The following is a 576,716-nucleotide window of genomic DNA, read 5'->3' as shown; positions in this document are numbered from 1 at the left end:
TTATTTATGTATTATTGTCTTTGTGTTTATTTTCTTTTGTTACATCTTCTGACATCAGAATCGGACTTCTCTTGGACGGAATTTTAATGTGCGTATTGTTATGCGTTTATATTTCTACATTGGCTAGAGGTATAGGAGGAGGGTTGAGATTTCAGAAACATGTTTAACCTCACCGCATTTTTGCGCCTGTCCCAAGTGAGGAGCCTCTGGCCTTTGTTAGTCTTGTATTTTTTTTAATTTTAGTTTATTGTGTATAATTTGGAGTTTAATATGGCGATATCACTGAACTAGTATATATATTTGTTTAGGGGTCAGCTAAAGGACGCATCCGGGTGCGAAATTTCTCGCTGCATTGAAGACTTATGGCGACTGTTCTATGGGCGGGTTGTTGTCTCTTTGACACATTCCCCATTTCCATTCTCAATTTTAAATTGCTACTAAAAAGTAAAATCACAAAAATACTGAACTCCGAGGAAATTCCCTTATCAGACGGCAAAATTAAACGACAAAACACATCAAACGAATGGACAACAATGGACTAAGTTGAGGGAAACTAATAGTTGTAAAAACTAAAATCGTCTCGTTTGACATATATTCTGGTACTGAGATGACCGCTTTTGTTTAAATTCTTTGCGACCGAGGAAGCCGTGACTGTTGTTTCTTGAATTTCTGGCTCTGGAAACATTTTAGTAAAACCAAAATAGAAAAGTTTCTTGATTGTTAATGGGCAGATCATCCTAAATATACCTGAATGTGAAATGAAATGATCTAGCTTCTTTGAAGTGTCTCATGAAACAAATTATCATGCTGTCTGTTGCATTGAGAACAACATAAACCGTATTATACGCTATGAAAATGCATAAGGATGCCTCTACTATATTAACGCACGATCATCGAGCATGGTTTGATTGTCATTTTACTTGTGCAAATACTACGCACTTACTACAGTTGCTTGAGTGTATTTTGTTCAAGGTTGAAGTGTAAGCAACTATACAATTCATTGGAAATGGTTGTGGAATAAACTTAAACGAAAATATCCGATTTCACATTGTCATTAACATTTCCAGTCATTACTAAAATTACTAAAACGAAAACGATATGTCCTAAAAAGAGAAAAAAAAATTGCATATTACTGTTTATCTTTTATATAGCATGCAACATTTTCAACTGCAAGGTATTTGTCCACGGAAATTCAACCTTAAAATATAATAGCATGATTTTTTTATACCAATTTCCTAACATTTGTAGACACACATCTTACAACATGTCGCTTTGAAGACAGTATGAACGCAACATAATCTGACAGTACATTATGCTGTAATATTAAAAAAAGCAACTAAACGTGAAGTTTGCTCTATATAAGTGACATGAAGTATTGTATTCATTTCCATTATTTACCTACATTGATTTTTATATATTTAATTTGTGTTCTTGTTTGTCATTTTGAAATAACAGTCAGTAATCTAAGAAATTTGTCTCTTTGGACAGAGCAAGTAAAAATAGATGGATTAATAAAGTTTATGAAGGTAAGTAATGTGAAATGATACTATATTTATGTTTGTTTACAATGATTCAAAATATAAATGTCTCTCTTTTATCTTGCAAAGTAATAAAATCATTAAAATCCAATATACTACCTGCAGATAGTTAAATTGTCTGTGTTCAGTCAAAAGGTAATTACTACTTTAAAAATTTCAGATACCTTCACGGCCGACACTCGGCTAACCGAGAGATTGGTCGGTTAATCTATATTGAGTATGCGGCTATATGGGAGATTGGTCTGTTCATCGGGTTGGTTATACGTCTGTTAAGAGTAAAACGCACAATTTAATGTTAAACTCTATTAAATATAAAGATTTTTGGCATATTATAAGAACCAAATCAAAAAAAGAAAACTGTCTGACAAAATGATATCTATCATAGAACATTTTCCACTTGTAAAAACATTTCATAGTCTACGCAGTTTTCAGTAAAATCAAAAGGCGTCGCGCAAGTATGTAGTATTTATGCTTATACGCATAGCATTTTTTTTAATAAAAGTCGGAACAAACAATTTTAGATATCATTTAAAGGGCAAAAGATAGTACTTTGGTTCTAAAACATAAATTTACATTGGTAAATATTTCATAATTGTAATAAAAAGTGAATATTACCACGTTTTAGTGAAAATTATGGGAATAAAGTCTGTTAATGGGTTGGACAATTGAAATTGTGTCAGTTAAGAGTAATTTAGCCAAAGTTATTTTTGCTACCTTTATATTTTCCTGTAGAAAAAGTTAAGAATGAGATGTTCCTGAGTAAAAAAAAAATGACAATACGGTGCAACAGTATCCTACGGAAGCGAATTAGTGCAACACATTTTTAAAAAAAAATTTCGTCCTATATTTGCGTTACAACTCAAACCTTTTGCGTTATAATGCAAACCTTTGCGATGAAACGCAGACCTTTGCGTTGTAACACAAACCTTTGCGTTGTAACGCAAACCTTTGCGTTATAACTCAAACCTTTGCGAAATAACGCAAACCTCAAATATCTTGATTTCAATTGTTCATTAAGTTTTGTAAAAAATGTCCGTCTGTCATTCATTTCGGTTGTGATTTACTACGTCTAGTAAGAGCATTTTTATTTTGACTTTCTTTGCATTTTATTGAAGGGTGTGTCACTTCAATATAGTGTGATATGGATTGGCCGCTGGAATACGCATGAATTTATTATTAACGTTTTCAATCAGCCTCAAGTTTTGTGTCTGTTCAAAGTAGCAAGTTCTCAAATCCGACTGAAAGTGTCTTTCTAATACAACACAGGGTACATATAACGTGTTGTCATTCCCATATGCACATGATATTTGTCACTGAACGTTTAACCCTAATTCGTAAGCATCGTCCAATTGGTTCTTTATTTCTATTACTTAATCATATGTTGTTTACAAATCATTCTCAAGTAGTAAATGGAAATGAGCAATGCAGCTACATTTGGTCATCTTGAGTTTTAATTCATTTTATTCCGTTTAGTTCCTTTCTTCATAAGTGTAGAAGAGAACGGCAGTTGTCCGCATGTAAACTTCTAGCATCTGTCACCAATTAGAGTACATCGAAATCTGTTACTGTTTCAACACCCAGGGATGTTTCTTAAACAATTATTATTTTTTCTCTCTTTTTTAGCAATGCATCACTCTCTACTGTCCTTATCTATTAATCTATATTCTGCAACTCCATCCAGATTATCGTGTATACCATGAGGGTTCAAGGGGGGGGGGGGATTATTTCTGTATTCTTTAGATTGTTATGTCACGTTTCCTCCGTGACTTTTTTTCCTTTTACCTATTATTTATCTTACTCATTATTCTTTCTCTATTCTTTATATTTTAGCGTCCCAATATATTTTACTTACTGATGTTTAGTTACATTACGATGTTTATCTCTGATCTATATACTGGTTACCAATGTAGATGACAAATCGGTGTCATTCATGACAATTAAACAGAATCCACATGACATATGCGACCATTCTTGGATGAAATTAACACTTAACTTTAATATTACACTTTTTGAAACCGTTTTTATCAATTTTCAATTTCCATTGTTTAAATTGTTCATTGTTCATGTGTTGTTTCCGTATATTTTATGTTTCGTTGCTCATGTGTTGTTTTCGTATATTTTAGCCGCTCATCTTGAGCCTACCCATTTGATTCAATAACACCCCATATAGCAATAAAATTATACTTTTATTGCCATTCATAACTCTTAACAGACCAATTAACAGACTGGGTTTTATACATCCGACCCATTAACAGACCAGGTTTTAAATAAAGATTGATTTATGTCACCAAAATACAGATTTTCGTGAAGATTTTTCACACAATGATTTCTTTATGATTAACAAACATAATGCCTGTCTTTTCTCGATGTTCAAAATATTGCATGCACGTTAATTCAACCAACGTGTCATTTTGTGTACAGTTTGTGTGTGTAAAATGTGTATAAATTTATTGATGAGTAACCCGCCTTTTCATTTTATAGATCGTACATTGAATCTAGAAAAATAATAATTACACCACTGGATTCAGTACATTGAATTGTTTTGTTAGACATGAATATTTTTTATGATAAAAATATATTTAAAAAGTTATACAATGAAACATGCTGAACTTTCAATGATTTTCTCGATAACACCTGATTAACAGACTTTAGCCAACCCGATTAACAGACCAACCACCGATATAGCCGCATACTCAATATAGATTACCGACCAACCTCTCGGTTAGCCGAGTGTCGGCCGTGACCTTTCATAAATTAAAACCATAATGTGTTAATATTTTTGACTGTTTAAAGACACCTGCTACAAGTGACGCAACACCTATCATGTCTTCTTGTAAACATAAAAAAAAGGTAAAGGAGCATGTGTGAGACACGCCGCAATATGTTAATCACTCCAGATTTTACCAGTCACTACACAGGAAAAACATATTTCACAAAATCGTCGAACCTCTGGACTGATCCACGAACAAGATCGTTTTTGGATTGAATGTACTTTGTGTGGACTTTATGTTGGTGAAACTCGACAAACTTTGCGTAAAAGGATGATTCAAAACCGGTCTGGTAATAAAGATCCGCAATTCAAGGTTCTCTATAACCATTTTAATCAACCGGACCATAATACCTCTGTATCTTTGAAAGCACGCATCATTGTGAAAATTTATCACCAGAATATTTCTATACTACGTATTCCTTTCTGAAAAGATAAAAAAAAAAGGACAAGGGACGGAACTAGGTTCTGCAATGCAATATTGATGCAATGATAACATCAAAGGACTAGAAAATTTATTATGTCCAGCCTGTAGTGAAGTTAATGTAATGAACTTATTTAATTCTATATTATGACAAGAACGAAGTCATGGACAAAAACACTACTTTCGGTCTAATGTAAAAAAAAAAGTCTGGATCGCCCTCTGGGAGATTTGATGACCCTTATGATAATCATCCGCTAGGATTGCATTACGTAGGAACTTATTTTTTTCAATGCCTTTTAATTTTCTAAAATGTTTAAGAGATAATGCACTTGACAAAGGATGCATAAATACATTTTCATCAATATACAGACTTGTCAATATAATTTGGGATATAGCTCTTTTCAGTCTTTTTAAACAAGTAAGATCGGAATATTTACATGAGGTAAAGGTGGAATTCCTTCCTATTCAGTTTACTAATAAAGGAATTGATGCAATCAACATCATCAACGTTCTACATCACAAGGAGGAAACATCTAAAATTCCACTTTATTTTCAAAATCAGTCTATTCCTATTGTATCCTACAGTTACACAAAAAGTATTGCATCCAAAGTTTTCAACTATATATAAAAAAGCATTGCAGGACCTTGAATTAAAACAATATCTAAAACACCCTCTGGCATGTGACTGTTGCCACTTGCCTTATATATACAACACTTTTGACCTTGTTATTACTATGGATCTAAACATAATTCAACATGAAAATCTCCGAATTGTGATTTCTTATGGTCCTGAGTTTAAAGAACCACAAAACACATCAATTTAAACCATAACTTAAAAATAATTCAATTCCATTGACGACTACGCCAGAGCATGGACTTAGCTAGAAGAAATTGAACTGGACCCTTCGTCAAAAAGGGGTCTAAGCAGTCTTTTCTATAATAAAACATCGCATTCATCAGTGGAAAAACTGTGCGAATGATCGACCAAAGTCTGTTTTCATAGACAAAGAGGCTGTGAAATGTATATCATCTCAAAATTTAAAATTATAATGTCTGTGTTTGTAAATTGAGTGTTTAGAAAAAGAATAGGCCATAATTGAGCACTGAGGTAATCAAGCCTACGTACAAAAACTAGTAATTTGACAAGGGTAAGTCCTTCGTGGCTTTAATGAACATTAAATTGAACAACAAATCTGCGGATTGACCTTGTTTGTATTGGATATCTAAACTTCACAAAATATCGTACAAAAGACGGACTAAAGAATTGTCAATAAGTTCGACTTCCATTCTGTTCGCAGTGAAAAGTTAAAAAAAAAAGGGAGCGAAAGATACCAGAGTGACAGTCAAACTCATACATCGAAAATAAACGGACAACGCCATTGCTAAAAAACGAAAAAGACAAACAGACAAAATATAAGTACATAAAACATAACATAGAAAACCGTGGGTGATCTTGGGTGCTCCAAAAGGGTAAGCAGACTCTCCTCCACATTTGGCACCCGTCGTAATGGTCATGTTACAAACTCGGTAGATAATCTATTTCGGTAGGTCGTATTCGTGAAAAGAGAACGGGATTGTAGTTAGGAACGTATCCGATATCATCTGTGAAATTGGTATTCCATAACGGTCAATTGCAACCAACTCGTGATGACGTCCGTAAAATTTAGGAAGGGATGATATCAACTTAACCATTTGGAACTTTTGGTTTAATAGCTTCCTTGTGATTAGCAACCTTCTATAAAGGAAATCAAGTGAGGAAATACAAACCGGTGAATATCGTATCAAATGGGAGATACATACTCCGTATGCAGGTGCTACTGAAATGTTGCTACAGAGAAATGGAAAGTTCACAAATGGTAACGTGAAATCATCTCTTTTGTTGTAAAGTTTTGTTTTCAACCAACCCTCATTGTCAGTTTTTGAATGTGAGTCAATATATAATATATGTTGTATCCTTTATCTGTAATCGATGGGATAGATGCGTGCAGCATACTATGGCAAAACCGCTAGATTGAATATCCACGAAAGTGTTAGTTTTCGTCAATCCACTAAAATTGGTACCGACGAAAATAAATGAATCGACAGTAGTGAACAAATTTTGAATTATTTAGTGAGAGAACATCATCTATAAAGCGGAACGTAAAGTTTAAGGATATTGCTATCTTCCTAAGAAGGTAATGTCGATAGTTTGTTTGAAAAAAGTCCTCCAAACGTAACCAATATGTTCTCAATCAAGATATCAAGCATATTTGCTTCGCATCACGGTGCGGAGCTATTAGTTTCAGCTGAAATACACGCCATCTTGAATAAATTACTTATCACGTATAGATTCTGATTGGTTGCATTATAATGAGGCTGAGATACAGCAACAGATATTGGCTTAAATGAGATAAAGAATTACAAAGTTTTCTTGTCCAGGATAAGACATCAAATACCGGAAAATTAACTATGTGTAGTTCAGTTCCGATCAACTGTCATTAATTCATGTTCGTTTTATTACAGTCAGGATTCTACTGCGTCAAAATTATCTCCCCATTACGCCAGTTCATTTTCACAATCGTAGAAATGGAAGCCATTGTAGGGATGACGCGCTGCCAATTTTGCTCTCGGAAACCGATAAATTTATCCACATTGCACCATTGCGATCCTTATATGTCAGTTGTATTTTAAAAGACAAATGTATCAAATAGCTAATGAGAATCAGTTAATGATCTTGTCTGCATTGATTCAACTTAAAACTATTGTCTGACCGGTTGTCAGGTGGAATTTTCGAAAATTCATAAACATTTAAAAAAAAATTCTAATTAAATATTTCGTGGAAGGGCAGACTAGATTTCTTTAGTGGTTGAAGACTATAAACCCTGGTTATTACACAAAAAAAATTATAATTTTTCGAAGATATGCATTTTCATCATCCAACTTGAAAGACTGTCGTCAAGTAATTTCAGTCAAAAAATAGCTATTCGTACACACTTACTCTGTTTTTGTGATTCATTAGATAGGTATTTCACTTGACCCATATATTTCATCTTTTAGTACTGTGATTGTTTTATGTTATAAAGTCAACCTGTAGCTTTGATATATAAAAATGATAGAATCTGAAGCGAAACGATGTATGAAATAGTCCTGCTTTGTACGATATCAAGACAAAATATTCAACTCAAACACGCCCTAATATAAAAAGGTGCACTCGATTCACCCTTTTTGAAACAATTGTCACCCATTTTTTTGAATTTTTTTCTTGAGTCACATAATGGAAGGGCAGACACGAAAATTACTGAACTAATAGATTGATATGTTTTCCGTCCTTGGTAAAAAAAAATAAAAAATCGGTGGTTATGCATTTTCTACATCCAACTTGAAAGATACCCATGCCGTCGACTTGATATCTAATTACTTTGCTTAACTATGTACTAGATAAATTAAAAACTTATGCAAATGGTGTTTTTAAAATAAAACACTTTGTAAATAAAGGCAACAGTAGTATACCGCTGTTCAAACTCATAAATCCATGGACAAAAAACAAAATCGGGGTAACAAACTAAAACTGAGGGAAACGCACCAAACATAAGAGGAGAACAACGACACAACACTACAATGTAACACACACAGAAACGGACCAAGCATCAGACAAAATCCCACGAGAATAACAAATATAACATCAAAATCAAATACATGAACATTGTAATTGAGAAGAAAATTGTAATTTTGTTTGTTTCTATTAACTTTTAATTTTTTTGTCACTATAGTAAACACTACAGTAAGTATTTATCGCCTTTTCTAACAAAGAGCTCCGATTCTTTTGTTCTATTTCAACCGGGTTTCCGACTGATTATGCATACATTTCACAGATAAATTCAATATTGAAATATCACTAATTAATATGTGTTTAATTGCTTTGTTACTCTGCAATTTGCACGATTTGATTTGCTAAACAATGTTTAAAAAAATGCATTATTTGTATTTTATACCTTCTGACAATATAGACACACCTCCAGAAAGGCACAGCTCAAGAGTCGTGTTTGAATTTATAATTGTTTAAATTTTCAACAAGAATGTTTTTTTTAAAAAGCATGGGTGTATGTATAACGCACACTCTTAACGTACATCCATTTTATATTAATCAATTTCTAAAAATACCACATTTCAAATACTAATTTAACAACGACATGCTCACATATAACCTTAAATTAGTGTAGAGCGAAGCAGTCCGTAGCTTTTTAGAAAGCTAAAACTTGTGATAATGTTAGTTTCGGAGAATATTTTGTTTAAATCAAAGTTATTCTTTACAAAATTATATTTTAAAACACAATCCTGGTGCCTGTGGTAACTAATTATCCCTTCCTAAGACAAGATATATGTATCTATATTGGACATTTTTTGTATGTAACAAACCAATTATACGAACCAGCTCTTTCAATTTGTCTTTTTACTTGGAATGAGGAATACATGTGTAAAGTGTAGAAAAGTCAGATGTTTTGGGTGTTTTTAACAACATAAATAAATATTTATTTCAAATATTGGCTTGTTACACTATCCGTTAGGAGTCCAAGCTCCTCCTGATGTTCCCTGTTATATTCCACTAGTCAACCAGGTTAGTAATTAGTTGTGAAATTCATATTACATCAAATATATATTAGATAATATCACTTATAGATACTATTCATATGTTTTCTAATGGTTGCTAAAACAATACTTCTATTTTCAAACATACTCAACTCATTAAGAAAAATTGAGAAAACATACACATTTTTTGTCTTTTGATCAGATATGTAATAGGTTTTGTCAATTGAAAAACCAACAATTGTTAAACAAGAGTTAAAGTCAAAATATTCTTCGTCAAATAAAGTTTTATATCCAAATACCAAGTGTCAAATGTTTTAATACTACTGCAAGTTGATAGAGTCTTTGATTACAAGTACTCTTAGACTAAAAGATCTATACAATATTTAAGTACCACATCTGATTCACACCACCTCTAGAATAGGCACTTTTACAATAATTATGAGGCCCGGCTTTGATTGCTGATAAAACAGATGTTAATAATAAAAAAGAGGTTTTGTGGAGCACTTGGAAGACCCAGCAATATACCGTTGTTTGTAAGGACACTTATATAGTTTAGGTATCCAATACAGTGATGGAAGATCCAATTCTTCGTCTTTGGTTGAAATTCCGAATGAACATAGAACAGATCTCTGATTATCCAGTATTTCATCTTAGGTAAGTGTCGTGAGGATATATGTTGAATTTCCTAGTGAACTGTCAATACCTTCTCGTGTTTAGCCTATTGCCTGGCATAATCCTTGACTGGATCTATCATTATTTTGAAATTTTATTTCCAATTGATGGATTTAGGTTCACGATATTTCGGACCTTAGGATAACACATTTCACAGGGAAGTGGTATTGACTATGCTAAATTAATATGTTATATTCAGTAAGTAAACAAAGCATAGTCAGTGGAATAAAACATTCTTATCCCAGGCTTAGTATATTTCTAAGATTTTGATTGGTTAACGCACGTCGTTACAAAACCCATTGCCCCTGGGTTTTGCTAACCCACATACCCGGACGTTGCTAACCATTATCCCGAGAATTTCACGCAAGTTTGCCTTAGTTCAATGGTCAGAGGGGTAGGATCTTTATTAGGACTCCGGGATCGGGTATTTTTAAGCTCGAGATTTGGGGATGATCCTTAAAGGATCCGGGAATTCTTTTTTCGAATTTCAGGATGTCGGTATTTAAATTTCTTTAAATTCGGGACCTCGGGAATTCATGTTTTTAAGCCCTGGATTTCGGTATCAGGACCACTCCTACCCCCCTCATGGTTGCTCCTTGTGAAATATTGAATTCTGTAGATTATCCATGATGTCTGTAATTAAATATTCAACTCATTAACGATTTTGTCCTATTATGCCGATCATTTACACTCATTTCATTACATGTTAAATGCAAAGCCCTCGTGAAATATGAATTTTCCTTGGTGAACAAAACTTCATATCTCCCTCAGCCACGGGCAATAAATGTATATTATTATTCACCTATTTTTCTTACTATATAACTTTTACGGTTAAAGTCTGTTTTTGGTGGTATCTATTTAACGTGGCTCTGTATTTATACATCCCGTCATTGTGCTATTGTTCTATGATATTAGTCTTGTCCTTCATTTTTGCTAATAGGCTTTTTATATATGCCATTTTGTGTTTCATTCTTACATTTGACATGGATCTGTAAATATACATCCCGTCATTGTATTATTGTGCCATGGTATATATGTTTGTTCATAATATTTTTTTGTTTAATATGGATTAAGAAGTTAACACAATGTTGACTACAGTACCCCGTAACATTGTTACCTATTATGTCTGTTTGTTTTGTTCACACATTGTTGTCAATATATGACGGATTTTTATGCGACTGTAATGTAAGTGAGAGGTTAAGCTAGCTTTAAAACTAGGTTTAATTCACCATTTCGACATAAGAAAATGCCTGTACCAATTCAGGAATATAACAGTTGTTGTACATTCGTCTGATGTGTTTTTGCTTTTGATTTTGCCATTTGATTAGGGACTTTCCTTCTTATATTTTCATCGTAGTTCAATATTTTTGTGATTATACTTTTTTCTGTAGAAGTCATATTTCAATAATGAGGAGGCCAGAACGTGTTTTTTGGTCTTTAGAGGACAATGATTACCAAGTTTCAGAAATTTATGCTTCATAACTTTTGTTTGCATAATGTGTTTTCATGTAATTGTATGTTTTATGCAGTTCATCATGGCTTATATCAGTGTAACACTGTTTATAAAAAAGCATACATCTTTGGATGTACTCTTCAACATTTTTGACCTTAAGCATGACTTATGTAAATTTATACCTCAAATTTTATTTTAATAACTTATATATTATATGATCAACCCAATTTTTCCCACGAAAGGGGAGCCCGACGCCCCCCCCCCCCCCCCCCCCGGGCCCTCTCCTTGGATCTGCCTATGGAAGTTTTCATACGCTACTTAGAAAAATGACAGACATGTTATGAGTTAATAAAGTTAACAATTATTAAACGTAATATAAAACGAGAAATTTTTGCATTTCAATAAGATCCGATACGTGACGACCCTCCACCAACTACTTGCCTCATATACTATACATGTATAGGTTGTAACTTAGAGGCGTGAATCCTCTACGAAAATACTTAGACGAATGATTTTTACTCATTAATTTCTGAATGAGATATGATTTCATATATAAAAAAAAAACAATTCTATCAATGTTTCAATCGTCACTTTGCCCATAGGACTGTCTATCAACAGTGAATATGAATCGAATTTGTGATCAACTAGTCTGAGCCATCAAAACAATATATTTTGAGTTCAGCGGCTATCCATAGCTTATAATACGCAGTGAAGTCAAAATAGGCAGAAAAATAAAACTGCACAAACTGACTTTCATTACCGAGTTTGAATAATTAACTTCTCCTCGGATAATTGGACGATGGACAGTCTGTGGACTGAATGATTCTTACTACGAATGGAAGATATTACGGGACGTGAATAATTAAAGTTCGTTGATTGGCTAGGACAATACAAATCTAGTAACCGTAGAGTATCGGATTTGTCCTCTCTATTTTAGCAATTAGAACATAGGTAGATTACAATTGACGCTACTACTTTTGTAACATGCCTATAATGAAATATATCTTTCCACAGGGCATCAATCCACAGGAACTTGATGTAAGTATTAAAAGTTATGCTGCTGTTGTTAGAGAAAGATATATATGCCAATATGAAGATAAGAAGGATGGCTGCTTCTGTTAAAGAACATGTGATTGTTTTAGGGTGGTTTTTTTTATTCTCATAACGTTCTTTTTATATTTTATGAATTGTGTGCAAGTGAAAAATTCGACCTCATTGAATCCGTATTCGTGTGACCTTCAATTTAACCCCTTAGTTAGAGATGGTTTCAGCATTTGATTGACTGATTCGACAAACAAAACATCATTTTTATGCAGGTAAAAACAATTTTTAGCATACATTTTAAACAATAATAAAAAATCAAACAGACATAGAAAATCAGATTGCACGAGTTCGCTATCTATGTATATCATTATTTATGATAATACAGGTTATATGTACTGTTAGCAGTCTTCGTATGTCATCTCGATGGGAAACTAGATGGCTTTTAGACTAAAATACAGACAAAATGTTAATACATTTTATCGAGCCCATGCATTGCAAATTGTTTATTTCAGAATTTTCATAATGTGGATATAAAAAGAAGATGTGATATGATTGCCAACAAGACAATCCAAATGACCCAGAAAATAACAGCTATAGGTCACCGTAAGACCTTCAACAATGAACACAACCCATACCGCATAGTCAGCTATAAAAGCCCCCAAAATGACAATGTAAAACTATTCAAAAGAGAAAACTAACTTATTTATGTACAAAAATTGAACAAATAAACAAATGTGTATCATATAAATAAACGACAGCCACTGAATTACAGGCTCCTTTTTTCTTAATTGCTTGCTTGTGTTTTAAAAATTACTTTACGTATAACAATTATCAAATACACACGATATATGCATCTTAATCAAACTAATAAACTTAAATACTAAAACAGCGTCAATTTTTTTATAGAAAATCAATGAAAATTTACAGATTGATTGATTGTCTTAATCTAACTTTTTGTATAAATTTCATGTATGTTCAGGACGAAATCAAGATAACAACCAAAACTGGTAGGTTAGTCCGGGTTAAATGCTATACATTCTAACTGTCCACGAAAAATATGAAGCGCATATAGTCCAAATTATTGTATTTTAGGAGCTCCTGAAATAATGTAGTTCTCCTTGAACTGTTTAGGATTATATAGAAATTAAATTATGGAAGTCATGAAATATATAATTTTGGAATCCCATTTATATCTAGGATGTACTAAAATATGCAATGTTATCCGTTTATTTGTTAATATATTTCGGGATATCCTCAAATCTTATTTTGAGGGTCATGAAACTTTTCAGGTGCTCCGTAAATACAATTATTTGGTTGATTAAATCTGACTTCTGGGGTCAATTTGGTATTTGTGGAAGATGGTTGGAGAAATGAAACCGACGCTCTATATGTTAAAATTGTACTCTACGATGTCTAAGTATACAAGTGACATGTGACACGTTCACTCGCTGTTTTTTTTTTGTCGTATTTAAAATATTCTGAAAAATCCACAGCCAGATAAAATAAGAAAGGCTACACCAGGTCAATATGAAAACAAATTATGAATAAAAATATTTTGAAAGCTTGATGGATGGTCGGATGACTGTTAAAATTTTAATGGCAAATGAAATGCATTTTGAGGAATAAAACATGATCATGGTGTGATATGAAAATACGCCCTGAGTAGTACAAAACAGACAATCGGAGCTGATTTTTTTTTAAATGTCGGTTCATCAAGTAATAGTGTTCAAGAAGACATGTCATCATAACACACAATACTGTCTCCGGACGGTCAGTCTTTCTATATACTTCTAACCGCCACGTGCTTAGCGGAGAAGCAACAAACATAACTTAAAATTCCCCTTTTCAACCATTCATGTTTTTAACAAACGACTTCTCGTATTCGAGGTTAAGACTTTACTCAGAACCACCAATGGATCCTTTTAAGCTTGGAAACTAGTCTTGTTCTGCATAATATATTAATTAATGTATCTGTGTTGTGGTGATACATGTACATTTTCCATTTTCATACTACTTTAAGTTGAATTTAGATTGACTTTGTTTTTAACAACTTCAAATATGTTATTGCAATAAGAGTCAACCCTTGGTAAATTTAGTTTAACAGCACAAAACAATGTGAACAATGCATGTGTACTATATCCTTTCTTTTTTCGATTTACGTTTCAAGCAATTAAGTCTTGCGGTCTTTGTAACGAAAAACAAAGTGGTTACTGAACACTTCATTAATCAATGTCTTATTTAATATAGATACATCGGGAGAAGGCAATTGTGTTCATTGTCATGAGTGGTTTTTAAGATTCAGATGAAAGAAGTGTTTAAGTTATTATTTTATTTAAATGTATATAATTGATATACATCAGATGTATTATTTTTTTCAGCTTCAAGCAATGGCTTGTTTTCCGCAGTCATATTATAAGGTAATTTTGAATTATCTGATTTCTTAAACTAACTTAATATGGTCCTGGGTGGTTGCCGAATTGTCTCGATCTTGTATTTTAACGCTTGGAGAGCAGACATGTTGCACCCAGTGTCAAGTGCCCAGTATTATTGCTTTGTCACAGATGTATTGGAGCAGACATTTTAGATTTACATATATTATATCTTGTTCCAAAATATTATATGTATTCAAACACTGATTTCGAAATTTACAGTCAGTCAATTATTAAAGCTACGTAGCATACTAAGGCTGGCACACCAGTAGTGTTTTTGAGATCTGCATTCACAATTATGGATTTGCATGTACAATACAATACAAAAAGATAAGCGACAGACACCAAAGGGAATATCTAAACCCATGAGTTTTAGAAATGTGTTAAAAAAAACAACGAAAGGAAACGCAACAGTTTACAAAACACAACATACAAAAATGAAGACTGAGCAACACGATCCAGATATACTAAGGAAGATGTGGTATGAGTGTCAATGATACAACTCTCTATCCAAGTCACAATTATAAAAGTAAACCATTGTAACATGCAACGTGTAACGGGCGATCAATAGATCCGTATCTGAATAAATTGATCAGGATTTCAAATGATCAACTCAGTGTTTCACTACAACCAGTTGTCCTATTCAAAACAATTAACACATCCTTAAATGGATTCACAACGAAAAATATATACACAACACAATGAACATAAATCAAAATGCAAGGTGAAGTACCTCATTTACAATGCATAAACACACTGTATCATAACAGTATATATATATAATGTACCGGGCTGAAGTACGTTCACTATTCACTTTTCACTTTTCACTATTCAAAATTAATGAATAGTGAACTGTGTTTTTTTGCACTATTCACTATTCAAGTTTATTCAAATTGAATAACTGAAATATCTGCTTGTATATATAAAAAATAAGAAATGGTATAATTTACAATGACACAACTCTTCACAAGAGACCACAATGACACAGAAATTAACAGCTACAGGTAACCGTACGGTCTCCCAACAATTAACCAGCAAAGCTCATACCGCATATAAAGTCACTAAATACTAACGACCTAATTAATGTACACAGAAAATGAACAAAAACAAATATATGTAACACAGCGCAAAAAATACCAACCACTGAATGACAGGCTCCTGACGTAGATCAGGCACATGTATACATAATGTGGCAGTGTTAAACATGTAAGCGGGATCCCAACCCTCTCCTAATCTCGGACAGTGGTAAAACAGTACAACATAAGAACCAACGACAAAAATCAGTTGTAAAAGGCTGCAACTCATAGGATGGATACACATAGATATATATATATAACAAAACCATAGAGTGAACGTGGCCGGATACTTGTACATCCCAACTACAAAAAGCCACTTAGTACACACTGAGACTACTCGCAGTTACTGTCAGCTAGTTCAAAGCCAATAACAACTATTAAAAAAAAATCATACATCTACGACTTAACTGATTACCAATCAGTACACAGTCATTCAACATTGATTTAGAGTAAAGACGGCATAAACTGTCTGAGAAAAACATAACCTGTGCAATTCCAAGATATAGGAATCGACAGATTGATTAGATCCATGAGACAACCGTCCACAAGAGACCAAAATGACACAAAAATGAACAACTATAGGTCATGTATACGATAATACTATATAGTTTAATTTATGGATAACAAAATCAATATCAATACCAATAAAAACAATATTTAAAGATCTAATTAAAATTTTGAATTACAGGTATATCCTATATATCCTAAGAAAGGTAATAGAAGGTGGAACAAAACCTATATAGTTTATCTTTTAAATAAACTTATTCTAAAAGGTTACGATTTCAACCCTGATAAAATAATAATGCCGTTAGTTTTCTCGTTTGAATTGTTTTACATTGTCATTTCGGGGCCCTCAAAGCTGACTGTGCGGTAGGGACTTTGTGCATTGTTGAAGGCCGTACGGTGAGTAGCTGTTTTAAATGTCTGTGCCGGTCATTTGGTCTCTTGTAGAGAGTTGTCTCATTGGCAAGCATAGCATATCTGTTTTTTTTTCTCACATTTTTACATATACAAGTTGATATTAGATTTATTCAATTTCATAAACTTGAAAAGTGAATAGTGCAAAAAAACACAGTTCACTATTCATGAATTTTGAATAGTGAAAAGTGAATAGTGAATAGTGAACGTACTTCAGCCCGGTATATAATGTCACTATGCAATTACTATGCTACATGTATCAGACCGATTTATTCACAATGTCACTAACAGATTACTTTGCAACATGCATCAAGTAAGTACCACACAAAACGTATAAACACAAAGTCACATATATACAACTTCTATTTACAACTTCCACCAATATGAAGTATCACCGCGTAAGTCTGCAACTAACCACAATAACACAATGACACAATTACACATGCACAAATCCTTCAATGCACAAGGAATATATATTTAAACACAGCTGAACTCACGCACTAATTATCCCTATGAATTCCCGAACAATGAATATTATCCAAACTGGTAAGATTTAACACAGTGCACTTTCACTTCCACAATATTACAACTTGCAACACCAGCAAGTATACACATTGTATTCTCACTAATACAATAACTTTTTATATATATAAGTTTCACTTTATACATTGTATCACAATCACTATTGCAATATTCACATATAAATCCGAACACTATTTATATATATATCCTTTGGAATCACTAAATTCACTCTACTTACCAGTTGGAAAATATTCCCTGATGTTATTACTTCAACGGTCCACATAAAACTAACAAACTTTCTCTGTCTTGAGCTGGTTTATATACTACGATATGGATCAGTCCATTAAACTAAAAGGGGTGAAAATCAAGATCATACAACTTTAGGGTTGTTTTAAGTAACAGATGGTGCTCCAACTATGGAGAAAATTATATACGTATAGAAACACAACTAACAGGAAAAGACAATTGGTATTTCACATCAAAACAAATGAACCATGACTGATTTTTGTTACACCATAATAGGTCAAGGTACGGTCTTCAACACGGAGCCTAGTCTCGCACCGAAGAGCAAGCTATAAAGGGTCCAATAATTTCTAGTGTAAAACCATTTAAACGGGAAAAACAACGGTCTAATCTATATAAAAAGTGGCTATAATATAATATTAATGGCTGTTTATATGGGAACTTACGATTCCCTACTTATGAAATATTGCTTTATTTTAACGTTGAAAGTTAAAATAGGTTACTCTGTAATTATCTTTTTCAAGTTTTAAGCATATTTAAGGATTTACTTAAGTGAGGTTTTGGAATTTGTGTCAAATGTTGGACTCCTTTGTGTTTTTCCATACGATACAATTTAAAATATTTTGCCCCATAACACCCATTTATTTTTTCACATACGACTTAATTGCACATAAAAGGTCATAACATTGAGCAGATTCTTGATTTTCTTTTTTTTTATATTCAAGACCCGAATAATACTAATGCATTTATAAGGTAAAAGTACGAGTCAGCTTTTTCCCGCCATATTTAAAAAATCAAATATCTAAAAGGAGCTCCATCAGTATTTTTAGCTTATTGTTATCCTTAATTAATTATCTTCTGGCTTATAGTATCAATTTAAAATTCTTGGTTTATTCAATTTAACAAAAGTACATCCTTAAGAGAGCAAATAACGCACGTTACCTTCAGGTATTAAGGGTGCCACACGTGGAGCAGAATCTGCTTACCCTTCCGAAACACATGAGATCACCCCTAATTTTTGGTGGGGTTCGTGTTGCTTATTCTTTAGTTTTCTATGTTGTGTCATGTGTACTATTGTTTGTCTGTTTGTCTTTTTCATTTTTAGCTATGGCAATGTCAGTTTATTTTCGATTTATGAGTTTGACTGTCTCTATGGTATCTTTCGTTTCTTTTTTTATTAGCAATATCATAAACTTCTAAAATTGCGCATTTTTGTTATGTGATTGGTTACTTTTCTGCACGTGTACCCAAAAGTGTATTCTAATGAGTTTTGATCGAAAGAAATGATATAACTAGATCTACTATGTCATAGTATAAAAGCTAATCTAGGGTATTCTATACTCTCGAAAAAAGAATTACTATTTCGTCGTCATGTTTTACAATTCGTGACCATTTACTAATTCGTGGCAACAACTTATCTATCCGTGGCCACAAGTTGCTTATTCGTAGCCATGGTTCACTTATTCGTGGCTACGACTTATTAATCTGTTGCCTCGACCTATTTCTAGGCCACGATCTACTAAGTCGTGGCCACGAGTAACAACTTATTCGTTGCCACGATTTGCCAATTCGTTACCACCACTTATTTATTCGTGACCACGACTTGTTTATTAGTGACCACTATTTACTAATTCGTTGATACGACAAAATCAGCCGAGGACACGAGTAACTTATTTGTGGCTACGATTTACTAAGTCGTGGCCAAAAGTTACGAATTCGTTTTCACGATTTACGAATTTGTGGCCATCACTTACTTTTCTATTGCTACGACTTATTTATCAGTGGTCACGATTTACTTGTTCGTGGCCATAATTTACTATTTGGTGGCCACGACTTACTTATCTGTGTCCACGACTTACTTATCCGTGTCCACGACTTATTTATCCATTTCAACGATTTACTTATTGGTGGCAACGATTTACCATTTCGTGGCCACGACTTACTTGTGCTTTGCAATGATATCTTGATAGTCGAGGTCGTTGAAACCCCCTTGATGTCATTGAGTTAAAACAAGCATGGGGATGATATACAGTCATTGTGTCCCAGAGAATAATTATTTCTAGAATGGATAATGGAAATGGGGAATGTGTCAAAGAAATAACAACCCTACCAAAGAGCAAAAAACATCCGATTATTTCTGAACGTTTATATGTCATATTTGTAATTCCATAGTATGAGCAAATGTCAGAAAGAAAAAAATGAACAAAACGATATATCATTACATAACTGTGATTATTGTAAACAATAGTCATATTAGGTCAGAAAACAGAAAGATTATTCAACAAAACGATATTCATTAATCTAAAACAGACACTAAATCTATCATTAATAGAATATAATTGATAATGTTAAATGATCATTACGAGCGTTTTTTGTTGTTGGCCACGAGTTAGTAAATCGTTGCCACGAATAAGCAATTCATGACCACGAATTAGTTATTCGTGGCCACGAATAAGTAACTCTTGGACACGGATAAGTAAGTTGTGTCCACGATTAAGTAACTTGTGAACACGGATAAGTAATTGGTGACCACGAATAAGTCATACGTGGCCAATTCTTGGCCATGAATAAGTAAGTCGATGCCACGAATAAGTAACTCGTGGTCAGGAATGAGTAAATCGTGGCCAAGAATAAGTAACATGTAAACACGAATAAGTCGGTTTTGAAGACCTGTGTTGTAAATGTGTATATTGGTTATTTCCAAGTAAAGGAATATTGTTATTATTGTATTAAGAGAGTTTATATCAGTTGTCTGAAGTTATTTCTAGTAGTTAGTATATTGAATGAGTAATTAACGTACGTTTTACTTTATGTTATTAGCTGTATCGATAACGTCATGTATGGCGCAACTTTGTCATGCATTGTTCAGAACGTTACCGTTGGGTCAATATTTTAAGTTTGAACCCAAAAGTGTTCATTTATGAGTTATTAACTTGAAGAATTGATATGTCTAGATTTGTTTATTTATAAGGTTGTATTATTATAAGCATTTTGAGTCGATGACTCCTATATTTTATGTAAGCGTTTTACGTTGTTTTTCTTCCTGCTTAGAATATTTACTTCCGGTAATTTGAAATAAATACCAGTGCAACGTCACATTCGTCAGTCTTTGCTGTGTTTACTTTTGGCTTGCAGCAAGGCTCATCCCAGGGGTTCCTAGAGGTAAGAAGCAGCGCATTAGCTGTATGCCTCGCATTATATATTACAAGTAAGGGTTATAATTTAGAGGTAAGAAGCAGCGCAGATAGCTATATGCCTTGCATTTTATTTATATTGTCATTGAAATATTTAAGATAATTCCAGTTGACCCGTACACGAGAAAGAAAATTATTTTAGTAGCTCCGCCCGTATGTAAATTATAAATATTATTGTTGGAATATTGTACTTGTATGGAAATATATCGGCTGTTTAATAAAAGTATCATTTTACTATTGACTAGTTATTCACGCTACCAATGATGAGAGAGAACAGACAACAGATTTGACGTCCGTATTTATTTATTACCCCGTGCATTTACTAGTTTTATGAGATATTCGTATTTGCTGGCTTTATAACTATATCAAAACATAGCAAGAAGCAGAAATTACGACAACCTGCTTTGAAACTAAAAAAATAGCAATATCATCTACATACATTAGGCAGTCAATTCTGCGGCCATTTATATCAACGGCATCTGGGCTTTCATTGAATGCATCCGGTTTATCATTTATAAAAATCTTGAAAAGATTTGGACGTAAAACATCTCCTTGCTTTACTCATGGTTGAGAATAAAAATTAGGAGTAAGGACATTGTCTATTTTAACACATAATTCACTTTATTTGTACATATCTCTCAGGTTTGCATTAAATTTACCACCTATGTTATGTTCTTATAGCTATTATTTAAAACAAGAATAATTGACTTCGTCTGTCCGTTCGTTCGTCTGTCCGTTCGTCCCGCTTCAGGTTAAAGTTTTTGGTCAAGGTAGGTTTTGATGAAGTTGAAGTCCAATCAACTTTAAACTTAGTACACATGTTCCCCATGATATGATCTTTCTAATTGTAATGCCAAATTAAAGTTTTGATCCCAATGTCATGGTCCACTGAACATAGAAAATGATAGTGCGAAGTTCAGGTTAAAGTTTTTGGTTAGGGTAGTTTTTTATGAAGTTGAAGTCCAATCAACTTGAAACTGCATGTTCCCTATGATATGATCTTTCTAAATTAAATGCCAAATTAAAGTTCTGACCCCAATTTCACGGTCCACTGAACATGGAAAATCTACGTGCGAGTGCGGCATCCGTGTACTATGGATATATTCTTGATAAATAACGTGTCACACCTTTCATACTTGTGTCTTACACATTATAGTTTTAAATACAAACATATTATCCGATGTCCTACTTTTACTTGAAAAACCAATCTGACATCGATTTATTACAGTCGGAAACCCGGTTGAAATGGAACAAAAGAATCGAAGCTCTTTGTTAGAGAAGGCGATAAATGTGTACTGTAATATTTACTATAGTGACAAACATTTTAAAAGTTTATAGAAACAAACAAAATTACAATTTTCTTCTCAATTACGAAGTGTTTTATTTCAAAAACACCATTTGCATAAGTTTTCAATTTATCTAGTACATAGTTAAGCAGAACAATTAGATATCAAGTTGACGACATGGGTATCTTTCAAGTTGGATGTAGAAAATGCATATCCTCCGATTTAAAAAAAATAAATACCACGGACGAAAAACATATCAATCTATTAGTTCAGTAATTTTCGTGTCTGCCCTTCCATTATGCGACTGAAGAAAAAATTCCAAAAAATGGGTAACAATAGTATCGAAAATAGACAATCGAGTGCACTTTTTTTTTATGTTAGGGTGTGTTTGAGTTGAATATTTTGTCTTGATATCGTACAAAGCAAGAATATTTTATACATCGTCTCGCTTCAGATTCTATCATTTTTATATATCAAAGCTACAGGTTGACTTTATAACATAAACACATCACAGTACTAAAAGATGAAATATATGGGTCAAGTGAAATACCTATCTAATGAATCACAAAAAAAGAGTTGGTGTGTTCAAATAGCTATATTTTTTTACTGAAAGTATTTGACGACAGTCTTTCAAGTTGGATGATGAAAATGCATATCTTCGAAAAATTATAGTTTTTTGTCTGTGATAACTAGGGATTATAGTCTTTAATCATTAAAAAAATCTAGTCTGCCCTTCCACGAAATATTTAATTAGAATTTTTTTAAATGTTTATGTATTTTCGAAAATTCAACCTGACAACAGATCAGACAATAGTTTTAAGTTGAATCAATGCAGACAAGATCATGAACTGATGCTTATTAGCTAGTTGATACATTTGTCTTTTAAAATACAACTGACATATAAGGATCGTAATGATGCAATGTGGATAAATTTATTGGTTTACAAGAGCAGAATTGGTAGCGCGTCATCCTTACAATGGCTTCCATTTCTACAATTGTGAAAATGGACTGGCGTAAGGGGGAGATAATTTTGACGAAGTAGAATCCTGACTGATTATACTAGTTGTTTTTAAATACTTATCTAGCCTTTTGTTAGGTATTGAATTGAAAAGTTTTCCTATACACATATTTAAATTTGTAATACCTCTGAAGTTTCAGGTTTAGATGGATCCTCAGCTTTAAAAATTGGACAAATATATGCTGATGACCATTGTTTTTAATTATATACTCCTGAAGAAAATACAAGATTAAAAAGTGTTTGAAATATGGTACCAAAATACTAGCACAACTCTTCAATATTTCATTTCGGAGCCTCCGAGGCCATCTAAGCCATCTGCCTTTCCATATTTCAAATCTAACATAGTGTCTAACACCCTTCTGGAGTTTATCCTAAAATCAAGTTCATTGAACGAGTGGCTTAATTCCATGTTTATTAGTAACAAAAATTATTCCATCGAGACAGTGGCTTTAATATTATAATACACATACTCTAGATCAATTAACAGTTAATATATATATGCTCAAAAACACATGTCAAAACTGGATATAATATTTCAGTAAGTTCATTGCATTGAAGGTTACGTTACATTGATTATCGTTAAATGTTTGCATCAATTTTCCTTAAACATGTTAAACTATTTACACAGAATCCTAGAATAGAATAAATATTGAGCTTAACTTAAGTTCATATAGATAATAATACTGACAATTGAGAGTACAATTTTAGTATTTGATTGTACAATAAAATGAATGCACTGAAACGTACAAAGAAATGACAAAGAATTATAAGTTTCAATTTTTAATTCAAAACATATGTATGATCCCAACTTGCCATACAATGAAATAATCAAAGGGAAATAACATTAATCTATCAATACTGATATAAGAGGACAGAATAGTTATGTATCATAATGTGGAGGTTTAAATAGCATAGTCTCTATAAAACCAGACTCACACCACTGCTCCAGGTTAGGGGAGAGTTGGGATCCCGTTAACATGTTTAACCCCGCCACATTGTGTACGTATGTGCCTGTCTTAAGCCAGGAGCCAGTAATTCTGTGGTTGTCGTTTGTTGATGTATTACATATTATTTTCTGTACATAGATTAGGCCATTGGTTTTCGGATTTGAATTGATTTACAAGTACGGTGACCTGTAGTTGTTAATTTCTGTGTCATTAGTGGTCTCCTGTGAACAGTTGTCTCATTGGCAATCTTACCACAATTCTTTTTATAATATATAAATTTGACCTTATTTACATTTCATACTGAATTCATTTTCGGGCTTTTAACGTCCATACATACATTCATGTTTTTAATTTGATACTTAGATAAACGATAAACTCATTATGATGTTTTAAGTTGGCTTTTTTGTTTGAGCCTTTTACGTCTTTTTGATCTTTTTTCTCGGTACTGTGAACTTTCATTGTTTCAGATTAAAGAGAAAAGGAAATCTGATGAAGCAAAGAAATCTGCGGAAATGATGAAATCCGAGAAAATAAAGAAATATGTGACATTGTATATTCAGGAGATCAAGGACACTATAAAGAGACTGGAGCAAGAGGAATTAAGAAGCCGATTAGCCTTCGAAAAGAATGAAAAACGAAAATAAGACATTACCAGATATTTGTCTTTGTGGTTTAGTACAAAATGTAGCAGGAATGTTTACTAAATGTAGTAGGAATGTTTACTAAATGTAGTAGGAATGTTTACTAAATGTAGTAGGAATGTAGTAGGAATGTTTACTAAATGTAGCAGGAATGTTTACTAAATGTAGCAGGAATGTTTACTAAATGTAGTAGGAATGTTTACTAAATGTAGTAGGAATGTATACTAAATGTAGTAGGAATGTATACTAAATGTAGTAGGAATGTATACTAAATGTAGTAGGAATGTTTACTAAATGTAGCAGGAATGTTTACTAAATGTAGCAGGAATGGTTACTAAATGTAGCAGGAATGTATACTAAATGTAGTAGGAATGTTTACTAAATGTAGTAGGAATGTTTACTAAATGAATTAGGAATGTATACTAAATGTAGTAGGAATGTTTACTAAATGTAGTAGGAATGTATACTAAATGTAGTAGGAATGTATGTTTACTAAATGTAGTAGGAATGTTTACTAAATGTAGCAGGAATGTTTACTAAATGTAGTAGGAATGTTTACTAAATGTAGTAGGAATGTTTACTAAATGTAGTAGGAATGTTTACTAAATGTAGTAGGAATGTTTACTAAATGTAGTAGGAATGTATACTAAATGTAGTAGGAAGGTATACAAAATGTAGTAGGAATGTATACTAAATGTAGTAGGAATGTATACAAAATGTAGTAGGAATGTATACTAAATGTAGTAAGAATGTATAATAAATGTAGTAGGAATGTATACTGAATTGTTTGCTATTCAAAGTAAAAGAACACTTTACTTTCCTTAATACCCACAACGCATTTCCGTTAATGTATAAGTCTTATAAGTCAAAGATGATTATGTCTTATACACATGTGACATATCAAATGTTTTTTTTCTTTACAAATAATTTGTAGTTCTAAGAATCAAATTTGTCAGAGGTGGTGGTTTTTTCCATTACGTTTTAGAGTAAATTGGAACATAAATAGTCATGAACACAGACTATTATTTGCTGGTATACTAGTCAACAAAAGAAACGATTCACAAGTATGATTTACACTGTTAAATTATCTAATGAAAAAAAACCCATTTATTTGCACAGCAAATACATATGATTAAAAGAATCTTACCCAATTAGAAAGTAAAACAAATTGTGTTATTGAAAATGATGACCTAATTCGGCCAATGAGAAATAAGTTTTCAAATATTTACAAAGGCATTAAAATCTAAAGCAAACCATGTTTAGGTTAAAAGGTTCGAATTTTAATACGATTTTTGAAATTTTGATGAACATCCTATTTTTATATAACAAAATTGCAAAAAAACAAGGTATCAGACCACCAATTAAAAGTCCCTATCTGTTCAACCAAATTTTCAATTTTCATAGCTTTCTAAATTTTTTATCCTAAGTTTAACCTCATACAAACCAGGTATGTCCTGAATTGTTAGGTATCATATTTTTTCATACCAATTTTAACATACCTTTAAAGCCATATAAGAAAGAAGAGACCTTCCGAACGGATGTACCACTAAAAATAACCCCTGGTTTTCTTTAAATCTTAAATTAGTATACTATGGAGCGCATTTATCCTCAAATTTTAATGTCAACTCATAGACAAGTAAATTTGGGCTCAAAATGGTCTTAAAATATATTTCCCTTTCACCAAGAGTTTCATTTCTGCAAATTTGTTGGGTAGTTTAAGTAAACAATGACATCTAATGCACTATTTTTTGTTCGAGTAGGCCTCCTTAAACATACGTTCTAAATTGGAGGGACTAATTGGTGGTGTGACACCACAAGGTACGCGCATTTGCCTTAAATCAGTGTTTTTTTTATTACACTCTTATTTATTATTTTTTTTTATGACTAGTTAATGCAAAAGAACTATCTCTTTTTGGTATTAGAAATAATTGTTAATTTCCTCTATTTAATAATATCTTTCAAACAGATATCTGGATTTATGTTGGGAACATATTATTTCAAAAGTATTACGAACACCTAAATAAGGATAATTTATATTCTTACTATCATATCGGTAATTACTATGCTATTTTTTTCCCTGTTGACTATACATGTCAGTTATCTTTAGTGGGTGTTCTATGAATTTAATTAAAGTTTTGCGTGTTTGCAAAATGAAAATAACTCTTCAATAATTTGTAAAGTTGTTTATATTAAGGAAAAGGAGCCAGCATGTACTACAACTTCTACGGGGAGTTTTTGTAAGACGAGGAATAGTATTTCCGCTTAGCCGTTAGAATCGTTTGTGTTAAAAAGAAATGCACCTTAAAAAATATGTTTTATAGAACTGGACAGAAACCTATTTGGATTGATACAGTGTATTTAAAACCTTACCTTCTTTATTTAAAGCATGTTTTTTAAAATAAATACGCTAACCATTATGGATAAATTAGTCGGTTCTGAAATGTTGGTGTGTAATGTGTGCAAATCAAGTCGTTGGCATTCAGTTCTGGAGATAAAACCATTGAATTGCAATTGACCTTAATTATTTAAAGCATATTTTTAATGTATTTTTTCAATATAAATTCCCTGATGGGTAATTAATGATTAAATATAAATATCCTGATGGAGACCTTAGTCGATTCTCAGATAGAGGGATGTTTCGAATCGTCTGCTGCAGGTAACGGAAAATTTCAGAAATTTGACCTACTTGGTCAAATGAATATTTCTTTTCTTTATATTGTTGTTAATAACCATATCAATGATAATTCTAGTCAACAGAGGAGAGCTGACTACTGGGCTTGTGATACCCTCGGTGAAAGGAATGTATGATATACTAACAGATAACAATGCTGATAAATTATGACATTTACATTATTGGTAATAAGATATAAGAAGATGTGGTATGAGTTCCAATGAGACAACTTTCCATCCAAACAATTACTTGTGTAAAACCATTCAATCGGAAAAACCAACAATCTAATTTATATAAAAATGAGGAACGGGAAACACTTATAAACCACATCAACAAAAAGAAAACAACTGAACCTCAGATTTCTGACTTAGGACAGGTGTAAACAATTGTAGCGGGTTAAAACATTTTAATGGTACAAAAACTTCACCCTTGTCTGAAACAATAGTGTTACATCACAACATACGGGCATAACGAACGAGTTGGAATATATAAACACCGTATGATGGAGCCAAAGGAACATCGCCGTACGCGTCTAAAAGATGAAAATTAACAATAGGAAATGTAAAATCGTCGTAAATTTTAGTATGGAGTTTTTTTAGAGATTGAAATGTCAAAATCTAGAAAAGGACAACTACTGTTGTTTATGTTAGATTAAAGTAAAGTAATTTCTTTTGGATAAATTTCGGTAGAATATTTAAAGAACTCTGGATTATTTAAAAAATATCACCAAGAAAACGGGTTGTATTGGTGAATGTATCAACCAAATGTAACAATGACGTGTCTTTACTGAGTTTGGTCATAAACTGAGATTCATAGCAACTCAGGAATTAACCTGCTATAGAAGGGGCGTAGTTAGTCCCCATGTGAATACCTAATACCTGTCGATATAATTAACGCCGAAACGTACATATGTGTTGTTCAAGAGAAAATTTAAAGCTTCAATAATGTCTGATCTATTGCCGCTTATTGATTTTAACGACTTTTTTTCGTTTTACCGGTGTTGACATGAATATAAAAAAAGTGGTCATTTTTATGAATTTCCTGTTTACAAAACTTTTAATTTTTCGAAAAAAATAAGGATTTTCTTATCCCAGGCATAGATTATTACCTTAGCCGTATTTGACACAACTTTTTGGAATTTTGGATCTCAATGCTCTTCAACTTCGAACTTTATTTGGCTTTGTTAACTTTTTTGGATTCGAACGTCACTGATGAGTCTATTGTAGACAAAACGCGCGTCTGACGTACTAAATTATAATCCTGGTATCTTTGATAACTATTTACCAATCCGAAAAGGTTACACTTTAATCCGTCATCAAGTTGATTTAAAATGAAAACGAATCTCCTGATAAAGTAAGATTTTTAAGTGAAATTGATGGTAAATTGAGCATCTGTTAAAATAATTTTATAGCTTTTAAATTACTAGTTAAAAGAAGACTACTGGGTTCTAGAACTGGAAACTGCGAAACACGAAGGTTGCAATGGCAAAACAAATTGTAAAGGTATTATTTTTATTCCAAGATTTACAGACAGAGGCAAGTCGAACCATTCTGGACATTTTGAAGTCATCTACCAATGCTGCTACTTAGCAGGAAATGCCGAGACGTCATTTTTCGGCCTGGGGGGGGGGGGGGAGAGGGGTTTGTGGTCGAGTAGAATTAAGTATATATTTGTAAATGTAAATTTGTATATATTGATTAAATATATTGAAATAAAATGATTTTCATACTATTGATATTATTAGTTATAAATTAAATTGATTGATATGTAATTTGTTCACTCTGAATACTGTTAAACTGACCAGTGTACCTGTTTGTCTATGTTACCTTGACTTCTATATTGAGAATCTTAATTAATGCTACATTTCTTATGGATAGTGACTTTGGTCACATGTTCTTTTTGGAGGGAAATTCTATTGTTCTGGACACTCTCATTTCAACTGTCATACTGAGCAGTTATATTTCACAATTCTGGAGTAAATTGGCTTGATATATAAATTGCTATATCTTTTGCTGAATCTTTGGGAATCTGAATCACTACTTTACAGGTCAGTTGTATATACTTTTCTCACATTATTTTAATAGTCCTAAAGTTTTTAACAGAGTATACAAGATTTGGTTAGATTGATTGATTGAATGGAGAAATGAATCTTCAGTGTGAATCTGATCTTTATGATTAATTAACAATAACATGCTTTAAACCATTATTGATAAATGATTAAATTATCCAATAATCCGAAATAATAGATTATAATGGAGTGTTGGAGTGAAATGATATTAAATAGAAAGAAAGAGTTTTCTTGTGTATAAATAAGAAGTAATTAAATAGTTTAAAAATATTCATTTTTAACCTTTACTATGTTTTAGTATCTAAGGGAACAGATTTTCTTATTTTTTGGTATGTGTTCATATTATGAAGTCATATTGAAGACATGGAACACATTAGTTATAAATTCATATTTACCTTCAGGTTATTATTTGATGTAGCCATACACTTATAATGTTAGTTTATTAACACTTGAGGTAAGCAAAGAGTTGTATTATGTTGTTTTATAATTTAGTTAATATTTTGTTTATTTTACTTACTTTACTTCGCTTTACTGTTTTGCTTAGTTTATTACTATTTATGGAATTCATGTAGCGTATATTATTTACATGGTAACAAAATATTTATCGCAATTAAGTTGATGCTTCTCATTTGTTACTGGATGTCGGAAGGTTTTATTCCCAGTCAACAATATACTCTACAAGATATGTTCCAGAAACACGCTGGCATTCTGGATAACTATTTAGAAACTATTCAAGGGTAAAGGAGTTAAATCTTTTAGAGGTTATAAAGCACAGGGAATATCAGCTGAAAACACACCAGTCAGACCAACTGAATGCAGAATAAATTTTGCAGTACCATCGGATCCGGTGTTGTTAAGGGAATGTGATAGTTTTCTTGCAGATGTTGAGATTTTAATCTGCTTCCTCTGAAACCATACACATAGGATCGATTACAGAATATTTATTTGTTTAATTAATGAGGTTCTTTCTTCAACTTTTCGTCGTATCGCTGTCAATTTGTATGAAAATTTTAACATCGTTATCAATAAATATTTAATTATTTACGAGAATTATGCAATTTACTATCATTGTCATAAACTCAAAATACGGCAAATATTTAAAAGAAATTGATAAAACATATTCATATCCGCTAACCGAGCCGCTATTGAGACAAAATCAACAAAAAGCTATGAATACAGTTACGGATATTTCTTAAAATTGAAGGTTATCCTTTAAAAGTTATGTCATCCTTTATAAATTACCGTCATCCTTACAAATTACGGCCATCTTTAAACCAATTACGGTCATCCTTGTTATGAATTGCTGAACCTGCCAATATTAATATTCATCACATTCATCGATCTACAGACAGGAACAGATAGAATACCTTTATCATAAAATTGGCCAACAAAAATGACAAAAGATCACGAAATTACAAATCAAAATAAAGAGATGTGATACGATTGTAAATGAAACATAGATCTCTCTATTAGAAACTAAATCACGTGGATGTAATTAATAATAAAGATCAAAGTAAGCCTTCAACATTGAGCAAAACTAATACCGTATAGTTAACTATACAATATTTTCTTGTGAGCCACATGAAACAACGTTAGCACATAGGAACATAAAATTGATGATAATTTCTATGCATGATAAATGGCACCACGAGAAGTTTTCGTGAAAACTATTATCTATTTCTTTTACTTATTTTTCAGATCATTAAAATTTCTTGTCTTGCGGTGAAATAAAACAAAAAGAAAAATAAACAACAAGACAACGACGAAGTTTTAATCAAATGTCATTTATAGATCCAACAAAACAAGATTGATACTAAGAGATCAGTTGGATATAGAAACATTATTTTGCTTACGTGCTTGTCTTCTTGTCGATTTTTCTAATTAGCTATCGTGTTCTCTATTTTCCTTGACTAATGTGTCTGGTTTGTCCCATTTTAATCTTTACTTTTATTTTCATATAGATTATATACAATCTTTTTTTAAAAGAAAGAAAATACTAATTAAAAGAAAAGTCATCATATACATCATGCAGTGTTTTAAAAAGAGTTATTTTTTCTTAAATTTTGGATGCGATGTTGTTTCAAATATATAAAAGGCTCTTAAGAATCGCTCACCGGTTAGTTTTTGTTTAAATCTTTCATCAATAATGATTGTATAAATGAGTGACTAAATAATGTCATTTAATTGTTCTTTGTTTCTGTCATATTTTCCTTAAAAGCAAAATATAAAATCCATTTTACTAATATGGTCCATTTTAGCAATTATTTTTTATAGTGGTTATGTTTCTTGACGTACAAGGAAATAAAATACAAAATGTATACTTGATTCATTTTTCAAAGTTGGAAATTATAAACTAATTATGTATTATGCGGACGACGATGACAATGACGTGATACCATTATATGATTGCAAACAAATTTTGCGGTCATATAAATATGAACAATTGTTAATTTTGGGGCCCTTTATAGCTTGTTGTTCGGTGTGAGCCAAGGCTCCTAGTTGAAGGCCGTACATTGACCTATAATGGTTTACTTTTTTTAAATTGTTATTTGGATAGAGAAGTTGGGGTAAATATGGACACAATATTCGCGCTTGATACAGGTATGAATTTGGATGGTCATTATATATTTGACACATAAAAGGTTTCTGACCCAGAATAACTGTAGTGAAAGAACTTGGAATTGGTTATATGATTTGAATTTATATTTTTGCTTTTGTGCAATACACTATGCTGTTGCGAATTGATTCGTAAAAATCCGGTGATCGCTATACGCATAGATCTGTCGTTTAAATAAACTATTATCTGATTGTTTACTATAAGGTGACAATCGGTAAACTACGGCTTCAAAACACGATAATTGATAAGCGGTCATATTTTCAATTCCTAACAGACGGAGAGAGAGAAAATGCAGTTATACGATATATTTGCGTTAAAAATGATAAAATCCTGTTCAGAAGTTTATGATATATACATGCATTGGTTCAAGAATTGGATAAACATTGTTTTCACCAGACACTAGTTTCATATGACTTTAAACACAAGTTATTGTCTGGAAACTACAAAATCACTCATTTGGGCCCCTTTTTTTACTCCTAATTCCTAAACTTTTGGGACCATAACCCCCAAAATCAATTCCAACTTTCTTTCGGAAGTTATAAAGCTTGTGTTAAAATTTCATAGATTTCTATCCACTTGTACTTAAGTAATTGTCGGGAAATCAACTGTCTTCGGACAACGACAACGAAGAATACACAGGAATACATAGACAAAAAAAGTATTTGAATATGAAATACTATTTTGTGTTGTCCCTTCGAGACTTTAGTATTACAATATTTGAAGAATTATTATCATTTCATTATTAACCTTTCATTGAAGGTAAATATCGTTGATAAAGGCAATGCAATAAAATGACAAAAATGTTCTAGTCCAATCATATAGATCAATTCTTTAAAGATTTTTCATTTCCTTAACATTTTTTATAGTAATAAAACAAACTGTTTAAATGTTCCAAAATACTGTCCACCACTTTAAGAGATGTGGTATGATTGTCAAAACACTTCACATACATTTACTCATTTACAACTTATGTTTAATAATGAACACTCTCCTAGTTATAATCTTTTAAGTAAGAACTGAAACAAAACCAAAAACAATATAACTTTAAGATTTATAAGTACATTTATTCAACTTCTCAAATAAATTTTTTCTTTTTTTTTAGTTTACCTTTTTTGTTTATTGATATTAATAAAAAATCATTGCAATGATGAATGCAGTTAATAAGTTCTTAATTAAAAGAACTTCATAAACAATTAATTAACATAGTTTTGTCATGTTTCAAGGCATTGAAAATATATTAAAACAATTGTAACAAACTGCCATTGCATATGCTCATAATATGTATTTGTGACATCACAAAAGCAAAAACAAGAGAAATGCAAAACAATTTGATATCATAATTGAATACTAACAAATGACAAACTGAGAAAAATTTACCAATACAATACTTATCAAAAATAATTATAAACTGTTTCAGGAAAATATAAGAGATGATTAATGATATATATACCTTAAACAAATATATTTGAATAGAGTTAGTTTTTTAAAGTTGATCCTTACTGTTGAAAAATAATAATTCAATATCAAAGACATTAATATTGGTACTAATGAAAGATACATTTTAAATTAGAAAAAAGTGAACCCTTATATCACATTGTGTTATAAGATAAAAGATACGTAGAATGAAAATTAAAAAATCCGTTTTCTCTGTATAACAAAAATTTAAAATGAATTTCATTTATTCACCAAATTCAATTAAAACAAGACAGTTTCCTCTTAATTCTAGAAACATTAACATTAAGTACTTCGATACAATTTTTTGTTATCATTATATAAATTTTGATCTCCACATCAGCCAAAAATCCATCAGGGAGCATGCCTATTAAAATATTATGACGACTGCAAATGCTGAGCCCGCCCCCAAGGTTAGAACACATTTAAACTGTATATTGATGAAGCTAATGCACAAATTTCAAATACTTACATGGAATGTTTTAATGAGAATCAAAGTTTTATTTATACTTCACATTGAATTTTCTATAGTCTGTACTAACTCTGCATGTGTCTGAAAACGGACTCTGATCAATCATTTCACAGTTTTTCAACTTATGAATACAACATTTTATCAGATACCAGATTATTTTGACCCATTCTGACAACGTGTCCAGTCCAACTTCTCGTTAAGCCCAAGCTCTAGCGTAGTCCTCACTGGATCCATTATTTTTTTTGGTTTTGGTTCTAATTGTTTACCGAGCCCGAAAATTAAAAAACAATCCGGGTAAACATATCGATCTTTTAAATAAACCTTTTCTAAAAGGTTACCAATTCAACACTGTAACTAGATCTTTGAATATTGTTTTAATTGGTATTACTTTTGATTTTGTTATCAGTGAATTGAAAGCAAACTAAATATTAATTTTATGTAAATATGCACATTCATGGTTCTTCGATTTCTATCTGTCGATGCCTGTATCTTAGAGTTGCAAAAATTCATCCCATGACATCTTTACACTAAATCATTCATTTGATGTTGTAAGTATATATAAAAAAGAATATGTTGTATGATTGTCATTGAGACAACTCTTCACAAGAGACTAAATGATACATAAGTTGATAACTATAAGTCACCGTACGCCCTATTTGGTGATACGTTTACATGACATTGATAGGAAAGAGGTCGGATGAAGACGATGGGAAGGTGAAAACAGTTGCCAATTGACTATTGCACTTTAGGTTCTTCGGACTTCGTTTTCTACCACTAAGGGTATATGAAATCATCTTGTAAATAAAACACAAAGAACTGTTAATTAAATCAATTGTATGACTAATTCATTAATACGTTTTCACACAAAGCTCGGTTCTTTTGGTATACATATATCTGATTTTGCTTATTATAAATAATCTTAATATTATATTAGACATCGAATTAAAATACTGACTAAAATAAAAACAATTCACCACATATCAATAAAGTTGTGAATGAATCAAATAAAAGTTAAGCTTCCAGTAAAGTGATAAAATGTGATGAGAACATTGTTTCTATTTTCAGATTACAGTTTTCAAACAACACGCTATGTCACAAGTTCACTATTTGAATGTCTCAAAAACATTTCTTAATTAAAAGTTCATTTACATTGTTTATTTCCTGAAATTCAAATGAATTTTTTATTTTCCCTGAAAAATGAATCCAATGTTTTTTTTATTTTTTTACATTATTAATAATATCATGAATATGCTAAATTAATTTTTTTCTTTTTTTTTTTATATCTATCACTTTGAACAAAATACATAAAATATTTTAATATACAGTCATCGGACAAAAATGAGTTCAAATTAAAAAAAAAAGCCCTATTGTTTTAGCTTAAATAGGTATTTTTCTAAAACATTATTAGATAATAAGATTGCTTAATAAGATTTAATCATTAAGCATTAAATCAATTCAATAAATTAAGATTATCGTCTGCTAAACTAGAGTTATCTTTTCTTTAATTTTGAAGGACTTGAGCGTCTTTCATTTACCTACATATTTCATAAGCAGTTTTCCCGCTTTTATTTGGTATAAAATTGCATGCTTTTCGTTTTTGTTCATTGCGTGATTTGAACTGAAGGAACACAAAACCCACCCTATCCCACCCCTGAGAATATTTCTGCTCTCTGTTGTATATTTTCAGATATCGTTAAAGAAGCGTCATGGATTGGACAGAATATGAACTGAATATATTAATTTACTGAATGGCTGAATGTATTACAGTTGGCGTCTGGTAGCCCAGTTGCCATTTGGAGAAAACATATGATGGTTGCCCTTCAATGTTTTTATCTTGGACATTAATGAGACATTGTCGATGAATGCAAATTCATAGGCCGGTTGATATATAGTTGAACAGTCCTAATAAATCCATGACAAAAAATTGCCAAAATTCAAACTTACTATTTGTTGTTTTTTATTAAGATTATCATTTAGTTTGTCTTACAATTTATATTCATTTGTATAACGAAGGTAATCTGGAGTCATTGGAAATATTACGAGTGATTTAAATGGATTTGATTTATCTTTTATCTAGTATATCGAATTCCTTTTTATATCGGTTGGTTTCTTTCGAATGTTTAATAATGAGAGATTTTCATAAATTAGATACCATTTGATTCAGTTATTGGTAAATCAAATCAATAGTATTACCCTTCTTGTATATTAAGAATGCAAATAGAAACCTAACGATCTTAGTAAAAAGGAAAAATTGATTATTAAAAATAATTAAACTTTTACCTTTTTTTAAAACCATCAACAATTTATAATTTTTAATGATTTAGTCGTTGAAAATATGTAAGGTCTACTATTCTTTAAAAACAAAAAACACAAAGTTCTGAACAGTTTAATTACACAGATAGCGAACCATTCTGAATAAACTAGTTTATACAGTACCTGGAGAAATTATTCCTTTAATAGAATAAAGCAACAAAACGTCGGTACTACGATTTTAGATTTTTATAAAGTGATCGATGAATGATCCTTATTTAAACTCTTTACCTCCTAAATACACTCAACAGTAACGTGGTCATTCTTAAAGTGAGTTATATCATATTCTAAATGGAAAGTTTTCGTCCATCATAAACCCCACTGATTAACTTTGTACGTGTTCACAAAAATAATTATATTTCAAGTACGTCTGAACCATTGAAAACTGTACAACAGGTTGTATCCATCGGATATAAATGAAATATACCAGTAAAGGAATATAACTCGCATCTAATAGAACGATAACATATAAAATAAAATGCACGAATAGAAACAAACAATTGCCAACAATGTTATATACATGTGCCATCAAAGCATTCCAAAAGTAAGTAACCTGCTGAAATCAAAATAAATCGGTCCCATTTCAATGAGATTATTTATCTTTGCGGAACAACTTTTTGATGTGACTTAATTTAATAAGATATGACAAACCAATGATTTAAAATTCATTAAGTAATTGATTTAAGCAATCTTAAACTTCATTCAAAATACATTTTTTTTAAATTTTACTTAATCTATTAATTAATTAATTATACAAAATAGATAATTCAATCAGAAAGAAAGAAAGAGACATCTGTTTCATACAAAAGCATGTAGAATTCTAAACTAAAAAAGTATCGTTTAACATAGAATACAAAATCATTATATAGACTTAAAGCTTTAGGCCATATTTAAAATGGATGCAAGTCTTCAAAACTGTTTGTGTTGATCTGGCTTTGATCTGTTTCTTGTAAAACAGGAACATTTGCTGTGCTTTCGTTACTGGTATGGCTGTCAGTGATGTTCTCACGCTAAAACAGGAATAAAACAAAACATGTGATAACTAGTAAGTTTAACGAATATTTGATGGATTGGTGTGAAAATGCGTTTAAATTGCCGCTCATAACTAGATCACTCAACTTACCATTGCAGTATTTTTATGTACATTCGTAGTTCAATGTAATGTAACATTTGACTGTAAAGTTGCAAATATCAAACAAACATGTATGCATCATTTTCGCTTAAATTCTGCAATTTACATTAGTATGACTATAAAATTGACACAAAATTAACAATACATGGGAAGTGCAAATATGTAAACCATTCAGTCATATTTCTTTTCGAAATAATTGTTCAATATAGTGAAATTTCGATTTATTTGTAACGCTTCTAGTTCTAACTATACAATACACAACACATGAACGAGATATGTTTTAAGTTATTTGTGATAAATCAATATTAACACTTGTGATTTCATGGATAAATTATCGTCACGGTTTCAGATTACTCGGAAAGGTGATATATATATAAAACCGTCAAATAATTTAAAATTATTTGTTAATTCAATGATACAATTAGAAGTACATGAAGTATATGCAAAAGAAAACAATTTTCTTATGATAACACTGATTCTAAATAGAATGTTTTATTATAATGGTATCTGATTTTGCTTACATCTTGAATGCTTTGTACATGTAACAGCTCCGTTTTGGTGATGACTGAAATCAATTGCTTGTTGTTCATTTGCATCTAAAAAGATACTTTAAATTTAGAATTATCCTTCTCACAATGCAGTCAAATAATATTTTCAAAACAATTTATTAAACATTGTTTGATAAAGATTATTCATGAGTATTACCGGCTAAGACAACACTTTGCCGTATCTAAGAGACAATAAAAGCCGTACGACCGAACAAAGATAGCGTTGTTGTATATATTCATCAAATATGACAAAGTATAATCTGATCAATTCAAAATATATGAAAACCTTCTTGTGAAAAAATAAAATTAATATTGTCCGATTTCTTTTTAAAAAAATGCCTGGCTTTATATGTAATGGTTAGTCTTTGAAAACGTAAATACTTTACATATGTACATGACATTTATATACATCCTTTCGTAGACTATTCAGCTAACAATATATTAACGACTCACGTAAACATTTTTTTTTTGTCAATTGATAGTTCACCTTGGCTGAATACTTGTATCACAAGTGGATAGTATCATAGCTATCACATCATACGTTTATAAATGTGACATATAAACACAAATGAGTAAAAAAGAGGTTTATTAGTCAATTCCACATTTAAAATATGTGATTTCAAAAGGCCCTTCATTCCGAAATGGAAAAAAAGCTTCTGATGTAATAGGAAACCAAGTATGTATATGATCAAAAGCGGTGTCTCACTACAGGTACCTTTTCATGGCATTTTAAAAGATGAAAAACAAATGATCAAAAACAAACATAAAATTATAAATCAATTGCTGTGAAAGATGTAATTGTTTTTATTATTTTTTTCAATTACTCAGTAAAACTGAAGTTGAAAAATATATATGTTTCCATTGATAGTCTAGCGGATAGGCTTTGCATAGCAACTATCAATAGATGATATTAATGTTGTTTTTTTTTTTTTATATCAACGACTAAACGCTTTATTAGAATATAGGTGACACATTATCTTTAGTTGTCTAATTTATAATGAAATTGATCAAGTCCGGTAAGAAAGTTTGAAAATATCAAATGGCAATAATTTCCCTTTAAAAATTTTCAAAGTACACCCTATTTTGTGTACAAATTAATTGCATGGATGTTAAGGGATTACAATTATGAGATAGTGTTGTACCCTGATCAAGGTATTAAGGACAATATCTATAATTCTTTATTTAAATTATAAAAGCTTTCGACAGTCAAGTATATACTTTTTAAACAAATATTTAAATGGCATGATATTGAAAACTCAATGTGAAAACATATAACGAATATTAAATTTTCATTTTGGACAAAGTATTGTATTTCAGAACAATCAGTAGCTCGTTTCATTTTTAATCTCTTGATTACAAAACAATGAAATCCTAGCCTTTATATTAATATGTTTCTCAAATTCAATATTCAATGAATACTTATCGATTCCTTAACCCCCGAAAAATATCACAATTGATGGAAACACTTTTTTGCTGGTTGTTTTGTTTTGTTTTGTATGTAACAGATCAATAGCAGTTTAATTATCAACATTATAAACATTTTTAATTAATTCTAGTAGCTTATTTTTGTTGAGAAACAGGTTATGTTTTTTATGGTATTTTTCTTAGATAACTGCATGTACACTTCTTAAGTGGTGCATGTTTATGAATCCATTGGGATTATTAATAAACGAACTCATTTATGTAGAACATCATTTTGTGCATTGGCATCAATGTACTTTTTAAAACTAGTTAGGAAATGCATATTTTTCATTGAGCATGAAGACGTTAGATTAATGTTCATACAACCATGAAATACAAAGTCATTTTAACCACAGGGTTTGGATGAATAAAATTGAGAATGGAAATGATGTGTCAACGAGACAACAACCCGACCATAGAAAAAACAACAACAGAAGGTCACCAACAGGTCTTCAATGTAGCGAGAAATTCCCGCACCCTGAGGTGTCCTTCAGCTGGCTCCTAAACAAATATATTCTAGTTCAGTGATAATGAACGTCATTCTAATTTCCAAATTCTACAGAAGAACTAAAATTAAAATAATACAAGACTAACAAAGGCCAGAGGCTCCTACATTTGAAAATGCCTGTACCAAGTCAGGAATATGACAGTTTTTGTCCATTCGTTTTTGATGCGTTTTGTTATTTGATTTTGCCATGTGATTATGGACTTTCCCAATTGATCTTCCTCTAAGTTCAGTATTTTTGTGATTTTACTTTTTCCTGACTTGGGGCAGGCGCGAAAATGCAGCGGGGTTAAACATGTTTATGAGATCTCAACCCTCCCCCTATACCTCTAGCCAATGTAGAAAAGTAAACGCACAACAATATGCACATTAAAATTCAGTTCAAAAGAAGTCCGAGTCTGATGTCAGAAGATGTAACCAAAGATTATAATTTATGAATTATTGTCATCATGTAAACAAAATGACAATAATACATAAATTACAACAGACTACTAGCAGTTAACTAACATGCCAGCTCCAGACTTCAATTAAACTGATTGGAAGATTATGATTTCATCATATGAATATCAGGCACAATCCTTCCTGTTAAGGGGTTTAGTATCATACCATCATAACATATATGAGACGAACATAACCCGTGTCATGCAAACAACTGGTTTTTGAATAAATGTGTTTAGTTCCGATGCAAAGACCCTATAAGTGAATCAATATTAACGCCAAAATATACAAGCTTTGATGACCTGACAACAGTATCGTAACTATATCCCTTCTTAATAAGTCTATTTATAGGTTTTGTTAGTTTCTGAGGTGAATACTGACATTTTTGTGCTTTATAAAGAAATATTTCCATTAAAAAAATTTGATGTGAAATACCTAAACGTATAAGAAGTCTGCATGTTGAGTTATATTTACGAATGATGTCCTTATACCAATGATAAAATTTAGTAAATGTTTTGACTAATTTGTGATATCGAAAACCCTGGTGTAATAATTTTTCAGTAATACATAAATTTCTCTCGTTAAAATCTAAAACATTGTTACATACACGAGCGAATCGTACAAGTTGAGATATATAAATACCGTAAGATGGTGACAAGGGAACGTCACCATCTAAAAATGGATAAATAACGATAGGAAATGAAAAATCATTTCTTTTATTATAAATTTTAGTATTTAGCTTTCCGTTAGTGATATAGATATCAAGATCGAGGAAAGGGCAGTGGTCATTGTTAGTATTAGCGTTTTTAAAGTAAGTTCAACAGGATAAATTTCTTTAGTATACATACTATATACAACAACACAATAATTTTAAGTTATTTCAAGACGACTCTGTTCTTTATGCATGACCCTTAAATAAAAAAAAACAATGCAACGATATTTAACGTGTACCCATAATTAAAGATGTGTATTTATTAGGGTTTTAATGAACACGTGTATTTGTTTTGACATTTTTCACATGACTAGATACCGGCATAAGGTACTCTAGTCTAGAGTAATGAGTATTTCACGAGCTAATATAAGCAGGAAAAATTGTAACGGTAAATATGTGTGTATTTATTAGTCATTCGACGCTTGCCATTGGACAGTTCAGTCTTGTCATTTCTGACCTCAACCACCAACCCACGGTTAGTTTATCAATGTTGTAAATTGATGTTTTCCTACTTGTGATTGATTTTGATGTTTTTTAAGATTAAGCATGCTTAAAAAGATTGGTTACAAAAATATTTCTTTTGAAGATTGTGTATAATTGGAAAATAATTTGTTGAAGCAGCGGTTACGGACGTGCAGATAAACATCCGTGCATTGTAAATAAAAGGAATAAAGTTGCTAAATTAAGTAGACAAACAAGAACATTAGAATAGTTTGTATACATATAAAAAAGGGTCATTAATAACTTTTCAGAATTAATGGCCCAGTTAAATTTTACTAATTTTAAAATCTAAATATATTAGTCCAAGTTTCATCATTGAAAGATTGGCATTTTGTACAGTTTGAACATCTTGAACAGTTTGGACAGTCTGATATGAGTCCATTTAGAATTCTTTTCTAGCTTGTGATGTGAGTAAAAACGCATGTTTCGTAAAATCACTAGCCAATTAAAAGATTTGTGACTATAAAAACTCTCAAAACTATTGTGAAAGATTAGGCAAAATTGACTAGAAAATACCACCTCTCCTTAATTCTTATGTATAAAGACAAAACTAGAAATATTTGAAAAATGAGAATTAAACGTGTGTAGCTATTGGTAACCACCAATCTAAAAACCCAGATTTAACGATCCGTCATGACTTATTATCATGTTGAGAGTTGCATGGCGGGCCTTATACTAGTTTTCTTTTATGTGACCAGCCGCCTCGATTGGCAGTTTAGCACCATAGGGACAAAAAGCGTTTTTTTCCTAGCAACACCAGACATTAACTGTTCAATAAACACCGAAATAGAGCCTTCCGAAACTGAAAATATACACCACAAAACAACAAATACTAGTCATCATACACAGTGTTTAAAAAGTATTTCTTGTGTTTGTGATGTTTATAAAGATTTTATTAAATGAAACGAAAACGATATAAACCGAAAGACCTCGATGGGTTTTCAACACAGCGAAAAAAAATCTCCACCCGAAAGGAGAGATTCAGCTTGCCTCTGAGTACAAATGGATACAAGTTCAGTGAACATGTGCGTCATACTAAACTCAAAAAACATATAAATGAACTAAAATTAAAAACATAGAAGTATAACAAATGCCAGGGGATCCTGAATTTGGACAGGTGCAAAAATGCGGCGGGGGTTAAACATGTTTAGTGAGATCTCAACCCTGTGGCCAATGTAGAAAATGAAACACATAGCAATAACCACAGTAAAACTCAGTTTCAAGGAAGACCTTGTCGGATATCAGAAGAGGTCACAAAAGAAACTAAGAAAAATGACAATGATACATAAATTTGAAAAGGACTACTTTCAGTTACTGACAAGCCCACTCCAGATCTCAATTAAACTGATTGAAAGATTATGTCTGCATCATATATGGAAACCAATCACAGTCATTTATTCATAATGTGTTGAAGAAAATTACATCATCATTTTGAGCTATTGCACTTCTTTTAGTATATATTAGAGTATGAGACTCCATCAACCAGTACAAGCGTTAGTGAATAAAGGTTGTATTATTCTCTTAAAAGCTAATTACAATTTAGTTATGGGAATACAAGTAGGGTAAATTGCTGAAAAACAATTGTATTTCTTAATTAGTTATTAGTTGGAAAGACCTATTGTATCTGTTTTGATTATTAGATCTTTCAACTTTTCTGTGGAAAGACCTAATGTTTGTCGTCTGATTATTTTTTTTTCTTTTGCCTAATTTTGTTCTTGCTATAAATATTTGTTTCGCAATATGTCGTTTAGGTATTCGATATATAATATCGAACAGTTAATGCGCATTTGAAATTTACCCTGCGTAACCAAATACTTTTCTTCGCAGGGGTTATCTCCTCAAACACTGTTTTCCTTGTGTCCACTACTCATTCGCAACCGTAAAAGATTACGACAAATTTATTTTATAAAATTGCTCGTTATATCTTTCGCATGATTTGTTGTATTTTGACTGAAGCGATATGAACACTCCATATGAGAGCTATTTCCCCTTATACATTTGATAAAAGTTATATGCATATTTATCTTGTAAACCATAATTGATAGAGACCTAGGATATTTTGATTTGAGGTCCTTGGTCCAAAAAAAATGAAAATTAAGTCAAGGTCAAAGGTCAACGTCATATTCTAAGTTTTGATTTTGGCTAATTTTCACTTATATCCAAAAACTGTATAAGATATCGACACACTATTTTTACCTAATTGTTAGTTTGTAACACGTAAATTTTTATTGCAAGGGTATGTTAAACGCAAAAGGAAGTTTTCTCCCCTCTTGTATTTAAAGATACACGTATGGTAATTTAATAATAAAATAAATTTAATTAAGACCTATGGTCTTTTTATTTGAAGTCCTTGTGTATAACCTTATAATTGATCCTAAGGTCATATATTGATTTGACGTATTAGATTTTGACCTTTGCTTTAACTCCCTATTTAAACACGATAAAGCCCTTGGACTTTTTTTTATAAGGTTGCAATTTACATGACCTTGAAAAGCCAACCGGAAGTACCTTGTGTTAACCGGAAATAGCTTTGTTGTGTTCTTATTCGATGTAAAGTTTATCGAACAATACATTTCGGGAGTCAGTGTCAAGTAAACTATCAAATAAAAGCGGAAGTGACTTATTCGAAACCGGAAGAATAGACCTTAGATTTTACGATTTGAGGTCCTTGTTAAAAAAAATGAAAATTAGGACAAGGTCAAAGTTCAAGGTCATATTCTAAGTTTTGATTTTGGCTTATTTTCATTTATTTCCAGAAACCATATAAGTTATTGAAAAATTAGTAAATAATAAAGCCATTGAACATTTTGCAATAGGTTTGCGGAAGTAGCTATTTTTTGTACTTTATCAATATAAAAGTATATAGAACCAGATATTTTTAGAATCAGTGTCAAGTAAATATTCAAACAGTATCGGAAGTAATATTTTTCAAACCGGAAGTTACATATCTCTTACTTCGCTACACCTGATGAAAACCTGATTCGAGGAAGATATTTCTTGTTTCAATACTCTCCGTATATCGGGTGAAAGGGGTTTCTGCAGCGAAATCATGGAAGTCAGGAATGAGTCCCAAGGAAAAATCAATCCATCTTAACATTGTTGTCATCTCTGAATTTTCCGGAAAGTTACGATGTGTATGAAGTATTTCCTGAATCAATTTCTTCGTGTCGTAAATCGAGTCCTGCAATGAAAAAAAATGTTCAATAGAACAGTACTGATTGTAGCGAATACATCTTTTTCTTTTTTACCCATGGCGTTGTCAATAGATAAAGGCAGATGTGGTGTGAGTGCCAATGAGACAACTCTCCATCCAAATAACAATTTAAAAAAGTAAACCATTATAGGTTCGTTTATTTTCGATATAAGAGTTTGAATGTCCCTCTGGCATCTTTCGTTTCTCTTTTACCGCAGTCGATTAATCTGCAAATTGACGGACAATCTGAACATGAATAATAATTTATCAATCAGATTTGTAAGATAATTTTAATATAAATGTGCATTGACCAGTGTGCGGCATGTCTCAATGTTTTTTACATCCAACATTCATGTATTTATTTTACCCAAAGCAACGATGTTGCGGAGGGTATTATTTTTAAATCCGTCCATCTGTCCGTCCGTTCGTCAGTCCTGTTCTTGTCAGTTGCTCCTCTGAAACTACACAACATAATTTATGAAACGTTGAAGATGATAAGGACATACTAAGTAGATGTATGTATCGACAGGAAATTATGATTATATTTTTTTTCTAGGAGGTTTGAACTTATTTGCCTCAATATACTTCGCAACTCCTATGAAATACTAATATATAATTTCATGAAACTTTGTCGATAATAAGGACATACTATGTAGATGTGAATATCGACAAGAAGTTATGATTCTCTTTCTTCTTTGAGTTATATCATTTGTCCAATGACAATTTGGGGGCGTGGGTTATGTTATCGCGCTCATAAGTTCTTAATTTTTTTATGTTTCTATTATGATATCGGTTACATAATCTGTTATTTCTTATCGTTTGAAGTCTGAACATTTATAAATTGCCTTTCCATACCATCGTTGTGTTGAAAATTGTTTGGACGAGAATTGTGAAAGTAACTGTATCAAGTTCCAGATTGCATGTTAGTTTCGTAAGGGCGTGACTGTTTTTTATATCCTGTGATGTTTGATAGAATTTGTTCGTTGTTGATCTGCGGTTTGCATGTTTATAGACTATTATATTATATGTTTGTGCTTTTCTCTGTTATGATTGTCCTTGCGTGTGGTTGTGTTGTATTTCTGTACAACACTAAGCGGGGGGTTTGGCTAATAATTAACCATTTAATAAGGGTTAATTCACCTTTTTTTCTTGTACCAAGTCAGGAATATTGCAGTTGTTATCAAATGGTTCGTTTCTATGTATGTTGGCGTTTGTTATTGTTGCACTTCGTTGTTCCTTTGTTTTCCTCTTATAGTTGACGTGTTTCCCTCTGTTTTTGGTTTGTATCCCGGATTTTTTTTTCTCTCAATCAATTTATTACTTTCGAATAGCTGTATACCACTGTTGCTTTTATTTACATATCTCGTTCAACACTGATATATGTACAAAGACTGCGAGAGATTAGGATGGACCAAGACTATGCTTTTTAAATAGGAAGCAACCGAAATTGTGTTATCAGTTCAAAAATTATCCCCTGACAGAGAGTCTTTATTGAGGATATAGAAACCCTTATCTAATAAAGTCTTTATACATACCTGTAGAACACTGGAAAACCTTTTGTTAAAACCATAAAAATTAAAATCCACTAGCACATATTACACTGCATGATTTTGTATTGATCAGTTTAAACAATATTTTAACTACTCGAAACTCCGAAAACGATACCTTCTTTCCTTGTTTTAATGTTTTTAAAAATAGAATAAAATTTATATTTGGAATATGATATTTTGAATAAATTCATATTATACTTGAAACCAATTTATTTTTGTCTATTTTAAACTTTTGAACTTGCTTCACATATATGTTATGTTCAATCTGACCCGGGAAGACATTGTGAGATACGAATTTGACAGGTAGTTGATAATATTTCTACCATCTTATTTTCTGTATTTCATTTGTTTAAGTATAATCAACTATGTTATTATTTATAATAGAACAAAAATAACTTGCTACACCAGACACCCTTTCAAAGAGGGCCAAAAAATACCAGAGGGACATTCATATTAATAGATAAAATATAAGCTGACAACGCCATGGCTAAAAAGAAACAGAGAAACCCTTCTTATATATCTAAAGTGAGTGCTCACATTTGGTGGTTTGTTTTAGAATCGTAGTGGATTTATGTTCAATAGAACAGTACTGATTTCTACATTTGAAAATGCCTGTACCAAGTCAGGAATATGACAGTTTTTGTCCATTCGTTTTTGATGCGTTTTGTTATTTGATTTTGCCATGTGATTATGGACTTTCCCAATTGATCTTCCTCTAAGTTCAGTATTTTTGTGATTTTACTTTTTGTTATTATAAGGCATAAGTATTTAGGGTCGATTGATGATTAACAAATATAAACCTTCTATTATTTTTTTGATAAAATTTGTCGTGTGGTTGTTGTTTCGTCAACGTTTCCAACAACGACTTTTTTAGATGATCTAAGTGAATTTTGAAATGATCCATATTTTATTCTTGTTTATATTGTAAAGTTGAATACTATAAATCTTTGCATAGATCTGTTAAGCGATTTTATTAATACTGAAACATTTTTTTAAACGCTTTGAGATCATACACACAGGAAACATTTTGACAGGTAAACAAATAAGAACGAAATAAATATTACTTCACTCAATCGATTTGCGAACTCCAATTTAAGAACAATTACCAATATATATTAGTCTTAGGGGTAAATTTTAGTATGAAGTAAGGGATACAATGTTTATCAAGATAATTTCTTGTAAAACTACTTTATAATTTTAGACAAACGTTTTGCTAGAAATATCAAAACCTTTATACTCTCCATTCGCATAATTTCCGATCCCATATTAGCGCATTTGGAGAATTAGAAAGTGTTTGCTTCAAAATTTAACATAAGGCTTTACTGAAAAGGGAGAAAACAGGAACACCGAATGCAACAAAAACAAAAACGACAACATACATAGAAATATTTTATACCAACTGCCATATTCTGACTTGGTACAGGACATTGTAAAAATAATAAATGGATTGAACCTAGTTTTATGGCTATATCCTCCTGCGTATATTGTAATGTTAAAAAATAGTGAAAATGACAACACTAAGTGCCAGAAATACAACTCAAACATACGCAATAACGCTCATCACAGAGAAAATCACATACAATGATAGTCGACACAACATGCTAACCACAAAACATCACCAAACTTCTTCCATCAACGACAGATAGCACAGGGCATCACAAACAGTGATGCACTTATGTAACAAATATATAATCTTGAACTTCATGCAATTATTATCACAATACCAGGGCAAACAATAATCATGACAATGACGATATTGAAAGGCTGTTTTATACTAATTTGGACTACAAACTATAACCCATTGAATAAATAACATTCCACCACTTTAACACAATTCCATAGCCAAATTATTTTTTTAAATTATGCGAACCGATAACATGGATATCTGATGATATAGAAACACAATTATACATTAACAAATCTTCTGACCGCAAGCAACACTGAGGAGATACACTTTTGCCGATATGCGCTTCTGGTGCAGTTAAATTGGTACTGTAAATATAATTACAGTTTATTTACTCTGGCGTGAATCTAAGCTCTTTACACACAAGTGAGAGGTTAAGCTAGTTATTACATAATGTTTCCATTCACAATTTTCTACAAAAGTAAAAAACCTGTTGCACGGCATGAGCAAGGCCGCTATTATTTTTGGAACAAGTGTACATTTAATAGATTTATTGTTACGAATACCAATGGATTTTGACCATAGGGTGTGATGGGCGGGGTTTCTGGAAACCTCTGCTTCCACATCCCGAAAACCAATGTTATACAGAAAAATAAAAACAAATAGGAAGAACATAAGAAATTACTAATTGTTTTCACTACAATTTGCTTCAGGATATTGAAAAAACAACTTGTAAGACATTCTAATTGCGAAAAAAATGTTAATCATCTATTTTGAATTAAAAAAAAAATCGTTTTAATATTCTTGTCTACCTCAGAAAAAGATCACCTAAGCTGTATTTGGCAAAACTTTAGAAATTTTGGTCCTCAATGCTCTTCTACTTCGTACTTTATTTGGCCTTTTTTAACCTTTTTTTATTCGAGCGTCACTGATGAGTCTTTTGTAGACGAAACTCCTCGCGTCTGGCGTAAATATTAAATTTTAATCCTAGTATCTATGATGAGTTTATTTACTTGCAGGTATTTTTTTTCTCCCCAGTCATATTTCTCTATTCCATTGCTTTGATCTTTAAAAACGAGGATTCTATCTCCAGGTCAACCCCTTTGGATTGCATTTCAAAAAGAAAGTTCCGAAACTATTGTTCAGTCTATTCAGATCGGTTTATATCAAAATGAATGGTTCAGATCAAAATTGGTATTATAGTGATGGAACGTAGAGAAATTTGTTTGGCATGTCTATTCATTATGTCAAATATTGTATTTTTTTCTTTTCAATAGTTCTAAATTTTGTCATCCTGGAGTCTTTTATTAATATCTGTATGGTTTTGATAATCTCATAGGGAAGGCCAAAGCACGATTAAGAATGCAGGAATGTTTTTCAACCCTTCACATGATATGTTATTCCAGTTCGAATTACAACTAAGTATGTTTAACCGACCAATGTATTAGCATTCACCAGAATGTTACCATTTCGTTGGTAGTTTCCTGAGCTTTTTCGATTTATCAATTAGATAATAATACGTTAAAAAGGGCAATATAATTTAAATTTCCCGTGTTATTAAACTATGGTAACACAATGTTGAATAAATTGGAATATTGCACACTCTTGTTATTAAAAGTTCTCATTAATACAGATTGAACGTAAGAATGGTCGTTTTCAATTTAATAATACATTGGTTTCCACAAACTCAAACAAAATCATTGAATTGTATTGAAATTACAAATCTAGTTTATGAATAATATTTTATTCCAGCTATTCGAAGTCGACGTTTATTTTTGTGCTACCGGTCCATTACGACGAGTTCTACCTACCTAATCAAGAGAGAGAATGTAAGTTGACCTATCACAAATATTGAGGTGAACTGAGATCGACCTGAATCTTCTAAATAATGATGAATTGATTATGTTAAAGCGAATTTTACTTTCACAGGGCATTGACAAAGTATTCGTCACTTTTTAACTTTATATATCTTATATAACCATACTTTAAAAATGATTTTCATGGGTGCAAATCCCGAGACCAATTAGAATAGACCACTTTATTATAAAGAAGAAGATGTGGTATTATTGCCAATGAGACAACTGTCTACAAGAGACCAAAATGACACAGACATTTTACAACTATAGGTCACCGTACAGCATAGTCAGCTATAAAAGGCCACGATATGACAATGTAAAACAATCTATATAAAAAATGAACGAATAACAAATATATAACACATAAACAAACGACAGCCACTGAATTTAGTCAAAAGACGTCATAAACAGTCAGAGAAAAACATGATATTGTGCAATGTCAAGTTACAGGTATTGACAGATTGTAGACCCATGAATGTGTATATGTATTTAACATACTAGTTATATTTAGTTTGCTTTCAATTTACTGATAACAAAATCAATATTTATACCAAATAAAACACAATATTCAATGATCTTATTACAGTGTTGAATTGGTAACATTTTAGAAAAAATTTATATACAGGAGCGATACATTTACAAGGATCACGGTTAACAACATTTCCGTTAAAGATCTTTATATTTATGGAAAAATTTAGTAATGGTTTTAAGTTATTTATGGTAACGATATCCCTGGTTTAATAATTTACCAGTAATACGATTGTGTTCGTTAAAATGAAAAATGTCACAACCGGAACGGGCATAGCGAACGAGCTGTGAAACATAAACATCGTAAGATGGTGTCAAAGGAACAGCACCATCTAAAAATGGAAAATTAACAATAGGAAACGAAAAATCGTCTCTTTTGTTGTAAATTTTAGTGTGGAGTTTCCCGTTTAAAATCGAAATATCTTAATCCAGGAAAAGACAGTTATTACCGAATAAATTTGATTTATTTAAAGTAAGTTCCTTGGGGGTAAATTTCAGCAGTATATTGAGAAAGTTCTTGATAAGTTAACAAAAAAAATATCATCAAGATAACGGTAAGTGTTGTTGAATTTGTCAATTAAATGCAATTTCGACGGGTATTTACTGAGTTTAGTCATAAAACAAATCTGCTATTAAAGGGGCACAATAAGTGCCCATAGGGATACCTTCAATCTGTTGATAAACTTTGTTGTCGAAACATTAATGTTCTTCATCGGAAAAGTAGGTAAATTTTGAGCGTCCTCATAACGATCAGATGAAGGGAATAACCTGTATCCCTGCTCTATTAAAGGTCTTTATGATCGTCATTATACAAGATAAACTAGAAATAATATTCGTTCCGTTAGAACTTTTCCAAAATAATTCCCAAATGACAGCAGTGCTGATTATCAATTATAAGAATTTAATTTGCAGAATAATTCGTGCAATATAGCATTATCATTTTTTTCAACCAATCGCTCAATTAAGGAACGGAAGCTACGACGCCTCTTAAACGCACGAATAATGTTTACTTAAACCAAAGTTGTTGGCGGAAATGCAAAGACTTCGAAAGTTGTCTATTGGAATATGTGTGTTTGTATAACAAATTTATTGCACGAGATGCTCATTTCGACAGTTATGCGCGAGTTGAAATATTTGTAAAACTAAAACCAATACAAATGTTGAGGAGCTGGTCAAGCCAAAAAGAATCAAAAGTACAATCAAATAAAGAAAATAAAAGAACCTTGCATAAGGAAAATTCATTCTGTAACTTAAAACAATTTTCGTTTTTCAAAAAAACAAACACTTATCATATAGTCAATGCAAGACGATTTACATATCAAAATATAAACTATGCCGTCTGATATTGACCGCTTGAATGTCAGATTTGAAAATTTGAATATAACCATTTAATTCTTTCCTCATCTTCTATGAAAGCATGGCATGTACCACTTTGCATTGACCACTTTTTAGCAAAATGTTACAGATTTTGACTTTCGTTTTCTATAAATAAAAACAATTGTATGAAAAGTAAGCCACGACAACAACTAGATGATGGGTGCCTGGCATACTCATAAAAATTGTTACAGGTTTAACAGCATAACATAAGAACACACTTTTTAAATGGTTTTTTCATGAAACATGAACTGAAATACTCTATACACAAAGAAGAAGAATCAAAGCATTAGGATATTGTAGTTATTCAACTGAATTGCCCTTAATTCTAGAATACAAATTAAATTAAAAAAAAATTGTGATAAATTCTCAAAAATCCTTGTTCGTATCGACCATCATCGCAAGCACTTATTGTGATATCATAGAAAATAAAAGAAAAGAATATTTGTAATGTGTGCTTTTTAAATATTTACTTGACTAAAAAAACAATAAATACACAAACAAAAAAACCATGAAAGTGAACAATTACTTAAACTAATTATTGTAACATTTGTTTAAAAATTCAGACATCAAGAGGCAGTATGTCAATCGGAAAGAGACAATGGATTATATTTTGAGTCAAAATCAGGATGTGTTTCAGAAAAAAAAACGTGTCCATCCCTCATCTAAGAATTTATGACGAGACTGTATCAGAACAGGGAGAAATGATGTGTGACGAATTTTTCCGACGCGTGCTCTTCACTGTGCCTGGTGCAACTGTTTGGAATATTAACAAAAGAATAACAGATAAAAGTAAGATGCAAGTTAAATATATGATTTCCTCGTATTTATATATCTAGTTCTGAAGTATACAAATCTTGTTGATAAATGTTACCTCTATGAATATGCTATACGTGTGGAGGTTAACATTATGATTTTTACGCTCATATAAAAAAACACGTCTGTGCAGCCATAACATTTAATAACAAGTCATAAGAGCCCACGGCGAAGTCACTGTAGTCGACGACGTCGGCAATGGTAATGTACTAAATAAGGAAAGCCGTTATCCCGCGATAATCTCGACAATAAGTTTAATTTCCGTGGGAGTAAATTTAAAGAAAAATTCTTTAGATCTTTTATCTCATAATTAAATCTGCTATCATTCAATGGTTTCAAAAGAAGTTTCGACAAACATATTAAGGCATATTTTGTCCAATTATTCTATATAACCTAGTAAAGTTTAGATTACGGATACTATTGAATGTAAAAGGTATGCTTCATATCCTCATATTTTCCTCGATATCGAAAAAGACGGGAGACTTCTTTACTAAGAAAGGTAGAGACCGATTTCATTGAGTCGTGATGTTTTCATTCTCCTGTCTACCACGTGAGATATATATATATATATATATATTTGTTTGCCATGACCAAATCTTAATAGTGCACACGTATTTTTATCCATTAAAAGGGGTCTTTCTAGTTCAATTTATTTTGATAGATTGGTTCAAGTATGCAGGTGCCGCGAGAGCTAAAATAAATAAGATCAAAGTTAAAGTAATGGACAAAAAACAGACAACAGTCTCTTACAGAACTGGAATACCAGAATGCTTCGCTTCAATAATGAAGTACTGTGATGACGTTGGCATTTTTTTTAAGTTCCCGAGAATCTCTGTTTAAAAGGAAAATATTTGGTTGTTGCAAAGATTTACACAGATTATCTGTAGTTATAGGTCTAAATAAAGGCAACAGTAGTATACCGCTGTTCAAACTCATAAATCCATGGACAAAAAACAAAATAAGGGTAACAAACTAAAACTGAGGGAAACGCATAAATATAAGAGTACAACAACGACGCAACACTACAATGTAACACAAACAGAAACGGACCAAGCATCAGACAAAATCACACAAGAATAACAAAAATAACATCAAACCAAATACAAGAATTTGGGATAGACAAGTACCGTGACACGTCTTATCGCAATGTCAATTTACACTCAAAAATAAGGGAAAAAAACGACGCAACGTTAAATTGTAACACACACAGAAACTAACTATAATATAACAATGGCCATATTCCTGACTTGGTACAGGACATTTTTAAAGGAAAAAAGCATTGCTTTTTTTTCTTACCAATAAGAATTTTTTCAATCGAAATGAAATTGATGATTTGATCAGATTAAAGGTTGAATTTTACAAAGTTTTTAGAGCAGCTTTGTCTGATAGCTGAGTAAATATTTCAAACACTTTTGATCAGCATAAGCTTATAGATATTTTTGTTTCAAACTATAGAATTATGAAATACCGGAATAACAAACAGTTGATGTCTCAAGTTTATTTTATTGCCAATTAGGAATCATTATCAGAAAAGTATTATAGAAGTAAATGCATAACTCGATTAGGAACACAGCTCAAGTTATAAGAAAAATAACCCAAAACTCAGTGAACATGAACTCCAAAAGGACAAAGACTAGGAGCGTCTATATTGTTAATGTAATCTGCTATAATTGTTATCAAAGGTACCAGGATTATAATTTAATACGCCAGACGCGCGTTTCGTCTACATAAGACTCATCAGTGACTCTCATTTCGAAATATTTATAAAGCCAAACAAGCACAAAGTTGAAGAGCAATTAGGATCCAAAATTCCATTAAGTTGTGCCAAATACGGCTAAGGTAATCTATGCCTGGGATAAGAAAATCATTAGTTTTCGAAAAATTCAAAGTAAGGATTTGTTTAGATATATTTGTAATGCATGATTGTCATATAAATGCCCTTTTCTGTATATATAGATAGATTTTTAAATAACTTAAGTTCCTTAATTTCTCTGTATTAAGTCATGTGTATATATGGTAAAGTCGTCATCTTTAAATTCAGCCGTATGAATTAGGGTTTTACCGATAAATAACTGAGAACAAGAAATTTACACGTTGATTTTTAAAATATGATCAAATGCCAATAGCAAAATATTACCGTTGCGTTGTAATTTTCGCTTTTTTAAATTTTCATCCCACTCTTATATAGGTTAATCATGCTAAAATAAAGTCGTTTTTGTATTTTTTGAGTTTCTCGATGAAATTATATTGTGTCATTCCTGCAAATGAATTTTGAAACCAAAGGAGGGATCAAGGAGATTATAAGGTTTTGATCGACATTATTGTAGTGATTAAAAGTTGTACATTGTAATATATCTAATTTTTTTAGGCTGGACCAGTTGCAAACAAAGCTGGTATTGGATTGATAAAACAGATAAATCCCGATGTGAACAATTCGATGAAATGTCAGCTTTGTATTGACAAATATAAAGCGGTGAATTGGTGCAATACCTGTGGAAAGAACATTTGTAACTTTTGCAAGTTGTTCCACCAGAAGGTATTGGGATGTCATGGATCATACTAAAATACTAATAAAAGAATATGAAAGAATCATCTATGCTGCATGCGTAAATAATTTTTGGAAGGCATATGACAATGACTTCATATTATTAATAATATTAGTTTGGTATACATTATAGGAGGCAGTTTATTTCCACATAAGACATACACAAGGAGACATGGGAATCACCTGATGGAAAAACAAAAAATCAGATTGACCACATCATGATAAGTCAGAGATGGAGAAGCTCACTACAAGACGTTAGAGTTATGAGAGGAGCAGATATCAGCTCAGACCACCATCTTATCATAGCAAAAGTAAAAATAAAACTTGCAAAAGGGACCAAAGTAGAACAAAAACGTATTAAGTATAATGTGGAGAAGCTCAAAGACCTACATCTCAAAGATCAATTCCAAATCGAGCTCAGAAACAGATTTGAAGTACTTAAAGATGGGCCAGACCTGGACATAAATAACGAATGGGAAGTGGGAAGAGATATCATCAAGGAAGTGTGTGAAGATGTACTTGGTAGAAAAACTAACAAAAAGAAAGATTGGATGTCACATGGAACGTGTGATAAAGTAGAAGAGAGGACGAAAATGAAGGAAAACATAAAAAATGCAAGAACAAGGGCTAAGAAACAAGACGCACAAAACAAACACCAGCTTCTCAACAAAGAAGTGAAAAAATGTTGTAGGAAAGACAAGAGAGAATATGTAAATGATCTAGCAACTGAAGCAGAATTTGCTGCATATAAGGGCGACATTAAAACCGTGTACAATATCACCAAAACCCTTAGTAGACGTAAAACAGCTAAGTCTAAACCAGTAAAGGATAAAGATGGAAAAGTCCTAACCAATCTTAACGAACAGATGGAAAGATGGAATGAATACTTTGTCAATGTCCTGAATAGACCAGAACCAGACCAACCAGTAATAGTAGAGCCAGCTGGGGTAGATTTGAATATTAAAATAGATAACATCAAGAAATATGAAGTGAAAAGGCCATGAAATCACTAAAAAATGGAAAATCTGCAGGCATAGATGAAATACCACCTGAAGTTTTCAAATCTGGAGGCAATGACATAATCGAATACATGTACAAACTTCTGAATAAGATCTGGCAGGAAGAAAAGATACCAACAGAATGGTTAAAGGGTTTGTTAGTGAAGCTGCCAAAGAAAGGTGATTTAGGGCTATGTGAGAATTGGAGAGGCATAACACTTCTATCAGTAGCTAGTAAAATACTGTGCAGAATTATACTCAGCCGAATTAAAGATGCAATTGATCAGGTACTGAGAGACGAACAAGCAGGTTTCAGATCAAACAGAAGCTGCACTGACCAAATATCAACACTACGTACCATCATTGAACAATCGGTAGAATGGCAATCATCCCTCTACATCAACTTTGTCGATTTTGAAAGGGCATTCGATAGTGTCAACAGAGAAGGTCTGTGGCAACTGCTAAGGCATTATGGCATACCAACAAAAATTATGAACATGATCAAGGCGTTGTATGATGATTACACAGTACAGGTGATACATGAATCATCATTCACCAATCCTTTCCATGTAAATACTGGTGTGAAACAAGGCTGCCTACTCTCCCCTACACTATTCTTGATAGCTATAGACTGGGTAACAAAGCAAGCACTAGCCACTACACCAAGAGGTATACAGTGGAACTTCGCACAAAGGCTATAAGACCTAGATTTTGCAAATGATCTGGCTCTGTTATCTCACCGTTTGAAAGCCATGAGAGACAAAACCACCGAACTCCATGAAACAGGAAAAAACTAGGGCTTAAAATCAACATCAAGAAGACAAAAATTATGAAAGTACAGACCAGAAAAGGAGGAACAGTGTCAATTGAAGGAGAAAATATTGAAGAAGTAGATCAGTTTACTTATTTAGGAAGCATCATGGATAGAACGGGTGGGACAGATGCAGACATCAGGACAAGATTAAGTAAAGCTCGACAAGCCTTTGCTATGCTGAAGCCAGTTTGGAAATCAACAGCATTCACAGAAAACACCAAAATTCGTATTTTTAACACAAATGTCAAATCAGTCCTTTTTTATGGTGCAGAGACCTGGAGACTTACAGCAGGGGTACAACATCAAATCCAGGTTTTTATCAACAAATGCCTGCGCCAAATTTGTAAATTTTGGTGGCCAGAAACCATTAGTAACAAATGCCTATGGGAAAGAACCAACCAGGAACCAGCAACTAAACAGCTAAAGAGGAGAACTTGGCAATGTATTGGGCATACTTTGAGGAAACCTGTAGGTACCATCACTAGACAGGCATTAAAATGGAATCCCCAAGGACATCGGAGACCGGGAAGACCATTTCACAGCTGGAGAAGATCAAGGCACAAAGAGCTGGATGAAATTGGATATACCTGGACCGAAGCAAAAAGGATAGCCCAAAATAGAGTAACATGGAAAGCGACTGTAGCAGCCCTATGTTCCACAAGGAACGAAGAGGATTAAGTCAAGTAAGTAAGTCATACATTATGACACGTTACATAATATATAGACTTTCAACTGTATATAGTATAATCTCATTTCAAAACATATTCAAGTGGAAGCAAAGTTAGCAAACAAATCAAAAGAAATAAAGCCAAAACCCGTAACTGTAAAAACCGATTACAAATAAATAATTAGATTTGAAAAATGCAATAAAAAAAAGATAGTATAAGTTTTTCCAATATAATATCTATAATATACAATATGTGCTTGAGAAAATGATATTGATTGTTATTTGTGTTAGAAATTGATTTTCCATAAAAAAAAATAATGGTAAAACGAATTAGTTTAAACGTTAAGAAAAAAAATTTCATTTCAAAATCTTTTTTCCCTTATCTTATCTTTGCTCTTATATACCAATTCATCTGTTAAGTAAACTATTTGCTATCTTTTTTTGTTGTATATGTTGACATGTGACCAAAATTTATAAGGTCAAGAAACAAAGTAAGCTTGCTTTAAATTGCAGTTTTGAGAATCGATTAGCATCTAGGTTGAAGTATGTCACTGTCACCTTTTTGCTTTCTATTATTTCATTATTATCCTGTACTATACAATGGGTTGATATCTTGTTTTTATTTTCGAAGATACAATTTAAAATGAAATCATTTTGTTTTCATTATAACGATACACTAAGAAACTTTTTTGCCGATAAATTCGACATATTTATTATTTGTTTACATTGCATTTTGAACAACTTGACCATAATAATTGTCCCTGGAAATTATTGTAAGTACAACTTTCTTAACTAGTTATGATCATAATATAGATATCCTTTGTTTTATTTTATTTACACTTATTTTGTCAATATCATACTCTTGTATACTGTAAGATACCAGAGGGACAGTCAAACTCATAAATTGAAAATAAACTGACAACGCCATGGCTAAAAATGAAAAAAAGACAAAAAAACAAATAATAGTAAATAATAGAGATTATAAAAATTTTATATTTTCAATAATCTTGTTTAATTCAATCAAATATTTGTGTTGGTGCGTGGGTGTTGCAGCCTGTAACTCATTGCCATATTCGGCATGGCCATAGAGGGCGCTCGCAGGTTGAATCAGAATTTTAGAATTCGCGTATCAGCTTGAATTTGAATTTTGGAATTCCCGTATCGGGCACTTACTAATTTGCTGTCGACTAGAAAGCAGGTGTTACACAAATTAGTTAAACTTTTTAAAAGAAAAAGAAAAAATGCCAAACAAGATAAATGCCATAGGATCGCCACCAAGGGCCATGAGAAAGAAGAGTAGAGCGGCTAGCAGGACAGGAGGACAGAGAGGGCAGAACGAAGAAATCCCCCAAAAGAAGGACGGAGCTGGTCGGAAAAGAACTGCCAAGAAAACACAAGGTGGTGGCAGAAGGACCGGTAGAAACTACTGATTTCTCATCAGGTAATGAGTCGGAGGATGCACGAGCGTTCCCCGCTTTAAGGCAAGACCCGTTGCACCAAAACTTTGAAATTGCAAATAATTCCATTGATTTCACTCCGTCAGAAGAATCTAACATTCATGACACAGTGGGGGAACACGTGCCTTTTAAAATTAAGGAAAAAATTTGAGCAGGAAAGTTTATTGAGCTTCATTCTCTTTTGAGAACGCAAAAAGCAATGGAAGAGGTAGACGAGGGCGATTTGAAATTAAAAAAGGGGGACATTTGCATTGAAAAAAGATCGTCGAGTGTTTATTTGTCCATAAATGAATGGACTTCAGCATTCATGGTTTTTATGAGTGTCTACATTGAGAAATACAGTACACGGGCACAGAAATTGTTAAAATATATGCGCAATATAAGATTAGTGGCAACGAGGTCAGAAAACTGGGCCACCTATGACGAGCAATTTAGGCTAAAAATAAAAAAGAATCCAAATTCATCTTTGGGAAATATACACGGTGAATATTGGCTATTACACATCACATCTTCCACAGTACAAAACAGTGTGTCAGTGCAATCACAAGGTTATAGACCAAATACACAACACCCGCTAATTTGATGATTATAAATTCCTAACTGTCAGTATTAATTATATAAAGCCAATTAAACTATAATAGTAATAACGTATAATGTAAACATAACAATCTTTCCCCTTTTAACTTAGAAGTTCAAGATAAACATGATAAACAATATTAATCTCGAGTGAATGAAAGTTATAAATTCAATTAGCACTCAATATTGAACTAAATAGCTACAAGCGTTACTGTCTATATATTAAATGTTCAATTATGAAATCCTAAACCTACAGTTATATCACTACACTAACTTAACCACAAATATTTACAGTCACATGTTTTCAATAAGTCTCTCTGGTGCCTTTCTTAATCTCTCTGTGCGGTTCGTAACGAAAGTGTCATTAGCATTTTCAACTGTTTTATTTTCGGTTATTTTAGTTTGTTCGGATTCATTGTTATTTTAAGAGTTTTCGGTATTGCGGTTTGAATTACATGTTGGTACAGTAATGAATCCAGTGTCAATATCAGATATTGTAATTTCAAGTATGTTTGGTATGTCTTCGTTTTCCTGCTGTACGAATTCACGAATCTGATCAATATGTCTCTTCCATACTAAATCTCCAACTTGGACTTGATAAGTTACTGTTCCGAGTTTATGAACGATAACTCCTTGTTTCCACTTGTTATTGTCTCTATAGTCTCTTTAAGATTTGGATGCAAAAAGAATTAATTATTTTCACCATCTCCTCATTTTATTATTATTCTCTGTGGAGCTAATGATTTGACAGATTTAGAATTGACAGGGAAGGGTTTAATTGAAAATGTAAAATAGTCTACCCTAGGTTATTAGGCTTTATTTAAAAAGGTTATTATAATATGGTCTTAAATGCTACAGTGCGATACTGGCATTTTGCACCTTTGAATGCGGGTGCAATAATAGAACAGACCAGAAAAAGAGGAATTTAGGGGTTATAGAAAACGGGGGTAAAGCTATATTACATGAGTCTTTCCTACGCACAACAAAATCAACTTTTTCAAAGATTATGAAATAATGAAAATTTTGTGGAGGTGAGAACCCATGTCAGATTGGGTAGCTGACTTGGGCTCTCATTTGGCGGTCCAGGGAGACTGGTAGTGATAGGGGGATTAATTCACTCGGCCCTTGCTCCGGGCCTGACAAGTTCTAAAATTTGCAGGTTTGGAAAATGTGGTTAGTGGTAACGGTGGGGTCTACAAATGGATGACTCTGGGACCTCCTCCACCTCATCTTATAGAGGGGAGGCCTACACCTGCCAACAGGTGGGGCACTAATAACTGGATCATTAGTAATACGAGTGTTTTCCCCGGTCACTCCCCATGGTAGCTGGTGGTGTAACCGTGTTTAACTACCAGGGGTTTTATGACACTATGTCAACATAGGTCAGCTGATCGCCATTGCGTATAGGTAATCGGTAGTCACCCTGGCGCCTCAACAAAATAATATAGAATACTCTGTAGTCAAAGTAATGCCACAAAGTAAAAATGTATATTCTAGTAATAAAAATGTAAATACAAGTTGGTGTAATAAAATGTATGTTTAATTCAAAGGATTGTTTTTGTATAAGTTGTAAATGAAATACTGAGGATGGAACCTCTACACAAATAAGTATAATAATTTACAAGTTGACTTCTTTTTAGTTTCCAACGAAATAATTGTAAACTCCAACTGCCATTTCTAAGTTCGAGGTCGACAGCTTTATATTCCAACTTGCATCACTGATAAATCATTAAGTCGGGGAATTTCGTAACCATAAATCACTTAAAGATTTGACACAAAGATTTGATTTGTAAATTTGGCTGTACCTTAAGACAACATATTAAAAACAGTGTTTCACATCCTAAATCTTTCGGAAATATTGAATAATACTTAAACGCAGAAATCACTTTGTGATCCGTGTAAATTCATTGAAAATGTAATCAAACCTATTAGTTCTTTGAATATTGTTTACATTGGCAGACAAAAAGAGGTGAAATATACCAGAGGAACAGTGCAAGTCATAAATGGAAAATATATACTAATAACGCCATGGCTAAAAATGAAAAAGACAAACAGACAAATAATAGTAACCAAAAAACCAATATAGAAAACTAAAGACTGAGCAACAAAAACTTGGGTGATTTCAGGTGCTCCGGAAGGGTAAGCAGATCCTGCTTCACATGTGGCACCTGGCTGTCGTGTTGATCATGGTATTACAAACCTGGTAAATAGTCTAATTCGGTAGGTCACATTCATGAAAAAGAAAGGGGATTGTAGTTACGACTTAAGGAACATATCCGATATCATCAGTGAAACGGTTAATCCGTAGCGGTCAAGCAACTCGTGATGGTGTCCGTAAAATTTAAAAAGGGATGATTTCAACTCCCCCATTCGGAACCCTTGGTTTGATAGCTTCCTTGTGATCAGCAATATTCTATCAAGGAAATCATGTTAGACAATACAAGCAAAGGAATATCGTATCAATCAGGAGATAGCTACTCCGTATGAAGGCGCTGCTGGATTGTTGCTACATAGAAATGGAAAGTTCACAATTGGAAAGCTGAAATCATCTTATTTGTCTAAAAGGTTTGTTTTCAACCGACCCTCATTGTCAATTTTTAGATGGATGTCAATATATCAGACAGGCTTATTTGTATCCGTTGAATCCTTTATCTCTTTTTCGATGGGGTAGACAGTCAGAAACACGGGTTGTGTCAAACAAATTAAAATAGAACTAGATTTTTATTCTTTTAAAATGTTTTTTGCGATGTAGAAGTATACATCTACATGCATTTTCTATATAGCGATTTCTTTATCTATATATGATATGATACACATTTTTCTAAGGTTAAATCCTAACTATCCTGCTGCCTTTTCATACTTTTATATTGGCATTGCATGTCTTATGTCTTCTTTGGCTGTCCATTGTGTTATAACACTAAATCCCTGTAGATGTTTAGTTGATTTTTGTTTATTGTTTTTGACTTTTAATAAAATTTCATGAACTGCGAGTATTCTCAAATCTTACTTTCTTGTTACTTTGATCTGTTAACACAATTTGTAATGAACATATAAGTTTCTATGTTAACTTGTTTTGTGTTCTATCTCATCTCACTATTTATAATGTATACCCTTTTTGATAAGTATTTAGTAAATTCGTTCATTTTGTAAAAACAGCATGTCTGTACACCATTTGCTCTTCACAACAGAATCATTATATTTACCTGTGTCATTATTTTATCTAAGACCATTTTGAACAAGGTTATAGTTTTCTTTCTAATAATGTTTAACATCGCCCCAGTTATGTATTAATATAGTATATATATATATTATGTCATAGATCAGATATATTCATCCAGTGTATGTTTATAAATGTTTTTGATACTAGTAATTCGGTTTTTGATTAGGTTAAGACATTTCAATTGATATGTGATAGTGTGTCTTTCTATCTTGTTATTTTAAACCACTACTTCAGGTTATGATAAAGGTTGGCGCATGTTCACATAAGCAACACGACGGGTGCGACATGTGGAGCAGGATCTACTTACCCTTCCGGAGCACCAGAGATAACCCCTAGTTTTTGGTGGGGTTCGTGTTGTTTATTCTTTAGTTTTCTATGTTGTGTCTTGTTTACTATTGTTTTTCTGTTTGTCTTTTTCATTTTTAGCCATGGCGTTGTCAGTTTGTTTTAGATTTATGAGTTTGACTATCCCTTTGGTATCTTTCGTCCCTCTTTTAAAACATTTAAACCCGCTGTATTACACCTGTCATAAGTCAGGAATCTGTTGTTCAGTGGTTGTTATTTGTTGATGTGGTTAATAAGTGTTTCTCGTTTTTCATATAGACCATATCGCTGGTTTTCCTGTTTGTTTGGTTTTGCACTAAGATAAAATTGAGAATTAAAATGAGGAATGTGTCAAAGAGACAACAACCCGACCATAGAACAGACAACAACAGAAGGTCACCAACAGGTCTTCGATGCATCGAGAAATTCCCGCACCCGGAGGCGTCAGTTGTTGTGATCTTTATAGTTCGCTGCTTGAAGCAGTACTTTGACCTCTTATGGTTTACTTTTTAATAATTGGAAATGGATTGACAAAACATAACGAGTACCAATGTCAAAAATGTGTGTACAGCAGTCTACAGCGTGCAATGAATAGTTTGATGTGTTTTGTCATTTGATTTTGACATGTGATTAGGGACTTTCCTCGAAGTTCAGTATTTTTGTGATTTTACTTTTTACAATAAGACAAACAACTAAAAGAATGGCATATAGACACTATGTATACAAAGCACATAAGGAAAATGAAAGGCAAGAATACAAAAAATGACCAGAACACAATAAAACAATGAATATACTCAGTACCTTGAATATGTATATCAAAACCATCCTGTATTATTTGTGAAGTTGATGCTGGCAATATATCAACAAAGTTTTGATATGTCCCGATGATTTTAAAAAAAAAGGACAAGAGGTTCATTGACATAATCCTAGTAAATCAACAGAACTTTATAATGTCAACATGTAACTTCGAAATGTCAAATTAAAGTGAAAATTTTTACTATGAAATGTGTTTTTTGAATTAACTTAAAACATTATTCTAATTGATACTTATAGTTGTTTGAAAAGTAAGCACTTTTGGGTTACGCATACTGAAGAAGTATACTGGGCCAAAGGTGTTCGTTGATTGCAATTGAACCATTGAAATGTTCACATTCCTTTGTATTTCCTTACATCTCAAACTTAATCAGGACAAAGATTTTAGTACAGAATATTTTCTGTAACCGTATTATGTTTTTTACTCAATAAATTGGAAATGATACTAAAATTTTAAGAGATCACAATTATGATCGTATACAAAAACATCTACAGAAACTTATACCGTTTTTTTTGTTCGGTAGAAAACAGATACGAACTACAAAATGTCAATCCTAACTAACTGATTCCTTATTTGCAACACCAATCGTGGGATATGTCCTTACATTGGTTGCATGTAACTTGCACATGTCTGGTTCCATTTTTCTTAATATACTTTATTTTTAGAAGTATATATCAGAAGACACAAATGTAAATAACCAGTTGCAATTTCTAAACAACTCTATGATACCATTTTTTTTGTGTTTTATTTTCTTTCAATATGAATACTTTATTGTAACTCAGTCACAGTTTTACATAATTAATCGCCAAAACGTAATACTGAAATAATCTAAGGACTAATATGTAATACTGATGTTATATAATTTAAAGTAGTTCAGGGGTATAGACAAAAAATGACATAATTTTCTTCTACTTTGGCCAAATAAAGATTTTATTATGCTTTTTAAAAAAAAAAGATCAAAGTTTTGGTCACCGCGCTATTTTGCATGGTACGAGTCATTCAAAATTGCCAAATTTTGCTAACATTGTTCATGAAAAAATACATTTTAGTGCATAAAAAAAATCTATGAGATAGGTTTTATAATATATTTTAAGGGAAAAAAAAGAAAAATGTTGTCACCGAAATTGTTTCTTGCTACAAGTAAAAATGAAAATTTCCCTATATGTCCAGTATAAAATCTGTACTGAATGAGTTATCTCCCCTTAAATGGCTTATTTGAAAAATTAATTTTTAACGCACCAATACTTGATATTTGTTAAAACATGTTCGATAATGCAATACATAATTACGTTTTCTTTATATAAATAAATAGTGTAACCAATAAATGTAAATCAGGCGCGAACATACAGTTTTTGGAAACGAACTAGACCGATTGATTTACTGTGATTGTACAATTCAAGTTGGCGGGATACCACTGAACTACCTTAAGACACAATTATTACATAAGTAAGCTGCCTACCAAAACCAAGAACAACAAAAAATACGAATTTGGCGCGTTCTCTTTTTTTTTTTGTCATTTAAAATAAAATAAAACAATGTAAGACTACCCACGATCGTAACCAGGTTAAATATATAATTAGATTGTGATAATGATATATAACGGTGATATCTGCTAATTTTTTGGGTTCCATGATTTCTTTTTCTAGAATCAACATTTCCTGAATCGCTCCCATAAATATTCACCAAATTTTATTCAACTGTTGGATTTTTAGTGTAAATTTATTAACTTCGAACAAGTTAAATTGCTGATTATTGCTATCCATTCGTTTAATGTGTATGAGCTTTGACTTTTCCATTTGATTACGGACTTTCAGTTTTGAATTTTCCTCGTAGTTCCGTATTTTTGTTATTTTCCTTTTTTTTGGTTACATATGGAATAAACTTAGAAATAACAATTAGTGATACAATTGTATTTGCCGTCATGATAAATCGTACAAAACCGTCAAGCCTGATATTTGCAATCGATTAAAAATACATCGACGAAATCTTTACGCCACCATTTGTTGGAAAATCAAGTGTCTTTTGATATTGCCATTTGTCATAGGTCTTTCTGTATTGAGTTTTCCTTGGGGTTACCTTTCTTTTTTTATATGTAACTTCATTAAAGTTTTTTGTTACTTATTTCTTTTTTCTATGACGTTTTATATATGTCACAATAAAATACGTATCAATCAAAAGTTTTTGGTAACACTGTTTGTGTAAAACAATTTGAATGTGAAAACAATAACAAGAGCATTAGAAATTTTATCTGAATTGGAAAATATGTTAATCATATCTTTAAAAATTCCACTCTCTTGAACTGGTTGCCTAGTACAATTGACACATTAGTGATGCATCTCTGTACATGTAAAAACACATGGTTATACTCTAAATTGGTACATGTAGCCGCGAGGTTAAGACCAAATATAAAATTACGGTTTGATACCCCATTTTGCCTATCTCTTCTTTTACGTTTTATATTTTATATGTTGTTGTTACTGATTTACTTTCAATAGAAAAGAAATGGATATTTCGCAAACCTTATAAACATGAAAAACACGGTTATTTCTAATTTTTTGTTGTTCTCGTCATTTGAATAAAACAATTTCTTTTTCTGGTTTTAAAACGCATATTATCAAATTGATATGAGTGTTGATTAAGATGATTGTAAATCTGACTTCGTTGTAGATATCCAATAACGTAAATGTTATAAATTTAGTTCGGATATGTTTTGTTTCTAAAATTTATATTAACTCTCCGATTCGTTATCATTCCATTGTAAAGCTGAGATAAATGTTGATATGTACCTGATATGTACCGAGAGAGCTAAACATTATTATGATATTTAAGTACTGTTACATTTTAGCAAAGTTAAAATGATCTGTAGAAAAAGGAAAAACACCAAGACACAATAGGCTAGTCTAGATGGAGAACTGTTTACGAATCAAAATTTAACTCCTGAAGAAAAACAAATACCACAGTAGGCACAATTAACACGACCATAAAAACATTTCTAAGTCCATCTTGTTTTAAGAAATAACGAAAACATTCTTTTTTGGTTTTCTAATAATATAAGTGTTATGAACATAAGATATCGGCCATTTTAGAGGGGATTCTGTTTTGTTTCTAGGGTCATTGTTTGTGCATTACCACCGGGTTTTATTTAGGAAGTTTCACTCTAACAGTTTTTTCCTTACATTATAACATTGAGTGTTCATCAGAATAATCGATAGAAAATAATCTGATAGGTTCATCAAATATTCTTTATATCTGTTTTTCCTCATATCCCATAAAGTTGTCACAGATAAGATTGTAAGTGTTTGTATTCGATAAATCTTTTTTATGTTGACTTAGAAAATGCTAGTCAAACTGGCAGCCAGCTATCAATTTTGGTTTTTCCTATTATGTTAAAAATAGTATCATGGACGGTTTTTTACTTCATGGGATTATCCAAAATCATTCTTAAAATGGGTTTTCATAATTCTATTTATGATGATCGTTTATCTTATCCAGGTAATAATAATAAGTGGTATGTACTTCGTAAAACAATTACAAATTATGATGCCTTCTCTGATACGATAAACAGCTCAGGGGAGAGCCAATGATTGGCCGTAAATGTTTATCGACTGTTTACCTTTATCATGATTGACGTTGGAAAAAAATAACTATGTTTTACATAAAATTATTTGTAGCGTTGTTGTCAAGAATGGTGAAAATTAACAATTATGTTTTGCAAATATTTCCTTTTTTGTGGTGGTTGTCGGTGGTGGTGGTGTTGGTGAGAAAGGGGGTATTTTGGTTGGCGGGTTGATTAGCTTATGAAATGAAATTGGAGGATTCTAAATGAAAGTTGAAATAAATAATGTGCACCAATAAGTGTACAGTCTGCATAAATTCTTGTTAAGGGAAAGACCACCATATCAGTCAAGAGAGATGAATAACATCGGAATTAAATTAAGACTTAGATCAGAAAATAGCAACGATTAGAGATCGAGTTTAAATTAGATTGTATTGTTCAGTAAATGACACGATCTAGTGATTATCGGAATGAAAAATAGAAATAGAAATAGATAAAAGAAAAAAGACAAACAACTTAAAATGTTTGTTTCTTGCATTTAACATGTTAAACACTGATAAGTGTGTCGTTCGTGAATACTTACACAGGCAGTTTGTGGTACAAATGAAAAAATCAGAGTACTAAGAGTAAACAAAAAAAATGTATTTATCATTGTTTTTAAAAGTGATATACGAATAAAGAGCTGTGGTATGATTCTCAATTAAAAATATCCCCGATCGATTTGACGTATATATATGTGATTTTAATGAGAATTTACACTTTTTGAAAGACCTGTCGTCAAAACTTTTGTTGTATCTAAAGTACGTTGAAAATGACATTTTTAGTTAATATATGATTAAAAATGATGACGATTGCACATATGCTTACCCTTCCGGGGCACCTGTGTACATTGCTAGTTTTAGTGGGATTCGTATTTCTCAGTTTTTAGATTATGTGCTGTGTTTTTTTCGTCGTAATGACTTTTGATTAACTTTCTAATGTTTTCAATTAAATTCTTTGTCAATAAAAAATCTGATTTGTTTAATCTTATTTTAATCCAAACAACTGTAACCATGTAAACAAACCATATCAGAAAGAATATTAAAATAGCACACTAAAAATAACAATCAATGCTATTACCGACTGAGGTAAACATACAACGTGCTACAAAATACGCGGTACACACACACAATTTATATAAATTTTCTGATCTAAGTTGTGATATAAACATTGCTCAAGAACATCTGCTTTGCATCATTAATGATACTTATATGCTGTTGTAATATTTCAGTTTTCACCAAGACATACGGTTATATTATCCAAAAGCATAAGTTTTGTTAATACATTCATTTTATTTTGATACGAGCGTCACTGATGAGTCTTATGTAGACGAAATGCGCGTCTGGCGTATTAAATTATAATCCTGGTACCTTTGATAACAAATTAAATAGTTTATAATAAATAACTTATGATTCATAACAAGGAATAAATGTATGCAGCTTTAAATTTCATGCAATTCAGCCACATAGGAAATATACAACATCGATTTTAGATTATTTTTCACGAACTCGTTTTATCAAAGAATTACAACAAGCAAATATTATCAAGATCGATATGATTTATTTTCCATTGGCCTGTCATCAATAGAAATGATAAATTGTCGTATCGTAAACATATTTCGTCGAGTCATTGGAAATCATACGGTTGTTATATATGCCCTGGTATAAACGCCACTTGTAAATTAAAACTGTTTTCACATTGTATGCATATCCTTACAGTTATGTAATACGAAATCCTATTGTATAATAAAATAATCATTCGATAAATAAATCAGATGGAAATCCAAAAATATGTTTCATAAATGGATATTTACTTTTCTTATGAATTTCATATTTCCCTTGATTTCAACTTGAAAATAAGTACATCGAATAACTTAGAAGTTCGTAATTGAAAATTCCTTTTCAAGTTTGTATAAATTTTAATAGTATTTGAGGCTATCTTTGTTGTAGTTGTTTCATTGCATTTTCGATAAAACGTGTCATTTTTGTTTCAATTTTCAGTTATCAGTGTAATAATGTATGAATGACTGTTGTTTGTTTATATTTAACATTTTTCTGTAGTGCTTTTCTTGATCTATCACGAGATGTAACCGTATAAGAAAATATGAACACATAATCATACTTTACAAAGGCAAAAGACCAATGAGGAATAGGGAAATATGATTTGTTAAATAAAAGAATAAATTTCAGCATCAATACTGGGATTAAAATGTAGAATTGCAGACGAAAATCACAAAACACTCATCAATGACACTCGAATATAAAAAGTTAAAAATGGTAACTCTTATTCTTAAACTAAAAAAAACGACTTTTTATGAACATTTATTGGATATATCTATTTTTTACATATAAATTTAGATTAAAAACAATCGTAGCAATGACTCTTAAGGTGAAGAGGATATCATGGGTTCTGTTCAATCATTTATGAACAAAGTTTAAAGAGATTTGTATTGAAACATTTGACTTTTATACAGTTTGTAATGTTTTGTATACTGTTATTTTATGTTTTATTGTATAAGGGATAGTCCTTAACCAAATGGTAAAATGAATTGCTCAAACACATCAAACGAATGGTAAACTGCTGTTATATTCTTGATTTGGTACAGGCATTTTGTTATGTAGAAATTGTAGATTATACCTAGTTATATAGCTAGCGAAACCCCTCACAGTCGCATCGAATTCCATTATATTGACAACAATGTGTGAAAAAAACAAACAGATATAATTGGTAAAAATGTCAAAAATAGGGGTACAGCAGTCAACATTGTGTTATAATCTTAAAGACTGTAAAAACAAACAAATGTGTATCAAAAAAGTACATAAAGGCATATAGACAAAGAATATTAGCAAAATTGTAAAAACTCATTGTGATTTCAACAAAAATTTCTCTGCAGACCGAGTTTTTGAACTAAGACATGTTAGAATTGCCAAATCAATGTGGTCGTTTTCTTGCGATTTTTTCTTTATTCAAATGAGGTTGACCTCATACAGGAACGTCTTAAGAAGTTAGCAGTATTCGTTCACATCAGTAACAGCTATATAGATAATGTTATCTCACTACATAAATCAAAACTTGGTGACTATGTCGTACGAATCTATTCCATTGAACTTGATATAAAATCTTTTTACACCAAATACAGTTGAGTTTGCTTCATACATATTCTAAAAGAGATGATTTCAATTTCCAAATTGTGAACTTCCTATTTTTATACAGCAACATTTGAGCTGCGCCTGCATACGTAGTATATATCTCCCAGTTGATACGATATACCAAGGCTTGCATTTCCTATCATAATTTTATTGATATAGGGTCGCTGTTCATTATCAAGCTGTTATACAAAGAGTTCTAAGTGGATTAGTTGAAATCACGCTTTCTACTAAAACCATGAAGAGTTGATTAACCTTAACGGGCGACGGTGGAACAGCAATTATGTGCCTTTTCTCTGTTGTGTTTTGAGTAATGCTTATCTTATTTCTTTTTCGTTGTCGGTTTGGTTTCAAATCGTGAGTTTCAATGTCCCGTTGGTATCTTTTGAAAAGAGGTCAGAGTAACGTTCAAAATCAGTTAAATGGGTCTATCAAAATCGATGCTTAAATGAGCTTTGATACTTTAGTTGACATAAAAACAACTGAATGCGAGCGAAATTACACTCAGTAGGTACATGCTCATCTAAACAATGACTTAAATACTTTACACGACTGAATACTTAACTTTTCAGAATACTAAAATGAATTTAAGATCGGAATTACCGTCTAAGAATAAAATGCATTTAGAAGTTCACATAGTGGTGTTTCAGCACACAGACGTTATTATTTTGTTGTCTCTTAGATCTTTTTATAACCGTTTATTAGACTAATCTATAATCTAAGCGAATGTGTCCTACTCCTAGTTATGATATGAGTTGTATTAGCCTAGCCTGGTATTGCTAGTGTTTGGCTCTTCTCTCAGTTTCTTTGTTTAACCTCAAGTTATCTATTCTGATTCGATTGACAGAATAAGAACAAAGCTGGAACAATATCGTCTATATTTAGGTTTGCACCAGTACAACCAATATAACGATCAAATGTCTACTAAAAGAGGGACAAAAGATACCAAAGGGACAGTCAAACTCATAAATGTAAAACAAACTGACAACGCCATGGCTGAAAATGAAAAAGACAAACAAATAACAGCACACATGACACAACATAGAAAACTAAAGAATAAACAACACGAACCCCACCAAAAACCTAGGGGTGATCTCAGGTGCTCCGGAAGGGTAAGCAGATCTTGCTCCACATGTGGCACCCGTCGTGTTGCTTATGTGATAACAAATCCGGTAAATAGTCTAATTCGGTAGGTCACATTCATGAAAGGGAAGGGGATTGTAGTTACGACGTAAGGAACATATCCGATATCATTTGGAGAAACTCTGCATCCCTTCAAAAGAAGATGATATCACCCCTTATTTTTGGTGGGGTTAATGTTGCTCAGTATTTAGTTTTCTATGTTGTGTTTTGTATATTTTTGTTTGTCTTATTGTCTGTTTGTCTGTTTGTCTGTTCAGTCATGGTATTATCATATTTTTTTTCGTATAATAAATTGGAATGGCACTGGGGTATCTTTCGCCTCTCTTTTGCGCAAAATTAAATTTGATTGATAATTTTTAATGTTGCATGCAATTCATCCGTTTTGTCCAAAGGCTGTACTGTCAAGTCTACCTCTACAGTCATCTCGTTTAAGCAATCAATTGCCTCCAACGTTATTTTCTTCAAGTTTACAGATCCAGAATCCACTATTCATTTTTTTCGCTGCTGGCAAACATGAAAACTCTGCCGACTTAAATCACTAAATCAATTTTCCTCGATCCTGTTAACGGGCGTTGTCTGAATATGAATTTTATGTAAGCTCTTTTAAAATGTCAATTCCTGAGCGGTCGATTGTAATTCTTATAAAGAGTGATACTTGTTAACCCGCTGCACCTGTCTTTAGTCAGGAACCTGTTGTTCACTGGTTGTTGTTTCATGATATAGTTTATAAGCTTTTATCTTTATTTATATAGATTAGACAGTTGGTTTTCTAGTTTAAATAGTTTTACACTCGTCTTTTTTTTTTTTTTTTTTACAGATTGCTGTTCAGTTTGATCCAAAGCTCTGTGTTGAAGACCGTACTTTGAACTATAATTGATGAATTTTTAAACAATGTGAATTGAATGGAGAGTTTTCTCATTGGCATTCAGATCACATTTTCTTTTTTATATTGACTGTAAGATGTGTATATAGCCTTCCATGTACTCATTTACATTTTTTCATAAATCATGTATTTAAATGTGAGCATTAACTAAAGTGAGAGTTTAGCAAGCTATATAAAACCAGGTTCAATTCATCCTTTTCTACAGTAAATGCAAGTAACAAATCAGGAATAGTACAGTTGTTTTTCCTTCGTTTGATGTGTTTGATTCATGTATTTGGTTTTGATATTATGTATTTGGTTTTGATATTATATTTGTTATTCTCATCGGATTTTGTCTAATGCTTAATAAAATTGAGAATGGAAATTGGGAATGTGTCAAAGAGACAACAACCTGACCATAGAAAAACAACACCAGAAGGTCACCACCTCTTCAATGTAGCGAGAAATTCCCGCACCCGGAGGCGTCCCTCAGCTTAGTCCATTTTTGTGTGTGTTACATTTTATTGTTGTGTCGTTGTTTTCCTCTTATATTTAATGCGTTCCCTCAGTTTTGTTTTGTTACCCCGATTTTGTTTTTTGTCCATAGATTTACGAGTTTTGATCAGCGGTATACTACTGTTGACTTTATTTGAGCTTTTCATTTTTCTGTCGAATTAGGGACTTCTTGTTTTGAATTTCCGTTGGAATTGGTATTTTGATATTTTATCTAATACTAATTTCATTTCACATAGGCCTCGGAATCTGTGAATACAAAAATTCATTTCAGTCTAACACAGATAGAAAAACAACATATCTACTGAATGGAAGTTGATAACTGGTTTCAAAAATATGAATTAACGTTTAAAATAATATGCATGATCAGTGAATAAAATAGAGACAATATATTCATTTTGTAACTGGTTGCTTAACTTGAGGACAACAAGGAGATCCCCAATTTCAAATGATCAAGATGTCTTGAAATTATATTCGTCCTCTACGATGTGTCAAAAATAACATTAAAAATAGGATGTTATTTATCCCCAATTCATTTCGCATTACAAAGGTGACATATCTTTCAGTCATCATGTTATTATTAATAAAGAAAATGTATAAGCACCCTTTATATATTAAAATTCACTCAGGTAGCATGGTAATTCAAAATAGAAAAAGAAAAAGAAAAAGAATGAATCAATATAACAAATGCAAATACTCAGTTAATATACCTCAAAAAGATAAACCATAAAGAATGTCAATTCTGAAATACATATTTAAAAAACAATATAATAAAACAAAATGTTGGATAAAAGTAAATACGAAAAAATAGTAAAAACCATTATTTTAAAGACTTGAAATACATTCAAATTATTGAAAATCACCTTAATATAATTTATCTTGTATAACCCAAGGAAGTATACACAAGGGGCCCTGTGTTTACAATGATCTATCGTCCAGGGATAAACGGTGGACAATATTATAAAAAAAATCTATGTTATATCTTTTGAATATATAAGTTATACATTCATATTAAGGTTCATCATAACAAATGGATAAATATGGCCGTATTTTCACCTCAAAAACTACTCTGTGTACAGACTTATCTGTGCTGTTTGGAAAGTTTTAAGGCCTAGCATTCACTAGATATATAAAAATTAAATGCATTTTGTCTTTAAGAAAGATAAAATCTTTTTTGGTTTTTGATGGGCATGTTTTTTCCTTTCTGCAGAAGGTGTAAAAATAAACAAACACCTGAATTACTTTGATATTGTCCACTCACTGACTCAGATAAACTCTTCAACTCACCTATAGTTGTGAAGATACCTCTTGTCTATGTCAATTAAGGACAATCAAAACAATACAAACAGTTTTTTACCTGAGGGAGCATCTCAAAGTTGTACCACAACTAAGTTAATTTTCACACCTTATGCATAAAGGAAAAAAATGCCCATCAAAATCCAAAAGAGATTTTATCTTTCTGAAACACAAAATGTATTTAACTTTAATATATCTAGTGGATACCAGGTATTAAAACTTTTCCAACTTCACAGGTAAGTCTGTACTCAGAGTAGTTTTTTGCATGTAGATACAGACATATTTGTCCGTTTGTTATGATGAACCTTAATTACACAGACAGAGCTTGCGTATAAAAGATTTATACCATTATACAGTAAATCAAATACATCAAAAGTCCTCAAAGGACACACTACAATCTACACAATGTTTTACCTTTACTTACAATTGACATTTAATTTTTTGTACTTTTAACACCTGGATTATATTGTAATGTGTCGGTCAGTGAGTTTAGAGGTCACATGCTCGACATTGTAAATGGGTGTATTCTTTATATCTGTTGTTGGATGTTTAGTGCTCTAAAAGGGAAAAGAAAATAAGTACAAAACTTATAAGTCACTTACTAATATAAAAACCCTTAAACAAATTATAAAAAAAAGATGTTCCGCATAAAAACACATCTAATTAAAACTATTGATTCTATAGCGCTGTTGTTGTAAAATCTACAAAATTCTGATCCATTGAAAAGTATTGAAGCAACCATAGTATCAAACAAGTGCAATTGATTATCAAAGGTAGGTTACCCTCTTAAAGTTAGACAAAGAATATTGGAAACTTCCGGCTCCAGTCTGAGTATTAAGTTTAAAATATATGGTGAAAAGTAAAATCACAAAAAAATAGAGGAAATCAATTCAGAAAGTCCATAATCACATGGCAAACTCAAATAACAAAACGCATCAAAAACGAATGGACAAGAACTGTCATATTCCTGACTTGGTACAGGCATTTTCAAATGTAGAAAATGGTGGATTAAACCTTGTTTTATAACGCTAACCCTCTCGCTTTAATGACAGACTCATCAAATTCCGTTATATTTACATTGATGCGTTAACTAAACAGACACAATAAATAAAATAGTCAAAATATGGGTACATCAGTCATCATCGTATAACAATTTTAAAAGGAACAGTTTAACAGAACACAATTTTTTTTATACGTCACATAGATTTGACGTTCAATATGATTGGTTCCTTTTACAAGAAAAAAAAGTCATTAACTTAATCTGTTTACAAGGAAAATCATATTCGGTGCAATAGATAATTTAATATTTACTTCCTGTCGATTCATCATTATTTGTTGGAAACCAATTTTCGTGGATGTTGGTGGTTCAGGTGAACCACGTATTTGAATTATCAACGAATTGAAAATCTCATAAGGTTGTATTTACAGACTTGGGTAAATCCATGAAATAAATGTCCACGAAAAAACAAGTGTTCATCAATTCACTAAAATTAGTACCCGCGAAAACAAATGATTCCACTGTATTTAAATTTATATAAAGAGATAGTCCGTTTTATGAAAAAGAGAATAAAAAAAATTTAAGTAATTTTCTCAGTAAAACTAACCAGTTAAAAGCTGATATCGGAACACAGTTTTTAAGTACTTTCAACAATAACAAAATTATTTAATTTTTGGCAAAGTTTGTTAATTCCTTTTGAAGAACGATTTCATATGATTACATGATCTCCTGATTACAAACTGAAAAGAATACATAGCTTTTAAACATATTAAATGTGCACACGTACGGTGCGTATTATCGTGTGTTTGTTTATTTGACCTAAGCCAGAGGTATAACTAAAAGTTGAAATCTTACAAAAGTTGTTTAACCTCGACACATTGTTGCGCTTGTCCCAAGTCAGGAGTTTCTGGCCTTTGTTTGTCTTGTATATTTTGATTTGAAATTTAGTTCATTTATATGTTTTGGAGTTAATGCGACGTCCATTTTCACTGAACTAGTACACATTTTTGTTAAGGGGTCAGCTAAAACCCGATTCCTAGTTCTTGATTTTCTCGTTATGTTGAAGCCCCTATGGTGGTCTTGCTTGCAGGTTGGGTTGTTGTCTGTTTTACACATTTCTCCATTTATATTCCCAATGGTAGTTTTGAACGTCGAATATATTTCATTATTGTCATAATTCTAACAAGTCAGCCGCCATTCCCCCTATCAGTAGCCAAATCAGTTTACCTGTCTTTGTCCTATTGTCTTAATCTAAACAAGTTCTTTGAAAAACATTTGTCGTAAAAGGTAATAGTGAAGTAAAGGCTAAATAGTAATGTGATGAATCAAAACATGACCATATCTTTATCCTTACTACAATTTCAAAGCTGCTTTCATGCGACCCCGCAAACTCCTAATCTTAACAGTATACAATTGATGATTAAAAAAATCAATCTACTTTGAATACAGAAACAATTTTTAGATATTGTACGGTTACGAAGAAATAGCAACAAGAATAAAACAAAGTTCTTGGGATCACTGTTACCTGAAAACTTATTCCTCTCACTAGTATTGTTATACAGCAAACCCAATATTCACACTATTCAGAATTTGTTATGTACCGTTTTGTTTGGAATCAAGAGGCGCTTATGTACAATGATTTTTTAAAACAAATATAAACCATATTGTCCTAAAATGATAAACTACAAAAAAAATTCAAATAGTTATCCAACTCTTATAAAGCTCTTTTTCCTCAAGAAGTGTTGTGTAAATTGATAAAACTTTCTAAATCTAATTGGTGTTGCTGTGCCTGCTGTAAACCAATTATTTCCTTATCGATTGGCCTGTCGTGATTCCAACTAATTTCCGTTTCCTCATCAGGTTGCTACAACAAAACAAAAACATTTAAAGTGATAGGAAAATAAGACTTTTTCCTTCTATTGTATGATATATATTATATTATATTAGTATGTATAAAGAAAAATAGCGTATTTACTAATTAAGCAAACATTCCTAAGCAGAACATGTTTTTCAGCTTAATTTTATATGTAGTATGTGAGAAAATAAAACAATTTACATGATGTATTCGAAAATAGGGTGTGATAATTTTACGTTATCAATGACATATATAAATGAAAAAAGCACTACCATTAGCTCAGTTGATGTAGTAAAGGTATGTTAGGAAAAGAATTACTTTCATTTTATCAACAATTGTAATTGCTGAACATTTAAATAACATGTTAATATCTATATTTTCATCTAACAATTTCTGAATTTTAATTTCCTTACTTGATGTAGGTAAGGCTGAATGTTCGAGTCATTAGACTGAGATTGATTGCTTTGATCAGAACTATTGCCTGTCACTAGTTGTCCATGTGTTTGATCTAAAACAAACATGTTTACATACTAAATTTAGTATTTAGTTGAGTGAAGTTGTGGTTAGATATTTCCATAAAACCGTATTCAAGCAATGGATTGTATGCTCACTGATTGATACTTTTGTCTGCAAAAACCTAGATTCTTTTATGTTTAGTTTAATAAATATGCGTGTTTAATATAATGTATACATTTCAAATTATGTAATGAGCGAAAATCCTCTGTATAGCAGAACTTGAAGGTAGAGGGGAGCGTTATCTTTTTTTTATTCTTCCTATGGGGCTACGGAATTAAATGTGTGATATTTAAATTAAGTCATATCCAACTATAGCAGTCATCACGTGACTTTTACGACGTCACACATCACCCGTATTAAGCCCAAATGAAATGTATCGAAATGCACAGGGGCTTTCAAGAATCGATCAAATAAATTACTTTCAGTTCATGATACAAAAAGTGTGGAAATATATAGTAATTCCTCATATATTTAAAAATACATTTATGCCTTTTGAAAAAGTTTAAATTTTGGTCTTCTCTCTTCCAAATGCTTTTGAAAATTTGTCTTGTTGTCTCGATAAGTTAAAACTGTTAATCATCCAACTCCGATAAATATTGGATTTTCTGTCGTGTTAAACCTAAAATTACGATTTAAACAAAATAGATGGAATAATTGTGGGAATATGCGCTTGTTACTATATTCATAAATATTTGAAATATCGTATATGCAATAGTTTAATTTTTTTTATTATGTCCCTTTCAAATTGATTTGAAAATCAGTCATTTTCAGAAAATCTGATATTATTTTTCAAGATGGCGACCACATTGACAGCGTGGAACGACTTGGTAAAAATATATTTTGTTGATTGTTACAATGACAATCAAATAACCTATACAATAAAGAATAATAATACCAATGTAGATTAGTGTTGACCTATTTTCAATGAAATTCATTACGATATTATTTTATATTTATAAAAGAAGACCTCAAATGGATATTAATTAACCCAGGTGAAATAAATATATATAATTTCCTTTAAATAATTCATCGGGTAACCAGTAAATTTTAGATAATCATAATTAAACCAGTAACATGCAGAGTTATCGAACATAATTATGACTGGAATAGTTGCATATGATAAATCGACCAAAACTGTAACACATGTCTTTCCCATTTTACGGCTTCTTTACGATAAGATAAATACCAGGATTGTTTCCAAAACTGTTGCTGGGGGCAGATATTTGTAACTTTTTATCATTCAGTGAAAATATTTTAATCGAAATTGATAAGAATACATGTTCTAACATAAATGAAATGAGTCTACCATGATCTGTTGTTATACATGTATGTGACTGTTACGTTCTCAATTAAATCGATGCATGATCTATAGCCGTCTGAATTGTAAATGTGTAAATGAAACAAAACATTATCTTTGTTTATATGGGCGCAATTAATTTTAACTAACAATAGAAACAGGTTTAAACAATCTAAATATGACTTTTGGTCGTTAAACCACTCATAGTAGAAATTTAGTTTTCCTTTTTTAACAAGGAGATTTTAATTTAAATTGTATTTATCGATGTGAAAAACCATTTTTATAATCTATCAATTTGTATTTTTTGCCATGGCGATGTCAGTTTATTTTAAATCTATGAGTTTGACTGACCCTCTGGTATCTTTCGTCCCTCAATTGTACGGCAACGTGAATTTAAATGCGAACATGTGTTCTTAGAATTCATTTTACAAGCAAGGTTTCCGCTCCCTGTAATTATTACAAAATATGGGGAATTTTGCGAATAGAAAATCAGATGGTGGCAAACAAAAATAATAACTTGCGAAAATGTATTGCACAATTTCTGACCTACATGCTTTTGAATGGGGAAAGGCACATATAAAATGAGGCGGTGTTAAACTTGTTTGGTTATACATTGTACCATGATATGAATATCATTGATCACGAATGGTGTTTCTTAACTATCTTTTCCCACGTCTGAATTTATATGTTTTGGCAGCAAAAAATATCAAACAAATAACCAAAAACAGTAATAGTTATCAAAGGTACCAGGATTATAATTTAGTACGCCAGACGCGCGTTTCGTCTACATAAGACTCATCAGTGACGCTCATATCAAAATATTTATAAAGCCAAACAAGTACAAAGTTGAAGAGCATTGAGGATCCAAAATTCTAAAAAGTTGTGCCAAATACGGCTAAGGTAATCTATGCCTGGAATAAGAAAATCCTTAGTTTTTCGAAAATTTCAAAGTTTGGTAAACAGGAAATTTATTAAAATGACCACATTATTGATATTCATGTCAACACCGAAGTGTTGACTACTGGGCTGGTGATACCCTCGGGGACGAAACGTCCACCAGCAGTGGCATCGACCCAGTGGTGTAAATAGTTATCAAAGGTACCAGGATTATAATTTAGTACGCCAGACACGCGTTTCGTCTACATAAGACTCATCAGTGACGCTCATATCAAAATATTTATAAATAGGCATTCGTATTATTTTTATCATGCATCATGAAAATAAAGCCACTTTGTGATTGATATAAAATTGAATCATCAGAATTTGCCAAAATATCATACCAGTTCCATTAGCTGATTCCATTTCGTTCCTATCCGTTGACTCGGGGATCTGACAGAGTTCTCTTTTTACAATGTCAAGTTGTTGTTGAAGTTGTGTCATTGTCATAATGATTGTCTTTGGAGATGATTTCCCCTCTACTAAAGCTCTACGTAGGCATGTTGGCACAGGAACTGCACATACGTCAGAAACATCATCGTTAATGCCAAAGGCAGCTTCTATCCAGGATATTGCTGTTTTAGATAGAACAAGTTTTTCGTCTTCTATGGTAGGACTTGTGCAAATGTTTTCTTCTAAAGAAAGTTTTAAATCGTGGATGGATTCTAATAATAAGTAAATATCTTGAAGTGATATGATCGTATGATTCTCTAGTTTATGACTTTCAACACATTTTTCGCATATAAAGCATCTGCAATTGTTGCAAAAACTTTCTGCCTGTGGTTTTTTATGGCATGTGCAGGTACGCTTCCTAGCTAACTGTTTTATTTGAAATTTTTGTTTATATGTTCCTATTTCAATAATGGTGTGTTCCAAATATGATGTTATACTTTGATGAAATTCCAAGCACTCTTGATCGATCGGCACATCACAATCAATACAAAACATTAAAGCAATATCACCTCTCGTGCACAATGGACATCTTACTACGTTGTGATAAGTATAAGCTACCCATTTTGTCAGAGCATCTTTCATTATAGGAAGCCATTGCATTTGGTTATCGAGATATATTAATATTTGATAAAAAGATAGCAACGACTTGATCTCCATTTATGCTCTGTTAAGATAAATAAAGATATTAAATGTGCTGTTAATTTTAATATAAATTCGGATTCCAAAATATGACAACTTCATCTACTGCGGGAAAATTGGTATTATTTGTGTAACGAATTATCAAATTTGACAGAAACCACGAATCTCTGATCAAGCAAAACAAGAATTTAATGTTATTACACTTATTGCTAGTCATATGTATGGCTTTAGTCTTTGTAAAGCGAACAACAGTGATCGCAAGTATTCTCCAGGTAAATAAAACAGTTATATATATGGTACGAGTAAAACTTCTACATAATAACTCAACGTTAATGTGATAGCTAATAAAGAGAAAAAAGTACTATATATTGTTCAAGTGAATTAAGATTTGATATCGTGAAGCAAATTCAAATAAGGAGTCACGTTTAAACTGTGTTATGAAAATAGTAACGGTACATCTTGTTAATAACATACCTGAACGACAGAGGAGATAAGACTTAATGTGGTAAGCGTCTACTACAAAAGTTGAGTATTATCAGTTATAATGTCATATTCCATATGAGTAGATTTAGATCCTCTGGAAGTACAACTCACGATAATGAAATTGATCTACAAGTAAAAGTTGTTGATAAGGATGATAATGCAGAAGGTCTAGGATCGAAAGAACTTCCCGATTTTAACTCAATCACCAGCGATCAGTAGACAATATAGATATGTTTCCGAATTTAGTTGGTGTAATATTTACTAGGCAATACTAGGCCACATTATTTATGTATGTGCCTGTCCCAAGTCATGAGCCTGTAATTCAGTGGTTGTCGTTTGTTTGTGTGTTACATATTTGTTTTTCGTTCATTTTTTGTGTGTATATAAATGAGGCCTTTGTTTTCTCGTTTGAATTGTTTTACATTGTCATATCGGGTCCTTTTTATAGCTGACTATGCGGTATGGGCTTTGATAATTGTTTTAGGCCGTACGGTGACCTATAGTTGTTAATCTTTGTGTCATTTTGATCTCTTGTTGACAGTTGTCTCATTTGAAATCATCCCACATTTTCTTACTTTTTTTTGTAAAAAAAGAAACGTTACATTTTTTTGTATTTGAAAATATCACAAATATTAATTTCAAATTTTTTTACGAATAAAACTAGTAACCTGAAGGATTTATCTATCAAATTAACTCATTTATAAAAATATCGGATATAACGTGACGTCATTTTCTGATTTCAAACAAATAACCATTTTTTTTAAATTAGGTAGCACTCCACAGTTAGGTGTGTAGTTTCGCATTTTGGCCCCTGTGGATTTTTCAAATATGAGAGCTAGTGTGCAATAAAATTCATTTTTGGATAGCTGAGTATTAAAATAGCCTTTGTATTGGGTTTATATGAACATCAAGATTATGTAATGTATGTAATATAGGCTGTTTTCTGTATGACAGTCCGTATTTGCATGTCCCTACCATACATTGGTCCGGCAATTATTGTAATGTTTTTTTCCAACTTTTTATCGCACGAACTTTGTGATTGGATTTTACGAAAAAATGAGGCGAAAGACCCCCATTTTTTATTTGATCATTAGGAAGATTTATGAAAACAGTTTCTAAAAAGGTATCACTCAAAGGCATTGAAATTCTAGTTTGATCCAAATTTTGGGGGGATATGTGACATGTCCACCCCCCTTTTTGCAATACTTTATGGTAAATAAATGCAGAATGTTGCCATGGATACACATAAAAGGAATTAATTTTCACTCTTTTAACTTTTGAAAATCAAATCTATGGAATATACTGATTACATACATATGCACATGTACAACACAAACAGTAAGGTTAATGTATTAGAAATCCAGGAATAGGAGATGATAAAACATTTTGTGGCTCATTTTTAATTTTATTTTCTAACTGTGGAGTGCTACCTTATGGCACATCAGAAAGCACAGAAATGCACTTTTTAAGATAAAATTTACCACAAATCTTTAGTCTTTTATGTTCTTGTTTTAGTTCTGAAGGTAAAAAATCTGCTAGGAATGCAATTTATGTTTATTTTATTGTTTACTGTCCTTAGCAACCAAATATACACATTTTGACACTTAGACATGTTGCGGTCTTAAATTTGTACTCCATTAGCTTTGCCAATGTAACCAAAGATTGCGCTTTATATGATATCCTCAGAATGTATCGCTTTATATTTTTGAATGCGAATAAGTCAAATAAACATTTTTAGCAGGATTTTATATTATAATTTGGCATTAATTAAATTTAATGATGCCAGTACTGCTAGAAATTTATACCCTGCTTGAGAGCTTCTAAACCAAGGTTAGGTATGCTATTTACAGCAAAATTGACCTATAAGTGCTTTCAAATACCTAAAAATTGTACAATTTGTCCTCTTTTAAGGTAATTTTATGATTTTAAATAAGATAATGGGAAAAGTTTTAGAAATTTACCCCAAAAATGAGACAGACTTAAAGTTTTTCACTATGATCCAGCATTTATTTTTAAATCACTTTTTGTCGCGTTTCAACATCAACTGCTAACCTTCATAAAATCTTTATTACTGAACCAATTTTAAAAACTAAGGTACCATTTTCATCGTAACAGCTAGTAGAACATAGAAAATATAATAAAAATTGAGGCAGGAGGGGAAAAATTTCACCTTAAGGTAGCACTCCACAGTTAGGTGTGTAGTTTCGCATTTTGGCCCCTGTGGATTTTTCAAATATGAGAGCTAGTGTGCAATAAAATTCATTTTTGGATAGCTGAGTATTAAAATAGCCTTTGTATTGGGTTTATATGAACATCAAGATTATGTAATGTATGTAATATAGGCTGTTTTCTGTATGACAGTCCGTATTTGCATGTCCCTACCATACATTGGTCCGGCAATTATTGTAATGTTTTTTTCCAACTTTTTATCGCACGAACTTTGTGATTGGATTTTACGAAAAAATGAGGCGAAAGACCCCCATTTTTTATTTGATCATTAGGAAGATTTATGAAAACAGTTTCTAAAAAGGTATCACTCAAAGGCATTGAAATTCTAGTTTGATCCAAATTTTGGGGGGATATGTGACATGTCCACCCCCCTTTTTGCAATACTTTATGGTAAATAAATGCAGAATGTTGCCATGGATACACATAAAAGGAATTAATTTTCACTCTTTTAACTTTTGAAAATCAAATCTATGGAATATACTGATTACATACATATGCACATGTACAACACAAACAGTAAGGTTAATGTATTAGAAATCCAGGAATAGGAGATGATAAAACATTTTGTGGCTCATTTTTAATTTTATTTTCTAACTGTGGAGTGCTACCTTACCTGTGAAGAGATGGAGTCGAGTTGTCCATTTAGTCATTAATTGTGTCGAACACGATGTTAACAAAAGGTCGCAATAAAAAATTGAAAAAGTTACACGTAAGTCAATGCCCCGATTACGCAAAAATGAGAGAAAAACGCGCTATTGGGATGTTGGCAGCAGAAATGACTCAAGCGCACATTGCTGATCATTTGAATGTCTCTAGAATGACTATTGCAAGGCTTAAAACTCGTCTTAGAGATACTGACACAACAAATTATCGCCCCCGTAGTGGCAGGCAACATGAGACGACGTTACGTCAAGACAGACACATCCGCATCATTCATCTCCGGAATCGATTTGTAAACTTGGCGCGTCACAAACTGCACGACAAACCCACGGAAGACATAACTACAGAATATCTGCCCAAGCGGTTCGTAACCGATTGCGTCAGGTTGGTCTAAGAGTTCGTCGTCCATTGAAGGAACCTATCCTTACGCAGCGTCACATGATGGCGCGACTTCAATGGACTCGGGTACGGATTCGATGGAATAGACAAACATGGAGACAGGTTCTTTTTACCGATGAATCTAAATTCAACTTGAAATTCAGCGACGGCAGTGCCAGGGTCTACCGCAGGCGCAATGAACTATTTTATTGATGCGTGTGTGCAGGAAACAGATCCGGATGGTGGTTGCGGAATCATGGTATTGGGCACAATAACCTACCAGGAATGCACCGTGCTCAAAATCATCGTTGGTAACCTAAATGCAACAAGGTATAGGGACGAAATTCTGGCTCCCATTGTTCGACGGTTTCTCTGAAGACATCTTTTTAACCACGCTTTTCAGTTGGACAACGCCCGTTGTCACGTGGCACACATATCGATGACTTTTTTTACCTTTTTGTGTTGCCTTGGCCAGCAATGTCTCCTGATTTATCGCCAATTTAACATCTTTGGGACGAACTTGGACGCCTTTTCAGAAATAGCCCAAATCCACCGGAAACGCTCGCCTAGCTCCAAACAGCACTTTTCAGGGAATGGAACAACATCCATCAAGACTTTATTCGACGTCTTAATGATTCCATGCGACGGAGGTGTCAGACGGTTATTAATCCAAGAGGTGATCATGCAAGGTATTGACATGTTAACCTAAATTCGAATTCTGTTAAAAATGTTCGAAAATGTTCAATATTGTTTTCAAAAGAGAAAACTTGTTATTGTTCTCTTCAAAATAATGTTAGCTAACTATTCCACTAACTTATTGTTATCATTTTTTTGTTACAAAAATCATGTAACGTTTCTTTTTTTACCTAGTACTAGTATATAAATAACCACAATTTATTTTGACGCACACAATCCACAAGAGATAACCAGCGCGTTAGCTCCTAAAACAGAACGATCTTTAACGCAGTTTGCATGGTTTAAGATAGATACATTGATGTATCGCATCACATTGCCAATGAAAATAGATCATTTTCAAAAACAGATTAAGCGATTAAGTGCTTGTATAATAAATTGTTGTGTGATGATTAAACAGTATTGTAAAAGTTATAATAAAAGTAAATGTAAAAGTAATAAAAAGGATATTTATTGTTATACAAACATATTTTCTAATTTACTAAAATGTTTAATTGTAAAAAAAAACCATTGCATACTTACGCTGTTTAAGTTATGGACAAACAACGAGTGATACGGTGCTTTCTCTCAAGGATTTGCTTTTTGAACGCTTTTGCTTTTTATCCGATGATTTTGCATTTTTTTCCTGTTGCTTTTGGTCCATTTTACTTTTTGTCCGAAAATTTAACTGTCCGTCCGATACTTTTTTTCGCTTTTTGTCCGATTATTTTGCTTTTGGTCAAATACTTTTGCTTTTGGGTTGTTTTGCTTTTTGTTCAACACTTTTGCATTTGGTCCTATACTTTTTTGTCCATTTTGAACTTTTGTTCGACAATTTTGCTTTTTGTTTGATTATTCTGCTTTATATCCATTACGAAATGTGCATATTTTTGTAGGTTTTATTTAAAATAATTATTTAAAATAAATGCGAACCTTATTTCTCTTAATGAATGAGTGGTACATATAGTTACTATTTACCGCTGATAAAGCCAATCATGCTTTAATTAACCGTACGATTCGGTTGAAAATAAAAATTCGAACATATTTAGACGATCGTAATCATGAGGATTATTAATATATCTTTGTATTTGAAAAAATAAAAGATAGCCAAAAAAACGTATGGGGATAAATACGGCCTCACTACATGTATCTTTGGATTTGTTTTTTTTTTCTCGCGAGCAAAGTAGCTGAAACCCCAACTAAGGGATTGCATTTCCGGCGACAATTGTTAAGTTTTCTGTATAAATTAGTCGATATGATCTATTTGTGTTATATCAACATGATCAATGTCATACAGTTGCATTTCTATCTTTATTTGGACTATTTAGAAGCCTGGACTCCTAGCACACGTTCTAGCCACTTTTAATTGATCAAGAAATTTTTAATGTTGAGTTTCAGTACTTTCTATAAAGTTAAATTATTATAAGTACATATCGGTTTGCCGATCATTTTCAGGCCTAGTCTGCTAGATCATGTTTCAGCGACTGAATTGATGAGCAATGTTGCTGTCCATCACCTTCTCTTTATCCGGAATTTTAGACTAGTAGGTCAGTCAACAGTTATTTTTCTTAAATCATATAAAGAAAAGATCTGAATGTTTCAAATTTTGTATAATTATACTTCTGCCTTTATTTGAAAGACATAATTTTCGAATGTGCTTGATTTCATTTTCGTTGTTTCATGGTTTTGTTCATTTATAGGTTGTAGGGTGAACATATCCGACCGGTAGGTTTCAACGGACCATAGTTCATTGGTCAATGTTATGGTTGCATGGTTCGTTTATTGGAAAAAAGTAAAATCACAAAAATACTGAACTTAGAGGAAATCAATTTGGAAAGTCCATAATCACACGGCAAAATCAAATAACAAAACGTATCAAAAACGAATGGACAAGAACTGTCATATTCCTGACTTGGTACAGGCATTTTCAGCTAACCCTCTCACTTTAATGACAGTCTCATCCGGACTTTGTTTTTTCAACAATATTCGTATGCAATGCTTGTTAAATCTACTAGAACATTGAACGGAATTTATGTCATTAGTCAATGCTTACTTTTGATGTGACATAATTGTATGGCGTACATGAACGTCGCGAATGGTTCGTCAGAAATTTACTTATTTTTTTATGGTTACATTTTATAGGTATTCAGTATGGCAAGACGTTTGACTATTTATTCGAATTTCAAGATATCTCCTATAATATATAAAATATCTTATATAATAAATAAGCTATCTACTTTAATATATAAGATATCTTATATAATTTTATTTTTATAAGATATTTCATATATTATATAAGATATCTTTAAGGTTATATAAGATATTTTATATAGTTTATAAGATATCTTATATAGTTTATAAGATAGCTCATAATGTTTATAAGATGTCATATATGATCTTATATAGTTTATGATATTTCTTATAAAGACAATTTAAGATATCTGATAAATTATATGAGATATCTTATAAACTATATAAGATATCTTATAAACTATATAAGATATCTTATAAACTATATAAGATATCTTATAAACTATATAAGATATCTTATAAACTATATAAGATATCTTATAAACTATATAAGATATCTTATAAACTATATGAGATATCTTATAAACTTTAGGAGATATCTTATAAACTAGAAAATATCATATAAACTATATAAGATATCTTATAAACTTCATGAGATATCTTATAAACAAAATAAGATATCTTCTATAATATATAAGATATCTCCTATAATATGAGTCAGGCAATTTCTGTGAATGGGGACGAAGTCTATATGAGATATTTTTTTTGAAACTTACATAGATATAGGAAGATGTGGTGTGAGTGCCAATGAGACAACTCATTGTTAACATATTTGTTAAAAAAAAAAGAAACGGAAATACCTTAACGTTTCCGATTTTGGTTTTGTTGTTAGGGATTTTACTTGTGACGTTATTTTAGTTATGACGTCATGTTCATTGTTAACAAGGAAACGCATATCCACCAGGTAATGTTTATTCATATCAAAGACAAAGAATTATTAAAATTGTAATATTGATATTGAGTACTTTGAGTTCATATATTTTACTAGACTACTCAAATTCTCACGCCACAACGAGACCGGAAAAAGAAGTAGATTTCAGCGTTCTGCGCGAACCGGAAATTAAAAAACGCGACATAAAAATATTTGAACGATTTTGAGTTCATAAGTACAATGAAAATTCGGGAATGTTCCCGATTTTTTTTTAAATTTTTTTATTGATTTTTCTACTGTTATTTGGGACTTTGTCCCCATAATATATAAAATATCTCGTATAATATATAAGATATCTCCTATAATATATAAGATATCTCCTATAATATATAAGATATCTCCTTTAATATATAAGATATCTCCTATAATATATAAGATATCTCCTATAAAAAGTTTATGAGATATCTTATACAGACAATTATATAAGATACCTGATAAATTATATGAGATATCTTATAAACTATATAAGACATCTTATAAACTATATAAGATATCTTATAAACTATATGAGATATCTTATAAACTATATAAGATATCTTATAAACTATGTGATATATCTTATAAACTTTAGGGATGTCTTTTAAACTAGGAAATATCATATAAACTATATAAGATATCTTATAAACTTTATGAGATATCTTATAAACTAAATAAGATATTTCCTATAATATATAAGATATCTCCTATAATATATAAGATATCTCCTATAAAAAGTTTATGAGATATCTTATACAGACAATTATATAAGATATCTGATAAATTATATGAGATATCTTATAAACTATATAAGATATATTATAAACTATATAAGATATCTTATAAACTATATGAGATATCTTATAAACTTTATGAGATAGCTTATAAACTAAATAAGATATCTCCTATAATATATAAGATATCTCCTATAATATATAAGATATCTCCTATAATAAATAAGATATCTCCTATAATATATAAGATATCTTCTATAATATGAGTCAGGCATTTCCTGTGAATGGGGACGAAGTCTATATGAATTTTTTTTTTTGTTACTAACATATTTGTTTAAAAAAAAAGAAACTACCGTAAAGTTTCCGATTTTAGTTCTGTTGTAAGTGATTTTACTTGTGACTTCATTTTAGTAATGACGTCATGTGCATTGTAAACAATGAGACGCAATTCCACCAGGTAACGTTAATTCATATAAAAGACAAATAATTGTTAATAATGTAATAATGATATTGTGTTCTTTGAGTTCATATATTTTACTAGACTACTAAAATTCTCACGCCACAACGGGACCGGAAAAGGAAGTAGATTTCTGCGTTCTGCGCAAACCGGAAATTAAAAACGCGACATAGAAATATTTGAACGATTTTGAGTTCATTTGAACAATGAAAAATTCGGAAATTTTTTTGTTATTGATTTTTCTACTGTTATTGGGGACTTCGTCCCCATAATATATAAGATATCTCCTATAATATATAAGATATCTCCTATAATATATAAGATATCTCCTATAAAAAGTTTATGAGATATCTTATAATGACAATTATATAAGATATCTGATAAATTATATGAGATATCTTATAAACTATATGAGATATCTTATAAACTATAAAATAAATCTTATAAACTATATAAGCTATATTATAAACTATATAAGATATCTTATAAAGTTTATGATATATCTTGAAGTAAGAATAAATAGCTACAGTGTGTAATTGGTGGACAATGTTAGTTGTATTTTTTTATTAATTTTCATTAGAGTTGGTTTCTCAGAAATTATAAGATATATGCTAGATGTAATTCGAATATCGGACAAAAAGTATCAATTCGACCCTGAGCGTTGGTTCATAGTTCATTGGATAATTTCAAAATTCGATGTTTCAAGTTTTGCTTCTCAGATAATAAAACAATTATAAAAGACACCATGCAACTTATTTCAAAAGAAATAGCACATAGTCATTATCATTTCTACGGAATTTTTTTTTACCATGCCCAGAAATATAGAAACGATCATGATATACTTATCGGTCTTTTAAGTAAAGTTCTTCTAAAAGGTTACCGATTTAATATTGTAAATTAATGAAGATCTTTGAATATTGTTTTTATTGATATTAATATTGATTTTGTTGTAAGTAAATTAAAAATAAGGAAGTTATCGTTATATATTAATCTACCATATGTCGATACCTGTATCTTGGCATTGCAATATATAAGATATCTCCTATAATATATAAGATATCTCCTATAAAAAGTTTATGAGATATCTTATACAGACAATTATATAAGATATCTGATAAATTATATGAGATATCTTATAAACTATATGAGATATCTTATAAACTATATGAGATATCTTATAAACTATATGAGATATCTTATAAACTATAAACTATATCTTATAAACTTTATAAGATATCTTATAAAATTTATGATATATCTTGAAGTAAGAATAAATAGCTAGAGTGTATAATTGGTGGACAATGTCAGTTGTATTTTTTTTATTAATTTTCATTAGAGTTGTGTCTCAGAAATTATAAGATATATGCTAGATGTAATGGGTTACCGATTCAATACTGTAATTAAATGAAGATCTTTGAATATTGTTTTTATTGATAATAATATTGATTTTGTTGTAAGTAAATTAAAAAAAAAAGAAGTTATCGTTATACATGTTATATATTAATCTACCATATGTCGATACCTGTATCTTGGCATTGCACGAGGTCGTGTATTTCTCTGACTGTTTATGAGGTCTTTTCTCTTAATCCATAGGATGTTGGATGTGTATAAATTGATTATTCAGTCAAGGATGCATGATTTTGTTAGTTGCTATTGATTTTGAACTAGCTTTCACTAACTGCGAGTACTCTCCGATCTGTATATTGTACTTTAACACCACTGTCCCAGGTTAGGGGATGATTTGAATCCCGCTTACATTGTTAACCCCGCAACATTCTGTATGTATGTGTTCAAAGTTTTGATTTTTCTACCCTGTATACCACATTGCCTCACATTCTCATTAAGAAAAAATTCACACACCTAATTAAATGGGCATTTAAAAAGTCAGAATGTGAATATATATGTTCAAACTCTTTTAGGTCATTTTTAGTAGCAATAAACAAAAAAACTATGTCAATTGGACATGCTTTGATACTATATATGCCCTTGAATTTTTACTAGATAACATTTTTGTTCGCTTTGGGGGTTCCGTATATCGTCAGATTATCGGAATTCCAATGGGGACTAACTGTGCACCACTTATTGCGGACCTGTTTTTGTATTGCTATGAGTTACAATTAATGACAAAAATAAGCAAAGACCCATCGAAACAACATCTGATAAACAAATTTAATAATACTTCTAGATTTTTGGATGATATTTTGGCTCTCAATAATGACGACTTCAGTATGTATATTAAAAAAATTTATCCTTTTGAACTTACTTTAAATAAATCTAATACTAACAATGACCACTGCCCTTTCCTCGATCTTGATATCTATATCACTAACGGAAAGCTGAATACTAAAATTTATGATAAAAGAGATGATTTTTCATTTCCTATCGTTAATTATCAATGATTAGATTGTGACGTTCCCTTGTCACCATCTTACGGTGTTTTTATATCTCAACTTGTACGATTCGCTCGTGTATGTAACAATGTTTTAGATTTTAACGAGAGAAATTTATGTATTACTGAAAACTTATTACACCAGGGTTTTCGATATCACAAACTAGTCAAAACATTTACTAAATTTTATTATCGGTATAAGGACATCATTCGTAAATATAGCTCAACATGCAGACTTCTTATACGTTCAGGTATTTCACATCCAATTTTTTATGGAAATATTCTTTATAAAGCACAAAGGTGTCAGTATTCACCTCAAAAACTAACAAAACCTTTGAATAGACTTATTAAGAAGGGATATAGTTACGATACTGTTGTCAGGTCATTAAAGATTGCATATTTTGGCGTTAATATTGATTCACTTATAGGGTCTTTGCATCGGAACTAAACACATTTATTCAAAAACCAGTTATTGGCATGACACGGGTTATGTTCTTCTCATACATGTTATAATGGTTTGAAACTAAACCCCTAACGGGAAGGATTGTGCCTGATGTTCATATGATGAAATCATAATCTTTCAGTCAGTTTAATTGAAGTCTGGAGCTGGCATGTCAGTTAACTGCTAGTCGTCTGTTGTTATTTATGTATTATTGTCATTTTGTTTATTTTTCTTTGGTTACATCTTCTGACATCAGACTGGGACTTTTCTTGAACTGAATTTTAATGTGCGTATTGTTATGCGTTTACTTTTCTACATTGGCTAGAGGTATAGGTGGAGGGTTGAGATCTCACAAACATGTTTAACCCCGCCGCTATTTTGCGCCTGCCCCAAGTTAGGAGCCTCTGACCTTTGTCAGTCTTGTATTATTTTAATTTTAGTTTCTTGTGTACAATTTGGAAATTAGTATGGCGTTCATTATCACTGAACTAGTATATATTTGTTTAGGGGCCAGTTGAAGGACGCCTCCGGGTGCGGGAATTTCTCGCTACATTGAAGACCTGTTGGTGACCTTCTGCTGTTGTTTTTTTCTATGGTCGGGTTGTTGTCTCTTTGGCACATTCCCCATTTCCATTCTCAAATTTATTCTCTTAATTTGGGAGCCTGAAATTCAGTTGTTGTCGTTTGTAGACTGTGTTTGTATTATAAGAGCTTTGCTCGTTGTTGAAGACCGTACTGTGACTTGTAGTTGTTAATTTCTATGTCATTTTGTCACATGTGAAGGGTTGTCTCATTGGCATTAATACCACATGTTCTTTTCCCTTTTACCTATATCACGGTAGGTATAGTGTCCGGCTAGGATCGTGGTTTTTCGAGTGATTAAATCGGGCTTTTTTCGAGTGAATATGATCAAAAATGTTAACAAACAGACCTTTCTTCTAACAAGACGTGATATAGAAGCTTGAGTTTGATACACAAGGTGAAACATGATATGATAGCATTTGAGATATAAAGATAGTATCATTCTGACATTGCTTTTCGTTTAAATAGTTAAATTTAGCCTTAAAATGCTTTTAATCCAAAATACCGAATAAAGCCATTTTCTTACACATACCAATGCAAATCTCAATCTTCAAAATCGGTTATCTAAAAACACTACCATCGCTAACATTTTTAACAATAAAAATCGTGGTTACCCTTCTATCGATAAGTGTCATGCCAAAAAATGACTTATATGTCTCCGTATTTCCACCAACAATACGGTAAGGTCCACGTTAAATGGTCGCACATTTTCTTTAAATTTTGAAACTGATATAACTTGAAAAACAAACAGTATTGTTTATTTGCTCACATGAAACAAACCGGGATGTGGTATTCAGTATGTAGGTGAAACTGGACGATCTTTATCTAAACGCACTCAAGAACATCTGTATCGTTTTAAAAGACCCATTAAATTCAAAAGTATCATTTATCCACACCTTAAGAAGCACAATCATCCTATTAAATATTTAGCAGTTCAACCTTTAGAGGTAGTAAATAAGCAGCCTGGTGAATCTCATTCAAAATTTGTACGATCACGGAAAATAATTGAATTAAATTGGATTAAAAAATTACAAACAGTCTACCCTCTCAGTCTTAATGATAATATCATGTGATTGGTAATATATCAAGAACCGATTCCGTTAACATTTTGGATATAGTTTCTAAACCTGTTCGTAAAAACCGTTCTCACGGTCGTAGAAAAAATCGTAATCAAAGAAAATTTTGGACCAAGCATACCAATATTTCGGACTTAATTTCTACTTCAAAAAACAACGGCAGACGTTATCTGTTAACACAGCTCTGTTCATTACCGGTTGATAGGTTAAATAAAATTTTGGAGGATTGCAACACAATTTCATATGGCAGTCCTAAGTTTGAAATATTTTTAATAATTTATGGCATATTGTTATTTTAAACTATTTCCCAAAATTGATCGTCCTGAAGATCATAAAAAACATTTTATTAAAATAAAGTAGGTCAATAAAGGTTTTGATTTTGTAAATATTGCCGGTATATTAACGACCATTCTGTTAAAGAACAAATTCCTGGATAATTTGACAATACTGAGCTCCCTCTTATTTATGTCTAATTATAACCAATTGTGTAAAGATGTTAATATCAGTGAAAATACACCTACTTTATGTAATTGTTGTTATTCTGAATACATTTATGGACCCATTTCCCACGTTATAGCAGGAGATCTTAACATCGTTCAAGACCGAGAGTTAAAATCATTCCTCAGTAAAAGACCTAAATATCGTCCCCCGTCAATTATTAATTGGAATGAGTATCGTAATATCATCCACGACTCACTCCGTACTTACTGTTTGAAATGGATAAAACGGGAAAAATCTTTTTTTTTTAATTCAGTAATGAACATAGTTGATTTACGTATTCAACATTTTAAAGAAAATTTTACTATTAACTGTAACCACAATAAACCTATTTCTTGTATCAAACATAAACTAAAAGAACTAGCCAAGGAACTTGTTTTTGTCCCGACCGATAAAGCTGCTAACAATATTATTATTATTTGACGTAAATCTTACATTGAGGTTCTGAAAAAAAAATTACCAATTCACTAACATTCCAATTGACTCCATTTTCAGAAAACGACATCTATAACAAACATAAACATTTAGCTACCGCTTTACAAGCAGAACCAAATACAATGAAAGTCCCAACTATGTATTGACTTCCGAAGCTACACAAAACACCTTACAAATATAGATTTATTTCGTCTTCAAGACATTGTTCCACTACTAAATTGTCTATTCTTCTTACCAGTACACTTGGTACAAACAAAAACCTAATAATAAATTGTTCAAATAAGGCCTTCGAAAATAGTGGAATTAATTACTTTTGAAGTGTCAAGAACTCGCTGGAAGTACTTGAAAAATTGCATGCTTATATTGGTGATTTTGAATCTGTTCAAAGTTTTGATTTTTCTACCCTGTATACCACATTGCCTCACATTCTCATTAAGAAAAAATTCACACACCAAATTAAATGGGCATTTAAAAAGTCAGAATGTGAATATATATGTTCAAACTCTTTTAGGTCATTTTTTAGTAGCAATAAACAAAAAAACTATGTCAATTAGACATGCTTTGATACTATATATGCCCTTGAATATTTACTAGATAACATTTTTGTACACTTTGGAGATTCCGTATATCGTCAGGTTATCGGAATTCCAATGGGGACTAACTGTGCACCACTTGTTGCGGACCTGTTTTCTTAATGCTATGAGTTACAATTTTTGACAAAAATCAGCAGAGGCCCATCGAAACAACATCTCATAAACAAATTTAATAATACTTTTAGATATTTGGATGATATTTTGTCTCTCAATAATGACAACTTCAGTATGTATACTAAAGAAATTTATCCTGCTGAACTTACTTTAAATAAAGCTAATACTAACAATGACCACTGTCCTTTCCTCGATCTTGATATCTATATCACTAACGGAAAGCTTAATACTAAAATTTATGATAAAAGAGATGATTTTTCATTTCCTATCGTTAATTATCCATGTTTAGATGATGACGTTCCCTTGTCACCATCTTACGGTGTTTTTATATCTCAACTTGTACGATTCGCTCGAGTATATAACAATGTTTTAGCTTTTAACAAGAGAAATTTATGTATTACTGAAAACTTATTACACCAGGGTTTTCGATATCACAAACTAGTCAAAACATTTACTAAATTTTATCATCGGTTTTAGGACATCATTGAATTTCGTAAATATAGCTCAACATGCAGACTTCTTATACGTTTAGGTATTTCACATCCATTTTTTTATGGAAATATTCTTCATAACGCACAAAAATGTCAGCGCCAGTAAGCAGAGAAAACATAACACATGTGATCGTTAGAAAGGCACATTTAATAATGATCGTGAGGATGTAAACAGTAAAGGGAAATAACCCATCAATCATACATGTATAATCATGACACATGGAGTAAGGGAGACAATACAGATTAATACATGTGACAATCAATACAATACATTGGCGCAGTATTCACCTCAGAAACTAACAAAACCTTTAAATAGACTTATTAAGACAATTTGGAAATTAGTATGGCGTTCATTATCACCGGACTAGTATATATTTGTTTAGGGGCCAGCTGAAGGACGCCTCCGGGTGCGGGAATTTCTCGCTACATTGAAGACCTGTTGGTGACCTTCTGCTGTTGTTTTTTATTTGGTCGGGTTGTTGTCTCCTTGACACATTCCCCATTTACATTCTCAATTTCATTATTAAGAAGGGATATAGTTACGATGCTGTTATCAGGTCATTAAAGATTGCATATTTTGGCGTTAATATTGATTCACTTATAGGGTCTTTGCATCGTAACTAAACACATTTATTCAAAAACTAGTTGTTGGCATGACACGGGTTATGTTCTTCTCATATATGTTATGATGGTATGATATATACTTAACCCCTAACGGTAAGGATTGTGCCTGATATTCATATGATAAAAGCATAATCTTTCAATCAGTTTAATTGAAGTCTGGAGCTGCATGTCAGTTAACTGCTACTAGTCTTTTGTTATTTATGTATTATTGTCATTTTGTTTATTTTCTTTGGTTACATCTTCTGACATCAGACTCGGACTTCTCTTGAACTGAATTTTAAATGTGCGTATTGTTATGCGTTTACTTTTCTACATTGGCTAGAGGTATAGGGGAAGGGTTGAGATCTCTAAACATGTTTAACCCCGCCGCATTTTTGTGCCTGTCCCAAGTTAGGAGCCTCTGGCCTTTGCTAGTCTTGTATTTTTTTAATTTTAGTTTCTTTTGTACAAATTGGAAATTAGTATGGCGTTCATTATCACTGAACTAGATATATTTGTTTAGGGGCCAGCTGAAGGACGCCTCCGGGTGCGGGAACTTCTCGCTACATTGAAGACCTGTTAGTGACCTTATGCTGTTTTTTTCTATGGTCGGGTTGTTGTCTCTTTGACACATTCCCCATTTCCATTCTCAATTTTAAATGTCGATGGAAATGCATACATGGAATCTATATAGCCTTAGATATACAGACACTATAAAGCTATTGTTATTGCATTGAAAACGACATTTTGAGAGTAAACTCAGTTTTTCAGGTCCGGGTTTTTTCGAGTGTGTCTTTTTTTATCGAGTGATTATACACATTTCTTATAGCTAAAAATGTTATGTGTTTACGTTTAAAAACTATGAAATAAAGGCTCAGATTGAGTTCTTTCAAGGCACATGTTGTATCAACACTTGCATTTTATTATGAAACAAGTATCGTTCATTTGAATGTATTCTTTTTCTCACATCTTATAAATGGCATGTACAGTATATATCCGTGATGTCAACAATCTATTGTGAGTGTTCCGGACCATATAAGTATTTGGACCTCATTGAATAACTATTACTGAACAGCAAAATGTCGACTTGGAAGATAACTTCCAAAAATGTATAAATGAACTGTTAAACTGTTTTACTAACTGACAAACGAATAATGATAAAGAGTCTAATAATTGATACTAGAGACGGACAGAAAACAGATACACCCAACTTTTAAGACAATAGATTTCAACTTGTAACTTGTGCTTTTATGGGTAGCCTTTGAACAGAAAATTAATAAATTTTATGTAACCGTCAATGTTATAGAAAAGTTTATTGTATTATTGAATCATTTCTGATGTATACCTATATGGTCCAAAATTGGGTTTCCCCTTTGGCACTTATTTTTTCCGCCACCTCTTTTACCCAAAACAATATACTTTTCGCCACTTTATTACTTTTTTTGCCAAATAACATAAATATATCTTTCGTTTCTTTTATTTTTTCTATCCCACCCTATCATACCCCTAAACCGTTAGTTTTCCCGTTTGAATGATTTTGAAGTAGTTATTTTGGGGCCCTTCATAGCTTGTTGTTCGGTTAGAGCCAAGGCCCCGTGTTGAAAGCCGTACCTTGGCCTATAATGTTTTACTTTTAGAAATTGTTATTTGAATGGAGAGTTGTCTCATCGGCACTCATACCACATCTTCCTATATCCATCATATGGTACGACCATGCGCGTACAGTTTGACCATTATTATATGAGAATACGCATATGGTCGTGACCATACGCGTATGGTCCTAATACTCATATGGTCCGGAAAATGACTAAATGCTACAACTGTGAGGAGGAGTATGATTATGCAAAATAACAATTGGTCATATAGCAACTAAACACCATGATAACTACCTTTAAGTAAAATAAAAGTATTGCTCCTGGTGTCACTCGAAGCACTGGACAAGCTAGCTGGTGATAGCATATGCTATACACATTTTGTATTTGTCTATAATTGCTAAACTAAAGGATCATATTTAAGCCAAAGAACTATTCATTTCATTGTTGATTTTATCTGAAATTTTATTCAAATTTTGAGTTCAATGGCATTGAAAATGGGGTGAGTTAAGTGTGTGTGTGTGGTTTTATGTTTTTTTATTAATAGGTTTCTTAAATTAATATTATTAACTATAAAATCAAAAGTAGCATGAGATGAAGTTAAAATGAATATGAGTTCCCTGTATACTGTTCTAGACACCGTTTTGTTAAGAATCAAGTTATTTCTAAATGAACACTGGAAAGTAGTTGTATAACGCTCTCCAAACAGAATATTTGCATTAACACAGTGTAGTTACTATTCTGTACGCTATCCGGAAGTCTCGATTTTCGAAGCGATGATTTCCAACTGGCTAACAGGACGGTTTTGCCTACGGTGACTTTTCTCATCATTTGTTAACTCCTATATCTATTAAGTGCTTTGAACATCTTCAAGGTATGTTTAGCATCATAAATATGAGTAATTGTAACGAAAACATCGATTAGAATATACAATATACGTGTGCATCACACCCCACTTGATAGAAAAAAGTGAAATCGATGGACAATTTTGCTCTCGTAGTAAAAAGCAAATAATCTTTTATTGCAAATATTTGCACCAGTTTTCAGTTAAATATATACTCTTTCAATATTCTTTTCGTATTTAAGTAGAATATTCGTATTTCCCATAAAAAAAATATGCTTTCCTTGATATTAAAATAAATTACTGTACGATCAGTCTAGAACTGACTGTATTCTAGAAGCGATTTCAGATTGTTTGACTGTATGACCAGTCGTGATTTTGAAGAAAAAATAATAAATGGCAATTTGAAGGTATATACGTGTCTATGTGATATTATGAACTGTCCAGGGAACTGTAACGTGTAATTTCTTTCATCAGACAATGCAAATATGTTTCTGATGACTTTTGTAGACGGCAAAATAATAGTATTTTTGTTCCGTCAGTCTTATTTAAAATCAAATGCCTAAAAAGCAATACACAATTCGCTTGTGGACTTTGTAATAGTGTATCGTTGCAGTTATCTGTTAAGCTGTTACATTTTTAAATATAAAAAAGAAGATATTGTATGATTGCCAATGAGACAACTGTCCACAAGAGACCAAAATGACACAGACACTTACAACTATAGGGCACCGTACGGCCTTCAACAATGAGCAAAGCCCATACCGCATAGTCAGCTATAAAAGGTCCCGATATGATAATGTAAAATAATTCAAACTAGAAAACTAACGGTCTTATTTATATAGAAAAAAATAACGAAATACAAATATGTAACACATAAACAAAGGACATCAACTGAATTACAGGCTCCTGACTGTTTACACCGTTCGCCGTTGACACATTGATAATAACATCAAACTAGCTTACCTCTTTTAAAAATAACAACAAATGGACAAAGAAAGCTTTGCGTACGGGGATATTAATGTGATACAATTTGGGTAAGTTTACAGAAATCATCACCTGTATCAATAACGAACGAATTTAAAATGAAAAGGATTTTATTAGTTTACTTAAAGCGATTTCTGGGTTAATCCATTTATGCCATGGTACTGATTGCATTTGTTAATTGCGTGGCAACTTGTGAAAATGATAATAATTTGCTTATGTATTTTCACCTTCTTTAACAGGATTTTCCACAGAAAAATCGGTTTGTAGGTTGAAGGTTGGTGCGACCATTAAAATTTTAAAATAAATTGGGACTTGGATTGAAAGTTGTCTTATGGGCACTCATACCACATCTTCTTATTCATATCATTTTGGTGATGCTAGAATGCTGTTAAACATTGTCTATGCCCTTTACTCATGTACCGTTCATTTAACATAATTAAGATTAATTAATAGTTAAATCAATGACGGATCAAAAAAAAAGGGATCCGCCGGTTTGAAACCATTTTTTAACTATAAATGCATTTTTATGGGAACATATATTTGGAATCCCCTTTTCTCCTGGATTGGACCACTTTCCATTTAAAAATAGCTAGAATTCCCTATGTATATTATGTGGTTTATGAGGAGATGCGCTTACAAAAACGGATAAACATATTGTACCGGTCCAACGGACGAACGGAAAGACGGACTTCATTATCACTATAAACCCCCGCTTTACAAATTGGTGTACAATTAAGTGTCAAAGAGACAGCTCTACAACCAAAACAAAGTGAAGGAACTGTGATCATTTATATGCTACAGTACGGCCTTGAATGTGTGTAAATACATGCATTTTTATATAGCAATTAAATCTGTGTGTTTGTACAATTTAAAGTATAACGAATGAGTTTCTGAAACTTGTATATACAACAAACCTTCCTCTCCTTTTTGGCAACATTTAAACATCCTTATACTTAATATAGTAAGTCGAGTACACCCTATTAAGCTAAAACAGTTTTCATGATGTGAATTTATTGAAAGATATTTGTGTTATTTAGAAAAATGCCACCTTCTAATGTATCGTAAATAACTTTGAAATCACCACTAGAATACAGTGAAATAAAGACTGATCATACAGATTCAAAATATACAAGCGATACTGATCGTACAGTTAGAAATTCCCAAAAGTGTAATTGTCTTATTTCTGGCTTTAAAGATCTGGTTGAAACTTTAACCACCACTTGACAGATACTTCATTTAGTTAAGTAAGTCTGGTGTTTGCATTAATTTGTACACTAAGAGGGTAAAAAGATTGTTTTTATGTTCACCGACTGGTTTTCCTTAGTGATGCACTTGACAATCTCTTGATTAAGGCAACAATACGAATTGTGAATGTGCTGAATTTCATTCTAACCCATTTGAGAATATCGATGTTGGCTGAATAAATCATTGAGCAATGTACAGATGATCAACTTACCGTTTAATTCAGAATATCCATCAAATTTAGAATGATATCCAAAAAGTTCTCGCTTCGAAAATCGCGACTTCCGGATAGCGTACAGAATAGTATCTACACTGTGATTAAATTGAAAAAAGATTCATTTTGATATGTTTTGGATGACTTATTGGGAATATATGATATTGTCCTTCACTTAATTACAGTTATAAACAAGAAAAAAGGTAATTTTTTAAAGCCTAGAAAACCTTCAAATTTTCTGTTAAAAAACCGGACCATTTGTCTAAAAACCCGGACGATTTCACAATTGCTCTCGAAAAAAACCCGGACAATAACAACCACTGATTTTTTTTATTAAATACAAGTAAACGGAGCTTCTTTGTTGATCAAAACATATAAAATATTCAATATAAGATGAGTAGTAATGGTAAAAACTGTTATAATTACGAAATATCCGTTAAATGAACTTATCGCATGTTTAATCACTCGAAAAAGCCCGAACTACACTATAAAAAAATTGACCAAATCACTCGAAAAACCACGATCCTAGCCGGACACTATACCTACCGTGTTTATTCTACACACTCGTGCTTCTCTACAAAAGATACGTCAGTGACGCTTGATTCAATTGATATAGTTTCAATGTAAGACTAAGAACAATTGTGAAGATACAAATAACACAACTGTCTACAGGAGTCCAAATATGATCTGCTTATCCTTCCGGAGCACCTGGGGTTACCCCTAGTTTTTGAATGGTTCGTGTTGCTTATTCTTTAGTTTTCTAAGTTGTTGGATGTTTCTATTGGTTATCTGTTTGTCTTTTTCATTTTTAGCCATGGCGTTGTCAGTTTATATTCAATTTTTATGAGTTTTACTGACCCTCTGGTATCTTTCGTCCCTCTTTTACTAGCAATTACATGACACCATACGACCTTCAACGCGGAGCAAAAATTGACAATCTATAGAAAATTCAAAACGATAAATTCAACCGCACTTTTATGCGGTACGTGGTCTATTCAATGTTAAACGCCGAGTGAGAATCGGTTTGTATTGATCACAATTTTGTATATTTTTGAAGAAATTGCATATGTGCGTTGGTGAAGACGAAATGACTATCGTCTATAAATATCGTCTTAACTTTTGAAAACCATCAATGACCTAACGAATATCCAATAGAATCGCCGTGGTGTCATCTTATAACGCAGTTTTTGGTATAATTCTTTCGTATCACACTCCTTACAGTTTGATACGAGAAATATATTGTCATGCAAGAAATAGATCAAAGGCCGCAACCATAAGAGAATGTTTTTTTCTCAACTGTTGAGGCATATGACAGAAAGATTTCATTCACTATGCCTCTGTCGTCCGTAAACGTTTTTACTTTTGGAACTTCTACTTGAGAACCACTTGAGAGGATTCTTAATTTAAACTGTTATTTCTCTTCATTGTTACGCATTTGCAAGTTCATGCTAATGTGCTCGACTGTCAGTATCATATACTAGAGTTGCTGGAGAAAATTTTTGGTTTTAGCACTAAATTGCATAAAAATCATACCCTTTTCAAAATCGGTAATAAAGCTGTCTATGTTATGATGTTAAACTATTGTTTATAAATTAGGGTGAAGGTAGGGGCCTATTTTAACGATGAGACCCGCTGCAATTGTTTGCACATGTCCTAAGTCAGGAATCTAATGTAAATTAGTTGTCGTTTGTTGATGTGGTTCATAAGTGTTTCTCGTTTCTCGTTTTTTATATAATTATACCGTTGTATTTTCCATTTGTATAGTTTTATACTAGTAATTTGTGGAGCCCTTTAAGGTTTATGACCCCTTCTGTAGCCATTTATGGTACAAAATTTTCAAACTTCAATTGTACTAAAACTACAGATATAATGCATAGAAGAGATTTTTTACATATACCAAGGGGAAACTTGATGTAAAGCATTATAATTTACTTTTTCATTGCATTTAATAGAAAAAGAGTACTTTGTGGCAAGATTTTTATAGAAAATCATCAGCCTTAATTACAGAGATTTTTGTTATAAAATTTGAAACATAGATTACTGACTTCCTTTCTATGATGTGCTAGTGTTTATTTTTTACAAAAAGTTTTAACCAAACTGTATATTACAAAATACCTCGTGCTAAGTCACTGAAGTCGAGCGCACCCTTAACATGCTAAAAGGTGTACTAGATTTGGATCATATTTTTTATTTGTTTTATCCAATAACTGCATTAACAAACTTGTTCTAAGGAAATCAATGCTAGCATTCCATGCAATAATTCTATATCTATCAGTCATCAAATCGACAATTATGAGAGTACAAGGATAAAGGCTGTGGATATGCTAGAAAATTTCCATATATTTAGCATTGAATCAAGACAAGGGTACATAATCCTTACCGACTACGACGGATACCAAGTGATGAGAAATGCTCACTTAGCACTCTGGTCCAGGTGATCTAAAAATGTCAAACAGACCGAAAACAACGGAAAGAAAGCAAAAGTGTCAGGCCAAAAGAAAAATTAACGGACAATACGCAAAACGGACCGAAAGCACCGGACAAAATCCACAAATGTCTTACAAAAAGCAAAACGGACTGAAAGCAATGGGCAAAAAAGCAGAAGCAAAAAGAAAAGCACCGTATCAAACGAAGTACCGATAACGCTGATTTGAAAAAGAATGTTAATCGGTTCTATAATAAGGACAGAATTATATTGTTAGAAATGCACAAATAAATTTCTATTCCTTCCCCCCCCCCTTTTTTTACAGTTATTGCACCGGTATAATCGAAATACGATTACAACCTGAAAATGGAGTTGCTGTTAACATAAATGCGAGCACATTAGATTCACAGAGACCAATGTTTTTTATCTGCAGTAATTAAGTACATGTATGTCGAAAATTTTACGTTCTTTTATGAACGTGCTTTTTAAGCCTTTAACATTTAAATGACTTTGTTTGGTCCCTCATAGCTGTATTGCACCGTTTTTGTTGTTCCAAAATTGATTTACAATTATATATAAAAAATTAAAACAACAAGAGTATAAAAAAGAGTATTAAAACCTTTTCCTTCACACTACAAACTGCTCAGAGTCTATATTGACCAGTTTTTGTGCTCGACCAGTAAAATCGAGCACACAAATTACTCGACTAGTCTCGACATTATCTCGATTGTACTTAACTGTACTTAAGTGTACTCGACTTTACTTAAATAGTCTGATTCAGTACTTGATGATCTTTGTGTAGTCTGAAATGGTCTTGACAAAGGCTCGACCTGTCTCGACCTGTCTCGACTAGTCTCGACTCAGTCTCAACCAGTCTCGACCTGTCTCGAATAGTCTTGACCTTCAAATTTAGTTTGGACTGGTGTAAATCAGCCCATCTAACTAAATTAAATATTGATCTTACAAAATTGAAGCTTATTAGGTAGTTTGATTTATTGCTGTGAAATGAAAGAATTTAATTTTACAATATGTAAAAATAAAAGTTATTATATAAAAATTCAGATAGGCATCTTTAATTTTTTTTATAACTTTTTCAAATCAACTTGGATTGTCATCAAACTATGCAGATATCTTAGATATATATCAAGCTTACTGAATCCCATTTCATTTAGTTTTTTGTTGTATTGCTGTAAAATTTAAGAATTAAAGTAATCTTGGTAAAAAAAAAAGCTAGGATTTGCAATTCGGACAAAATAGAGATAGTACACTTTAATTTGTTAAATATCTTTTTCAAATCAATTTGGATTTTCATCAAAATATGCAGCTATCTTACATATATATAAACTTACTGAATCCCATTTCATTTAGTTTTTTGTTGTATTGCTGTAAAATTTAAGAATTAAAGTAATCTTGGTAAAAAAAAAGCTAAGATTTGCATTTCGGACAAAATAGAGATAGTACACTTTAATTTTTTTTATTTATAACTGTTGGAAATCACGCACAGAAGAGAACGTTAACGTAACGCGGCATTATTGTATATCCAACGTTGTATACTTTTGACGTTATCTTGTACTTCAGTCATCAATACAAATTCATACAGTTTAGACGTCTTTGTTATATTATATGCAGTTTTAGTAAAACCACTTTACGATAATAACTTTTTCAATTCAATTTGGATTTTCATCAAACTATTCAGATACTTAGATATATATTAAGCTTACTGAATCCCAGTCATTTTGTTTTTTATTGTATTGCTGTCAAATTTAATAATTAAATTAATCTATGTCAAAAAAGCTAGAATTTGCAGTTCGAACAAAATAGAGATAGTACACTTTAAGTTTTTAAATAACTTTTTCAAATCAACTTGGATTTTATTAAAACTATATAGCTACTTTGGTGATCTTACTAAATCCCAGGTTGTTATGAAGTTTGAAAATATATTTTTGTCAAATTTAATGACATGGCACTATACATGATTTAATTACTTCAGTACACGTGAGTTTTACAGGTAAAAAGAAAGCCCTACTTTTCTTAAACTCGTGTATTACTTATCTAGTGAATTAACAAAGCCTTGCGATTTAGATTTAACAGGATGTTGCAACTTTGAATAAATGTTATTTAGAATTTAAAACTCTCTGGTAGATGTGATCTTTCTAATAAGTTTGCCCCAAGCAGAAGGCATTGCTTTATAAATCACCACAAATCAGAAGAACTATTTTAATAATTTCTTTAATGTTTCATCCCTTTTTGATATATTTATATAGTGTATATCAAAAGGAATAAAACATTAAAGGAATTATATAACTATTTTAGATATATTTTTTCCCAAATTATGAGAAAAGATATATTTCTAATATCGTAGCTTTTTGACCTAGGTTAATTTAATTCTTAAATTTGACAGAAATACACCAAACTTAATAACAACCTATGATTCAGTAAGATCAATATATTGCAAAGATACTTGTAGAGTTTGATGAAAATCTAAGTTGATTTGAAAACGTTATGAAAAAAATTAAAGTGTACCATCTCTATTTTGTCAAAACTGCAAATCCTAGCTTTTTTTACCTAGATTAAATTAATTTTTAAATTTGACAGCAATACAACAAACTGTATAACAACCTGGGATTTAGTAAGATGAATACATCACCAAGGTAGCTATACAGTTTCAATAAAATCCAAGTTGAATTTAAAAACTTATAAAAAAAATTAAAGTGTACTATCTCTATTTTGTTCGAACTGCAAATTCTAGCTTTTTTGACCAAGATTAATTTAATTCTTGAATTTGACAGCAATACAACATAAAACAAAATGACATGAGATTCAGTAAGCTTAATATACATTTAAGATAGCTGCATAGTTTGATGAAAATCCAAGTTGATTTGGAAAAGTTATTAAAAAAATTAAAGTGTACTATCTCTATTTTGTCTGAATTGCAAATCCTAGCTTTTTTTACAAAGATTACTTTAATTCTTAAATTTTACAGCAATACAACAAAAAACTTAATGAAATGGGATTCAGTAAGCTTGATATATATCTAAGATATCTGCATAGTTTGATGAAAATCCAAGTTGATTTGAAAAAGTTATAAAAAAAATTAAAGTGTACTATGTATCTCTATTTTGTCCAATTGCAAATCCTAGCTTTTTTTACCAAGATTAATTTAATTCTTAAATTTTACAGCAATACAACAAAAACCTAAATTAAATGGGATTCAGTAAGCTTGATATATATCTAAGATATCTGCATAGTTTGATGAAAATCTAAGTTGATTTGAAAAAGTTATAAAAAAATTAAAGTGTACTATCTCTATTTTGTCCGAATTGCAAATCCTAGCTTTTTTTTTTACCAAAATTACTTTAATTCTTAAATTTTACAGCAAAACAACAAAAAACTAAATGAAACGGGATTCAGTAAGCTTGATTTATATCTAAGATAGCTGCATAGTTTGATGAAAATCCAAGTTGATTTGAAATGTTATAAAAAAAATTAATGTGTACTATCTCTATATTGTCCGAATTGCAAATCCTAGCTTTTTTTTACCAAAATTACTTTAATTGTTAAATTTTACAGCAATACAACAAAAAACTAAATGAAACGGGATTCAGTAAGCTTGATTCATATCTAAGATAGCTGCATAGTTTGATGAAAATCCAAGTTGATTTGAAAAAGTGAGAAAAAAAATTAAAGATGCCTATCTGAATTTTTATATAATAATTTTTATTTTTACATATTGTAAAATTAAATTCTTTCGTTTCACAGCAATAAATCAAACTGCCTTATAAGCTTCAATTTTGTAAGATCAATATTTAATTTAGTTATATGGGCTGATTTACACCAGTCAAAACTAAATTTGAAGGTCAAGACGAGTCGAGACAGGTCAAGACGAGTCGAGACAGGTCGAGACTGGTTGAGACTGAGTCGAGACTAGTCGAGACAGGTCGAGCCTTTGTCAAGACCATTTCAGACTGCACAAAGATCATCAAGTACTGAATCAGACTATTTAAGTAAAGTCGAGACCTTGTCGAGTACACTTAAGTATAGTTAAGTACAGTCGAGACAATGTCGAGACTAGTCGAGTAAAATGTGTGCTCGATTTTACTGGTCGAGCACAAAAACTGGTCAATTCACACTCTGAGCAGTTTGTAGTGTCATGAAATCATATAATACCATCATTTGGATTTTTGAAGAACTTAAGTGTCAATCAATATAATTATATATGTATATTTTTCTCTAAAATAATTTCAAGACATTTGGGTAACAAAAGATAGCTAAACTTACAAAAACAATCGAGTGATATTAGTCAGCGATTACTTAAACAAAGTGCTAATGTTTCTATTTTTGGTAATCTTTAATTAATCAAAAAATTAATGCATTTGCTCTGAAAATTGTTTGACATAATTAGAAAGCAGCTTAGGTTACACTTTGCATAAGGTGGTCTTTTTTAACAATATTCGGTGCCAATATTTTTCTGTGTTCTTGATTATCATGAACCTACTCTACAATTGTATTCTGTTGATACTTTAAGTTTATTAGTTTACACCATTAATCAATATATGAGGTAACAGTTTTAACTTATGTCAAGAACAATAAAAAGTTTCAATTATTTGTTATTTTTGTAATATTTATGAAATGTACTGGCATCCTACACATCTACTTTTGCATATGTACTATTTCTGTACTGAAAATATGTAGTACTGGAAATTTACTTTTAATATTTCGTACTATTTCTTTACTTTAGAACTATTGTGATATTCATGTGCTTGTATTTTCCAGTACATGATTTGTACTTAAAATATTGATACAAAACTAATAGCAAAAACAATCACAGTATTCCATGGTGGAACATCATTATTATTTTATGAGATTTGAAATAGGCAATCTTTCAAAATGCTGAAAATGTAACCGTGCAACCAAAAATCTGTAGTACTTATATTTTAAAGTACAAATCAAGAACTGTATAATACAGCTACCTAAATATTACAATAATTCTTAAGTAACAAAATAGGCCTGAATTTCAAAAGTTGATTTCCAGTACTACATATTTTTGGTACAGAAATAGTACCTATGGAAAAGTAGCTGTGTAGTTGAATATTTTAACACTTAAGGATGAATTGCTTGGAAACAAATGGAACCAATTTGTACTTAAAATTGCCAATTACTTTTTTAGCATCTACTTAAGGCACAATACAAAGATTTTTCTTCCCCAATCAGACCTCTTTAAACTGATGTAATTCCACTCATCGTTCTTTAAATTTTATAAATGAGGTACCAAAAGAAAGAAGAAGGATTTATCTTTCAAATTGTGATAATTTCATTATGACATAATTATTACATAATTAATGGTTATGTAATTAGTTGCCATATTGTGATGTCCACACTTGAATGAATTTAGCTTCTTTGTTATTCATAGCATCCCAAAATACTTTATAGATTCTTGCACAACACAGTTTGACCTCCAAAACTGTGTCTCAGATTTTTTCTATTGTATTTCATTCTCTCATAAATCTTCAATGAAGTTTGCAACATCAATTCATAAGAGACCACTAAACTCAATTGGGTATAAAATGTGTTCTATTGATGTTTTTAGAAATCTGAGACACAGTTTTGGAGGTCAAGCTGTGTTGTACAAGAATCTATAAAATATTTTGGGATGCTATTAAGAACAAAGATGCTAAATTCATTCAAGTGTGGACACCACAATATAGCAACTAATTACATAATAATTAATTATGTAATAATTATGTCATAATGAAATTATCACAATTTGAAAGATTAATCTTTCTTATTTCTTTTGGTACCTCATGTATAAAATATAAAGAAGGATGAAATGAATTACATCAGTTTAAAGTTTCTGATTGGGAGTGAAAAAATCTTTGTATTGTGCTACCTTAAGATGCCAATGGTTTGTCTTTTTCAAGAATATTATTCTGTTTTTGTTTACATAAAGATGTAGAGTTTTACACAAATGGAAAGCTCTATAAGTCTGCAATTACTAAAACTTATGTCGATAAGTTAAGGATGTCATCTGTAATATATATGGTACCAATTTTTTTCAGTTTTATTAACTATTATTTAATGTTATAAAAACTCTGTCCTCTTGATACTTAAGTTTTTGAAAATTGCGAGCCAAACAAAATTATAAGTCAATGATTACTTACACGTATGTCGACTACTATATAAAAAAAAAGGTGTGAAATCACTTCTTTTGATGAAATTCCCGTACTGACCGCTTTGTAAGAAATTGAGTATACCTAATGATGCATTGTTTGACATATTAAAGAAGCAATTTATGTTTGAAATTGGAAAAAAATACAAGGTCACTCATATACAATGTAAGATACCAATATTTTTCTGTTCTTTTTGGTACATCTGGATAATTAGTATGACAGAAATTGAGACGTTTATAAATAACATAATTGGCAATTGAATGTGCAAATATTTATCTTGCAAATAATGATAAAATAACAAAAATACCAAACTTCAAGGAAAAAAAAATTAAAAGGAAAAAGCTCAAACCCGCCAATTTGAACGAAAAACAACTGTCATATATTCCTGACTTGGTAAATGCATTTTCTTAGGTTAAAAATGTTTGATTCAACCTGATTTTAAGGCTAAAGCTGCGGTCACATCTTAACGGATGGCTTAAACGGACGCCGAACGGACGAAAAAACGTTTTCTGTTGACAACGTTTTTATCCGTTGGTGTACTGGCCTTATAAAACGGACTCGTAACGAATTGATAACGAACACACACAGGATATGTCACGTACCGGACATAACGGATGTCGAAGTACATCATACGAACGAGTACCATTCACAACGGACCCCTAATGGAAGCGTACCGGATAAACTGGATGAAAAAGATAAGCTGAAAATTAAAAGCGTTAATATTAAAACATTTTTATCGAATAAACGTCAATTTAAAATGTTTTGTTTTTAGTCTAGAAGGATTATAATTAAGTTTAGTCTGGCCTAAATAAGAGCTGCTTGATAGTGATGACGTGCTCGTAAGGTGTTTTGCTTGGATGGTTTACCATCATGAATAATAAGCATTGATGACATTCAAGAAATCTGAAATACCATTACTTTGCATTTCAACGCAAATTTTCAATTTGCATTTATTCATTTTACATTCGGTACGTATCCATTTCAATCGTTATCCTCCTGTTCATATCCGTATCACATCTGTTCATTATCCGTTTATCCGTTATACGTTATACATCCGGTAGTAGTCCGTTAGTGAATTGGTCTACCGGAAATCCAACGGATATATAAATGACAAGTAACGAATACAAAACGGAAACAAAACGGTCCACTACCGGACGTTAAACAGACACTTCATCCGTTGGACGTCCGTCCAAAGTTTTGAACATGCTAAAACTTTTCCGCCAGACAGAACAGACTTCGACGGATAAAACGGAAGCTGAACGGACATGGAAATACGTCTAACGGACATGAACGGATTGAAAAAAATGCTATCTGTTTGACGTCAGTTCGCGCTATTCTGTAACGTGTGACCGCGGCTTCTCGAAATCTGTTAGTATACACCATACATGTACATATACAGATCAATCAATTATATCATTTACAAATTTAAAAATTCATAAACCAATTCTATGCAAATACACAGATGAATAAGGCATTTAGAATAAAGACAATCTGGCTGTTAGTGTCATGTTAACTAAAATGCTTTAATCAAGATCAGATTTTCATGAGAATCAAATGGAAAGAACCTTTCAAATATTATGGTTTTATATACAAATCATAATATTAAAAGTAATTTTTACCAGAAAATGTACTTATTCATAATTTTACCAGAAAATGTATTCATTCATAATTTCACAAATAGTCATCGTGAAAAGTAAATGTAATGTAATGTTGATATAGTTGGTACAGTAACCGTTTCATTTAAACGATCAAGAAAAATTAAAAATTGACAATTGGAATGTTGAAATCATCAAGTTTGTCAAAGATTTTAGTTTGAAATATCATATTATCTCTAATATATGAGAAATTTGTGTTTTATTTCTGAAATAAGTTAGCATTATACCTGCATGTTTGATATTTTGTAAATGCAAGATGAAGTAAAGGAATATCAAAATTAATAAAGCATAGAGACACAAGAATCAAAATATAAGCATTGAACAGTCTTCGTAAATTGATACTGTCAGATACTCAACGAACGTGCTTTGTAAACTAAATGACATTTGTCATACCTGGTTTGTATATATGAAAGCAAATCTAATACAGTATATGTCAATTTTACTTACTAAGGACTTTTGCAAGTACTCTACAAATATAAACAATATTCGAAAACATTGCATTTCATTGTGTTTTGCATCGTATTATTTTTCAAAGAAAATATTGCATTCTTTAAAAAAAACCAACATAGAGATTGTTTCCACCATTTATGATCAACAAGTTTGCAGTGTAATTTTGAAAACAGGTTTTCGAGTGCAGAATTTCACATTATTACCGTACAGAAAGTTGTTTATCCTACGAAGATAACATTAACTTAAAGCGGAAATATAGTTAAAAAATTCTGATTATATCAATTGTGATTTTGATAAAAATTTTAATTGACTTAGTGATTGAAAATTTTGTTTTTTACATAAGTCACCGCAACATCGAAAACTTGTAATTTCAAATATCCAACGTTAAGCGAATTAATAGCCAAGAGCCTGTAATTAAGTGATTATAGATTGTTGCTGTACATCATATCTGTTTTTCGTTCATTATTTTGTACATCAATCAGACTGATAGTTTCCTTGTTTAAATTGTTTGAAAATTGTCATACTCGGACTTTTATAGTTGACTATACAGTATGGGGTTTACGCATTGTGAAAAGCCATAAATTGACCTATTGTTGCTAATTTCTGTCTCATTTGATCTCTTGTGGAGTTTTATCTCGATAGCAATTACACCACTTACTTAAAAATTATACATAATAGTATACTGTTTGCATCTTGGTGTTAGTTTATCTCCGACAGATCAGTATGAAATCCCTTTGGTATCAAAGCGATTTGCCTTTATATGTTTTAATCAACTGGTCATCTTTATTTGGTTGTATGAATACTCGTGGTTATATTTTGTAATTATATTCCTGCTATTTTTATTTTTTTTTTAGCTTCGTTGATTTTAAATGGTAACATATTTCACAATAGATAGACACGTATCAATTATAATAGGTTCATAATTTTGAATGTGGTACAAAGAAATGATTCTATTTAAAAATAATGGTACAAGCAGCTGCTACTCAAAATAAATGAATTTTCTTCTAATACCACTGAGAATTGTGCTTAAAGTGTATTGAGCACGACTTTCAAATTGTCTTATAATGACTACGGATTCCTTGATTTTGGTATTCGAAACATTCATAGGTGACAAAATGTTGTCAATTATGTATAACTCCTATACACAAATTTGTTTGACGATATTCCGTGATTCATATCATAATTTATTCTAAGTGTGAAACATTTAAGAGATAACTGTATTGTATTTTAAGCTTTAAGGACGTCCATCGGTAGTTTTACTGTCGCAAATTTAGTTTACCCGGCGACGCGGAGCGGAGACCGGTTAAACGGGTATTTGCGACAGTAAAACTACCGATGGACGTCCGCAAACCTTCAAATACAATACAGTTATCTTTATTCTAATGCAAAACAAGTTCATAATTAAATTTTAATCATTATTTCAGTGTAAAACCTTCATTAAAGAAAATTCCGCGAAAAGATATTATCGTCTTTTGTCCCTACACTAGATGACGTCATATGTATGATTCCGGCGTCAAACATAAACACTTATTTTTTGGCTTCTGTGCCGCTTCAGAATGTAAAAAATTTGATAAAAAGAAGATTTTTAGGTGCAACATTTGAGTTTTTGGCTTATTATTGTAGACATTACATGTCAATACATTCAGCAATTCAAAATGTCGGCTTCCTTAGTTACAGACAAGGAGATAGAGAATTTTACGCTAACTTTCACCCAATCAGAACCATTGATACAACATAATTGCATTAGAATTGATTTTTCAAGTCATTATTTTTTGTGCGCATCAAATATGACGTTTCAATTATGACATTGAAGTTGAATTTCTAAAATCCAAATTTTCCCATTATTTGAGTTTCGTGCTAATTGTTTATCTTAATTGTTATCTTTGGTAGCTAGTCGATTTCTCAACGTACAACATTTAAAGAAAAGAAGTACATGTATTTGACTTACCTTTCATATCACTAAAAATATTCAAATAATTCATTCGATGAACGTTTTTGAAATGGAAAAATCAAATCAATTATAATATTCAAGAAGGTATTTTAATGAAATCAAAAAATGAATTTGGCCAAAGAATATCAAATAAGTTATCAAATTGACACTCACCCCCGAAAAATGTAGATTCATTTGAAGATCTAACCGAAACTTGCCTTTGCAAAATGTAATCTGAAGAAAAAATTACAGTTGCAACGGACGATTGAACTATTTTCCATTTTTCCTAAAATAGATTCATTTCATAGGTCTTTAAAATAGATTTACCAGCGGAAAATTCCCAAACAGTTCATTAGGTTGATCTATTTTTATGCAAAATAATTTAAACAACCTTCACGATGTTATACAGTTTTCCAGAAATCTTACCTGTTTTGTTGCAGAAAACATTTCGGATAACCTGAACATAAAATAGTACAGTTAAACGGGGGTAAGTTCTATTTAACAGTATTCTTACTAAAAATTGAACAAATTGCTCAATCATGAAGATGTTTTGGCTTTATTTCCTGATTTTGTTATTGTTGATGTTGACAATTTTATAGGTACTAAATTTTAGTTGATTTATTAATATAAACCTCTTCTATTACATGTTTTAACATACTTTTAGTATCACACTCGCTTTTTGAAGTAGACTGTTTTGTTGGATTTCACGATGCATGACAAATATATTTGCTTTATCTCTCATCATATTTTGACATTCGAATAACAGAATTTGACAACTTTATCTAGTTTATTCTGTATTCAAGAGGAGGGTTTCTTATCGTCGAGCTGCAAGTTACGAGTTAAGAAAGTCGAGTAGCGAGTTACAAAAGAGGGACGAAAGATACCAAAGGGACAGTCAAACTCATAAATCTAAAACAAACTGACAACGCCATGGCTAAAAATAAAAAAGACAAACAGAAAAACAATAGTACACACGACACAACATAGAAAACTAAAGAATAAACAACACGAACCCCAAACGTCGAGTTGCGAGTTAAGAAAGTCGAGTTGCGAGTTACAAACGTCGAGTTGCGAGTTAAGAAAGTCGAGTTGCGAGTTAAGAAAGTCGAGTTGCGAGTTACAAAAGTCGAGTTGCGAGTTAAGAAAATCGAGTTGCGAGTTGCTGTGGTAAATATGTGTGGTTTGTATTTCATTTTTGCTAAGGTGCTTTGTCTTTATGCCTTTTTGTTCATCTTGGATACATATTTGTTTGTCTTTATAGTGATTGGGATTGTAAAACAATGCTGACTGCTGTGTCCCATTTTTTGGGGCATTTTGTTTCGAATTGTTTTGTTCACACATCGTTGCCAATATAATGAAATTTTATGCGTCATAAAACTGAGAGGTTTAGCTAGCTATAAAACTAGGTTTGATCCACCATTTTCTAAATGAGATTAATTTTCCCGTTTGATTTGAGACTTTCGTTTCATCGGAGTTCAGTATTTTTGTGGTTTTACTTTTTATTCTAAATATATTTTGTTAATTCGGGTTTTTTTTCACACGATGCTCTATAAAAGATTGGAAATATAGCTGATATCCAACTGTCAACCAGAGACAATGGATAACGATGTAAACAGTTTCTTTTAAACCAGATAGTTGTCGAAACATTTAAGTTTGAATATGAACTTTCTCGAAATTTGTATCACTTGAGTAGAGGTCTACCTCTGCATATATTAGGAAGCACTAAAGAAGTCATATATAGATAGTTGTCATCCGATTTTGAAATACTTATTTAGCAAATCAAGTGACGAAAAAGGGCTTCAAGTAAGATCTACATAGAGCAAGATCATGTGATTCAACAGGGTACACTTCTGATCAAAATCGAAACTCTGTCAAATTAGGAAAGAGGGCAAATTCTGTAAATTTACAGAAAAACTATTTGTTGGATATATTAACACCCTGGACGGTACTACTATATTTATCACTACATGAGACACAGGCGCCTTATTTTAGATTAAGAATTCTTGGTCGTTTCTCCAAACTTGGCGTGTGTAAAGAGCAATCACAACTCGAACAAACTATGATGTTTGCTTGGCCAAATGAGAAAAAAACACTATCAAACGTGTCGGTTATTACCTACCATTATCAATATATCTTAACATGAAAATAAAGAAAGGTGCTGTTTATTCGTCTATGAGAATAGTATACAGTAAAACTAAAGTCTTGATTTTTCATCTTTTTAGTAAGATTAAGCTATCTTTACATCTGTATTTTCCTTTTGAAATTTGGTTTATCTGCCTTTTTTCAAATAATTCCTTCGAGAGGAACGCTTTAACCTAAACATTTGAAAGCCAGAGATTTCAGATCAGTGATAGTCTATATGATATATTGGAAATTTTACATCAAATTTATCTAAGGTCAAAACTTTTAACCATAGTTTTGGATATTCTAATAACGTCCATTATAAAATATATCGTCAGCACCAAAGAACTGACAAATTAGCTCATGATATCCTTTCCGACTTACAGTCTATCAGCAACAGTATCGACTTTGTACTTGAAATTGAAAATAGCACTTAATAATGTTTATGAGTTCGAAACGTTTTTATGAATTGACTTACACCAGCCACGCTCAAACCCGAAAGATGTCAAAGTCAAGGATGTACAAATTCATGAATTAGTTAGGATCTATATGATCAAAAAGAGATCTAAAATGAAAAGTTGAACTATTGGGTCAATTTTCTGACAAACTTGCTGAACCCTATTTAAATGTGGGTGAATTTATATATTCTGTACAGCATCACAACCAGTGTCTGGCATAAACAAGAAATCTCACAATTACTATACCGTTTCAAAAATTAGTTAAACATCTCAGATTTTCCATACAAGATTAAAGTCATATGAAACCTCAAATTAAAAAAAATGAGGAATATGCTTTTTATTACTAAATAATTACATTATATGTATGTTTCATTATAATACATTATTATGATTGGATAACTGCACATCACGTGTTATTCCTTAAGTAGTTGTATCAACCAATAAAACTTATCATTCATGATGACACGAGGTCCCATAATAAAGTGCACACGTCAGGTAAATTAAATAAAAACTTGATGTAAATCGTGTTTTCATGATCCTAGCTAAAAAATGTAATTAAAGTATTGAATGCTTCTTTTTGTAACTTCATAGGGTTGTAAAAGCGTTGCCCGTGCGCACATTTTTAGAATGAAGCGCTTCCGCGCTTCATACAAAATGTACTTCGGTCAACGATTTTACACCCCAATAAAGTTACAAAAAGAAGCATTCAATTCTTAAATGGATAGTTTTCACTATAAAACTTATGTACGTACATCTAGCTTTTTGCTAAGGAAAACTCTTTCATCTGTCCACATTCAGAAGAAGTTTACTTTATTTTAATTGCTTGCCTCCAGGAAGCAAGTCGCCGACATATTTTCCGTATATGCAAGTGACCTAAGCTTGACCTGTCTCGTAAAAATCCGTTGATTGCAATACGCATGAATCTGTCAATAAAATAAACATTTATCTGATTGTTTGTGTTAAAGACGTGCTCAATAGCGATGCTTGTTGTCGATTGTTTACTATAAGGTGACAATCGGTAAACTTTGGCTTCAAATCACGGCAAATAATGAACTGCTATATTTGTTAAATTATAACAGACAGAGAAATAAAATTGACGATTCTAAGATATCTTAACGTAAAAAAATGACAACATCGTGCACAGAAGACTAAGTTTATGACATATACATGCATTGGTTCAAGAATTGGATAAACATTATTTTTCACCAGCCACTCGTTTCATATGACTTTAAATTATTATAATGTTTCTGGTATAGGTAATATTGTGATGTAATGTTGATATATTACTTTCGCCGTGAATAAAAGAACGAGTTCTCTTGTTTTAAGGTAATGCTTGACGTCTTATTACTGGTAAAAAACATGATTTTATCTAAAATGAGTAACTCAAATTAAAAAATGATGAAGATGGACAACACATCTAGTGTTTTAATTGTTTGCATTTCTTTGGTATATTATCATGATTATGTAGAAGCCATTTGTTGCTACACACTATCTATTTCATCTAGATATATATGGATTATTGATTTTCATTGGTTGGTGTTGCCATGACATAAATCCCAAATTTACTTTTATTATAACATACAACATTGCTTACCTTTTCTCGAATCGAGTATAATTGATAAAAAAAAACCTTTAAAGTCATATACCTTTTTTGGATGTTAAAGGTTTGATTGTATAATATTATACACCTATTGACTGGGTGTGAGGGTAATAGCAAGTTTGTTGTCCCTGAGGTACCAACTATTGCTCGAGGCACAGCCGAGAGCAATAGTTGGTATGCGTAGGGCCAACAAACTTGCTATTACCCGCACAACCAGTCATTAGGTGTCTTATTATACTGAACAACACAGCCATTTGTTTTTATATACCAAATAACTTATTTTCTAAAAGTGTATATACCTTATCTGAAAGAAAGAAAAAATGTGACATAACTTTACATGCACATGATGAACTTTACTTATTTTATAATTCGTTTTGTATTTATAAATATTTCATTAATTTCAATCAAGACTACAAATACTTGTGTTAAACTTTCCGTGCTTATTATAAATCCTAGTTAAAGTACACCAAACGCAAATTCACTTTTAATATACGGAGAGCGAACCCATATTATGAATAAGGTGCTATATTTTAGATCTTTTAAAAAATTACCATGAAGATTTTCTTTCTCTTTTATAATTGCTTCTTTACAATATAAGAGTGAGTTTGACGTTGCAAAGCATACGTAACCAAGCAGAGTAGTCAATGACATCATTATCGTCCAATGAAAAATAAGCATGGAAAAGTACGGGAAAGAGGATTATGAAACTATTAACCGGGGCAATAGTCTTTGAAACTATTAACTGGCAAATTGTCTTTAGAATGAAATAGCACAACTATTTCATTTATTTTATATAGGAAAAAAACTCTTGAAGTATAATAACAATATTTATCTTCTATCTAAAAGTGTATTCGACACATATGTATACGGCAATCTGACGAATTAATCTTAGCATGATTATTCATTACAATTTTGCATCGAACATTTGATTAAATGTGCTCCGGTTGACTACTTGGTTCTGGCGATTTTCGAAATTATCTTACCAGACATGATCATGATGGTGTAGATGTCACTTAAACTCGAACTTATCATTAAGTGCATAACTATTAGTATGTATCCGTTTGGCGACTAGTTTGACGCCCTGTCCCATGTCATGTTTCATCTATCACTTGCTAAGTAAACTTTAATGTAATGTTTCCCGCGGTTTTAGTTTGTTACCCCGATTTTGTTTTTTGTCCCTGGATTTATGAGTTTTGAACAGCGGTATACTATTGTTGCCTTTATTTTCCGCTAAATTTAGTTTTGATTTATAATAACTAGCTATGATAGATCAATGATATTTTCTATAACACAACGTTGGGTACATGTCTTGATATAGTTTGGAGACTATTTTTAGGCCCTCGTCTTTAGCTCATGGGCAATTGCCTAGTTTAAATGTGACCATTTTTGTGATTAGGTCAATGTATAGGAAATCGCTATAGACAAGCAAGTAATTTTTGGTCAGTAGTTAAACTAGTATTGACATATTTTGTTTCCAAGAATATTATTTTGGACGTGTATTTTCGACACATATGTCAGTGTCAAAAAATGTAAATAACAGAATCACCGAGCTCCAACACAACTCACAACTAAAAGTTCACTTAATTAAATGGCATATTCAGGTATTTATCATGTAGAAAATGGTGTATTAAACCTGATTTTATAGCAAGCTAAACCTCTCACAGGTGCATAAATTCCAATAAATTTACAACGATGTGTGAACATAACAAAGAGAGATAAAAGGTAAAAAAAAGTCAATAATATTGATACCGCAGTCATTATTGGGTTATGACAGTGTTATATAATTGTGTTTTTTACCCAGAACAATTCATCCATGCATACAAAAGGATATTTTCATTCTTGTTTGTCTTTTATTTTAGGAAATATAGCGGGCTTAATTCTTTCAATCTATCGTAAGTTAGAATGGCCTATATTACAAGCTATAGAAGCGAAGTACTAGAGAGAGAATCATGGTATAGTGATCAGTATTACTGCCCGTTTTTAGAAGGTTCGATTACTTTATCACCCTTAGTTCATCTATTTAAGAAACGTTCAATGAATTCAATGACCCGATAATGTAAATTGTAATTTAGAAATTAGAGCTAAAATGTGGTTTACATGGTAGGAACAACACCCAAATATTATCAGCAACAAAACGTTGGATAAATTAAAAGACATGTTTTACAGGAAAAGGCCTAAACTCGTCAATTATAAAAGAAAAGTTAACCAAAATGGAGACGAAAAACTAATTAATAATATTCATCCTAATGCTATATAAAAAAGAAGATGTGGTATGATTGCCAATGAGACAACTATCCACAAAAGACCAAAATGACACAGACATTAACAACAATAGGTCACCGTACGGCCTTCAACAATGAGCAAAGCTCATACCGCATAGTCAGCTATAAAAGGCCCTGAAAAGACAATGTAAAACAGTTCAAACGAGAAAAACTAACGGCCTTATTTATGTAAAAAAAATGAACGTAAAACAAATATGTAACATATAAACAAACAACAACCAATGAATTACAGGCTCCTGACTTGGGACAGGCACATACATAAATAATGTGGCGGGGTTAAACATGTTAGCGGGATCCTAACCCTCCCCTAACCTGAAACAGGGGTATAACAGTACAACATAAGAAACGAACTATAAAAATCAGTTGAAAAAGGCTTAACTCATCAGATGGACAAAAATACAAGTAGACGTGGCCGGGTACTTATACATCCCTACACAAAAAGACACAATGAACAGATCTGAGAGCACTCGCAGCTATCTGACAGCTAGTTCAAAGCCACTAAAACTAATGAAAAATATCATTCATCTAGGACTAAACTATCAAAAAAGTACACATCCAACATCCAATGGATTTAGTGTATAGACGTCATAAACAGCCAGAGAAAAACATGACCTTGTGCAATGCCAAGTTACGGGTATCGACAGATTGTAGATCTATGAATATGTATATGTATATAACATACTAGTTAGTTAGCTTTTAATTTACTGATAACAAAATCAATATTTATACCAATAAAACAATATTCAATGATCTTATTACAGTGTTGAAGATGTTACCTTTTAGAATAAGTTTATTTAAAGGAGCGACAAGTTTACATGGATCATTTCTAAATTTACGAGCACGGTTAACAACATTTCCGTAAAAATGAGGATGTGCTATCCCGTTTGAAATAACCAAAGGTACAACCAAACTTCAAAACCAAATCTTTATATTTATGGAAAAATTAGGTAAAGTGTTTAAGTAATTTACGGTAACGATATCCCTGGTTTAATAATTTACCAGTAATACATTGATTGCGTTCGTTAAAATCAAAAACGTCACAACAGACTGGGGCATAGAGAACGAGTTTTGAAGAAAAAAAACCACTGTAAGATGGTGCCAAAGAAACATCACCATCTAAAAATGGAAAATTAACAATAGGGAACGAAAAATCGTCTCTTTGGTCGTAAATTTTAGTGTGGAGTTTCCCGTTTAAAACCGAAATATCTAAATCCAGGAAAGGACAGTTATTACCGAATAAATTTGATTTATTCAAAGTAAGTTCCTTGGGGTAAATTATTGAGAAAATTCTTGAATATTTAACTAAAAAATATAATCAAGATAACGGTACGTCTTGTTGAATTTATATATCAAATATAATTTCAACTGGTCTTTACTGAGTTTAGTCATAAACTGTGATTCGTAACAGTACAGAATCAAGTCTGCTATTAAAGGGGTACAATTAGTGCCCATGGGGATACCTACAACCTGTCTATAAACTTTGTTGCCGAAACGTACATAAATATTATAAATGGACAAAATTAACAGCTTCAATCATCTCATCACACCTCCAGTAAGTATATCTAGCATATTTACCTTTCTCATTAGAGAAGAAGGCTTTAAATGAGTTGCAGCAAATATATTTACGTTCAGTTTTACCAAACGACCATTTAATTAAATAGGATTTTTTTTTAATTAGATAGTGTGGAAGTGTAGTGTAAAGAGTAGAAAAATCAAAACTACAAGTATCAACAGAATCAAAAGGACCATGAGAAGCACGTAGTTTATCTAAAACATCCAAAGAATTTTACAGTACAATCGATGTATGAAAATGTATTTAAAATTTTACAAGTATAGTGCGTTTTGATATCAAAATTGTTAAAAGTTAGATAGAATTGTTTATTTTTTTACCAACGTTGATTAGAAGGAATAATATGGCACCTTAACTAGATAGGTTCTTGGGACTAAATCGTACCAATCTAAGTGGTTATATAGTTAATGTGGTTTTTGGGACTATCTAAATGAAATATACAATCATGTCATAAATTATTTGTTTTCTTCTTGATAAGAGTTTAATTTCGTACTCAGGTAAACAAAAAAATAGAGATATAAAGACAAAATTCATTTCTTATACTCTTTTTATAGAAAAATTTAGAACAAAATCTCATAACCTAATTATATAATGTTTTGTTGAGTAATCTTTCATATATTTTGATGAATCTTTTATATAACTTGACTCGTTAACTCCAGTTTTACCTAGCAATTCACTTACTGTATTGCAATTTATAGTTTATTTGATATATGAATGCCGAATGGATCATTTTGATATTTTAAAAATAATGAATTTTTCTTTGATTTGCATGCACTTATTTTCGCGACAATGCATTTTAACCAAAATTTGAATATACAACAATTGCAATATAAAGTTTGTCATATTACAAACACAATAGCAGCATATGTTTATTGAATATAAAAGAGAACAGATCATGTCAAATTAAAAATAATACAATAGTTCAAAAAAAAATCGCGCATTAATGGCTACTTTGTCTTAACTTCAAATAAAGTGGGGGTCATTACATGCAAAAGTTATACCTAATCCTGACTTGTCCTGCAAATTCAATATACCTTTAACTGCGCATAAGAGTATACTGATTTCCGATGTAAGATAATTCAAAAATAGGTACCTTTCATCTGAAAAAAAGGATAAATGTGCCCTCTTTTTATATGTTTAATTTCAACAAGGCTTCTACAGTTCACCTAGGTCCCAAACCTTACATTTGATACCAAAACTACCCAATGTTGGACCTTTTAACAAAGATGAAGCTATGCGTAGGAACTAATTTGTTTTAGATATGTACTCCTTTCTTGCAGTTCCTTTCCGACCGGCCTCGAATTAGAGGTTCCTTACCTTATGATGCCAGTGTTTCTATTTTGCAATTAAGCTATAATAAAACCAAATTTGAATTATAGTTTTTTTTTATTTGCAACCATTGAAAATTATATTTTGACTTTTTGACCAGGATCTGTTTTCGCTTAATCAATTAATGATTATTGAACAGCGGTATACAACTGTTTCCTTTATCAAAATTCTTTCTGAATTAACTCGCAATGCCTAAAAACAATTATAGTTAACTGAGATCTTATCAAAAGGACATCCAATTCCGTCCTCAAGATCTCGGGCTAATCTCACCCCAATCTTCTAATCTTTAGATGATATAGCTCCTATGAAACTAAATATATTTGCGCTTTCTAAACAAACACAAAACATATGCAAGATTAATCAAATGAACGTTTTTTTTTGTGTTATTTTTTGTTACATGTATCTTTAACGGAAAACCTAATACAAAAATTTATGATAAAAGAGAAGATTTTTCATTTCATATTGTAAGTTAACCATTTTTATATGGTGACGTTCCCTTTTCAACATCTTATGGTGTTTATTTATCTCAACTTGAACGATTCGCTCATGTATGGAACAACGTTTTAGATTTTACCGAAAGAAATCTATGTCCTTCTGAGAAATTATTACACCAGGTTTTTCGATATCACAAACTAGTCAAAACATTAACTAAATTTCATCGTTTGTACAAGGACATCATTCGTAATTTTAAATCAAAATGCAGACATCTTACCATACGTTCACGTATTTCGCATTCAATCTTTTATGGTATATTCATTACAAAGCAATTAAAAGCTAACGAAACCGCTTAACAGACTTTACAGACTTCTTAAGAAGAGATATAGTTATGAAATTTGTGATTAGTTAATTTAGGTACTATTATCATAGTCATTTTTTAATTCATGTACTAGTATCATAGTCATTTTGTTAAGTTTCTTTTATTAACTATTCTGACATTGGACTCGGACATTTTTTAAACAGAATTTTACTGCGCGTATTGGTGTGTGTTTTTTCTACATTAGCTTGGGGTATAGGGGAGGGTTGAGATATCAAGCATTCATTGTAAATATCCGCCAAAGTAAGTTTTCAAAACCACATAAGTTTTAGATCCATGACGGAAAAGGACTGGATTATCCGCAAATTTAGAATAATTTATAATTTCAATCTTAAACTGAGGGAAGTAATTTTATCAAAAGGGCCAAAGTCACGTGGTGAAAGTCATATGAATAAAGTACCACTGATTTTGCAATATGCTCACTATTGATTGTTATTGTTTTTCAATAAAAGATCGTATTCTTTAATTTAATCAGTTGAGGTAATTTTATGTTCTATTTCGATTTGTTGACAGACATTCATTCAAAATTTAGAAATTATTCCCAAAACAAAAATTCTTTTTTTTTTCTGGTTTGGTAAAATTGATAAAAGTTACAATATAAAAATTGGTCTTTAGGGTATGTTTATTTTCTAATTAAGTTTAAAATATATAAAAGACAATGAGTAATTCCTTAGTTCTGATTATTACTTAAGTGAAAGTATGTGCATCGACAGGGAAAGCATCCCCTGATATGCTGTTATCAATCACCTAGAAAATTATTGCTCAGTCAATATAACAAGTCAGAAATGAGACAAATCGGTAAAGATAAAATGATTATCCTAGTTTCTGAAAGGTCACGATTTTTTTTTAGACTATTTATCATCAGAAATTAGGCAACTACCAGTATGCAATTGTCTTGAATCGCATAATAACGATGTTACCTGTGTCTTTAACAAAATATTTAGAGCAATACCTCTAAACAGTAACATATAATGGGTAAAATTTCTTTAAGGAGGTATCGTAGTTATAAACTATGTTATTATACATAGTTCCTTCGTTTGATAAAATAGTATCAATCATAAAAAGTACGTATTTAGTTTTCATTATTTCATATTTTTTTTTCTAACATTGTAAGACATGTTTATATGAAAAAATAAAAAAATAGTCATTCTTTGTCATTAAGCTTATTCATATTTGTGTTGAGCTTGAAATATATTTCTCTCTAGTAAATGCATTGGATAACATAGTGGATATTGCCGAAAGAAGGAAAACTAATTCCGCAGGGTACCAGGTAATGAATTAGAATTATATAATATTTTAAGCTGTTGTCTATTTGCCTCGTTTTCATTTTCATTGAAAAATCAAAATTTTAAAAAGTGTTTCACTTTTCTACTTCTTTTATGATGATAAATATAAAAAAATAAGGCATATTTCTATTTATTGTTAATAATTTTAGTGTAGTAGGAAATAAGAAAGATGACATTGGTACAGACTATATTTTCCAACTTCGAGAAATTGTGATGTAGCAGAGTTATTAACATTTAACATGTTCTCCTGCAAAACTGATTAGGTTAATAATGTAATTTATTCTGCCATCAAGCCAACGAAAACATTTGAATTTTTTTCTTTCTGAACCAATAGTTTTAATGTAATGTTTAGTCGGATCGACAACAAATTTCAACACTGTTTTACTAAATATTTTAAATTCAAGATATATTACATTTCTGTAATTTTTTCCATTGGGAAGAGGTGGTACATACCAGGGGACATTCAAAATGCATTAGTACAAGAAAGACCGACAACAGCAAAAATGAGAAGAACAAATCCCACATATATTTACATAAAACACAAAAGACGGAGTAACATGAACACTATAAAATGCCGGTAGTTACTCAGTGCTCTTGACGGTTAATCGTTGTTTGGGCCTCAAACAACGCGCGTCCGGATTAAAATGTAATATTGTGATAAGTCTCATTCAGTCATTCAGGAATAGAGTACGGGAGTATGGTGGGTATATCCACGATCATCTGTGACACAGACATTCCTTTACAGTCAACCAACGCATTATTGGGTCTGTATAATCTTTCGAAAGGGTGACTTTAAATCCAACACTCGGAACCCTTGTTGCAATGGCTAGTTTACAAATTCTATATACTGCATAATGTTTCATAGTAGAGTACATAATGTCGTATGGATGTCCCTGCCACCAAAATATTTCACGTTTTTAATTTGCATAGGTCAAATTCAATATGCGATACCAATACAGATTCGAATAAGAGTTTTTACAGAGTTAAGATCATGAATTCATTCCGTGATCTTTTCCTAGTTTTGACACAGATGAACAACTTATACTTAAATCTATAACCAGTGGGATGATTTCAACTTTCTAAATACCATTTCCTCATTTCTCTACAGTAGCATACCCTTTGCTCCGTCGTATTGTGTTAACATACCACAATTGATCTGTAACGCTCATGCATGAACATACTAAACGGATTTCATATTCAAGAATTTGGTCTTTAAGCAGAAACTGCACCGACAGAGTTATGAGGAGGTACTTTTAAAACTGTAACTCCGTAATTAGTATGGACACCATCACGAATTGGTTTGTTCAAATAATTTGTCTATGTATTATCTAACTTATGACAATTTTTTCATGTCTAAGATTGTGGTATAACATCATCTATGTCGTCTGTTCGCTCTAAGTACCGATCATGACCTATTCCCGAATATGACTGTTTAACCGAGTATGAACTTACATTTCTAAACGAAATGTGTCAGTATTTGTACATCCAACATTCAAATGTTTATTAATGATGTAATGATGTTGTGGCTTTGGTTGGATATTGTGTTAAGTCTTATTTTTTGTGGTATGAATTCTGTATTTTCGGTATATATCATATATGTCGCAGCGGACGAGTGGTCTGAGAGGTTACTATTATAATCAATAGCCAGTCAACACTGAGATTATAACTTCGAACCACGATCGTGACTAATTGACTAGGATTGTCAGTTTTCCTATCGAAAGTCGGTGGTTTTCTCCGTGCACTCCGGCTACCTCAAACGTTAAAAACTGGCCTCCACAAAATAACCCAAAAGCAGTGCATACAAGTGGCTTTAAAACACAATAAATCAAAATCAAATGTATGTCTTTTTTCAGTAAAATCGAGTTAATTTCTAATTTAGTCTAGCATATTCACCTGACGATATCGGGATATAGGTATTTAGTCTAATCTTAACATGTACCTGAGGTTTGTTTACAAACCGGTATTAATAAAAATAAACAAACAAATGTCGAAATGTTCAGGACGTAATTAAATCTGTACTTGGGTAAGATGATGCAAGCATACGATTTTTATTGCGTCTTACACTTTGAGAAGCAAATAATTTTTAACTACTTCATTAAAATATTGTATAAAAACGTTAATTATGAACTATGAAAGTCAAGTGGCTCGAGCATTTTTCTAAGGAAGTTTTAAAAAATTTCGAAGATTTTTTTTACAGTGGGTTAGCCTTCATTAGTCTTCCCTATCCTATAGATTAACAACTTTTAGTTATATTTATAATTTAGAATCTTCATTGAAGGTTGAGCACGAATGCACAGTTAATTAATTATATTGATGAGCCATTTGTATGCAAGAGTGACATTCCTTTGTATAATGTGCCGATTCGAAAAAAAAATTATGCGAGTATTGTCTCCCTTTAACATGTTCATTTTTTTTTAATTAAGTATAGGTTTCTGATATAATTTTAAATAATTACAAATTGTATCAATTCAATATATTTCAGTTTGTGTTATTGGTATATCAAAAACATTGATGTACGAATATAATTTTATAAGTTTGAAGCGTTTAAAAAGATTACATACCAATATAAAGAACCGTTCATAATTTTTTGAAGACGACTTTAAATGAAAGTCGAATTATTTATCTCCCCTTCATGATAGATTGATTGGAAAATTAACCAGAGTTATCTAATATTTGTAGCTTATTTAACGTTAAAACAATTTTCCACTATAAACGAATGTTACTTTATACAAATATAAGGACTTTATTAGCAAAAACTACAAATTTAGTTAGATATTATGAATTTTTATTACAATAGATTAATATGCTATTTAGTCCATATTATTATGTCTTTGTCGCAATATTGATTTAAACTTGCCTGTAAATACCGTCGTAATCATGGTAATTGTTTGGACAAATTTTGTGAAATTAATTGTATGAAGATCTGTATTGTGTCTTATACTATGAGACGCAAATAATCTTTAACTACTATATTTCATGACTATGTGAACACGTTAGTTATGACCTATGAAAGTCAAGTAGTTTTAGGATTTTTCTGAGTAAGTTTAAAAAATATGAATAAAATATTCTTTACTATTGGCATGATTGGTAAGCATTCATCAGTCGTCACTATCCTATAGAATATCAACTTGTGGTTATATTAATAATTTAGAATCTTCATTGAAGGTGGAGCACGAATGCGCATTTAATTTATTCTATTGAGTATGCAAGAGTGACATTCCTTTTTACTCCATTCTAATTTGGAAAAGTAAAGTATTGTCCCCCTTGCACAGGTTCATAAATTTATATTTACGTATACATGGTATAATTATTTGATTTGATTTGAAATAATTTGCTGTTCTTGTTATGGATTTATTGAAATATTAAATATAACTAAATTAATTTATTTTGAAACATTTAAAATTATCATATACCAATATATAGAAGCTTATTTTGTTTTGAATATTATTCAGTTACATTCAACAAACAACCGTACGTTGCCAGATTTTAAAACCTCTTATAATCAAGATATTGCAACATCAACTAAGCAACACTTGCTTGGGAATTTGCATTCGACGTTACAGATGTTACAGACATTTGAGGAATTCATCGCTCTTTTTAAGGTAAAAATGTCTTCGCATCTAGAAGGATATTGTTGATTTTGTGTTCCTAACTTGATATCACATTGAGAAATGAAAAAAACATAGCTAGTTCAGTAGCACACAGAGTGCCCACTCATAAGCAAACACATAATCTGTTAATGTATTTACTGTATTTGAAACAAATTTTGTGAGAGACGTGTTTTCCTCGTCCATGTGATCATTGCCTCAAATTAGAATATTTGCATTGTTGCTATTAACAGAAGTATACCGTCAAATAGTTATCAACGGTACCAGGATTATAATTTAATACGCCAGACGCGCGTTTCGTCTACATAAGACTCATCAGTGACGCTCATATCAAAACAATTAAAAAGCCAAACAAGCACAAAGTTGAAGAGCATTGAGGACCCAACGAGTTGTAATTTCAAACATTGATAAGAAATCGACAAAATAAGTGTTATTTCTCTGTACGTAAATGCTAGTTCTGCTACACGTGGCGTGCTCACTCAAAAAGCAAACACATAATCCGTTTAATTATTTACTACGGTAACGACTTATTTTTTATCCCGTTTTATGTGATTGTATTTTTCAAATTATAATATTAAAGCTATCAAAGGAAGCACCTGATAACTTCAAACGTGGTATTATTTCAATATTTTTTTCGAAATCGACAATAAAAAGTGTTGGCCCCCTTCGCGTTTTGTCAACTCGGAATAGTTTTCATTTCTGTTGATGTCAAATAAGTTTCTATATATACGAATGAAATGTTCACATACTAAATCACTAGACAAAGTTTTCGTGCCAATAGCAGGAAAATTTAATTGAACCTCGAGAAGATTGACCTACATTGACAAAATTGCATTGATTAAGCAAATATTTAGCCACATTTCAGGTCAATTTAATTATTTTAAAATTTGTTTGTAAAGAACGTTTTATAGTTTTAATTTTTTCCATGATGGACTTAAACATGCATGTCACATTTTATATTCTCATATATCACCTATACGTAACTCATGAGAAATTTAAATAAAGGCACCATCAGTATACCGCTATTCGAAACTCATTAATCGATTATTGAGAAAAAAAATCCGGGTTACAAACTAAAACTGAGGGAAACGCATCAAATATAAAAAGGAGATCAACGACACAACAGAAACACAACATTAAAATGTAACACACACAGACACGAACTATAATATAACAATGGCCATTTTCCTGACTTGGTACAGGACATTTAAAAAAAAATAATCTTAAAATGGTTGGTAAAACCTGGTTTTGTGGCATGCAAAACCTCCCGCTTTAATAGCGATGTTAAATATAACATTACAATGACAACATTACATGACAGGACTACAATACAAATAAATGGGAGAACATATAGGACAGAGAAACACACGAATAATTGCTAACAAAGGGTACCAGGTTTAAAATTTATACGCCAGACGTGTGTTTCGTCCACACAAGACTAACCAATGACGTTATGCTGAAAGAAGTTCGAAAGCCAAAACAAGTACAAGTTGAAGAGCACTGAGGACCAAAAGTTAAAAAAAAAATGTTCCCAATATGGCTAGGGTTTTCTGCCTGGGATAAGAACATCCTTATTATATTTAGAATAATTCACACTTTCGCAAACAGTAAATTTTATAGTTATCAAAGGTACCAGGCTTATAATTTAATACGTCAGACGCGCGTTTCGTCTACATAAGACTCATCAATGACGCTCATATTGCAGTATTATCATATTGCACGTTTTTGTCAATAGTGCATAATTTTAATTATTGTATTATTCAAATTAGATTCTACATTAAAATCAAATGCTATCATAAGATACATGAACGTAATGTAATGCAAAAAAAGAACTTCAAAATTTAGGAAATCCCAAGCTGGCTTCAATATAATTGCGATTAACAAGTTAGTATTTTGTGTGTTAATTTTATTTATAACATGCATTTCATAATTTATTCCAGGAACACAAGTATCGAATAAAAGCCACTCAAAAGGTAACTATGAAATATTTTATCAGTGAGATATCAAATACGGTCTTCACACTTTTGGGATATATCTAGATATTTGTTCACCTTTAATTTTCCGAATTTTTGTTCATTTTTTTTTTACAATTGTTTAATTGTTTTTCAAACTATTGTCGGCATTCTTATGGGAACGAACTGAGCACTTCTCCCTGTGAATTCTTCTTAGTTTTGTTATTTTCATATGAGTTGGAGTTTTGTCAGACACTTTTCAAAAACAAGGAGATCCACGCAACCAGATTATTTGACTTTGCATTCAGATATATCAATGCCGTTCTTTCCAATAATAATCCATTCTTTTCTGATTGAATTCCATTGATGTATCCTCATCCTGGTATCTTTGATGCGTTAATTTATTATCCAGAACTAAAAATTGCAGAAACATTGGACACGGCTTCCTCGGTCCCATTTTTAGACTTGTACGTCGAATTTGAAATAAGCGGTCATTTTAGTACTAGAATCGTTAAAAAACTAGACGAATTAAATTTTGAAATAATCAATTATCCCAACCTTAGTAACAATATACCAACTTCACATTCTTATTGGATAAGCAGGTATTACTCCACATGCTGGTTTGATTTGAATATTTAACAATTTGTAAGGGACTTTTCGATTCGAACTTTCTTTGGAGTTCGATATTTAGATTTAAATTTTACTTTTGCTATACTTAATCTAACATTATGGAGATAAAGATTTATATCAAATTTAATAACACATGGAGTGACCACTTAAAAGCAACTACATAATCTGTCAACTTATATACTTAAATTGAAACTAATTATGCGACTAAACTTGTTTTCCTATTCTATGTGATTATTATCGCGAATTTAAAAAAGCTAGTGTCACTGTAAACAAAAACAATACTTCAATCGTGTTATTACTTTAAACATTTTTAATTAATTGATAAGATATTTTCTATAATCCTGAAGGTTTTGTTAATAGTGTTAATTTTGGTATTTTCAAATTAGCGTCTACATTAGAATAAAATGCTTACATACTATTTTCTTTTACTAAGTTTTCGCCAATGGCAGGATTCCATTAGTATATCCTCATCCTGGTATCTATAATGAGTTTATTTGTTATTAGTTAAGACGATATACGAAGATGTGATATGTGTGCCATTGAAAAAACTCTCCATCCAAGTCTGAATTTGTAAAAAGTTAACCATTATATAGTACTGAAACCAGAGGGTTTTTTTTTATACTTTAATGTTCCGGAAGAACACACACCTAAAGTATATATCGACGGAAAGAGAAAGCGTGTACAAAAAGAAAAACTTGGTCGTAAAAATCCAGAGTGGTCAAATTTTTGTAAAATAGAGGTCATAGATCAGACCTTTCTACTTATATGAAGAGCTTTATTCCAAAACGGCGTTAATCTGGAACCCTCTGATTTTTTTCTCCATATATGACATTGCAAAAAGAGGAAGTGGACTTGAACTTTTCAGATCCATAAACTTTTATATTGCTTATAATTTTACACTACAGTATATTACAGAACTATTTTTTTAACTATAAAACACCATTTTATCAAATTATTTAAATATTTTTTCTATCTTTCAAAAACCAAAATTCGAGGGCTGAAAAAGTTATAAAAAGTACCAGGATTATAATTTAGTACGCCAGACGCGCGTTTCGTCTACATAAGACTCATCAGTGACGCTCATATCAAAATATTTGTAAAGCCAAACAAGTAAATAGTTGAATAGCATTGAGGATCCAAATTTCCAAAAAGTTGTGCCAAATACGGCTACGGTAATCTATGGCTGGGATACAAAAATCCTTAGTTTTCAAAAAATTCAAAATTTGGAAAGAGGAAATTTATAAAACTGACCACATAATTCATATTCATGTCAACACTTCGGTGTTGACTACTGGGCTGGTGATACCCTCGGGGACGAAACGTCCACCAGCAGTTGCATCGACCCAGTGGTGTAAAAGTTATCAAAAGTACCAGGATTATAATTAAGTACGCCTGACGCGCGTTTCGTCTACATAAGACTCATCAGTGATGCTCATCTCACAATATTTGTAAAGCCAAACAAGTTAATAGTTGAAAAGCATTGAGGATCCAAAATTCCAAAAAGTTGTGCCAAATACGGGTAAGGTAATCTATGCCTGGGATAAGAAAATCGATAGTTTTCGAAAAATTCAAACTTTTGTAAACAGGAAATTTATAAAAATGACCACATAATTGATATTGATGTCAACACTTCGGTGTTGACTACTGGGCTGGTGATTCCCTCGGGGAAGAAACGTCCACCAGCAGTGGCATCGACCCAGTGGTGTAAAAGTTATCAAAAGTACCAGGATTATAATTTAGTACGCCAGACGCGCGTTTCGTCTACATAAGACTCATCAAAATTAAAACAGTGTTTTTAATTTTGCATCTAAAAGGTTGCGTATTTTATGAAAATATCATCTAGTTATAAATAATTACATATTGTGTATTTGCAAATTCTGGACAGATCAGTTATATTACAAAAAGTACCATAGTCAACTGAGGCGAATGCGAGGTAAAAAAAATCATAAGTGTGACTTACATAGATTTAGCGTTTGGTTGAATGAAAACCAGTCAGTTTGGTGCATGAACATTGTCTTAGTGGAATTATCCTGGTAAAAAAGTGTAGACTCATCAATTTTGAAGGGAAGTGATGGAAAACAATACGATGTAATGTCAATTTGCTAATGTTGTAATTTAAAATCAGTCATGACACTTATGTATAACTTGCTTATTAAAAGCGACATACACTAGCCCTAGTTTTCATTAAATAGGTATATGCATCGATCTCTTCGTCATCATATGCGGATTCAGTACGCGTATTGGCATTGCAAAACACTTCCCTTTTTTGACACGAACATGTTTTTTTCAAAGCAAACACACCTTTTGGGCACAATGATTGACCTTTGCAGGTACAAAGGTAATTTTGTAAGTAATCTGATGACATTTGTTCCATCAAATATTTTGGGGTTTTTCCATTTTTATCTTCCCGGTCGAATATTTGAAAGAATTCGGAAGGCGACCTGGACCCTTCTTACCTTGGGTATAGTTAAACAGCCGCCAACGGTGATGCACTGTAAGTCAATTGAAATATGTAATCTTGAACTCTTTTCACGTTCATCTGACCCATTCTTGAATCAATTGTGAACAAACCTGAAATTGTGCCATGGAATGAAACGTTTTCTTACTATCAGTTGTCTCCGTGTTGATGACTATATTGTCGCCACCTCTTTATATCAAACATCCCCCTTGGTGTTTCGAAACAATATCATCTGGAGCGTTAATACCGTCTTGAATCGGTCAAACTCGTGCATAGCAATGTCTGTCTGATATAGTCTTACCTATGAATAGGAAACACAAAAGCCATGCGAGTACAAAGTTTCTATCAATGTTTGTGACCCATATCCCCATATGCATGATATAAATGCACGGTCAATACCAAATGTAGTGGGGCGAATGTTGCTACAGATACGATTGATTTTGTATGAGCCATACAGTTACGAATTGTTGTTATCTTAAGGGACAACATACAATTCAAAAGCGACTTTGTGTGATTTTTCATCAATTTACTAACAAATGAACTTACGAATCGATACGGGCATCTTTTCCATAGAAACGCACGAGGACATATCTCATAAGAGCGCTGGGGGAGAGTGAAGTAATTGTTCTTCTTTTAATGTATCCTTCATATCTTTAGACACATCTTGGCGTAATTTTGAAAGTCTTAAAATAGACTTCAATTTCCCTGCGGCAGATATGGCATCCCCTATATTAATGATATCCGTGGGCCACGCTGTGTCTGAATTGTAAGGTGTCATGATATCTAGTTAGTTTGTTCTGGAGTTTGGTAATTTGGTAAGCATCAGAGACAAATTTTATGAAAAAATAGATCATAACTTATAATCGTTATCAATGAATTGACAGTAAGTTCAAATTCTATTTTTCGGTAACTGTTTTACCTGATTGCACAGATGTTGACTTCAATAAGTACTTGGTAATGCATGCTGAAAGGTAGACTACATTTAAAAAAAATCTGTTCCCGTGAATATCTTTACCATGCCATCCATTGATAAATGATTACTCAAATTAGCACACATGACAAGACTGTCAACGCGTTTTTTGCCTTCCGGTGTAAGTCTTATAAGATCACTGATGATTCACAACTCTCTCGCCCAAGGAAAGCAGAATATCAAGAGAAGTTGGTTGTAGCATCACCTTGTCACGCACCAAATCTCTGCGAAACTTCAATAGCAATTTTTTCCCGTCACTGATGATTCTTATGTACACCAAACGCGCGTCTGGCGTATGAAATTATAATCCTGGTACTTTCGATAACCTTTTAAAACTTTTTTAAAAAGTCAAATTTTATCAACAAAATATAACTTATTTACTGAAAATACTATATATATTTAAATCACTCAAACATTATTAACTTATCCTTGAAAAGCAACATAATCACATCGAAAGTGTCAAAATCATTCTGAAGGAAAAAATAAACGGTGGAGCTGATTGACTGATAGAAACATTCCGTAATTAAAAAAGGTACAAAGGATATTTTCATTTTTAAGAATTTGACAAAATCGTTTGGAATTCGCCCCACAAAATTTGCATGCAGTACCGCAATAATATGTTTTGTCCTCTCAAATGTCAAAAACTGTTTTTGAATCATATGTTTTCTCTTTTTCAAAGAAAAACGCGTAAAATTTCCATAAAAAAAAACAGCCAACTTTAAGTTTGAAAGTTTTACTCGGGGATGGTATTATATTTATTTCTTCATCATTCCGATGATCCTTGATGATATGCGCATCGAAAATATTTACGAAAATAGCAGGAAATATAACAAAAAATATTTAGTTTTTGGATTTTAAAGTGACTTCTAAATTGAGAGGTCCCCAATTAAAGGGCTAAAATACAAAAATGTGACCATAGAATCTTTTAACGACCAGACGGAAATTAAAATATACTAGTAGAGATTATTCTATTATTTATTCAATTTGCAGCCGTGTGTTATTCAGGAACATTAAACTTGTTAACTAAGCGTCTTTTTCGAGGGCAGTTGCAGTATTATAGGGTAAAGTACAGCATTCAACACAGAGATATAAAGGGGTCCGAAATGACTAGTGTTAACAAATTCAAATACAAATCCAACGGACTAATATCAAAAACGATAAACAAGAAATACTTATGCAACACATCTACAAAAGACAACCACGGAACAACGCGTTTTAGGACAGTATCAAAAGAAGGGCAAAAGATACTAGAGGGCCATTCAAACTCATTAATCGAAAACAAACTGCTAACTCCATGGCTAAAATTGAAAAAAGATAGACAGACAAATAAAAGTTCACAAGACACAACATAGAAAACTAAAGACTAAGCAACACGAACCCCATCAACAACTTAGGGTGATATCTCAGCAAATCCTGATCCCCATGTGGCACCTGTCGTGTTCCTCATGGTATTGCAAAGCAAATGTAGACGGTCTAAACGTTTGAACGTTTGAACAGACACATAGCCTAAAAAAATGTTCATCGTCAAAATTAGACTTGGTTTTACGACCTATTTATGGGCATTATGTTTTCTGGTGTCTGCGTCCGTTCGTCCGTTAATCCGTCTGTCACTCTTCAGGTTAAAGTTCTTGTCGAGGTAGTTTTTTTATGATGTTAAAGTCTAATCAACTTGAAACTTAGTACAAATGTTCCCTATGATATGATCTTTCAAATTTTAATGCCAAATGAGATATTTCAACCCATTTTTACGGTCCACTGAACATAGAAAATGATAGTAGGGATGGGGCATCCGTGTACTATAAACACATTCTTGTTTTTGGATAAATTTTCAATTGCGACGTCAATTTATCAAATATACGATTTATTATCAGATATAAGTTGAGTAACAGTTATGGTATAAAAAAAATAAGTATGAATAACAACAAAAAATAAATGTTTTACGAAATCCGTATCAGAATTATTTTTAAAAAAATATTAAAAAACTATTCTGCTGTATTTCAGTATTTTTGTTTCTGAACCGTATTCCAGTGGATCAAAATCGTATAATCTAATATCATATTCATAGTTCAAATAACCGATGAAAAATCATTAGAAAATAGTACATTTCTCAAGTAATGATGTATATCTTCTATATTGTTAATCATTTCGTTTCGTTTTGATTATAAAAAATTAGAATAGATAATTTCTTTACCGGATTTTTATAACTTTTAATTCCCATTAAAGAAACGCAATGGTTTCGTTTAAAACAAAGTCTTGCAAGAATGTTCAAAATGTTCAGAATCGAATTTTAGCGCTTTTTAAAACAAAACTGCCATTATTAACGTCATTTATTTAAACTATTGGATTTCATTTTCAAAATTTATTCTTTTCCGTTATTGTACTTTGACCTTTCATAACAGTGCATATTTTTTGGAAAGTTTATCAACTATACTGCACTTGTTGAACATTGTCAGTTCTTGACGCAAATCAAATGTTATTAATGGTGTGTCGAGATATTTCTACTGTAACAATACAAATGAAAGAAACGAAGCAAACAAAAACAAAATCCTAAAGAATACTTCACTAAACGATATTATCCGTTTCAAAAAAATACCAACACTTTAACGCAAAATCCTTTAGTCCCGAATTTGTAAGAACTGTTTCAAAATAGTAAAAAAGCTGAAAGAATCATAGTTTTCTGAAATAACAAAAAAAAATTATAACAACCAACATAGTTTCGGATGCAAATGATATATAGCAATATAATCGAAGATCTTATTCAAAAACTTCGTTGAAAAAGACATACTAGTTTCGGTTTAAACTGATGACCTACATAACTTAAATTCCATCGTTTAAGTTAAAGTAAACAACAAAATGTTGCGAAATAAATGAGGATGTTATTGAAAAAATTGAAAAAGACAAACAAGTTGCTGTTTGAGGTGGTACCTAACACTACAGGGAGATAACTCTGTAAAATCAGCTTAACGTTTTAATTACGTTGTCTTTTTCAGGAAATATTAAGCTTCTGAATGATCAAAATAAGTGTTTGTAAAACAAAATACTTTTTTAAAATTTTATGAAAATTAAACGAGCCAAATTAATTTTAGTAAATAGGTTGGGTACCACCTTAAGCAGATGATCCAAATAATTATCATTCCATTGTTTAAGTTTTTAAAAAAAATCCAAAAAATCAAATTAAGAGTTTTGATTGACTGGAGCTTTTAAGTGGACCGTGATTCTAAAGTTGTCAAAAGGTGTTGATTCTGTATTTTGACCGGATTAAGAACAAGTCATTTTTATTAAACACTTGTCTAAATATTTGTTCTATTGCAACACATTTTATATTTTGACAAGGTTTATTTGGTCATACAAGAATATGAGGCAGACGTTTTCATCGTAATGGCAGATAAACATGTTTTAACTGTAGTATATTTATTCAATACTATGTAACTTTTTTCAGCGCACTTGGAATGCAATGGGGGTATTTATGAAATATTAAATCATTTAAATGCTATATAACATCAGTAACTGTCGAAGTGTAAAGAATGACAGTTTGGAATTTCGTATGTTACTAATCTTACAATAGTGAGATGTAAATAGAACAAGGATACAATAGAATGATAAATTTTGCGTTGTCAATTCGAATCGTAAAGGATGTTTTTTTATTACTACTTTTTGTAAGGAGTGGCGATTTATACAAAGAGGCTTTCAATAATATAAATTTTTAAAATCAAAATCAAAATTAATATTCAATTATCTTAGTTTATTTTATAACCGTTTGCTTATTTCCATTCGTTTTTATTATTTCCAAATATCCTTATTAAAATCAAAATAAGTATGTGAATATTTACAATATTTTTTATATAAACCAAGACACAGACGAGACAACCAGTTGATTATTGTATTTTTGACTTCCTAAACAAAGATTTTAAAATAACTATCCAGGATAAAGAAACAAAAAAAGTCGATTTTTTCCACCTACTTTTTAAAATTGATCTCATAATCACACACACACACTAGCTATTCATTTGTTACTTGTTTTGTGTCCTTAGAAATCCGGCTCATATATAGATTTATCATATAAGATTACAATGAGTATATCCATTGCATTAAAGGGGAACCAGCACCGATTCTAATCAAATTCTTATATTTGATTTATAAAAATGTAAAACATTTATCCAAACTATTAAAAGTCTTAATAAAACAAAACGCAAGGCACAGGCATGAAAAAACGTAGCTTCGTTCCGTGTGTATTTGAGTCTAAACGCCATCTAATAATTTATCGAGTTGACCTCTATAGTCATCCGATCAGCATATTAGCGATATAAAAATTAATTTTGATATAAATAGATTGAGCAAACACGTGCTGTTGAAATATTCTAGGTCTATTTAATTTCTTATTACAGATAAAAAAATAAATGTTAATGATCGTTTTTACCTGTATTAGAGTTTTTATTTGTGGATCGAATCAGTTAATCAAATGATGTATCTTTGTTTCACTTTCAATGTTGATATTCTTTTCCTTTAAATAGTTTTACACATACAATTCATGTGTTATCCATCTCAAGCTTTGCATATACATTTATAAAAATTGTCTTCAGTGGAAGTTAACCAATCAAATGTTCACCTCCGTTTTACATGTGTACTTTTATATTAACCATGTAGCCTCAAGTTTCCAAAATATTCTATAGAAACACCAAATAAAAAAAGATGGTGATTTGAAACACCCAAGATATAAACATATACAACTGTAAAGTTCAATGGAATATATTTTTTCGATCCTTTTTATATGCAAGCGGATGTGAGGTAATATGATTTGGTGATATTACATCTTAATGATTAAATATTTTATGCTTTGGATGACAACTTTGGTTTGAAGAGCAGTCTTCTTGCAATTAAGGAAGCAATTTTAAAACATGTTTGCTACGCTATAGCAATTGTTTAGACTACATAATTATTTTGAACTATACAAAGATGCAAATCAAAATCAAAGTAGATATAAGATTATCTAAGTCTAGTCTGGCGTGTTAAATTATATAAGCCTGGTACCTTTGATAACTAATTATAACAGTTTTAGTTATTTAGCTTAACTTTACATTCCTATTCTTTTCAAAATATCCTAATTAAAATTGAAAACACTATTTTAATGTTTACAATACTTTCTAGATAACCCTACACGACTGTTTACTGGAACAGCGACGTATCTGCCAGGTAATTATTTAATTTTTGAAACAAGAAATATCTTATATATATATAAACCCTCTTTTACGTTATTGGTAAACGTGCAGAAGTGAAATTATAAATTCATGCCCAAGATCATGTTTTACTAGAATTGATTTTTAAATAAATATTCAATTGCATGATTTGTTTATTTCATAAAACAAAGTTTTACCAACTTTTAAAAATGTTTCTCTTAAATCATACAAACACTGGGTATTCCTTTGATTCTTGTTTTGTGTTTTAAGAGATGCGGCTTGTGTATAAATCTAAAATAACAATGTGTATTTCGATTGCATTAATTGTTTATTCTTTGGGTTACTACTTTTTGTAAGAAGTAATGTTCTTGTAGTATCTTCGATGTCTTGTCTGTATTAAAGAACAATATTAAAACATGTTTGCTACGTCATAGCAATCGTTTTGACAACATACTAGTTTTGAATTATACAAAGATGCAATCAAAACTTCGAATTTCGGAAAAAATAAAAATAATAATAGATCATAGTTTATTTTAAAACAGGTTTGATTCATTCTATTCGTTGCTACTGTTTCCAAGATATCCTGAAATTAAAATCAATATATTAATATTCACAATACTTTGTAGATAAACCTAGAAAACTTTCATATCGAACATGGACGAGACATCCAGGTGATTATTATATGTTTTAAACAAGAGATATGTTATATAGTAATCACTGATCAACGTTATTGGTGAACGTGCAAGTGTAAAATCAGAACTACGTATCTAATATTATATGTTACTTTTTTTTCTTTTCTATAAGTGATGTTAAATTAATATTCAATGGCATAATTTTTGTTTTGTATTATAAAACAAAGATCCAGGATTAAGAAACAATCAAATATACATGTGCAAACTTTTCTATCATCGTTTAAAAATTTATCTCCTAATCACACAATTCATAATACATTTCATGTAGTTTGCCCGAGAAGTCCTTTACTAAATAACCTTTTTTCCTTTACGGTTTCCTATCACATTTTGCAAGATACATAACTTCTTATATGTTATGTGTGCAACAATATACTCACTTTAATTACTTTTCAATGTTTGGTTAAGTCGATATGTCCCTAATTAAAATTTGGGGTTCAAGTAACCGTCAATATTCCAAATACGAGTTCTGCAGAATCAACGGTAGTGGTTGGTTTCCATTGTTCTTTATGTTATATTCGGTATATTGGGTATTCAGTTCAAAATATGAAAGAAGATATAAATTTTGCATCTGACAGTATATATTGTGATCTCTAGTTTCAAAATTTTCTGTCGTTTGGTCTGTGAGTGAGAGTTGTGTCATTGGCAAACTAACCAAACCTTTTTAATAATTTCAACCGAAGTAGTATCAAGACAAGTTGTATGGTACATGTAAAATCAAAGAATAAAAAGTATTGATCAGGTTAAAAAGTACAAACCTTCGTGAATGAATGGATTATCCATCAAATTTTGCTAATATTGAAAAGGTGACTCCCATAACGCATATTTATATTCTTTTACTTTCAGTTATTGGACAAACAAGAAGATTGCAAAAAACGTCAAGAACTAAAAGAGCGACAGAAAGACTGTAATAATTCCATTGGATTGTAAGATATTACTAAGTTAAGACCCAGTCTTATGTTGGAATATATCAATTAAGTTTTTACTACTTTAGGCCACACCAATTTGATTCCTTGTTCGACGGACCCGCCCGCACCTATTTTTTTTCAAAACAGAATTTTTTTATTTTTTTTATATTCCCGCTTCCCACATCCGGAAATGTAATCATGTCCATTTCCCGCATCGTTTTTTTTTGTAAATATTATAAAAAGATATCAACATTTGTTCTTAAAATCACAGTCTAACCTGTATATAACGATTTTAAACATAAAAGCACCCAACCACACTGTGTGAATATCTGTAAGAATATTTGTTTCAGCATGAAACCTATTTATCCAAAGTGGGAGTGCCCCGATATAAATTTATAAGAGCGGAAATACCTGTAAAAAAACAAAAAAATGGTTTCTTTCCCCCTTACCTATATTTCCTATCAAAAAATGTTCGTTGTAAGAATAAAGTACAAAGAACTTCTGAAGGATTTGCCTTCAACTGCAATTTTATTGTATGCTGACGAAACAAAACTATCCATAGCCGCTGCATGTTTATGCACCTGTCCTGATTGATTAAGGGGCCTGTCGTTCAGCAGTTATCGTTTGTTGATGTTGTTCATTGGTATTTTCCCGTTTGGATATATAAATTAGATCGTTGGTTTTCCTGTTCGAATTGTGTACGCTAATAATTTTGGGGTCCTTTATAGCTTGCTGTTTGGTCTGTATCAAAGCCCTGTGTAAAAGGCCGTACTTTGACCTGTGTTTGTTATTATCAGGTTGAGAACAACCCTCCCTCAGACCAGGGGTAATTTTACTGATGTAGAAAAGAAAATAGAAATACCAAGGATTTGTATAGTTCTTCTATACAAAACCTTTGAAAACTTAGAATTTTATACTCAAAAAGAGGAGAGTTACATCATATTTTAAACAACTTTTTCTAAAAGAGGGGTCCACTTATTTTGAATAATATTAAACTGTTAAATATGTTAATTTAACATGGTTTGGACATGTTTTGACCATTTAATACCAGATAGATTTATAGTTCTTTGAGAAAATATAAGCCCTTTTGTACAAACAAATACATTATAACTTATATTGATCCCTCATAAAACATGTAAAAGGGATATTTATAACATTAAGGGGTTGCCCCCAAACTGATTATGACTTGGATGGAGAATTGTCTTATTGTCAGTCACACATACATAGACCAGATTTAATTATTTCTTGGTGAACAGGGAAAAAATACTTTAGAACTTAAAGAAATGTCAAAGTACAAGTGATAAATCAAGTTTTAATATTGTCAAAACCTACTATTTTATGTTTACAAAAACAAAATTATAATCGCTCGCCTTTACTTTTCAAGCTTCGCCTCAAAATTTTGCAAATTAAATATTTTTTTATTAAAATTTTCAAATCGCTCGCTCGCCCCAAATTTTGGAGTCCAAAAATCCGTAGAACAAGAAATTAAATTAAATTGGTGTGGCCTTAGCTATTTTGAATTAGTTATTTTGCACGAGTAACTGTTCCATCAGAAAATCAATCTTATTATACTGGCATCTATGAATGGTTTAATTTCGGGTTTTTTTTAATGTAAAAAGTTAGAATCTTCAACTCTGTATGTACTTGTTTGGCTTTATAAATGTTTTGATATGAGCGTCACTGATGAGTCTTATGTAGACGAAACGCGCGTCTGGCGTATAAAATTATACTCCTGGTACCTTTGATAACTATTATAACAAAAAGCGACAAAAGTGAAAACTCATGAATCGAAAACATACTGACAATGTCTAGGCAAAAGCGAAAACTACGAAAATACAAACAACAATACAGAAAACACAAGATAGAAAACTGAAGACTGAACAAAACAAACCCCTTGAGCGATCGGACGGGTAAGCGGATTGTATTTAAGGGGGCTCGCGGGTCTAAATCAAATTTTTTATTTAATATAGGATTTTGCTATATTTTTTCTATAAATGAACTTTATCTTATACTTAATAGAAAAATGAAATAAAAAAATGGGGTCACCGTTCATTTACGCTCACAATCTGGCTTCGAAAGAAGCATACATTTTTGTTAATTTCCTTTTTTGCTGTTGAACTAATAGGAGAAAAAGCGGTAATATCGAAATAAAAAAAGAACTAAATTACAGAAATCGCTTAAATTTTACAATTATTTAGTTCATGTACAGCTTATTCGAAAACAACAATAAAAAATATAGGTCACCGATGAGTTAAAAAAGATATTTCTGGGGTCAACACGGATTGATTTTTTGGAATGGTTTTTGTAGCATATGATAAAGTAACAACTACTTAAGGTAATTAATAAAATTTGTAATGAAAAATAAATGTTTAATTTTTTTCTGAAAATCTTATACCCGCGAGTCTCCTTAACATGTAGCACCTGTCTTTAGAAATTGTTATAAGCTTTTCAAATACTTCATGGAGCTCAGCTTTTCATATAGGTAGCGTTAAAATAGTCAATTGTCCCCTTATTGTTTGCCTGAAAAGTGTTGACATGTTAACTTAATTTACCATAAATAGTACAGCAAAATAGCTTATTCGTTTATTGACCCGTTGACATAAATTGTGTTGTTAACTTGCTTTTAATAATTCATATTGTGAATTTTTTAAGCTCAAACTTTTAGTTATATGTATATATAGATTTGTTACTAGAATAGCTACCATCGGCGCACACTGAAATTATTATGTCCGTTATTTTTTATTAGAACGCATTTTTTTAATATGGTTTTGTATAGGATTGGTAGAAAGGATCACAGAGTTCACTACGTGCCTACCGATATGTTTATAAATATTGCCCAACCCCCGCATCAACAAAAAAATGAAAATGAAGACAACCCCATGAGTAAAGGAAAAAGTTTTTTTCATCGCTTTCACGATTTTTCCTGGACTTTTTGGAGTTATTCACCATTTGTAAAGGAAATACACAGTGTTGAGTGGATTGATCCGAATGAATCAAAATTAAACCAAAAATTAGACGAATGCATTACTCAAATAAAAGAGTTTCAACAGAGCCAGGTTAGTACAGTTAATTTAGAAAAAAGAACTTTACAAACACTTAACAAATCATCTTAAAACTTTCTTCCTTTTATTTCGGTTTCTGTTCTCTTGTAATAATTTGATAAATAATTTGAAATTTGATAAAAGTCCGAAAACATGATTATTGCCAATCGAAATTGTTAGGAAACGTTTAAATCATATTACTTATAATCATATATATACCGAACCTTTCCATGTATGAAGTTTTTCTTTGGCTAAAATAAAACTTTGTATAATTATATTTAAAAAGTGGATTTGAAACAGTGGCGAATTTATTGAATATTGCACAGCTCATTCGATTTATTTCAGTTCACGATACGTCGTTGGTTATTTAGGTCTATATCAAAGTTATCAGCCAACCAGGTTTTGTCTTTGTACAACATGTTTGAACAGACTGCCGTAGAGGAAAGTGGTTTTTCCGACATGACTAATACAAGGGGTACAATCAAAATCACGTGATGGATATACACACACCGGAAGTAACAGTCGAGCAGACCGCTTGAAAGGTAAGTAGTCGTATTTACTTGTTTATATCAATAAAATTTAATAAATAAGGTAGTGGACCGAATGTAGGATACTATCTAGTTTTGAAATACACAATTATCCTTGCTGGAAAGCGTGCAGTTAATGCGAACACTTCGACACAGTTCCAAAATTTCACCGTCGAAGTGTTTGCAATAACTGCACGCTTTCTAGCAAAAACAATTGTGTATTTTAAAACTACATACTATCCGACATTCGGTGTGCCAACTTATTAATCAAAATTTAATTGATATAAACAAGAAAATGCAACTACTAACCTTTCAAGCGGCGAGTTCGACTGTAACTTCCGGTGTGTGTATATCCATCACGTGATTTTGATTGTACCCCTTGTAATAAACAAATTAAAAAAAATAATTGATAACGATATCGAATATTTCTTTGTACGTTTGAAATCACATGCTGTAATATTTTTTTCCGTTTAAAACAGTTGTTCACATATGTATTCAGGGCTAACCTGGCATATTTATACATTTGTTTGTACAAGTTTTTTTCAACTGGTGGTAAGGACCGTTCTGAACTTCATATACTCGAATTAATGTACGTACATAATGATTAGCAATTTTTATTTCAATGAGATATAATTCTGTATGATTTTTATTTCAATGAGATATATTTGTGTGTGATGTGAAATATGCTGAATAAGGGGACAGTAGTAAATCGATGTACACATTTCGTTAGGTGGTTAAAAGTGACAAACCCAGGTAAGAAAATAAAGCCAAGGGATAAGCATGACCTCAAGATGGAGCGAGACCGGTCGTGTTGACAGAGGTAATCATCTACAGCATTTTATCTAGTTCGATAAGATATGCACAAGTTAGATTGAACATGATAGTTGAACTTTGTCACTATTGCTTTAAGTGTTACATAAAATATTAATTCAATGAAGATCCCTTACTGTTGAAGATAAGATTGGTCAAAACATTCGAATATAGATAACGGTCACTATAATGTTTTAAATTGGTTTTTGTACAACAACTACAAACTCCATCACGTTTTATTAGATTTAGATATTCTCTAAAAGCCTTTGGTAGCATGTGTTTTGCTAAATCAAGTCCTTTCATAAATTGTCTGTCACCATTATGTTGTAATATCAATAATTTTCAGACTTGTATGAAAACTTCTGGTAGAAGCCGTTCATTTCATGCTTTGCCCTTCGTTTGCTTGATTGATTTTTTATTGCTTAACGTCCCGTGGCAAATATTTGATGCATATTGTTTTTGTCATTTGATTTTGCCATGTGATTATGGACTTTCCGAACGGATTCTCCTCTGAGTTCAGTATTGTTGTTATTTTACTTTTTTAGGACGATTTTACTCTTCGAAGTAAACAACAACAAAAAAAGCAATATACAATGTACTATGTCATCTCTGTAGCATACTGTTCATTGACTGATTGATAAATAGATTGATTGTGTTTGATACCACGTCCAGCATTTTTGGCTATATCATATTGGTTACTTTTTATTGGCGATAAGACTTCCTGGAAAGAACCACCGAACTCAGGAGAACATTCTTTAATATAATATGAGTCATATACCTTTAGTTACCATAATAGACCTCATGTCTGTAAATCTAATGATTGTGTACTTTTCCTGATTGTTATATCTTATTTCGTTCGAAGGGCGATTGATGACTGCATAGTCGTAGATTCTTTCACTGTCGATGGACCAGATCTCACCTCTATTATTATTCTTGCAATACCTTAGCTTTTATATGGTTGTATTGATTTATTTCTGGTTAATGGATTGATGAGATTAAAACATCGGTGAACAATTGTTGTCTTAAATTTATAAGTAAAATGAAATTATGATAACAATTGATCGTGGTTTCTACATAATGTGTTAGAATTAGGATTATAATACAAGACAATAACAATCAAAACCAAGGAGTTAACAAAGACTCACAAAACCAATGGACATTTAAATCAACAGTTATAAATAATAATTAAGAAACAACACGAACTCCACTCCTACGGCACCCGTCGTGTTATTTCTTTGTTCAGTTCGGTAATGATGGAAGGTTCTTATGACTGAGGAAGAATATCAAATATGATTTCTGACACACTTTTGTCATAATGACCAATCAGCTTATGATGGCGACCGTAAAATTTCTTGAGTGATGACCTTTATTTGATTGGTTCATAGCACTGTCTAAGCAACTTTGTAGAAATCAGTATTCCTCGTTCAACAAAATCAATGTACTTTGAGCTAGCTCTAGAGTAACGTATCAATTGAGACACATATTCTCCATATGCTGGTGCCTCTGGGATGTTGCTACACAGAAATGGAAAGTTGACTATAGGAAAATTAAAATCATCGCGTTTGTCATAAATTTTGGTATTCAACCTACCATCAGTTGTCATTTCTAGAAAAAGGTCTAAATATGAAGCAGATTTATTTGTGTCGGTAGTTTCTTCAATTTCAAGTTCACTTGGATATATTAAATGTAAGTGATCACTGAATCTATTATTATTAAGAGACAATGTTGACTGCTCAGTTTTGACATTTTTACAACTTGTGTCTATTTGTATTGTTTACACAACGTTCTCAATGTGATGGAATTTTAGGCGATTGTCATAAAAGTGAAAGGTGTATCTAGCTATAAAACCAGGTTTAATCCACCATTTTTCTACAATAGAAAATTTCTGTATTTAGTCAGGAATAAGACAATCGTTATCTATTCATTTGATGTGTTGGAGCCTTTGATTTTGCCTTTTGATTAGGGACTTTCCGTTTTGAATTTTCCTCGGAGATTAGTATTTTTGTGAGTTTAATTCTTTTTAATAAATGTCTTTTTAAGTTTATTAAGCGATATGTATATAATGGTTTAATGGTACGAATTATTAATTTTTCAGAAACAGGAGAAATATATGAAAATGGACACAAATCATGTTCATACTAAATATGCGAAAACAAGTTGCTGTCCCCAACACTGTACAACACAATTTAAATCCAGAAATACAGATGCATGGGGTTATGAAAATAATTTTGGAAGAGTTGAAAGGTATGTCTAGTTTTGCATTCTTTTTCAAAGCTACTATGTAGTTCATTAAAGGGGAACAGTATCGTCATTGGTCGGTCTTTTTTATTTGAAACGGGTGTCTGACGTACAAATTTAATCCTGGTATGTATGATGAGAATATTGATTATGGGTAAAATTTTCGTTAAGATTGTTGGGACATGTAGCGTAAAAAAATAGTAATAAGTCTTATTCGGTTGCAAAAAAAGAACAGGTTTCAGGTAACGACAATGGGAACGTAGCCAATATGGAAAAGGAGAATATCAAATCGCTTGTAAGACAATCTTTAATCTTACTGAATAAAATAAACGGTACCAATCACCTGCATCAAATGAGCATTTCGACATTAAATGTCTCTTCAGTCCGAAGTCATAATACTGGAAAACATAAACTTTTTCGCTTAGTGATGGACTCTTTCTGTTAATCTTTAGAAGGGTTATGAACATTTTACGTGTAGCAAGCGAATAATTGGGTGAATATTTTTAAAAACATCGTATTATGATGCTTAATAGATAGTTCATGCATTTGTATTTTAAAATATAACTGTCCAGTAAAGGCCATAATGATATTATGTGGATAATGCTAAAGATATTCAAGACTTATACTGACGGCGCGTCTTCTCTTAAATGGAAAACGTTTGATTTGTGTATTTTTAGTTACCTTGGATATGTGTATTTTTGTTATAAATTTTTTTATTATTATTTTAATATTGAAAAAAAAGACAACGGAAAAGGAGATATAATATTATGGTTACAATGGAACTACTGATTTCTTTGTTTTGAATGTCTATATCATTTAAAGAATCAATTAATTTTATATCTAGAAGTTCTGATGGAGAAAGAATCAAGTGTAAAGGGTCATGTTATCTAAAACACGTATGTACGTTTGATACAGAGAATGCGAAAATAAAGACAGCACATTTCAGAAGAGACAGTTTAATTGAAAGTGTTGATACAATTAGAAAGTATCTTGAAGACGTAGAATGGCTCATTAGATCAAGAGATCCCATGTTACATAAAAAAATGGTTGTAGTGGAAAGTCTGACAAAGGTTCGCTGTTTTTTTATATTAACTTATTATTTACGTTCGTTGTTTCAAACGATGAAGAGAATAAGTAAAATGTAAAATAAATTGAATTATTCGCCTTTAATTCAATGAATTTCTTTACGTCAGTTGAATGTAAATAATTTACAGTTTGCAGAGATAAAACGTATAGCACGCATTTTCCATGAGTGACATTTTTTTTTTTAATTGGGACATTAATACACATGATATATTGTGAATAATTCGTGCTTTGTGTCATATCATTGGAACTTCTTGTTGTACTGAATATGATGGTACACAAATAAGACGGTGACATATCAAACAAAAATAGTTTTGTCATGAGATGTAATTCGAAACCGTTTACATAGCTATATATAGTGCTATATTTAATATATACGAGGTATATGTACATCAACACCATATATGTCTGTCTACTCCCCGGTATTCACTACAAATCTTAACCTGTTTCATGTTAATCACTATTGTTGGAATCTCTTCAATTTTGTGATTGATTTTGCCTTTATCACTTTTTATTGAGTGTTAGTAATGAGTTTTGTGTATCCAAGTTCGCATATGTGTTTCCTAATTCTAAGCCTTGCACATTTTAAATGTTTGGCTTTGAGCGTTCCTGATGAAGGTAAGTCCAGAAAACCGCTTCGGACGCAATAAATTATTCAACGTGTTTTTTTCCATTTTTTTACAATTATTTCCCAACCGAATGTGCTATCAATAATAGCAAATCTAATACATGAACGTCAATAACACTTTAATTTTATGGTTTTTTGTATTTTGTTGCATTGTGGGATCGGTGTAAAATTATATAAAAAAAACTAAAAAGTTACCAAAATATACGGAATACATTTTCATTGATGTTCTAGTTTCACTCATTGTAATTGCCTCATTTTTTTCTAACTAACCAAATTTACGAAACACGCAGAATTATTATTAATGATGTTGTTTGACTAAGGTGTACTTAAGTTTTAAAGGTGGTCCTTGTATTAACTGATGCATTAAATGAAGTGTTAACTGTCTATTTGTTTTTTCATGATATTATGTAGACTGCAAATCAGCTTGTACAAGAAAAACTTGCAGAGTTTGATAAAGAGGACGTTCGAAGAACATTATATGTCAATGAAAAGGTAAAACATATATAGTGCTATACTTAATATATACGAGGTATACGTACATGCACACCGTATATGTCTGACTACTCTTGTTGTGACCAACAGTTCAAACTAAATTTCTCTAAGCATACATTCAAATGAAAACTGTTGTTGATATCAGTTGTTCTGAAGAAGTATTCATTTTCAGAAGTAACTCCGCCTAGTTTCTTATGACATTTTAAGATTGGTTAACAATTGCGCTACGACAAGTTTGACATAAACGTGATCAAATATAATTGATGGCTGCCTGATGTTTCAAAGGAATGGTGTTCTTGTTAGGTTATTTGATTTTCTGACAGACTTTTTGGGACTATGTTATCCCTTTTCTTTACTTTCATCGTAATGAGTGTAAGTGGTTGTTTAAAATTTTGGTATGTAATGTTGAAGTTTTCTAGTGTTTTTTACTTCCTACATTTAACCTTTGTCTCTCTTTTGTCAACTGGCGTTTATTATTATCGATTGTTGAAGACACTTCTCTGTCTCCTTAAAAGGTAGTTTCAATTTCTGTCGCTTAAAGACGACCTTTGTGATAACAATATTCGCTAGCTTAACTTTGGTTTGCGTAAACTTCACAAAGAAAAATTGAACATGTCCAAAACTAGAAACTGTAATTACCATAACAGAAAACAAACAGAGTGGGCGTGGCCGGGTACATCCCAACAATAAAAAGACACTAGTAGGTAAAGATCTGAGAGTACTTGCAGTTACTGACAGCAAGTTCACACTAATACGTTTGAAGTCTTCTTGTTATTCATCCCGCAATCGTTTATTTTTTAAGACCATAAGTGAATGAATAATTTGATTTTCTATCTCAGTACCTGCGCATATATGAAATACTTGCCACTGAATTTTGAACCAAGTTAAATCAATACCACACATCGATTCATATAAAAAAGAATCAATCTACAGATGATGAAGCAATTTCTTAGTTGTTTAGACTCCCTTGTGTGATAGTTGGCGTTTTCATCCACCACCAGATAGATTTATTCAAGAACAAAATTTTCATGCATTGAATTATTTTATTCAACGAGTTTATCTCACTTGTAGGTAACAAATCTGAAGAAATTAATACTTAACATTGAATTTTTCACAAACAAATTTACAAATATATACTACATTTTTGGTAACAGTTTTAAAACAATATCCGCGTCAAAATATTTTAAAAGGATATTCAAAATTGAAAGACATATCGTTATAATAAAATTAATTGATATGCATCTGAAAAACTAAAAAAAGCTTTGCTTTCGGAGTTCAGTGTGGAGTCCAGTTCAAATAACAAGTAAAAGAGGGACGAAAGATACCAAAGGGACAGTCAAACTCATAAATCTAAAACAAACTGACAACGCCATGGCTAAAAATAAAAGAGACAAACAGAAAAACAATAGTACATACGACACAACATAGAAAACTAAAGAATAAACAACACGAACCCCACCAAAAACTAGGGGTGATCTCAGGTGCTCCGGAAGGGTAAGCAGATACTGCTCTACATGTGGCACCCGTCGTGTTGCTTATGTGATTACAAATCCGGTAAATAGTCTAATTCGGTAGGTCATATTCATGAAAGGGAAGGGGATTGTAGTTACGACGTAAGGAACATATCCGATATCATTTGTGAAACGGTTATTCCATAACGGTCAACCAACTCGTGATGGCGTCCGTAAAATTTACGAAGGGATGATTTCAACTTCACCGTTTGGAATTCTTGGTTTAATAGCTTCATTGTGAGCAGCAAACCTCTATCAAGAAAATCATGATAGGAAATGCAAGCACGGGAATATCGTATCAATTGGGAGATATATACCCCGTATGCAGGTGCTGCTGGAATGTTGCTACTTAGAAATGGAAAGTTCACAATTGGAAAGCTGAAATCATCTCTTTTGTCGTAAAGTTTTGTTTTCAACCGACCCTCATTGTCAATTTCTAGATGTAAGTCAAGATATGAAGCCGACTTAACTGTATCTGTAGTATCCTTTATCTCTAGTTCGATTGGATAGATGCGTTCCACATAGTCACCAAATTTTGAATTGTTTAGTGAAAGAACATCATCTATATAGCGGAAAGTAGAGTTAAAGGATATTGCTAACTTCTTATCTTTCTTCCTAAGAAGTTCCTGCATGAAGTCAGCTTCATAATAATAAAGAAACAAGTCGACGAGTAGAGGGGCACAGTTTGTTCCCATTGGAATGCCGACAGTCTGTTGAAAAAAACAGGTACTCCGAACGTAACAAATATGTTGTCAATCAAGAAATCAAGCATCTTGATAATATCAGTTTCAGAGAATTTTTTGTTTGAATCAGAGTGATTCTTTACAAAGTAGGATTTATCCCTCCCTAAGACAAGATACTTGTATCTACGTTGGCCATTCTTTTTTATGAAGCAAAGTAATATCAAATCTTTTAATTTGTCTTTTAGTTTGGAATGTGGAATACTTGTGTACAGGGTAGAAAAGTCAAATGTTTTAATACTGTTACAAGATGAAAGAGAGTTAGATTGTATGTACTCTAAAAGATCTTTTGAATTTTTAAGTATCCACATCTGATTCACGCCACCTCTAGAATAGGCAGTTTCACAATAACTTTGAAGCCCGTCTTTGATTGCTGATAAAACAGATGTTAATAATTTAGAAAGAGGTTTCGTGGAGCACTGGGAAGACCCAGCAATATACCGTTGTTTGTAAGGACACTTATGTAGTTTAGGTATCCAATACAGTGATGGAAGATCCAGTTCTTCATCTTTGGTTGAAATTCCAAAGGAACATAGAACAGACCTATGATTATCCAGGATTTCCTCTTTGGTAAGTGTCGTGAGGGTATATGTTGAGTTTCCAAGTGAATTGTCAATACCTAATTCGTTTATCAAGCAGTTGATGTAGTGACTTTTACACACAAAAACGATGTTATTTAGGGCTTTATCTGCGGGGACAACAACATATTTGTCATGGAGGTCGGATAGGTGTTTTGCAACATTTGGGTCTTTAAAGATTGACAAAGCATGGGCATTGATGGACCCATTCAGTTTCTTAATTCTGATTTGTATCAACGATAATAGTGTACATTTTACGTCTTTTTTCTGCTATTTGGTCAGATTGTCTCTTCGGCATTTTCCTGTTTTCATTTTATTAGTTTCGGTAAAGTATGCTATTATGCTTTATTGTTGTGGTACATGTCCATACCTGTAACAATTTACCCGAGTAGCTGCTATGACCAATAATTAGGTGAAATATCTTTTTAAGAAATGTCATAATGTTGTGGTTAGACAATCAAAGTATACCTTCGAAGCTACTATCATACTTTTTATTTTGTTAATGATGAAGACTCTTTGGAAATAGTCTGTAAGATATTCAGGGAAATTAAGCTCTACCGTTTTCAGGAGAAGATACCAACATAATATAATCTTATCATAGCCATATTAAATAGATTGTAATTCATAACATATAATGAGATTGGTCATATTTTTAGTCCATATTTTGAAATAAATGTATAAGTGGCTGTGCAGGATGTATGAATACGCAGCCATGTATGTCCGGTCACAATAGGGACGAGTCAGGGGTCTCGGGAAGAAAGAGTTTCACGCTTTCTGCACGTTAAGAACTATTGCAACAACTCTTGTGTGGGTCCATTTGTGGTCTGTTTGCTGATGCAAGGGAGAAAAATTATGTCTCTATTCCTTATACACATGCACTGTCCCTATACCTTATAGCTGGTGGCTGTTGAAATTCCTCTACTTTTACCAGATCAATTCCTAAAATACCTTTTGAATCTATTGATATTTTCATCTTGACTCAAGAGTGAAAGGATTTGTATAACAGAATATGACAGCGACGTTGCAAAAAAAATAATTTGAAATAAAAATCACAAAAGCATATTCAGACACGCATCATATTAATTATGCACAAAATTTGGTAATCATATTTACTGCAAATTTTATCTCAAAGTCGTCGAAAAGAAAGACACATAGCCTAGCTTCAAGTTATAATTTTTGTTCTTTAATGTATTGTTACTACCTGAAATCTTGAAGTCATCATGGTTTAGCAGAGGTTTCATATGGAAAGATAGATTGAATGTTATCTTTTTTTTAAAAATGGTAGAAAGGGTGGAGAAATGCGGTTCTTCCCCTTCCTTCTTTCCCCTCCTTCCCCTTGACCCACAAACCGACCAATGGTAGCCTTACTAAATACTTGATGCACTTCTAAAAGAAGAAACTGGTATGCGTTTAAGTCATTTGGTCAAGTAGTACATGTAAATAAAAAAAATATAAACAAATATAAAAACTCAATTTTCAATGTTTTGTGCTAACTAGTTCCAATTTCCCATATAAATAGCTGTGCGAACTAAGATTTGTATGGACAATGATCATACGCTATTAAAGATAATTAATATTTTTAATCTTTCTGCTTATTCTGTGTATGACGTGTGTTGTGGTATTTATATTACTAAGTCTTTAAGTATTTTCAATGGTAAATTGAAAATGTTGGCAGACAAAATGTATATATATTCATGAATACCATGCAGATGCTTGGGGTCAAAGGTCAAAAATATAAATGAAAACTTTGGTCCTATTACATTTCTACCATCTATATATTTCAAATCGTACATGCTTTTTGTGTATTTATTTTACTTTAAAAAATCCAACAGAGTCCCTAGTCGTTGGCTATTTAGGTCTATTATCAAAGTTATAGCCAACCATGTTTTGTCTTCGCTGCAAAGATATATTTCTGATATAAATTTTTTAATACGATACCGAATATTTCACTGGACGTGCGAAATCAAATGCTGTAATATTTTTTTCCTTTTAAAACAGTTGCGCACACATGTATTCATCGCGAACCTAACATATTTATACATTTGTTTGTACAAGTTTCTTCAACTGGTGATAAGGACCGTTCTGAACTTCATATACATGTACTAATGTACATTCATAATGATTCGCAAGTTTTATTTCAATGAGATATAATTGTGTGTGATTTTTATTTCAATGAGATATAATTGTGTGTGATCTCTATTTCAATGAGATATAATTTTGTGTGATGTGAAATATGCTGAATTAGGGGACAGTAGTAAATCGATGTACACATTTCGTTCGGTGGTTCAAAGTGACAAATCCAGGTAAGTAAAGCCAAGGGATAAGCATGACCTCAAAATTGAGCGAGACCGCTGTCACTCTGTCACTATTGAATGTTCAATAAAATATTCATTCAATGAAGTTCCTTTACTGTTGAAGATTAAATTGGTCAAAACATTCGAATATAGATAACGGTCACTGAAGTCGGAGAGACACTCATGAGTGTTTAACAATTGGGGTTTTACTACAAGCTCCGTCATGTTTTATTAGCTTTTAATATTCTTTAAAAGCATTTGATGGAATGTGTTTTGCTAAATTAAGTCCTTTCATAAATTGCATGTCACCTTTATTCTGTTATATCCATAATTTTCAGATTTGTATGAAAACTTCTGATAGAAGTCGTCTATTTCATTCTTTGCCCTTCGATTGCTTGTTTGATTGTTGATTGCTTAACGTCCAGTGGCTAATATTTAATGCATATTCAGGACGATTTTACCATTCGAAGTATACAACAACAACAAAAAGCAATATACAATGTACTATGTCATCTCTGTAGCATACTGTTCATTGACTGATTGATAAATAGATTGATTGTGTTTGATACCACGTCCAACATTTTTGGCTATATCATATTGGTTACTTTTTATTGGCGATAAGACTTCCTGGAAAGAACCACCGAACTTAGGAGAACATTCTTTAATATAGTATGAGTCATAGACCTTTAGTTACCATAATAGACCTCATGTCTGTAAATCTAACGATTGTGTACTTTTCCTGATTATTATATCTTACTTCGTTCGAAGGGCGATTGATGACTGCATAGTCGTAGATTCTTTCACTGTCGATGGACCAGGTCTCACTAATTCTTGCAATTCTCGTAGGTTTTATATGTGTTTCTAGATTTATTTCTTGATTGATGAGATTAAAAGATCAGTGTCTTTTAAAACTGTATACGCATCATATAGTCTTGTATAGTTACTATTATATTAACATTTGATTGTGGGTTTTAATGTTGAATGCTGTACTACTAAATTTTAAGTTTGTACCAATTGTTTCTATTTGTTTTGTTTGCACATCGTTGTCATTGTTGGTTTTTTTTTTATTTTGGAGATTTTCATTTTTTTAACAAATTTAATTCCGATTTCATTTTATTAAGCATGATATGTGTATAATGTTGTCTTTTAAGTGTTATAATAAGCATTGTCATAAATGCGCGAGGTTTGGCCAGCCTCAAAACCAGGTTCAATCCACCATTTTTCTTACAATGTTCTGTACCAAGTCAGGAAATGGCAGATGTTATCTTATAGTTCGTTTCTATGTGTGTTCAATTGTCTTTTTTTTTTTGGTGGATCTTCAGTGTTTCTGTTGTTTGGAAATTTTCCTCTTATAGTTGATGTGTTTCACTCGGTTTTAGTTTGTAACCAGGATTTTTTTCTCTCAATCGATTTATGACTTTCAAATTAAACAGAAGTTCACTTCTTATGCCTTTATTAATGGTATGAATTATTGATTTTTCAGAAACCGAAGAAATATGTGAAAATGAACACAGATCCTGTTCATACTAAATATGCGAAAACAAGTTGCTGTCCCCAACACTATATAACACAATTTGAATCCAGAAATACAGATGCATGGGGTTATGAAAATAGTTTTGAAAGAGTTGAAAGGTATATCTAGTTTTGCATTCTTTTTCAATACAACTATGTAATTCATTAAAGAGGGAACCATAGCGTCACTTGTGAGTCTTTTGTAGTTGAAACACGCGTCTATCGTACAAAAATTTAGTCCTTGTATGTATGATAAAATTATTGATTATGGGTATGAGTTTTGCTAAGATTGTAGCGTACACAACCAGTGATAAGTCTTATTCGGTAATGTCAAAATCGTGGCAGAAAAGAACAGGTTTGAGGTTACGACAATTCGAACGTAGCCGATACGAAAAATAAGAATATTCAGTCGCTGTTAGTCCAATCTTTAATCTAATTGAATAAAATTAACGGTACCAATTTTACTGCATCATTTGAGCATTTCGACAATAAATGTCGCTTCAGTCAGAAGTCATAATATTTGAAAACCTAAAATTGAGAAAGGAAATGGGGAATGTGTCCATATGAGAACAAACCGACCATTGAGTAGACAACTAAACCTTTTTTAATAAGTGATGGACTCTTTCTGTTAATCTTTAGAAGGTTATGAACATTGTACGTGTAGCAAGCGATTAATTGGGTGAATATCTTTAAAAATATCGTATCTGATGGTTAATAGATAGTTCATGCATTTGCAATTTTAAATATAACTGTCCAGTAAGGGCCATAATGATACTATGTGGATAATGCTAAAGATATTCAAGACTTTAACTGTCTTCTCTAAAATGGCTAACGTTTGTTTTAGTTACCTTAGAGATCGGTATTTTTGTTATAGTTTTTTTTTTCATTTTTAATATTGAAAATATAGATGGCGGAAAAAGAGGAAATAGTATTATGATTACAATGGAACTACTGATTTCTTTGTTTTGAATGTCTATATAATTTAGATAATCAATTGATTTTATATCTAGAAGTTCTGAAGGAGAACGAATCAAGTGTAAAGGGTCATGTTATCTTAAACACGAATGTGCGTTTGATACAGAGAATGTGAAAATAAAGTCAGCACATTTCAGAAGAGACAGTTCAATTGAACGTTTTGATACAACTAGAAAGTGTTTTGAAGACGTAGAATGGTTCCTTAGATCAACAAATACCAAGCTTCAACAGCAAATTTTAGTGGGAAGTCTGACAAAGGTTCGCTTTTTTTTTTATTAACTTATTATTTACGTTTGTTGTTTCAAACGATGAAGAGAATAAATAAAATGTAAAATAAATTGAATTATGCGCTTTTAATTCAATGAATTTCTTTAAGTCGGTTCAATGTAAATAATTTACAGTTTGCAAAGATAAAAGGTATAGCACGCATTTTGCCATAAGTGACATTTTTTTTATTTGGGACATTTATACACATGATATATTGTGAATAACTCGTGCTTTGTATTATATCATTGGAACTTTTGTTGTTCTCAATATGATGGTACACAAATAAGACGGTGGCATGTCAAACAAAAAACGTTTTTGATGAGATGAAATTCAAAACCGTTTACATAGCTATATATAGTGCTATACTTAACATATACGAGGTATATGAACATGAACACCATATATGTCTGTCTACTCCCCGGTATTCACTACAAAACTGAACCTATTTCATGTTAATTACTATTGATGGAATCTCTTCAATTTTGTGATTGATTTTGCATTCATCACTTTTGATTGAGTGTTAGTAATGAGTTTTGTGTATCCAAGTTCGCATATGTGTTTCCTAATTCTAAGCCTTGCACCTTTAACAAGTTTTTACAATTATTTGATAAACCAAATGTGCCATCAATAAAGACAAATCTAATAGATGAACGTCAATTGGTAGAAGGATACTTTCATTTTATGGTTTTTCGTACTGTGTTTCATTGTGGGATCGGTGTGAAATTATGTTTAAAAAAACCTAAAAAGCTACCTAAAGAAACGAAATACATTTCATTGATGTTCTAGTTTAACTCATTGTACTTGCCTCATTTTTTTAACCAAATATACGATAAACACAGAATTATTATTAATGATGTTGTTTGGTTTAGATGTACTTAAGTTTTAAAGGTGGTCCTTGTATTTACTGATGCATTACAGGAAGTGTTAACTGTCTATTTATTTTTTTTCAAGAAATTATGTAGACTGCAAATCAGCGTTTAAAAGAAAAACTTGCAGAGTTTGATAAAGAGGACGTTCACAGATCCTTATATGTCAACATAACGAAGGTTGCAACTACGTCTAACCTCGGACAATGCTAGCATACGACGATTTTGAATTATCTGTCTTCGCCGGATAGTATTTTATTCTCTTAAACAGTTCACATTTGACTGCTTATGATGAAAAGTAAGGCAAAACTGAAAGGCGTTATTTCCTTAAAATGTATATAAACCGAATGATTCTATTCTAACTAGAAACCAACAGTCCAAACTAAATATCTCTAAGCATAAATTCAAATGAAAAGTGTTGTTGATATCAGGTGTTCTAAAGAAGTATTCTTTTCAGTAATGGCTCCGCCTCGTTCCTAATGACATTTCAAAATGGTTGACAATGCGCTACGATAAGTTTAACTTAGACGTGATCAAAAATATAATTGATGGCTGCCTTATGTTTCAAAGGAATGGTGTTCTTGTTGGGTTATTTGATTTTCTTACAGACTATTTGTAACTATGTAAACTCAACATATACCCTCACAACACTTACCAAAGAGGAAATCCTGGATAATCATAGGTCTGTTCTTTGTTCCTTTGGTATTTCAACCAAAGATGAAGAACTGGATCTTCCATCACTGTATTGGATACCTAAACTACATAAGTGTCCTTACAAACAGCGGTATATTGCTGGGTCTTCCAAGTGCTCCACAAAACCTCTTTCTAAATTATTAACATCCATTTTATCAGCAATCAAAGACGGGCTTCAAAGTTATTGTGAAACTGCCTATTCTAGAGGTGGCGTGAATCAGATGTGGATACTTAAAAATTCCAAAGATCTTTTAGAGTACATACAATCTAACTCTCTTTCATCTTGTAACAGTATTAAAACATTTGACTTCTCTACTCTTTACACAAGTATTCCACATTCCAAACTTAAAGACAAATTAAAAGAGCTGGTATTACTTTGCTTCATAAAAAAGAATGGCCAACGTAGATACAAGTATCTTGTCTTAGGGAGGGATAAATCCTACTTTGTAAAGAATCACTCTGATTCAAACAAAAAATTCTCTGAAACCGATATTATCAAGATGCTTGATTTCTTGATTGACAACATATTTGTTACGTTCGGAGGACGTGTTTTTCAACAGACTGTCGGCATACCAATGGGAACAAACTGTGCCCCTCTACTTGCTGACTTGTTTCTTTATTATTATGAGGCTGACTTCATGCAGGAACTTCTTAGGAAGAAAGATAAGAAGTTAGCAATATCCTTTAACTCTACTTTCCGCTATATAGATGACGTTCTTTCACTAAACAATTCAAAATTTGGTGACTATGTGGAACGCATCTATTCCATCGAATTGGAGATAAAGGATACTACAGATACAGTTAAGTCAGCTTCATATCTTGACTTACATCTAGAAATTGACAATGAGGGTCGGTTGAAGACAAAACTTTACGACAAAAGAGATGATTTCAGCTTTCCAATTGTGAACTTTCCATTTCTAAGTAGCAACATTCCAGCAGCACCTGCATACGGGGTATATATCTCTCAAATGATACGATATTCCCGTGCTTGCATTTCCTATCATGATTTTCTTGATAGAGGGTTACTGCTCACAAGGAAGCTATTAAATCAAGAGTTCCAAATGGTGAAGTTGAAATCATCCCTTCGTAAATTTTACGGACGCCATCACGAGTTGGTTGACCGTTATGGAATAACCATTTCACAAATGATATCGGATATGTTCCTCACGTCGTAACTACAATCCCCTTCCCTTTCATGAATTTGACCTACCGAATTAGACTATTTACCGGATTTGTAATCACATAAGCAACACGACGGGTGCCGCATGTGGAGCAGGATCTGCTTACCCTTCCGGAGCACCTGAGATCACCCCTAGTTTTTGGTGGGGTTCGTGTTGTTTATTCTTTAGTTTTCTATGTTGTGTCATGTGTACTATTGTTTTTCTGTTTGTCTTTTTCCTTTTTAGCCATGGCGTTGTCAGTTGGTTTTAGATTTATGAGTTTGACTGTCCCTTTGGTATCTTTCGTCCCTCTTTTATCCATTTTCTTTACTTAAATTGTAATAGGTGTAAATGGTTGATTAGAATGTAATCTTGAAGTTTTCTAGTGTTATTTACTTCCTACATTTAACCTTTGTCTCTTTTTTGTCAACTGGCGTTTATTATTATCGATTGTTGAAGACGAATGAATTGATAGACCTTTCTATATTTAAGGAGTTACAGTCGTCAGAATTTGGTCATCAGTGTAAAGAACCGCAAAATTTGGATGGTTCAGAAAAGAAAAAATCTAAAAACGAAGTATTATCTAAACGATTGTTGGTTATTTTATTTTTTCATATAGAATTTTCCAAGAAAGGTTTAAATTAAATTGATTGTGTTGTTTTTTTTCTACGTCAATAAACTCATCGTAGATATCAGGATATAAAAGAGACGTACTATCCTTAAAAGTGATTCATTAAACAGACTAATCTAATCATAAGATATGTAATTGCATAGCTAGCGATACCATTGTACCAAACCTTTTTCTGAAATAACTTTCTTCGGCTAGTCCCGCAAAATCAAAATCCAACAAAAAATTAGACGAATACATTACACAAACAAAAGAGTTTCAACAGGGTCAGGATAGTTCAGTCATAAAAGACAAAAGAATTTACAATCACTTATCCAATCACCTGAAAACCTTTTTCCTTTTACTTCGGTTTCTGTTCTCTTGTAATAATTTGATTAATAACTATATCCGCGATTTTGAAAAGACATAAGAAATGATCATGACAACAGCTAAACAATACTCTCCCCTGGAACATATATCCCAATATATATATAATTTGAAATTTGAAAAAAGTTCCAGAAATATGCGAATTGAAAATCTAAATTGTAAGGAAACGTTTGTATTATATTACTTATATTCATATATATACCGAACTTTTCCATGTATGAAGTTTTTCTTTGGCTAAAATATAACTTTAATAATAATTATATTAAACAAGTGGATTTGAAGATTTATTTCAGTTCACGATACGTCGTTGGTTATTTAGGTCAACTATCAAAGTTATAAGCCAACCAGGTTTTGTCTTCGTACAACATGTTTGAACAGACTGTCGTAGAGGAAAGTGGTTTTCCCGATATGACTAATAAAAAAATTTAAAAAATATTTGATAACGATACCGAATATTTCACTGGACGTGCGATATTAAATGCTGTAATGTGGTTTTTTTTTTTTTTTTCGTTTAAAACAGTTGCTCACACATGTCTTCATCACAGACATAGCATATTTATACATTTGTTTGTACAAGTTTCTTCAACTGGTGATCAGGACCGTTCTGAACTTCATATACATGTACTAATGTACATTCATAATGATTCGCAATTTTTATTTCAGTGAGATATAATTGTGTGTGATTTTTATTTCAATGAGATTTAATTTTGTGTGATGTGAAACATGCTGAATAAGGGGACAGTAGTAAGTCGATGTACAAATTTCGTTAGGTGGTTAAAAGCGACAAATCCATGTAAGTAAAGCCAAGGGATAAGCATGACCTCAAAATGGAGCGAGACTGCTGTCACTATTGCTTTAAATGTTCATTAAAATATTCATTCAATGAAGTTCCTTTACTGTTGAAGATTAAATTGGTCAAAACATTCGAATATAGATAACGGTCACTGAAGTCGGAGAGACACTCATGAGTGTTTATCAATTGGGTTTTTACAACAACTACAAGCTCCTTCATGTTAAAACATTTGATGGGATGTGTTTTGCTAAATTAAGTCCTTTCATAAATTACATGTCACCATTATGCTGGTATATTAATAATTTTCAGATTTGTATGAAAACTTCTGGTAGAAGTCGTTCATTTCATTCTTTGCCCTTCGATTGTTTGATTGATTGTTGATTGCTTAACGTCCAGTGGCAAATATTTAATGCATATTCAGGACGATTTAACCATTCGGAATTAACAAAAAATAGCAATCTAAAATGTACTGTGTTATCTCTGTAGCATAACGTTGATTGATTGATTGATTATGTTTGATACCACGTTCAGCACTATTGATTTTATCATAGTGGTTTCTTTAAATTGGCGATAAGACTTCCCTGAAAGAACCAGTGAACTTCGGCAGGAAAACATTCTTTAAAATAAAATGAGTCATTGACCGTAATTTAGTTACCAGAATAATCGTCAGGTCTGTAAATTTAACGATTGTGTACTTTACCTGATTGTTATATCTTACTTCGTTTGGAGGGCGATTGATGACTGCATAATCGTAGATTCTTTCACTGTCGATGGACCAGGTCTCACTTATTCTTGCAAATCTCGTAGCTTTTATATGTTTTTTCTTGATTTATTTCTTGATTGGTGAGATTAAAATATCAGTGTCTTTTAAAAATGTATAAGCATCATATTGTCTTGTATAGTTACTATAATATTAACATTTGATTGTGGGTTTTAATGTTGACTGATGTACCCCTAAATTTTACGCTTGTTTCAATTGTTTCTATTTGTTTTGTTCGCACATTGTTGTCAATGTAATGGAGTGTATGCGCCTGTCATACAAGTGAGATGTAAAGTAGCTATAAAACTACGTTTAACACCAATTTATCCGTTTTATTCCGACTTTTCGTTTAAAATTTTCTTCAATGTTCAGTATTTTTGTGTTTTTCATTTTTTTAACAAATTTAATTCCGATTTCATTTTATTAAGCATGATATGTATATAATGTTGTCTTTTAAGTGTTATGATTATCATTGTCATAAATGCGCGAGGTTTGGCTAGCCACAAAACCAGGTTTTAAAATGTCATGTACCAAGTCTGGACAATGGCAGTTGTTATCTTATAGTTCGTTTCTATGTGTGTTAAATTGTCTTTTTTTTTAGGTGAAGCTTCAGTGTTTCTGTTGTTTCCTTGTTTTCCTCTTATAGTTAATGTGTTTCACGTGGTTTTAGTTTGTAACCAGGATTTTTTTCTCTCAATCGATTTATGACTTTCAAACAGCGGTATACTACTAATGGCTTTATTAATGGTACGAATTATTGATATTTCAGAAACAAGAGAAAGATATGAAAATGGACACAAATCATGCTCATACTAAATATGCGAAAACAAGTTGCTGTCCCCAACACTGTACAACACAATATGAATCGAGAAATACAGATACATGTGGTTATGAAAATAGTTTTGAAAGAGTTGAAAGGTATATCTAGTTTTGCATTCTTTTTCAATACAAATATGTAATTCATTAACGAGAGAACAATAGCGTCACTTGTGAGTCTTTTGTAGTTGAAACACGCGTCTAACGTACAAAAATTTAATCCTGGTATGTATGATAAGATTATTGATTATTGGTATGAATTTTGCTAAGATTGTAGCATACACAACCGGTGATAAGTCTTATTCGGTAATGTCACAATCGTGGCAGAAAAGAACGGGTTTGAGATTACGACAATTCGAGCGTGGCCGATACCGAAAATAAGAATATCCAGTCGCTGGTAGTCCAATCTGTAATCTAATTGAATAAAATTGACGGTACCAATTTAACTGCATCATTTGAGCATTTCGACAATAAATGTCGCTTCAGTCCGAAGTCTTAATATTTGAAAACCTAAACCTTTTTTAATTAGTGATGGACTCTTTCTGTGAATCTTTAGAAGGGGTATGAACATTTTACGTGTAGCAAGTGATTAATTGGGTGAATACCGTCAAAAATATTTAATTATGATGCTTAATAGATAGTTGATGCATTTGTCTTTTTAAACATAAATGTCGTGTAAGGGCCATTGTGATTCTATGTGTATAAAGTTAAAGGTTTTCAAGACATTAACTGGCGGCGCGTCTTCTCTAAAATGGCATAAGTTTGATTTTGTCATATTTTTAGTTATCTTAATGATCGGTATTTTTGTTATAGTTTTCTTTTTTCATTTCTAATATTGAAAAACTAGATGGCGGGAAAGGAGATATAGTATTATGGTTACATAAGAAATACTGATTTCTTGTTTTGAATGTCTATATAATTTTAATTATCAATTAATTTTACATCTAGAAAATCTGATGGAGAACGAATCAAGTGTAGTGGGTCACATAATCTAAAACACAAGCGTGCGTTTGATACAGATAATATGAAAATAAAGAAAGCACATTTCAGAAGAGACAGTTCAATTGAAAGTTTGGATACAATTAGAAAGTATTGTGAAGAACTAGAATGGTTACTTAGACTACCAAATACCAAGCTTCAACAACATCTTTTAGTGGAAAGTCTGACAAAGGTTCGCTGGTTTTTTTTTTATTAACTTATTATTTACGTTTGATGTTTCAAACGATGAAGAGAATACGTAAAATAAATTGAATTGTGTGCCTTTAATTCAATGAATTTCTTTAATGTCGGTTGAAGGTAAATCATTTACAGTTTGCAAAGATAAAAGGTATAGCACGCATTTTGCCATAAGTGACAATTTTTTATTTGGGAAATTTATACACATGATATATTGTGAATAATTCGTGCTTTGTATTATATAATTGGAACTTCTTGTTGTTCTCAATATAATGGTACACAAATAAGACGGTGACATATCAAACAAAAAACGTTTTTGATGATATGAAATTCGAAACCGGTTACATAGCTATATATAGTGCTATACTTAATATATACGAGGTATATGAACATGAACACCATATATGTCTGTCTACTTCCTGGTATTCACTACAAAACTTAACCTATTTCATGTTAATCACTATTGTTGGAATCTCTTCAATTTTGTAATTGATTTTACATTCATCACTTTTGATTGAGTGTTAGTAATGAGTTTTGTGTATCCAAGTGCGCATATGTGTTTCCTAATTCTAAGCCTTGCAACTTTAAAATTTTTTTACAATTATTTGATCACCTGAATGTGTCATCAATAAAGACAAATCTAATAGATGAACGTCAATTGGTAGAAGGATACTTTCATTTTATGGTTTTTCGTACTTTGTTGCATTGTGGGATCGGTGTGAAATTATATTAAAAAAACACCGAAAGAGAATGAATTGATAGACCTTTCTACATGTATATTTAAGGAGTCACAGTCATCAGAGTTTGATCATCAGTGTAAAAAACCGCAAAATTTGGATGGTTCAGAAAAGAAAAAATCTAAAAATGAAGTATTATCTAACGATTGTTGGTTATTTTATTTTTTCATAAAGAATTTTGCAAGAAAGGTTTAAATCAAATTGCTTGGGTTTTTTTCTACGTCAATAAACTCATCATAGATATCAGGATATAAAAGAGACGTACTATCCTTAAACGTGATTCATTAAACAGACTAATCTAATCATAAGATATGTAATTGCATAGCTAGCGATACCATTGTACCAAACCTTTTTCTGAAATAACTTTCTTCGGCTAGTCCCGCAAAATCAAAATCCAACAAAAAATTAGACGAATACATTACACAAACAAAAGAGTTTCAACAGGGTCAGGATAGTTCAGTCATAAAAGACAAAAGAATTTACAATCACTTAACCAATCACCTGAAAACATTTTTCCTTTTACTTCGGTTTCTGTTTTCTTGTAATAATTTGAATAATCACTATATCTGCGATTTTGAAAAGATATAAGAAATGATCATGACAACAGCTAAACAATACTTATCCACAGGAACATATACCCCAATATATATATAATTTGAAATTTGAAAAAAGTTCCAGAAATACGAGTATTGAAAATCTAAATTGTTGGGAAACGTTTGTATTATATTACTTATTTTCATATATATACAGAACTTTTCCATGTATGAAGTTTTTCTTTGGCTAAAATATAACTTATCGAATGTGTGTTTTGTATAATTATATTAAAGAAGTGAATTTGAAGCAGTGGCGAATTTATTGCATATTGCACAGCTCATTCGATTTATTTCAGTTCACGATATGTCGTTGGTCTATTATCAAAGTTATAGGCCAACCATGTTTTGTTTTCGCTGATAAGCAACTACGATTTGCACAATAATATTTATGAACAGGCTGCCGTAAAGGAAAGTGGTTTTGCCGACATGACTAATAAACAAATTAAACAAATATTTGATAACGATACCGAATATTTCACTGGACGAGCGAAATCAAATGCTGTAATATTTTTGTCCATTTAAAACAGTTGCTCACACATGTATTCATCACAGACATAGCATATTTATACATTTGTTTGTACAAGTTTCTTCAACTGGTGATAAGGACCGTTCTGGACTTCATATACATGTACTAATGTACATTCATAATGATTCGCAATTTTTATTTCAATGAGATATAATTGTGTGTGATGTGAAATATGCTGAATAAGGGGACAGTAGTAAATCGATGTACAAATTTCGTTATGTGGTTAAAAGGGACAAATCCAGGTAAGAAACTAAAGCCAAGGGATAAGCATGACCTCAAAATGGAGCGACCCCGCTGTCACTATTGCTTTAAATGTTCATTAAAATATTCATTCAATGAAGTTCCTTTACTGTTGAAGATTAAATTGGTCAAACCATTCGAATATAGATAACGGTCACTGAAGTCGGAGAGACACTCATGAGTGTTTAACAATTGTGTTTTTACAACAACTTCAAGCTCCGTCATGTTTTATAAGCTTTTGCCCTAATTAAGTCCTTGCATAAATTACATGTCACCATTATGCTGGTATATTGATAATTTTCAGATTTGTATGAAAACTACTGGTAGAAGTCGTTCATTTCATTCTTTACCCTTCGATTGCTTGATTGATTGTTGATTGCGTAACGTCCAGTGGCAAATATTTAATGCATCTTCAGGACGATTTTACCCTTCGAAGTTTTTAAAAAATAGCAATCTAAAATGTACTGTGTTATCTCTGTAGCATAACGTTGATTGATTGATTGATTATGTTTGATACCACGTTCAGCACTATTGATTTTATCATAGTGGTTACTTTTAATTGGCGATAAGACTTCCCTGAAAGAACCAGCGAACTTCGGCAGGAAAACATTCTTTAAAATAAAATGAGTCATTGACCGTAATTTAGTTACCAGAATAATCGTCAGGTCTGTAAATTTAACGATTGTGTACTTTACCTGATTGTTATATCTTACTTCGTTTGGAGGGCGATTGATGACTGCATAATCGTAGATTCTTTCACTGTCGATGGACCCGGTCTCACTTATTCTTGTAAATCTCGTAGATTTTATATGTTTTTCTTGATTTATTTCTTGATTGGTGAGATTAAAATATCAGTGTCTTTTAAAAATGTATAAGCATCATATTGTCTTGTATAGTTACTATAATATTAACAATTGATTGTGGGTTTTAATGTTGACTGCTGTACCCCTAAATTTTACGTTTGTACCAATTGTTTCTATTTGTTTTGTTCGCACATTGTTGTCAATGTAATGGAGTGTATGCGAATGTCATACAAGTGAGATGTAAAGTAGCTATAAGACCACGTTTAACACCATTTTATCCGTTTTATTCCGACTTTTCGTTTAAAACTTTCCTCAATGTTCAGTATTTTTGTGTTTTTCATTTTATTAACAAATTTAATTCCGATTTCATTTTATTAAGCATGATATGTATATAATGTTGTCTTTTAAGTGTTATAATTATCATTGTCATAAATGCGCGAGGTTTGGCTAGCCACAAAACCAGGTTCAATCCACCATTTCTTAAAATGTCATGTACCAAGTCTGGAAAATGGCAGTTGTTATCTTATAGTTCGTTTCTGTGTGTGTTAAATTGTCTTCTTTTTTTTTTGTGGAGCGTCAGTGTTTCTGTGGTTTCCTTGTTTTCCTCTTATAGTTAATGTGTTTTACGAGGTTTTAGTTTGTAACCAGGATTTTTTTTTCTCAATCGATTTATGACTTTCAAACAGCGGTATACTACTAATGCCTTTATTAATGGTACGAATTATTGATATTTCAGAAACAAGAGAAAGATATGAAAATGGACACAAATCATGTTCATACAAATTATGCAAAAACAAGTTGCTGTCCCCAACACTGTACAACACAATTTGAATCGAGAAATACAGATGCATGTGGTTATGAAAATAGTTTTGAAAGAGTTGAAAGGTATATCTAGTTTTGCATTCTTTTTCAATACAAATATGTAATTCATTAACGAGGGAACAATAGCGTCACTTGTGAGTCTTTTGTAGTTGAAACACGCGTCTAACGTACAAAAATTTAATCCTGGTATGTATGATAAGATTATTGATTATGGGTATGAATTTTGCTAAGATTGTAGCATACACAACCGGTGATAAGTCTTATTCGGTGATGTCACAATCGTAACAGAAAGAAAAGAACAGGTTTGAGATTACGACAATTCGAACGTAGCCGATACGGAAAATAAGAATATCCAGTCGCTGGTAGTCCAATCTTTATTCTAATTGAATAAAATTGACGGTACCAATTTAACTGCATCATATGAGCATTTCGACAATAAATGTCGCTTCAATTTAAAGTCTTAATATTTGAAAACCTAAACCTTTTTTAATCAGTGATGGACTCTTTCTGTGAATCTTTAGAAGGGTTATGAACATTTTACGTGTAGCAAGTGATTAATTGGGTGAATACCGTCAAAAATATTTAATTATGATGCTTAATAGATAGTTGATGCATTTGTCTTTTTAAACATAAATGTCGTGTAAGGGCCATTGTGATTCTATGTGTATAAAGTTAAAGGTTTTCAAGACATTAACTGGCGGCGCGTCTTCTCTAAAATGGCATAAGTTTGATTTTGTCATATTTTTAGTTACCTTAATGATCGGTATTTTTGTTATAGTTTTGTTGTTTTTTTTTCATTTCTAATATTGAAAAACTAGATGGCGGGAAAGGAGATATAGTATTATGGTTACATAAGAAATACTGATTTCTTGTTTTGAATGTCTATATAATTTTAATTATCAATTAATTTTACATCTAGAAAATCTGATGGAGAACGAATCAAGTGTAGTGGGTCACATAATCTAAAACACAAGCGTGCGTTTGATACAGATAATATGAAAATAAAGACAGCACATTTCAGAAGAGACAGTTCAATTGAAAGTGTTGATACAATTAAAAAGTATTGTGAAGATGTAGAAGGGTACATTAGATCCAGAGATCCCATGATACAACAAGAAATGATTGTAGTTGAAAATCTAACAAAGGTTCGTTGATTTTTTATCACCTTATTATTAACGTTTGTTGATTTAAAAGATGAAGAGAATTATTAGAGAGAAATTGAATTATGCGCCTTTAATTCAATAAATTTCTTTGCGTTGGTTGAGGTAACTTTGACAACCCCCGATTTTTGGTGGGGTTCGTGTTGCTTAGTTTTTAGTTTTCAATGTTGTGTCTTGTGTACTATTATTTGTCTGATTGTCTTTTTATTTTTTAGCCATGGCGTTGTCAGTTTATTTTCAATCTATGAGTTTGACTGTTCCTCTGGTATCTTTCGTCCCTCTTTTTGAATGTATGTCATTTACAGTTTGCAAGGTTAAAAGGTGTAGCACGCATTTTTCCAAAAAAAAAAAATTGGGACAAGATATCGTTATTCAAAAGATGACCTCTATGTTCTTTGTTAAACTGAAATGTTATAAATTTAATAAATATGTATATTAGCTAAATTTTATTTTCAAACAAAGATATAAGTTCTTATTCATTCAAGTGTAGATAAGTATATCAAGTCCTTGTGTTAACCAATAATGATACGGTCGTTTACATATTCTGTAAATTAAGTGCTCTTAGAATTATTTATTTTTCATTCCAAACGCATAATTGGACTAAAAATACATTACAACGTTTTAATTTTTTTTAAATAAGAATCTCTTCAATTTCGTGATTGATTTTGAATTCATAACTTTTGATCGAGTGCCAATGATGAGTTTCGTGTATCCAGGCGCGCATATGTGTTTCCTAATTCTATGCCTTGCAACTTTAATAAGATTTAACAATTATTTGATCAATCGAATGTACCATCAACCAAGACAAATTTAATAAATGAACGACAATTGGTAGTATAACCCTTTCCTTATATGGTTTTTGTACTGCGTTGCATAGTGGAAGCGGTGTGAAATTATATAAAAAGACAAACAAGCTACCAAAATACTTAGTATACGGGATACGTTTCATTGATATTCTAGTTTCACTCATTGTTATTGCCTCAATTTTTTATAATTAACCAAATATACGATAAATGCAGAATAATATTAATGATGTTGTTTGTGTGTTTTAAGTTTTAAAGGTGGTCCTTGTATTTACTGATGCATTAAAGGAAGTGTCTATTTATTTTTTTCAGGATATCAAGCAGACAGCAAATCAGCGTTTGAAAGAACAACTTGCAGAGTTTGATAAAAAGGACGTCCAAAGAACATTATATGTCAATGAAAAGGTACAACATAACGAAGTTGTAACTATGTTTAACCTCGGGCAAGGCTAACATACGACCATTTTGAATTATCTGTTTTCGCCGTATAGGCTTTTATTCTCTCAAACACTTCACATGTTGACTGCTTAATATGATGAAAAGAAAGGCAAAACTGAAAGCGTTATTTCCCTAAAATGCATATAACCCGAATGATTCTATTTTAATTATAAAAACAAAGTTCACATTAAATTTCTCTGAGCATGATTTCAAATGAAAACTGTTGATTCCAGGTGTTCTGAAGAAGTATTCATTTTCAGTTGTAGCTCCGTCTAGTTCCTAATGACATTTTAAGATTGGTTACCAATGGGCTACGACAAGTTTAACATAGACGTAATCAAATATATTTGATGGCTGACTTATGTTTCAAAAGAATGGTGTGCTTTTGGGGTTATTAGATTTTCTTCCAGACTATTTGTAACTATGTTATCCCTTTTCGTTTCTTTAATTGTAATGGGGTTGAGTGGTTGATTAGAATTTTGATATGTAATCTTTTTAAGTGTTATTAACCTCCTACATTTAACCTTTGTCTCTCTTTTTTTCAAATGGCGTTTATTATTATCGATTGTTGATCTGAATGACTTGATAGACCTTTCTATGTTTAAGGAGTTACAGTCAACTGAATTTGATGATCAGCATAAATACCCGCAAAATTTGGATGGTTCAGAAAAGAAAAAATCTAAAAATGAGGTTTGTCTAAACGATTGTTGGTTATTTTATTTTTTTCATAAAGAATTTAGCTAAAAGAGACGTACTATCCTTAAACGTGATTCATTAAACATATAGACTAATTTAATCAAAACATACTTAATAGCGTAGCTAGCGATACCATGGTATTTCAAACTTTATTATGAAATTATCTTCTTGGGCTACACTACTCTCTACACGATTATTTAAATAATCATGCCAGAAAAGTCTATTTGACATCTAGATAACCTTAAACGTTTAGATAGACCTGTCAGCAAAACTTACAGCTTACTCTCTCATAAACCAATCAATTGAACAATGCATCTCATTTATTTTACAGTTTATAAAAATGTATTGTTTTAAGATCTTTTAAGATAGAAATTTTGGTTGAACGATTGTTAGGTGTTCAAAAGTTTGGATGCACAAAATGATTTCGCATTAAAAAAAAACTTGATATTTAACAACTATTCCATTTCAGGCAATTGTTTTTAGAAAAGCTAAGTTTTAGATGGGTTTAGAAAAGTATTTGGTATCTTCTATCTTTTTATTGTTATCGCATATGTTCCTATCTGATTCGAAATGTTTCAAAAATATAGAAAACAATTCTGCATTAAGTATTTATTAAACTTGCATATTTATCAAACACTGTTTTCAATTTCATTGTAATCTTGTTGTTCTATTATTTTAAACCGAAAATACTTAATGACTATTGGTTTGTGCAGCAAAATAATCCAATTTAGTGTGCAGGACGAAATTTTGTAGTGTTTTAATTGTGTGTTTTTTTTTTTGTTTTTTTTTTTTTTTTGTAGTTGTTAACCGTTATACCCAAGATATTATGTAGTGAAGAGGGACACAAAAAACAGAATGAAAATCAAGAAGTTTCAATCGAGTGTCAACTTTGCATTCATCGAAATAAGGCAGTTAATTGGTGCGACACATGCGAAAAGAATATTTGTCGATTTTGTAAGCTTTATCATGAGAAGGTTTGGCTTGTAATGGATCATGAAATTCAGCCGTTGCGTATAGATGAGTTGATATGTGGAACAATGAATTTTTGCTAATATTCTTTTTTTTCTTATATCTTCTGATGATCGTTGTCTATTGTTGATATACGAACAACATCAAAATAGCTGTTAACTTGGAGCTTCATACTATTGAATTTTCCTAGAAGTCACTTTCATTGTATATTTATACTTTTGTGTGATTTTTGATGCTATGTTTTTTATATCAAATGAACTATCATAATTTTTTTGTTATAGCTATATATCAGTAGTTGTACTGCTTTATAATTATTTACGACACAAAAGTGGTTGAATTTAATTTGGTACTTGATGAACTGTCCTTGTTTCGACTAGTTTTTGATTGTTCGCTTCTTTAATTATTGAGCAATTGTATAATCTATTCTTCATTGCTACAATAATAATCTATAGAATATCGTTTTGTTACTTAACTGTAACCACGAAAGAAAAATAACATAATTTAGTTGTCATTGTATTTGAAAGCCACCAATAAATAAAAGGAACTGTGAAACATTCGTAAAGTTAAAAACAAAGATAAAAATTAGGAAATCAGCACACAGTATTTAACAAAAACACTCTTCTTTAAATTATGCCAATCTGTAAATCGCTCATGGGATAGGAGTGTTGTGGATATGAAAATAAATTAACAACATTTATCGTGACGACATCGTTAAGATAATCATTATTTTTCGTTCCCCATCTTTACAGATCGTATATTTTCAAACTCGTTCGGTCTGCCCGTATCGAAGTGTTTTTTAAAAATTCATATCTATGTAATTTTTGTATTACGGGTTATGTTAAGGACGATAACAAAAAATTACTTGAAACTTTTTGTAAACTCTTTCATTAAAACAAACCTTAGGTTTAGAAGGTTTGCTGTATCTATAGAAAGTATAATTCAAACGGGATATCACATCCTAAGTTTTACGGTAATCCTATATATATAAGCGGTAATCCTATATATATAAGGCATTAACAAAATTGAAAGGTCTTTGGATATTGTTTTAATGTACTAACTTATATTTTAATTTTAATAAATCAAAACATGTCTAAATATGTGTTGTTATAGTATCAAAATGTGTCTGGTTTAGGAATTTCTTCATTGCGCATGGTATTCACACTTTTTATGAGATCTTAACAAAACTTCATCGGGAGTGTATTGGTTAATATGTTAATCTGGAGAAGAAGACAAATATTTATTTCTAATTCTGCCTTTGAAATAAATTTCCGCAACTGTGAATACTCTAAGACCGGGCTATCCAGGGTGAATGTGGTTTTAGAAATATGATCATTACAGGTCATTACATGATCATTCTGACAGGTAGTAAAACCTTTGTCAAAGTGGGACGTCCGTTTGGCTACGCGTAATATACAAGTATGCAACTACGTCTAGTTAGAATGCTCTGTTTTGTTTTAATTTTTTTGAAAAACTAAGGATTTTCTTATCCCAGGAATAAATTACCTTAGCCGTATTTGGCACAACTTTTTGGAATTTTGGATCCTCAATGCTCTTCAACTTCGTACTTGTTTGGTTTGATAAATATTTTGATATGAGCGTCACTGATGAGTCTTATGTAGACGAAACGCGCGTCTGGCGTACTAAATTATAATCCTGGTACCTTGGATAACTATTGCAATTTGTTGTATTAAGGGAGCAACTATTGAACTTCAAGGGGGTTATGTTTCTTTTGTCAAAGTCAGAAAAAAAATTCGCTCCGCGCATGAACAAATGTTTTGGTTTCTCGACGCTATCCATCAAAAGTTTTTCTTTTTTTAGATTCAATACTATCAGGTACATGTATACAAAAATCTGTTATCCGCCGGACCACAATATTTTTTTTCATCAAATTGAGGATTCAGAATTATTTTTTTAGGAAAATTCATAACCCACGTTAAGCTAAATGATCGTTCCCTAAATGGCTTTGAGTTGTTCTTGGCTGAGTTGTTTAATATGTAAGTCCTTTCAAAGTCTTCAACCCGTATCAGTTTGGTAACTATTTGGTTTTGCTTTTTACCAAGACATAATCAGGTTTGATGGATGTAACCAATCCTCAACCTTGTAAAGAAATACCAGTCTTTGGCTTGTTCTTCTGCATTGCCATTTTTCTAGTTCCTGTCCGGTCAACATGTTGGTGGCTGTTCCTTCTTCTCTTGATTTGTAGTTCCCTTTCATGAAACGTGCTGTTCTATGTCAGATCCTTTCCAGTTGATTGATGTTATTTGTGTATATAGGTCTCATACTACCGATTCATCTTTCATTGTAGAATTTACCAATGAGATGTAGATTGTATTATTGTAGTCTTATAGGTAGAATCGGAAGTTGCCTCTGAGAAAGTCAAGTCTGGAATTAGCTACAATAGAGATGTGAGTGGTCCATTTTAAGTCTTCTGATATTTCTATACCTGCCTTGATGTAGTACGTGTCCATCGATGGTGTAGATTTTTTGGATTGTGTTCTAAATGTTCAGGATGTAACATATCTTTGCATTTAACCGAATACTCGAGCCTTTGTTCCATTGTTCTACGCTTACCAGATCTTGTTTGTAGTAGTGGTTGGACCCTTGTGTTTTTGGTTCTGTCACCAGCAAAATGGTTTAAAAGTCGATTTTACTGCATCTGGCAGGTAGTGGGTATGAACAGGAGGGTTCAAGTACAGTTCCTTAAGGAACTCCTGAGTAGACAGTAGCTTATTGAGAGTCCTCTCCATAAATGACAACTTCGTCTTTGTATCTGTGAGAAATATTTTCAGCCATTTATTCAGTGGTCCTCAATATCTATCTAGCTTGTGTAATCATTTGTTATGTGGCACAATGTCAAATGTTTCGGAAAAATCCAAGATAGCAACATCAACATCAGCATCGTGTGATTTCATAAAGTCGTGCAGTGTGACGAATTGCTGTGTTCAATGTGAGTACCTGGATTTTAAGTCATGCAAGTGCCCTACTTGTCTAGTTGGTTTATCATGTGCTTATAGATTATGTGCTCTGGTATCTTAATATCTGTAATTTTAATGGTACAGATGTTAGTATTGTGGGTCAAGTTAAATCTAATGTCTCATGAAGAAAAAGTGTAATGTCCTCTGCACGTTACAAACCTTTGTAACAACTCCTTGTGGGGTCCTAGGTGTCTAGTTGCAAGGCCACGTGTCTGTCTCTGTCAAATTTACCCTCAAATTCTCTCGATCTTCAACCCCAACAGCTTCCATTACTGGATACCTTTATCTTTGTAATTATTGTCAATTTGTTCTCGTTCTGATCATGCATGAAATATATTCTTCTGGATGTAAAGCAACCAGAAACCAATCAATCAATCTAAGATCAGTATATTGCATTTTTTATCCTTACAAAAGACAACGAAATCCAACAAGAACAGACAATGTCATGACAAAATAAAAAACAAAAAACAAGCAGTGGTTTGCAAACTACAAAATAGAAAACTGAAGACATTAAAAAAAACATTTGGTTCAGGCAATCTAAAGTTAGAGGACAGAAACCAAAGAATCAACATTTTTTATGTTTATTGAGGGGCATAACTTTTTAAACTGTCAAAGTTTGCCACCCAATTTCGAGCCTGATCTGTGTTTTGTGGTAATAAGCATTATGTATAAGTTTTATAACATTTGGTTGAAGCGAACTAAAGTTAGAGAACAAAAACTCATTTTTAGGAAATACACAATGAACGGTAGGACAGGGCCATAAAAAAGAGTATGTTATAAATCAAATCAGTTGTTCTTTATGAAAAAGGAGATTAATTTCAATAACACTAGTACTAGATTCATGTATAATTTTTAAGAAAAATTGGGTAGCAAAACGTTGCTAATTTACAACATTCCATATTCATTTTAAATCATCAAAGTTATAGTATAAGGGAAGGACAAAAAGAGTGTTTACTAAAGATGAGAACAAAAAAAAACAGCAAAATTTCCTCAAAATTACCAATTCAGGGGCAGCAACCTCACAACCGATTATCCGATTCATCTGAAAATTCCAGGGCAGATAGTTCGTGACCTGATCAACAATTTTCCTTCCTGTCAGATTTGCTCTAAATGCTTTGGTTTTTGAGTTATAAGCCAAAAACTGCATTTTACACCCATGTTCTATTTTTAGCCATGGCGGCCATCTTGGTTTGTTGGCCGAGTTACCGGACACATTTTTTTAACTAGATACCCCAATGATGATTATGGCTAAGTTTGGTTAAATTTGGCCCAGTAGTTTCAGAGGTCAAGATTTTTCTAAAAGATTACTAAGATTTACGAAAAATGGTTAAAAATTGACTATAAAGGGCAATAACTCCTAAAGTGGTCAACTGACCATTTTGGTCATGATGACTTATTTGTAGATCTTACTTTGCTGAACATTATTGCTGTTTATAGTTTATCTCTTTCTATAATAATATTCAAGATAATAACGAAAATCTGCAAAATTTCCTTCAAATTACTTATTTCGGGGCAGCAACCCAATAACCGGTTGTCCTATTCATTTGAAAGTTTCAGGGCTGATAGATTTTCACTTGATGAAGAATTTTATCCCATGTCAGATTTGCTCTAAATACTTTGGTTTCAGAGTTATAAGCCAAAATCTACATTTCACCCCTATGTTCTATTTTTAGCCATGGCGGCCATCTTGGTTGGTTGGCCGGGTCACGCCACACATTTTTTAATCTAGATACCCCAATGATGATTGTGGCCAAGTTTGGATTAATTTGGCCATGTAGTTTCAAAGGAGAAGATTTTTGTAATAGATAACTAAGATTTACGAAAAATGGTTAAAAATTGACTATAAAGGGCAATAACTCCTAAAGGGGTCAACTGACCATTTCGGTCATGTTGACTTATTTGTAAATCTTACTTTAATGAACATTATTGCTGTTTACAGTTTATCTTTATCTATAATAATATTCAAGATAATAACCAAAAACAGCAAAATTTCCTTAAAATTACATATTCAGGGGCAGCAACCCAACAACGGGTTGTCTGATTCATCTGAAAATTTCAGGGCAGATAGATCTTGACCAACACTTTTACCCCGTCAGATTTGCTCTAAATGCTTTGGTTTTTGAGTTATAAGCCAAAAACTGCATTTTACCCCTATGTTCTATTTTTAGCCATGGCGGCCATCTTGGTTGGTTGGCCGGGTCATGCCACACATTTTTTAAACTAGATACCCCAAAGATGATTGTGGCCAAGTTTGGATTAATTTGGCCATGTAGTTTCAGAGGAGAAGATTTTTGTAATAGATTACTAAGATTTACGAAAAATGGTTAAAAATTGACTATAAAGGGCAATAACTCCTAAAGGGGCCAACTGACCATTTCGGTCATGTTGACTTATTTGTAAATCTTACTTTGCTGAACATTATTGCTGTTTACAGTTTATCTTTATCTATAATAATATTCAAGATAATAACCAAAAACAGCAAAATTTCCTCAAAATTACCAATTCAGGGGCAGCAACCCAACAACCGATTGACCGATTCATCTGAAAATTTCAGGGCAGATAGATCTTGACCTGATAAACATTTTTATCCCATGTCAGATATCCTCAAAATGCTTTGGTTTTTGAGTTATAAGCCAAAAACTGCATTTTACCCCTTTGTTCTATTTTTAGCCATGGCGGCCATCTTGGTTGGTTGACCAGGTCACGCCACACACTTTTTAAACTAGATACCCCAAAGATGATTGTGGCCAAGTTTGGATTAATTTGGCCCAGTAGTTTCAGAGGAGAAGATTTTTGTAAAAGATTACTTTAATTAACGAAAAATGGTTAAAAATTGACTATAAAGGGCAATGACTCCTAAACGGGTCAACTGACCATTTTGGTCATGTTGACTTATTTGTAGATCTTACTTTGCTGAACATTATTGCTGTTTACAGTTTATCTCTATCTATAATAATATTCAAGATAATAACCAAAAACAGCAAAATTTCCTCAAAATTACCAATTCAGGGGCAGCAACCCAACAACCGATTGACCGATTCATCTGAAAATTTCAGGGCAGATAGATCTTGACCTGATAAACATTTTTACCCCATGTCAGATTTGCTCTAAATGCTTTGGTTTTTGAGTTATAAGCCAAAAACTGCATTTTACCCCTATGTTCTATTTTTAGCCGTGGCGGCCATCTTGGTTGGTTGACCGGGTCACGCCACACATTTTTTAAACTAGATACCCCAATGATGATTGTGGCCAAGTTTGGTTTGATTTGGCCCAGTAGTTTCAGAGGAGAAGATTTTTGTAAAAGCTAACGCCGGACGACGACGGACGACAGATGCCGGACGCAAAGTGATGAGAAAAGCTCACTTGGCCCTTTGGGTCAGGTGAGCTAAAAATGTATTCAGTATCTAAAATGAATTGATTCAAATCAAAACAACTGAACATGATAACTTCTTTATTTGTAGCTTTTTGTTACAAATAATCTGCAAGCATGGCAATTAAAACAATATGTTGAAATTATACCTTCCTGGTACAAAATAAAATAACTGAATAAAACATGATCACATAGCTAATACTATTTATGATTTTTCCATGACATTGTGATTGCCATAGATGTATATCACTCAATCAAATACATTACATAGAGGTTTATAGAAGTATACAATAGGGAGTATTTGCTTTTAACATGTTTAATCTTGCTTTATAGTTTTGCCAAGTCAATCATTATAAGTACCCTTATATATAGAAAACATTATTGGTATATGCTTTAACAAACCCTTGATATATAAAGACAGGACATACAGAAGGAAGTAAAGGGTATAAGCATTAGTTATATTTTGTTTTGTCCCTTTGTGACTATTGTTTCAAATTGTCAGAACCAAAATTGCAATTTTCATTCAAAACATTTCATAAGAGGCAAAGATTATTTGATAAAATTTCAGTTTGATTGGTTAACCAGAACAGAAGTAATTGCAAAGTCACAAATAAGAAATTTGTAATGAATACAATGTTATACAATAATGACTTAATGGTCCAATTAGAATTAGCCAAAAGGTGAAAAAGTTAATATTTTTTTTAAATGATTTCTTCCATTCATTTTTTAATTTTTTGTATAATAAAAAAATCTGCTCATTTTTCCTAATGGATTGTCTACGACTTCAAGATATCTGGTATACTAAAACACTTCACATAAATTTACTTATTTTCAAGTTATGGTTAATAATGAGCGCCTTGTTTTTATACCTTTTTTCTTAAAAACTAAAAGCTCAAACAAATTGAAAAAAAAATAATATTACTTCATTATGAAATAAAATAACTAATTTACATTCTTCAATAATATTTGATATCATTATCAGATTAAAAAAAATATAACCAAAATATTGGTACAATTATTCAACTCCACATTTTTAAATTTTATGAAGCATTAACTGAGAAAAATTTGATTTGCCTTCCAGTTTTGTCCGTTGGTAAGTAATTATTGCAATGATGAATACAAGCAATATGTTCTGAATTTACAATTACTGTACTTTATAAACAGTTTATAAACACACTTCCTGTCATGCTAAGAAGCAATGATTTTTTTATTAATAAAATGGATGAAGAACTGCCATTGCATATGCTCAAAATGTGCATCATGTTTTTGATGACATCTAAATAGCCAAAACAAGAGAATTGTAAGACAATTTGATATCATAATTGAAAACTGACAAATGACAAAATCGAGAAAAATTTATCAAATTATTAGTTTTCAAATATATATTAATCAACTGGTTGTGTAAAGGATATGAAATAAGTAATGATATATATATATATATCTTTAAACATATAAATTGATATTCGAATTGATTTTTTCATTTCTTAACATTGAGCATCTTTTAATACAGGATACCTCAAAAAACTGCTTCAAGCAAATACATCAAACTTGAGCATACTGTTAAAATTAATTAGAGGTTACAATAGGAATTTTGGGATAAAAGGAGAAAATCCGAAATTGAAAATCAATGAAATTTATGAAATATTTTACATTGATATAAGGGATAAAGGAGTAGGTCCGGTAAGACCCCTTTTTGGCCCCAAAATATAGCAGTTTTACAAAATTGTTAAATTATAGATTTTTAGGTATTTATTGGACAGAAGAATGCTTCTGCTATATAAATATTGGCTGTTTTTGACAATACAATGCACATATATTGTGTTGTAGCACCATTAAGTCATGCTAAATTACTGAAATCTTCAAAATTCTAGCATTTTAGTTAAATTTTAGACAGTTTCCGTGTAAAACAAAAGTGGCCGCATTCGTGTTCATCCTTAATATTGAAATGTAAGTTGTATTTTATGATAATACATAACATATCTAAAGGTTTTGGATGAACACGGATGCGGCCACTTTCATTTTTGACAAAAACCATCTATAAAGTCACATTTTTCGGCATATTTGGTAGATTTTTCATATTTGAGCTTGAATCGGATGGTTTTTAATGACTAAATCAGTAAAAATCTTTCACATAAACTGATTAAATCAAGTAAAATAGACACTTAAGTGTTTAAAAAGTGGTCAAAATCTTTCGTCAGATGAACCTGAAATTTGAGGCCAAAATCAGTCCTTACCGGACCTTCTCCTTTTTAGGAAAGGGTTTCAGATCATTAGCATTAACTGTTAAAAAAATTCATGATTATAAACAGTTATATTTTCTTTTGAGCTTTTGTCTAGATCATTTAATGTTTTTTATGTAAGCTTGAAAGCAGAAACAAATGATTTTATTACTTCCCCTTGACAAAAATATCTTATATCTGACACATATCATTCCAAGCGAGTATATCATTTTACAAAGATACACAAAACAGAGAGATTTTGAGCAAATTTTAGTAAGAATTATTTAAATTGATATATAGAAGAATATTTTAAGAATACAAATATTACATGAAAATACAAAATGTTTACATTTTCACAAACTTTTTTTCAAAAAGGGATTAAAATAACAGTGTTTATTTCCTGCACATATTTTTGAATTCATTATGATTTATAATCAAAAATACAAAACCCATTAAGAATTAAAACAATACATAATTATGTATACATTTTGATTTTCTTTCTTCTATTCAAAGCAAAAGAAAGCATGGATCAATGACCTCTTCAATTTTTACTTCAAAACATATGTATGATCCAGACTTGTCATACATTAAAATAAGTAAAGGGAGATAACAAAAATCTATCAAGCAATGAGGCCCTTACACAGGGGACAAAATACTGTTATACAGCCATTTAAATAATTTTGGATCATTTAACAACATCACAATAACAATTCATATATAAAAACAAGTTTTAAACTTAATAAACTGTCTTAAATTATTTATCTATAAATCAAGGCAACTCAACTGGGTCTGCAATTAACCCCTTGGTCACCCCTCTGTTCTTCTTCTTCATCTACATCAAACACTCCAGTGATCCGGTATCCCATGTTCATTAGCATGACCTCTAAGGGGTCAGCATTCATTCTCTTTTGATTGGCTAATGCTGCGTCATCTGAGTTATCAATTTCTCTTTCATTCTTTGAACCATCCTGAAAGATAAGATGTTAGTCATTCTTAATTTAAAATTATTGCAGACTACCTTTTCAAGTTATTTCAGAATTAAAATTTAATTAAGATAACTTGGTAGAGCTTAAATAAATTGCAAAGTCCATATGTTGATGCAAAACTTCTAATAGGGTCTGGATGGGGTATTTTGTATCTCTCTTCTTTAGAACTTTTTTTTTTATTCTTTGCCCATTATTCACTATTCCTTTTATTTTAATACCCTTTTATCATGATTACTATCTATTCTTTATCTTTTTCCCTTTTTTTCTCTGTTCTTTAATTTCATTGCACTCTATTCTGCACATTTCCACATTATTCTCTATTCTGAAAACTCCATGGGGACCCACCAAATAGAAAACAGAGAAGATCTAAAATAGCATAACTAAAATGTAGTCTTGATTTTTTGAACATTTATCCATTTTGCATCAAAACTTAACTTAATGCAGTACAAAATCAAATCCAAAATTGTTGCTAATTTTTCTAATCCTCAATTCAGAATTTACATCCTTATAAGAAAATAAACCTGGATAATTTGAGAAAAGATAATGCCTTTTAAATATGACATCTACAACCCAAATCCTATGAAAGCATAAAGTTGAAAACAAAGACAAATAAAAATCTATATCACATGGTGAAAACAGTCTAACTTTGTACATAGACAATTTGCATCACTGTCCTTCTAGTACAAAGCAAAATCTATTGATATGTATCTAACAATTAATTTTCTAGATAATAAATGTAATATTATTGCTACAAAATGTAATATTTGCCTCTATACATCAATCAATCAACCAATCAATTGATCCCAAAGTGCATATTTACCTCTGCTAAAGGACTCCACAATCGTACCACTGGATCTATTCCACTGGTGGCTAACAAACAATGACTTGGATGTGGCTGTAGACAATTTACTATAGAGTCATCTCCCTTTAATACCCGTACAATATTTGTAGTATTCTTCTCCCATATAAAGAAAGAACCGTCGTCAGATCCTGCTACTATATACTGACCATTGCTGCAAAAATTAACATAATATAATTGTGTAAATTAAGAAAATTTTCATTTCTAAATTTGTATTTGTGTTTTTTAAATTTCAATTTTGAACAATTGACAAAGATGTGAGATTATTTATTACAACTTTAGAAAATCATGTATTAAATTTTGTAACCAAATTCAAATACAAGTTTTTGTTTTTGCAAAACCTTTCATAACTAAATTCTTCATTATAATTTGAGATTCCAAACTTTTTAATTTACAGTCCCTGAGTTTAATTTGTATGTGACAAGTATGAAGTGATAATATAAAATACATATAACAACATTCAAAACGTTTTTTTCTGCAACATTTAGAGACCTATAAGGGTGGTTTGATTTTGCTTTCAGAAAAAAGTTCTTCAGCACTTGGCTTTAGGCCACAAGATGAAGATCACTAACAAAGCCAAGATGCTATTTGAAAGTATTGGGGCAAACACTGAAAGCCCTTAGATTATCATTTTGTATATATCAATATTTATATTTTCAATTGTCAATATACATGTATCTTCCAATAATCTCAAAAGCACAATCATCCATATTCTCTTTATGATTACCTCAATTCCTTTCACAATAAATAAAATTGAGAATGGAAATGGGGAATGTGTCAAAGAGACAACAACTCGACCACAGAAAAAACAACAGCAGAAGGTCACCAACAGGTCTTCAATGTAGCGAGAAAATCTCGCAACCGGAGGCGTCCTTCAGCTGGCCCCTAAACAAATATATACTAGTTCAGTGATAATGAACGCCATACTAATTTCCAAATTGTATACAAGAAACTAAAATTAAAAAAATTCGTAAGGGTTCCACGGAACCCAGTGTCTCGCCTACGTTTGCTGTTAATCGCAGACTCAACAAAAATGAGGAAAAACATCAATAAAAATTTCCCTCTCGATACTGTCTTTTGATTGAAAGAAGCTTCCAAGTTTGGTAAATAAAATCCAGGATAATTTATGAATCTAGTAAATGTTTTATAAACTTTAACTGCAGACTGTATGTAATGTTAACTGGAAGAAAAAACTAAGTCCATTTATAAGCTTAAGTGAAATACGGAAAAAGTTATTTTTTTTTTTACAAAATTTACTTCTGAATAATATCTTATGATCAGAAACAAGCTTTTGTCTAAGTTTGGTAGAAATCCAGGATAGTTTAAGAACATTATAAAAAATTTAAAAACTTAAACCACAGAGTGAATGTTTTGTTTCTGGCAAAAAACTAAGTCCATTTATAAGTAAAATACGGAAAAGTGGAAATTTATTTTTACAAAATTTTCTTCTTGATACTATCTTATGATCATAAACAAGCTTCTGTCCAAGTTTGGTACAAATCAAGGATAGTTTATGAAAGTTATTAAAATTTTAAAAACTTTAACCACAGAGTGAATGTAATGTTTCCTTGCAGAAAAACTAAGTCCATTTATAAGTAAAATACGGAAAAGTGGAAACTTATTTTTACAAAATTTTCTTCTTGATACTATCTTATAATCATAAACAAGCTTCTGTCCAAGTTTGGTACAAATCAAGGATAGTTTATGAAAGTTATTAAAATTTTAAAAACTTTAACCACAGAGTGAATGTAATGTTTCCTCGCAGAAAAACTAAGTCCATTTATAAGTAAAATACGGAAAAGTGGAAATTTATTTTTACAAAATTTTTTTCTTGATACTATCTTATGATCATAAACAAGCTTCTGTCCAAGTTTGGTACAAATCAAGGATAGTTTATGAAAGTTATTAAAATTTTAAAAACTTTAACCACAGAGTGAATGTAATGTTTCCTCGCAGAAAAACTAAGTCCATTTATAAGTAAAATACGGAAAAAATGGAATTTTATTTTTACAAAATTTACTTCTGGATACTTTCTTATGATCATAAACAAGCTTCTGTCCAAGTTTGGTAGAAATTTAGTAAAGTTTAAGAAAGCTTTTAAAATTTCAAAAACTTTAACCACAGAGTGAATATTTGTGGACGCCGCTGACGACGACGCCGCCGCCGATGACGGAATGTAGGATCGCTTAGTCTCGCTTTTTCGACTAAAGTCGAAGGCTCGACAATAATACAAGACTATAACAAAGGCCAGAAGCTCCTGACTTGGGACAGGCGCAAAAATGTGGCAGGGTTAAACATGTTTATGAGATCTCAACCCTCCCCCTATACCTCTAGCCAATGTAGAAAAGTAAACACATAACAATACACACATTAAAATTTAGTTCAAGAGAAGTCCCAGTCTGATGTAAGAAGATGTAACCGAAGAAAATAAACAAAATGACAATAATACATAAATAACAACAGACAACTAGCAGTTAACTGACATGCCAGCTCCAGACCTCAATTAAACTGATTGAAAGATTATGATTTCATCATATGAATATCAGGCACAATCCTTGTTTTTGTATATGATTTGTTGATAATTTTCTTGCAATCTTGATTCAAAAAGTCCCTTCGAAGATGTTACATCAACTAAATACAAAGATTTACAGGATATACAGAATAACCAGACTCGACAGTATTTTCTGAATTTACTGCAAGCAGGTTGTTCTCATTAAAGTAAATTCAAGTAAATTTTACCTTCCAAAATAGTTAGCTTCTTTTATATCTGTAGTTGTATTGCAATGCCCACAGAACCTTGACTCGTGGTCAAAGGCTGCTTCCCGCCATAACTTCTCCTGGTCAGATATTGGGAAGGACTTCTTTCTCATGGCAGCTTGTGGATCTACAGCATTATCTGGGTCTTTATCATCTATGGTTACACACACAAATATACTTTATTTCATAATAGGATAATGCCATGAACATATTTAAAGGTCAATATTTAGGATGATAGATTTAATGTTATTTTTGTCATGTTCATTGCATTTACGTATTTTCATCAATTCAGTATTAGTTCTTTTCATTTTTTAATACAGGAAAACATGACAGTCTCAAACAAAAATAAGCAGATGTGTCTTTTATTTTTTATAATTCTTTATTTCAATTTGTCAGCCATTTTTCTCTTTTATCAATTTGTTTTATCCATTATTCTTTATTCTTTATATTTAACCATCTCATTATTCACTTTTCTTATTTTTTTCTCCATTTTTTTCCATTTGAATCCCATTCAAACCCTCATGGAACTTTATTACTTACCTGCATTAGAGCTAATGGCTGCTTTAATGTCTTTATCTAATGCTTCACAAGCATTACTTTTTGCATAGTCTGGAAATTTATTTTTAAATTGTTGTAAACAATCATAAGCTTCCTGTGGCCATGACAACTCATACAAACATCTAGCCAATCGAAAATGAGCTTTTAAATGGTTTGGATCTAATTGTAAAGCACTATGACAATCTCTTAATGCTGCATATAAATCACCATCCCTGAAATATACAAGGTCAAAAGATTACAATTTTAACCGATCAGAATTAAACTTTAAAAGTTTAAATCTACAAATGCCTTTTGCTGTCTAACAAACTCATAAGATTTTTGCACAAAAAGACTAGTTGGTAAATATGTATGAACTGAAAATTGTTTGGTATATTGTTGGTGTTAAACACTGTTTTCAGCACTTATGTTTTTATCCTGATAGCCACTGAGTGCCTGCAGAAACCTTTGACCTTCAGCAGGAAAACTATTAATACTGGAGAACAAATATGGCTCTTGCCTCATCTAAAATGATTTTGCTAATAAAAATCTTCAAATATACAAAACAGGAGCCGTAAATGGCCTTTCAATTTCAAAATGTGCCATTTAAGTAAAGTCATTACAAAAGCAACCTACCATTTTCTTTTCATGTAAGCTGCTGCCCTATTCCCAAACAACACAGATGAATTAGAAGATCTAGCTATGGCTTGGTTATATAAATAAATAGCCTTAGAATAATGTTCTTTTTCAAAATAATTGTTAGCCTTCTTCTTAAGTAACTCCACACCCTGTGGTAAGCCTTTATTATCCAGTTTGTGCCTAAAATCAATAAAACATTTCTTCAAATCTATAACACTGATTAAAAAAAATATAAAAAAAAAATATTATAAGCAACCAACCATGATTCTTACACTTTAAAATATACAATTTGTTATACTGTAAACAAACTTATTTCTGAGGATACTTTATTTATCTTTTAGCTCTTTCAACCTCACCTCCCTTCCCGGCCATCAAAGTTCCGTGATTTCCAGATTTTCATGATGTATTTGAATAAGGAAAAGTTTTACGTATTTGTAACGATTTTTATAAGCGTTATTTTCAAACTTGCGATACCCGTGAAAATAAATCACTTGTGAAAATAAATTGGTTTACAGTAATCATCATCATTACACAGTTATAAAACTCATATAAAAGGTTTTTAATTTTTTTTTTTTTTTTAAGAAAAATCAACGTTTAAAGTCATAAGAAACGAGTGACCGGTGAAAAATAATGTTCTTCCAGATCTGAAACCAATGCATACAAACATCATAAACTTAGTCTTCTGTGCTCGAATTTATCATTTTTTTCGTGTAAATTTCGTATAATCGTCAATTTATTTTTCAATCGGTCAGTGTTGTTGTGAAAATATGGCAGGTAATTAAAGTTCGTGTTTTGAAGCCGAAGTTTAACGATTGTCACCTGTTTGTCAACAATTGACGAAAAATAAACAAAAAAGCATGGAAATTGAGCACGTGTTTAATATGTAAATTCAGATAATAGTTTATTTTAAGGACATCCATGCGTATTTTGGTCACCGGATTCTTACGAGATGGGTCACACTGAGGTCACCTTGCATACGGAAAATATATCGGGGGAATTGCTTGCTGGAAGGAAGCAATTCAAATAAAGTAAACTTCTTCTAAATATGAATAAATTAAAGAATTTTCTTCAGAAAAAAGTATATGTACATAAGTTTTACAATGAAAACTATCCATTGAGTTATAAAAAACATATGCATTATTTTTTTTTATTTGAGGTTTCTTATGACTTTAAGGGGGCTTGCGGGTATAAGATTTTCAGAAAAAAATTAAACATTAATTTTCATTACAAATTTTATTTATTACCTTAAGTAGTTGTTACTTTATCATATGGTACAAAAATCATTCCAAAAAATCAATTCGTGTGGGCCCCAGGTTACTTTTAAAATGTAGATATCATTGAATAAGCTCCAAATTATCTCCCTTTGGTGCAAAAATGCCATTTTTTTTGGCATTAAAATTGAAATATCTATTTTAACTCATAGGTGACCTATATTTTTTTATTATTGTTCTTTTTTTATTTCGATATTACCGCTATTTCTCCTAACAGAAAACAATATACGACCAAAAAATTTTCAATTTTTGCGGTCGTATAAAAAGGACATTAACAAAATTGTATGCTTCTTTTGAAGGCAGATTGTGAGCATAAATGAACGGTGACCCCATTTTTTTATTTCATTTTTTTTATTAAGTATAAGATAGAGTTCATTTATAGAAAAATATAGAGAAATCCTATATTAAATAAAAAAAAAAAAATTTAGACCCGCGGAGGCCCCTAAACGTTAAAATATTTAAGCTGACATTACAATATCAAAAAGACTTTTGTTAAAAATGAATCTCTATTTTTTTTTTCATGTTTTTCTGGAAATTTAATTGTTACCTTTTAACAGATCTATATTTAGCATCCACTTCTAATTCTGCCTTCATCACAGCCGCGGCAGCAGCCTGTACACCATTAGCGACCCCATTCGTTGTACCATTTTTATGTAGACTAAATCCATTTGTGCAAGCTGCTTCTGTAGACAGACACAAAAAAAATGTGGAAAATCAAAATCTGACAAAAAGTTAGCATGTGACATATCTCACAGAATATTACATGTAGTTGATCATTGGTCTTTGCAGAATCTAATGCATTCTCTATAATATTTTCAAATGTGTACACCAAAACCTTGGGATTGGTTAAAAATGTTCTAAACAATGGAAATTGAACCAATGACATGATGTTATTTTAATTTTGATATACAAACAATGAGATTACTCATAGTCCTTTAGACTCTGAAAGGCAAATTAGATGTTGAACTAAAACAAAACTAAAGCTAAGTCCTTTATGTATCTGATGTATGTCAGGGTGAGCAAATGACTGGCAAATATTTCTGAAGAGTTAAACTACTATCCATGATAGATATACAGTGAAATAGTCATTCCTATATATCTTTTAAAAGCAAAATGCAACCAGGGTAAAAAAAAACCTATTGAAACATGTGTCATTTTAATGTAATTTTGCATTATACATGTGCTAGTTTTGGAGTTTTTATATTGTAGAGGTATATAATCAGTAAAGTACAGGGACAATTAAATCTGCCTGGTGTTCATTGTTTGTATTTCACAGCCTGTAAAACATTTGTGTAAAGGTAAATTTTGTAGTACTTTGTCAACATTAAACATGGCGAGAAATGAGCTCGAGGCACACATGAAGTTTGCCTGAAATATGGTAAAATTATAAGGAAACTTAACAAACAATCATAATAAACGTTTATCATTTCATCTTTTTAACAAACAGATAAATCTTTTTTTTTCAAAGTGTTAATATTTCTTTTATAATAATGATTCTGGCATCCAAATATCTACTAAAAATGCAAACCTTTAGCAACTCCATTTTGAGCTAGAATCATTGATATGTCAAACTTCTCAGCTTTTCTCTGTGAGTTGACATCAAATAAATAGATCTGTTCTCCGCCCAGATTGACCAATAACTCCGTTCCATCAGGACTAAATGTCAGATAGGTGGATGCTAAGGTTCTGTATCGTTTCTTATAGTCTTTCTGTTTTTGTGGAAGGTGGCCTTATAAAACAAAAAATGTAATTGTTACATTTTGGACAGGTATTTTTATCCATGGGTTACTGTAAATTCAGAAATGTTTGCTTGCATTTATTATTGCGATTTTTGAAAAGGAGTAGGTTCAGTAAGACACCTTTTTGGCCCCAAAATATAGCAGTTTTACAAAATTGTGAAAATGTAATGTTAACGCTATTTATTGGAAAGTAGAATGTTTCTGCTAAATAAATATGGGCTGTTTTTGACAATACAAATGCACATATCTTGGGTACTAGCATCATTAAGTCATGCTAAATTACTTAAATCTTCAAAATTTTAGCATTTTGGTTAAATTAAGACGATTTCCGTCTTAAATAAAAGTGGCCGCATTCGTGTTCATTCAAAATATTGAAATGTTAGTTGTATTTGATGATAATACATAATATATATAAAGATTGAGGATGAACACGGATGCAGCCACTTTCAATTTTGACAAAAACCATCTGAAAAGTGACGTTTTTTGGCATATTTGATAGATTTTTCATATTTAAGCTTTAATGACTAAATCAGTTAAAATCTATCACATTAACTAATCGAATCAATTGAAATAGACATTTAAGTGTTTAAAAAGTGTCTAAAATCTTTCGTTAAATGAACTTGAAAATTGAGGCCAAATTCGGTCCTTACCGTACATACTCCTTTGTCAAAAACATATTACCGGGTAAGCTTAATTATTGTGATTTCATGAAATGCTACATAAAATTTTTTCTATCAAAAATTCTAATTTGATTGGCAACTTTTTATTTTTAGAAAACTTTTCCAGTTGCAATACAAAAAATATTGTAAAATTCATATCACTCAATTGTGTGAATTACATAATCAGTGAAAACAGTACAGAAAAAAGTGCTATTTGGGTTTAGATAAAAAAATAAATATACATTTGTTTAACATTTGTTTAATGTCATTACTGTAGTGCTCAGGGGAGACTACAAAGCTAGAGATAAATAACACATTCTCCACCATATACTATAAGACTTACCTGCTATAAAATAATGGACAGAATCTTGCTGCATTGCAAAATCATCTGGATGATACTGTATCGAATTTGATGGACTGTCCCATAAAGTTCTGAAATATAAAAATACAAGCATTAATTACCATTGGTAAATATACTCTAATTACCTTTTAATAATTGGCAAAGGTCTGTTTCTTGTTTGTATAATAGAGCATGTCCCAATCTGTAGAGTAATTTCAAAGTAATCAACAATTCATATACAGTACTTCACACAAGGTAATTCAATTAAAAACTCCTCTTGCTGGTATTGGGTGATTCACTGTGAAACAGGGTGGATTCTGGTCATGGTGTTTGGTGGTAATAACTCCTAATCAAAACTGTCTCTGATCAACTGTGCTGATCTAGTGCAATAATTTGGAAATGCTAATAGCAAGTCTTGTGGTAAAATTGGAAATTTTTTACATGTAAGTATGTTCTGATCCAATCCAACATTTGTCCAAACCACATTGTAAAACAGGCAATTTTATCCTGTCATCATCTAGGAGGCCTCAAAACTAAACAATCATATCTGTATCAATTTCATATCAATTTCTATTGGGCATTTAGAAAACAGATTTTAATTTAGAAATTCTTGCCGAAAAATAAAAATAAAATGGCTGACATACCTTCCATTAGTTTCCTCTGGCATTTTCATGGCTTTACAAGTTAATTTTCTACGATCGTACAGTCGTACATATGGATCGTTAGCTCCTACAGCTATCTGTTCAGGTCTGACAGGGTTTATAGCTATACATTTGGCTTCAGCATTACCACCCATGTGGGCGTTCAGATTAATCAGGACATTTTTTGGGTTGGTTTTACTGGTTTCGGGTGTTCTTAAATCATGTTGCCTACAAAAGATAAATGTACTTTGGTTTATTAAATCATATAGAATGTATTCATTTGTACAAAACATATCTGGCCTTTGTTAGTCTTGTTTTATTTTAATTTTAGTTTCTTGTGTACAATTTGGAAATTAGTATGGCGTTCATTATCACTGGACTAGTATATATTTGTTTAGGGGCCAGCTGAAGGACGCCTCCGGGTGCGTGAATTTCTCGCTACATTGAAGACCTGTTGGTGACCCTCTGCTGTTGTTTTTTAGGTGGTCGGGTTGTTGTCTCTTTGACACATTCCCCATTTCCATTCTCAATTTTATTTCATAAGGCATCAATATGCAGTACTTTTTCAATTCTAAACAACTAATTATGATTTTTATTCTGCCTTTATTACAACCAATATCATGAGATGTATCCCCTGTTTAACTTAAAGGTTAGCATAAATGTCAAAATCTCAAAGATCAATAAGAGTCTTGGCAATATACTTAAGCTTTTCTGAATGGAATGAAAACCAAATTATGAGTTATCATACATAGTATAATGGCATAATGGAATAGAACTACAGTCATATATAAAATAATTTAATGGTTATCAAAATCATGAGTTGTCTCCCTTTAATAAATTACATGAAAACACCATCTTCAGCTACAGATAGACAATTTAATCAGCCCCTTTGACATCCAATGTAATGAATTATCTCCCCTTAATAACTTACATAATAGCACCATCTTCAGCAGCACTCCAAAACATAAATGGCACATTAGGGGCTATATCCAGACGTTTTACTCTGTTGCTATGACAACTAATGTAATGAAGTATCTCCCCTAAATAACTAACATGATAGCACCATCTACAGCAGCACTCCAGAACATACATGGCACATTAGGGGCTACATCCAGACGTTTTACTCTACTGCTAATGAATTATCTCCCTTAAATAACTTACATGATAGCGCCATCTTCAGCAGCACTCCAAAACATAAATGGCACATTAGGAGCTAGAGCCAAACGTTTTACTCTGTTGCTATAACAACTAATGCAATGAATGATCTCCCCTTAATAACTTACATGATAGCGCCATCTTCAGCAGCACTCCAGAACATAAATGGCACATTAGGAGCTACAGCCAGACGTTTTACTCTGCCGCTATGACAACCAAAGTCATGAGTCGTCTCCTCTTGATTGAGATCATGTACATGGATTTTACAATCAGCTGCACCGGATACAAGTATGGAATCATTAGAATTTGGCAGAAACTGAAAAAATAGATTCACATTCAAGAATTTTGATTTTAAGATGTTTTCATAAATTGTGACCTATAGTAGTTAATTTTTTGTGTCATTTTGGTCTCTTGTGGAGAGTTGTCTCATTGGCAATCATACCACGTCTCCTTTTTTTATATTAAAAAATAATCTTGAATATAACACATACAATATTATATCAAATGAAAAGCAAATGCTTTATAAGTCCTCGGAAATTTCACAAAACTGAAAATATCAAATGCAACAAAAAATTAATAGGTTTTAACAGTATATTAATAAACTTTATAATCTTAGCAAATCATTTGAAATTTTAAAATATTTCTCCAAAATGCCTAGCTCTGATTCCTTGCAATTGTCTCCATTTGGCTATACTTTTTGTCTTTTTCAATTATATATCAGCTCTTTACATTTCTAAAAGATTTTAAATTTATTAATATTTTTTCTTTAAGAATCACAGAAGAGACTTTAATTGTCAAAATGTGCATCTGGTCTAGAATTTGTCCAGTTAAATGTTATCAAAAAAAAGTTTACCTTAACAGAAAAGATATTTCCTTCATGTCTAGTTCGTAATGTTGTCAAACTTTTATGATGAAATGGATCCCATATAATAATTTGGACATCATCTGAACCACTGGCTAATAACCTGAAATACAAAAATACTATTTCAATAATGGCAGATTCCTCTTATAATAACTAAGTGGCAATACATAGTCCCCTACTGCTTAAAACTTTTTCAAATCGGAACAAAATCCTCACTTCATCTATAACTTGTCATGGTGTCAAATATATAACAAATATCAAGTCAATATCTTCAATCATTGATCTTTAGTGGATAGTTGTCTAATAGTCCATTTGCCAATTACAGATTTGATTCTATTATTACACACTTTTTAAACAAATTACTTCCCTTTGTCAATCGTAGATTGGTTCCGTACCGGACAAAATTGGCTTTTGCTAATGCAAAGCATGATGATTTGAAAGTGATTTATCGTCTGTTTAACTAATTTTCATGAAAAATATTTTCTGATGTCAAAAATATTAAGCTTAACAACAAATTAATGTAATTAAAAGATTTGAAAACCTAACAGATTACTCACATTACGCACAGGTAAATTTGTTCTTTCTGCTATCTCTCCATTGTAAATAAAAATTAATGTCCCTCAAAAGGGAGACAACTAAAACAGGGATCTCTAAATACAGGGTCAATTACGGGAATTGGCAAATAGCCTATTGGCAAACCTACGGGTACATCTGTTTATTTTTATATTTGTTCCAGCCCCATGCCATATATGTTAAAGCCAGTACAAAACTTAGCTAACTTGAGATTATAAAATACTGTAAATATTGAAGGTATTAGTAAAGATTTGGACTCTATAAGACAATTTCTTTTTTAATTCTTAACATATAATTTGGGGTATAAGACAGGAACATTGTTACACATATGGATTGTTGTCTGAGTGATCAAATAAAGTTGAAAGTTGTTACAATTTTTCATGAAACAATGCAATTTGTTACATGATGTAGCATATTTATAAAAAGATAATGCACTTACGTTCCTTTCTCGTTCCATTCCAAACAATTAACACAACCATGGTGGCCCTGGAAATATAAATAAATGAATAAGAAAATGTCTGAGATCATTGTCTTTTTGAAGATCCTTCAGAAATCTGAGATCTTCTTAATATATTCAGCAACGTGTAAAAAAAACATGTAGATGTACATTATACTTACCTATAATGAATATAAAGGATAAAATCTTTCAAACCTTCTGAAACACAATCTTGAGTTGGTCCATAGATTTTCTGTATCATTTAAAGAAAGTACACTTCTGAAACACAATCTTGAGTTTGTCCATAGATTTTCTGTATCATTTAAAGAAAATACAGAAAAAAAGTCTTACCCATAAGAACATATGGTCATATTTACCTCAAGTTCTTTCTCTAACCCCAGTCTATCTATTAACTCTGGAGTAACTTGTAAACTTCTCTCAAATGTTTGTCTACTGACATTCTGAAATTAAAAAGAATACAAACTACACATTAACACAACCTATGTACATGTTAGGAATCTGATGTACAGTAGTTGTCGTTTGTTTATGTAATTTATACGTGTTTCTTGTTTCTCCTTTTTTTATATAGATTAGACCGTTGGTTTTTCAGTTTGAATGGTTTTACATTAGTAATTTTGGGGCCCTTTATAGCTTGTTATTCGGTGTAAGCCAAGGCTCCGTTTTGAAGGCCGTACATTGACCTATAATGGTTTACTTTTTTAAATTGTTATTTGGATGGAGAGTTGTCTCATTGGCACTCACACCACATCTTCCTATATCTATATAGGTCAGTATAGTCTTCAACGGTTATAAATACTGATAAAAGGGCCTATACAACTAATCAAGCTCTCAATATACATTTTTGACTGTATAATTTATTATTATGTAAGATGTCTTTCTTTTAAATACATAAGAGTTAAATTACATTTCTATAGGGCAATGCCCAGTATTTTTATTTTCTATATTACTTAAATTCACCGACCGGTATCTTAAGAACCGCCCGGTACCCCCATCTTTGAAACTGCCCGGTAGCCAATCTTTAGAACCGCTGAGGTATCGCCCGGTATCTTTAGAACCGCCCGGTAACCCATCTTTGGAACCATCGGGGTACCGCCTGTAAATATGTATATAAGGGGATGCGAGAGAGATCAGAGTGAAATAGTGAGAATAGAGGGATTTGAGATTGTTAGTTAGAAGTGTTGAGAGTTATATTGTGTTAGTGAATTAGGATTATTGTTCAACTGTTTTATTATGTCAAACTGATATACATTTAACAGATTACATAGTGATTTGAATTGAAACTTTGTGTTGTGGTTTGTTTTCTTTGTGCCATTTGAATATGGATTTTACGTAATTTACGCTACCAAAATAACACATCGACAAACACGAATCCATACAGAAACGACAACGCTACAAATGGTGGCAGCGGTGGGATAACCATACAAGAAGTTTTATAGATTCGTAATGAAGATAATGGTTGGAATATCAGTGAGACTTAAACTATTTGAATACATGTTAGTGTTCTTTACTACCGTAAGGGGACAGGAAGACACATACGTGCACGGACTGTCTTCAGATATCCAAATGAGATGGGAGAGTTTAATAGATAAGATAAAGCTACGGTTTGGACATTCAAACATGGAAGAAATCTATCTGGCAGAGGCAAAACTAAGGAGAAGGAAACCTGATGAATCGTTTAGAGATTTGGGGCAATCTATTGATGATTTGTACAGGCGTTCATACCAATCTCATCCAGAACTTGTCCAAGAAAATAGTATCAGATTGTTTCTTGACGCTTGCGGTGAGTCGGAAGAGTTCCGCATGTTTATAAGGCGAACCAAACCTAAGACACTCCAAGAAGCTGTTTCAAGTGCTATGCAAGAAGAATGTTTACGAATTAATGAAATAAATGTGAATAAGGTTAACAGGAGAAATAATGTATATACAGTGGAAAAAGATAGTGATGTTAATGAACGGAGTTCAAAGAAGAACAATTATTCAGCAAGTCCTATAAACAACCAAAGATATCAAAACAAGATATATAGACAGTGTACAAATTGTGGAAAAAGAGGACACACTAGAGAGTACTATTGGAGTAAGACACATTCAAACAATCAGATCATTTCAAATCAGACGGTACATGAGGAAGACACCGCCCAGATTAGCGGTGGTACCGTCCAGCAGTTAAACAACAACCAGTCGGAGCAATAGGCCCTGCTCCGACCGACGGTACCTGGTGGCCTAGCAGAAGTTTAAAGGAGTGTACCTTGGATAAACATAGGACGACACATTCCACTCAAACTGAAAGGGGTGATATGGAGATTGGCTTGGATCACTTATTAGACCAAGATTTAACTCCAAAGTATCACATAACACCTAAGCGGTTGAGTGATGGTGCGTTTGTTTATCTGCGAGAGGAACATATGGACAATGAATTATTGTCAGATAATATTGGACAAAATAACGTATGTAGCTGTGTTAACGTAAATATAAGGAAAGAACGGTATGATGGTAGATAGTAAATAGGACCAGCAATTACTTGCAAGATCGATACCGGTGCAAGACATACTTTCATAACAAAAGACAGCTACCGAAATATTTTGTCTGATAGTAGACCTATGCTAGGACCATTAGATACCAGGTTCATCATTTAAAAGTGTTAAGAACTGTTGTTATGACATTATCATGTGATGAATTTTGTGTTCAATTTCCAATTATTGTTTCAGGAGTAATAAATCATTTACTTGGTGAAAGTATTATCCAATCCATTCGATGTCAAAGGGACTGGAATTCTTAATTTTTAGAAATATGAAGCAGAAATATTCCATTTCATGATAAAATATGGACTATCTTAATTCTTCTCAAGGTATGGTGCATGTATGTTTGTTTAACCCAACCAGTAAAGATATTATGTTGTTCAAAGGAACACATATTGCTGTGTTTGTACCAGTTTTGAATATCGGCAATTCTGTTGAGGTAGAAGATGAAAATGAAGATGTTTGTGGTATCGTTGAGCATCGTAATTCGTCTAATAGTTTGTTTCCTCAATATATGGAAAAGATGTACCAAAGCGGTATACAGAATTTTTCAATTAAAGAAGCCGATGAATTTAAAAGGGTATTGCTGCAAAATTGTTGTGTGTTTGCTGACCCTGATGGAGAAACTGGACATATATTGTTGGGAATGCATGAAATCATATCGGAAAAACAGATACCAATCAAGGAACTGTAAGACCATTCTTTGGATACATCATTGAGACCGCTGAACATTTTTTTATGAATAAAACATTGGAACCGCCTGACAATTCTGTAAATAAAATATTGGAACCGCTTAACAATTCTTCAAATAAAACATTGGAACCTCTTGGAAATAATTTTCATAAAACATTGAATACAAGGTTCGTCACAGCTAATGTTGGTGATTTGAAAGTGAAGTTAGGAACTGCTATCATAACTTTATTATGCATGTTGAAGTGAACATATAACATTGACTTGAGTTGAACTATATTGATTGTGTATTTAGATATATATGTAACTGTACAGTGAGAAGCCTAGTTTTGTTTAATACGACATTGAAATAGGAATTTCAATTGCTAGTTGGGGGGATTGTAGCGATTTTAGTTTGACTGTATAATTTATTATTATGTAAGATGTCTTTCTTTTAAATACATAAGAGTTAAATTACATTTCTATAGGGCAATGCCCAGTATTTTTATTTTCTATATTACTTAAATTCACCGACCGGTATCTTAAGAACCGCCCGGTACCCCCATCTTTGAAACTGCCCGGTAGCCAATCTTTAGAACCGCTGAGGTACCGCCCGGTATCTTTAGAACCGCCCGGTAACCCATCTTTGGAACCATCGGGGTACCGCCTGTAAATATGTATATAAGGGGATGCGAGAGAGATCAGAGTGAAATAGTGAGAATAGAGGGATTTGAGATTGTTAGTTAGAAGTGTTGAGAGTTATATTGTGTTAGTGAATTAGGATTATTGTTCAACTGTTTTATTATGTCAAACTGATATACATTTAACAGATTACATAGTGATTTGAATTGAAACTTTGTGTTGTGGTTTGTTTTCTTTGTGCCATTTGAATATGGATTTTACGTAATTTACGCTACCAAAATAACACATCGACAAACACGAATCCATACAAAAACGACAACGCTACAAAAACAATTATAACCATATTTTCATTTCACTTCTGAGTTATAAGTAGACAACAAACCAAGGTTAATTATTAAATATTTAATGGACAGTCATTTCCTCAAGTGTAGGATTAATAATTGTGGTGGATACATTAATTTGAGATTCTGAAAAACTCTATAAAATCTATTCAACTCCTCTCTCGAATTAAACAAAAATGCATTACACAATTCAATATGCACATTACCTCCTTACTGCATGTACTATGTCTGATGAGTTGTGTATTGCACTCCCAGAGGACAAGAGAGACGATTGAAAAGAGAGATCATTTCATACAGCCAATGAGGCTTAAACATGTTAAATAACCATGAATGTATACATTGTGTACATGTAGCAAAATCTTTATTTTCATGTTTCCAATTTCTGTTTTAAGAGTAGTCCAATCAATATTATGACATCTTGAAACATGTTGAGAAAAGCCATTTTATGTTTTGCTTTGAAGCCTTCGGTTACAGTGACTTCAAAGCAGAAAATAAAATAGCCTTTCAAGACATCATAATTACTTGGACTAGACGTTAAGCAGACATTCATCATCATCATCATCAGTCAGTTAAGAGACCTAATCAGAAAGTCACAGAATCCCAAAAGAGAATATCAATACTCATGAATGATGTTGTTTGCTTAACATCCAGTGGCAAATATTTCATGCATATATACACATTAACGCTAATCCTGGCTGACCCGGCCACTTGAACTTTTGACGCATAAAACAATCACTTTTCCATTGTAGCGTCAGATATTTTGTTTTATGACGTCAAAATTTTACGGGAACCTGTGTGATATCCAGTAATGGCGGACCGATAGCGATAATGTGTATTCAGGACGAATGAACATGATCGTGTATTTGCATATTTTGTGTAAATGTGTGCATGTAGAATATTCAAAATATATTAATGTAATTACATTTATTTCCCGGTCTACTTTTCTTTTAAGAAATCCATTTTGGAATGCCATGATCATCTAAAAATGAGAGTCAAAACAAAACCAGGATTTTGCTCCGTTCAAGTATCCATTATTTGTCGTTCACAAATAAACATTCATAGCTAGACTATATTAATGTCAACTCTTCGGATTTTACCAAATCGTTCAATATTATTATAATCTACTGTTTATTTATATTGATCTCCACTTGTCACTCCACAAATCACACTTTGTTGATATTCTGAAAAGTGCAAGTAGTTATAAATTTCATGTTTGATTCTACAAAACGAATTTTGAAAATACAAATTTTATGGACACGATTTTGGCATGTTTGTTATGAGGAGAAAAATAAAATTTTAATTTGAACCATTCAAATGTCCTTATTTCCAGTTTGATAACAATAGGAGTAGCACTAATTGTTGGGTTGCAGTTGAAGTAAATTTAAATTCAAGACATTATTAAAACTGATACATTTTAGAAGATAAACCTGATGCAAAAAGGTATGTGTCAAAAACCTTATAAATTGTACAAAAACCCTGTACAGATTATAATTTGTACAAATTTAAAAGCTTATATATATACCGAAAACCAGTTTGTCGATTCAGATTTATACTACCACAGTACATATATCAGTTTCTCAGTAAAGTATATCATGTATTACTACGTACTCTCATCAATGTCACAATCACTATATATATAACAACCGTAAGAAGTGCTTTTTATAATAGGCATGTCTTTATAATAATGATTAAAAAAGAAATAAATATTCATTTACGAAGTTATAGAAAAGAACGGGTAGAAGAACTTATATAAAAACTTGAAGAAGATGCCGGGTATGATTGCCAATGAAACAAGGCACTGGCTACGGTTACATGGAAATGTAACAATAATAAAAATATTATTGTTACATTGGAGACTAATTGCCGGAATGCAAAGTTGGGTGAGGAACCGATTAATTACAAATGTAACAATAATTACTGAGGCTACGGTTACATTACGTTATTTTTACAGGAAAAACAGCAATGTACGCTAGATTGATTAAACTTAAATCTTCTATAGTTGTATTGCTTCATTCTTTCATATGTACTAAACAATACTTGTAATTCAATACTGATAAATAATAAAATATTATTATTCAACCAATGGTGTACAAATTGAATAGTTTAACTACGTATTAATGGTTTTGATGTTCTTAAAGATACTACTCAAGATTAGGAGTGTGACTGTCAAAGGCGAAAAATATAGTTCAATGGTTTCACTTTTTAAAAGTATTTAACTGCGCACCTACTCTTATTACTGCCATTATACTTTGGACCAATTTTGTTTCTGGTGAAAATAAAAATGAAACTTGGGATGCGTTTTAAACGAAACTGAAACAATATCAAGACATACATTTCATACAGCTTTATAACTTGACGCAAATTGATAATCAAAAGCAAAGTTTGCTAACTGTTACTTAAATACTAAGAAATTATGTATGTACGTATACACGTATCCGTGGAGGACGTAATTTCGTTCATCAAAAATGTGTCGGACTTTAAAAACAACTTACTGGATTTGTAGAAATTGTCATTGTAAATAAAAAATTACAGTAAATAAATTGTATGTTATAAATGTATGTAATAAATGTCCTCGACTTTTATTATTTCGTACATATATATATTACTAGTCCCATCGTACATTGCTTTTTTTCATGTAACAATAACGCAATGTAACCGTAGCCTCAATAATTATTGTTACATTCGTAATTAAACAGGTCCTTACCCAACCATGCATTCCGGCATTTAGTCTCCAATGTAACAATAATATTTTTATTATTGTTACATTTCCATGTAACCGTAGCCATGCAGTGCCATGAAACAACTGTCCACAAGAGACCAAAATGACACAGACATTATAACAACTATAGGTCACCGTACGGCCTTCAACAATGAGCAAAGTCCATACCGAATAGTCGACTATAAAATTAAGGCCCCGATAAGATAATTTAAAACAATTCAAACGAGAAATCTAACGGCCTTACTTATATAAAGAAATGACGGACGAAAAACAAATATGTAACACATAACTGACAAACGACAACCACTGAATTACAGGCTCCTGACTTGGGACAGGCACATACATAAATAATGTGGCGGGGTTAAACATGTTAGCGGGATCCCAACCCTCCCCCTAACCTGGGACAGTGATATAACAGTACAACATAAGAACGAACTATAAACATCAGTTGTTATACTTGTTATACCATCAAACACATTATCAAGGCACTGTGAGAACTATCAATGTTGACCAAGTTTGTTTCCGCTAACTCTGTTACAATTCTAGCGGGAATTTTGTATGTGCTTAATTAAAGTAAGTCATGCTGTAAACAATGCGTGGCAGTTTTAGACAGATAAAATCAGGACAAAGAATAAGTGGTCATCCAAAGTTCTCTTTTTTAAAGCTCAGTCTTTTGCCTTAAAAGGTGCTGTTTGACACTCAAAACCAATCGGCATTAATGCTTAAAACGTTAAGTAAAAAATAATGTACTCGGCTCTTATTGACATTTGATATGAATCGAATGCGCTCAGTCCCAATAAAAGGAGCACATTACTTCGAGCTGCCGTTTCCGTAAATCGGCCACAGTGCTCAACGTTGCGACACATGCATGAACATATATAATCAACGGAAATTAAAAATAGATGATTTTTTATTTCATATCCGTGGCACATTTCTTTGAAGAAGAAGACAAAACTAATGATCGTTCTCCAAGCTGAAGATCGAATTACATTTAAATATCATAACATTAAATCAAGTTGTATGTGCATCACCAAAATATGAACGAATTATAGAAGGTGTTGATAGGGTTTACAGAATAGAGAAAAAGGGTAAAACATAAAAGAAAAGAGAAAAATGGACCAAAACAAATAAGGAATAGAGACTCAGAATAATGAGGTGCTAAACTATAAAGAATAGATAATGATGGGCAAAACGTATTAAAAAATGGTATACAAAAGTAAATCACAAGTTACAAACACTGGCACAGCTTAATCTTATCAAGAATATATCTTGTTCAAATTGACAGTAATTTCGACTGAGATGAAAACTTTGTCTTATGAATATTGTAATTACAGTGAGTTGACTGTTAGTGTTGCTCTCCACCAATTGCAACTCATTCAAAATTTTGACCCAATTGCAATATGTTTTATTAAACCAAATTGTTCAACTGGTCAGAATATTGAACAAATTGTTCATTCAATATGTGATAGTGCAAAGAGATAAAATAAAATATACTTACAATCCTATAACTCCATGCACTTTAATGATGTTGCGACAAAATTTGTTTATCAGTTTGTAGAGTTATATTATAGTCATTTCCATGCTGAAGAGGAACTGTTTATTTTGAACTGCATGCTATAAAATTGTCCAAACTAAGCTTTCATGTAGTTTTTCTTTCTAAAAGTATTCTATATTTATAAGAATCAGATATCATTTTAAATAAAACATCATATATTCAGTAAAATATGTGTGAAATAACAATATGCTATTGATAAGTTTTCAGGGGAGATAACCTAAATATTATTCTTTTGAATAAAGCCTTTTTGAAAGAAAAGTTATTATCTCCCCCATGGAAACTTCCTACAAACATATATTGCAATTTTACACATATTTTACTGAATATGAAAATTTTTAATTCACATAATGTCTGATTCTTATAAATATAGAATACTTTTAGAAAGAAAAACTATATGAAAGCTTAGTTTGGACAATTTAATAGCAATTCAAAATAAAAAGTTCGGAACTTCCCCTTCAGCATGGAAATGACTTTAATATAACTCTACAAACTGATGTTCATATGATGAAATCATAATCTTTCAGTCAGTTTAATTGAAGTCTGGAGCTGGCATGTCAGTTAACTGCTAGTAGTCTGACTTTATTTATGTATTATTGTCATTTTGTTTATTTTCTTAAGTTACATCTTCTGACATCAGACTCGGACTTCTCTTGAACTGAATTTTAATGTGCGTATTGTTATGCGTTTACTTTTCTACATTGGTTAGAGGTATAGTGCGAGGTTGAGATCTCACAAACATGTTTAACCCCGCCGCATTTTTGCGCCTGTCCCAAGTCAGGAGCCTCTGGCCTTTGTTAGTCTTGTATTATTTTAATTTTAGTTTCTTGTGTACAATTTGGAAATTAGTATGGCGTTCATTATCACTGGACTAGTATATATTTGTTTAGGTGCCAGCTGAAGGACGCCTCCGGGTGCGGGAATTTCTCGCTACATTGAAGACCTGTTGGTGACCCTCTGCTGTTGTTTTTTATTTGGTCGGGTTGTTGTCTCTTTGACACATTCCCCATTTCCATTCTCAATTTTATGATAAACTAATTCTGTCACAACATCATTAAAGTGGAGTTAAAGTCTTATAGGATTGTAAGTATGTTTTATTTTATCACCTTGCACTTTCATGACTTGGCTGTGGTTTTCTACAGCAATTGGTTCAAATTTCTGACCAGTTGAACAATTTGATTTTATAAAACAAATTGCAATTTGGTCAAAATTTTGAATGAGTTGCAATTGGTGGAGAGCAACACTAACAGTCAACTCACTGTAATGACATTGTGGTTAATATAATGTAATGTTATGCGACTGTCATAAAAGTGAGAGGTTTAGCTAGCTGTAAATCCAGGTTTAATGCATACTTTTTTACATAAGGAAATGTCTGTACAAAGTCAGGAATATATGACAGTTGATTTCCATTCGTTAGATGTGTTTTGGGCTTTTTGGTTTTCCCATTTGATATGGGATTTTCCGTTTTGAATTTTCCTTGGAGTTCGGAATTATTTTTTTATTTGGCTTTTTCCAACCGTGAATTATTCAGGTTGACACTGGAAAGTGGCAGTATACATATGTATATGGAAAGCTAAGATGAATACAATTTGTTTGGGTTTTGCCGTTATTTACTTAAACCTAGTCCCCAATTAAAGAGAGGTGGAAGATATCAAAGACTGATATTCAAACTCATATATCGATGACAAACTGACAACTCCATGGCAAAAAAAAAGGATCAACAACAATCAAAATACAAACAACAGTATTCAAAATACACAGCAATACTAGAAAAGACTGGGCAACACGATCCCCACTCAAAATCATTGGTGATCTCAGTTACTGTAAGTATATACTGTAAAAAGACAAGAACAACTCTCCATCAAAGCCTAGTCACAATTTGTAAACAGTTAACTGTTATGGTCCAAGTATGGCCTTCAACACGAAGCTGTGGCTCACACCAAACAGCAAGCTATAAAGGGTCCCATCCCAAAATGACTAGTGTAAAACAATTCAAGAAGGAAAACCAGCAGTCTAATCTTTATAAAAAAAATACTTGTGAACCACAACAACAAACGACAACCAATGAACAACAGATTCCTGACTTAGGACAGGTGCAAACAAATGCAGCGGGTTTAAATGTTTTAATGGTACCAAAACTTCACCCTTATTTTAAACAATAGTGTAACATCACAACATAGAAAGACTCACTATAGAATATCAATTGAAATGGCTTAACGCAATCAAAAAGCATATTAACAAAAACAGTTACATGTGAACATACACTGAACGGACAATGTATAATACAAAATCAATAAAATAGAAAAATACTGGTCCAAATATTTTTGACTTCTAGGAAGGCTATTTTAAATCATTGCTTTGACGCCTTCCAGGGACGTGTCAAAGAAAATAATATAATAGGCTTTCAAGACGTCATAATTATTTGGACTAGAAAAATACCACACTCCCTCCTGCCCTTTGAAATTCATAATCATTCCCTAAGCATTTTCCCTCTGAACTTTTTATTATTTTTTACTTTAGACAAAAATTATATATATACATTCGTCCTGAACATGCATGAAATATTTGCAACTGGACTTTTAGCAACCAATAAACAATCAGTGAGGCCCCTCATGGGGGGGTCCTAGTAATCACATAATCACCATTTTTTTGCCAATATAATCACATAATCATTAAATATTTGCTTATCTTTAGTAATCAAATAATCATAAACTAAAAATACAGTCCTAGGTAATCAAATAATCATGAAATATTTGGCTTAATAATCAAATAATCTTTAAAAAAACGGCCAAGTAATCACATAATCAAAAACCCCATGAGGGCCCTCATCAGTTTTTTGGAAATAGTGTTGGTATCAAAGCTGGCATTTAAGGTAGCGCCTTCTTTATATTACATAATCAATAAAATAAGGGGTGAGATGTTAAACAAGAAAGATAACCATAATATTGGACTACATGCCACTAAATAAAATAACGTATACTCGTAAATAAAATTATATATTTTGTTGTAACTTGAGTCATGGAGTACTGACTTGAATATTTTTACAATTTAAGTCTTTTTTAATTTTGTAATCCGCTACAATTTAAACAAGGCATTCTGAATGAATCAATCTACAAAGTGAAAACACTTCCCAACTTTCATGATATTCCTTAAGCAAAGAGACGGCTAGTTTTTTTAGAAAAGCTACTACTTGTTTAAATTACAGGCAATTCGTTTTGCACATTATTCCGCAAAAGATGTCGCAAAACTCTTGTTAACTTTTTTTATTCCTTTATATCTAGTATTAATTGATATGAATATGAAATTTTAAAATTCTGATCGAATTAATATTATTAATCTGGTATACTACAGTGATGGAACTTAAACTTAAACAATAAAAACAAAACGACATTTACAGAAACCAGTTTATGGCAAACATGTAAAAAAAGTTATTTTTTTGATGATCAGGTACACACTGTCATACAATCTTGACAAATTCATGTCAAGAATCTTAAGTTTATTTAAACACTGCCATATTTTTTTGTCAAAGTGTGTTGGTGATATTGATAAAAATGAATATCAGCTTCTCTGGGTCGAAAGCTCAACCATATATATCACAAAAATGACAAGGTTTTAAAAAAAAAAAAAAAAAGACTTCTTTTTAAATTTTATAGCAATACACTTATTAAAGCATGATTGAAATTTTATTCAACACAAATCCTTTAAAAAAAGCTTTAAAAAAGGGTTTAAACCTACCCAGGGGTGTGAACCTGAAAGGTGGCGAACAAACATTTTATCACTATTTGGAATTTTGTCCTGCTGACCTGAGAATCTGTCCCGCTTGAACTTTTGACGTCATACAACAATCACTTTTCCATTGTGGCATCGGATATTTTCTATTATGACGTATAAAATTTACGGGAACTTTCATGACTTTATTGATATCCAGTAATGGCGGACAACTCGTGATAATGTGTATAGAACATGTGTAGAAACAGACGTGTCAGATTTGGGTCAAACAGACCCGGATTTCAGGCAAATAAATTTTAGCAGCAGCCTTGTGTTAGATCTTTTGTAGTGGTTTATGTGAAAGAAGATCTCCATTTTCCATAACATAAGATGAATATTTTGTTTTCTTATTTTGAAAAGCTAGGTTATAATTTTCTTAGATGCATATATTTTTCAGGATGATGGGAGGTGACAGTACTGCAGCTAAAGCTAGATCTGTTACAGAGAAATTCCAGTTTGGACCATGGCGTTGTACGTCTATAAAGTCACACATTCTGAAATCGGAAGGTCCAGATAGAGAGAGGTAATGTCTAATGATGAGAAGATGATTACAATTTACACAAACCTGCAGTACACACCAAAAAAGTTGAGCCATTCACTGTGAAAAGTTAACTCACCATAACATAGAATGTTTGAGCTGACATGACATTAAACAGCTCAATCAATCAGTGTGTAACAGGAGGAATGCTGCCAAATTTGGATTGATTATTGGTCTTCAACATCACTTTCTATCTTTGCCATTTTTTTTATTAGTGAGGAAGTCAGAGTACCCGAAGAGAACTACCAGACTTTGTCAGGAAAACTGACTATCCTAGTCAATTAAGATTGAAGACCAATGCATATTGTCATGAGCCTTAAAAGCTGAAAAAATTGTTATATTACACTCATATTGATTTTCCTGAGGTTGATATACTGTATTATTGGAAATTCAACTCGCAAACAAAAAAAACTACAAAAGTAATAGCAATTAGAAATTCACTTTTTAACATTTTGTACCTTAAAACAGTTGGAAGGAATTTTGTAAAATGAGCAACAAACAGATACCAACTGCTATCTATTTTATATTTTATTATTAAAATTAAGTAGACCAGGATACATGTATAAGTTAACAATAGAAAGGTTCAGATCAACACAATTTGATCAAGAGTTACTGCCCTTTAGTTGCCATGGTGGAGGACTAAGTCCTTCATAAATCAGCCAAATTCAACATGTCATACCGACTGCTAGACTGTTAAACAATTTTGATTTATTTTGGCCTTTCTTGATTCATATAAGATCCATCTTTTGTCAGACCTGTTTGTACTGCATATTTCAATTTGGATATTAAGTCAAATATAAAAATCATCTATATTGACCCCTTCAAAATGGCAAGAAAATTAACTCTATAACAAATTACATCAATTGAAAGGTAAAGTAAAGACTGAAAAGCGGGAAAGGGGGTTAAAAACCATTCTGATCCCAATTTGAAAAAAAAAATTGTGGTCATGCAGATGACAAACCAATACTTTATAGTGTTAAATTTTGAACCAAAATGATTTAATGGATAGCTTTGAAAAATAAAAAAAAAAGGCAATTCTGACTCAGACAAAAAAATAATGAAGTTAAATGGTTGCTCCAGTCCCTAACTCTATTCAATGTGTTCAAACTAACTCATTTATAGATTTAAATTTTGGGTGAATATCTTTAATGTCATTTTAGATTCGAGAGTCAATTGGAACTTCCACAGGTTCCTGAGATGGTGTTTGCTGATAACTTACTACGTTTAGAACATTCAGCAGGATTTGGTTTGGAGTTCAATGCTCTTGATGCTCTTAGATTGGTGGACCCTCGAAACGATTTACTCAAAGTGGCTGTATCTGATGCTTGGAGACAGGCTAGGTTTGTTATTGTTAAGTTTGTCTCTGCTTTGAGAGAAAAGTGGTTACTAGATCATCTTCATTTACAGGTTAACTGACCAATCACAGTTTCAATCAAAAAAACAAAACAAAACACAGAATTATCTGAAAAATAAAGATGAATGGCATAACAAGTTTGGTAAAGTTATACATTTGTTATAATCAAAGGTGATCATGTAATGTGAGATTTGATTGCTATGAGAAATGTCTGATTCAAAAGAGTTTTGGCAACTAATAATATTTTGTCCAGCAAATAAAGAATGCATTGGGTCATGGCATATTCTTGGGAATAAATTAGGTGTTTTTTTTTTCTTTCAAATTGCACTTATTTTAATATTGCTTCCATAATAGCTCTTACATGACCCAGTATCAAAAGGCCCAATTACAGAGTAGCTAACATATATGAAATTGTATATGTCGTGTACAAGTTGCAATTTTGTACAGGTTATAACATGTACAAAAATATTGTACATGTTATAATTTGTACAATGCTAAAATACAAGTTATAACATGCACAAAATGACCCCGTACATGTTATAACATGTACAAAATATAGCTTAAAAATGGTTTTAACCTGTACAAAACTTTAAAAATAATAATAAAGCAGAATATACATGCATTATTGAAATTTATTAAATAATAAAGAACAATAATCAAAAGCAAAAGAAGGTGCATTATTTACAGCATGCATAAAATACTACATTTTCATGCATTTTAGAAACATTAAATTTTTTACTTGTTGTTAAAAGACAGACACATGTGACACCTTGAGTTGCTCAAAACATTCATTCTTCTACAATTACACCTACCATAATTACAACTGCCTTTCTTACACTGATAATGCACAAAAACTTGCCCTCCTCTCAATAATAACTTGTGCACTATCTCTCTCACACTCATATCACTCATTGGGACTTCAGACACATTTAAAGTTGCATTTGCCAAAAAATGGACCTAGCTTCTCTTTATTTGTCCAACTTAAGTTCCAAATTTATAGCCGCCATATTCATTCACTTTAATCACCACGCCTTCAATGTTTCTCTCATCTACCGTATACAGGGCCCCTATACATTGTAAATGGACGGAATATAACGTTATCACTTTGGGAGAGCACAGTTATTCTAGTTTTTGAGTTTTTTTATAAGACACCAGCTTGTACCTGCTGTCCAGAAAGGGACCTCTTTCGTGCACGCTTGATGTCAATATTTGATATTTCAGATAAACCTTCACTAATATTGACAACACGAATATTACCACCCGAAAGCGACCTCTTAAGAGGAAGTTTACAAATAAATGTCATTCTGAAACTTTCTTCATCAGCTATGTTAGCATCACTTGATTCACTCACCATTGTTTTTATTTCTAACTCAATGGTTTGTTCATTATGGTCTGCTAAATGAAGACCATCATTTTCAGTGTTTGTTTCAGTAATAATGTCCGTCTCTGATATTGTTGTGTCGGTTTCAATTCAGTGTCGGTTTTATGTTCTGTCTTGGTCAAAGGGTCTTCACTATGAGTATTATTGGATACAGAACTTGCTTCAAATATTGCTTCTATTTCTTCTTCTGATTGAATACCAGGCGAGAATACGGAATAATGTTTATTGACTTCAGTGTATTTATAAAACCTTTAAGATATTAAGTAATCATAAAAACTATTAACTGATCAATGACTTTATCAAAAAAGTATCACACTAACATGAATGGACAATAACAAAAAATGATGAAAATGTTATTGAGGTTAATGGCATGTTTTGTGATATAAGAAACGTATTTTCATTTTCAAATATTGTAAAAGTTAAAACCATTTTTAAGCAATATTTTGTACATGTTATAACATGCATGAGGTACTTTTGTACATGTTATAACTTGTATTTTTGCATTGTACAAATTATAACATGTACAAATGTTTTGTACATGTTATAACCTGTACAAAATGGCAACTTGTACACGACATATACACCAGAGTCAAAAGTTTATTGGATCTTCTTATAATTAGTTAGCAGCTGATAATAAAAAAAGAAATAGTTTGTAAAAATGTTATTTCAGCTAAACTGCTTAAGATTTGTTTCAACTTTTGTAGTTGAGTTGTTTAATGCTTACAATGTTGATGCAAATAGATTTATTACTTTTCAGGTCAGACTGTGAACATATCAAAGATGTTATAAAACCATTTGACTGGACATACACAACAGATTATAAAGGGTCATTGTTTGGTACAAATGAAACTCAGTTGAAGGTAACAAAAAACAAATAGGTCATCATCATTATTAATTTTTGTGTGCAGTATTGCTTATTGGCATTTATGCTATCAGAAAGTTGTTTTATTGTTTCTCTGACTCAACCAACAGTTATGTAGATAAACTGTTTCAAACTCAATCAACTGAGGTCTCAATTTAATGTGAAAAAAAATCACAGAATTAACAGAAGTTTCAACACCAAATCCAAATTAGGAACTATAAACATGATTAAGGAAGATAATATAAGCTGATACACAAAAAGAGTAAAAAGGCTCTCAATGAAAGAATTTGATTGAAAATTTTAAAAATAAAAATTGACTTTTCCCCATTATACATGTACCTGTCATTGTAACACCCTATCATCACTCTAACTGTCAATATTTTTATGAATTGTGTGAGTGCAGTTAAACCTACAGATGTATTATATTGATATTTCATACAACATTTTTTGCCATACATGAAGACCTGAATAAAGCTAATGCTTTTGGAGAATCAACTTTTTGGGGAGATCATTTAATTTAACTTTTAACTGAAATTTAGAGTAACATTTAAATTGCTGCTTCATATTTCAATAATCAACTATTGAGCTTGTCAAAAGTACATCTTGATATTTTTTTTCATTTAAAGGTAGAGCCAACAACAGAGAGAATAGATTTAGAGAAACTTAAAAAAAGAGATAAGATTATGTTTTATGAAGATATGTTATTATTTGAAGATGAGTTAGCTGACAATGGTACCTCTGAATTAAATGTTAAAATTGTAAGTATTTCTCGAAAACAAGAGTTTATATTCATATGAAATCTTTTTCTCATAATGATATTTTGTTTTATAGTACATGTGTATCTGTTTAACTGTAACTTGTCATGATTAAACTATATACCAAAATTAAATATGGAAACCTAAAGTCCCCTTCAACTTTGTCGGTAGGGGACTAACAAATGATTTCACAGTAACAGGAATTACCAATAAAACTGGGCAGTTAAAAAAAAAATTCCCAAAAATAAGTACAAAAACAGACGAACACTGACCTACAGCACATAGCCTGAATTAACCTCTTGGATTATATTTTTTGATATGGTATTTTGGTAAAGAAATATGCGTTCAAGTCTTATCATCCAGTTTAATTTGGTTTATAAGTTTTGTATATACTTATTTTATAGAGAATTATGCCGTCCAGTTTCTTCATTTTGTTACGGTTGTTTATGAGAGTAGATGGTGTTATGATTCGTGTGAACGAGACCAGAATTTATCATGAGGTATAAGTTTCCATAATTTTGTACATATACAAATTATAATTACACAATGCATGTTAAAATTGTCAGATGGTTTATTTTAACATGTTGTTTTGGGCTTTTCTTGTCATTGTATAAATTTAAATTTCCAATTAGAATGATATTCAGTAAAATATATCCATATTTTCAAATGTAAAAGAATAATTTGCAAAATGCATGTTAACTGTATAGATATGGTATTCATTTACATCACCAGTTACATGTATTAACACTGAACAAAAATAACATCATATTTTTGAATTAGAACTAGAGTTATGGGACTTTATTCATGAAAAATAAACATTATAAACAAGCAGTTAATTCAGTTTTAAATAAATAATTTTTGTACAACATATATTGTACTTTATGTACTGTTTTGGCTGCAGTTAAACTCAGATGGGTATGCCATGCTCTCCAATTTTATACTTTATTTGGACTTTTTAAATTGTTGATTCCACTGATGAGTCTTTTGTGGACAAAAAGGTCTCTGACATACACAATTTTAATCCTGATATCTATGATTAGTTTTTTTACACATGATTTTGAATTTGTTCATAGTAATATTTATAAGACATTTCTGAATTTTAAATAACTCATTATATTAAAAGAAAGTGGTTTCAGAATTGGTTTTACTGTATTTGAGAGAACATTTAGTTCACCATTTTTGTTATCTATGTTACAGGTTGATCAAGATTACATTTTAAGGGAATATTCCAGTAGAGACAATCAGATTAAAGATTTAAAGGTAAATAATTGCTTCTAACCCATTTTTACTAATGATAGAAAACTGGTCTATTAGGTGTTATTGCCTAGAGTGTGTGGAGTTACTGGCTCTTATCCCTAGCTAAGTCAAACCTTTGATATTAAAATGGCAATAGATGAGGGTCTGGATGGGGGGGGGGTTGTTATTCTGTAAACATTTAATTTGCACCCCTTTTTTCTCCAATCTTCAAATAATTAACCCCTTTTTTCTCCAATCTTCAAATAATTAACCCCTTTTTTCTCTAATCTTCAAAAAATTAAACAACAGATTTCGCTAACCTTCATTTTTTTGCCCGTTATTCTCTAATCTTCAATTTTTAAGGGTATTATTCTTTAATCTTTTAACCCCATCCAAACCCTCATAGATACTTTTTAAACAAAGGCAAATACAAGTTTTTTTGTTAACACAACAGAAACCCTGTAATATGTACATTTACATTCAGCCTTGTTTTTTGGATGAAAACTTTCATGATGCATACATGTCGTGGAGATTTATGGAAAACAGTCAATTCACAGATAAACTGCCTCCATGATCTTGTGATAGTGTGTTTGCCTTTAGTGAGGGAGGTGATGGGCTCAAACCCTTGGGATTCAAACCAAAGACTTTTAGATTGATATTTGCTGCTCCTCTACCACCTGTCATTAAGTAGGAAGAAAAAAACTGTTGGGCTCAGAGTCAGAATAATGTGTCAAGGTAGTGTAACATCATGGCTTTCTGTGAACTGTTACCTTGTGTAATATAGCATGTAAAAAAAAAATCCTGCATTGTCTCGATTAGTACAAAGTTAGTTTAATATTCATATTACATTCTTGTCCTGAATAAGCATTTTCTTTGACACTTAAATATTTGCCACATAATGAATGGCTATTATTTTTTTTGAATTTATTGAACCATAAAATTAATTTTTGACTTTACATTGAAAAATCCGCAAAGCAGATTATGTAAAATGTGAAGAGTAAAAAAATAGTGTTATTGTTTAATGAATTTAAAATAAATTATCGCCATTCATTATAAACAAAAATCTATCAAAAATAAGCCTCAAAGAACATTTTATATTATTTATATTAACAATAGCAACGTACACACAGGTTGGCCTATGAATAAACAATGTCAGAGTGGGTGTGTCGCCATAAAAAGTTTGAAAATAAAATTAATACTTTTCACCAATTAGAAGACTAAATACATCAAATTTATTTTTTAGATGATAAGCATTCAACAATCAATCAATTTATATATTTATTTCAGGTTTCACCTCATCTATTAACAGAACCTAATGAAATTGTGAAGCATTTGACAATAAGGAAAGAAGAATTTCATAAACTTATATTTCCTGTGATAAATGATACAAGTGACAATACAAAGCAATCTTTGTTGCCTGATGGACAGGATCCATCTCAGTCCACAGAAACAAAATCTCAGGATACAAATATCACAACATCTGGTGGCAGTGGTGAGAGTTGATAACAGGATGGACCTAAATATATAACAGTGCTTATTTGATGCTTAATAAAATATGATTTCAGTAACTCTAGGTTATTTTATAAAAAATACAAATATCTGTAAATGGTTAATGATATCATATCATTATATAGCTAAGAAACTTTTTTATCCCTTTTCTTTTGAAAGTTTTCTTATCTGTTCTCCATGTTTAATGCTTTTACTTTACTTTGGTTACTTTCATACTGTTAAACTGTTATTACTGGCAAACATGTTTTTAACTGGATTTTTGTGACAAAAATGTCGGTTAATGATTTTGGGATGTACAGCGGGCGAGTGGCAACCAAATGTTGTGTGTGCATTTACTCATGAACCGTTCAACCAAAGCTTTTAAAATTTAAATATGTTGTTACTGACAACAAAATGAAGGTCAAGTTTTAGAATGACGATTTTGACTTTTACCGTTCAGGAGAAATGGTTCTTGAAAGATTGAAAAATGTTGTTTCCAGTCGTGTCGGTGCATTTACGCATGAACTGTTCAACCAAGGCTTTCCAAATTTTAATATGTTGTTACTGATGACAAAATGGAGGTCAAGTTCAATAATGTCGATTTTGACTTTTACCGTCCAGGAGTTATGATTCTTGAAAGATAAAAAAAATGGCATTTCCATTCATGTTGTTGCATTTTCTCATGAACCATTCAACCTAAGCTCTTTCAAATTTTAATATAATGATATTGATGACAAAATGGAGGTCAAAGATATGAACGATTTTCACTTTCACCGTTCATCAGTTATGGTTCTTGTGATATTGCCAGGACACAAATAAATGTTAATAAATCCGGTTTGCTGTCATTGTGACAGCCTCTTGTTTAACTTAAAATATGAATTTCACATGTCAAAATGATATCCACATTATTGTTGAATTTTTCCACTCTGTTATTGTATGTTATTTAAAATAAGTTACACATATAAATATGACAACATATTTTATATTTAAAGTGTCTTCAGTTGTAAGAAGACTGGCAGGTCATTTTTAAACTTATTTTGTGTCATCAACTGCTCTTTGTTTATAAACCTGAAACTTTTTTGTCTTCCAATATTTTGTCTTGTTTGTGATGAAAGTCAAAGTATGTGAGACAGGGATTACAATCTGGTGGCTGCGCAAACTATTTGTATTTAGTTGTATATTTCAAAGGGGAGAAGATTTTGGAGGCTTCATTATTTCTACCCAGTATATGTTGTTAAGTTTGCGACTGTAATATATCATTTGTCGTTGACCTCATTTTCATTGTTCAGCAACTGCTTGAAAAAAAGTCTTGTTTTTTTGTCATGTGGATTTTTTTTAAATTCCAATTTGTATCAACGACATCACAAGCTTAACGCACTCAGGAAGGTTAAATACACCTTCTTTTTGAATTCAGTACATTGCCTAGCATAATCCTTGACTGAATCCATTAGTATTTTGAAATTGTGCTGCTAATTGATGGATTAAGGCTCAGGATATCTCTAGCTTTGGATACCAATTTCGTTGAGAAGTTATATTGGTTATGCATGTTCAGGTCAGTTATAAGACAATGAATTATTAGGAATAAGCTGTGATCCTCACCAAAATTATATAAAAAAAATAGTTTTATTTAGAATACTGTTATAAATGTACATGCACACAGACAGCTTAAACAAATATCAAAAAAGTAATGCATGGTTGTTTCAGTAATCGTTTGTACTCAAACACATTCTCTCAAAAGTTGTTTTAATGTATAAGTTGCTTCTACAACATTTAAGAGTTGGAGCAAAATTGATTAAACAGTCTATCCTTCAAACATGCAGAGTGTAATTATTAATTCCATCTAATACATGTGCTTTAAGAAAAAAAAACATCATCTTGTTATTTGAAATGGATTAACCAGTATTTCCAATTTTGTTACGACATAGTTCTGAATCCATTAAAATCCAAATTTAAGAAAAATGAGACGATCATGTTTACGAAAGAAAAGGAGTGTTACCAAATAACAAATACAAACAATAATCAATACAAACATGTAACACTAACAAAATTAAAAGAATGTTTGTTTTTTTTCCTGTATTTTACTTATAAATGGACTAGTTTTTGCCAGGAAACATACATTTCACATTTTTCAAATTTTAATAACTTTCTTAAACTATCCTTGATTTGTATCAAACTTTGACAGAAGCATGTCTATGATCATAAGATAGTATCTAGAAGTAAATTATGTTTAAAAAAAATCTTGTTTTTCAGTATTTTTTTTATAAATAGACTTAGTTTTACTTCCAGTTAACATTGCATACAGTCTGCAGTTAAAGTTTTTAAAACATTTATTAGATTCATAAACTATCCTGGATTTTTACTAATCTTGGTCAGAAGCTTCTTGTATCTAGAAGATTATTTTAATTATGTTTTTCCTCATTTTTAGGCAGAACTTTAAGCTGCCTTATGCGAGCACCCTGGATTTGTGTTCTACCCAATAAATGCTGAAATACATGCCATTGTTATTATCTAGCTGGATATTATGTTATTTATAACTTATTGGACAGTTTTTTCATACTTTTCATTCTGGGTTACAAAAAATATGACCTGAAAAAACTTAAATGATCGTCGATTTTCCCAAAAGTTTTGAAGTTGCACATAGGAAGAAGAGCACATTAGGAATCCTAATGTATTTTATTATCCCCTGAGCTTTTGGCTAAGATGTCAAAGAACAAATGTATGACATATTTAATCGCCGAAAATCTCTAAAGACAAGTAGTTTAGATTTCCCAAATTGCAAAAGTCGTAGGAATATTGTTTGTCGTCAACTACGTCAGTAGTCTATTAAAATAAGTTCAACTGATCACGCTGTTGGCGGCAATTTCGAATTAAAAGACGAAAATTTCGTATCTTTTCAATTTGGACGCAGGGGTTCAAATTAGCGGTGGTCCGAGGTCTGCGACCTTCCACTTTTGCAGTCGGACTTTCTACTAGGTTACTAGCTACGCCCGACATGCCTTGAAAGAAAATAAAAAAAAAATAACTTTCCAAACATTTTTACCAAAGTTTCCTAATAAACGATCTCAAACTTATTTTCAGCATAACTATACACCTTATCGCTATTTGTCCGCCATTGCTGGAAATCACACAGGTTCCCGTAAAATTTTGACGTCATAAAACAAAATGTCTGACGCCACAATGGAAAAGTGATTGTTGTTGACGTCAAAAGTTCAAGCGGACGGGTCAGCCGGGAATAGCGATAAGGTGTATTCATGACAGCGATGTTCAATTTGATCAACCGCTAGCTTTATACAGAGAATCGCCGACAAACAATGTGTAAATCCGGGTAAAATCGTATCTCACTATCTGTCAAACAACATTGAAAAAAATGGCTGCCTCGAGAAGACAATTACATTATCGGATCCGATTCCGGAAGCGGATAGGAGTAATCCCGGGTTTTGGTTATAATCCGAAAAAAATCATGACAGGTGCAAAAAATACATCTATGCATGGTAAACACTAGAATTGAAAACCAAAAGATATAAATGTAAAAGAAAGAAAAAGCAGAACATATTTTGTACATAAATTTTAATGTCAAAATCCAATACAATGTGACAGCTGGGAACAGTTTATCTAACAATATATATGTTCCTGGTAACAGTATAAATTTTCTTTATCAGTGATAAATGTTGGTAATCCATGTTAGATGCTTATAAAGTTCAACATATTACTACAATTTCAAGGGGTATTTTTTTCTTCTTAATTTTGATGGGTCAGTTAAAATAGCTGGAAGTTTCTTATATATAAAAAAAAAGATGTGGTATGATTGCCAAAGAGACAACTGTCCACAAGAGACCAAAATGACACAGACATTAACAACTATAGCTCATCGTACAGCCTTCAACAATGAGCAAAGCCAATACCACATAGTCAGCTATAAAAGGCCCCGATAAGACAATGTAAAACAATTCAAACGAGAAAACTAATAGCCTTATTTATATAAAATAAATAACTAAAAACAAATATGTAACACATAAACAAACAACAACCACTGAATAAGAGGTTCCTGACTTGGGACATGCACAAATAGTGCAACTATATATATGATACCTGAATGTAAGCAAATCTTATGATCTATAGGCGGAGTCCATTGGGCCACTCTACCTCCTCCTGTTTGATAACTTTGAAACAGATGAGATCCCCACCCCTCTACCATATACATTTATGTATGAGACTAAATAACTAATCAAATGAAATATAGGGGAAGTCCATAGGGTCACCCCAACCACTATAACTTTAGTTTAAGTGAATAGAAATGTATGAAATTTTGACACAAGGTTTATGACCACAAAAAATAGGTTGGGATTGATTTTGGGAGTTTTGATTTTCAACAGTTTAGCAATAAGAGGCCCAAAGAGTCTAAAATTAAACTTTGTTTGATTTCATAAAAAAAAATGAATAATTGGGGTTCTTTGATATGCTGAATCTAACTGTGTACGTAGATTCTAAATTTTTGGTCCCATTTTCAAATTGGTCTACATTAAAGTCCAAAGGGTCCAAAATTAAAGTTAGTTTGATTTTCACAAAAATTGAATCCTTGGGGTTCTGTGATATGCTGAATCTAAAAATGTACTTGGATTTTTTATTATTGGCCCAGTTTTCAAGTTGGTCTAAATCGGGGTCCAAAATTAATCTTTGTTTGATTTCATCAAAATTGAATAATTGGGGTTCTTAGATATGCCAAATCTAACTGTGTATGTAGATTCTTAATTTTGGATCCTGTTTTCAAATTGGTCTACATTAAAATCCAAAGGGCCATAATTAAACTAAGTATGATTTTAACAAAAAATGATTTTTTGGGCTTCCTTGATATGCTGATTCTAAATATGAACTTTAAAAGAATTTTGATTATGGGCCCAGTTTTCAGGTTTGTCCAAATGAGGATCCAAAATTATTATATTAAGTATTATGCTCAAAGGCAAAACAAAAATTTTTAGTTCATTAGACCACATTCATTCTGTGTCAGAAACCTATGCTGTGTCAACTATTTAATCACAATCCAACTTTAGAGCTGAATCCAACTTGAATGTTGTGTCCATACTTGCCCCAACCGTTCAGGGTTCAACCTCTGCATACAGCTGCGCCCTGCGGAGCATCTGGTTATAATTATGCCTTGGTTTTTGGTTAACTGCCTACAGCGCTTACAGTGCTTTGATTGTTGAGCCTGTAATTAATTGCAAAAGTAGGAGAGACACTGGGTTCCAAGCAACCCTTACGAATTTTTTTAATGCCTTCTCCCAAATTAGCATTTAAATTTTTATATTTAGAATAGGAAAAAAGGAATGCTGCCTACCACTTATCTTTTTATATACTAAACCTTTAAAAATGAGAAAGAGTTATATAATTAAAGTCATCTGAAACTTCAAATTTAAAATAAAATTGAATATGTTTATGTACTTAAATGTTTTTACTTTAAAACAAGTGTATGTGAACTTTCTTATAAAAGAGAATCCTTTGTTATATAAAAATCTTCAAAAATATTGAATCCGTGTCTCCCTGTACACGAACACGCTGATATTCTCCTGTATTCGTCTAAGAAACCTCTCGTTAGAACTTTGGCCACAACACAGCGCAAGTGCGAGAAGAAAACCATGATTAAAGAATGCTTACAAACGTGCACTTATAAGAAAATAGTAAAGAACAAATTAAAAAAAAATCATTTAAAGGGGCATAAGCTGTCAAATCATCTTCATCGATTTGATTAAAATTCTCATATTCATCTTAAAACATACTTAAACGTAAATCCAAATTTTAAAAAATCTGAAAAAAACAATTTACGATGCATGGAATCTATAATATGTATCAGCATTCCGTGTGAATTTTAGTCTAGATGATAACTAGTTTACGATCTAAGCTAAGTGACCTCCAGAGACTGCCAATGGTCATGTAACCAAATATAAACATAGATGTAGATATAAATCTAGGCCTCTTTGGTTTAATTTTATAGGTTAAGCATACTAGTATATGTTAATCATAGTTTTTAACTGCATAAGAATGAACCAAACTGGCTGTTAAAATCGATTTGTCATTTCACTATTTAACTGTCCTTATTGGTGGAACAACAGATATATTTGATTAATTAATGTCTCGTAGCCAATGCCCCTTTAACAATCATTTTAGAAAATGGCTCTGTGTTGATTGTTTATCAATGTAACGATCCGGTTTACATCGGCAACAAACTCAAAATTTTTAAAATTAGCTTGCCACCAACAATCACTGAATGAAATAGATCTGTAATAAATATATAAAAAAGCATTTTCTTTAAAAAAAAAATATATAAATAAGGCCCTTAGCTTTCTCGTTTGAATTGTTTTACATTGTCATATCGGGGCCTTTTATAGCTGACTTTGTGGTATGGGCTTTGCTCATTGTTAAGGCCGTACAGTGACATATAGTTGTTAATTCTGTGTCATTTTGGTCTCTTGTGAACAGTTGTCTCATTGGCAATCATACCACATCTTCTTTTTATATGTTCATCTGTATATGTGTCTTATTTTATAGTATTTATGCATGCATTCAATAATTTCGGAAACATTAAAACTCCTTTCATAACACTCAATATACTTATAAAATCATGCATATAAAGTACATATGTCTGTGCAATTATTAATGTTGTTTCTATCATCGTGAATTATCCGTATGTCATCCTTAATAATCACCAATATGTCATACTATTCATGGGAAAAATCTATTCAAATAAGAAACAATACCAGAAATGATTTTGACTCTAGACCTATTGTGTAATTACAAAATGGAAAGCATTTTCACCTATATGTCGATCTAGATATCTATATATTTTGGTAAGATTTGTCACCCTAAATTTTCAACGATAGGTAACCTAAGGTATCTTTAGGGAAGCATATATAAGCCCTGATACGAAAAAGTATGCTAATGAAATATGCTAGCACAAATCTGTGTGCGTAATTTATAGAACCTTTAGAGAGTGTATGCTAGGTTTGTTAAAGAAACAAGGACCATAGTATTCTGCCTACTCGAGTCATACGATAGGGTCGGACACGACTGCATATCCTGCACAGCTAGGCGGACACTAAACCATAGTTAAAGTTTTACAGTCGCCCGGAAGGAGAGCCATCACATTTCTTTACTGCAGTCAACAATCCTACATAAAATCGAGAAAGTGAACTCGGGTGCTCCTAAAAGGTAAGAAGTTCTTGCACAATTAGTGGTATGCGTCTTTATGTTTGATATTTATAACGATTGTTTCAAACATTTGTTAAATGGTATCATCTGATCACAACTTACAAGTTTTTAATTTGAAAAAAAATAATATCTGCCGTCAAGAAAACATTAACTTAAAAAATCCCTTTCAATTATGTACACTTTCTTAAAGATAATTTGTTTTTTTAGTTTAAACATATTTTATTTGCGTAAATGTGCAAAAGGGATGAGACACAAGTTAATCAAACTTATAAAGTCTTCTCCCATACAGATAATTTGTATAGTATAGGGCATCATATTTCATAATATTGATTAAGATATTAACACATTAACATACTTCATATTCGTTTGAATGTATTCTTTTGAAATAGGACGAATATATTTTCTTCTGAATATTTCATATTATTGTGGTAATTGATATTCCCTTTGATGAATTTGAAACAGGGAAAAACTTTTAAAAGTAGATATATGGTCTATCATATATTGAATTATGAATATGCAATTTGTATATATATAATGACCCTTTTGAGCGAACTTTTCCAAGTTAAAAGATTTAGATTTTTTTATGATCATATAAATTTTTCTCTCCTACTATGATGTTATGGATTTATTGTGCTAATTATAGTCAAACATGGTTGCTTTCATATACCACTCGATACAAACGAATATGTTTCACCACAGGTATAATTGCGTTCTTAAAAAACATTATGCACTTTCTCTGTTCAACTTCGTACTTTAATTATTTTATGTTTATCTTTTTTATGCGTTACTGATACAGACAAACATTAATGGGGCCTTTTGGTTTATAAAAACATAAGCCTGATATCTTTGACGAGGTTTGTTTTTGTTTGAAATTTGCAATTTTCAAAGATTATTCGATTGTTTATTTATATCATTTATAAACGACAAAATGCTGAAATGATGCAAACACGACAGATTATCTTTAAAGCAAAGTGTAACTTAACTGCTGAAACAATAGTGATACGTAACATTACAACATAGAAAGACACACTCTTAACTTCATATTGAAATGACTTAACTCATTCAAAATTTGGTTGGAGAGTTGTCTCATTGGCATTAACACCACATGTCCTTATATCTATGACTTGTGCAATTTCAAAATAAAAGTAACTACATAGGTATCAACAGGTAGTAGGGTATTTAGGAGTTAACATATTTGTGTGTATGTATCACTGAAAAATGAATACAATGCCAAATCAATCAATCCATTTGATATTTGTTAGAAATAGAAAATGGGTAATCAGTATCTATAGAAAAGGATGGCAGTGCTCTACACAAATATTATATGCGCACACATTACATATTTTACTATTTTGTTGGTTATTTACTTTAATATTTTTCAAATCAGTTGACAAACAATTGATCGTGAAATGCAATTGTTATGTCATTCTGACGAATAAAACAGTTAATTTTGATTTATATATACAGTTAATCTATCATAGAAACCAGGATACAGGATTAAATTGTGTAAGCCAAATAAAAATGTAACGTGTGAATGGAGAACCATCGCTATGTGTATACAATGTTTGAATCAGTATTATGTATATATACTAGGATTGCGATACAAGCTTTTATGATTTTACATAGAGAAATTTAATTTCTTTGATACTGTCACTTACACTGTCAACACGAGAAACTGCGACATTTTAATCGGATGTAAAAAAAAATCTGTTGGTGATGTAAGGCCTTCACATTGTTTTGTTGATATGTATTTACTTGCCAACATATTGTAAATAAAATGAATACTTTACGCCCTGGCTTTTTAAAATTTAAAGTTAAACAGTTGATGTGCCTTATGTTTACCTTAAATGAATGTTATATATGAAAATTACAAAATGAAAGTACACCCATTAAAACTATTTTTTTATAATTTAAATGATAACTAATAGCAAAATCATTACAAATGTGGGATGTGCATCCATCAATATTACATTTTAAATTTAAAATCACACAATTTACACACCAAATACTTGAATTTAATGTTTTAAAGTGCTATTAAAAACTATTACATATACTAAAAATTATTTTCACAGCAAATCCTTCACGTATGCAGAAAATTTCAAGTTAAAATTGAAAATGGAAATGTGGAATGTATCAAAGAGACAACAACCCGACCATAAAAAAAACAACAGCAGAAGGTCACCAACAGGTCTTCAATGTAAGAGAAATTCCAGCACCCGGGGGTGTCCTTCAGCTGGCCCCTAAACAAATTTTATCAGGTCTCTAAATACAAAATTATTATACTTACTGATAATTCTGATCTGAAAAAAAAGTTATCAAAGCTGAGTTATGATCTAAGCTTAATAACTAAGATGTAAGTAATATAATTGTAACTAATCACGACTTAATTTTCCCACATTTCGTCTGAATTTACCATTAAACATTCATTAGTGAATTGTTCAGGATTATACAAAGTGAATTCATAACTAGTGAAATGTGTTGTTTGGATGAAGGTTTTTGATTGGTATTTCTTTTTAGATTTTAGAATAAGTAAAGACTTTACAGTAATATAAAATTGAGAATGGAAATGGGAAATGCATCAAAGAGACAACAACCCGACCATAAAAAAAACAACAGCAGAAGGTCACCAACAGGTCTTCAATGTAACGAGAAATTCCCGCACCCGAAGGCGTCCTTCAGCTGGCCCCTAAACAAATATATACTAGTTCAGTGATAATGAACGCCATACTTATTTCAAAATTGTACACAAGAAACTAAAATTAAAAATAATATCAAGACTAACAAAGACCAGAGGATCCTGACTTGGGACAGGCGCAAAAATGCGGCGGTGTTAAACATATTTATGAGATCTCAACCCTCCCCTATACTTACTATATTCTTACTATGTTTTTTTATGAAAAAAAGTCAAACAAACATACAAACAGTAAACAAGAAATCTAAAAACTTTGTTGCAAATATACTCTTTTTTGTCAGAATGAAAAAAGTGCATTTATATGAATTACCCGAAACTATCCCCGACAGGGTTTATAATGTGATTTCCGGGTAGGTTGATATCCCATTTGCCTACCGCACATGGAATATAAACTCTAGCCCGAGAATGTTACATTATATACACGAATAACATATAATATATGTATATAAATAACAAACAAAGACAACTAAACATAAACAGATAGTTTTGCTGTAATTCATTCAAAACTGCAGTACGTCCTTAACTACTAAACCAGAAATATAAGACGAAGAAAAACCAAAGTTAACTGCAAATAACTTTTGACACCTTATATTTGTATTTACCTGCTAAATCTGTAATCTGATAGAAAAAACAAAGTTGACTAAATTGTATTTTTGTTTCACAATCATCACAGCCAACCAAAGTACTTAGACATTTCCTTGTCCAATTCAAAAACAATAGCAGTTAATTTCGTTGTAAATTATACGACGGAGTCGGTTAAGAGCTTTTTAGAGCTCATGTGCACCTTGTTGAATTGCACATATCATGGCCGACTCTAAGTAAAATTTACTTTACTTACTATCTTTGTCAGTATTTTCTTGCTAATTATTATTCAGGTGTAAGTTCCTTAAATCTGTAAGTTATTTTTCCAAACCCAACTGACAAATTGTTTTCTTTTTACCTTCACTTTAAATTTTAGTTGCAACATTACTATTGAAGGGAACTAAATTTGTCGAGTTTTATTATATCTTCACCTATGTACTTATTTTCTTCTATACTATCTGTCGTCTCATTCTAATCTGAGTTTGGTCATAAAAGGTGCTGACTTGGATGTAAACCGTTGAATCAGTTGAACACGTGAATCAAGAATTTTTATTCTTATTGCAGGTGTTTTTATTTTATGCTCAAGTAGAATTGTTTGATAACCTACATAATGGACATAAAATCTATTTGTTTTTATTATTATTTTTTATTTTAAATACTTTTACAGGGTATATTTGTCTATGGGAAACAATAGATTTGTTCGTGTAAATAAAACCAACAAAATTATACATGGCATTCGTTCAAAGCGTTTTTCTGGATTTAGAGAATAACGAATATTTGAAAGCCAAGGATGTATAGGAATCGAAGCAGTTGAAATAGATAATTCTTAAAGTTTGGTTTGAAACATCATCTGAGAATAGAAATAAACTAAATGAACAATCGAACAACTTATGGTTCATGGCATCCAAGGCTAAAATTGTAAAGCTTTGTTATTACTGTATGTGTTATAAAACGCAATCTGTAATGACATCGCCTTTAAGCAGTGTCTTAAAGAAAGGAGAAAGATGAAGATACAAAAGGTTATGCAAACTCGTTAGTCGAAAAATATAAATTACAATTAATGCTTTTGCAAAAAACGAAAAACGACGAAAAGACAAACAACAGTACAAGAAACACTACATAACAACTAAAGTCTGAGTAACACAAACCCCACCAAAAATCTCTGGTGATCCGCAATGGTAAACAGATCCTGCTTCAAATAGGAAAACCGTGGTGTGACTCCTATTGAATACGTTGATAAGTTGATTCAAGTTATGGGCATCACATAATAGAGGATTGGTAATTAACTCTTATCTAACGCCAACACATCATCAGATTAATAAAACTAGTTAAGAATCCTGAAAGTGGACTGAATGTTGTGAAGGTATACTATTATTTCAGGTTAGGGTGAAGGATGGCACTTGTTAAAACGTTTAATCACGCTGAATTTGTTTGCACCTGTCCTAACTTGAGCGAGGAACCTGTTGTTCAGGGGTTGTCGTTTGTTGATGTGGTTCATATATTTTTCTCGTTTCTCGTATTTTATATAGATTAAACCGTTTGTTTTCTTGTTTGAATGGTCCTACACTAGTCATTTTTGGGTCCCTTTGCAGCTAGCTACTCAGTGTGGGTGAATGCTCCAAGTTAAAGGCCGCACTATGACCTATAAAAGTATTTTTTTAATTGTGACATGGGTAAAGTGTTTTCTCATTGTCACTCTTACCACATTTTCTTTTATCTATAATGTAAACCTTTGAAATAGAAGCACGATTTACACGAAAAAGGACAGACGAGACCGTTCCTGTATAAAATTGGAAACAAACTGAACGATCAACTATTTAAACTTAAGTAGGAGCAACACAATCCCCTTTAAACAAATCTATAATAGGGATTAGCTCAGTTGATCCGAAAGTGTAATAAGATCTTGCTCATGAAGAAGACCATTTTTGGTGTATGCGAGTTCATATGAACAAATTTTACCATTATGATCAGACAACTGGAGGTTATTTCAAGAAAAACAATCATCAACATAGCGTTAAGTGTAATTTGTTCTTTTCTAGCAATATTAATTTAGACATATTGATTCAGAGTTTGGTAAAACAACAATAACAATAAAGTCTGTTATTAACAGTGCGCAATTGGTGTCTATATGAAAAAAATACTACAACAATGTACACAATTGCCCATTATTTGCTATTGTTAACATTTATCTCGCATATTAATCATTTCATTACTGAAGATGGCTTTGTAAAATTGAAAGAAATGAATGATAAAAGAGGGACGAAAGATACCAAAGGGACAGTCAAACTCATAAATCTAAAACAAACTGACAACGCCATGGCTAAAAATGAAAAAGATAAACAGAAAAACAATAGTACACATGACACAACATAGAAAACTAAAGAATAAACAACACGAACCCCACCAAAAACTAGGGGTGATCTCAGGTGCTCCGGAAGGGTAAGCAGATTCTGCTCCACATGCTGCACCCGTCGTGTTGCTTATGATAAGTGTATACTACAACTGACAGACTTATTTTTATACTCATTCGAAGCAGAATTCAGACAAAGAAAAGAATATTGCCAAAGTCTCTTATTTCTTGAAATGAAATAGCATATCCGCCGATTCTTTTAAAATGTGGTATTTTATATATTGATGATTTCTTTCACCGAATAACCAATATTTCATTGAGTGATTAATTCTCATATATCCTTATGAACTTGTGAAAATGTGTTCTACCAAAACTAGAAAGTCTTCATCAAATCTTGAACGTTTCTTTGATTTTGACACAGATGAAGTATTGCAAACTAGAATCTACGCAAAACGTGGTTATTAAAAGTCAAATGAAACTTCTATTTAAAAAATCAAAATTGAATATGTTTTATTTACTTGAATGGTTAAATCTAAAAGAAGTGAACTTGAACTTTTTTAAAACATAATCCTTTATATTATCAAAATCTATAAATGAACCGATAATCAATTCTCGATTTGCCAGTCACTAATTCTCCGATATTTCCCCGTATGCAGTGAATTTCACTACGAGACCTCTTGACTTCATGTCACCACACAGCGTAAGTGCAAAAGGACACCCGCGATGAAAAATACGAAACACACGTGCTCTTGAATGTAAAAAGAAATTAACAGGGTCGTGCACCTGACACGAAACTGATTCAACAAAGTTACGAGGCAGTTCTTTGATTTTTAGTATATTTTCAAAATGTATCTCTAGTTGATTTAGTTAGTTTTTGTAAAACTATTTTATCTGATGGGGTCATTAAAGACGCCAAAATTTCTGCTTATATATGCAAAATGCCATAGAACGTCACGGTTCAGATGGATTGTTTGTACCTTAAATGGAAGTGGACGTGTTCATTCTCATCTTTTTAATATAGCATTACATAATATAAAACATCAAAAACTTAATAGTAAGACTGAGTTACTTCAATTTTAGACAACAACTGCTAAATTCTTAATTTTACACATGCTACAATTGTGAAGATTTCATTAATTTTGCATGAATTTTAAAATTATACTACTACCTTATGTGTGTGCATTATATTGTCAAAAAAGGCAAAGGTATTACTCTTTCCTATAATCAGCTCAAAGTTAATGTTTCAACACATTTTTGAAAATGCTGTATTTTGGAACAAAAAGGGGTCCGACCGGGTCTACCCAGTTGTCGCATATTTCTTTATCTTCATTTTGTAAACTTTTAATTGCCGCTAGAGGAAGAAAAAATGTCGGTCCATATTAAAATCGTAAATCATTCCAGACATTAAGATGATAAGTTGCTCTGTGAACTACCTTTAGCGTGTAATTGCTTAGAAGTTGCAGAATTTCAGTAAACGGCAAAAAAGTTAATACTCATATTGCAAAGTTAAACTGTTTTGATGGTGTCGTATGCAAAGTCTCAATGGAATGTGTAATAACTAATTAAAAATAAAGATTTTTCAAAGAAAACTTACTGACGTGGCTCGGTTTTTAAGCATACCGTCATTGTAATCTTGCAAAATGGTAATTTTGTTGTATTCTCATATTTCATTTTTGCTAATGTGCTTTTATCGTTGCCTTTTTGTGTTTCTTCGTTGACATATTTTTTTTTTTATAGTGATTAAGATTATAACACAATGTTGACTGATGTACCCCTTTTTTATGTTTTGAACTATTATGTCTGTTTGTTTAGTTCACACATCGTTGTCATTATAATGGAATTGTATGCTGCTGCCATACAAGTAAGAGGTTTAACTAGGCATAAAACCATCTTTAATCTAACGTTTTTAACATAAGAATATACCTTTACCAGATCAAATTTATGACAATTTTTCGCCATTCTTTAAACGTGTTGAGCTTTTGATTTTGCCATTTGATTAGGCAGTTTCCGTTTTGAATTTTCCTAGGTGTTTAGTATTTTTTTATTTTACTTTTTATAAGAACTAGCGATACACATCTTTGTTGCAGAAATTAAATATTGACACGTTCTTTTATTTTACAGACATGGCTACAACTGCAGATTGGTTTATTCATCAATAGCTTTCCCGTGTATATTTCAACTAGAAAAACTTCAATATTTCATGCTTCATCATATCATAAAGGAATGTTCACCCTTCTTGTTGAAAATGAGAGTTCCCATAATAAAGCAATTGTATACATTGAAAAAAATAGAAACTGTTAAAGACGATAGTGACATTATCAATTATATAAATATAAATTTTTGAACTCACTACATTATTAGTTTAATATCTCAATGTTTTTTCTATTACAGTATCCGACATTTATTTAAAAACTTACCTTATGTGTTACCCATAATTGTTATGTGTAGCTCTCGATTCGAATGAATGATTTTATCAGTTGAACAACGTATGACTGGGTAAATGATTTAGAATTTAAATCAGTCAAACAGGAAAAGAATTAAACGACATAGTCGGAATCAAGGACTGTGAGTACATTTTTTCTTATAAACAAAATGTTTCAATTTATCATATTTAGGTAGATCGGGTGTCTTTTTCTACGCATTCCTTCTTTGGATGTTGCATAAATACATTATTGGCTTAAAAATATTTACTTAGTTTCATTCAAAATAAAACAAAAATATTCGAAACTGAAAATTAAAACGTCGATAAATGTTTATAACATTTCAGAATATTTCCTTATACAGTCAATATCATTGGCCCTCACGGTCGGTGTATATCTGCGTCCATTCGTTTTTCGTTTTGAAATATCAAAAACAAAAAACAAAAAACGAAAGTGTTTTCATTTTTCGTTTTTGATTTCTTAAAAACCAAAATGGAAAACGAAAAAGTTTTCTTTTTCCTTTTTGATTTCTGAAAAACAAAAATGAAAAACAAAAAGTGTTTTCGTTTTTTCGTTTTTGATTTCACAAAACAAAAAACAAAAGTATTTTCATTTTTGAAATGAAAACGAAAGTGTATTCAATTTATCACTTCAACACTGTTTAATTGTCATTCAAAATATGACAATGTTTTCAATTGTCAGCTTCAGAATAGAGAATAAAATTATAACAATATTGTCGATTTTGATACTTACTTAAACAAAAAGGGTTAACATAGAGTTTTGTATATAATTTTAATTATTTCTCGGTTGATAATGTTTAACGTTTCCTTAATTGTTGTACAGTCATTGATAGTAAATATTGCCAAATTGTAAACACCCCGAAGTTCTTTCAACATAATAAATACACAATAGACCGCATGACTTCTGAATTGAACTACGGTGTGAAGTAATCAAAGACTTTCAAATTACCTTGTTTATATCTTTGATAAATAATAAATTATTATAATTAAATATTAAACGAATTAGATAATATCAACGGATGCAAAAGTCTTCAACAATCTGAACAATATGTGTGCGTGATCTTAACTTTTAAATTAAGAAAGGTTGATACGAGATTATTAGAATTGATGACCAAGGTCGATCTGCCAGTATTTAATGAACATGGGGGACGATAATGTATTTTGCTTTATCAATTGAGTAAAAAAACCATTTCTGCAATTTTACAATTCAAACCAGGATATCAAATCATTGAATTATGTTTCCATTCGGAGCCTAATAGGCTATTCGGTATTAGTTTTGCTTATTTGTGAAGACTATTAGGTGCATATTGAACAATAATTAGAGGCCGTTGATGGGTGATTATGGTATAATTGAGAATAGTGGACAAAAATGTAAATAATCGAGACAATGGACCAATAAATAAATAAAATAGCTCAAATAATTATGGTGTTAAAATGTCATGTAGTTTGTCACTAGGAGATTGTTATTGGTTATCATACGGGTTCTCTTATTTTCTATGTCTATTATTTTTGCTTTCAATTTTTGCCAACATATTACTTTTTTTGCGAACTATATATATCATAGATTTCTGGTAATTGTTCTGCATAAAACACAATTGGAGTCCTTGTATTTTTTTCTCAAGTGGACCCGTATGCATAAAGCTACTTAAGTTAATAATTTCCCTAGTAAACACTTAAGTTAAGAAAACTCAACCCTTTTTATCTAAGTGGTATGCATAAAAAATCTAAATCAAAGTATTTTAAAGTAAAATCTTAGTTGTTTGAAGTCACGCCCACAAAACTTAAGTAAAGCAACGTATAAGATAACACTTAAGTCTAAGGTACCTATAGAGCTTCCTTAAATTTTCAAAAATAGTGAAAAATCAATCGAAAGTATGCGTTTTTTGCAGAACATTAATATGTTACCTAAAATTAAATCGATTAATTACTATATCAGTAATAAAATACTAACTATTCGTTTGTTTATTGCCAAATATTAACGATCATTGTGATTTTCATCAAATCACATATAATCAACAAGTCAAGGGATAACAGTGGGTAGTTATATACTATTTCCAATATCTCGTGTGTATACCGAAAAGTTTTCATAAAACATCTTAACTTAAGTATTTCTTAAACTTAGATTTCACTAAGAATTTCCGAAGTTTAGTACAATTCTTAAGTGGTATGCATAAACTTACTCAAGTCTTCACTTTACTAAGGAATACTTAAATCGGAATCTTACTTTTTTTTAAAAAGCTGTGGTTAAATTGATATTGGTATACATGTTAAACAAATCAATAGAACGTAACATAGTATAATGATGAACAATTGGCTCATATAACAGTATAAGACAACGCTTTTTAAGGTTGATGTTTTGACGGATGAGCATTGCAGGAAAATATTTCAGTAATCCAAGACTTTCTTCTACTTAATCTTTAATCATCTTTTAATGGGTGTAATATTTTCTGGATACTACAATATGCTTTGAACTCTCAAAAAACATGATCAAGGTTTCAGTGGCGTAGCACACGACTAAGAATAGCACTGTAAGCAAATCATTTTACAAAACACTTTTTTCAATAAAATGTTTACTAATAGTTCAGCTTATTATGCGCTGACACCTCCCTTTAAAGACCCCTTGTTTATATTTGCTTATGGTTTGAAAAAATCTATTTTGATGTGAAATTAACATTTTTATCACTTCCCTTTTACAACAACAAAAAGGGTGAAGGAAGGATTTTTTTCCAGGAATCCATAAATAAACTATAGGGCATTTTTCAAAAGTCCTAAAAATCTTTACTTAAACAAATTATTACATTAAGTATAATTATTCTCAACATATTAGCGTACTTCGAAATATTATCGAAACCGCAATATATCTCATTGAATATATAAGGAAATAAAAAAAGATAATTTGATACGAGTAAATAGCTTATATGATTTCATATAAATTCCGAATTCCATGGGGGTGTATCAGTGGGGACTTCTGACTGCCGTTACAGTAATTCCATCAACAATCAACTTATTGTTTTAACAAAATGGAGGTCCATGTCCACACACCCCTTTTATGAAAGAAATCCACCTCTACGTAGGTCTTAAAACTTTTTGATTTTGTCTCTGTAAAGAATAAACAAAAGAAAAATAGAACCATGGATGAATTTCATGAGTATAAAAAATGAGTACTTTTTGGTATACACACGAGATATGGGAAATAGTTTATGCACAGTGTGGAAACGGAACTGTACGGTTTTCTAATAATTTGGTCATTCGGAAGACTGTCAACGGGGCTTCGACATTTGCAAAAAAAACAAGTTGCTTGATGGAAACTTTGATGAATTCTTATGTTCCTACATAACGTTTTTGCTTCAAGGTTTGATAGCTAAAACATATTATATGTAAATATGAACCAATAAAATAATAAGAAAGATGGATGCGTCCTGGCGTTTTCCTTAGAATGGTGGAGCTCCGTGTAAAACGATCAAGATTGTCACACAACAGCGATCTAAAATGTCAAATAAGGATCGAAAAATCAATGTTTGCTTCCTGAATTTTCACATGTACCTTTTTTAAAATATATTCTTACCTGTCTGAAAGTGTCAATGCCATTGTCCATGTAGAAATCCAAATATGTTCATTTTCTCCATGTCGGATATTTTTATTTACTGTACAATCGCTTGCAAGTTTACTGTAATATTACTCGGAGCCTTCCTGTACACTCACTTCGAGATTTTATTTTCATCGTTTGGCCAACTAGACTACTCCGAATATAACCTCTTTACCTTTTATGCCTTCACGGTCCAGCTAGCAAGCAAGCTAGTTAAAGGTATTACCTTTACCTACACACTCATTGCATTTTGCTGTAATAGTTTCTAGTGGCATAAAACTAATTATAACTATTAAGTAGATAATGCTTACTACTATCTCTTCTGCCACATTCATGATCAGTTTATGTTTTCCATGATACTTTTGTCATAGAAATATTTATAATAACTACTGCAGTCCAATGCAATATATGTCTGGCATGATTATTATCTCCTTTTCTGTTACGAATTACGATAACAGTTAGTTATTTGGTATTGTTATAAAAAAAAAAAAACTTAAATTACACACTCAAAAGTGTTACTGATGTTTAAAGCTTTTATTTGAATGGAAGCAGCCTGCATAAGTGGATGCGGTATACGGGGAGAGGTAGTTTTGGAGGTTGAAACATCATTTTTTGTCGATTTTTTTTAATTGAGCACTTTTTAGGGTGTTCCGTGGTTTGGACCCCCTTTTGCAAAAAAGTGGTATCTGAACCTGGTCTGATATCGACAATAATAGTATTAAATGATGATCCGATCATTCAAATGATTTTTTATAGTTGTGCTGTGCTAGTTTTGGGGAGAAATGAGCGCATAAAGACATGTTTAACACTGCCAAATTCTGTATGTACTTGTTTCAAGTCAAGAGCCCGTAGTTTAGTGGTTGTCGTTGGTTCATGTCTGTCATATATGTTTTTCGTTAATTGTTTTATTATGAAATAGGCCATAAGTTAAATTCGAAAGGTATTGATTATTATTTTTCATGTCGGGACCTTTTATAGCCGACTATAATTGCTTAGATTTATTTATTTTTTTTAACTTTGGCAATCATATCACGTCTTCTTATTTTTATGTTGAAGATATAAATGTGTTTTGATAAAATGTTGTTCTCACATATAAAACTGTTTCGTTCGTTTTTCTGATGCTTTAGTTGGGAAGATTGAAAAGTTCCTGAATCGTGACATTGATATAAAAAAAATCATGTTGAAAGAATTTTTGTTTTCACTGTCTTTCAGATAACAAGTCCTCTTTAATTCTTGATAAAATTTGATTTTACTGAAGCATTTTCTACCAGTAGCTATAGCTTGTAATAAACAGACATCTCATTTGAAATTATACCACATCTTCTTATTTCAATATCATATTTATTGACATATACGTATCTTTTCTTGGATCAGTGGTTAACTACCACCATTCCGCATTCGAATTCCTTTATCAAGTTACAATATCCCGATCATGTGATGAAAAATTCTTTGTTGTATTGTTCAAATATAACTTTTATATACCACTTTGACTCACATTCTCATAGAAAAGAATTCACACACCTAATTAAATGGGCATTTTTAAAAAAGTCAGAATGTGAATATATATGTTCAAACTCTTTTAGGTCATTTTTTAGTAGCAATAAACAAAACAAACCTATGTCAATTGGACATGCTTTGATACTATATATGCCCTTGAATTTTAACTAGATAACATTTTTGTTCGCTTTGGGGATTCTATATATCGTCAAGTTATCTGGATTCCAATGGGGACTAACTGTGCACCACTTATTGCGGACCTGTTTTTGTATTGCTATGAGTTACAATTTATGACAAAAGTAAGCAAAGACCCATCGAAACAACATCTGATAAACAAATTTAATAATACTTTTAGATATTTGGATGGTATTGTGGCTCTCAATAATGACGATTTCAGTATGTATATTAAAGAAATTTATCCGGTTGAACTTACTTTAAATAAAGCTAATACTAACAATGACCACTGCCCTCTCCTCGATTTTGATATCTATATCACTAACAGAAAGTTGACTACTAACATTTATGATAAAAGAGATGATTTTTCATTTCCTATCGTTAATTATCCATTTTTAGATGGTGACGTTCCCTTGTCACCATCTTACGGTGTTTTTATATCTCAACTTGTACGATTCGCTCGTGTATGTAACAATGAAATTTATGTATTACTGGAAAATTATAACATCAGTTTTTTCGATATCACAAACTAGTCAAAATATTTACTAAATTTTATCATCAGTATAAGGACATCATTCGTAAATATAAGTCAACAAGCAGACTTCTTATACGTTCAGGTATTACACATTCATTTTTTTATGGATATATTCTTTATAAAGCACAAAGGTGTCAGTATTCACCTCATAAACTAACAAAACCTTTGAATAGACTTATTGAGAAGGGATATAGTTACGACACTGTTGTCAGGTCGATAAAGATTGCATATTTTGGTGTTAATATTGATTCACTTATAGTGTCTTTGCATCAGAACTTAAACACATTTATTCAAAAACCAGTTGTTGGCATGACGCGGGTTATGTTCTCCTCATATTTTATGATGGTATGATATTAACCCCCATAACGGGAAGGATTGTGCCTGATGTTCATATGATGAAATCATAATCTTTCAGTCAGTTTAATTGAAGTCTGGAGCTGGCATGTCAGTTAACGGCTAGTAGTCTGTTGTTATTTATGAATTATTGTCATTTTGTTTATTTTCTTTGGTTTCATCTTCTGACATCAGACTCTGACTTCTCTTGAACTTAATTTTATTGTGCGTATTGTTATGCGTTTACTTTTCTTCATTGGCTAGAGGTATAAGGAGAGGGTTGAGATCTCACAAACATGTTTAACCCCGCCGCATTTTTGCGCCTGTCCCAAGTCAGGAGCTTCTTGCCTTTGTTAGTCTTGTATTGTTGTATTTTAGTTTCTTGTGTACAATTTGGAAATTAGTATGGCGTTCATTATCACTGAACTAGTATATATTTGTTTAGGGGCCAGCTGAAGGACGCCTCCGGGTGCGGGAATTTATTGCTACATTGAAGACCTGTTGGTGACTTTCTGCTGTTGTTTTTTTCTATTGTCGGGTTGTTGTCTCTTTGACATATTCCCTGTTTCCATTCTCAATTTTATTTATCATTTTTTTTAAATGGCTGGTATTTATTTATATTAAGTAAAATTCAAAATATGATACTTACCCTTCCAGAGCATCTAGTCACCCTTCGGTATATATATATAAAAATATTTATTTTGTACGAGGATTATTTTCATTTTTATTTTAGATTATATTCTTAACATATTTTGTACTGTTCTTTTCTTTTTGTCTTATACACTTATTCAGTGGTTGTTTGTTTCTGTGTTACATGTTTGTTTTTCGTTCATTTTTTGTACATAAATAAGCCGTTATTTTTTGTCGATTCACATCGTTATTTTGGGGCATTTTATAGCTGACTATGCGGTATTGGCTTTGTTCATTGTTGACGAACGTACGGTGACCTATAGTTGGTAATTTCTTTTTAATTTTGGTCTATTGTTGAGAGTTGTCTCTTTGGCAGTCATACCACACCTTTTTTAATATTTATTGTACACATTTTGTTTTTGTCTCTGATATAGTCAAATTAAAAGGGTTCCTTGATAAAATCTTGATTGTCAAAATGAATGGTTTCTTGCTTATTTTCACTTCAAATACAATAGATGAATATAATAGGACAGTAGAAACAACCGATGCAATGCATATGCAATGTATTTAAAAAATTTAGCCAAGCAATTCTACAGGAAATCTTCAAGTGAGTGTACAGGAAGGCTCCGAGTGATATTGCAGTAAACTTGCAAGCGTTTGTACAGTCAATTAAAATACCCGACATGGAGAAAATGAATATATGTGGATTTCTAGGGGGACAAAGGCATTGAAACTTTTCGACAGGTAAGACTATATATCAGAAAAGGTACATGGAAAAATTCAGGTAGCAAACATTGATTTTTCGATGTTTACTAGACATTTTTGATCTCTGTTGTGTGAAAATTTTAAATGTTTTACACGGAGCTCCACCATTCTAAGGAAAACTCTTGGACGCATACATCTTATTATTTTATTGGTTCATATTTACATATAGAATGTTTTAGTTATCAAACCTTGAAGCAAAAACGTTATGTAGGAACATAAAAATTCATCAAAGTTTCCATCAAGCAACTTGTTATTTTGCAAATGTCGGAGCCCCGCTTGACAGTCTCCCGAATGACCAATTTATTAGAAAACCGTACAGTTCCGTTCCCAAACTGTGTTTATACCATGTCCCACTTCTCGTGTGTATACCAAAAAGTACTCAGTTTTTATACTCATGTAATTCATGCATGGTTCTATTTTCTTTTTTTTATTCTTTAAGTGCCCGTTTTTTTTTAAATAAACCACGCGGGTATCATTTGTAACCGTAAGTTAAAACGAATTAAAGAATGAAGAGAGGGCATGCAAAGCCACATTTTTTATATCATGTGTGTGTGGTTTTTTTTTAGGGGGGTCGGTGATTTGAATTTTCAATTTAGTTTTATTTTAAAGATGTAGGGCATACCCTACATCTTTTCACTTTACAGGGACAAAATCAAAAACTTTTAAGACCTACCTAGAGGTGGATTTCTTTCATAAAAGGGGCGTGTGGACATGGACCTCCATTTTTTAAAACAATAAGTTGATTGTTGATGGAACGGCAATCAGAAGTCCCCACTGATACACCCCCATGGAATTCGGAATTTATATGAAATCATATAAGCTATTTACTCGTATCAAATTATCTTTTTATATTTCCTTATATACTAGTATTCAATGAGATATATTGCGGTTTCGATAATATTTCGAAGTACGCTAATATGTTGAGAATAATTATACTTAATGTAATAATTTGTTTAAGTAAAGATTTTTAGGACTTTTGAAAAATGACCTATAGTTTATTTATGGATTCCTGGGAAAAAAAATCGTTCCTCCCCCCTTTTTTGTTGTTGTAAAAGGGAAGTGATAAAAATGTTAATTTCACATCAAAATAGATTTTTTCAGACCACAAGCAAATGTAAACAAGAGGTCTTGAAAGGGAGGTGTCAGCGCATAATAAGCTGAACTATTAGTTAACATTTTATTGAAAAAAGTGTTTTGTGAAATGATTTGTTTTGTAAAATGATTTGGTTACAGTGCTACTCTTAATCGTGTGCTACGCCACTGAAACCTTGATCATGTTTTTTGAGAGTTCAAAGCATATTGTTATATCAAGAAAATAGTACACCCGTTAAAAGATGATTAAAGATTAAATAGAGGAAAGTCTTGAATTACCGAAATATTTTCCTGCAATGCTCATCAGTCAAAACATCAACTTTAAAAAGCGTTGTCTTATACTGTTATATGAGCCAATTGTTCATCATTATACTATGTTACGTTCTATTGATTTGTTTTACATGTATACCAATATCAATTTAACCACAGCCCTTTAAAAAAAGCATGCATTGATCAACAGATTAAAATAATCATAACAAACTATTACACGGATGAGTACATGTGATGAGCTAGTACATATCATACGGTAATTAGAGAAAGGTTCGGATTTAAGTATTCCTTAGTTAAGTGAAAACTTGAGTAAGATTATGCATACCACTTAAGAATTGTCCTTAACTAAGGAAATTCTTAGTGAAATCTAAGTTTAAGAAATACTTAAGTTAAGATGTTTTATGCATACGGCCCCTGAAAACTTTTCGGTATACACACGAGATATTGGAAATAGTATATAACTACCCACTGTTATCTCTTGACTTGATTATATGTGATTTGATGAAAATCACAATGATCGTTAATATTTGGCAATAAAAAAACGAATAGTAAGTATTTTATTACTGATATAGTTATTAATCAATTTAATTTTAGGTAACATATTAATGTTCTGCAAAAAACGCATACTTTCGATAGATTTTTAACTATTTTTGAAAATTTAAGAAAGCTCTATAGGTACCTTAGACTTAAGTATTATCTTATCCGTTTCCTTAGTATAAGGAGTTCTATGCATAGCACTTAAGTTTTGTTGGTGTGACTTCAAGCAACTAAGATTTTACTTAAAAATACTTTGTTTAAGATTTTTTATGCATACCACTTAGAGAAAAAGGGCTGAGTTTCCTGAACTTAAGTGTTTACTAAGGAAAATATTAACTTAGGTAGCTTTATGCATACAGGTCCACTTGAGAAAAAAAATACAAGGACTCCAATGGGGTTTTATGCAGAACAATTACCGGAAAACTATGATATATACAGTTCGCAAAATAAGTAATATGTTGGCAAATGATGAATACTTCAAACCGTAGTTCAATTCAGAAGTCATGCGGTCTATTTTGTCTACATTATTTTGAATGAACACCGGGGTGTTTACAATTTGGCAATATTTACTATCAATGACTGTTCAAGAATTAAGGAAACGTTAAACATTATCAACCGAGAAATAATTAAAATTACATACAAAACTCTAGGTTAACCCTTTTTGTTTAAGTATGTAACAAAATCGACAACATTGTTATAATTTTATTCTCTATTCTGAAGCTGACAAATGAAAACATTGTCATATTTTGAATGACAATTAAACAGTGTGGAATAGATAAATTGAATACACTTTCTTTTTTTTTGTTTTTTGTTTTTGTGAAATCAAAAAATGAAAAATGAAAATACTTTTGTTTTTAGGTTTTTTTTTGTGCAATCAGAAACGAAAAACGAAAACATTTTTTGTTTTTCATTTTCGTTTTTAAGAAATCAAAACGGAAAAAGAAAAGTTAACACTTTCGTTTTTTGTTTTTTTGTTTTTGATATTTCAAAACGAAAAACGAATGGACGCAGATATACTTTCATTTTTTGTTTTTGAGAAATCAAAAATGGAAAAATAAAAACACTTTCATTTTTCGAATTAAGTTTTTTGAGAAATCAGAAAATGAAAAGTGAAAATACTTTTGTTTTTTGTTTTTTGTTTTGTGAAATCAAAAACGAAAAACAAAAACAATTTGTTTTTTTCATTTTGGTTTTTAAGAAATCAAAAAACTAAAAATGAAGACACTTTCGTTTTTCATTTTGGTTTTTAAGAAATCAAAAACAAAAAATGAAAACACTATCGTTTTTTGTTTTTTGTTTTTGATACTTCAAAAGGAAAAACGAATGGACGCAGATATACACTGACCCACTGACACCACATCTTCCTATGTCTATAGACACTGTTATTAAATTTACTAGGACAATTTGTGTTTAATGGAAAAAAGTTCAAAATTTCCCAATTTAAGGTGGTAGACCTTGGTTTAGGGAGATAACTCTTTACATCAGTAATACGTTTGTAAAAGTCAAGTTTTATCAAAGTATTTTAAGCATTTACCTGAAACAGATTGAAAATAATCTATGTAACATAGAAGCTTAGAACATATTTATGAAAATGGTTGACACAAACGTACTGATGATTTTAAGAGTTATTTCCCTTAACCTAGGTCTACCTCCTAAACCAATATAAAAAAAACTGGTTTAGTTAATTTCAGTGTATTGTTACGAAAATCCAAGGTTAGTGACCGGCATTTTTTATATTGAAATTTTAAGTTTCATTGACCCACAATTCTTTAACAAACGTTAAGAGAAAATCTATTTTCAAACATTTAAACACCTACCTACCTTAAAACGTTTGTTTTAGTTTTTTAACTGAAATTCCAGCGGTATGTTTTACTTGAAATTTTCGGATGTTCTTTACAATACATACCAGTAATAAAATTGTGAAATGAATCTGGTGTACAGTTGTTGTCGTCTGTTTATGTAGTTCATATGTGTTTCTCGCTTCCCGTTTTTATATGGATTCGACCGTCGATTTTCCCTTTTGAATGGTTTTATACTAGTAATTTTTGGGGCAGTTTATAGCTTGCTGATCGGTGTGAGCCAAGGCTCAGTGTGGATGGCCGATAATGGTTTACTATTATAAATTGTTCCTTGGATGGAGAGTTGTCTCATTGGCACTCATACCACCTCTTTTTTTATCTATATATATACATCTTTCATTAAAATGACACACAAATAAACGAACTATAATGCAACATTGGCCATTTTCCTGACTTGGTACAGGGCATTTTAAGACAAAAATGGTGAGTTGAACCAGGTTTTGTGGCATGCCAAACTTCCTGCTTTTGAATGGTTAATGGCAATGTAAATTATAACATTAAAATGACAACATTACATGACAGGACTACAAAACAAATATTTGGGAGAAAATATAGGACAGAAAAAGAAACGAATAATTGCCAACAAAAGGCACTAGGTTAAAAATTTAATACTCCAAACGCGCACAACGTCATCACTTAACTAACCAGCGACGCTCAGATGAAAACAGTTTGAAAGCCAAAACAAGTACAAAGTTGAAGATTACCGAGGACTAAAAGTTCCAAAAGGTTGTGACCAATACGGCCAGGGTTACCCACCTGAGACAAGAACATCCTTATTATTTAGAATAATTCATACTTTTGCAAACAGTTAATTTTAGAAAATGAGTATATAATAGATATACATTATAAAACTGAAGTTTTTACTCGCTACAGAATAAAAACGGAGGAACATTACAAAAACACACAGCCGTGTTAGCCAAATCCAGTGCATGGCACAAAGTACAAAGTGACGTCGTATATAAAGTTCTAAAACGAGTTCCCTAAATTGAGAAAAAATTTGGATGAAATTCAAGATTAGATTGGTATTTACTTATCTCACATTTATAAATACCTGTAAAAATTACAATACTTATTGATATAAAAAAAGTACATAGTTGAAGAGCATTTAGGATCCAAAATTCCAAAAATTTGTGCCAAGGCTAAGGTTAAGGTAATATATGTCTGCGATAAGAAAATCCTTAGTATTAAGAAAAGTTCAAAGTTTTGTAAACAGAAAATTGATATTTTTGTCTACACCAAAGTGTTGACTTCTTGGCTGGTGATACCATCGGGAACCAGCAGTGGCATCGACCCAGTGGTGTCAATAGTTATCAAAGGTACCAGGATTATAATTTTGTACGCCAGACGCGCGTCTCGTCTACATAAGACTCATCAGTGACGCTCATGTAAAAAAATTATAAATCCAAACAAGTACAAAGTTGAAGAGCATTTAGGATCCGACATTCCAACAAGTTGTGCCAAATACGGCTAAGGTAATCTATGTCTGGGATAAGAAAATCTTAAGTATTTAGAAATACATGTACACAGTTTTATAAACAGAAACTTTTTAAAAATGACCACATTATTGATATTTATGTCAGCACCGAAGTATTGTCTACTGGGCCGAGATGGAAAAAGAGATGTGACAAAATCAGATCACAATAACAAATATAACATCAAAACTGAATAAATGAACTTGGGATGGAAATTTACTGTGACACGTCTAATTGCAATGCGAATTCACACTCAACAAAACAGTCACAATCGAGAATAAGTCAGATGACGTAATGACAAACCACAATATAACAAGTGGTTAAAATTTCCATAGCTAGTTTGGACAAAGATACATCGTATGGACCAACCAATTTGTGAAAGTTTCGTTCTTTTTAAAAACAATAATTGAAACAAAACATACAGAGGAAATATATGGTTGTTGGTAGAATATCCGTATCTGAATCCAGCTTTATTATCCAGCAGAGAATATAAAAAATAAAAAACTGGAATTGAAAAAGATAACAACTAAGACAGAAGGCAAAACCCCAATAAGTATAAACATTCCATAAACACCACATAGAGAAGATAGGTTACTAAAAATAAATGTAATTTTATTTTTATTGTGATTTTTTTCTATTTCAGATATATTTTGCTATAAAGAAAGGATAAGAAGACAAACTTGAGATATGGGGTGAGGTTTTTTTTTTGTACTTCAAGTAACTTTGTATATATTGGTATTCATCTTGAAAAAAATACCATTTTCAAATGGACATGAAGTGACTATTTGAAATTTTGCTTAAATTCTAGATTTAAGCTATCAGATGACAGTTGATATGTATATAGGTCTGCAATATGTATTCGTTAACGACTATTTTCTTTTTTAAATTCTTTGCATATATTTTGTTTTTGTTAATGTTGTTGTCGATCTTTACCATTTCTCATCTTTTATCGATCATTTTGCTTCTGACCACTTCCGCATTCAAAAGATAGTTTACAGCATTCATTTTTAAACTTTGCTCTTGCTTGGCTTTATAGCTCTTATGATCTGAGCGTCACTGATTGGTCTTATGTAAGTCACTGTGATATCTGCAAATAACTAGAATGATTTAAATCAAAAACAGGCGGTTTTTGTAGGTGCTCTAGAATGACAGTATAAAAATTTATTTATGTCATCATTACGAATATATACTCATACAAAAAAATGCACTATATTAATAGGACTAATAAAAACAAGCTGTACATAGCTTATATCATTCTGTTTCCTGATAATATAAACTCCAATAACCATTTCAACAAAGAAAATGAATAACTATTTACCTAAAAAAGAAAGAAGAGGGGTAAAATTTATAATTTGAAAATAGTAAAAAGAAGAAAAAAAAGAAGATGAAATATATAGGTACAAAAAATAATTCATCATAGATATCAGGATTAAAATTTTGTATTTGCGCCAGACGTGCGCTTTGCTTAGTGTACCTTAAAAACTACCTCATTACCCAAGGAAATAATAAGCAGATTAAGGTTATTGATATAAACATTATTGAAATAATAACAGTACATTAAATAAGAAATTATTGATGTTCTTTTAATCTGTAGACGTCAATATTTTGTGTTGTCATTTTCTATAAAGATAATACAATGTCTTATATCTATAATAATTATCATTACTAAAGAAACCTCAAGGAAATACGTGTTGATTTGATTTTGTATCAAGATATCAAGTGTTGTAATTGTAATACAAATCTATTTCACTTGTTAATGTCGTGGATTAAGGATACATTTATCTCATTTGATTTGCAATCATTCAACATTATCTTTTTATCTTAACTTTTTTTTTCAAACATAAAATAACCGCAAAAATTCATGACTAAACAATTTATCTATAGAATAATGAAATACCTTTGCAATACCATATATGTTTTATGATTTAAAATATCATTGCATTGAAAAGAAACAAATTTTCTTAAAGACCTTTAGATATCTAAAACGTATTAGATTCCTAAAAGCCAGTTTAACATGTTCTAATCTACATTCTCATGATACCTTTGTCAACATAAGATTACTTTCAAAATTGACCAGTTGTAAAATCCCTTTTTCATATTGAATAATGATCAAATTTCTATTTCCTTACTGAAATACAATTGAAGCTTCCTGTTTCACATTCGTTAAGATATCTGTGCGAAATCAAACAAATACCTTTACAGGAATTGATTTTCCTTGACCACAAAGGATAGCGAAAATAATTGTCAAAATTCTGTTACGCGTTATGTGCCCTTCGGGATGTTTAACTTTTCAATTTCAATGTTGATTATTTTGTGCATGTTTTACACTAATTCAACCTACATATTTCACTAGAAGTACTTTATCTGTTAGATATTACAACACCTTGACATATGGTTCTATGAATTAATTCATATACATATTAATCATGAAAAAGTGACTAAAAACTTCTTTAAATTGATAATACTAAACGGCATATTACCGGAAAGTCTTTACTTAAAGTCATAAGAAACCTCAAATTAAAAAAAAATATGCATATGTTTTTTTATAACTAAATGGATAGTTTTCTTATACAACTTGTGTACATATACTTTTTTCTGAGGAAAATTCTTTAATTTGTCCACATTTAGAAGAAGTTTACTTATTTTTAATTGCTTGCTTCCAGGAAGCAATTCGCCGACATATTTTCCGTATGCATAGTGACCCGAGCGTAACCCTCCTCGTAAAAATCCGGTGACCACAATACGCATGGATCTGTCATTGAAATAAACAAATATCTGATCATACATGTTAAACACGTGCTCAATACCCATGCTTTTTGTGATTTGTTTACTATAAGGTGACAATCGGTAAAGCTCGGCTTCAAAACACGGCATTTAATGAGCAGCCATATTTTTTAAATCATAACAAACAGAGAGATAAAAAATTGACGATTATATGATATATTTGCGAAAATAATGATAAAATCGTGCACAGAGGACTAAGTTTATGATGTATACATGCATTGGTTGAAGAATTGGACAAACATTATTTTTCACCACTAACTCGTTTCATATGACTTTAATCTAAAATCTAAAAAGATATACCAATCAAAAACCATTATGCAAACAACACATTTAACTTGTTATTACTTACATCTTAGTTATTAAGCTTAGATCATAACTCAGTTTTGATAACTTTTTCAGATCAGCATTACCAGTAAGTAAAATAATTTCGTATTTAGAGACCAGATAACATTGCAGAAACAGGACATAATGAAGGGCCAGAGATTAAACATATAAGAGTTAAGAGTTTGGTAGTATGAATCTCCGATAACACCGACAACTATTTGCTATGTAAAAAAAAACAAGTAACATTTGTAGAAAGTTTTATGGTAAAATGAGATAACTTGGGTAATTTCATAATTGTATGCAATTAACTTGTCCTACGTTTCTTGCTTAATTGGATAGGTGAGATGCATCAAAGCAAAAATTTAAAATCCGAGGATGCATAAGTCCCGAAACCGTTGAAGAGCTATATGACAAAAATACCCAAAATAAATAACAAAATTCATCTTTAGTCAACTTTGCCTGAGGGAGTTGAAACCTTATTTTCTTAATAATTTCAAAATTTATAAACGGACAATTTTATAAAAGTTTGTCAACTCATGTCAGTACCGAAGTACTGACTACTGAGCTGATGATACCCTCAAGGGACTGATATTCCACCAGCGGAGGTATGCACCCAGTTATGTAAAAAAAAAATTAAAACAACACGCTTAATAATTTCATGTGTTCGAAGCACTTTTCTTGATTTACCTTCATCAGGAAGGCTCAAAACCAAACAGTTGAAATCCGAGGATGTATAAGAAAAGAAACCGTTGAAGAGCTATATGACAAAAATACCTAAAAAAAGAGTCAAATTCATCCGAAGTCAAATTTGCCTCAGGGAGTTGAAACCTAAGTTTCTTAATAATTTCAAAATTAATGGTCATTTTGGTAAATCTGAATGCAAATGTATTTGCTGTAATATATTTAAAGCCTTCTTCTCTAATGGTAGATATACTTACTGGAGGTGTGATGAGATGATTGAAACTGTTGATTTAATCCTTGATGATATTTATGTACGTTTTGGCAACAAAGTTTATTGACAGGTTGTAGGTATTCCAGACTTGTTTTTGTACTGTTATGAATAACAGTTTATGACCAAACTCAGAAAAGACCCGTCTAAATTGCATTTAATTGATAAATTCAACACTAACCGTTATCTTGATGGGGTTTTTTTTCGTTAAATAATCAAACATTTTCTCCATATACTGCTGAAATGTACCCCAAGGAACTTTAAATTAATCAAATTTAAACAGTAATAACTGCTCTTTCCTATATTTAGATTTTTCGGTTTTAAACGGGAAACTTCACACTATAATTCAGGGATTTCGTTACCACAAATTACTTATAACCTTTACTGTATTCTTCCATGTATATAAAGGTTTGGTTTTAAAGTTTGTTTGTACTTGTAAAAAACTTATTTCAAACGGGATAGCATATCCTCATTTTTTACAGAAATGTTGTTTACCGTGCCCAGAAATAAAGAAACGATCTTGGTAAACTCGTCGATCCTTTAAAATGTTTTATCCTAAAAGATTTTATCGGTATTAATATTGATTTTGTTATCAGTAAATTAAAAGCAAACTTAATATTGTTGTTATATACATATACACATTCATGGATCTACAATCTGACGAAACCTGTATCTTGGCGTTCCACAATGTCATGTTTTTCTCTGACTGTTTATTACGTCTTTAAATTAAATTCATTGGATATTGAATCTGAACGGATTGATAGTTTAGTCTTAGATGCATTATTTTGTTGTATTAGTTGTTATGGGCTTCGAACTAGCTGTCAGATAACAACAAGTACTCTCAGATTTGTTCCTAGTGTCTTTTTGTTCCAGGCTACATCCACATGTATTTTTGTCCTTTGTCCATCTGATGAGTTAAGCCTTTTTCAACTGATTTTTATAGTTTATTCTTATGTTGTACTGTTACAACACTGTTCCAGGTAAGAGGATGGTTGGGATCCCTCTAACATGTTTATCCCATCCACATTATCTTTGAAGGTTCTCAAATCAGGAGCCTGTAATTCAGTGGTTGTCTTTTGTTTATGTATTACTTATTTGTTTTTCTTTCATTTTTTGTACATAAATTAGGCCGTTAGTTTTCTCGTTTGAATTGTTTTACATCGACATTTCTGGCCCTTTTATAGCTGACTATGCAGTATAGATTTTCCTCATTGTTGAAGGCCAAACGGTGACATATAGTTGTTAATTTCTATGTCATGTTGGTTGTCTCATTGGCAATCATGCAATATCTTCTTTTTTTATATTATATGAGACTCTGCAAAGATATGATTAATCCAAAAAACATAATTTGCAATCCACTAGCATTTATATCTTGATTGTATTGGCAGGACCATTTACCTACACTTGAAACTTAAACTTGCTTTTTTGCGTTTCGGAAAGTACAGAGTACATGTAGCATGGCTCTACTATCTTTCAAATTCTTTCATAATTAACAACATCTCTGTTATACATTAAATTATGATTAAATCCGCAGGTTCGTTCAACTCCAAATCGGCGTTTTTATTTGTGCTAAATTACCACAATACTGAAGATCCTTTGTGTAACACACCTAACATCAACATATCATCTGAAACAATTGTTACAAAAGAGTTTTTAATAAAAAAAAAAATTATTATAAGATCGAATCCAAACGAGCACTCTGCTTGATCTACCATACTTTGCAGAATATAGAGTAAGAGGTCCTTTGTGAGTTCATCATACTATTAAGGATCAGGTTACTTAATAAAAACCAATTAATAATATTGAAATAGGATAAATCAGTGCTGAATGCTGTTGATCATGGCTGATCTTGAGCGGTGTCTAGCCTTTTAATTTGAATACATATCTCAGGTTTGTTCCTTCCAGTCATAAAGTCATTTCGTGGTCATAATTGCCGGTGTTTGAGACATTTGTTTAGATTTGGTTGACATGCAGTTATTTCCCCGAGTTGTAGTTTCACTACACTGAGGATGTATTTTGTTTTTATCACACAGTGAATCAGAATCATATATTTTGGTCATTTGTTCAATACTGCACTTACTACACATACTTCACTTACTACGGATACTTCACATACTACAAATACTTCACTTACTACAAATACTTCACATACTACAAATACTTCACATACTACAAATACTTCACTTACTACAAATACTTCACATACTACACATACTTCACTTACTACACATACTTCACTTACTACAGATACTTCACTTACTACACATACTTCACTTACTACAGATACTTCACTTACTACACATACTTCACTTACTACACATACTTCACTTACTACACATACTTCACTTACTACACATACTTCACTTACTACACATACTTCACTTACTACACATACTTCACTTACTACACATACTTCACTTACTTCACATACTTCACTTACTACACATACTTCACTTACTACACATACTTCACTTACTACACATACTTCACTTACTACACATACTTCACTTACTACACATACTTCACTTACTTCACATACTTCACTTACTACACATACTTCACTTACTACACATACTTCACTTACTACACATACTTCACTTACTACACATACTTCACTTACTACACATACTTCACTTACTACATATTCTTCACTTACTTCAAATACTTCACTTACTACACATACTTCACTTACTACACATACTTCACTTACTACACATACTTCACTTACTACACATACTTGACTTACTACACATACTTCACTTACTACACATACTTGACTTACTACACATACTTCACTTACTACACATACTTGACTTACTACACATACTTCACTTACTACACATACTTCACTTACTACACATACTTCACTTACTAAACATACTTCACTTACTACACATACTTCACTGGGTTCCAACTTATGCACAGACGCATATGCACACACACAAAAGGTTTTGCCACATACCTATACGACCTCCATAGCAAGTCATCTCTCCTGTTGATTGTGTATGTTTGTTTTGCTTTAACGTTGTTTGAAATAGTATTGAATTTTATGCAACTATAATATAACATAGAAGTTTATATAGCTATAAAACCAGGTTTAAACCACAATTTTCCATCTTAGAACATAACTGTACCAAGTCAGAAAGATGACAGTTGTTTTCTTTTAGTTTGGCGTGTTTGAGCTTTTTGTTTTGCCATTTGATAAAGGATTTTACGTTTTAATTTTTTGTTAAGAATAAGGTATTTTTGTTATTCTACTTTTTTTCTTTTATCTTATCCTTACATTAACACATTTATTCGCCCTCCTTTTCGTCCATCTGCGGTGATATTTCTTGGATAACTTTTTCAAATTTTTCTTTCCACGGTGAAATGAGTAGTCCATGCAGACGTTGGTTCTATCTTTGATTTAGATTCACATAAAAACAAGAAGATGTGGTGTTGGTGCCAATAAAACAACGCTCAATAAGAGATCAAAAGACGTAGAACATCTATATGTCACCGTGTGTCCTTCAACAATGAGTAAAACCCACACCACCTAGTCATCTATAAAAGACCCCGAAATGATATATGTAAAACAATTCAAACGAGAAAACAAACGGTCTTATCTGTATACAAAATTTTTGTACGATTAACACATATGATATACAGCAACAAACTACAACCACTGAATTACATGCTCCTGACTAGGAACAGGTACATACGCGGTATACTACTGTTACCTTTATTTATAGAGAAAGTCAAAATAACTGTCCTTTCCTGGAAAGTAATGTTGCAAAGGCTCATATGATTTTTTTTTTCAATTTGGGCTGGTTTTCTTTTCATTTCCTCTGTGTTGTACCGAATAATTCACAGGTTAAATTTAAGATCAATATGACATGCAATCTATTCTATCAACGAAGTTTTTGTGAACAGTAGAATAATTTCTATAACCAAATCGTCATACAATTTATCCAGAATTATGCTTTTAGTCATTGGATATGCAATAGCCTAAGGGATTGAAAGGATGTGTAAGTGGCATTTCGGAAAAGAGAGAAAAATAGTAGAAATGCATCCAAGTGAATGGATTATGTGTGTTTTTCGTTTGATAAATTTTGGAAACGTGTACCGTTGCCTTTATGTACCGTATCATTGGTATGAGCAGTTGATATTTTTTATAGATTAAGTCTATATACTTATGTTTTATTTTGGGGAACAAGTGTAGACTGTTTATGAATAAAAGGGTGTGTGGGTTAAAGTTGCAAAAAAATACAAGGAAATTATTCACTAATTGCATCATTTAAGCAAAAAGTAAAGTTTAGAAGATACTATTGTTATTCACCAAATATTCATCATATTTTAACTTCATCCTATTGTGTTTTGTTTTATGATAAATATACGAATTTCATTTCACAAATGTCTTAATCGGGCATGGATTAGCTGGATTAGCTTTATGGTTTTGCCGCCTGTACAGACCAAATTAATGTCTAATTTAGATGTAATTATACGTATGGGAGAAACAGTAACGGGCTAAATCTCCACATTAAAAAAAAATCTAAATCAAATATTTAACAGATATTACTAAAAGTCAGTTTTTAATAGTTTTTCTTTATTAATGAATAACGGGTAATTTCGTAGTTATATTTAACGATGAGTTAATTCCACTTTTCCTTTCTTTACAGAGTTTACATTATTCCAAGGAAGTCTTCAAATTAAAAGATCAGTATAAAGGCGAAGATCAAAAATGGATAAGGGACCGTTTAGACGCTTTGAAAATGAAAGTTGCAAATGAGATTCATGGTTCACAAAATGTTGAGGTCTCAGTTTACATTAATGATAAATGTCATCATATAGGTAAAGGTAGGCCAAATATGATTGCAGTCAGTTTAAACGAGAAGCTTAAAGATGATAAGGATGAAGGCATCGATCTAACATGGGAATACAAAACGCCGGGTACACGTTTGCTGGAGTTTTCTAACGTCATAGGCCAAGGAGTCTTTGCGATCATGAAAGATTTATGGAATATTTTTGTCGATTTTTTAAAATTTGTAATCGAAATTGAAAAACTTTCAATGTTACTAGCCCAAACTTCTTCAATGAACAAGTAACAATGTATTGCAGGATATCAGTAGTGTGAGGACTTATATAAATGTATTTTAACTGTTCAACATATTGAGATTTCATTATTTTTCCAGATGTTGTATAAATCTTTATTTGATAAGGAAATAAATATTTTTTTAAATGCCTAGTTCACATGTTCATTTAATTCGAATTGAACTTGAATCGAATTCGCTAAACGCGTCCACATGCTGAGTTCACACGTAATTCAAATTTGATTGGCACTAACTAATTCGAATTAGTTTAATTCGTATTCGAAACGTTTTACGTACTAACATCAATTCTTATTCGAATTATTATGCAATTTTGATTTTTCATTGGCTAAATCCACAGTTGACCAGGCGTAACTAAGGCGAAACACATTATTTTGAATTGATGGATCAACATTTTTTGAATTATTACAATATTATCCAAAATAAAATAACCTCTACCTCGAATTATGTAATTTTTCCGAATTTGAATCGTAGAGGGAACGTATTAACCTTTAGTTTGTAAGTTAGTATGATGTCAAGTTGAACCATGACGTCTTTGCACATAAATCGTTCATGAAGTTTCACGGAATGTGTTCGTTTGTCAAATTTATACATATTTGTTCAAGCTTTATTGTATCAATTCGTTTTGTAACGCATTATAATCGAAATAACAGTACTGGAGTTAAAGAGTTACCACCGTCAATTTTGATTGAAAGGTCTCAAATATCCATTTTACTGTCTCCGCTATGGGTCGCTAGTAAAACTTCATTTGCGACCGTCAAATCGACAATTGACGATGGTAACTCTTAAACTACAGTACTGTTATTACTTAATTGCAATGCGAGTCAAATTCGCTTTACTGTCCAACCGATCGACGTTAACTTTTAATTCGTATTAACAAAAGTGTATTTCTCATGCGAATTGGATAATTCGAATTAGCTAATTCGAATCAATTTGAATTAAAAAGAGAAGAGTTTGTGAATGCGAATAGCGAATTCAATTTGAATTAAATAAACGTGTGAACGAGGCATTTTACTCTTTTTTTAAATTCGAATTTGCTAAATCGCAGTATCCAATGTTTTTTGGTTAATACGAATTAAAAGTTACCGTCTTTCGGACAATAAAATGAATTTGACACGAATTGCAATTTGGACTTTAAACTCTAAGAAATGCCTTTTTCAACACATATGTACTGAAAATAATAACTTTAATAATTTAACTGAAGAAGAAAAAAATCATTATTTACTAAATCAATCAACGCCTCTACAAACAAATGAGTTAGGATCCTTCTTGAAAAAGATTTGATTTGAATTCATGTGTTTAACGTTTCGAATACAAATTACATGTAAACTAATACGAATTAGTTAATGCGACTCGCATTCAAATTACGTGTGAACTCAGCAAAGGTATTAATTTCCGAATATGACTTTGAATAATGATTGTAGAAATAAAAAATAAAGATAACACAGAAAAAAAATTTATTTATATTTCGATTATGAAAATATTAAGTGTATTTTTTTGGAATATGTTTGATATACTAGCCAAAAAAAAAAAAAAGAATCAATAACTAATATTTTTACATAATATTTTTAATTACCAAAAGATTATGAATTGCTATTACCTGTATGTTCGAAATAAACTCATCATAGTTACCAGGATAGAAATTTTATATTTGCACCAGACTCACAAGTTTCATCAGTGACGTTAACTAAACAAATGTTGAAAAGGCCAATTATAAACTACATTAAGGTGGTATGGGTGTCTTCCTCCATCTTGGATTGTAAAAAACAGAGAACCAAAGGTCTAGATTTTCTATCAAGTTAGAAAAATTTGATGCAGGAATGCAGATATTTAATGTGAATTTTCATTTAAAAGAACCAATTTATAAGAATATAACTTATAAATATTAATATTTTTGCAAATATTGATTATTTTTGGTTGTTTTAATTTTTCTTATAAATACGCATTTCAAGGGGAGGTAACTCTAAAACAGTACATTTTCTGAAGGATTCTACATGGAATTTTCCTATTTTGTATTTTAGCCGGAAAAAACGTACGGTGACCCTATCTTTTCTTTGATATTCTCAAAGCATTGTCTGAAAACTATCTTTTCCTTAAGTATTTAACAATTCTATCATTTTGTTTAGTTTCTAATCACAAAATGATGTTTTTTCATGTATAATCCATACAAAATTTGTCATTTTGTCACGTGCTGTAGCTCGAAAAAATGAGCGGTGACCTACACTACCAACAATTTGACTAGCGTTTACATGTACATTAAATGCCGCTATAAAAACAGTACTTTTAGGAAACATTACTTATCAGTACATAAAATGCCGCTATAAAAACAGTACTTTTAGGAAACATTACTAATCAGTACATTAAATGCCGCTATAAAAACAGTACTTTTAGGAAACATTACTAATCAGTACATTAAATGCCGCTATATAAACAGTACTTTTAGGAAACATCACTATTCAGTACATTAATTTTCATATCATTTTCAGTAATGTTGGGAAAAAGTTGATTACAGTACTGAAAATTTCAGCCATTTTTCAGTACTGAAAATTTCAGCCATTTTTCAGTACTGAAAATTTCAGCCATTTTTCAGTACTGAAAATTTCAGCCATTTTCAGTACTGAAAATTTCAGCCATTTTTCAGTACTGAAAATTTCAGTCATTTTTCAGTACTGAAAATTTAAGTTATTTTTCAGTACTGAAAATTTAAGTAATTTTACAGTACTGAAAATTCAATCATTTTTAAGTACAGAAAGTCAAATTCAAGACCTTATAAAAAAACTCGGTTATGCTTTCAAAAGGGTCCCTATCACAAATATCATAAGCCCCAAGGGTGAGTTTGGAATAGAAATATGCTCACTTGGTCCTGTTCCGACCGGCAGTAAAAAGCTTGTTAAAGTGGGGCGTCCGTCTGGCAGTGAAAGATGTATCAAGTTTGCAGCTACGTCCTGTCAGAATGCATATATCGAGGTTTAATCCAATGCCTCGAGTAAAGAGAGTGAAAATATCTCTGCACGTTAAGAACCCGTGCAACAACTCTTCTTGTTGCATGGCAAACTTTCTGTCCCTTACTTATATACCTTTATTTTCCAGTGGAAGTCGAAATTCCCCCTGATCATCATCGGGATGGGCCTCTATTATCACAAGACCTACTAGTACCTGTTGTATTTATTGTAAAATTGTTCTTCTCCAGAACCATCGTGAAACATTTGCCACTGGACATAAAGCAATCAACAATCAATAAAAAATAATCATCAACAAATATCATAAGTTGGTTTGGGATAAAAACAAGAATTTTATTTTAAAACTCCATGGCTATATGTATTCTTTCATTTCAACACATTAATACATTAAAGAGGATTTTTTTGATGAACTTTATGACCACATTCTTTATGTAAAATTGAGAAAGGAAATGGTGAATATGTCAAAGCGACAACCACCCGACCATAGAGCAAACAACAGCCGAAGGCAACCAATGGGTCTTCAATGCAGCGAGAATTCCCGCACCCGTAGGTGTCCTTCAGCTGGCCCCTAAAATATGCATAATAGTACAGTGATAATGGACGTCATACTAAACTCCGAATTATACACAAGAAACTAAAATTTAAAATCATACAAGACTAACAAAGGCCAGAGGCTCCTGACTTGGGACAGGCGCAAAATTGCGGCAGGGTTAAACATGTTTATGAGATCTCAACCCTCCCCTATACCTCTAGCCAATGTAGAAAACTAAAAGAATAACAATACACACATTAAAATTCAGTTCAAGAGAAGTCCGAGTCCGATGTCAAAAGATGTAACAAAAGAAAATAAATAAAATGACAATAATACATAAATAACAACAGACTACTAGCAGTTAACTGACATGCCAGCTCCAGACCTCAATTAAACTGATTGAAAGATTATGTCTTCATCATATGAATATCAGGTACAATCCCTCCCGTTAGGGGTTTAGTATCATACTATCATAAAATATATGAGAAGAACATAACCCGTGTCATGCCAACAACTGTTTTTTTTAGAAATAAATGGGTTTAGTTCCGATGCAAAGACCCTATCAGTGAATCAATGTTAAAGCCAAAATATGCAATCTTTAATGACCTGACAACAATATCGTAACTATATCCTCTTTTAATAAGTCTATTTAAAGGTTTTGTTAGTTTCTGGGGAGAATGCTGACATTTTTGTGCTTTATAAAGAATATTTCCATAAAATTTTGGATGTGAAATACCTGAACGTATATGATGTCTGCATGTTGAGTTATATTTACGAATTATTTCCTTATACCGGTGATAAAATTAAGTAAATGTTTTGACCAGTTTGTGATATCGAAAACCCTGGTGTAATAATTTTTCAGTAATACATAAATTTCTCTCGCTAAAATCTAATACGCTGTTACATACACGAGCGAATCGTACAAGTTGAGATATATAAACACCATAAGATGGTGACAAGGGAACGTCACCATCTAAAAATGGATAATTAACAATAGGAAATGAAAAATCATCTCTTTTATCATAATTTTTTGTATTAAGCTTCCCGTTTATGATATAGATATCAAGATCGAGGAAAGGGCAGTGGTCATTGTTATCATTAGCTTTATTTAAAGTAAGTTCTACAGGATAAATTTCTTTAGTATACATACTGAAGTCGTCATTATTGAGAGCCAATATATCATCCAAATATCTAAAAGTATTGTTAAATTTTTGTATCAAATGTTGTTTTGATGGGTCTTTGCTAATTTTAGTCATAAATTGTAACTCATAATAATACAAAAACAGGTCCGCAATAAGTGGTGCACAGTTAGTCCCCATTGGAATTCCAATAACTTGACGATATACGGAATCTCCAAAGCGAACAAAAATGTTATCAAGTAAAAATTCAAGTGCATAAATAGTATCAAAGCATGTCCAATTGACATAGTTCTTTTGTTTATTGCTACTAAAAAATGATCTGAAAGAGTTTGAACATATGTACTCGCATTCCGACTTTTTAAATGCCCAGTTAATTAGGGATGTAATTTTTTTCTTAATTAGAATATGAGGCAAAGTGGTATATAGGGTAGACAAATCAAAACTGTGAACAGATTCAAAATCACCAATATATGCATGCAATTTATCAAGTACTTCCAACGAGTTTTTGACACTCCAAAAGAAATTAATTCCACTATTTTCAAAGGCCTTATTTGAACAATTTATTATCAGGTTTTTTATTGTACCAAGTGTACTAGTAAGTAAAACAGACAATTTAGTAGTTGAACAATGGCTAGACGATGAAATAAATCTATATTTGTAAGGTTTTTTAAGCAGCTTCGGAAGCCAGTACATAGTTGGGACTTTCATTGTGTTTGGTTCTGCTTGTAAAGAAGTAGCTAAAAGTTTATGTTTGTTACAGATGTCGTTTTCTGAAAATGAAGTCAGTTGGAATGTTGGTGAATTCGTGATTTCCTTTTGCAGAACCTCTATATAAAATTTACGTCAAACAATAATGATATTATTAGCAGCTTTATCAGCCGGGACAAAAACAAATTCCTTGGCTAGTTCTGTTAGTTTATTTTTGATACGCGAAATAGAGTTTTTATAGTTTTTGTTAAGAGTAAAATGTTCTTTAAAATGTTGTATTCGAATATCAACTATCTTCATTACTGAATTAAAAAAAGAGTCCAAAGATTTTTTGTCAGCTTTTTCCCGTTTTACCCATTTCAAACAGTAGGCACGGATTGAGTCGTTGATGATATTACGACACTCATTCCAGTTAATAATTGACGGGGGACGATATTTAGGTCCTTTACTGAGGAATGATTTTAACTCTCGGTCGCGAACGATGTTAAGGTCTCCTGTTATAACATGGGAAATTGGGCCAAAGGTGTATTCTGAATTACTGCAATTACACGACATAGGTGTATTTTCAGTGATATTTACATCTTTACACAATTGGCTATAATTAAACACATATTTTCGGGTAGATTTCTTGTAAATATAACAAATGAGAGGGAGTTCAGTATTATCAAAATATCCAGGAATTTGGTCTTTAACAGAATGGTCGTTAAAAATACCGGCAATATTTACAAAATCAAAACCTTTATTGACATACTTTATTTTAATAAAATGTTTTTTATGATCTTCAGGGCGATCAATTTCTGGAAACAGTTTAGAATAACAATATGCCATTATAATTTGGACAATTTCATACTTACGACTGTAATATGAAATTGTGTTGCAATCCTCTTAAATTTTATTTAATTTATTTATAGGTAAAGAACAAAGCTTGGTTAACAGATAATGTCTGCCGTTGTTTTTTGAAATAGAAATTAGGTCCGAAATATTTGTATGGTTGGTCCGAAATTTTCTTTGATTGCGATTTTTTCTGCGTCCATGAGAACGATTTTTACGAACAGTTTTAGAAACTATATCCAAAATGTTAACAGAATCGGTTCTTGATATATTGCCAATTCCCATGATATTATCATTAAGACCGAGAGGGTAGACTGCTTGTAATTTTTTAATCCAATTTAATTCATTTATTTTTCGTGATCGTACAAACTTAGAATGAGATTCACCAGGATGCTTATTTACTACTTCTAAAGGTTGAACTGTTAAATATTTAATAGGATGACTGTGCTTCTTAAGATGTTGATAAATGATACTTTTGAATTTATTGGGTCTTTTAAAACGATACAGGTGTTCTTGCGTGCGTTTAGATAAATATCGCCCAGTTTCACCTACGTACTGAATACCGCATCCCGGTTTGTTTCATGTGAGTAAATAAATAATACTGTTTGTTTTTCAAGTAATATCAGTTTCAAAATTTAGAGAAAATGTGCGACCATTAAATGTGGACCTTACTGTATTGTTGGTGGAAAGACGGGGACACGTAAGTCATTTTTTGGCATGACACTTATGGATAGAAGGGTAACCACGATTTTTATTGTTAAAAACGTTACCGATGGTAGTATTTTTAGATAAGCGATTCTGAAGATTGAGACGTGTAGATACCCTTTGAACGAGTTTAGTATTTAATATTTTTTGATTTCTAAGCTTCATATTTGTTTTTTGGTATGTAGATTTATTACAAAGGAGCAAAGACTGGCGTCCAGAATATGAACCATCACACAGTAGATTAAATTGTGTAAAAATGATAAAACTGTTCGGCTCAAGACGTTTAATGCTTATTGTCATAAGTTACCCGACAAATTTAACAAAAGATAGGGTATATCAAGGTAGCGACTGACGTCTGACTAAATAGATGAATGGGGCTGAATATTAAAATACTACTTTTTGATAGATATTCTTAAAGTAATGAACATAGAGAAGTTCTCGCTCGGACACACACTCCATAATCTAGTATAATATAAGAGCATAAACCTTAAGCACGGGGAGGCACTCTACTGTCTCCACAAGGCACTCAAGAAAAATTCTGTAAAAAATAAAATTGAGAAAGGAAATTGTGAATATGTCAAAGCGACAACCACCCGACCATAGAGCAAACAACAGCCGAAGGCAACCAATGGGTCTTCAATGCAGCGAGAATTCCCGCACCCGTAGGTGTCCTTCAGCTGGCCCCTAAAATATGCATAATAGTACAGTGATAATGGACGTCATACTAAACTCCGAATTATACACAAGAAACTAAAATTTAAAATCATACAAGACTAACAAAGGCCAGAGGCTCCAGACTTGGGACAGGTGCAAAATTGCGGCGGGGTTAAACATGTTTATGAGATCTCAACCCTCCCCCTATACCTCTAGCCAATGTAGAAAAGTAAAAGAATAACAATACGCACATTAAAATTCAGTTCAAGAGAAGTCCGAGTCCGATGTCAAAAGATGTAACAAAAGAAAATAAATAAAATGACAATAATACATAAATAACAACAGACTACTAGCAGTAAATTAACATGCCAGCTCCAGACCTCAATTAAACTGATTGAAAGATTATGTCTTCATCATATGAATATCAGGTACAATCCCTCCCGTTAGGGGTTTAGTATCATACTATCATAAAATATATGAGAAGAACATAACCTGTGTCATGCCAACAACTGTTTTTTTTAGAAATAAATGGGTTTAGTTCCGATGCAAAGACCCTATCAGTGAATCAATGTTAAAGCCAAAATATGCAATCTTTAATGACCTGACAACAATATCGTAACTATATCCCTTTTTAATAAGTCTATTTAAAGGTTTTGTTAGTTTCTGAGGAGAATGCTGACATTTTTGTGCTTTATAAAGAATATTTCCATAAAATTTTGGATGTGAAATACCTGAACGTATAAGATGTCTGCATGTTGAGTTATATTTACGAATTATTTTCTTATACCGGTGATAAAATTTAGTAAATGTTTTGACCAGTTTGTGATAGCGAAAACCCTGGTGTAATAATTTTTCAGTAATACATAAATTTCTCTCGCTAAAATCTAATACGTTGTTACATACACGAGTGTCTGTTTCAAGCCACGACTTCTCATTTTTGATTGTCGTTATTTGTTGTATGTCATAGTTGGTGTTATTCAATGTTTTTGGCGTAAACCAGTGCGGGTTTTTTTTTTCATTACGATTAGTTTCGCTAGTTATCAAGATGACTTTTACAGCTTTCCATGCGCAATGATGTTTTCATTGTTGATTTAAGTGAACGGCGGAAAAGGAGCTGTCATAAAAACAGTCAAATTCAATCACATTAGCAACAAATACAAAACTATCAGACAGGGGTCACCAATACAGTTTTTCAATATTAAGCAGTCAGCACCATACAAGAAGTTCTGAATAGCTCCGAGAGAAAAAAAAAAGATGTCCTCTAGATGTAAAGCACAATGTCAGAATATCGTTCATCAAACTAAATGTATAACTACACAAAGACATATCTATAACATGACTTTGTCCGACTTGGGACAGAGGTGCATATAAATATGGCGGGTTAAACCGATTTTGTCGACGTCTGACGTTGAACATTGTGGTTATTTATATAGTATCCTTGTTCTGTTGTTGTTATTTGGGAGGCATACCACATCTCCTTGTTTTATTAATAGAACTAAAATATGTAGATTATATATATGCAGTCTTCTATATTAAAACTGTTGCTTTTTCATACTTTCTTGTAGCACTTGAAAAGCAATGACGTCTTTAATATAGTTCACGTTTCTCCTATAGATAGAAACGATTCTGTTGATACCATGACAGTTTGTTATCAGTAATAATTTAAAAGTAATTTAAAAGAATAAACGCACGTTTCAAGATATTTTTATAACATTAAACTTGGATCAAGTTAGGAACCTGTAGTCTAGTGGTTGTGGTTGGTTCATTTCGGTCATATTTATTGTTTGTAAATTGGTTTGTTATACATGTACATTAGGCAGTTAAGGTGGTATCTAACACTACAGGGAGATAACTCTGTAAAATCAGCAGAACGTTTTAATGACGTTGTGCTCTTAAGGGAATATTAAGCTTCTCAATGATCAAAATTGGTGTTTGTCAAACAGCTATATAACCAGTGTAATTTTTCTGACAAAACGGTTGGTTCAAATTTATTTATATATTTTAATATTGTTGTTAAAGGGTCAAAGTACATACTTTGACAAAATTTTATGAAAATTAATTTCAGTGAAAGTGTTGGGTACCACCTTAATATTCTCATATGAATTGTTTCATATTCATATTTCACATGTTTAAACCTTTTATAGCGACTTTTACTCACTCTTTGAAGGTCGTACAGTCGACTACAATTGCGTATATCTGCCTAAAACTTTGGTGAATTATTATAGTTGAAAAACTGGACTAATGTTTAGGGTAGTAAGGCAGAATCCAATTAAAATACATAATTCTAAATATGAAAAGAAATGTTAGTTAAATCTCAATAAAACAGTAACACTTCTACAAAAGATATGTCAGTCTATTACTAATTGGAGTCTTATTCGGTTTTCTTCATCTTTTACGTTACAAGTAAAAAAGAGTGTTCAATTGCAAAAAAATGATTGTTTTGTCCTTGACCTAAAGCACTTTCAAAATCACGGTTAGTGTAAAAGATCTAAACTACAGCCAAATTTTCTACCTATGAACCCAAAGTGAATCGATCTATCACATGATTTTTTGGAAAGTTTGCTATAGCTTGCTATTGCTACTTTCCATAGCCATCGGCCTCAAACTTATCGTGACAGATTATCGCCATTTATTCTGATCCGAGATAATTAAGTACTAGTACTAGTGTTTGAATTCTAATTCTTGGAAGGTTCTTTTAAAATTTGAGTAACTACTCATTTGACTGAAAAGATTACAGCTTTAATAAAAAAAAGAATTGAATATTCACCGACGATTCAGATGAATTTAACTTCATTTTGAAAATGAGTATCTCAAACACTACTTCGCGGATCTGCCATACGCTGAAGAGAAAATCACAAGAAATCTACGCCAGATTGCGTCAGTTTCATTCATGAAAATTTCATGAATGAACCTTTTCCGCTCTACTTTTACCTGTTGACTATGTACGTACGTAAACGTGGTAAAAGCCGAGAGTATCGAAAAATCGGGAATGACTGATTAAAATGCGAGAACAAACCGTCGGATAATTGACAAGTGATAATGGTGATAACTAAACACAGGTGATAGAATATAAAATACTCGATTATTATATGTTTAATGTCTCATTAATGGACGAGTACAGGTAAATACGGTACTGGATTTCATAAAAAAAAATATTTTAAAATGCATTGTTTTTGTCTAAACATCGATCGAAGATTTTGATGCCAAAAATCATTTGAAAACTTTTAATTCCGTTATTTAAATACATTCCAATGTGCATATAAGGGCCTTCACTCGTTCAGCATGCTCAAGTGGATCAAACTGACAGCAGAAAAACATTGACCAAACGTCAATTCTTCTTCAGTCTTCTTCAAATAATTTACATCAAGCCACCTCTGGTGTATTATCGCAAATTCGTATCATATAGCATCCATATTAAAAGCAACCGAGTCAGCATCTACTTCTTAGAGTAACATAGCTCAGGGTACGAAGAGAAGACATCATGTTTTATAGGGTAGTGCACGAACTCATTGCTATACCATCTATAAACTTACAGCCAGTAACAACAACAGTACGAGGGCACAAAGAACGATTCCTTGTTCCTTTTGCCAGGACTCAAGTATATCGATACTCGTTTTCCCCAGACACCATCAGAATCTGGAATGGACTGCCACAACTAGTAAGCTGCACAACCCTTGATTCATTCAAAAGGGGCGTGCAAGTGGTCCAGCTTCGATAGATGTCCAACCATGTTTCTAACCTTATTTTAAAGAATCGCCGTTTCACTGGTACAGTAGATATTTCGCACCTACCCGCACATTTGTTGTTCTCACATCATCGAACATGTACATAAAACAGTACGATAATACTCCCCTGGGAGGCTTGTACTATAAGAAAGAAGAAGAAGAAGAGCTGTAGAAAAGATTTAAGTTCATGAAATTATGATGATGTGTACCCTTAGGCTTAAATAACTGCATTTTCACCTCAAAATTTATATAGATTACAGACACACATGTGCATAGCATGACCTATTTAAATAGAAATTTAATTGATTTGTCATCCAAACACAGAGGCAAAGATTACCATAATTTATCAAACGAATGGCTTACAACAAAAATTCTATGAATCTAGCGTATATAAACTTTTTATTCCTGTGGTCATACTGCTGTTGTTATGCTCCCACCGTATTGAGTTTTAAATTATCCTTGTTCTTCTGTAGGTATGTAAATTCTTCCCTTACTTATAAGTACCTCCGTATATCCCAAAATTCGTTTCTGTTCTCTTACTTTAGTTTGCCTGAACCAAATTGTATGAAACTGATACGCAATGCTTATAACTACAATTCACAAGTCAAGTTTGAATTTTAGTTGCGTAACCTTTACCATTCTAGCGTTTAATGCTACTTTACAAAAAGAAAAGTTACTGGAAATTCAAGTTTCTGTTCTCAGGCTAAGTATAGTTTGTCTTAACCAAATGTTTTGAAACTTATACACAATTTTCATTACCACAAACACTGATCAAGTTTGAATTTTGGTAAATTTATTTTTACTGCTCTAGGGTTGTGCCTTGTTACAAATGGAACCAGATTGTCCGCAGGGCACAGCTTTATACGACCGCCGAAGGCGAACCCTGAACAGTTGGGACAAGTATAGACACAACATTCAAGCTTGATACAGCTCTGAATTTGGATTGCGATCAAATTGTTGACATAACATATAGGTTTCTGACACAAAACAAATAAGAATGAATACACAATGTTTATTAACCCATAATTCAGATCAAGTAAAAATTTTGGTAGTGTCACATTTACAGTTCTTGAGTTTATAACGTTAATGCTAGCGAGGGCATAATTTTAGTCCCATGGACATGTTCCCTATTTTTGACAAAAGCCTTTAATATTAGTTCACTTTCTTAACAGTTGTATTGATTTAAGTTACTGTAACGGTCTTATTTATAAGTAAGGATGTAGTATTTTTTGCAAAGAACAAATGCTATCCAAAAAAGTTCAAAGAATGAAAATGTATTAATAACTATAGGCCACAATAAAGGTCATCAATAATGAGAAATTTTTGTACCATAAACATGTAGAAAGCTTTAAGGTAGCACAATACAAAGATTTTTTTACTTCCAATCACTAACCTTTGAAATGCTGTAACTTTCCTATGAATGCATAGAAAATAATAAAAGAGGTATATATAGATAGATAAAAGATTAATCTTTTAAATGAATGCAATAGTTTTATTATGCAATCATTATGTAATCAATTATTATATAATTAGCGGCAAAATCTGGGTAAGTTCACTCGAATGAATTTAGCTCTATCGTCTCTTTAACTATACCAAAAAATTTAACGAAATCTTAATCAACACATCATGGGCTTCAAAAGAGTGTCTCAGATTGTCTCTATGGTGTTCCATTCTCTCATAAATCTCTAATTAGTGTAAACATCCTAACCACATAAAAGAAGATAATGTTTAATTAGGTGTAAAATTTGTTCTATACATTGTATCTGAAATCTGAGAAACCCTTTTGTAGATAATGGCCATAGGAACAACATATAATAAAATCAACCCTCTAGGGATACCTATGCAGAAGCTAATTTCATTTGAAAGTGGAAATTTGGTGAAAAATATTTTAGACACAGTTAACATTATACTTGGTTATATAATTGTTGCATAATATTAACATTGCATTAATTTGAAAGAGTAATCTGTTAGATATCCAAAACTACCGCTTTTATAAATTTTCAAGCATTATTAAAAAAGTTACAGCATTTTAAAACTTGGGACTTGGAGTTATAAAATCTTTGTATTGTGCTACCTTAAAAGGCCCCGATATGAAACATGTGGAACAATTCAAACAAACAAAAAATAAAAACAAATATGAAGGACCTAAACCAATAAAAAGAATACTAATTCACAGGCCCTTGAAGTTGACATGGTACTTAAAGAAATTAACAGAGCTTTCTGCATGTATATTTTATTATTTTAGATCTACAGCTTAAGGTTGCAATCATGAGAAAATATCAAAACTTTTTATGATAAACATAAAAAAGTGATTTTTGATAATTACTGACGAGACAATGGTTTAGTTTAAAACATCAAAGCTGTGATGAAATACATATTTGAAATAATACATGTCTATAACCTTTTTGGAATAATACACAGCTACAGTTGCAAACTTTCCAGAGGTGCTATCCAGCACTTTGATTTTAATTGGAAATGAACACGAATCGAGTCTTGACAAGAATTTAACAGTAACTGAACATATTGTAGATAATATTATAGAAAGTAAATATGACTTTTCTTTTGGTCGTGAGCATGTTTTATACTACCTTTCTTTATTTCTTTCTTGTTGTTCAAATTTCTTGGTCCTCAACAATTAAAGTCAGTCCTGTAAGCTCTAACCAATAATGTCTCAGACAAATACACTTATAAGATGCAACGAGAATGCACAAGCTAAAACGTTTCGACTGCTTTTATATTCACGAATTATTTTATGCTTATAGACCAAGGAAAGAGTTTTAGTACAGGTGTCAACATGGAATGGGCTATTTCAATGTTTTGTACTTAAATGTTTCATTTAAAACTAAATTTTCTCTTTTGAGACTTTATCTGTCATGTTCATACAATAATTTTAATTTAAATTGTATATTATTATGAACGAGCTTCTGGTTTGGAAAATATACACTCATGGCAAGTTATTACATGTTCTTTCGGTCTCTTTAAAAATACACCACTGTATGTCTCTTACAGTTATGTTTAAATGTTCTTCCCTGCACATAATTACTTATTTGAATGTTATATTCTTGTAGGATGTTGATTCAATGAATGATAAAATCCTGTTTAATAAACCGTATTAGACTCTTGGAATTCTTCATTCTGTTACTGAAATCTAAAAATAAAATTCAGGGTACAATTTTCTTAAATAATCATCAAATACTACGGTAACCTTACCAATCAGGGTTATTATTAAGGAATTTAAAGATGAGTCCATATATTTAGCATTTCTGACATGTGCAATGGTGAGATTAAGGATTTTTTGTGATTTATAATTTATCATTGCAGTCTCCATGATAAACTAGAACAAGAAAATTTAATAATAACATTAACGGTACCAATTTTTCTGCACCAGATGCGCATTTCGACAACACTTGTCTCTTTAGTGATGCTCGTTGCCAAAATATTTAAAATCCAAAGCGTATATAAAAGATGAAGAGCTATAATAAGTTAACCCTTCAAATTAGATATATGAATATTTTTTAGTAATTGCTATACCATTGTTTTAATTATCCATAGTTCATGGATGGAGTATGATACATGCATCAATATTATTTTTTAAATCCTGTATTTTACTGATAAATATACTCACTTTTATAGTCAACAGCACACTTTTATACTAACAGCAGCAACTGCAGGTGAGACACAGAGTTCTGTGGATCCATTTAGAAAATGTTCAATCTATGCATCCCTATGAAGATTTCTTGTTCCCTAGTTTGGTAAAATAATTAAGCTCATTAGTATGCAGAGGAAACCAGTTTTTACAATTTTAGATAAGTTAACGGACAATGATAACGGATAAAAATTTATGAATATAGCAAAGTGGGCTAAAACAAATATGACAACCAATTCTTTTAAATGGATTTTTTTAAAACTTTACTATAGGCTGATAAGACTTGAAAGAAATTATTTGCCCAACATGCCCAGAGCATGAGAAAAATTAACTCTCTGCAACTTAAAATGCAGGAACTAAATTGTGTACAAATTAAAATAGACAGCTGCGCTATGAGCGCATGATACGCCTGTCGTCTTGTGTGATAGTTTAATGCAATAATCATAAATAATTTTTGAGAAAGTTTTAAGCAATAACCATATATTGTTTTTGAGATACAGAGGGACATATGAACCCAAAAAAACTAAATATCACTAAAATAAAATTTTGAATCAAAACCAAAAAGTATACAGATCTTAAGATAAATGTAACAAAGAAGTATGTAAAGTTTTAAGCAATAATCATAAATTGATTTGAGATACGGCGTGACATGCATGTAAAAATACCCTCCCCCTTTTTTACAAAATACTGAAAACTGAAAAATGATATTTTAAATCATCACCAAAAAGTATACAGATCTTAAAATCAATATAACAAAGAAGTGTGTAAAGTTTTAAGCAATAATCATAAATTGATTTTGAGATACGACGCGACATGTAAAAATCCCCTCCCCTTTTTTACAAAATACTCAATACCTCAAAAATGAAATTTTGAATCATCACCAAAAAGTATACAGATCTCCAAAAAATCCGGATATTGTCCCGTAATTGGACGAAATTTTAAGTCAGATTAGACTTCCGGTTTGCGTTTTTCTGTATACTTCGAACATACATATATACAAAGAATAAAGTGTATTTTCAGAATTCTATCTGCTATCATATTCAAGTTTACTATCCACGGCAGTCACAGAGTTTATTAAATAGAGAGGGTCTGTATACTATTTCAATGACCACTATGGATCGATTAGTAAACTTAGAATTGAAAGTAAATACACTATATTTATATAGTAATGAATGTTCATAATATACAGATAAGCGTTAAAAATATTCATGTGAACTTTTGATACCTTTTCTGAAATTCTCCAGTCATTAAATCTTTTACAAAATTCATTCATTACAAAAAAAGAAGATGTGGTATGATTGCCATATTGAGACAACTCCACAAGAGACCAATATGACACAGATATTAACAATTATAGGTTACCGTACGACCTTCAACAACGAGCAAAGCCCATACCGCATACTCAGCTTTAAAAGGCCCCGAACTGACAATGTATAACAATTCAAACCAGAAAACTTGCGGCCTTATTTATGTACAAAAAAATGAACGAAAAACAAATATGTAACACATAAACAAACAACAACCACTGAATTACAGGCTCCTTACTTGAATGTTTATAACATACTAAATATATGTTCATATTGAAATTGATAGAAAACCAAAAAATGGGAATATTGGAAATAAAGGAAGAGGGATAAAAAAAAAAAGAATGTGTCCAAAGTACACGAATGCCCCACTCGCACTATCATTTTCCATGTTCAATGGACCATGAAATTGGATAAAAATTATAATAAGGCATTAAAATTAGAAAGATAATAGCATAAGGAACATGTGTACTAAGTTTCAAGTTGATTGGACTTCAACTTCATCAAAACATCAAAAACTATCTTGACCAAAAACTTTAACCTGAAACATGCACTTTCATTTTCTATGTTCAGTGGACCGTGAAATTGGGGTCAAAAGTTAAATTTGGTTTAAAAATTAGAAAGATCATATCATAAGAAACATGTGTACTAAGTTTCAAGTTGATTGGACTTCAACTTCATCAAAAACTACCTTGACCAAACAATTTAACCTGAAGCGGGACAGACGGACGAACGGACAGACATACGGACGAACGAACGGACGAACGAACGGACAGACAGACGGACGAACGGACGCACAGACCAAAAAACATAATGCCCCTCTACTATCGTAGGTGGGGCATAAAAAAAGCATTTTCCTGTCCCCAATAACCTATGATTTATGATAGTTTTGCTGTTCTCCAGTCATTCAATATTTTTAAAAATTCTTCCAACAACACTTTACATACTTTAAACTACGCTTTGAATGCCCGCGATTTCGCGGGTGTGTTCTAGTAATAATAATAATAATAAAAACTCATTAGGATTAAACCAAATTTCAATAAGGCTCTCTACATACAATATCAACTACATCAATGAATAATTTACTAATATACACTAATGTAAACAATAGATCTAAATAAACAAACTATAATTACAACAACAACCAGGTGCTCCGCAGGGCACATCTTTATACGACCGCAGTGGTCCAACCCTGAACGGTTAGAGCAAATTTGGTCACAATATTCAAGCTTGAAACTGTCTGAATTTGGATTGTGATCGAATTTTTGTCATAATAAAGGTTTTTGTCACAAAATAAATGCGGCCAGAGATCTAAAAAAATCTACTGTACAATACTGTGCAATTAAAGGCTTCTTCTTGAAATTTTTCAAAATTCGAATTTCGAAAAATTTTAAAAAAAGGAATCCCTTAAAAAATTTAACCCCCCTAAAAACCTTATTGAAACCCCCTTTTTAAGCAATAACCCTTCAACTCAATCCCATCATTTTCCTTGTAGTATGGAACCTTGTAATACAATTTCAGAGAGATTCATTCACCTAAACATTTTTTGTTTGGAAACTAGAAACATGCTTCTTTTTTGTCCTTTTTTGGCCCCGCTTATTCCTACGTATTTGGGCAATTATTCCAAAACTTAATCCTAGCCTCCCCTTTGTTATTTGGAACATTGTGGTGCAATTTTAGAATGGTCAATACAATTACACATAAGTTATTGTCTTGAAACTTGAAAAATGCTTGCTTTTGGTCCCTTTTTGGCCCTTTATTCCTAAACTTTTGACCTATAACCCCGTAAACGATCCAAACCTTCTACTTGTGGTTTTAAACATTGTGGTACAATTTCAGAGCAAATGAAATACTCATACACAAGTTATTATCCTCAAACTAGAAAAATCCTTGTTTTGGGCTTCTTATTCCAAAACGGTTGGACAACCATCCCCAAAATCGATCCCAACCTTCCTTTTGTGGTATTGACCCTTCAGAAAAAAAAATCATTAAGATCTATTTTTTAAACTAAAGAAACTGTCCGGAAACCATTTGGGCTTCGGACGACGGAAACGGCAACGCCATTATACCATTATACGATCCAAAAACATGTTTGAGGTCGTATAAAACACACCTATATTTTGACAATTGACAAAGAGGGTCGGTTGAAGACAAAACTTTACGACAAAAGAGATGATTTCAGCTTTCCAATTGTGAACTTTCCATTTCTAAGTAGCAACATTCCAGCAGCACCTGCATACGGGGTATATATCTCCAATTGATACGATTTTCCCGTGCTTGCATTTCCTATCATGATTTTCTTGATAGAGGGTTACTGCTCACAAGGAAGCTATTAAACCAAGAGTTCCAAATGGTGAAGTTGAAATCATTCCTTCGTAAATTTTACGGACGCCATCACGAGTTGGTTGACCGTTATGGAATAACCGTTTCACAAATGATATCGGATATGTTCCTTACGTCGTAACTACAATCCCCTTCCCTTTCATGAATTTGACCTACCGAATTAGACTATTTACCGGATTTGTAATCACATAAGCAACACGACGGGTGCCGCATGTGGAGCAGGATCTGCTTACCCTTCCGGAGCACCTGAGATCACCCCTAGTTTTTGGTGGGGTTCGTGCTGTTTATTCTTTAGTTTTCTATGTTGTGTCATGTGTACTATTGTTTGTCTGTTTGTCTTTTTCATTTTTAGCCATGGCGTTGTCAGTTTGTTTTAGATTTACGAGTTTGACTGTCCCTTTGGTAACTTTCGTCCCTCTTCTATAGTATAATACATTGTGGCTTAACTCATACATTTGACTATAAAGACTTGTAAGAGTATTTGAAAGTAGATATACTTTTTATTTTTTATTTCACTGGATAATGAATTCCACGCTTTTGGGCCACTAAAAGAACCAGATGCTCCGCATCGTGCAGCTTTATATACGAAAACAAAAAAACAAATAAACCTTGTGTGAAAATTTCACAGATTTCTATTTTCTTATACTAAAGATATTGTGCAAAAACTAAGAAAAATGCTTGTTTTGGACCGTTTTTGGTCCCTAATTCTTAAACTGTTGGGACCAAAACTCTCAAAATCAATCCCAACCTTCTTTTTGTGTTCATAACCCTTATATTAAAATTTAATAGAATTCTGTTTACTGAAATTTCTTGTGCGAAAACCAAGTAAAATGCTGTTTTGGGCCCCTTTTGTCCCTAATTTCTAAACTGATGGGACCAGAACTCCCAAAATCAATCCCAGCCTCCCTTTTATGGTCATAAACCTTGTGTTTAAATTTCACAGGTTTCTGTTAACTTATACTTAAGTTAAAGTATGAAAACACCAAATGTTTTCGGACGACGACGACGAAGCCAACGTCATACCAATATACGACCGAGACCACAATTGTCTGTTCTTCTTCGCTTCGTTGTTCACGAATATAGTCCCTAGTGTTTACTCGTTTAAACCAATATGATATATTACTTGTAACTTTTCTTTGCATTTAAAGTACCTAATACAATACCAAAGTGCTTCAAAACTTATAAATTACTGGAATTTATTACAGCTTTGTGTTTATTAAGAGTAGAGAGTAAAATCACAAAAATACTGAATTTAAGGTCGTGATAACGTCGCTGTGAGATCGTAGCGCAATCTCTCCGAAAAGAAACACGCTTTCGCTACGCTTTCGCTACGCTTTCGCTACGCTCTCGCAACGATTGTACAGCGACCTTTGCGATCTTACTACGATCTTAGTGCGCTTTCACTACGCTTCTACCACGACCGCACCACGATTGTTTTGAACATGTTCAAAGTTGGCCACGCTCTTCACGATCTTGAATATCTCACCACAACCTTACTGCGACCTACACGATCATCAAAATTTGATTTTTTTCCACAGATCGTAGTGCGATCGTGGCTTAGTGGCAATGGGGTATCAGAGAATACTCAATTCGGAAAATCCATAATCACATGGCCAAATCAAATAACAAAACGCATCAAATCAAACATTAGACAAGAAATATCAATTTTATAATTTTGGGAACAGTAAGATCTATAAAATATATAAGTTTCTCACTGAATGTATACAAAGAGGGTAACCAAAGATTTTGCGACGATGCAAATATTAAACTTTACAATATAAATAAATATCTTTAACCAACGAATTCAAATAGCAAAAGCTATGCAATTAACAAATATATACTTATATAAGATTCATGTAAATTATTCAACAATGAAATACATTAATAATGAAATTTGAAGTTTTACCAAGGGCGCTAATAATTAATTAATAACACTGTCTACCACACAGCATTTCGGGGACACTCCCTCTGGTATCTTTCCTCCCTCTTTTATAGCTGGGGGCTTTTCCTAATTATTGGGGGCATTATGATGACCTATAGTTGCTAAGGTTTGTGTCATATTGTCACAGACTCATCCTCATCGCCAGTGGCGTAGCCAGGGTTGAAATGATGTGGATGCCTTTGCCGAGAGGAGCGAGGCGAAATTTCTTTTGGACTATTTTATGCAGAAAATTATATTTTTTTCAGACATTGTTCCTGTAAGCACACGTACTCCCCTAGAATCCGACAATGGTTAGATTTTTGTTTAATTTCAAAATACCCACCAATTCATATAATTATATTTCAAACAAAATTTTAATGTTTTCTCGAAATTCTCGAAATTGAATTTAATTCATAATTTATTTATTTGATGTAAAAGTTTCCCACCAATCTTATATTTGACATCTCATAAACGGTCCCATCACAGCAGCACTTCTATATAAAGGATTTGAAGTGATCCCCTTTCCTAGAATTTCTCAAAAGGCGGCCCCATTACAGCGGAACTTCGGAATATAATAACTGAAGTGATCCCATTAACGCGTGGCAGGGGACATCATCGAAATTCCTGGTGTTCGTGCATCTGATCTTGTTTGCACCCTCATGTGTACAATTCTTGCCAGATTGTTATATCATATCAATGACAATTTCGAAAATAAGTCCTAAGCTTAACTTTTTGAAATATAAATTATAACGGAAACATTACTTTTTATTAGTTATTGCCCTTGTTCCTTGGTTACATAAAATATGTACAATGCAGGGGACATAGGATCTTTGTTCTTTTATAGAAAATAAAATTAATATGCGGACCTAGATAGAGACTGGAATTTACTGATAAGCCTAGGAATGATCACACTCTATTATAGATTCGTTTTTTTTCATGTCGTCTTTCTTGTCACAGGAAACGATATCAGGATATGGTGGTTTAGTTGTCAGTTATGTTGTTAGTTAGTTGTAGAATCCATCGCTCCGCTAGGCTCAATTTCAGATGAGAAATGTTCGATGATCTGTGCATTGTCCTCTGCACTTGCCGTAGCCGACGACGTAATCTTTTACGAAAAAAATTGAAATAAAATTGAGAAAGGAAATGGTGAATATGTCAAAGCGACAACCACCCGACCATAGAGCAAACAACAGCCGAAGGCAACCAATGGGTCTTCAATGTAGTGAGAATTCCCGCACCCGTAGGTGTCCTTCAGCTGGCCCCTAAAATATGCATAATAGTACAGTGATAATGGACGTCATACTAAACTCCGAATTATACACAAGAAACTAAAATTTAAAATCATACAAGACTAACAAAGGCCAGAGGCTCCTGACTTGGGACAGGCGCAAAATTGCGGCGGGGTTAAACATGTTTATGAGATCTCAACCCTCCCCCTATACCTCTAGCCAATGTAGAAAAGTAAAAGAATAACAATACGCACATTAAAATTCAGTTCAAGAGAAGTCCGAGTCTGATGTCAAAAGATGTAACAAAAGAAAATAAATAAAATGACAATAATACATAAATAACAACAGACTACTAGCAGTTAACTGACATGCCAGCTCCAGACCTCAATTAAACTGATTGAAAGATTATGTCTTCATCATATGAATATCAGGTACAATCCCTCCCGTTAGGGGTTTAGTATCATACTATCATAAAATATATGAGAAGAACATAACCCATGTCATGCCAACAACTGTTTTTTTAGAAATAAATGTGTTTAGTTCCGATGCAAAGACCCTATCAGTGAATCAATGTTAAAGCCAAAATATGCAATCTTTAATGACCTGACAACATTATCGTAACTATATCCCCTTTTAATAAGTCTATTTAAAGGTTTTGTTAGTTTCTGAGGAGAATACTGACATTTTTGTGCTTTATAAAGAATATTTCCATAAAATTTTGGATGTGAAATACCTGAACGTATAAGATGTCTGCATGTTGAGTTATATTTACGAATTATTTCCTTATACCGGTGATAAAATTTAGTAAATGTTTTGACCAGTTTGTGATATCGAAAACCCTGGTGTAATAATTTTTCAGTAATACATAAATTTCTCTCGCTAAAATCTAATACATTGTTACATACACGAGCGAATCGTACAAGTTGAGATATATAAACACCATAAGATGGTGACAAGGGAACGTCACCATCTAAAAATGGATAATTAACAATAGGAAATGAAAAATCATCTCTTTTATCATAAATTTTTGTATTAAGCTTCCCGTTTATGATATAGATATCAAGATCGAGGAAAGGGCAGTGGTCATTGTTATCATTAGCTTTATTTAAAGTAAGTTCTATAGGATAAATTTCTTTAGTATACATACTGAAGTCGTCATTATTTAGAGCCAATATATCATCCAAATATCTAAAAGTATTGTTAAATTTTTGTATCAAATGTTGTTTTGATGTGTCTTTGCTAATTTTAGTCATAAATTGTAACTCATAACAATACAAAAACAGGTCCGCAATAAGTGGTGCACAGTTAGTCCCCATTGGAATTCCAATAACTTGACGATATACGGAATCTCCAAAGCGAACAAAAATGTTATCAAGTAAAAATTCAAGTGCATAAATAGTATCAAAGCATGTCCAATTGACATAGTTCTTTTGTTTATTGCTACTAAAAAATGATCTAAAAGAGTTTGAACATATGTACTCGCATTCCGACTTTTTAAATGCCCAGTTGATTAGGGATGTGAATTTTTTCTTAATAAGAATATGAGGCAAAGTGGTATATAGGGTAGAAAAATCAAAACTTTGAACAGATTCAAAATCACCAATATATGCATGCAATTTATCAAGAACTTCCAACGAGTTTTTGACACTCCAAAAGTAATTAATTCCACTATTTTCAAAGGCCTTAATTGAACAATTTATTATCAGGTTTTTAATTGTACCAAGTGTACTAGTAAGTAAAACAGACAATTAAGTAGTTGAACAATGGCTGGAAGATGAAATAAATCTATATTTGTAAGGTTTTTTGTGCAGCTTCGGAAGCCAGTACATAGTTGGGACTTTCATTGTGTTTGGTTCTGCTTGTAGAGAAGTAGCTAAAAGTTTATGTTTGTTACAGATGTCGTTTTCTGAAAATGAAGTCAGTTGGAATGTTGGTGAATTCGTGATTTCCTTTTGCAGAACCTCTATATAAAATTTACGTCAAACAATAATGATATTATTAGCAGCTTTATCAGCCGGGACAAAAACAAATTCCTTGGCTAGTTCTGTTAGTTTATTTTTGATACGCGAAATAGGGTTTTTATAGTTTTTGTTGAGGGTAAAATGTTCTTTAAAATGTTGTATTCGAATATCAACTATCTTCATTACTGAATTAAAAAAAGAGTCCAAAGATTTTTTGTCAGCTTTTTCCCGTTTTACCCATTTCAAACAGTAGGCGCGGAGTGAGTCGTTGATGATATTACGACACTCATTCCAGTTAATAGTTGACGGGGGACGATATTTAGGTCCTTTACTGAGGAATGATTTTAACTCTCGGTCGCGAACGATGTTAAGGTCTCCTGTTATAACATGGGAAATTGGTCCATAGGTGTATTCTGAATTACTGCAATTACACGACATAGGTGTATTTTCAGTGATATTTACATCTTTACACAATTGGCTATAATTAAACACATATTTTCGGGTAGATTTCTTGTAAATATAACAAATGAGAGGGAGTTCAGTATTATCAAAATATCCAGGAATTTGGTCTTTAACAGAATGGTCGTTAAAAACCCGCAATATTTACAAAATCAAAACCTTTATTGACATACTTTATTTTAATAAAATGTTTTTTATGATCTTCAGGGCGATCAATTTTTGGAAACAGTTTAGAATAACAATATGCCATTATAATTTGGACAATTTCATACTTAGGACTGTAATATGAAATTGTGTTGCAATCCTCTAAAATTTTATTTAATTTATTTATAGGTAAAGAACAAAGCTTGGTTAACAGATAATGTCTGCCGTTGTTTTTTGAAATGGAAATTAGGTCCGAAATATTTGTATGGTTGGTCCGAAATTTTCTTTGATTGCGATTTTTTCTGCGTCCATGAGAACGATTTTTACGAACAGTTTTAGAAACTATATCCAAAATGTTAACAGAATCGGTTCTTGATATATTGCCAATTCCCATGATATTATCATTAAGACCGAGAGGGTAGACTGTCTGTAATTTTTTAATCCAATTTAATTCATTTATTTTTCGTGATCGTACAAACTTGGAATGAGATTCACCAGGCTGCTTATTTACTACTTCTAAAGGTTGAACTGTTAAATATTTAATAGGATGACTGTGCTTCTTAAGATGTTGATAAATGATACTTTTGAATTTATTGGGTCTTTTAAAACGATACAGGTGTTCTTGCGTGCGTTTAGATAAATATCGCCCAGTTTCACCTACGTACTGAATACCGCATCCCGGTTTGTTTCATGTGAGTAAATAAATAATACTGTTTGTTTTTCAAGTAATATCAGTTTCAAAATTTAGAGAAAATGTGCGACCATTAAATGTGGACCTTACTGTATTGTTGGTGGAAAGACGGGGACACGTAAGTCATTTTTTGGCATGACACTTATCGATAGAAGGGTAACCACGATTTTTATAGCTATGGTAGTATTTTTAGATAAGCGATTCTGAAGATTGAGACATGTAGATACCCTTTGAACGAGTTTAGTATTTATGACACTTTTCTGCGATTTATCCATCTTATTTTATTACATGAACTAATTATTCTTAATAAAAGACATACTTCATCTGAAATAATTGGATGTTATCCTCATATCCTAACCCTTGTTATATCTCCGAGTTTAACTGCTGCGAACATATCTTAGTTTATAATTTTTCCAGTCAAAATGATGTGGATGCTTGAGCATCTGAGCATACATGCAAGCTACGCCACTGATCGCTTCCCTCAATCTTTATTCTATCAACAATAGTTTCAACACCTAGTCTGATCAAGTCTTGATCAGTAAGGTGCTGAAAAGTGTCATCTTCTATCCTATCATCTTTAAACTTTTTAATTTGAAAGATTTGCAGATTAAGTTCTGCAAGAGCACGTTGTATGGCAGACGACATGTTGACAGTATGAAAATAAACCCGAAAAAATTATACATGTTTTCGGTTATTTTCCGAAGTTTACCACCACCACATAATGAAATAAACAGCTGCGCCATGAGCGCATGATACGTCCGACGTCTTGTGTGGAAGTTTTATGCAATAATCATAAATAGTTTCTGAGAAAGTTTTAAGCAATAATCATAAATTGTTTTTGAGATACGGCACAACATGTAAAAAAACCCTCCCCCGTTTGTTTTTTTAACAAAAAACTAAATATCACTAAAATAAAATTTTGAATCAAAACCAAAAAGTATACAGATCTTTAGATTAATATAACACAGAAGTGTGTAAAGTGTTAAGCAATAATCATAAATTATTTTTGAGATACGGCACGACATGTAAAAAAAACTCCCCTGTTTAACAAAATACTCAATAACTCCAAAATAAAGTTTTGAATCATCACCAAAAAGTATACAGATCTTTAGATTAATTTAACAAAGAAGTGTGTAAAGTTTTAAGCAATAATCATAAATTGTTTTTGAGATACGGCACAACATGTAAAAAAAACCTCCCTCTTTTCTTTTTTTTTTTACAAAATACTCAATAACTCAAAAATGAAATTTTGAATCATCACCAAAAAGTATACAGATCTTTAAATTAATATAACAAAGACATGTCTAATGTTTTAAGCCATAATCAAGAATCGTTTTTGAGATATGGTGCGACATGTAAAAAAACCCTCCCCCTTTTTTACAAAATACTCAATAACTCAAAAATAAAATTTTGAATCATCACCAAAAAGTATACAGATATTAAGATTAATAAAACTAAGAAGTGTTTAAAGTTTTAAGCCATAATCAAGAATCGTTTTTGAAATACGGTGCGACATGTGAAAAAATAACACCCCTGTTTTAGTTACAAAGTGCCGTAACTCAAAAAGTTTTAATCTTATTTTTACCAAAAAGTATGCAGATCATTTGACCATCATAAGAAACAACTATGTCAAGTTTCATGAAATTTGGATAAGTCGTTCTCAAGTTACGGCGCGACATGTTTACGCTGGACAGACAGACGGACGGACGGAAACCGGACATTTGTATACCATAATACGTCCCGTCAAAATTTTGACGGGCGTATAAAAAAGTACTGAAAGTAATTGTTTAACCACCTAGTATAATATTTTTTGAACCAAACATAAAACATTTTGACCACTGATCATAAAGTTGTTTGAACTGAACATAATATTTCTTTTACTGAACATAATGATCAGTCTACAGAACATAATATTAATTTCACTCAACATAATGATAACAGTAATGATAATAAAGTGCTGCGCTTTAAGATAGCGCATGATACACCCGTTGCTCTTTTAACTTGTTTTTGAAAGTGTTAGTTATTGTCCCAAAATTGGAAAATCCCCCCTTTTTAAAGCATAAAATATCATAACACGGAAATGTAAAATCTTAAGTTTATAAAAATTGAAAGGGAGCTAACATCAATAGATATAAACAATTTGCCAAAGTTTCATGGACATTGGTGAAAGCCTTTTTGAGTTATTGTCCGAAGTATAAAAAATCCCCCTTTTTATATGAATAAAGTAAAGTTGTTATTTTACAATTTTTTATGCCTCAATTATGGGCATTATGTTTTCTTGTCTGTGCGTGCACTCCTCCATCTGTCTGTCCCACTTCAGGTAAACGTTTGTGGTCGAGGTAGTTTTTAATGAAGTTGAAGACCAATCAACTTGAAACTTAGTAAACATGTTCCTTTTGTCTTTGTCTGAGTTGTCATTATAGATGGTCCTAGCTGTCTTTTTTAGACGGTCCGAGTTGTCCCAGGACGGACATGTTCTGCAACCAACTAAAATGCCCCATGTTTGAACACGTTATTTGATTTCGTGATCACCATACTAACCTAGTCCTATAACATATGACTTCGCATTCTTATTCAATTTTAAACGTTTTTATACTGATATTTTCATTTTTTTTTTTTTTTGAATGCGAAAAATGTTGAATTGTTATATTATGACACATTTTCGTTGAATTTAAAGCAATATTATATGATATCTCGCTTCTTAGTATGGTTGGACACACTTAAAAACAAGGTACACATGTTGATTTGAGAAAAAAAATTTGCTACGCGAATTTTGCCTATCGCGATATGACCTCGGGTGGCACATTGGTAGTAAAAAGAAAATATCAGAACAGCAAATAGAAATAGTGAATAATGCCCCCGAGGTCATATGTTATAGGACTACATACTAACCAAATGAAATGTGAACTGCTTTGATATATTTCGTAACTTTTTACTGACCTTACAAAATCCTGATCCTAGGTAGATTTGGAAGTTGTCGTCAACAAAAGATTAAAACACCGTTCATTGCGGGCTTCCGTTGTCGTTGATTTCTATATTTTATGCAATGTCAATTTCATCATGCAATACTTTCTCCGCAATCAGGGGTTCATTAAGGGATACAAACAGTTTGATATTCATGCTAATAATATATAATAGTTACGATTTAAAAAATCAATTTTAATTTAGGTTACAGTAAGAAAAAAGCAATATTAGGTCAATGTCATAAATATATAAACTTTTTAGTATTCTGAATAAAACTGGGGAAAGGAAGGGCGCAGTAAAATCTTGCCCTGTCCCAGTTTCGCAGTCTCATACATATTTTTTGTATGAGGCTAAGAAACTGGGGAAGTACGAGGTTCTACCGAGCCCTTCCCCAGTTTTGCGCCAAGCACAAAAAAGTTTATATTTTTCTGACATTGACCTAATATTGCTTTTATACTGCAACATAAGGCAGCAACCATTTGATTTTCTGGGGGGGGGGGGGGGGGGGGGGCTATGGTTTTTTTTTCTGGACCAATTTTTTTTGTCGCCTGGGGCGAAAAACAATCTATTTTTTTCGCGACAAGTTGAAAACAATTTTTTTCTTTCAATTTTAGCATTACATATAGTGGCAGCTGAGGGTAAAACAAGCAATTTTTTTTTCTCAGAATCAAAAACAAATTATTTTTTTCTCCATGAACTGGAAACAAACTTTTTTTCCCCAAAAAAACATAAATGATTTAAATTTTCAGTACTGAAAAATGACTGAAATTTTCAGTACTGAAAAATGGCTGAAATTTTCAGTTCTGAAAAATGGCTGAAATTTTCAGTACTGATAAATGACTGAAATTTTCAGTACTGTAAACAACTTTTTCTCAACATTACTGAAAATGATAGAAAAATTTATGTAATGAATAGTGATGTTTCCTAAAAGTACTGTTTATATAGCGGCATTTAATGTACTGTTTCGTGATGTTTCCTAAAAGTACTGTTTATATAGCGGCATTTAATGTACTGTTTAGTGATGTTTCCTAAAAGTACTGTTTATATAGCGGCATTTAATGTACTGTTTAGTAATGTTTCCTAAAAGTACTGTTTATGTAGCGGCATTTAATGTACTGATTAGTAATGTTTCCTTAAAGTACTGTTTTTATAGCGGCATTTAATTTACATGTAAACGCTAGTCAAATTGTTGGTAGTGTATCATTTTTATTATATTTTTCAATATATATCAATAGATACTACATTTTGGCAAAGTATGAACAAATTCTATCATTTTTATTTTAGACTCCCATACAACCTTAAACGCGAATTCCACAAACATATACGTCAACCCGGAAAAAAATGGCATACGAAATATATGAGGAAATCAAGTCTGCTGCCGAATTAGATAGTTAGCAGTTGTATGCTCTCGTTCACATGAACATTTAATTCGAATTGAAATCAAATCGAATGCGAATCGAATTCGTTAATAACATTCACACACTCTTCTTTTTTTAATTTTCGCATTAGAAATACGTTTTTGTGAATATGAATTAAACGTCAACGTCGGTAGGACAAGAGAGCGAATGTGACGCGCAATTAGGACGTAAAACGTTTCGAATGCGAATCAACTAGTTCGAATTAGCTAATGCGAATCGAATTCGAATTACGTGTGAAGTCAGTATTATATACGTGTTAAGCGTATTAGAAATACCGAGTTCCTCCATATATAAATTAGTCTACTATTGAAACGTTGCAACAGATGATGTAAATACATGCGAAATGAGGAGTGACTACTTTCAAAATTTATATTTCAATAACGGGGACTCTGATAACCTTTTTGATACAAGTTTCTTAGCTTAGGCCTACGGCCCCACCCTTATGGATTTTATTATATTTTTTTCTCTGCAATATAATGTTCAAGAAATTAGTATTTCTTTATGCTATTATTTATCCAACCATATTTGGTTTTGTTTTATTTAATTTACATTTGTATATATAATTCTTTGTAATTATGACTAACAGATTCAGGAAGAAATTTTCATGTTTGCAACCAAGAAACACATTCTCTTTGTTAAGAACAAAGTTAAAAAAAAAAAAAGAAAGATTTACTACATTTGAAAAAGACTGCCACAATTGAACAGTTATTGGGCATTCAAAAAAAGGTGTTCAATGGTTTCTTCACCAAGTTTAAAAAAGTTAACATCTTGGTGTCTTTTAATTTAACTTTGTATAAAAAAAAGTATTAGTCGCTATGATTATATTCCGAAATTTGTATTGAAAGGTTCTTAAATAAACATATCTGCATGATTTTGTGGTTATCCTGAAATATTCTGACCATTCTGTTGTATCAATAATCAACAGATCTTCCTATTTCGAAAATTTGACTGTTGTTAGTTCAATAAAATTGAGAATGGAAATGGGGAATGTGTCAAAAAGACAACAACCCGACCAAATAAAAAAACAACAGCAAAAGGTCACCAACAGGTCTTCAATGTAGCGAGAAATTCCCGCACCCGCAGGCGTCCTTCAGCTGGCCCCTAAACAAATATATACTAGTTCAGTGATAATGAACGCCATACTAATTTCCAAATTGTAAATTATAATCCTGGTACCTTTGATAACAACGTACACAAGAAACTAGAATTAAAATAATACAAGACTAACAAAGGCTAAAGGCTCTTGACTTGGGACAGGCGCAAAAATGCGGCGGGGTTAAACATGTTTGTGAGATCTCAACCCTCCCCCTATACCTCTAACCAATGTAGAAAAGTAAACGCATAACAATACGCACGTTAAAATTCAGTTCAAGAGAAGTCCGAGTCTGATGTCAGAAGATGAAACCAAAGAAAATAAACAAAATGACAATAATACATAAATAACAACAGACTACTAGCAGTTAACTGACATGCCAGCTCCAGACTTCAATTAAACTGACTGAAAGATTATGATTTCATCATATGAACATCAAGCACAATCCTTCCCGTTAGGGGTTTAGTATCATAACATAAATGAGAAGAACATAACCCGTGTCATGCCAACAACTGTATTTAGAATAAATGTGTTTAGTTCCGACGCAAATACCTTATCAGTGACTCAATATTAACGCCAAAATATGCAATCTTTAATGACTTGACAACAGTATCTTAATTATATCCCTTCTTAATAAGTCTATTCAAAGGTTTTGTAAGTTTCTGAGGTGAATACTGACACCTTTGTGCTTTATAAAGAATATTTCCATAAAAATTGGATGTGAAATACCTGAACGTATAAGAAGTCTGCATGTTGAGCTATATTTACGAATGATGTCTTTATACCGATGATAAAATTTAGTAAATGTTTTGACTAGTTTGTGATATCGAAAACCCTGGTGTAATAATTTTTCAGTAATACATAAATTTCTCTCGTTAAAATCTAAAACATTGTTACATACACGAGCGAATCGTACAAGTTGAGATAAATAAACACCGTAAGATGGTGACTTTATTTACTTATTTTTATATACAACTTTGGGTTTTACATTACCTATAATTCTCTTTAAAAAAAATATCACCATTATCAGGCTTATCCAAATCTTGCTTTAAACAGTTCTCATTAAGGCATGTTTTTATAGTCTGAGGGATTCTTGAAATCAGACCATGATATTTGATAAAATTGTTGATTTTTACTCTTTCTTGAAATTGCTCAAATTTATAAAAAGTCATATTTTCTTTATCAATTAGGTCACTTACTGACTGCACACCTCCTTGTTTTCATTGAATATAATATGGGACATCATCCAAAGAAGAAAAGTTCAAAATATCTAATGATATAATGTTACTGACAGAATTCTCAGCTGGGGCTATGGGTTTTTTTTTTTGAAAAAAAAGTTTGTTTCCTGTTTTTGGAGAAAAATAATTTGTTTTTGATTCTAAAAAAAAAATTGTTTGTTTCACCCTCAGCTGCCACTATATGTAATGCTAAAATTGAAAGAAAAAAATTGTTTTCGACTTGTCGCGAAAAAAATAGATCGTTTTTCGTCATTAATTTTAACGAATCAGCACACTCTTTAAAAGTTTAATTCCCCTCACAAAAATTTCTTTATTCTTCTGTGAGCTTAATGTTACGTTTAAACAAGAGTGCACACGCTTAAATATCTCGCCTTCTTTACTAATCATTGATATTATGTTGATAGACCTAAATATAAAGCTTTATTACAAATTAACTGTCACATTAACTCAACATTAATCAAGAAAACGAAACACTGATCAATGAACCATGAAAATGAGGTCAAGGTCAGATGAACCATGCCAGGCAGACATGTACAGCTAACAATTCTTCAACACAACAAATATAGTTGACTTATTGTTTATATATCAAGAAAAACAGACGAAAACACAAACACTTAACACTAAGCAATGGACCCTGAAAATAAGGTAAAGGTCAAATAAAACCTGCGTAATAGACATATAGATCATAAAATATTCCATACACCAAATATAGTTGACCTAATGCATACAGTATTAGAAAAATTAACCAAAACTCAAAAACTTAACTTTGACCACTGAACCATGAAAATGAGGTCAAGGTCAGATGACATCTGCCCACTAGACATGTACACCTTACAATCATTCCTTACAACAAATATAGTAGATCTATTGCATAAAGTATAAGAAAAACAGACCAAAACACAAAAACTTAACTACAACCACTGAACCATGAAAATGAGGTCAAGGTCAAATGACAACTGCCAGTTTATAGTATCTGAGATATGGACTTGACCACCAAAACTTAACCTTGTTTACTGATCCATGAAATGAGGTCGAGGTCAAGTGAAAACTGTCTGACGGGCATAAGGACCTTGCAAGGTACGCACATATCAAAAATAATTATCCTATTACTTATAATAAGAGAGAATTCAACATTACAAATAATCTTAACTTTTTTTTCAAGTGGTCACTGAACCATGAAAATGAGGTCAAGGACATTTGCCATGTGACTGACGAAAACTTCAGAACATGAGGCATCTATATACAAAGTATGAAGCATCCAGGTCTTCCACCTTCTAAAATATAAAGCTTTTAAAAAGTGAGCTAACGCCGCCGCCGGATCACTATCCCTATGTCGAGCTTTCTGCAACAAAAGTTGCATGCTCGACAAAAATGATTTTTTGCTTTAGTATAAAATTCTATAAAAAAATTGTTGTTTCGTTAGAATTTTTGATTGCTCTGATATATGTTAACAATGACCTTTATCATCTATTAGTTCTGTTATTGTTTTCTTTATAAAATTTCTCTTTTCTAATTTACAAAAATAATTTGAATATTCTTTAACCATTTTCATGCCAGTGAGAGCGGGATCTAAGCAGCAAACCTTCAACCTTCTTTTGTCGACAATTTTCTAGTTCAAGCTTTTTATCAAGTAAAGATTGTTGAACCTCATCATTTGGAGAATGGTTTATAATAGTTTTTAAATGTAAAATATTATTTTCAAGTTTCAGGGTGAATATTTTTCCTCCTTTGATTTATTTATGCTGAAATTTATAAAAAGATCCTTCATTTTCAATATTTCAAAAAATGTTTGATCATTGCATGACAAATCAACAGAAATTATATCTTCCATATCACCTGATAGATAGTATTTCAAAATAGTATCCTTAATGCATAATTCAACCTTTTGTATATAATCTGCATCTCTGAGTAACTGAGAGTTAAATTTCCAGTAACCTTTGCCCCTTTTCTCTAAACAAGCTGAGAAGGTGAAATTAATTGCTGAGTGGTCAATTCTATAACCTGGTATAATTTTAGTATTTTCCATTAGTGTAAAAAGATCTTCTGAAATTAAAATATAATCTAAACGATTTTGTTTTATAGGTGGATTTTTTTTTACAGGAATTAGAATTTCTATTATGTTTGATATTTATTATATGTAACTATAAATTTATCTTAAAAAACATTCATTTCACCACATAATAAAACACTGGTGTTTTTTAAAGATAAAATGTTTTGCATAAGTATATCAAAGAAAGATTATAACCATACAAACAGGCAAAACTCATTTTTTGTGAAAATTTTTTTAAATCTAAAACAATGTAACAACCATTATCATCAATAATAGTATTATGAACAACAAAATACAGACCCTTTTTTAAACATAACGGAGATACCGGCACTTTTACTGTCCTTATGACTGAAAAAACATGTGATTCCCCATTCATCCTCCCAGGTTTTTTTCAATGTCTTTAATACTATGAGTTTCTTGGAAACACACTATTGAAGTATTTTTACTCTTAGCCCATTCAAATACATCTGTCCTCTTTTGGGAATTTGAGAAAAGACCCCTCTCATTCATTGATAATATCGTTACATTATTATCCATGATTATAGATTAAGTGGGGTTTTAAAACCATATAAGTTAATTCATAAGTACAAATATACAATTGTAACAAATTTGACATACACAAACATACAAACATAAGATGTCGAATCTTATTTTCTTCATTCAAAATTGAATGCATTTAAATTAATTTACAGTATGGCATGTAATAAGTATACATAAATCTATCAAAGGAATAGATGTTTAAAAAGGAGATAATATTGAATATTATTTCCCCTTTACTGTATAGTGACAGAATAATTTATTTTAAACAAATTTTTCAAGATGAAGATATCTTACATTCTTTACTACAAATGTATTTATATAGGAATATGTAATTCATGCCTGATAAAAACACTTTTTACTTCAGCAATTATCTTTTACCTTAAAATCTATCTTTTGAAATTAACAAAAAGCTGGACATTATTCAAAAATTTAATTAAATGATGTAACTGACTAAACAAGACTGATTAAGTTCCATCTTTCAATTTCTTTTTCATTTACATTGTCAAACAGGTCAAATCTTATTCTACTTCTAGTTTCAGTTTTGGATACAAATTACAGTGGTAAAACCATACATAATTGTGTTATATTATCATGTTTCAAGGATCTGTCATGGTGTGTAATTTGGCTTAAATTTGTGTTAGTGTTATTTTGGATAAAAATATGTTTTATTTTATGAAAGAAAATTTAATGTTTGTATTTTGTAAAAGTTTTAATTAATCTGTTTAATTAATTTTACCTATGTTGTGGCATTAGTACTCGGAATGTCACAGTTTGCTCAAAGCACTTTATTTTGAAATATTAATTGTAATTAACACATGTCACTTTGAAAATTAAGAATTTTATCAAAACATTACAGGATTAGGCTTTGTCAATTAAAGTATAATTTTGCTAACGAGAGTATTATTAACATGTCGAGACATATTTATTTATTTAAGATTTTAGTATAAATATCGTTGGGAAGTTTTGGAAAGGCAGTCAATGTTTCGGAAGCATAACCTCACACTACTCATGTCATTATACTGGCCCTATAAGACTGTCTACCAGTTGACTGTGTAGTGTGAGACAAAATTTATTTCTGACTCATAAATTTTAAAATTAGAAAAGACTTTTGAGAAACTTTTATTTTGAGACTTTTATATTTTGAAATTGAGATTAAGTACATTTTATGTTTTAGTAGTTTTGGCATCTATTTTATATTTCACATTTTAAGGAGAAATCACTTTACTTTGGATTTGATATTTAGATTTGATACTTTATAGTTTAATTAGATTATTATTATTATTTGGAATTGTTTACTAATTGATTTGTTATCAACATTCGTTTAAATTGTTACAGTAATTAAATTATGAAAACCTTCCTTGCGTTTTAGCTATGCCTATCAGAACATTAAGTCTAGCGATAGACTGACCCCCTGTCCCTTGGTTCCAGCAAATACGAGTTAGCTCCCCCTTATCTAACAGTGCTTTCGAGAGGACCTTGGTGACAGATATGGCGGAGTTGACCCCAGGCAAGATACACAAGAGATTCTGAAACTGCATAGCTAGAATGTAGGTTGGCAAAATTCATTCAAAATTATTTAAAACTTAAAATTTCAAAATTGAGACTACAGAAGGAGAGACAATGAGAAGAAGAGAGAACCAGTAGCAGGAGAGACAAGTTGCAGATTCCACAGCACATAACTAAAAGATAAGTACATCTTGCCTATTATAATACACTTTAATAACTTTTAAGTGAAAAGTATAGATGTATGTTGATTCTTCGTGTGAATCTGTTAACCTAAAATATATATATTTGTTTGTGCAAAAACTTTACAGAAGTTAATATTCAGTTCAGAAGAACTGTACTTGTACAAATAATTTTACACGATCTGGACATTTGACTCATAGTAGATAGAATTTAACATTTAGTTCAGGAGAGATTTTATTTTTGCATAATTAATAAAGTTATAACTTAAGGTAGAGAGAATCAAACATAAACAATATACTGACAAAAATAATTTAAGTTTAAGTTTGGTAATTGGAATAGAAATATCATCATGGGTAGAAAAAGGATTTCAAAAGGATGGTGCTGCCAAAAGACAGATGTGCCAGGCTATCCAGTGTAATACCAGGAACAGCAAGTTTCCAGTTTACTACAACCATGGAGAGGAACTTTGTCGAAATTGGACTAGAAGACCACCAAGTGAGATGTTTAGTTGACAGTGGAGCATCTTTTAGCTGTATCAGTCAACATCAGCTGTACCGTCTAAACACCACAACAGCGATACAGAAATCAACGATAAACAGTGCAATAGGTGTATGTGGAGAAGTGCATGCGATAATTGGTGAAATAGTACTACAGCTATCTTTTGGACAATACAAAATTTACCAGAATTTCCGTATATTTGAAACACTACATTCAATAGCTATATTAGGATTAGACTTTTTGAGAGACAATAAAGTGAAAACAGATTTTGAAAACATGACTTTAACTATACCAACTCAGAAGAATTCAGCAATGAACATGGAACATCAAGATAGTGTCGGTCATGTTACCATAGCAACCTTTCAAGACAATAGTGCAGTTACAGCTTTGCCAGAAACCGTGAATTCAGTGATTTTATAACCTCAATCAGAAACAATTATACCGGTTAAAATTCCAAAATTTCAAATAGGAAGTACAGTAATTTTAGAACCATGCCATAAACTTCAGTCACGCTTTTCAATAGCTGGTGGAAAAACAGTTTCAAATATTGATAATAACAACATGGGAATTTACAGACTTTTAAATCCAACAAATCAAACTATCTATTTGGACTCGAAATTACAAATTGCTGTTGCGCAGCTACTTAACTTTAGAAATAGTCATGCTTTCAAAGAACAAGAAGAAGGATTTATATGCAGTATTTTGGAAAGTGCGAAATATTCAAAAAATAACTGTAAAAATGTATTAGCAGACTTAGGGATTAATTTAGAGGATACAGATTTGAATTTGGAGCAACAACAAAAACTTTACAAATTTTTAAGCAAGAACAGAGACATATTTGCCAAGGATTTATCTGAACTTGGTAAAACTGAAATGCACTATCATACCATTCATACAAAGGGCGATAAGGTGGTTAGTTTAGCACCTTATCGTCAATCACCACAGATGCGTGCAGAAATCGAAAGACAACTAGATGAGATGGAGAGACATGGTATCATCGAAGAATCTACATCACCATTCCACAGCCCTGTAGTGTTAGTAAAGAAGCAAAATGGTGAATTTCGTTTTTGTGTGGACTTCCGAGTGCTCAACAAGATAACAGAGCCACTTTCATTTGGAATTCCACACATGTCTGACATTTTAGATACATTAGCTGATGCCAAACCTGAGCTATATTCAACTATCGACCTTCGTTCAGGATTCTGGCAGGTACCGTTAGACCCTGCCACAAAATACAAGAGTGCCTTTATCACCCACAAGGGAGTTTATGAATTCAACAGACTAGCATTTGGTATGATGAATTCACCAATGACATTCCAGTGTTTAATGACCAAAGTGCTGAAAAATCTAAATTTCAAGATTGCCTTAGTATACATAGATGACGTTTTAATTTTTTCCAAGAACTTTGAGGAACATTTACAACATTTAAATTTAGTGTTTACAAATTTACGCAGTGCTAACTTAAAATTACATCCGTCAAAATGTAAATTTGCAAAGAAAGAAGTAAAATATTTAGGACATATTATTTCAAGAAATGGAATAAAAGTAAACCCGGAAAATACAGAAAAAGTGAACAATTTTCAAACTCCTAAGAATGCGAAACAAGTGAAAAGTTTTTTAGGAATGGCGAACTATTACAGAAAATTTGTGAAGGACTATGCGTGTATTGCCACACCGTTAACATCACTGTTAAAGAAAAATATGAAATTTAACGGGACATTGGAGTGTCAGAGGGCATTTGATACTCTGAAAAATGCACTTATTTCCGCACCTATTCTAGTGTTTCCAGAATTTGATAAGCCATTCATATTATCCACAGATGCATCTGAATATTCAATGGGATATGTGTTAAGTCAAATTCAGAATGGAGTGGAGCATTCCATTGCTTATGGAGGAAGATCTCTGCGTGGTTCTGAACTTAGATGGCATAGTACAGAAAGGGAATCACTAGCTCTAGTGGATGGAATACAGCACTTCAAACATTATTTGGCAAATCAAGAATTCACTGTGTATACCGACAATGTATCTGCAGAAAATCAAAGACTGTCAAGGTCGTCTAGGAAGATGGAGTTTGCTACTTCAAGGATACAACTTCAAGATTATACACCGTGAAGGCTCTAAGAATACTGCCTATTGTCTATCCAGGCAACAGTACAAAAATTCAACAGCGCAAGAATCAACCGATTTGGCAGAACATTTGTACAATATAAATGAAAAGGAGTACACTGAAACTGTGTTTTTTTTTATAAAGGAGAGAGTGAGGAAAATGTTATCGCAAACATACAAGGAACTGAATTTCAAGAACCGGAACTTATGAATTTATCCAAATATCAAAAAGAGTGTCATGACTTTGCAGAAATTTACAAATATAAGTTCAATAGAGAATTGCCAGATGATGCAATTTTAGCGAGAACAATAGTGGCCGAATCATACAATTTTTAACTAGAGGACGGAATTTTAAAACATTTTTATTCAAAGAGGTGTAAACAAGTACCAAGACATGAGCGTTTAGTGAAACAGATAGATGTTCCTAGAATTTTACGTGACGACGTTTTAAGGTCTTATCATGACTGTATTCTAGGCGGTGGTCATCAAGGTTTCGACAGAACATACTCATCTCTTCGCAATAAATACTTTTGGCCTTCAATGTATGAGGATATTAAACAATACGTTAAAACATGTGAAGTGTGTCAACAATCGAAAAGGAATTATGGTGCTAAACGACCACCTCTTAAACCACAAATAAGTGATGACATATTTAGTAGATGGCATATGGACATACATAGTGGTCTACCTACAACTCCAGACAAATACAAGCATGTACTTTTAGTGGTGAACAGCTATTCTAAGTGGAGTGAAATATTCCCTTTAAAAACACAAGAAGCTGGTGAGGTAGCAGGAATATTGTACAGGGAGATTATCTCACGATACGGAGCACCTAGAGTTCTCATATCAGATCGCTGCAGGAATTTTACCTCGAACCTTGTTAAAGCATTGTCTGAAATGTTTCAGATTACAAGGCACTTGACGAGCTCCTATCATCCGCAAACCAATGGGTCTGTTGAAAGAATGAACTCCGTTATTCTCCAATCTATACGCAGTTATGCTAAGGATCAGCAAGATGACTGGGTCCATCTATTACCAGGAATCATGATGGCATACCGAGCCACACCAGCAACTCAGTCAACTGATTTCTCACCATTTTTCTTGTTGTTCGGACGAGAGATGTGTCTACCAATAGACACTTTTTTAATATCTAAGGAACATTTGTCCCAAGATCATAGGATATTCTTAGGAAGAATTCTACAAAATTTAGAGCGAACCAGGAAAATTGCGTCAGAGAACATTGAAGTAGCTCAAGAGAGAAATAAACGCCAATACGACAAGACAGCACAGGAACCAGAGTTTAGACCTACCCAAAGAGTTTGGCTGTATTGTACAAAAGTTCCCGTAGGAAAGGCTCCAAAACTACATCGTAAATGGGTAGGTCCATATTATATAACACTTGTGAATAGATTAAACCACACATACAGAATCCGTAATTGTGCTAACAACAAAGAAGTGAAGTCACTAGTAACTGCGCATAGGTTGAAGCCATACTATGACCCTAACACTAGATCAACTTATCCGCCTCCAGAACATGAAAATGATGACGATGAGTTAGATACAGACGAAATAGGTCGACAAGATAACAATGACAGACAACAAAATCGAAGACAGCAAAATGGGGACAACAATGACAGACAACAACAGAACAGGGGACAGCAAAATGATAACAACAATGATAGACAACAACCAAACAGAGACCAGAGAATTGGTAACAACAACCAGAACCAACCACACAATCCACCTGTTGGCAACACCAAACCATCGTGTCAAGATTGTAAACGTGGAAATTGTACTCCATTTAGTGAAGAAAACATTGACCGTCTAATGGCTTCAAATCGAGGTAATGGTACACTATATTACAAAATAAAATTCAAAACAGGACAAACCGAGTGGCATTTTCCATGTAAAATTCCAACAAATATAGTGCGGCAATTTCATGCGGACAGAACAATGAGCGGGAAAAAGAAAAAAAGACCTCTAAATCAAACCAAGCATAAATTCTTTAATAAATCTGACAAACCAGGATATGAAGAAAATAACGAAACTAGTACCAATTCCCAAAAGGAATCTGTAAATGTGCTATCAACCAATAACAACCCTTCTTTGGATTATTCACAACCTGAAAAATTACTAGCAGTGCGTTCAATAAATAAAAAGGCTTATTATCTTATTCAATCTGGAATTATCCAAAAGTGGCATTCAGTTACATCCGTCCGTAACCATGCACACAACTACTTTACAACAATATTTGAGGAGAGATTGCTGCAAGAGAAATTTAACTTTCTTAGGGGAAAACACCAGAAAACATTGAGACAAGAATTCAGTACCTGTGGTCAATGGTATGAATTACATGAAGCAAGAGTTGACAATAGTGGGAAAACAGAGTTTTTGTTAAGTTGGATGAACCCAAATATGCCTCCGGAATGACAGACTTTTGGTGAAGTGTCGAATGGGTGCATTGACACTTTCTTAAAAGAGTTAACGAGAGAGTTTCAAAGATAGATAAATCCATGGTGATTTGTTTTAAACAATTTGTGACTCGTTCGGACAGTGTTTAAAACTTGAAAATAGTATTTTAGTAGCATGTAAATCTATTTAGTTTTTCTAAAACATTTTTTTTTTTGGGTAGGTAGTTCTAGGCCTTAGTGTGAGTGCACGCATGCTAATTCTTATTACTACATCTTTTGGGTTAAAGTGTATTGTCTTTTTGGAGATTTACACAAAAATATAAAGGTTGAGAGAGGCTAGCTAGCTGACAATTATTGCATATATATTTTTTTCTGGCGCCAGCTTAAACATAATTTGTATAGAGTGTATTGATATGTTTTTAAGATGTTAATATGTGAATGTATATATCATGTTTGGGGACAAACATATTGGAGTAGGGGGGAATATGTCATGGTGTGTAATTTGGCTTAAATTTGTGTTAGTGTTATTTTGGATAAAAATATGTTTTATTTTATGAAAGAAAATTTAATGTTTGTATTTTGTAAAAGTTTTAATTAATCTGTTTAATTAATTTTACCTATGTTGTGGCATTAGTACTCGGAATGTCACAGTTTGCTCAAAGCACTTTATTTTGAAATATTAATTGTAATTAACACATGTCACTTTGAAAATTAAGAATTTTATCAAAACATTACAGGATTAGGCTTTGTCAATTAAAGTATCATTTTGCTAATGAGAGTATTATTAACATGTCGAGACATATTTATTTATTTAAGATTTTAGTATAAATATCGTTGGGAAATTTTGGAAAGGCAGTCAGTGTTTCGGAAGCGTAACCTCACACTACTCATGTCATTATACTGGCCCTATTAAACTGTCTACCAGTTGACTGTGTAGTGTGAGACAAAATTTATCTCTGACTCATAAATTTTAAAATTAGAAAAGACTTTTGAGAAACTTTTATTTTGAGACTTTTATATTTTGAAATTGAGATTAAGTACATTTTATGTTTTAGTAGTTTTGGCATTTATTTTATATTTCACATTTTAAGGAGAAATCACTTTACTTTGGATTTGGTATTTAGATTTGATACTTTATAGTTTAATTAGATTATTATTATTATTTGGAATTGTTTACTAATTGATTTGTAATCATCATTCGTTTAAATTATTACAGTAATTAAATTATGAAAACCTTCCTTGCGTTTTAGCTATGTCTATCAGAACATTAAGTCTAGCGATAGACTGACCCCCTGTCCCTTGGTTTCAGCACATACGAGTTAGCTCCCCCTTATCTAACAGTGCTATCGAGAGGACCTTGGTGACAGATCTTTTTCGTCGCATTATCAATTTTTCAGTGTCAGTGTTTCTAACCTTCACGATAACAGGCTTGGGTAACCTTGGCCAGGTATTCTAAGGATGGCTAGCACATCACTGGATTCAATATTTACATTTACGTCACTTTTTACAAGTTCAACAAAGGCTTTTTTCAAGTTCTCATCCCTTTTTTCAGGAAAGTTGAGCATTCTTATGTTATGTTTTCGACCTTATTGCTCATTGTAATTGGCTAACTTCAATGCATCTGAAGTTGGTAATCGATAAATATTTCATATGTTTCAAGATGTTGCATAATGTGTTTGAAAATGATGTGTTCCATTAGTAGCTAACGTCAATGAAACAGGTCTATAATTTACTGGCAAGCTTTTGTCTCCTTTTTAAAAAAGTGCTGTGATGATAACTGTAATACAGGGATATAACTCAAGAACTGTAAAAGTGAAGCACTGAATGGTGAAGATTGCTTTAATTTATCAGTTAGTAGTAATAGTTAACAAAGGTATTTTTCCATTTGTAAAGGGGCATAACTCTAGAAAGGTAAAAGTGACATGACCAAAATTTAAACCTGATCTGTATTTACTGGTGTATCAGTTTCATAACATTTGGTTGAGGCAAACTAAAGTAAAAGAATGGAAACCATCTTTGGGACGTATGTACGGATGAACAGACAGACAAGGGTAAAACTTAATGCCCCCTTTGCTACGCAGGGGCATAAAAATCAAAACCCTGACCACATGCACACCTTTAATATATGTACAAACAGCAATCAAAGTGAAAAATTCCTAGCATTCAAACTATAGGAAGAATTACCAGGAATAACTTTGCACCTCTTTTGCAAGTGAATACACCAACAAATTACAACTTTCTCCCAAAATAGCAATTATTAATAAAAATCAATACCCTGACAACATGCACACCTTCTATATATGTACATTACAAACAGCCAGCAAAGTGAAAATTACCTATCAATAAAACTGTAGAAGTAATCTGGAATAACTATATACCCATAATAGGACAGACGAACGCAGAGACAGGACAGATCAACAGGTGTATAACTATATTCCCCCCAACAAGTTCTGAGGGAATAAAAAGAAGATGTGGTATGATTGCCAATGAGACAACTTTTCACAAGAGACCAAATGACACAGAGAATATAGTCTTAAATCTTTATCTGTTTTTTTCAGTAATAAGTCATGTTGTTACTAGTTGCTGGGCAGAAAAACTAGAACAGTATTAACCAATGCACCTTTTAATCTGTATGTCCTCGTTTTGTAATCAATACACAGATAGTTGAAAAGGTTTTGATTAATTATTGACAAACCAAATGCCACATGCAAAATGATAGCAATACCTTCCACTGATTTATTGCTACTTAGGACTCCATTATAAATCATCATAGATTTCCTGGCACAAGAGAGTTAAAATAACAAACCAATGAATCTAGGTTCAAGTGACACATTGTTAAAGAGATGTAAATAGCACTCTAGGCCTTAAGCATCAGAGTGTTTAAAATAGGAATATGGCAAAACAAAATAGTTCCTTTTCCTGCCTCCCTTTCTATTCAAAATGGTCCTGCCTTCCCATCAAGCCTCGGTCACACCTTACCGGATAGCACGAACGGACGCCTAACGGATTAAAATAAAAGTTGTCCGTTGACAAAATTGTTATCCGTTGGGAGTCCGTTGATGTACTGACCAACAAAAAAGGGACGCCTAATGACTGCATAACGGACATGCAAGGGATATGCAACGGACAAGAAACGGAGACGTAACGTACAGAACGGATGTCGAACGTACATCCAACGGACAAGTACCGCATAAAACGGACACCTATTGGAAGCGTATAAAATGGATAAACAAGATATGGGCAGGAATTCGCTAGTGAAATTTTAGGGTCAATAGTGTTTATCCAATTAAAAAATAAAGAAATCATGCAAATATGGAGAATAAACATTGTTTAAATATCAAAGTGGGTTAGTCTTTGTTGCCAAATGCAAAAAAAATGGATCCAATTAAAAAAATCAACAAAAAATCAGCACTTGTTATGTGCTGGTAGTTGAAAACTGTAGACAAAAAGTGTGACATTTCTGCAGTGGCAAAACCCCATGTCATATTTAGAATATGCCTGAAGAATTGTTCTACTATCATAGTTGAAAATCAACTGCAAAATGATCTGTCTATCATTTAGAAACCCCATTTTGTACAGAATCCGATTATTGTTGCAAATAAAATACGTTTGAAAATGGACAAGTGCATGTAACTTTTCCCGTCAACAAATGTTACATGCACCTTTTCATTAGCTGATTAGCTTTGGAAACAAGTTATTGGTCCAGCATGGCAAATTTTGAAAGGTGTCAACAATGGGTACAATTTGGATTTCATGATTTTTATCAATCAACTGAAGTTTGAAAAATTTAGAAGGTAAGAAAATTTATTTCATTTTCGTGTCAATACTGCCCAATAATACTCATCTTTTTATAACAGTTGTATACTTTTTATAGTAAGCATTACCATAATAATTTTTTTCACAAGTCAACCCACTGACAATTACATTAAAATGTGGCTTTGTCATCTTTCACACTAGGCATCTACCAGTGATCAAGCAGATGATAAGAGAGTGGGACCAGGTTAATTTGACCTCACAATGAAGTGTTACATGCACTTTCTGTGTAAATTAGGTTCTTTGATAATGATGTGTGACTTGCTTTGCAATTTTGTCAAAAAATATAAGTTTATCTTGTATTTAAACAGGTTTGACCCTTACGATATTCATTTTATTGCTGGAGAGATTTCTGTACATAACATTGACACGAAAATATTTACCAAGGAAAGGTGTCTATGATACATGCAAAAGCTTTTTATTGTACGGTTTGCCTTATCAATCTAATTTTTTACATGAAATACCACAGATTAATTGCCAATTTGATTAACTAGTACTTGTATTCATTCTCAGCATTATAAAGATAACTGGCCACTTAATTTCAAAACATAAAATGTAACATTGACACCAGAATAAAAACAATATTACTTTATTACACTTTAAGCATAATTGGCCAGTGCATAATATTAAATCTAATGTAAATTTATGCTGAATTCTTAACAGAGAAGTTGTTGATCTTTCTTGATTTCTAGACTTTACAATATTTACTTGTAATTCTTATCGTTTAAAGGCATGTAACATTGACACATCTTCTGCGTCCAGGTTACATGCTACAACCTAATAAATGTGCATACAATTATTCAATCAATAAAATCTTGTTGAAATTTAAATTTGCTTCATTAAAATGATACATGTATTAAAGAAATAAATGAGTTTTAATTATTTGTGTTTATTTTTTTCCTGATTGACTAGCAATTTTTCCTCATCATTTGTTGGTGTTCCTGTCAATGTTACATACATAACCCAGAATTATAATGTTTTAAAAGCATTGATTTCCAAACCTCTGTTATGAGCTTTAAAATATCTTTTTAACTGAGTTTATAAATGACTAACATCTGAAATATTGTCATCACACAATTTCTTTGATGCTCCTATGATAACTTCATGAGTAACATGGACTACGATTTTTGTATCAGGTCTTTTTTGTGTTACATGAGAAGATTTTACTGTGTTGAAATCAACAGTTAATCTAATTTTTAATATTCAAAGTTATTATTATGGTACCTATTTTAAAAAATAATATATAAAGTAAACCCAAATTAAACTTTTTTTTCATAAAGAAATTGTGTATGTAACATTGACAGAGTCTATTATTTAGACTTTTACATGTTCAGGCCAGTGTTACATGCGTAAACAAAACTTACTGCCATATATGGAGTTATTATCTTATTTTTATTTTACAAAATTAAAGCGTTTTCATGTTTTCCTGTTTAATTTGTCTTTTAACACTAGTTAGTAACATTGACAACAATATTTTGTGTCAAGATTTTTTTATGTTACATGCAAAGGTATTACTTCCTTAAAGTCAGACATTTATATAACATTTTATAACCTAAATGATTAATTAAATATTACTGGGCAGCAATTATATTATTTCTCCAAAGTTGACTATTAAGCACACCACTTTCATCTTCTGGTCTTCATGTATGTAACATTGACATACAACCTTTTACTTTTCAGTCAATGTTACACGCATGAACAGAACTGATAACATTTACTTACTCCTTTGCTCTATAAAGAGATTATTGATAATTTAACTTGTTTTACCACCATCAAACTTCATTTTTATTTCTAAATATAGATATTCTTTTTAGAAGTGTATTTTCTTCATTGACAACAAAATTGGTGTCGGTCTTGAAAATTTACATGCAATTTTTAATAAAAAAAAAGCAATATAAATCTAAGAAGAAAAAGATGATCAGCAATAAATGTGATGAAGAAAACTATCAGGAAGATGCTGCAAAAAGATACTGTCCCTGTCAACCAGTCAGATGGTGATGTCCCTGGCAGCCAGACAGATGGTGATGTCCCTGTCAGCCTGGAAGATGGTGATGTACATATCAGTCAATCAGTTAGTTGGTGATGTTCCAGTCAGTCAGTCAGTCAGTCTGTGATGTTCTTGTAAGCCAGTCAGAGGGTAATGTCCCTGTCAGCCAACAGATGGTGATGTCCTAGTCAGTCTGGCAGATGGTGATGTTCATATTAGTCTGTCAGTTGGTGATGTTCCTGTCAGTCAGTCATATGGTGATGTTCCTGTCAGCCGGTCAGATGGTGATGTCCCTGTCAGCCGGTCAGATGGTGATATCCCTTTCAGCCTGTCAGATGATGATAACCCTATCAGCCTGGCAGATTATGATGTCTGTGTTAGCCAGTCTGATAAGGTCCCTATTAGTGAGTCAGGTGTTGACGGTCCTTTCAGTCAGTCAGATAGTAGTTCTGTGTCAGAAAACCAGATGATGGTGACTGTGTATGCAGACATACTAGTGATCTCCAATTTGACCATTCTACAGCAGTGTAGAAGATATTTATTTCAAAATCTTGTTTATTTATCCCTTTTCATTCACCAGTCAACACATGTATCATGTGTATTTACTGATGCTCATTATAGAAATCATGAGGAATTCAATTTGTAACATTTTTTTTTAATTGTTATGCCAATAATTGACATTCCAGAATATCTTTTGCATTATAAGAGGTTCAGGCTCCTTCTGATTTCAAAATAATAATATTAAACTCATCATGTATACCAGAATTGAAATTTTGAAGGCCAGAAACGCTTTTCGTTTACAAAAGACTATTCAGTGACGCTAATGAAACAAAAAAGTAAAAGAAGGCCAAATAAAGTTGAAAACAGGACTATGGTCTAATGGGTGTTGGTTTTCTCTTCTGAATTGTTTTACACTGGTCATTATGGGGCCCTTTAAATTGTGGCTTTCTGTAGTTTAGGTAACAAGTTTTCAAGATGAAATGGCATTGAAAAATCGAAACAAGATATTTGAGAGTTTCTATATTATTGTAAATTTTATAATCTATGCATGGATTTTGGTTCTGATTGAGGGTAGATTAATTGTTGTTTTGTTTTTTTCCTTTTTTCAGATAGATAGTTGAAGATGTTGGAGACAGAAAACAAGAAACAAGAAACTTGTTTTGAATGTTTGAAATAAAATTTATTGTTTAAACCTTAAAAAGTTATCATAAATGTAAGATTAACCAGCAGAAATAAAACGAGATATAGGGTAATATGTCTATCAGACAACAACCTCAAAGATGAAACCCAAATTGTTCTTTATAGAAGTTATGTAAACAATTGAAAATAAGATTCTCAATAAATGCAGCTGTATCAACCTCTCATCATGCTCGTAGATTTGTCCATGTTTTGTCTTGGTTTTTCATACTATTAGTTTTAAGTGTAACTAACTGTGTCACATGAATGAGGGATACATGTAATCATTTTGTACCCTTACTTTGTCAGTATTAGTCATTGAGTGAGAAACTTCGTGGATGCTGATGGTTGTGTGGTTGTCTTCTTATCAATCTCATCCCTTTGCATAAAAAAACGGGTTGCTTACTTACTGATATAAAAATGTTTCATGTTGTGGAAATTTTGGATGACTCCTTCATCAATTGATCTATCTTTGGTCTTAATTTTATTTTTCTGGTTATTTTGACATTTGAATATCTTTTAATTTAGCCTTCCATAGTGTACCACCATGAACAAGCATAACTACTGGTATAGTTAAAAAAAATATGTCTGCTGTCTGAAATTTAGGTGAATGGTTTTGGTATCAACTACTATTTGAATAATATCATATATGAGAAATGTGGCAGTATAATTGTATAATTTACATTCAGATGGTTGTTTGAAGGCTTTTTATATCTTTTAAGGTCAATTCTGGCATGGTTCATTATTCATATTTTTTGTGTCCACGTTACATGCAACATTTAAGTCACTATTTTATGACAGAAATGAGATAATTGCAAAAATATTAATACAGTTTTTTAATGTGAGGGTAACACAATGAAAAAGAGCCTTTACATGTTCAGAAAGAAAATGATTCTTACTGTATTTATCTCTTAAACATTGCATGTAACATTGACAGAAAAGTAGAGGAAACTTGTTTTCACAAAATTTCTGAAAGAAATGAAAATATACATTTTAGATTTTTGATGATAGACAATGTTTAGTGATCAATATATATGATATTGAATGTTGAATAAGTTAAGGAATCATTAATCTCAATTTGGAAAAAGTGTCCATGTTACATGCTCCAAATTCATTATTTGCTTTGGTTCCAAACTGACGCAAGTTTAAAAATGTTTTTTTTGGTTACAAATAGAAGGACACCATTTGTAGCAATAATTTGTAAAAAATTTAGAAGCTTATAATGATTTTTATTTTTTTCTTACAATGTCACACTAAAGTAGCATTAGCGAATTCCTGCCCATATACGAAAAAATTAAAGGCGACAATAATAATACATGTAAATCGCATTAATATTGAACATGTTCTGTGTAACTGGTTTTGGTTTGTTCTTCAAAATGCCGCTTAAGGGCAGTGTCAGACCTGAATAACAGCTGCTTGATTGTGAAGATGTGCCCTTATTCTAAGATCGATTATGAATAATAAGAATTCATGAACATTAGCCGGGTAGCACTCCACAGTTAGATGTGTAGTTTCGCATTTTGGCCCCTGTGGATTTTTCAAATATAAGACCTAGTGTGCAATATAATTAATTTTTGGATAGCTGAGTATTAAAATAGCCTTCGTATTGGGTTTATATGAACATCAAGATCATATAATGTATGTAATATAGGCTGTTTTCTGTATGACAGTCTGTATTTGTATGTCCATACCATACATTGGTCCGGCAATTTTTGTAATGTTTTTTTCCAACTTTTTGTCGCACGAACTTTGTGATTAGATTTTACGAAAAAATGAGGCGAAAGACACCCATTTTTCATTTGATCATTAGAAAGATTTATGAAAACAGTTTCTAAAAAGGTATCACTCAAAGGCATTGAAATTCTAGTTTGATCCAAATGTTGGGGGAATATGTGACATGTTTACCCCCCTTTTTGCAATATTTTATGCTAAATAAATGCAGAATGTTGCCGTGGATACACAGAAAAGGAATTATTTTTCACCCTTTTACTTTTAAAAATCAATTCTATGGAAGATACTGATTACATACATATGCACATGTACATCACAAACAGTTAGGTAAATGTATTAGAAATCCAGGAATAGGAGATGATAAAACATTTTGTGGCTCATTTTTCATTTTAATTTCTAACTGGGGAGTGCTACCTTAAGAAATCTAATTGGCATTCCTGATGAGAAATTTTCAATTGGCATTTATCCGTTTCAGATCTGTTCATCATCCGTTTTATCCGTTATACGTCCGGTAGAAGTCTGTTTCACATCCGTTCAACATCCGTTTTATTTGTTAGACGTCCGTTAGAAGTCTGTTGGTGAATTTATCTACCATACCTCCAATGGCTGTATAACAGACACGTAACGGATACAAAACAGAAACGAAACGGACAAGTACTGTACAAAACGGACGCCTAATGGATGTCCAATGGACATTTTATCAGTTGGACGTCCGTTCAAAGTTTTGAACATGCTCAAAATTTTCCATCGAACAGAACGGACGTCGACGTTCGCTAAACGGACATGCAACGGTTCGAGCTATCCAGTAAGGTGTGACCGAGGCTTCACATTTTTAGGAAAGCACTTTCAAGGTCCAGACATTTTGTGTAAAACAAAAACACTTCTCAAGGTCCAGACGTTTAAAGTAAAACAGTTCTGATGGTCCACACATTTTTGCTAATTAAGTCCTCCTAAAGTCTGAATCTCTATATACAGTCTACTGTGGATTCATTCATTTTTGTTGGTATCAATTTTCATGGATTAAGGAAAAAATCATGTCATGGATATTGAATTTTGTGGTTTTGCCAAAGTCTTCGAACACAGAAATTAGTGGTTAAGCTATACCCATGAAATCAAAGAAAATTAGTTTCCCAGGAATAACAATTAATCCACATTATGTAAAAATTTTACTATTTTACATAACTTCCAACCAGAGGCAAGAAGCTTGCATATACTGTAAATTCAGAAATTATTACAAAAAATGTGACAGGGATATAATCCCAAAAATTCAAATTTGCATTTTGAATTTTTTTTTATGAATAATACAAGATTTTTCTCAATATCACAAAAATCAAAATCGCATTTAAGTGAAAAATGACAATATCACAATTATTAATGTGTGCCATAATCTCTGAATTTACAGTATCATATACATAATTTTTGTCTTAAGTCTAAATCAAAGGTTCATAAAGTTAAATTGATATCAGCTGAATTGAAATTCTAACGAAATAAAGTAATATTTTATTGATATTGCACAAAAACGAGTATAGCACTGGATGTTCAGCAACATGTTCCCTACATGTTCACCACAGTTTTTCCTATTCTAGTGTTCTCTAACTCAGGTAATATATTCACAGCCTCCTCTAAACTCACAGTTTTAGCAATCTTTGTTCTGAAATAAAATACAAATACATGTATAATAAGAATGTGTCCATAGTACAGGGATGTCCCACTCACAATATCATGTTCTATGTTCAGTGGACCTTGAAATTAAGGTCAAAACTCTAATTTGGCAGTACAATTAGAAAGATCTTATCATTGGCAAAATGTGTGTTCTTAGAGCACATTTCTTTCTAACCAAAATTTTGTAAACGTTGTGTGGCGTTTGTTTTTGTTTTCTAAATGCTACAAAAGTAGAAACAAATACATTGTTTAATCAATGTTACTGACCCTGTTTGAACTTTCAATGATGCATGCAGATGTTGTTGGTAAACCGACTTTTTACAAACGTCAAAACAAATACATTGTTTAATCAGGGTGAAGTTAGAAACAAATGTAGTGTTTGTTCTAACAAAAGATGAAAGGCAAACTGTAGACGCATTTGTAGCGAGTGCATAGTTTGTCAAAGTGTATGTAAACTTTGCAATAGATAGTTAGAAACAAATGATCAAAACATGTGCGCACTTAGCCATTTCCATGTTTGTGTTAGAAAGAAATGCATCCTTGGTTTCAAGTTGATTGGACTTCAACTTTATCAAAAAACTAGCTTGACCAAAAAATTTACCTTAGGTGGTTTAGACAGAGGGGTGGACAGAGGAACGAAGCACAGAATGCAAAAACTAATAGTAATACCCCTAGCAGGAGCATAAAAACCATCAAAAGTACCTGATATAAGGTCAGAACTACTACATGCATATTGTCTCTTGGCTTCACTTCCTCTAAGTATTATGAATTGAGTTTCTGGTATTGTCTGAGTATTTGACCTATGTTTGAATACTTGTGCTAATAATGATTGATTAATTTCTGGTGTGCTATATTAGACCATGGTTTGAATGCTAGTTTCTGTTTATTGCCAAATTCCACACTATTTTAATATTGAAGAAGTAGTTTTTTTATTTGCCAAGAGAGAACCACTACCTTTAGGCAAGAAAATTTATACTTATTAATCAAACCTGTTAATTTGAATCAGCATTACACTAAAGACTGACCATTGTAACGGTAATTTGTTTTTGACTAATTATCTTATTTACACATGTAGGTACATGTATCAAGAGACATACTGTTAAGGCATCTCTATTTGAAATGTTTTAATTTTTCTGAATTTTTTTTATGAGAGTTGCATTGTTTTACGTCTGAAAGTCCTTCTGTCCCATTATGGGTATATAGTAATTCAGGATAACTCCTCCTACAGTTTGAATGCTAGGAAGTTTTCACTTTGCTAGCTGTTTGTGATAAGGGTTTTGATTTTTATTCATATTTGCTCTTTTGGGAAAAAGTTAACTTTGGCATTTTTGGAGTATATTATTTACAAAAGACACAATAATATCTCAAAGAGAGTTTTATTTAGCAAATAGAGGGTGTTTATAGTTATCTACTTTTTGAACATTTTTAAGTATAAGACAAGAGCATTTTTGTTTCATAAGCTCTGTAATAAAGTGAAAAAATTATCAAACCATTAAACAACATTTGCATTTATAGTTTAAGAACAAGCACAAAGACAACAGAACTCAACTAAACCTTACTTGACTATTCCTCTCTCCAGTTTGTTAATGGCATCATGAAGGATATCTATAAATCATTAAGGAATAATATGAGGCAAGAATTACCTGTGAATGGGGACGAAGTCTATGATTTTTTTTAAATCAACAATGTTAAAAAGAGAAACGGAAATACCGTAACGTTTCTGATTTTGGTTCTGTTTTTAGGGATTTTAGTGGTGACATTATTTAAGTTATGACGTCATATGCAATGTAAACAAAGAAACGCTGTCATCAGGTAATGTTTTTTTAATAACAATTTTTTTTATAAATGAATTAGTATTAATTCCTTTCTTAGACTGATAAATATACATTTTATTCAAAGTCTCATGTAAACAAGACCAGAAACGGAAGTAGATTTCTGCGCCGATCCGGGAAATTCAAAAACCCGACAAAAAGAAAATTGAATGATTTTGAGTTCATTAGTACAATGAAAAATTCGGGAAATTTTCCCGTTTTTTTTTTTTTAATTGAATTTTCTTCTTTAACAGGGGACTTCGTCCCCATAATAATAATATGGATGAATTACAACCCACATGGAACCGTTTTTATTTATGTGTTACAGATATTTTCAATAAAATCAAGTACTTTTAACTTTAAATATTTTAATTATGCGTTCTTGCTTTAACTAACACAATCTTGCATTCTTGGCCACTTTCAGCCATTTATATGAGCCACCCTTTTTACTCTTATTTTCAAAAGACAATATATATACCAGAGTTGATGAGATGACTTCTATGAAAAAGTGAAATAAGAATGTTTTCTACTCACATCTGTTTCTTAATGGCATCAGTGAATCATTATAAATAAGCAAACGTCTGTGGTATATATAGAATTATGACTTCAAATTTAATAAAGGTTCTGAAAACTGAACCATTATGTAAAAGATAGCAATTAAACCTGGACTAAAGAGTAAACTCTCTTCTTTAAAACGCCATCACCGGACATCATGGAGGTTCCAGTAAAATTTTGAGGTCACAAAATAAAATATCTGAGGCCAAAATGGAAAAGGGATACTTTGTATGACATCAATAGTTGAAGAGCCACATGATTGGATTAATCAACAAAGAGGACATGTTACACATAAATATCTATGTAAAGGATACGCTGGTATCTTCCATGCTGGGCATATGACAAAGTCCACACATTTTCAAATAGAAAGTTAACACTAGCACCTCGTAGAAATAGCTGCTGGCTATCTGGTGGGTCAAGCTGCAAAAATACAGATAGTAAATATTTAACAATAATTTTTTATATTAGATTTAAAAAAAAGAAAAAGTTTATAAAAATATTTTCCTTAAAAAAAAAGGTCATTTGTTTATATTAAAAGAAAGACCTGGCTGCTTCATACCTTGTATACAGATGCCTATGCTATGACATGGTATTTTATATATATATAGCATCTAGAGAAATAGAGAAATATACACACATTCATAATAAAATATGCGGTAATTGATGGGTGTTGTTATCTTTATTATTTTTCTATTCATAATAAACGTTAAAGATCAAACAAAGAAGATGATGAGACATGTATAGCTTAGTCTAACAAAATACAAAAGGTCCACTTATTTAAGGACAGGTGTGCTATTTTGAATTCATTTTCGACAAGGATTAAATATGAATGGATTAAATATGAATTCAATTGCAACTAAAAATGATAGCAGATGCTACTTTTGTCTATTACAAACAGTTTTTTTTTTATCACACTTTGATTGCTTTGAATAAAACATCCATTAGCTCTGCATGCCATGTAGTATTTATAAATTTAAAATAAGTTCATATAAACTCTTCATAACATTATTGAAATAAAACAGTAGCCTAACATACCGGGTAGTAGTACTGTTTCAATCGTAATGCAAAATGGCATGTATTACTTAATATAATATTTCAGAAAAGTCTTCATAGGATTCTACAAACAAGAATGTGTCCATAGTACATGGATGCCCCACTCGCACTATTATTTTACATGTTCACTGGACTGTGAAATTGGGGTCAATACTTTAATTTGGCATTAAAATTAGAAAGATCATATCATAGTTAACATGTGTACTAAGTTTCAAATTGATTGGCCTTCAACTTCATCAAAAACTACCTTGACCAAAAACTTTAACCTGAGCTTCACACTTTCTTTTTACATGTTTAGTGGACCATGAAATTAGGGTCAATACTTTAATTTGACATTAAAATTAGAAAGATCATATAATAGGGAACATGTGTACTAAGTTTCAAGATGATTGGACTTCAACTTCATCAAAAACTACCTTGACCAAAAACTTTAACCTGAGCTTCACACTATCTTTTTCTTTGTTCAGTGGACCATGAAATTTGGGTCAATACTTAAATAAGACATTCAAATTAGAAAGATCATATCATAGGGAGCATGTGTACTAATTTTCAAATTGATTGGACTTCAACTTCATCAAAAACTAGCTCGACCAAAAACTTTAACCTGAAGCGGGACGAAGGAACGGACAAACGAACGGAGGCACACACCAGAAAACATAATGCCCCTCTGCTATCGTAGGTGGGGCATAAAAACCATTCTAGAACAAGAGAGAAACTATAAGCTACCGTTTTCAAGGTTTATTCTTTAAAATATTGTGGTAAAATTTTGGCAGTATATACCTGCAAGTCACTTTGGCTTGTGATCCATTTCCCAGACATCCCCAAACAGGATATGACATCATGCTTATGAAGGACAGGATATTTTCTTTTCTCCTCAATTTCTCGTTTATCCTCATCTTGAGTAAACATTCTCACTTAAAAATGTAAATAGATATAATATTAATATAACTGCAATTTCAATTTGGATATTTTCCTTTTCTGGCAATTCATAGTAGAAATCTTATAACCCCTAAAATTGCTAATGTCAGACCAATTACCAATGTGTATGCAAGCTGAGAATCTTAAAAATATAGTGACAGCATAAGTTAAACTTTAAATATGTACCAAGTATCAGAAAAACATATAATGCATTTGTCAAGGACAAAGAAACTTGTTTAAGAAGTAACTAGATAACTCTGCTCTATGGTCGGGTTGTTGTCACTTTGACACATTCACCATTTCCTTTCTCGATTTTAACTATAATTTGGAACCTATTTCCTGGACCATTACAAATGCAGTTTTTAAAAGTATTTCTGATACCTCGTCTGGAAGAGTCCTCTAATCATACATAACACTTTCAGATGTAACTTATATGTATTTTTGTTTTAATTGTATGTTTTTTTTCAAATATTTTCAATTATTTTAAACTGGTCTGTATTTTTTTGTTCCAATAGTTTAAAATGTATTTTGTTTTGTATTAAAATGATCACTGTTTATCATCGCCACCGGAAATTGGGTACTAACGAAGCGAAGAGAAATAGAAAAAAAAGTAAACAAGTTAGGAATTCATTCAATTTATAGCATTTCCACTCATTGGATGAGGGTGCCGCTTAAGAAATGATTTTCTGATATATAATTCTTTAAATTATTAGGCAGATAGGTACAAAATTAATACAAGATTGTGTGTAATACTCCAAAACTTGCCACTTAGTACCGGAAAATTTCAAGGTCGATCGTCCTCTGTCGCCCCATTCTCAAGATATTGAACTGTTTTTCATTATTTTTCCAGACACGTTTTTAGATTATTATAGTGTGGCATCATATTTACTGAAATTTGTTGTCAAAAACATGTTTTTTTAAAGAATATGGACAAAAGCATTGTTTGTTTGTTGTACGGCGAATTGCAGAACGTTGTACGGCGAATTGCAAAATAACAAATTTTGTCTGTACGGCGTCTTGCAATATATTATTTTAAGAGGAAACTAATCACTGTTTAAATAATATCAAGTGACGATATTTTGTTGATATCAAAGCTTTACAGGCTTACAAATATACAAAATGTCTTACTTATCAAATATTATTAAATATATGCCGTTAATTCAGTTCAGAAGGCCTCGTTGCGTACCGCTTTTCGATTTTGTACAAAAAGATTTTTTTCAACCATATTATCCTAAATACATTTATATATCGTTATACTACTAACGACTGTTGTCTTATTTGTTGTTAGGTTGAATTGTTTAGGTTCAATAAAATAAACCATCCATTCCTCTTTTGTTGGTGCTAGCTTTTTTTTAAGATAAAAACAGTGGAGATGTGGTATGATAGCAAATAAGATAACTATCCATCACACGCAAGTACCACAGGCACTTGTCTCAGAAAAAAAATTCCTATATTAAGGTATATAGGAAATTTTTTTTCTGAGACAAGTGCCTGTGGCAAGTACCATATTTTTTTTATTGACACATGGACAGACAATTGAACGGATGGAAAAGCAGACGGAGTGATCGACTCCAAGAAAAAGGACTATGTCATGAATAATCGAAAATGCTTCAAACAGCAAAAGGGAGGCTTCTTCTGGTTATGTATATTGTTGAGTAAATGTTTTATGTCAATTAGTCGTAGTAAACTTGGGTTATCGTCATGGCGTAGGAAAGTGTAACAAACAGTTAGAATGAGTGAATACTATAGGGCGTGAACATTATTTTTTTTATGGCGGTAGCTCTTTTAAATTATGGTTACATCTCAGTCAGGGTATTCATACGACTCATTGCTTACATGATTTTATTAAAAGGAATTACGAAGGTTTACTCATTTTTATTTTAAATCATCAAAACCAGTGTATACATCAGAAAGTAACATGTAAGGTGTCACAAGTTGAAGCGCTCTTTCATCTCCAAGTCCCAATTAAGAACTCTGAGCTGATATAAAAAAGCCTTGGTCCATCTTTACATTTCTGAAGTCTTAGACTAGCAAATTTGACATCAATTTGAGAACTAAGTCATCATTTTTCGGCCTCTTCTACCAGGCCACACTGTTCAGTTATTTTACGAATTGCAAAATGTAAAGGTACTTAGGGTCAATATAACTTATCAAACATTCCACATACTTCTGAATTATTTTCATCATAGGACTGACCAGGGTTTTAGCTGGATAAGAAGTGGCCTTTCCTTTTAACATTAAAAATTTTGATACATAACAAATAGAAGGCAGATATAACTACATTGGTTAGACGTATAAAGAGGGGTACGAGATATCTCTAAACATGTTTAACACTGCCGCATTTGTTGCACCTGCATGACCCAACTTGAGTCTGTAACCTTTGCTACATTTTTATATAGTCTTGTATTTATTTCATTTTTTAAATTTTGGTTCATTTAGAATGAAATTCAAAACAGTGTGGCTGTGGCCATTGATTGACACATTAAATTCATCCATTGACTGGAACAATTTAGGTGAACGTTTGTACTTTTTAAAGACACTTAAACTATGGGGCCACCAAAGGTTCCCAACACCTTAATAAAGTAATTCGAAAAATTAATCAGAAATAACACGATGTTTTGATTTATATCAATTATATAAATCAAAACATAAAGGTTATTTCTGATTTCTATCGTAGGTACGTCGTGAACAGTGGACGTTACAGACAAACGTTCACGTAAATTGTCCCAGTCAATGGATGAATTTAATGTGTCAATCAATGGCCACAGCCACACTGTTTTGAATTTCATTCTATATGTTTCAAGAAACAAACATTGAACTTCTACCCCCTTTTTGTAGTTAAATGATTGATCACTTAGAAGACAGCTTCGGGTATATCAATACACAGTTACAAGTTTAGTTTCGCATTATAGCCATGGTGAATTTTCTAAATATGAAAGTTTTTGTACAATTGAATTGATTTTTAGATAGTTGAATAATAATTTAGCCTTCCTAGTGGGTTTATATGAACATTTAGATTGTTTTTAACATGTTTTAGAAGCCATTTTACAGTTTGAACGTCCATACGTTCCTATCCGTGCCGCCATAGATTTAAAAATTTTGTATTGTTTTTCGACAAAGATTTGACGCTCGATCTTTTCAATTCAATTTTATGGAAGAAAAAAAAACGCAGAAATGCATATATTTTTTTTTGGATCTTTTGATAGGATAGATATGTGTCTATGGTTTCAGGAAAGGTTTCACTCTTATTGATTGACATTTTCCTTTGGACCAAATTTTTGAGATCTTTGTGACATGTTCAACCCCCTATCTTGCAATATTTGGTATCAAATAAATGCTGATTGTTGCCATGGTTACACAAAAAAGATTATATTTCACAATTATTACTATTGGAAATCAAATCTATGGACAATTCTCTTTCCATAAATATACACATGCATAACTCAAATAGTAAGCCTTATTTATTAGGAAGGAAGGGAAAGAGGGTGTTTAAACATTATGAGTGTCAATTCTAAGTTTTTTCCTATCTGTGAATTGACACCCTATCCTAGTGAATAATCTTCTCGTTGCGTTGGGTAGTTTCTTCTATTTGGTCGGGTTTCTGTTTCTTCGACATTTTCCTCATTTCCATTCTCAATTTTATCAAGGATTTACTATACTCAAAGATTTTTTACTTTGCGGAAGCAACGTAAAAAAAGGAATGGACAGCAAATTTGCATGTGATTCTTGTAAATTACAGTTAAGATCAGTTAACAGAGAAAATAATGTCAAAAACAGTGAACACTTAAGTATTAATAAGTAACAGATAACTGGAATCTCAATTTCAAATAAACAGTTAACAACATTGCAAATTTTAACAAAACAGATTACAGACAGTGGGTCGAACAGTTAAGGGTTTTTAAATTTATCAGTCAAATAACAGTTTTAAACAAATTAAAACCTTGAAAAAGACAAAAACAGTTTAATTTAAAAGGGACCCCCACCCCTTAGATATTTGAACTTAATACTTTATTTTCTTTGAAAGGACAGTAAATAACTATTTAAATTAGCAAGTTGCCATACAGTTAAAAACAAGTTGCCATACAGTAAATTTGTCAACACGAGCAAGTTGCCGTACACTAGACTTTATTTTTCATGGTCTATATTCTTTAAAATACATCTTTTTGACAACACATTTCAGTAAATATGATGCCACACTATAATAATCTAAAAACGTGTCTGGAAAAATAATGAAAAACAGTTCAATATCTTGAGAATGGGGCGACAGAGGACGATCGACCTCGAAATTTTCCGGTACTAAGTGGCAAGTTTTGGAGTATTACACAAAATCTTGTATCAATTTTGTACTTATCTGCCTAATAATTTAAAGAATTGTATATCAGAAAATCATTTCTTAAGCGGCACCCTCATCCAATGAGTGGAAATGCTTTAAATTGAATGAATTCCTAACTTGTTTACTTTTTTTTCTATTTCTCTCAGCTTCGTTAGTACCCAATTTCCGGTGGCGATGATACACAGTGATGATGAAATGTTGAAAACTTGAGCAAATTTATAGAGGATCAAGATGTTAATTGTTTACACATGCATATGTTTAGAAAATATCATGTTCCATCAAGGCAACTCATCTGTGTTTGATATTAATTCATAATAATAATAATAAAGTGTTTAATGCAATCTTATTCATTTATTTACAACATCTCTTAAAACACCAAAAAAAGTTGAAAGAATAAAAATGTTTATTTTCCCCTTACCTCCATTATCTATAACTACATCCACACCAACACCTCCAGTCTCTTCCATCACACTGCTCACCAAAATATTACTTCTCTTCTCTATATCAATAATCTGAGCTGTAAAAAACGTTCTTGAAGTCATATGATTGTTAAAATTAAGCAAAAAAGATGAATATGTATTATATACTTGATTGGCTAAGTTTTACTATAAAACATGAGAAAAATATAGGCATTCTTTTATAAGAAAAAGCTTTATTTTATCAAAATCTTTAGAAATGTACTGCTATTGAATTTTGGTCATTCCACATAATTGCCGACATAAGATATTTGACAATGGCATAGTTCAAGTTGGAAGACAAAAACCGTGATGGAAGTAAAGGAAACAAAAGGAAGATAGTATTAAAACTACAGTGTAAACTGTCTAATCTGACCCCTGAGTATTCCAACATCCTGCTTTAACCGACACATTTTCATGGTCCAACCTAACTTTGCAGAAAAAACCTGAGTATTCCCACATCCTACTTAATCTATCATTTTTTTTCTAGTCCCCCAGTGTGTCAAATAACACAGGTTACAATGAATATCTAAAAGATAAACTATCTCACAATTATGATGACAAGTTTTATTGACAAAATGAATGCTATCAAATGCTACAAAATAAAACCAACAAAAACTTAACATCTATCTATCATTTCACTTACCGGTATTTTACAAGTTTGTTAACTTTGGCTTTAAAACCCAATTGTAATAGTTTTAAAAAATTTTTAGATTAACAATCATGAAAAGAAATATCTTTTTTCAGTTATAAAGTAAAACTATGTGTTCATGGTTGTCAAAAAATAAAAGGAATATATACATGCATTGTTTTTTTTTTTTATAGATTAGACCATTGTTTTTCCTGTTTAAATGGTTTTAACACTAGTAATTTTGGGGCCCTTTATAGCTTGTTGTTCTGTGTGAGCCAAGACTTTATGTTGAAGGCCATACTTTGACCTATAATGGTTTACCTTTTACAAATTATGACTTATATGGTGAGCTGTCTCATTGGTACTCATACCACATCTTCTTATATGTATGTACCTTACTTAATGTAAATCTATTTTGAAAAACATAAGATATAATGACTACAGTAATTTGACTTACCTACTGGTGGGTTAACTTTCTCTAGAAACATTTGTTCATCCTGACTACTAGCTGTAGTTATAACCTAAAGGGTAACAAGAAAATGAATTAAATGAAGCACACAAATCAATATTATATCATTAAAAACATACAGGATGGTCGAGATACAATTAAAAAAAGAGAATTTGTGTGGTTCTATCTGTTATTAAATCATGCTCTAGAAAATTATCAAGCTTGAAAAAGAAAACAAGCAAATGACCTTTGAAAAAATAAAATAAAATAAAACTTAGGTATTTTTAGCAATTAAATTTTACATGATGTGATTTACTTCAAAATTGATAAAATAAAATAAAATAAAAACTAAGGTATTTTTTAGCAATTAAATTTCACATGATGTGATTTAATTCAAAATTTATCTTTGTTAGTTTTGTGTGAATCACATAAAAACAAGTTCATTCAATATACATAATATCTAGTTAATGTTAGAGAATGAATGAATGAATCAATTAGCATTCACTGAAAAAATCCCCACTCGTTAACAGTAAATAATAAATTCTTACAGCAGTATGCATACAGTGTGTAGATAAAGGTACAATCTTTGGTTAGCTTGCTTGTTAGCTGAACTGTGAAGTCATTGTTAGGGTAGGTATACTATCCTCCATTGGAAATGGTTTGTCCTACAGAAACATAAATAGATTGGATATCTGTCAGACTAGTCAACTCTTATAGGAGGGTAGTTTACAAAACTTAATAATGACTTCACGATTCAGCTAGCAAGCAAGCTCACCAAAGGTATTACCTACAAACTCGATGCATTCTGCTGTAAGAAAAAATTATATTGTGACTTGTTTTATATTAACCTTGGCTCCCCATTGTGTAGCTAGCTGAATGACGACATGTCCAAATGGGGTTGCTCCATCTATAACTAGGACTGTATCTCCTGAACAGACTCTTGCTTGATAAAACAAAGCTGTGTATGCCTTCACACAGTCACCAATCCCAGCTGCTGCATCTTCAAAACTCAATCTCTCAGGTTTCTTTACTGAAATACGGAAAACAAAACAATACTGTAAATTCAGAAATTAATGCAAAGTTTTATTATTGCAAAAAACGTGACAGAGTTGCAAACGCAATAATTTAAACTCCCATTTTAAAATCTTTTATATGAATTAAACAAGATTTTTCTCAAATCATAAAAATTAAAATCGCATTTAAGTCTAAACTAACAAAATCACAATAATAAATGCACGCAATAATTTCTGAATTAACAGTAATTAAAAAAGTATTTTCAGATGCCAGGTCACATTCTCTTGAAATGTTAAAATTTAAAATTTTTATATCAAATTTACAAAAAATATAACAAGAAATGATAAAATTGATTAATTTTTCAGGGAATAAATGTCTGACAAAATTTCCATTTTTATGGCTACCACATAAATAAATTTAGTTTTAAAAAAATCAAGTACTACTATGTAGATTAAAAAGCTTTTAAAACATTACCAGTTTTTTCTTTTGTTATTTGTTATATTGCTGAGAAACATAACAAAAACTTAAAACAGAACTCTGCTTTTCTTCCTATCTCTGAAACTCTTACAAATAGTGTTTATATATGTTGTCAGTCAAATTCCACCTACCAACATCATATTCTGACACACAACAAAATTCTCCACATCCTGGATAGTAACTGTCTACAGGTATAATTCCTGTAAGTATGTATACCGTAAATAAATATATAAACAGTAAGAAATAAATATACTGATGTAGTATCAAGTAATGAAAGTCCAAAATCATTATCATTGTAAATAATGAGAACGAATATGTACCATGTTCTGCAGAAAGTAGCTGACAATTTTTTTTTCGTAGGTTTGATTCAATCAATAAATATTAATATGTTTTGCCTTTAATTAGCTAGCAATTTTTTTTTTTTGTATAGTTTTGAAATTGATCCATACCATCTTTAATAGAAAACACTTCTACTGTAAAATTGAGAATGGAAATGGGGAATGTGTCAAAGAGACAACAACCCGACCATAAAGCAGACAACAGCAGAAGGTCACCAACAGGTCTTCAATGCAGCAAGAAATTCCCGCACCCGAAGGCGGCTTCAGCTGGCCCCATAACAAATATATATACTAGTTCAGTGATAATGAACGCCATACTTAACTCCAAATTGTACACAAGAAACTAAAATTAAAAATAATACAAGACTAACAAAGGCCAGAGGCTCCTGACTTGGGACAGGTGCAAAAATGCAGCGCGGTTAAACATGTTTATGAGATCTCAACCCTCCCCCTATACGGTACATCTAGCCAATGAAGAAAAGTAAACTCATAACAATACGTACATTAAAATTCAGTTCAAGAGAAATCCAAGTCTGATGTCAGAAGATGTAACCAAAGAAAATAAACAAAATGACAATAATACATAAATAGCCAGCTCCAGACTTCAATTAAACTGATTGAAAGATTATATCTTCATCATATGAATATCAGGCACAATCCTTCCCGTGAGGGGTTTAGTATCATACCATCATAACATATATCAGAAGAACATAACCTGTGTCATGCCAACAACTGGTTTTTAAATAAATGTGTTTAGTTCCGATGCAAAGACCCTATAAGTGAATCAATATTAAGGCCAAAATATGCAATCTTTAATGACCTGACAACAGTATCGTAACTATATCCCTTCTTAATCAGTCTATTTAAAGGTTTTGTGAATACATTTACTATATATATACATCCCAAAAAATCCAGATGGTCATGAAGAAAAGAAAACTATTTTGTTTTGTCTATCGTATCTTAAATACATGTTGATATGAACTGAACTGAGGTAACAAAGTAATATATATATTCATTAGTTATCTTGATATAATCTCCATTACTCAAGTGTGAGATGGTTATAGTAAAAGTAAGTAATAGTGGATATAATAAACTTATCATACAGCAAACATATTTTTAAGTATATAATTGTAATTTTGATTTGATGCAAAAATCTGATCATTTTCTTTGTGAAGGTAGTAATTTCAAACACAATAAATCATTTAACAAGAATGTGTCCAAAGTACACGGATGCCCCACTCCCACTATCATTTTCCATGTTCAATGGACCGTGAAATTGGATAAAAAATATAATTAGGCATTAAAATTAGAAAGATAATATCATAGGGAACATTTGTACTAAGTTTCAAGTTGATTGGACTTCAACTTCATCAAAAACTACCTTGACCAAAAACTTTAACCTGAAACATGCACTTTCATTTTCTATGTTCAGTGGACCGTGAAATTGGGGTCAAAAGTTTAATTTGGCTTTAAAATTAGAAAGATCATATCATAAGGAACATGTGTACTAAGTTTCAAGTTGATTGGACTTCAACTTCATCAAAAACTACCTTGACCAAAAACTTTAACCTGAAGCGGGACAGACGGACGAACGAACAGACGAACGAACGAACGAACGAACGAACAGACGGACGGACGAACGAACGAACGAACGGACGCACAGACCAGAAAACATAATGCCCCTCTACTATCGTAGGTGGGGCATAAAAAGAACAATACTAGGTCTAGAACTGTGGCAGAGGTCTTCTGGTCGGACACTACAGAATTACAGATGTTGTTGTTCAGTTACCAGACCTGACTTAGCAGTAGGGTCATGTCACAGATAAAAGTATGTGTCACATGGAATTAAAAATATACTCACCAACGACCGAGTCTCCTACATGAACATTAGATACACCTTCTCCTAGGTCTACTACCACTCCAGCAATGTCATGACCAACTATATACTTTTCTCTGGGGTTCTTTTTATACAGTTCATTTAATGCCTTGGGAAAAAAAATAACAGTTTCTGATTGTTTTGGCTGCTGAAGAAATATCTAAGACTAAAGTGCTGTTGATTGTTAGATATAAATTGTTTTATATAACAATATGATTATGATAATCTTGGTCTTAAAGTATAAAACTAGATGTGTCAAAGCAACATGAATAGCCATGTCTCAAAAAGTTTATAAACAAGAATGTGTCCAAAGTACATGGATGCCCCACTCCCACTATCATTTTCCATGTTCAATGGACCGTGAAATTGGATAAAAAATATAATTAGGCATTAAAATTAGAAAGATAATATCATAGGGAACATGTGTACTAAGTTTCAAGTTGATTGGACTTCAACTTCATCAAAAACTACCTTGACCAAAAACTTTAACCTGAAACATGCACTTTCATTTTCTATGTTCAGTGGACTGTGAAATTGGGGTCAAAAGTTTAATTTGGCTTTAAAATTAGAAAGATCATATCATAAGGAACATGTGTACTAAGTTTCAAGTTGATTGGACTTCAACTTCATCAAAAACTACCTTGACCAAAAACTTTAACCTGAAGCAGGACAGACGGACGAACGAACGGACGAACGGATGCACAGACCAGAAAACATAATGCCCCTCTACTATCGTAGGTGGGGCATAAAAACATAATGCCCCTCTACTATCTGCAATTTCAATAATACATGTGGACACAAACATGATGGTAGTCTCACATATCAAGAATCAGCTCAAAATCTGGAAGCATATAGAAAAAAAAGTCTTTATAACTGTGATTTTCAACAATTTTCAAAGTTGTAAGCCCATAATTTTGGCTAAAATTAGCAGAGTGGAATGAAAATCAAACTTGATCAGTAACTCATCATGGTTAGCTCACATACCAAAAATCAGCCCAATATAATCTGAAAGCATTTAGAAAACAAGAATGTGTCCAAAGTACACGGATGCCCCACTCCCACTATCATTTTCCATGTTCAATGGACCGTGAAATTGGATAAAAAATATAATTAGGCATTAAAATTAGAAAGATAATATCATAGGGAACATTTGTACTAAGTTTCAAGTTGATTGGACTTCAACTTCATCAAAAACTACCTTGACCAAAAACTTTAACCTGAAACATGCACTTTCATTTTCTATGTTCAGTGGACCGTGAAATTGGGGTCAAAAGTTTAATTTGGCTTTAAAATTAGAAAGATCATATCATAAGGAACATGTGTACTAAGTTTCAAGTTGATTGGACTTCAACTTCATCAAAAACTACCTTGACCAAAAACTTTAACCTGAAGCGGGACAGACGGACGAACGAACAGACGAACGAACGAACGAACGAACAGACGGACGGACGAACGAACGAACGGACGCACAGACCAGAAAACATAATGCCCCTCTACTATCGTAGGTGGGGCATAAAAAGTCTCTATAACTGTGATTTTCAAAAATTTATCATAGTCCAAAGCCTGAAATTACAGCAAAAATTAGCCGAGCGGACTGAAACTTAAACTTGATCTGTAACTCATCATGATAAGCTCACATACAAAAAATCAGCCCAATATCTGAAAGCATTTAGAAAAAAAGTCATTATAACTGTGATTTTCAACAATTTATCAAAGTCCAAAGCCTGTTATTTCAGCAAAAATTAGTGGAGCGGAACGAAACTTAAACTTGATCTGTAACTCGTCTTGGTTAACTCACATACCTAAATCAGTCCAATATCTAAAGCATTTAGAAAAAAACTCTGTATAATGGTTTGTTGCGGAATGACGGAATTACAGAATGACGGAAGTACGGAATGACGGAATTACAGAATTACGGACAAAGGTAAAACTTTATGGCACCAACAACTTTGTTGTGGGGCCATAAAAAATACTTTTCTTTCCATACAGAATATCTAAAATGAAGATCAATAGTTTAAATTGATTGATTTGGCAAACTTACCAAAATGGCCAATCTTTTAATATTTTAATATTTCTCAGTTTTCCCCTCAATATATCCATGTTTTTTCAATGTTGACTTGTTGTACCCTTCTTCTAATTACCAATAATTACTACAAAAGTACACATATATTTGGAAATGCCAGTACATGTACTATTGATATTTTACTTATATTTACCTTACAATTTGGACAAACTAGAGCACAAGACTTAATATGGACCACAATCTCATATTTATCTGGAGTTGGTTTCTCTATCTGGAAAAAAGTATATATTAGCTTAACAGAAGAAAATTGCAAATTAGAAAAGTTAGTTCATGTAGTACAATTATATAATTCATAAACTTGTAGGCCATATATATGGTAGTATAACATCTAACAATGTCTATCTGAATTATTTTGCAAAGAATTCCAATCGAGTTGTTTTCCTCCTTGTTGAAGTTTCACTGTGACTTTAGGCTGAAGAACCACAATAAAAGCACTGCTTTTTGCTTTTTATGTGTGCTGTGCATATACTGTTTTAATTTTATAAATACTATGATAGGAGAATCTAGTAATTTTAAAAATAGCATACATACATTTATGAATCAATCATTAAACATTGTTAAAAACATGTGTGCACATTGCTGTGCTTCAATAATCATAATTACTCAGGATTTCTTACCTCCTGGTCCAGGGTAAATTTTACTAAGAAGAAGGGGAAGACAAATCTAAAATTCTAACCTCCTGGTCCAGGGTAAATTTTACTAAAAAGAAGGGGAGATAAATATAAAATTCCTACCGCCTGGCCAGGGTAGTTGTACTAAGGAGAGATTATTATCAAATTAATACCTCATGATCCAGGATAATTTTTGTCAAGAAGGGAAGATAAATATAAAATTTTTACCCCATGATCCAGGGTAAATTTTGTCAAAAGGGGAGATAAATCTAAAATTCTAACCGCCTGGTTACAAGAGCGCAATTATTCGTAATGCATTTTCCATAGGGTACCACACTACCACTGGTGTTCCATATTTTTTTTCTCGAAGACTACAAAAACTAGGGAAAAAGGGGTAGCAGTTCCTGTTACTAGAAATGCCAGTGTTGCATTACAACCAAAAAAATATATAGGGTCATGCCGTTCAAATTGACTTAAAATGCACTTGAAAAAGATCGTCTATGAAAAAGGCATTTTTTAATGGCTCTGACTTGCAGAAATGGAAGATATTTTCTATACTTCGTATGATGTGAATATGATTTTCTGCAATTTTTAAACCTAATCATGCTAATTGGATAAGCTTTAGATTAAATGTAATTCCAATCCAGTATCGTCAGAGTCGTATAGGATTCTATTCTGAGTACCATCTTCGGGTAAAAAACTTGCCGGTAAAATGTTAACAAATAATTGCGCTCTTGTTAAACCTCCTGGTCCAGGGTATAAAATGTTAACAAATAATTGCGCTCTTGTAACCTCCTGGTCCAGAGTAAATTTTACTAAAAAAAAGGGGAGACAAATCTAAAATTGTTACCTCCTGATCCAATATAAATTTTTGCTGATTCAATGGACTCAAGATATAAATTCCTTTCATTCTGTATCAGTAACTTTTAATAAACTGCAAACAAATTAATAGTTAGTTTCATGATAAAAATAAAAACGCTTTATTATTTCCTTTGTTTTATTTTTGCTAGGTAAAAGAACAAATGCAACTGTTTACTTCTTGAATACAAATTGCTCAAGTATTTCTTGTAATCTCAGGTTTGTATGATTCTGACAGACAAATAAAGAAATACCGTCATAAGTTTAGTCTTTAAATATGATTTCAGAAAAAGATTCTTGGTATTTTTGCACTTGTAAAGTAAACACTAAATATAAACCTGATGTACAGTAGTTGTCGTTTGTTTATGTAATTTATATGTGTTTCTCGCTTCTCGTTTTTTTATTTTATATAGATAAGACCGTTGGTTTTCCCGTTTTGAATGGTTTTACACTAGTAATTTTGGGGCCCTTTATAGCTTGTTGTTTGGTGTGAGCCAAGGCTCCGTGTTGAAGGCCGTACATTGACCTATAATGGTTTACTTTTTTTAAAATTGTTATTTGGATGGAGAGTTGTCTCTTTGGCACTCACACCACATCTTCCTATATCTATATAAGATATACATGATATAAACATGTTTATTCTTAAAATATGAAAGGGTGACAGGATATTGCTTCACTGGCACTGGCATTTTTTAAGATACTTAAATAGCTGTATTAAATTGATTAAATTAAGGAACTACTGCTCAATTTGACAAACAAAAATGTTGATCCTGGGTTTGAGTCCTGGAGGACTCCAAGGAGATTATTGTGATTTTCAAATGAGAATGTGAATCAATGCTCTCCTGCTACATTTGACACCCAATTCAAAAACCCACTGTGGTTAGAGATGATATATATCAAGAATGTTTTAGAGTCATAATTGATATCATTAAAGCAATTAAAAGTTTCGTAACTATTCCTGTTTTGGGTTACTAACTTGTTGTTTCTTGCAGGTACCTAACATCCCGGCTGGACTTGTCTCTTAGGAATGCAGTGATATTCTGACCTTTTTTCAAATGGGGCATGGGCTATAGGCAATGGGGAGAATGTGTCGTATAACATGTGAATTGAGAAAAAATTAATAACTATTTTTCATCAAAGTTTAATGAGGTTATTTATTAAAATTCCAATTTTCTATTATCATGATTATATGACCAAATCATTTTTTTTCTTGGTGCATTTTAATATATATTGTCAGTTTTTTTTTCATATGAATGATAAAAGAGGGACGAATGGTCAAACTCATAAATCGAAAATAAACTGACAACGCCATGTCTAAAAATGAAAAGGACAAACAGACAAACGATAGTACACATGACACAACATAGAAAACTAAAGAATAAACAACATGAACCCCACCAAAACCTAGGGGTGATCTCAGGTGCTCTGGAAGGGTAAGCAGATCCTGCTCTACATGTGGCACCTGTCGTGTTGCTTATGAGATAACAAATCCAGTAAATAGTCTAATTCGGTAGGTCACATTTATGAAAGGGAAGGGGAATGTAGTTACGATGTAAGGAACATATCCGATATCATTTGTGAAACTTGATTAAATTAGGATTTCAGTGTTCATTTGGGGAAAAAATAGTTTTTCTAATTGAAAATGGGGCCTATATTCATACCTAAAATAAAGGCAGGAAAATCAATGGACCATTCTATTAATATGACAACCAGGAGACAACAAAGTAGTAGAGAAATATCCCTTCGATAGTTCTGATACTTTTTTAATTGATACTGATATATTAACTTAAGTGATTGAGCTAGGTATTTTTTTTATTACTTTATTTTGTCAAATTCAAGGAGCTACTTTTTTAGCACTCAACTGAGAGAAACAGTTAAACATTACTGAGGGTGGTAAAAGGGGCTTTGAGTGGGCCCTGGCCTGCTCTGAGCTTAAAAACGTGAAATAAAAAATGGCAAGTTTCCCAGAAAATAGAAATAGGGAAAAACGATTGAAGCACGAGAAATACAATCATAAATATTTTTTTAAATGAAAAAAGACAAAAGCTATTACTTAGTCATTCTTGGAGATCATGTAGTCATTAATACGCTACTTGCATCTGATTTAATAGTTATTAATATCCTATGAACACATAATTTTAAACAATCTCTGGGCTGACTTTGAAGTGTATTGTTAGTCCTGGTTTACTTTTTAATGAAATGTAGCCCGGGACATGCATGAGAAATTAAGAGTACTGACATATGAAACACAAAAAAAAAATCAGGAAAAACAGGAAGCACACACTTCTAATTAAACAAGAAAACATGTATTATAACCCCAAAACACGAAAAACATTAGTCCGAGATTACACTGACGTCCAACAGCTGTTTTGCCAGACAAACTGGGGCCGTGGGACGTCAGAGTAATCTCAGACTAGAAAACGTGAAATAAAAAGGCCAAAAATGTTACATGATAATTTGATATAACCCTTTACCACTCATGTTACTGTTAACATCGATTGAACAACATATAGAACTTATTGGTTTTGTCTTTATTTGAACCTTCCTATCATAAATCAGTATCTTGTAATATTCTATTTTGATAGTTCTTATGATCACTGGTCAACAGTAGCTGAGCCTGATGAGTGATGTGTTATTTGTTTACTGGAGTTTACCTCCACAATGTCAATGATAATGTTATTTTTGGAATACTCCATGTTTTAAATATATTTGGTAATGTTAAGTGTTATGAATTACCATCAGAGTGATAAACCCATTCTAATTCTATTTTTTAGCAGACAACTGATAAAACGAAACCGGAAGTTCTTCTTACGCCTCTTGACCACAATGCATTTCGTTTCCGGTTTTGTTGGGGTGTACACTGCAGAACATAAAATTAGGATTTTAAATGTTTTCCCTTTACTTTCGTGATTGCAACCACTAAATTTACGGAAAACATATGTGACTGTTTTGTAGAGACGAAACTTTGAAATGATTCTTTTTAATTTAATGTAAGCACTTGCTTCCAAATAACTTATCTTCCATGGGCCGTTTTTTTACTGTTTCAGTGTTTGATATTTTTTAAGCTTCAAGTCCATCACACATAAAATTCAGCACTTAAATCACAACAGCTGTTCAAACATTTTGAACACCTTTATATTATTCAACTTCCAACACCTCCAAGAAAGAGTAACCTTACTTTTATTAGCCTGAAGTAAAAGGTTTATGATCTTGCCACCTCAGACTCAGTGCAAGCATGACAGGTGGTGTCTGATTGGGGGCATAAAAGGCTGCTTAAACCTCAACACAGACAAACCTTGAAAAGTTTTAAGACATAGCTATGTTTAAAGATATGCACTTAGTGTTTGTATAGACAACTGTATTGTATTGTAATTCATAAACTGTACATTTCCTTCAATTGAATTTCATTGTTAAAATAGTGAAAATACAGTGTACAATCATGTATGCTCACACTATAGAAAGGTGTTTTTCCGGATCTGATGACATATGATTATATGCGTGGCCTACAAATAGCAATTTGACTACTTGTCCCCGCATGCAATAAGACGCAGACACTGCCTTAAAGAAAGGCAGTGTCTGCGCATACCCGCATGCGGGTACGAATAGCAAAATTGCCGTTCGAAGGCTACGCGTACCCACATCCGGTTTTTGCAAAAACAAATCCCGTTGACCGACTTCTGAAACCTGCTACTAATGATCCCGACAACAATGATAGTCGTGTCACATACCATTGTGTAGATAAATCAATTTAGATTTACGGCATATTAAGTTTAAGTAGGTTTGACAACCGAGAAATCGAAAAATAACGGGAATTCGGGACTGGGTGTCATTTTTCAAAAAATTTAGTTAAGTACCTTGTGTTATATAAAGGTATATAGGAAATTTTTTTCTGAGACAAGTACCTGTGATACCCTTCACTCGTTCTACTCGAAATCCCCATATTATCGATAATTTCTGTATCTATTTCACGTTTAATTCCTGATTTGATTGCATTTTATTATAAAACCGGATGTGGGTACGCGTAGCCTACGAATGTCAATTTGACTATTCGTACCCACATGCGGGTACGCGCAGACACTGCCTTATAGAAAAGGCCTTATAGAAATCATTACATTCCATGGAAATTAAAAAGTAAAGAATGATTAAATTAGCATCTTGTTAAAGAATTGTGTATAAAAATACAGAGCAACACATTTAATGAAATTATTGAACTAACTGATCATACTGATAAACATCATCAATAATCATGATAATGTTTCTATTTTCCATTTCAGGTGAATTAGACACTATTTATAGACACTAGATAAGTGAAAAAATGGCAGGAACAGGTGGTATGTAAATCTTCTAAATTTTGAATTAAATTAGCTTAAAGCATGCCATTCATTGTGTGCAAGACAAAAATTGAAAATTTGTAATTTGATTAATTGTTTACATTACTATGGTAGGAGAGATTTCAATATATACACTTTTAGATGTGTGCTTATGAATTTTGTTGTTTTATACATGTACATACCAGTGGTCTCGCTAGCCCAAAATAGAAGGGCGCTGCGCCCTGGGTGCCCTCGGCCGCGCCCTGGGTGCCTTTATCCGCGCCCTTCTGCCCTGACGTCTTTTTCCAAAATTATCTTGTGCCGTTTTGGTTAAATTTTGTTTCATCGATTTATGATCTCCAAGTTAATTACATATATGACACCTGTGTGATTGCCCCGAGGTTAATCATGTCATTACAATGAATTACAATGATAAAGACTTCAAAGGTGTTAATAACTAGGTAATTTAATTAGGACAATGTATCTTTTTGTCATACTTTTGATGAATGTGTCAGCGAGTGTGTTTAGCTTGGGTCGGCATTTTCGATCTCCAAGTCACAATGGAAGAGCGTATATAAATGAAGACTTTCATGACTTTAGAATTGAATTTAAGTCATCAAAATAAAACTATGCCTTTACAGAAATGCCTTCCATCTCAACTTGTTATCGACAAGCACAGTTTTTAATTAACCCAAACGTGGTGGAAATTGATTTTGGAGTTACTTCCCCTGTTTTAGCTTATTACAAATTTGTGCTCTAAAAATATTATCTAGTATCAAAAAAAGGAATAAATTACCAATTGAATATATAATAACATAATAATGTTACCTTAAAGATATTAACTGTCTTTGAACATATTAAAAAATATATATTGCAATTTCTACTTGATAATTATACTTTTAGCAATCCATGTTCTAAACATTGTTAAATTAGTAATGCTCCTAATTTCATATTTTATGATGTATTAAAAGCTATAATTCCTATATAGATAAGAAATAAAACACATATTCTTTGATAATGGGTAGAGTGAAGTTAAACTGTTAAAACATAATATGTTGATGAAGATGTACTATATCATTCATAACTACACAAACAATGAAATAAAGACTATAGTTGAAAAGCATCTTTATTTAAAAAAACAACAACATATACAGTAAAAAAAAAAGAGATTTGTTAACTCGTGATACACACAGAAACGTAGACAAAAAAATTAGCAGTGCCTTTTCTTATCATAAAAAGTGCCCTGCCCTCCACTGGCACCCTGCCCCTTTTGATTTCTAGCTAGAGCACTGCATACATTGTAACACCAACAGTCAGGACTCAGGAGTTAAACTTGTTCAAAAATGTAAAAGAGACTTTTTATAAGATACCATACATGCCATATGGATATTCAAATGAACTAGAAAAAAAAAACCTACAGAACCTTGTAAAAAAGATGATAAATGATGAAAAGGCAAAACACAAAACTTACAAAGCTAAAGACTTAGTAACCATGGTAACATGAACCCCACCATAAACATGTGGTCTGAATTTGAAAGTAAATTATTTAATTTTCTTTATAAGTGCAGGTAACTCTTTTAGGGTCAAGTTATCTCTCTTTACAGTTTTTAACCGGATTTTTGTGACAAAAATGTCAGTTATTGAATTGGGGATGTCGGGCGGGCGGCAATCAAATGTTGTCCGTGCATTAACTCATGAACCGTTCAACCAAAGCTTTTAAAATTGTAATATGTTGTTACTGACAACTAAATGAAGGTCAAGTTCAATAATGACGATTTTGACTTTTACCGTTCAGGAGTTATGGTTCTTGGAAGATTGAAAAATGGAGTTTCCAGTCGTGTCCGTGCATTTACGCATGAACTGTTCTGTCAAAGCTTCCCAAATTTTAATATGTTGTTACTGATGACAAAATGGAGGTCAAGTTCAATAATGACGATTTTGACTTTTACCGTTCAGGAGTTATGGTTCTTGAAAGATTGAAAAATGGAGTTTCCAGTCGTGTCCGTGCATTTACGCATGAACTGTTCTACCAAAGCTTCTCTAATTTTAATATGTTGTTACTGATGACAAAATAGAGGTCAAGTTCAATAATGACGATTTTGACTTTTACCGTTCAGGAGTTATGGTTCTTGAAAGATTGAAAAATGGTGTTTCTAGTTGTGTCCGTGCATTTTCTCATGAATTATTCAACCAAAGCTTTTAAAATTTTTATATGGTGTTACTGATGACAAAATAGAGGTCAAGTTCAATAATGATGATTTTGACTTTTACCGTTCAGGAGTTATGGTTCTTGAAAGATTGTAAAACGGCGTTTCCATTCACGTTGTTGCATTTACTCATGAACCATTCAATCTAAGTTTTTCAAATTTTAATATGTTGATACTGATGACAAAATGGAGGTCAAATTTGTTATTGACGATTTTCACTTTCACCATTCATCAGTAATGGTTCTTGTGATATTGCCAGGACACAAATAAATGTTAATAAATCCGGTTTGCTGTCGTTGTGACAGCCTCTTGTTTTAATTTATTTAATGTTTGTTGCTGATCTGATGGAGTTTTTAATTGTCTGTCTTTAGGAGAAGTCTTCACAATTCAGAGAAGTACAATTTTGTTGGACAATGAACATCTCTTTTGTCTGTTTATTCAATAACTACATATACATTTTTACAAGCTCTAACCAGGGAATGGTCGTAATCATGGTGAAAGACTTGCATTGTTACTAAACATTTAAACACTTGTGCATTTATTTATTTTTTTGTTAGATAACAATGACAATTTTCATGCATTTCTGGGTATTGTAATGATAATTAGATAGATATAAGAAGATGTAGTATGAGTGCCAATGGCAATGAGACAACTCTCAATCCAAATCACAATTTGCTAAAGTAAACCATTATAGGTCTTCAATACAGACCCCTGTCTTTTAAATTTCAGCAAAATACACTTTGGCCAAACAATGGAATCAAATATCCAAGAAAATAAAAATTTTCCTCAGTCTAAGAAAATTGTTATTTAGGAATATAAATGTATTTCTTGTATAGATTAGAGAACAATCATGTCCACAGAGTCAATCTAGTTCTGGTAATGATCTGTAGATGGTAGATTAATGTTGGGTGGCAAATATTTCATATGAACCTCTTACCTAGACCAACTACTAAATTGATATGATATCTTCATTTGTTTTTAATCTAAAAAAAAAATTGAAAACATTGCATTCATATTTTTATTATTTTTAGGTGGAGATGCCTGGAGGATATCAGGTGAAGAGAGAATGAAGCATGATTCTCAGTTCTTTCAACTCAAACCAGTTAATGGATTCATCACAGGTAATATTAATTTCTCACAGGATAGAAAATATAATAGAAATAGTTTATTACGGGAAGATTTGTATTTTCTAATTACACCTAGTTTACATACAATTTACTTAAACTGTCAACTAAGCAGGTATCAAACTGCTTTTAAAAAATGTTGTTTTATGTCCTGTCTATGATATAATGTATTGGTGGGCTATTACCATGATTATGTTTTATGGTCTTTTGTCCGTTTGCTGTCCAGTTAAAGTTTTGGTTGAATGTAGTTTGTGGTCACATCAACTTGAAACTAAGAATATATATATATAGATATAGAGCTATAATGAGGTATTGCATGATATGCTTTGAGACAATTATTTACCAGATTCCAAAATGATGAAAATGGCAGAAGTAACTATAGGTCACCATTCAGCCTTCTACCAGTAGAAAAGTCAATACTATATAGCATATATAGTAAGCTTAAAAAAGGTAAACCGATAAAAAGTGAACAATATAAAAATGAATGCCAAATTAGGGTTTTGATCCAGATTTGATGGTTGAGTTATAATTGTAATACAATTTTATAAACACACATGCTTGTTCTTTATGTAAATGTTAGATAAACTAATACTTTGTACAATTTTTACAGGAGAACAAGCCAAGGGATTTTTTATGCAGTCTGGTCTACCAACACCTATGTTAGGTCAGATATGGTATGTCAAATATTTTTTTGACTCACAATGACAAATAATCATTACAAATGCTTGATGAAAAAACATATAACTTGTAGGGAGAAGAATTACCAGGATTACCAATTGATCAGAACATCATGCTTTATTTATAACCTACCACCAATAACTGACTCTTGCAAAAAAATGAACACAGACTAAAACAACAATAGAAAACAACACATTGTAGTATCAAACATTGACCAGGACTGTAGTTAAGTTTGTAGTGCATTCCTTTAACACAATAAATTAATTAAAAAAGCCCACTCTTGCTTCCTTATTCATTTTATAAAGATTTTGACAAAACTAGGAAGTGGACTACTGTTGTGATAAAGTATAGAAAAGTTGCAAGACCAAAACTTGTTCATAGTGTAATTTCATCTCCCTTCTTGCTTTTTTATGCATATAATAGAATGATATTAACTGGAAATATGTATGGTTAAAATTTGCAGGTAATACACTGTTCACACTATATTTGTAGATCTTTTAATCTTAAGTACAGTAACTTTGGTCTCTGACAGAAAATTGCACATATGGATAGATTACTATAAATGCATTAATTTGATTTTCAGGACCCTGGCTGACATGAACAATGATGGAAAGATGGACAAGAAAGAGTTTTCTATAGCCATGCATCTTATCAAGAAAAAGTTACAAGGATTTGAGCTCCCAAAAGCATTGCCACAAAGTCTGAAAGCTGACCCATCACCAATGTCTGCTAGCATGGCTGCTCCTATGGGGATGAGTATGGTTACAGGTACATATTTGTTCTATTTAGTTTGAATGCTTACCTAATACCCAAAGGTTGGAGGTAACAGCCTTGATCTCATGACTTTTCAAGTTTGAAGCGAGGGTTTGAAAGATTTTTTAAAAAATGGATCGGTTTGAGAAAGAAAAAAAATCACATATAGATATAGCTCAATGTACTTTATATAAATTCTCCACTTTCAAATTTATAAACAAATTTAAAAAAGGAAAATTTATTTCAAGTTCAAAATTTTGACATTTATTTTAACAAGTTAACAAAAACCTATACATTTATATCTAAATGAAGAGCATGCATTTATTGGTACATTTGTAATTCAATAAAAGAGCTGAGATTGAATGATATTTTCAAAATTACACTTTTGAATTATTGGTAAAATTATTATGGGGCTTGTTAAAAGAGCTGAGATTGGACAAGAGTTTCAAAAATATTACTATTACCTATTGGACATGGTAGGATGTACTTAGGTGAGGTTTTGGAATTTGTGTCAAATGTTCGAACTACTTGGTGTTTTTCCATACATAACAATGTAAAATATTTTGCCCCATAACACCCATTTATTTTTTCATATAAGATTTATAAGCTCATGAAAGGTCATTTACCAAAATTTTAGAAAATTCTTGATTTTCTTTCTTTGGTTTTGAGACCCAAATAATATCAATGCAAATAAAAGGTAAAAGTTTGAGTCAGCCTTTTCCCACCATATTTTAAATCTCAAATATCTCGAAAATGAGGTCCATGACCTATCAATATTTTTAGCTTATTTTTATCCTTAAAGAGTGCTCTACCAGCTTATAGTATCAATTTTAACTTCTTAATTTATTAATTTTCACCTAACCTCACCTAAGTACATCCTTAATATTATAAATATTGAGTAGAATGACATTATGTAAAATGTTCTTTTACACTTATAATTTTTTATTTTATTAGGAATGCCTATGATGAGTGGTTTAGCACCAACCAACATGGTGGCAAGTTCAATGACAATGCCTATTATGTCCAATGGTGTAAATCCACAGATGGGGCACATGGGTAAGTTATAATGATATAACATTCTGTCAACCAATATTCAATGCAAGTAGCATTTATAGAAGTAAAGATGATTGTTTTACAAATCAAAATTTCACAAGAGTTTGCAAAAAAGTTCATTTACAATACTTAAACACCCTTTGAATTTAACTTCTTATGTTCATAATTTAGGCCGTTAGTTTTTCGTTTGAATTATTTTACATTTGTCATTTTTGGGCCTTTTATATCTGACTTTGCTGTATGGGCTTAGCTCGTTGTTGAAGGCTGTATGGTGACATTTATTTGTTAGATTCTGTGTCTATGGTCTATTGTGGAGAGTTGTCTCTTTGGAAATCATACCACATCTTCTTTTTATACATATGGACCATTCCTTAGAAATGAACATTCATGAATATTCATGCATAATTGTCTCTGATTGAACATAATCTATTGTAGTTTGGTGATTATTTTCTTCATGTTTTTGTCTCTTTGTAATGATCATCTTTAGATTTCAAGATAGTGAAAATGATATGACAAACTATATATTTTTTTTAGGTGCACAAACTATGGGTATGCAGGTTGGATTTGATGGAAAACCAAGGGCAGGTTCGTTTGGTCCACCTCAAGTGGCCCAAGTATCTCAACCAGGGTAGGCTTTTAATATTAACAGCAGTGCAAATAATGGTCTTTTCTTTTTAGATCTACCCATCTAATTGAAGACTTTAATACTTGTAGACGGTAAAAAAAATTTTTTTTAGAAAATGTTAAATGTGAAAATTAGAGGATCATTCAGTTGCCAGTAATCATGGTAATAACAGTAACGGAACCCAGTGCCAATGTTTCTGCACCAGATTCACATTTTGACAATAAATGACTTGTTAGTGATGCTCACAATGTCAAAATATTTAAAACTCCAAAGCTTATTAAAAGGATAGAGCTAAAATCCATCAAAGGAAAAAAAAATCATCAAGTTTGTACAGTATTTTTCTGTATTTGTAAAATTAAGTTCTCAAATACACCTAAATCCCTCTCAGACACTATTCTGACATGAGCTTATCTGACAACAAAAATGTATCTTCTTGCACTTGAATGCTGTGTGCTTGGCAGAAAATTGGTATACTGACATCTTTGAATAATTGGCGTAATAACATAAGTGTTGGGACATGGAAAATGCTCAAATTTTAAGCAGTTATTGCAACCATAAGATCATGGAGGCATTTATTTTCAGTCATAGTTTACATTTTTGCCAGTATCAGATATATTCTTTATATTTCAGTGGTCAACCAGCTGTAGGGTTTGCTATTCCACATAACTCCAAGCTGAGACATACACAGACATTTAATACCAATGATAGACATAAACGAGGACATTTAACAGGTAAGACATACACAGACATTTAATACAAATGATAGGCATAAACGTGGACATTTAACAGGTAAGACATACACAGACATTTAATACTAATGATAGGCATAAACGTGGACATTTAACAGGTAAGACATGCACAGACATTTAATACTAATGATAGACATAAACGAGGACATTTAACAGGTAAGACATGCACAGACATTTAATACAAATGATAGGCATAAACGTGAACATTTAACAGGTAAGACATACACAGACATTTAATACCAATGATAGACATAAACGAGGACATTTAACAGGTAAGACATGTACAGACATTTAATACAAATGATAGGCATAAACGTGAACATTTAACAGGTAAGACATGCACAGACATTTAATACAAATGATAGGCATAAACGTGAACATTTAACAGGTAAGACATACACAGACATTTAATACCAATGATAGACATAAACAAGGACATTTAACAGGTAAGACATGCACAGACATTTAATACAAATGATAGGCATAAACGTGAACATTTAACAGGTAAGACATGCACAGACATTTAATACAAATGATAGGCATAAACGTGAACATTTAACAGGTAAGACATACACAGACATTTAATACCAATGATAGACATAAACGAGGACATTTAACAGGTAAGACATGCACAGACATTTAATACAAATGATAGACATAAACGAGGACATTTAACAAGTAAGACATGCACAGACATTTAATACAAATGATAGGCATAAACGTGAACATTTAACAGGTAAGACATGCACAGACATTTAATACAAATGATAGGCATAAACGTGAACATTTAACAGGTAAGACATACACAGACATTTAATACCAATGATAGACATAAACGAGGACATTTAACAGGTAAGACATGCACAGACATTTAATACAAATGATAGGCATAAACGTGAACATTTAACAGGTATTTAAGTTATGAATTAAAAAAACTGCCAAAGAATGAGACAAAAAATATATAATTGAAAAAAAAAGACAAATTAGGACCAATTTGTGTAATCTTTCAAGTAGGCAGTTTCTCATGTTATATTGTGAACATGCTAGGCATATATACAGATGTCTTTTTCTTTTTTTATGGTGGCAAGTCCTATTTTTTTCTTGTAAAATGCCCCCCCCCCTCCCCCAACAAAAAAAAGTGAAAAAGTTGTTCTCCCAGAGTTCGCAAAAACTTTTTTGACCCGTCGGTCATGGGACCAACATTGCAAGATTATTTTTCAGTTCTACAAAATTTTAGCCAGTTCTTAAAAAAACTGTAAATTTTATACTGAAATAAAAATAATAACATATTTTGTTGAAAAACAACTTTTGCCACGGACAAATTAACAATAAAGGACCAGTTCTGTTCTCCTGATTGTTCTTATTCAAAGCCATCTTCACTATCCATTTTATCATCTGAATCACTTTCTCAGTATTTGTTATCTCCATCGAAGAGTTCAATCGCTGATTGTCTGAATGGGATGGCTACATGAAAAATTCAGCCAGCCACTTGTAGATCGCCACTCTGGTTTCTGTTTGTTTATAATAGGAAACCAGTACCGGAAATTAGCAGGCTAGCAGCAGGTACATCTGATGACTGATGTAAACACATACTGGAATAAGTTGCGGTACAACTAATTACCCATAAAAAAGGCACTGCAACAGCTGTTTTTACATCTGTCATTGGGACCGGTACCAGCTTTCAAAATACTGGTCCAAGCCTCATTTTGACCGACAGGACCGACCATTTTCGCGAACTCTGTTCTCCTATGGAATAATTCCCAAATTCTGATCATTAGATTCAGTAAGACATAAAAACATAGAGTTAGTTAAAAAGGTTGCAAAATTTTGTTATTTAATAACTGAAATTATTACTTAAGGAAAATAACTCTGTATTTATATTTTTCAGGTGTAGAAGCCAGAGCCTTGTTGGTACAGACAGGACTACCACAGCCAATATTGGCTCAAATATGGTAAGTTAACAACTCATATTCTTTTCAGATTTTATTTGTATATCTACCGGTTTAATAGTGTAATGCTTTTGAAGTAATAGGAGTTGGTTTCCTTATCACCATGCTGTTTTTTTGTTAAATCAGGAAACATGGTTAATCTTATCAATAATATTCATATGTCATATCAAAATTGTGGTCACATTTTAATTTCTGAAGGAATAAATGTAAATAACAAACCACTTGTGTGAGAAAAGATAAATGAAAACAAACCCTTGGCACAGATATAAATATGCTTATAATTGTACCCACATTCATACTTGCCAACCTCTGACAATGGGAAATCATGCCATGACATGACATGACATGTCAAAAAGCGTGTGAAAACGCGTGTGAAAACGCGTGACATAGATGCGAACCTTTTAATAGGAATGTGGTAATGTTCATAATTTCACATACAAATTTGTTAATATGAGAAACAATTTATATTCTAATTGTAAAGCACCACCACTAGGCACATATTCAAAACAACTGCCAGTTTCAAGTTTAGTTACATTTTTTTGATAGCAGCACACAATATAAATGTAACATAGTCAAGTTCTAATCAGAATTCAGTGTCAATTTCTTTATAATTGAAAATGCTCTCCAACAATTGATATTCATCAAGATTTGAAAGAATGTCATAATGTCTTTTTTTTTTTGGCAATGTAAAATGTCATCTATTATCTCTGCCATTGCTCCCATTGCTATTGCCTGGTCAAAACTGGGTAGTTCATCAGAAGATAGCTGGTACTATGAGAACTGATCCAACAGTTCTATGATATTTTCATCCCCATGGCCTGTAGAAATCTGTTGGCTAGATTTGAAACTGAAATTGAAAAAGAAAAATGTTTTATAAATTTGATTTCCATTAGATAGCTAAACATGTTTAGTGCTTATTCAAATAGCTACATTATATTTCTCCTCTCACATGTATTGTTTTTTATCATTGCATCATAGAATGCACAAATTATGCGTTACTTGTCACTTGATCATTTAAACTCGAACTCCAAAATATAATTTATAAATTTTGAATCTTGCTGTACACATCGTTTTGACTTAATAATCTGCGATTTAGACGACGGTAAAGGCCCTAAAAGTGACCTCTTTCACATTTCCCCTATAAAGTGAACTTGAAAGAAAGTCACAAAATCGTTTAAAACTAATCACAAACTACTTACCTTTAACTGTTTCAAGTGTTTGTTCATAGACCTATAGAAAAATAAACAATATGGCAGCCAAACTTCGAATTTTTCGGTTTTTAATGCCGAGTAAGGAAAAAACCCGAGAATAGCGATATCACTAACGACCAAAAAATGAAAAGAACGAAAAAGCGTGTAATTGTGTGTAAAGTGGTGAAAAGCGTGTACACACCATGTGACAAAATCCTCGTGTGTAAACGGTTGAAAAAGCGTGTATTACACGCGAATATCATGTCACTTGACATGTATGCCCACATTTTTAAAGTTTTGATATGCAATTAAAATTTTAGTGTATGGTATTGGCAGTCCTGAATCCCTTATCCTATACGTTTAATGTAAAGTGATGCCCAATCCCACTTTGTTTTCTTTTGTTGCTTTTTGTTATATTATTAGGTTTATTGATAGTAAAGGGTTAAGATATTCTGCCCATATACAAATGTACATGGATAGAAAAGACTTTCACCATTTTGTAATTATTATCAAATTGTTCTTTTTCAGGAATTTGGCTGATTATGATAAAGATGGAAAGCTAAGTTGTGAAGAGTTTTGTATAGCTTTGCATTTGGCTGATTTAGTCAAAGCTGGTGTATCTTTACCACCAAAACTTCCACCAGAACTTTACCCAGCCCAAGTCAGAGCAGGAAGTATGACTGCTCCAAGAACAGGAAGCTTTACTGGTACCCCACCACCTCATCAACCAGCTGGTATGATTAAAAAAATTATAGGCCTTTGATAGAAAAGTCTTGTAATTCATAAGGATAGATATTTCTACTGCAGAAAGTATATATTAAAAAAAATTGCAAGTTGTGACATTTTTCTTTATTTCAAAGCAAATTGGTTTTTGTCACAATTTGTAAATTATTCAATTTTTATGAATATTTAAAAATAATACTAATCTTAAATTTAAAACAGTGAGCTTTTAAAATAAATAAAAACACTTTTTTTCCTTGAGACCTTCACACTCCATTCACTATGTATTACACAAAATTTTACATCACTTAGACACACAACAACATTTAATCTCAATAACAGGACATAAATGATCCATCAACTGATTTTCATGATAATGGTTTAGGCATATTTATTTATCATTATTACAAATATTTCTTCATATAAGAATAAACTAGAGAAATAGAATCTGGAAACATGCTTTACATAGATTATGATTATCTACTTCCTAGATGTTGGCAAATTCTTACCTTTATTTTAGCTCCACAAAAGCCTGATGCTTTTGGTGATCTGCTAGGAGGAATGGGAATACCACCACCTGTAATGCCACAACCCAATGTTCCTGTAGAGAATGTGGTGGAGGACCTACAACCAGGTAAGCGTGGAATATTTTATGAGCGCCATCTATTTAAGATTATAATGGGAAATGAAGTCAATTTATCGAAAAAAAGATTTGAGTTCTCTTTATGATTATGATGTAGAATCCCTATCATATTAACTGTATATTTTATTTCCTGTCATTTTTGATTCATCCATTAAGTTTAAACAGTCAGCAGAGACATGATGATCATCGTAACTATGTGTTAAATATAAAGCTATCAAAAGGAAAGTTTGGTCATCGTAAGCTATAAAAGGCCTCAGCATGACAAAATGGGAAGCAGTTCAAAGAACAAATCAACAGCCTGAATAATATTAAAACAACAAACAAATAGCAGATATTATGTGTAATTATCATGTGATCTAAAATGTTATCAACAGGTGATAACTGACTGGTTATTCATACTCAAGTTTAATCATGCATAAACCACTTATTTTTCTTTTATTTTTGTCTAATACCTGTTATTCTAATTTCAGATGAATTTGATGGTATTGTTTTGTCCTTCCCAAAAAATGCACTCACTTTTGTTCTTACATTGAATATAAAAGAAATAAAAACATTTGCCTTTTAAATTGAATATTTGGTTCTCAGACAAGAATGGAAAAAAGTTGTTTCGAACAAAGTCAAATTATTTAGCTAAAACTGTGAAATTTCTGAACTTGTAATTGACTTTCAACAACACAATTAAAGTCTAGATGATGTCAACTGATTCCAATCTACTTGTGACATCATGTTTTTCCGCTGGAACGTGAAAAATACAAATATTTAGATTTACAAAAATCAACATAACAAAGACAACAGAATTTAATTATATTGAATTAGATGATGATTTAAGACTCAATGATAAGAAGTGTGTGTCAGTTTTTTTAAGAATAGATATTTGAAGAGAATACAGTATCAAGGAAAACACTTTTTTCTGAGAATAAAATACTTCATATATATATATTACATGGCCTTTTGACATTCCTTCCAAAAGAGGAATAAAAACACTTTAATATATACATGTTTATGTGTTTATGAATATTGTTGTACAAGCACTTTGTTATTGTCCCAGAAATTGACCCCAACTGAATATAAATGAAATATTTCAAGCACTCATTATCCTTCACTAGTCACTGTTGTAATAACTTTAACAGTGCCAATATTAATGCACTAGATGTACATTTTGACATTGGTAATATAGAATCATTTTGTTTGTAAAGAGTTGGAAAATATCACTGTTATGCAAACATTTACATTGTTAAATTCAGAGCCATTGACATAATATATTTAATTTGAATTGGTGCAGTACAACACATTTTTAAAGCAAATTAATGCAGATTGTTAAAAACTGATATTTTTTTGAACACTTTAAATAGAATATCTTCAGAATAAAACTTTCAGTCTTTAAGATTGGTTTGAAATGATATCATAGAAAAACTTGGTTGTATATTTTATAGAGTTTAATTAAAGCTGATATTTTTTTTTCTAGTTACCTTTGAAGATAAAAGGAAATTAAACTTTGACAAGGGTCAGGCTGAGTTAGAACGTAGAAGGCAAATGTTACAAGATCAAATGAGAGCAGAAAACAATGCCAGATTAGAGAAGGAAAGACAAGAACAGGAAAAAAGAGAACGAATCAGGTTTGTTTCATGAGCAATTCTAGAAATAGATAGAATAAAAAATCCAGGGGGATTGATTATTTATGAGATTATGTTTCTAATTAGTTAATGTTTTAATAAGCTATGATATAAGGTCATTTCTTGTTGCATACATGTGATTCTTCCAGCAGGAGATAAAATCTCCCATTTTTCAGACCCTCTTCCGTCCCTCCCGTTAAAATTTGAAATCTTCCGCTTTTTGAAAATGTCAATCTCGAAAAATTTTCAGTAGACATTTCTGTTTACAAAATAGATACAGACAGGGAAAAAATCTGAGAAACTCGAAATTGATATGGGAAAAGTCCCAGAAAATCGGAAGTTTCCTGTAAGGGCTATTCCAGAAAAAAATGTATGGGGGGGTTGGAAGGCAGTTTTTGTCAGCACCCACCACCCAGACAATTGTAATTGAGAATTATAGTGCATTATAGTGTGAAAAGTTGCTCTGATACCCATCACCCATGTATTATTAATACAATGTGCCTTCCCCCCCCCCCCCCCCCCCATACATTTTTTTCTGGAATAGCCCAAATGGAATTTGTGTCAAAAAGGTAAATAGGAAAATTGCCTCAAGTAATCAATGAAGGTGTTAAGGATTAGACTGTATATACAACAATAAAAGATGATTGGCATTTACCTAGTAATCAACTAGCTAGTTAAATAAACATGTCTGGATGATTAAAAGTGATACTGACAATGGAACAGTTGTATAAACATCGACTTTAATAAATTTTGATGCTGTTGAAAGCATGGAACAGACTTAGTTTATAATGAACCTCAAAGACAATAAAATCAACTCAAATATGATATGTCTTCTATCTGGTCCAATGGAAAACCTAAATAAGTGTGTTTGTCTTATAATTTGACAAAATGCAAACTGTATGTTATCACCAAATACTTGTACCCCAGCATCAAATTAAAGAAGACACAATATCACTATAGCTGAATTAAAAATGGTGCAAGTCCAGTGACAAGGGTCAAGACCATGCTTACTTCACTTCATGCAAAGCTGACTATGGTGGCCCTAATTACTTGACCAAAAATATGGAGACAGCTACCCACCAGAAAGCCCACAACTTTATCAATTCAACACCTTCTGTTAAAAACATGTTCAGTAGTGGTACAAAAGTTGACAATGTGGCTAAAGCAGATGTAATTTTTGCCAACTATGTATGATGGCTGATCACTGTATCTTGAACTATATAAAATTGTGATGAATAAATATTTGAACCCCCCCCCCCCCCCTATCTTCTATTTTATTAGGTAAAAATGGCTATGTAGGTGCTTAAAGGTGTGGAATCATTGTTGTATTTTAACAAAAAAGGAAGATATGCAGTTTAAATACACACGAAAAAATCTTGCATATGTCGATAAAAAGGTTGATAAAAAATCTCCAGTTATGAGGCCCAAACTCCAGCTGAAAATTTCCAAATCTCCAGTTGTGGCTTGACAACTCTGTCACATGTATGTTGTTGCTGTCTGTTTGTTAAACCTTTATCTTTACAGCCTTGTAAAAGATATCTGTTCTTTATAATAAAATTGAGAATGGAAATAAGAATTTAATAGAGAGGTGGGATACGAACAGAAAATTCAACTGTTAAGTCGATAACAAACTAACAATGCAGACATGTGACACCCATATAATGTGTTGTTAGATTACTGCTTTACTTATGTATTTCCATCATTTTAGCAATATAAAGCTTGGAGATTTAAGTCTTCAAATTTTTTGCCAGAAAAGTCTGCTTTTATCAGTAACATATGGGCTTTGTCAGATGGAAATCGACATTATGCTAGTGAATATCAATATATATGTTATCCTATTTAAATAAAATCTCTATCAACAGTCTGTTACTTTTTATAAAAAAATGAGTTGGGATAAGAACCCTATAACACATATCAAAATTCATCTTTTATTTCGTTTTTGAACATTTTGAATGATCCTAGAACCAATCTAAGTTGTATACATGTACTTGTAAATATGCACTTGCATAAGGTCAATTTTTATCTGACGCAGTTCATACTTTATGTTTGGTAAATTCTATTGTATATTCCTGGCACTCAGACTTCCAACATTAAGAAAAACTGGCCAGTAGTGTTGAAAGTACCAATCCAAACTTTTCTGATGTTTTTCAGACAAGAACAAGAAAGAAAGAGATTAATGGAACTAGAAAGACAGTTAGAAAAACAAAGGTCAATAGAAAGAGAGAAAGAACAACAGAGACAGAAAATGTTAGAACAAAAAGAGGTACTCAACTTATTTTCCAAAAAAGTATTTCTAAGAAGCAATCATCAAATTTGAATTTACAAAGATTTTTTTATAGTAGGTGTAAGGAAAACAAATATAGCTACTAATTAGTGCATGTTTAAAACTCAAATTATTATACCCCACTCTAGGTATAGGAGCTGTTTGTAATCCCCACATTTGCTATTTGTTTTTCTGTTTTTCCCTTAAATATTTCACACTTTCTTCAGAAACTACTGTAAATTCAGAAATTAATGTGTTAATATATTATTGAGATTTTTAAAGAATGAATCAAAATTTGAGATTAATTTTTGCGATTTTAGAAAGATCTGCATACAGATATATGTGTTGGATATCAAAATGCAAGTTCTTACTAATGCAATACTCAATCAGTAGCAATATTCACATTTAAAAAAACTTGGCAATAAATTCTTTATTTAAAGTACTTGTTTGGTCAGCAGCTTGGCAATTATAAAGTGTAAATATGATTACTTAAAGGATCTGTCAGATACCAACTGCCTGCTCGATTGTGTTTGTGGATACTTTGTAACAGGATTGGGTTATACTTGGCACTACACCTTATGTATTCTTGCTTGTTTGTTTGTTTTCAGGCTGCCAGAAGAGAATCAGACAGACAAAGACAGATGGAATGGGAAAGACAGAGGAAAGAACAACTGTTAGCAGAGAAAGCAAGAGAATATGAACAACTTGGGGTAGCAAAGACAAAATCTAGTAATCTGAAATGTGAATTAGATTCATTGGTAAGTCAGTGCTAGAATTAGTTAGTCTTGTGATATTAACAGTACAATCTTTGTAATAAGATAATGTGGAGTGTACAAATGTGGAAAAAAACCATCAATGTACCTTACAATTGGTTATGATACTTAAAGTGATTGACAATAATAACTGAACACAAATTTCGACAATTATTAATCTGAATACTGTAATTTGTTGCCGGCTGAAATTAAAATAATTGCTTATTTTTTTAATGAAATACCACCTACCTCATGACAGCATAAACTCACTATTGTATGATGCTTATAGATGTTTATATTTTACTTACTTTTTTCTGTTAGCGTGAGAAAAAGAAAGAAATAGGACAAAAGATTGGCCAAGTTAGAAATGGTGTGACTGATTTTACCTCCAGTATAGAGAGCATGAGAATAACAAGAGACAATAAAAATGCTGAGATAGAAAGATTACAAAATGAAATTATGGTAATTTATTGATAATGTCATTCTGGAGGTTATTCATTCTCTTGCTGAAGTTCTCACTAGAGTTAAGCTGTAAAAATTAGAAGCTCATATGAATTTTAATTGTATGTCCAGTGAAAAAAACAACTGTTTGATTCCCTGATAAATGGTCACTCATGATTTATGAACTTCCAATTCACTGTATTTGAAGTTTTGCTTTTGAGTAATTCTTTTTTGTGAACCAAATGAAACTTTTCCACAGATTCAACAGGTGAATCTATTTTAACTTTTGTTAGTTCTATTGTCCCCTTGGATACATATAATAGCTATTGTTCTTTGTATAGTTAATTCACTGGAACCTTTACATAACTTCCAAGAGAAATCCATCATTTTTTTTATTAATGTGCCTGAGTTAAAAATCTTCTAAATAGATGAAAATGCATGTTTTATTCTCACAAAACCACATGTGAATTTATATGTATTCAATATCTAACACTGATTTAAAAAAAAAAATTAATATCTGCCTTTTTGTTAAGATAGATAGTTTATAGTTTATTCTCATAAAACCATGCAAGTACAAAGGTTACAGAGAATGTATTCTTATACTTTGCAGACCTTAGATCAGAAATTTGCCAAATTAAAACAAGACCAAGAGTTCTTGAATGTGAAAGTACAAACAACCATTCAAAGTAATCCTATGGGTAAGTCTTAAAGCATACATCAGATTAGTAATTGGGTAAAAATTCTTGCCAAGTGACATTAACGGTAATTTTTAGTGCATGACAATAAAATGTACACTTTCTTTTAGACGATAAAAAAATCAGCTGAATTTGACAAATCACACAATTTTTTTTCCAAAAATAACAGTAACGATAATTATTTGAGACATCTGATGAATCATGATCAGGATATTTTGACGAATTAAGGTAAAATTTAAATAATTTGACGCTTATGGTAGCCGAAAATGTCTTGTTGACGCCTGATGGTAAAGGGCATTACCACCCTCATACATGTATGTACTTTATTGTGTTAAAAGAACAATGCAGATAAGATTGTTTGCTTCTGATTTTAGTATTATTAGGCAATTATAAACCAACTTTCAAAGTTGCCAGATATGTCATACAGCAAAAGTACTTTTGTTTACTATTGATTGAAAGAGTTATTGCTAGCCAAAAAAAACATTGGATAGATGACAAAAAGATGACTGAAATAAAAATGATAAATTTGTTTCTAAATTTACAATATTGTACAATAGTTAATGAAGAATTAATAGTTACCTATCAAACAATCAAACTTGACTTTCATGCTAACATTGCATACTAGAATAATGTGTGATCCAAAAAACTGGTAGAAATCTGTGGAACACTGGAATTATGTGTCTGACCCTTAGTTGAATAATGTGTGATCAAAAAAACTGGTAGAAATCTGTGGAACACTGGAATTATGTGTCTGACCCTTAGTTGATTAATGTGTAGACACGTGATTTAATGGTCTTTGACACTAGAACTGAAGATAAGTCAGCTCATCTTATTCAAGTGTAATTACATTAGTGCTTTTAGTTAAATGGATGGCAACTTTTTTAGTAAAGGAAAAAGAAAAAAATTGAATCAAATTTCAATGATGAAAGCCAGTCTCGAGAAATTATGAAAGCCAGTCTTAAGAAACACTAAATTTCTTTGTATAACCTTATACACTCATTGAATGCTAAATTATCTTGTTAATATATTTCAGCTGAAACTTACAGAACTGTATTACACAGCGTAGAACAGAAGAAAACAACAATACAGAAACTGAAGAAAGAACTAGAAACAATAGAGAGAGATACAGAGGCTAGACTACTGGAAATAGATAATACAAATACGGAATTAAAGGTATGTCAAGAAACAATAGAGAGAGATACTGAGTCTAGACTACTGGAAATAGATAATACAAATACGGAATTAAAGGTACAGCAACAAACTTATATTTAGAAATGTATTTTAAGTCATGCGCTTGGAGAGTGTAAACAATCTTCTAAGTACTAAGTTAAAAAATCAGAATACTTTTGACTATGTATAGCCACCTTTGTACTAACATTTTATTATCATGGAATATATTACATATAGGTTTAATATATGTGCCACTAGATGTTAAAACAACTGCAATCATTCAAAATTAAACTTCGTATTCTGATATTTTTGGTGGATGTTTAAAGAAAAAATTATGGAATAGTGTTTTTATGGCCCGTTTATAAGGCCCCATTTATGGGCATTATGTTTTCTGGTCTGTGCGTTCATTCGTGCGTTGGTTTCTCCGTACGTCTGTCCCGCTTCAGGTTGAAGTTTTTGGTCAAGGTAGTTTTTGTGGAGTTGAAGTCCAATCAACTTGAAACTTAGTACACATGTTCCCTATGACATGATCATTCTATTTTTATTCCCAAATTGGATTTTTTACCCCATTTTTATGCTGCACTGAACATACAGAATGATTGTGCGGATGGGGCATCCATGTACTATGGACACATTCTTGTTAAAAAGTATTTTCAGTTGTACATGAATTTGCATTTCTTAAAAATAAATTGTTTGATTATTAAAGGTTCTGAAGATTAAGTTGGAAGATATACAGAAGGAACTATCTAAAGCTGATAGACAGAGACAAGATATGAGTAATAAAATATTTGCTGAGACACAGATACAGAAAAAGAGGTAAGAAACATAACATACTAAATTGATAAACATACAGGTATATACCATATAAAAAAAATGAAGAATGGTATTACCAAAAGCATTAAGACGGAGAGTAAAAGAATATAGATTCAATCAAAAGAGTTCCACCTCAATGAATACTATAAGGGTTGTTGAATTTTCAGTAAGTTACATGTATGAGCTTTTGTCTTCATTGAACTTCCCCTAAAGACTTTGAGAAAAATGGCAACAGCAAGAAGCCCGACCCTTTTTTTGGGTTTTTTTTTTCCCAAAGAAAGTTTGATATAATGGAAAAGGGAAAGGGTATAAGCTACTGAGCTACCTTCAGAATTTCTAGGATACTCTTGTTAATACAGATATTTTTGTTTTTATCAGGGAAGAAGAAGAGCAACAGAAGAGGAAAGAAGGTATTTCAGATTGTTCACTCGAGAAAAAGGAATAAAATGTGATAAAAAGAGATGTTAAATGCTATTGGCAGTTCCAAAATTATTTGTTGTGGGAAACGGTGGTTTTGAATGCACCCCGAATACAATTATTTCTAGAATTGCTCTAATAAGAATGCAGATAAAATATTGTAAACAACACATACTTAAAAGGGATATCCCAAGGTCACAGTTTGACCTGTAGTGAGTGATAAACTGTTTCCAATACTGTATATAAAGATTCCAATGCAATAATCATTAGAAGGATTTGCTTGGAAACGATTCTTTATTTTAGCATTTCATGAAGTCTGGGTAATATTTTCAACAGCAGAACTTCACAATTAGCTAAAAACTAGATATTTTATTCAATTGTAAAAATCTTAAAAATAGTCTAAAACACATGAAAAAGACAGGTACAACCACCATCACAAAATATTCCTTGCAGATGTTTTGTTGAAAGGCTTTTCCAATATTTCTTTACAATAAGATAATGTTAACTAATGTCAATTAAAGATAAAAAAAAAATTTATGGAGCAATGGTTGGAAGGTCCTAATACAATAACAATTTTTAGGTTTAGAGCTATAGGACAATTTAATTTTTTCGAAAGTTTTTATTTGGTTTTAAAAATGGTGCCTTATAGCCCTCCCCCTACATTTTTTCCAGGAATAATCTTTATTATCATATTTTATTTATTATTTAGAAGCAACAAGAATTACAAAATTGGCTGAGGCTGCCTCCAAACCAGAGAAGCCTGCCCAACCTGCTGGAACCAACCAGTCATCCATTAGCGGTGCTTGGACAGCTGATTTCTGCAATAACCAAACTACTGCCGAATCAGGAGATAAATGGTCAGCCGCATTCAGTGAAGCCAGTATATCTAGTGCTGGGTCAAACGATTTATGGGGGAATGCCTTCTCTAGTCAAAAACCAGGTAATTGCTCTTATCTTAGGTCAAATGATAAAAGGAGATGATTTTCTCCCTAGTCAAAATTTATTGAAATGGTTAAATGAGAGAAGTACCAAAGGAAATTGCTATTCTGCCAAACAGCAAGTTCAGTATGTTAACAGTTTTCCTACCAACCCTTTGGTAAGAAAACAATCAGAGATTCAGTGCTTATGATTTAGTATGGCATGTTCATTTGTCTCTTAACAAGAGGAAAACATAATCAATTTTTAAGTTAAAACATTGAAAACAAAAAATTACCTACAGTTAAGACTTAGGTAGGAAAACACTAGTATTTCTAATGATTGAAATCAGGCTTTGATCAAATCATTTTTTGTAGACACTGCCAAGGATACAAAGCCTAGGACAAAGGCCAAAGCCCTGTACCAGTTTGATGCTAGAAATCATGATGAACTTACCCTTATACCTGGTGATATTATCTTGGTAAGAATTTTTATATATTTTTATATTTTTTCAAAATATTATTTTAAACTTCATCAACTATGAAACTATGAAATATTTTTTTTTGGGGGGTTAATGGAGACTTATTTTAACAATTTAGGCCTCATAGAAAACATTGTCAACATAAACATCAAATGTAAATGACTATTCAGGTAAGAAATGGTAGTATTATTTTTATGCCCAACCTACAAAAGTAGAGGGGCATTATGTTTTCTGGTCTGTGGGTCATCTGTCCCGCTTCATGTTAAAGTTTTTGTTCAAGGTAGTATTTGATGAAGTTAAATTCCAATCAACTTGAAACTTAGAACACATGTTCCCTATGATCAGGGATTTCTATGGCCTGTTTAATAATGGCGCCCCACCATCGTTCAAATATCTTGTGCCATCGTTTAATTGTCTTCCGCCATCTTTCAAAACTGTTATTGTTTTTTGTAGCCCGATGCCAATTTTTTAGCAATTATAATCAAATGCATGTAGTTGCATAACCCTTTGGCTTTTTCATATTATAATCCAATACAGTTCTACGCCTGAGGGATATCCAGATTAAAATCACTAATCACTTGTACCTGAGCTTGTACAGGTAGATCAACAAACCAGACAGGAGAATACTATCTGATGATAGATGATTCATTTATCAAATTATTCGACTGAGTTTCAGCAAATGCTTATGATAATTCAGATTAAATAAATAAATTAATAATCCAGTTACAAAAAAAACAGTTTAACAAGTCGAACATGTGCTTTTATTTTGACTTACGCAATCAGCATCCCCCCTTTTTTTTTTTAAGAAGTACAAAATAAGACGTAAAACATAAATATTATTTCATCTCATATAACTCGAGTACTGCTGTAACGATAATATTAATATATAATTACTTTAAAAGTAAAAGTAAAAACTTAAATATTTACTTTGAAGAAATATCCTATCGTAATTCCGAATTCATTTTGTAGTTTACAATCAAATTGATACATCCATTCCTGGTTTATATTCAGACTCGAAAAATGCATGTTGCATATCATCAATTTGCAAGATGAAGTCATTAAATTCTTTAAAAACCTTTTCATTTGTCAAGGTTTGCTTAACAAATCTCTTCAACCTTTTACATAACCCGTACAAATCGTTTTGTTGTTGCCATACTGGTAATTGACAGTGTCCATGAAAAATAAGCTCCAAATGATTTTTAACCCCCATAACAATTACCAAAATTAGCTAGAAAACTACATGGGGATCTTCATGGCAGCTTTTGGTCATTCTCGGTTAAGGGGGGACCATGAAGGCTTGGCATTTGAATGGTTGCAAACGGCAATTAATGAAAATATTGATATTCTTTAATGGAAATCCAAATAAATATAATTTAAATAAGCAATGAATTAGCATGTTCACCATTACTTACATGGAGGGATGAAATACTTTCGTCCCCGCTACACTGTACGGCGTAGACACGGTTTGTGATGGTGACAGTTCCTCCATCGTTCAATTTTCATCCATGGAGATCCCGGTATAATGATATGATCTTTCTAATTTTAATGCCAACTTAGAGTTTTGACTGAACATAGAAAATGATAGTGCGAGTGGGGCATATGTGTACTATGGACACATTCTTGTTAGATATTGTTTATTGATCATTAGTATTTGTTTGTAAAATTAAGGAGATGTGGTATGATTGCCAATTTTAGACAGCTAGCCTTCATTTCAAATGAAGTGAATGTTATTAATTACAGACATCAGTACATCCTTCAACAATTATAAAAACCAATACTGTTTAGTAGGCTATAAAAGGCCCTGCCAAAAATATGAAACAATTCAATTGAAAAAAATAACAACTTGATTTATATCATAACATTTACTACCTAACGTAGTATATCCATATTAATAGGAAAAACCTAAACATATCAATGCAAAATATATAGAAGAATTAGGAATTGTGTGTTCATATTAAACTAGGATTATAGAAAACTGGTACCCTAGGAATTATGATACAATCAGAATATTTCTTCCTATTTAACACCATGTTCATTTTGTTTCCAGTTACTAGCAGACCAGACAGGAGCAGAACCAGGCTGGTTAGGTGGAGAGAAAGATGGTAAAACTGGCTGGTTCCCTGAGGCTTACATTGAACACATAGATTCTAGTCAACCAGTCACAGACTCATTTAGGTCAGGATAAATAAAATACAGATGGAGGATTTACTAAATATTAAGATAAGAAGATGTGGTATGATGGACAATGAGACAACTCTCAACAAGAGAGCGAAATAACACAGAAATTAACAACTGTAAGTCACAGTACGACCCTCAACAATGAGTTAAACACATAACGCATAGTCAGCAATAAAAGGCCATGAAATGACAATGTAAAACATTTCAAATGAGAAACTAATGGCCTGATTTGTGTTAGAAAGAAATCTTTTAGCCAGTCATAGATTTGTGTTGGTAATCACTTGCAAAAGGTTGTTGATTTACTGAGCTTAAAAAGAAATGTAGATCTATTTACTATAATTATCAGAAAGGGTTGGTTCTTAGTTGAGCTTATTGAGAAATCTTTTAGCCATCAGGTCATAGATTCACTTGCCATTTAATCAACAAGGTTATAATAAAATGATGGCAGATTTCCTGATTCTTTCTATGTTTCAAGAAATATAACCTACAATGTATATACAATCATATTAGTACAGAATGATTTTTTTACACCAAATTTAAATATTTAAAGAATTATTGATATTTTTAGTAGTGCTGTCGATACTGAGGAAGAATATTCAACGCCGCAGTCTGTACGTGAAGTCAGAATAACGTCCCCTACACCTGGACAGGTAAGTTCAAACTTCAATTGTTCCTGTCTGTCAAACCTTATAGTATAAGTGAAAGGTCTGGATTAACTTAGGTTAAATCTTTATATTATGGTAACTGGTGGTCAATACAACATGAAACTTGGTGCACATGATTATTATATTAAAGTCAAGAATTTGGAGGAAAAATGACCAGAAATATTTTTCATGCTAGGTTTTCATCCTAAAACAAGTACAAGTTATGCCCCAAATATGGTTGTGGAAAAGGTTAAGCAATTATGTCTTAATTCTGAGTATCATATGTCTGTTTATGTTTCATATTTACTTCACCTTTTTTTTAAACTACTGCACCAGGGGGAAAACATGACAAGGTCATCCTAAAATCTGAGATTTGAATCAGTTGGTAGCTGATTGGTATATGCTCAATTGAGACTAAAGATATAGCCCCACAAAAAGGGCTACAATTTAAACATAATTAGTTTGAAAATAATTGTTTTTTAGCTGACATTATTATTTAATAGAATTGACCAGCCATGGATAAAATGTCTTTTTCTCTTCTGCTACTCAACCTTTAGATATCTAGATAACTAACTTATAAATATTCTGAATGAAAAGAAAAGGAAAAAAAAACATTGACAATTGATCAATTTTTGTTACTTCTACAGTTTTAATGTCTGCATTGTTTACATGGAAACAAGCAAAATGCTATAAATAGAAAACGACCTTAATTTTAATACAGAAAGAAATGATAGACTTGTTATATTTTAGGGAGAGAAAGCCCCTGATGGATTACAGGCCCAAGCACTGTATCCATGGAAAGCTAAGAAAGACAATCATTTGACCTTCAACAAAGGTGATGTTATTGTGGTCAAAGAACAACAGGACATGTGGTGGTCTGGGGAACTTCATGGACAGGTAATTGATTACAAATATATTTTGCAATGATTAATTGATTGATTGATTGTTGGATTTTTAAAGCCACTTTTAAGTGTGCAGGAAGCAAGAGAAAACCACTGACCTTTGATTGGAAAACTGACAATCCTAGTCAATTTAGATTTGAGTCAAGTACACTTACACAAGGTTCGAATTGACATCCTCAGTGTTGAGTGGCTAGTGATTACAGTAGTAGAACTACATAGACCACTTGGTCATCCTAGTTTGCAATGAGTTGATAATTTGAAAATTAGAACCTTTTTCTTTGAGAAATTTAATGAATTTGATGTTTTTATGGCTTTGAGTATTGTAAAGTGCTCATTTGCATGACATATAAGTGTTTTAAATCTTAATGCAAAAGCAGCCAACAAACCTTTCCTAGAAATGCAAAAAATGTTTATCTAATTTAAAGCAAATTTGGTCAATTCCAGGTTTATTTGTCATCAACAAATTAACATAATTATTTATTACTGTAGTAAAATTATGTTCTATAAATCTTCACAAATTAACTTTTAAAATTCAGAATATTTATCTTGACTATCTAAGCCAGTATAAAATACAAATGTTTGTTTATGCATGTACTTGATAGAATTTAGTGGATTGACATCTTGCATTGGTATAAAAAAATCAACCTTTTTTGTCCAAATATTGTTTTGGACATTTCTTTGTGTAGATTCATAATTGATATCTTTGTATTTGATAATGATTTCAGTTTGGTTGGTTCCCAAAGTCTTACGTTAAACTGATTGGAGGAATAGCTACAAATACATCACAGTCTAAGTAAGTTTTACAAATCAAGATTTAAAATTTTAAAACAAACTATGTTGTTTTGAATATTGTATACCAATATTTTTGATTTATTATTTCTGATATTATAAATATCTATGCCAATTTATAGCTGTATAAGTTGAGACAGTTAGTGTTTTTGAAAACCGATAGGTGATTAGGACTTGCAGAATGATAAAAAAAGCTAAGCAGAAAGTTTACTATTGTATGTAATTGATTCTAAAAAAAATATGAATAGTGACTTTAATAAGTTGGATTGTGTTTACACTATTATTGATAAAACAGTTTTACATCAATTGATCTAAAGTAATTGTCTTGGTTTCTTAGGATTTAAAAAAATAAATGATATATTTCAAGCTCTAGATCTGAAACCCCTGTTATCAATGTAACTGAACAGTCCAGAGGAACGCCGCAACAAATGGTGGCAGCTGCCGAGGAAATTACAACTCAGCCTCCAGTTAACCCAGCAAGTCACCTAAACATAGACAGTGCTCACTCAACGCCCACTCATACTATAGATAGTGCTAGATCTACTCCATCTACCTTAGAACAGCAAGAAGGAGGTATTTAAACTATATATATATGTTAAATTGTGTTAAGAAAATAGTATAGTACATTAAATAGATTCAGAACTTAGTACTTAGATATACATTTTAATACATGATATATGAAAAGCTATTCCAAAATCAAATGTAAGAGAGGTTGGGGTAAGGAAGGTTCTTTTGCTTAGACCTGCACCATCAAATAAGAAATTTAAATTTTTCATCGTTTTGAACCTGCTACCACCTTACGACCCTCTATGGCTTAGTGGTCTTAGTAATCCAACTACTGTAGCAGTAGCCAGTTCTCATAAAGGTTAGTTGTCTAAGCAGTTACTACTGTAATCACTAGCCAGTTAACATTGAGGTTGTGAGTTCGAACCCCGCTCATGCAGGTGCACTTGACTCCCAATCTTAATTGATTAGGATTGTCAGTTTTCCTATTGAAGATCAGTGGTTTTCTCCGAGAACTCTGGCTTCCTCCACCAATAAAAACATGCTGCTATGAAATAGCCTAAATGTGGTGCTTAAAAGGGACGTTAAAACACCAAAAATCAAATCAAATCATAAAGGTTGGGAGTTCGAATCCTGCCTAGACTCTAATCTTAATTAGCAAGGATAGTCAGTTTTCCTACTGATAGTCATTGAGTCTCTACGCCAATCTGGCTTCCTCCACCAATAAAAAACTGAAAGACACTTTATAGCATAAGTGTTGAAAGTTGTGTTAAATACCAATCAATCAATAAGAATCCTACACTCTTGTTATTAGTATTTAGAGCATTCCAACTACCCATACAACTAGTTCTGGGATAGCCTTAATGATTATAGAAAAATATCTTTTGTAAATTGCTTACTTGACTCTAAAACTAACATTGCAACTTGATCCTTGGTGATATGGTCAGTTTTTTGGTCTCTCCAACATCGTATGTTTTAAAGTCTATAATATTCGTGATTGGTTTATTTTATTTTAGGATTGACAGACTCTGTTATATGAGTTGCATACATGTATCTTAAGATTAGAAGCAGAGACAAGAAAAAATTGAAAAAGAAAACCCATAAAAAGTAATTGTTCCAAGCAATCAATAGTAATAATTCTTTTCAGAATGTTATGTGGCAGTTTACAGTTACCAGTCATCGGAACCAGGTGATCTGCACTTCAATCAAAATGATGTTGTCATGGTAACCAAGATGGATGGTGATTGGTGGACGGGATCAATGGGGGAGAGAACAGGGATTTTCCCACATAATTATGTCAAAAAGATGGATATTCCTCAGGTAGGGTTGATAGGGGAAAGGACAGGGTTTTTTTTCACACAAACTAATGTAAAAAAGATGGATATTCCTCAGGTAGGCTAAATAGGGGAAAGGACAGGGATTTTCCAATATCTATACTATTAAAGGAGAAGACCTCATTTTGTTTGTCGCTTCTCTTCCTTCTGTAATAAATTGATAATCATGCCTTTGTGTCCCATAGGTACCATGCATAGTCACATTTATCATCCATTCTTATGATTATACAGTTAGGGTTATTTTGGCAGAAAAATGAAAAAAAAGAGGTCTGGATATTTTTCTGTCATCAGACAGACTTTTAAGTCATAGACAAGACATACAGTTTTAAACTTTCATAATTACTCAGGAACAGGACAATTATTTTCGCGTTACTCTGCATGTGTACTATGATTATAATCCTATCATATATAAACACTCTATATAATATAGCAGTGATCGCGGCAAAGAAGAAACTTGGAATTGATATTTAATTGCAAATACATTTATAATATGTTTGTTCATAGTATACAGCAGAAACACAAAAATCATGGAATTTAACAGAAAACAAAAAAAATAAAATAAAACAACAGACTTTTGAAAAAAGGGAGACGACTTGAAAGAACTGCCCTGTCTCCAAGTTCCTTTGACTTGATACATTTTCTGGATTTTTCAGACACAAAATATTTTACCAAAAATAATCCTACAACAGTTTTCATATTTTCAACCAAGCTCTAAATGTCCGCGATTTCGCCGATGCGTTCTAGTAATTATTTTAAAAAGACTGATATTCCTCATGTATGTCAAAATTGGAACTGACAGTGATTATATATAAATGATTATGCAAAAAAGGTAGGTAATTGGTGAATTCAATAATTATTGTGCTCTCTGAAATTTTAAGGATGTAGGCCAGTTGTTTGGTTCTTTCTATAAGGTTGTTCATTAAATAAATCTGTTAGGAAAAGACAAACCTGTCAGATTAATATACAAAGGGTTTGTCAGTTGATCTGTTCATACAAAGAATAATCATGTAGAAATTACAAAATTCTTTCAATAGACCACTTTTGAGTTCATCCGTCATCGGAAAAAACTCAACAATTATGCGCGCCTTTATGACGTCATTTACCAGATAGAGGGGCTCGCCTGTATCCCTGCACTGTTAACATTCATCAAGCATCTTAGTGATCGTCCTTGTGCAGGATAAACTAGAAAAAACTTTGTTCAGTAGGTACTTAATGAAAATTTCCTAATGACATCAGTGCTGATTGTCAATTTTGAGAATTCAATTTGCCAAATAATTTCGTACAATATAGAATTATAGTTTTCCAACCTCTCCCTAAACATTAGAATGGTAGTGACGACGCCCCTAAACGCACAAATAATGTTCACTTAAACTAGAGTTTTTGACGGAAATGCATCGAACTCGAAAGTTGTCTTGAATTTTCTATCTATTGTGGAGAGAATTGATTTTTTTTCACAGGTTTCCCAAATTTTTTTTATTTTTGTCATTGAAAACCATAAAGGGCACCTTATTTAATGTCATCTTTTAACTTAAATAAGTTTATATATGTAATTTTTAAGTCATGGTCATTTATGATTTTTTTCCTATTTTTTTGGTCTATTGATCATGTTGATGCTGTGGTACCCTGGTATCTTGGATGATCTTATAATAAAATGTATAGGGACCATGGTGCTATTTTTTTTTTTTGGAAAACCAGTGCTATGTTATTTTCTATGGTGATATTTGAAAATTCTGTGGAGAAAAGATGCTTTAAAATAAATAAAACTCAATATCTTCATTTTAAGTTTATTCCAATACAAACCCGTTAAAATAAAGCTTCAATTATTTATATTTTTGCACACTAGTTATTTTGATTTTTGTCAAACTTTTCCACTGCATCAGTTTTATAAAATCAAAATGATCAAGGAAAAGAAATGCACTTTCGTGTAAACACATAACAGCAAATAAATCCCACTTCACTATGTGCCATCTACTTCATAATTTGATGTCCCCAAAATTAAATCCCTTGAACTGAAATTCAGATTGATGGGACTGATTAGTTAATAACATATGACCAAGGTCCCTAAAAGAGGTCAAACATTGAAACAATGTCTGTCTGTTTCACAGGAATCACTACCCAGTGTTCAAAGACTTCTGGCCAGTCGTATATCCATTACAGAGCTATCTAAAGAAGGGATCTACTTTAACAAAACTAATGCTGGTCCAACACTAACTCAAATAGACCAGATGGCTAGTCCTGAAAATGTTAGACCATTAGACCAAATATCTCGTCCAGGTGATGACACTTTTATAGAGGATCCTTTTTCTACTCCTCAGTTTAGTTTAGACCCATTTTCTTCTGATCCATTTGGAAATGAGGTGTTTGGCAAACCAGACGGAACACAAAATACATATAGTAATTTTGGCGATGATCCCTTTGCTGGATTTGGATCATCAGATATGATGAGTAAATCAGATGACAATCAAGATGGTTTTGCACAAAGCCAGTTATATTCTAATGATGATCAAAACTCTGTCATTGGTACCAGTAGTGAAGGTACAAAAACAGCTTCACAAACTGGTACCACTGCATCACTTATCAGTACCAGTGCATGTGAGACTGGTACCACATCCTTATCAACTGAAACTTCATTATCAGGAGTTTCAAATGCCAACTCAGCTATTGCAAATTCTGAAAGTTTCACCAGTGGTTTCGATCAAGATCCTTTTGCAAGCTCCAGTGGATTTTCAGGACAGAGTGGAAATTTCCTTGCCGATTTTGATAATTTGTCGGGTCAGAATGAAAATGTTGATTTATTTGCAAACTTTGAAACTGTTCCTTCAGCCTTAGATAGTGTTGATATAAATGTTTCAGGATCAACAATTGCACATGAAAGTGTTGATTCTGATGTTGTGTCATCAGTTGGTCAGACGCCACCTACGACACTGCAAGCTGAGAATGTCAAAACAAAACAAAAGAAATCTATTTTTAAATTCTTTCAAAGGTCAGGTGAGAAAAAAACAAAAAAGAAACGAAAAGAAAGTGAATCATCTAATAATTCAGATGTATTGGAGAGTCCTGATACTCCACCTGTTTCTTTAGGAGAGTTACAAAATCCTGTGGCCCAAACATTGCCTGCAGTGGAGCTTAGCCCAACTGGCGAAAGCTTTTCTCCTCCTATCCAGCCTATGTCCATCAGTTCAGGTGACCAAATCCTGGGAGAAAATATCGGTGTCAAGTCATTCTTTCCAACCATTTCTAGCTCTGAAGGAAGTACAGGTACTGCAACTAAGGGAGATAATCAATTCACTGGAAGTGCTTTTGAACAATTTGATGCTAATTTTGACGTTGGAAGTTTTACAGACAGTGAAGTGAATAATAATAAAGCAAACCAGAATACTACAACTTGGCCAGTTGATAATGGGATGGACAGTGCACAATTTAGTTTTGACAAAGGGCAAGAAAATTCTAATATAGGTCTTGATTGTGATGACAAAGAGAACATTACATCGTCTTCAACTTCCCTGATGGATAACATAAACACTACACCAGTTGCACAGAGTACAGCCATGTTTGATAGTTTCAGTACTGGTCAGTTTGATACTTTTGATCCTGGATTATACGAAGAAGTTATACCTAAAACTCCACCAAAAGTTGTTGAAGACACACATGGAGATATGTATGAAGATATTTCTGAAATTATTGCAGCACGGAAAGAATTAGACAACAAAAAAGGAGTTGTGTCAGTAGGTCAGACGAAAAATGTTGCCCCTCCTAGACCCCCAGCACCATCAAAGAAAAAGGTCAGATTTCAAGTTGCTGAGGCACCAAAACTTGATGTTTCTGAAATTGAAAAATCAGCTAGTGATGAAAAGGCTCCTCCTCTTCCTCCTCAGAGACTTAAAAGAGAGAGAAAAATTAGTCAGGAGGTTACACTTAAGGGAGACAATTTACCTTCAGGGAATGATCAAGAGTTATCTCCTTTCTCAGGTAGTGCTGTAGCAGATGATGTGCCACCTGCCTTGCCAGATCGTAGTGGAACACCAACAAAAAGTGAAAAAGACAAAAAAGGGGGTGATAAAAAGAATAAAAAGGCAGACAATAAAAAAGAGAAAAAATTAAATACTTTGCCAGACTCTGAGGATAATTCTTTACCCATACCACAAAGAAGGACAAAGAAAAAATTGAAAGAAAGAGCAAAATCTGTAGAAAACTTATCAAGTGTAGAGGATCCAAAAACAAAAGGGACTAAGAAGTCATTTTGGCCATTTAGAAAAAAGAGTGATTCGGTAGGAAGTGGAGATTTTTCTAAATCAATGGAAAATATTGGTGATACTGTATTATATGAGGAACCAGTGTCTAGTAAGTCAAACGAGCAAACAGAAATTGGGGATTTTTATGAACCAGTAGGGGTTCAGAACAGTTCTACTACACCTAAAATGTATCTAGATCTTCCTGCTGATGTTAGAAAAACTACTGACCAACCTATACAGGAATCCAGTCCAATAGAACCAGATGGCACACAGACTTATGATGATTTTATTGGCATTGGTGGTAAAACTTCACCAGACTTAACCATATTAACTGAGGTAGGACCGAAAATAGATATTCCTACTCAGTCTCTAGAACCCACAGAACCAGATGGAACCCAGACTTATGATGATTTTCTAGGAATTGGAGGTACTGGTTTTTCTTCAACATTGGATGAGTCTGAAATAGGTGGACAGTTTGTTACAGACAAGGAGAATTGTAATAATGTTGCACCAGGGTTAGATAGTACTGATTTTCAGATTCAGTTTGAGCAAATTGATAAGACAAGGAATGAGGATAGTTTTGGTGTAGATTTTGAACCAAGTTTATATGATAGTATGCCTACTGAATATGAGAATAATTCTGGAGATGCTGTAGCCAATAAAAATAAAAATGATGACCTTTCAACAAATCCGAATTCGGTTTCAGTCCCAGCTAACAATGCATTTAACAATATATCCAGAGATGATAATTCTAATGAGGAGAAAGTTCTGACGGCAGAAGATGATAACATGTATGAAGAGGTTGGTTCTCCATTGAGGAAAAAACTTGGATTTGAAGATGCGATTCCCGGCCCTGATTGGAACATAGAAGAGAAATCAAAAAGTCTATCAATTCCAACTCCAGATGAATTTTTAGTGACTGAAAATAAACAACCTGATGTAGAAAAGACATTTGGGTTAAATGAACAAGAAGATATGAACAATACACAGTTTAGTCAGTCAACTTTTTTCGTGTCAGATTTGGACCAGGTATACAATTCTTTAATATCCTACACTGCACCTCCCAGCAGCACAGGCAGACGGTCAAAGTTCATTATGCTAATTACACACATGATCATCTTAGAAGCATTCCATTGGTTATCCTGATCCATCACATGACCTTAGTGTTTAAATTAAGCTAACTGGGAGCATGCAGTTGGGATATGGCTAGACTATTGCTGAGGCCAGCATGCAAGGTTGTGTAGAATTTTAGGGTTGCTGTCAAAATTGTGTCTACATTCAGTTTATTAAGTCAGAAATTTAATTACTTTTGAATTATCAATTTTGCAAATTTAACTTCCAGCAACAAAAGTTAGAAGCACTCTTGAACCATGCCAAACTTGCTCTTAACATCAAATGCTAGCTGTTGTAAGCAACTGCCCATTCATAATTGAATGGATTTTCAATTAAACTAGGCCATCTTCAATGCTGGAATTTACAAGCTTTGTTTTTACATTAACTAACACTCAAAATGATTCTTTTTAGGCACTGTTTGTTTTATCACTTTATTACATGTTAAAATGTATTTTTATGGAAAATATTTGGTATATGAGCAGCTTCCACTAATAACCAAATATTTTCATTTCAGGGCTGATTTGCTCATTATATATATTTGTGACAATATGTTTGATAAATAAATTCATTGTTCTGATTTAGTATGTATTGATAAGAAATTTCATTGATTTGTTTATATGCATATAAAGAAGGAAATTAGTATTTTTGTTCATATTGACATTACCAAGCTATTCGTGATCACAATGCCTCCTTGCTTATCTTTTTAAAATACAACCATTATCATTATTGCTTTAAAGACCATGAAATAATATGATGCAAAACATGTAGTCTGAAATATCCACAGTCACCATAGTTACAAGATTGTTTTCAATTCCCTCCTTGTCAAGCACAGATGCACAGAGATCCTTGTGTCTAAAACTCTTTAACTGATTGAAGGATCGCAATGAATCTCTCAAATTAATCTTATGCATCAAATTGCAGTCTACACCAATTTTTTGTTAATTATATAATTGCAACTATTGATGAAGTTTCCAAAGCAACTCATGGAATTTGTTTAATCGTAAAACTGCCAGTATTTTTTTTTTTTTTGTGGATATTAAGTTTCTTATAAGCATATAAGTGTCAAAAAGTTTGTATTTTTATGGTTACTTGCTTTTGGGGTTTAAATAGTTTTTGCAAACAAGCTAAGTCCTTTTGAAAAAGCTTGTATTTTTTTTTATAATACTTGAATTTGTACTTGAATACGAAAAATAAGGAGAAGTGGTTTGAAATCTGTATCTTCCAAGTTTAAGTGTATTAGATTAAAGTTGTGTATTTAATTTAATTATGTTTGAAAGTTTTATATGACACTTAAAATCTGTTGATACTTTATCATGAGTCGTAAATATTGAATATACTATCTAAGTCAAACAAAAGTGTGGGTGGATATTAAATTACGGTACAATTTATTGTTATTTGTAGAATAATAGTTTTGCGACATTAACACTTGAAAAAATAAAAATGGCTATTTAAGATGACCAGAATTTTTTCCTTTGACAAGACAAAATTTCCCTTTACCTGATTTACCAGGAACATTTTTGACGTGAGAAAATATTCTATTTTAAAACTCACAGAAAAATAAATGGATTGAAGGAAACCCTTATTTTTTTCCTCCTGCTTCAGAACAGTCTACTTGTTAAATGCTATTTTAGTACATGTAATGAAAATCTATTCCTCTTAAAAAAATAATACATGCATAGTATACATATTTTTTGGGGCCAGCTGAAGGACACCTACAGGTGCGGGAATTCTCGCTAGTAGTCGCTACATTGAAGACCCATTGGTGGCCTTCTGCTGTTGTCTGTTCTATGGTCGGGTTGTTGTCGATTTGACACATTCCCCATTTCCTTTCTCAATTTTATTGCACTTAACTTCTGAATGCATGTTCAATATGAATCTTATAAGGAAATTTTCACTTGATTATAAGTATAATTGCTGACTTGGCAACATCTACTCCTTCACCTCTTATTCTTATTTTTATGAGTGTCAACAGTTTATGGCCACAAACTAAACTTTGACCTGTTTGGATTTTTAGCTGCCAGTCTTATAACAGAGGGACAAATTCTTTTATCACGATTTTTTTATTTTATTTTCAAAACAAGATACAATATATATCCTCCCTTTTCTAATGCTTTTAACCTTATTCTATGCTAACTGCAACGTGTCAAGATACTATATGATGTAATTTTATTTTTCAACTGATTATAAAAGTCAATTACAAAATGTTTAAATGCCTTTCTTTGTAGTTCTTGTTGTGAAAGGAAATTTATCATTCAATTAGTACAATAAATCGCCATAAATCAGGTAATTATTTGTGAAAGGAAGTAGTTACTTGTGAAACTAAGTATGCACATGTACAATGTATAGGGAAATTTGATTTTAATCCTGTTTATATTTTTAGAAGTCACAACAAACTGCACAGCAGAAGGCAGGAGCACCTAAAAAACCAGGTCAGTACTTGTAAAAAAGGATGTAAATTGTCTCTGTTTCCGGTAAAACTCATCCGACACAATCTTGATAAATGACGAAATCTTGATAAATTGAATCAAAAGGATAAACGCTCTTAAAAGAAAAATAGTAAATAGCATTTTTCATAGATTGTTGTCTTTTTTCAGTTCAGTATGTTTTTAAAAATAAATCTCAATTTCAGTAAAATATTAGGTTTGCGAGTATGTTTTATATCTATATATACAAGAATTTGAAAAGATGTTTTGGTGGAAAGAGACATCTTAATATTAAAAAAACAATCATGATTAGGACTTAAGTTTAATACTTTGGATATTTTTTCTCGTGTTATGAGAAGATAATGAAAATATACTGTACCTGAAACTGGGAAGTATTTAGGGAAAAAAGGTGTAAAGGACAATAGTAATCTTATAAATTGTAGTATAAAAATATTAAGAGATTATTGAGTGAAGATGTTTCAAATATATGTGCAAAGTTAAACAGTAAGGAATTTCAAATTATATGGATATCCACAATATTTTGTAGTTCAAACAAAGCTTAAATTAAATTTTTCTATGGAAATGATAAAAAGTGCACATTTTATAAGAAAAAGAAAGGAGATGTGGTATTATTTCTAATGAAACAACTATAAACCAAATACCAAGTGATATGGGTGTAACTATAGAGAACTTAAAAAAATATTTATCACATGCAATTACCCTGTAAATATTTACATTAGATTGGTTGATTGAATGGTGTTTAACGCCACTTTCAGCGCTATTGTGTTATTTTGTGGCGTAGGAAGCTGGAGAGCCCTTACAAAACCACAGATTTTCGATAGGAAAACTACGGTAACAATCCTAGTCTATTAAGATTGGAGTCGAGCATATCTGCCAAGTACAAGATTTAAATTCACAACCTCAGTGTTGACAGGCTAGTGACTCAATAGTTCAACTACTGAGACCAATCGGCCACGGAGGCACCTTCTATATTTACATGAAAGGTGGTGTATATCATTGAGGTTGTCTTTATACACAGCATGTCTGACTCAGAGAACTTTGATATGTAAGCTTTAAAACCATATTTTATTAGTGAAGATGACATCTGAATTTTAGGTAAAAGATTTCAGGGGTAGGGGGGTCTTTTTTATTGCTTGGTTGATTTAATTACATCATATTTGTCTAATTGATGAATACCTGACAGTTGTTTTTATTTATATATTTTACAGAAATAGCATCAGTGATAGCAGCGTACAGTGCTACAGGTCCAGAACAGTTGTCCTTACAACCAGGTCAGGTGATACAAGTACGGAAGAAAAGTCCCAGTGGATGGTGGGAAGGAGAGTTACAGGTATTAGTTACTTCCCTTTGATAATTATCTATAAAAGCTAGATATGGGTTAATTAAGTAAAGAAGAAAATTAAAAGTAGTTGGATAAACAGGGAATTATATATAGTAGTGTATAGTAATATAGGAATGGAAGGAAAATCCCAATAATCAGGGAAAAGGAGAATTAGAATTATGACTTATCTCCCTTTGTAAATTGTAATCACTTGCTCATGTAATACTAAATCTTAGAAATTTCTTTTCTTTCCAACATTAAAGTAATGTAATTTGGAAAATTGTGATTTTCAGCCTGTTTCTAGATGAGATCTCAATAAATATTAAAACATTATCATTTTCAGGCTAGAGGGCAAAAGAAGAAAATTGGATGGTTTCCAGCAAATTACGTCAAACTTTTGGGAGCCTCAGGAGGATCTCGCTCAACACCTGATAATACTCTACAAGGTCAAAAACCAGAACAAGACCAACGTCTGACACCTACCCCAGCTGCTACAGTTGTATGTATTGACATCTATAAAATGTCATAAAGATAATGATATACTTTGTACTGATGGTAGTTGATATGTCAAGACCAAAAATAATGTTATGCTTGATAAATGTTCTATTCTGTTTGGATATGGACTTATAAAAATAGCATCCTTTCTATTTTATGAAGAAAATTATCAGTATAACTTAAAAGGCTTTTTTCAATGTAAACAAAAAAACTTTCTCCAGATAAACAGCTGATAAATTTTAATCTCTGCAACAAAACTTTAGTAAAAAAATATTCATAATTAGCAAAATTGACTTTTCCGTTTTCTGTTTTCAGCCCAGTATATCTCCAGCAGTCACACCCCAGCCACAACCATCATTTAGTAAGTTCTACTAGAAGTATAGTTTTGTTATCATGAGGATAAACTCTTTAAGTCTGAATATAATATACATGACAAACGTAGACTCATTGATGATATAAAAATTACAAAAAAATCACATTCCATGGCAAAAAACAAAAAAAGATAACCAAAAGAAAAACAACAGGACACAAAACAATATATACAAACTATTTCAAGTGTGAGCAACTCAAAGCCTTCCAAAAAGCAGACTCTGGAAGGGTAGATTCTGTTCTATATATGACACCTGTGGTGGTACTCTTATAGAATACATTGATAAACTATATCAAATGATAAAACATCACACAATAGCAGATTTGTAAGCAATTCACCAATAGTAGAATACATCTGCTATACTTGATTGTCAAACCAACTATTGACATTATTACTAGAGCTTGTGTTACTTTGTTTACAATGTATCGACAATAAATAAAACTTTGATTTGATTTGATTTGTTGGTCTCATATTGAAGTATTTTAAGTATCCCATAGACTCAGATTCAAGACCTAGGACTGAAAAATTGGACTGACTCTAATTTCTTCTAAATATATTTTCAAATTTCTTATTTTCAGTTGAGCAAGTGTTAGCTGTTTACCCATACAATGCACAACACGAAGACGAATTAACATTCCACAAAGATTCTGTTATAAATGTTTTAAATAAAGACGACCCTAACTGGTGGAAAGGGGAAGTGAACGGACAAGAAGGAATGTTTCCATCAAATTATGTAGGACCACTGACCACCTCACCTCCACAAGATAATACATGTAAGTCAAGTATAACATCAAATTATGCAGAACCACTGACCACCTCACCTCCACAAGGTAATATATGTAAGTCAAGTTAAAATAAAAAAAAAAGAAATCAGCCCTTTCATGATGGGATGAGACCATGTCATTTAATGTCTAGAAAGGACTTTAGCTGAGGCTTCTTTCTACACATATTGCCTTTGCAAAGTTGATATCAAAATATACTTAAAAATACTGCATGTGCCACTAGCGGTCAAATGGTCAAAGTAGTTATTTTACTATATCACCAGCCTGTCAACACTAAGGTTGTGAGCTGAAAACCAACATGTGGCAGGTGGTACCTAACACTACAGGGAGATAACTCTAAATTCAGCTAAACGTTTAAATTAGGTTGTGTTGTAAAAGGAATATTAAGCTTCTCAATGATCAAAATTGGTGTTTGTCAAACTACTATATAACCAGTGTAGTTGGTTCAAAATTAAAAAAAAAAATATATTTTTGTTAAAGGGTCAAAGTAAATACTTTGACAAAATTTTATGAAAATTAAAGTAGCCAAATTAATTTTAGTGAAAGTGTTGGGAACCACCTTTAACTACAATCTTGCTTGACCAGGGTTGTCAGTTTTGCTACTTAAGGTTGGTGGTGCCCACTCAACACTCAAACTTCCTCCATCAATTAAAACTGACTGCCGCATATATACAATAGTGTGAATGTGGCATTAACACCAACGATGAATCAATCATAGAGGAAAATTGTTGATGTTATGTTATTTGTCCTTATTAGAATGGGCTTTTGAATCACATCTATATATGACCATCATACCCGTAGCCAGGGGGGTTTGGGGGGTTCGGACGAACCCCCCCTTGAAAACAAATAAGCACTGTTAAAGTCAACATTCTGTTTGAATTGTGACTGTTAAAGTCGAGTTTGTGAGTCCAAATAACCTCCCTTGGAAATTCCTGGCTACGGGCCTGACCATGCTCATTTATTTCATGGGCAAATTGTCTAACTACAGGTTAATCTTTCTTAAACTTAAGTTATGGCACCAACCTCTTTAATGGAAATGGCTAGTACCTCACTGTACAGTAAAAATAGATTCTATAATTCTGTTTGTATCAGATGACTCTCTTCATTTAAAAATCATAGCCAGGAACGGATTCAACAAATTGATACTTTAAAAAATGATATAAATAGTTTAAAATATTTTTTAAAGTTCTGAAATTAATTTTATTGTATTTATTAGATTGAGATTAAATATAGATTATTAATACACTCAATGGAAGTGACTCGTCAATTTTAATCTCATGCAAGTGACTTGGTTTTTGAAGGTCATACTTGAGAATACACCTTACTTATCTCTATGTGTTGACCATTACTTGACATCTCAAAGGTTCCCTTGACTGCATGATAGAAATAATCTTGATGCTGTAAAGGAAATGTGACTTTTGGATGACTTCAATTTTTCAAATGTTGAAGATTCTGGGGTCAATTGTCACTGATTCTCAAATAGCGAAAAGGTCTAATGTACACAATAACTGCAAACATATTTTTACTTAAGGCAGATAATTTTTATCTAGCCTGCAGCTTTTGAAGTGGAAGTGATACATTGGGATCATACATTCCTACGGTGGTGGTGGAATTTACATTTTGAATCTATCTGTATGTTTAAGATTCATCAACAATCAATTACTTTGTCAAATCTTCATAAGAATTAAAGAGACCAGAAAAGAAGCCTTTTTATTATCAAAAGACATTATTCAGAGCAAAATTTTTATTTTTTCCCCATTGTTGTTATTTATGCTGATAAATATGGACTTAATCATTTAGATAATTGAGATACAACTTGGGTTTAAAGTTTTTCAGACATAATTAGCTTTGTCAAAGTTTCATGCAGGCTGCCCAAGCAATGGGGACACACCATACAGTGCTTTACAGTAACTACTTAAAAAAAAGTAGTCTTGATTTTAATCTTTTAATAATTTTTATTTTCCTTTCTTTATGCATACTTGTAAATGTGCTTCTGTTGTTGCTAAATGTTGGTACAAAAAAAAAGTTATACATTTGGGCACCCCTTTTTCAGACATATGAATACCTATTTGCTTCATGTGCTGTTCTCTGTAGTGTTATGAGTAATGTCCCCTGATACCAGACAGCTAACTGGAGATTACATATATCTGTTTATGGTTGAAGTATTTGTTCTTATGGTGACAGGATAAAAAAAAAATCAAGTTAACTTATTTTTTATTTTATAACTTTTGTTCTAATACCTTTAACCATATACATATTGTGGTGTAGTGTTAACTTTGATATCTCATGTGTCCAGCTAGAACTGTTAAAAGAAAAAAGCTAGATAGGGAGAAATGAGATATATCATCCATGATTTTTAAGCTATCAATGGTTAAATTTATTGGGGAAGTTGGTTTTTAGCATGGGTATGTAGTTTTCTTTCTTATTGGGATTTTATCTTCTCTAATTTTCTAACATGCTTACCTCCCTTTTATATTTTCAGAATGAAGATTTGAAAGGTGTTGGTGGTGTCTGACAGAAAACATTCTCATGCTTTTATTTGCCAGATTATTTTGTCTCCTCTGCTTTGCCATGCTTCACATACTCTGTGTTTTTAAAAATGGGACTTTAAGAGATTTTATATATTTAGAACTGCATGATGGGTTTGATTCAGAAATATTGTTAAAAATATTTTTTTCCAATTTATCAATAATTAATGCATGTACAAATCAAATTCAGCTCAGCATGTTAGCTGTTCATTTCTAAATTCTACAGTATCAAAATTAGTAATTTTTCAAACTTCGGTTTGAGTCGTTTAATAAGATCAATTTCAATTTTGATATTTGTGGTATTTTATCTATCTTTGTAACTGAAACTATGTTTTATTTTTACTTTTGGGGGAGGTGGGAGAGAGAGTGTTATGAAAAATAAGATTTTTTTTTGTGAACTCTTAAATAAAAGCATATACTATATATATTAGCTGCAGGCTAATGAGTCGTATATTTTTTAATGCTTAAGAAGTAAAACACGTTTGGAAGTGTTCAATAATAATCATGCATGACCTTGAAACACGGTGTGGTATGACACAAGTATTTATAGAAATATAAACTTCTGAAAGGAAGGTAGCCACTGAAGCATGGCAAAGCAGAGTTAACCAAGAAAAGCTTATTACCACACAAAAGTCACCTGACAGTGTTAACAACTCATCTGTAAATGGTAATATGCTTGTGGGAAATTCAAAGGGAGGCTGTGGGAAATTTAGAGGGGAGGCAATCTGTTTAGAAAGAAGGGGAGACAACTTTATTAATTTTTTTGGTTAAAAAAAAAATGCAAATTTATGTCATCTGAAGAAATTTTTAGAAAAAATATTAATTAAGACAGCTTGATGATTTTAAGTGCATGATTTATTAAGATTTTCTTTGAAAAGGGCAGGTGATTTGTTAACAGTGTCAGTCGATAAGTGTGGGTCAGACACCAGCTGACCTTTAACCTTTGAACTTCACTCTTACCTTATAATTTCTCACTTGCATATTACCATATTAATATACTTCTGCTGTGTAAAATATTATATTTATTGTAAAATGATAAAGGCCAGAATTGTGTTTCTCCTCTGTTGACTTATGATATTGATACATATATATATACATTGATGTGATACTATGAAGTCTGCTACTCCTCAGTTAGTATAAAGTGGGCGGTATTTGTTTATTCTCACTAATTTATCAATTAGGACTATCAAAAATGTCCCCAATGAAAATGTGATTTGTAATGATCAGATGGACATGGAAATCAGTGTATTAAAACAGCACAATCAAGTTTGTCCGTAAAAATTGTGAAATTTAAACTTGGTGGAAAAGCAGTTACCATGTATGTTTTACTTATTGACACAGTTAAAGAAATTTATTGAATATGAAACGAATTCATGTAAACAATTTAAAAGAAATCTATTTAAACATTTGTAAATGTAGTTTTGAAGGCTTGAAGTGCAATTTTCAGCAGGTCTGGTTCATATGAGTAAACGACATAACAAGGCGTGTTTATAAAGATGTATGGAGTAGCTTAGATATATTACACTTGTTTTGTTTAAAATTGTTTATTTAGCTATGCAAATATTGTATGTGCAACACATGTAGAATATTTCAATCACTTTTAAAAGATAGTAATTAGGCTGCTGAACAATTATTTTAAAAGTTGTCTTGAGCCAAGGCCAAATGTTTTCTTTTCATACCAAAAAAAAATGAATACTAGGTCTTATAAAAATATGTTTGCAAATAACAATTCTGTAAAGATTTTATCGCGAAATAACATTATTATGTGAAGAGAAAGATAATTGTATGACAGAATTTTGAAGAAAAAAAACATGAGTACCTTTTTTTTTGCACTTACACAAGATAGAAAAAAAATACTGTACATTCCCTAATTCTTTCCTTATAAGATTGTTTTGAATAGGACTAGAAATATTCTGTATTTATAAAAAAAAATATCATTTATATAAAAAGTCTTACAAATGAAGTGCATTCCTGTATCAAAATTTGCTAATTTCATTAAAATCTAAGAACAATGATGTTCTGCTATATATGTCACAATCAAAGATACACAGCTACTTTTGCATAGGTACTATTTCTGTACTAAAAATTTGTAGTACTGGAAATCTACTTTTAATATTCAGTACTATTTTGTTACTCTAAAATTATTGTAATATTTAGGTACCTATATTTTACAGTACTTTATTTGTACTTGAAATTTAGGTACTACAGATTTTTGGTTACAACCATTACATTTTCAGCATTTTGAAAATTTTTCTATTTCAAATCTCTTATAAAGTTATGATTTTTAAACATGGAATATTGTATTATTTCTGTACCAAAATATTTAGTACAAATCAAGTTCTGTAAAATACAAGTACCTAAATATTACAATAGTTTTAAAGTAAAGAAATAGTACTAAATATTAAAAGTAAGTTTCAAGTACTGCATTTTTTTAGTACAGAAATAGTACCTATGCAAAAGTAGCTGTGTAACATAAGAACACTACCTTTAAAGACATTGAGGTGGTTTTCTCTTCACCCCAACAACTTGTTTCAGTTCAGATTATAATCAATAGGGTAATAAAGGTCAATTATGTTAACTGTTTGTTTTCGAAAATGTCAACTGTGGTTACCGTTAGCTCCATAAAAACTATACTCCTCATTTTTTTTTGACAATTTTCACATTTATCATTAAAAGTGTTTTAATTTTTTTTTCATAAAATTTTAGTATCATTCCCTATTTAGTACTGCGATATGAGTTTTGTTTGACAGATTCTTATGAAATTTTTATGCACTGGTAGGATTGATAAAAGTAAGCTGTACTTTGATATTTGATGCAGATGATCATTCCACAGTAAAGTACTTGTGTGTGTGAAAAATTGACACTTTTCAGATTTCACTGATTATATCCTGATATAATATTTGGTCCATGGTTCTTTTATCTGTCCATAGAAATAAAGAGAAATAATGAAAATGTATAGATAGTTAGTGGTCTTTATTAGTTTTGAAGAAGAAGAAAAAAACAGAAATTGATCAACAATGATGAATTGAAAACTTATCAGCAACAATATATCAATTAATCAGAGAGAGAATACATTTTTGAGACTATACAATTTGTATTGCAAATGAAAAAAGATCTCTTTGCTAAAGTATGAGAAGAGAAACACATGTCACCATTTTAATGGTGTCTTCAACCTTTGCCAACATTTGATAAATATATTTTCAACCTATGCCTACAAAAAAAAACAATAGGTGGTTTTATATTCATACAAATATCTCTTTAAATTTGGTAATGTTTTCAATTTAGCAGTGTTGTTAAATTGTGAATTATTTTAGCCTGTAATATGTAGAAGTTGTAGATTAAAGTATTTGTGTGCTATCTGATACCTTTCTGGAGTTGATAAAGATAAGGTTGTAATTGATAGAAGCTGATATAAAATTATTCGGTGTTCATATAGCAAAGAAATTATGCAATATAGTGAGATTATAGCCATATACTATCAAACGTATTCTATGTTGTACTAATTTAAATTTCTCGTAAAACTATGTAGGATCAGATGATAAGATAGTTCATGTTTTCAGTTCAGTCACACGAAAACTCAGATTCAACACACAAAAACATGTACTGGATAGAAATTTTAAGAATAAAAACTGGTATTTAAATTTTTGCAACATGATAGGACATACATTAAACAAATCTTGCAGTATGGCTAGTTAAGCCCTAATAAAGGCTCTGTTGTTGAAGACCTTAGTTTTTTGTTGGTGATATATTTAAGGTTGCTTTCCCCACATCTTAGTTTTAATTTATACATATTTAATCAGAATATTCTGCATATGTAATGTATAAGTTTTAACTGTAAATTCAGAAATTATTGCGTTCATTTATTATTGCGATTTTGTCATTTTAGACTCAATTGCAATTTTAATTTTTACCATTTTAAGAAAAATCCTGTTTAATTCATATAAAATATTTCAAAATGCGAGTTTAAGTTATGCGTTTACAACTCTGTCACATTTTTTCTCAATGATAAAAACCTCGCAATAATTTCTGAATTTACAGTATAAAGATGAGCACTTGCAAAAACCTCTAATAAACTAAATATATTTCTAAATTTAATGGCTGCTTGCTCCAGTTTTTAGGAGAATATTGGTTATGGTATGGGATGGTCAAGGACTATCATATTTTTGCTAATTATATATTACACATGAAAATCTCCATTTTACAAGCTTTATTTGAACCAAAGGTTTTAGGTATGCATGTCAAAAACTTGGAAGATGTCTTAGAACCAGGGCAGATGTAAAAAAACATTATCAATATTTATGAAAAATCATAATTTTCAAACTATGTTTAAACATTTGTATCAGACATACAGGGGAGGGATATTAATAATTATCGAGAAATGTTTAAATCATTTGTGCCAGACATGAGGTCAAGGATGTTCAGTTTTGATTAAACATAATATTTTTCCAATTCTATGGAACTTTGTACTAAAAGTATTATACATTCAGGAATGTTATGAGGAATGTTTATATCCGATATTTACTCAGTGAAATATGATTCAGAGTTAGGAAAGTTATGCTTGAAATTTCTTGCTTGAGAGGGTCACATGTACCTAGATGGCTCTTTGAAAAGGTCTTGAGCCCCTGTCATTGACATTACACCAAAATCCACATTACAACCATATAAACTGCTTGGATTAAGCTCAGATGGATGAAGTAACCTTAATGTATTGACTCTGTTCACGTGTTTAAGTATTGAAAACGTTGTATTGAAGGTTGTTAATAGATCAAGATAAGAAATTTCAGCATAAATAATCTTCAATGCAGATATGTGATCCTAAAAGTAGTCAACAAATGTGTACATTCAAGGTATAACTTTAAAATTGGGCATAGTACATATTCTTGCTCATCCAATATTTTGACTAAAGTACACAGTAAATAGCTTTAGAAAATACCAAATCAGAGGTGGATTTAGGAGGCCCCCCTTTTGAGAAAAAAATTTGGTTGCTTATATAGGGATTCACTGAAGCGTGAAGCAATCAGGCCCCCTCTTAAGTAGCCAGTGGGCCCCCTCTTAGGCAGCCAGTGGGCCCCCACTTATGAAAATTTCTGGATCCAACACTGCAAATAACCACATGATCTCAATTTTAGTCTATCTCATTTATTTACACAATTTACAAATAGAATTGCATCTGTAAAAAGGAGGTCCTATATCTTCTTACACATTTTGAATTCTTAATAAATAAGGAGAGACCACAATAGCAAAAGGTTCAATATCAGATAAAAAAAAAAGTAGGTGCTTTAAGACCCCTGTTGTGTCAAACATATGGTCAACAGTTTAAATTCTACAATTTTAAGGTCACAGATTTTCAAAAGTTACTAACCCAGGCAAGAAGTTTCAAGAGTAACATTTCTTAACAGATATATACAATTATCAGAATACATCATACATATTATTATTGTTATTAGCAATCTTCTGTTATATTTTGTAATATTATTAATTTGAAAGCTTTATTGTCAATAAATTGTTGTCATTGTTGTCTGTGTTTGATAATTGTGTGGCTTCATTACAAATACTCCATGTTGGCAGGATGATGCAAAAGTCTATAATGCAGATGAAAATCTATCATCACACTTTTAAAACAATAAAATCGATCATATATTTGTTCTAAATTGCTGCATATACTTTTCTGAGGCTGCTTTGGAATTCACTTTGATAGTGTCTGTAGTTAGTCAGGCATCATAAGGAATACATTCTCTAAAAAAAAGCAAGATCAAAAATAAATTTACTACTAGTTAGTTAGGCATTTTGAATAATTGTAATGTCCTTGTACAATGAATATTGGGTTTTATAAGCAGTTGATTTTCTGTCCTTCCTAGCCCTCACTAGTGTTTATCATTGTTTTATTTTCTTGTTCTATGAAGTCACAATGGGTTAACTGGTTTTACTGTCCCACTTGTAATGAGTTGCTCAGGGGGACCTGGAAATACCTGCTGTCTGTTCGTTTGTTAGTCCGTCTGGTATTGTAAAACCTCTCACAGTTACAATTCTTGCCTGATAGATTTTTATAAAACTTAAACTACTTAATATCAGCAATATCTCAGAAAAAATCTTAAATGGTGGATGATTTACTTTTTTAAAAGTTATGTCACTTGGAATTATTGAATTTATGGAAAATGGCCTCATAAACACTCTATCAGGTACAATTCTTGCTAAAATTTTATAAAACGTATACTGTAAGTTACTATCAGTAATATCTTGGACAAGTTCTATAATGGTGGGCAATCAACTTTTTTTTTAAATTTAAATGAGTTGTGGCCTTTGGAAATATTAAATAAGTGCAATGCAGGGGACATTTGAACTCAGTTCTATTATTATATTTATTTCGACTGTGACAGTCTAGACTTTACCAATTACATCAATATCATACCTCAACTTTTATATATATGATGGTAATGATTTCTTTGGAGGTAGTTTATGATTAGACCTTTTCAGTCAGTCATTGTCAAATGATCTTAAAAGGTGTGGATAAGTCTTCTTCAGTAACTAATAAAATTGAAAATGGAGTATGATAAGACAATGATATTTTGTATATGGGTTGGTTGTGAGGAGTAATTGCCTTTCTAAAATGTATCATATGACCTTGAACTATATTTCAACTTTTCCTGATTATGTCTTTTCTCAAGAATTATATATGATAGGTCAATACTATAAATTGGTATAAAGATTTATTGCAAGTGATTTTTGTCTGGTTATGTTTTCAGGATGAAATCTGTTTCTCATTTTATTGTGGTTTTATGAAAACTAGACCTTTTTTCTGGTTTTAATATCATTTACAGTAGTTGCTTTTCTCTCATGACAATTTTTGTGCGCCACTTAGGGGCATTATGTTTTTTTATGTCCCACCTACAATAGTAGAGGGGCAATATGTTTTCTGGTCTGTGCATCCGTCTGTTCGTCCTTCTGTGCGTCTGTTCGTCCAGCTTCAGGTTAAAGTTTTTGGTCATGGTAGTTTTTGATGAAGTTGAAGTCCAATCAACTTGAAACTTTGTACACATGTTCCTTATGATATGATCTTTCTAATTTTAAAACCAAATTAGACTTTTGACCCCATTTTCACGGTCCACTGAACATAGAAAATGAAAGTGCGAGTTTCAGGTTAAAGTTTTTGGTCAAGGTAGTTTTTGATGAAGTTGAAGTCCAATCAATTTGAAACTTAGTACACATGTTCCCTATGGTATGATCTTTCTAATTTTAATACCAAATTAGATTTTTTACCCAATTTCACGGTAGATTAAACATGGAAAATGATAGTGTGAGTGGGGCATCCATGTACTTTGGACACATTCTTGTTTAACTAAGTGTCCATTTGTCTTTCTTTTGTCTGTTCAGCATCTGTCCCGCTTTAGGGTGAAGTTTTTGGTCAAGATAGTTTTTGATGAAGATAAAGGCCAATCAACTTGAAACATGTTCCCTTTGATATGCTTTTTCTCATCTTAATGCCAAATTAGAGTTTTGAAAATGATGGTGATAGTGGGGCATCTGCCGCCCGTGTATGAAGGACACATTCTTGTTTAAACATCTCTATAGGTTGCAATTGCTTTGCAAAAGATTTGTCCTTATTTTGTCAATGACAGAGAAACTAGAAATTAATGTTTTCCAGACATTATACATTAGCAAAACCTAAAATGTCATGAGTGTCAGATTAAAAAATTGAGGCATTAAACTACTGCAACCTATCAGCTACATCAATAAACATCTGCTATCTCTGAATGTTCATTGACTGTTTCTAAAGGACCAGGTATAAACCAGCCATCTATCTCAAATCAGCATGGAAAAAAAGTAATTTTGCAGAATATATAATGCAATAATTCCAATGTTATAAATAAGATTTATAAAGGTGGCAACTGAAATGTTTATTCATGTATAAACCAATGTTATGACACAAATATAAATTCATACTCAAGTCTAAATAGTTGTGTTAGTGTTGTTAAAAATTTTGATCTAGTTATAAATGTTATGGGAATGATGTAAAAAATAAAGCTTATTTTTGATGTGGTATCGTTGCCAATAAGACTATTATCCAACATGAACCAAAGGTCAAGAATGTAAACAACTATAGGACACTACAGTCTTCAACAATATAACGTCGCGGTACTCAAATTGCACCGAGTACCCAAATTGCACCTATTTATCAAAATAGCAACGCAAATCTTACAAGATTTCCTAGAGATAAACAATTTGTATTTTTAAGAAATCATACTATGCATGTCTTCCAACATAGGTAAAAATATTAAGATATACACAAAACGTTCACAGTATTTATCAACAGATGAAGTGTTTACTGAAAAAGCAACATGTACAGAAACGTCGCCATCTAAAACCATCTAAATTCATGGTTTTCCTATTCGAATGAGATGCATGAAAATTTGATAATCCATTATTTATAATGAGTCCACAGTAACAGGTTTTCTCCAGCAACAGAAATACAAATGCTGAATGCTGAAGTATAAGTATAAAGTAGTATTGGTTCCTATTGGGTTTTTTACCTGCATTATTTTGTAAAAAGCAAACAGTAAAATTGAGAATGGAAATGGGGAATATGTCAAAGAGACAACAACCTCACCAAAGAATAGATAACAGCTGATGGCTACCAATGGGTCTTCAATGCAGTGAGAAAATCCCGCACCCACAGGTGGTCCTCAGCTGGACCCTAATAAAAATTTGTGTACTAGTACAATGTTTATTTCAAGAATAGAATAACATGACATTATTATTTTCATTCTTTTCAAAAGATGGTGTCAATCATGATGACAAAATTAGATAAATGATATTATAGCTATTTTGTGCATTTTTCCTTTGATCTTTTTTTGTGATAATTTTTCATATCATTCTACAGGCTTGAGATGGAAAATTATCGCTAGAAACTAAGGAAACAAGTAGCGTTGTTAATGAAATTGACACAAAATTGACATTGTTGTCATAGGTAAAATAGCGATAAAAGATTATCATTGGTCATCTCAACTCGATTGCTTTTCTTGCTTTCGCCGTCCCGGCTCAAGCGAGAAAATCAATCTCGTTGAGATGATCATCGAAAATCTATAATTCCCAGTGCAGTGTCAAGTTTGTTTTTTTGTAGTCTGCTTGTGTCACAATCAACAGATATGAAATGTAACATGTATAATTAATGTATTATTTTACTGCTCTTTAAAGGATACATTTGCCTAAGTTTACATTGAAAGGTTATTTAATCTGCTTCAACTTTGTAATGTAAAATTTCAAATATATGAATACTGGGCACCATCATTTGTTACTAGCATACAAGATGAAGTTACAATGTATATATGGTATGTTTTTAACTTGACTATCAAAGAAAGAAAGATCATTGCCACACTCCAACCATAACTGGATATTCAAATGCTGACAGTTCAAAGAATAAAGGATTTTGAATTACAAAAGCAAGGTTAGTAGGTATAAATGTCAAAGGTGAAAAGTCAAGTGTAAGTTACTGTTTACTTTCAAAGTTTTATCCTTTACTTTATTATTCATGGATTATATTTTATGCCTTTCAGGGTCAAGTGATCCAACAGTACTAGCTACAACTTCACCAGAGGAAAGTAAACGACAAAATCATATCCATGAGTTGTTCAAAACAGAAGAAACATACATGAACGATATGGAGATTGTTTTGGAGGTAATTTTTAATGTAATTGACAGACTGTGAATATGATTAAGAGGGTAGAAAAATTGAATGTCCCTCCCTCACACACACATACACAACATGAACATCCTATTAAAGTCAGTTGACTGTTTAGTGCAGTTTTTGCTGTTCAATGGTGATTTTTGTCTCGCTTGTCTCAAAAATCGAGACCTATGTATGCTGTTTCCAGAGTTGGTGTCAACAATGTATTTGTTTGTGATTAGGTCAAGTTAATGGTGAACCACAAGTGGTAAGTCAAAGATATTTGGTATGCAGTTGTATTAGGATGGGCACATCACATTACCATGGATATTATTAGTCCCTACCCTCATTTATTGTCTATTATCTTTGAAACTTTTGCTTAGTTTTCATGTATTAGTTTGTGATTAGGTCATTTTATTGGGAATTACTAGTGGTAATTTAATGATAATTGGTATGCAGTTGTTTAAGCACTGGCAGATCTCATTTCCATGGAGATTATTCGGCCCCACTACCTCAGTCGAGGTCTATTGACTTTGAAACTGTTGCTTAGTTTTCATGTATTAGTTTGTGATTAGGTCGGTTGATGGTGAACTATTAGTAATAGATCAATGATATTTGGTATGCAGTTGTATTAGCATTGGCATATCTCATTTCCATGGAGATTATTTGACTCTTCCCCCTCAGTCATGGTTAATTTATTTTGAGATTTTGCTTAGTTTACATGTATTAGTTTGTGCTTTAGGTTTGTTCAAAGAGAACTACTGATGATAAGTCAATAGTATTTCGTAAGCAGTTGTATCAGTATTGGCACATCTCATTTCCATTGAGATTGTTTAGCCATATACCTTCAGTCATGGTTCATTGCCTTAGAATATTTGCAAAACCTACATTTTAAAGTGTTGCTATTTAATTTCAACATTTTCATTATCTAAATTACAAAAAAGCGAGACATATCTCTGTGATAAAATTTTATTATGAACTAAAGATGATTTTGAATTTTCACTTGTAGTTTTATTTGATCGTTGCAATAAAATCAGGCAATGACCTGGATTTGCTAGTATGCATTGAAAAAAACTGTATAAAGAAAGACTTACAAAAGAGAGTTACAAATACCAAAGGGTCATTCATACTCATAAGTCAAAAATAAACTAACACAACATCAAACCTGCATATATTTGCCATCTGACAGATTCAGGTTTTAAGGAATCTCCAGATCTTTATAGCACAAATATATAACCTAACTTCATATGTATTTTTTGACACGCACTTAAGATACTACATATACATGTAGTATATAGGTATATATTTTTTGTAGGCATTTTATAACCCAATGCGTGCAGCGGGGGTGATGACAGATGAAGAATTAGAATCTGTATTTGTAAATTGGACTGAACTTATTTTATGTAACACAAAACTCTCCAGGTAAATTATTTAATATTTATGGATTGCCGTTTGATTCTGATAACAATATAAGAAATAATCTATAAGAAATTCTTTTAATAAAAGGATAAAGTTATATTTGAAATTCTCCATACAACTTATTTGAAAAATGCTTGGCCTACTTAACTTGCTTTGGATATATGGGGTTAAACTAGATCTAATGGTACATGCTCACAGACCCTTCCCAGCTCACCCCCTTTTTTTTGCATATATGTAAAGATCATATGTTGTTTAAATAAAACAAAAAATACAGATCCATCATTGCAGCTACTAACAGCATGGTTCAGGTTTTTTCCAAAGCTCCAATTTTGCCCCCCCCCCTCCCCCCCACCAACATTGGGTATATTCTTTGTTCTTTTATATATTTTGAACAATTACTTTACAGTTTTGGCTGTGAACATACATTTAATTACTTCTTAACAACATCAAGTGTTTTGTTTAAGTTATGATTTGATTTTGTAGATCATTACGAGTACGGAAGAAAATGATTGGAAAAGGCCAAGTAATAACTATGATTGGAGACATATTATGTGAAAATGTAAGTTTTATGATTTTTTTATGCTCAGGAGTTATGGTACTCACATGCATACAAAAGTTTTATTATTCAGACTATGATAAAATAAAAAACACACAGAAATATAAGAATGTAAGTTTTGGTGGTCAAGTTCATATCTCAGATACTATAAGCAATAGGTCTAGTATATTCGGTGTATGGAAGGACTGTAAGGTGTACATGTCCAACTGACAGGTGTCATCTGACCTTGACCTCATTTTCATGGTTCAGTGGTTATAGTTAAGTTTTTGTGTTTTGTTCTGTTTTTCTTATACTATATGCAATAGGTCTACTATATTTGGTGTATGGAATGATTGTGAGGTGTGCATGTCTAGCTGACAGGTGTCATCTGACCTTGACCTCATTTCATGGTTCAGTGGTCAAAGTTAAGTTTTTGAGTTTTGGTTTATTTTTCTAATACTATGAATAGGTCAACTATATTACGTTTATGGAAATATTTAATGATATTTATGTCAGTCGCACAGGTTTTATTTGACCTTGACTTCATTTTCATGGTTCATTGCTAAGTGTTAAGTATTTGTGTTTTGATCTGTTTTTATGCCCCACCTACGATAGAAGAGGGGCATTCTGTTTTCTGGTCTGTGCGTCCATCCTTCCTTCCGTCCATTCGTTTAGGTTCAAGTTTTTGGTCAAGGTAGTTTTTGATGAAGTTGAAGTCCAATCATTTTCAAACTTAGTACACATGTTCCCTATGATATGATCTTTCTAATTTAATTGCCAAATTAGAGTTTTGACCCCAATTTCACGGTCTACTGAACATAGAAAATGATAATGCGAGTGGGGCTTCCGTGTACTATGGACACATTCTTGTTCTTATTTATAAGCAATAGGTCAACTCTATTTGTTGTATGGAAGAATTGTTAACTGTACATGTCTTCCTGACATGGTTCATCTGACCTTGACCTCATTTTCATGGTTCATTGATCAATGTTTAGTTTTCTTGGTTAATGTTGAGTTTATGTGACAGTTGTCATAAGCTTTTTATTTAGGACTATCAACATAATATCAATGATTAGTAAAGAAGGCGAGACATTTCAGCGTGTGCACTCTTGTTAGACTTAAATATGATTTAAATTTTTACAATTTTGAGAAAAATCCTGTTTAATACTTATAAAGAATATTTCAAAATGCGAGTTTAAATTATTGCGTTTACATCTCAATCGTAATAATAAAAACATCGCATTAGTTTCTGAATTCATAGAAATAATAAGTTGTACATATTTTTGTAGAATGTATCAAAATTGCCTCATTCAATTGTCCCCTAATATCCCTTCAATAAAGACATACTTTTTTGTTGTTGCAGCTTCCACATTTGACCCCTTATATCCGTTTCTGTAGTTGTCAACTTAGAGCAGCAGCGTTAATTCAGCATAAAACAGAGACTAGTCCGGAGTTCAGAGAGGTCCAAAAGGTTTGTAGAACATGATTATTGCCCTAAGTTTCTTTCTGTTTTTATTCTTCAAAAGGTTTTCAGAAGATTTTTATCATTATGCTCTAATTTTGTCTCCTTTTCATAATAGTTTAAAAATAAACAATGAAAGACAGAACAGCACAATGATTCTCGAAATTTCTAAATTTGTAAGGTTTTTGTACATTGACTTTAATTGAAATTAATTAAGAACATACAAGGAACTATATCTTCTTGTGTGTAGTCTCACTTTGCTTTAAGTCTTTCAATTCACTTCACTGTGTAAAAAAGCAAAATTTCATTTTAATAGGAAAACATTCATTAATTATTTATTGATTAAAGTTTTTTTTACACTTTCTAAATATGAAAATTTATTTCAGAAATGCACACAGAATTCTAAAACTAAATCCATGCCATTGAGTAGTTTCTTACTGAAACCAATGCAGAGAATAACTAAATATCCACTTATGATTCAGAAGGTAGGTACAATATAGCCATTAAGTCAATAATTTTACACCTATAGAGGAGTTCTGATTTTGATATACCTATATGTTTGCTCTTTAACCTTGTTTTGTCCAAGTGATGTGTGAACATGATCCTGTCAATTGGCCGTTTCAGAATCTAAAGCATCATGGGTAATTTCATTGTTCGTACCCCAAAGTGAAAATAACGTTACGTCATTGGTTGAATTTCCATTGTTTATAACGTTTTAAACCAATCAAAACGCTTTGGTGTACGCTTTTGAAAATATTACCCAGGATGCATTAGATTCTGAAACGGCGAATTACATCCACTTCATTTCTTATAATTTTTTGAAGCTAGCCAATGCTAAATGCTTATTGTCATTAAACTAAGATGTGGCATGATTTATTTAGATGTGTAAAGGACTTTCAGAAAGTATTCAATGAATTTGAATAAAATTAAGAATGAAAATAGGGAATTTTTTCAAAGAGACCCAACCAAAAAGCAGCTGAAGGCTACCAATGGGTCTTCAATAAAGCGAGAAAATCCAGACTATCAATTTCAGTAAAAGAATTTTGCTGACAAAATGTGAAGATAATGATACTGAATGTTAGAGCTTGTGACAATTTCCCATTAATAAGTTTCTCACCCTTGATATGCATCAAATATTTGCCACTGCATAATCAAGCAAGAAATCAGATTAGTAAAATTTTTCATGATTCAGAGACCGACTTCTTAAATCACTTATCAAATGCAACTTTATATCTATTGCATAACTGTGAAAGCACTGGTATAATATACTGTGCATATTTGCGAACGACATTGGCATATATATATATATATAGTAAGATCATCAATCTCTCAACAGGTCAGTAAAAACCTTTGTTTGACCTTGAGCATCACTGAAGAGATATGAATAATGTAATTACACATCTGATGCAGGAAAATTATTACCATTAATGTTATTGAAACATTAATTGAAAATAGTTCATAATTTTAAAACTCGAATTTACAGTCAAAATGTATCATTTAAATAGTGACAGAACTTAAACAATGGTTACTGGTTGGATATCCCTTCTTAATTTACAAATATTACCAGCTATGGTACAAGCCTTACGTTAGTAAAATATAATTATGATGATTTCGGTGTGTTTAACACAGCTAAATTCTTTATAAACCTGTATGAATCCAAGAGGCTGTAGTTCCAATGGTTGTTGTTGAACAATGTATTTTACATTATTGCTGTGTCATATTGGAGGGAGGATAGTACCTTTATCGAGACTCCGGAATTGGATGTTTTTAAGTCGGGATTTTGGGATTGATGCTTTCGGGATCTGGGAATTCTTTTTTCAGATTTCAGGATGTCGGGATTTAAATTTCTTTAAAGTCGGGAACTCTGGATTTTATGTTTTTAAGTCCAGGATTTCAGTATCAGGATCCCTCCTACCCCTCATCTTTTAACCTTTTACAGATTACCAACAGTGTTCCAGCTAGGTTTTCAAAAGGGCAGGGTGCCAATCCTGAAAAAGGGCATTTAACGCGCGATATGATAATATGAAAAGGGCATATTTTAATAAAAGATGTTAATCAAACATTTGTGTTTATTCGTTGAATCACAGGTTATACAAGAACAACATCTTTAGCCCATATAGAACTCTATCTTTCTACTTTTAAGGCTGAAAAACTTGTCAAGCAGCTTGTCACACAAGTTTTTTTATCATTGCTTGGCACAGTTGAACTTTATATGCAGTATGTTTTGAAAGGAGATCTGTTTCATACTGTTTCTATGGTCTACCACATTTTACCAGTTTCACCTTTCTACCCCTGCTGTGCTTGATGGCAATACAGCACAAAACAGCTGTGCTCAGTAAATTCACAATTTTAGGATATAAAGCAACAGTGAAAAATAGTATCAAAAATAAAGAATACAGAAAAAGATGACCAAGGCACCCTACCAACACTGCTACTAAGACCCTCTTTAACTTTTCCCATAACTCAAAATAAATACCTAAACATATATATTCTTATGCAAGAAGTATGGAGACACATTTTAGAATATGTAAATGGGTTACTCAGTGTGCTCCTTCTTTGGAGGATTATAAACAGTACGTAAATATGATGTAAATATGATCACAATATGGCGGCCGATTTTGTTATTTTCGTATCAAAAATGAAGGCAGTCAATGACAAATACATCTGAATTTTCTGTTTATTTTACAGAAAACAAGTAAAACAATGTCTTCAACGAGTTTATAATGGTTTTCCAACTTTCTGTCATTATGTTTCTTCCATGAAACTACGGTAAACATCGCAAATTGTGCCCAAGTTGTTGTATGCACATTTCTTCAAAGATAATTGCCGACTGACCATTAATGACCCATCCGATAAACGGATTACCTATAACAACAGATTATGACACCAGTTGTAACCATTGATTAGCTTGGGGTGGTAAACAAAGTCATAATCTTTTCCCCAGGTAAAATTTAGTTATTAGCGTATCATATCAATACGCAAATTAATATGCAATCAATCTTCAAAAAAGGCAGGGCGCCCTGGAAACTGTAAAAAGGGCACAGGGCGCCACTCGGAAAAGGGCGGGCGCCACGCCCTCTGAAAACGGCCTAGCTGGAACACTGACCAAACAGTATTGTTTTTTTTTAGTTTGAATGTTCTTCTTGTATCTTTCCCCTTCTGTCTGTCTGTCTGTCTGTCTGTCTGTCTGTCTGTCTGTCTGTCTGTCTGTCTGTCTGTCTGTCTGTCTGTCTGTCTGTCTGTCTGTCTGTCTGTCTGTCTGTCTGTCTGTCTGTCTGTCTGTCTGTCTGTCTGTCTGTCTGTCTGTCTGTCTGTCTGTCTGTCTGTCTGTCTGTCTGTCTGTCTGTCTGTCTGTCTGTGTGTCTGTGTGTCTGTGTCTGTCTGTCTGTCTGTTCTGCAAATCAGTATTCCATACTTTTTTATTCATGGTTGAATATATTGATTTGATATTTAATGTATTGTTTCATCATGACATTGAACATTTCAGCATCATTAATTCAACAGAACCAATTTTATATTGTATTTTTCTTTACAGATTTTACAATATACACCAGAAGGTCATCCTGACCATCAGAACCTGAAGGAGGCTCTGACAAAAGCAGAAGAACTATGTAGCCAAGTCAATGAGGGTGTAAGGGAGAGGGAAAACTCAGACAAGTTAGAATGGATGCAGGGGCATATAAACTGTGATGGACTTGTAGAGGTAAATAAAGTATACAGCTGTTCAAAAGTCATAAATCGATTGAGAAAAAACAAATCTGGGTACAAACTAAAACTGAGGGATACACATATAAGAGGAAAACAGCAAAACAACAGAAACACTACAGTGCAACAAAAAAACTAAACAACAATGTAACACACACAGGAACGAACTATATGATAGCAACTGCCATATTCTGACTTGGTAAACTGTAAATTCATTTATCAAGAAACTTGTTCTTCTTGAACATGCATGAAATATTTGCCACTCAACATTTTAAATTGGAATTGTGGTTATCATCTTTGTTTTTAAAGACCTATGATGTAAACCAATGGAGAAATTTTTAATGATTATTTCATGGTTTTAGTCAATATTTCCAATTTTGCATTTCTGATTTTAAAAATTCTGTCTTTTTCAGAAAATAACATTTAATTCTGTAACAAATTGCCTTGGGCCTAGAAAGATATTACACTCAGGAACACTTTATAAGGTTTGTATAAATTGAATATTTTTAGCTCACCTGACCTGAAAGGTCAAGTGAGCTTTTCTCATCACTTGGCGTCCGTCGTTCGGCGTCCGTCGTCCGTAAACTTTTACAAAAATCTCCTCTGAAACTACTGGGCCAAATTCAACCAAACTTGGCCACAATCATCCTTTGGGTATCTAGTTTAAAAAATGTGTCCGATGACCTGGCCATAAAACCAAGATGGCTGCCATGGCGAAAAATAGAACACAGGGGTAAAATGTATATTTTGGCTTATATCTTTAAAACCAAAGCATTTAGAGCAAATCTGACATGGGTTAAAATTGTTGATCAGGTCAAGATCTATCTGCCCTGTAATTTTCAGACGAATTGGACAATCTGTTTTTAGGTTGCTGCCCCTGAATTGGTAATTTTAACGAAATTTTGCAGTTTTTGGTTATTATCTTGAATACTATTATAGATAGAGATAAACTGTAAACAGCAATAATGTTCAGCAAAATAAGACCTACAAAAAAGTCAACATGACCAAAATTGTCAGTCAACCCCTTAAGGAGTTATTGCCCTTTATAGTCAATTTTAACAACTTTTTCGTCATTTTTTGTAACTTGTACAAAAATCTTCTCCTCTGAAACTACTATGCCAAATTTAAACTAACTTGGCCACAATCATAATTGTGGTATATAGTTTAAAAAATGTGTCCGATGACCCCACCTACCAAACAAAATGGCCGACATGGCTAAAAATAGAACATAGTGGTAAAATGCAGTTTTTGCTTTATATCTTTGAAACAAAGACATATAGGGCAAATCTTTCAAGATTTAAATGTCCATCAGAATAAGATCTATCCCCTCACAAATTTTCAGATGAATCCTACAACCCGTTGTTGGGTTGACGCCCTAAAATTGGTAATTTTAAGGAAATTTTGCAGTTTTTGGTTATTATCTTGAATACTGTTATAGATAGAGATAAACTGTAAACAGCAGTAATGTTCAGCAAAGTAAGATCTACAAAAAAGTCAAATGACCAAAATTGTCAGAAAACCCCTTAAGGAGTTATTGTCCTTTATAGTCAATATTGAACAACTTTTCGTCATTTTTGTAACTTTTACAAAAATCTTCTTTTCTAAAACTATGGGCCAAATTTAACCAAACTTGGCCACAATCATTACTAGGGTATCTATTTAAAAAAATTGTCTAATGACCCCACCTACCAACCAAGATGGCCGACATCAGTAAATACAGTAACAGGTGAGCGACACAGGCTCTTGAGAGCCTCTAGTTTTTTATTGTTGGATGATTTCTCGTACTACTGTAAAGTAATTCCTGATAGTTATAGTTTTATGTTTCTTTTTACTGATAACAAAATGCAATTTATGTAATTATATGTAAATGCAATTTTTAGAATTTAGAGGTTTGGGAAGGCACTACACATGGAATGTGATAGAACAAGCAGACACACATCCTTATTCGGCTACTTTTATTAATATCCTTACTTTTCTTTTCATATTTTATTTATTTTTCAGATGAAGAGTAACAAAGAATTAGTAGGAGTTTTATGCAATGATTTCCTGTTACTTATCAGTCCACTTAGCAGTAGTACATCTAAGTTTGTCTTTGATCCAAAGGCAAAGTCGCAATATAAAATGTACAAAACTGTGAGTATATCATTGTTTTAAGATGCCAGCTTTAATGTTTCAAATTGATAAGCTTTTTAAAAGAAAGTTAAAAAGTGGTTAATTGCAGGGACAGGGAATTAGGAATAACCTGGTAGATAGATAAATATAATGAATTATTGAAATATATATGGCAAATCATGATTCCTTCTAAAAAAAGAAGCTATTTTAAAGTTGTATTGACAAACGTTGAAAGCTGATGTATTTCAAAAGTCAAAAACTAATTTTAACTTGTCAAATGTCCGAAAAAGAAATGAAATAAAACCTCTGTTCTTGCCCTATATATCTATCTCTGATTATATGTAATTTTTACATTCTAGCCGATATTTTTGAACGAGATAATGGTAAAAAGAATCGGTGGTGATGATGATAGTGATTCCTGTCAATTCCAAGTGTCCCATATAGACAGGGTGTACAACTTCAAGACATCTAGTAACAATGAGAGGTAACATAGCAAAATTTCTACTTTTTTGCAGCATCAAATATAATATGATTTCAGTTTAAGGAAGCTTGCTTGTCGTGTTATGGAATTTTTGTCAGATTTTGGAATCCTCTGGTTTTATCTATTTGAATGACTTAACAAATTTTGCCTGGTGACCCCCATTTTTCTTTTCATAATTCTTTTACATGTATAATGATAAACTGTCAATTAAAGTCTTATAAAAATTTTAATTATTTTTTTTATGACTAAAACTTGTCAATGATAAAGCTATGAAAAGTCAAGAGAGAACATTTTCCTGTCAAAATTTCAATGGCTAATATCTCAAAAAGAAGCATGGTGACCTATATATTTGTTTTGCTCTATTGATTCCTTTATTAATCCCCTATCAATATATGATAGAGGTTTGAAAAGTTAATTATTCTGAAACTGAGAAGCCAACTCCCTTAAAGCATAAGTTTGATATTTCTGATCTGGGTTAGGCAACTACAATTTCTTCAATGTATGTAGTAATTGGTTTCCATTACAGCTAATTCAGCATGTATTTTCAATGAGCTCTACCATCTCTGCCATATGCAATGGTTCTAATTTCTGTTGTTTTCAAACTGACAGAGTTAATGTGGTTACATACTTCAAAACTAAATCCAATGTTAATAGGAGTAGTTGTTTTACCTGTTATAGACCTGACGTAGAAATTTCTCACTAAGCATAGCAAAAATTATTTGAAAAACTATGATCTTTCTTATAGTTATTTTCCCTTTTCTTTCTTTGTATGGAATATTTATATTTTTCTGTTGGTTTAGTATGTATTTATTTACAAGGTAGACATAAAATATTTTTACTATATTTAATCACAAATATAGAGATTCATTACAAATGATTCCCTGCGATATGGTTTGATTACTTCCCCTTAATGAAATGTTCAAAGTTTTCTCTTCTGGGAAATATTGGTAATTATTTATATTTGTCTATGAAAGCTTTTTATTAATATTGTTTTGTTTTTTTCTCCATTTTCAACCTTTTTAGAGAAACCTGGTTTAAGCGTTTGGATGCAGCTTCTAAGAATTATATTGAAACAGAAAGAAAAAGACGAGAAAAAGTTCATAGCCGTAAGATGGATATTTTTATACTTTATAGTGTTATCAATATATGTATATGAATATTATTTTAGTTTCCATTGAGTTCTTGGGAAAAATTAAACTCATTTCCAGCACTTAAGTTTAACAAATTTTAGAATCAGAAAACACAAAAAGATAAGAAACGAAGAAAAGAAAAGAAAAGAAGTAGAAGACAAGGAGACAATAACATGACCTGAAGATAATGAGACCAAAAGTTAATGGTACTTAAAACTAATGAATGAACAACACAAATCCAATGAAGACCTAGGGCCAAATTCTTATGCTTGGGAGAACATGATCAAGTGAAACAGTTGTTTTTATGATATCTGCTATTTTAATGAGCATGAAGCACAATGAAGTGCATATACACAAAAGTTAAATTTTGTGTCATGATTTTATTTATCATTGTCAAATTTAGATTTACTGGTCACAAATATACATGTCCATAATTGTAACATGATGTGGAACTGCTATGAACATAGAAGAGTTTATTGTTAAAACCAATGGTTTTAATGATATTTATTCCTTATTTTTGATGTTGAAAATCAATATATCTTTTTCCTTACCATCCAGGTCACCATTCTTTTACAAATTTGTTTGTATTCTATTACTATTTTATTATGCCAACCATTTCAGTGGAGGAGCCTAATCAGAAAGTAGGTCGTATGTTAGTAATCATTGTTGAGGGGATAAACCTGGCCCCCTCACAAGATGGTAAGGCGGCATGTCACCAAACCCTTGTATACCAGATTTATCACTTTATTTTCAAAAGCATGTCTTCTTTTTTACAATAAGCAACCATTGAAGAACTATGAATTGTGTATCTTTTTCTTATTATTCCATGTAAATTAAATCTTGCAATTTTTACTGTAAAAAAACAAAAAAATATTTTCTTGTAACTTAGCAAAAGCAATGCATGTGTTTAGGCTTTGCTTATTTAGATTTTTAGCTTAGCTCTGACACTTAAGTGAGAAAACTCTTTACAAATTGACAACTTTTGATTTCTGTCTAAAGATTTTTTTGAAAATGAGAAATGTTTAGTTAAAAGAAATGTAAGTTGATCCCTCCATTGTTTTTGCTATATTTAAAAGAAATCATGCTTTTGTAAGTTCAGTGTAAATAATGGTTTTTATTTTAGTTCATCTCTGTTGTAAAAAAATATTGGTAGTATTTTTTATCAGATTTTCATTCAATCCCAGGGGAATATCTTTAATTTCAAAATATGTTCTGAGTTTTGAATATACGAAGGATGGGAAAAGCCGATATCTCAGAAAACATTTCATTACCCTGCACATTTCTTTTTATTATATATTCTCCCAACCTTATTTGGTTTAGTTTTATCCTAATTTGCATATTTTATGTTTGCATGTCTTTATGACATCATATTTTTATTTTCTCTGCATGTTATCAGTAAAACGAAGTGGTGGGGTTGGCCGACTGCTGGTGTTGATACAAGAAGGCTGTGACCTCCAACCTCGAGATGCTAATGGTATGTTGTCATGTCCTTGACCTTGCTTTGCTTGTTCTTTGTTGTCTTGTATGTTTATTTATTTTCTTTTGTCTTATCTATTATTTATCTTGTGATCTGTCATTTTCTTTATGAAAGTATATTTCTTTCTTTTACAATTCTATAATTTCAAAGGAATTAATAAGGTATTAAATTTATATTTTTCTTACTTTATGTAAGAATATAATTATTGCCCCTGTAGAAAAAAAATGTTTTACTTTAATATTTTACCTACATGAAAATACTTTTAAAATATGTCAGTTCATGTTTAATTTTTTATTTTAATGAATTGATTCAAAACAAATTTCTTTCAGACAAGAATGATTGGTTGTTGACTTTTGTAAAGACTTTTCATTTCATTCGTAGGCTCTTTTTTTTGTTGTTGTCATTTTAAAAAAATAAAGACAAACTTGACAAAAGTTGAATAAACTCGAAGTTACCAAAACATATTTATTTTCAACAGCAAACAATTCTGGAACATATTTCTCTTAAGTATCTGAATAGATCTGAACAGTTGCAGACAATAGCATGTCTTTTGGTAAAGATATTTGTTCTGTAGTAGGAAAAAAAGTGTTGTTATGAAAATGAGGAGATGTGATTATGATTGCCAATGAGAAAACTATCCACCAAAGTTCAGATGAAGTGAATGTAAGAAATTATAGGTAACTATACAGCCTTTTAACAATGACAAAAAAACCAGCTGTATATGGTCAGCTATAAAAGGCCCTGACATGAAAAAAAGATGGAACAATTCAATTGAGAAAACTAGTTTGTGAGCACTTAAGCCCCTAACCCTGGACAGTGGTGTAACAGTACAACATATTAAGAACAAACCGTAATAATCAGTTAAAAATGGCTGAACTCATCAGACTGACATGTATAGAAATGGATGTGGAGGGGTATGTTCATTTACAGTGATTCGTAAGGATAACTTAGTAATCACAGATTGTTTATTAACATACATTGATTTGTATAAGGCAGAAGTGACATTTTCTGTATAATCCTTTGTTGGAAGCAATGTAACATTTACCTATTAATGCGGATTCATTTAATTTTGTGGGGGTCACTTATTTCATGGTTTTAAGAAATTATGGATTTTGATGGATACTTAATTTTGTTGTTTTGCACTTTAGTGAACACTTACACAGCTACTTTTGTATAGGTACTATTTCTGTACTAAAAATCTGAAATACTGGAAATTTACTTTTATTATTCAGAACTATTTTGTTACTTACAAATTATTGTAATATTTAGGTACCTGTATTTTACAGTACTTGATTTGTACTTGAAATTTAGTTACTACAGATTTTTGGTTACTACTGTTACATTTTCAGCATTTTTAAAGTTTTTCTATTTCAAATCTCTTAAAATTGTGATTTTCAAACATGGAATATTGTATTAATTCTGTACCAAAATATTTAGTACAAATCATGTACTGTAAAATACAAGTACCTAAATATTACAATAATTTTAAAGTAAAGAAATAGTACTAAATATTAAAAGTAAATTTCCAGTACTACATATTTTTAGTACAGAAATAATACCTATGCAAAAGTAGCTGTGTATAAATTACTGGTTAACATATACCATAACCACTAAAAAAATTTGTACCTAATGAAAAATGATGAATTCTCATTGTGTATCATTTTTATATTTTACAATTTTGTTATGACAGGAAAAAGTGACCCCTATTGTGAAGTAAGTATGGGAGCCCAGGAACATAAGACTAAAGTCATACCAGCCACACTCAATCCTAAATGGAACCAGAACATGCAGTTTACTATACGTGATGTAGATCAAGATGTTTTATGTATTACTGTGTTTGATAGAGATCTGTTTTCTCCAAATGGTAGGTTATTTTTTTAAAGGAAGAGAATTTAATGAGGGGAGATAATCATTATGTGATTTTTTTTTTCTGGTGGAGATCTATATTCTCCAAATGGAGAGTTTGAGGAAGCAAGTGTTTTAAAGGAAGGGACTGTCATAAGGAGAGGTTATTATAGAGGGATTGTTTTTGATAGAGATTTCTTTTCTTCTTATGGTAGCTACATGTTTAAATGGGGAATGTCATGAAGGGAGACAATAATTGTGGTGTTGTTTTTATTATAAATGGAGATCTGTTTTCTCCAAAGTGTAGGTAATTTTTTAAAGGGGGAATTTCATGATGAAAGATTAATTATTATGTATTTTTTTTTTATAAGAGATCTTTTTTCTTAAATGAGATGTATTATGATAGAGATTTGCTTTCTACAAATTGTATGTAGATTTTTTATGGAAAAAGCACTTGAGCAAAAAGTTTTGACTCAGATAGAAGTTTGGCAGTCAATGTTAGAGAGCTTAAAAGGGTCTTAAATTGTAAAATACTGTAATAGATTAAAATACTTGAGAAATTTGTAATTCTTTATAACTATGCCAGTAAAGGTTAAAGTATTGCAATAAAGACTGACGAATACAATTTACAACTCCATATAATCGTTAAAATGCCACATTTCTAGAAATCACGTAATTGAATTTCACTTATTTTGACAGATCAGTTATTGATATTAATAATTTGATTTTAAGATTAATTTTGGTGTATTTTGTTGATGGGTTGCTTTGCATATAACTATTAATATTCATTTTCCAGATTTTCTTGGGAGAACAGAAATCAGAGTGAAAGAAATTTTACAAGAATCAAATGAAAAAAGAGGACCTATTTCTAAACGACTTCTCTTGCATGAAATATCATCTGGTGAAGTAGTAGTTAAACTAGATCTACAATTATATGATGGTTTTAATGAATAATGAACAAAGTGTATAGAAACTTTGGATATTGTGTGTGACAGAATAACATCCCTTGGTGCTTGTAGAAAGATATAATTGAAAACTTTTTTTTTTTAATTGGGACCATTTCTTGAATTTTATATTAAATTTCACAGCTTATCCTTGCCTAATCAAAGCTTTATTGAGCAATTCAAATTGTTTTAGAGGTAATTTCCTAATGCATGTAGAGTTTGACTTTAGTTGGCTTGCCTGCTTTGTTTAAATATTTGGATGACATTCAATCAAATTTAGATATAATATATACAGGTTTAACTATGTTTGCAGATGTCAATCTTCATTAAAATGCTTGAGCAAACATTTAAGGTGGTACCCAACACTTTCACTAAAATTAATTTGGCTAGTTTAATTTTCAATTTTGTCAAAGTATTTACTTTGACCCTTTAACAAAAATATTAAAATATAAAAAATTTTGAACAAACGGTTTTGTCAGAAAAATTACACTGGTTATATAGCAATTTGACAAACACCATTTTTGATCATTGAGATGCTTAATATTCCTTTTACAACACAAGGTAATTAAAACGTTCTGCTGATTTTACAGAATTATCTCCCTGTGGTGTTAGGTACCACCTTAAACAAACAAAGCAAGCAACACAACCGAAGTCTTCTATTCAAGCATTATGAAATTAACTTTAAAAACATGCAATGTTATGTGCTGTTAGTAAATTGGTTTATTTCTTAACCTCTGATAGAAAGTTATGAATGGGTGCTTATTGAAACTGTATGGAATAATTTATTTACTGGTGCAAATAATGTCTTTGATAAATAATTGTAAAAGGATGAGGTTTTTTTTTTATGAATTATTGAATGGAATATTTTACTTTTCTGGTGCCAAGTATGTATTTTATTTATACATTAACAATTGATTAAATGATTTTTAAAAGGTGATTATTTTTTAAAGATTTAAATATAGGCCTCAGCAGATTCTATGTTTAAGTTTTTTTTTTTTTTTTAATTTTAATGAAAGAGTGTTTGATAAATGTACAATTCATGAATTCAGTATATCAACAAAAAAAGTAAACAGTTTTAAAAATCCATAGTTTAATTATTGTGAAAAAATGAGACTTTTCTATTATTGCATTTAGTAAATTTCATTTTTGAATTTTGTAATGTTTGAATGCAGCATTTCCTGGAATTACATTATATATTGAATCAAATGAATATTTGCGTCACAAAAGTAAGAGTGTATCCAACATGATTTATGGCAACACATTTTAATTCTGTGAAAAATGCAAACCAATTCAACATTTTGGTCTAGAAAAATTTAAGAAATAATAAAAATTAAAGAAATAAAATTAGGGGTGTAGCATTGTACTGTTAAGTCACATGGACAGCAGTTGGACTTATATAGTATGTTTTATGTGACATACGGATTGGACCGAATTATGTATCTTTTGAAAAATTAAATACTATTTTCCTTGATTTTCCCAAGCAAATAGGTTTCTATTATAGATGGTTTTACTGATTATGCATAATATCAATTATTTTTCTACCTTTTCAACCACAGAAAAGAAAAACTTTAATTTTTGATAAGATCTGTATTTTTAAAGCATTTAAATGTAGTTTTTTTGTACAATAAAAATCTCTCAGTAAACTATCAGTGCAGTTTAGAACAGCAGAAAAAGAATTAGATCTGTTTAAAGGTTTTGAGACATTTTGGAAACATGAAGTTTTGATATGCTATTGAAACTTGATTGGTCATGAATGATTTCAAAAAGTTATGATGGTCAAGTTTAAACCTAAAAGTACAATTAATTGATCATAGTTGATTTGAATATGAAGTACTAGGAATCTCAATCATTAAAGTGTTTGACAACGATAGTCTTCTTTTACAACTAAACTTAATATTGTTGGTTTGGTTTTTTAAAGGTGAGCATAATATTAAACATTGGAAGAAAAAAAAATGTGTATATATTTTTGTACTATTAAGTTTTTACAGGTTGTCTTTTTATTGACCTTGGTATAGATTTGACATTTAATAGAGGGTTTTGTCCTCTTTTTTTTGGCAAATGAAGTCAAATTAAAATGTGCTTTTTCTAATACACTATATTTAAAAATTATGAATCACAGTTTGTGAGATAGACATAAGACTGAGTTTAAAGCAATTAGATTTGATTTTTACATTCATTTATGATTCTGATATGTTTTTTAAAATATTTTATTATTTTGTAATGAAAACTGTACAAAACCTTGATATACGTATAAGTTTTTAAAAAGAAATTATGTTGGACTCAGTCACTCTTCATCTTTAAAAGTTTGAAGTATTTGATTACTCTAAAGTTTTGACGAAGAGAAGCACAAATTATAGTACAATTTCATATTTGTAAATACATGTATATGTAACGTTAGAAGAAAATTGGAAAATTATACATAGCCTTTGTTCTTGAGGACAATTGACTAAGCAGACTACATTTTTCAGGTCCTAAATGAGTAATTTTAAGATGATTTATTATTGTGAATTCAATTGTTTACATAAACCTTGTTTGTTTCATAGTGATCATGTTGAAGTAATTGCTGCTTTCGTTTGAGTTTATTAAATGTTTAGAGAAGTCTTTCAGTGCTAAGTTTTGAATTATACATGTTAAAAATAATAATTATGTCTGTTGTGATGGTAATGTTAATTTTGATGGGAAAATGCAACAAATTCAGGGCATGAATTCCAAGATTGATGGTGTGAAATTATGCAGCGGAGGGCAAATGTCATGCTACAGATATTTAAATGTATAATTTAGCATCAAATGACCTATTAATGCGTACAAATATTCGAATACAATATTATCTTGCATGTCCTTTATGTCAGGTAGATTTGGATTTCAACTTATCAGAAAGTCAAGTACGAGTTTTTTTGTTTGTTTAAATAGCATCATGTTCAGTATCTTTTCATGAAGCATATATAAAAACCCTTTACCAATACAAATGTATAACATAAAATTTTAGGGATTTTATTTTTTTATTTTCCTTTATGTATATAAACCTAATGCTGGTATTTATTTTAAAAAATGAGACCATTACTACTTATATTTTCCTTTATTCAAAGTTGTGAATTGTCAATTTTTCTATATTTTGTCTCAGCTATCTTTCATACCTAGTACTCACAATGCAATGTTAAATGGTTTGCAGGTGTGCTTTTTTCAATTTGTTGTTTTGTATTCTCAAGTTTATGCTAAAATTGTAAAATAATTGATTGTATCATTGACTTATTTTTAATTATAAATTCTTTGACAATATACATGACATTATCACTATGTTTTATATCAATACACATCATTTAAAATACCTTTGAAAGGTCCTTATCATAATCTTATTAGTGGTCAACATTAGAAGATCATGATTTCTGTAATTGTTCTCACTGTAAGCTGCAAAAGTTTCATTTCGTTTGGCAGATGTTCCATTGAGCAATTACAATTTCAGTGGTTATTTTAAAAAGTGTTTATAGATAAGTTTTTATAAATAATGTAAGTGCTATTCTTTGATGAAACAGGCAATACGACTTCCACAAAATTAAAGAATCATGAAACTTTTGTTCACATTAATGAAGAAAACAGTACATCAAAGAGTTTGCTTTTTTCTTAACTCTTTTTGTACTAAAACAACTTATAACATCATTTCATACTGAAATATTTGCCAATGGGCATTATGAAAACAACAATTAGTCAATAATTTATATACATAGTTAACTTCATAACGTTCATTTAAGTTAATTCAGTCATTTAACAAATTCCTGAGTTTATTTATACATCCATCTGTGTGGTAACATGTTGTATGCTTTCAAAATTGTTTATAGTCACTGGGGCCTCGGATACAAATTCAGTACTTTGGTGGAAACCCAATTTTTACCCACAAATATCTTCAGCTAGTTTAGGTCAACAAAAATCCATGTCATCAAGTGGTTGAAATTTGATGTGAAAATTATGTGCAATATATATGTATATAAAGGTTTTATTGAATTTTTAGATCATCACAAATATTTTATAAAACTTCTATGAATGAAATAAAATGGTAAAATATTTATGAATTATTTGTTATTTTCTTATCTTATTGTTGCCTTATTTGTATCCTGAATTTAAACAAAAATCTGTTAACAGTTATCAAAGGTACAAGGATTATAATTAAGTACGCCAGACATGTGTTTCGTCTACATAAGACTCATCAGTGACTCTCATATCGAAATATTTATGAAGCCAAACAAGTACAAAGTTAAAGAGCATTGAGGATCCAAAATTGCAAAAAAGTTGTGCCAAATACGGCTAAGGTAATTTATGCCTGGGATAAGAAAATCCTTAGTTTTTCGAAAATTTCAATGTTTTGTAAACAGGAAATTTATAAAAAAAAAATGACCACATTATTGATATTCATGTCAACACCGAAGTGTTGACTACTCAGGGCTGGTGATACCCTCGGGGACGAAATGTCCACCAGCAGTGGCATCGACCCAGTGGTGTAAATAGTTATCAAAGGTATCAGGATTATAATTAAGTATGCCAGACGAGCGTTTCGTCTACATAAGACTCATCAATGCCCTCATCAGTGACGCTCATATCAAAATATTTATAAAGCCAAACAAGTACAAAGTTGAAGAGCAATTAGGATCCAAAATTCCAAAATTTTTTGCCAAATACGGCTAAGGTAATCTATCCCTGGGATAAGAAAATCCTTAGTTAAGTCATAGTTAGAATTTAGAATGGAAATGGGGAATGTGTCAAAGAGACAAGAACCTGACCAAAGAGCAGAAAACAGGGGAAGGCCACTTATGGGTCTTTAACACAGCAAGAAATCCTGCACCAGGAGGAAGTCTTCAGCTGTTCCCTGAACAAAATCTGTATTAGTTTAATGAAAATGGACGTCACACCAAACTGAAAAACATATAAATTAACTCCTTACTGTAGTTCGATTAAATAAAACACATAAGACATACCAAAGACGAGAGGCTCCTGACTTGGGATAGGTGCAAAAATGTGACAGGTTAAGCATGTTCTTTTAGTAGTTTTAAATCCACAAGTTTAGCAGAGTTAAATGATTTACGATTCCAGTTTTATGTGGGCTTTTCACATTAATATAATACAATTTAACGAAAGAAATATTGTTTCAACCTGGAAACATTTAAGATATATGCAGTCGCTCCTGAAATATTTCTACATAGAAATGAAAATTAAAATTTGAAATTGGGAAGCTGAAATCATGTTTTTGTCTTAAAGTTGTGTACTCAACTGACCCTCATTGTCAATTTCGAGAAGTAATTCAAGACTGAATCTGTTGTATAATTTGTTTTAGTACTGTGTGGGATAGATCAGTTCAACATAAGCAACAAACTTTAGATTTATTTAGTGTTTGAAAAAAAAGTTTTATCACATTGAAACTGAACTCCGAAGAAAATTCAAAACGGAAATCCCGCACATGGAGGTGGGTTTCAGCTGTCCCCAAAATAAAAATGTGCACTAGTTCAGTGAAAATGGACGTCATACTACACTCCAAAACATATAACTAATCTAAAATTAAAAAAACAAACAAGACTTACAAAAACCGGAGCCTCCTGACTTGGGGCAAGCGCAAAAAATGCGTCGGGGTTTAACATGTTTTGTGAGATCTCAACCCTCCCCTTATACCTCTATAGAATAAAGAAACACACAGCAATACGCACAGTTAAACTTAGTTTAAAAGAAGTCCAAGTCTAACAAGATATCGTTTTCTGCATTTGGCTTTCTTTTTCATGAAACAAAGTAAGAACAATTATTTTAAGTTAAAACGGAAAATATTTTTGTTCAGGATAGAAAAGAATTGTTTTATACCATTGCAAGAGAAAAGTGACTTAGATAGTATGTTGCCTAACAGATCTTTGAATTTTTAAGTATCCATATTTGATCCACATTGTCCCTAGATTAAGTAGTGCCACAATTACTCTGAAGCAGCCTTTGATTGCTAATAAAATAAATGTAAATAGTTTAGAAAGAGCTCGGGGTGTTTTTTTAGCATTTGTAAACTCAGCAATATAAAGTTTCTTTTGTTGTAAGGACACTGATGTAATTTAGGTATCCAATTAACTGGAGATAGAGCTGGTTCTGTTTTTTGTTTAACTTTGTAAACAAACATATAACAGACCTTTGATTATTTAAGATTTACTCTTTGGTGAGTAGCCAGGGGTATTTTGAGTGGTAAACGGACAGAAAGTCACAGGACAAAAAGTCACAGGACATAAAGTCACAAATTTGGTAGGACAAAAAGTCACAAATAATTTGTTGACAATTGTATCAGAAAAAATGAATTGTGACTTTTTGTCCGTGACTTTTTGTCTGTGACTTTTTGTCCTGTGGCTTTCTGTCCTACATTCTTTTGAGTTTCCGGTTGAATTATAAATATTCAATTCATTTACCAATTTAGCATTTATGTCCTTGTAATGTGACTTACACAGAAACACGATGTTGTTAGTAGCTAGCGGGACAACACAATATTTGTCATGGAAGTATGACAGGTTATTAGCAACATTTAAGTCTTTCAAGTTCAATGTACCTTATGTAGTTAGTATTCATATTCCAATTTATATCGGGAGATTTGGCATGCCACAAAACCAGGATCAATCCATCATTTTTTTCTTCTTAAGATGTCCTGTACCAAGTCAGGAAAATGGCCATTGTTATATCATAGTTTGTTTTGTGTGTTTTACATTTTAATGTTGTATTTGAATTTCTGTTGTGTCGTAGTTCTACTCTTATATTTAATGCGTTTCACTCAGTTAGTTTGTAACTCGGATTTGTTTTTTTCTAATCGATTTATGAATTTCAAACAGCGGTATACTACTGTTGCCTTTCTTTAACACGATTAGAAAAGTATACGATCTCTTGTTTGCCTTTAGCCAATTTCCTGGCATAATCATCGACTGAAATTTAGAAGATTTTTTAGCCTTTGTATAAGACTTTCCACTCAGAAGTTTAAATGACAATGTTGAGGTCACCAGTAATAAAATGGCTAGTTGGATTTTATATATGAAGGCAACATTAATTAGTATACCGCTGTTCAATAGTCATGAATCGATAATGCGAAAATGATCATGAATTCGGGTTACAAACTAAAACCGAAGGAAACAAATCAACTATACGCGGGGGAGTAAAGACCCGGCAATTGCCTCACAAAAATTTCGACACTGGCTTTTTTTAATACGTATATATATATATATAAATATAACAGTCATTTATTGTTCTGTCATCATTCCTTTTATTAATAAATTATTCTCCCTGGATATAACTCAGCATCTCAACGGGTGATGGTTTTCGAATACATTAACCTAGTAACGATAATCATCATGGAGCTCTGGTTAAAAACAGGCTCTTGCAGAAAAAGGAAAACGATACCGAAGGGAAAGAAGGAATATTTCTAGTAAATTATGTTTTTTTGTGAACAGTCTGAGTATTGAATATAACTTCATAAGAACTAATCCAAAAACGATAAGCATACTGACAAATCAAGTACTGGACATCGCAAGGGGGCAGGCAGTCCTGTCTGCGTATTAATTTATCCGTTTCACCAACTTTAATTTTTCTCTTTACAGATAAATAAAATATAAATAATATGAAATATGCATGGATCAGATTTTATCCATGTTTCTTTAACCTTAAATATTGAAAGAACATCCCATATTCCAATTTGACATTATTGATGAACGGTTGGATCTTTAAAACAACGGTTTATTGCTGGGTCTTCCAAGTGCTCCATGAAACCTCTTTCTAAATTATAAAGTTTTTACATCAATTTCATCAGCTATCAAAGCTGGGCTTTAGAGTTATTGTGAAACTGCCTATTCTAGAGTTTGCGTGAACTTTTAAGAAGGAAAGAAAAGAAGTTAGCACTGTCCTTTAACTGTCCGCTATATAATGATGTTCCCTTACTACAGAATCGAAATTTGGTGACTATGTTGATAGAAATCAAAGGCACCAGGCTTATAAATTGATACGCAAGACGCGCGTTTCGTCTACATAAGTGTCCGGCCCATAATAGTGGAATCAAACCGACAAGAAATGAGCACATATGGTTCACATAAGAATACAGAATGTATATTAAATAAAATACCACCAAAGGAAATGATGTAAATAAAAATATCAAGCATCTTGGAATTTCAGTTTTATTGAACGTTTCATTTCAACAAGGTGGTATTTTTAAATGTATTTGTCCCTTTCTAAAAACAGATGTATATATGTTTCCTACCTCCATGACAAACATGTTGGTGTGCCCGCAGAAAAAGCTTGAATTTGTTTTTTTTGCATTATTTAAACGGCTTGAAACTCTTCAACTTTGTACTTGTTTGGCTTTATACATATTTTGATATGAGCGTCACTGATGAGTCTTTATATAGATGAAACGCGCGTCTGGCGTACTAAATTATAATCCTGGTACCTTTGATAACTATTGATAAGGGAATTGTGTATTGATAATTCACTTTCTTTTTAACAACTTAATTCCTCATCCCCACTTTTTTTTATCTCTATATCCCACTTCCCGAAAGCGTGTCATTCTCTCTGTTTAGTTCTGATTTGCAAGCATTGACAAAAGCTAGAAACCCAAATTCGTAAGGTTTATATATTAATCAAAGGTAGTTATAGAGTAACTGTGATTCTGTCCAGTTTGTACTGCGCATTTTAAAACTTTTAAAAGAGGGTTTATATACTACACTTGAATGGAAAAGCAATACAAAGTTGCTTGTAACAGCACTTCTGTTATTAGTTATCCAGTAGAGCTAAAGAAAGACTAATTTTAACAGATATTCCAAAAGAATATAAACGTCACCTTGATGTTAATGATTTCCTCGTTACTACGTAAGGTGAAAAGTGAAAAGTGTGAAAAAAATCTCAACAAGCGATACTTGTAAAATGAGCACCCCATTTAACCTCCTGAATCAAAGACTTATGAGTTGGTATATAAATACCAGAAGTACGTCTTTAGAATAGTTATCAAATGTATATCAGGATTATAATTTAATGCGCCAGACGCGCGTTTCGTCTTCATAAGACTCATCAGTGACGCTCATATCAAAATAGTAATAAAGCCAAACATGCAAGAACAAAGCTGAAGAGCAGTGAGGACCTCAAACTCCAAAAAGTTGTGCCAAATACGGCTAAGGTAATCTAAGCCTGGGTTTAAGAAAATCCGTAGTTTTTCGAAAAATTCAAAGTTTTTATAAACCGGAAACTTATAAAAATGACCGTATAATTGGTATTCATGTCAACACCGAAGTCACGATGACTACTTGGCTGGTGATACCATAGAAGACTCACAAGAAGCGCTCGAATCAAGACAGTTGAAAGGCAAAATCAATTAGACAATTGAAGGGCATTGTAAAGCAAAAGTTCAATACAAAATCTGCCTATCAATCAGAAAGCTTAACATGACGTCCATTTCCATAGATTTGTGGTTAAACAAAACTTTATTATTTAGTAAAGATGGCGTTTGTTTTTGTTGCACTTCAGCGTCCCTGTTGTTCCCTGTTGTTCCATTTGTTTTCCTCTTATTATGATGATGTGTTTCCCTCGGTTTTAGTTTGCAACCAACATTTGTTTTCTTTCAATCGATTTATGACTTTAAACACCGGTATGCTACTGGTGCCTTTATTTGGTACAGGCATTTTCTTATACATGTATAGAAATGTATTTAATATTTGAATGAATAAAAATGGTGTTACCGTAACCTTATTAAGACATGTGTTTACTAACTTTACATTAATTCAATCTTTCAAATAGAAATTAGGGATAATTAAAATGAAAAGATGCAAACATTGGGGTTGAAAGGTAATTTTTGAAAACAAATACCTCAGGGGGTGGAGTCTAAGGAGTCACACTTTACTATGCATGGATTAGTTGATCAGAGGAAACATATTCTAAGACACAGCTGCACTTTTGTATTCAATTGAGTCATGCATATTGTGTCCTACATCAAATCAATTTTGTTTCTGTGGTTTTCCGTTTGGGAATGACAGTAACATAATCTGTTTCAACTTCAGGAAACCACAGACAAATTTAGAGATAACACACTTCAGTATAATATGATTACAAATATGAAGCTAAAAAGAATACAATTGGCAAATGCTTTTGAAAATAGATGGGCGAAAGATATCAGAGTGACAGTCAAATTCATAAGTTGAAAATAAACTGACAACGCCATGACTAAAAAATAAAATTACAATCAGACAAATAATAGTACAAATGACACAACACAAAAATAACTAAAGACTAATTTAAGCAACACGAATAGACTTATAGAATGGCGACTACGTGACTTGTGATCATAGTTAATCAAAGTAAAACGGAATAATTAAACACATAAAAAAGGTCATTAAATGTAACTATTATTTTTTTTCTAGATTCAAGTCAATATTAAATTAGTATAATTAACATACAAGATCAACCAGACGGTAGGCAAAGAATCAAGGACACTAGGCTTTCTGAGAAGGAACCTAGGACGGTGTAAACCAGAAGTCAAAGCTAACGCCTACATCACCATGGTCAGACTTACCCTGGAATACGCCTCCACTGTATGGGACCCTTACAAACATACCCTTGAAAAAGACCTAGAACAAGTACAGAGAAGGGCAGCTAGGTTCGTGTACAATGAATACCAAGATGTATCCCCAGGTTGTGTCAGCTCCTTAAAGGAGAGACTAAAATGGGAGCCTCTTAAAGATCGCCGCTGCAAAGACCGACTCACCATGGCATACAAGATCCGCAATAGATTGGTGGATATTGACCCCTCTAATTATTACAAACCCGGAGATTCAAGGACCAGAGGAGGCCACCACATACACCAACAGCGCACTCTAAAAGACCAATACAGGTACTCCTTCTTCCCAAAAACAACCAGGGAATGGAACACTATACCGGAAAAAGCCACAACAGCAGCTACACTAGAAGAGTTCAAGGCCAGCCTTACCATCCTGCCAGAGGTCTTGACAGGAGCTTCCCACACCTAGATCTCCTTTGACCCCAGATGTACATAGTTTTATTTGTAAATAATTTTCCTGTAAATAGTTTTTATTAAGTGAGGAGGGAAGGCCTCATGATTTCACGAGCAAGAGTCATTTATACACTCAAGAAGAGTCCGACTCTGTACTGAAAGAAGAAGAACAACTTGCACAAAAACAACACCAAATGGTTTGGGTCTAAACTAAATATGGACAATTTACGTTCGGAACTGTTAATTATCGAGCAGTTTGTTGAAAGTTATTTTGGTGGGAAAAGGTTGATGGGTATTGGCTTCTTAGATGTTAGATACAAATTAACATCAAGTATCGATGATAAAACAGATATCTTTTAGTATATATATCTAATCACAGTTTCAAGGTAGTGGGGCAAATGAGGTGTTCATCTCCCATTGATTGAAAAATATATAGTGTATCATTTAATCGTTCAAAATCATTTTAATCATTTTACTACTGGAAGTATTGAACGACCTTGGCTGGATTTTTAGCCCTCGCATGGTCGGCTTGTGCCGGAGTTGTTTAGTAGTATTTAAATATTTTCTGCGGTTGGACTGGAACATATGGCACCTACATTCAACAACATAAACATGTATTACAGTTTACTCCGTTAGGTGCCATTTTGAACTCCTTAAAACAAATAGTATCCAAACATTGATCATATGCCACATACAAAAACATAATCGGACTGCTATCAAACAAATAACAATTACTTTGTTTTACATTACGAATAATTACATCGGAGAAAACAAATGGTTAAGAAATGATTTACGAACTTATAACAGCTTTGTATGGATAAGAGAAAGAACGTATTGAATAAGGTGAAAATAGAGTAAATGTTAAAAAATGTTTAAATAAAATCTAAACAAAAAAAAATAAAAATAAAAAGGAGGCTTCCATTCAACAAATACATACCCTGTGTGGACAAGAACAACAACAAAATCGGTGCTGAGCAATATGCAACAACATAGTTGTTCAGTATATGTTTTTATGTCTGTTGGTTTCCTCTAGTGCATATGTGAATATGTGCCATCGGAATGTATTCAATGATTTATATTGTGATTCTATTGTCATTGCTGTATTAGAGACATATTTAGACTGGGATCCCGCTATATATAATGCACATTTATCTAGACAGGCGAACCAGTCTAAGACATATTATACAAAGAACTTTGCAAATATGAAATAAAAGGCGAGGAAAAAATGCCGAAAAAAAGCACACGATTAAAACAAGAAAAACAATTAATGAATATTTTAAATATAAATACAATAAACTTAGCAATCTACAACTCTACAACTAAGTTAAATTTTATCTTTTTGAATTTGCCGCTAAAAAAACTTATTTTTCCGGAAATTTTCCCGTTTGATGACGTGTGACATTTTGGTTTTTATTCATTTGAATCATTTGAGCGTTTGTAATTAAAAAAATTTCGTCGTCTCCTATCATGAACTAATTAGACCTTGAAGGAAAAAAATTAATGTTTGTCGCCTAACCAAAATGACAGCTACTTTATCGTTTCGGTGGTTAGAACTTTTAGAAAAGGAATTTGACAAAGCGTTTGTAGATCTTGATCTATTGCTTGGTGATATTGACCCTGACCAATGTGAATTAACATTTGAGGGCCGGCAAAAGATGACAGCTCTCAGTGCTGCATTTGCCCAGCTCTGTCACAAAGCTCAAACTGTGTTCCAATCAAATGCAAAACTTGAAGTAAGACTTACTATAGAAACCATTTTTCCATCCATGTTTGAAAACTTTGAAACCAAGAGTTGTCAATAACTTCTGAAAATAAAAATACTACATTTTATTTCTCAATAGACAATAATTTGCATCATCATGTTACATACAGTACCCTTCAAGAGTACCAACTCTCCCACACCCTACACCGAGGAAAATGTCGGAGCCACTCCGAAAAACTCCGATATTCCTCCCAAAATGTTGGGAGGAATTTGGGAGTAATCTCTCCCAAAATCAGGTAAATGTTTATTGTGATAACGAGCTCACTCTCTACACCGAGGAATTAATTGCCCTTATCCTACTTTGATCTATACCGGCACAAGACTGAATTGGTAATTGGATTACCTGACAGGTAAAGGTTGAAGTAATAAAGAATTATATTTCCGGTCTACTGTACCAGTTTAAGTGTCAAACAGGTGTATAATTTTAAATGTCTTTAATACTAATTAAATTTCATTTGTGGTAATTAAAACTAAAGTCAAAATATTTTCGTATTTTTTGTTAGCCCATCTAAAAATATCTTAACCTTAATGTACTTGCTTTAAAAAAAAAAACGATTATAAAATATAGCGGAATATGTGAAAAACAAAATATTCTACTTCAAAGTTAAAGTCTTTATTTAAAAATTATAAGTCTAAAAGTTTTATATATGCAAGTAAAAAGGAAAATTTATTCACCATTCATTAGACAAAATAATTGCCCCGTAATAATTGTGTAAATCTACGGCATTTTCTTTTTACGATTATCTAATTGCTGGAATGAATAAAAGATTTAAAAGCAAAATGTTGTTGTTAATTCTTTCAATTGTATTCAAGTTTTATAAAAAATGAAAACTACTTAATTTTGACCTCGATGTCTTCACCAGTAAATTAATATTTTATTGACGAAATGAGCATACTTGTGTAAAAATAACCGGAAACTTTTGCTAAAATAATTTGAACAGTTAAATAAAATTACGTGTTTGAAAGTTTTGTATTTTCAAGTAAAAAGGAAAATATTATTCACCATTCGTTATGCTTAACAATTACGACATTTTCCTTTTACGATTTGTTGGCAGTACAGCAGAATAATAATACATTTCCGTTACAAAAGATTTTAAAAACAATTATTTGCCGTGCGAAGACAATTCCGCGATACACATCTCAGTTATCAACAGTTTGGGTTGAACTTGAACTTGACTTACTTAACAATGTTAAATGCTAAAAATAGTTAACATCAATGTTATCCACAGCACGAGTTTTTTAAAGGGCGGGAAAAAATATCGCGTACTAGTAAACTCAGGTGACCTTTCTGGCCGACCGTGGGAAAGTCCATTCAAGGTTTCTAAAGTTGCAGAACGACATTTTTGTGCAATCGTATTGAGGCTCCAGAAGGTCCTTTTACAATTGATTTATCGGGAAAATATAATTCTTATCCGAATAAACGTGAACACATTTTTAACTATTTGAATTTTAATGTTTTATCTTTCAAAAAAGAAAGTACATTTATAGTTATATGTCCATGGTCAATAATATAGATTTACAGTTGGTGATGTATTAATTGAAATTATGATGGAAATTGTCCGGGGTGATTGATTGTATTCAAATGACAATAATCATGATAATACGATAAAGAAATGCCAATTGTAGGCGGTTGGGAAATTTTGAAAATAAAATGATGACTGATTTAACTGGAATAGATAATTATGATGGGCAATTATGAGGTTTGATAAATTTTATTAATAATTAAAGGATTAGTGACCTATCGGATAGCGATAATCGGATTACTTATCATCACAACTTTTAACATCTTTTGTAAACGTAAAATGATTGAGCGTCATAAACTTGTCAAACACCGGTAGAATTATAGTACATTTATTATATAATTAATGTGAAAATATTTTTCACTTTCCAAATTCAAATGACGAAATTGATATAAATACTTTCGTCAATTTGAAAACTGTTCTGTAAAATGCGAAAATGACGAGCACTATCAATATCACTTGAAATTATTTCCTTTGTCAACAGAGTTGTCATTTAACAGTTTCTGTTCGTAATTTGAATTATTCAAGTCTGTATAAATGTACCGAGGTTGTGAAACATCATATTTTACATTGCTCAATAAATTAAGTTTACTTGATGATCCGATGAATCGGGTTACCGAAAAAACAACATGATTTTATTAGCCAGTTGATTTTTTAATAATGAACAATTAATGCGCTGATATTGCTTATTGAATAAGTTATAAAAGAAACTAATTGTGGCAAAATCGTCCTTGCTGAAAGAACACAGTTACACAATGTATGACCTGACCGGACTGTAATAGAAACACAAAATAACAATTTTCTTCATACTTTTTCGTATGTACGTTCTATTTTAAAGATAACGGCATAAGACACAAATATAAAGGATAATAAATATCTTATTCTAAATGATATTGTCACATCTTTATCTGTCAAAGAAAGGAAAACATTTGTTCAATTTATAATACCGTGATTTTAAAGCACACCTGTGCAACCAAGATCGATTAAATGTTCAAAGGTAAATTATCTGGGTAATCCAATTATGTTGTCACGCGTCGTTAATTTGAAGTACATCCGATGGGCAATAAACCAATTAACAGCCACGCGGTGTTGGGAGAGAATCTTTGGAGGATTTTAGGAGTGAAATCCGCGGTACTCGGTGTGATTCCGAGAAACACGGAAATCGGAGAAAAAAGTTATCGAATCGATATTTTTGAAGAGTACTGTACATGTAGGGTTCATAAGCCAGCTCTGAAACTAGTTGAATCTTTCATGTCATACCAGTTGCCTTGTGACCAAAATCTATGCATCGTCACTTCCATCTCATATTGAGGAAACGGGCGATAAAGTGATGCTATACACATGCTACTCAAAATATTTGGGAAATTAAAACCTAAATAACTACAGTTGTATGGGGGTTGGGATTACATTCTTACTGAACATAAAATATTCCTAAACTACCCTGCAGATCGACGATCCAGAAAATTGTTGAAACTGTGATAGTGCAGGGGTTCATTTGCTGTCTGGTAAATAAACTCATCATAGATATTAGGATTGAAATTTTGTATTTAAGCCCAAGTGCTTTTTCTCTTCAAAAGACTCATCCCGAAGTGCTTTTTCTCTTCAAAAGACTCATCAGAAATTACACCATTAAAGTGTACATAATTGATGATCTTTTGAATCAAGAAATAACGTATTATAGTCCTGTAATATGAGGCAGGCAATACCTGTGAATGAGGACGAAGTCTGTATGAATTATTTTTTTTGTAACTTTTAAAAATATTTGTTAAAAAAAGAAACGGAAATACTGTAACGTTTTTGATTTTGGTTTTGTTGTTAGGGATTTTACTTGTGACATTATTTAAGTTATGGCGTCATGTTCAATGTAAACAAAGAAACTCAAAGCAATGCATCAGGTAACCTTAATTCATATCAAAGACAAAGAAGTATTTAAAATGAAATATTGGTATTGTGTTCCTTGAGTTTCTATATTTTACTATGTCTCACGACAACGAGACCGGAAGAAGGAAGTAGATTTCTGTGTTCTGCCCAAATGCGGAAATGAAAAAAAGCATCAAAAAAAAAGTTAACAGTTTTGAGTTCATTAGTACATTGTACAATGAAAAATTTCAGGAAATCTTCTCGATTTAAAAAAAAACTCATGATAAAATTTATTGATTTTTCTACTGTAATTATATTTTCTGGAACTGTGGGTCCATTCGTCCCTTTATCTGTGTGTCCCCCTTCAGGTTAAAGTCTTTGGTCAAGGTTGTTTTTGATGCAGTTAACAAGTTAAAGACCAATCAACTTGAAACTTAGTACACTTGTTCCCTATGATATGATCTTTCTAATTTGAATGCCAAATTAGAGTTTTGATTCCAATGTCACTGTCCACTGAAAACAGAAAATGATAGTGCAATTGGGGTATCCATGTACTATGGACACATTCTTCATGTTCTTGTATATCAAATATTGTTTAACTTTCAATACTGAACCACGAACAAAATATCTGATAAAAATGTTGAATGCAAATGAAATGGACCTACAAAGTAAAACTGCCAAGCATTGCGCATATGCCTCATCACTTCCAACTATAGATGTCTTTTATAAGAATCAGTTTTCGTTTAGGGAGGTGTAACCCTTGTACATTTTTTTTACATGTATTAAACAAGGAGGCCTAATCTGATCGCAATACATAAATTATTTTGAAATGTACAGGAATTATCATCTACTCATCTCTTCAGTATACATGGTATAATTGCAGGATGCTATTCTATTTATAGAAGTACAATGCATACAATCAATAATTTCAGATATTCTTCAGGTTTTACCTTCATGACTTAATTTGACATGACTAAGATTAATTTTATTTTAATTTCCAGGCACAGCTAGTAGATATGAGATCAGACATGATAGAAATGAAATCCTCTAAAGCTCTGGTTGACAAAGAACTCCATAATGTCTTATTACAACTCCATTCACTACAGTTACAGAAACAGGCCGATAAAGGCATAGAGGCTGATTCTACAAGCATAATGAAAAAACTGGTGAGAAAAACCTTTTGGAGAACATATATGATGTTCCTTGGCATTTTCTGTTTTTTGCTGTGCATTTACTGATAATGTGTCATGAATGGATACCCCATATTATCCTCTCTTTTCTATAATTTGTAACTAGCTGAACTAAATGTAAGATATCAAAACTGTCAAATATTTGTTTTGCTTATGTTTATGTGGCCTGTAATGAAGTTGTGACCCATACAATTTGTAAATAGGTAAGTGTGACCTATATATGGAAGGAATGCAACATTTGCAATGTTTTAATACATATGTATATCTGAAAGGAGTAGATTAGAATGAGCCTAATAATGATATCAAAATTAAAATACCAGTTTTTATTTGGCAAAACTTAATCTGTTGTAAATTTAGCAATAATACAAACATTACAAAACATTCTGAATTAAAAGTTTTCAATGTTTTAAATTACAGGAAGATGAATTGCAGGCACAAAAAGCAGAATTTTTAAATATGGCTAAATTAGAGGCAGAGGTAAAAGAATTAAGGAAAGAAAATACTGAACTACGTCAATATGTTTTAGCTCTGCAGGGAGAAGTTTATGGTGCAAGACTTGCCGCTAAGTATTTAGACAAAGAATTAGCTGGAAGGTAAATACACATTGAAACAGAAGTATAAGTTTTAAGATGAGTTTTTAGGCACCTATACAAGAAAGAAGCTTTCAGGGGATTGTCAGTGCCCATTTCATGTGCCAAGTTATATTGATGGAGGAAACCTGATAACCTTGATAGAGTCATAACCTCTGCCAGATAACTGGCAATCCAGGTCAATTAAGTTAAGTGTCACAAGCTCAGTATATACATGCTACATTGCTAGCTGATTGCTGTTGATGAACTACTTAACCCATTTAGCCACTGTGGCCTCTTACACAATCATTGAGAGCAATGAAAGTTTTTACCTTATGCTGGTAGACCCACTTTGCAGAGCTTCATAAAAAAATGTATTGATAATTTATTTTTGTCTTTGATAGGCTGTACAGTGAACTATAGTTGTTAATTTCTTTTTCATTTGGGCTCTTCTGAAGAGTTGTCTCATTGGCAATTGCAATACATCTTCTTTTTATATGAAATATTTGCTATTATATGTTAAATAAACCACAAACAATCATCTATGATGTCTTTTATGTTTTGTAGAATTCAGCAGATCCAGTTGTTAGGTCGAGACATGAGAGGAGCAGAGCATGACAAGCTTTGGAACCAGTTAGAAGCAGAAATCCATTTACACAGACACAAAACAGTAATACGAGCATGTCGTGGACGGAATAACTGGAAGAAAAAATTACCTGTTCCGGCCGGCCATGTAAGTTTTAAAATATTTATGAGATAAACCTGTGTTTTGGGAACTCTATAACAATGTTGTCAAACTTTCAATAGAATTCAGTGAATTAATCATACCGGTATGAAAAATCTCCACATACATTTAACTGAATTACATTGTGCTATAAAATTTCAACATTGTTCTTAATTTTGCAGGACTTTAAATCGTTAAGAAAACAGCATGGTTTGGGAGATGTGAGGAAGGTCCTTATACAGAAAGGTGCTGATGATGGACTAGGTTTGTCAATAACTGTAAGTAAATATTTTAGGAAAGAATACATTGCAATTTTTTTGTAATAATGAATTTTCATTTTCTATACTGGTATACTACAGTCATTTTCTGATATAATGAGGATTTTTGTGAAATATGATCAAATTCAAACGTATAATGGACACACCATTCTCACTTTTGCAAAAAGACTTATGGAATAACTTATCTAAGAAATCAAATATAGAAAAATGATCAAGAGTGACCAAACAACACGTAAACTGACAAGTGTAGCTGTTAGCACATGATTAAATTGTCAGTGTTCTTCTGTCACAAGTTGAATAATTTTATACATATTAGTTCTTTGACAAGTTGTTCCTCTTATTACATTGACAGTTGGCTTTTAATGGCACTAATAAGTAAATTACAACAAACTATATCTTTTTCTGCATATTCACATTTTGTTTTGATGCATCATCATCTACAATGTCTTGACATCACCCAATGTATAAAATCAGATGAAATTAGATGAAATTATCCAATTTATTTTCACGTGAAATAATAGGATTGGTTTTCACATGTGAAATTATCCAATTTATTTTCACATGTGTAATTACCAGTTTATATTTAAAGTTCTAGTTCTGTGAAATCACAGTATTTCATTGCAACCAATGTAATCATCATTTTTATACGACCGCAAAAATTTTAATTTTTTGGTCGTATATTGCTTTGACGTTGGCGTCGTCGTCGTCGTCCTGTGTCCTCTTGCGTCGTCGTCGTCCGAATACTTTTAGTTTTCGCACTCTAACTTTAGTAAAAGTGAATAGAAATCAATGAAATTTTAACACAAGGTTTATGACCACAAAAGGAAGGTTGGGACTGATTTTGGGAGTTTTGGTCCCAACATTTTAGGAATTAGGGGCCAAAAAGGGCCCAAATAAGTATTTTCTTGGTTTTCTCACTATAACAGTAAATTTACTTTAGTTTAAGTGAATAGAAATTCATGAAATTTTGACACAAGGTTTATGACCACAAAAGGACGGTTGAGATTGATTTTGGGAGTTTTGGTTCCAACAGTTTAGGAATTAAGGGCCAAAAAAGGGCCCAAATAAGCATTATTCTTGTTTTTTGCACAATAACTTTAGTATAAGTAAATAGAAATCAATGAAATTTAAACACAAGGTTTATGACCACTAAAGGAAGGTTGGGATTGATTTTTGGAGTTGAGGTCACAACAGTTTATGAATTAGGGGCCAAAAAGGGGCCAAAATTGAACTTTGTGTGATTTCATCAATTGATGATTTTGAATAATTGGGGTTCTTTGATATGCCGAATCTAACTTTGTATGTAGATTCTTAATTTTTGGTCCCGTTTTCAAATTGGTCTACATTAAACTTAGTTTGATTTTAACAAAAATTGAATCATTGGGGTTCTTTGATATGCTGAATTTAAAAATGTACTTAGATTTTTAATTATTGGCCTAGTTTTCAAGTTGGTCCAAATGGGGGTCCAAAATTAAACTTTGTTTGATTTCATCAAAAATTGAATAAATGGGTTCTTTGATATGCCAAATCTAATTGTGTATGTAGATTCTTCATTTTTGGTCCAGTTTTCAAATTGGTCTACATTAAGGTCCAAAGGGTCAAAAATTAAACTAAGTTTGATTTTAACAAAAATTAATTCTTGGGCTTATTTGATATGCTTTATCTAAACATGTACTTTGATTTTTATACGACCGCAAAATTTGAAAATTTTTTCGTCGTATATTGCTATCACGTTGGCGTCGTCGTCGTCGTCGTCCGAATACTTTTAGTTTTCGCACTCTAACTTTAGTAAAAGTGAATGGAAATCTATGAAATTTTAACACAAGGTTTATGACCACAAAAGGAAGGTTGGTATTGATTTTGGGAGTTTTGGTCCCAACATTTTAGGAATTAGGGGCCAAAAAGGGCCCAAATAAGCATTTTCTTGGTTTTCGCACTATAACTTTAGTTTAAGTTAATAGAAATCTATGAAATTTTGACACAAGGTTTATGACCACAAAAGAACGGTTGGGATTGATTTTGGGAGTTTTGGTTTCAACAGTTTAGGAATTAGGGGCCAAAAAAGGGCCCAAATAAGCATTATTCTTGGTTTTCGCACAATAACTTTAGTTTAAGTAAATAGAAATCAATGAAATTTAAACACAATGTTAATGACTACAAAAGGAAGGTCGGTATTGATTTTTGGAGTTTAGGTCCCAACAGTTTAGGAATTAGGGGCCAAAAAGGGACCCAAATAAGCATTTTTCTTGGTTTTCGCACCATAACGTTAGTATAAGTAAATAGAAATCTATGAAATTTAAACACAAGGTTTATGACCATAAAAGGAAGGTTGGTATTGATTTTGGGAGTTTTGGTCCCAACAGAATAAGGGGCCCAAAGGGTCCAAAATTAAACTTTGTTTGATTTCATCAAAATTGAATAAGTGGGGTTCTTTGATATGCTGAATCTAACTGTCATGACTGTGTATGTAGATTCTTAACTTTTGGTCCTGTTTTCAAATTGGTCTACATTAAGGTCCAAAGGGTCCAAAATTAAACTTAGTTTGATTTTGACAAAAAATGAATCAGTTAGGTTCTTTGATATGCTGAATCTAAAAATGTATTGAGATTCTTGATTATTGGCCCAGTTTTCAAGTTGGTCCAAATCGGGGTCCAAAATTAAACTTTGTTTGATTTCATCAAAAATTGAATAAATGAGGTTCTTTGATATACCAAATCTAACTGTGTATGTAGATTCTTCATTTTTGGTCCTGTTTTCAAATTGGTCTACACTAAAGTCCAAAGGGTCCAAAATTAAACTTAGTCTGATTTTAACAAAAATTGAAATCTTGGGGTTCTTTGATATGCTGAATCCAAAAATGTACTTAGATTTTTTATTATGGGCCCAGTTTTCAAGTTGGTCCAAATCCGGATCTTAAATTATTATATTAAGTATTGTGCAATAGCAAGTCTTTTCAATTGCACAGTATTGCGCAATGGCAAGAAATATCTAATTGCACAATATTGTGAAATAGCAAAATTTTTTTTAATTAGAGTTATCTTTCTTTGCCCAGAATAGTAAGCAAGAAATATCTAATTGCAAAATATTGTGCAATAGCAAGATTTTTTTTTAATTGGAGTTATCTTTCTTTGTCCAGAATCAACTTAAATCTTTGTTATAAACCATATACAATGTATATTCACTTTTTACTACCAACTGATAAATAAAAATAATCTAAAAAGTTACCATTCAGTGATAACAAGCAGTTTTTTTACATCTTAATATTTTATGATGTATTTAAATGAGTAGTTATTGTTGCAAACTCCATTAGAAATTTTAATTGAGATTAGTTTTGGAATAAGGGAAAGGGGGATGTGATTAAAAAAATTGGGTTCAATTTTTCTCATTTGAAATTTCATAAATAAAAAAAAAAATTTCTTCAAACATTTTTTTGAGAGGATTAATATTCAACAGCATAGTGAATTGCTCTCAGAGAAAACAAAAATTTTAAGTTCATTAGAACACATTCATTCTGTGTCAGAAACCTATGCTGTGTCAACTATTTAATCACAATCCAAATTTAGAGCTGAATCCAGCTTGAATGTTGTGTCCATACTTGCCCCAACCGTTCAGGGTTCAACCTCTGCGGTCGTATAAAGCTACGCCCTGCGGAGCATCTGGTTGATTATGGGCCCAGTTTTCAAGTTAGTCCAAATCAGGATTCCATATCAAGTATTGTGCAATAGCAAGAAATTTTCAATTGCACAGTATTGCAGAATAGCAAGAAATATCTAATTGCACAATATTGTGCAATAGCAATTAATTTTCAATTGGAGTTATCTTTCTTTGTATAGAATAGTAGTTGATAATATATGTTGGAAATTTGCCAGACATGACTATGATGTCATTTTCTATGTTTATTTGCCAATAACTTTATGTAAATAACTTCATTGGAAATTTGCCAATATAAAATGTTGCTGATGAAGCTTTTTTTCCTTATCTTATCTAAAATGTTTTTAGATAATGTATGTTGGACATTTGCCAGACATGACTATGATGTCATTTTCTATTTTTATTTGCCAATAACTTTATGTAAATAACTTCATTGGAAATTTGCCAATATAAAATGTTGCTGATGAAGTTTTTTTTTCCTTATCTTATCTAAAATATTTTTAGCTTAAAAGTTGTGTCCATACTTGTTCTCATTTCAGATTTCATAAATAAAAAGAAAATTTCTTCAAACATTTTTTTGACAGGATTAATATTCAACAGCATAGTGAATTGCTCAAAGGCAAACAAAGTTCATTAGACCACATTCATTCTGTGTCAGAAACCTATGCTGTGTCAACTATTTAATTTTAGATTTAAATAAGTTTGAAGAAGAAATCTTTAATTGATTTGTAAAATCTTGACATTTGCTTTGTGTAAAAAACCCATATAATGTCAAAAATTTGATTACAATCCAAATTCAGAGCTGTATCACGCTTAAATGTTTTGTCCATACCTGCCCCAACTGTTCAGGGATCGACCTCTGTGGTCGTATAAAGCTGCGCCCTGCGGAGCACCTGGTTAACATTAAGATTGATAAAAAATAAATCTGTTATTACAGGGTGGTAAAGAGCATGGTGTTCCAATCTTGATATCAGAAATCCATGAAGGTCAGCCTGCCGATAGATGTGAGAACCTGTATGTAGGAGATGCTATACTATCAGTTAATAGCATTGATCTGAGGAACGCCAAACACGCAGAGGCTGTACAAGTCTTATCACAACAGGTTTGTATAAACTCTAAATTACTCATCAGAGGTTTATTTTGATGTTATAAAAAAAACCACATAAAAGTTAATATTCAGCAAGCACTTTCAGAACTCAGTTTACATTGAAAGGAATATATGTACTACTTTGTGTAGTATACAACTTAGCATTTGTCTCCCTTGATTTATACCTAGGCGATTTATATGTTGAACTTATATAAGTCTTTTGTTTTCTACTTTAAGATAGGAGAATAAGAACAAGATGAAATGTTTATCTCACTTGTTTTCAATTTTTAGTCAGGAGAAACAAGAGGTAGTTTTTGTCACCCTTGTTTCTATTTTTAGACAGGAGATATAGAACTAGAAGTTATGTTTGTCTCCCCCGATGAAGATAGTGATGACGAGAATCATGAATATGAAGATGAAAATGGTTTTAGGTAAAGTTGATATAAAATACCAATATCATATAAAAAAGAAGATGTGGTATGATTGCCAATGCGAAAACTCTTCACAAGAGACAAAATGACACAGACATTAACAACTATAGGTCACCATATAGCCCTCAACAATAAGCAAAGCCCATACTGCATAGTCAGCTAAGAAGCCATAAAATGATAGAAGTGAAATAATTTAAATGAGAAAACTAATGGTTAATTTTTTTTACCAAAAATAAACAAAAATTAAATATGTAGCACAGCAACAAATGACAAATACTGAGTAACAGACTCCTGACTTGGGACAGACACATAAATATAGAATGTGGCTCGGTTAAACGTGTTACCAGGATACCAATTTCCCCCCTAGGCTTTGACAGTGGTGTAACAGTACAATCTACGAAGGAACTATGAAAATCAGTGGAAAAAAAACTGAACTCATCAGATGGATACAAATAGAAATACATCTAACAAAAACACAGAGTGCACCTAGCCGGGAACTTGTACATTCCAAAAAACAAACAGATGCCAAGTACAGATCTGAGATTACTTACAACTACCGGGTAGTTCAAAGCCAATAAATCAAGCAGTCACTTCATGTTTTCTGATACTTCGACTTACACATGTGTTCAGCTAAGCACACAATATAATTAATTTTATTGATAAACATAAAATCAGATGGAATGAATTAAATTGAACACAAATTTCAGAAACAAATGCACATTCAGTGTGCTGATCAAATTTTTTGGTAACTTTTCAATTTTGTTTGCAGATACAGAATATATGATGATGAAGTTTTAAGTACAGCAAGTGAGACAGACAAGCCAGATAACTCTACTCATAAAACTAAAACTAACAGTTCTGATCAAATGTCAACAAATTCTAGTCCTCTCAGGTAAGGGGAGATCACTCTACTCATAAAACTAAAACTAACAGTTCTGATCAAATGTCAACAAATTCTAGTCCTCTCAGGTAAGGGGAGATCACTCTACTCATAAAACTAAAACTAACAGTTCTGATCAAATGTCAACAAATTCTAGTCCTCTCAGGTAAGGGGAGATCACTCTACTCATAAAACTAAAACTAACAGTTCTGATCAAATGTCAACAAATTCTAGTCCTCTCAGGTAAGGGGAGATCACTCTACTCATAAAACCAAAACTAACAGTTCTGATCAAATGTCAACAAATTCTAGTCCTCTCAGGTAAGGGGAGATCACTCTACTCATAAAACTAAAACTAACAGTTCTGATCAAATGTCAACAAACTCTAGTCCTCTCAGGTAAGGGGAGATCACTCTACTCATAAAACCAAAACTAACAGTTCTGATCAAATGTCAACAAACTCTAGTCCTCTCAGGTAAGGGGAGATCACTCTACTCATAAAACTAAAACTAACAGTTCTGATCAAATGTCAACAAATTCTAGTCCTCTCAGGTAAGGGGAGATCACTCTACTCATAAAACTAAAACTAACAGTTCTGATCAAATGTCAACCAACTCTAGTCCTCTCAGGTAAGGGGAGATCACTCTACTCATAAAACTAAAACTAACAGTTCTGATCAAATGTCAACAAATTCTAGTCCTCTCAGGTAAGGGGAGATCACTCTACTCATAAAACTAAAACTAACAGTTCTGATCAAATGTCAACCAACTCTAGTCCTCTCAGGTAAGGGGAGATCACTCTACTCATAAAACTAAAACTAACAGTTCTGATCAAATGTCAACAAATTCTAGTCCTCTCAGGTAAGGGGAGATCACTCTACTCATAAAACTAAAACTAACAGTTCTGATCAAATGTCAACCAACTCTAGTCCTCTCAGGTAAGGGGAGATCACTCTACTCATAAAACTAAAACTAACAGTTCTGATCAAATGTCAACAAACTCTAGTCCTCTCAGGTAAGGGGAGATAACTCTACTCATAAAACTAAAACTAACAGTTCTGATCAAATGTCAACCAACTCTAGTCCTCTCAGGTAAGGGGAGATCACTCTATTCATAAAACCAAAACTGTCAGTTCTGATCAAATGTCAAATTCTAGACCTCTCAGGTAAGGGGAGATCACTCTACACATAAAACTAAAACTAACAGTTCTGATCAAATGTTAACCCGAATAATTCAGTCGTTATATTCCGCTGATCTACGAAGGCTACATTAACGTCTGAACGTCTTCCTCGATTAAGACCGTCAACCGGAAAATTCACACCGCTTTGCAATATGGGAATTTTGATTTAAATTGGCAGCTAAAGAAGGAGGAGTTCCGGATGTTAATTGATGATAAATGATGTAAACTGATGTTAATTGATGTTAATTAATTATTATCGGATTTGTGTTAATTGAACACACGTGTGTGGTAAGGCAATTTCAAGAGAGTTGCGCAGACTCATATCCTGATCGCCGCTGATTGGCTCTCTCTCAAAGAGAGCAGGCGACGCGGCCAATGATCACAAAGAGTTCAAGCCCTCGTGTGGGAGAAAACCGGACACGGAAAGGGCTTGAATTATTCGAATTAATCAAATGTTAACCAACTCTAGTCCTCTCAGGTAAGGGGAGATCACTCTATTCATAAAACCAAAACTGTCAGTTCTGATCAAATGTCAAATTCTAGACCTCTCAGGTAAGGGGAGATCACTCTACACATAAAACTAAAACTAACAGTTCTGATCAAATGTCAACCAACTCTAGTCCTCTCAGGTAAGGGGAGATCACTCTACTCATAAAACCAAAACTAACAGTTCTGATCAAATGTCAACCAACTCTAGTCCTCTCAGGTAAGGGGAGATCACTCTACTCATAAAACCAAAACTAACAGTTCTGATCAAATGTCAACAAATTCTAGTCCTCTCAGGTGAGGGGAGATCACTCAACTCATAAAACCAAAACTTACAGTTCTGATCAAATGTCAACAAATTCTAGTCCTCTCAGGTAAGGGGAGACCACTGTACTCATAAAACCAAAACTAACAGTTCTGATCAAATGTCAACAAATTCTAGTCCTCTCAGGTAAGGGGATATCACTCTACTCATAAAACCAAAACTAACAGTTCTAAAATGTCAACAAATTCTAGTCCTCTCAGGTAAGGGGAGACCACTGTACTCATAAAACCAAAACTAACAGTTCTGATCAAATGTCAACAAATTCTAGTCCTCTCAGGTAAGGGGATATCACTCTACTCATAAAACCAAAACTAACAGTTCTGATCAAATGTCAACAAATTCTAGTCCTCTCAGGTAAGGGGAGACCACTGTACTCATAAAACCAAAACTAACAGTTCTGATCAAATGTCAACAAATTCTAGTCCTCTCAGGTAAGGGGAGATCACTCTTCTCATAAAACCAAAACTAACAATTCTGATCAAATGTCAACAAACTCTAGTCCTCTCAGGTAAGGGGAGATCACTCTTCTCATAAAACCAAAACTAACAGTTCTGATCAAATGTCAACAAATGCTAGTCCTCTCAGGTGAGGGGAGATCACTCAACTCATAAAACCAAAACTAACAGTTCTGATCAAATGTCAACAAATTCTAGTCCTCTCAGGTAAGGGGATATCACTCTACTCATAAAACCAAAACTAAAAGTTCTAAAATGTCAACAAATTCTAGTCCTCTCAGGTAAGGAGAGATCACTCTACTCATAAAACCAAAACTAACAGTTCTGATCAAATGTCAACAAATTCTAGTCCTCTCAGGTAAGGGGAGATCACTGTACTCATAAATCCAAAACAGAGAGTTCTGATCAAATGTCAAATTCTAGACCTCTCAGGTAAGGGGAGATCACTCTACTCATAAAACCAGAACTGAAAGTTCTGATCAAATGTCAACAAATTCTAGTCATCTTATGTAAGGGGAGATCACTCATAAAACCAAAACTATCAGTTCTGATCAAAAGTCAACATATTTACAGTTTTAAACATTAATCAAAAGATTGTGCTACATTTAAGTTAAATGCCAATTTTCCATGTATTGGGCAGATTAAATTAGTCATGACATTAAAACAACAGTATATTTTCATCATCTAAGTAGAGAGATTATCATTATTCTTAAGAATCAACTTTAAAAAAGAGAAAACCTACAACCTGATTTATGCCGAGAAAAAAAATGAAAAAAAAATATGGCTGACAGCTATGACTAACGCTGAATTCGCTGTTTCAGAATCTAATGCATTATGGGTAATATATTAATAATTATACACCAAAACGTTATGGTTGGTAAAAAAACATACTTTACAATGGAAATTCAACCAAATGTAACAGTATTTTCATTTGGTGTACGAACAATGAGATTACCAATAATCCTTTACATTCTGAAAAGGTAAATTAGATGCTCATGACTTGGCAAGTACACTAAACAATGTGAGTGTTGAACCATACTGCTTTCTTTTGATAGTATTGTGACAGCACAAAAATCATCACACAGTTGATAGAATTATGACAAACAATTTTAATCAAATTTTAAGAAAACATATGTACTAAGTCTTTATTTTATGTGTGACAAAGATTTAAAATCTTCCGTAGATTCTAGATTTCAAATTTGCATATTAAGCAATTTATCACATGACCTTGAACTTTGTACCTATTTCTAATTTTAGATCACCTGGAGCGACAGGAAGTAGTACTAACAGTCCTAGCAAGAGAATTGATGTAGGAACGTTCCATACAAACAACATACAGGACTCAAACAAAACAGAAGAATCTCCAGCGTTTGATTACAGATAATCAAAAATAACATTGTTAAGTTATCCATTGTATTACACATTAATTGGTTTATTAATGATATATATCAGATTTTATCAGTTTTTGTTATTATTTATGACTGTAGATTGTAATTGTTGCAAAGATAAGGCCACTTAAAAACTGCTCTCATTTTCTCATTACATTAATAATAAATTCTTGCCAAGAGCTCAGGAATGAAGAGAATTCCTTGTTATGGTGGTATGGGTATCTTCAGCCAACCTAGGATTTTAAAATAGTACATCACTTTTAAATGAAGTCAGCAAATTTCAATGCCAAGATGCAATTTATTAAAAGAATTTCATTAAAAGGAACAAATTTATGTGATTTTATCTTTTAATTATAAGTATGTTTCCAAATGTATAATATTTTTGATGAGATCAATTTTTTGTTAACTTTTCATATTAAGGGGAGGTTACTTAAAAATTGTAAATTAATAAAGAAATATTAATGGAATTTTACTGTTTTATGTTATAGCTGAAAAAACAAACTGTGTTTTTCTTTTGATATTCTGAAAACACTGTCAAAAATTGTCAATTGTTAAAGAATTTTTCAGTTTTATGTTATAGCTGAAAAAAAGGAACTGTGCTCTTTTGATATTCTAAAAACACTATGAAAACTATCTTTTATATAATTAAAAAATTCTATTTATTATTTTACTTTCTATTCCCCTGATGATGTATTCCTCTATAATCCTTACAAAAGGTGTCTTGAAAACAAGCTTTGTGACCTATAATTTATATAATGTTTTTGAGCATATTACAATATATACTATATTTAAGCGAAGTATAAAAAAAATTCTATCATATTTCGTTATTCACCCATACGACCTTAGATTAACATCCTATGTATCCTTATACATTGGATATTTAAAAACTGACCCCAAATTGTTCATTCAGTCCAACAATAGTATTACACAACAAGGATCCAGTATCAATTTACAAAATAATACAGCAATATATAGTGCAGTAAACTGGATTCCTTTTTTGAAATTCTACTGTTTTTGCAAACAGTTTATTAAGTACCAGTTAAGAACAATATCCAATGAAAGGATGACATTTTATTTGTACTATTTCAGAGAAACTGATAGTTATTTTTAAATAGCCTTATAAACTATGATTTGAAAGGAGTTAGCATGTTTTGTAGTCAATACTCATAAAGTTGATGAATTCCTATAGACAAATAATTACATTGTTAAGAATTTACAGTATATATGATACGTTTCATGATTAAAACACACATTAATATATAAGGGCATAATTAAGCTTGAGAAACAAGAAAGACATGTTCCTTATTATTTGCTCATATTCTCCCATATGTCTTTTAGTTGAAGAAGTTGTCATTGCTTATACATTTTAAATTGTTGTAATTCCCACAAAATAACGACTTCTTAGTTCTGAGGATCTATCAGGATTCCCTCCCGGACAATTTACCAACATTGAACTCGATAATATAATATCACATCTGAAGTTGACCCCTCTGTAAGATTTAATTTGATATGTTGATACATGTACTTAATTTAAAACTTCTGTACCAAAATCCTATTATTAAAAGTGTTCAACTTCTAAAAATCCCTTTTAAATTTAGGGAACAACTTTAGGGTAGCCCTTGAAGGTTGGCCGTTTAAATTTCTTTAGGGAACAACAATTTAGATAGCCCTCTAAAAGTGTTAGTTTAAAGTTCTTTAGGAAACAGTAATTTAGACCAGCCTATGGCAAGTGCTTTGTTTTGACTTTTTCTTGTTTACTAGATGTAAATATAACTTCATATTTGTTGTTTGTTTATGAGGACAAGTCACTGTTTTACTGAACTCAAAGGGACCAATAAGAATACTTTAACTTACATATACCTTAATTTTTTGTCACTTATTCCATCAGATCACTAAAAAGTGCTCAGTTAACTGAGTCATGTTCATTTTACATTGTTAATTTGTTTTTGGTCATGTTAATTAGTTATTAGATGGGAAATAGAACTTTTGTATTTTTTGTTTCAGCATTTTCATTTTTTTATGATTTTTGTTATGTTAGAAATGTGTCATTTTTGTTGCTTCATTTTTTTGTTGAAATTGTGTTGCCATTGATGAAATATGTTAAAATTGTTATACATGTATTTCTTTTAAAAAATAACTAATCATTTATAGAAGACTACTCCATATCAAGCATATATATTCTGACTAATGACATTTAAGCATCAATCAGAACTAATATTAAAATCAAGATTGAGATTGAAATTTAAATTTAAATTGAGCTGGAACTTGAACTTGAATTTAAAACTAAATTCTCATTGTTGAAGGCTATACAGTGACCTATAGTTGTTAATCACTGATTCATTTTGTCTCTTGTGGAGAGTTGTCTCATTGGCAATCATATCACATCTTATTTTTATGACTTGCACAATTCCTGGCAGATACTAATTATGTTGAAGACTAAGAAATAAAACATTGAACATTTTATTGAGATATCTTTAAAATCTGTATGATAGCTTGCAGCTGCTAGAACTGATCACTGCAACTAATCTGAAAAAATAAACAAAATGCATTAGGAAAACATTTCTAAATTTTTTTATCAGTGACAGTTCTGAAAATGATATTTATATTGAATTTCAATCATTAAAATCTATACCATGATAAAAAGCCAGAACAAAGTATTTCCTTTATGCATATCCCTTATGGATTTTGTGTTCTTAATTTCATATTTTTTAAATCAAAATTGAGAGAAAATGACTAATCTAAGGATGGTGAAATCCTAAATCATAATGGATTTTGAACAAACAGTATTTTTTATTTGATGCTTTTTTAATAAATTCTAATAAAAGCATAAACTACAACTGCTCTAGTTGAGCTCAGATTGAAAGTGAAGTCACCTTTTAAATCAAGTTGCTTTCCTTTCTTTGGGTAGTATAGATTTCTTGCCTTATACATTTCTGAGGAATGTAAACATATTAAAATGTAAGAGAATATAACATTATTTTATTGTAAGTTAAGTTGCAATACTTTTCAAATGGAATTACATTGAAGTTACGCTGCCTTGAAGACCCATTGGTGGACTTCGGCTGTTGTCTGCTCTTTGACATATTCCCCATTTCCATTCTGAATTTTACATGTTTGTTTCAAATTGTTGTCTTTGTTTATGTTTAATTCTGTTATATTTCAGGATTTGTTGCATTATAATATATGTGAGGTCTTGATTAATGAGTTTTTTATATCATTTTTTTTCTCTTCTCTTAATTTATTATGTCCATTATGCTCTAGTCTTTATTTTTTGGCCCTTTATTCTGCGCTTTCTGGCAATTCTCTATTCTGTCAACCCTATGACCACAAGTCACCACACCCTCATATTTGTCTAAAAATAAAATTATACAAGAGATGAATGTTTGTGTGTTTTAAGTATCTGGAAGTCACTGACATTCCAATTTATCTATAGAATTATTGAGTAAATGAGCATCATCTTATTTTATTTATGTTAGCAATATATTTTGTTACTGCTTAGCTTTTTCATAGGTTGTTAGTTGATTTTTTGTTGTTTTTTTGCTGTAGAAATTAATGCTTGATTGTGAGAAAGACAAATGATATATACTAACTTCTACATCATATATCTTAAGATTTGTCTCATGGCAATCACACCACATCTTTTTTTTTTTTTTTTGTATCTGGTCTGAACATTGTATCATGAGTAGCTTTTTTTAAAAATACATCATTTTATTGATCCTCAATTTCTTGTTAAAGAACATTAGATGTATCAATATATTATTTTATTAAGAAATTAGAGAAAATATCATCCATATTAAATAACCAGTTTTTACCCTGCTCCGACAAAGTCGAGAAAGCAACACTTAGGATTAGGATTTTTTTGGGCGGCAACAATATCGGAGTTTGTGATTAAGACATTGAGACATATATCTGTGTTAACAGTTTTTTACAATGTATAATGTATGTGCAAAGAGTAGTAAAATTGTGCATTCTAAATAAGTACTGATTCATCATTATATGTGGGATACTAAATTTTGTGAATTCTATAGGTTCAGAAGAATTACAAATATTAAAATGTTCAACGAAAAACATTTATTGAAAATTGGTACCCATGAAAATATGATTACTTGTCTGGTTTAACACCTATACTAATGTGGCACTGAGGTCCATATACAATTTCCTATTAAATGTAATGCAATTTTATCTGTAAATAGGAGATACATGTAAAAATAATAACTTTTTTTTCTTATTTTATAAGTGGTGCAATTAAACTGTGATTCAGAAAGGTATTGAGGGGGAATTGTTTTTTATTGGTAGACAAATCTAGTGTGTAAATATAACGATGTTTGTGTAACCTATTTATACTTGGCATTGTTGATAGATAACTACATCATAGGTTGCATTCATGAATTCACACAGGGAAAAATAAAATTCTCTTCTCCCCTAAATTCTAAATAAAATATTTACACAGTTATATCCCTTGGAAAAATCTCACTTTTATGAAGAAAAAAAACCCCAAAGTTGTTGAAATCTATTTTGAGTTTGTCAGTCCTTGTGGCTTATGTATCATTTGCCGGTGGTTGATCATTTCATAAGGGGCCCACTCCAGTCATGCTTCAGTGGTTCTTTATATCCTCAACCAAATTTTTCCCATGTCAGAGGGGGCACTGGCCCCCTAGATCCACCTACGTTTGCTGTATTTATGTATATAATAAAACACTTGAGATTTGTAATGGTCCTCATCAAAATTTTCCAGTCAGGTCTGACTAAGACTGATAAATAACAACATTGAGAAAGATGTAGAAGCAAATGTAAATTTGGTCCATTTTAAAATTGCATGCATTGCTATAAATTTTCAAGTGTTGAATCATTATGTAACCTTTGTGTATTGTTGACATGTACACTTGATCAGGATGTTCAAAATCCATTGGTACAATTCTAAATGTTTGTATATTAGGGAATATAATATTTATATTGTGATTGTAAATAAAATGAGGAAATTTTGTTTGTTTTTTAGTTGATATTGGCAAAATCTATTACAATGTTCTAAGATAATATTTCTGCATGTATGTATTGTGTTTTCATGACGATAGTCACACAATTGAGGAATAAATTTCAAAAAATTCTGCCACTGCTAGATAAGCAAACCTTCTACTCCCATTCTGTGACTTGTTGGCAGACAAAAAAGTAAAAAAATATGATTCAGAGTTGATGACTTCAATCTTTTCTTTTTCTATCTCTTTGAAGATTTTGTGTTTTTCATGTTCATAGTTCGTCTATTACAAGAAGGTTGACTGGTAAATTCTCGTCTTTCTTAACAACAATGCATCTATTTTTTTAAATAATTTCTCTCTAGCCTGCATCTTTTGTTGCAGAAAAACTCTTCATAGGGATAGTGATCAGCCGCTGTTATCTTACTTATTAAAAGCTTTATATTTTAGAAGGTGCATGCTTCATTCTTTGTATATGGATGCATTATGTTACAATTTTTGTCTTGTCAAATGTCCATTGTCCTTGACCTGATTTTCATGGTTCAGGGATTACTTGAAAAAAAGTTCAGATTTTTTGTAATGTTTAATTTCTCTCTTATTATGAGTAATAGGACAACTATACATGTATTTGGTATCTGATTACCTTGCAAGGTCCTCGTTGCCCTTCAGACAGTTTTCACTTGACCTCTACCTCATTTCATGGATCAGTGAACCAGTTCTTGTGGTCAAGTCCACATCTCAGATACTATAAGCAATAGGTCTCGTATATTCGGTGTATGGAAGGATTGTAAGGTGTACCTGTCCAAGTGGCAGGCTTCATTTTACTTTGACCTCATTTTCATGGTTCAATGGTTTCAGTTGAGTTATGGTCTTGTTTTCTTATACAAAAGGTCAACTATATTTGGTTTATGGAATATTGGCAGGTGTAATCGTACCTTCATGAGTGGTCAAAGTTAGGATTTTGAGTTTTGGTCTTTTCTTCTATTACTATATGCAAAAAGGTCAACTATATTTGGTGTATGGAAATATTTTATACTGTACATGTCAGTCTCACAAGTTTTATTTGACTGAGATTTTATTTTCACAGTTCATTGCTCAGTACTAAGTTTTCCAGTTTTGGTCTGTTTTTCTTAAGGTAGATCACAAGTATATATTTTTTGAGACAGAATTTTTTCATAATTTGCCAAAATGAAGATTTTATTATGCTCTTTTCAAAAATTAAATAAAAAGTATGGGTCACCGTGCTATTTTTCAAGCTATGGGTCGTTGAAAATTGCCAAAATTTGGTTAGTTTGTTCATGAAAAAACACATTAGTGTGCATAAAAAAAATTCTATGAGATAGAATTTTGAAATAAATTGTGAGAAGAAAGGTTTCATAATATGTTTTAAGAAAATAAAAAGAAAACATGGTGTCACCGAACTTGTTTTCTTGCTACAAGTAAAAATAAAAAAATTCCCTATTAGCCCAGTATAAATTTTGTACTAGAAGAGTTATTTCCCCTTAAAAGGCTCATTTGAAGAAAAAAAAATTTTATACCAAAAAAATTGATATTTGTTGAAATATTTTGAATAATACGAGTAATTAACAATTTGTCTTCAAATAGAAAAAACAGTCTAACCATTGAATTGCAAATCTGTCTCCAAATTTGCAGATTTAGGCAAATAATTAGACCGATTTTGTACTGCGATTGTGCAATCCAAGATGGCGGTATACCATGAATCTACCTTAAACTATAAGCTATAGGTCAATTATATGTGTTGTAGGGAAGGATTGTAAGCTGTACATGTATGCCTGGCATGTGTATGGTTCATCTGACCTTGACCTCATTTTCATGGTTCATTGGAAAATGTTTAGTTTTTTCGGTCAAGTCTGTTTTTTTAGAAACAGTAAGCATTAAATCCAACTATATGTAGTGTATTGAAAGATTGTAAGGTGTTCATGTATTTCTTGTTTGGTTTATATGACCTTGACCTCATTTTCTTGGATCATGTTTTGTTATTGTGATAGTTGTAGTAAAGCTTTATATATAGGACTATCAACATAATATCAAAGGTTAGTAAAGACGAGGCATTACAGCATGTGTACTTTTATGACAAAAGTGTAAAACATAGACAAAATTTGTTTGATATTTCATTCAAGGTCAATAACTCTGGATTAACATATTGGTCATGTTTTGGCATAATTGTAGCTCACTCCTTTTTACTATTTTTGAATTTGAGGTCAATAATTCCTTTAAAGAATTGATTGACAGTATCTGAGTACTTGGTGTATTTAATCTTTTTGTGCTTTGTGTTGACCTGAAGAGTCAAGTCCATTGAGAATGTCCCAATTTAGTGAGAGTGTTGAGTTTGCACAAACATGTTTAAATTTGCCACATTATGTATGTACCTGTTCTGAGTCGGAAGCCTGCAATTCAGTATTTGTTGATGGATGCTGTCCATCATATTTGTTTAATTATACATTAGTTTTTCTCTTTTGAATTGTTAAATTGGCAATCACACCACATAGCTTCTTATGTTTATCCTTATACCTCAAAAACAGCCATTTAGAGTTAAAATTTCATTCACACATGTATACTCATTCAACCCTTTGCTAATTGTTAACATATTTAAGAAATCATTAAATTCTCTTTTGATTAAATCTCTTATTGGGATTTGAGGAATTTGCAGGTATGGTGAGACAACTATCCACAGCAAAACAAAATACACAGAACTAACAGACAGGTCATTATACTACCACCAAAGCTTGTTGGGACTTAAATAGGACATGGAAGCTTTTACTTAAATGTCTACTTAATTTCAATTTTCCAATAAATTATCTGCAGACCTGCCACCTGTCCTGATTGATGAGGGATTTCTCGCCCATGAGAGGTGAATACTTGAATTTTGAAATTCTTTGTTATACATGTATAAACTAATCACATCAACATAGGCATTTAAATGAGTTACGCTCATACATACTTATTCAAACAACATAATGACAGATTGGAACCATATATGACAAAATAAGAGGAGCATTGCGTGTAAATTCCCCAATGGACATTTTGAAAAGTTGGCAGGTAGTTGGATGTGACTGTGATCTTTTAATTCAAATAATATAATGTCCTTTTGGATCATTATTAGATTCTATCTAAAACAACCAATCCTGTCTACATATACAATATCAGAGTATAACTAAACAATAGTTGAAAATAAGAAATGTAGAAATCCATGTAATTTCAACTCCCAACAGAAATAAGTGGTTCTTTTTTCTTTCCTGAGAATCTATGGAACAGAATTTTACAATTGAATATTAGACAACAAATGATTAATTCTGTTAAGTTTATTTTTTATCAAACGTTTAGCTTTCAGTGGCAGCTAATGATCAACGCAAATAACCAACTTACTTGCTTACTTACTTACTTATCAAACAAGTAGTTATCATCATGTTTGCCTATTTAATAATGACCTTTATTGAATAGGTTTTATGATGACTTTGTTGGGTGTTAAATTTTAAAGGAAAACTTGTTATGTACTAGTACTGAAAACCACAAATATCGAACTATATCTAACCATTTGTAGTGGTTTCACAATTTCTTGATTTTGCTAAAAGTTAGTATAAATCTATTAATATAATTAAGCATTATTAAACCTTAAAATTGAGATATCAATCAAAAAGTAAAAAATAAAGTCTTAGACAATTATTCTATGAAGTATCTGAAAATCAAGTCACTTTTATTTTCAGGTCAAAAGAAAGACCAGACTTAAGTTTCAAAAATTTTGTAACATTTTTTGTTTGGGATTAGTAAAAAAATCTAATTGAAGAAAAATCTTATTTTCTCTGAATTTTATGTTTATGACTTCAGAAATGTTATGCCAAAATTCAGACTCTTTTCAATCATTTTTTAAAAGTTTAATAAAAAATATTTTTTTACTCCAAAGAAATTAATGGAGCTTCTAGGTTTGTTTTGCGGTTGAATATATATAATGTACAATTTCCATACTAGAGAATGACGTGTCCCTTTTTGACAGACACCTCAAAATCCTGAAAAAGAACTAAAAATATATATTTATGACTTATAAGTTGTCTTGTTGTTCAAGTGGAAAAGTTTAAATTTCACAAAAAACTAAGTCTAGACGATACCAATATTATATCATAAAACACAACAATATTTTCACTCCTAAAAATAATTTTTTGCTTGCAACTATATGCAAAAGCATAACCAAATTTCAATCTGTCAAATACATGTAGTAAGATATATTGTTTAATAAATTGGAAAATATCTTCATTTTCAGTATTATTTCTTAACTGTTATCAGGTTGAATAATACTTGTGCATACTGGGTAAATAAATACAAAATTTTAAAGTGGGCAGGTGCCATTCATTTAAAATTCTCAATTATATATGGTGTATAATTATAAAAAAATATTACTAATAATATACTTTTTCCATTAGTACTCATTCTTTATAATATTTTCATTCCACTAAACTAATAATTAAGACAACAAAATTATCGTCATGTATTTTCAATAGTGAATTTATGAGTCACTCCTTTGGAATAAGACGGGTGATTAATTCTGAATAAAGGAAAAATTCTTCTTTAAAACTGGTTATTAATTATTAGGAACACTATTTAAAAAAAAAAACCTCTATCATTATGATATTTAGTCTACACAAAGAAAAAAAATCCAATTCTTGAATATCATGTTCAAATAATGAAAACATAATTATTCTTTCTAGCCCAATTTGATATAGCTCCAATAAAGACTGCAATAAAGAAAAATTATGAAGATGCTGTAACTGTACATCATTTGACAAATTAGCATAAGATAAAAGCAATAATTGATGCTGAAAATATCAAGACAAATTAAACAGTAAAAATACATATACCTCTGTAAGCAATTCCTTTCTGTAAAATATTGAATGGAAACCATTATAATTTCCCTCTGTAGAACAATATCACATTTATGCAAAACATATCAATAGCAATGAAATCACTTACACTTCCAAAGAGTATGTGTTGCTCACCTTGCTTCTAACACTTATCATTTGAAAATCTATTTGCATTAATTTTACATATTGAAAAATGCAATACAATGGCAAACAGATCAGTAAAAAGGGGCATTCATTACAAATAAGAATGGTCAAGCTCTGACCAAATATAAAGGAATTCTGTTTAGTAGTCCCTGAGAAAAGACCTGACAATTTTTTTTATATTGGACAAATAGAGACGGACGGAACAGGGGGATTGCAAACATATTATTTTATTTCTTTTTATCTGCAAGCCTACCATTACCATTTGTAAGCTTGGAGTAAGTTCTGTACTTGCAGATAAATAAATAAAGTGTATTATCTTAATTCTGTCAATAGTAATGTAAATGATATGGAAACTGATGACAATGCCAAGTGATGTCATTCAGTAACTAAAACTAAAGCTGCCTTTTCAAAAATATTCTGAAAGACTCTAAGTCGTGTTTCAGAAAAAAATTGTTTGACAACTGGAAGTTACTTCCAGTTTGCACTAAACACAACTAACACCAATGAAATTCTACTCATCAATCTGAGAATATACATGTATCTTTCTCAAATCATTCAAATATCCCACTACCTATATATATTATACATTGTTATTCCTTCAAATAGCACTTAAAACATTTTTTGTATGCATTTTTTGTGCTGAAATTTATATGCGATGCCAAAATTTATCTGCTGAATTATCAGTAAAATATACTTCCACAGAAAACAAACAAACAAAAACCAAGTCAATGTAGTAGTTTGATGTATTCATGTCAAGACTTTGTCTTTGAATGAAAAAAAAACTAAGTGGGGCTTTTTTTCAAGGACTTTAAATTTATAAAATTTTATATCTTATTCTTATTAGCTAACAATTAACTGTTAAAAAAACCTGCCCAACTAAAAAATCTACACATATTTTATTTTATTAACTTATTTGAAACTTACACTGATTGAAATAATATACCTTAAACCAGTGTTTCAGGACTTTCGGAAGAATAATAGTTCTTCCAGGTATCCCTCTTCAGAGATGACCTTTGTTAGCGGCTGGTGTGTTATATGTTATATATGAACAAGTGCATGCTGATCCAGGGTGGGGGTTGGGGTTCCAGGGTTTGGAACCCTCCAATTTTTTGGACAATAAACGCATTTAAATGGGAGCATATAGATGGAACCCCCCTTTACTCTGGGTTGGGAACCCTCCCCTTTTTAAAATGCCTGGATCCGCCCCTGATGTTAATACACATATACCAATAAATATTGGCCGCCACGAAATAGTCAAAAAGTGGAGTTTAAAACCAGTGTTAAAACACCATCAATCAAACATACACATATAAACATATCAGAAAATATCTATGTAATAATCTGATAGTTCACATTTAAGAGTAAATTCTAATCTACTTAACTTTATTTTATTCTTAATACTTTCCCTGAGTAAGTAATAAAGAAAACATTTTCAATTATGACTTCATATAGCACCAATAGTGTATTTTACAAACCTTTCAAGGGATGTTTATCTAATTAAAATAGAGAATGAAAAGGTTGACTATTTCTAAAGAGACAACAGTCTGACCAAAGAGCAGAAGACAACTCAAGGTCACCCAAAGGGTCTTTAACACAGTGAGTAAATCTTGCACCCGGAGGCTGGTTTAGCTTGCCCCTTAACAATAATGTATAAAAGTTCAGCAAATTGACTAAATTTAAACACTAAACTAGAAAGATACAAAAGAACCAAAATTTAAAAAAAAAATGATAATTTATCCACTCAACAAAAATGTTGGACTATATAAAAAGCTGCCTAAATCATGTTTATAGTTAAGGAAACTTATAAAAATGCATTTAAGCATAATAAGGTAGTCATTTCCTATATTGAACAATGTGAAATAAAAATTCACAAAAAAAAGTAAACATTTGCTTTTATTTAAACTAAATAATAAAACTAAAAAACATAAATATGCATGTCTTGCATGTAAATTTTATATATAAAAAATATATTTCAAAACTTACATATTTACAAAAAAAGCATAACTTGCAATTCAACTTATTTATTCAACAAAATAATAATGAGTAGAATTTGCTATTAATTATATTCATTTTAACTAAAATAAACAAAAGGGAATAATATTTATTGAAAGACTTTAGCTGATATATAGGAGAGCTGCAATGTTTACATCAAATAAATTTGATGTGAATGACTAGTTTTGACATGAACACATATGATGGGTGTCATTTGTAAAAAAAATAACTATCAAGATTTTTCTTTATATCTTAAAGACAGTTACTTCAAGTACAAGTTACATCCATAATGTTAAACAATGGTCCATTTTCCAAATACTGACTTGGATTCAAAATTCTGAACTCTTTGCAAAGGAAAACTGCAGGTCTGTAGCAAAAACTGTATCCCTGCACACAGTTCTAGAGTTGGTATCAGTCAGTAATTGAAAAACAGACTCATTTTCATCTGCCATTAATATTTTATGAATCATATACTTTATAAAAAAGTTAGCTAATTATAAGCCGAAAACACCTATGTACAATAATATTACCACAATAGTGCAATAACAACAAATTCGAATAGTTTTCAAACAAGCAATACTGTACATACTGTTATAACAAATATACAAGTTCCCCGCATCAAACTAAATAACAAATGTATAAATTCCCGGCTTTAAACTAAATATTGCACTATCATTTCAAATTCTAACAAAAAATTATTATAATACTTACATGTATATCTTAAAATGCAATTTGAATCAACATTTTTTTCAACATGAAGCCTTTCATGGAAAATTCACATAAAATAAATGGTTTCACATGAATTACATGTTACAAAATATTTCATATGAATATATTGGTATGTATTCAGTTCAGGTGAAATTCATGCCAATGATAAATTGTATAAAAAATTCCTCATCATATGATCTTTTATCTTGACAAACTAAAAACACTTTATAGTTGGATTTACAACTTGCCCATTCCTTCACTTACCTTTTATCATGAAACAACTCATTTTGGTAATTATAGAAGTTGCTGATAAACATATATAAAGCAGGACTAACAGCATACTGATTGACTGAATGAGCAATTTTTGTGTGACATTAATCATAGCTTTCTAACGGAACATTCAATCTAAAGTTGATCTCACAAACTTTTTTTGGTGGACAATTATTTTTTAAAATATAATTTACAACTTAAATGATGATAATATGAAAAAACAGTGAGTAAAATCAAAATTCTTCACAGCACTTTAGGACTTCAAATTATTCATAATGGATGACTTCTCTTACAGCAAAATGCCTTGAGTGTGTAGGTAAAGGTAATATCTTTGGTTAGATTGCTTGCTAACTGAACCATGAAATCATTGTATGGTAAGTTATACTACCCTCTTTTCAGAGTAGTTTAGTCCTACAGACATATATATTTATAAAAAGCCTACCCATAAAGAAGGGTGGTATACCTAACTTAATAATGACTTCATTGTTCAGCTAGCAAGCAAGCTAACCAACGGTATTACCTTTACCTACACACTCAAGGTAATTTGCTGTAATTTCACACGAGCTATTGAAATGATGCATTACACTTAATAATGGAATTACTCTACTTATAATACAATAATGAGAATATGAGATATTTAAGTCATTATATAAACCAATTATCTACATAAATCACAAAATATAAGAAATAACATACATCAGTCATATGTATATGTACATGTCTTTTACAAAGTTCTCATAAAACATTAATGGCAGATGTGCTACTACATGACTTGGTTATTTTTTAAATTGAACTTTGACAGAACCTTTGATTTCTGACCTACATACAGGACAAGATTTCAAAGCGGGGGCACATTGGGAACAAGACGATAAATGACCACAGGGCAAAAATACAATAGATACAATGTCCTCACAACAAATCTTGCACTGTGTCTGTTCTTTCATTTCTTGATTTTCCTGTGCTATTTTCTTAACGTCGACTGTTAAAAAAAAAGAATAGTTATAAGATATAGTTATGTCAGGAACCTGATGTTTAGTGGTTGTTGTTTGTTGATGTGGTTCATAAGTGTTTCTTGTTTCTTCTTTTTTTTATATAGAATAATCTGTTGGTTTTCCTGTTTGATTTGATTTTAACTAGTCATTTTTGGGCCCTTTATAGCTAGCTGTACGGTGTGAGCCAAGGCACCATGTTAAGACAGTACTGTGACCTATAATGGTTAACTTTTATAAATTATGATTTGGATGGAGAGTTGTCTCATTGGCATTTATACCATATCTTCTTATATCATGTATATCTGTAAACATATTTTATTTGCCAATCAGTGTTCAGAATGAGCAGAATAAAAACAAATGTAGTTTCAAAACCTGCCAATGATTAGTTTTGATAAAATAATTGAACAAATATCTAGGAGTCCAAATACTAGATGAAAGCAACTACAATGTGAACAAACAGCCTTCAACAATGAGTAATGTAATCAGCTATAAAAGGCTCTACCTTGGCAAAATGTAAAACAATTTAAACCACACATGTTTTGTAGCCTACTACTGTGGGTTTTTCTCATTGTTAAAGGCCAAACTGTGGCCTATAATTGCTTAATACCACTACTTTTGACTCTGGTGAATAGCTGACTCATGTTACATCACCTTATTTTCTTACTTACTTCTGGGAAGAACTTTCATGCTCTTCTTCATGCTAACAACAGAACTTTTCAAGTTGGAACTCATTGGTATTGTAAGTTCAGATTTAGGTCTTTCTCCATTCTCCTCTATTTTGTAAATTTCTTCCATTAAACTTCTGGATGACATACCTGTCCAGCCTAAAAACAAATTTTGGACAAAAAAGTTAATTATTTCTCCAATGTTAACTGATCATTCATTTAATTTGAGATTATTCCTTAAAAGTGGTTATATATGTAAGAAACCAAGTGAAATAATAGTAAAAATTATGTTTTTTAAGCTGTAATTAGTTGGGGTGCTCATTTCCTGAAGGCCCCTTTTTTCTGCCCATTTTCCCCCAGTTTCCACTTTTTTAACCCTTGAAATCTCACATCCCCATCTTCTTCACCCTTTATATCCACATCCTCAAAATGTGTAATCCCCCTGTTTAATAGTGTGAAAGTCAAACTTTCAAACAAACAGTTGTTGTTAAATCACTCACCTTATTACTGTGAAGTAGGATTGAATAAAATATAATGAGGTAGAAAAGTTGCAGTAAGGGTGAAATAAATATAGGAATTGGAATAAGGAAATTGTGAATTAGTATTGTAATGTGGTTATTCATAGTGTACATCATATACGTTCTAAAGCTCACCAAATATTTTCTTTGTCATAGGAGTTAAACTTACAACTGTTTATATTTAATGAGTAATCCTCTAAAAATGTCACTATTTTTAAAGGAAATTGGGATGTACAGACATATGTATGTAAGTATGTTTGTATGGACAAACAGACAAAGGTATAACTTTATGCCTCCTCCTCTATGGCGGGGCATAAAATTGCTGTAACTGTAACATGAACTTTAAAAATAGAAAAATACTGATGACCTACATGACTAGATTTACTTTTGGCAATGGGGAAGACGCAGTGAAATGGGAAAGTGATTTATTCAACCAAGTCGATCAGTAGCCAGAGCCCTGCATTGGAGACATATTATTTAACAAAGCAGGATCTTAAAATAAATCATAAATAAAACAAATGCTTTAATCAAAGTAAGGCACTATGTTGAGACTACGATTTTGAAGTCAGTGTTCACAACTTCAATTACAACTCATTTCTATTATAATTAGTTAATAAGAACTGGTTTGCAATTCTTAATAATATATAATGTTTTCAAATATTTATGGCTAGAGATTTCTCATCTCAATACATAAAACTGTATCTATTCCAAATGCTAATTTCTAGAAATTAGTGACATTTTGAGAGGATTGCCGATAAAACATACTACGTGTGCTCCAAGCTATTCATCCCCATGTCTTTCTGTTCATTGAATGAAGCTTAGATCAAGGCTTGCACACATCTATATATTTAATTCCTGAATGTAAATAAGACATTGGATGTACATATATACATGATATATATACAGACCATGAACTGATGTGAAATTAAAGAAATTTCTTTAACATTTGCCAAGCCTGTTAACATTTACAAAACTTTAACATTTACCATGTTTGTTAACAGTTACAAAACTTTACATTTGCCATGTCTGTTAACATTTTCAAAACCTCACATTTGCTATGTCCGCTAACATTTACAAAACTTCACATTTGCCATCTGTAAATTATGACTTTTTTCCATTTCATAATTTACATGTGTGGTGGGAAAGAAAAAAAACATATCATCCACCTCATTTTCTGAAATAGCCACGAGGACCACTCCTAAACTATTGTGTATAAAAAGATTATATAAATGTTGTTATATACTGAATTACTAGTGAATTATTGTATAAAAGGAATTAGTCAAAACAAATAAAATTTTAAATCTCAGGTTATTGGAAGGATTTCAGAGTTTGTGAGTTATTCTCCATTTTGAATCTTTTGACTACCTTTCTCTCTTAAAACTTTATCAACTACAGTTTTGATAACTTTAGGTAGATATCCCATCGTTAATATACTCTGAGCTGCATCTGTTAATAATGGGTTCTTTTTCTCAGCTTTTGTTGGAGGTTTCCCGCTAGGTAAGAAATCTAAGATACAAAGAAAAAAAATAATGTTTAGTTCATATCACCATGGGTACAGTCTTCTCTGTTCCTCTTCTAACAAAACATTCTCAATTTATAAAGTATAGATATTTTTACCAAGTTAACTGTATATTCAGAAATTAAAAGATGTTAAGATGTTTTAATTTTGTGAAAAATGTGATGAAATGAGCATAAAATTGATTATAATTAGTATTCTAATGGCACTTTTTTTTCTTCAGATAATATTAGTTATATAATTTCACATTAATTTATCGATTGGCAATCATTAATAAATACAAATACTGTTACCTGATGTTTAACTGAAAATTCCTTGTATTTTTAAAAATTAGCAGTTGTTTGGTTGCTGTCTCTTTCATTTTCATCACAAAAAATGAATTATTTACCTTTGCCTGTGTCTTCTGATCTGACATTTCCATCCTCTTCATAGTCATTATCAACAGTCTCTGCTACACCATCTGTGTTCAATGCCTCCTCCTGAAATATACAGAATTAGAAATATGGATTGATTCATCTATCAGCAAATATTTTATGTTGGAGATATCTTTTCATTAAAATTCAAAGTAACAATGATCAAATGCATGCGTATCACAAATATTACACACTTAAACACAGTAATTTTTAAAATTCCAAATATGTGTGTCTCAGAGTCAAAGGCATAAAATTCCTTTGAAACTGAATGTAAGGTGATTATGCAAAACAAACCAAACCAGAAAAAAGAACTTCTTAAAAGTACATATATAGAGCATGAAATATCAGAAGAATGTCTGTACACATGCTACAAACTATGTAACTCGCCCATGTTATTCTGCTGTCAGGGAAAACATGTAAACGTTGACTGCCAAAAAATGAAATCCTTTATCAACAGAATAAAACGAAATCAAAGTTTTGAAATAGGAATTAGGTGTCTAACAGATCAAAATCCTCACACATTACAACCTTTCACTCTTACTAAGCTGCTGACCAAATATGAAGTCATTTTATACAATAATTTCTCAAAAAGTGTGACGAAAATATTTTTTGGACAGACAGATGGACAATTGTACAATAATTCTATAGAGGGATTCTTAAAAAATGCATACAGAAAATATGAATTATCAAGAGTACTCTACTCAACATGCTCAATAAGGTTTGAGTCAGACAAAATCTAATGACCTACCATTTGTACTCTCCTAACAGCATCTTGTACTGTAGCAATGAAATCTAAACCTTTCTTGTCCTTGAGAAATTGACATTCTGCAGACCACCTAGCATGTTCTACAAAAGGATTGTCTTCTGAATCCCAATTCTGTAGTCCAATACCACAATGAAAACATCTCACATGATCATTGTTACCTACAAATATAAATAGATTTAAAATACCCTTGTCTTCTGAGTTTGAGTTTTAAAATTTGTACCACTATTCTACAACTATTCACTTTCATTGTTGCCTGTAAATCCAAATTTTACATATGAATTATTTTTCAGCTGCAATCCTGTAAGCATTCAAACTAAAAATAAGTATAATAGATTTTGGTTTAACTTTAGAAATGTAAAAAGTAACAATCTGTCATCTAAATGAAAAGAAAAAAAAAACATTTAACTGAAAATATATTGCTTTAATACTAAAAGTAAACATGATTTCAAACAATGTCTTGCTAAGCATACCCAATGTCCAGATGTGTACTGCAAATTATAGGTAAACAGGAAGTAGGTGTCTTAAAGGTTGAATAAAAGTCTACACATAACAAATCATGACTGCCAAGCTGCTGACCAAACATGTATACACTCTATTCAATTGTACACTGCATACCACATTTGTACCAAAGAAATGTTTGAGGACATATTTTTAACTTCATTCAACATAGTGAAAAATTAAAAACAGTCAGTAGATGTCTGACAGATCCAGGGGCAAGTTGCTGATGAAATATAAAGTCAAACATTTCATTATTACTAGCTGCATAAATGTGGGTAGAAAAACTTTTTCATTCACCATTATTAAGTCTTCATACATATAATCAAAGTACATGTAATGGCAAACAGGAAGTAGCAGTCTTACGTTTTTTTTTAAATATCAGTTTGCCCTGATAATGTTAACTAACCATGAATGTTCAGAAATTGTGAGTGAATAGGATATATATCATATGCCAGAACTTACTGGCCACAAAAACTATAGTATAAACCTTACTTTGATAACAAGAATCCAAAGGTTAAATTATGTCATTTATCAGAAAACAAAAGGGTGGTTTTTAAATGTAATTCAACACCAATTTCTTTGCCTATACTGAGATAATGTTACTATGGACAACAGTTGTCATGATGATCTGGTTGTCCAATAAATAGATCATAGTGCTTAGCTTAGATCATGTAGATAGATTACAATTCAACATCCTGTTTCATATGACTCATAGGCTGCCACCATAAATTTTCTTGGCCTGCCACCAAGAAGTGAATATTCAATAGTCATTTCCATTCTAAGTGTTATGATAGTGGAAAATCCTAAATTTGCAAAGTTAGTACTGTATGCATGTATATTTTAAGCAAAGCTGAAGAAATGTGCCTGGGAATATATATGTGATTAGGTTATTTAGAGTGTGCTTTAAGGAGACAATATCAAATTCCATGACAATATCTAAGAAAAACTGTAAGTATACCTATCCATATATTTTTGTAATCATGGTAATATGTTTAAGTATGTACATACATCATGTACATATTTCTGTAACTGTTTTGATTTCTCAAACAAAATTTTACATATAAGACAATATTTTCAACTGAGAGGTACATTGTATTATGTATATGTCTTGTACAATGTTGTATATTTTAAAGGATACTGAATGAAATGCCTGTAATTTTGTACTAGTAGAGTAAAACTGCTTACAGGGTTTAAATAATGAATGGACAGTGAGCAATTTTGTCATCAACTCATTCATCATGTTCATGGCAACATCTTGTAAATTTCAGTTGAATATATAACAGAGGTGACAATACTTTATGGCAGTTTTAATAAATCCAACATTCAATCTTTCAAGAACCTAAACATTCAACTTAATTCAATTCAAAAAATATTAAATATGAAAATGCATGTACAAAGTTATTACTAAATATATACACTGTAAAATCAAAACCCAATCATATAAACATGATAAAAATAAAAGGAAACAGTTAAAGTGGGTCATGGTATTTTCTGTGCCTGTGCTATATATGAAACAATACCTAATATGGTAAGCAACAAGCACAGTGAAATATATTTCATAGCGTGTATTTAAAGATTTTTTTTCAGGGGATGACATATATTTATTTTTACCCCAAAACCTTAAAGTGGGCACAATACTGTGTTGAAAGATCAGAAAAAAAATTATGTAAACACATATGGTTAAAAAAATAAACAGTACTTTTTTTATTTACATGCATTATTGATTGTTGTTTCCACATAAACATATAACAAATACAAATGTACATCTTTGGTCGGGTTGTTGTCTCTTTGACACAATTTCTCCATTTCACTTCCAATTTTATCATGTCCTGAATGCTCATTTATAAAATTGACTGCTTTATATTATGCATTTTAAATTATGCAGCTGTATACATCTTTGCATTTTGTGCAAATACTTGAAACAAAAAAAAAGTTTCATTAGCAAACAAGCCTTATAACTAACTCATAAGAAAAAGGATATCAACAATTTTTTTTGTAAAGCATAATTAAAATTGGGTTTACATGGTTTAAGAACTCATGTACCTTACAATTAATTCCAGCTCTAACGCTTTCAAAATAGGGCAATACAACTCTGTCAAGCATGCCCTTAAAATTTGATTGCATAATCATAGAGATTTATCATTATTTGATAAAAAATAATATTCTGAAAAAAAAATATTTTGCACCTGTATAAACAAGAGATAAAGATATACTGGGTTTAAAATTATGAATTGTCTTTCCATTCTTGGTGTTTTTTTTAGACAAGTTTATAAAATTAGGTGTTGACAGCCATGGTAATCTGTGATTTTGAAAAAAATTATGTATTAGTGGTGTCAGAGAACAAACTACACAGGGGAAATGATTCAATGCAGAGCAAACCCCCTTTTTAATAACTTTACCTGTATAGTAAAACCCAGATTCTGCCATAGTTTCTGGATGTTGTTGTATACTGGTTGGCCATGTTTGGAATGTGGACAATCTGATACATGTAATTGAGTATTGTGGATATTTAGGTCCCCGTCTCGAGTTCTGTGAGTTGTTAAAAGTTGTAGTCCTAGTACTATCTGGGTCACTGCGTGTATTTTGGTTGAAAAAGTTGCCTGCATTTCCTTGAAAACTAGGGTTTCCATTTCTGTATGTGTCAGGCAGATCATTTCTAAAATTTCCTGGTAATGCTTTTTCCATCATTCTTCACATGCTATTATCCTACAATTATAGTGAGGACATAAATCAAATTTAACAAATGAATAAAAATTGTGAGTTTTTATTTCATGTTATTAAATTTTTATTATATGATTTTTTTCAAATAAAATCAAATGTGATTCTGCGATTCAAAACATTTTTGTAATGGCCTGACCATTAAGTTTAACCGACGATTGGGCTCAAGCAACAAGACTATCAGGTGCTGATAATTTATTCTTAAACCAATCTAACAAATGGTAAAAAGCTGAAAAACAAATAAAATACAATTTTACAATGTGTTCAATTAATGTTATTAAAACGAAATGTCAAAGGTAATAGATAGCACAGTCCGTTGAATCCGAGAAAATGCTGTACTTTCAAGAGCAGTTAAATTTCCAGTGTTTCACGGAGAGAATGTTCAAATATGTATAGAGTAATTTGAAGGCTTCACAAACAATGTTGTAAAGTTAACTCACTCTGTGGTTAGCCACGAATTGTGTCCTAGATGACGTTTGTTCTTTGAAAAGTTCTCCAGAACTGGTATGACCTTGCAATGTTCGGTTTGAGATCCGTGTGAGCAGGGGAAAGGTAGCGATGATACGATGTTTTAATGTTCTTATAAGGTTAAAGATGAATAATCCTCCTAGACTGGAACACATAAATAGATTAAGAATATAATCAAACGAACTATATAAATTACGGAACGGTGTAACAGAATACTCCCCGTCTGATGTCTATCTGATATCACTTTTCCATAAATTTTTCGAATATGTATACAAGATTTACACAAATGAATTAATCCCAATATAAATTGAATATATACAGGTGAAATGTCCACTAGTTCGTGTGAGAAATATCAGATCTCAACGATTTTTCACTATAAAGGTTCCTAATAAGTACGTTCCACGTGAAACTGGGTAGGCACAGTTTTTTGTCCTTTAGAAGAAGGGTGTCTCGGACGACATTGTTGTGTTCTGTAGAATGTTCTATTACTGCTGTATCGATAATGGGAACTGTTTTCTCCAACGTAGTTAGACGGCGATGACGATCAAAGATAGATCGAAGTATAACAAGAGTTAGTAGTTGGTTGTCTTCCGATTTGGCGATATGACACATCTTTGTGAGTATCAGACGAAATTAGGCGTTTCGTCATAACGTCCAATCCTGCAGATCTAGTCGCTCTATCTGTAGAGTGGCGTCCTCTATGTTTGATTTTGTCGTAGTAATGTCCAAGAAAAGGTGTTACTCTGTGACGATGTCCAGATAAGACTACTGGTTCCTTTTCACTTATATTCAAGTCAGATTTGACAATACTGCTTCCTCCTCGTAGTAGACGTTGCTCATGCAATGGCAGATTGAGATTGGCAATAGGTCCTTCTTTCGGAATAGGTTTGTGAATGCTATTGATTTCCTCTCCATGAACTTTAGGTTCTGTTGATTTCGGATTGAAACTTTCTTTATCTATAGATTTTTCTATAGAAGTCACAGATTTTGCTTTTAGTGACGCGAGTGATGTCCCTTTAGATGAATTTGTGCGTTTACCAGGCTTGGTACTAGGTCCATTACATTCAAGGGATTGTATTGAATGCGATTTAGCGACCTTGGCATTCGAATGAAAGTTTTTGTCGTTATACTGAACAACAATTGGATTCTTGTCCTTGACGGCTATTTCCGGTCTTGAGGCAAGACGTTGTTCTGATTCCGTGATTGAAACGTTAGTTATCTTTGTGTTGACTTGAATAGGAGAAGTTTGCTTGTCAATGTATGTATTTCCAATTATGACCCAACCAAGTCTCAACTTTTGGGCAAATGGAGTTCGGGATGGTCCTAGGCGTTGTTCAAGGACGTGGTGTGCCTCTATAAGGTCCCTTCCAATAAGGAGAAGAATTTGACAACGTTCCTCTATAGGTGGAATGCTTCCTCTGAGTTCTTTCAGATGAGGATGATGCATTGCAACTTCAGGAGTAGGAATTTCGTCTCGATGATTGGGAATATTATTACATTCAATTAATGTAGGCAGATCAAATTGTACGTCACTATGTACAGATTTTATGACGAAATCTTTTCCTCTTTTCCCGGAAGTAGCTACTCTGCCGGAGCATGTCGTAAGAGAGTAGTTTTCAGGTTTCTCCCGAACGTTAAACAGACTGAAGAATTCAGGAGAGGCAAGAGACCGGTTGCTTTGGTCGTCAATAATGGCGTACATCCTGATAAGTTTGTTTGTCTTGTCCTTGTGGTACACGTCCACAGGTAATATCTTGGCATAAGATTTCTCGCTCTTATGATTTTTGTAGATCTCTGTGCAGATCGAACTTACAGAGGTTAACTTTGTTTCAGCTGACTCTGTCTGCTCCCCGCCGTAGACTTGTGTTAGCTCCCCGCCGTAGGCTTGTCTGGGTGAGCTAAACTGGGAACTTTCAGATTGTTGTGGTCTAGTGATGTGAAGTGCTGTGGTATGTCGTTCACTTCCACACTCGTTACAACTGATACTTGCGTTGCAGTCCCGACTTCTGTGTGTGGTTGACTCACAACACTTGTAGCACACATTGTTTTGTCTTAACAGTTCCTTGCGTTCCTCGATTGGTTTGGCTCGGAATGCTCGGCATTCATTCAAGGTATGCTTTGTCTTGTGTAGGATACACAGATTTTGTTGTTGACTGCTGTCTTCAGTTTGCTGTTCAACAGCCGTCTTATGGACGTTGACTTTAGAGTACGTCTGAGGTGTGAACCTTGGCGTAGAGTCTTTTGTATTTGGTGTTACCTTTGAACCAAAGATGAACCCAGGATCGTTCTTAATTTTGCTCATTTCCCTGATGAAGGCAGAGAATTCTGTAAAAGGTGGAAAGGCAACTTCATATTTAGACTTGTATCTTGAAGCCCTTGTTATCCACTTTTCTTGGAGTCCGTATGGTAGTTTTTCCACAATAGGATTTACCCCCTTTGACGAGTCGAAGTAAGCTAGCAAACATCCCAGCTTGGGATTTTCTTTGTGATACTCTATTTCTGAGATAATGTCTGACAAATCGTAAAGGAGTGAGTTGTCTTTATTTGTCAGTGTTGGAAAGTTGTCAAGTTTGTTGACGAGAGACGTCTGCAACATTATTGGAGCACCATATCGATCGTCCAGTCTTTCCCATAATCTGTGTAGGCCTCTTGTTGGGTTGTTGGCATTTGATGCCCTTATACTCATGGCATGTTTACCTGACTCTGGTCCAAGCCATTTAATAAGTAGGTCTATCTGTTCTGAGTCTGAAACTTGTAGTTCGTCTATGACATTTTTAAAGCTGGCTTTCCATGTATGAAATGATTCTGCCTGGTCGTTAAAGCTTGTTAGCCGGGAGAACAGCAAGTCCTTGCGAAGGAGAAATCTGGTTATCTCTAACGTAGGATTGTTTTGTTGCTGGTATGCTACAGGGTTCTCTTCTATTACGCCTTGTTTTGGGTGTGAAACAGGGATCTCTTCTATGACGCCTTGATTTTGGTGTAAGACAGGGATCTTTTCTGAAACGCCCTGTTTTCCTATGTTAGTTATTGTTCCCAGATCTGGGAATGCATTAACATCTGGTGACTTAGCACGTGTAGGCAAGACCTTGGGTGTTTGTGATGGCAAGTTCAGTGCCACAGATGGCACAAACGCTGGTGCTTCATGACTCAGCTCAATTTTAACAGGAATTTGTTTTTTCTTTTGAGGTCCTGTTACATCCTTTACAGCAGTTGATACAGGAAGTTTATTGACGAAATCTTGCACACGCTGGAGCGGGTCTTCCTTTTCGTCAGGGAGATCGCTAAACGCTTGGCTGTCATCGTATTCCAGGATACGAGCTTCGGCTTCTGCGGCTGCAGCTTCTCTCTGTGCTTCAAGAAGGTTAAATTTGGCTTTAAGCTCGACCTTTTCCCGGCTTACTCGTGCGGCTTCTTGTTGCATTTGAGCCTTACGTCGAGCGACTTCTTGTTCCATTTCAATTTGTCTGGACAGGGCTTGTTCCTCTAACAGTGCTTCCTGTTGTAGGATAAGGGCATGTTTTTCTACAAAGGCTATTTTAGACTTGGCAGCCTCTGCCTTGGCACGCTTTCTCCGTGCTAGGCTTGACATGTCTGACACGTTAGAGCTACCACTGCGTGAGGTTTTCTTACCTTTTGACCCTGAGGTCCTTGTTTTAGTTGATTTAGACTTAGTGAGGGCAAGGCGATGCTCGTGTAAAGAGTCCATGGCCAGTTCCACTTTGGACAGACGGAGATCCAATGTAAGGTTACATGCGTCTGTGTCTTTTTGACTGTCCAACGTTCTGGTCCTTTTTAGAAAGTCCAGATATTCGTCTGTGAGCCTCCGATAATTTGTACAGGCTTTTACAAGATTGTCCTGGGCTGTTAAGACTTGCTGAAGTTCATTGGGAGGTGTGGTGATTTCCGATAACTGGGTCGTTATATCTGACCAAAGGACCTCTAATTCCTCACAGAACTTATTACGTCTTTCTGTGTAGGCTCCTTTACCTTTTTCGGTGAGATCCCGTACTCGCCTAGTCTCGGGATTTTCATCTAAATGTGTGGTATTAGACGGATTTTGTAATAGTTCTAGATCTGGGACATTTCCTTCTTGGGGCTGAATCTCTTCTTGTTGCTCCACATGACTGGGATCCATGTTGACTCAACGTTGTTGGGTTGCTGTCGAGTTTACACAAGATATGTACGTATGTACGTTGCTACGTTGTCGTTCCTTGTCTGGATATGTAAAGACAGGTTGTCGTCAATTAACTGTACGTCAAGGGATGACGCGTACATGCAGGGCTCAACAGGTAGGTTGCTGTGTAGCTGTGGAGTGGCGTTATCTGTGAGACACAACAGGCAAGTTGTAGACTTTTTACTGTAATGGCCTGACCATTAAGTTTAACCGACGATTGGGCTCAAGCAACAAGACTATCAGGTGCTGATAATTTATTCTTAAACCAATCTAACAAATGGTAAAAAGCTGAAAAACAAATAAAATACAATTTTACAATGTGTTCAATTAATGTTATTAAAACGAAATGTCAAAGGTAATAGATAGCACAGTCCGTTGAATCCGAGAAAATGCTGTACTTTCAAGAGCAGTTAAATTTCCAGTGTTTCACGGAGAGAATGTTCAAATATGTATAGAGTAATTTGAAGGCTTCACAAACAATGTTGTAAAGTTAACTCACTCTGTGGTTAGCCACGAATTGTGTCCTAGATGACGTTTGTTCTTTGAAAAGTTCTCCAGAACTGGTATGACCTTGCAATGTTCCGTTTGAGATCCGTGTGAGCAGGGGAAAGGTAGCGATGATACGATGTTTTAATGTTCTTATAAGGTTAAAGATGAATAATCCTCCTAGACTGGAACACATAAATAGATTAAGAATATAATCAAACGAACTATATAAATTACGGAACGGTGTAACAGAATAATTTTCCTGATCAAATCCTTTTTTTAGGGAGTGGGGGGGGGGGGGGGGGTTGTACAAATGTATATTGTAAGAACATAACTTGAATCGATGGAAAAATAGTCATGAATCATTTTTTAATCAAGATTTTATTATTGATTTAAATGCATGTTTATTGCATAAAAATATTGACTCCCTCCCCCCTTCTATTTGCTCTTAATTTTGCACAGCTGTGCTGCTTGCACTCAACTGAAGTTTATTATAGAATGCACAAGTATGTGTAATATTGTTTGTGAATGTGTACCAATTCCATTTATTGTTACATTTATTGTAAGTGTGCTAATAAATATTGTCTAGTGTTTATTCACTCTATTGTATATTTAATTTGTATACATATAAAGATAACCTATATTTAAAATATCACTTTTCTAATAATAGAAATACAAATTCCCAATGATATTTATAGATTTAATAAAGATTAAGGTGTATATCGTACGATCATGACGATCACATTACAAGGATCTATTTATAAAACACGTTCTAAATGTTCACACTGGGATTTCCATAATAACAAAAATAATGTACACATGTTTCCTTGTTTACTATTTTATTCTATTTGAGAGCATTGTTGCAAGGACAATTAACAGATGATGATACAGGTAGTCAATACGAAAAAAATTATTGCTTTGACATTTTCAATTCTGTATATAATGAATTGTAAATAGTTCCTGCTTATAAACAAGTTTAATTATTCACCAATTATTTGCACGAGTAGAAAAATGTAAATTTTGTTTGTACATAATGTATTATTGCTATGTGTACGCATGTACATACATGTGCATTTTGTATAAATATAACACAGGTTGCCATACTGCAACAGCAAACTCTTTGTCTTTAAAGTGGTTAGAATCTTTACAATTTCATAAAACTATTATTTTTTATGCTTAACTTTGAAGGTCAATGAATGTGCATATATAATAAAGAAGGAGTTTGGGGAGAAATTTTGACTTGTAATAGGTCACCTAAACAATGTATACAAAAGAGGTGTGAGAGTTCTTGCACATTAAGTTTTAATATTACTAAGTGATTTATGATGTGAATTTTTATCAGCTTAAAAGATAAATTAATTCAAGTTTATTTATTTGCCAACTTCTAATTTTAAAAATTCTTCGCAGTCAGAATTTTGTTAAATTTCATTCAAGAAATTCTGAACTGTCAAAATTTTGTTAAATTTCAATCTAAAAACAAGCTTGAGTTTTAAAAATATTTAAATATTAAACATTCATTCATTAAATTTCTGCATGCACACTGATTTAGTACATACATTGTAACCATGTTTAAAGAAAAGGCAAACTTTTCATTTATAAAATTTTAGCTTTTAATATATATATATATATATGTCGTGTACAAGTTGCGATTTTGTACAGGTTATAACATGTACAAAAATATTGTACATGTTAGAACTTGTACAATGCAAAAATACAAGTTATAACATGTACAAAAGTACCTCATACATGTTATAACCTGTACAAAATATTGCTTAAAAATGGTTTTAACTTGTACAAAATTTAAAATAAATTTTAATGAAGTAAAATATACATTTAAATTCACCAATGCATAAAGAACAACAATAAATAGGCCAGAACGAGTCTTTTTCTGTAGAGGACAATGATCACAAAGTTTCAGAAATATATTTTTCATGACTTATGTTGGCAAAATGTGTTTTAATGTAATTGTATGTTTCATGCAGTCCATCATGGCTTAAATAAGTGTGAAACTATTCACTAAAAGCTTGCATTCCTCAATGACAATTACATTAGATACTATATGGGCAGGAATTCGCTAATGCTACTTTAGTGTGACATTGTAAGAAAAAAATAAAAATCATTATAAGCTTCTAAATTTTTTACAAATTATTGCTACAAATGGTGTCCTTCTATTTGTAACCAAAAAAAACATTTTTAAACTTGCGTCAGTTTGGAACCAAAGCAAATAATGAATTTGGAGCATGTAACATGGACACTTTTTCCAAATTGAGATTAATGATTCCTTAACTTATTCAACATTCAATATCATATATATTGATCACTAAACATTGTCTATCATCAAAAATCTAAAATGTATATTTTCATTTCTTTCAGAAATTTTGTGAAAACAAGTTTCCTCTACTTTTCTGTCAATGTTACATGCAATGTTTAAGAGATAAATACAGTAAGAATCATTTTCTTTCTGAACATGTAAAGGCTCTTTTTCATTGTGTTACCCTCACATTAAAAAACTGTATTAATATTTTTGCAATTATCTCATTTCTGTCATAAAATAGTGACTTAAATGTTGCATGTAACGTGGACACAAAAAATATGAATAATGAACCATGCCAGAATTGACCTTAAAAGATATAAAAAGCCTTCAAACAACCATCTGAATGTAAATTATACAATTATACTGCCACATTTCTCATATATGATATTATTCAAATAGTAGTTGATACCAAAACCATTCACCTAAATTTCAGACAGCAGACATATTTTTTTTAACTATACCAGTAGTTATGCTTGTTCATGGTGGTACACTATGGAAGGCTAAATTAAAAGATATTCAAATGTCAAAATAACCAGAAAAATAAAATTAAGACCAAAGATAGATCAATTGATGAAGGAGTCATCCAAAATTTCCACAACATGAAACATTTTTATATCAGTAAGTAAGCAACCCGTTTTTTTATGCAAAGGGATGAGATTGATAAGAAGACAACCACACAACCATCAGCATCCACGAAGTTTCTCACTCAATGACTAATACTGACAAAGTAAGGGTACAAAATGATTACATGTATCCCTCATTCATGTGACACAGTTAGTTACACTTAAAACTAATAGTATGAAAAACCAAGACAAAACATGGACAAATCTACGAGCATGATGAGAGGTTGATACAGCTGCATTTATTGAGAATCTTATTTTCAATTGTTTACATAACTTCTATAAAGAACAATTTGGGTTTCATCTTTGAGGTTGTTGTCTGATAGACATATTACCCTATATCTCGTTTTATTTCTGCTGGTTAATCTTACATTTATGATAACTTTTTAAGGTTTAAACAATAAATTTTATTTCAAACATTCAAAACAAGTTTCTTGTTTCTTGTTTTCTGTCTCCAACATCTTCAACTATCTATCTGAAAAAAGGAAAAAAACAAAACAACAATTAATCTACCCTCAATCAGAACCAAAATCCATGCATAGATTATAAAATTTACAATAATATAGAAACTCTCAAATATCTTGTTTCGATTTTTCAATGCCATTTCATCTTGAAAACTTGTTACCTAAACTACAGAAAGCCACAATTTAAAGGGCCCCATAATGACCAGTGTAAAACAATTCAGAAGAGAAAACCAACACCCATTAGACCATAGTCCTGTTTTCAACTTTATTTGGCCTTCTTTTACTTTTTTGTTTCATTAGCGTCACTGAATAGTCTTTTGTAAACGAAAAGCGTTTCTGGCCTTCAAAATTTCAATTCTGGTATACATGATGAGTTTAATATTATTATTTTGAAATCAGAAGGAGCCTGAACCTCTTATAATGCAAAAGATATTCTGGAATGTCAATTATTGGCATAACAATTAAAAAAAAATGTTACAAATTGAATTCCTCATGATTTCTATAATGAGCATCAGTAAATACACATGATACATGTGTTGACTGGTGAATGAAAAGGGATAAATAAACAAGATTTTGAAATAAATATCTTCTACACTGCTGTAGAATGGTCAAATTGGAGATCACTAGTATGTCTGCATACACAGTCACCATCATCTGGTTTTCTGACACAGAACTACTATCTGACTGACTGAAAGGACCGTCAACACCTGACTCACTAATAGGGACCTTATCAGACTGGCTAACACAGACATCATAATCTGCCAGGCTGATAGGGTTATCATCATCTGACAGGCTGAAAGGGATATCACCATCTGACCGGCTGACAGGGACATCACCATCTGACCGGCTGACAGGAACATCACCATATGACTGACTGACAGGAACATCACCAACTGACAGACTAATATGAACATCACCATCTGCCAGACTGACTAGGACATCACCATCTGTTGGCTGACAGGGACATTACCCTCTGACTGGCTTACAAGAACATCACAGACTGACTGACTGACTGACTGGAACATCACCAACTAACTGATTGACTGATATGTACATCACCATCTTCCAGGCTGACAGGGACATCACCATCTGTCTGGCTGCCAGGGACATCACCATCTGACTGGTTGACAGGGACAGTATCTTTTTGCAGCATCTTCCTGATAGTTTTCTTCATCACATTTATTGCTGATCATCTTTTTCTTCTTAGATTTATATTGCTTTTTTTTTATTAAAAATTGCATGTAAATTTTCAAGACCGACACCAATTTTGTTGTCAATGAAGAAAATACACTTCTAAAAAGAATATCTATATTTAGAAATAAAAATGAAGTTTGATGGTGGTAAAACAAGTTAAATTATCAATAATCTCTTTATAGAGCAAAGGAGTAAGTAAATGTTATCAGTTCTGTTCATGCGTGTAACATTGACTGAAAAGTAAAAGGTTGTATGTCAATGTTACATACATGAAGACCAGAAGATGAAAGTGGTGTGCTTAATAGTCAACTTTGGAGAAATAATATAATTGCTGCCCAGTAATATTTAATTAATCATTTAGGTTATAAAATGTTATATAAATGTCTGACTTTAAGGAAGTAATACCTTTGCATGTAACATAAAAAAATCTTGACACAAAATATTGTTGTCAATGTTACTAACTAGTGTTAAAAGACAAATTAAACAGGAAAACATGAAAACGCTTTAATTTTGTAAAATAAAAATAAGATAATAACTCCATATATGGCAGTAAGTTTTGTTTACGCATGTAACACTGGCCTGAACATGTAAAAGTCTAAATAATAGACTCTGTCAATGTTACATACACAATTTCTTTATGAAAAAAAAGTTTAATTTGGGTTTACTTTATATATTATTTTTTAAAATAGGTACCATAATAATAACTTTGAATATTAAAAATTAGATTAACTGTTGATTTCAACACAGTAAAATCTTCTCATGTAACACAAAAAAGACCTGATACAAAAATCGTAGTCCATGTTACTCATGAAGTTATCATAGGAGCATCAAAGAAATTGTGTGATGACAATATTTCAGATGTTAGTCATTTATAAACTCAGTTAAAAAGATATTTTAAAGCTCATAACAGAGGTTTGGAAATCAATGCTTTTAAAACATTATAATTCTGGGTTATGTATGTAACATTGACAGGAACACCAACAAATGATGAGGAAAAATTGCTAGTCAATCAGGAAAAAAATAAACACAAATAATTAAAACTCATTTATTTCTTTAATACATGTATCATTTTAATGAAGCAAATTTAAATTTCAACAAGATTTTATTGATTGAATAATTGTATGCACATTTATTAGGTTGTAGCATGTAACCTGGACGCAGAAGATGTGTCAATGTTACATGCCTTTAAACGATAAGAATTACAAGTAAATATTGTAAAGTCTAGAAATCAAGAAAGATCAACAACTTCTCTGTTAAGAATTCAGCATAAATTTACATTAGATTTAATATTATGCACTGGCCAATTATGCTTAAAGTGTAATAAAGTAATATTGTTTTTATTCTGGTGTCAATGTTACATTTTATGTTTTGAAATTAAGTGGCCAGTTATCTTTATAATGCTGAGAATGAATACAAGTACTAGTTAATCAAATTGGCAATTAATCTGTGGTATTTCATGTAAAAAATTAGATTGATAAGGCAAACCGTACAATAAAAAGCTTTTGCATGTATCATAGACACCTTTCCTTGGTAAATATTTTCGTGTCAATGTTATGTACAGAAATCTCTCCAGCAATAAAATGAATATCGTAAGGGTCAAACCTGTTTAAATACAAGATAAACTTATATTTTTTGACAAAATTGCAAAGCAAGTCACACATCATTATCAAAGAACCTAATTTACACAGAAAGTGCATGTAACACTTCATTGTGAGGTCAAATTAACCTGGTCCCACTCTCTTATCATCTGCTTGATCACTGGTAGATGCCTAGTGTGAAAGATGACAAAGCCACATTTTAATGTAATTGTCAGTGGGTTGACTTGTGAAAAAAATTATTATGGTAATGCTTACTATAAAAAGTATACAACTGTTATAAAAAGATGAGTATTATTGGGCAGTATTGACACGAAAATGAAATAAATTTTCTTACCTTCTAAATTTTTCAAACTTCAGTTGATTGATAAAAATCATGAAATCCAAATTGTACCCATTGTTGACACCTTTCAAAATTTGCCATGCTGGACCAATAACTTGTTTCCAAAGCTAATCAGCTAATGAAAAGGTGCATGTAACATTTGTTGACGGGAAAAGTTACATGCACTTGTCCATTTTCAAACGTATTTTATTTGCAACAATAATCGGATTCTGTACAAAATGGGGTTTCTAAATGATAGACAGATCATTTTGCAGTTGATTTTCAACTATGATAGTAGAACAATTCTTCAGGCATATTCTAAATATGACATGGGGTTTTGCCACTGCAGAAATGTCACACTTTTTGTCTACAGTTTTCAACTACCAGCACATAACAAGTGCTGATTTTTTGTTGATTTTTTTAATTGGATCCATTTTTTTTGCATTTGGCAACAAAGACTAACCCACTTTGATATTTAAACAATGTTTATTCTCCATATTTGCATGATTTCTTTATTTTTTAATTGGATAAACACTATTGACCCTAAAATTTCACTAGCGAATTCCTGCCCATATAGTAACTAAATTCTTCCATAAAATTTAAGAACGACTCCTAATAATTTTGGGAAATACTCCTCCCTCTCGTTTTTATAGCATGCAAAGACTAAAACAATGTCTTATATGCTTACTCTGTAAAAGCAAGAGAGAGCTGAAATAGTTTTCATTGGACCATGCTTCATTATCAATATCTTTGGATCTACTCTTCTACATTTATGGCCTTCAGCATGACATATGTAAATTTATAACTCAATTTTTGTTTATAAACTATAAGATCATTGCATGAGGCGAATGTCATTTTGATGTTTTAAATATATATCCTCTACTTTGAAAGAATGTATTTGTGGCCTTTGGATGTTGTCTGCTCCATGGGCGGGTTGTTGTCTTTTAGACACATACCCCATTTCAATTCCCAATTTTATTTGTAGACACATCTATCCTGGCTATCCTCTTATGTCTTTTAGTGTCAACTAGAAAGAAAGTATTTTACTATTGCCTTCAAAGTGGACACTCACAATTATAATTCATTAAATAAAAATATGTCCATAGGTAGTCATAGGATCATAAGACATGTCCTAAGATATATCTTATGACAGGTCTTAGGAATGCTTCGTAATACCGATCCCTGGACATTACAGTATCAAAAAAGGAGAAAACACACTAACATGAAGAAATAATACAAAAGTTATGAATATGTTATTGAGGTCAATATCATCTGTTGGGATAATAGAAAAATATCCTTATTTTTCGATTTTGTACAAGTTAAAACCATTTTTAAGCAATATTTTGTACAGGTTATAACATGTATGAGGTACTTTTGTACATGTTATAACTTGTATTTTTGCATTATACAAGTTATAACATGTACAATATTTTTGTACATGTTATAACCTGTACAAAATCGCAACTTGTACACGACATATATATATATATATATATATACAAGTGCCTATAAATAGCAGCACATGACATACAAAAGTATCTTATCATCTACATTTCACCTGGATAGATGCACGCTTGATAAAGCTAGTTGGTCTAGCGAAATATTGCGTTTATTTTCATTATTTTTTAAATATTTTAAACATTCTTATATTTACATACTAAATAGTGTGTTATAATTACATTGTTAGGCAATGTTATAATTACATTGTTAGGCAATGTTATAATTACATTGTTAGGCAATCTATATATATATATATATATATAGATATATCTCATGTTTCTAGGGGATTTTAGCTTCTTGCAAATGTGATACTTTATCCAATGGTATTTTTTTCTCTCAGGATGTGACACTAAAAATATTTTTTTTAGAATCACAATGTTATTTCCCTATCTAATACCACATTGTAACATCTTTACTTAAAATCATTTATTTGATGAAATTTTACTATTCATTATAATATACATGTAAGCTTTCAAGAAATTGTACACTCCATTTGTGGATTTCCAAATAAAATATCCCATCTAAATCATATTACATTCTCACAATTTAATTTATTATATCTGAAATGTTATTACAGGTATAAATATCCTGTTCTTTATACAAGCTAAATCATGCACACCATTTCCATGGTTTTTTTTTTTTAATTTTCATTCATTTGCAAGTATTAAATATAAATATTCTGATACAAAGGGCAGCTATTCTTTTTTCCATTTAAAGTGTTGATGAATATCAAACTTTTATGCACTTGATTCTTTTGTCTGTTTTGACAACTTCTTTGCATACCTTTTAAATACATGTACATGCATCAATGAATACGTAGATCTCCAACAAAAAATATTGAATTACAGTACATGCATTGTCCAAAACCTTTTTTGAATAAAAATGTTGAAATCTTTTATGATTTTCTGTAATAGATGTTGTGATAAAGAAAAATTTAAATGAGTTGAAGTATCACATACTTTGTAAGGGAGTAGAATCTAGTATTGCATATATATCATTTACTTGAAAGATTTAAATTGAATTTGCTAAGCATTGCATATGATCATGATAGGTGTAGATACGCATCATCATGCTTAAACCAATTATACATTGTACATGTAAAATTTTTATGCTAAATGATTGTTGAATTCTTATGTTTATTCTGTCATCTGATTAAAATACAGCGACTCTTTTCACTAAACATTGCTAAAACTCTTATGGTTATATTAAAATTTGTCAAAAGTTTAAGTTATATTGATGTGAATGACTTACTAGTAATTTTACTCTTAAACATTGAACTGCAGCTCTTTTTTTATGGATGCAGGACCTGTATTTTAATAAGATTGTATTTATGTTAATATACCAAATATAAAATCTACTTCATTTGTAGGTGGTTAAAAGTAATAAATACCATGTACATGTATACAGTGTATCACAATTTTTCTTTTCTTTTTTACCATTAATTAAAGTACATGTATATTTATACAAAAATGATATGATCTTGAAATTCTAGATTGAAACTTTAAAAGCTATTAATAGCCCCTTGAAATTTAGAATGAACTTTGATCTATGATACACAGCATGTGGTCATGTATAAGATTTTGAAAAACCACAATTTACATTTGGGATAGTTAAAAACCTGATTGTAACAAAAATCCACTATATATGTACTGAAATGGGAGTGCTGTCTGAACATGATGTTGTGATAATAATTCCAAATCAAATAGAATAAGCATACAGTTCTGTACATGTTTATATTATTAGTGAAAATATCCATTAAAAATGAACTTATTTTCTTTATTCATAACCTCAAATGCAAATATAGTATTTATGAACAAAAACTCAAACATATCCTTAGGAAACAGATCACCGAAATGAGTGCAGCAAGGTTTCAGAATCCTTCTTTGTAAATTTCCAGCATATCAATCTAAATAAATCACTCAATACCAAACCTTTTTTAAACATCATACCAACTTTTAAATTAGTTTCATCCAAATAAAAACTACATGATTTCAATTAAGGATCTTCCACAATATAAATAGATGTTTTTAAGACAACAATGTAATAATATTGATAATATTTAACTGTTTCTATGTATCCTGAAATATCATAATCACAGTGTCTTTGAACTTATATATATCCCAATATATACTAAATATGTGTATTTATAATATATGTGTGCCCAAATGGACACAGCACACAAAACAACTCATTCAAAATAAATCCAATATACACAAAAAAAGATATTCTCATGATTCTCAGTAAATTCACATGAAAACAGTTTAGAAGAAAAATCCATCTCTTACGTCATTACAATTAGGAAAAACTTCCTTACTTCTGCTGAAAATCTTGTGTTACCTGTGAAATAATGCTGTAGTTTATTTAGACACACTACATTTGTACGTCACTTCTGGTATCAAGCATGTCAAGGATCATGTATTTTTCATCTAGTTTATTTCTAATTTTAAAATACGGAATTCCCGTTTCTATTTATATTTTGCTTTATGTCATAAAACTTGAATATACGCACAAATAATTCACAGGTGGAAACAAGTCGTCCATATCCAGCCAAAAAACCGGAAGTTCAGGACCCGGAAGTTCATTACGGATCCGGGTCCGTTCGCGCCCATTCACGTTCGCACCCACTCATGTTCGCCCCCTTTCACTTTCGCACCCTACATGTTCGCACCCAAAGTCTGTTCGCACCCTACATGTTCGCGCCCAATTTTAATTGGTTTTGTGTTTGATAACTTTGTAATCAAATTTTTGGCAAGTGTGTTCTAATAAGTATATTAATTGTTGTCATCGTCTCAAAATAAAGTGAGACAGCATTTTGTTTGTGTTGAACAAATCTTAATCATGTTTTGGATAGTGTATTGTTAAAAAAATTAATAATCCTTTCTAAATAAAGTGGGATTCTGTCAACGTTTTAATTTGGGCTGAATAACTCTTAATCATGTTTTGGTTAGTGTATTGCTATAAATTTTGTTTCATTGACTTGTTTTAAAATGAAAGGAGATTCTGACTACGTTTTTTTCTTCTGTGTTGAATAAATGTTATCATGTTTTGGTTATAATAGTGTATTGCTATATTTAATTGTGTTATTGTTTCAGGTCAAAGGGACCAAGCTGTTAAAAACATTTATCTTATGTGTTTTTCATTTAAGATCTTCAAAGTTTTACTCATATTAAGCTATAAATACATTCAGTATTTACACCAAAGCAACTTTAAACAACAATCATAATTTTCCAATTATTCAACTGGAATGTGAATTAAAATTGGGCGCGAATGTGTAGAGTGCGAACGGACCTTGGGTGCGAACGTGCGAGGTGCGAACGTGTAGGATGCGAAAGTGTGTTGGGCGCGAACGGACCTGATACCGTTCATTACAACGTTCTCTACATATTTCTCCAGACTCCCCGTTTAACTGGACCCCTGCTGTTGTTTCAATCTTATCTACACAGATGTCGAAGTATCAATCAGCGGGTGGCCAGTTAAACTCCCCGTGAGTAAGGATTTGCATAGTGAGACTATGCAAATCCTTGCCGTGAGCAGAGACATATAATACAGTATTATATGTCTCTGCCGTGAGGAACCTTCACGACCTAATGTATTTTCTTCTTCGTCATCACCACCTCCTTCCTTTTATCTTCTACTTTTCCCACCTTTTCTTTACTCAGTGTGTGATAGTAGTCCGAGGCTCAGCTTTTGGTGGCCTTTATAGAGGTGGAAAAGGGGGGGGGGGGGGGGGGGTGGCAGGTTGACCTTTTTCGGGACGTCGGGATCGGGTGTTTTAAAGATCGGGATTTCGGGAGATCCTGCAATTGTTTTTTCCAATTTCGGGATTTGGGGATTTAAATTTCTTTAAATTCGAGACCTCGGGATTTTATGTTTTAAAGCCCGGGATTTCGGGATCAGGATGATATGCGCGATCCCTTCGACTCCCCCCTCTTTATAGGGTATTCCTGCTCGTTGGTAATGTTGTTGGTCGGGTTGTTGCCTCTTATTTGACCAGTGTTGACACATTGTCAAGTCGACCAAGAGCTCTACAGAGCTCATGTTTACCTTGTTGAATTGTACGTTTAATTATCATGCCCGACGGCTCCTAGGATAAAATTTACTTACTTACTATTGATATTCCCCATTTCCATTGTCTATTGTATGCGGTGTTCTGTTGAGTGTTGTTTGTTAGTTTCTTAATCTTTTCTCCTTTTTTGCCATGCGGTTTATTTCATGGTTTATTTTCGAATTATGAGTTAGAAAGTCCCTTTCAGTTACTTTTCGTTGATCTTCGTTGATTAGATCTTATTAGACATGTTAGATAAATAACTATTGTTGACAATTGAGAGTCGAGAGTCTATAGTTGAGACGTTTAAATTAGGGACCATCTAAAAAAATACAATAATTATTATTGATCAATAACAACTTTTATCATTGCTATCTAAGCGCGTATCCAGCCAATTGATAAGGGAAATCCATAACCTGAAGCAACACGAAACGTTCACATAATTAAATAATTTAAAAAAAATGGAAAAAAGGTGGAGTTTTACTCCTAAAATATCCCCATACAGGGTTCGCCACAAACTCCGGACAGTGATCGTTTCCGTTCCGGAACTGTTTTCCTTTACTCCATAGTGTAGCGTAGTATTCGGGCCCGTATGCGGATCGGAACTGGAACTGCCGGGGAGTTTGGGCTCGCCAATGCTACCTCACTCGATGAAATTGTTTCTCTGTTCAGAGAAAACCAAAAAAAAGCACATATCATGAATTTGAACGTCTGTATTATATCTGTCAATGCCAAAAGCCTTCAAAATCTTTGGCACTTGCTTTCTTATGAATAGGTCATAACCATAAACTGTTTTTTTCCTGACAAGTTCCATGGTGCTTGGCTTTTCTACCTTTGCCTTTTTCTTATCAGTTTTAGTTTTTTTTCGGAGGCGGTGGTAAATCACCATCTTCAGAGGTTAACACTGTAGCAGCTCTGTCACGATGATCATTTGTACAGACAGAAATTGATGGGCAGTTGATTAATGAAGACATGGACAGGCGACTACTATGTGAGGAAGTCGATGGCTGGTTCTCTTCTTCGGACTCATTTGCGTCCGGATGCGTTTTAATTAAACAAAGCAGCGACAGCTTCAGCACCGTGGATTTGAGTCGAATTACCGCAACTTGTTGTCGGTCTACTCGATCGAGACGTATCTCATTTCAAGCCGTTTGATTTTTTTCTATTTCATTTCTAAACAAAACAAATCAATTTGTTTTGGTAAATTATTTAATATCTTTTAATATTAACAATTGTGTAAAAAAAAAGAGTATATGTTGGTTTCTTATAGTCACAGAAATGTTGAAAAGAAATTTTGGAATTAACATGAAAACTATTAAATGAATGAAATTAAAAGGAAACAAAATGAAAAAAAAAGAATAGATTTGATCTTATATATACGATATTTTTCCACTCGAAACAGTACAAATTGAATATTTAAAACGCGAGGCTTACCGAGCTTTTTGAATACCATACAGAAAGCTATATGGCAGTCACAACTATGGCCGCGTTCGTACAACAAAGGAAAACAATATCACCTCTAATTCTTATGTTTTGCTTTAATGACTTGCATGGGTAGTAAGGGCGTCATATCGAAGAGCGTTTAGTACAGTGATTTTGTCATAGTTTGGTTAAGTTGGTCATGGATAAGTTATGTTACTTCCCAAAACGATTGCCTCTGTTCTTTACAAATGAGCAAATAAGAAGCAAATTCAATGTTTGAATCTATATTGTAAGTCAAACTTTCTAAATTGAAATTGTTATTTTTAAGAAATTAACGCAGGATAACCAAAATATCCAAATTGGTTTGGTTTGGTTAAGAGATTGACATGGTTCAGTTAAGAGTCTAGAAATGCGTCATGGTTTTGGTCACATTTGTCATAGTTTAGATCAAAATTAATGCATATTTGTGGCACCTTAATATTGATACTGATAGATTGTTTGAAGGCGATTGTGAAAAATTAAAGTAACACAATTAACTAATTGACTAAAGAGGGAAAAAATACTTTTGGTGGGCATAACCGGCAAATCGTACATTTATATATTTTTGTATCCAGCGAAACGCATTACGGGATCAATGGAAATATCGGATGTCCGTCCTTTAGTCTATCCGTCCGTCTTTGCGTTCATCCATCCAGTCTCACGTTTACAATTCTAGGCGGATTATTTATGACACATAATTATATCATAGTTTTATAGTAATAATTTGGGCTTGTTCGACAATCAGTGCCGATCATTTATTTTTAAAAGAGTTATGCCCCTTAGAAACATTAGTTATATTAAAATTGCACTACTAGCACTCTCAAATGTACAATTCCTACCAGAATTTTATGAAACTTACATCATAAGTTTATATTAGCAATGTTTTGGACGAATTAAAAAAATAGTGCCTATTTTTCAAGAGTTGTGTCCCTTAGAAATATAATTATATTGAGAACTGCATTTTAAGCGCTCTCATATATACAATGCATACCCGACTTTTATGAAAGTTAAATCATAGGTTCATATCAACAATGTTTGGACTGATTTGAAAACAAGTACCGAAAGATTATTTTTTTACTATCTAACTGTTACGTTTTGCAAATCTAAAGCTGGGGTCACACATTTACGATTTTTTACTGCCGTCCTTGACAGGACCATTCCCGATAAAATTTGTCAAAAATCTGATCAATATCCTGTGAATCGTTGATGGAATTTCAAACTTTAATCAAAATTTGTAAATAAAATAATTTAATCACGACAACAATCAAATATTTTTCAGGAAGCGTCGGTCGATATCCAACCGTTTCCAAGCGAATTTGTCCCGATAATCCCGATCTCAATCCACTTCTAATCCGATTTGTATCTTTCGCATGGTAAAATTCGACCGAGTCTGTCACGACTGCGTCCAAATTCTACCGAATGTAATCTGACAGAGATCAGACAGTGACCAGACAGTGAACCGACGCTGACGGAAGTTATCCTTTTGAAAACTGTCGGCATACTCGGGATGATCATGTACTGTCGGAACATAATCCTATCACGGTCCGCTCTATCGTATTGCAAACGGTTTTATCGGGTCTCAGTTGTATTGTATTCTGTAATTGTCGGCACTCGGACGTGGGTATCATTGATGAATTTCGTATTAATAACGGGACAGTTCCGGAACGGTTTCGGCAAAGACGGTTCGCAATCGACAAGATCTGGATGCAATCTGGACGCAATCGGCAGAAAAACAGCAATGAAAAAATTCTCCAGATCATTCCCGTTCCACCGGACACCGTCCAGAAAACATTTCAACATTGTTATGATTTTCATCCGATACATCAGAATCTGTCACGACATAGTCAAGCTTGTAGTCCGACTGGACAAAATCGGCTGAGTTTCCCCGAATGTAAAGCTAGGTTCACACTGCCGATCAGATCAACTCGATGATCCCGATTGTCTAAATTTCCACGACCAAGCTCAACCAAACTCTTGATCGGGCCTGTTTACGACTTCTACCCGACCGTCATCCGACTGTTTACGACATTAACTCGACCATTCACGACTCCTTAATCTGTTAATGACCCAATAACGACTCCATCCCGACAACAAAATGAATACTTATACGATTTTTCCGATCAATTCACGATCTTTACACGATCTTTACTCGACTAGCTAGACCAAATCAAATTTTCACGATCTCAGCCTGATCTCGACCAGACCAGATCGACCTAATCGTATATGGGTCGTAGGAATAATCGGGAATTGGTCGGGTATGCACAATTCGAGTATAAAAACGTCCGAAATTATTATTCCCCGCCGCTTCGGAGTGGGCATTAAGTGTTACCCTTGTCCGTATGTACGTACGTCCCAACAATATAAGTTTCCGTTCTCTAATTTTATTTTGCCTCAACCAAATTTAATGAAACGCCGTATACACAATGCTTATTACCATAAAACTCAGTTCAAACGCGAATTTTGGTGGTCGTTCTTTTGTAATGACCCTTTAGAATGTTATTTATGCTAGCTGGGGCATTATCAGTGTCCCTGAAAGATCTGAGCAAGACTTGATGGTTCAGATAGTAATTTAATAATGGCTGACAAATATACAATTGGTATCGCTGTAGCGACGTTACGTAACAAGTAATTGTCCCGAAGGTTTGTGCGTGACGTTCCCGGAATAATCACCGATATTACATTCCTCCTTAACTTTGAATTAGAAAATGACTTTATAAATGTAAATTAAAATGTGTAAAATAAAGTTTGTTTACATTAATTAAATTATCACAGTCTCTGTATTGTTCACTAATGTTTTTGTAATAATAAAATATAGATGTTCACTTTCTCAATTTGTATAAATTATAATAGTCTCTTTAATGTTCACTAAATTGTATCGGTCTCCTGGTTCTTCTGCTTTATGTTTCAGTCTTGGTTTCCTGACTTTTCCAAAGTTCTCTTTATCCGCCCCCTCCCGCGCCTGTCTTGCGGGGGGCCCATAATTTTGTATTTCCAATGCCCCCTCCCGCGCATGTCTTGCGGGGGGCCCATTTTCTTCATCTTGTTTCTATTTTCAACATACCCTTTGATTTTCTCCTTGGGTTGTCTGTCTCTTTTATTTATCTCCTGAAATAAGTTTGAGTGATAACTTCTACGAATCTCCTGCTCCTTAGATGTTTTTGTATTTTTCTTTTTTAACTCTGTTATTTGCTGTGTTTTGTTGATGGGTTTTCTTAATAGGTTAACTTCTTTATTGGCTATTTGGCATCCTGGTGTGATTTCGTAATGTTTCTCAGAGTTGAAAATTGGTCCACTGTCCTGTATTCTCAATTGGTTTTTCTTTACAAAAGAACCATCAGTTCTTATCTGTATCATCCCATGCTCAATCATAGTGGATTTGCTTAGTAAGGGTGGAGAATTGATTTTTCCTTTTACCACAATGAATTTTGTCTCTGTGCCACATGTTTTGTTTCTTATGATAGTTTTAAATTCTCCCTTGATTGGCAATGAATTTTGCAGTGTGCTCAACTTGATTTTACTCTTTTCTAATATTGGATTGCCGTATGTTTTGCTCTGAAATTTTACAAATTGATTTTCATCCATTACGTTTACATCAGCGCCACTATCAGGTTCCACCTTCACATCTACGTCGTCTATTCTTATTGTCACTGTTTTGTCCATGTCTCTACTGTCTTGTATGGTCTTTACCTTTCGTATTTTCATTATATGTTTGGTCGTTCCTCCAAAATAATCTTCATCTTCATCATAATCTGATATATCTGTATTCGAATCTGTATCAATCGTGTCCTCCGTTGTTTTCTTTACACTTCTTCCTTCTCGTCTAAAATTGCCAGCTCTGTACTGTTGTTTTTTCATTTCCGTTCTGCATACTGATGCAAAATGATTATATTTCTCACAGTTTCTACATTGTTTACCATATGCAGGACATTTGTTTCCCTCACAATGTTCAAATCCACAATAACCACAATTAGACTTGGTTATATAATCCTGTGACCTATTATAGCTTGACCTGTTGCTTTGTATTTTATTGATGGAACTTGTACTTATGTCTCTGTGATCTCCTTTCATATCCTTCATCTGTAAACATGTGTCTTCCATCTGTCCTGCTTCTTCTACAAATTTATCTAAATTCCATCCTTTGCTTATAGCCCTCTTTATCAAATCCTGATTGGTTATGGTTTGAATACAGTGTTCCAATATTCTTTCGTCGCATGTAGCTTCAAACTCACACGCATGTGCCTTTTCTCTCAGTCTCATTACATATGTTACTGTGTATTCATCTCTAAATGGCTTCATTTTTAAAAATAAATACCTGGCATGATGTTTGTTCTTCTTTGGCAAGTAATATTTATTCAATTTGTTCTTTAAGACTTTATACTCATCTTCTCCTTCTTCATCTCTTAGGCTTCTTTCCAATCTTGATATATCTTTTCCTCCATAAATGATTAATGCATCCTTTTTATCTGCAGGTTCTGTTATTCTGAAATATCTAAATTCCCTCTCTATACTTTCCATCCATTCTTCCCAATGTTTTCCTGTAGATATCTGATCATCCGACTGTATAAACGGTTGTGATCGTAAATTTCTAGTTTCCGTAATTACCGTTATCTGCTGGGGCTCTCCTCGGTCCATAATCTCTATTTTATCAGTATCTTCTTTTAATTCCTTGTTTTAGCACTATCTTCTTTCAATTCTGTGTTCCGGTAAATTTTCTCTTTATTTACGCTGCTAAACACTGCTTTTTTCTTCGTTTTTAATCCTCGTCGCCATTGAAAGATCTGAGCAAGACTTGATGGTTCAGATAGTAATTTAATAATGGCTGACAAATATACAATTGGTATCGCTGTAGCGACGTTACGTAACAAGTAATTGTCCCGAAGGTTTGTGCGTGACGTTCCCGGAATAATCACCGATATTACAGTCCCATGGACACATTCTTCGTTTATTTGGTTATATTCAGTAGAAGGTCCGAGGAAAATCATACATTTAGAATATCACATAGAAATAAAGCAATTGGATTTGTGGGCAAGATAGTAAGAACCCAGAGAGACAGATTAATAGCTGTGACGGAGCTTGAAGAGTTCATAGAAGACGAACAAGATGGCATAGTGATAGACAGCAACGGGCGCCGATAAATCTAGGTGAGGCAGTGGCTGACACGACGACCACTGTGTGGGCAGTATGAGAGACTTGCACTAACTGAACAAAGAGGAACCCAGTGCTTATAAAAACTTCCTCATAGTGGACACTGATATGTAATGGTAGTTTGATTGCTTTTGACACTTTTGTCACTGGATAAGTACTTATGTTAGATAGCAATATACGTAAACTTTACCATCCCCTTTTCCTTGCTTTCTTACAAATAAAGCGTTTGTGTCATATATGTGCATAAGTATGTAATCAGTATGTTTCATAAATTTGATATCCAGTAGTTCAATGGTTAAAGATATTTATTTTCTTTTTGCTGTATGGCAACAACCTGTATGTATTTGCTAAAAAATATTGCAAAAGGAGGGCAAAATGTCACATATTTCCCCAAAATTTGACCCAAAGTAGAATTTAAATCCCCTGAAGTGATACCTTTTCTGAAACTGTTTACAACTTAACATATATCTATCAAGATATCAATAGTGCACTTCTTTCTAACCTAAGTTTGGTAAACTTTGTGTGCTGTTTGTTATATTTTGTTAAACTTTACAGAAGAAGAATCAAATGCATCGTTTAATCAGAGTTTGCTGACCCTGTTTGAACTGTCAAAAACACATGCACATTTTGTTGTTATTTGTACTTATTACGCGGGGGAAATAGCCTTTGTAGAAGATGTTATAGACACAGAGGACATCGTTCCTTTATGCATATCTAATTTTATTGGAAGTTCTTCATCTTCATCAGATGAATGTATGACGATAGTGATGATAAAACCTTAAAAAAAGAAGAGGTATGTTCTTTCTTGTCATAACTCAAAATATTGTCTAAATTACTAAAACTTAGGTATTACCGTCCTTTCTTTTATTGCTGTTATTTTAAGGAAAGAAAGATAAATATGAGTAGGTTTAGACATTGTTTTGAGTTATGACAAGTAAGAACACGTTTAGATAATTGATTTAATGTTAAAGTTAGAAAGAAATGCATCGGTTGAACTAACAAACGACGAATGACAAACTGTAGACGCATTTGAAGCGAATGTACAGTTTGTCTAAGTTTATGCAAACTTTGCAAAAGTATGATCAAAACGTGTGCTCGCTGAACAGTTTTTATCGGTAAAGAAAGAAATTCGCTCCAAACAAAAATATTTTACTTTCGTCTCTTGTGTGAAATTACGTCAAAAAGTTCGAATGAAAAAAGTGACTGTAAAGTGACCTATATTTGTACAGTAATTAACATTTTCTGTGTCATTAGGTGTTCTGTGAAGAGCTGTCTTATTGGCAATTGTACCACATGTTCTTTTCTTATACTACAAACATTTCTGGACAAACGGAAAATACGAACAGACAAAACTGAAAACAGCCCGTAAAACAGATAAAATATAATCTTTATGTTCTTTTAAACTAGCTTTGAAAGATAACTTAATCATCAGCAGTCTAATAATGAATGCTATTGCACACAATTACTTTCAAATTTGAGAAAACCGCTGTTGCCATAATTGCTGGACTTTCTTCCCTTCCGGAACACCTGAGAACATCCCAGGTTTTGTTGGGTTCCGTGTTGCTAAGTTTTTAGTTTTCTATGTTTGTCTTCTCGTCGGTTTTCGTTTTTCGCTATGGCTGTGTCGGTTTGTTTTCGACCTTTGAGTTTGATTGTTCCTTTGGTGTCTTTTGCCTCTCTTTTAAAATGTTGCCTTTCCTTGCAAAGTAAAGACACATACTGTACATGGAAGAATTTTTGCACAGTTAAAAATAATGTTGCCAATATATTTTTGCGGAAGCAGAGTTATGAGAGTTAATCAGATCTGCACACACTTTTAGAGAACCGTGTAGCAGTCATGTGTTCTCGTGTATGGCCGAGTAGAGATCGAAGAATGGTCGAATGAGGTCGCAAGGGGATCGGGTATTGGTCGAGTTGGTCTGGGATAAAATAAATATAGACGTCTCAGTGATCTGGAAATGATCGGACATTAGTCGAGCAAAGGTCGAAATGATCGAGTACTGATCGGTAAACAATTTGTATTCCGACCAAACCCGATCTCTACACGATCCTTTCCCGATCAATTCGACCGCTACTCGACGAATTCTCGATCTCTTCTCGAGTGACTTGCTTCTCGATCCTTACTCGAATGTTTTTGACATGTCAAAAACTCGCGGATAGAAAGTCAGATCGATGACGAGCAAGGTAGACTATCCCGAACATTCTTGTCGATTGAGTCAGACCAGTCTCCCGATCACGTAATTTGTCATGACTGGGCTTGATCGAGTTGATCTGATCGGCAGTGTACGGGACGCATCTAACTGTCGGGGTGCTTCGCCGAACTATCCGGACCATTCTCGACCCGTAGGAATCTGTTACTAACTTAAACGACTGCGTTCAGACAATGCTAGGACATTTCAGAAAATAGAGGATACTAGTCTTTCGACTTTTTCACTGTTCGTGTCTTATCGCAGTCTGATCTCAAACGGGAGCAATAATCGTCAATGTGTGAACCCCGCATAATAACGAAGTCCCACTAGGCCACGATCGAACTACAATTCCGTCCTCATCACGCTCTCCTTATGACCTAACTGCATTCATACTACGACCACCATGGTCATTGTCATTTTCACATGAAATACCGGTATATAAAAGCTCCCCAGGTTTTGTTTGTCTGTATGTAATTTTGACCTCTAATTCTTGTCCCTTTTCTTCAACGGCTCAGCCATGCTGGACACATCTGTGTCATCCCTGCTATCGTTCTCTAAAACATCGTCATTTGAGCTTGATGGACCAGCTATAGGTTGTGATTCAGGTTGGTTTGGTCGGTCCGACATCTCTACTGGATCGTGATTCGTTACTATGAGAGCTGCTTCTGCCTCTACATCCACTCCTACCACCACGCCCACGTTTTCTGGTAGATTTTAGTGGCATGACTGTGTTGTTTTCGAGAAATCTACATAATAATTAGAAATATAAGGAATGGAACAGTATTTTATGCAACACGATGTTGACGTTATTGCTGAGAACTTAGGAAGATCGCGCTATGAACGTAGTATAATCGTGGTATGATCGTGTTGTCATTGGATAACTCGTGGTATGATCGTAGTGAGAACGTGATGAGCGTAGTAAGATCAGGATAATCGTATAAAGGTAGATAGGGTGTCTTCCTCCATCTTGGATTTTGAAATACCAGAAAACAAGGTCTATATCTTTGATAAAATGTGCAAATTTAGAGACAAGTAGGTTATTCATGTGTAAGATTTTTCATTATAATATAGAAAATGCAATGTTTTATCATATTTATGGTTGTATTTTACCATTAACCGAATACTTTTGTTTGATTCAATTTTTTCCAACTTTGCCAAATAAGGGGAGATAACTCAAATGCAAGGGCAGATAATTCAGATTGTGTTATTTTTACAATAGAATGTGTTAGGAATTTACCCATTTTATTATGTAGCAAGAAAACGAGTTCGGTGACCCCCATTTTTCTTTTTCTTATCTGAAAGAATAATATTGCAGCCATCTTCTCATATTTTATCTAAATATTCTATGGTGTAGTTTTCGTTTTAATGAGGAAAATTGGGTTTCCCATGCATATTCTATACTAAATCTGACAATTTTGCACAACCTGTAGTGTGAAAATAAGTCCGGTGACCCATTCTTTTAATTAATGTTTTGAAACAAGCAGGTTATAAACTACATTTTGGCAAATTATCAAAAAATTCTATGGATTATAATTTAGACACCCCATCTACCTTAAAGCATGATGAGAACACATGGTATAATCGTACCCGACCTAGCAAGGGCTTTTGATATATAATCGTAGCGGGATCGTTGTAGAAGCGTAATAACGACGTAGTCATATCATATCGTGAAATCAACGAAAATTAAAATTTTCATGCCGCTCATACCGCGACCTCACCACGATCTTACTTTATTTAAGATCGCTGTGAGCGTGGTGCCATCGTGGTCTAGCGGGACCTGGGCTAATGTAGACGTCATTAATCATTTCTCACGATAATTATCCCCGGCAAAGTCCACCTTCTTAGAAATGATACCGTCCATGACACAATAACAAACGATATCGGTTTGGTATTTAGCATGAAAAAATGTATATTATTAAATGTGATTGAAATACATAATTGAAATAGCAACGATACACGTATTGTTGTGCTTAGTACAAGTACATTTAAAATGTGTTCAGCCTCATTTCTGACCCAACAAGGCGATAAATCACAGACAATAAGATGAATATTGGTAACAGTATTTCATTCTGAAATATACTTTTTCTTAGATTTGTTTTTTATTAGCATTTATTAGCTTGGAATATACTCACAGATCAGCTATTTCTTTGGTGGTTTTGTTACTTAATTACTTTGCTCTGTATCAAACTGATAAGTCAAGTACTTTTCAACATTTTTTTTAATATTTTGTTGTGCTGTAACCTGTATGCCCAGATAAAGCACATAAAGACAAGGGGCTGGTCGGGAGTCCGTAAACATTTAAACCACGTCATATTCTATATGACATTGTATAAAGTCTACCGTCTGTGATGCACTAGCTGTCGTTTTTTCCTGTATATCATATCTATGTTTTGCTTTTTGTTTTGAACATAAGTCAGGCTGTAAGTTTTATTATTTGAATTGCTTTATCTTTAATTTTGTCGGTCTTTAATTATTTGCTCAGAGGTATGAGCTCTGTTAATTGTTGAAGGACGTACGGTGACCTAATATTTACTTGCTAAGAGGTATGAACTCTGTTAATTGTTGAAGGACGTACGGTGACCTAATATTTACTTGCTAAGAGGTATGAACTCTGTTAATTGTTGAAGGACGTACGGTGACCTAATATTTACTTGCTAAGAGGTATGAACTCTGTTAATTGTTGAAGGACGTACGGTGACCTAATATTTACTTGCTAAGAGGTATGAACTCTGTTAATTGTTGAAGGACGTACGGTGACCTAATATTTACTTGCTAAGAGGTATGAACTCTGTTAATTGTTGAAGGACGTACGGTGACCTAATATTTACTTGCTGAGAGGTATGAACTCTGTTAATTGTTGAAGGACGTACGGTGACCTAATATTTACGTCATTTGGTGTAGGATTGATAGTTATCTCATTAGAAATCATACTGTATTTCATAATTGTATATTTCTATGTATTTTCTTAGAATCCGAATACACCAACTTTTACAGATATTTGCTATGATTTAAATTCATTGATATATTACTCTAGTGATCTCTTTATACATGCTTAATCTATAATTATGATAATTATAATGATAATGTCTGAGCTTTACTGTAGACAACGTATTTTCTAAAGCAGTGTATTTTTGCGAGCAGAAGATCATCGTTAATATGTAAATGTCAGATCTACTCGTCTGGAAACAAAACAACAATATAAGAAAATAACGACTTTATTGACTCAAAATAGGATAGAATGGGTTTAACACGAAAAAAAGTATCAGCGAAAATATTGTTAAACAGTGTTTTAATAGTTGTACATAATATCTGTTTATTTTGATCGTAACATTTCTATCCTTCACGACAGGAATCTCATAACTAAACCATGTCGAACATGAACTAAACCATGACACTAATAAACCAAACCATGACACCGAATTTTCTGTAATCTTAAATTGTGTGCAAATGTAGCTTTTTTTTTCGGAATAATTTCGAAATATGGGATGTAACAGACAGTAAAGAAATAACTGTTCTTTATGTATAACGTTCAACAACTTATAAATTTTGACATACGCAAGCATTATTCTGTGTCAAATTAGAACTATATGATGAAAACTTTAATGTACTATCATATTAGCAATAGACAAAGATATTTACCAGCTTCAATTTATATTCAGAGGTTCCTTTAGCGAAACATCTGAATGCCGCATTTTTGCGCCTGTCGCAAGTCAGGAGCCTCTGGCCTTTGTTAGTCTTGTATTATTTTAATTTTAGTTTCTTGTGTACTGGAATAGTATATATTTGTTTAGGGTCCAGCTGAGGGACGCCTCCGGGTGCGGGAATTTCTCGCTACATTGAAGACCTGTTGGTGACCCTCTGCTGTTGTTTTTTATTTGGTCGGGTTGTTGTCTCTTTGACACATTCCCCATTTCCATTCTCAATTTTATTATATTGTGTCATTGATTGTCAATAAAAACTCTTAACACAACCATGTCTAACTTAACCAAACTATGACAAAGCTACTGTACTAAACGATCCTCGAAATGACGACCTTACTACCCGTGACTTGACTGATCTTTTGAGATCATCGGTGTTATAAAGTTCTCCGCACTTTATTAACATATCATCTGTGACAGATCAGCAACTCTCACATGTCTACGCGTTCTTAAATAAACATAATTAAAGAGATCAATTGAAGTTCTTATTCACATATTGTCATTCTGTTGTCTGACCATGAATCAAAGGATGTACTTGTTAATAAATTCGTTAAAGACACTGGATTGTATTATTATATATAGCAAATATGATTACAACCGGCGACCACACGTTGATCACTTTTCTTGTATTCAATGGTTCTTGGAAAGGTTAAATTGCCACAGAATTAGAGAAACTGTACGTACCTGGAAAATCTTTAGAACTTCTATGCAGGAACTACTTGATGAATTACTTATTTACTGTAACATGTGTAATAAATAAAATGTAGATGTGAATGTTTACAAAACGAAAGTTGTTGTATTCAAAAATGGTTGACAACTGGTAAATCATTATTTTATATAGTAATGAAGAAAATAATATTGTCGATTCGTTCATTTATCTTGGTATGCTGATACACACTTGTAAATGTTTTTTTTTTTAAATTCATTTCAAACACAGAAGCGCTTAGCTCGTGTGATGTATTTCGTACTGACAACAATTTTCACTGCTTACGGTTTTCACTCAAGAGTTTTTATTCACCAGTGTACTTAAATTTTAAAATAGTTATAGGAAAAATAACTGATGTGGTGTGAGGGCCAATGACAAATGAATGAGACAACTCTCCATCCAAATAACAATTTAAAAAAAGTAAACCATTATAGGTCAATGTACGGCCTTCAATACGGAGCATTGGCTCACACCGAACAACAAGCTATAAAGGACCCCAAAATAACTAGACAAAGTGCAAAACCATTCAAACGGGAATGATTTTAGGTATATATTTTTTGTCAAGGCTTACTGCGATTTTTTACTGCAGTTTCCGATTATTTTACGATTTTGTATGTCAAAAAATGGCGTCATATGTTTTCGTTTGAAGTAAAAAAAATTAGATCAGTACCCGGACAGGAAATGACTATAAAATCCGGAAATCACAGTAATCTGTACCGATACAGGCTCCAAGCGTTCTCTTTTATACGTCAAAACTCATGGTGGTGATCCTTATAAAGGATGCTCATACGGAGACAAAAAGAAGAAGTATGAGTATTTTCTAAAGTCGAGGTGCTGGATATTGCTTGAATCATAAAACTATTATTTAATACTTTTCAGTACTAACACTAACTAGTAAATAGTGTTTGGTTGATGTTTTGTGATTTTAAATACAGTTTTCAAAATTTGGGATTAAATGTAAAAAGATAAGACTGTTTTCATGTGTATGTATTAAACGAATTGTCAATAGAATATTTAAAAAATGGAGTTAGAACAACTCTTATCGTACCTTATCAAAATTGGATACCCCGAGATTTAATTCAAGAGCGACAGTTGGTTCATCTCATAAGATATGCAAAGACACAAACAGAAAAAGACAGTCTAGAAAGCAAATTAATACAGTCTCAGATATTTCCTCCCTTTCGGATCTGGAGTACTTTGCTCAAATTAGGATGTCAATGATAGACCCGATGCATAATCTTTACCATTTAAGGAACAGCGTAGAAATTAATTGAAATTTGGTTGGAACTGAAAATGTTGCTACCAGAAGAATTGAAAACGTTGCAGGAAAGGGTAGACCCTGTAAACATGGTAAATGCTGCAAGCAACATCGGTGCTATACCAAGAAAAATATCCTTCTCCTTCGGTGGGTTTACTGCAGAGCAATGGAAGAATTGGACAAAGTTTTTTTCCATATTTTCACAAAAAGATGTCTTATCTAATATAGATTTGGATATTTGGCGGAAATTCGTATGCGCAAGTCATACAATCGCTTCTAAGTATTCACAGAGGCTGGTATAAGACAAAATGAGGACAACATTCTACAGTTTTGCAATGACTTTGAAGTTAAGTATGGCAAAGAACGAGTTACACCGAACATGCATTTACACTATCATTTGAGCGATTATATAAGAGATTATGGCCAAGTTTTTTTTGGCTTTGTAGGCACTACAGCAATGTCTTACATGAACAAAAAACAATAATGTAACATATAAACGAACGACAACCACTGAATTACAAGTTACTGACTTGGGACATTGTTTTTTTTAAATCGGGTAAGAAAATTACAAATTTCGCATTGAAATACTTGTAATAAAACTATTACATGTATTAAGATAGAAATATTTTTTTTTGCACCTCTCTTTAATAATCATAATTTACGCTATGACCCCTTAAAGAAACATTATTTGAGTTTAATGTCAATTTTGGTGAAAAAAACAATCTCATAATTTCAATTGATTTTGGCATAATTAACCTTGGCCATAATCTACGATCCAAAAAGTTTCTATATCAAAATTGGTATCTTTTAGTTATAAAATATTTTGGATCGTAGGTGGTGGCAAAGGTTTTCTGAAAGCTTTCAGGTCTGAAAATTGCACAAAATCTTCATATTTTGACAAAATGTCCAAAATGGGCCTTTTTTGGGGAATATTATGCACTTTTTTTGAAAAGAACTAATTTATTTAGCATAAAGGTTTTTGAAATAGACCAATTTAGAAACCAAATTGTGACCTTTTTGGTGTTTTATGATAAAGGTGATATTTTAGGCCATTTTGTGCCATAAGTGAACCTTGTCCTTTGTCATGTTGTAGTGTTGTTGTTGTTCCAAATATAGAGACCGGAAAACACGTCTCAATATACGCGTGTGCAATCGAAACCGATGAAATATGGATGATACGAAAACAGGATAATTATATAATTGGTTTATACTGTCATAAAACATGATGTACAAGTGAGAATTTTAGCTAGCAATAAATTTAGGTTTAAAACACCATTTTCTACATCAGATTGATAATTAGATGTGTTTGAGCTTTTGGTTTTGCCATATGGTAAGGAACTTCCCTTTTTGAACTATCCTCAGAGTTTAGTATTTTTATGATTTAATTGTTTTATACTTGACGAGGGAGAAGACATGTGACTTTTGCGACAAAATAGTTGGATCTATGACAAATTATGCCTCTAAAAGTTTGGGTTTTCATGGTAGAAACGAGTTTGGAATTATTCAAAATCGTTTTTGTAGATCTTTTTTTTAACCTCCTAAAAGGTAAACATGGTCAAAGAACGCCGAATTGTTTTTATATGGTGAGTTTGGACTTTTGCCAATGTATGTACATGTAGTTAGAAAACAGAAAAAAATATTTTAACTAATGGTCCAATATTGTAACTCCCAAACCACTTGTTGTGTATGATATCTATATAAAGTAATTCAGAGATGCTTAAAATGGTAAAAATAGTTGAGTTTCTAATTTCGTGACCTGTTGTTTAGTATAATTTTTAACCATGTGTAGTATCAACAGTTTGAAATAAACTTATCTTTAGATGCTGTGAAAACTAGGATAAAAGATCAATATATTCAAAGCTAGCTCACATCTAAGCCGAATTGTGAGAAAAATATTATAAACACCAATATAAATAAGGTTTTTGCTTTGTACATTACGTGGATTATAATTATAATTCTATTTCTTTCCACAAATTTATACGTAGTGCTTCTATGATGGTAAATGTTTAGGTAGGTGGTGAACACTATATACATTTGTACCTAGAGAAAACAGCTTATGTAAAAAGTGGGGAAAATTAGTACAATTTTAATTCAGTGTGTCCTGTGTATAGATTTGTTAGGCTGCAGTTTTTTACTGTTCGTCGCCAAGTATGATCCTATTAAAATATTTGTTTAAAAAAGTCAACACCATTAGTTGAAAAATTGCTTAAATATTTTTAATGATTATCAGATTAGAGCAAATCTGATTAGTTGGCATGTCATTAAAATTACTTGTCGATTGATAGCATTTGAATTTATCCGTTTTTATTGACCTGCCCCTTTTGCCTTTGAGTTTTTTTTGTCAAGGAGGTTATAAATGTTATATGACCTCCTTGATCTTTGTTAAACCTTTTTCATTATTTTGATATGTCAAATTTAACCTTCAAGAGTGAAAAATTGTCGTATTACACGCGCTGCAGCAGTGGAATATGTATTTCTTATTCTTTTTAGTATGTTAGCAAACATAATCTTTCTTCTTCAAAGATATGAAATGAATGTGTTCTCTATCATATGTAACGTTTGATACGGTGCTTTTTGTCCGCAATTCGCTTTTTGTCCGCTTTTGCTTTTTGTCCGATAATTTTGCTTTTTGTCCGAAACTTTTGCTTTTTGTCCGTTGCTTTTTGTTCGTTTTGCCTTTTGTCCGATCATTTTGCTTTTTGTCCGAAACTTTTGCTTTTTGTCCGTTGCTTTTTGTCCGTTTTGCCTTTTGTCCGATTATTTTGCTTTTTGTCCGAAACTTTTGCTTTTTGTCCGTTGCTTTTTGTCCGTTTTGCTTTTTGTCCGATAATTTTGCTTTATGTCCGATATAAAATGTGTATATTTTTGGCAGGTTTCATTTTGAACTTCAAAATACCATGTCCTTTTAGGAATTAAATACAGACCATACTCACATTATAAATGATTTGTACATGAAATTTCATGTCTTTTACAATATATCGCATTAATTCTAAAATGGCTCGAAGCACTAATATCCTAGACCCGTAGGTGTTGGTCAACAGAGGGCAAGGGGAATACTCTTGTATATCCCTAAGTCTAAAAAACAACTATTGAAAGCTGGCTAAACTAAGACATACTCCAGGTAGGCCATTATACCAGAAGAAGAGGTAGTCAAACCCTTATAAATGGCTTATAGCACTTATGTCCTGGATCTACACGAGTTTATCAGCAACGAATTAAAAGGGGCATGAGTTTCGCCGGTATATCACGAAGTAAAAATAAACCTCATTATTGCCAGCTCTTCAAACTAAGAGATTCTCCACGTTGGCCATTATACCAGAGGTATAGGTAGGCAGTGCCTCTTAAATGGTCCATGTGCCATGGCACTTATGTCCTCGACCCGTACGAGTTGGTCAGAAGAGGGTAAGGGGAATACTCTAGTATATCACACAGTCCACCAAAAATAGTGACGGCTGCCCAAACTAAGACATTTTTAGGTGCGCCCTTATACTAGATGTTGGAGTAGTCATTCTCTTAAAAATGGCTCATAGCACTTATGCTATAGACCCGAACGAGTTTGTCAACAATGAGTTAAAAGGGGGATGAATTAGCCCGGTATATAACGAAGTTGAAATAAACTGTTGCCCGCTGGCTAAACTAAGAAATTATCCACGCGGGCCATAATATGAGAGGTAGAGGAAGGGATTGCCTCTATAAAATGACCATGAGCACGTATGACCTAGACCCGTACGAGTTAGTCAGCAAAGTGTAAGGTTGGTACCCTAGTATATAATAAAGTCGAACTAAACTATTGCTGGATGGCTAAGAGATTCTCCGCGTGGGCCATGATACCAGAGGTAGAGGTTGTCATTGCCTCTAAAATGGCCTAAATCACTTATTCCCTAGAAGTACGAGGTATCATCAAAGGGTTTAAAAGGGAGTTGGAACCTCTGTTTACAAAGAAGTCGAAATAAATTATTGCCGGCTTGCTTAAGTACGAGATTCTCCAAGTTGGCCATTAATCCTAGGTTAAATGTGTGCATTGCCTTTTAAATGGCTGATAAAACTAACGCCCTAGACCTGTACGAGTTTGTCAGCAAAAGGTTAAAGGGGGGATGCGATGCCTCTTTTCACAACGAAAATATAAATTAAGCCGACTGGCCTAACTAAGAGATTCTATACGCGGGGTATTATATCAGAGGATGAGGTAGGCATTACCTTTAACATAGCCATAACACGTATGTCCCAGACCCGTGTAAGTTAATCAGCAAAGGGTAAGGGGGTACCTAAGTATATCACAAAGTCGAAATAAACTATTGCTGGTTGACTAAACGAAGAGATTCTCCACATGGGCCATGATACCAGAGGTAGAAGTGGCCATAGCCTCAAAAATGGCCACTTATGCCGTAGACCCGTACCAGTGCTTCAGCAAAGTGTTAAAAGGGGGAGGTGGTATCTATGTTTACAACGAAGTCGAAATGAATTATTGCCGGCTGGCCAAACAAAGAAATTCTCAACCTAGGCCATTATAACAAAGGTAGTGGTGGACATCGCATCTAAAATGGCCCATACTTCTTATTCCCTTGATCTGTACGAGTTTGTCAGCAAAGGGTAAGGAGGGTACCCTGGTATATAACAAAGTCGAAATAAACTATTGCCGGATGGCCAAAAATAAAAGATGATCCACGTTTATCATGATACCAGAGGTAGAGGTGGGCCTTGCCTTTAAAATGGTTTATAGCACTTATGCCAGCAAAGGGAAAGGAGGGTATTCTAGTATATCGCAAAGTCGTTATGAAATATTGCCGGCTGTTCAAACTACGAGATTCACCACATGGGCCATGCTACCAGAGGTATAGGTGGTCATTGCCTTTAAAATAGCCTATAGCACTTATATGGCATATACCCGTACGAGTTTGTCAGTAAAGAGCTAAAATGAGGAGGTGGTACCTCTGTTCACATTAAAGTCAAAATAACTGTAGCCGGTAGGCCAAACTCCGGGATTCTCTACGTGGATCATTATACCAGAGGTAGAGGTTTATTTCGACTTCGTTGTAAACAAAGGTAACACCTTTTATTTTTAACCCCTTGCAGGCAAAATCGTACAGGTCTTTGGAATTAGTGTTATATGCCATTTTAAAGGCAATTACCATATCTATCTCTGGTAAAATGGCCTACGTGGAGAACCTCTTAGTTTGGTCAGCCGGCAATACTTTATTTCGACTTTGTTGTAAACAGAGGTAACATCTCCCCCTTTTGATTCATTATTGTCAAACTCGTACGGGTCTAGGGCATAAGTGCTATAAGAAATTTGTATGGCAATGCCCTCCTCTATCTCTGGTAAAATGACCTACGTGGAGAATCTTTTAGTTTGGCCAGCCGGCAATTATTAAAGTGTATTTCGACTTCGTTGCAAACAGAGGTACCACCTTACCCTTTTAATTCATTGTTGTCAAACTCGTACGGGTCTTGGGCCTAAGTGATCTGTGCCTTTTTTAAGGCAATGCCTACTTCTACCTCTGGCATCATACCCCACGTGGAGAATCTCTTGGCCAGCAGGCAATTGTTTATTTCGACTTTTTTTATATACCAAGGTACTTCCCTAACCCTTTGCTGACTTACTCGCTGGCTTATCCCTTATTGTAAGTAAGTAAGTTCAATAAATATAAGACTATATGCCAGGTCTTTCTGGCAACCAATTACAAACAAATTGGGGTTTATCTAATGAGGCTTTTCCCAGGATGCAATTGCTCGTAGACTGTATACAGTTGACCAAATAATCCACAAATTCCGCAAAAGGATCTTTTAATTATAGGCCATGTCCATTTAGACATTAAGCAACAAAAGCCCAGCATGACCGATGCATTTGTCTTTAACATCTCCGATATTGATTCCGCGTGGCCTTCCAATTGACATGAGTGTTCATTGTTAAACCTTTGGAGCTATATCAGTTTGTGTGGAAATTTAGAGCACGATGACCTTCCCTTGGTGATAACAACATGACCAACAACCATATCGTGTGTTACCAAAAGCCGTCAGCGATAGTCACACCGACAATTTGCTACCTTCGTGGACAAAAGCCTGGCTTTTCGCTGGATCCTAATTAACATCTAGTGTTGTCACTACCATTTGCTGTAGAGATTTAGTTGCACAACATAACAGAAACATTCTTTGTAAATACTCTATGTTGATATTTTGACATTTGGATGGTTCATATACCAATTGTAGCCGAAAAATGATAATGAAACATTTCTGTTTAATATCGATCTATTGTTGGAATTGTAAATTTTCATATTCAATTTTTGTTTGTTTAAAGATGACCATTTTAAATAAAGATTTTAATTTTTTTAAAAGCAAGTGTTAGACTTGTGCTTTTATTGCCACTCAGTTCATATACCCTGTCATTTTAGTCGAGCCTGTAACTTTTGTTGCAGAAAGCTCGACATATGAATAGTGATCCGGCGGCGGCGGCGGCGGCGGCGGCGGCGTAAGTTAACTTCTGAAAAGCTTAATATTTTAGAAGGTGGAAAAATTGGATGCTTCATACTCTGTATATAGATGCCTCATGTTACGAAGTTTCTGTCAGTCACATGTCCAATGTCCTTGACCTCATTTTCATGGTTCAGTGATCACTTGAAAAAAAAGTTCAGAATTTTTGTAATGTTGAATTCTCTCTTATTAAAAGTAATAGGATAACTATATTTGGTATGTGCGTACCTTGCAAGGTACTCATGCCCGTCAGACAGTTTTCACTTGACCTCGACTTCATTTCGTGGATCAGTGAACAAAGGTTAGAATAAGTTTTGGTGGTCAAGTCCACATCTCAGATACTATAAGCAACAGGGCTAGTATATTCGGTGTATGGAAGGACTGTAAGGTGTACATGTCCAACTGGCAGGTGTCATCTGACCTTGACTTCATTTTCACGGTTCAGTGGTTATAGTTAAATTTTTCTGTCTTGGTCTGTTTTTCTCATACTTTATGCAATGAGTCTACAATATTTGTTGTATGAAATGATTGTAAGGTGTACATGCGGGAAGATATCATCTGACCTTGACCTCATTTTCATGGTTCAGTGGTCAAAGTTCAGTTTTTGAGTTTTGGTCTTTTTATCTAATATTATATGCCAAAGGTCACTATATTTGGTGCATGAAAATATCTTATGATCTATATATAAGTCTCCCAGGTTTTATTTGACCATGACCTCAATTTCACGGTTCATTGCACAGTGTTAAGTTTTTGTGTTTTGGTCTGTTTTTCTTAAACTATAAGTAATAGGTCAAGTATATTTGTTGTATCGAAGAATCGTTAGCTGTTCATGTCTGCCTGGTATGGTTCGTCTGACCTTTACCTCATTTTCATAATTCATTTGGTCTTTGTTTAGCTATCTTAGTTAATGTTAAGTTTATGTGGCAGTTGTAATAAATCTTTATACTTAGGGCTATCAACATAATATTAATGATGAGTAAAGTAGGCGAGACATTTCAGTGTGTGCACTCTTGTTTAAATGTGCTTATTTATCCGAGTCCTGGACTGCATTCCAGTGGCTTTCATTCGTTTACTTTTGTGTAAATTTTATACAGATCAGTATTTTTTCAAATGTTTTACCAATATTTTAGCTGCATGTAACATCTTGAACACTCAGAACAGCAAAACAAAATTTAGATTTCAGAAATAAATAGCCTTTAGTCATCGACGAATAGCCGATGATTTCAAGAGTTGTTTCCGTTAAAGGATGATTCCTTTTTTTTTGTGCAATACTTGCTCTTTCGGAGGCTCGAGGGTAATTTCAGCAAAAAATTTATCATTTTTGTTTTCATTACAAATTTTATTTATTACACTATTAGTTATAACTTTATGAATTGGCTCAAAAATCAACCCAAAAAATCGAATGATTTTGGCCTCAGATTTATTTTTCAAATGTTTATATCACTGTAAAAGCTCCAAATTGTCTCCCTTTAGTGCAATAATGACATTTTGTTTTGGCATTAGAATTAAAATGTCTTTTTCAACTCATCGGTGACCTATAGATATTTTTCAAATATGCTTTACGTAAACTAAACAGTTGTAAAATTAAATCGATTTCTGTAATTAAGTTCTTTTTTTATTTCGATATATATATCTCTCTATTTCTCCTATTAGTTCAACTTAAAAAAAAAAGTACCTTAACAAAAATGGTTGCTTCTTTCGAGGGCAGATTGTGAGCTTAAGTGAACGATAACCCCATGTTTTTATTTGATTTTTCTATTTAGTATATGATAAAAGTTCATCTATAGAAAAACAGGCAAAATCCTACATGTATATTTAAAAAATAATGGATTAATACCATCCAGTCCCCTTAACGACAAAAAAAATAAATAGAACATTACGTTTAAGTATCACCTACAGTATTTTACAACCTCCATTGGTAATACATTATATGTATTTCTGCTGTTGTTTTATATAAGTTATTGTCCTGAATAAACATCTTTATGCGTTTTTGCGTTTTTGCGTTTCAGTTTTTATTGTGAAATTTCTTCAATCAGCCAAGACAAACTTTAAATTTCGCCTTAACGATGTTTTCGCGAGAAATCCATGTATTATTATCGAATTACTACATTTAATCATTGTCTAGTGCCCTAAAATGAGATTTTCCGAGACGCTGGGTTTGAAATGGGATACCCTATTTAATTTAAACAATATTTGCAATCTTTTCAAAAAGATGCAGATGGGAATTTTCGTTCCTTATGAAAGTGTTCGCAAGGAGTTAAATTATAAACTCCTTATAGGATTATCAAAAAGCAACTATTAAGGACCCCCTTGGAATAAAGATCTTCCAAGACAACGTGTTCGAGAGTTTGAGTTTAATACATGACTTTTTAAAACTTAATGGACGGAGCAGGATTATCTTACTCTTCCAGTTAACCATACATCATCACAGTTGCATTGGTTCTTGTTGCTCAGATTTTAAATTTCAATGATTTCGTCCGAGACCACAATTGTCGTCCCTTGATTTTCGTTATTAGTCCCTAGTGATAACAGTGGGTTACTTGCCAATAATTTTTATACCCCTTCCAAATTTATTTTTCCTTGTTTAATGCCTCACATTGTAAGTAGGGGGGGGGGGGGGGGGGGGGTGAAATTACACTGTAAAAAAATTTGGGTCCAGAATTTTACAGGAAAGTAGTGATTTGGTCCAGCTGAAAAAGATTAAAAATTAGCACTTCGGAAGCTGTCAAAAGATTTCAAGACACCCTAAACACAAAATTGTCCATATTTTGAGTTAGACGCGATGAAGTTTTCTATAATTTTGATATAATTTGTCCCAAAATTAGTACAACACACTGTAAAAGTTTCATTGAGAAAGCGCATGTGGGATTTTTTAAATTTTCATTTATGTTCTAAAAGAAATGCACTACGAATTAATTGTGTTCTCGGACCATTTGTTTTGTGGACTGTTGTGTATCTTGTTGTTTTTCATTCAGCTGCGGCTTTGTTGGTTTGTTTCAACCCTTTTTAGTGTGATTATCCTTTGGTACACTTTGCCTCTCTCTTATATATATTATATCGCAATAATTATATATATGTAAGCGTTCATATACATTTATATGGATACAATATTGAATTAAAATAGATATAATAATTAGATGAGTGAAAAAAAGAAAATGAAGTAATAATTGTACGTGTGAGGAGTTGGCATTTTTATAAAAAAGAAGATGTGGTATTATTGCAAATAAGACAACTATCCACAAAAGACCAAAATGACACAGACATTAACAGCATTAGGTCACCGTACGGCCTTCAACAATGAGGAAAGCCCATACAGCATAGTCAGCTATAAAAGGCCCCGAAAAGACGATGTAAAACAATTCAAACGAGAAAACTAACGGCCTTATTTATGTCAAAAAAATAAATGAAAAAACAAATATGTAACACATAAACAAACGACAACCACTGAATATACAGGCTCCTGACTTGGTACAGGCACATACATAAATAATGTGGCGAGGTTAAAGTCTTTTACACTAGAAATATTTTAGATCTTGTTATATAGACTAATTCTTATTCATTCTGGTCGTAAGTTAGTCTGTCATCCTCAAACGTGTGAGCAATGGTGTACGTACACCAATTTGTAGAATACATGGGATATTCAAAGACTTAAACGAACGTTAAGTCTCAGAGGCATGACTTTTTATTAGTTGTTAGTGGCTTTGAAATAGCTGTCAGATAACTGCGAGTACTCTCAGATCTGTTCATTGTGACTTTTTGTGTCGGGATGTATAAGTACCCGGCCACGTCCACTTGTATTTGTGTCTATCTGATGAGTTAAGCCTTTTTCAACTGATTTTTATAGTTCGTTCTTATGTTGTACTGTTATACCACTGTCCCAAGTTAGGGGGAGGGTTGGGATCCCGCTAAAATGTTTAACTCCTGCACATTATTTAAATAAGTGCCTGTCCCAAGTCAGGAGCCTGTAATTCAGTGGTTGTCGTTTGTTTATGTGTTACATATTTGTTTTTCGTTCATTTTTTTTACTTAAATAAGGCCGTTAGTTTTCTCGTTTGAATTGTTTTACATTGTCTTATTGGGGCCTTTATAGCTGACTATGCGGTATGGGCTTTGCTCATTGTTGAAGGTCGTACGGTGACCTATAGTTGTTAATGTTTGTGTCATTTTGGTCTTTTGTGGATAGTTGTCTCATTGGCAATCATACCACATCTTCTTTTTTATATGCTCGAAACTTTAGAATAGTTTAGAAATTTATCAAATCAAATAATCCTTGAGTGATGGTTTCGTTATTGAAATTCTAAATCGATGTTTAACCGCGCTAAATATTATATATGATAATCATACGAATAAGTCAGGAACGGAGTTTTAATCTGTAATTCAATAGTTGTTGTTTGTTTCTGTATTTGTTTGTCGTATAGTGTTTTGTAAATCAATGGTTTTCTCGTTTGAATAGTTTTATCATAATATGTTAAATGGTGTCGGCGTTTGCTACATGTGGAAGTGCACACATTTACGACATGTTATTGCTTAAACGCACAGTTTCTTCTTCCCGCTAATAATATATAGTCACCATTTGCACTTATATGCGAATGGCCAATTGACAGTCGTTCCAAAATATTTTGCAACATTTCAGTTAAAAAAAAACTTTTTTAAGTCTGGTAATATTTTCGTCATATTTCCAACAACTTTATTTTTCTTAAACATTACAAATATTACAAATATAACAAACAAACAAACTTCATTTTTGGAACACTATCACAAAGTTTACGTAATACATGTGTAGCTATTTATTTAGATAAACTGTATTAATCCATACATTTCGAAATTATTTAGCAACTATATCCAAATGACGAGAAAGTTCGAGGTTATTCAAGTAATAAGATTAAGGAAACTTTGGTTAACACAACAGCATTTTCAACAAAGTAGTTTATTTTTGTTTGACAAACTCGAAAAGAGGGGGAAAAGTAATAACATGGTTACTTAAGGAAGCTGGCTTGTCATGTTTTGGATTTTTTGTCAGATTTTCGGAATCCTCTGGTTTTATCCATTTGAATGCCTTGAAAAAATTTCCCCGGTGACCCCCAATTTTCTTTTTGAAATTCTTTAACATGTATAATGATAAGCCATCTGTAAAAGTCTTATAAAATTTTAATTACTTTTTAACAGTTTTTGAGAACTTCAACTTGTCAATTATAAAGCTATGAAAAGTCAAGAGAGATTTTTTTCCCGCCAAAATTCCAATGGCTCATATCTCGAAAACAAGCACGGTGACCTATATATTTTTTTTGCTCTTTGGATTCCTTTATTAAATCCTTATCAATATAAACTAGTGTTTTGAAAAGTTAATTACTTTGAAACTGAGAGGCGAACTCCCTTAAGCATTTACTTAATTTCTATCACGAAATAAATGCGTTTAATATTTTAGATACAGATACAATATAGTGCATTCGTAAATGTAAAACACTTTTTAATAGAAAATTTAAAAGAGATACATCAACAGTGTTTATTTTAGAATTGCTCAAGTCTGTAGGGCTTATTCCCGATTGTCCCACTTTTTTTTGAATTAAGAGCTCATATTGTCCCACATGAAAAGTTCTGACTGGTCCACATTATTTTATGAGGCGAAATGTTCTTATCCCTTGTTAGATTGTCTCTATGGTTTTGTTTCAGATATATAACCCAAAATCTACATTTTATGCGGTGCTCTTCTTTTAGACATTGCGGCCATCTTAATTATTGGGCGGGGTCATCGGATACTTTTTTGAAACTAAATACCCTAACTAAAGGATGATTTTGGCCATGTTTGCTTTAATTTTGCCAGTAGTTTCAGAAGAGAAGATTTTTGTAAAAATTAATGACGTCGACGAATAATGAGAAAATGAGAAAAGCTCACTTAGTCCTATGGTCCAGGTGAGCTAAAAAGCAAAACGGACAAAAAGCAACGGACAAAAAGCAAAAGTGTCGGACAAAAAGCAAAATTATCGGACAAAAAGCAAAATTATCGGACAAAAAGCAAAACGGACAAAAAGCAACGGACAAAAAGCAAAAGTATCGGACAAAAAGCAAAAGTATCGGACAAAAAGCAAAAGTATCGGACAAAAAGCAAAACGGACAAAAAGCAACGGACAAAAAGCAAAAGTATCGGACAAAAAGCAAAATAATCGGACAAAAAGCAAAAGCGGACAAAAAGCAAATCGCGGACAAAAAGCACCGTATCAAACGTTCTCAGACATAGATGTCATGACGTTATAATAGGAAATTCAGGGAATAAATGGAGAATGCGACTTTATACTAGTACTTGTATTTTGACCAATGAAGCAGGAGCCGCATGTTAATTATAAAAAAAACAATTATTTAATCGGTAGGGAAACCGTAAATTGGATAAGAAAAAGAGAAATGTGCATATGTTATATCCGAAAGTATCACCAGCCAAGTATTCAGCACTTCGGTGTTGACATGAATATCAATTATATGGTGTTTTTTTTCTTTTTTTTTTTATAAATTAATTGTTTGCAAAAGTACGAATTGTTCGAAATACTAAGGATTTTATTATCCCAGGCATATTTAACCTTAACTGTATTTGGCACATGTTTTTGAAATTTTGGGTCCTCAATCCTCCTCAACTTTATTGTTGTTTGGTTAACTATTTTGATCTTCGCGTCACTGATGAGTCTTATGTAGACGAAACGCGCGTCTGGCGTATCAAAATCATTAGCTTCATGTTACCTTTGATAACTAGTTATACTCACAAGCACATACAGAATTTGGCAGGGGGAAATATGGTTGAAAGCGTCAATCCTCCCCTAACATGGTACAGTGGTGTAACGATACAACACAAGACCAAACATGGAACATATTAAACGAAAAACAAGCATGTGAAACACAAAACATGACAACCACCTAATTACAGGCTCTTGACTTAGGACAAAAAAAAAAAGAGAACGTGACAGCGTTAAAAATTATTGCCAGCACCAATTTCTTCTCACAATCTGAGCCAGTGGTATTACAGTACAACACCAACAAAACGACCCATTAAAAACAGTTGAAAACGGATGTATTCATTTGATGTATGCAAAGCAGAGAAATATCTATCAGATAACAAAACAGACGAGATTGCTTTATTTCTTGGCAGTTTGAGAACTAAAAAAACGACTGTCACCGTCTGTCCGAAATCGACACCCTAAAGTATTTGCCTACTTAGTATCTCATATCTTTTAATAACAGTGACAATTTTGTCTGCTCTAGATTCATTTAAATCTTCTTATACAAAGAAAAAGAAAAAAAAGATTTTACAATGTTCTTTAATTTCACTTTTAGATATAATGATTAAGTCCTGTACCTAAATTACCAACATTTCAGTGAGTGTTCGTGTCGTCGGATATAGTAGGTGTTCTATCATCAGCAAATAATTTCCTTAACAAAACACATTTATAATATATACTAATAACAACACCAATAATATACGTACGCAGTCGTGTTCAGTTCTATTACAAAAATTTAGGATTTTGATGACTCCGAACAACATTTCAGAATGTGAATGGAATGGCTTCAAAACCTGTAAAATTTTAATAACAAATGCTCAATTCATAAGTAATTTAATGAAAACATATTATTTTATTAGAAGTTACAATGATCTGAATTGTAAATCTACAAGTGTCGTCTATGGATTTCTGTATATCCTTTGCGGATTGGTTTAAATCGGTTAAACGAAAGGAGGGCTAGCTAACGTTTGTGTGGCCATAAATCAGACATCACCCACAGCACAAAAAACTTTGTTTTCCAGCATTTAAACCTGATCATTCAATCCTTTGTATGAAAGTTTGCATCTTTAAAAAAAAATATACCACAGAACTAACAACTAAAAGAAAACTACTGGATTCGACGATTTGGAATAGCGACACCATATGGTTGCAATAACAAAATTATTGGTATCGACATTATATCTAGTCCTTCCTGTAGCTACGTGAATATGATGGACATTTTCAACTCTACTCTTCGACGTAAACGCAGTCATGGTAACCGTAATTCTACATCACATTCTTTCTATGATGCCCTGCTATGATATCTCTTTTTATGACCGCCTGCCATCTACTAGTATACAAAAGTCGTTAAGTTTATATGACATTTGCATAAAGCATTATTTATTATCCCTTTTAAAAAATGATTATCTCTAAAAATTACGTTTGGAAACACTGTTACTTACCCTGATTCAAACCAATACAAACTGTCAGCTATCTTTTCAGATATTGCTGTGACTTTTCAAACCAGTTTACATAGGAATACATAAAAAGAAGAAAACATGCTGTTTTAAACTTTCATTTATTCCTTCAACTTGTTCAATATCCTTTATCACAAATAAGTTCAGTTGAAAATACCTTCATATTTCAAAGATCAGTCTGTTTCTGTTTCATGTACATACAATTCACTTCTAAAGAGGAAGTTCTGGATAATCATTGGTCTGTTCAATGTTCCTTTGGAATTTCAACCAAAGATAACAAACTGGATCTTACATCACTGCTTTGTATACATAAACTACATAGACTATTTACAAACAACAGTATATTATTGGGTCTTCCAAGTGCTTCACGAAACTTTCTAAATTTATTAACATCAACTTTATCAAGCATTCAAAGCTGGGTTTCAAAGTTATTGCAAAATTACCTATAACAATCAATCTGCATTCCCATTGGAACAAACTGTGCCCCTCTTCGTTGTTCATATGAAGCTGTCTTCATGCAGGAACTTCATAGGAAGAAATAATAGAAGTAACCAGTATCCTTTCCGCTATGTAAATGATGTTATCTCACTAAACAGTTCAAAATTGGCGAATATTTTGAAAGCATCTATCCAATCGAACTTGAGATAAAAGATAAAGCAGTAACATTTCAGTCTGCTTTATATCTTGACTTTAATACATGTAGAAATTAACAATAATGGTCGGTTGAAAACAAATCTTTTCGAAAAAAAAACAACATCTAAGCTTCTTATTGTGAACGTTTCATTCTATGTGGCAAGATTCCAGCAGCGCCTGCATATGGTGTATATATCTCCTAGTTTATACGGTAATCTAGGGTTTGTTTTTCCTCTCATGATTTCCTTGATAGTTGGTTGCTACCTAAAAGAAAGCTATTAAACCAAGAGTTCCAAGTGGTGAAGTTGAAATCATTCCTTTGTAAGTTTGACAGAAACCATCACGAGTTGGTTGACCGTTAAGGATTGCCAGTTTCAAAGATGATAGCGGATATGTTCTTATGTTGTAACTACACTCCCGTCCCCTTTTTATGAATGTGACTTACCGAGTTAGAATTATAACCTGTTTCTTTACTTTCATGAGCAACACGACGGATACCACAGGTGAATCCAAACATACAAAACTAAAGACTATGCAACATAAACCCCATCAAAAAGGTGGAGGTGATCTCGGATGCTTCGGAAGTGTATGCAAATCCTAGATTAAACATATTTTATTGTCCAAAAACATTGACAATAGGATTAGACGCAAGTTTTGCAACTTAGAACGTCTTCTCCATATGTTACGACCTTCTTAGCAATGCAACGTCCTGCTCCGTATGTTACAACCTTCTTAGCAATGCAACTTCTTACTTAGAAAATAGCGATTTCTTAATTCCAAACAAATGTGATTTCGTTATTTGTATCATGTATGTTTTCCATCCACTGATTGTATTTCTACATTTCTTGATTTCTGAAATATTATTTTTCATTATGTCCATGTTATTTCTTAATTGGTTAAATCATTCAATTCGTTAGTTATTTGAATTGTAGTGAAATGATATTTCTTTATTTGTTCAATGAAATGAAATATCTTATTTCTAAATTGTAACCATAAAATTATAAATGTCTTTATTTGTTAATTTGAAATGTTAATTCTTGGTTTGAGTCAAGTTTTTTTTCGAAAATGTACCAATGTAATTATTACTGCTGACATCCAATGTGAAGTTACGTTTCTCAAGAAAACTAAAAATAAAAAATCAAGAATTTACAAATCAGTATGAAATAGTTCCATAATACTCCGCACAATATCGTTGTGGATTAATGTCACCCCGTATCTTTGGCAAATCTTTCTCAACCAACTTGAACTCAATATTTAACAACCCGTACTTCTACCAAGTCGTACCTTAACTAACTCATACCCAGTATTTTATTATCAGATTCAGTAATTTAAAACGTATCAACCGTATCATATATGTTGACGTATACGAATCTGCAGATATACCAAAAAATATATTGTTACCCCGAGCTTAAGACTATTATACGTTTTCCCTCTGTCCCTCTGGTAACTTTCGTCCCCCTTTTCCCTCTTTTCCAACGATTAAGTCAGCTACACAATTAAATACTAGCATAAGAAATTAATCATAACATGTAGACATCTTATATGTTCAGGTATTTCACATCCAATTTGTTATGGTAATATCCCTTTACAAAGCACAAACATGTCAGTATTCACCTCAAAAGCTAACAAAACCTTTAAACAGACTTATTAAGAAAGAATATAGTTACAATACTGTTGTCAGGTCATTAAAGATTGCATATGTTGCTTTGATTCACTTAAAGGATATTTGCATTGGAATTAAATATATTTATTCTAAAATCAGTTGCTGGCATGACACGGATTATGGTCTTCTCATATATTTTATGATGTATAATACCAAACCCCTAACGGGAGGAATTGTGCTTGATATTGATATTCGTATGGTGAAGGCATAATCTGTCAATCAGTTTTATTCAGGTCTGGAGCTGGCATGTCATTAACTGCTTGAAGTCCTTTGTTAATTTATGTATTATTGTCATTTTGTTTAGTTTTTTTTGTTACCTTTTCTGATATTGGACTCGGACTTCTCTTAAAGTTTACTGAGGTTTACTATGCGTATTGTTGTGCGTTTGTTTTTTCTTCATTGGCTAGAGATATAGGGTATGTATAGGGTATGTTTTTTAATTTGAGTTTCTTGTGTATAATTCGGAGTTTTGTATGACGTCCATTATCACTGAACTAGTATCATATTTGCAAGCTGAAGGACTCCTCCGGGTGCGGGAGTTTCTCGCTGCATTGAAGATCCATTGGTGGCCTTCGGCTGTTGTCTGCTCTATGGTCGGGTTGTTGTTTCGTTGACACATTCCCCATTTCCATTCTCAATTTTATGGTAGGGTTTATGAAAACACAGATTTTGGACTTAATGCTGCACCGAAGTCCGTTGAGATTAACTTTGTAAAAGCCAAGCTAGGGGGAAAATATGTGCGAAATGCATGATCGTATATTTACAGTCATGGTCTGTATCTGATGTAGTATCTAAATAACCGTATACATTAACATTTTTAACTCCTGAGACGGCTTTGTTTTCTTTGTTATTGCACCAATTTCTCATATTCATGTGTTTTTGCAAAGACAATAAATAATTTTTCAACGGAATGTAGAATTGGATGTAACGAAGGAAGAAAATAAATTAACAAATTAAATTGAAATTACACATTAAAGTCATATGAAACGGATGACTGGTGCAAAATGATATGTATCCAATTCTTGAACAATGCATGTATATATCATAAACTTAGTCTTCTGTGCACGATTTTATTATTTTTTACACACAAATATATCGTATAATCGTCATTTCTTTTTCTCTCTGTCTGATGTAAAAAAAAAGGGCAACTCATTTATTGTCGTGTTTTGAAGCCATAGTTCACCGATTGTCACCTTATAATAAACAATCAACAAAGTAGCATTGATATTTAGCACATTTATAATATGTACAATCAGATAATAGTTTATTTCAGTGACAGATCAATGCGTATTGCGACCACCAGATTTTTACAGGAAGTGTCACGCTTAGGTTACTTGCATACTGAAAATGTTTTTTTGGCGAATTGCTGCCTGGAAGCAAGCAATTAAAAGAAAGTAAACGTCTTCTAAATGCGGACAAATTAAAGAATTTTCTTCAGAAAAAAGTATATGTACATAAGTTTAATAATGAAAACTATCCATTTTGTAAAAAAACCTTAAGTGCATCATTTTTTTTAATTTGAGGTTTCATATGATTTTAAGAAGTTACACTTCACATATCCGTAAGTGTAGAAATTCATGTAACCGATGGGGAAAAAAATATGTTACAAATTGCATTTCACAAAATAAGAAATTGTATTTAAGAATTTTAAAATGTCTAATCAGAGGGATATTCCCTTCCATATTCGTAGACACTTCCTGTTGAATAAAGATAATTCTGTGGAATCATTTATTCACCATGTTTTTGTTAGAGAATTGAGGATAACTTGCATTTTCGTGGATTTACGATTTCGGTGTATTGCCAAAATATGCATACATTCCCAAAAAAATCATAGAACGTTTAAATTGTGGCTCACCTGTACCCACGAATCATCAAAATTAAATTGGTATCTCACGAATGACAATGTATATATATTATTGTTCTGAAATATCTTTATTCAGATAATTGTCAAAATTTTCATTTGTCTCAAAGATAACCATGGAAACGTGATGATATGCGATTTATTATCCAGTGCGATATTTTGATTTAGTCACAAAGTGATTAACTAACTAAGTGTATTAGCACTATCATAAATAAATGTTACCTGCTTCTGCACTTCAAACTGGTGCATTTTACTTCAATACCCCAAATCGGTGCATTTTACTCCAATACCATAGATATTACACGTGAATCGAAAACTGAACCTAGTTAATGTTCTGTACTTGGTTTCTTTTGAGGATTTTTTTATTTTTTTATGTGCTGCATATAGATTTGAATCGAAAAGCTATTTCAACTGATTTTTTTTGTTTGTTCTTTTTTGTGCTGTTACACAGCTGTCATAGGTGATAAGAATAGTTTGGTGTCTGCAAGCATGTTTTACCCTGCCACATCATGTATTTGCTTGTTCAAAATCAGGATCCTCTAATTCAGTGATTTTCTTTTGCTGCTGTGCATTATTGTTAACTGTTCTGACCATATCGGGCCGTTATTGTTATCTTTTGAATTATTTACAATTGTCAATTGCAAGCCTTTTATAGCTTGCTAAGTTGTATTGTATTTCTTCAATGTTGAAGGCCAGACAGTAGTTTTATTTGTTAACCTTCAACGTTATTTGATATGTGGAAGAGATTTGTTTCATTGGCATTATACCACAACTACTGATTTTCTTTTTCAGATTATCCTTTAAACTAATGTTAAAAAGCGTTCATGAATATAAGAAAGAAGATGTGGTATGATTGCCAATGAGAAAACAAGAGACCAAATGACACATAAATTATCAATTATAGGTGACCACACGGCTTTTAAAAATGAGTAAAACCTATACCACATTCTCAGCTGTTACAGGCCCCGAAATGTCAATGTAAAACAATTCTAACGAGGAACATAATGGCCTTAATAATGCACAAAAAAGTGAAAGAAAAACAACTATGTAACAACCACTAAATCACAGGTTTATAACTTTGGATAGGCACATTGAAAATGTGGCGGGTTGAACATTTTAGCGAGATTCAAACCCTCCCTATAATCTGGGACAGTGATATAACAGAACAAAATAAGAATGAACTATAAATAGGAAGTAGACTCTGACATATTTTCTGAAAGATTGAGTAGATCTACGGAAAATGTGAAATGATTTGTTACATAGGCATGGAAAGCTAATGAGATATGTATATGTTACAGTAAATAGGTAAAATTTTGAACTACACGTAATTACTAAACATTTCAGTAAATACCTGTAATTACTAGTCAGTTTAGTAATTACATGTATTTACCAGCTGTTTCAGTGATTACTTGTATTCACTGATTTTTTTTGGTCATTTTTACAGCTATTTACTGTATTTTTGTTTCAAAATTAAAGACATAATTCAAGATATTAAATAAGAAAGTAAAGGGGTCGGGATTTTTAGGGCTTACTTAAGGATTAAGGATTATAAGGCACTTTAAAAGTGCATACTCTTTAGTGTTTGTGAATTGAAACTGGAAAATGGTTGTTTTTTATAAGTTTTGAAACTCCCTAAAAATCATTTTCAGCATACAAGACAATGATACCAATCAATAATTGAGAAATACATTTTTGAGAAGTTTATAGGCCACTTAGCCAGCTCCTTTTAAGATAGACATTAGATTATGCTGAATTTGGTTAAATGATCTTGATTATTCTTAAAATCTCATAATTTTGCTCAATTAAGATCTCCATCAGGGATACTTTGCGTATCAACTTGGCCAATGGCATGAGTTAAATTCCCTTTACAAAATAGGTTTAACTAGGACTTCTTTTGTCAGACATTCATGATTTTTTCAAGACCTCCAAACTGAAGCTTATATACCTGCAACAAAGTTTTATCATCTTTTCTACCTGTATAAGAATGATCTTTTCGTGGATTAAATAAGTCAACTTCTTTTACTTTCAATGTTGCATTTTTTTCCTTTTTGTCGAGCCTGCAACTTTTGTCGCAAAAGCGAGACATAGCGAACCAACCTTAATTCCGTCGCCAGCGGCGTCTACAAATATTCACTCGGTGGTTTAATTTTAATTTTTATTTTGATAACTTTCTTAAATTATCCTGGATTTCTACCAAACTTGAACAGTAGCTTGTTTATGATCTAAATTTTGTAAAAATAAAATCCTGTATTATACTTATAAATGGACTTAATTGTTATGCAAGTAAGCATTAAATTCACACTGTGATTAACGTTTTTGAAATTTTCATAACTTTCTCAAAATATCCTGGATTTCTACCAAAGCTTGTTTACGATCATTAAATAATATCCTGAAGTAAAGTTTAAAAAAAAATCCTATCCTTTTTCATATATTACTTATAAACGGACTAGTTTTTTTTCTTTCAGTTAAAATAACATACACTCTGCAGTTAAAGTTTTTAAAACATTTATTAGTTTACATAAACCATCCTGAATTTTTACCAAATCTGGACGGAAGCTTCTTACAAAACCAGTCAAAAGATAGTATCAACAGATTTTTTTCCCTATTTTTGTTGAGCCTGCGACTCACAACAAAAGTAGGCGATACACTGGGTTCTGCGAAACCCTTACAATTTGGATAGCTGAATACATCGGTCACCCATCTCCAGCTATGGGTTGAATTGAAGGTCAAATGAATATGTATTCAATGAGGTCCAATTATTAACTTGCAAGTGCACAACTCATCAACCATGTTTCTCAGCTTATTTAGCAAAATAGAAACAGATAGGCTGCTGAAAGTGAAATATAATTTTACTATATCATTTTCATTAATGATTTAACAACAACAAAAGTCATATTTTTTTAAAAATCTCGTAGCTAATGCACCTATAGCAAAAATGTACAGTTTAGGCTGATCACTTTTTAAGAGTATTCAATGATTTTCTTGTTAGTGTTACAATAACTTTTGATCAATTGACCATATTACAACATTGTTTCAACAGTTAGTAGATAGGTGTAAAAATTCATTTTAAAATTAGTAATTACTGGTAAATACTGGGCCGTTTTAGGAAATACTTGTATTTACTAAGTGCATCAGGAATTACATGTAATTCCTAAATTTTAGTAATTACATGTAATTCCTAGTTTCGCCTATTTACTGTAACATATATATTATAATATAACGTTCTAATTATAATTTGTATTTTATTCCATAGTGATCTTAAATTTCGCAACGTAAGAAATGAAGTTCAGTTCATATCAAATATAGACTCATATTTTTTTTTACTGAAGAGCTCAATAATAAATAAAGGCAACAGTAGTATCCTGCTGTTCAAAATTCATAAATAGATTGCGAATAGAACAAATCCGGGTTACAAACTTATTCTAAAAGGTTGTCAGTTCAACACTGTAATAAGATCATTGAATATTGTTTTTATTGGTATACATATTGATTTGGTTATCAGTAAATTAAAAGCAAACTAAATATTACTAGTATGTTATATACATATACACATTCATGGATCTACAATCTGTCGATACCCGTAACTTGGCATTGCACAAGGTCATGTTTTTTTCTGGCTGTTTATGACGTTTTTACACTAAATCCATTAGATGTTGGATGTGTACGGATTGATAGTTTAGTCTTAGATGCATGATTTGTTTTATTAGTTGTTAGTGGCTTTGAACTAGCAGTCAGATAACTGCGAATACTCTCTATCTTTTTTTGTCGGGATATACAAGTACCCGGCCACGTCCACTTGTATGTTTGTCCATCTGATGAGTTAAGCCTTTTTCAACTGATTTTTATAGTTCGTTCTTATGTTGAACTATTATACCACGGTCTCAGGTTAGGGGGAGGGTTGGGATCCCGCTAACATGTTTAACTCCGCCACATTATTTAAGTATGTGCCTGTCCCAAATCAGGAGCCTGTAATTCAGTGGTTGTCGTTTGTTTATGTGTTACATATTTGTTTTTCGTTCATTTTTTATATAAATAAGGCCGTTAGATATTTCGTTTGAATTGTTTTACATTGTCTTATCGGGGCCTTTTATAGCTGACTATACGGTATGGGCTTTGCTCATTGTTGAAGGCCGTATGGTGACCTATAGTTGTTGATGTCTGTGTCAATTTGGTCTCTTGTGAATAGTTGTCTCATTGGCAATCATACCACATCTTCTTTTTTATATTTACGAACTAAAACTGAGGGAAACACATTAAATATAAGAGGAGAACTACGACACAGCAGAAAAACAACATTGATATGTAACACACATAGAAACGAACTATAATATAACAATGGCCATTATCCTGACTTGGTACAGGACATTTTAATAAAAAAAAAAACAATGGTGGGTTGACCCTTCTTGTGTTGAATGCCAAACCTCTCGCTTTTAAGGCATTTTTAAATATAACATTAAAATGACAACATAACATGATAGGACGACTCCAATACAAATAAATTGGAGAACATATAGGACAAAGAAACACACAAATAATTGCCAACAAAAGGTGCAAGGTTTAAAATTGGATACGCCATACGAGCTTTTCGTCCACACAAGACTTACCAGTGACGCTCTGATGAAAAAAAGTTCGAAAGCAAAAAAAAAGAAGGTACAAGTTGAAGAGTATTGATGACCAAAAGTTCCAAAAAGTTGTGCCCAATACGTCTAGGGTTTTCTGCCTGGAATAAGAACATCCTTATTATTTAGAATAATTTTTATTTTTTGCAAACAGTAGATTTTTATAAAATGACTTTATATAGATTTAAATGATAAAACCGGTGACTAACTACAAAATAATAACGGATTGATAATTAACCAAAACCAGCATATAAAAATTCACAGCCGCGTTAGACAAATCGATAAACGCATTTAGTGATAACAATGAAAATTACAATACTAATTAATATCGAATTGTAATTAGATAATTCATTTATTATATAGCTATATCGGTATTTCTTCTAAATCAAATAACAAAGGACATTCATTGCAAGTGTCAATATGAGGACAGACAATTAGAAGCAGCAGTAATGTTTTAAAACATATATGAATTTAAAACTCATCAAAGATACCACGATTAAAATTTTATATTTACGCCAGACGCACGTTTCTTCTACAAAAGACTCATCAGTGACACTCGAATGAAAAATGTTAAATTGACAAAATAAAGTACGAAATTGAAGAGCATTGAGGACCAAAAATTCCTAAAATCTTTTCCAAATACAGCGAAGGTAATTATATAGCATGTCTCCATGAAAAAGTAATCATAATATCTGAGAAAATTTCGAAAACTTTTAAAAGACATTTTCAACGGAAGATATGTTATATATAAAGTTGTTTTAATGAGTTTCAATTTACCTTTGATATCATTTACTTAACAGTAAATGTTATAGGAAAATCTACAAACAATCAATAATTTGCATATTCATGACGAGATACAAATTTATGTCAACTTTTGTTTTGATGAAAATGTGAACATTCGCCATAAATTTTTCACTTTCACTTTCACATTCTTAAACTTGTTAAATTAAGAGACAAGACATCAAGTTCTTTCGTATAATGTAAAATCAGTAATGTATTTAAATATCTCGAGATTTTATTTCTATGCGTATTTGTTATGTTTTATTTAATCAAATGTTTAAATTTTACAAATATTGTGACATCGTTCTACGAACAAAGAATATAGGCGGCGCTAGTTGTGGGCGTGAACAGTTAATTTTACAGATTCTTTTGATGTCGATTGAATTACCTACATCTGTCAACTCCCGTGAGTTGTCAATCAGTGTTTAGGTATTATAAAGTGCTAATGTGCAACTCATTTTTTTTAATTTTTGGAGCATACTACTACATTTTGTACTAGTATAAAGTAACCAGTATATTTTCAGTGGGATGTATTAGTACATGGAAAGTATAATCGATTGTGTGAGTATGACAGTCTATAAATACCACATGTTTCACATGTTTCATTATACATGTAACATTATACATTGAAATACAAATTGTTTGTAATGCATTTCCAGTCATATTGATATTTGCTTGATACAAAGTAAACTGGTTTTAATTTTCTATCGTACACCGTATATAATTTATATAAAGTAATTTGATCAATTAGCGTATAAATATGTGGATTGAACATGTTGAGCATGAACATTGATTTTGTTACTATTCCTACTATATGCGTTTTTAAAATACACACTATATCAAGTAACTGGTGTACTTATTCCTAATATCTCTGGTCTTATCTAAAAGACACGTTTACTAACATGTTGATGATCGATACGTGTTTTATATTTTAGAATAGAACACAATTACATGTTCATGAATTATATTCCAATACAAAACCCAGTTTTCTATAAATTATAGACATTAACATTCAGTTATAATAACCAATCGCTTATAAGGTAATGTTTTCATATTTTCCTAAATAAAATACACAAAAAAACAGTTAGTTTTGACAACTATCGTTGTTTGCGATCTATTTAAAGATTTGGATTTCCAAAGTGTATTTATATGTTTTATCTTTACAGGAATGTTCAATATCATTATGGTTTTTCCATGCTTATTTATAGCATTTGACTTTTAGGTCAATCAAATGGGAACATATTATCAGTGTAGGTTTCATTTACTAAGTGTTTAATGTTCAGGACTCTTAGGAAGATTTGATCAACAGACGGTAAATTGTAAGAATTTAATCTCGATATGTATGATATGGTTAAAGACTAAATTCACATTGCATTTATTTTTTAAATTAAATATTGAATTAGATTTATCAGTAAACATCACATGGCGTGACGTTTTGTGTGTATGACAGTTGATAAATAATACATTGTGTCATTACTCGAGTGTCATTATATATTGCAAATAAATAGTGTACGTTAGCATTGGAACTATATTTGTAACATGTTTAACCCAAAGTAAAAACATTTGTTCTGCAGAAAGGTTTTTGTTTTATCCTCGATTATTGTTCATTTATTGTTCATTTATTTATTTGACCACCGCTTGTGAAAGGTATTTGCCAGATTAACATCATATGATGAGTAATATGTTGCGACTCATCACGTTTCGTATACATAGGTGGAGATGCATATTTCAATTCAGAAATTCAATATAACTTTACAGACATAGTGAAAACACATTTCATTGTTCGTTTATTTACTTTAAGATTTTCGTTATTTTTCGTTATTTTATAATTTTCTTATGTGTCGATGAAAATAATAATTTTTGAATAGACTTATATTTATATTCAAAATTTATATTTATTCACTTTTACAAATAACTTACTTTTTTTTTGTCAGTGTTTCTGTTGTTTAGTTGTTTTCCTCTTAACATTGATGTGTTTAATTTCTTAGAACAAAAGGTCTCAAAGGATACTATATGATTTAACATAAATTACCTTTTTAGTTTCAACAATGTTACCGCATAGAAATTGTGGACAACATATTATGTAAATATTTGTTAAATGTAAGAACATTGTCTACGGATAAGCGTCTCTATGAAACTTTTTCGACCTATTCAACTTACTTCTACTGGTCCAAGTGATGCTTTAACACGAACCAAAAGAGGTCAATCTTTATGTCAAGTTTACAGTCTCTAGGAGTTTGCCAATTTATCTTTGCTAGATGTCGATTTATATGCTACCTGCTTATCAAAACTTTGCAATGAACTCCATTGTTTGTAAAAAAAGACGCACATGGTATTCATTATTGTAATACAGAAACACTTATTGAAATATTCTCTCTAAATTTCTCAATGCCAAAATTTATATTTATGACGTATATACCTAAATTAAAAATTTGTTTAGGGTGAATTTGATGGTATTACTGATAAACTGTATTGTTTAAAGTAATAAAGAATTGATTGTGTTTATATACATTAAACTTGAATGTAATAATCCTAAGGAAAAATTATTTTACTATTGCAATATGACCATTAAGTACCATTCGTCTGCGGTATATGCCGTAATAAGTAATCAATTGCCATGTAACGGCGAAAAAAGGAACTATTGGCATGTGTCGTATATATTAGTCAAGTAAGTCACAAAATAAAGTATTGGTGCTTAATTATCATTATGACTAAATGCAACATGATTGTGCTACGTATTGGTTTGTCATGGCTAGCATTTGAAGAAACAGTTTATTACATGATCCAAAAAGCTATGATTAGTAAATACCAGTGTACATTATTTTCTGCGAGTATGGCTATATCAATGATGGTTGACAATAAAATAGAGAAATAAAACGATGGATACTAATTTTAATTTTTAATTGTCCTTTTCTGTGCTCTCACACCATATAGTCTTTACAAACCATATATATCGTATTATGTCACTAGCACACTATGTAACTAGTACTATTTTCATGAAAGATGTAGTTCAATGTTCAAGATATCTTAGAGGTTCAGGGTAAAGGTAATATTAAAATGTGATCTAAATATTCGACAGGTAAAAGATCACTCGAACTGTCCAAGTATAAAAAAGGACATTACTGTTTTAGATTGACAATTAGTTATATTGGTAATGTTAATAAGAATAAAAGAGTTTAAAATCATTGTAGTCACATACTATTTTTGCTTTTTCAGCATGGTTCCCTTAGCCTCTAAAACAATTGTTGTTATAATGATATAAAACCATTATTTCATAGTCCCTATTGCTTTCTATTTTCGATTCAGAAATTTCAAGCACTAATGGCTACTTTGTCTTTGTTAAAAATACAGCGGCAGTCATTTCATGTAAAATATCTACCTAATTTTGACATGTGCTAAAACGTTAAACATAACTTTAAATGCATAAAGGAGCGTACTTGTTCTAGGAAACTAGATAGAATAAAAAACAAGTACTACTGATATGAACAACAGGACAAATGTGCCCTGTATTATAAGTCCACATATTTTTTTCTTATTCATAAAAAACTTTCAGCAGTCACTTAGCTTTTATTTGATTTTAAAACTACCCAAATATTTCAGCTACTGACAAAGATACAGCTATGCGTAGAACTATTAAGTTGTATATATATACTACTTTCTTGTTTGTCTTTATGACTGGGCCCGAATTAGTGGTTCAATACATTATATGCAAGTTTTATAAATTTTGAAAACTAATACTCCCAGGCACAAATTCTGTGCAACAAGAGCAACATTATATAGTGTACAGAATAATGTGTGCCTAGACATTTTGGTGGAACCGTCTCGTTAGCCTTTTGTTAGCGCGCACATCCCGAGTGTACAGTCGTTGTTTTAGAAAATTAAAATCATTATTATCGTGTAATAAGAAAAAAGACATATAGCTAGCGGTTTTTGAAAACCGTAATCATAGTTCGGCAGGGTATTCATTTTTCTTCGATTTCATTTGAGATTTCTGGACGTGATATTCTCTTGTCTCTTTTTAACAAACTTTAATTGTTCATCCAAATTCATGCTCATTTCTTTACATTAAAGATACAGGTACAATAAAAAATATCAATTAAACAGAACAGAAAAAAATATTAACAAAGGTAAAAAGATATGCAACAATGAAAAAAAACCATAACACAGAAAACTTAAGACTGAGCAACACAAGGCCAATCAATGCTCTCCTATGACTTAAGTTATCAGTTTGTAACACATGTATATACAAACGACAAGATTGATTATACACCTTTCATTTAATGTTTTAAGTTTTATTAAAAAAAAGAAACGGATGAACTTCGAAATGTATGTTATGAATAATCAGTAGTAATGAGGGATCTTTGAATTAATGGCATAACAGCGTGTATCACATCATAAAGATCACAAAAACTAAACAAGTCAAACGGATCAAATTAATACATATTATATAAACAGTTCGAAATTTCTTTTGAAATATTTTCCATTTCTTTTTACAAGCAATTAAACACTTCATAGAGGAGTTTGTCTTTTTATTCCGATCGCTTTCTTGATTCCATCTTGAATGCAACTGTTTTGATATTTCAATCATTTTTTAAGCGTTATCTAATACCGCAGTCCCACTAGGCTACGAATTTTAACGATCGCAGTAAGGTCGTAGTACGGTTGTAGTGAGGTCTTCATGATCGAAATGATGGTTGCCAACTTTGAAAATGTTCAAAACTATCGTAGTACAGTCATGGCGCAATCAGGTCGTAGTAGAAGCGTAGTTAGCGCGCAGTAAGGTCGTAGTTAGATCAAAAGGGCGCTGTACCATCGCAGTAAAAGCGTATCGAATGCGCGATTCTAGAGGAGGAGACTGCACCACGATCTAACAGCGACTTTACTACGACCTCACTAAGACAATCATGTTCTTACTACGACCCAAACACGCTCCCACGACGACTATACAAAGTTTAAACCACGCTGTTCAAAACCATTGTACGATTTAAGTACACCCATGCCGTCCTTATCACGCTGTTCTTATGTTCATACTACGATCATTATGCTCATTGTCATTATCATATGAAATTTATAAAAGCTCTCCAGCTTTTGTTTGTCTGTATGTAATTGTTACTGCTTGTCTTTTATCGCCAACGGCTCAGTCATTCCTGACACATCTGTGTCAATCTTATTATCGTTCACTAAAGCATCTTCAATTAATCTTGATAGACCAGCGATAAGTTGTGATCTACGTTGGATTGGCCGGTCCGACATATATCATCTGGATCAATATTCGTTACTATAAGATCTCCCTCTCCCTCTGTCTCTACCTCTACCCTTGCCCTTACGTAGATTTTGGTAGCATGTCTGGGTTGTTTCCGAGAAACTCTACGTATCAGTAAAAAAACAGTAGAACTGATGCAGTATTTATATGGAACACAATATTGACGTTATTGCTAGTAGCGTAGTAAGATCGTGGTATGAACGTTCTATGATCGTAGAACAGTCGCTATAATAGCAGTAAAAACGTGGTGAACTCATGTTGCAATCGGATAAATCGTGGTATGGTCGTAGTGAGGACGTGATGATCGTAGAAAGATCATGATAATCGTAGTGAGGTCGCAGAATAGGCGTGGTGAGAACGTGGTATAATCGTAACGGGATCGTTGAAGAAGCGTAATAATGAGGACGTAGTAGTAACGTGATTGACACGACCATTTTCTTGCCGCTCTTACTGCGAGCTCACCACGATTTAAAGCTATTTTAGATGGCGGTGAGTGTGGTGCGATCGTGGTCTAGTGTGACTGGGGCTTTATCTGATCTAGTTTTATGGTTTTTTTTCATGAATATTTTCCTAATATATACCTGGCTTTCCCCGTACATAATTTAAAGGACATTTTAAATCAACAATAAGAAAAAACTGTGTGTTTTTACAGTTAGGGCGTTGTCAGTCTGTGTTTGAGTTATGAATTTTTATTGTTCCTTTGTACTTTTCTTTGTTTTCCCCAATTTAAACGGAGACATGTATGATCAATAGAATATTGCAGTAAATAAAGAGATTTTTTTTTAAACAGGTGAAATCTTAAAGGCAAAACCTTAAAACAAAAGAGAAACACAATCCAAATGTATTTAACTTCTGGTCTTGATATGTCTACGTGTACGTTTTTTTGCACCAATTAACTTAAAAGAATTTTGAAAAAAAACCCAATAATTTATACAATAAAAAACAGCGAATACAACATGAACAACAGCTTTAGTCATTTTAAGGAGATATGACCGCTAGTATAGGAACTTGGTAAGCGTCAAACAACCGATTATTAATGAAGACTATATGAAGAACACACAGACAGTAATGAATGGGTAATTAAAAAAAGACAATTCAAGAAAGAGATGCATAGACATAAAATAACACTAATAACAACTAAGGAATAAAGAGAAATAATAAAAACATGAGCCGTACCTTAAATTAAAAACAACATATATACTCTAATCGGGTGAATAGTAATTTTCTAAAAATATCAACATTTACTTTATACTATTGAACATATTGGGAAGATATAGATTTTGAATTTCGAAAAATCATAGTCTTTCAAAATTTACTTTTGCTTTCGTTTCTTGGTCATGTTGGTATCTAAAAATAGTAAGTCAGTCACTGTCTATATACATGATATATATGTACGATACCAATATTTCCTGATACGCACTTGAATTGTCGAGGAATTGTAAAGATATTTCGTTCCATAGTTTAGGGTGATAAAAATGTAAGTACACTATTTCATTCTATATACGATCTGATAATCTAAGTGTATTATTAGTTAAAAGTATTTTCTTAAAATTAGTTATAAGACGTATCTATTCAACTAAAGATCATAATAATTTTTGGAAGGCATTTCGGACATTTTTGTATTGATTGTCAGTACAAAATTTCAATGAGATTTGTTCTTTGGTAAAGTACTGGTCCAAAACATATTTTTAGACTGATTTATTTTACTTTCACTATCCAAACCATTCATATCGTGAATGAAACGTACATTATATAGAACAGTTTTATATGTTTATAAATGAAATCATCATTCCTAATTAATAAAAAAAACCTAGAAACTGAATCATAATTATACTGACTTAAATGAATGAATAATCTTTATCTTAGTCGATAGTTCGCAATGGTAACAGTACTAGTATACATGTACCATTGATAATTGCCAAGTTAAAAGAAGGTAATATTTAAGGCAACATTACAGCTTCCAATATAATCTTTGTTTTACTTTATAAAAGAAAGAAAGAACGGAATTATATTCGTATGGTCATATCATGGAAATAACAATCTTTAAAAACAACAATAAAGAAAACAAAAATCCCATTTAGTTAAAGAGTTAAATACCTGATTTTCTTTTAAATTTCAAAATCATTAATGCCAGATTGTGAATTTGAACGAATGACATGAAGTAAATATATTAAAAACTAACCCCAAAATAAAAAGAAGAAGCTAGTTTTAGAAATTGACAAACACATTATAATACTATTAAGAGACGTTAGAATATTTATTTGTATAACTGGTCATGATTAAATAACATGACTGTAAATTTTGAGACAGAACATGCAATTACTTGCATAGTTAAGTACAACCTCAGATACTATATACTTTACTCAGAGACTAATATGCGTTCTACATATTACATGTTATACTGTCAATTAAAGGTAATCGTAAAGTACAGAAATTTTCATAAGCAAAAATCAGATAAATATAAAAGCAACTCAATCATGGACATTACAAAACTAAAAACAAGTTGTGAAAGATAACACAAAACTTATACGACACTGATTTAAAATTATATTCTACCCGATATATAATACTGAAATATATCTGGAACCTTTTCATTCATACCATGTGAATTCGTTAAAATTGTAGATGTACGAATCAATAAGCCAAAATTCCAAGAACAATAAATGAAATTCAGTTACAATGAACAATTTACAATTAGGAAAGACAAATCATACTGTTAATAAACTTGTAATCGCAAACTTTTGAATGCGCAAATCTAGTTAACATATCAGTGGCAACGAGTTTCTATTGCAGTGTTTCATATTGAAAACAATTCAAGGGTCTTCAAGGGTGGAATAAAAACCTGAATCTTAAAGCAAGTCCAAAGAATATATTTGCATGAAACAATTAATGTTATAAAAAATATATAAAAATAAGATGATATGGTATGATTGTCAATGAGAGAACATTCCACAAGAGAAGAGACTAAATGACAAAGAAAATTAACACCTTCAGATTACCGTACGGCCTTCAACAATTAATAAAACCAATACTGCATAGTCAGCTGCAAAGGCCCAAAAGCACATATGTTAAACAATTCAAACGAGAACACTAACGGACAGATTTATGAACAAAATAATGAACGAAAAACTAATACACATCAACAAACCACAGCCACTGAATAAGACATTAACAAACGAGAACCACTGAATAACACAGCAACAAACAACAACAGCTGAATTAAAGACTCCTGACTAGGGACAGGCACATGCATAATGTAGCTGGTTAAACAAGTAAGATGGCGCAAAACAGTATTGAATTCAGATTTGTTTCAGAAATGATTCAATATTTATGTAGTTTGTTTGTCAATGATTACAAAATACCCAATTTAATTGCAAAAGTTCAATTGCTCCCCCTCAACAAACAAAAGTTTAACTACAATAAAAGAACAAGCAAATTCTTAGAAAAAGCAAATATATATAATAAACAGCTGCGTCATGAGCGCATGATACGCTGATTGCTTTTTCAAAGAATAACATCAATAATGTTAACAATTCACCTTAGTTTTATGAAACTGCGCAAAACACTTTTGAGTTATAGTCTAAAAACAGGAAAATTTCACCTTTTCAATGGATAAAAACCATAACTTTGAAAGGTAAAATCTAAAATAAATATAAAACGAAAGGCAGCTCATTTAAATAAAAATAAACAAGAATGTGTCCAAAGTACACGAATGCCCCACTCGCACTATCATTTTCCATGTCCAATGGACCGTAAAATTGGGTAACAAATCTAATATGACATTAAAATTAGAAAGATCATACCATAGCGAACATGTGTACTAAGTTTCAAGTTGATTGGACTTCAACTTCACCAAAAACTACCTTGACCAAAAACTTTAACCTGAAGTGTAACGAACGGACGCGCAGACGGACAAACGAACGGACGAACGGACGGACGGACACACCAGAAAACATAATGCCACGCTACTATCGTAGGTGGGGCATACTAATTCATCAAAATTTCATGAAACAGCTTAAAGTATTTTAGAATTATTTTCATAAAACTGGAAAGTCCTTTAATGAAGTAAACTCCAAAACTTGGAAACATAAAATCAAAAATTACATAAATCGAAAGGCAGCTCGTTTCATTAGATATATATAATTCACCAAAGTTTCATGCGATTTGGTTGACATTTTTTTGAGTTATTGTACGTAATTTGGACGACAGACGAACGGACTGACAGAGGTACGGACGAATAGACGGTATACGAGATTTTCAAAAAATGTCAAATTTACATGACACCCATGCTATTTTTTTTTTTAAATTCTAATGGAAATTTCAGTTGTGATGGTTGAAATGAAAGCTTGTAGGATTTATGATTTAGAACATTAATAATAAACACATCTGTTTTGAAAAGATTAAACTGTATTTATATCCGATTTTGGGGGCATTTGTGGGCGTAGAGTGTCAGAAAATAACATTTCAAATGATTTGTTTCCGATTTTCTGATCGTCTTGATATCTGCAAAAGGGACTTTTTAAGAATGTTAACTATTACTCACGAATACTGAGAAAATAAATTTCAAGATATTTAGTGATAGGGTACTTTTTTTCATGTCTATGCTGTTACCAACAATTTTGATTAATTACACCAACAGTATGCTTGTAAAAAGTGTAATAACGTGTTGGAAACCAAATTCATAATAGAAAACCATAATCACTTCACCAAAGGGAGTAGTTATTTCACAACAGCAATCAAAAACGAAGAAATTTGTCTATCCTGTTATGTCTATCCTGTTACTATGATTGCTATGGCTACAGTAACAGGATAGACAATTGTAGACAAAAACGTCGTTTAATTTTTTTATCTAAACATATAGATGCAAAACGAATGAAATATTTCGTTGTTTGAACTCATCTTAAGGTTATAACGTCTTAATCGTCCAAATTAAGCATTTGCAGGTACAATACTGATGTTGGTAACAGGATAGACAAAAAGGTAATAGGATAGACAAAAAGGTAACAGGATAGACAAAAAGGTAACAGGATAGACTTTTATAAAGTGATATATCATAAACGTACGTTCCTGTTACCAATGAAATAAAGAGAAAATTAAACTAACTTATAAGGGATTTACTTGATGTTGGTTTTATTTGAAAGGGTGAAAAAAATGCCGACCAATATCAATTGCTATCTTAGACTTGCATTACTGGTGGTAATTTTTACAACGTTTGAAACCCATTGTTTAGGGCCATTTTTCAGTACAACCTGGAAAATTGTCAAATAATCTATTATTTTACAGAATGAATAAATATAAAAGTTTATTCTCTTGACAACCATCTAATTGGCCACAAGCTTAACATTTGATTTAAACATTTTCTTAATAACCCAAAATTTCTTTTGAAAATGGAAACAAGAAAAAAATAGTGTACCACCGATCAAAAGGATTAATTTCAGCAAAAATCTTTATAGTTCACTCATATTCTAACATTCTAACAATCAGCTCAATATCCAAAGGCGTTGAGATAACAAAGTTGCATCTTTTTGACAAAAGTGAAGTTATCAAACAGGCCAGGAAACTTTCAGTTTCCTTTTACATACAAAAATATAAGAAATGTAAGTCTACATGACTTACAATGTATCATTATTATACTGATGTTATCGTAAAATTTCATTTAGTTATAATGTCACAAGAATGAAAATTAACAAGAATGCCGAACTCCTTTACAGAATGTCAAAATCGAAAACTCATACACATTCCGATTTTGTATAGGCATTCCTTGATGTAGAGAACGGTGGATTAAATATTGTTATATACCTATATAAACAGTTGCCTTGTATGACAGTTGCATAGAATTCAATAATATTGACAGCAATGAATGAGTTAAACACAAAATTGACCATAGCATAATAACAATATATAAAAGTATAAGTATCAATCCTCGTCATAATTAAAAAAAAGGATAAACAATAACGGTCGAAAATACACAAAAGGACAAAAGACAAAAGGGAAACTTTAAAACTTAATTAAGATGATAAACAACATCAGTACGTAGAATATATACTTAAAGACCACTATTTGTGAAGTTGATACGGAAAAGTTATCAACAAGGTCTAGGTATCATACAATGGACTGTTTTGCTGAGACACTAATGACGTTTTATAAAGTATGAGAAGATATCATTGTTGAAAATGGATTCCTATCGGAAATAAGATTGGAAAATAATACAACACTTTTATAAAAAAATTTAAACGAAATAAGAACATTGAATGAGATTTAAAGACAAAACGTTCAGGTCGAAACAAATGTTCATTAAAATCAAAGGTTAACCTCAAAACGCAGTAGAGAGTAAAGGTATTTATTGTCATGCATACATAACCTTTATAGTCATGTTAAGCCCGACATGCGCAATAAATTAATTGTACTTAAGCGACTGAGGTTGTCACAAAGTCATTATCTCTGGTTACAAGATCTTTGACGTTATAAATGTCTAATAATAATATATTGTGGATATTCTTTATGGTGTTTTTATTCTTTTACAGCTAGCTTTCTTCTTTTACTGTTGTCAGTTTTAGCAAAGGAAAGAAATACTTCTAAAAGCGTCTTCTCAAAAAAAATAAGTGCGACTGTTTTAGTATATGATTTGTCCGTATGAAAATGAGTTAACCAGAACAACTTCTTCCAATGCTTCATATGAAACCGACAGCATGTTTTGTATTCAAGCATCGGAAATAGATTCAAAACAAAAGAAAATACACCGGGTTATATTTGTCCATTTTGTTTTTACAAATTTAGTATCATTATTTTACAGTACGAAGAAAGAGAAAATAAAATGGGGAACGTTGTGAGTAAGCGAGTCAACGATTCAGTAGAGAAAAATGTAAGTAAATAAACAGAAAAAAAACCAACATTGAGCAATGGTCTGGAACGAATAAATCTTATACAGAAACAACGTTACGCACCACTACGAGTTAATAGAAAACAAACAGGCAAAGATGCCAATTAATATGTTGTACGTTCGTAGTGAATGATAACCATGGCAATTTACTTTTTTTAAAGCTAATTATCTAAATCTATTTCACCTTTTTGTTTTATTGAATAGAACTCCAAATAATTTTATCCAACTTTTTCCAGTTTATTTCCCTCGGCCACACATTTGTTTGGAAACCACCAGGCAATGATATGCAACCACTGATGGAGAATGAAAGCTACACAATCTTAGACGACAGACTGTTTGAGTGGTTGAATGTTGGAAGTGATCGTATTCTGGTACATATAATAATTAGATTCAACATGGATTGTTCGACAATAATGGCTTAAATCATATAGAAACCCATTGCTATTTACAAAAGTTAGAGAAATGAAAATATCTCTTTGGGCATGTATCCGGGTCATTTGATCCTGTGTAATGTCGTATTGCTGGTCAGCAAATATAATATATCAAACATTAAAGCTGTTGGCTGATTTGTGTTGAGTTCTTTATAAAAAAAACTAACATTGTAAAGCTACTTTTTTACACACTATATTTTTGAAGATATTTTAAATTGGCTAATTAAATAACTTTACTAAAAATTGTTGCTTACATAGCTACGGATGAGCCTTAACATTAATTATAGTTCCTAACAGTGTAACGCGTAAACGTGAATGGAAAATATCAGTCCGACCAGATTAGGCTAAATCATTTTTAACCTACAGCTAGGGGTGTAATGGTGATTCGTGTTTTACTGAACATCAATACGAGCGCTGTTCTGCTAATTATTTAGGTTCAACAAATACATAATACATAAAGAGGATAACATAGTGAAATATATTGAACCACAAAAGGATAATCGTATTTGGGATTTTTAGTAATAAAATTTCATGAATGAAGTTATTTACCAACGTTTTTTATACCAGAAAAAAAGGTAATTTAAATTATAGGAAATAAAACATTAGTTGCATTTTGTTTACTTTTTGATTCTCCATAAGAATGCAAGATATACGCAACTAAAGTCATTATATTTAATTAACAACTTACTTTAAAGTAGTATGCATACATAAACTCATCATGGATACCAAGATTGAAATTTGTATTGACACCAGACGCGCGTTTTGACTCGTCACTGAAGCTTAAATAACAAAATGTTACAAAAACATAAATAAAGTACAAAGTTGAAGAGCATTGAGGACCAAAAAATTCCTAAAACTTTTGCCAAATACATCTTAGGTTATCTATTCCTGGGACAGAAAAGCCTAAGTATTTCTAAAAAGCAAAGTTTTAATTTATAAACAGTTAATTTATAAATATTACCATATCAATAATACTTCATGTTAACACAGAAGTGCTGACTACTTGGCTGTTGATAATGATGCTAAATAATTGATAGATAATATATGTTGTGTTTTTAAGAGTGGAAAAGCTTCCCAGAAAAGCGATTGGAACTGTGGATACATGGAAGACAAGAATGTCTCCGTTAGCCTCTTGCAGATGAAGAACTTGGATGGAACGAATACGCCATACATAGCAAAAGATGTAAGAGTTCAGGAACGGATCAAATTCGATCCAATCTCAATCAAGGTTTGTCTCCTCAACGACATACAGGTAAGTTAAAATAATAACAAAGATACAATGTGGTCAAAATTCTTAATTTTAAAAATGTCAATTTATAACTTGTAACTGTGTAATATCGAAATGCTTAATTCGTAAAATGTGTATTTGTTACTTATAGCAGTTATTTTTATTTTTTAGAGTATCTAGCGTAAACTATGTGAGTTAAAATCCTTGATATTTACATTGCCAAAATAAGATACAAATTAGACATCCTGAATTAAAATTTAAATTAATCATCAACCGAAGACGTGCATTAGAGTCACTGATAAATGACTTACTCTGTGGATAGCAATTTTGTAAGACAACATCTAAAGATCTGTTATAATAAATCCATATTCCATATAGTAACACAACATGACTTATCTGGCCTTTCCACGGTTACTCCCTATTCTTAACCTTTAAACAGATTGAACGAAATATTCATAATAAGTTTGGTAATATTGCATTTTTCCAATAGAAATTGAAATAAAGTATACCACAGCTACAGTTAAGTCTCCTTCATATCTCCACATACATCTAGAAATTGACAATTGGGGGTCCATGATAAAAAATGTTAATGACAAAATGAATTGTGGAGCTTTCAAAGTGTAACTTTTCCATTTCTATGTAGCAACATACCAGCAGCATATATATATGGAATACATATCTATCAGTATATCCTAGAGCCTGAGTTTCCCAGCATAATTCCCTTGATAAAGATATATTTATCACATAGAAGCGTTTGAACTAAGGATTCCAAAAGGAATATTTGTTTTCGAAAATTTTAGGGATACCTCTACGAATTGGTGACCATAACGGGATGTGTCACGAATGAACCCCCCCCCCCCAAAAAAAAAAAAAAAACACGCCAACTTTTGTTGCCACAATTGCTGATTATTTTCATCGATTTTTATATCCACGATTTGACTCATCTTCATTTCGTAATAACAGTGAGCAACATGGTAGGTGACACTATTAAAGCAGTATCTTCTTTCACTTCCGTAACACCAGGGATCACCCAAATTTTTTTGCGGGAATCGTATGGGTCGGTTTTTAGTTTTTTTTGTCATACCATTTGTTTTTGTCATTACGAGGTCTATTTTAGTTTTATAGCCATGAAATTGTCAGTTTTTCTAGAACTTTTAATTGTAAATGTCATCTTAGAATATTTATCTTCTTTTATACACAACAGACAGTAACACAAAGTGTAATTCATTGATTCAGATTAATATTGATCTATTTTATAATTTTTTTCAAGTCTTATCCCGGATACAGAGACGAACACATACAAGAATTATTTCCACAGAACTATCAGGCTGCTGATGATTCGAAGAAAAACATTCACACTACGTTGCAGCTAGGGAATGCTCATGATGACAAAGAGATATTGTATCGTGTACAGAAGGGGAAAACTCGAAAGGTAAATATTTATGAAACATACCTCGATTGTGTATATTTTCGTATTACGTCAGAGGAGTTGAAGTTTAGGATTTATTTCATATTCTAATGTCGTTATTTATTTGATGGGTACCAAAGTGATAGTAATATTAACCGTCTATTAGAATGCTCTCTACCTTTTTTATATCTATATACGTTTCAGATAGCTGACATATTTTCAAGATATTATTGTTAACCACGTTTTTACTCTATCAGCTTCTCAGAGATCAGCTTAAACGATTTTCACCACTCCAGTATATGAATCAACGCTAAAAAACTTTGTATTTGCCTTCCTGTACGATGGCTGTGTGATCAATCTTAGGATTTTTCTTACTGACATACCCAAATTACCTTTTTTTATTTCACCACTGAAAATATATTAAGTGACAATTTCTTTTACAGATACCTGACTTAGAGAACAACATGGTTAATCCAATGAAAACATCATTCAATACCGAAAGATATGTTAGAGGATCTAGCGGAACTCCCAACAATAATGAGACGGAAGGAGATATTAAGATGTCCTGTGCGATGGCCTTCAAAAAGAAATTTTAAATATCAATAAATGTTTTAGTATTTTTGAAACTGTTATTATTTATTCAAACTTTAAAACAATCAGATAGAAATCAAAATTTAAAAAGTCAGATGTCAGTGCTATATATCCACATCACAATATTGAAAGGATTACCGCATGCATTATAAAGATCCAAATTTTAAGACCATTTTAAGTGTTAATCATTGATTCAGATATTCTTATATTGAATGTCCCTTTCGTATTTTTTCGCCTCTCTTGTATCGGCAAAACTTATAGAAGGGACTGATTTGCAATAAAAATCGAATTGTCCCGAATATCTGCAATGTAATTGATTCCTTTTCATCCTTCTCACTACAAAATAACATGAAACAAATGATTCCAAAAAAAAATGAATACATAATAATAACAAATAACAGTTTAAATGAAGTATTTCCTTTAATATTAAAACATAGAAAAACAGAAACCAACATGGCCAGAAATAAAATAACAGAGGAACAAATAACAATAACAAAAAACACGACACAGACCATTTACGACTAAGCAATACAAATACCATCTAAACCGGAGATAAACGAAGGTACCAATGAAAAGCAAGCAGTTCCTGTTCCGCACGTGGCACCCGTAGTGTTTATCATGCAAATAAAAATACGGTAATAAGTCACTTTCGGGTTTAATGTTGAATATATCCATATATTCCATCGAACTTGAAATAGAGGACAAACAGACATTCATCTAGAAATTGACAATGAAGGTTGGTTGAGAACATAACTTTACGACACACGGGATGCTTTCAGCCTTCAAATTGTGATCTTTTCATTCATACGTAGGAACATTCATGCAGCGCCTGTTTGTGCAGTATTATATAGATGCATGCATAGAATGAGACACTTACCCTGTCGACGAAGACAAAATTGCTAAGAAATAAGCAACTATAGTTCTATAATAATGAGCAAACCCAATACCACATATCAAGCTATGAAATGCCCCGACATGGGAAATGTAAATCAATTTAAACGAAAATATAAACGGCCAGATTCATATACACACGAGTCTAAATTGAAAACTACGTTCAAACCTATGATTGCGTTGGATAAAAACCGCAATTTTTTTATACGTGTGCATGTAAAACAAATTTCGTTGTAGAAGGGTCTAAAAACAGCACAAACAACATTTTCCAAAAGACAAAAAAAGTGAAAAGTATATTTAAACAAAACGCATTTGACTAACAGGTCGAACAACTGATGTTCTTTAACCCTGCTGACTGCCAAATAAAATTGATCACAAGATGTAACAAAATGGATCTTAATGTAAATTTAATACTAAACAGAAATTTTTTTTTACTTGTGGCCACGATGTTATGCCACAAACATACGGTGTCAATATTTTTTTAGCACACCAGATCCAGATTTCGATAATAAATGTCTCTTCAGTGATGTTAGGGATCGAAACGGTATTTGGAAGGCTATATAAAAAGTACCCTCATTTTTAGAAAAAGTACCCTATTTTTTAGATAGACTCTTGAATTTTAAGAGTCAATATAGGATGAACGGATCATATAAACCGGAGGGAAAATATGATACAAGCCCAAACGAAAAAATATAAACGAGTCTAAATTGAAAACTACGTTCAAAGCTATGATTGCGTTGGATAAAAACCGCAATTTTTATACGTGTGCATGTAAAACAAATTTCGTTGTAGAAGGGACTAAAAACAGCACAAACAACAATTTCCAAAAGAACAAAAAAGTGATAAAGTATAGTTAAACAAAACGCATTTGACTAACAGGTCGAACAACTGATGTTCTTTAACCCTGCTTACTGCTATTGGCGATTGCAAAATAAAATTGATCACAAGATATAACAAAATGGATCTTAATATAAATTGAATACTAAACAGAATTTTTTTTTAACTTGTGGCCACGATGTTATGCCACAAACATACGGTGTCAATATTTTTTTAGTACACCAGATCCGGATTTCGACAATAAATGTCTCTTCATTGATGTTAGGGATCGAAACGGTATTTGGAAGGCCATATAAAAAGTACCCTCATTTTTAGAAAAAGTACCCTCATTTTTAGATAGACTCTTGAATTTTACGAGTCAATATAGGATGAACGGATCATATAAACCGGAGGGAAAATATGATACAAGCCCAAACGAAAAAAATATAAACGAGTCTAAATTGAAAACTACGTTCAAAGCTATGATTGCGTTGGATAAAAACCGCAATTTTTATACGAGTGCATGTAAAACAAATTTCGTTGTAGAAGGGACTAAAAACAGCACAAACAACATTTTCCAAAAGACCAAAAAAGTGAAAAAGTATATTTAAACAAAACGCATTTGACTAACAGGTCGAACAACTGATGTTCTTTAACCCTGCTTACTGCCATTGTCGATTGCCAAATAAAATTGATCACAAGATGTAACAAAATGGATCTTAATATAAATTGAATACTAAACAGAAAAAAAATTTACTTATGGCCATGATGTTATGCCACAAACATACGGTGTCAATATTTTTTTAGTACACCAGATCCGGATTTCGACAATAAATGTCTCTTCAGTGATGTTAGGGATCGAAACCGTATTTGGAAGGCCATATAAAAAGTACCCTCATTTTTAGATAGACTCTTGAATTTTAAGAGTCAATATAGGATGAACAGATCATATAAACCGGAGGGAAAATATATATATATATATCTGGTGGATACGATATTCCAGAATTTGCTTTCCTTTTTATGATGTTAAGTGGGTAACGGCTTACAAGGAAATTATTGTACCAAGGGGTCTCGAATGTCATATCTTCCTAGTTATACAGGTGCGATCATGAATTGGTATACATTTATAGTTCAGCTGATTCGTGCATATTTTTAGAAGAATTGTGGGTTTGATGATCAAAGCATGCAACTTTGAACAATTGTAGATATATATTTAGTAGTCAATTTAAGCTATGAATGCACTCTGAAAAATCCATTTTCAAGATATCTGCTAAACAGGCCAAATTTTACAACCATATATACTTTAAAGCAAATAATATTCAAACCAAATATTTTAAAAACATATAAAATGTAATCCAATGTCTCTGGTAAATCATGACGTTATTTTTGACTTGATTTTTTTCATTTACTTTTTAAAATGGCCGCAAAAAGTGAAAATAAACCAAAACTTAGATAAGGCTTTGCTAATATTACTTCTATCGAATTAATATTATAGTGATTACAATTCCATGATAAATGGATGTTGCTTGCAAGACAATTTAATGAAAGATCCCACAAATGGAAACATTTGAACTGTTTGAGAACGCCAACAGGATTTGTTTTACCGTTAAGTACCATCTGATTTACAAATGATAATTGATGTCTTCCAATGTTCATTGCCATAATCTTTCTTTTTTCCCTCGATTGTTCTCTATCTTCTTAAGTTTTGCACAAAACACAAAAGAGGGTAACAAAAATCCTTATTTATGGGCAACCACTTCTTTAAAGAGTGACAATCTACTAAATTATATCTACAAAATTTGACATGTTAGTAGATATTGTCTTACTGATAATTTTGCTTATTTAAGTTTCTATTTATCTATTATATCTTTTCTCATTTAAGGCAAAACGCCAAAAAATGGGGTATCGTCATTAAAGGGCAATAACTTCAATAAGGAGTCGTTATACGATTTCCACCATTTGTCTTAATTGAAGATCTTGTCTTGCTGATCATTTGTGCTTATTTAAGTTTCTATTTATCTATTATAATTTTTTAGAAAAAAAGACAAAAACACAAACAAAAAAGGTAAAAATTGTCATCAAAGGGCAATAACTCTAATAAAGAGTCAACTTACAATTTGAACCTTTTTTTTAAAGTTTCTTTCTATCTATTGTAGTTTTCAAGATAATAGGCAAAATTTTAAGGGCAATAACTCCTGTAAGAAATTTTCTTACAATTTTGACGTAATAGACAATTGTTAGACCTTAACATTTAGAACATTTCTGCCTTCTCAGATTTTCTCTACTTGTAACGGTTTTCAAAATAATAGACAAAACTTGGATTTGACCCCTATGTTCAATTTTTAGCCATGTCGGCCATCTTGGTTGGAAGGCAGGGTCATCGAACACATTTCACAAACTAGACACACCAATGATGATTGTGACCAAGTTTGGTTAAATTTGGCCCAGTAGTTTCAAAGAAGATTTTTGTAAAAGTTAACAGACGACGACGACGGACGCCAAGTGATGATAAAAGCTCGTATGGTCCTTTGGGCCAGGTGAGCTAAAACGACTAGTCAGCGAATTTCTACTTCCACGAGAGCTACCATTTGGCTAGAAACTACACACCATTTCAGTAGACTTGCATTAACCCCTAATTTCGATGAAAATCAACTCGTGTTATTTATGCTTTCAATGCTATTTTATTTGTTCCTTATTTTTCAGTGTTTGGTTGTCAATCAGTGAAAGTTTAGTTTTGCCCATCAGGAAACCTTATTTCTTTCAAATGTTCACAAGTTTTAGATAATATACATGTACTAATGGTTTTTACATGTTAAATTTGTGATTCCAAGGGTTAGAAAAAAGTAAAATTACAAAAATACCGAACTCCGATGAAAATTCAAATCGGTAAGTCCGTAATCAAATGGCAAAATCAAATGCTCAAACACATCAAACGAATGGATAACAACTGTCATATTCCTGACTTGGTACAGGCATTTTCTTATGTAGACACATATAAATCCACTATTATATGATATATGGCTAATTACTGGATGTTACTCATTAATCTATATAAACAAGAGCACCTCTTGTTGAATAGAAACTGTTGACCCATACTGAGAACCTGAAACCATCCCCGGTGTATAATGGGGATTAGTGTTGCTCGATTTTTATGATTTTATGTAGTTATTTCTTGATTGCCCTTTTTTTTTATCCATTTTCTTGTTTTCTTTTGTTTTTTGTTGAGTGCCTAAGTATCTTCTCCATCTATTTTATAATAAAAAAAATCAAAATTGTAAAAAATTGTAAAAATACCGAACTCCAAGGAAAATTCAAAACGAAAAGTCCCTTATCAAATGGCAAATTCAAAAGCTCAAGCACATCAAACGAATGGAAAACAACTGCCATATTCCTGACTTGGTACACAAATGTTCAATGCAGTTTACAAAATGTTTCTTTGGGACAGCATATTTAGGCTTGGTCCCACTCCCCACCACATTTTAAACAGCACCGTACGTATGCATAACATCAGCGCACTTTCACATTTTCCTCTACCGTGACATCCGTTTTATGAGTTATTGCCCTTTACTGAAAATAATTGTATAAATTTCGAGATTGCATGTTCAATACGTAAGCGCGTCACTGTTTGTGGTGTATGTCGATGATGGAAGATGTTCCTATCCTAACAAAAAGGACACTAAGTACAGATCTGAGAGTACTCGCAGTTACTGACAGTTAGTTAAAAGCCAATAACACTAATAACAAGAATGTGTCCAAAGTACACGGATGCCCCACTCGCACTATCCTTTTCCATGTTCCATGGACCGTGAAATTGGGTAATAATCTAATTTGGTATTAAAATTAGACAGATTATACTATAGGGAACATATGTACTAAGTTTAAAGTTGATTGGACTTCAGTTTTATCAAAAACTACCTTGACCAAAAACTTTAACCTGAAACTCCCACTTTCCTTTTCTATGTTTAGTGGACCGTGAAATTGGGGTCAAAAGTCTAATTTGGTTTCAAAATTAAAAAGATTGTAGCATAAGCAACAAGTTTACTAAGTTTCAAGTTGATTGGACTTCAGCTTCACCAAAAACTACCTTGACCAAAAACTTTAACCTGAAACTCCCACTTTCATTTTCTATGTTCAGTGGACCGTGAAATTGGGGTCAAAAGTCTAATTTGGCCAAAAACTTTAACCTGAACGGACGGAAGGACGAACGGAGCCACAGACCAGAAAACATAATGCCCCTCTACTATCGTAGGTGGGGCATAATAAAAATCATGTATCTAAGACTAATATTTATCAATCAGGACACATCCAACATCCAATGGATTTAGTGTAAAGACGTCATTGACAGTCAGACATAAACATGCCAAAATAAAGGTATCGACAGACTGTTGAAGGCCGTACGGTGACCTATAGTTGTTAATGTCTGTGTTATTTTGGTCTTTGTGGATAGTTGTCTCATTGGCAATCATACCACATCTTCTTTTTTATATGTAGTACCCTTAAGGTGCATATGTGTTTAACAAAACTATTTAATATGATTTTAATTTACTGATAACAAAATCAATATTTATACAAATAAAACCAATATTCAAAAATTTAATTATAGTGTTGAATTGATAACCTTTTGAATAAATTTATTTAAAGGACTGATAAATTTACCCAGATGTATATACATTTCTGGGCTTGGTAAACAACATTACTGTAAAATTAAGGATGTGTTATTCCGTCTAAAATAAGTTTTTACAAGTACAGCCAAAATTGCAAACCAAATCTTTTTCTTGTGTGTGGCATCAACAAATACGACTTATCACCAGATTTAGACATGTACTTGCTATAAGCAATAAGACAAGTACCAATATTGGAACAGGAACACTTCCAGAGCACTTTTTATCTTGTATCTTTTTCCTGACCATCTCTCTAAAGCCTCTCTATTCTACCATCCCCCCTAAAAAAGGAAAAGACAAACACACATTCTTTAATTCAAGAAACACGTTTATTAACATATCTAACGAATAAAAAGCTGCCTGTCATCTGAAAGACTCATTTCAAAATAAAATAAAAATCAAGTGCCTTATGGATCTTAGTATCACAGCGTTACATTATGTGCAATACTGGTTTGTATTATTTTCTACAAGTACATATGCAAATGTTTGTGTTTTTAACATAGCAACAAAATACATTATCAAAAACATAAAAGTTTCCTGGATGTAACCTTGGTGTTGTGCAAAGATACAACAAGGACACCCAGTGAATGTTTCTAGGCTAAGCATAAATACTTACAACTTTTCCCGATATCTAATCCTGAAATAAACATTTTTCTATGATAACCAAAACCTGTAGTAACTATGGGTGTATTCATGTCAGAACCTTTTCTTTATAATTTATGACAATTTAAAAAAACAAGTTTGTGCATTACATGTTGTTTACTCGATAAATTAGGAAATGACAGACATTTCTTTTTTGATATTTTTAAATTAAATTAAATTCTAACCAATATTTATGCCTTAACATTGAACATTTATTTGTATGCTACTATTTGATCACATTTTTCAAAATAAGATTTGATCACATTTTTCAAAATAAGATTTAATCACATTTTGTCCTCGATCTTTTTACTTTACATTACACACTAGATTTTGACCATATTTAATGTTATGAAGAATCAAAACAACTTTTGTTTTGTTCATTAAATTTTGAGAACATTTTTCATTACATTATGACCATATTTTGTACTTTGTACATATCTGCAGATTACATTTGGTCTATATTTGTACTTTTAACTTTTCACAACATTTTGTTAATTTTGTTTAGAACACTTTTTAAGGAACTTTTTGAAGAAATCCTGTCTTATTTTCTACTGAATCATCATACCTAGGATTTTATGTTTGGTCACCTAATTATAGACTCGAATATAATTAGAAGAATTTATCTTATACATAAAGTATGACAATATTTTGTACACATAGCTTGGACCATATTTCGTACCTTTAGTTTTTACCCCATATTGTACATTTTCATAATCTTGAATATCCTAAAAATGCATGAAATATCTGCCACTTTATATTAAGCAACCAACAATCAATCAATGTTACCACTTACACCAATAATAAACCACTAGATAGTTAGATATCAATGTTTCAGGTATTCGGAAAACATAGTGTTTTCTCAGGGAACCTTCATCAGAGATGCCCTATTTTTATTTTACTATACAGTACTATTAAAGAGGTCAAATCTATACTACTGTTTAAGAACTTTGGCTGAAGGATATCGAGAACTGCCACCAAAATTGTTAGGTATTACATCTGTGTATGTCCTCACAGACATCTACATATCATAAACCTTTTGAGTACAATAAGGAATTTACTTTAGGACACTTCATTTTATATTACAACCAGGTGCTCCGCAGGGCGCAGCTTTATACGACCGCAGAGGTCGAACCCTGAACAGTTGGGGCAAGTATGGACAAAACATTCAAGCATGATACAGCTCTGAATTTGGATTGTGATCAAATTTTTGACATTACATGGTTTTTTTTTACACAAAACAAATGCCAAGATTTTACAAATCAATTAAAGATTTCTTCTTCAAACTTTTTAAATCTAAAATTAAATAGTTGACACAGCATAGGTTTCTGACACAGAATGAATGTGGTCTAATGAACTTAAAAGGTTTTTTTTGCCTTTGAGCAAATCACTATGCTGTTGAATATTAATCCTCTCAAAAAAATGTTTGAAGAAATTTTCTTTTTATTTATGAAATCTGAAATGAGAAAAATTTAACCCCCCCCCTTTTTTTTCACATCCCTGTTTCCCTTTTTCAAAACTGATATCAATTCAAATTTCTAATGGAGTTTGCAACAATAACTACTCATTTAAATACATCATAAAATATTAAGATGTAAAAAAACTGCTTGTTATCACTGAATGGTAAAGATTATTTAAATTTATCAGTTGGTAGTAAAAAGTGTATATACATTGTATATTGTATATAACAAAGATTTAAGTTGATTCTGGACAAAGAAAGATAACTCCAATTAAAAAAAATTCTTGCTATTGCACAAATAGGATATTTCTTGCTTACTATTCTGGACAAAGAAAGATAACTCTAATTAAAAAAAAATTTGCTATTTCACAATATTGTGCAATTAGATATTTCTTGCCATTGCACAATACTGTGCAATTGAAAAGACTTGCTATTGCACAATACTTAATATAATAATTTTAGATCCTGATTTGGACCAACTTGAAAACTGGGCCCATAATCAAAAATCTAAGTACATGTTTAGATTCAGCATATCAAAGAGGCCCAAGAATTCAATTTTTGTTAAAATCAAACTTAGTTTAATTTTGGACCCTTTGGACTTTAATGTAGAATTTGAAATTTGAAAACAGGACCAAAAATGAAGAATCTACATACACAGTTAGATTTGGCATATCAAAGAACCCCAAGGATTCAATTTTTGATGAAATCAAACAAAGTTTAATTTTGGACCCTTTGGACCTTAATGTAGACCAATTTGAAAACTGGACCAAAAAAACTTCAATAATCAAGAATCTAAGTACATTTTTAGATTCAACATATCAAAGAACCCAACCGATTCATTTTTTGTCAAAATCAAACTAAGTTTAATTTTGGACCCTTTGGACCTTAATGTAGACCAATTTGAAAACGGGACCAAAAGTTGAGAATCTACATATACAGTTAGATTCGGCATATCAAAGAACCCCAATTATTCAATTTTGATGAAATCAAACAAAGTTTAATTTTGGACCCTTTGGGCCCCTTTTTCCTAAACTGTTGGGACCAAAACTCCCAAAATCAATACCAACCTTCCTTTTATGGTCATAAGCCTTGTGTTTAAATTTCATAGATTTGTATTTACTTATACTAACATTATAGTGCGAAAACCAAGAAAAATGCTTATTTGGGTCCCTTTTTGGCCCCTAATTCCTAATCTGTTGGGTCCTAAACTCCCAAAATAAATACCAACCTTCCTTTTGTGGTCATAAACATTGTGTTTAAATTTCATAGATTTCCATTTACTTAACCTACGGTTATTGTGCAAAAACCAAGAAAAATGCTTATTTGGGCCCTTTATTGGCCCCTTATTCCTAAACTATTGAAACCAAAACTCCCAAAATCAATCCCAATCTTTCTTTTGTGGTCATAAACCTTGCGTCAAAATTTCATAGATTTCTATTAACTTAAACTAAAGTTATGGTGCGAAAACCAAGAAAATGCTTATTTGGGCCCTTTTTGGCCCCTTATTCCTAAAATGTTGGGACCAAAACTCCCAAAATCAATACCAACCTTCCTTTTATGGTCATAAACCTTGTGTTAAAATTTCATAGATTTCTATTCACTTTTACTAAAGTTAGAGTGCGAAAACTAAAAGTATTCGGACGCCGGACGACGACGACGACGACGACGACGACGACGACGCAGACGCCAACGTGATAGCAATATACGACGAAAATTTTTTCAAAATTTGCGGTCGTATAAAAATAGGAGAGGCATATTTCTTGTCTTGTAAATATTGGCCTTTTCTATCCAACTCATGAAATAATAAACAAAAATATAATCTTGATTATAATGCATTTATATTTGATACCCGTTTCATACTACAATTAAATAACTTATGTAAAAGTAAGTTTAACAAATGTAAACAAAAACTTGTGTAAAAAAACACACTAACAACAAAAAAGTAAAGCTTCAGGCCATTCTGCCTGTAAAAAAATTGAAAGACTAGTTAAGACATGAACACATCAGTGATAGCTTGTAGCAGTTAACTAGGAGTGATAAGAAATCCATGACCATAAAGCATCATTTCCAAATTTCTCAACACATCCAAAAGTTAACTGATACAAATTGTGAGTAATATGGGCATCCCATATTTTTACACTTTTTATCTGCCATTAATGTTTCTTTTAGAACATAAAAGTAATAAGTAAACTACCATAGGCTAAATACTACAATTCAGAATCTATACAATATATACAAGATTAACAATTTTGGAAAAAAGGTATCAAGTGAAAAGCACACTGTCATAAATAATTATGTTCACTATAATATATCGTAGACATATGGTATGTAAAATCAAGGCAACAAAAGTTTGAAGATCTTCTTAATTCTTAAAACATATTTGGAATAAACATATGGCAAATCAAGAGTTAAAACCTGAGTGAATCACATGATCCTGATTGATGTATGATAAGTAGTAATAGTGTGAATGTCTCCTGGTCTGCAAGTATCTGCATACAAATTCATTAAAATTTTTGTTTAGACAGGAATATGATTTGCATAAAAGGGGTTCATATCCCTTTAAAATTGGGCATTTTATGGTATATACTCAAACTTTTACAAAAATATTGATAGAGATAGTCAAATGATACTGAGAGATAACAAATTTTGTGGTCATGAAATAATTAAATCAAAATGTTTCTCTTACAAGTTTCAACGTGAACACATAACAAATTACATTCATATACTACATTTTTCATTCCTGTATACAGGAGAAACAAATTGTAATGAATGGAAATAACTCACTAAATTCAAATAAAATATTATGAAAACAAATATTTCAAGTTTTAAAACAGTTAACAATTGTTGGGTAACCACTTACATTATAAATCGAGGTCAACAATAATAATATTCTCATGGTGGACAAATCATATGTTCAATTTCCATCAAATAGTTGAAATGTATCTACTACTTATTGATGATAAAATTAGATATGAACTAATAATTTTTATATGATTTGCATATTAGAGAATACGTTGATATGACTGGTCGAGAGGACTTCTGGTAGTTGTTCTTGAGGTTGTTTATTTTTCGATAGATGACGTTGACCGAACTTCTTTTTGTAACCAACGTAAACAAGATGGCGGCGATAATAACAAAATCTGGCTCGACGTTAAAAACATTTATTTTTATTTCGCGTTAATCGTTAAACTAATTAATAAACACAGAAACATTCATTTGAATGAGTTTTTGTAGTTATTTTTTTATCAGATTGCAAATTTCAAGGAGTACCCTATTTTTGCATTAACCAACAAATATATTAATGAACCAGGCCAATTTAATGACATAAATATACAATTTACGTGTGATAGAGGTTACGAGTGTGGAAAATTTGATTCCTTATCTCCAATTTTAAAGAAATATAGGGATTTAACGCCTTTTGAAAGGAATTTATTTGTGTATAAACTGGACCAAGTCCTTTGGACTTTTATTTGTTTGTGAGTGAATTGGCCGAGTTTATACACCAATAAATTCCTTTAAAAAGGTGTTTAATTCTATAATATAAAATATGATTTAATAATAGTTTAACTGATGCAATGACATTTGTTATGTTCCACTATATAAATGATATATTATACATATCATTAACTCAGGATTGTTCTAGATCTAAACTGGTACTTATATATTTTATATCATTTCTAAAAACATCTCAATTCAGTCATTGAAAATAAATGTGTAGTATTTATCATGAAGAAATTGTAGTTGTTCTATAAATTATTAAAATATACACATATAACAAGAATCAAGGGGAGATAATAAGTTTTCACAAGAGATTTCAAACAGTATTAAAGGTCAAGACTTGAAATATTCTTCCATACATAGCTGTTAATTCCTTGTCCCATAAAGCTTCGAAAATCTTACGAACAGTCAACCACTAAAATCATCACTTCACTTAAATTTGTATTCTTCCTCTCTGCACTGTGTTCTTTTCTGTCAATTAAAATGTCTGTGATGTCCAGTAAATTCAGCAATGACATAAAAATATTAATATTGTGTATAATAAGCATACAAGCAACAAATACCATGAATACTGTGGATTCATTCATTTTGATAAATACCAAATTTCATGGATTTGGGAAAACTTGTATTCTAGTGTATATTGTATTTTGACTTTTGCCAAAATATGTAAATACACAATAGTCCTGTATACATATATATATTTTAAGAAGATTAAATAAAGAAACATTAATAGCAGATAAGTTACTACATGCATTGGTTATTTGAACTGGACTTTGACGGAACCTTTGATTTCTGACCTGCATACAGGACAAGATTTCAAGGCGGGGGCACATTGGGAACAGGAAGATAAATGACCACAGGGTAAAAACACAATAGATACAGGCATTTCACAACAAATCTTGCACTGTGTCTGTTCTTTCATTTCTTGATTTTCTTGTGATATCTTCTTTACATCAACTGTTCAAAGACAAATTAAAAAAATAATAAATTGATCATTACTAACCTAATGCTTTTATTAAACCCTACTTTGGATTTAGTGAACAGAAAATCAGTTTAAAAAGAGATTGATTTAATCAGGTTACTGTAATGACTTGCTGTAAAATATGCATTTTGCAGGAATTGGATATTGAAGAGTTACCTCCCATACTTTGGATTCAGATTCAAAACAGTGAGTATTGTTCAATTCAAAGAAAATATATGTAGGTCTTACTGGGAGGTGCGATGGGGACGCTGAAGTGCGAGCGATGGTCTGTACACTGATGTGCGAAGGTCTATTTGACGCATGATACAGACGTGCAATTATCATGAGAAGACTTTTTAATAGTTAGTATATAAATTTACATTCAGTTGCATACTAAATGAGATACCTTCCTCTTTTTTCTACATGTGGACATAATTCTGCATTAGCATTCTATCTATATATTGTTTCTCTCATGAGTTCCTCATTTACCGTAATATTGTAATGAAGATGGTCTTTCTGCGGACCTGTATGTATTTAGAGAATGTCACACTTCATTGTAGGTAAAACAGAAACTTTTGTAGATATAAAAAAAAAATCGCTGCAAAAAGTTAACTTTCCACTATCTAGACCACCAATCCTCCCCGTTTCCTGTAGTATTAAATGTTTATAAACCCCTTGTAAACTTAAAAAAAACATTAAAAACTGCTTTAAGATATACATTGACTTCTACATTGATATGAAAAGCATTGACGGTTCAAAGTCCTACATATATATTAACATTGAAAAATTGAAATTAATACGACCGCAGAGGTTGAACCCTGAACAGTTGGGGCAAATTTGGACACAATATTCAAGCTTGATACTGTCTGAATTTGGATTGTGATCAAATTTTTGACATAATATAGGTTTCTGACACAAAATAAATGTGGTCAAAGATCTTACAAATCTATTGCGTAATACTGTGCAGTTAAAGATTTCTTCTTGAAACTTTTAAAAAATTTGAAATTTGAAAAATTTTGAAAAAAAAATATGTGAATTCCTTAAAAAAAAATGGAAAACAACCCCCCCCCCCCACTTTTTGAAACCCCCCTTGGAGCAATATTCCCAAAACACAATCCCAGCCTTTCCTTTGTAGTATGGAACCTTGTAGTACAATTTCAGAGAGATCCATACACTAAAACAAGTTATTGTCTGGAAAAATGCTTGTTTTCGGCCCTTTTTTGGCAACTTATTCCTACATGTTTGGGGCAATTAACCTAAAACTAAATCCCAGCCTTCCCTTTGTTATATGTAACCTTGTGGTACAATGTCAGAGAGATCCATACACTTTCATATAAGTTATTGTCTGGAAACTAGAAAAATGCTTCTTTTGGGCCCTTTTTTGGCACTTAATTCCTAAACTGTTGGCCCCATAACCCCTAAAATTAATCCCAACCTTCTACTTGTTGTATTAAACATAGGGGTACAATTTCAGAGCAATCCAAATACTTCTACACAAGTTATCATCCTGAAACTAGAAAAATGCTTGTTTTGGACCCCTTTTGGGCCCCTAATTCCTAAACGGTTGGGACCATCATCCCCAAAATCAATCCCAACCTTCCTTTTGTGGTATTGAACCGTCTTAAAAATTTCATAGAGATCCATTCCCTTACACTAAAGTTATTGTCCGGAAACCAATGAGTCTTCGGGAGACGACGACATCATCATACCATTATAGGATTCCAAATTTTTTTTGGAGGTCGTATAATAACTATATAACCAGCTTGTTGGTCAACTGTAAAACAGGGTATATTCATATTCCATTATCATATTATCATCCTGAATATGCTGTAATATTTGCCACAGGATGTTAAGCACAATTGCTTATATGCAATCAATCAATTATCTTCTGATTTTAAAAGTGACTATTAATTTGATTAATATATAAATTTCAGAATAACAAATTATTTTATGTAGGTATCAAAATGATAAAGGGTTGGTATAGTAAACACAAAACTCATGAACAGAAATGTACTGACCTCTTGGTACAACATTTGAACCCTTCTTCATGCTTACTAATGAATGTTTAAACTTTGAATTCATTGGTACAGATAATTGGGATTTTGGTATTTCCCCACTATCCTCTATTTTGTATATTTCTTCCATTAAGCTTCGAGATGACATGCTAGACCAACCTTTAAATAAAATTTAAATAACAGTATTAAATATGAAATACTAAATTTGAAAGAGAAAGTGATAATGAGGTAGAATATTGAAACAAAAGTGCTGAACATTCAGAAATTATTGTGAGCATTTATTTATATTGCCGTTTTGACAAGACCGACCAAAATAAAGGAGACTAATTATTCCGATTTTAGGAAAAGCTGCATACAGATATAAGTACCAGATATAAGAATGCTAGTTCCTATTATTGCGATACTCATCCAGTCGCATTATTTGCATAAATAAACACCTCACAATAGTTTCTGAATGTACAATATCTAAAAATGTGCTAAGTACTAGAAGTAGTTGCTAATATATATAATAATGGCATTTTTGTTTTTGATACTGACTTTATCAGCAAGAATATCAAGCGAGTCCGTTATTCTTATTATCGGCAATTTGTCTTAAGTGTATACAACAATTTTTACATACAAATAAATGTTTCATCCTGGTTGTGAAAATCTAAAACAAACAAACTGTGACTTTGAGATGAAGAACAGCAATTAAAACACTGTTCCTTTGCTTTTTGTGTGTTTTTACCCCATATTCTTTGTTTTTCTATTACATGTTTTTTTTCTGATCTGAATTATTCCTTCATTTTGCAGACTAAAGGCTTCAGAGATAGCCATTATTAGGATGAATATCAATCATTTGCCATTTTACTGAGTGAATACAAAGAAAACAATCACAAATCTACAGAACTAACTCTAGCTATTGGCTACTTCAAAAATATTTCATGACACAGTTCTTTCATATCCACATATCTAAAATACACAATTATGAAGAAGTCTGTAAAAAATGCTTTGATTCGTTAACCTTTTTCAATGTTACCCCCTTAATGTTCATAGGATTTTAACATTTCCCCACATAAATAATTCTCTGAAAATGTCACATACCACTAGTATTTTGCATAATAAAGATTATTTTTATTATAATTTAACAGCCAATACACTTTTTGGAAACAAGTTATGAAGAAAATAAATACTTTTAAACTTTCTGTATGGAAGGTTAAAATATTGAAAATGTTCTAAATTTTTATTAGTGTATATTGTGGACTTATGACAAGTGAAAAACATAAATATCAAGAATGTAAGACAAATATAAAATTGTCAATATCTGAATTGAGCTTGTTTTTATGGAACCAAACATTCTTTTTGCAAGTTCATGAGATTTACTTTGAATCAAACTTGACGTTGACATGATTGAGTTATGAGACAAGATGAACAAGATAAGAAGTATTAAGTGTTCAACAATTTAGATCCAAGAACAGTAAACAATTGAAAATTACCAGGGGCATGTCATCCTAGATCTAAACATTAGGAAAATAATTCATCAAGATCAGGAAATATAACATACACTGAAATATAAAGAAATGGTGTGCTTTGATGCAATAAAAGATCGACAAATAAAAACTCGCAATTAAGTTAACTAGTCACTCTCTTTCTCACATGTATATTCATGTTTCAACTAGTAACAAGTCCACATAGTGATAAAGAATTCTCTTTACTAAATTGATCAAATTTTACTTGACATTTAAATGAGCAAATACTGTAAACCAACTTATTTTCGCAGATTCTTTATTTCACGTTTAGCCTATTCTTTCCCAATCGTGGTGATTTAGTTTCGCCATTGTCAAATTTGCTTGATGTAGTTAGACAAGGAAAGATCCAGGTTTTTAATTTTTCAATACGATGTATATTCACATTATTTTCCTTCTCCCACTAAAAGTCGCAAAAAATAAATCGCTCTCAAAAATTAGTTGGCTTACAGTAATCTGTGACATATGACATTTTGAGAGCATCTTATATTGACATACTTGAATTAGTAGTTCAATGACCCAGGTTTAGACCTTCAATACTCTAACATATCCTGTTTGTAAAGTAAACATGGTACATTATTTTGTACTTTAAAAATATACAGTTCATTAATAGATATATCCTTTGAATTGAAGTAACATGAATCTCTAGGCCTGTTAACATTTACAAAACTTTACATTTACCATCTGATACTATGTAATAATATTCTGTGATCTGAATATGTCATGTATGTAAATAAACACCATTATGTGTACCAATATTTATATAAAACTTTTTCTGCTTTAGATGGGAAAATATCATAATTTATCTTGAAAGGTAATACATAATATGGGTGATTTACAGGCTGGATTTTTACATGTAATAAGGAATGCTTTTGATTTCTATTAAATGAAAACAAGAAAATTAATAAAACATAATGGTTATCACTCTCAGGAAAGAAAGAATTTGTGAAGGAGTTACCTATAATATATATAACCTACTTACATCCACTTCATAATATGAACTTTGGTGAATGTTGTCTCATTGGCAATCATACCAGATCTTATTATTTTTATTTTAGTCTTTGCATTGCAAGTTCCTACCTTTCTCTTTAAGAACTCTGTCCACAACGATCCTGATAACCTTAGGTAAATATCCCATTGTTAATATGCTCTGAGCAGCGTCTGTTAATAGCGGGTTCTTTTTCTCAGCTTTTGTAGTAGGTTTACCACTAGGTAAGAAATCTAAAATATAAATTATCATCACACTTTAAGGGCTGTTCCAGAAAATACTATGTCCCCCCCAGGGACGGCACTTTTTTTTAACCCCCACCACCCACAGTAATAAAATTTAATTAGAACAGCACTCCCTTTGCATTTTGGTATTTCAAATACAACCACCCACATAATATTTAATAAAATTGCCTTCCCTGGGGGGGACATAGTATTTTCTGGAACAGCCCTAAGAAAAATAAGACTTTTTAACACCATCCAAAATGAAAAATTTTAGTTGTTTTTCATTGATTGTACCAAAAATCTCCTTTTAATCATTTGAAAAAAAGGAACAACAACTTTATTGCAACTCTTCATGCTGATAAATATGATGACCCTAATAAATATTTCAAAATATTCATCAATCACTATTATGAACATTTTAAGATTCCATATACACATGAACTGTCATTGACTGTTTCTAAAGTACTGTGGATTCATTAATATTCATTGGATACCAATTTTCAAGGATTTCGTGGTGTACGGAGAACCACGAATTTAAATGTTCAAAGAATTACAAATTTTCTATTGGAAAGATTGCAGACTTTGCCAAAACCATGAAATCGAATATCCACGAATATGTAAGTTTACCTCAAACCATGATAATTGATACCAACGAAAATAAATGTATCTACAGTTATTCTCTTAGCTTTGTTCTTGAAATACCTTTGCCTCTATCCTCTGATCTGGAATTTCCATCTTCTTCATAGTCATTATCAACAGTCTCTGCTACACCATCTGTGTTCAATGCCTCCTCCTGAAATATTGAATAAGATGTTTTTACCAGCTTTGCACTGAAGTGAATTATATATTAGATGATAGGAATGTATATTTTGAGATTTCTCATTATTCATTGACTGTTAATTGAAAAACAATTGCAAGGTTTTTATCAATGTGAATGATGCGTTTGGTTGAGTATTGTAGTAATAAGAATATGCTTTCTGTTATCAAATAAATATATATATATATATCTGTCATGTCAGTATGCAGATTATCCTGACATCGCAACAATTAGGTTCCGATTATTGTCCCTTCATTAAAAGAAATCGCAATAATAAATGCACTTATCAATATCTGTATTCACAACACTTTTGTTCCAATATTCTGTCAGAATTCTGTTAGAAGAAAAGCAAAAGGAGTTGTCAGATTTATAAATTTGGACACAGCTACTGTGGATTCAATATTATTTTCGTTGATATCATGGGTTATAAGGGACGACATCAAAAGTTCAATGTAGGATAAAAAACTTAATTCACATAGTTTTTACACTGACACCCCCACCCCCCTCTTAACTTAATTTGGGAAAAATTGATTTACCAATAGGGATATATGTAAAAATCGATTTTAGATATACAAAACTAGTCGAATTTTAACCCCCCCACCCCCAAACTATTTGATTTAAGTTTTTTATCCTACATCGATCTTTTGATGTCGTCCCTAAGTGAACCACAAATTCAAATGTTCAACAAAATGAAAAATTTCACTACAAATGTATACACCCATATGCAGACTTTGGTAAATCCCCTAGATCAAATATTCACAAAAATACTATTGTCCTCAATTTAAAATAAATTGTTACCCAAATTTTATGTTATTGCTTACTTTAACAAAAATCATTATTGATGATAATATCTATATTAATTACCATTTGTACTCTTCTGACAGCATCTTGTACAGTAGCAATGAAATCTAAACCCTTCTTGTCTTTGAGAAACTGGCATTCTGCGGACCACCTAGCATGTTCTACGAAAGGGTTATCTTCTGAGTCCCAATTCTGTAGTCCTATACCACAGTGAAAACATCTCACATGGTCATTGTTACCTGTAAACACAATTTTAATTCCAATAATTTATTTACAAATAAGAGTTACAAATTGTCACCGGATTGCTTCCCCTAGAACATGTGGTAGATACTTAGTCAGCCGTAAGTAAGTACTTAGATCAGATCATCTGAAACTTACATGAAAAAAATGTGAATTTTTCTTCACTTGTAATATATTGTACATTATTTTTAAATATATAAATTATTCAACTGCTTTTGAAATTGACAATTAAAAGAAGCTGATGTATATTGAATTATCAAATGATATGAGCAAATAAGCCCTAATACGGATAAATCAGCATGTGCAACACTGAAAACGCTCCACTGTCCATATAAATCAAGATTTAATATTGCTCTTCGAACAGGGCTAATACAGGATGTTCACTTCCGATTTTCAATTTTCTTACGCCATTACTTAGCTTTGGAAGTATTGATCATTATCCATAAAACATTTTAAAAACATTTGTATAATATTTTTAAAATTAAAATCATTAAATAAAAAGTTAAATGATGTGCATTGTTTTGTAACGTCTTAAAGTTTTGAAACAGAAAAAACAGGACCAATACATAAAGGCGGGAAAAAAGCCGTATTGGCCCATGGCTGTTTCTGTATTGGCACTGGTATAGATTCTCTGTCAGCTGTATTGGCCCGTGGGTCTCGAGGCCAATACAGCAAACCTTGAATCTATACCAGTGCCAATACAGAAACAGCCAGTTAATAACACTATATTATTGATGCAATATTTTTTTGGAAAATCATATTCTATAAAGCTGAAACTGATAAATAAACTGCATCATAAATATAACAACAAAAAAAATGATACATGTACATGTAGATAGAAAAAAATAAAAAAGGTTATTTTACATTTCTTGAAGCAAGTAACAAATTTACCAGTCACAACAGTACTGTCATGACTCTTTATGTTTATCGTAAACTATTGTAATTTAGTTACAGGTTGATGTCAACACGATATAACCTTAAAATTAATCATTTATTCTATTTATTTAATAGAATTAATCATTTATAAAAGGTAATATCCAAAACAAGTGTTCATTTATAAAAAGCTTTTATTAAATTTTGTATTCTTCACTCTAAATTTTATAGCTAACCAGTAGACATTTTACTTAAAGAAATGTTTCACTTTAATCTAGAAGAGAAAAAAACAATTTATATATAATCATACTGATACACATGATACAGGGTAAAAGTTTGAACAGTTGTAGATATTTTTTAACAATAAATACATATCATGTTCCGTATATAGAATTATAAAATAATGAATGAAGGGAACGCTGGGAACAAAACCTATTCAACAGCCATGACAGTCATTTCAATAAAAAATTATGTGTGCATGGTTTAACTTTTACACAAAAAAGTTTTTACAGTGCAGTTCTCGTCAGGGTATTTCTACCTATATCATGTATTTCAATCGGCTCTATTTTTAGACTTGAGCTAAGTCCCAGGTAAAAAATCCAATTCAATTGAAGTGGGGAATAGGGATATGGCGGATTTTAAAAGGTAAGTTTTAAAATAGCTGCTTACACATTGATTTCTGTTGTGCTTTATAATCTTTCCTACAGGTGACTGAGTTATTGGGCAGTGGCATACATTTGTAATACACATCATTTAGACCACAGAATATTCATAGCTTGACGAGATCGCTTAAATAATGGTTAAGGTTTCGTTGTTGAACATGTTGAAAAGATAAATATGAATATTTTCATACGAAAGTATTGATAATCTTTTGATAATAAATACAAGTCAATAAACATGAAATTTTAGCATGTTTAGTTTAAAAACTTACATGATTAAAATGTATTATTGTATAATATTACCTTTCAAAACTTTTGAATTGATGTACATGCATATTTAGCGGAATTCACTATCTGATGTCATGACAAAATATTTTGGTATTAAAATTTATAAAAATAAAAAAAAAAAAAAAAAATTGAAAATATTTTGGGTCAGAATTATAGAAAAATCTTCATTTTATTTGCCTAAATGGTATTTTACTGACCAAAGCAAGGGGTTGTTTGATTCCTTTATATATACATTTTTGTACCTCAATTGATATTTTTGTAACTAAAGCAATACTATAAGTATCATATAGATGAACTAAAAGAAGTATGAATAACATAAGCAGTTTTCACAGTAAACCAATGGCCATATATTAATGACATTCTGCCTAGGCCAATAAGATTCCATTTCCTTTCTCAGCAACTTAAAGGACAGTATAATCTTTGCAGAAAAAATCTGTTCCAAGGATGACCAAGGCTTGCAGGAAAACATTTGAGCAGTTGCCTGAAGCTAAGGTATGTTGCGATTTATATATATACAATGTATATTAATTAGAGATCTCATCATGATTTGTACAGATATATTAGTTCTGTTATATTACTGTATTATATTCATATATTGTTTCCTAAATTTTATTCCTATTACACATGTTCATGTACATTTACCTGTATAATAAAACCCAGCCTCTGCCATTGTTTCTGGGTGTTGTTGTATACTGGTTGGCCATGTTTGGAATGTGGACAATCTGATACATGTTATTGAGTATTGAGGGTATTTAGGCCCTCGTCTTGAGTTCTGTGAGTTGTTAAATGTTGTAGTGCTACTGCTATCTGTTTCACTTCGTGTATTTTGATTAAAGAAGTTCCCAGCATTCCCTGTAAAACTCACGCTGTTGAAATTTCTCCCTGGTATTGCAGTATCGGTCATTCTTTTCTATTTTATATCCTAAAATGATTAAAATTTCAAACATCAATAGTCTGAATATAAAATAATATAAGGTAAACATCAATGTAACAGCTGTAATCCAGAAGTATGAGAGATCAACAACCAGTCTTCAACAATATACAAAACTTTGTTTCATACTATAACTGTGAAAATTTTATTCAAATTACATTGACCATATATTCGTTTGTGATATACAGTCACTGACCATATATAACACTTGAATTGTAATTTTTGTGAAACTGTGTTTCTGAATTATAATCAACATTGGTCATTAAAGATTATAATTAGTTCCCAAAATATTGACATGGTCTACTTCATATTCAAAATTGATGGTTTGTATCCAAAATATTTCATTTGAAAAGTACAGTATAAAGAGAATACTCATATATATATATATATATACATGCATCTATTGTCTTGAAAAATAAGAAGATGTGGTATGATTGCCAATTAGACAACTCCCCACAAAAGACAGCTCTATCACAAGCAAATACAATCATAACAGTAAAAATATAAGGGCATACACATGTATCCTACATGTATATCAAGCCACTCATTTATTCAACACTGCAAGTACCAATTTGTTTTTGTAATTCTTCCCAAAAACTAGAGCAAGATCATGATCATTGCACTTATTTATTAAAATTATTAATATATATGTTTTAATTACTAAATAAGTGTTAAATGTGTAACACCACTTTTAAAGCATCAAACTTTCCTATTTTGGAAACATTTAACAACCTAAATCCGTATTAGGGCTTGTTAAGTACTGTTGTTGAAACATGTACAAATGTATGTATATACACACCAAGACTCTGTGTTGAAGGCTGTACATTGACCTGTATTGGTTTACTTTTACAAATTGTCACTTAGATGGAGATTTGTGTCATTGACACTTATATCACAAAGTGTTGTATCTATGTTCATTATATATATATGTTATTAAATTAAAAATCTTTAACTTCATCCAAACTCTGAATTATTTATAAGGCAGATATACTCAAATAGATTTGTATGTAACAAAATGTACTGCCATTTATAGGCACTTAAAAATGTACTCAGACTACATGTATATATCATGTATATATTTCAACTATTGTACATGTACATTTATACATGTATGTAATACTAGTTTTATTACCTGGACCTATTTTTATCTAATATTTTTCATGTAAATATTGGGATTTCATGTAACCACTGAAATTAAACAGACATTTAAAATTAGCATTAGAATTTCCAATTCATTTATTTATAACACATTACATGGTTCTATTTATAGACTTTTTGCTTTGGAAATTTCCACTTGTATTAAGTGTTGGAAATTTTCAACACTTTAATCGACAAAAAATGTATTGAATTACCAGTATCATGGGCACATTGTTCACATGAACTTTAAATTTATTCTAATCTCTTTGTTCTTATTTAGAGACTGTACACAATGTAGATTGTATTTGATTACATTAAATAGTGAATAAGGAATTTCTTGTGTGAATGTTAAATATAAAATGGAAAATGGAAATGGGCAATGTGTCAAGGAGACAACAACCCCACCAAAGAAGAGTAGACAACAGCCAAAGGCCACCAATGGGTCAATTCTAAATATATATACAATGTACATGTATACCATATGTAATGTATACATGTATATATTTATGTCGATAGAAAGGAAATCAAATTGGAAACAAACTCTCCCCACAGATATCATTCAGTTCTTGCAATCAAGATTAAGTGTAACAAAATGGCTGTTACTATTGATAAAAATATATTTACACTATGTAATGGTTACTGGTAAGAAGAGAGAGAATTGCTATCTAATTTGATTTTCTTATAGAATGTGTTATAGATGTAATATGCAATATTTTTTAGAAACAAGAGGGTATTTCAAATGTGATTGTCCCTGTTTACCAGGAAGCCATATGAAATATTTGGGGAGAACACAAAAGCTGCAAAATGTACTTGTACAATGTACAATGTATAATCATCAATATATGCTGTATAACATGTATAACAGCAAGGGTGTTCGTTACTCTTCTTCAACAGGAAAACTTTGCAATCTCCTTTTATAAATAATGCCTCCTGAATTTGAGATATTTTCATTTATGTATAGATAATTAGGAGTCCCTTTCTTTTCTTTCTTTATTGAACTTTAGCAGGTGAGGACAGGAAAAATGAGCAGCTGTTATTCTAGATAAACATGTATCACAGTATCAGCTAGTGCATGTAACACAAAATGGTGATTCAAAATTTATATACAATGTCTTGAATGTAAAACATGAACAAAGAGTTTATATATTTTCTGAAGCATGACACTGGGACAGTCTGTTACTTTCTGCTTACAAACGGATTGCAAGACAACAATGTACTTTTGTTATTACTTTCTGAAAAATGAAGAAAAATCATTGAAGCATGACCTAAGGGGAAAGGTCATTCCACTTGAATACATTTTTTTTGTACATGCAAGTCTAATGCAACTGCACAACACAAATATAATTTATCATTCATATACATGTACATCTATATTTATTAATACACTACTGATTGGAATGAATTGTTTTCAATACTTAAGATCATTTAATATAGAAGATGTGGTATGATTGCCAATGAGACAACTGTCCACAAAAAGACCAAATGACACATAGATCAACAAATATAATGTACACATACATGTAGGTCACCGTACGGCCTTCAACAATTTAAAACCCCTTTTTTTTAAATGGTAGGAACAAGCTGTAAGCAAATGTGAGGTAGATTACTGATCTTAAACAATGTTATAGAAATATCTAAACAATTGATCAGACCAGAATAAAGGTTTGTAAAATTGTATGGAATAATGCAGTCTACACAAATTAGTGTTTAAATGATTTAAAAAATTGAACAGATTCTGAAACAAAGGAAATTTGAATGCATTTGTGTTACATTTGGGACCCTCTTTGTAAAACCATGTGACATGCAAGAAAGAGTAATCAGTACCAAAATTAATATTTGTAAGAAATTATCAATCATGGTTCGTCTTGTTTGTATGAATTTAAAAATTCGAATTTTTTTATGTCCACAAACCATAATGGTACAAAGCTTGCTTTGTGATCAAATTGATCACGTTGATTGAATCAAATATTAACCTCAATTTGCATCATGTTCATACAAATGTAGCATTAACGTGATTAAAGCCACTCCCAATGGGATCAAATAATGGAGTTATACTCTAAATATATTACATATCATTTAATGACTTTCTGAATTCATGGTGTAAAAAGCAGGTAAAAAATAAAACTGAAGATCTTGTTTTTTTCTTCCTATATTCACATGAAAATTAACAAAATTTGTATCAATTAAGTTTACATACATGTAAATGAATGAATGAATGATTTTGTGCAGTATCTCTAATAATAATAAACATGATACAATTAATGTTTAATGTAGATTATATATCCTTGTTACCAATCCTTTGAAACATCCCATGGTTATTTTCAATTCGTGAAAACCTAGCTGACTTTGACCATAAATACATTTGTATGTACAACATGTACAATGTACACAAATGATGTAATTAATATGATAGCATCAAGAAAAACAGGAACAAGAACAGGACACTCAACTAGTCACATGTTTGCTAAATTAAGTAGGATGATATTTAAATCACCAGATCTTAATTAGATAAAAACAACCTATCATCTTTATCATGTATCCACATCATGGTACAATGAATTTCTAAAAATTTACAAATTTTAACTCAGAGCATTTTGTTTAACTTCCTCCTACATGTCCTGTTTGATACGAAATAAAGACATCTTCCTGTAAAAATTTCATGGGTTGAGGACTTGTTTTATACACTAAACTTTGCTGAAAATAACAAAGTTCACAAAAAGTCATGAAAATGTTCAGTCATACAGTATCATAAATTTACCATTTTTCTACTTACAAAACATGCAATAAGATAATTTCTATTCTTAAATTTTAATAAAAAATATTTAATACATAAGATCTTCAACATGTTCAAAAACTGTCAATAAAATTTTAAAATAAAAATTTGGCAATTGATATTCACAACACTAATTCGCCTTTTCAGACTATGGGTAATCTCATTGTTCTTATACGAAAATGAAAATAATGTTATACTGTTTCTCACGTTTTAAACCAATCACAATGTTTTGGTGTAGGTTTTGGGAAATATTAACCAAGAATGTAATAGATTCTGAAACGGTGATTTTTTATGTTTTTTAAAAAAAAAAAAATGATAAAAATGATTATAGTATAACTAATCGCCGTATTTGAATATCAAAAATAAGACAACGCGTGACCGAACGACGCATGGATTTAACGAGTGCGCAGCACGAGTTTTATCCATAGCGGCGTTTGGTCACAAGTTGTCTTATTTTTGATATTCAAATACGGCGATTAGTTATTCTTTTTATTACATTGGTAAATGGCTTTTTTTATGAAATTAATGTAGAAAATGTAAGGAACTATATCTTTTTCCTACTCATTGACAATTTGTTTTGATCCGACATTATCAACGTCTTGACAACGCCTATTGTTGTATGACGTCAGAGAGTAAAATAACCACGTTTATTTCACATGTGAAATTATCGATTTTTATCTAACTGGAAAATCAATGTAATTCATTGCAACCAATGTAATAAAAAAAAATATTTACCATGTTTACCAAATCTTCAAGGATTATATGTCACACAGTAATCCAAAGTCATTCAACTTACTTGCAAAAATAACTCTTTAAAACATATGTTAGTTTTGTTTGCAATACACATTTTATGCATTTGAAATCATCTTTTATGAAATATTTCTACTGTAATAGTAATAATGGAAACATGTTATTTGATAGAATTCTGTTTCCTTCATCACATAATGTATCCATTGCTTATGATTCTGAAGAAAATCATGTATGATACCTTTTGCAACTTTTTAAAAATATTTTATAACTTCAAACTTGTGAGATCCTGGTGCTAGTCAAAGACTAATGACAGTATCCATTTGATACTAATACAATGGATATTACTCAATTTTACTGTTTTAAATTTGTTAAACAATCCAAATAAATGTGTTACAACATTGACACTTCACTTGTTATCAATACATTCCAGGGTAGACTTACATATCACTAAGCAATCTCTTTGTTTTCTTTTCGAAAATAATTTTAATATTACGCAATAGTCGTATTAATCAAACTTTGTTCTGAAGTTCTACTTCATATACTTTACATTACTGTATTCTACGGTTATTTAAATCAAAAATAGAAACCCAATCAAAACACGCACAAACATGAATCTTTTCCTGTAAACAGTTACATACAGCGTGCATCGAATCGATCAAGATTACCTTCTCACAGTCATATCACATCCGGAAATGCGTATTAGAATAGAGTTATCGTTCTTGTCTCTCCCCCCACAGGACACACTTGTTAATTATGTCGATCGTATCCATATATGTATTCTGTTACATTTGGATAATCGACTTTCCCATGGATAGAATCAAAAATTAAATGCCTGTGAAATACTTCTTACCCTTTGTAAATTTTACCATGCTTTTTTCAAAAATATAAAAAAAAAGAACAGATGTGGTATGATTACCAATGAGACAACATGCAGTGATCAACATTCATCATGTGAATGTTTGTAAGAAATCTATAGACACGACCATCGGACTTTTATTTGTTTGTGAGTGAATTGGTCGAGATTATACACCAATAAATTCCTTTTGAAAGGCGTTTAATCCGATAATAAACGGAAAGAAAGTATTTGAAAGATTGCCTCGATCCCTGTGCATTCGGTTATTAAACGGTGGCCAGATCGTCTGATTTAAATTGCCCAGAAGAAAGTCCACCTGTCGGTATAAAACTTAAAAATGAAAGAAAAACTTTTTGCTTTAGAATTTAACCATGAAAAAAAAACTTAAATTCGACGAAGCACGGTTTCACAAAGTAATTGATATGTAATAAAGGAGTAGGTTCAGTAAGACCCCTTTTTGGCCTCAAAATATAGCAGTTTTAGAAAATTGTGAAAATGTAATCGTTTAGATATTTATTGCAAAGTAGAATGCTTCTGCTACATAAATATGGGCTGTTTTTGACAAAACAATGCACATATATCGGGTACTAGCACCATTAAGTCATGCTAAATTACTGAAATCTTCACAATTGTAGCATTTTAGTTAAATTTTAGACAGTTTCCGTCTGAAATGAAAGTGGCCGCATTCGTGTTCATTCATAATATTGAAATGTAAGTTGTATTTGATGATAATACATGATATATATAAAGGTTGAGGATGAACACGGATGCGGCCACTTTCATTTTTGACAAAAACCATCTGAAAAGTGACGATTTTTGGCATATTTGATAGATTTTTCATATTTAAGCGTGAATCGGGGCGTTTTAAATGACTTATTAAGTTAAAATCTTCCCCATTAACTAATTGAATCAATTGAAATAGACACTTAAGTGTTTAGAAAGTGTCTAAAATCTTTCGTTAGATGAACTTGAAAATTGAGGCCGAAATCGGCCCTTACCGGACCAACTCCTTTTAACCTTCGACTGTAAATGCAAAAAGAAATTCCTTTAATTCATAAAATACGGGAAAACTCATCATATATAATTTCGTTATTATGCTCTGGATACTCGTTTGACCATTAACAGTTTTTGTCCAGCTACAGTAAAATTTTACGAAGGTTTGACAAAGTTATTGATATCTTAAAACTTTGACTACATAATGAACCTACATGTACATAGTTATAATTTTGACACCGCCGACGAAATTTAGGATCAAAATGTCTCCCTTTCGCGACATAAATGTCAATGGCTCGACCAAAAAGGCAAACCACATATCGAATCTTAGCTCATAATGAATTGCTTTAAAAAAAAAAAAGAAGGGGAAGTGAGTATAGAATTCACGGTAGATTTAGAATTTGACAGAAATGATTTTAGTCACTTTTATTCGCCATTGAAGAAAGACTTAGAAGGTTGATGTACTGTTAACCAATTCTTTTATTTTTATTTAGATGATTGTTTTTACCAAATTCAAGTGTACGCCCGGGCGTTTTGACGAAAACATTGGTAAACGTAGCTACGCGCATGGTCCGACAGACTCGAATGATATGTTTGTGAGTGACTTGACACCAATAAATTCCCTTAAAAAGGCGTTTGATCCTTATAATTATTTAAAATTGGAGATAGGGAATATTATTTTCCACACTCGTTACCTCTATCACACGTAAATTGTAATTCTATGTCATTGAGTAGGCCTGGCGCATGAATATATTTGTTGGTTAACGCAAAAATATGTAGTCAATGAACTTAGTGCTTACATTCTCGTTATTTTCATTTTTATCCCTATGAAGTAGTACTTTAGCTTCTTATATAAACCTTTATTATATATTTATTATATAATTATTTATTATATAAATAACATATATGTACCCTGCTATTAGTTTTTAGACTTATATTAAATATGAAAATCCAATGTACATACTCCACGGGGAGGAAACGGGAATAGCCGAACATTTCTAACCAAGGTATTTTCGTACGCTTTGACCCATTAAAATACTGTGTTTGTCCTATTAGTATCGAAATAATTCCTCCATGTCATGCTCTATGCTCATTTTAACAGGGGTATGCATTATTTTTGACCATATTTTACACCTCGCTAACGCTCAGTGTAAAATACCGGCAAATATAATGGCTACCCATGTTAAATTGAGCATAGAGCATGACATGAAGGAATTATTTCTTAAATATCCAACGTCAAGATCAACTACCGGAAGTCCTATCGAGCAATCATATCAACGTATTCCCTAATATGCAAATCATATAAGAATTATAGAAGTATTGAATAAATGATAGTGCCACTTAATAACAAAACTATGGAAAAAGAGGCATTATTTAGAATTTTTTTTGTGAATAGAAAGCAATATATTCGATAGAAATTTGAAATAAAATATGAGAAGATAGGTTTTCACACTATGCTTTGAGAAAATATTGAAAACAATAATGTCACGTACGAACTTGACGTTCTCTTGTTGCTCAGGTAAATAATGAAAATATCATTGATATTCATGATCAATTATAATTAGTTTACCATGTTTACCATACAGTTGGCAGGTAACCGCTATATATCTCCCTTTAGATAACAAATTGGAAAAAAATATTAGAACAAAGCAGTTATTTGTATAAAATAAATTATACAATAATTCACTAACTATCATAGAAACAGTTTTGCAGATGTGTTACATCTGCAATTAATGTCTAAAAAATGAATTGCAGATCTGAGAACGAGACCAACTATGAACTGCTAATTGACAATTCGAGATATCGATTTACACAGTTTATCGAACTATGTTGTTTGGTTACTGTCCACTGCATAGTAGTCTCACTTAAATGTAAAACTCTTCTATTCAATTAAGTCACTGCATAAAACCACCAACAGCTCAATAATGAACTATGCAGACCGAGGCCACAGACATATACACTAACTCTCTTTCATCTTGTAACAGTATTAAAACATTTGACTTTTCTACTCTTTATACAAGTATTCCACATTCCAAACTAAAAGACAAATTGAAAGAGTTGGTATTACTTTGCTTCATAAAAAAGAATGGCCAACGTAGATACAAGTATCTCGTCTTAGGGAGGGATAAATCATACTTTGTAAAGAATCACTCTGATTCAAACAAAAAATTCTCTGAAACCGATATTATCAAGATGCTTGATTTCTTGATTGACAACATATTTGTAACGTTCGGAGGACGTGTTTTTCAACAGACTGTCGGCATCCCAATGGGAACAAACTGTGCCCCTCTACTTGCCGACTTGTTACTTTATTATTATGAGGCTGACTTCATGCAGGAACTTCTTAGGAAGAAAGATAAGAAGTTAGCAATATCCTTTAACTCTACTTTCCGCTATATAGATGACGTTCTTTCACTAAACAATTCAAAATTTGGTGACTATGTGGAACGCATCTATCCCATCGAATTGGAGATAAAGGATACTACAGATACAGTTAAGTCGGCTTCATATCTTGACTTACATCTAGAAATTGACAATGAGGGTCGGTTGAAAACAAAACTTTACGACAAAAGAGATGATTTCAGCTTTCCAATTGTGAACTTTCCATTTTTAAGTAGCAACATTCCAGCAGCACCTGCATACGGGGTATATATCTCCCAATTGATACGATATTCCCGTGCTTGCGTTTCCTATCATGATTTTCTTGATAGAGGGTTACTGCTCACAAGGAAGCTATTAAACCAAGAGTTCCAAATGGTGAAGTTGAAATCATCCCTTCGTAAATTTTACGGACGCCATCACGAGTTGGTTGACCGTTATGGAATAACCGTTTCACAAATGATATCGGATATGTTCCTTACGTCGTAACTACAATTCCCTTCCCTTTCATGAATGTGACCTACCGAATTAGACTATTTACCGGATTTGTAATCACATAAGCAACACGACGGGTGCCACATGTGGAGCAGGATCTGCTTACCCTTCCGGAGCACCTGAGATCACCCCTAGTTTTTGGTGGGGTTCGTGTTGTTTATTCTTTAGTTTTCTATGTTGTGTCATGTGTACTATTGTTTTTCTGTTTGTCTTTTTCATTTTTAGCCATGGCGTTGTCAGTTTGTTTTAGATTTATGAGTTTGACTGTCCCTTTGGTATCTTTCGTCCCTCTTTTAATATATATGTATGTCTTTGATTAAATGGTTAGCCTCGACAGAGACATATATTAATATATATATGTCTCTGATTCAATGTTGCAAAACAAAAATAAAAAAATGTGTGATGCTCAAAAGGGTATATTCTACACCACATTTGTTTTCAGTGTTGATAGATGATAAATATCTGTCTTCCTTTATTGCTTAAAAGTCACTGTTATCATGCGTATTACTATTTAAATGTCTGTCTGAGATTAATCTCTTCACTGTTCATATCATTTTTTTTTAATTTCTATTGGACCAGTATAGAATAGATTAATGCTTGACGCTTAAAATGGAATTTCGAATTAAATGAAAAGGAATAACTGTAATATTTTTTCTGTCTATGAAGAAATAACATAAAATAAGTGTGCACACTGAATAACCCGCCGCGTAGCAGGTTATTTTAAAGTGCATGTGCACAACATTTTTTTATGTTTTTTTCGAATATACATAAAAAAATATATCAGTTATTCCTTTTAATTTAATTCGAAATTCCATTTTATTATAAAGCGTGAGTCAAACGTGAAAAAAACTTTAATGACGTCATGGTCACATGACAAAATTAAGCAAATCGGAAGACGCGTTGAATCCAATATTAAATTATTCATACATACTACATTTGTCCTTTGTAACAGTGTATGTGTAAAGACCAATTCTATATTCCTAAATTTACGAAGTATACGACAAAACAGCAACAAAATCACTAGAATATATACACTTCTTTGTTTGTTTATATTACCTTTTATACTTGTATAATTTTGAGCGTAACTAATATATAAAATATTAATTTTATGATCGATTTTTTTTCAAAAGTATTAAGTTTGTTACAAACAGGGATTTTTTCATTTAAATTATACAATTTTTGTTTTTATTTGTAAACCAGTCTATAATCAATTAAAGGATATTAGTTTAGGATAAAAAAAAAATGTAGGGTTTATGGTGCCCTATGATACAATAAACCAACTACAAAACTTACCAAACTACATTGAGAAGGCACTTTATAGTCTTCAACCCTTTAGGGAACAAAATGTTTTAAACATGGACAACAGTTGAAACATTATTTTTGATAAACTGTACAAAGTTCAGAATTAAGATATGTATGAAAGATCTCAATATCGAATTGGAAATATGTTCCCAATGTCCTTTTTTACGAACACAGAAAACTAATTATGTTCTTGTCATGTAGTATAGGCCGGGTGTATTGTGTAGTATAATTAACACGTATAATATGAAATAGAAGATGTAGTATGAGTGCCAATGAGACAACTCTCCATCCAAGAAAATAAGATGGATTAAGACAAATATTGGCTGCAGAATTCAATTCCTTAGCAAAATAATGGAAGACACTTTTTGTCTTTGATTAATTATTTTTTTTGTAAGTTGTTATTGGCCTTGGAAATTCGAGTAAATGCAAAAACAGATCGGTTCTATGTGTCTTTGGTGTTCATGTGACTTATTTTACTTTGTACCTATCTGATGAGTCAAGTCCTTTTCATCTTATTTGTATCATTTGTTGTGCTGTTATACTATATATATAGCCAAAGCCAAGGATTGCAGGAGGACGCTAACATTTAGTACACAACACCATATTCTGTATGCGGTGGCTATAGTTAGTTACTATTATACTCTATATCATATTTGAATTTCACTTATTGTTTTGAATATAATTCAGGCCGTTGGTTTTCTCATTGCTTTACCTTTCTAAGATGAATGGATATCTATTTATTATGTATCACTATGTGTTTTCTTAGGTTCTTTACTACTCCGAAGAAAATTGCTATTAAAATGCAGTAATACATAACCCTCGTGATCTCTTTACACATGCGTGTTCTATTATTATGATATAACTATATATTGAAAATATCTTGAATTTACTGTAGACAAAAGAGGGACGAAAGATATCAAAGGGACAGTCAAACTCATAAATCTAAAACAAACTGACAACGCCATGGCTAAAAATGAAAAATGAAAAAGACAAACAAACAACAGCACACATGACACAACTTAGAAAACTAAAGAACAAACAACACGAACCCCACCAAAAAACTAGGGGTTATCTCAGGTGCTCCGGAAGGGTAAGCAGATCCTGCTCCACATGTGGCACCCGTCGTGTTGCTTATGTGATAACAAATCCGGTAAATAGTCTAATTCGGTAGGTCACATTCATGAACGGGAAGGGGATTGTAGTTACGACGTAAGGAACATATCCGATATCATTTGAGAAACGGTTATTCGATAACGGTCAACCAACTCGTGATGGCGTCCGTAAAATTTACGAAGGGATGATTTCAACTTCACCATTTGGAACTCTTGGTTTAATAGCTTCCTTGTGAGCAGCAACCCTATATCAAGAAAATCATGATAGGAAATGCAAGCACGGGAATATCGTATCAATTGGGAGATGTATATCCCGTATGCAGGTGCTGCTGAAATGTTGCTACTTAGGAATGGAACGTTCACAATTGGAAAACTGAAATCATCTCTTTTGTCGTAAAGTTTTGTTTTCAACCGACCCTCATTGTCAATTTCTAGATGTAAGTCAAGATATGAAGCCGACTTAACTGTATCTGTAGTATCCTTTATCTTTAGCTCGATGAAGTTAGCCTCATAATAATAGAGAAACAAGTCGTCAAGTAGAGGGGCACAGTTTGTTCCCATTGGAATACTGACATTCTGTTGAAAAACACGTCCTTCGAACGTAACAAATATGTTGTCAATCAAGAAATCAAGCATCTTGATAATATCAGTTTCAGAGAATTTTTTGTTTGAATCAGAGTGATCCTTTACAAAGTAGGATTTATCCCTCCCTTAGACAAGATACTTGTATCTACGTTGGCCATTCTTTTTAATGAAGCAAAGCAATGCCAACTCTTTCAATTTGTCTTTTAGTTTGGAATGTGGAATACTAGTGTAAAGAGTAGAAAAGTCAAAAGTTTTAATACTGTTACAAGATGAAAGAGAGTTAGACTAAAAGATCTTTGGAATTTTTAAGTATCCACATCTGATTCACACCCCCTCTAGAATAGGCAGCTTCACAATAACTTTGAAGCCCGTCTTTGATTGCTGATAAAATAGATGTTAATAATTTAGAAAGAGGTTTCGTGGAGCACTTGGTAGACCCAGCAATATACCGTTGTTTGTAAGGACACGTATGTAGTTAAGGTATCCCAATACAGTGATGGAAGATCCAGTTCTTCATCTTTGGTTGAAATTCCAAAGGAAAACAGAACAGACCTATGATTATCAAGGATTTCCTCTTTGGTAAGTGTCGTGAGGGTATATGTTGAGTTTCCAAGTGAATTGTCAATACCTAATTCGTTTATCAAGCAGTTAATGTAATGAGTTTTACACACAAAAACGATGTTGTTTGGGGCTTTATCTGCGGGGACAACAACATATTTGTCATGGAGGTAGGATAGGTGTTTTGCAACATTTGGGTCTTTAAAGATTGACGTAGCATGAGCATTGATAGACCCATTCAGTTTTTTAATTCTGATTTGTATCAACGACCTCACTGCCTTAATCCATTCGGAAAGAGTGCCTACGTATTCCCTCTCGCGCTTAGCCCATTGCCTGGCATAATCCTCAACTGAATCCATCAAAATTTTAAAATTGTATTTCCAATTGATGGATTTAGGCTCACGATATTTCGGACCTTTCGATAACACATTTGGTAGAGAAGTGTTATTAACAATGTTGAGGTCACCGGTAATAACGTGGCCAGCAGAATTATATGTGAATTGGGAACTAGCACAAGTGCAATCAGGAGGTTTAGACTTGAAGTCGTCAATATCGAGATCCTGCAAAACGTTTTTGTAATTGAAAATTTTAGTTGCAATAGGTTTGGTATAGGTATAAGAAATGATTGGTACAGACTGGTCTTTGAAATAAGGAGGTATTTTCGATTGAACTAATTTATGATGAAGGATATTGCCTAAGTTGACGCCATCGATACCTTTGTTGGCAAAGGAAAGATTAAGGAAAGATCTTTTCTCTTTTTCATCTTTGCCAATGCGGACTGGCTTGAAAAGTCTGCAATATCCGAAATTATAGTTGTAATTTTGTATTGGTTTGAATGAGGATTTGTTACAGTGGATTCCAAACATAAATTGAACAGATAATGAAGTTTTGAAAGGAGTAATGAATAAAGTTTCGTGCGAATGTGATGACAACTTATTTTCTCGAACGATACATTGACGTGAGTAAGATATCAACGGTTATATGTGAAACTGAGATTTACTCATATGCTAACAACACATCAACATGAGGAAATGGCGAAAACGAATAAAGGTATCAGCAAAATCAGTTTCTTAACAGTATTTCAATAGTTGTACATAATATCTGTTTATTTTGATTTTCACATTTCTATCATACACGACATGAATCGCAGAACTGAACCATGTCGAGAACGAGCAAAACCATAAGACCACTGAACCAAACCACGACACAGAATTTTCAGTAATTTTATATTGTGTGCAAATGTAGCTTTTATTCAGAATAGTTGACCACAGGTTTCTATCGTAACGAAACATGTGATGCAACACATCACTTTTCTTTATGCAGAAGAAACAAATACAAACGTTTAAATTTTGATATACGCTATCATTATGTCAAAATTATGTTTTTTTTGTGATTTTACTTTTTATACACATTTTAATGTACTAACATATTACAAAAAGACGCTTATGATAAGATGCTTACCAGCTTGAATTTATGTTCAAAAAGTTCCTTTAACAAAAATCAGAATCTTTGTATAGTGTAATTGATTGTCAAATTAAACACTGTATACAATCTTTACAAGTTTTAATGTCTTAAAATATGGTTGGACAGGCAAAGGTGTTATACTATTTCGAAATTTAGTATAATCAATCAATGAGTAGCTTTGAATCAATATTATGTCGCGTTTTTGTCTTTTTTTTAAATGTCACTCCAGAGAAATTCCCATTGTTTTACATATGTAGTATATATATCTCCCAGTTGATAAGATAATAACGACGTCGCGCATCAACGTATAGCTCCGAAGTACGCCGGGCGTGGTAAACCATCATGTACGCTGCCAATACGCTAGTAGTTTTGGATGCATTCAACCTGTCAATCATATCTGTATCGTGTGCACAACGAGCATTAAGCATGTATTGGGCGTACAAGAAGTGTATCTAAGCGTTTATCGGGCGTTCAAGTACATGTAACGTATATTGGCGTATGCCAGCGTTTTTCTAACGTAGATGGAATGTACGCTTAGCTGTATTTGGCAAAACTTTTAGGAATTTTTGTCCTAAATGCTCTTCAACTTGTACTTTATTTGGCCTTTTAAACTTTTTTGGATTCGAGCGTCAGTGATGAGTCTTTTGTAGACGAAACGCGCGTCTGGCGTATACTAAATTTAGTCCTGGTTATCTATGATGAGTTTATTTACGAAGGAAAAAATGTCTATTGAACGTATTTGAGACGTGTCCCGATCTTATCTGGGAAGATAATCCGTGCTTTTGTCGTGTCTGGGACGTTTTTTTTATTAGATGTGTGTTATGCTGGCGTGCTACTAACGTATACCGACTTTGTCAAATTTTCTCTGTACGTTTGGTGCACGTCGGTCTATACATCAATGTGTGACGCCGGCATAATCCAAAGCTTACATTTCAGACATGAATTGTCATTGATATGGTTATATTTACTGTTTACAATTTTTTAAATTTTTTGAAATGCTAAGGCTTTTCTACCTCAGACATAGACTACCTTAGCTGTATTTGGCAAAACTTTTAGGAATTCTGGTCCTCAATGCTCTTCAAGTTCGTACTTTATTTCGCCTTTTTAACTTTTTTGGATTCGAGCGTCACTGATAAGTCTTTTGTAGACGAAACACGCGTTAAACAAACTTATTAGTAAAGGTTGTGTTTGATAAGGGACTTTCTTTTTTGAATTTTCCTCGGAGTTTAGTATTTTGTGATTTTACTTTTTACCAATGTTGTAATTAGATCATTGAATATAGTTTACATTGGTACAAATATCGATTTTGTCATCAGCAAATTAAAGCATAACTTAATTTGTATTCTTTTCAAACGGTTTTAGAGATATATAACTACACATCCATGTTCATTTTTTTCTATATAAATATTACTCTTTATATATATATATATTTGTATAAAAGTTAAAATACTAAATCTCTGAGATGTTTTTAGTTGATTTAAGTCTCTGATGCATGAATTTTTATTATCATAATTATAATTATTTGTTTTTAGAGTTTAACTAGCTTTCATTGACTGCGAGTACTCTCAAATCGTACTTTCGTAATAATTTGACCTGCGGATACAATTTTTAATGTGTTTTTGTAATTCAATGTTTACTTATTTAGTGTTATATCTCGTGTCACAATTTTCCATATATACCACCTTTGATAAAAAGTGAAATCACAAAAATACTGAATTCCGAGGAAAATTCAAAACGCAAAGTCCCTAATCAAATGGCAAAATCAAATGATAAAACACATCAAACAAATGGAAAACAGCTGTCATATTCCTGACTTGGTACAGGCATTTCAAATGTAGAAAATGGTGGATTGAACCTGGTCTTATAACGCTGAACCTCTCACTTGTACGACAGTCGCATCAATTTCCATTATATTGACAATAATGCATGAACAAAATGTCACAAATAGGGGTAAGTGTTTGGTATGCCAATATATTTTCACTTCTGTTTTCGTACTATGAACAACAAAATCATTTACTAGTATTTTGTAAACAATATTTCCGTACTCCGACAACTTTTTAGTTATAACTTATAACATGTATACGTTATTTTATTATGAGGCATTTTACCAAGAGGTTAGGGTCTTCTTTCTGGAATAACTTACATCTCACCCCCTTATTAAATTAATTTTGTATTTACATTGTGTCTTAGATCAAATTTATCCGTTCAGTGTCTGTTCAATTGTTTTTGTTAATATATCTTTTGATTGATTTGAGACTTCAATTGTTATTTTATACTGTTTTTTTTCTATGTTGTAATGTTACACTGTTGTTTTTTTTCTAGTTAGAGTTTTTCGACTATTTAAACGTTTAAACCTGCTGCATTTGTTTGCACCCGTACTAAGTCAGGAACCCGATGGTCTGTTGGTTGTCATTTGTTGATATGGTTTATAAGTGTTTTTCGTATCTCGTTTTTTATATATAGATTAGACAGTTGGTTTTCCTTTTTGAATGGTTTAACGTACACTAGTTATTATGGGTCACTTTATAGCTTGCTGTTTGGTGTGAGCCAAGGCTCCACGTAGAAGTCCGTAATTTGACCTATAAGGGTTTACTTCAACAAGTTATGACTTGGATGGAGAGTTGTGTCATTTGCACCCATATCACATCTTCAGACTCTTATATCTACATATCTACATACATGCATGGTGTTCTACAGAACATTTTGAAACCAATAAATCAAAATTTGAAATTTGATACTAGTAATAGAAAAAGAAAAAACCCATAATTTATACAGAATTCATTGCAATAAATGAAATATATTTAAGGTAGACAGAAAACAAAGACGACCATTGGATTAAATCTTATGGTTGTCTGAATTTTAATTACTTATTTCACCAAGGATTGCAACTCCTTCAGGCAAGTTGACCTTTTTGAAATAATAAAGAGATGTTAATAAAATTGATAAAGGAAATGGGGAATGTGTTAAAACGACAACAACCCGACCATAGAGCAGACAACAGCCAAAGGCCACCAATTGGTCTTCAATGTAACGAGAAACTCTCACACCCGTAAGCGTCCTTCAGCTGGCCCCTTAAAAATATGTATACGAGTACAGTGATAATGGACGTCATACTAAACTCCGAATTATACACAAGAAACTAAAATTAAAAATTATACAAGACTAACAAAGGCCAGAGGCTCCTGACTTGGGACAGGCGCAAAATTGCGGCTGGGTTAAACATGTTTGTGACATCTCAACCCTCGCCCTATACCTCTAGCCAATGTAGAAAAGTAAACGCATAACAATACGCACATTAAAATTCAGTTCAAGAGAAGTCCGAGTCCGATGTCAGAAGATGTAACAAAAGAAAAAAAAATAAAATGACAATAATACATAAATAACAACTACTACTAGCAGCTCCAGACCTCAACTAAACTGATTGAAAGATTATGTATTCATTATATGAATATCAGGCACAATCCCTCCCGTTAGGGGTTTAGTATCATACTATCATAAAATATATTAGAAGAACATAACCCGTGTCATGCCAACAACTTTTTTTGAATAAATGTGTTCCGAAGCAAAGACCCTATAAGTGAATCTATATGAAAACCAACATATGCAATCTTTAATGACCTGACAACAGTATCGTAACTATATCCCTTCTTAATAAGTCTGTTTAAAGGTTTTGTAAGCTTTTGAGGTGAATACTGACATTTTTGTGCTTTGTAAAGAATATTACCATAAACGATTGGATGTGAAATACCTGAACGTATAAGATGTCTGCATGCTGAGTTATATTTACGAATTATTTCCTTATACCGATGATAAAATTAAGAAAATGTTTTGACTAGTTTGTGATATCCAAAACCCTGGTGTAATAATTTTTCAGTAATACATAAATTTCTGTCGCTAAAATCTAATACGTTGTTGCCTACACGAGCGAATCGTACAAGTTGAGATATATAAACACCATAAGATGGTGACAAGGGAACGTCACCATCTAAAAATGGATAATATACGATAGGAAATGAAAAATCATTTCTTTTATCATACATTTTTGTATTAGGCTTACCGTTAATGATATAGATATCAAGATCGAGGAAATGGCAGTGGTCATTATTAGTATTAGCTTTATTTATAGTAAGTTCAACAGGATAAAATTCGTTAGTATAGATACTGAAGTCGTCATTATTTAAAGCCAATATATCATCCAAATATCTAAACGTATTGTTAAATTTTTCTATCAAATGTTGTTTCGATGGGTCTTTTTAGACATAAATTGTAACTCATAACAATACAAAAACAGGTCCGCAATAAGTGGAGCACAATTAGTCCCCATTGGAATTCCAATAACTTGGATATACGGAATCTCCAAAGCGAACAAAGATGTTATCAAGTACAAATTCAAGCGCATATATAGTATCAAAGCATGTCCGATTGACATAGTTCTTTTGTTTATTGCTACTAAAAAATGACCTAAAAGAGTTTGAACATATGTACTCGCATTCTGACATTTTAAATGCCCAGTTAAATAGGGATGTGATTTTTTTTCGTAATAAGAATATTAGGCAAAGTGGTATATTGGGTAGAAAAATCAAAACTTTGAACAGATTCAAAATCACCAATATATGCATGCAATTTATCAAGTACTTCCAACGAGTTTTTGACTCTCCAAAAGTAATTAATACCACTATTTTCAAAGGTACTAGTAAGTAGAATAGACAGTTTAGTAGTGGAACAATAGCTTGAAGATGAAATACATCTATATTTGTAAGGTTTTTTGTGTAGCTTCGGAATCCAGTACATAGTTGGGACTTTCATTGTATTTGGTTCTGCTTGTAAAAAAGTAGCTAAACGTTTGTGTTTGTTACATATGTCGTTTTCTGAAAATGAAGTCAGTTGGTGAATTCGTGATTTCCTTTTACAGAACCTCAATATAAAATTTACGTCAAACAATAATGATATTATTAACAGCTTTATCAGCCGGGACAAAACAAATTCTTTGGCTAGTTCTTTAAGTTTATGTTTGATACGCGAAATAGGGTTTTTATGGTTGTTGTTAAGAGTAAAATCTTCTTAAAAATGTTGTAGTCGAATATCAACTATCATCACTACTGATTTTAAAAAAAGAGTTCAAAGATTTCTTTGTCAGCTTTTTCCCGTTTTACCCATTTCAAACAGTAGGTACGGAGTGAGTCGTGGATGATATTTCGACACTCATTCCAATTAATAATTAACGGGGGACGATATTTAGGTCCTGTATGAATGCTAATGAAACAGCTATCGACCAATCAATTGACATTGAAGAGTTTATACTCTGATGTTTTGTATGGTTTTAAACGCTTCATATGTTTGGCTTTCCAAATTTTTTTCTTTAACCCTATCTCACGAAGAGTTTTCCAGAAACATGTGTGCTACGTTTATTGTCTCATTCGTTTTGAAACAAGTCAGGAAAAGAGCAATTGTCATCTATAGTTCGTTTCTGTGTGTGATGCATTGTCGTATGTTTTTGTTGCACTTTAGTGTTAAATACTAAAAGCAAATCGAACAAATGTAAAAATGGACCAAACAAGTAACATTTTGGCCATCATGCCTGGCAATTTAAACAGACTTTAAAAGACCACAAGTGGTTATTATGAGAATCTTTAATAAAGAACACTTTACAAATGATTTTTTTGGTGCTGATTTAATGTTTCTCTATCTTTGAAATATACCAGCTTTGATAAGTGTGTTGTTTTGCTATAAAGTTTCACTTCTGTTTCTCATACTATGAACAACAAAACTATTTATATTTTGTAACAATATTTACGATCTCCATTTATACTGTATATCTTACAACATTTTTCCCTTTTTTTTTTACCTGTGAACAATGTTCTATTTGACAACTAGGGTATTTGATCAATGTTATGGATTACTATCTGTAATTATTTAACATTTTACAGCCGTGTAGCTACTGCTGCCTTTATTTATTCACCCTTATTTCATTGATTTTTTTATTTACATTGTGTCATATATCAAATTTATTCCGTTTTTTTTATTATGTAAATGAAAAAAAGTAAAATCACAAAAATACTAAACTTATAAAAAATTAATTCGGATCAAGTCCATAATCACAAGGCAAAATCAAAATAACAAAACGCATCAAAAACAAATGGACAAGAACTGCCATATTCTGACTTGGTACAGACATTTTCAAATGTAGAAAATGGTGGATTTAACCTGGTTAAATAGCGCCAACCCTCTCACTTTGATGACAGTATCATCAAATTCCGTTATATTTACATTGATGAGTTAACTGAACAGACACAATAAATAAAATAGTCAAAATATGGGTACATCAGTCATCATCGTATAACAATTTTAAAAGGAACAATTTAACAGAACACAAAAACATCTATCTACAAACACATTCATTGATTTGTGTGTCTGACGTCAGAAAATTTTATACGTCACATAAATTTGTCGTTCAATGTACATACAAACAATTTTAAAATTTAGATAGGCAATGTTAGCATATAGGGTTAAAAAAATCAAAAGTATGTATTAATAAATTTCGAAAATAAACCGAGATTGAAAATAGCCCAAAAGTTATATATAGAATATAAGAATCTACAAATAGTTAATTCCACTACGCGATTGATTGAATAATTTTGACGTTTATGGTTCGACGTATTTTGTAATTCATAATAGAAATATATCATAATGACATAAACTAGAACAATATCATACTGACGGGATCTTTTAAAGTACAGAGTCACGTTATAAGAACGGATTGGTTAGTCAATTCTTCTTCTTAATGCATTGTATATCGTGAATTTTTAGGATAAAAGGTCAAAATAGGTTACAGTATTATTTTCACTTAAATTCGACATAAATATCCGCAGCCTACGATTCAAAGCACAGCATACCTAAGATACAATGTACTACATAAAACAGTTCGAAAAACGAAAACATTGGTTTCAGCTGCATTCCTGGCTAAACATTTGTCATAGATGGAACCAAAAGCGTGTAAAAACAAATTATGTCTAATATAATATATATATATATGTGCCATTTATCTGTGCTAATTAACTCAACTGAATTCCTTTTTTTATATCACGTAACATTATAAAATAAAGAAAATACAAGACAAACAATACACTTAGCTTTAAAATATTTCAAAATATTATCTACTAAGTTCTCGTCTCCATTCAAAGTAGCGTGAAGTTCTTTAGAAACATTTCCAAGGGTGAGAATATTTTAAGAAAAAGTCGTTAAGATAATCATCTTCTTGACATCTTTCTGATTCATTGTGTTCCTTTTTTGTGTATGTGTTTCCTCGATTTAAGGGAGTTCGATTCTCAGTTTCAAAATAATTACCTTTTCAAAACACTACTTTATATAAAGGTTTTCATATAGGAATCAAAAGAGCAAAACAAATATTTAGGTCAATGTGCTTATTTTCGAGATATTAGCCATTGAATTTTGGCTGGAAAATATTCTCTCTTGACTTTTCATAGCTTTATCATTGACCAGTTTAAGTTCTCGGAAACTATTAAAAATAATTAGAATTTATAAGACTTTTACAGATGGCTTATCATTATAAGTGTAAAAGATTTATAAAAAGAAAAATGGAATCAATGTGCAAATTTTATAAGGCATTCAAATGGATAAAACCAGATAATATCGAAAATCTGACAAAAATCCAAAAACATGACAAGCGAACTTCCCTCAATTTGTAACCCTGATTTGTTTTCGCTTGATCGGTTTATAACCATTGAACAGCGGCATACTACTGGTGCCTTTATTTTACAAAAAGTATAATATAAACTCATTATTATTTATGATCCATGTAAAAATGGAGAATTTCAGATAAACCCCAACTTGAAATCTGACCATACACAAAATCAATTTGGACTATTGTTTATAGTATCTCAGAAACAGGGTTGCTAAGCTGTACGGTTTTGTTTATTGTTGAAGGTAATGCGGCAACATAAAAGAATATGACAGTTGTTGTCCATTCGTTTGATGTTTTTTTTTGTCATTTGATTTTGCCATTTGATTAGAGACTTTCCGTTTCGTTCAGTTGTTTGTGATTTTACTTTTTGCGTACATTTACGATATTTGGTCTACATAAAAATTTCTGAAAAATATAAAACATACTCAACCAAAACACGGCTGGTAATCTACACACGCAGAACATTTGGTTCTGCAATGAAAACCGTGAGAGGATTTTCCGGTTGTGCTTGAGTGGAGTAATTGTCACCGCTTCAAAAGGTATGTGCATTTCTAAATCGTTATTTTCTTATTCAACTGATCAAAATATTTAAAATCGAAGAATGCTATGCTGTGGTGAATACTTAAAAGAAGATATACATGTATTTCTTATTGCTCTACGTGGAGTTGAACTCCTATAAAATCAGTTGCCCCACGAGAAATTCCTTAAAAAAGTTACATTTAAATTTTGAAAAGGCTCTATTAACAGACCTACAAGTTCAAATTTACTTTTTTTTCGGCCAATTCGTATGAATGTCGTTTTTGGCGGCGTGTATGCTGATCGGTGTTGATAGACATCTTAATAAATTTAAAAACCTCATATTTTCACAATGTCATGCGTGAGGGGATCAGTTCTGATTGAGGACATCGTGAATGCGTGAGGGGAAGTGAACTCATATCTTTGTATATATACAAGCTATATATATGAGTCGTTGAAAGTTGCCTTAAAATGATTAGATTGTTCATGAAAAAAACCCACATTTGTGTGCATAAAGAAAAGATATAAGATAGAATTTTGAAATAACAATAAATCACCCAGTATTCTTTATATGAATAAACAGTCTAACCACTTAATTGCAAATATGTCTCCAAATTCGTGGATTTGGGCAAATAATCGGCCTAGAGTTTCAACCACAATTTGATATATTGTAATTTTCATTGCTATTATTAAATGTTATAGCAGTACTACAAATCTTATCTTGAATTCTATCTTAAGTCTATCTTATTTTGGGGATTTGTTTTAGAAATTCAAACGCGACGTCACGTTGTGCGTTGATCGCTTTGGCTAACTCGACTGAATTTGTATGTGCTGGTTTAGGTTGTTTTATGTATCCGTGTTTATCCTGAAATTAGTCACCACTTCGAGTTTAGCATGTTTATCTATTATATAGACATTTTATATAAAAAATACTGGTTGCAAAAGTATAAATTATTATAAATGATAAGGATGTTCTTATCCCAGGCAGATAACCCTGCCCGTATTAGGCACAACAATTTTGGAACTTTTGGTCTTTAATGTACATTTTTGTACTTGTTTTGGCATTCGAACTTTTTTCATAGTGTCGTGTGGACGAAACGCATGTCTGGCGTATATTTTTTTTAAAACCTGGTACCTTTTGTTAGTTATGTTTTCTCTGTCCTATATGTTCTCTCATTTATTTGTATTGTAGTCCTCTCATGTAATGTTGTCATTTAAATGTTATATTTAACATTTCCATAAAAGCGGAAGGTTTGGCATGCCACATTTATGCAACTTTCAAAGACTTATAGCTTGGATATGAAGATATGATTTCACGTCCCCTCACGCATTCACGATGTCCTCAATCAGAACCGATCCCCTCACGCATTACATAATGAAAATTGTCGGTTTTTAGATTCACTGAGATGTTTATGAACACCGGACAGCGTACACGCCGCCCAAAACGACATTCATACCAATTGACTGAATAAAAAGTAAATTACAACTTGTAGGTCTGTAAATAGAACCATTTCAAAATTTATATGTCACTTTTTTAGGCAATTTCTCGTGGGGCAACTGATTTTGTAGGAGTTCAACTCCACGTACAACAGTAAATGATACATGTATCTCTTCGTTAAAGTATTCACCACAGCATAGCATTCTCCGATTTTAAATATTTTGATCAGTTGAATAAGAAAATAACGATTTAGAAATGCACATACCTTTTGAAGCGGTGACAATTACTCCACTCAAGCACAACCGGAAAATCCTCTCACGTTTTTCATTGCAGAACCAAATGTTCTGCGTGTGTAGATTACCAGCCGTGAAAATGTCTTCAACTAATTACCGATAAACATGAGCCAAGGAAAATAATATTTGGGTTGAGAGTTAAAAGAAGCAGTAAATTGCCCCTTTCTTGACATATTTTGCATACCATTTGATTTATTCATTTGTGTACCCTATCTTCGGTTTACATAGTATGAACAATTGCGTTGTAGCAATAATTTAAGCTTTAATGCTTTTTTGTTCTTCAAATTGTATGAACAGAGGTTCAAATATGTTTACATTGCAGCAAATACTAAAACAAAATCAATTTCTGCTCACAGTTTAAAACAATAGAGGTATCAAAAAAAAATATTTCATATTTATTGCATATAATGATATTTTTCAATGAATCTATTATTATCGTAAAAAAGTAAATGTTCTTCCGTTAAATCTGTCCAATAGTTATCAAAGGTATCAAGATTATAATCTAATACGCCAGACGCGCGTTTCGTCTACATAAGACTGATCAGATCAAAATAGTTATAAAACCAAAGAAGTACAAAGTTGAAGAGCATTGAGGACCCAAAATTCCAAAAAGTGGTGCCAAATACAGCTGAGGTTATCTATTCCTGAGATAAGAAACTCCTTAGTTTTTCTCGTCATCAGATATGGTTGCCTTTATTCATGCCGTCACAATAGGAAATTCAGAGGAAAGCAAGAAAATTCAACGTCAAAATCAGATTTTAACCAATGAAAAACTTAGATCAAACGAACCACACTTTAATTAATTTATTCTATACAATGGGCACAGAAAGGGATAAATTGACGAAGAGGTATAGAAATTGATTTAACACATTGTCTGTTTCATTCTTCTACATCACTCGATTCACGGGATTCTTATTAAAAGAAATTCGCCGTTGACTTCATTTTCTGAAATTTTATCCAATAGAAAGTGAAACTACAATTTTATAGTTTCCGGTGAGATTTAAAAGAGGTTTTAAACATGTAAAATTCCCATGTTTATTTATAGAAATATGACAGCATGGTTAGCAAGGTGGGATATATAAGTGGACATTTTATTCAAACACTCAATATGCAGTGTGGTTTAATACGGATTACATAATAAAGACCAGTTTTCAGGTACTTAGTGTTTGAAGTGCTATTTCATTATTCATTAAAGGAAGATACAACCAGTAGAAAGTACTTTTTAGAATTTGATTTTTATGTCAAACGTGACTTTATTGACATTATATATTTTATTATTAATTACATATACTGATTTGGATTATATGGAAAGCGTGAGTATGACAGCCGATATCTTATTGAACTATCTCATTGTACATTGAAATAAATACTGTAACCATTGCATCAGTATTTTTTGTCGTATCATTAATATATACATAAATAATAGTTATCTTGTTTCTTGTTTTTGTCTGTTTGATTCGACCATGATAGATCCTGTCAATTCAGTTGTTGCTTGATTTTGAATGAAAAAAGCTGACCGTCCGTTCCGTTCCACAAAGATTGATTATAGACCTATAGGAATTTAAAATAGCGTGTTACATTTATTTTGAGGTCATATCTTCTCTTTCATATCATATGCTACCGTTATGATCCTGCTGTTTCTTATTAATTTATAGAAAGTTATAATTTAATAATCGTTTAAGACATTGGCTGAACCATAGTGCCATGTTTATGTTTTCTAAATAAATGAACCATGTCTGGTTCAGTTATAATCAAATATACAGAATGGGGTTTTCCGATGGTCGATACTTTTTTACAACCCCTTCGTTTGATGTGTTTCAGCTTTCGATTTGCATTTGATAAGGGACTTTCCGTTTTGAATTTTTAAGTTCAGTTCAGTATGTTTCAGATTTTACTTTTCATTTCAGCTCTGATGAAAAGTTGTCACATTGATATCGGCATTTTTGTTAAAAGTTGTAAATTGTTTTTTTTTTTAAATTCATCATTCAGTTTTACTATTTCAATATTTATCCAATAATTCGTTAAAATGTTATACAAAAATTCAATTTTGAATGGTACATGTGGTATGTAGTAAGTTATAAACTTATAAAAAGCGTTGCGCAATTTTCTGAAAAAAAATCTCCTTTGATACTGTTACACCTCTGCTACGATCGACATGATCGATATTACATTACATCTGTCCTTTCTTTTGTTTTGAGATAAAAAAAAAATCAATAGAGTGTATTTGTTCTTACTAAACAACATTTTATATTGACTTTACACATTGTCTGAAATTGTCTGCTATGTCATGTCATTAAGGTAATATTTATTAAATAAATAAAGCACACCACTGACCCAATTGTGTATTTTCTGAAAATGTATCCTATAGAAAGTGAAACTACAACTGAATACATTTCCTGGGAGTTTTAATAGGGTTTTTCAACATGTTAAATTCCCATGTTTATTTATAGAAATTTGACAGTGCGATACGCAATGTATATAAAAATATAAGACACTATTTTATTAAAACATTTAATATTCCGTTGTTTGATATGGATTACATGGCAAAGACCAGTCATCAGGTACTTAGTGTTAGAAGTGCTATTTCATTATTCATTTACGGAAGATGAAACCATAAGACAGTAATCTTTTTATTTATTTTACTGTACAACGTGACTTAATTCACATTTTATTTTTTAATAATAATTACATATACTGAGTTGGAATATTTTTATATGGATAATGTGAGTATGGAAATCTGTATTTTACCAAATATATATCATTGTACATTTGAAATAAATACTGTTTCCATTGCATCAGTTTTTTTGTCGTGTCATTTCATTAATAGATTATAGTTATTTTGTCTTCTGTATTATACTGTTTGATTCAGCAGTTGTTCAATATATTTACTGCTAGTTAAAGGACCGAACAAAGGTTAATTAAAGACGACCAAAATGGTATACCTTGTCACATTTATTGTGAAGTATATATCTTCTTTTCCATGTCGTAATATTATAATCACTATTTTGATCTGAGCGTCACGGATGAGTCTTATGTAGACGAAACACATGTCTGGCGTATCAAATTATGAGCCTGGTACCTTTGATAACTATTTGCAATATCATGTTCTTAAAAATAACAAAAAATCAGTACGAAATTTATATTAGTTTTCGATTCTATACAATACTATTCATATGCGTTATCTCTTTAATGACTGTAATATTTTTTCTGTCTATGAAGAAATAACATAAAAAATGTGGTGCACACTGAATACGCGCGTATGCTTTTTAGAATAGACAGATACATATTACAGTTATTTCTAATAATTAAATTGAAATAAATAATGTAATCATTGCAACAGTATTGTTATATCACAGTATCTTGTTATATCATAGCCATATCCAAGTCAAATTATTTGTCGGGAAGAATATTTTCATTGTACTTCAGCGTTTAATTGTGTTTTATTACACCATATACAAAAACTATTTTAATTGGATGACATGTAATGCCATCCTTTTGAAGGTCCATAAAGAAACGAACGATTTGTGTAGAAGCAATAAAAGTACAGTACACACTACTTATTTAGTCCTTTACATTGCTTATATTCGAGAAGAAATATAATTCCAAACCTAAAAAAAAGTGTCAAGACACAGTATTCAACTACTCGAAAAAGGGCAAAGCCAAAAATTGTAATATGCAAACAATTAAAAGTCAACATGATTTAGTATAAACGGAACTGAAGCAAAAATCATTTTGATGTACATACTCCTGCATATATCTATGAAAGTCAAAGGACATTCTTTATTAAAAAAGTTTGTTTTGTTCTATTTTTTTTTGCCTTTTCGTAAGTGTACATTACTATAATCAAGATTGTATTCGTTTATTACAATATTTATTTTTAGCACTTTGTCCTAGATTAAAAACCTCTATTATTACCTTAACGGAATTTATCCTCTATAAATAAAAAAGCTTTAACATTGAGTATTTTCCGAATATAAGTGTAGTTCATGCGATAGGAAAAAATTACTAAAAATCTTACCCGATCTAGGAAATAGTTTAACAACTGTTCAAATTTATTGTTCTGTAGTAATTTATTAGTAAAGGAAATGATATAAATTTCAATTCTTCATTATTTGTAGTTAAATCTTGATAAACAAACACTTAAGATATTCAACTGCAAAACATATTAAAACATATATAAAATAACACACCAAAAAAAAAAAAAACCAAAAAAAACCCCAAGATAAGATTAATAAAAAAAATAATTTCATAAATGTACAACATAAATGGAAGAAATGGAACAGAAATACCAAATTGTATTGATACATGACATAAATCCTATACACATATGAGAAAACCAAACCATTTATCAGTTAGAGCAAATACTGGCAAGATAACATGACCGTTAATATATAAACTTGCACGTCGAAACCCATTGACAGCTAGATACATTTGAATATTGTATAAACATGTTCGCGCTCTTATGTGCACGTAATATTTTCCACTGAATGTAAACGTAACGAAACAAAAAAAAATGAGTTTGACTGTCCCTATGTCTACTGAACGTAAACGTAACGATAATCTAACTAATGAGTTTGACTGTCTCTCTGGTATATTTCGCCCCTCTGTCAGCATCACCGTTTTAAAGAATGGTTACGAAACAAAATAAAATGCCTTCTTATAAGGGAATACTAGTCGCCTTCAACAGAAAAAAACCCCAATCGAACAGCAATAATCAAACAAACAAAGAGGGAAAACAAAATCAAAGCTGGTCCAGAAAATCGTTGAATTCCTTTAGTTTGCGTTTTTGTGATCTGAGGCGACATAGATTTTTCGTGTGTTATTTGGTACTCTCTGATAATTCTATCATATATATTGACAGTTACTTCATAAGAATAGAGATAGATATTAGTACAAAAATGATACTCCAAAATTTGATAAAAAAATATGCAATATATTATTCAACTTTTTTAATTCAAGTAAAATACCAAAAAACCCACACTCAATGAATACACCATACAGTGGTTTCCTAAACATAAATGAAAATAAAGAGGCTACTCTTCTTCTCCAAAGATTGCATTTCTTGTTGGGTAACCTTTAGCCAAGTGGAATAGACAATACACTGAACTACGTACAGAAGTAATTTGTTTAAAAGAAGTTCCAGTCCGATGTTGGAACCGGTAACAGACGAAATAAAATGACAATTAAAAACGAATTCTTCAGAGAACAATTGAATTCTTTCCACCTCGATAATAAGAATGAAATTTAAAAAACGATGTTAGAAAATGTCACTCCTTGTTGATGTAATTTGGTACTTCAAACTGATATAAAAAAATAAGATTAATAGGTATATGCAGAAGACTTAATTGTCTTATAATGAACAAGAAAGGATTTTTAGCAAGGTCAAAATTTAGAACGTCAAATTGACCTTTGACCTTGATCTCAATTTCAAGGTCATAGGTCAGTGATATCAAATCAAAAGACCCCAGGTCAATTACTTGTATGGTTGTGGAGAAATTCCGATTTCAAATACAAAATGGGAGAAAACTCCTATAAGGGTTGACCAAAATACCTCGACTTAAATGGGTTGAAGTTGCGCCTTATTGAAAACAGTTATTTGGCAAACACATCATATCATTAACTGTTACAGTTTCTTTTGAATAACGATAACAAGCAAAATTCAAAATTGAGAACATGACCTTGACCTTTAACCTTGACCTCAATTTCCTTCAAATGGACCAAGGACTCCAAATCAGAAGACTTTATGCCTCTACGACTTATAATGTGTGAATTCATCCAACATATCGCCTATCTTAAATTTTCAAAGGGAAATAACTCCCATAAGATGTCTCCAGATCACTCCAGTCAAATAAGCCAAATCATTCTTGAGGGTAGACGAACAATTTGGTGAAAACAGTTTGTTAAAATCTTTTACCGTTTTAGAGAAATAGCGATAACAAGAAAAAGGGGACGCGGGGAGATAACTCCTATAAGAATAAGTGTTCGGTCACACAGGGTGAGTTTTGAAACCCCCATTACTATACAACATCATTGGCCAAACATCCATTTGATATGTTGTAAAACAAAAAAGCATCTCAGATGGCAGTAAAAAAATAAATAATAATAATCAGAAGAAAAACAAAAGGTCTTTCCACGAAAATTGGAAAGACCTTATGAGTAACATACATTGGCAAACAACTACCAGTAGTTAAACATGTCAAAGACACACAAGCTCCGGACCTCAATTAAACTGATCGAAAGATTACGTTTTTATCATATTAACATGTTTACAAAAAATGTATTAACAACAAACACATTAATGCAAAATATCATAACACTATGTTGCCCCAAAAATTTGAATACCACAACACATTCACAAAAGTAATCCGAAAACTATAATGAAAATATTTCTAACAAGATATCTGTCAAAATAATGTATTAAAAAATTAAAACCCTATATTTATTCTATTTTGGTATAATTTTTCTGAGTTGGCTAAATGTACTTTTACTTTCGTTTCTCAGTAAGTAACAAAAGTAAGTCAAAATCAATATACGTACAAAATCATAATAACCTGATTCGCAGTTAACTAGGAAGGACATTTTTGTGCACGATATCGAGTTTACATAACTCATTTAAATGTAAGTACAAAGTATTTCTGTTTCATTCTACTCAAAATGTATTTAATGTATTTGACAAAATCATACTTGGTAGATATCATTTGAATGCGATCATTTAACGTAAAAAATTATTATGATAAAACTTAGACTACTTTAATTTTTATTTTATTTGGAGAACAAACAACAGTAACACTATCATGTAAATGAATGATTAAAAGGATCTGAACATCCAATGTGGCTACTGTTGATTGTTCCGCCTTATGAGTAACAAACACACAATTACAATAACAAAAGGTACACTAAACAGCATAATAATCATATATCTGCGTTGTTGATTTATGCTATGGACAATTGAATTGAATATATAAGACAGAATGATAAGTAGTATAATATATAAATAACCGACAATCTATATACAGTTAAGTTCTCAAACTAGTTTAACAAATCAATCACTTAGCCAATATTAAAATGCTGTATTGGCACAAAGAGAAAAAAATAAACACACCGAATCAATTTTACATCAAACCATCCTAATTACAAAAGAAATTTAAATTTGTGTTTAAAAAAATATCCAAGTCATGATAAATATTTTGTCAAATTAAAAAAAAAAAGCACTTTTGCTTTCGTTACTCTATATTTCGAAATTAAACCGTACCTATTAATAAACGGTATCAATATGTCCTGATACACCGTTAAGTACACTCTGTATATTCGCCTTTTAAAAACGCATGTCCATGTACGTACAATTAATTTAAGTCTTACTTAATTTTAAAGTATGTAATTCTTTTGACATAATTATAAATGTCCCGTTGCATTGAAACGAAAAAATATACCACGATTATCCCATAGTATGCAATATTTAATTAGAATTGAATTGGACATAAATATAGAAATAACTTTCAATTATGCAATGCATAACATTTATCAATTTTTCGTTTAATGATACGTTATCAATCTTTCGATAAAATATGATAGTTGTTATAAAAATAAGGAAATGTGGTATGATTCCCAATGAGACACGTACAACTATCAATCCAAGTTAAAATGAGGTAGATGTAGGCAGTTTAGAGTTCCTAATAGTTAGTTAAATATACTGAGTATTTTCAATACAAATGCCGATATAGTCATATAACAGATCGAACTGCCTTTTAATTTTAACTTACACATGAAAACGTGATAAGGGAGACGGATTTATGTACTTTTTGTGCGTGTTCCGAATCCTATTTCGGACATATTGAGGGAACAAAAAAATTTATTGCAACATAATAAGTCAGAAACGAGAACTAGTACTAGTATCCGTCTGTTTGAGACAGTATCGATGATCTTTAGTAAAATGAATATTTATCATTTTTGTTAAAACGCAAAACTTTTATATTTATAGATGCATCAATGGGAGCTCTGAGCCACAAAATTAAACTTTCGATCCAAATATTTCTAAACATTGTTCCAAGAAATTAAGAAGTGTACTTGTTAACAGACTCCGAGCAAAACTTGATAAATTTATCATAATAAATGTAACGGTGCAAACTAATTAAATGATATGACGTTCATCTCTAGATTGTTCATTCTTAGTGTGTTTATGACAGTCCCTTACATGATTAAATCCTTACTATGAAAAAAGATAAAGCCGGTTTCTATTATCTTTAAACGATGAAAACACGGGACAAGATTAAACACCAAACATATTAATTACTTGATAATACATACCATGGTCGAAAACAATAGTTGAAAATATTAAATGATAACAAATCGAAGAAAAACATGACAATAAGAAAAACAGGGGACTATGCTTGAAATATATCTAAAGGGTAAGACAGTCCTGGTTCATCTCTGGTATCCTTCTTATCGTACATAGAAAAAACAAGTAAAAGCCAAAAGACAACCGACAGATCCTTAGTCACCACTAAGATAACCGAAGAGCTAGCATTACAATCGGTATAACCATTTTTAAAGAAACCTATTGTTGAGATAAAAAAAAAGGCAACAGTAGTATACCGCTGTTCAAACTCATAAATCCATGGACAAAAAACAAATTCGGGGTAACAAACTAAAACTGAAGGAAGCGCATTAAATATAAGAGGAGAACAACGACACAACACTACAATGTAACACACACAGAAACGGACCAAGCATCAGACAAAATCCCACGAGAATAACAAGTATAACATCAAAACCAAATACATGAATTTGGGATAGACAAGTACCGTGACACGTCTTATCGCAATGTCAATTTACACTCAAAAATAAGAGAAAACAAACGACGCAACGTTAAATTGTAACACACACAGAAACGAACTATAATATAACAATGGCCATATTCCTGACTTGGTACAGGACATTTTTAAAGGAAATGATCGTCTTCTTCATTTTCTTTTGTTTGACCCTTGAATTCAAACTAAAAATAACTACTAGTATGTCTCTATTACTTATGATTTACCAGTTACAAATACGTTTCAATATTAAAGTGGGGCCTCGGTGGCCGACTGTTATAAGTAGTTACTACTGTAATCACTAGCCAGTCAACACTGAGGTTGTGAGTTCGAAGCCTGCTCGTGTGAGTGCACTCAACTCCAATCTTAATTGTTAAGAATTGTCAGGTCATCAGTTTTCAGATAGTGGCACATGAAATGGGTAATCCTTTTTTTACAAAAGACAATTTTTACCTTTATTTAAGGTCATGTGTCTCCCAAAATAATACAAAAGACCCCCTTAGCTTTATTAAATATAAAAACGAACTAATTGCAAAGGTCAAAATCATGGACTTTCTTTTTGGTTTGACCTTGACCTGAGTTTTAAGGTAATAACGCAATGACCTCAAATCTAACCACCCTAACTCCAATCTATAGATATTTGAGTTAAGCCCCAATTAGCTAATATAAGAATTGAAGGTGAGCCACCTTCCAATAAATTCCGACGCACCTTTTTAACCAAAATATACATGTTAATTTTAGTAGAAAAAAAAATTTTGTAAAACTATTTTGTCAGTATCATATACGGTTTCGGAAGAGAAACAATAAAAATCCAAAATACAAAAGATTATGACCTTGGCCTTTGATCCACAACTTATTCCCCTCTTGGTCAACTAAGGAACTCACACTAAAAGAGCATCGATAAGACATTATATCTCTATCAATTATGGTTTACCATTTAAAAATACAGATCACTTATGTCAAATACATGATAAGGGAAAACAATTTTCATATGTCTCTGGATGAGCTAGGTCAAACATTTCTTCGACATATAACGCAGAATTAAGAAACATAATTGTGTGGTTATTTTCCTTTAAGTTACGAAGGAGGTACAAAAAAAGAAAGAAAAACTGTGTTTAGGGATATTCCAATAAAAAGTCTTTAGCTAAATGAGATGAGTTTCAAAGGCAAATTCACTGTTCGAGATTATGAGTATCAGAACAAAATGCACAGGTCTTTCCATGTAAATATAGAAAGCCATAATAATAACAAAAAAACAAAAGTTATGTCAAAACATAACATATCGTACACAGTTTCCAAAAACATACAAGTATGGTTCTTCTTTTAAATGCACTGATCAATTACTTCCTTATTCATATAATTACATTGAATGGAATCATACATGGTTTCTCAATATTTTTGCTTGTAATAAGTGAAATAGTTTGCTTCTTCCAGTTTACAAAGGATCCTTTCGGTTCATATCAAATGTTTCTTGCTACTTGAGATACAAGATAAAAATACGGCGTTCTATCACCACAACAAAGCATAACACAACATCACCTCCAGTACTAGTTAAGCTCACTTCGAGGTAACTTTTTCATGTATCCGTACTTATTTATAACAAAGGTCAAAATAGAGAACGTCAATGTAAAACTTAAACTTCAATTGGAAGGTCATATGTCGTACGACCTTCATCATAAATTATAATATAATAAAGAAAGGCTCCGATTAAATGTCAAAAATTTCAAAAGAGATAAGGAAACGTCATGACTCAGCTATATTAGCGACAAGAAATTACGGAATATAGCAAGGTTAAATCCATGTGTGAGCGCCCAACCATTCGAAATCTAAGACTGTGGTGCAATAGAACAGACTGTAAATATGGTAACGAAAGCACATATTAAACAACTGATAAAATCCATTCTCAAAGTTCAATAGTCAAATGTTTTAAGTAATGGAGATAATTTTCTCCTACCGGTTTATAAAATGGCAAGTCATGCTATCATGTGCAAGTTGGAAAAAAGTAAGCTAGTAAAAGTACCGAACTCTAAGGAAAATTTAATATGGAGAGTCCTTTTTGAAAAGACATTACTAAAAGCTCAAATAGTTATCAAAGGTACCAGGATTATAATTTAGTACGCCAGACGCGCGTTTCGTCTCAAACACATCAAATGAATTCGAAGATGATATGTGTGGAAAAGTAGTTACATACCCTACCAAGCAGCTTTTTTTTAGAACATTTAAGGGGACAAAATTATAAACGTCAGCAGAGCACTTTCATCCAAATGTAGTTACATAGCGTCACAACGCAATTTACATTTTACCATACAAACTTATTTCAATTACTATTAAGGTTTGTAAGGAGTTGGGATAACATGGACAATAAGTACCCTTTTGAAAATAAACTTGAGCTTTAAACATGACCTAGCTAATTAACGAAAGACCTCTTATTAAAAGTCTTTTGGTCTCCATGACTTACGGTTTACGAGTTCACGAAAAAAAAACCAACTCATTTCAAACAAACAAGGGAAATAAATATTTTAGCATATGACCGGATGTCTTCGATCCTGATTTAACACATCATCTTCATGCGATAAACGCTACGATTTTCGAGGAAACGCGATAACAAGAAAACAATTAACGAGAGATAACTCCTATATAAAAAGTGTTTGATTTAACAAGATACGTTACAAAGAATGATAACAACAATTACAAAAATATTTAATTTTTTGATATCATATACCAAATATCGTAAAAAGTATTTTAAAACAAAATCGACATCTGATAAAGAAATGGAAGAAGAAAAAAAAACAATGACAACAAAATCAATTAGTCTCTCCACTAAAAAAACACCACTTAATAAAAACAACCGCAGATATTGTATAGTTCAACCTGAGAAAAATATTAATCCTAACTATATGTACTAATGGACAAATCTGCATACATAAACAAATAATTCTTATATGATTTGCATATTAGAGAATGCGTTGACAGGATTGGTCAAGAGGACTTCTGGTAGTTGATCTTGACGTTGGTCATTTATCGATAGACGACGTTGACCGAACTTCTTTTCGTAACAAATGTTAACCAGATGGCGGCAATAATAACAACGACGTTAACAAAATTTATTGTCACTGCACGTTTACCGTTTAATAAAGTAATAAACACAAAAACATTCGTTTGAATGATAATAAGAGTGTTTGCAGTTTATTATTCATCAGATAGCAAATTTCATTGCGTACATATTTTTGTGTTAACTAACAAATATATCCATGCGTCAGGCCTTTTCAATGACATAAATATACAATTTACGTGTGATAGAGGTAACGAGTGTGGAAAAAAATATATTCCCTTTTTCCAATTTTAAAGAATTATAAGGATTAAACGCATTTTTAAAGGAATTTATTGGTGTAAAAAGTGGACCAAGTCACTCACAAACATATCATTAAACTTCCTCGGACTTTTATTTGTTTGTGAGTGAATTGGTCGAGTGTATACACCAATAAATTCAATTAAAAAGGCGTTTCATCCTATATTATCATCGTAAAACTGTAGCAAAAATATCGAACTTCAAGGCAAATTCGAAAGTCCATACAAACTGAAAAATAATCGAACGCTATCAAACAACGTAACAACAGCAATATTAACAGGTGTTTCAACTAAAAATATATAAAACTATACTCATAACATTAAAGATGCAGACAATTGTTGTAAACGCATTTTCTGTCTGATAGCTTTATAAATTTGGAACTTTTGTTTGAATTCGGATTTAATTGAGACTGAGTAAGATTACCCATGGATTAAAGTTTTTCGTTACACTTTTTAAACATGAATTAAACTCACAAAATAAGATTGAGCTACAGACATTAATTGCTAAAAAACCAAAAGTATCTATCGAAGTAAACAGACAAACTATGCTGTTGATAAAAATGAAGACTCAATACATAAACATAAATCGTTAAATTTCTTGACAGCTGTTATAGCGTCTGCAATAGAATAAAAGCTAAAAGTCTTAATAGCTGCAAGTGTGAGACGACCCCATGAATGCAATCTATAGACTGAAATTCTTGGTATTTAATTTTAAATAATGCTAAATGTACCAGAGTTCAAACGGGTTTTAAACTTACTTTCAAGCTGATTGTTTGAGTATGAGATAACTTTTTACTTGCACAAATTTGAATTTTTGTTCCCCTTTTTTGGTTAGGCCTGACACAGATTATTTTAATTAATGTGCGATATCTTGAAAAGATTGTGTGTTTCATTTAAGAAAATGTGAATTATGCCTAAAATAACTTCAAAAAGAAGTTCATGGAATACCGCCATCTTAGTGGGTACTATTACAATAACATAATTGAAGTTAATAGTTACAAGGTTTATAATTTGGTACGCCAGACGCGTATTTCGTCTACATATGACTCATCAGTGACGCTCAGATAAAAAAAGTGAGAAAACCAAACAAAGTACAAAAATGAAGAGCATTATTGACCCAAAATTCCAAAAAAGTTGTGCCAATTACGGCTAAGGTAATCTATGCATGGGATGAGAAAATCCTTAGTATTTCGAAAAATTTATACTTTTGCAAACAGAAAAATTAAAAAAAATGACAATATAACTAATATTTATGTCAACACCTTAGTGTTGACTACTGAGTTGGTGATAACCTCTTATACGACACGTCTATCGGCAGTTGCATCGACCCAGTGGTGTAAATAGTTACCTTTTTTTTAGTATATAATTAGGACAGGAATGTTATGAAGTTTGTACTATCTTCAGTCCTCGTCTGTATAAGGTTTCTGTTTGTATTGTATTTTGATTTTTTATTTCTGTGGTAAAATACCCCAGAATATTTCCATAAACTCTTGATAACATTCGAACTGTACAACGTTCAAATCAATGAAGAAAGTTGTCACCTGTTAAAACGTGTTAACCCACTGAATTTGTATACACCTGTCTAAGCTAGAAGGTTGCTGTTCAGTGGTTGTCATTTGTTGATGTGGTACATAGTTTTTTTTCTCGTTTCTCGTTTTTAATAAAGATTAAACCATTGGTTTACTTGTTTTAATTGTTTTACACTAGTTATTTCGTGACCTTTTATATCTTGCTGTTCTGTGTGAGTCAGAAAGTCATTTATGTTTTATAAGCATTCTAGGTTTGCCAATACGTGTTCATTTTTACTCAACCGTTCATATCTGACTTTGCAATTCTTTTTTCTCAGTTTACACGTTGGTTTATAATATCTTAAATTATTTGGACTCTGTATGCATGGTTGAATAATTGTCTCATAGTCAAAAATTGTACATCACCTTATCAAAATAAAAAGAAGGGTATGATTTCCAATGAGATAAAAACCTAGCAAGAATCCATATGAAGTTAACAACTACAGGTCAGCGTATGGCCTTCAACAATGAGCAAAACCCATTCAGCATAGTAATATTTGAAGGGTGCATCTCCTTGTTTATGTCGGAAGAGTAAAATATCATTATAAATTCAAAACTTAAATAAAGATATGCTAGTATGTAGAAACAGTTGTTGAAATAAAAGTATCAAACATATCAAAGAGTTTGTTGTATAATACTGGTCTTGGTCCCAAATTATTAACAAAAAATATTAAAAAAAAACCTACAAATAAGTAAATTGCATACATTAAATTGGAATGGTACCAGAATTATTATCATACAACAAGGATATGTTATTTAATAAAATCACACCTATTCATTCTTGTTCCGTTTAGTCAATAACTAAATTTTTATATTACAGTGGAAGAATCAAGAAGATAACATGGGAAACTATATTGACATATTCTCGACTTTTGTAAAAAGAAATTTACACCGAACTTTAAAGATACACAAAGTCGAAACAATGAAAACCAAATTAACACTTAAATCTTTTAATAGTTGAGTAAATGGTAAAGACTAAAAGGTTTGTTTTTAGTTTTAAAAGTTAAATATTTATCATTTTAATCCTTTCTCATTTATTAGAATTAGAATTATTTTTATTTATTTTTTAATTGTAGGATATTCCATCCCTCGGCCACACGTTGGTTTTTGAAAGTCCGGAAAGTGATATGCAACCATCCATTGAGAATACTACAAATAAAATCTTAGAAGAGTTGTCAAAAGTTGTAAGTGATCTTGTTATTGTAAACAAACAGAAGTTAGTGAAAAAAAAATCGTGTAGATAAAACAGTACAAAATATAATATATATCTAATTTATGTCTCAAAATGATCAGATCTTCTGTAGTCATATTGAAAGTCAGTATGTCTTAAATATCTTACAACGACTATGTTACTAGGTTTACTTCTTTTTTGTAAAATAATCAAGACGACAAAGATGGGAACACCTACATGTCACCATAAGGCCTTTGACATTTAAGTCCGTTTCGAAAAGAGAACTAATTATGAGTTTTTTCTACACGAGAAAATACAAGGGAAGTGAATAAATACAAAAATACCCGACTTGCTAGAGATATAAACCATCTAGATGTGCAACCTCCATCGTGCAAGGCTTTTCATACTTAAAACGAAATAACAACTTAAAAATTGTGAAATGCAAATCAACGTGAACGTAATTAATGTATACTTGATGGTACGAGTAGCACGTTTAATCATTTCAAATTAAAACACTCCACATTATTTTTGTGACACCATGAAAAAATGAAAGAAACATCGGTTTCAGACATTTTTAAGGAGTTTTTTATTTTTATCTTTTCTATCTGAAGTTATTGTAAAAAGTAAAATCACAAAAATACTGAACTTAGAGGAAGATCAATTGGGAAAGTCCATAATCACATGGCAAAATCAAATAACAAAACGCATCAAAAACGAATGGACAAGAACTGTCATATTCCTGACTTGGTACAGGCATTTTCAAATGTAGAAAATGGTGGATTAAACCTGGTTCTATAGCGCTAACCCTCTCACTTTAATGACAGTCTCATCAATTTCCGATATTTTTACATTGATGCGTTAAATAAACAGACACAATAAATAAAATAGTCAAAATATGGGTACATCAGTCATCATCGTTTAACAATTTTAAAAGGAACAATTTAACAGAACACAAAAACATCTACTATCTACGAACACATTTATTGATTTGAGTGTCTGACGTCAGAAAATTTTATACGTCACATAAATTTGTCGTTCAATGTGCGTACAAACAATTTTAAAATTTTCATGGGAATGTTAGCATACAGGGTTAAAAAATCAAAAGTATGTAAGAATAAATTTAAGAAATAGACCGAGATTTAAACTAGTCCAAAAGTTATATATAGAATTTATAAGAATCCAAAAATAGTTAATTCCACTACGCGATTGAATGATTTTGACGTTTTTGGTTCAACGTATATTGTAATTCATAATAGAAATATCATATTGACGGGATCTTTAAAGTACAGAGTCACGTTATAAGAACAAAAGAAATACAAAAAGTCACAAATACAAAACAAACCACAAAAAAATAAAAAATAAAAGCCAATACAAACACATTGACGAGATGTATAAGTACCGAGCCACGTGAAACGGATATCACATGAAACCATTCAACAGTAAAAGTAATATTAATAATAGAACAAAGACAAATGAAAGAACTATAAAACACGTTGTAAAGATGATAAACAACATCAGTACGCAGAATCTATACATCAAGACCATCGTGTATTATTTGAGAAGTTGATACGGAATATTTATCAACAAGGTCTTGGTACCTTCCGATGAACTTTTTTAGTAAAAGAACGAGACGTTCTTTGACATACCCCTGTTTCATCAACTTTCTACTCAGACACTGATGACGTTTTACAAAGTCTGAGTAGGAGTTGCAAGCTCTTGAATATCGAATAAGTTGGGAAATATATATCCCATATGCAGGTGAAGTTGGTATATTGCTACTAAGGTGGGG

The 576,716-nt window shown here is 31.9% G+C and overlaps 11 protein-coding genes and 1 long non-coding RNA gene across 30 annotated transcripts in view; 8 read left to right on the top strand and 4 right to left on the bottom strand.

Moving 5' to 3' along the window:
* The first annotated feature begins 55,329 nt into the window (after positions 1–55,329).
* Positions 55,330–56,115, top strand: LOC139492981 (uncharacterized). Its single transcript, XM_071281128.1, has one exon. It carries the CDS (start codon positions 55,330–55,332, stop codon positions 56,113–56,115), a length of 786 nt encoding a protein of 261 aa, XP_071137229.1.
* Positions 56,116–56,938: 823 nt separating this feature from the next.
* On the top strand, positions 56,939–57,601 carry LOC139492980 (uncharacterized). Its single transcript, XM_071281126.1, has one exon. It carries the CDS (start codon positions 56,939–56,941, stop codon positions 57,599–57,601), a length of 663 nt encoding a protein of 220 aa, XP_071137227.1.
* An 87,162-nt stretch (positions 57,602–144,763) lies between these two features.
* On the bottom strand, positions 144,764–541,022 carry LOC139491907 (putative inhibitor of apoptosis). 4 transcript variants are annotated; one of them, XR_011656664.1, is made up of 9 exons: positions 539,018–539,194; positions 535,395–535,674; positions 532,756–532,931; positions 531,777–531,867; positions 530,943–531,083; positions 528,361–528,516; positions 525,945–526,338; positions 524,580–524,859; positions 144,764–144,836 (listed from the first exon to the last, which is right to left on the bottom strand). XR_011656664.1 is itself a non-coding variant. In XM_071279835.1 (7 exons), exons 2-7 carry the CDS (start codon positions 535,654–535,656, stop codon positions 526,139–526,141), a joined length of 1,026 nt encoding a protein of 341 aa, XP_071135936.1. In that variant the 5' UTR covers positions 535,657–535,674; positions 540,948–541,022; the 3' UTR covers positions 523,700–526,138. The 4 variants fall into 4 exon arrangements, 3 of the variants coding, with proteins under 3 accessions (XP_071135936.1, XP_071135935.1, XP_071135937.1); XM_071279835.1 differs by lacking the exons at positions 144,764–144,836; positions 539,018–539,194 and adding an exon at positions 540,948–541,022 and having other exon boundaries at positions 523,700–526,338; XM_071279834.1 differs by lacking the exon at positions 144,764–144,836 and having other exon boundaries at positions 523,700–526,338; positions 539,018–539,182.
* LOC139491900 (WD and tetratricopeptide repeats protein 1-like) lies at positions 182,794–201,562 on the bottom strand. Its single transcript, XM_071279824.1, has 14 exons — positions 201,283–201,562; positions 196,549–196,632; positions 196,175–196,221; positions 195,154–195,265; positions 194,429–194,616; positions 193,149–193,373; positions 192,508–192,596; positions 191,295–191,495; positions 190,314–190,449; positions 188,493–188,675; positions 187,863–188,092; positions 187,305–187,476; positions 184,527–184,719; positions 182,794–183,688 (listed from the first exon to the last, which is right to left on the bottom strand). The coding sequence occupies exons 1-14, from the start codon at positions 201,337–201,339 to the stop codon at positions 183,500–183,502; spliced, it is 2,106 nt and encodes a 701-aa protein (XP_071135925.1). The 5' UTR covers positions 201,340–201,562; the 3' UTR covers positions 182,794–183,499.
* On the top strand, positions 207,979–216,093 carry LOC139491867 (TIP41-like protein). 3 transcript variants are annotated; one of them, XM_071279781.1, is made up of 8 exons: positions 207,979–208,078; positions 208,797–208,922; positions 210,098–210,277; positions 212,430–212,532; positions 213,161–213,292; positions 213,694–213,789; positions 214,487–214,549; positions 215,813–216,093. In XM_071279781.1, exons 1-8 carry the CDS (start codon positions 208,071–208,073, stop codon positions 216,026–216,028), a joined length of 924 nt encoding a protein of 307 aa, XP_071135882.1. In that variant the 5' UTR covers positions 207,979–208,070; the 3' UTR covers positions 216,029–216,093. The 3 variants fall into 3 exon arrangements, with proteins under 3 accessions (XP_071135882.1, XP_071135881.1, XP_071135879.1); XM_071279780.1 differs by having other exon boundaries at positions 208,024–208,049; XM_071279778.1 differs by lacking the exon at positions 207,979–208,078 and adding an exon at positions 208,102–208,159.
* LOC139491905 (quinone oxidoreductase-like protein 1) lies at positions 304,320–324,799 on the bottom strand. Of its 2 annotated transcripts, none has more exons than XM_071279830.1 (12): positions 324,694–324,799; positions 321,950–322,033; positions 320,622–320,699; positions 318,391–318,514; positions 316,323–316,391; positions 315,549–315,730; positions 314,710–314,773; positions 313,585–313,683; positions 308,696–308,829; positions 307,177–307,282; positions 306,056–306,101; positions 304,320–304,485 (listed from the first exon to the last, which is right to left on the bottom strand). In XM_071279830.1, the coding sequence occupies exons 2-12, from the start codon at positions 322,007–322,009 to the stop codon at positions 304,389–304,391; spliced, it is 1,059 nt and encodes a 352-aa protein (XP_071135931.1). In that variant the 5' UTR covers positions 322,010–322,033; positions 324,694–324,799; the 3' UTR covers positions 304,320–304,388. The 2 variants fall into 2 exon arrangements, with proteins under 2 accessions (XP_071135931.1, XP_071135932.1); XM_071279831.1 differs by lacking the exon at positions 324,694–324,799 and adding an exon at positions 322,934–324,098.
* LOC139491899 (intersectin-1-like) lies at positions 324,777–393,878 on the top strand. Of its 9 annotated transcripts, none has more exons than XM_071279817.1 (46): positions 324,777–324,947; positions 326,232–326,288; positions 329,506–329,595; positions 330,209–330,272; positions 330,860–331,044; positions 331,984–332,085; positions 332,617–332,710; positions 333,338–333,438; positions 335,345–335,408; positions 337,124–337,329; positions 337,836–337,949; positions 339,424–339,574; positions 341,723–341,834; positions 342,443–342,592; positions 342,908–343,048; positions 343,638–343,725; positions 344,756–344,895; positions 345,599–345,708; positions 346,084–346,115; positions 346,832–347,062; positions 347,415–347,518; positions 349,566–349,693; positions 350,265–350,346; positions 351,091–351,237; positions 351,968–352,035; positions 352,399–352,604; positions 353,683–353,855; positions 355,975–359,130; positions 361,595–361,643; positions 362,867–362,988; positions 363,323–363,478; positions 363,790–363,835; positions 364,423–364,617; positions 376,706–376,827; positions 378,131–378,237; positions 378,718–378,793; positions 380,133–380,240; positions 380,618–380,716; positions 383,767–383,934; positions 384,350–384,421; positions 385,938–386,069; positions 386,408–386,532; positions 387,553–387,635; positions 389,056–389,133; positions 390,827–391,000; positions 391,778–393,878. In XM_071279817.1, exons 2-46 carry the CDS (start codon positions 326,273–326,275, stop codon positions 391,933–391,935), a joined length of 8,325 nt encoding a protein of 2,774 aa, XP_071135918.1. In that variant the 5' UTR covers positions 324,777–324,947; positions 326,232–326,272; the 3' UTR covers positions 391,936–393,878. The 9 variants fall into 9 exon arrangements, with proteins under 9 accessions (XP_071135918.1, XP_071135915.1, XP_071135916.1 ...); XM_071279814.1 differs by having other exon boundaries at positions 344,756–344,970; XM_071279815.1 differs by lacking the exon at positions 389,056–389,133 and adding an exon at positions 388,281–388,358 and having other exon boundaries at positions 344,756–344,970.
* LOC139491901 (Golgi-associated PDZ and coiled-coil motif-containing protein-like) lies at positions 404,368–420,761 on the top strand. Its single transcript, XM_071279825.1, has 9 exons — positions 404,368–404,639; positions 409,050–409,214; positions 409,656–409,831; positions 410,375–410,540; positions 410,714–410,809; positions 415,398–415,562; positions 415,887–415,978; positions 416,748–416,870; positions 420,561–420,761. Exons 1-9 carry the CDS (start codon positions 404,427–404,429, stop codon positions 420,685–420,687), a joined length of 1,323 nt encoding a protein of 440 aa, XP_071135926.1. The 5' UTR covers positions 404,368–404,426; the 3' UTR covers positions 420,688–420,761.
* LOC139491906 (baculoviral IAP repeat-containing protein 8-like) lies at positions 433,094–457,269 on the bottom strand. 2 transcript variants are annotated; one of them, XM_071279833.1, is made up of 7 exons: positions 457,210–457,269; positions 441,417–441,723; positions 438,502–438,677; positions 437,729–437,819; positions 437,190–437,330; positions 435,310–435,465; positions 433,094–434,628 (listed from the first exon to the last, which is right to left on the bottom strand). In XM_071279833.1, exons 2-7 carry the CDS (start codon positions 441,703–441,705, stop codon positions 434,426–434,428), a joined length of 1,056 nt encoding a protein of 351 aa, XP_071135934.1. In that variant the 5' UTR covers positions 441,706–441,723; positions 457,210–457,269; the 3' UTR covers positions 433,094–434,425. The 2 variants fall into 2 exon arrangements, with proteins under 2 accessions (XP_071135934.1, XP_071135933.1); XM_071279832.1 differs by lacking the exon at positions 457,210–457,269 and adding an exon at positions 456,124–456,300.
* On the top strand, positions 498,034–513,452 carry LOC139491864 (uncharacterized). Of its 3 annotated transcripts, none has more exons than XM_071279775.1 (6): positions 498,034–498,177; positions 509,673–509,741; positions 509,996–510,130; positions 511,251–511,373; positions 512,689–512,850; positions 513,270–513,452. In XM_071279775.1, exons 1-6 carry the CDS (start codon positions 498,157–498,159, stop codon positions 513,420–513,422), a joined length of 663 nt encoding a protein of 220 aa, XP_071135876.1. In that variant the 5' UTR covers positions 498,034–498,156; the 3' UTR covers positions 513,423–513,452. The 3 variants fall into 3 exon arrangements, with proteins under 3 accessions (XP_071135876.1, XP_071135878.1, XP_071135877.1); XM_071279777.1 differs by lacking the exon at positions 498,034–498,177 and adding an exon at positions 498,830–498,935; XM_071279776.1 differs by lacking the exon at positions 498,034–498,177 and adding an exon at positions 504,229–504,356.
* On the top strand, positions 507,481–509,113 carry LOC139491866 (uncharacterized). Its single transcript, XR_011656657.1, has 2 exons — positions 507,481–507,859; positions 507,900–509,113. It is a non-coding gene; the product is annotated as an uncharacterized lncRNA (long non-coding RNA).
* Positions 541,023–562,623: 21,601 nt separating the features above from the next.
* Positions 562,624–576,716, top strand: part of LOC139491910 (uncharacterized) — a 20,174-nt gene continuing 6,081 nt past the window's right edge. The window contains exons 1-2 of one of the 2 annotated variants that reach the window (XM_071279841.1): positions 562,624–562,756; positions 574,833–574,940. In XM_071279841.1, the coding sequence (XP_071135942.1) occupies positions 562,748–562,756; positions 574,833–574,940 (117 nt within the window). In that variant the 5' untranslated portion in view covers positions 562,624–562,747. Of the gene's footprint in view, positions 562,757–566,540; positions 566,652–574,832; positions 574,941–576,716 lie in introns of those variants that run through there. The other variant, XM_071279842.1, reaches the window with a different exon arrangement.

Source organism: Mytilus edulis, chromosome 10 (genome assembly GCF_963676685.1).
Source record: "Mytilus edulis chromosome 10, xbMytEdul2.2, whole genome shotgun sequence".
In the NCBI taxonomy this organism is placed as follows: domain Eukaryota; kingdom Metazoa; phylum Mollusca; class Bivalvia; order Mytilida; family Mytilidae; genus Mytilus; species Mytilus edulis.
Note: the sequence above shows the minus strand (reverse complement) of the source record. Positions and strands in the feature narration are given on the sequence as shown.

What these genes read in the sequence shown, in the direction of transcription:
- LOC139492981 (XM_071281128.1), top strand. Translation starts at nt 55,330, where the DNA reads ATGATAAGTCAGAGATGGAGAAGCTCACTACAAGACGTTAGAGTTATG.
- LOC139492980 (XM_071281126.1), top strand. Translation starts at nt 56,939, where the DNA reads ATGAAAGTACAGACCAGAAAAGGAGGAACAGTGTCAATTGAAGGAGAA.
- LOC139491900 (XM_071279824.1), bottom strand. Translation starts at nt 201,339, where the DNA reads ATGATCATGGCATTCCAAAATGGATTTCTTAAAAGAAAAGTAGACCGG. An exon ending in AAGTAGACCGGGAAATAAAT is followed by an intron (nt 196,633 to 201,282) that starts GTAATTACATTA and finishes TTTTAATTTCAG; the next exon opens with AATGTCAGTAGACAAACATT. An exon ending in GGTTAGAGAAAGAACTTGAG is followed by an intron (nt 196,222 to 196,548) that starts GTAAATATGACC and finishes TTATATTTCCAG; the next exon opens with GGCCACCATGGTTGTGTTAA.
- LOC139491867 (XM_071279778.1), top strand. Translation starts at nt 208,110, where the DNA reads ATGTCAAGAATCTTAAGTTTATTTAAACACTGCCATATTTTTTTGTCA. An exon ending in CAAATGAAACTCAGTTGAAG is followed by an intron (nt 212,533 to 213,160) that starts GTAACAAAAAAC and finishes TTTCATTTAAAG; the next exon opens with GTAGAGCCAACAACAGAGAG. An exon ending in ATCAGATTAAAGATTTAAAG is followed by an intron (nt 214,550 to 215,812) that starts GTAAATAATTGC and finishes TATTTATTTCAG; the next exon opens with GTTTCACCTCATCTATTAAC.
- LOC139491905 (XM_071279830.1), bottom strand. Translation starts at nt 322,009, where the DNA reads ATGAAAGGAATTTATATCTTGAGTCCATTGAATCAGCAAAAATTTATA. An exon ending in TGTAGGAGACTCGGTCGTTG is followed by an intron (nt 316,392 to 318,390) that starts GTGAGTATATTT and finishes ACATACTTACAG; the next exon opens with GAATTATACCTGTAGACAGT. An exon ending in CTACACAATGGGGAGCCAAG is followed by an intron (nt 314,774 to 315,548) that starts GTTAATATAAAA and finishes GTTACCCTTTAG; the next exon opens with GTTATAACTACAGCTAGTAG.
- LOC139491899 (XM_071279814.1), top strand. An exon ending in TCCACAGATGGGGCACATGG is followed by an intron (nt 332,086 to 332,616) that starts GTAAGTTATAAT and finishes TATTTTTTTTAG; the next exon opens with GTGCACAAACTATGGGTATG. An exon ending in CTTAGAACAGCAAGAAGGAG is followed by an intron (nt 352,605 to 353,682) that starts GTATTTAAACTA and finishes AATTCTTTTCAG; the next exon opens with AATGTTATGTGGCAGTTTAC.
- LOC139491901 (XM_071279825.1), top strand. Translation starts at nt 404,427, where the DNA reads ATGACAGCTACTTTATCGTTTCGGTGGTTAGAACTTTTAGAAAAGGAA. An exon ending in TACCTGTTCCGGCCGGCCAT is followed by an intron (nt 410,541 to 410,713) that starts GTAAGTTTTAAA and finishes TTAATTTTGCAG; the next exon opens with GACTTTAAATCGTTAAGAAA. An exon ending in GAAGATGAAAATGGTTTTAG is followed by an intron (nt 415,979 to 416,747) that starts GTAAAGTTGATA and finishes TTTTGTTTGCAG; the next exon opens with ATACAGAATATATGATGATG.
- LOC139491906 (XM_071279833.1), bottom strand. Translation starts at nt 441,705, where the DNA reads ATGATGGAAAAAGCATTACCAGGAAATTTTAGAAATGATCTGCCTGAC. An exon ending in ATCAGAAGACACAGGCAAAG is followed by an intron (nt 437,331 to 437,728) that starts GTAAATAATTCA and finishes TTTGTATCTTAG; the next exon opens with ATTTCTTACCTAGCGGGAAA. An exon ending in TAAAGTTTTAAGAGAGAAAG is followed by an intron (nt 435,466 to 437,189) that starts GTAGTCAAAAGA and finishes ATTTGTTTTTAG; the next exon opens with GCTGGACAGGTATGTCATCC.
- LOC139491864 (XM_071279775.1), top strand. Translation starts at nt 498,157, where the DNA reads ATGGAAAGTATAATCGATTGT. An exon ending in TGGAAAGTATAATCGATTGT is followed by an intron (nt 498,178 to 509,672) that starts GTGAGTATGACA and finishes ATTATTTTACAG; the next exon opens with TACGAAGAAAGAGAAAATAA. An exon ending in TTGGAAGTGATCGTATTCTG is followed by an intron (nt 510,131 to 511,250) that starts GTACATATAATA and finishes TGTGTTTTTAAG; the next exon opens with AGTGGAAAAGCTTCCCAGAA.
- LOC139491907 (XM_071279835.1), bottom strand. Translation starts at nt 535,656, where the DNA reads ATGACCGATACTGCAATACCAGGGAGAAATTTCAACAGCGTGAGTTTT. An exon ending in CTGTCAGAAGAGTACAAATG is followed by an intron (nt 531,868 to 532,755) that starts GTAATTAATATA and finishes TCAATATTTCAG; the next exon opens with GAGGAGGCATTGAACACAGA. An exon ending in CAGAGTTCTTAAAGAGAAAG is followed by an intron (nt 528,517 to 530,942) that starts GTAGGAACTTGC and finishes TTTTATTTAAAG; the next exon opens with GTTGGTCTAGCATGTCATCT.